The 526,757-nt window shown below is 42.9% G+C and overlaps 25 protein-coding genes across 110 annotated transcripts; 12 read left to right on the forward strand and 13 right to left on the reverse strand.

Moving 5' to 3' along the window:
* Positions 1–1,609: 1,609 nt before the first annotated feature.
* On the reverse strand, positions 1,610–10,393 carry QTRT2 (queuine tRNA-ribosyltransferase accessory subunit 2). 4 transcript variants are annotated; one of them, XM_085545213.1, is made up of 8 exons: positions 10,358–10,393; positions 10,039–10,094; positions 9,874–9,950; positions 8,608–8,817; positions 7,764–7,963; positions 4,977–5,128; positions 3,440–3,557; positions 1,610–2,741 (listed from the first exon to the last, which is right to left on the reverse strand). In XM_085545213.1, the coding sequence occupies exons 3-8, from the start codon at positions 9,946–9,948 to the stop codon at positions 2,483–2,485; spliced, it is 1,014 nt and encodes a 337-aa protein (XP_085401339.1). In that variant the 5' UTR covers positions 9,949–9,950; positions 10,039–10,094; positions 10,358–10,393; the 3' UTR covers positions 1,610–2,482. The 4 variants fall into 4 exon arrangements, with proteins under 4 accessions (XP_085401339.1, XP_015731199.1, XP_015731187.1 ...); XM_015875713.3 differs by having other exon boundaries at positions 3,440–3,560; XM_015875701.3 differs by having other exon boundaries at positions 10,167–10,384.
* A 55-nt stretch (positions 10,394–10,448) lies between these two features.
* Positions 10,449–26,854, forward strand: CCDC191 (coiled-coil domain containing 191). 7 transcript variants are annotated; one of them, XM_085545112.1, is made up of 17 exons: positions 10,449–10,590; positions 10,812–10,953; positions 11,516–11,641; positions 12,146–12,324; positions 12,818–13,041; positions 13,844–14,000; positions 16,043–16,233; positions 16,968–17,217; positions 18,182–18,331; positions 18,440–18,648; positions 19,145–19,239; positions 19,877–19,959; positions 21,119–21,220; positions 22,337–22,480; positions 23,621–23,773; positions 24,115–24,269; positions 25,439–26,854. In XM_085545112.1, the coding sequence occupies exons 1-17, from the start codon at positions 10,483–10,485 to the stop codon at positions 25,593–25,595; spliced, it is 2,625 nt and encodes an 874-aa protein (XP_085401238.1). In that variant the 5' UTR covers positions 10,449–10,482; the 3' UTR covers positions 25,596–26,854. The 7 variants fall into 7 exon arrangements, with proteins under 7 accessions (XP_085401238.1, XP_085401242.1, XP_085401227.1 ...); XM_085545116.1 differs by having other exon boundaries at positions 16,968–17,160; XM_085545101.1 differs by having other exon boundaries at positions 18,182–18,648.
* A 2,217-nt stretch (positions 26,855–29,071) lies between these two features.
* ZDHHC23 (zDHHC palmitoyltransferase 23) lies at positions 29,072–36,543 on the reverse strand. 3 transcript variants are annotated; one of them, XM_032447513.2, is made up of 5 exons: positions 36,326–36,532; positions 35,349–36,038; positions 34,441–34,608; positions 33,476–33,630; positions 33,183–33,345 (listed from the first exon to the last, which is right to left on the reverse strand). In XM_032447513.2, the coding sequence occupies exons 1-5, from the start codon at positions 36,430–36,432 to the stop codon at positions 33,332–33,334; spliced, it is 1,134 nt and encodes a 377-aa protein (XP_032303404.2). In that variant the 5' UTR covers positions 36,433–36,532; the 3' UTR covers positions 33,183–33,331. The 3 variants fall into 3 exon arrangements, with proteins under 3 accessions (XP_085401407.1, XP_032303404.2, XP_015731214.2); XM_085545281.1 differs by lacking the exon at positions 33,476–33,630 and having other exon boundaries at positions 29,072–33,345; positions 36,326–36,543; XM_015875728.3 differs by having other exon boundaries at positions 33,220–33,630; positions 36,326–36,539.
* A 221-nt stretch (positions 36,544–36,764) lies between these two features.
* On the reverse strand, positions 36,765–79,421 carry GRAMD1C (GRAM domain containing 1C). Of its 13 annotated transcripts, none has more exons than XR_014945374.1 (18): positions 79,239–79,421; positions 77,893–78,021; positions 64,975–65,059; positions 62,067–62,170; positions 61,117–61,212; positions 59,900–59,980; positions 54,583–54,701; positions 53,289–53,409; positions 49,983–50,142; positions 45,101–45,247; positions 44,152–44,270; positions 42,833–43,061; positions 41,137–41,240; positions 40,249–40,428; positions 39,390–39,447; positions 38,769–38,879; positions 37,886–37,991; positions 36,765–36,989 (listed from the first exon to the last, which is right to left on the reverse strand). XR_014945374.1 is itself a non-coding variant. In XM_015875660.3 (18 exons), exons 1-18 carry the CDS (start codon positions 79,398–79,400, stop codon positions 36,912–36,914), a joined length of 2,013 nt encoding a protein of 670 aa, XP_015731146.2. In that variant the 5' UTR covers positions 79,401–79,421; the 3' UTR covers positions 36,765–36,911. The 13 variants fall into 13 exon arrangements, 12 of the variants coding, with proteins under 12 accessions (XP_015731146.2, XP_015731136.2, XP_085401260.1 ...); XM_015875660.3 differs by having other exon boundaries at positions 42,919–43,061; positions 45,101–45,244; positions 79,326–79,421; XM_015875650.3 differs by having other exon boundaries at positions 42,919–43,061; positions 79,326–79,421.
* A 1,696-nt stretch (positions 79,422–81,117) lies between these two features.
* On the forward strand, positions 81,118–88,190 carry LOC107320165 (uncharacterized). 3 transcript variants are annotated; one of them, XM_015875820.3, is made up of 4 exons: positions 81,118–81,382; positions 85,535–85,978; positions 87,273–87,413; positions 88,061–88,190. In XM_015875820.3, the coding sequence occupies exons 1-4, from the start codon at positions 81,265–81,267 to the stop codon at positions 88,063–88,065; spliced, it is 708 nt and encodes a 235-aa protein (XP_015731306.2). In that variant the 5' UTR covers positions 81,118–81,264; the 3' UTR covers positions 88,066–88,190. The 3 variants fall into 3 exon arrangements, with proteins under 3 accessions (XP_015731306.2, XP_015731262.2, XP_085401501.1); XM_015875776.3 differs by having other exon boundaries at positions 88,066–88,190; XM_085545375.1 differs by lacking the exon at positions 81,118–81,382 and adding an exon at positions 82,089–82,237.
* A 326-nt stretch (positions 88,191–88,516) lies between these two features.
* LOC107320189 (phospholipase A2-like) lies at positions 88,517–100,981 on the reverse strand. 6 transcript variants are annotated; one of them, XM_085545405.1, is made up of 6 exons: positions 100,235–100,373; positions 99,780–99,919; positions 96,680–96,776; positions 93,439–93,604; positions 90,938–90,998; positions 88,517–88,770 (listed from the first exon to the last, which is right to left on the reverse strand). In XM_085545405.1, exons 2-6 carry the CDS (start codon positions 99,864–99,866, stop codon positions 88,762–88,764), a joined length of 420 nt encoding a protein of 139 aa, XP_085401531.1. In that variant the 5' UTR covers positions 99,867–99,919; positions 100,235–100,373; the 3' UTR covers positions 88,517–88,761. The 6 variants fall into 6 exon arrangements, with proteins under 6 accessions (XP_085401531.1, XP_085401509.1, XP_085401522.1 ...); XM_085545383.1 differs by having other exon boundaries at positions 90,892–90,998; XM_085545396.1 differs by having other exon boundaries at positions 90,892–90,998; positions 96,680–96,859; positions 99,780–100,981.
* Positions 100,982–101,081: 100 nt separating this feature from the next.
* Positions 101,082–107,568, reverse strand: CLDND1 (claudin domain containing 1). Of its 11 annotated transcripts, none has more exons than XM_085545352.1 (7): positions 107,517–107,568; positions 106,945–107,117; positions 103,633–103,923; positions 102,882–102,989; positions 102,372–102,509; positions 102,049–102,268; positions 101,082–101,973 (listed from the first exon to the last, which is right to left on the reverse strand). In XM_085545352.1, coding segments are annotated over exons 3-7 (756 nt in total). In that variant the 5' UTR covers positions 103,922–103,923; positions 106,945–107,117; positions 107,517–107,568; the 3' UTR covers positions 101,082–101,972. The 11 variants fall into 11 exon arrangements, with proteins under 11 accessions (XP_085401478.1, XP_085401473.1, XP_085401483.1 ...); XM_085545347.1 differs by having other exon boundaries at positions 103,633–103,926; XM_085545357.1 differs by having other exon boundaries at positions 107,493–107,568.
* Positions 107,569–107,577: 9 nt separating this feature from the next.
* On the forward strand, positions 107,578–111,093 carry GPR15 (G protein-coupled receptor 15). Its single transcript, XM_015875626.3, has one exon. It carries the CDS (start codon positions 109,428–109,430, stop codon positions 110,541–110,543), a length of 1,116 nt encoding a protein of 371 aa, XP_015731112.1. The 5' UTR covers positions 107,578–109,427; the 3' UTR covers positions 110,544–111,093.
* A 9,742-nt stretch (positions 111,094–120,835) lies between these two features.
* Positions 120,836–192,730, reverse strand: LOC107319873 (apovitellenin-1). 2 transcript variants are annotated; one of them, XM_085545633.1, is made up of 4 exons: positions 192,723–192,730; positions 122,302–122,404; positions 121,792–121,951; positions 120,836–121,258 (listed from the first exon to the last, which is right to left on the reverse strand). In XM_085545633.1, the coding sequence occupies exons 2-4, from the start codon at positions 122,360–122,362 to the stop codon at positions 121,162–121,164; spliced, it is 318 nt and encodes a 105-aa protein (XP_085401759.1). In that variant the 5' UTR covers positions 122,363–122,404; positions 192,723–192,730; the 3' UTR covers positions 120,836–121,161. The 2 variants fall into 2 exon arrangements, with proteins under 2 accessions (XP_085401759.1, XP_015730665.1); XM_015875179.3 differs by lacking the exon at positions 192,723–192,730 and adding an exon at positions 122,985–123,115 and having other exon boundaries at positions 122,302–122,401.
* Positions 124,101–141,186, reverse strand: ILDR1 (immunoglobulin like domain containing receptor 1). Its single transcript, XM_015875613.3, has 8 exons — positions 141,029–141,186; positions 138,812–138,982; positions 137,185–137,334; positions 135,518–135,637; positions 135,225–135,371; positions 130,637–130,768; positions 128,181–129,007; positions 124,101–127,586 (listed from the first exon to the last, which is right to left on the reverse strand). The coding sequence occupies exons 1-8, from the start codon at positions 141,096–141,098 to the stop codon at positions 127,545–127,547; spliced, it is 1,659 nt and encodes a 552-aa protein (XP_015731099.2). The 5' UTR covers positions 141,099–141,186; the 3' UTR covers positions 124,101–127,544.
* Positions 141,233–178,392, forward strand: CFAP44 (cilia and flagella associated protein 44). 7 transcript variants are annotated; one of them, XR_014945439.1, is made up of 35 exons: positions 141,233–142,212; positions 145,035–145,103; positions 145,581–145,664; positions 146,539–146,710; positions 147,687–147,849; positions 148,879–148,981; positions 149,265–149,481; positions 150,942–151,056; positions 151,568–151,732; positions 152,233–152,388; positions 152,778–152,825; positions 153,764–153,863; positions 155,037–155,131; positions 156,593–156,802; positions 157,699–157,809; positions 160,744–160,896; positions 162,221–162,436; positions 162,889–163,034; positions 163,919–164,189; positions 165,657–165,712; positions 166,131–166,293; positions 166,627–166,757; positions 167,663–167,856; positions 168,230–168,389; positions 168,954–169,131; positions 169,503–170,000; positions 170,416–170,619; positions 171,012–171,198; positions 172,172–172,282; positions 172,891–173,021; positions 174,089–174,205; positions 175,102–175,303; positions 175,807–175,972; positions 176,579–176,713; positions 177,272–178,392. XR_014945439.1 is itself a non-coding variant. In XM_085545419.1 (35 exons), the coding sequence occupies exons 2-35, from the start codon at positions 145,046–145,048 to the stop codon at positions 177,512–177,514; spliced, it is 5,454 nt and encodes a 1,817-aa protein (XP_085401545.1). In that variant the 5' UTR covers positions 141,233–142,212; positions 145,035–145,045; the 3' UTR covers positions 177,515–177,729. The 7 variants fall into 7 exon arrangements, 3 of the variants coding, with proteins under 3 accessions (XP_085401545.1, XP_085401548.1, XP_015731021.2); XM_085545419.1 differs by having other exon boundaries at positions 175,807–175,967; positions 177,272–177,729; XR_014945445.1 differs by lacking the exon at positions 175,102–175,303.
* Positions 177,938–266,127, reverse strand: BOC (BOC cell adhesion associated, oncogene regulated). Of its 13 annotated transcripts, none has more exons than XM_085545508.1 (20): positions 220,530–220,629; positions 220,009–220,112; positions 196,347–196,520; positions 195,650–195,928; positions 190,688–190,834; positions 189,995–190,138; positions 189,377–189,670; positions 188,311–188,583; positions 187,510–187,808; positions 185,458–185,617; positions 184,635–184,745; positions 184,019–184,225; positions 182,999–183,180; positions 181,624–181,729; positions 181,312–181,434; positions 180,837–181,058; positions 180,221–180,447; positions 179,918–179,997; positions 179,127–179,320; positions 177,938–178,606 (listed from the first exon to the last, which is right to left on the reverse strand). In XM_085545508.1, exons 3-20 carry the CDS (start codon positions 196,429–196,431, stop codon positions 178,422–178,424), a joined length of 3,318 nt encoding a protein of 1,105 aa, XP_085401634.1. In that variant the 5' UTR covers positions 196,432–196,520; positions 220,009–220,112; positions 220,530–220,629; the 3' UTR covers positions 177,938–178,421. The 13 variants fall into 13 exon arrangements, with proteins under 13 accessions (XP_085401634.1, XP_085401616.1, XP_085401597.1 ...); XM_085545490.1 differs by having other exon boundaries at positions 185,458–185,620; positions 220,530–220,580; XM_085545471.1 differs by having other exon boundaries at positions 185,452–185,620; positions 220,530–220,580.
* Positions 265,990–284,458, reverse strand: LOC107320090 (protein spire homolog 1-like). Of its 6 annotated transcripts, XM_015875600.3 has the most exons (16): positions 284,088–284,456; positions 283,389–283,420; positions 282,772–282,936; positions 281,889–282,014; positions 281,540–281,605; positions 278,906–279,067; positions 276,823–276,891; positions 276,523–276,652; positions 276,032–276,153; positions 275,092–275,167; positions 274,386–274,537; positions 273,406–273,534; positions 272,034–272,098; positions 271,192–271,219; positions 270,660–270,802; positions 269,296–269,594 (listed from the first exon to the last, which is right to left on the reverse strand). In XM_015875600.3, the coding sequence occupies exons 1-16, from the start codon at positions 284,332–284,334 to the stop codon at positions 269,408–269,410; spliced, it is 1,899 nt and encodes a 632-aa protein (XP_015731086.2). In that variant the 5' UTR covers positions 284,335–284,456; the 3' UTR covers positions 269,296–269,407. The 6 variants fall into 6 exon arrangements, 3 of the variants coding, with proteins under 3 accessions (XP_085401674.1, XP_085401684.1, XP_015731086.2); XR_001558137.3 differs by lacking the exon at positions 271,192–271,219 and having other exon boundaries at positions 269,180–269,594; XM_085545548.1 differs by lacking the exons at positions 269,296–269,594; positions 270,660–270,802; positions 271,192–271,219 and adding an exon at positions 265,990–266,127.
* Positions 284,459–285,059: 601 nt separating this feature from the next.
* RMP64 (ribonuclease MRP subunit p64) lies at positions 285,060–289,681 on the forward strand. Of its 4 annotated transcripts, XM_085545578.1 has the most exons (9): positions 285,060–285,160; positions 285,319–285,473; positions 286,265–286,341; positions 286,447–286,578; positions 286,912–286,989; positions 287,302–287,660; positions 287,922–287,983; positions 288,315–288,565; positions 288,965–289,681. In XM_085545578.1, exons 1-9 carry the CDS (start codon positions 285,070–285,072, stop codon positions 289,341–289,343), a joined length of 1,584 nt encoding a protein of 527 aa, XP_085401704.1. In that variant the 5' UTR covers positions 285,060–285,069; the 3' UTR covers positions 289,344–289,681. The 4 variants fall into 4 exon arrangements, 3 of the variants coding, with proteins under 3 accessions (XP_085401704.1, XP_085401712.1, XP_085401700.1); XR_014945468.1 differs by lacking the exon at positions 287,922–287,983 and having other exon boundaries at positions 288,965–289,468; XM_085545574.1 differs by lacking the exon at positions 285,060–285,160 and having other exon boundaries at positions 285,174–285,473.
* Positions 289,682–290,092: 411 nt separating this feature from the next.
* Positions 290,093–292,426, reverse strand: TAF13 (TATA-box binding protein associated factor 13). Of its 2 annotated transcripts, none has more exons than XM_015875482.3 (4): positions 292,391–292,426; positions 292,220–292,298; positions 292,033–292,130; positions 290,093–290,714 (listed from the first exon to the last, which is right to left on the reverse strand). In XM_015875482.3, exons 1-4 carry the CDS (start codon positions 292,415–292,417, stop codon positions 290,544–290,546), a joined length of 375 nt encoding a protein of 124 aa, XP_015730968.1. In that variant the 5' UTR covers positions 292,418–292,426; the 3' UTR covers positions 290,093–290,543. The 2 variants fall into 2 exon arrangements, with proteins under 2 accessions (XP_015730968.1, XP_085401751.1); XM_085545625.1 differs by having other exon boundaries at positions 290,093–291,199.
* A 253-nt stretch (positions 292,427–292,679) lies between these two features.
* GTPBP8 (GTP binding protein 8) lies at positions 292,680–296,425 on the reverse strand. Its single transcript, XM_015875469.3, has 7 exons — positions 296,091–296,425; positions 295,896–295,994; positions 295,620–295,750; positions 295,166–295,265; positions 294,435–294,553; positions 294,086–294,212; positions 292,680–293,684 (listed from the first exon to the last, which is right to left on the reverse strand). Exons 1-6 carry the CDS (start codon positions 296,400–296,402, stop codon positions 294,128–294,130), a joined length of 846 nt encoding a protein of 281 aa, XP_015730955.2. The 5' UTR covers positions 296,403–296,425; the 3' UTR covers positions 292,680–293,684; positions 294,086–294,127.
* Positions 296,426–298,726: 2,301 nt separating this feature from the next.
* On the reverse strand, positions 298,727–304,835 carry LOC107320010 (cell surface glycoprotein CD200 receptor 1-B-like). Its single transcript, XM_085531975.1, has 6 exons — positions 304,673–304,835; positions 303,325–303,630; positions 301,240–301,545; positions 300,562–300,810; positions 299,764–299,863; positions 298,727–299,075 (listed from the first exon to the last, which is right to left on the reverse strand). The coding sequence occupies exons 1-6, from the start codon at positions 304,833–304,835 to the stop codon at positions 299,057–299,059; spliced, it is 1,143 nt and encodes a 380-aa protein (XP_085388101.1). The 3' UTR covers positions 298,727–299,056.
* A 1,766-nt stretch (positions 304,836–306,601) lies between these two features.
* On the forward strand, positions 306,602–310,791 carry LOC146762532 (cell surface glycoprotein CD200 receptor 1-B-like). Of its 3 annotated transcripts, none has more exons than XM_085545610.1 (5): positions 306,602–306,836; positions 307,432–307,737; positions 308,168–308,252; positions 309,107–309,206; positions 310,445–310,791. In XM_085545610.1, exons 1-5 carry the CDS (start codon positions 306,701–306,703, stop codon positions 310,508–310,510), a joined length of 693 nt encoding a protein of 230 aa, XP_085401736.1. In that variant the 5' UTR covers positions 306,602–306,700; the 3' UTR covers positions 310,511–310,791. The 3 variants fall into 3 exon arrangements, with proteins under 3 accessions (XP_085401736.1, XP_085401729.1, XP_085401732.1); XM_085545603.1 differs by having other exon boundaries at positions 306,614–306,836; positions 308,168–308,416; XM_085545606.1 differs by lacking the exon at positions 309,107–309,206 and having other exon boundaries at positions 306,617–306,836; positions 308,168–308,416; positions 310,445–310,559.
* Positions 310,792–315,436: 4,645 nt separating this feature from the next.
* On the forward strand, positions 315,437–318,863 carry LOC146762533 (cell surface glycoprotein CD200 receptor 1-B-like). 2 transcript variants are annotated; one of them, XM_085545637.1, is made up of 4 exons: positions 315,437–315,795; positions 316,229–316,480; positions 317,176–317,275; positions 318,517–318,863. In XM_085545637.1, the coding sequence occupies exons 1-4, from the start codon at positions 315,531–315,533 to the stop codon at positions 318,533–318,535; spliced, it is 636 nt and encodes a 211-aa protein (XP_085401763.1). In that variant the 5' UTR covers positions 315,437–315,530; the 3' UTR covers positions 318,536–318,863. The 2 variants fall into 2 exon arrangements, with proteins under 2 accessions (XP_085401763.1, XP_085401771.1); XM_085545645.1 differs by lacking the exon at positions 317,176–317,275.
* A 4,781-nt stretch (positions 318,864–323,644) lies between these two features.
* LOC107319995 (cell surface glycoprotein CD200 receptor 1-B-like) lies at positions 323,645–327,850 on the forward strand. 2 transcript variants are annotated; one of them, XM_085545657.1, is made up of 4 exons: positions 323,645–323,915; positions 324,366–324,614; positions 325,311–325,410; positions 326,648–327,850. In XM_085545657.1, exons 1-4 carry the CDS (start codon positions 323,681–323,683, stop codon positions 326,664–326,666), a joined length of 603 nt encoding a protein of 200 aa, XP_085401783.1. In that variant the 5' UTR covers positions 323,645–323,680; the 3' UTR covers positions 326,667–327,850. The 2 variants fall into 2 exon arrangements, with proteins under 2 accessions (XP_085401783.1, XP_085401793.1); XM_085545667.1 differs by lacking the exon at positions 325,311–325,410.
* Positions 327,851–344,376: 16,526 nt separating this feature from the next.
* On the forward strand, positions 344,377–359,733 carry LOC107319971 (cell surface glycoprotein CD200 receptor 1-A-like). 2 transcript variants are annotated; one of them, XM_015875387.3, is made up of 6 exons: positions 344,377–344,715; positions 355,416–355,721; positions 356,659–356,907; positions 357,599–357,698; positions 357,990–358,041; positions 358,443–359,733. In XM_015875387.3, the coding sequence occupies exons 1-6, from the start codon at positions 344,646–344,648 to the stop codon at positions 358,563–358,565; spliced, it is 900 nt and encodes a 299-aa protein (XP_015730873.2). In that variant the 5' UTR covers positions 344,377–344,645; the 3' UTR covers positions 358,566–359,733. The 2 variants fall into 2 exon arrangements, with proteins under 2 accessions (XP_015730873.2, XP_085381216.1); XM_085525090.1 differs by lacking the exon at positions 355,416–355,721 and having other exon boundaries at positions 344,428–344,715.
* A 72,103-nt stretch (positions 359,734–431,836) lies between these two features.
* Positions 431,837–450,578, forward strand: CCDC80 (coiled-coil domain containing 80). Its single transcript, XM_085525119.1, has 8 exons — positions 431,837–432,458; positions 432,823–434,726; positions 438,933–439,089; positions 443,498–443,634; positions 443,883–444,031; positions 446,592–446,695; positions 447,951–448,031; positions 449,354–450,578. Exons 2-8 carry the CDS (start codon positions 432,831–432,833, stop codon positions 449,698–449,700), a joined length of 2,871 nt encoding a protein of 956 aa, XP_085381245.1. The 5' UTR covers positions 431,837–432,458; positions 432,823–432,830; the 3' UTR covers positions 449,701–450,578.
* Positions 450,579–453,978: 3,400 nt separating this feature from the next.
* SLC35A5 (solute carrier family 35 member A5) lies at positions 453,979–464,068 on the reverse strand. 2 transcript variants are annotated; one of them, XM_015875293.2, is made up of 7 exons: positions 463,982–464,068; positions 462,726–462,878; positions 461,938–462,036; positions 460,692–460,825; positions 458,100–458,167; positions 456,111–456,906; positions 453,979–455,005 (listed from the first exon to the last, which is right to left on the reverse strand). In XM_015875293.2, exons 2-7 carry the CDS (start codon positions 462,853–462,855, stop codon positions 454,937–454,939), a joined length of 1,296 nt encoding a protein of 431 aa, XP_015730779.2. In that variant the 5' UTR covers positions 462,856–462,878; positions 463,982–464,068; the 3' UTR covers positions 453,979–454,936. The 2 variants fall into 2 exon arrangements, with proteins under 2 accessions (XP_015730779.2, XP_085381367.1); XM_085525241.1 differs by lacking the exon at positions 456,111–456,906.
* Positions 464,069–464,184: 116 nt separating this feature from the next.
* ATG3 (autophagy related 3) lies at positions 464,185–495,051 on the forward strand. 9 transcript variants are annotated; one of them, XM_085525190.1, is made up of 14 exons: positions 464,185–464,328; positions 467,935–467,976; positions 468,999–469,048; positions 470,261–470,331; positions 471,652–471,759; positions 474,155–474,204; positions 475,834–475,915; positions 476,401–476,435; positions 477,174–477,329; positions 477,813–477,940; positions 487,816–487,931; positions 488,560–488,641; positions 492,380–492,452; positions 494,928–495,051. In XM_085525190.1, exons 1-14 carry the CDS (start codon positions 464,257–464,259, stop codon positions 494,949–494,951), a joined length of 1,089 nt encoding a protein of 362 aa, XP_085381316.1. In that variant the 5' UTR covers positions 464,185–464,256; the 3' UTR covers positions 494,952–495,051. The 9 variants fall into 9 exon arrangements, with proteins under 9 accessions (XP_085381316.1, XP_015730814.2, XP_085381312.1 ...); XM_015875328.3 differs by lacking the exon at positions 494,928–495,051 and having other exon boundaries at positions 492,380–492,533; XM_085525186.1 differs by lacking the exon at positions 494,928–495,051 and having other exon boundaries at positions 487,816–487,913; positions 492,380–492,533.
* Positions 494,988–524,895, forward strand: F5 (coagulation factor V). 4 transcript variants are annotated; one of them, XM_085525104.1, is made up of 26 exons: positions 494,988–495,115; positions 495,763–495,879; positions 498,956–499,047; positions 499,785–499,907; positions 502,104–502,316; positions 503,160–503,303; positions 504,010–504,231; positions 504,984–505,149; positions 506,929–507,106; positions 507,665–507,767; positions 508,144–508,355; positions 508,802–508,952; positions 509,326–509,538; positions 510,038–511,922; positions 513,151–513,316; positions 514,468–514,704; positions 515,168–515,378; positions 515,900–516,079; positions 517,194–517,310; positions 517,721–517,792; positions 519,304–519,395; positions 520,686–520,841; positions 521,633–521,777; positions 521,919–522,067; positions 523,547–523,729; positions 524,497–524,895. In XM_085525104.1, the coding sequence occupies exons 1-26, from the start codon at positions 495,111–495,113 to the stop codon at positions 524,665–524,667; spliced, it is 5,703 nt and encodes a 1,900-aa protein (XP_085381230.1). In that variant the 5' UTR covers positions 494,988–495,110; the 3' UTR covers positions 524,668–524,895. The 4 variants fall into 4 exon arrangements, 3 of the variants coding, with proteins under 3 accessions (XP_085381230.1, XP_015730677.2, XP_085381235.1); XM_015875191.3 differs by lacking the exon at positions 494,988–495,115 and having other exon boundaries at positions 495,427–495,879; XM_085525109.1 differs by lacking the exons at positions 494,988–495,115; positions 495,763–495,879; positions 498,956–499,047; ... (3 more) ...; positions 504,010–504,231; positions 504,984–505,149 and adding an exon at positions 505,166–505,188.
* Positions 524,896–526,757: the final 1,862 nt, after the last annotated feature.

Raw genomic sequence — 526,757 nt, forward strand, 5'->3', positions numbered from 1 at the left:
GTTATGAATCATAAATCAGGGTTCAGGGACTAAAACCAACACCATACAAAGGCAGCTATACAATGCTTAAAAGCACTGCTGAAACCAGCCCGGAACCAGTTTTTTCTGTGTATAAAAGTGCCATGATCTGAAAGCAATCTGGGCCTCAGAGGTTTAGAAATAAATGGAACACCCTGCTGGAGTGCTTTCGGGCTGCAGCAGCTCCTGCAGTCCTGTATAGCCATGGAACAGCAGGCCTAGAAATTGTCAGATGAGGCTTGGTACAACCTGTCATGGGCACTGTCATAGCAATTTGCAGGATGGAGAGGGTTGAATGTACAGGAGGAGGATCGTCACACCTGGAGGAACAGAGAAAACCTTTTTTGTTACATCAAATTTGGTTTTCCTTTCTTAATACATTTTTAAGGCATACCTTTGAAACTGCTGAAGAGTCTGCAATATTAAAATAGTTACTAAGTTACTGAGCAGAGCACTGATGAAGTGGTCAGAGAGGCACAGAACTTAGTGCTTAGCATATGGCCCTGCTGATTATTCTCATCAGAAATAGAGAAGCACAGGTTTTTATCATGGGGAAAGTTACACTAGAAGTTGCTAGTTCAGCGTGTTTGTAACACACCGGCTCTTCTGTACTGTGCTCTGCTCTTCTGTGTTTGTTTTGTATTCTGCCATCTGGGAATGGAAGGCAGTCAAGGATGTTGTGGCAGAGTTTTCTGTGCTACGTAAAGGTAATAAAGAGCAGAAAATTCCTTGTTCTTAATTCATTTCAGTTTTTGCTTCTCTGTGGAAGGTGGGGGCAATAATTCTCCTTTTGAAATGAATTACATCATCTCTGCTCAGAAATAAAACAACTTTCTAATTTGACATTAGAAACGTTGCTTCATTTTTACAAGTTGAAGTGCTGACAGAATGACAGTGTGTAAATACAACACAGTGGGGTTGTTGCGGAGTTAGTGCCATTCATTACTGTGTTAGATAAGGAGCAGATGTAGGTGACCAAATGTGGTTTTGCCCAGTATGAAGTTGTCTGCTCTTTGCAGCTCTAATACACACATGCAAGTGCACAGAAACTAAGCAGAGAACCATAGCGAATAAAATTAATAGTGTGACTGGAAAATTAACAGGAACACAACAACATGGAATGACTGGAAGGTGAGGAGGAAGAGCAGAAGTGTTATAAGACTGGTGTGTTATTGGTGCTTAGATTAGTCACAAAAATCCCAGCACGCAGCTTCTCGTTACACTGAGGGTGATGGACAAAGGAAAGGAGTACAACCTAAGTCACAGAGTTGGGACGGGATGAGAAGACTGATCAGAGCTCACTCCCAAAGGGTGTGAAAGGGCACTTGTAAACTTAGTGATGGGGCAGCCAACTGAACAATGCAGGTAACATGAACAAAGTAGCTAGTGGTCCTTGTCATCCAGGGCATTGCAGGGCATTCCTGACAGATCTCTTCTATACAGGCATCCTAGTGCCTGAATGCTGGGCACTCATATATCTTGATGAATTTAAGTTTGTTCTCTGTCAGGCTGCCAGTTCATGTTCCCAGGAGTGCTGCAATCAAACACTCCTGGTTCCTCAAAGTGTGATGGAAATGACGTACCAGTGGAATTTAAGAAAAAAATCAAATAATTTATTGTTATTTTGCAATATAAAATGAATAAATCCATAACTACAAAATCAGAGGCATAAAAAAGCTGAATAAAAGGAATGTGACAGAACAAAGCAATATCTCAAAATAAGAAACAACCAGAATCTTGATTAAAAGCCTTTTCTTGTGATACACCCCTTCCACAGCTCCATCTCAAACTGGCATTAGTGGAGCCTGCTGTAAGTCCAGTACTGGAAAGAAATGGTACATGATCATCTACACACCCGTAAGGGACTGAAATCTTAATTCATACAGATGAAAAGGATACAGGGTAAAAAGGGCTGAAGTGGAGAGCCCAGAGATCATTCTGCACTGCGGTATGTATGGGTACAGTGCCTTTGTGCCACTAAATATAGCAGCATTTCCAACCAAGTTCTTCTTGGGGACATGGATGCTGGCAGTGTCCACAAGGAGCAGTGTGCTGGGCTGAGGCAGGATCTCACAAGGTGCTGCATGAAGGGATGACCACATCACTGGCATTTTCAGGGGAAGAGGGGCAAAAGACCCAAAAAGCTGCTGAGATTCCACTCAAGACTTCTCCCACATGGAAAGCCACCACTGAATAACTAAAAACAAAGCTGTCCATATTGGTTTTATGAGCTATTCAGGCTACCCTATAGCCTGAGAATGCACCAAGCCAATTAACTTCAAGGGACGTTTGAATAACATCTTCCTTCCCTGCTTGGAAGTGAGATCTTAAAACATCCCCTTACAGTCCCTCCAGGAATGGAGGCATTTTAGTACCTAACAGGTGATTCTGCTAGCAGAGAAGTTTCAACAGTCCTACCAGGTAAAGATGTAAGCTGCAACATCCTCTATTTTCTCTCAACTCACTAGTCCATCTTTGCATTTTCTGATCCTTGAAGTGCCTGACTGAAGATGAGCTTTTTCAGTTGATCCAGTTTGTTGTCTCTTAATGCATCTCGTATGGCGCCGAAGAAGCTGAAGTAGTGCTGAAAGTTGTGCATCATGAGCAGGACACCAGCCAGAAGCTCATTGCTCACAAGGAGGTGATGGAGGTATGCACGAGTGTGATTCTGACAACAGTAACAGGTACATCCTTCCAGCAAAGGATGAAAATCATCAAAGTATCTAGGGAGGAAGACACATTTGGTAACATCAAAAGTAAGAAGACCCACTCGGGTAACAAAGACTATCTAGTTACTCTATGGCCTTTGCAGGGACCTGATTCATTTAATAGGATTCCTTGCTACTGTGAGATGGACTATGCTCACAGAGTGGGGAGAGAATGGAACAAATCAACACAGTGGACTACTAACGCACAAAAAGAAAAAAAAGTTGAAAAATAGTATTTCATAGCTGAGAATTTGCTCTATCAGTGTTATTCTGCGCTTTGTGTCTGTTGTAGTCTCCATGGAAATATATAGGAGGCATTACTTTTGGAGTGACCTATGTACCACCTGAAAATGACTCAAGTTAGATGCAGAACAACAAAATGATCCACCGACAGCATTTGTCAAACTACTATTTTCCAGCTGGAACATTGCTATGGCCACAGTATTTCAGTTGGATAAGCAATATGAAAATCTTTGGCTTTAGGGAAATCATAGCACTTTCACCCATATACTGCTCTGTATATCAAGCTAGAATGACTACCTGACACTTCATTCAATATCTAGGTGTACTTTACTTCCTTCAATAGTTTTGTGTTTTATGAAGTCTCCCATCCAGCTACTAACTAAGCGAAACTATAGAGGACAAATACAGAGGGCAAAAAACATAGTAGTTCCTAGTACAGCTGTAGGTTCTTTCCTGATAAACACATATACCTTTTCTCCTTCAGAAATATCTCAAATGGTGTCATTTCCGGGTCAGCTTTGACATCCTCCTCCTGGTCTTTTTCAGTATCATTTTTCTCCAGGTCCTGGGTCCCATTTTGTGTTACAGCTGCTATGAAACAAAAAGACAACCACCTTTAATCAAGAGTCAGCAAGGGCACAGGAAGGGTAGCAATATCCTACATTAGAGTATTTCTGCTACTCTCATGCCAAAGGAAAGAACTCTTGCCACAAGTTTCCACTTCCTTCCTACAGTAAACAAACGTTTTTCTTTATCATAGGTTAGTTAACAAAAACAGAATTAGAGACAAGTGAAAACTCATTTATTAGACTTAATGAAAAGTTAGATCTGAAATAACAGCACAACTTTTTGCTGCTCTGCTGAACTTAATAAAATATTTCCAGTCTGAGCGGCATGCTGACTCAAATGCAGTCACCTGAACAAATTGATTTTATTGGGATTCTGTTAGAACAAACAGGCTACTGATCTGCATTCAATCACTCTGCTTTCCATCCTGTCATCCAGCTGAAAGATTTAGACTTTTTTTTTCCCTTTAAACAATTGAAATAAAAGAAGCTGATAGCACTGACGCAGGAGATGTAGGTTCCATATGTGTGCATTCAGTAGTCTACCTTAAAAATAAAAAACACCCCATAATTTTGTAGGTTGGCTTGTTGTCGAGCAGGAGATGTTTCTGGAAACATCAATAATGTTATTGTTTGCACAATCCGCATCTAGTGAGTGTTGCACAGGAACAGAACAAAGAGGTTATTCCTACCCGTAATTTCTTTTGGCTTAATAATAAGATGAGATGAGGTAAACAACAACAAACAAAGAGAAGGGTTTAAAAAAAAATATGACAGCAAGCAGAAGGAAACAAGATGTTCTGTTCTATTTATCTGGTTTTGAATTATCCAAGCATGAAAAGAAACCAAGTACCACCTAGGAAGAAAAATGCAAAACGTTATTTTTTCCATATTAAAAACATTAACTGAGTCCAAAACAGGATGACTGCTTGAAGAATGGTTAACAGATGCTTTAATAGTTGCTATGCATGCTCTTGTTTCACAGCCCGGTGAGGTAATGCTTTTTGAACATCTTGATTCTACTCTGATATGAGCTGATGGATACATGAACTGAAAGGAAAGCTACCCAGAGAAACAGCATCCCTAACTCTGGTCAGCTATAAAGGAAAAGGACTTCAAATATATATATTAAAAAGAAACAAACAAATATTCAGTTATCTGCAGAAATTGAGTATCAGAGCAGAACTCCATATACATTTGCCCAGCCCGCACTGCTAGCGCTAACAGAAGATTTGTAAGTGGTGTCAGAGGACAGATACACAGTTCAATCTACAGAAACAACCAAAACAGCCCACTTTCAAAAGCAACACTAGACAGTTGAAATCCAGCTTTTCCAGTGGCTGTTGCACTTAAATCAAGGACAAAACAACCCTCAAACACAGATACCTCCTGGGCATGAATTATGCTTGCCACACTACCAGACGAAATGGACACAGCTTACCTGCTGCTTTGGGATCTGAGTGGTAATCATAGCCAAACACCAAGGCACAGCCTCGCTCTGTCACCTGGAATGGAAAGAAGCTCTCAAAGATGTCTACTCCCCTTTCAATGCACTCGAGCACCTCATCTGGTTTGCCCACACCATGGATGATTCTGTAAGAGATGTGAAAGAAGATATATCTTAGAATATCCCAAGCAGAAGCAAACAGATACTTCAAGGAAAAGATGCATGTGGAACACACATAGGTTAACCCTGGAATCACTAAACACAAATCAAGTGCATACAACAGTCTGTCGCTCCGAGCCCCACACAGTTCTATTATTTCCACACCTCTAACCAATCCTGTACACAAGAGTCTTTTCCTTCTTTGCCATTTGGAAGAGAGCACAATCACTCCATTTACCAAGAAAAAAAACTCATCATGTTTGTAGTGATTTAGTTTCTCTCACACTCACAAATACTTTTACAAAATTCAACTAACAGCTATAGTTTAGAACAGATATTTTCTAAATCTAAATAATTACATAAATAATTACCATGTACCAGATACACTGACTTATTTACTCAGTAACTGCTCAGGAGACAGTCTGAAAAGACTTAGCCTAGACCAGCAGAAACAGCAGTAGATGTTTCCAACAGTACAGGGTTCTCTAGGCACTTAAGAACTGCCTGGAGCAGAATGCACTAAGGAGAAGGGTAACTGGAAATAGAAGTTCATAGGTCTTTTCTTTCTTCCTCTCCACACTCTGCCTAGTCAAGCCTACCTTTTCACCCTCACTGATGCCCTTTATTCTGTAAATGTCTCTGATTCACCAAAATGACTTGGTCAAAAAACTGGGCTGTAATATCTGCTGGGATACAATATTTTGAGCCAGGAACGTCCCAGCTGGATTGCCTTCAGTGGTAATAGGAATCCTGCTGTTAGCCAAATTTAGCTGGCAGCTTCCCTGAGGGCTCTGGTGAAGCAGAGGAGAACAGAGTATTTCCTGCTCTCCCGAAGGTGCGTGGCTGAGCTGACAGCAGTAAAAGCTAATGTAGGGCAGTGATCTAAACAGATAATTAGAAAAATACACAGGGGCTGATCAACAAAGTCACAAGGTGCCATTTTTAATCACTTTTCTAAGTACTTGAATTAAACTGATGAGCGCAAATATGGATGGGGAAAGAGGTACTGTGGGAGTGTCTTCTGCTTCAGGCTCTTATGAAAGGGAGAAAATAACATTCAGTAGTTAAAGCAGTAGCTCTGCATGTGTGATCAAAACCCGTGCTAGAATTTAACTTTGTACAGACAAGAACAAAAGTTTGTTCTTGCGAGTTTTCCACCCCTACTAGAAAAAAAAAGAATAAGAAAGATTTCTACAACCTTAGGTTCCTAAAAGGACCCTAAAGATCACATTCATAAGATCATTTCACTAACACAAAAAACCAGCTCCTTCTCAGGTGAGGGTGAGAGCATTTGGCTTCTGGAGAATTTCACACTGGAGTGGAACAGAGCTACAAAACAGCTTCTCCAGCCAGTACGGCAAGGGTGAAAGCAGGACTATCTGACACTCACTCAAGTTACTTACAAGACCCCCTAAGGCTAACCAGCTTTCTTCTTACATAGGGGTCAGAAACACTTGTCTTACTCAGACAAGCAAACTATTTGGCAGATGAGGCAGATGCTCTGGTAGCCACTGAGGTTACCTGAGCAGATTGGACTTAATGCTCCCAGGGGATCTTTGCAAGTAGTTAAACCAGACAAAATGGCAATAACACAGCAAAGCTTCTAATTGTCAAGGAAATTCAAACCCCAGGCAGCCCTTAGCATGAACAAGCTGCAGCACCAGACAGTGCTTTCATATTTTCCTTTCTTTTGAACACCACCTGGTCAAACCAATGCTCAGATAGCAGAGGACAGCACTGCTACAAAAAAAAAACTATGGGGTCCTTGTCATTCCTTTCAGGAAATAATGAAAGAAGCAGCCCCCCATACAAGAGCAGCAGCAAGAGAAGAACGACCCAGAACTCATACAAAAGTTAGCAAACTCAACACAGTTCTAAGAAATCCCTCCACATCTGAACCACTAGTAAGTATTAGCACATCTCTTCTGGAAGCCTTTAGTTACTGCTAGTGATTGGGAAAAGTCAAGAATGCTGAAAATACTGTGTAGATTGACGTGGATCAATCAGACGGGCATAACCAAAACCACTGAATATACTGAGATTCCCACACTACGCCAGAAAATGCAATTTCTTTTGGCCAGGCTGTGTGAGCTCTGGTAATTCACAGACTCAGCACCTTAGGTACCAGGCCAGAGCACGCTGGTCATGTAAGCACTTACCAGTTCTGTTAGCACCCCTCTCTACTCTTCCCCAGTACAGAACTGCAAACCTGACCTTTTTTTCCTCAGAATAAGCCCCTGTAGAATGAGTTGATAATTTTTGTTCTAGCTGAACCTACAGTAAACCATGGCCTCAGAGGCCAAATGCAAACAAGTTCAGACAACAGCGAAGACATATCCCATCTATAATTCTTCCTCATGAAAACAAAGAAGACCTGAATTCAAATTTGACTATTCTCTGAATGCAGGGAATGCTCATATCCAGAACATGAGCACAGCTTGGTGTCAGTCGCAACTAAAAACTGAAACAACAGTTCAAGTCTGCAGCCTGACAGTGGCCTGGCACACACACAGCACTGTGCAAGACAGTGACTATTTCCCACAGTGATACTGCACAGCAGCCTGTAGATGCTCCTTGTAAAAAGATGGGTGAACTTCTTAGGATGTTGCCCATATAACTTACCTTGGTTTATCCTCTGGTAGCTCTGCTGTCACAGAAGAAATCAGGTTCAATTTGGTCTCCTTTGCCATGGCACGTCCCTGGAAGCCATCTAATAGAAAGCCACCCACGGGTCTCTTGGCAGTCTCCCTGGCTGATCTGAGCCTCTCTTCCAACACATCTCCACCTTCAATTGTCCCAAACATGACACTTCCTTGTAGTTCCTGGCCCAGAAGAAAGCAACAAGTGTTAGAGACTTCTGCCAAAGACATGCAAGATCTCACAGCACAGACTACAGACGCTTGCTACCTAAACCACGCGTTCACAGGAACTTGAAAGAGTCACAGCGATTCATCCTATGTAAGATGAATCATCAGACAACACTGTGAAGTCCAACTGTAAGGCAGAAAAGGATCAGGAGAGAAAAGATTCTGTTCTGAAAGTTCTGAAAAGAACTGGAATATTCTGGCACGTCCTCCTTCACCTGGAATTGAACAGATTTCAGAGAAAAAAAAGACTCGCCTCAATCTGAATGAGAAGATCTTATCTTGCCAGTGTACACAGCACAAAGGAAAGTGAAAGAAATGCACTACAGTAAAAAGCAGAATAATATAAAAAATGGAATTCTCTCAAACTAGTAGAAATAGTTGTTCTGTAGCAGGAGATAAGTTATTAAGAGAAGAGAAAGGCAGACGGAAATCCTACAGTGCTACTGATCTTACCTCCTCTAGGGCTGTCACCTACACATCTTCTAATATATATGTATAACAAGATCTCCTACTAAATCACATCCTGGAACTGACCCACAGTGCAGCATAGGCCAAAAAGCAGCTGCAATGCTACAGTCTTGACATCTTTGGGACCTTACCGGTGCCTCTTTCAGCAGCTGAAGGCATGCATCCAGGAAGGAAAGTGATCTGTCCACAGACTTCTTGGCCCTTTTTCTAGTAACTTCTCCAGAAATAGTGTCTCCATCAGCAATGCACTGGAACCAGTCCGGCTGAATAGCCCGCTGTATGTCCATGAACTTGGAAGCTGTCATTTCCATGCGTCCTGAGCTACCCCATAGGGACACTGACTGTCGATGAAAAATAGGGATGAAAGAATATGCAAAGGTTAACAGATCTTAAGTGCCAAAGGAGAGAAGTCTGGTGAAACACCAAATACTAGAAAGACACCGTAGAGATAAGATCTACAGCAGCATGGCTCAGATATTCAGTTGCCCTTGACAAGATGAGTGAAAGAGAAACGACCAAGTTGGGATTTCCAGGACACTCTTTCATGAAACCATCAAACACATGTAGCACAGCAACTTCAAGGTGTTTAGAAGTCTCTAAGATAGAGCAGTGTAAAAAACTACATGGTGAAGCTTATCCTGCCATTCATGATAAGTTATCGCATCCAAGCAGGATCCAGAACTGACCATATCTAAGCAGATACCAGGAATTGCCCATCCAGGTGAGTGCCACAGCAGCCAGCACATTCCATATGCACTAGGTGGGAAATTGGCAAGTTCTTAGGATGGAACAGGCAAAGGCTCACAAGGCTTCTGGGTTACTGAGACCTCTTCCTGCAGAAACACTATGTTCTTTCCATTTGTGGGTTTGTATCAGACTATACCTACAAAGACTGGGTTGCAGTTTTACTGCTCATCAGTGGCATCACTGCAAGCCTGTTCAGCACATAAATCAAAATGCACGCTTTACTGCCATACTAACCACCATAGCACATGATTCCAGAGCTCTCTGTCCTATCCAAATCATCACTTAACTGAACAGGCTGCCCAGGGAGGTGGTGGAGTCTCCTTCTCTGGAGATATTTAAGACCCGCCTGGACGCTTACCTGTGTGATGTGGTGTAGGGAGCCTGCTTTGGCAGGGGGGTTGGACTCGATGATCTCTAGAGGTCCCTTCCAACCCCTACAATTCTGTGATTCTGTGATCCAGGAAACACACTTCCAGCTTTATTTAGTTGGAGGTACAAGTGTGTAAGTGACACCCTTATTAGTATAGAGAGTTCTTTTTCTGTACAGTGCATGAACATCATCTTATTGCTTTCCAGACACACCCACACAGATGTGGGGAGCTCTTGTTTGGGAACTTTAAGATTATTTCAAGCCTTTACAGTCACTTTACCTTGTTGGTGTTGTAACCAGAAGGACAGGGAGCAACTGGGTCCTGAAGGGAGCAGTACAGCACTGTATCCGGCATACCTGGGAGCAAAGCAACAGAGCAGAGTGAACCAAAACAAAGCTAACACAAGCTCCCGGCTGCGACAAGCAGCCAACCCCCACACTTTACCTATAAATTTCGCCGCTCCCTCCTTGTACTCCTCCAGGACGTCGTGCAGCTCGGCCCTGTAAGCAGACCCGGAGATTAGGCAGGCAGGGCGCTGTGGCAGAGTGAGGCGCAGAGCCGCCCTTACTCACATGGTGGGCAGCGTGAGCTGTGCCACGGCGGGCACTCCGCGGACCTCGCTCAGCGTATCTCGGGTAAGGTGCGGGGCCGTGCCGGTCCGCGTGTACAGCAGGCAGCCCGGCAACGCCAGTGTGGCCGTCCCGCTCCGGCCCAGCCCCGCCAGCATGCCCAGCCGCCCGCCCGCCGCTCCGCACAGCTTCACCTGCATCACGAGCGCCGCAATGGACGGAAGGAGAAGGAACACGCGGCCCCGCCGCTTCCCCCGCTGTCCCCAATCGCCTCCCGTTACGGCATCAGCGAGCGACGGCGGCCGGGCAACGCGTTGCTATGGCGGCCCCGCGGAGCACTGTGGGCAGCCGGGCGGTCATGGAGCTGGCGGGACGGAGAGCCGGGCTGTTCCGCTGGCGGCGCCTGGCCGCTCCGACCGGCCCGCAGGTAATAAATAGCAGGAGTCACCGAAGCAGGAGCCGGGACGGAGCGTGTCGGAGCGGCGGCGGCCACTCAGAGCTGGGACCGGCAGGGGGAGCCATGGCGCCGGGTGGCTGAGGGGCTGCTCCGACCGTTGTCTCCTTTAACAGCCGTAGTGTCTTGTGTGACAGTCCCACTAACGCTTTATATCAACTCTTAGATATGTCTGCCTTATCTTTAATTTAAAGAGCCTGGAGCTAGCCCCTGAGTATGCCGTGTCTGCTGCTTTTTGCCTTAAAAAGCCGAGGTATCCACGAGGGTTCTGTGATCCTGCAGCGAGGCTGGATGCTGTGGAACAGCTGCAAGAGTGTGATGAGGCCTGTATGGAAGGTGAGCCATACACTGCCTAGGAGGAACCCCCTCTTGATCCAACACCTGAGTCAGGTGTGGATGGGCTGTTACAAGCACTTACTGACGTTTAAAATTAAAACTGGTACGTTATAAGATGATTTCCCATCAGCAGTGGAGATTTATCTGCAGTGTGAAGAGCTGGTAGGGCTCTTCCTCTCTTAATCTCGATTAACAGTATTATCTACGTATATCTCACATTGCAAAGAAAGGTACAGAAAAAAGTAAAGTGCTGAACTCATTTGCACAGGTTATGAGAAGCTTATATTTCCCAGCCAAGCATCTGCTTCCTCCTTTTACATTCACAGGTGCAACTTGCACTGCAGCAGCTGATAAAATTCCTGTTTGCTACTGTCCTATTCTATAGATCAAGAATATGAGAACGGAATTGTTAATCCTATTCCATTTTCTGTTGTAGATCAGCTTCTGGACATTTTAGAGTGTGTTTCCCAGCATGTGATGTAACTGTTCCAGAGGAAGAGTCTTGCTAGTTTGCACTTACCCGTATATTTTTTAAAGTCATCAATCTCTTTCTCTGTGATAGCCCGAGAGCTGCTCAGTAACTGGGCTAAGTCCAAACTGCAACTGCAGCTGACAAGCGATGGAGAAGCGGAAGCTGGATCTGTCTTGGAAAATCCTACAGCCATTTTGAAGTATAAGCAGTTTGATGGTGAGAGCACAGCAAAACAGCTCTTGGCTCTTTTGTAGAGGATGTACTGGGGAAAAGAGATGGGCTTCATGGCTTTCAGACTGACAGGTGCAAGCCACATTATAGGTGAAGATTTTTCTCTCCCAGCTCTTAATGCAGCTGGACTTAAGGCTGCCCAGATGTACTTCATAAACATATGATATCTCCCTTGTAAAAGAGAGATCGTATTTCTGTTGTTTGTGGGTATGTTCAAGGCCTATCAGATTGATACAGCAATTTGAGATGCTTGGAGGCAAGGCGATAAAATTGGACAAACTGTTGTTATTGCTCTAGCACGTTCTGTGGAATACTCTAGATTAATCCTCATTGGGGATACATGGAGCACAGTCAGTGTGTCTGCTTTCATCAGAAATGCATTCACAGTCTGGGAAAAGCGATCCCTTTAATTATATTAGGCTTTGTAATCTGATGCAGGGATTTATTCATTTTAGACTAGCTTGAGATAATCTGAACTCCTCATTTCAGACTTGTACAGCTATCTGGAACATGAATTGGAAAGTTCTTCTGTCCAAGAGTACCTGCAGCATCTTTTGCAGAATGAAGCTGTGAACTGTAGGATAGTGGAAAACCTTAGACTTGAAGACACCGAGGGAGAACAAAAACCTGCAGATCCACGAATAACCATGGAGCTCAGACACAAGCAGGTGTGCACGCAAAGTTAAAAGGAATAAGACTGAAGATTATAGGATTAGAGTAAATACTCAGTGACACTTGTTAGGTAGTCTCTCCCAGACCTCGGAAATCCCGACTTGGAGGCAAGTACACTATGATTCTCTTTCAGGACTTAGCTTCCACTGTGCTTCAGCTTCCATGTTGGCCATTCACAGTAGCATGCATGGTCAGCTTTCACTGTTCAGGTGAATTTTCACTATTTCATCTATTCAGGTTTTCCTCCTTTCTGAAGACTGACAAGAGAAGCCAACATGGCTCTTACTTCCAAGTATACTCCCATCGAGCAATGCTGGTTTAACCCCACTCTCTTGAACTGAGTTTTTTTTGTGGTTTGAAAACAACCAGTTCAATCACTGCCAGCTACAGATAGGGTTGCATGCTTCCCACCCTGTTAATTTGCACTGAAGCTCAAATTCTTGAGGCCTTTTCACCTATTTTGATTTTTGCCAATTTCTTCCTTCCCAGGTAAAAGAAAATCGACTGAGGCATCAGAAGGCTTTAGAGTTTCAGAGACAAGAAAAGGCTCTGAGGAAAGCCATTCTGTCTGAGGCCAAGCTTCAAATACAGGAGGAGGACAGAAGGAAGGCCCTGAAGGCAAAAAAGGAGGATGAGGAGATCCAGAGAGAAATGGTGAAGCTACGAAAGGAAATGGCTGAGAAGAGGCAAACTATGGCAGAAGCATGGAGAATGTAAGAGTGGGGGGGGGCATAGAAAGAACCATATGGAAGAACAATTCTTTGTAGCTTCTTCAGGTAAACGGAAGAGAAGTGGTGGTCCCAAAGGAAACATTTTCTATTGCTCTGTGTTCAGATACTTCCCACAACTTCTATCCCTCTGTTACTTCAGTGGCAGAATTTATCATTAGAGAGAAGATTGGCTAAAAATGTTGTTAGATTCCCTCCGGCCATTACCGTTATGTAGGCTTAAACACAAAGCAGGAGTGCGTTTGCAATACCATGCATTCTCTCCATCAATTCCACAGCCATAGCCAGCCTCATTAGTGTTTGATACAGCATGAAAGCCAGTATGCTGAAATAAATGAATGAAATGCTGGCCTACCTAGAATAGTCTATGATGAAAACCTACCACTTAATAGACCTCTTCTCCTATAAGAGTATAAATTATGTTCTTGGCTAAGAATTTTGCAGAGAGATGTTCTTTGCTTTCGCTGAGCTTGGATTGCCACAGAGATGTGACCTGTAGAGATGCCATTTATGTACTCAGGCAGCCCTAACATTCTAACTCTTTTCATACAGTTCCATTTTTGAGATCTTTTTATATTCTCTTTCATGTTTTATTTTGGAAATGCTCCAGACTGCATAATCATTGACATCCCAAACCTTGACTGGCGCTGTTCTCTAAGAAGATTGAGTTATTCAGCAGCTTTCTAAGTGCTATTGGTCACTCTCTTCATCAGATTAGCAAAAAGTGGAGTAAGACCTGTACTAGTATTTTCATTATATTAGATCTTGTTGTTTGCTCACTTTACAGGAAACAGAAAAGGCAAGAAAAAAGCCAGAAACTGTCAATACAGGAGGGATCTATTAATATGTCACCACCCATGGACCTGAAGGAAGAAGAGCAAGGAGAGGAGAACCAGAGGAGGGTTCAGGAGCTACTCAGCAGAATTCACACCGATAAACAGAGAGTAAGTAGCACCATCCTTTTATCTAAGGCTCTGAACTACCTGCCTTCAGCTACTGTTTGAAAAATTGAAATAAAAAGTCCTGGTTATCAAATCTCTTCCTACTTTTTCCAAGTTCTGCTTGTGATATCAGCAAAGTACAAAACCAGGGCAAGAAGTAAGACTAGGAGCAAGAAATCTTGATCCCCCATAGGCAATGTGTCTGGCTCTCAAGCGTACCCTGTGGGAGATTTTGCTTAAAAGTGTGGAAAAGATGTCACATCCAAAACAGCTGCAGGAAGCAAGTAAAAGGAGGGGGAGTTAGTGGTGCAGAAGGGTATGATAGTTTAAAGATTGCCTTGAAAATCCTAGTAGAGGAATAGGTAGTAGGAAAGAGAAGTACTGAGGGTTTAGGCTGACTTGAGCTGTGTCTCCAAGAGTTGAAGCATGCCACTGTATCTACAGTAATGGCTTCTTTGAGAATCCACTCCCACTCGGTGCAGTAGGATATTCTGCAGTATTGCAACAGCTTGAGACAATCATGCAGACTTCAATAATCCTCAGTAGGAAGCTATTTCTTTTACTCTTCTTATTGACAGTTAATCCCCTATTTTCAAAAATATCTCAAAAGTGAAGGGAAATAAAAACATGAATCTCACGGAATCCTGAACCCACCAACCTGTCAGTGGGAGATTAGAGAAACTGATTGGATGAAAAGCCATAATAACTCACTTCATAGGTAGCTAAACTGTAGGAGTGCTTTACATCTGAACTCAACTACACTGTCTTACCGAGATAGATATATAAATGTAGGGATTTCAAATGTTCTCCTTGATATTTCTCAATGTCATCATCCTGAGACCTTATAACAACAAGGAAGAGAGATGCACCTGCTCATTTCTGATGCTGCAGCCAGCTGTGGGTTAAACATCTACCTGTATCACATCCTTGTTTCAGCAAGGGAAATAAACTTCCCCATGTTCAGGTATGAATGCCATCCATCATAAAACATTCTTAATTAAAAAAGCAGTCATAATTAACATCTACTTATCTATTTTTTTGCCCCCTACAATCAAAGAATCCCATAGCTTTTACTGTGATTATTCCCCCAGCTTACTTCATCTACCCATGCACCACCTTCAAGCGTGGCTGCTGCTTAGCAGTACACAGCCTCTTTCCAGCATAGTTGAAGTTGTGAAGATAAGCCTAAATGAAACTGTAGAACAATTTAGAGCTGGTATAATGTGAAAAGCCACTGTTTAGCTGAGCTAAGCAATAGCGATGCTGATTATTTTCTTATAGCAGAAAGAAATAGCTAATGCATTGACATTTTGTCCTTTTTCTAAGTCTCCATTTGGAGATTTCAGTGACTGAGAAGAAGGCAATTAATACAAGGCATTATCACAAAAGGGGAACAGCTGAGTCCTGCGACTTGACCCACTTGGAGGATCAAAATGAGCAGTGTCTGCAGTGGCAGGGCTAGAATTATGGAGAGATTAGATAGCAAATTGCTGTTCTGTACAATGTAAATCACCCCCAGAGGCAGCGAGTCTGATTACACAATAGAGGAACGGTTTGGCTTCCTACTGGAACAAAGGTGAGCTTAGGTCATGTTATAAATCTACACTAGGGAGCATCTCCATTTTTGTCTGAGTTGAAATAATAATATTTAAAAAACAATCAATAAATATATCTATGGACTATTTGCTAACTATTTCCAGATTCACCCTTGCCTATAGAATCTGGCATTTTCTAAATATTTAAACATCTTTCTTGTCTCTAGAAATTGTTTCCATATTCCTTCCTCACTTCATTCCTTTACAGTTCGTGAACTGAGAGCATTTCACCTGAAAGCATTGAACCCCGTGGTATTTCTAGTCCTCTTTTTGCATTAGACTACATTTGTTGTGCATTATTTATTTTTACCTTCAAGGTATCTGTAGGAAGTGGGAATTCTAAAAAGAATCTTAAAAGCAAAGTCAGATAAGGGGAATGATGGAAAGAATTGGCATTTGTATCGGTCAATATCTTGCTCATTGTTTTCTTTTTTAAACTCTCCCATGCAGTGCATGCAGCGACATTTCTCTGCTTGGTTCAGACTCATTCTGGAGCACAGAATTGAAATGGAGAAAGCCAGAGTTCTTGCAGACTGGAAATGCCAACAGAAGGTCCTGCGAGCATGGAGAAACTACACGTGGGCCCAGAAGGTAGAGCAGGAGACACAGCAATTAGAAGTTCATCTGCAAGATCAAAACAGGTAGGAACCCTGCACTAAAATTCCTCCTTCTGCAGGTACTCCAGGTAATGATCAAAGGGTTGTTAGGCAACAAGAGGGAAACAGCAGGTTGTTGAGAAAACTGCTACATTGCCTACAGTCTTCTAGAGGCCCCTGTGTCACAGATGCAAAGGAAAGCAGAGGAAAAAAAGAGCTTTTGCACTGTTCTGCAACTCTCTCTCTCTCTCTAGGTATCTTTCCTGGAAATCTCACGCTGGCTGGCTCTGGGACACAGCTAATATTAAAACTATATTAATCAGGAATAAATATGGCTTATCTCCTACTACAGTGATATTACAGTCAAAATCATTTTGCCCAGTACCTTTCATTAAAGAGGCTGTTGGATGAATTCCCTATCCGCAGGGGAAAATTCTGTTCTTGCAGAGGCTCTGGGAGGCTGTGTGGCAAGGCACTGATACTTCCCACTCTCTGCAGCTGGCAGGAAAACAGAATGCCTCTTTAGCACCTATTCTGCTGCCCAAGGATGACAGGAAAATGCAAAATGGCAAAGAGGGAGGTTTACTTTCAAGTAATGGGCATCACTTCTGCCCTCCCATTCCTCCTTGGAGAAACAGCACAGCTCTAGAAGGCCTGCAGAGTTAAATGACAAAAAGACTCAGGAGCCTGATGGTGCAGCCTGGCCTGCTGTGCTCAATACAGGCGGGGCTTTGGCAGATGCCTCATTCCTATCATAACACAAATGCTTTCTCATTCAGGAAAAACCAACTGTCGGCAGAGCATAACCAGCGGCGGCTCTTGCGTTGCTGCTTTCTGGCATGGCAGCACTGGAGCCAAGCAGAGGCAGACAAGCGAGAGCTGCAGCTCAAGAGAGAGGAGACGAAGAGGAAGATGGCAAAGCTTCTGGAGGCAGTGTCACTGGGGAAGAGTGGCTTGAACAGGACACTGGAGGTTAGCAAGTCTGAGACAGCGAAAGTAAACCAGCATCAAGTTTTGCAGCAAGACGAGGTAAAATCTTGTAATTTCATCTACTGGTATTCCAGTACATTCACAAAGTACTCCTGTGCAATCTGAAATAAAAAGCACACTGTTCCAGAGGAAGGCTTCTTGTCCAGGGTTACCTCCCAGCACCTACCTGCAACTGTTCAGGAGGGAAACTGTTAAAGAGCAGAGGCAACTGTGAAGGACAGCGGATGAGTTTTAAAAATAACTAATTTCTTATGCAGCCAGAGAACAACCCTTCATGTACTGTGAGTCGCAGTCCCACCCCCAGATCGCTTTTGCTGAGAGATTAGTTACATCTTTAATGCCTGCTTAGACTGAAAAAGAATAACACTTGACTGCATGGCAAGAGATTTTTGTCATGTCAGTACAGCGCTCTGGTTTTTCAGAAGTGCGGGGGGGAAAAAAAAGGTGTCGGTGGGTATCTAAGGGTAATGCACATCACAAGGGGATGGGAGAATCAGAGGTTGCTTCCTTAAGCTTCTCTTTTGTTGGGTCACAGCTTGTCCTTCCTTTCTGTCTGTAAAACCTATAGAGCAGGACCCAGTATGAAAGCTGACACGTTCACACGTTTTACAAGTCAAGCTTTTCATTTCCTCGAGTGTCAGTGAAATTTGATTTTCTATTGTGTTTATATTATCAGAGTAGGTCAGTGCTTTCCTTTAAACGCTTTTATAAAGGTTGTGCTGGAAGGATGGGACCAAATTTGGAATTTGACCTAGAAATCAGTAAGTAAATCAGATATCTTGTGCCTCTTCTGAATAGAAACAGGTGCCAGAGGAGGCACTGCCTGATTCCCCACCCTGCACCAGTTTCATGGTAATATTTGATCAAATCTGGAGAAAAGGCAAGATGTAGCTGCCCTTCATAGACTATTCTCCCATCTGAAAGGGAGAAAGCTTGCTTTAAATTAATGTCAAATCTTCCTTCTTGTTTTTGTTTTGTTTTTTTTTCCCACTCCCTTCCCCAGCCAACCAAAACATGCCTCATACAGGAAGAACTTGGCCAGACCAGAGACCGCTCTTGTGGGGATGCTGCTCACATATCTCATTCTTATAGAAAACCTGAGTTTGACTGGCAGATCACCCTAAAACATGAAGCCCTGAGTGCCCAGGACCAGGTAATGTACAGGAATGAAATAGCTGGTCTTCCCAAGCAGTTTCAAGCACCCAGCCCGAAGACAGCTCCTGCTTATGGTAGCTGTTTTGAGCACCATCACGCCTTCCAGGAACATCTGACTGAGGAGCAGAAGCAGCAGCTTCAGAAACAGCAAGAGCTGATCTTTGAAGTGCAAGAAAATCAGAGGCTGAGCAGAGCAAAAGAAGAGGCAGTGCAAGCCACAGCTGCAACCCAGGCACTTGATTCTGCTTCACAAACCAGGGAGAAAAAACTGAAGAGCAGAAAACAATCCAGATGCCAAAATACAACCCCTTTGAGGTACAGGTCCTAGATAAAGCAGGCTCAATTAGTCATCATGTCTTATTCCTACTCAAGTAGAAACACAAATTGACAGGAATATTTCCATCATATTAGTGCTATGTGATGTTCCTCTTAGCAGAGACAGCCTCAAAGCAGTATCAGTCTGGCCACAGTTCTCCATCCTTTGTTTTTGCAATTGCTTGACAGCACATGATCTATACAAGGTCTACTTAGAAACGTCAACTTTCGTGTTACATATAGTAGCAGAGTAGATTTGTTTAGTTAAGAGAGAGATTGTCATACTCAATATTTCAGAACATGCAACAGCTCTGGGTACTCATCTCTTTTGTAAGAATGTGAGAATTAATCAGATTTTGGGCAGAAGAAAGGTATACCAGGGACCTACAATGAAAACACAGCACAATGGAGAACAGAAACTATAAGCCTGTTTCTCATTCATAGGTGGTAGGCTCAAGACAACATATTCACTGATTAATTTCTTTACTCTTCATAGTCTACCTGTTTCTCAGGAGCCAGAGAACACAAAGGCAGCGACACCAGGCAAGAGGCCCTCCAGCCAGACAACCTCAGCTCATCCCATAGTGAAAGGTATTTTTCTACGCAGCAAAGACCATTCTAGGCTACTTGTTTCAAAAACTCATGTAAACTTGTGTTTATTTACCTCAACCTTGCTTGGTTGAGAACAGTATGCAAGTAAAACTTAACACTGTTTTCTAGCCTGACCAGCTCTGGGAGAGAGTAAGCTATTTTCATGGCTAAGTCAGGCATCTGTAAAACTTTCACACTAATTGAACTGAGTACCTCTGTGTCACCATGGAAGAGAATTTCCGTAATGCAGTCACTCTTTAAATAAGCAATTGGAATTTCCTGGAGACCTTGTTGTGACTGCTGCTAAATAGGTTTCTTGATCTTTGGCACCCAATCAGGAAATACTGGAATGAAACTTCTGGACACAGCTCCTTTCATAATCCATCCTCATAGCTGTGACCGTCAACCAAGGAAGGTGGAGTGACACTAAATGGGGCAGTCCTGAGTCTTATACAGATTTCTGGGTTCCTTTTTCATGACATTGTCAGCTTTCAGAGGCAGCTGAAAACAAGTTCCTTAGTGCTGGCACTGCTAGGTCAAGAGGAGACCTGGCAGCAAAGAGGGCATCCTCTGTGTTCACCAAACTTGTACCATTGCCCTGTAGCTCATTTGCATTATGTCCTCTTTGTTTCTGTAGCTATGGAGGAGAGAGCAATTCAGCGGGCAGAACGGAGGAGGAAACTAGAAGAAGCGAAACGACAAAGAGAAGAGGAAAGACTGGTATGGACAGTGGGAAACGTGAAAAACTTCCACACTATTTTAGTGACAAAAAATGCTGTTCTAACCTCAAAAGCCCAGGGACCAAGAAAAAGCCCTTTAGTATCTAAATGGAGTTTTACAGCTTGTCAGACAGCAGATGTCCGGCATACATTAAAAAGAAAGAAAAAAGTTAAAAAGAAAAAAAGAGTTGCTGCTACGCTTGTATTCAGGGAACCCACTACCTTTCCATATCGCATATCACTTTGTGTTGATGCAGCTGCAATTCTAGAAGCAGTCTCCCTCGCCACCTTCCAGTACATTTTCACACTTAGTTTATGACCTTAACTGTCCTTGCCAAGGATGGGAAGAGTGGACGATGATGCAAAGATCCATTTGATTGGATCTGATAAATGATGGGTGTTTCTTTTCCCTGTTTTTCCTTTCTGGTTGCATGCAGCTTGAAGATGTGCTGTCTAACCTAGTAAAAATCCTGCACCTTGGTTTCTAGCAAATCTCTGCTGAAAAGAGAAGATACTGATAATGTCTGCATAGCTAATATAGAAATTCTCTGATACACATCTAACAGAGGAGCCTTCTTAGCTTCAAGGCATTCATTAAATCTGTTACTAAGAGCATTAATACTAATTTGCATTAGGAATAGAAAGCTAAGAACCAGGGTCCTAAAACAACCAGTGTTTCTTTCTTCTCTAAGCATGAAGGATGCACATGCATACATGGAAACTTAAGCAAGCCTTAGATACTGCTTTAATCATAGGGTGGGCAGACATGTTTTAGGGTAGGTTTCTTCAGCTAGTGATCATAAAGATTAGAGGAAGCACAGTCATTGCAATCATGCACTGGTGGTGTGGGTTTTAGACCTTTGATGCATATGAGCAAGAGCTTTGTGGAATGAAAGCAAGTTGAGAATGACAAGGGTCGTAGGTGAATATTAACCTAGAGCAAAGAAAGATGGCCACGTACAGGTAGTAGAAAGAATAGTCCCTCCATCCTCTCTCTTCCACACAGTTCTTTGTCCAGCACGCATCATGTCTAGTATGTGACAAAGTCTGCTTCTTTCTGGAGTTTCAGATATTAGTCAGAATGAGAAGAATGTTCTCCTGTGTTCTCCAAAAAGGTCACATACACTGAACTAAGTTGTATCTATTTTATGTGTTCCAAGGCCCAGCTGAAGGCTGAAGAGGAAGCATGTCTGAGGAAGGTGGCTGAGGAAAAGAAAGCTCAGCAAGAACAAAGACGAGAGGAAAAGAGGCAGCAGAAGCTGGTGATGAAACACATCTGTCTCTCCAACTTTAGCAAGGATAGGGAAGAAGAGCCATTACTCACTTGCACTCAGTCAGCTCCCAATGGTGTGAACTAAAGATCTTTGTTAGTAGAGAAGCATGCCCTAGCACCAAATGTATCAACTCACCACCATCTCCCTTCATAGCAACTTTAGAAGGGCTGTTGGCCAAATGCATGAGGTATATACTGTCCCCAGTCAGCAGCCAGCCTAGAGGTCCTATGTGGTAAACATCCAGTGCTGAGCTATGGCCACATAACCCCCAAAGAGGGGATGTGTTTGGGCTATTCTCAGGCTGCTCCTTCCAATTGTAGGCTCCTCCAGCAATGCGATAATACCAGTCACAAACACACAATTTAGAAGTAAACAAGCCTGACAGATGGATCAAGGGCAACCTTCCATCCAAAGAATGAGAACCATCCCTTCCTTAGAGCTAGCAATATCCAGCAGCCTAGGAATAGCCCCACATCAATCTTGTTACTTACAAACGAGCTGCCCTAGTAACCCAAACAGCACCACACTTGAAATCCCACAGGAATCCAATCTATAAATACTGTTCTACTTGGACTGTTTTAGAATGTTTAACCTTTAACTCTGTGTCTCAACCAAAAGTAATACTGTACAGTTATATAATACCCACATACCTTTCCCTATTCTTCTCTGTTTAAGCTAGGTTAAGTGATGGGTCCCTTGGATAAAACAGTCGTTATTGTACAGGTTTTCAGTCTGGTTTCATAAGTGCAGAAAGCTACCCTTCGAGCTCACCAAAGCACCGCTCTTCACATTGATGAGGGACTAGCAGGAGGTTGTTACGTCAGCACTGCTGGCAGCCATAAACTATATGGAATGTTACTGTAACACCAGACTGCAGTGCTGAGGGAAGGCTCTGTGTTCACATACAGCCCAAGGCAATGTCTAGATATATCACCTTCTTCCATGAGGACTTTCAAGACAACTTGCTTACTGGTTCATGTTTAGTTTGCACTGCTAAAGATAATACAGAGCCTTACTTCCTGTCAGGAACTCCAGCTCCAACACAACAACCTTAATGTTCATTTCATCCTGACTGAATTAAAACTACTACTCTTCATATTGTAGAAAGAGCTGGAGAAGCAGAGAAGGCTGGAGAAAGAGCAGCAGCTCCAGAAAAAAGCCAGAGATCACTATGAGAAGGCCCTACTGAGAAAACTGGGAATGGTGCCATGGAAGAAGCTAAGGGAGCAGGCCAAGGAAAACCTGATGGTAAGTGCTGTGGATAAAGGAAAGATCTGGTGCCTTAGGAGGAAGGGGAAAAGATGGATGTAGCAGAAACCTTAACGGGCTTTTAGGGCAAAGCAAAAATTCTTGCATACCCTGCCCTACATTCGGGCTTTAAATGAACTCACATGACAATAATCATGAAAGGTCATCACACCTGTGGGTTTTTTATATTCTCATTTATAGCTGGTTAAACACAAGCCAAGAGGAAAGAGAAAAGAATGAATCTCAATCTAATGAGAAGTCATCTTCTGTTAGCTTACACTTGCTTGCAGTATTAACTGCCACTGGACTCAATGCCAGTAACACAGTAGAATTTAGTTTACCCCCCACAAATAATAAAGCCAAAAATAAAAAAAATGATATGGTTTGAGCCTGCCAGTTCATTTGCACCACAGATCACAGCAAAGCTAGTTAGTAAGATACTGCCAAGCTGTTGTATTTAGTTAATGCCAGCTCATCACTAGGAGTTTCATTCTCCCTGGAAGCAGTGCTGGCACAGTGTTGGGCACTGCTGGAGGTAAGGCACAAGTAGTAATCCAAGTGACCAAAAGACACCTGGTTCTAGCCTTGCCACACCTTCAGTGCAGAATAACTAGTAGCTTCTGAGACCCTGACACATACATCTTGATAACAAAACAATGTCACTGTATGTGACCGAGTTGGCATGCTTTAGTAGTGGTAGACTAGTAACACTCAACTGTATCCTGAAGATTTAGCCAAAGCCCAGGGCTAAACTGGCAAGCTTCCATTTTAAGTCACAGGAGCTACTTAGAGTATTCAACCCAATTCACATAGGTGTCCAGCTGGGAAGAAGCAGAGGGATAGCAGATGCTCTGAAAGTCCGTCCTGCTGTTCAGCCTTAAGGATTGGGTCAGACTAAACTGCTAGGCCATGCCTCTGCTCCACAACAGGTCAAACCATGTATCAAATTCAAAAGGATTCTATCTAGGAAAGACTCAGCATTCCCTGTTTTTGGGAACTTGCTGTGCAGTTTGTTCCAATTGTCAGATAACTGCATTTCTGTGGTCTCCAAGAGCTGGGGTAATATACTATTGAGTCTGGTTTTCAGGACACACATGCTAGTCTGAGTAACCAGCTGCCCTTTCTGTTGCCTTTGTTCAGGTGGCCCAAAGGCACCACTGCTTGAGTCTGCAGAGGAAATGCCTGATGAGTTGGTTCCAGCACACCCAAGAGAGACTCCTGGAGAAAGTGTCTCAGGCTGAGGACTTCTTCTCCCACATGTTGATCAGATGGTGCTTCAGGAGCTGGCTAAAGGTTTGCCTGTTCCACAATGGAGAAACAACATTACACACTTCTTTACACACCTGCAGCACAGCCTTTGCTGGGTTATGTTATCCTCATTCCAGCACCACCATTCCCTTTCTCATAGGCCTTTCAGCTCTTCACTCCCCATCATTCTCCTCAGTTTAGGACACTCCTACGCTCCCCACATCCACTTTTACACACTCTGTCCCTGTTTCCCACTGATTTTCATCCAACTCCCATTCCTGTTACCCTTCACAGCCACTGTCTCAGCGCTGCTCTGTATGTGCTTACTGGGATGGGGAATTGGGAAAAAGCTGCCATTCTTACCTCCCTCTGTCTTCCTTCCCCAGTACAGAGATTACCTCTTGGCTCTGGAGGAGAAAGCAAATACTCTCCATGCAGTCTGCCTCAAGAGGAAGTGTTTTGGGGCATGGTTTGATCTGATCATGGAGGAAAAACGCACCTTAAGGGAGAAGCTGAAGATTGCTACTGAACACTGTAACAAGTAAGCACATACCCTTGCCAGCAGCTTTTTTATACACAGGTTTAATTCTACCCCACAGAATATTTTAGAGACTCTGCTTTTGATGGGGCAGTGATCTTCTCCCCGAGATTATGTGAAGTGGGTTATATACTGCTGGTATTTTGTTTCTGTGTTGTGCACAAACAACATCAGCAGAAAGTCCATACAGCCCAGAAAAGGAAGTTTAGTCATATCCTTTGCATGACTTTTAAACCCGCTGGAAGAAACTACAGTGAAAGCAGTTAAGTGGCTGAAACTTTCTAAGCTGATTAGCAGATCGGGCCACGCAGCTTCTGCTAAACGCAGAAAATCTCTAAGTACGGTTCTACCAAGCAATGATTGTGTAGGAATCACATTGTATTGTTTTGTCCACAGTGCATGTTTTGGTTTACAAATCCAGAGTTGATTCACTAGAAACTCTGCTTAGGGAATCTTTCTGTTTCTGCCATCATCAGCCTGATTTGACAGGAAAAAACACAGCAAACTTCTACTGTTTGTGACAATTGAAGCCAGATGCAGCCATTTTCACTCATTGTCCCACAGCTGCATCAACTGTGCATTTTAGCAGGAAGAAATGAACTACCGTCAAAGTTCAGCAGAAAACAGAAACATGCTCACCTACCTGCCCATGAATGTATATCAGCCACACACAGTCATCGATAGGGATGTGCCTGTGTACACCTCAAACAGGATCTGCCAGGATCACATGATATAGCAAAGCTGTTCTAACTTGCAAAGTCTGTAAGGTCAGAATAAGGTATGGTTTAACACAACAAACCAGCAAACTGGAGGAGCTGGGGAGAAGTCAGATGCAGGAAGAGACTGGATTCATTCTATAGTGTGACCTGTGTTAGGAGCAAGGCATGTGGTTTGCCTCATTACCTCTTCCTCCAGTGGCTGACAACAGGCAGTTCAGAGCTCAGCAGTGAGCTGTTCCTTAAAAGGGATGGTTGCTCCATATAAACCACATGGGAACCCAGAGCAAGTGCCTTGGTGAAGTGCTTAAACTTAGATAAGAAATGGAGTCCAGCTGTCTGTCAAATCCCACAGGTGTTTCGGGGGAATTCCCCCTCAAATAGCAGTCATCTTTTATCTGATGTACTAGGCACGCATCTAGAAACTCTGTTCTTTACAGCCCTCATTTCTTTCAGGAGACTCGTGCTTGATGCATTCAAGGCTTGGAGGCAGTACCCACTACTAATGAAAAAGGAAAGAGAGAGAGAGGAAAGGAGGAACCAGCTACGAAGGAGAGTAGCAGAAATTCTTCCTGACTTCCAAACGTGGCAGAATGAACCGAAAGGAGACTAGGAAAACAGACAGAAGGTCTCATTGTATTCAGTGTTATCTTTCTTCCAGGTGAAACAAATTCAAGATGTGAAGCCCTGTTCAGTGCAAATGGTAGTCTTACAGCCAGAGCAAATTCCCTGGGGCTACTGCTGGTCAGAACAAACCAGGTGGTACATGGAACCCAGTTTGATGATTTTACTTTGGACTTGGGGGAGAGTTCTTCCCCATGACTTCCTCCCAGCATGAATTCTCCATAGGGATTTATGGGCTCCTAGCAGTAAGGCCTACAGAACCACAGCGTTTCAAGCCAAAACCATTTCCACACACAAAAGCTGCAGTCCTGACATGAATCCACTCCCACCTCAGGAAGCACAGAACTGAAATGTACCTATTAAACAGAAACCTGGTGATTTCCTGTTGCCAGTACTTCAGAGAATGACAAATTGACCAGAGTGCACAGACTTGACTGTCAGCTGATTCCTGCTAACCACTGCTGTGAACTTGGCCACACAAAGAACAGATTTCAGCTAATTGTGCCAGGGAAGTTTGGATGGGAGGAGGTGAAGAGAGAGCTGTTTATGCAAATCCTATTTACTAACAGACTGGGTCACAGCATCACATATGGATAATCTAAAACCTGTCTAGTTTGTGGTGCTGTCCAGTTCAGAGGTGTGGTGCTTTGATTTTGGTGACAAATGGTTATTCCAGGTTTATGAACCTCTTACTGTAGAATGGCTTAGGTTAGTGGGGATCTTAAAGATCATCCAGTTCTAACCCCCTGCCAACCATCAGATCTGTCTGCCAAGGATTCTAGCCAACCTGCCCTTGAATGCCTCCAGAGATGGGGCATCCACAACCTCTCTGGGCAGCCCATGCCAGTACTTTATCACCCTCTGAGTAACAAAAAATATATATATTTTCCTACCATCTAACATAAATCTACCCTGTTTTAGTTTAAAGCCATTACCCCTTGTCCTGTCACTACCAGTGTGTGTAGAAGCTCCCTCCAGCTTCTAAGCACCCTTCAAGTACTGGAAGACCACAATGAGGTCTCCCCAGAGCCTTCTCTAGTCCAAGCTAAACAAGCCCAACTCCCTCAACCTTTTTTCATAGTAGCGGTGCACCAGCCATTTGATTATCTCCAAAATAACCTGGCAATACAGAAAATACCAGGGCAATGTAAGTAAGAGGGCTGTCTACTGTTACCCATTGTACTGGATAATTTCTTTTTAATCCTGTACATGCATTGAACGTTTTCAATAAACCCAAATCTGAAATGAGCACAATCAAACTTTCAGTGTGAATGTGACAGAAGCTGACTGAATGGCACTAGACTGAAGTCCATGTCTAGGGAACATGGACCAGAGCTAAGCACCCCTGATTAAGCAGTGTAGGATAGGCCAGTTTCCTAGGCTTAGGCAGCTTTCGTTTCAGGAGATGTGCAGAGAACCCATAGCAGTCTGGCCAGGGAGCCTCCCCTCTCACACAAGCTGGGCCACCCAGCTGATTCTCAGTGCCTTTCTAAAGATGTCTGCCATACCCAGGCTGCCTCCCTCTGCATTCCTCCTAAGAACGTTAACATTTACCACTCTCCCCAGGGCAGATGGCGAACCTGACCACCAGCAGGTCAGATGAACGTGCTATCCAAGCGCAGGGAGCTGAAGGTGCCTACATAGAGTGTGGGCGAGTGCAGACCATCTGGCTGCATTAAAAGCAGATTGCGAGAGGAAGCTACAAGCTGAGAGTGTTGAATAACTCATCTTGCAGAGGGCGAAACAGGCACTGCAGAAGGGTGATATCTCTTGCAGAGGAGCCAAGCCAAGGAGGCTAGCCACAGGCTAAGCAGTGCTAAATCTCTCAGGTGTTAAAAGGGTGCTGCATAGCACTGGCTGCTCAGGAGTGCATCTAGTTTACTGAACTGTGGAGTCTTCCTCCAACAATGCCATAGTTGTGCATTTCGTGCCCACTCACCAGCCATGAAAATAATGCTGCTTCTGTGGAGCATGACTGTACTTTAGGTTCTGGGGAGGGGTGAGTCAGCACTTGCTTTTGAAAACTGCTCTTTGTCTTCAATACTCTGATCTTCTAGGATTTTCTTGTATCTGTTCATAGTAGTTCTGACCAAGATTCTCCCACTGTCCCAAGATACTCTTCTGCTGTACTATTCTAGCAGCAAAAAACCAAAAGAAGATCCAGGAAGAGTTGTACTTTGGCACCCCTTTTGTCATTGCTGCAGCTAATCCCATACTGACAGAGCGGGACTCGGTTGAGGAATAGGGTGGTGTTCAGGGACCAGGCACAATCATACTCAACCCAGACAAAAATCAGTGGGGAGATGAGAAGCCCCTCATCTTCTCCACTAAATCATACCTCCTTGTCAGGAGAGAGACTATGCCCGATGTTGCTGCTGACAGACTATACAGGACAACCCAAAGATCCATGACATGATGTTAGAGGTTTGCAAATGAAAGCTCTAGAAAACAATTCCCATCAGGAAGGTGACACAGAACTTGCCAGACTGAGGAAACAGCTTCAGCCTGAAGCTGTGCTGCAACACATCTCCTGTTGCAGTACTTGGTTAGCTAAAGATGTCAGTATTTTAATGCTGGTCATCAGCCCACACTCTCAGCTCAGATACACTTCATCCTGTCAGCTCCTTGCTTTTCTTAGCAAAAGAGGGAGAGGGCTACACAGCCAGAAATTTCCAGAGGGAAAAAAAGACATTTTCACTTAAGTATAACAGCAAACTCAGAACCGTAATCTCATCACAAGGTGCCCTTCTCCTTATCCCTATTAATTCTTGCCCTGCTGAGCTCTTCTGTGTCTTCCCAGAAATCTTTGACTACACCCAACACAAGCCTGGCTACTGCTGCTGAAAAGTCTTTACTGTCCCCAAGCACAAAGCAATCTTCAAAGAGAAACTGCTCAACAGCTGAGAGAAATGCCACCAGGCAAATCAAAGCTGAGCTCCGGGAACAATCAAAGGCACCTGTTATCCTATTCATCAAAAGCCATCTTGCCTTTCACGAGATGCATCGTTTGATCCTTTTGGTACCTGGGGACACATCTTCCCACCACCTGCACAAGGAATATCCGTGTCATTTCCAAGGATGGCTTAGAAAGGAGTTTAAAGGGTTAAAAATATTCATTTTTAGGGTTCTATATGCACTGTGAGGGCAGGTACAGGAGAGAATGCAAGATATTGGACAGCATTACTCTAAATTCAAGGCCCTGGTTCAAACCCCCACTGGAAGGGTTATCCCTAACTTTTATGGTGGTGAGAACTACCAGCTGGTCTGTTTTATCCCAATGTGGAAAAAACCTGAATGTCAGCAGTTGAAGAACTGCAAGAGTATCTATTTCCAAATGCCTCCATAGCCTGCTGCTCCCTTGTTCCTATGTCCGCTTCACAGCTGAGTAGCCAGGAGATGGTGGCACTTGTTGGATGCTTGAGCTGGCTGTGTGTGTTGGCATAAATCAACAGGCAACTTCACAGATGATTTCTGATAATTTATTTCGATTTATAATCGCATCTATATGAAATCATTGGATACAACGTACTGTGGGGACAAACACACACACACACACACACACACACCAGTCCTTTCAACAAAGCTCACAAACATTTGATAGAATTCTTTCTAAAGCTTTGGCAGGGGAGAAAAGAAAAACCAAAAGAGAAACAAAATCTCACACAAGATACACTCCACTCTCCAAGGCAGGCAGTTCTTCCAGAGCACGTCATTTTTAATACTATAATTAAATGCAGTTCATGAAGATTCTGGGAGGCTGAATTTCCACATGTCAGAAAGAACCTCACCCGTACGAAGATTTTTGCTGTACAAACACCCTACTAGCAGGAGAAAGTCTTAAGAAAACAACTCTTCACTGAAAGCAATATAGGAAAACATCCATAATCACACACGCTTTCTGCCCTAATGAGGCAATATACATTCATACAGAAGGGAAATGTCAAGCACATTAAGACATTAGGCAATGAGGCAGTATCCATTTTAACTCTAGAAGAACTCTTTTAGCAAATGGCTTCCATCAAGACACTTAAAAGCAACCTACTTTGAAAAAGCACCATCATAGCATGAAGGCTAAATATGGTAAGAAATCACAAGCAGCACCAACTTGGGCTCACCAGTGACTCCTGCCATCTGAAGACAAGTTAAATGGAGAAACAGTCTATGTGGGGACCTGTGACTCGCCTACAAAAAGCAGCTCAGTTTAAGATGACAAAGTTAAGAGTGCCAAGCCACCATTTGCACAGTGTATCTAATGGCGTACAGCTCTAAGTACAGTCACCAAACAACAGGGTGCTTGTATTTGTACACAGAGGGCTTAACACTAGGACAGCAGCAACATTAGAACCCTGACCCTTCAATAAGACCAAACCTAGTCCTGAAACAACTAAAGGTCTTGGTTAAAGCAGGACTCACCCACTTCTAAGTCTGGGTGAAGAAACATCTAAGCTAGATACTACTCAAATACTTCCCTGTTTCTTATTTTCTCTGGGTACTCTCACACAGAAGACTCTGAAATGAGCAGCCACATACCATTTTCTTAGTGCCACATTGATGCAATGCTGTTTTACTGGTTTTATGGACTGACTCTCTAACCCTACCTGGCTACACTTGTTTTTAACATTATCCTCCCAGCACAGCCAACATTGAGCTCAGCAATAAAATTTAAAACAAAAATTGCCCTTTAATGCATAAGATATCACAGCAGCCTGCCTACGTTATAAGTGAAACAGGAAGCGCTGCCCTTTAAGGGCTTCTTAATTCTGAAGGCTATTAAAAGGAGAGCTCCAGCGCATGTATCTGAAGCTTTCAACATTTCTACCCTTTCAGATAGGGATGTATCGTGCTTTCTATCGCCAAAGGTATTCACAAAGTAAATCCCCTCAGCAAGAAGCAAGAAGGGTAAAACAAAAGCCACATCCTTAAAGAAAAAGCCACCACTGCTATGGAGACTACAGTGAAGTGAACTTGCTGCTCACTGGAAAATCAGCACTGCTCTCTCCTCATACAAAAACCCGGTCTTGGAAGCATTTTATTGTCATGAACAATTGTGACTCTGGATAGGGTGCAAAAATAGAACTTAGCTCAAGCACTTTGCCCTATATGCTATATTGGAATGGGCTTGATCAAGCATGGCAGGGTTACAATAGCCCAGCATCCTTGATTCCTAATATGCACTCAAGCTTACACTGACAATTGCACTGAGAAAGCCTCGGTGTAAGTAGTTTAAATTCTCCTGCACCAAAGCTCATTAAAATCAAGGGACAAGGCCACACTGATGTGCAGGCTGCAAATAATGAAAACCCACCCATGGGAGAGAATGAGTACAACAGGGTCAGCCAGCTGCCAGGAGAATGCATCTGTCACCTGCCCAACTCTGCTCCCTCCCAACCCAGAGCAGAACCACTCATCATGAAACCTGTGAGCACTGCTAGAGCTTGTTCAGTCTGCAGGTGTGATTGATGTCTGTGCACGTAACTCAGAGGAGCAGAAAGGTTGGCTACCTTCACAGCAGGGGTTTAGTCCAGGAGCTCATTCTGGCTTCATCTTCCCATATGGCAGCAGAACAAGGTTTGGGAAGATCACAAGCCTGCTAACCCTGTCTCCAGGGCTGCCAAGCTTCAGCTCATCTCAGCAGGCACTGCAAAATGCATATGTTCCACAGAAGCATTTAGAGATAACTCACATGGAGGAGAGATCTCTGTAAAGCTAAACTTCTAGGGTCACACTCCAGCTCCAAACAGTGAGAAGATCATGCTTAGCTGCCAGAGAAATAGTAGAGTCCAGTTGAGTGCCTTTTACTTCACACTATTGCTAGGGAAGTTGTCAGAAATCTAAGCTTGTTCAGACAAGAGGCAGGAAGTACAAGAGGTGCCTCCTTTGCTTCCTTTAAAGAGCTGCTCACTGGTTGAAAAGGGATAAGAAGAAATAAAGGACGTTCAGTGAATCAGTAGCTGTTTCTGAACAGCCACATTCCAAGTGCAGCTGCTCCTTGGTGTTATCTGCTGGTTATAGAAATTGTAGGCGCCACTTGAGGAAACCAAACAGTGCAAAGTGGTGCATGCTCTTTACCTTAAACTGGGACACATACTCAGGAGCATACGCACCAAATATGGCAGGGATCTCAAGGGACAGTCCCAGTTCTGCTGTCCCTTAGCACCACGTACCATCTATTCTTTAGACAGTATGTACAACAGCGCACACTGAATTTGCATCACACAAGCACAACACCCCCTAGTTGCCTACCACACAAGCAGAACAAGTTTGATCTGTGCAAATCGCACACGTATCTGAAGGCATCATTAACTAAGAGGAGGCTCTTACCACTGCTTCTGCATCTTAGACTCAAGCCATAACTCTCACACCATGGTCCCAGACTTTTCCAGCCAGATGTTTCTGCAGGGCCAACAAACAGAAAGGATTTTAAATGAAAAACAAAAACCCCATCCCCCAAAAATAAAGTAGAAGCCATCACCACTACAACCTTGTGATTTCAGTTGGAACTGAAGTCTAGGCAATAATACAGTTGCAGGCCACTGAAAGACATGCAGCCTTCTTATAGAAATGGTTAACACATTCATCTACCTGCCATTGTAGGTCCACCTACCCCAGAAGCTGCCAGCCCCAAAGCACCCTCTCCAACTCTCTACACATGCAGACACCAAACTGTTCCTCAGCTTCCTGGCTTGAGAACACCACAGTCAGGCAACAGGGCAACTCCCTGCAGATTGAGTTCAGAGAAGACCGCATCACACTTGTTAGCAACACAACTAATCACAACGTTGCCTACCAAAGCCATTAGCAACAAAGTCAATTCTCCCACAGACTCTCCTTGAGAGGGAGTAGGGCAGCTCCTGTAAAGCAACAACATCAGGCAGCAGTCTGTTCTCCCCTCACAGTTGAGCGTCACATGTTTCTTCAAAACATTCTCCTTCTTACTCTGTATATTTACACCGGCTGTCTCACGTCAGAATCCATTACCAGAGCAGAAATGTTTTGAGGAAGATGAGACAAGCCATCAAACCAACACAAACTCAGCTTACAAAAAAGAATGATGAGATCAAAGATGACACTCTTCTCACCCAGTCAGAGAGACGGGTCAAGTGATGAGAAGATCTTACAATGCCCTACAGGAATGTTGCTCACAAAGGCACTTAATACAAGCAATAGCACGTATACAGCTGGATGGGATAGAAGAAAAAGAAAACCGCACCAGAGATGATGGAGCACTCAGCGACTGCCTGAGCAGACTCCTTGTTTTCCAGCTCAACAGCATGGCTTCTGCACCAGTCCATCCGTTTTCTATATATTAAAGTTCACTCTTCTAATAACACAGAAGCATTGAACGTAGATACAAACCAGAGATCCCTTAAGCTGCAAGACACAGCATACAGTCTGAAATCCAACAGCAGGTTCCCCCTGATGCCAGAGTTCACACCTAATTAAACTCAAGTTCTCATAACCTCGCGCTCTTCTTCCTGCCGGGCTGCACAAAGCTTCCCACGGTGCAGAAAGGCAGCGGGTTCCCGCTCTCCAGGTTTGTGCATATGGCTTTACTGCTTTCCGCATCCTATTGCTGGCTGATGGCACACAAAGAACCGTTTCTGCTTGGGAAAGCCTCTGATGTCTGCGATGGGATGGGCAGCCCATACACCGACCACGACCACGAAGGAAGGATGTGGAGGAGGAAGTTCTAGTGGAAGGGGGCCGTTCCCCTACTAAGGAAAGTCAGTCAACGTCATCTGCAGAAAAAAGGGTGTCACACAATGTCTTCAGCAGAGCGCTGCTGGGGGGGAGAACCCAGACTCAAGAAATGGCCCCAGTTGCATAGAAAGCCCCTGTTATATTGGCCAGTGTCTATCACTAACCCACCCAGAAGCCTGCGCCCAGCGTTGTCCCGCAGAGCCAGCCGAGCTTCCCTCTCGGTCACGTTGTAGCTGATGTTCAACAGCTGGATAAGGAGGATGTATCCCATGCCAGCTGTTACAATAGCACAGTACCACACACAGGTGAACGACAGAGCAGAGCTGGCAGCAGGGAAAAAGATGGGAAGGAAGCCATTTAGTTTTGGAGCAGCTGCTTTACAGTGACTTTCCCTGGTAATCACTACCCTTTCAAATCCCTATCTACATCTGCCACAGTGATCTCACTTTGCTGCTTTCATCACGTAATCCTTGAAGGCTTTCTCAAAATTAAAGCTTTGTGGCATACTTAATGACAGCTTTTAGCACTACCAGAGCTGCTCTTGTACATTCCTTTGGTGTTACCTAGTGCTTCACTCTTACTGCTGTAAAGATCTTACTTAAAGAAACAATAGTGCTCACGCTTGACAGGTGATGGAGTACAGAAGAAGGCAGTCACTTTGCTGCTGTACTCTATACAGCAGTGGTAGAACGAGTCTCTGAACACGTGTTTGAAGCTCCTCACCCCGCTCCCAGCCAGACAAAGCATGTTAATGCTGTATGAGCAGATAACTTGAAGTGACAGAGCCATTAGACAAACGCCGTCTCCTTCCTCAATGAGACAGCACACTGATTCCAGTCTGTTGGACTATTGGCATTAGCTGGCAACAAACACCTAAAGTGTCTATCTACACAGGACGCTGTAAATAAAGACTTTTAAGTCCTGGCTTCTCCAGCAATTTGCTCAAATTGTGAGCTCTCTCACAGGCCCCCATCCTTGGCAAAAGCAGAGATGCATCCCTGCTTTCCAGAGCCATTTAAGGGCTTCTAGATCAGGCCTGACGGCCAATAGCACTGGTCCTGAGAACACAATGAAGAATAGCTAAGGAGCTAAGCTGCCTGGTCAGGTCTGAGTTCCCCACCCAGTTCTCTCACCTGTAGTCAGAATAGGCCCCAGGGCAGTAGAACAATGCTGTGAATGGGGTTCGTCCCCTGCAGATGGTGTCCAGAGTTAACATAATCCCGTACAGGGAGGTGAGCATGAAGAACAACAGTGCAAGGATGAATGCATGGTGGTTCTGCTCCCCTACACAGCTGTTAATCCTACAAAAAGGGAAAGCAAAAAAAGATTACTTCAAGGGGAGAGAAAAAATACGTTGGCTTCTCTTTCCTCTTCCCTCCCCCAGCCACCAGAGAACCTGATTTCTAAGGTCTCTCTGCAACACAAGAAGCTTCAAAGCAGCTTTATAGCTTTTTATAGAAAGCTTCTAAGCACAAGTCAATAGACCAGTAAGGTAGGAGTGGGCAACTGTGTACTCCAGCAACCTGCAGGTACCAATAGCTGAAACACTCATACCTCGCTGCTCCTTGGTTAGAATATTGTAGCAATGACAGCTTTGGGTTCCCCTACATAGATCGAAAGGGCTGACAATAGCAGGACACGGGGAAATGGTTTTAAGTTAAAAGAGAGAAGATTTAGGTTGGATGTTAGGGGGAAGTTCTTCACTAGGAGAGTGGTTAGGCCCTGGAACAGGCTGCCCAGGGAGGTTGTGGATGCCCCGTCCTTGGAGGTGTTCAAGGCCAGGTTGGACGGGGCCCTGGGCAACCTGATCTAGTAAATGTGTATGTTTGGTGGCCCTGCCAGGCAGGGGGGTTGGAACTACATGATCCTTGAGGTCCCTTCCAACACGGGTCATTCTGTGATTCTGAGATACATAGATGAAAAGCAACCCCACTTCATAAGATCTGGGGAAAAAAAAAAAAAAAAAAAAGAAAAAAACCCACCCAACTTAAAAGAAAGAAAAGCAACAAAAAGCACATGCCTTTGGCAAAGCCAAACGTACCAGACACAGTGATGATCCAGTCTCCTCACACACCTGCCGCACAGCCGGCAGTGCCCCGCTCGGGCCGGCCTGACCAGCTGGCACTTGGCACACCAGTCCATTTTCACACCTTCCCGCCCCTCAGCCAGTGCTCTGGAGTGGCCTTTGCTCTCCCCATTCACAGAATGGCCGCTGGCAGCAGCTCCATGGAGCCCGTTGGAGCTCCCTCGTACATTCTTGCTGGGAAAAGCCTGCTGCGATGGCTTGTCATCAGCCGTCGAGATGGGAAGGTAGCCAGGGTCTTTCTTGGCTCTGGATAAAGCCACCAGCATCAGAATTAGCCCACAGGTGAGAAGCGCCACTTGGGAATACCCCACGTGGCCTCGAGGAACCACCTCCTGGAGAAAGACATAGTACATGTAGCCCAGGGAGAACAGTCCCAGGCTGAGGAAGAAGAGAGTCCGTTCCTTCCTCCTGTGGGTGAGGTAGTAATACCACAGCACCACGGCGGGGAGCGAGGTCAGCACCACCAGCCCCAGCAAGAAGTGCAGAGCCGCGACGTGCAGGAAGACGGGGAGCAGGACCATGGGCGGCACGAGGCTGACGTTCACCTTCACGGCCCCGGCAAACCACGGCACACGGCACCGGTCCGCGATAGTGTCGGCGATTCTCTCCATCGCTCCGGGGGGCAGCGACCTGCAGCTCAGCCACCTGTTCGGGGTAAAGCGAGGCGCATCGCTAGCGGCCGGGCGGGCAGACGTGGGTACCTCAGCGGCATCCCCAGCCCTTGAGGCTCCCCGCTGACTCACGGCCGCTCTCCCCTCTTTCCTCCTTCACCTCAAGGGGCCGCAAAGTTCCCCGACGGCCGACGAGAGCCGAACCGAAGCTCCACACCCGCCTCCCCCCGGCCGTATATAGAAGGCAGCCCTGTGCTCTGAAGGAAGGAAGGAGACAGAGCGGCTCCCGACCGGCCGCTCCCACAGCCCCGAGGGCGCTACCTGTCGCAGGACTCGTCCAGCTCCTGGCAGTCGCAGCAGCACGCCGCCAGGTGGTTCCGCTCCCCCCTGCGGTCCACGTACTCGCAGCAGCACAGCGGCTCCTCCATCTCCTCCTTCCGTGTCCCGGCCCGAGGGCGCGGAGCCGACGGAGAGAACGGAGGCAGCGGGGCGCGGCCGCCCCTCTCCCACCCCTCCCTCCCCGCCGCAGGTGCCTCTCGCTGCCGGCCGCCCCCGCCTCCCGCCCCGCCCCGTCCCTTCGATCCCCCCCCGCTATTGGCCGCACAACGCCCCGGCCACACCCCGGCGCGGAGGCGGGGGGTGAGGGACCCCCTTCCCTCAGGGCCCGGCCACCTGACGGCGCGGCGGCCCAATGCTGGAGCCGGAGGGGCGGGACCGACGTGACGTGACGGCACCTGGCTTAAAGGCACAGAGCAACAGGTGGAGGAAGGCGGACGGCCCTTTATTCCACCTTTATTCCACAAAGTAGAAAAAAAATAAGAGTCCGAAGATGGTTACAGTCCCTACTTCACAAGTCCTTAAACACACATCTTGTCTTCTGAGGTGTCGATGTTAACTCTCATGGGCATTAACTCTCAGTCTTGCTGCTCTGTGTCTTGTTCAAGTGATCGAAGCTTCTTTGGAGCATGGAAAGGGAGAGCTTGAGCTGTGAAAAGAAAGAATTGGGGAGCATGATGCGTTAAGTCTTTGCTCCTGCCCCTTGCAGCAGCCAAAGGTGTTTAAAAAGGCTAATAATGCTTCAGAAACTGGAACTGCTTGGGTAGCAGGCAAAGAAACCCAAAAGGTCACAGAAACCAATTCATTTCTACAGTGAAGCAGCCAGCGAGCTGTGATCAAAAGAGTTAACAGAGTAATAGCAATTCTGTGTGCAGACACATGTCTAAACAAGAAATAGAGGGGGAAAAAAAAGTGTTTTTCTCTACCTTCCTGTAGTGTGTGGGAGAACACAGAGCCAACTGCTGATGGATAGAGGTACATGTGAACTCCCCCACAGCTTTCCTCATCTATTAATTTCTTCTGCCACATTTTAAGATTTATTAAAAGAGCTAAAAACCAGAATATTCACGGGTTGTAAATACAAACAGCATTTCACTGAAGGTTTACGCGGCTCTTTGATGCCGTGATTAAACAAAAGCTCTCTGCAATAGCAGGGAGGAATAGCTCCAGATTAGCCTGCATGAAGAAACCCAATGATGAGGTGAGCAAGTACTTACGTTCTGAGTCTTGAGAATAGATGATCTGTTTTGAATAATTCCAGTCTTGCTTTGTCATGACTCAGAACTGCATCAACAGACCCCATCAATAAAGGCACTTTACAGGTTTAAGAGAATTGATATGAACGTTTTATTTTAGTCCCATGAAAGATCCATCAGAAACAGGAACGTTTCCTTTGCATCAGATTCAAGCATAGGACAAAACTGAGGCCAAAGAGGCGTGGACTTTAGTTAGTATCACAAAACATTAAAAACTATTCTGGCATAAAGGAAAAAAACTTGAGCTGTTGAAAAAATGAGAATCACAAGGAAAGCTGGGCAGACTTACCTGCTCAAGCATTTCAATTGAGTCTCTTAGTACTCCCTTCACGTGTTTAACCTGTTCCTTATCATACTGAGGGATCTCCTCTTTCGATCCCATTTCTGGGGATATGCTGCAAGAGATTGAGATTGCATCAGATACATGAAACAAGCACCTCTGTGCCTTTCTATCCCAAAGGAATTGCTCTGTTACCATAACTCTGACATTGCTAAAAAACATTGTTTCCAAAAGCCACAGAAAAAGGTGCCAGCAGTTGATTTTCAGTTCCTTTTGACTTGAAGATGCTGCCTCAGACCTTTACAGACAACAATCACCAGGGACAAACATGCTCACATAAAGCCTGCAAATCTTTCTATGAAAGAAGTCACTCCTATCAGTTCTGAGACCTTCGCAATGGGAGATCACCACACTGTCTCCATAATCATGCCCAGGTTATGATTTACGCAAGTAGTGTAGGCAAATAAATAACAAGCAGCAACTTCTGAGCCTATTCCACGTGCCTGAAAGTAAAAGGCATCTAACACGAAGTTAGAAGGGGAGAGGGAATTTTGCATAAAAGCAGAAGCTAAGTGAATCTTCAGCGTTATATTTGAGATCATGCTGGTTCACACAGGATGAAACAAGTAATTCAGTTCTGTGCTCAGCAATATGATATTCACAGCAGATGAGTCACAAGAAGGTAATAAATGCAAGCTATGGTTAACACTTTACCAAGGAAGATGCAATCAGACATGTCACTAGACATCAGCATAGACCACAGAACAGTAACAAATCATAGCAGCTTTTTAGAACTCACCACCAGGATTTGTTGTTTGAAATCTATTTCTTTCTATCAGATTCTGCAGTAAACTGAGGGAGAATGAAAGCTAAGATTGTGAATTCCACTTACTTCAACGAGCTCTCTTCCTGAAGCTGGACGTGATAGAGGGACTGAGCTGCATGCTCTATCTTTGACAGCTTGAGAAACAGTGTTATATTTAGCAAAACCAGGAGCAGCAAACTGTAGAGACCAGAAACATGAAGTCAGACAAAGTTTATATTACTACTGTTACAGTGCTACAGAAGGAAGAGCTGGGCTACAAACATCTAGGGAAAGAAAATCCTTCTGGGCCAAAAGTAACTGCCCCAGCGCTATACTGAATTTAAAGACTTATCTAAACAATTCTTAGCAATTAGCTTTAAGTTGTGTAATGCAACCTGTAGGAAATGACAACAGTGCCTCCTCTTGGACCTCTTAGAGGTAGGAGTGAAGAAATGTTAAGGATTTTTTGTAGGATCAGACATAAGAGACCTGAAAAGCGGACAAGCTTGATAAACCAGCATTTTAATTCTGTGTGTCCTTTCCGAAATCAATTCACCCCTCTCTTCTACCCATAAATTCCTGTATTTACACTCCATATAGGTTAGGATTGGTCATGCTACAAGAAAAGTCAACATGCAAGTGAGGTAGGTACAGGCAGATAAAGACCAAGACAAGTTAAGCCATGTTTTAATGCAAGTAAGTACTTACAAGACACTCATTACTACAATGATGGTAGTGGTCCTACTAATAGCATCTCTTTTCCTTCCTATAGGGCATGGAAGAGAAGGTGGTTAAAAAGAACTGAAGAACATTTCTAATGCATATACACATCAGTGCTCAGCATTTTGTACAGTATAGCGTCACAGCTTCTGATGGACATAACAGATCACTTGGGTGCACAAGAGAATACACTTGATGCACTCGGTCACTTCTGTAGCCATCTCAGGCTGATCTCCTAAACAGTTCCTTACATTCACATTCCTTGTCCTAAATGAGGAACATGCATCAAAGCTGCTGCAGCATACACTGAGAAATACAATCTCCAAGGTGGAGCAGGAGTGGTAAAATTAAGCTTTCAGGAAGTAATCTCACCTGAGAACAGTGGTACAAAATCCACCATTCTCTGGTAAACATTAGTGAACCAGATGTTCCCCGTCTCTTTAAGCGTAGCTAATATTGTACAAGCCTGTACAATACAGAGGCTAAGTCTGTCACGCTTAGCAGCACAAGTACTCCAAGAAATGCTTCAGTGACCCAGAAGTTAAAAGAAGAGACAGAAAATGGACTCTTTAACATTACCAAAAAATGTAAATTTTAGAATTTCACTCCATTTTCATATAAGAGAAGGTAGGATTAAGTTTGATTTCATGACATATAACAACATAATAGCTGACTGTGTGTGTTCTTGGTCTGGTTTATGCAAGGCTGAACAGTCTACACATCTTCTGTCACACCAGTTAGATAAAGACGAGAGCAGCATACGCACAAGCACTTATCTTGCATTATTATAAAAGTTAAAATTTCTCAGGCAAACCTTACAGAAAATAATGAACATAAGAATTCCTACCTATGATGCTACCCTGGGACTCTAGCCCCATGTCACCAGACGAGTGCTGGGAAGAGCGTTTGGGAAGTGATTCTGCCAGACTCCGGTGTAAAGTGCGTCGTCTTCGCCTCAGGGCGACTAATTTTCCAGAGTCTTCTATAGACTGGTTAATTGCATACTCCTCCATTAGCAGTTCTGATTCTGTAGTGGAAAAATAAGGTTCCTGAACTTTGGAAAGGAACATTGAAAAGCCGAGCCCTAGTGACTTAAATTGTAAGTGATATATATATGTGGTGGTAATGAGAAGAAAAAGCACATCTTCTAGATGAACTTAAATCAGGTAATTGACATAAACCACATCCCAACCTACACAGTCTGTCCTCTTTGCTATATGGCGCTTGTACACTTTTCAGATATGATCTATATTCAGTCTATGCAGGATTGTTTAATGACATGTTAAGCAGCAGTTGGAAGAACACTTCAAGACACTGTTAGACTGAGACTAAGAATTGTGTTAGACTGCGAGCCAGCAGCCAGAGCTTGGCCAGGCTGTTAACAGACATAGCCAAGGAGCCTGCCAAGTGCCACTACTCTTCTTCTCATACCCACAAGCAAGGAAATACTTGTGTTAAAGACAGGGGCACACAGTTGAGAGTAACAGCTTTCCTCCCGCTCCTCATGCATCCTTCAGAAAGCAGTTGCTGACAAGGTATACAGGAGTTTTTGGCTACCACGGCTATTTATGTTTACACACTCCAGAACTGACAGGTATATTGATGACAGGAGATTCTTTTGCATGCTGCCTTCTTTTCAAACCATTATTTAAAGAGTCAAGTTTGACATACGTGAAAACACACAGAGGAAAAAAGGTAGCCTCCTGACTTCAGTAATAAGAAGAAAATGCCTCACCAAGTTGTTTGAAGTTCTCCTGTATCCCTCCCCAGGTGTTCTTCTCGATTACAGATTTGACAAGGCCCCAAGGCTGCTTTTTGTACTTTACTTCTGCAGAAACCCTAATAAACAGAATTCAAACAGTGAAGAAAGGAAGAAAAAGGAAAAGAGGGAAAATACACAGTGCATTGTTAGGTAGCACAGTGATAGTAGAAATCTCTCTTCAGAGAGAAGCCTCCAGCTTACATCCATTGCCTGAAATATACCTGAAATACCAACTGGAGCTGTCTCAACTTTCCACCTGAGCAGCTCTCACACTGAAGTGAGGCGAGAAACAGATGCACGCAAAGACAACATACCCAGTGAAAGCCTCAGGAGATCTGAATGTCCAGATCACTGGAAAGAAATTAAGTTTGTCTTCTCTTCAGGTTCAGAGTTTCTCAACCTGAATTTCTCCTCTGTGAACTGTTCTGATTTTAACAAGCATTTGAAATAGCCCTGCAAAGCCCTGCTTTTTACTCTGTATGCGCACTCACGATATAATACATGGGGCACAGCAATACAAACATGTGAAACTCATCACTACCAACTATGCATCCAGTACTAAGAACCCACCTTGAGTAGATAAATTAAATTGTCTCTAAAGGAGCACAACACAGGGAGAATGGCATTCCTGACGTGTTTCTCAGGTTATGCTGGTCAGTAATGCTTCTAGAATGGAAAAGCACTCAACTAGAACCCTGCAGAGGGCTGCTTCTAACAACTGAACAAATCCCAAAGCTCTTCATAAAGGGACAAAATTATAGTCCACAATCTTTATTTATTAAAATGAAGAACACTAACCTTACTGGAATACACACTTCTCTCCAGCTTTTTCATTTAATCATCCCAATCAGCATATGCATGCCAAGCGCCTACTCTAACAAAACAGCATATTTCAATTAATTTCTGAGCCATTCCAAACAGTATAAAGCCAGCTGTAATACTAGCATGCACATTCTGTTCGATATAAGCATGCTACTTATAGTCAAACCCTGGCTTTTGCACTTATCCTAGGGTTGTCTCGTGCCTCAGATAAAACAAATAAAGCCATCAAAAAGGAGTAATGACTCATTCAGTCATTCAGAGTGGCTGTTCAAGGACTTTTCCTTTTTCAACCCAGTGGGGGAGGGAGTCTTCAGTACTTTTATAGCCAAGGATAAGCCAGGAGGAAAATTAGGCTTGCTTACCTTTCCTTACCTTATGTTCTGATGAAGTTTGAGATAAAAAGACTTGAAGAAAAACTACCAAAGATAATACAGTCTGTCACACAAATGCAGTGGACAAGTAACTTCATCACTTCAGGTGTTTTCAACAGGAGAAGAGAAGGAAGTGTCTCAAGTCTCCTCCACCTACCCTGATAGTAACAACAATGCCTAATCTGCTTGAATTGCCTCTCTGTAACGATGAGTGTGCTTCTTCACCTTGTAAAATCATTCTCCCATGCAGGCCCTTAGCGAGGGTATCTCAAACTTTGTTAGAAAATATCTGGCACAGTTCTAATTTATCTCACTTATATGACTGCACTTGAAACCATAAGGCTGGGCAGAACCAGCCCACAGCCACAGAGATTATCTCTTATTAGTGTAAGCAGACATATGACAGGAGATAAACCAAGATTTTTATTTACTTTTTTTCCCCCAGAAGAGATTTCCAACTTCAATAGAAAACGAACCTTTTCTGTGCTGCAGGAAGATCTTTTGGTAAGCACATTTCAGCAACCTGCTTCCTCCCCTCCCACTGCACACCACTCAGGCTCACCGTAATCGACATTTGTGACTGGACGTGCGGCTGATGTAGTATCGGTTCACAGTGTAGAAATAATCATGGTAGGGGACATCGTGGGTCAGCACCTCAGCATCCACCTGATAAGACTGACCTTTCTGGCTCTGCTTATGCAGGATCTACCACAAAAGATAACAGAAAGGGATGGGTATATTCTGTATTCATGGATTTTATTTCTTTTTTTTTCTTCATTTCAAACCAAACTGCTTAGAACTGCTGGATCAGCCAATTCTAAGTGAACTGGAATAGATAGAAAGACTGAACAACTGTGACAGAAGTCAATTAAGAATAGTAAGAGTAGTGAGGTGGGATGTCTTCAGCCAGACCCAGCATAGGAGGTAGTAGTTCACCATTCTTCTTCTCCACTGACATTTCAAATACCAAACACAAGACTGGCCACTGACTCTTGACCACAGTTCTTTGGGATTGAGCTGTGAGACCTTTCCCAAGCCATAGGCACAGAAATATTAAGGTTAGTTCTGGTCCAAGCCACCTGTTCAAGCAGGGACAACTAGAGTAGGTTGCCTAGGACTATGTCCATACGGCTTCCAAGGAAGCAGACTATAACCTCTGTAAGAAACATATGTCAGGGCCTGCTAACACTCATAATAAAAAGACTGCTTCCTGACATTCAGAGGGAACCTCTTGTATTTCAGTTTGTGTCCAGTGCCTTTTGGTTTGGCACCAAGCACCACTGAAAAGAACTTGGCTCCATCTTCTTACTACTCTTCCCTCAGGTATTTATGTACATCAACAAGATTCTGCCTGATCTTTCTCTCCCGCAGGCTGACCAGTGCCAGTGCTCTCAGCCTTTTTCCCATACAATTACTGTTCCAACCCTTTATCTTCTAGCTCTTCACTGGACACTTCCCAGTAGCACCACCCTCTCATATTGAGGAGCCCAGAACTGGACACTTGAATGCACTCTGTTTCATCTTTTCTGACTGCTCTAATTCATACAACTGGTCAACACTGCTCTCCCCAGAGTTTTCAGTAGAAGTTCAGCCATGTTGAAGTTAAAATGCCCCTTTGATTTAATCAGCACTTATTCAGTAATAGTGAAAGGGATAGAAGAACACCTTCTGAGATACATTTGAATAGGAGATCCATATTCAGCTCAATGAACTCCAGCCCATGATCAGATCTGACAGACTGTACAGCTCTCCTTTGCTCAAATGGCACCAAACAGACACACATACAGACAAGTACCTGCTTCTCAGTTGCAGTTGTAAACTTCCCACAGAGTGGATTGTTAATTGTTACAGTGTATGTCAAAGTCCTCAATTGATTGCCACTGGAATCTCTATTCCAAGGGGTTGATACAGCATCTAAATGACAAATTATGCAAATGCACATGCAGGTCACCCAAAAGGCATCATCTCTGCCCTGTCATACCTTAAACTGCAGTTTAAGAACAGTGCAGAAAGGGAAAATAAAAGCAGACTTCAAGCAGTTAGCTGTGGTTTTCCTTTATTCCTCCAGGAAAATGGAAAACTGTAGTTCACTAACTGAGCAAAAAGTGAGTCAGTAAGTAGCTGAATCTGAGTCTAATGAAAGAGGCTCAGGGTGTGGAGAAGAGTAAGCAAGTAAATGAAAACGTGCTGCTTCCTATCTGCTTGGAAGTTCAATAGATTCACTTAGCAATATTCAAAAGCTTTTAAAACTTTGCCTTCCAAGCTAATACTGAATGAATATTACCCTTTTAACTTAGTTTTCTTACCTTATTATCTCAATGAATAAAGCTTACTCATCCAGAAAATTAAAGCCTGCAAGTAACATTTAAGAGGCTGCAATAATTTCATCTGAGCGCCAGCAATACAGATTTTACTATTTCTGGGTCACAATGGAATCAGAAATACCCCACAGAATGCAACATTTTTAATATCTTACTCAAAATTCAGGCATCAAGTGCAGGGCTTTTTTTGTTTGTTTGTTTTTCCTCTTAAACACCATTAAATGAAGTTCTAATTCAGAAGTATGATCGATCTACAGAAACAAGCTAGCTTTTAATGTCTACTTCCACAGAGGAAATACAGAGCTGCAAAATTCTTTTAAAGCAGGAGGAATAAAAATCAACTCAGTTCTCCTTAACATTTCTCAGAGGTTGAAATTTTCAGGGTAAACTGCAACACGGACAGAAGGAAGAAGAGTGCATTACCTACTATACTCCTGGAATTGAGAAACCTCTGCATGAAGTGAGAATTGGTGAAGAGGATTTCGAACATCTTGTCTGCAGTGATGTGGAAAACTCTGTTTATAAAAAGTCTCCCATAGAGATCATTCTCAGAGGCAGCCTCCTTCACTGCTAAAGAAAGGCAGAGGGATCAGGTTAAAAAAATAACAACAACATTATGAAGTTTCTTCGTAGCATTAAACTTTATTACAGCGCAAATCCTTTCTAATCTTGCATCAGTAATTGCTTTTTATTCCCAGAAACCCAGAAATGTCAGCAACACATCATTTTGTAATGAGATGGCTTTCAGGAGCAAAGTCAAGAGCTGGTTTTCTAGACCACTTCTCACTATTTCCTTATACAAATGACTTGATGAATCAACAACGCAAGGTCCTATCACTTGCTGCTTGTTGGTTCCTGGAATGGCTCTGCTTTGTGCCTGTTTCAGCCAGTCTCACAAGACATACAGAACAGAATTGTTATCCTGGAGGGAAAGCAGTTTCCTATGCCAACTCCAACTTAGTCTGCTTATGCTTTAGAAAAGAGTCCATCCTCAGCTATCAGTGAAGAAGAAAACGTCAAACAAAGCCTAAAATCCCATCCCCACCAAAAAGCCTGACAATAAATCTCATGGAAGCAAAAGAAAGATAGGACACCTAACCTTTCAAATGATATAAATAAACACCCAGAGCAAGCAAAGGTCATTGCCAGCACACAATGCAAAGGTAGTCTGAATATCATGCTACAGTTCACAAAGTGCCCATAGGCTAAGGTTACAGCACTTAAATCGCTATTATTTGGTAGCAGTCAGTATTGATAAATGCAAGTACATCAACTAAGTACCGAAACAGAACTCCTCAGGGAAAACCAGTTCTGACTCTGAGTGGACTTCAGCTCTAGCACTGCTTCTAGCCTGCTAGAAGTCCCCATTACATATATACATGTCCCCAGAAAAGGTAGCAGGTAGCTAGAAGTTCAGCTTCAGTTTTCAGCTTATGTTCAGAATTTCCCCTCAGAGCTGAACCTGCCAAAACACAAAGCAAACTGTCTGCATGACCTCAGCTAACGAGGCCCCAACACTGCAGACCTCCTACCACAAAAAGCATTCCCCACTTCCCACCCTTTGCTAAGAGAGAGGGGAAGCTTCAGATGTGCTGATGCCTCCATCGATTACTATGCATCAGCTAATTCATATGGAGCCAGACAGTAGCTAATCCAAAGACCATCTTTTTATTACTTTAAGGTCTGTACCTTGCTACTGAAATATTTTTCACTTTAAGCATGAATCTCTCCTCCTTATACTAAGGCTCAAGCTAAAGAGCATCCACGGGTCTCATAATGCTTTCACTTATGGATGAATTTCTGTTAGCTGGTTTGCCTACACCTACAGCCTGGACACCCTTGTGATGGCCTGAAACATGCATGTATTAACACCCCAATTCCACACCAGCAGCAGCTGGTCAGTGCAGGTACTGAGAGCTTGACAAGTCACTTTCATCTTCTTAGAGCACCTGCAGAAATCCTCCACGAAGCAGTGAGCACAAACAGCAACATAACTACAGAATAAGTATGTACGTTACACACTTGCAATCTGGACAGAACACACAGCTCAAATACGCTCTTTTGCTACAAATAGAAATGCATGTTTATCTGTTTCCTTTGGTTTAACTCATAGGTAAATGTACCTACTTTTTATTTATCACAATTCCAAGGCAACGTCAAGCAATTTACCTAGAATTGGCTCAGAAATACTATTTATAAAAACATTTATCTTATTGCAAAAATATCAGTCTAATCCCTTAGCCTTCAGTGCTGTTCTAACCCCTTAGCAGTATGCAATTACCAGCTGTTAACTCTCTCACACTGAAAACATTTATAGATGAATTGGAGATACTGTCTGGTAAGATAATATGAAATTACTCTGACTTCGGGTTAGGATCCCAGGGACTCAAAAATCCAGAAACAAATATTACCCTGAGTATCCTTGTTCTAAATAGAGACAGCAAACCTGCTCCCTCCCCCACTACTGCCTTGCACTTTGTAAGGTCACTTCCATCACTGCAAGGCAAGCTTGTGAAATACCGTTTGCATGTAAAACCATTACGCACCAGGGATTGCAGAGGTTTGAAAACATCTGCAGTGTGAGACAAGGAAGAGACGGAAAACTGGAGGGGAGCAGGGGGAAAATGGCCCAGGAAAGAAAATCCTGCTCATTGAATTTCCACTAATAACCAACAGCTTGTGAAGCTAAATACATGCTGCAAGCAAATTAAAGCTGAACCAGTAAGAACAGAGGCTATCCAACTAATCACTGAGACTTCTAATTTGTTCACTCTGTGGAGATGAGGGAGGGTCAGGGGAAAAAATAAAGTATATACACAGCTCTTGGCACTGCCACTGGGAATAGAGGGAAAATTGCACACTGTGTGAATAATGTGCAGGTCAGAGACTTAAAACAGACCCACTTCAATAGAAGTCAATAAGACCAATTCTTAGACGGAACATTTTCCAGACACCACCTATTTAAAGATTGTGTAGCAGTGTTTGCCATTATAGTAGAATTCTACTATATTTTAAAAGACCAAAGTGTTAAATTAACTTAGAGGAAGTACTGAGAAATATTGCTATCTTTTTCCTGCTCACAAGATAAAACTTAAACCTCTCATCCTCAGATATTTCAGAACAGATAACTCTCCAAACGCCTAAGCAACAAATTATTAGTAGCTATACATTCAACAGAACATGTGCTCTCAGGGTTTTAATTACAGTGTCAACAAGGCAACACAACTACCCTTCTGTATACAAGGCTGTATATCCAGAATTTCACCTCTTGAAAAGAACAGGGCTGAAATAACTTCAACCAAACTATTTCCAACATTTTCTGCACCACGTACCCCTATCTGCAGGAGAAGTTCAACCACCATTGCACCCATCTCACAGTGTTAGTGCACAAGCAGTTATGCTCTCCTGCAGACCATGCGTTTGAGGTGGCTATTAATACACATAGAAACAAAACAGTATGTACAGTTATTCAAGAAGATCAGGAATTTATGATGTCCCCACACACAGCAAATGCTTTCTACCACAGAAGACTGTTTCCCAGCATCTTATTGCTCCCTTCTTTGTATAAAGTATTTTATGCTGCTGAGCATTGTAGCCGCATGTAGAAACTCTATATACAAAGAAATCCTTTGAGGAAACTCAGAATCTGCTGCTTCTATTTTGGTAATACATATTCTGTGCTTGAGCTAAAATTTATCTTCTGAAACGTATAATTGAGACTCCAGATATGAACTTCTAGTTCAGCCAAGAGTTTGTCACGACTCAAACTTTATCGCACTAATCTATGTAACCAAACAAAAGTGCCAAGATACAGGTAGCAAAGCCTGTGGTGTACAGGGTTAGACTCCCTTCCCTAGTATGCAATGTGAAAATTGCCCAGGATGAGAGAGCTACTTGCCAAGGCTCTGGCATTCCATCTCCGGGTGCCAGGTGAGCCTGAAATTAGAGAATAACAGCCTTGAATTTGCTCTCACCTTATTTGCCAGGTCACAAGAGAGATTAACTGCATGGGTAAACCTTTGCCGTGTGGGTAAGCTAATTTCATCTGCATGAAGGAATTCACCTTGTAAAAGTATAGGGCAACTGCGATAGGAAACAGACAGGAAAAAATTCTAGGCATGAAGAAGGGAACCTGTGAGAAAAGATTGATGCTGTGTAACTTGAAAATCCTGCTCTGAATAAAAGAGACATATGCTGGGGGAGGGTGGAGAAATAAAAGCAGTGTAAGTTCAGTTCTCTTTTAAAGAGACACCTCCGGTTTCTTATGCTCTCTTTGCTCAACATCAGTTGCAGGGATGGCAGCTGCTATTTGCTGCTATCACTTAGGCACACAGTTCTCTTGTCTTTGTGCTGCTATTTTCAGTCCATTTCATTGGATACCTCTACTATAAAAAAAAAACTCCAAAGGCTGAAAGAGTACAAAGACAACAGGAAAACTGCAAAATATCTCAACGCCAGAAGGCTGAAGCTTTCTGCAGCCTTACAGGATACAACTGAGACTGAGTAAACAACCTGTAAAGCTTGTTAAATATGTACAGGATTAAGCAGCAAATTGCTCAAATACGCAGACTCACAAAAATGATACAGCTTGACACGTATTGAGTTGAATTTGAACTCGAGAAAACAGAAACAGTACTGGTGAGCAAAAGGAAAGCGAACTGAAATATAAATATGTCCTCAGGCAAAGATCACAACTTGACAGTGGGCCAATTCAATCGATTACTCTGAAAGCTTTCCTAGACACCCCACTGATCCCAATTTAACAGCATCTGCAAGCACCTTCAATTGTCGACTCTGAAAAAACAAGATGTGGAGCTGTTCAGACAGAACTGGCCTCAAAATGAACTGCTCTATTTCTGCCAACAGGTGATGAAAGTTCCTTCTCTGCATAAGAAAGAAAGTTAGCCACATATTCCGAAGTTGAGCTCTTCTGTCCTTCATTTGCACACACGTCACTGTCATCCTGTCTGGGTGCAAGGCATGCTCTGGCCTTACTCTTTCCCTAGGACATGCAAAACCTCTCACACCCATGAAAGCATGAAAAGTGAACATCACGTTGCCAGTTTTTCATTTAAGATATTAACAACTTTTTACTCACCAAAGGAAAAAAAAAAATTATAATAAGAATGTTCATTTTAAACACCTCCAACCATTTTTTCCTCCTGCCAGCATAAGACATTTTCAGCAGTTCTGTGAAACACTGAAAAGGCTTAACAAAATCAAAGTTCTCCAACTTACTCTGTGAGTCAGAGAGGACAAGAATTAGGCCGTCTTATGGATTCCAAAGAGTTAAAAAACAAATTACCTTCTTCACTATCTGAGGCACTGCTCTTCTCTTGGAGATTTTCATTCTCATTCAGATCCAAGGACTTCTCTAAAGATCTGCTTCTGACCAGCTTAACAGATTTTCTTTCTGAAGATGGAAGAGGACTCTTTATTTGTTTCTCACTTAGAGACTCTTCCACCTGAAAAAATGCAACAGGAAAAAAATAAAAAATAAAAAAATAACAAGCAATAATCATAGGCTACTGAAAAAAGAGAAAGTGATTTTGAAAGAAAAACAGTACCACCAAAGCCACAAAAAGGTACTTCTATAAGTAAAGCAGTGGAGTATCATCTGCCATTTCCAATACAGAAGCAGAGTATGCCCCACAGTATCAACCACTGATTCAATGATGCAGCTCTGAAACATGAACTACAGTTACTGGGCATTAAGCTTGCACGCACAGTTTGAGAAGTAATTGCTAGTGAAACCACAAGCACAAGGTTTGGGTATTTCAAACTGCCTGCCACTTAAAATGCTTGTTTAAGAGTCCTAGTTTTCACGCTAAACCTTCCCTTAAAGCTCCCTCCTACTGCATTCAGCGAAAGAACCAGGATCAAGAATGGTAAAGCTCCCACAAGCAGTAGCACACAGATGGTATTAAATGAGGTTTCCTTAACTGAGTAGCTCCAATTAATCTGCAGTACCATCATCCTTAAAAGATTATTCAGCATTGACTCAAAACCAAGAGCATCCGCTGCTTGAATAATCATCATGTTCTTCCTGTACTACTTGACTTCTTTCAAAAGAAAGACTATTTACTATTTTGTGCGACAGAGGACCATTAGCAGAAGGTGCGCGGTTGGAAAACAGACAAATGCAAATTCAGCCACAGGATGAGTGAGCAAAAATATTCCCTAAAGGTCAAACAACAACAAAAATATTACATCAGCAAAGGCAACCAATTAACAAATGCTCCTATGGAAAGGATCTACATGCCTGAGGTTATACTTGGGTACAGCATGGGAATGAGGACAGTAACCAACATGTCAACTACAGTTGGAGTCTCCTTCTCTGGAGATATTCAAGACCCGACTAGACGCCTACCTGTGTGACGTGGTGTAGGGAGCCTGCTTTGGCAGGGGGTTGGACTCGATGATCTCTAGAGGTCCCCCTTCCAACCCCTGCAATTCTGTGATTCTGTGATAGCATTGTCAACTATAGCAACACATGTAGAAAAGAAAACAGAGCTAGTAGTGGTGAAACATCCAGTAATGCTGAGCTCTGTATCAATGCATTTCTGGTTTTGACCAACCAACAGAAGGCTACACGATAGGGAAAACCTTACAGAGCCTTCCGAAGAAGAGTAGGAGGAAGGTGGTTTCCATACAGAGATGGCCTGCACTTGGAGAAACAGACATGCCACAAGTGGTATTACACAGACCTCATTTAATCAACCACAGACAGCTACTGATAATAGCTTTTTCCAAGATGGTTCAAGTAATGCCAGCCAACCCCCTAATTAGTATAGATCTCTTTCTGAAGAGAGCTTGTGGTTGTCTTTTGTCTGTCAGAGCAGTAAGGAAGGAGTTAAGCCTTTTTCTCTCTCCAGTCTTTGGAAGGGCAATTATGCTGTACATCATCAGTGCAATGATATTTGATAAAAGCTTTCTAAGCACTGCCCTCTCTCCTCTTACTGCCCTTGTGCCTCTACAATATCTGCGATAATCCTATGCTGTGGGGAGAACTTTGGCATTCCTGAGAAATACCAAATGTTTAACACAAACAATAGGTATTTTAGCTACACTAAAACAGTAAACTAAACGCATTTATTTAATCATAATGTAAAACAGCGATCTTGATAACTTCTTTGAAGGGTGACTATTCAAAAAAGAATCCTAGAATTCAACCCTGCTCACGGATCAAATCCCTGGGCACTCCTGCTTACCTACATGCCCAATTAGATTTAGCACCCGCAACTAACATCTCTGGGAGCAACACCTAGTAGGTAAACAAAACACTTTTCTACACAGAGCCATTACTTTACAATGACTTGTTCTTGTGCAAATATGATTTAAACAAGTACATATCAAGGTTACTTGGGTAATTCTACTTACTCTAAAAAGTCACAACTCCGGCAGCATCCAGTCATCCCATGCCTCTTGTTCAGCTCTCCAAAAAATCTTGTTTTAGACTCCTAGGGCTCAGGGACAGCCATCTACACAGCAACTAAGCTTTTAACACCTTACAAACTAACACCTGTTTTGTTTGCTGGGTATCAGTCTCTAGCCGCTAACTTGCTTTTCCACTGAACTATTCAAAGCCTACTTAAAGCCCAAACGAGTTCTACCAAGTAACAAAAGCCAAAAGAACTGTATGATAATAAGGACTGTTACAAGCATCTCCTTTCTTCTCTCTGAATTTTTACAAAGCTGAAACAGCAACTAAGTAGCTGATCTGAGAACAGTGAAAGGCTTTGGCGCTCTGTTTGCTTTTCTCTGATCTTTCCCTTGGGGTATCTATTAACCAGGAGAAAATGCCTGCAATCTTTTAGGACTGTAACTGCACATAGTAGCCCCAGCAACCACACTAAATGCTGTGCACACCTCAGATACCATTACTAAAGCATCTGCCCTCTCAAATAGAGAATTATACTTACAAATTTATTCCACACTACAAAATACCCGTGTTTGTTCAGTTTTTTATTAACACAAAGGATGGGGAAAACTCACCCTAACCAAGGCTGTTTGGGGTTCTTTTATTTAAAATTTCATTTCCTGCTTTCTAAATTATCTCTGCAAGTTTAATGAAGTGGGGATAAAGTGAAAGAAGAGAGGTTTCATATATTTACAATAGAAAACTGACTTCTGAAGGCGAGGATAGTCAGCATAACTTACCTTCTAATAATCTTCATGTATAGCAGGCAAAAGAGCCTTAAGGAGTTTTTTTTATAAATAGAAATAGCACAAACAAAAAAGCATTGGAAGTTAACACAAGTACTACTTTCATAAAGCACTTACATAAAAAGGCACAGGGTGCATAGGAAGGTGGATAAAACACAATTAGTTTTGTTTCTACAGCAGGGAAGACCAAGGCCTAAACCTCAGCATTATGCAGTGAATTAGAAACTCACACCAACAATGTTACCTTATCCTGAAGTTTGCTTCCCAAATATATTCTTGAAACCTGACAGTATTCATATCCAATTTCTGCTGTGAAAACCTTTAAGGCTACTCCCAATGAATTCCACAAATTGTAATTCCCATGCATTCTTATGTTTACAGATAGATGAGCTCAGCATATATCTTATCAGTTATGAATAGCAAGAAAGACTGAGTCAGCACTTACACCTGACAACGCGTGTCTGTTGAGCGATTCTCCTTCTGCTTGAATTGTGGATTCCCGAACTAAACCGACTGTTTTAGGTAGTTTGTCATCCCTTTCTCCAGGCTCATCACAAATGCTGGATCTGTCCAAAGGAAGAAATAAGATATATTTGGAGCCACAGGAAGTATAGAAGCATGGCTTTGTATAAAAATGAACAATGCAATTCTCATCTCCATTTTAACCTTCTCATGGGCAATTTCTGCACTCACACCACAGTTATTCTGCTAATATTAACAGCTACTGACTCATTCATCCCACATCTACCTCGTTAACCTCTCAAGCCATGTTACTCACCATAATCACCCCAATAAATCCAGCTTTTGCCTACGTTGTTAGTAAAAACCAAGCACAGGTGAGACAGAAAGCACGCACTGCGCAGAGAAACAGAGGTAGCTTTAAGCAAACTTGGAAAGTGCCTGAGGAAACTTTGAGACTTTTTTCCTGCATCCATTATTCCTGAGTTGCAAAGTACTGCATTTATTTATTTTTATGTTTTTAAACACATAAAACCCAGGAAATACTCCATGGGACATTTTTTGAAGCTTGTAGTGATCTATTTTCTTCTTACACATATTCAGATAATGCAGGAATGAAAAAGAGATGCAAGTTACATTGTTCAATTTTACAAAGTCGTATTTATTTACATATGGATACAAAATTAAAACTCCACTGTTACAATTACACAGACTGCTCATAAGATAGGTCATATTTATTCCAATAAATCAACAAAACCGCTCCAGAAAGATATCTATATTTAGTTTTTTCTAGCTTTCTAGTTCAACCTGGCTATCGTACATAAAATAAGCTAAGACCTGAGACACAGGGACAACAAAGTAAGCATTTCAGTCTCCATGGAGTGAGGAAAAGTGTTTGAACAGCAGATATAGCTCTATTCCACTCAGCCCTTCCAACCTGTTGAAGGGCATATAGATCCTGACTAAACACTATCAGGAGAAAAAGTTGATATTTAAGCTATCTTGCCCTCCCCCCCGGGCAGATCCAGGGGCAACAAGGTCTTCCTATCTCCCTCTGTAAGGGGCCTCAGCAGCGTTCCTCTTTTAGACAATGAACGCAATAGAGTTTTTATGCATATTAAGTTTATGCAGTTCTCTGCATCATTTTACTCTGGGCTTAACCTTTCAGGTAAGGCTACAGGATCACTCTGGAAAACAGTTTCTAAAGAAAATAATAATAATAAGTAAGAGAACATTGCTTCCCCGTGAGTATATCAATAAGCTTTATAGTCTCCTCTTACCGACACTGCCCATTGTCCTCTGATGATGAGTGGAAGCTCTCCATCTCCTCGGTGTTCAGGCCCAACTCAGTGCCATAGCTCTGGTGCACCAGCTGCCAGAATTCCTGCTTGGTCAGCCTCTGAAAGAAAGCGAGCTAGTTAAGAACTATGCTATGGAGCAGTAAGGCACAGTAGGCAAAACAGTAAGAAGTTTGAATTACGCCACAGCCTTTAACCTCACTTCTGACAAGGTCTGCAAGCATTTAGGTATCACATTTCAAGATTAGATTTCAGCATTTTGGGGAACTGAACTCCCATCTACTCCATGCACCGACCATTCACTGTTCAACCAATAACACTAGACATTAAAAAAGTAGCATTTCAAGAAAAAAAAAATGCTCATAGTTGCAACTTCATCTGTCACCAGCGTTTTCAGAAATACCTTCAAAGCATCCCCCTCCTGAGTTTCACAAGACATGGCACAAAACCAGTAGCTAACAGCCAGCCAGTCACTCATCCCCCTTTGATCCCAGACAAACTTAACAGATCCACACCTGTTTCCTCGGGATGTTTAGACCACTCTACCAGCAGCAAGAGACTAGCAGTCACTGTAGACATCAGTGCTAGCTCAGCCAGCAGCCCAGGGCAGCAAGTGGGACACACTGCTACAAGCTCCATAGGTAAAATACTGTGTCTCACAGCTGGCCACTCTTCTCCCTATAAGCTCCACGAATTCCACACTCCCTCTGACCATCAGGAAAGTTAGGGAAGTGAGTGTTACAACCAACTCATATCAGCAAAGTAAGCAACTAGTTTCAAAGTCCACTTTTTCTGGCAGGAAAAGGCAAAAATAAATAATAAAAAAACCCACATAAAAATAATAATAAAAAAAAATAATAAAGGAACTGCAGCAATACTGTTGTTGGGGTATTTAGTCAAAGACTGGCATCGCACTGGAAAATGTGCCACAGTCACGATCCATATTGATCAAGGGAACAGAATCATGCTAATGAGGCAGTAACACAGGTCTGCTTACTATTTGCATGAAATGATCACATTAAATACTCGTGCATTATTTAAAGAGCTTTTAAACGATCCCCTCCACCTCTTGGCTCCGCCTGCAGCGTTACACTACCTGCAATTTTAGCCACCCAAAAAAGGCCGCTCCGCAGGCATCCAAGTAAACGCTCACCTACACACGGTGGGTTCCTCACGCCGGGTGGCGGCCCCGCTCCACACGCACGCCCCTCCCGACAAACACAGCCCGGCACTTTCCCCCCTCACCCTCCGGGCTCGTAGCCTCCGGCCGGCTCCTCCTCGCCGCTCCCGGGCCACCCCGGCCCGCTGCCACTTCCTGCTCGGCGGCAGGGCCCGGCCTCACAGCCGCAGGGGCTGCCCCCGGGCCGGCACCGCGCGGCCCCTCGCCCTCCTCCCTTACGGGGAGGCGCGAAGCCACGGGCGGCCTCGGGTGCTCTGTGAGGGGACAGACGGGCTTTTCCTCGAGCACTGATCACCGCCTTTACTTGTAACGCTTCCTTTGTCCCGGTACAACACTGAACACGCACCTAGAGAGCACAGATCCCAACAACCGGCACCAGCTGCCTCACCTTCCTTCCAGGGACACACTGTGTGATTCAGCTGTTTTCTTTACAGACCATGCCTACTTGTGTTTAAAACACGACTGAGGTATACCCTTAGAGAGCCCACCTCTCCACCAGAGATTCAATGGTAGGCACAAGGCCACCTTCATCCTGTTGCCCAGTCCTTCTCCTGCTTATTTCCAGTCCTAAGAGACCTGACAATGGCTAAGCATCACTACGCTCATCAGCACAGTCTGCAGGCATATCAGCCTGCCCTTGGAAAGGGAACTCGGTGGTTCACAGAAAGAAGAAAAACTACAAGCTGTGCATTTTAGGAATCTATAAAGTTGTTTCCTGTGGTTTTAAAACATCAATATTACTAACTTCTGTTTCTAGAGACAGGATTCTTGCAATCTGCTCAATTACTTCAAGCTCAGCTAGATACAGTAAGTCATTAACAGTCAGCCCAGCTTCAAATCAGACTTGCTCTGCTATAATCAGAAAAGATTAGTTCTAAAGGCAAAGAGGGCATGGCTTTTCTGGCTCAGATTTCTGTCTCTGAGCAGAAGCGGTCTGGAACGGCTCTGAACCTTGTAAAGCTGAAACTAAACCCAGATTACTCTGCCCACTCAAGGAGATGGTCTGCGCTAGAATATTTCTCAGTTCTTTGTATACAAAAAAAGAAAGGCTACAAGAAGCAATTCCTTTTAACCTGTAACACAGCATCAATATTTCATGTCACACCAGTCAAAGTGGTGGCATCAAACAGGCAGTCCTACAAAACACCATAAGCAAAGCTACTGATTTTTACCCTCATGGGCAGGTGCAAAAGTAAAGACAAGATACTCCATAAAGGTTTAATCTAGAGACACCCCACACACATAAACACACTCTCAAACCAAGCAACTCTTACATGGAATTTTGCCCAATGTCTTGATTACAATGGCAAAGGGTAACAGTGAACATTCAGTTCAGTTAAAACTGCCTGAACACAAAGGTCAGAAATCGACCGGAGCCCTCTTTGATCTCTAAAACAACCTATTGCTGAATGCAAAGGTGCAACAAGTCTTTTTCAAAACTTAGCCTTAGAAGCTGGTTGATTTGCTGCCCCAGAGGATGTTTGCCACAAGAACCACAGTTCAACTAAAGTTCTGATCCCTTCTCACACTCACAGTCATATCTGCTTCAGTACCTGGAGACTGGTGCAAATCTCTACCCAGCAAAGCAAAGGAATAGTGAAGAATAATGATCCAACTCTAGGGAAAAGGACTCATAGGAATTGAGACTGAGTTAATATCTCGTCCTATTAGAAATAAGGAACACTGTGTTTATTTGGAATTTGAATAACCTGCTGAATTATATTGTAATTCCTTCCTTCTCTCTCAAACAGGAGATATTTGACATCCATGAACTTCAGGAGAATAAAGAGACGGTATGAATATCATTGCTGTTTCTATCGCTAACAAGAACTACTAAAGTTGTTTCTGCCGATTTGGAAAGCCGGTTGCAAAGCAGGAATCATGGCTGATTTAATAAACTGATGCATTATTTAAAGGCTTGGTGGATGTAAAAGCTGCTATCTGTTTTATCAAGGTTGGTGTCATGTCTCTTCCAGACCTACATTAATGATTCCTTATTTTCCATGATGCTCCCCTTCCAAACAGAAGCATTTCAAAAACAATGAAAAAAAAAAACAAACCCTAGAAGATTCACTTTAACTACATTTTGCAACAGGAATTAAATGTGGATTTTCCACCACACCCCAAACAGAAGTCTTCACATGGACATTTTAAAAAGAAAAGTGCCATCTTAAGAGGAAGGAACCCACTGATTCTAAAGGGAACCAAAGCTGAAGGGCATCAACTACAGAGAAGCTACGAGCTACAGCTCAGCTAAAGTGATCAGGAATCCTTACCAGAACATGAAGAAAATCAGCACCTTGGCCTAATTAAGCTTAGAGTAAATGGCTACATGCTGTTCCATGTCTTTCTTCTACACAGAGCAATTCCTAATCAAAAAGGCAGACTTCACAGAAGGCTACTCATTGAACTGTCTCTGAACATGACACTTAAGTACAAGGCAAAATGGCCACAAGATGGAGATCTGGTAAAGAGCATGCTGACCCTCCTGACAAGTTCTGCAGGGGGTAAAAGCTTAGAGTACATCAGGTAAAGCAGGTATGTCACTCTTCAGAAGAAGCGAGACCATGTAATACAAACTCAACAGCTAGGAAGTCCTGAAGAGGCCACAGCCAGCAACTGAAATTAACTGCTGTGCTAACATGACTTGAAGCACACGCAATTCCAAACCTCAGGATCAAAATCTGCAACTCTGGGATTATCTACCATCAGGTGGCGCAAACCAGCACTGTGACAATTGCTTAGTTGTTTACTACAGGCAAGACATGAATAATTTTATTTCATAGCTCAACAATACCATGTAATTGCCCAGACTGTTAGATATTTTCCATATTATCCATAGGGTTTAAAACATCTAGCTGCTATTAGAGGAAACATTAAAACCACATCCTTTTGGAAATGGTTCCGGAAAGATCATTATGTTGTCACAAACCTCACAGATTCCGACAGGATCCCTTTGACAACTACATCCCAGAAACACCAGGCTCACAGCACTGCATACCACACCAGATCCACAGAGGTAAGATATACCTTTCAAATGTATACTGTCCCCGTGATGAGGGCATGTGCTCATCTACTCAGTGCCTCTCCATAACTTGATTCAGTTTGAATAAGCAGTAAAGATTTTCATAAACAGATTCATTTTGCCTTAATTGGCACTTTCCTTACTTTTCAGCTCTTGGTTACACAAGTGCCTCCGGGCTGCCTTAACACTCATTTAACCAAAAATGTTTGTGGCAACTGCATAAGTCGTCCAACAGCTTTAAGCCTTTGGGTACCACTGCACTACAGAGTTTATATATAGATATTTCAGTGTTCAACTACAAATACATCGGGATATTTAAACAATGAGAGCCATAAACAGGAAGGAGATGGTTTTCCAAAACTGCATTACTGACACTGATGTTCTGCAACAAAATTGTCAGTACATTTTTAGAAAGATTAGCTTATGTGCCCACAAATTGAAATATAAATCAACCTAACAAGCAGGAGTTGCCAAAATACACTCCCATAATATTCAGTCTACTTTGGTTTCCTTTATTCAAGGTCATGGGAATTACACTGAATGGCTGGCAAAGGTTCTATCTTATCTGAGAAGGTGACTTTTGGCTTTTTCTTTTTTTTTTTTTTTCCCTAAAAGGAAAAGAAAGTTTTCATTGAAAAAGGTGCTTGCTCATTTGATTAAAAGTTAGCCATAGAAATCTTGAAAGAAATACATACCAATATCTGCTTAAGTTAGTTTAGAGAAGCATGCAACCTATCTTCAAAGGTAACCAGCAATGCAATACACAGCAGTATACAGGAGAAAAGGATAGGAAGCTGATTTGTAATTTGAAGTGCAAGGAGGTAAAAGAGACCATGAGGTTAGAATTATGTGTCAAGACAGAGTTAATTTTTTCTTCAGGAAAGTCTCTCATCCTCTCAAGATGCATCTCCATATATTAGGCTCAGCACAGGCTCCCTACCTGTGTGATGTGGTGTAGGGAGCCTGCTTTGGCAGGGGGGTTGGACTCGATGATCTCTAGAGGTCCCTTCCAACCCCTACAATTCTGTGATTCTGTGATATTACAAAAGATTGTTTCGTTATTTAGCCACAGGCATCAGCACTTAGAAGCTTACCTTATCCAACAACACATTCTGCCATAAGCGAAAGATACTGAGGTAGCTTCTGTCTCTTGCACTGAATGATGTGAAGAAAAACTGCAGGAAAAAAAGGTATTAAAAGCTCACTTGTAGCTATTTAAAAAAACCACAACACTTCCTTATACCTTAAATATCTTAAGGTTCTCAGTAATTGCATGTTCCTCTCATATTCCTCACATTAAACACTTTTTATCACTTCTAACAAGCAACAGTTAGATCCCCAGTAGTCAGAGTATAAAACAGCTCTTGCTCATCTGGGCATCCAATTGCAACCATTTGTACCCCTCAATTAAATACATAGTTAAAGTCTTAGGCCCACTTCCACATGGGAAGTGGAACAAATCAGATGTATATGCCTATTTCTTAAAGGTCACAGCCCTTTCCATCCTACCTCTACAGACTCTTTGTATTAAATCTTTTCACATGGTATGTGAAAATAATAAATAATAATTGAAACAGGAGATCAAGTTGACGCGCCATTTGTAGTTTTAAACTATTTAGAAGCTGGTTTTGTAGAGGAAAAAAAATATCTTTCTTGATGAAAGAAGTTAATCTTTTTAGAAGAAATTGAGAGGAAACAGCCAAATGTTGAACAGGAATCACAGCCCCTTCAGAGAGAACAGCTCCAGAATTATCCTAGAAAATTCTCTTTTGTATCCAGTCAAGAAGTCTCATTTTTGAGGCACTGCCAGAAGAGGTATCATACACTGGACATAAGAGCATTCCGCATCACAGTTTTCAGTTTCATCCAAATTCAAGTTCCAGAAAACAACTATTTCCACTATATAAAATTGGGTCGTTTATGTGTAGATTTCTCCATGACTCCAAAGCCCACGTATCACAGTCCTTTCACTTCCAGCAATTTCTTATGGAACATTTAAATCTGAACACAAAAACAACCAATTCAAAGGCATTCTGAATTCATTTCTTGTATTTTTAGTTATTAAGTAGGCTTTGATAACCAGTAGGACAAGAACTCCCCTTTTAGGTTACTGCATCAGTGTTAGCAGTGGGGTCTGGAATCAAGCTAGAGTTGATAGTTTGGCCTTTGTGTACATCAGCTTGCAGGTCTGCCTTCTAATTCTACTAACATTGAAAAACTTGTCAGGCAAAGCTACTTATTCCAAACCAGAAGTGCTCAGTTCTGGAAATTATCATTTATAAGACAAATGTTTTTAGATTCAGCTTTTCACCTTCTCTCCTTTTGTTGCGATCTGTATGGCATTTGGAATGAGCCGAGCAGTCTTCTCCTTTGTCATGAAAGTGATATCCTTCAAAGCAATAGAAATCTAAGCAGAAAGAGAATGAATTTTTTTAGATTTAAGTTACTTTCAATGAAAAGTCATAGAACATGCAAGAAGAACTCAAACCTTAATCCCAAACACCAGGATGAAATACAAATAAGACTGCGAAGGCAGTTGTCTCTAATTTCTAACCTTCACAGCAAGCACTCCAAATTTGGAGCAAATCAAGATAATTTAAGAGCAATTTCCTCTTCTTTCATATTAGGATTAGAGAAGCAAGCAGTTCTCTCTTCTTTCCTTCCACCCCTGCAGCAACACTTCACAGTGAAGGGCAAAGTATCAACTATATAAAACCATACAGTCTGTGACTTCAAAAGGATAGGCTTCCTTTTTAAATACAAGTTCTACCAGAAAAATTTGATCATCGAATCCATCTGATGAAATTAAGCTTGATTTTTAGTTGAGTATTTCTATACTCTCTTCAGTACACAAACTATTTGTTGCCTGCAATGTGTACATCAAAGCAGATAGAATTCAAGAGATTAAGTTATCAGTGTTCACAGCTGCATGTTTTGATACATCACCACCACCTATATATATATACATATATTTATGATTTATATATAAAATATATCATTAAAGAACAGTGAAAGATCAGCTTTAAGATACCAGAGGAAAACAACTGCCAAATGTCTTCCTATACTGAATGACTGAGCAGGCTCACGGCTTGTTTCTGCATATAGACATTTCCAAGACTACTTTCATTTTATGGCACAACAGATTTGCATTTCCACTCAGGGATACAGGCTCAGCGTGAGATGGACAGGATAAGAGTCCCTCAAACAAACCTTACGTCCAAGAACAAAGAAATGGGCTTGAAGTACACTAAGAAATCTTACTGTAGTCTCCCATCGGAAAATGTTGCTGTGGAAACAGAGCCAGTTTTCAGAGAGATACAAGCGTCCTTGCAGCAGGATATCCTTCTGGAGTGCACAGGCGTAATCTATGCATAGAGAGAAAGTTTACTCACTTATTACAGTTCAGTATACCCAAGCATGTTAGCTTAAAATGAGATAATGGTATTACAATACAAATAAAAATTCATTTCTTTCACTCTTCTGAACTCTGACGGCAGATTTGCATTGGGTTGCACCCAAACCATTGTTCTGGGAACACTTCAAGGTCAGACTCAATGGAAATACCTGTGTAAAGACAATATTCCATATACTAATCTCATGTGCCTTATCCTATGTTTTCAGAGAAGTAGGAATACATGGGAGAAGTAATCACAAGTCAAACGTTAGAGAGCCTAAATAAAGTGATGCACATCCAATTTATAGCATAACAGATTATACCGCCAACTCCTACGTAACAGTAGTTCATACGTTGTAATACAACAATAATTTTCCACCGAACAGATCCTACCACTAGCTAGAACTATCTGCAGATTAAGACACTACAAGACAGCTTGAAGCAATCCAGTTCTTCAAGCAAGGGATATTTTCATCACTTGACTATCATTTTTATTATGACGCTGCCTCAGGCTGTAACATCCCTACTAAGGAATATATTTCATCTGGAATGCAATTACCCATCATCAGATACTTGCTGATCAAAACTGAGATGTGAGGATTTGCTTGCACTTTTAAATCTTTGAGAGAATTTTTGTGAAGAGCCTGAAGAGTCAAACACTTTTAGAAGCACTCGGTACTAAAGTGAACATATGGAAATAAATGCCAAAGGTCCCTTTAGTCATACAGAAAAAAAGTTAAGACAGACAGACCACTTCTGAAAGCTCCAACCTAGATGTTACTCTGTGTTTTTTCTGTACATAATTAGCACCTGTTCACACAGAACTTTGATGATTTCAACTGTAGAAGTATCAAAGCGTTCCTCCTTTTTTATTTTGAAAAACACTTTTTGTTTTCCAAGCTATCACTTTTATTTTGTATGTACCAAAAAGATGAATACAGTTCTTGTCCAAGTTGCAAGAAGTTCAGAAGTCTCTCATCATATTAAGTTAACGGTAAATATGCATCTGCAAAGTTTTCACTACAATTTAAGAAATAGTCCTGGATTTCCCTTCAAAAGAGTAGAAATAAAGTTATATAGAGATAAAGTTATGCTACTTCTGTATAAAAAAAAATGTCCAATTCTTAGTGCAGCTGTTACTCAATGCTCAGACAGCACAAATAGACTCACCTGCAAGGCAAGAAACAAAAATGGAATAAAATACAACACTACAGGCAAAGGAGGTAGGATTTTACACTTGTCACCCTTGGATTTTTTTACCTCAGTGCAAAACAGGCAGGTAGAGTTCTAAAGAAACACAGTAGTAATAAGTTAGACGCTATAGTCCAAAATTCTTCTCCAGATGACTCTTTCCCTACACCTCACATTGCACTGTGCTCCTCATCACACCTACTCTGAGTTATACTTCTACTCCTGCAGCCATCCCATCAGAACCATAGAGCAGTTAAGGCTGGAAGTGACCTCTGGAGGCCACCTGATCCATTCTTCTGTTCAAGAAGAGAAAGCCAGATCATGTAGCTTTTGAAGATCATCAAGGAGGAAAACTCCATAACCTCTCCAGGCAACTTGTGCCAGTAGTTATTCACTCACACAGTAAAAAAACGCTTCTCAATGTTCAGCCAGAACCTCCTCTGCTCCAGCTTCTCCCCACTGCTTCTTGTCCAGGTGCCAAACACAGCTAGAAATGGCCTGGCTACATCGTCTCCACACTCTCTCTACAGATATTTATTGACATCTAAGAGATTCTCCCTGAACTGTCCAGGCCAAACAGTCCCAATCTCTCCTCATAGGAGAGGTGCTCTAAATCCCCTGATCATCTTGGTTGCCCCTGCACTCTTTCCAGTATGGAATGAACAACTTTGATATACTGGACAGTAAAAAAAAAGTCTTTGGTTTTCCAAGAATATCCCATGATTTTTCTTTCATTTACCAGTTTTTATGTCCTTTAAATATACAGCTGGCACTTGTCTTTCAGAGTCTTAAATTACAGGTTCCCACTATGTCACTTTCAGTCCTTGAATCTGCACCAATCAAGGTGTCAAGGGCAATGGTTCAGGCTTATTTCCAGAAAGCAAAGGAAATGCTAAAGGCAAAGTATGATCTGTTTGCTTAACTAGGTCAACGAAGCAACATTCTTTGCCTTTATAACATCTATAACAACTAATTCAACCATTATTAGTTTCCTCTTCAAAAAAATACAGAGGACTCTTCAAACACTCAAAGGATAGAAAATGAGCAATAACAATGCTTCAAGAGTTACCAAGTTGGTCATCCACACTGAAAAGAACATAAAACAAATCCAGCACTCTTAGAATTTAATTCTACCTTTGTTCTTACACTTGCATTGTACAAGTCAATACAAGTATGTTTCACCCACAGGCTAAATGCTAACCATGATACTGTAGAGTAACCCTTTCTTCCCAGCTTGTCAACTAACAGGCACCAGTCACACCTTCACCACTTCCAGTGGGTATTTTGTCACTCAGTAAGAAGTAGTAAAAGAAATCAAGAAGCTCTCACCCAAATGAATCAAATAATTCTGTATGTTTTTCTTCACTTCTCAACTCAAATAACAGTCTGTTCTTTGAAAAAGCAGGCAGTACAGGAGAGGACTTTGGGTCTGGCTTTCCCTACAGGTATTTTATAGCAGTTTAGACATAAGAGAATAGAAAATTCTCAGCTAAAGATTGAATATGCCATTAAAAAAAAGCCTTGGTACAGCTGCAGTTGGAAATTATTAGCCTAATACAAGAGCTTTTGGTGTAATTGTCTTACCTACTATGAGTCTTTCTGAATCTGGCAGATGAGAAAACTGTCTCTTGAATTCCTCACTCCTGTATTTGTAAGTGGAACTTGAGAGCTGCAACAAAGAATGGTGAAAGGTTATGCAAACAGATTTATTTTCAGCCATTAAACATCTTCTTGCTAGATCTGTAACTTTATCTTAAAGAGCAAACTAACATCAAAGGAGCAATAAGGAACTGGTGGCATCTAAATGTGACAAAGTTTCAGTAACTATCTTCCCTTATGCAAGGCTGTGCTCCCCAGAATTTAGGACAGGACGGTCCATGCTGTATGAGATCAGATGCTGGTTATAAGGCATTACAGCTGCTTGATGTCAACCTATTCCACTCAAAAACATAAGACAGCCTTTGCAGGGCTAAGTCTCCTCTAGCATAGACTCTGTATAGAGGGAGCAAAACCACAGCACAAGAGGTGACAGAGAGGATCAGGTCCTCACACAGGCCACCAGCTGGACAGAAGGACATCACCTGCAACACCAATTTCTAATTAGACTGCCACTGAGGGAAAAATGTTACTACAAAAGGGATTTTTGCTAGCTGCTATAACTAGATCTATAGGAATAAAAGCCAAAGCTTCCTTTCTAAAAATCTTAACAGCATATGGCTGCTATTCTCCCCTGAAGCACCTGTATCATTCCAAACCTTGGCATATATCTTAGACTCGTTTCTATTAGAAGACCAGTGGCTATTTATTTTCTGGGTGGGGGAAGAAGGGAGGCAGCAGAAGAACCACTTTTAACTATATAACCTTATGTTTACTAGAAAACACCCAGTTTTGGCACACTCCTGCAGCACATCAGTTGGCCAGCACCCTTTAGATACATCCATGGTTGCTTTCACAGTTTAGAATGCAACTCTTCAGCCACGGGAACACAAGTAAAGGTGTTTACGTGAATAAAATACACCAAGGACAAAGTTTCCAACTCAGTTTTGCTTTAAAAGGATACTGAGTTCCTAAATGTTACCTCACATTACCTCTAATAACAGAAAGTCTTTATGTCTGACCAGCAGAGAGCACACACTTGCTGTCCACTGATGTTCTGAGCACTGTAATGGAAAAGGCAGTGAGGGAGACAGACAAAATAGGTGCTTCTCCCAGAAGGGAAGGAAGAATGAATGCTTTAGGTGCAACCAACAGGGCTATCTTAGACCCATCTTCTAAGCTGTATGCTTACACAGTTTTATTACAGCTATTTCTGAAATTACAAGTGTTGTATTAATAGAAGACAGGTACTCCAATAATTGGTTTCTTGGCCTTCTCATGTCATGCTATGAAATGCACACTTTTCACTGATCATCTGAAACAGGTATTCAATGACTGCATCCCATCGAGAAAGGGTTGTTTCCAATAACACTTAAGAGGGAAAAAAGAAAGAAAGGACATGGGAAAAAATTAGAAGCTACCTCCAATTTGTGAAGTTTCCACCTGTAGTTGCAGAGATGCACATTACATAGCCGTGACTGTCAGGCTGAAGTCTGAACCTGTGATAACACTACTCAAACTATGAGAAGGAGGAAAGAACTCATCTGCCACCAGAATAGAAGAAAATTGAAAGTCTTCCAGTCTGACATATGAAGCCATGCTTTTAAGGAGGAAGAGCTTTCTCCGAACTGAGAAATACTGAAATCAACCATTGGTTACAAGAGAAAATGAAGCAGGAAGAGAGAATTGAGATGTTACAGAATCACAAGCACTTTTATACCACTGCCTGAATCAGCCAGCTCAAGAGCTACAAGAATCCAAACCTTGAGAATCTGGAGTTTTACTTAGAAATTCAATTTCTTTAGAGCATAAAACTTGCTACAGCTTGTGTGAGAATCCCTTACTACCACTGACAAGGGCTCTCTGTCACATGATAAGCAGTAAGAAACACTCTTATTAATTGTACTTTTCTATGAAGCTCTTAGAATGCTTATGAAGAACCCATGCCAAACTCTTATCTAATCAGCATAAGAAAAATGAGCACGTTGAAGCTTTTTAACCTTTTCTATTCCTTATTTTGTATGAAGAGTATGCTCACTTAGATCTGTAATTATTATGCACTCAGCACGCAGCTCAGTGATTAAGACATCAGTCAATGGACTCTGGAAACAACAGGAACATTTTTAATACAACCAGGAATACGGATTTCCTTCATAAGAAGAAAACAGACACCTGCATTTATATGAATATGGCATCTCTCATATCACCATTAGAATATTCATAACACAGCAGTATCTCAGGCAGGTTGCCATCTCCAGGTTACAAAACTTACCATCAAATATTAAAACAAGAAAGGTAGACATTCAGCTGCACTATAGAGCTTAACAGAAGAAAACAGCAGCTTATAATTAAACTTAGAAATATACATGTATTAAGTCATCAGGCAAACACTTTGCCTCAGGATAATCTTAGGCATTTCTGGGCATGCTATATTTGATCACTAAGCAAACCATTAAGTCCAATCAACAACATACTGGTATTCTTTATCTAAAGCCACTAAATATACCAGACATCTGTAAAACAACATAAGCAGAAAATCCTCTTCAGCATCATCCAGAGTGTCTTATAAAGGCAGTTACTTAAGGATCAGGTACTACCTGAAGACATTGAACCAAACGATTAACATACCTTGTTTAGAAATGGACCAGAGTCCAACCATATAAAGTCAAGTTCCAGAAATAAGATCAACTTAAATAAGACTAACCTGAGTTATTTATATGATGAAAGCCTGTTAAAAACAGTGTCCTTTCACATTTACAACACCAAAGTGTGGACAATGCAAATAATTTGAGCCACTTAGCAAACCATGGAGGAAAATTAAGCTAAACCCCGTCCCAAAGGTTCCACAAAAAAAGCTACTTGTATGGAAATAGTTTGATTGCAGATAGCTAAGCATGCAAACAGTCAACCTCAGCAGAGCTGTGTACACGTTTTTAAAGCTTGCAAATGACAGTAATAATTTTGCATACGGTTTGTTAACATTCTGATCTTGTTTTGAGACACCACAAAACTACACGCTACCAGACAATTTGCAGTCTGTATTTTTGACATGAAGAAGTATATACAAAAAGCTGAGAGCACAGGTCAGATGACCTCACTAAGACAACAACTCGCAACTCGGACATCACCTGATTTTAAGAGATTCACACAAGCCTCCAAATAAACTCCTCAGTCCTGGAATCAGTTACTGTCATGTGCTTGAGGTCATACGTTCAAATAAGCCTATGAACAAACTGCCTTTCTCCTTTTATGTTCAGAAGCCTCACTTAAACATCAGAACATGGCCAATGAGACCACTGCTTTTGCTCTCCAGTCCACAAGCAAGGAGATCTAATGCTATCCACCTCTCCTGAAGACCCAAATGCTGTGCTGCCCCCCAAATACAGACAAACTTGATCTATACTTTCCTATCAGGTTTCAAGGGGTGGCTGAAGACAAATTACTTTTAAACCTACATTAGCACATTAAAAAGGCCATTAATCACCTCTGGTAAAACTTCTGCATTCTCAAAGAATGCACTGTTTTCTCCTCTTCCACTATATCTAAAATTCTGCTTAGTATCAATATTAAAAGTCTTCAGGAGGACAACACACAGTGGGAGATGAATTTTGTACAAAGAGCGCTTTAAGTCAGAAGTATCTTTGAAACTTATCTGTAGAAGGAGAAATGCAAAAAAACAATCCAACACTAAACTTTCCAAGTCTGAAGTTTCATTAGTCTATGAGAGACCTGTGTCAATAACCCTAAACAAAAGACTCATTCAGCAACAGAAGACAAACTAGGATTTCACTTCCTTCAAAGCAGATACAGGCAAAACTTACCTATAAGCAAAGAAACAATTCCCACAGCACATTTGGGCAGTGGACCCTTTCATCTATGAAGCACTGATCCCACTACAGTCATTTCTTCAGTCCAGAAAGTTTCATTAGAACCATTCCATCTAACCTACAAAGCATATGTTGTGCATCCTACAAACACCTATTCTGTGTCAAAACTCCTGCTTTAAAATTAGAGCGGTGATGATTAAATTTCCTTCTGGGTAAGAAAAATTACACACTCATTTTACCTTCTTGATCACCATTGTATGGAGAATCTATTCAAGCTATAGACTGAATGTTATCTTCATCTTGTGAACTGCTGCAAGCAAGCTACCCTCTACCTTCTTTTGGAAGACAAAGTTTCTCAAGTCTATTGCCAGGAATACTTTTTTTTCCAGACTTGTTTACATGCTCTGCTGAATTCTCTTACTTTCAGTTTGCTTCTTTAGCTGCAAGCTACTGAGATATACACAGCATTGCAGGAGTCATGTCTAACACATATATCAAGGGCTCATATTTGCTATTAGGCACAGAAACACAGTGAAAGCTCACACTGACATGATGACTAGACTCCCTTATATTTCCAGAATCCTAGGACAGTTTTCGATTTCTTCAGCAAATGAGTGTGAGGCTGTATCCTGAATGTCAGACTTGTTCTATATTAACCCTATGAAGGGCAAGCACCACTCTCCTTTACAGTGATCCAACTATACTAATCAGACCTTAAAAGAATCACAAACAAATTCAGGGTTAGAAATGACTTCCGATTATTGAGTACTCTTAAGCTTTATTAGCAGTAACCTGCTATTAACAAAGATATTAAACTTGCACAGGGAAAGAACTAGTCACAGGACTTCAGGTGACTTACTGTGAAGTGTACAGTACATTGTGCACTTTGGGACTCAGTGTACACTGTTGTTTTATTGTTTGGTTTTGTTTCTTTTTTTTAAAATAAGGAGCTATTTGATCTTACCTTATTATCCACACAGTTGTATTTAATTAATAGGTCATATGATTCATATCAAATAAGAAAAGCAAACTGCTAGGGCATCTCAGCCATTGTAAGTCATAGGAATCTGTTCCCCACAAAATCCCATATATCCCACTTGCATCACGTCTCAAACAGCAGTCCAGCCCTCACCAGCTCCACTGCAGGCATCAAGCCCTTCTTGACCTGATGCAGATTAAAGCATCACGTTTCTGAAAAGCAACTCTGCTTGACTACTGAAGAGGAAGACTGTATCGCAACTGTTTGTCATGTGCTGTGACATGAACATGGCTGGCCTGGAATCCTGCTCACAAAGGCCTGACTGTCTCTTCACCAGCCACCTTCTCCTTTCAAGAGCAGGACAGAAGGTTTCATGCTTGATCAGTGCCTATACAAGTAAAATATCAGATCATGGTGGAGCACAGCTTGGAAAACAGTCTATGAAATCCAAAACCAAAAGTTATCACAACTATAGATTCTACAGGCAAGAAAATATAGCACTACACAAGTTACTGTAAACTATGTTGCTAACACCAGGCTATACAATTAAAAATAAATCAAAGCTGCAATTTAAGTCAAAAATAAAAATTGAAACCTGGCTTCATTCCAAAGCAGAAAGGCAACTCAAAAGACTCGATATGAAAAGATGGGAGACAAAATATCTTCTCAGATGCACAGCCAACTACAGATTAGCTTTCTACTTCTCCCCCCACACCACCAAAGAACAGTAGGAAGAATCTTGAAATACAGTGTTTCAGTTTAGAATTTGTCAAGACCTCTGCAAAGATCCTCCTTCAGGACTCCTTTCAGAATGAGCTCACTTTCACAAGCCACTATATATCATGGAAATAGGACTCAGCAAAAGCTACCCTAACAAGGTCTATATTTAACCTTATGGGGCACTATTCTCTGCTCAATAAGGATGCAATTGAGCTATGCACATTACCAGAGGACAGCACAGGATATAGTTTCCAGGAGAACCCACTATCCAGAGGGAACAGTGCCTACTGAATAATGCATTTTGCAAACACAAAAGGAAATACACTTCAAGCACACACACAAAAAAAAACAAACCCTGCTGGGAACACATTACAGCTGTAAATGCCCTTTTATCAATATGAGAAAGCCTCTTATCATAAAGGAACACTATAAACCTCTCCCTGGGAAAAAAACAACAACTAAAACACACCGATACTGTTTGGATTGAAAATATCCCCTGCTTATTCTGAAGCACTTGCTTTGCAGTATTTAGTATATTCTTTATGCAAGGAAGCGTTCTGAACCATTTCTAAATGGCAATATACTTTCCTTAACCAGTGTACTTTCGTAACTACTCTGATTTGGATGCAAAAATCTCAAGTTTGACACGTACAGCGAGGAGTAAAGCATATGTTCGATTTCAGAAATAACACTGACTGAGGCATGAAGCTAATGGAAAGGCAGAAGACATGCATGCCTACACATACCTCCTCCTCCTCTAGCTGACTGCAGCTCGATCCAGTCCACGCAAGTCCTGGCCAACACTCAGTCAGTCTCTGCAGCTCCCCTCTCTTCACCCACTCTCCCAGAGCTGGTGCTGGCCATCAGCCAGCAGTGCCAGTGAGCTTTCTGCCAGCCTCTGCTCACACGCCAGCGGGGAAAATGGGCAGGAACACACTGGCTTTGCAGAACTAGCACACAAATGCTACAAAAAAGAAGTCAAATCTTAATGGAAATGGGGCAGCAGAAGGGATTCATGTAAAGGTACTCAGCTCTAACCTAAAATGACCTCAGTCTTAAACAGGCTTTGGAAAGCAGACTGAAGTTGCATAGGTCACTTTAAGTTCACAGAAGTCCCAAAGGGGACAACAGAGGAAACTACCATCACCAGGGAAACATCGGCTCTGAAAGGAGCACTTGGTCCTCAGTGCTCCTCTCTGTATCAGACAGCTACAGTCCCTGCACCAGCTGCACACAACTCTTAAAGACAGACCACATCTACATCATTTAACTTAGTATGTGACCAAACCTACTTTGGCACAACACCCAGTCTTTGCCTGCTTCTTTAAGTCTTCAAGCCCTTGCTAAGAAACCACCTCAGGCAGAGCTCCAGAAGATCAGAGTAGACTGAGGCTTGCTTCACACAGGGCCAAGCTGCCAAAGTCAGTACACTGCTGCCAGGAGCTCAGCTCTTCACAGGCACAGAACAGCTGCTGTGAAATTACAGGGCTCTTCATACACAACAGGGCCCTTCACCTGCTCCCAAAGGGGAATAGTAGGCCCACAACTACTCTATTTGCTTTGTGCTCCCTATGCTTTTTTGTCCATCCCATCCAGGACCTGCATGTTGAATTTGTGCAAGTAACGATGTGAAGTCAGGCTTTGATTACCTGTGCAGGGGGACATTCTGGAAGAAGGTCCACCTGTGAAAAAAAAGATGGGCTGCTTGTGAGCATCAGCCAGTGCTGCCAGCAAGCCACTATAGTGTGGAGAGGCTGCAGAGCCCTTTTGGCTACATACCAGCCATGCATCCCCAACTTCAACACTCTGTCCAAAAAGCTACTGTAACACTCAAGGTTTCAAAGCTACAAGAGAAGAGGCAGGTGACTTTGTGACATTGAGTAGGAGGCTGAAAATGCAGCTAATGACTCACAGGGAAGATCCCTCTCCTAGTACACTGCAGCTGAAGGAACTGAGGTGGGGGGCAAATGGATCTCAGCACATTTTTTAATCACTCTACCAATCAGATTTAAATCCAAATGCCTGCAGGAGAAGATAACTGAGTACAGTGGGACCATATTTCCAACCATTTTACAAGCCACAGCTACACACTGCTATTAAGCACTCATCTTTGTTCACCTACTAGGGTGGTGACGCTTTGGATGGCACAGTCCTCTTGTCAAGATCAGCTGCATGAGTAAATAGTGTGAACTGGTTTCACCAGAACAACAAGGCAATTCTTCTGCTTTCCCAAGGCAAAGATAAGACACATCACAGGGAATCTCAAGGTGCCACAGGAGCACCAAGACACTTGGAGGAAAAGCTATAAAGGAAAATACTTGCTGGCATTTTCTCTCTCTTGGGAAGACAGATGGATATAGACAGTCTCAGAAATGTATTGCCAAATATACTGGATACCTGTGTGATTCAGATCTCAGAAGAAGTAGTACAAAGAAACTTAAGCGCATTTCCTGTTGATAAAATCAAGTCATCCTCTGATTAAACACTTAACTATGGAAGTTTGACCCACTTCACAATAAGGCTGGGAACTTCAGTTTCAACTGTAATTATTTATATAACTGCTACAAAGCATCTCTGAGGGCAGATGAAACAAACACTTTGATTCCTAAAGATGAAGGTTAAGCAAAAGGTTCAAGAGACTTGGACATTCCCATAGGGAAATAAAATAAATACCATTGCCAGCTCTGAACAGAAACCTAATGTGCTTTTAGCTCCCAGGAGGCAAGATTTGATTTATTCAGCACCCTCATCAACACATTACCTTGACTGGTAATGACTTCTTCAGCTCTGGTAGTAAAGCTATGTCATAGCTACATATCTTCTAGAGACTATTTTTTTCAGTATAAGCTACACAGAGCTAAGTAAGCACTACAGTTTATGATTACAGACTCCCATTCACTCTAATCAATATATCGAGTCCTGCTGGGCAGAAATAGCAGAAAACAGGAGAAGGTGACATGTTCTACAAGCAAGCTGAAGTTCTGAATGACTTTCACTTCCTTGAGGTTCAGGGAAAGTGGAGATGGAAGGTAGGGGTGGAGAACAGGAGTGCTGTGATCAGATTATGTATCTGTTACTATATTAACAAACTTAAAATATGGTTGATGTCACCAATGAATCTTTACATAATCAGACATAACCATCTGTTACATAGGATAAGAAAAAGCATGACTTCCAGAGTAATCATTAACAGCAAAGCCATTTACTCATCTTGAACATTTTTGTGTTTTTAGAAAGCAAAGTATGTGTCCCAAATCATCTAAACACCTACAAGAGATTCCAGATTGATTTTTCTTAAACATTTCCTAGAGATATTATTCTTATCATCCTCACCAGTCTGCTTCATATCAGCAAATAACAAGGCAACTAGTAATTCCCCTGATGTCACAAATAGAGATGTCTCGTCTTCATAAGCCAAGCATTCAGAAGTGCAGATGAAAAGAAAGCTTTATTTTGAAAAACAAAGTATCATGTCAAGTACACAACATTGGAGATGACATGACTAACAGAGGACCTTTAATATGGGACTGCCAAAATATATTTATTGACACAACAAGCCCGATAATCCATCCCTAGAGCAAACATGAGTCTGCATAGAAAGGAGCATCAAAGTATTTTATTTTTCTATCTACAGTCAGTTGATCGAACTCTTAGCAGTCTCAGGCCCCAGAGTATATCACCAGACATCTGTGCTGCAACACATTATCATTTGGATTTAATGTATGAATCTACATCCCCCCTGTACAGGTCTGAGTTATGTTTACTGTATTCTTGAGGACATACATGCATGCTCCCACAGATTAGCTCCTTGTATCAACTACATCCATGCTTGCCAAATCTCCCAATTCTTTTCCAAGTCTTGTGCAACCTTGTTTGTTCTGGTATCATGAAAAATAAAAGATGTCCTGTTTTAACTTTTCCCTGCATCACTCATTTGCTACTGTTGTCACGCAACTTCAACTGACCATCTCTTTAAACATTATTCTGCATTCAAGTTTTGTTCAAAGCATCTCTTACTACTTTTCTTTATAACACCTCTCTTGCACTCGCATTTCCAAGCCTCCCATATAAAAGCATTTTCCAGGGAGATGCCTATTTAATTTCAGCAACTCTTTCTACCTACCATTTTGTGACAAGGGAAGGACTTACTTTTTTATTCCTTCTTTCCACTGGCATCCTTCTTATGATATACATCTATGAGCTTTCCTTGACTGCTTATTAACCGAAAACACTTCCCAGACAGCATATGCTCACTTTGGATTCAATAATCCTTTTCACTAGCTTCCTTGTCCATCTTTATCTTTTTGTTCATCACGATAGGGAGAGTCAAGACTTCCACAGATTTCTTCTTCCAAGGATGTTAAACTTGATTATATTTCAGCACAAAAAATGTAAAAAGCGTAAAAAAAATAAAGATTCAGAGTCTTGAGATAAAAATTCCAGATGATGACAATCAAAGAGTCTTTGGAAGTTAAGCTTCATTTCTACCTGTGGATGTCAAAACCACATCATCAAAAATAGATGCAAGTTCTACAAAGGTCCAGTAGAGAGGGAAAATCCTGAGATGAAACTTCCAAGCAAGCCTTTTTCTTACTCCATGAGATGACAAAAGTCTAGTTGGGGAACAGACTTAAAAAACCCAAAACATAAAAAACCAATGAAGCTGTCCAGACTTTTTTTTTTTTAGAGATTGGGGGTGAAAAAAAAAATAATAATAAAGTCAGGCATAACAGAGTGAGTTTGTTCTGCTCTCTTCTTCCCCGCTGCTCTTCCTTCTCCCCACTCACCATTGTCAGGAGAGAGGGATTATAAACCAGAGGCTCCCATCAGAGTCTGCTGTTACCTGCATGTGCTCACAACACATACAGAGCGTGAATGATACCTGGCCTGACTTTCAGAGGCATGGCACAACAGTTTACTCCCACTCAAATCCATGAAAAATTGAAGTCAAACCAGTTAGGCTTTAGCACTGACATTTGGCTTCCATCAGAGAAACAACAGTACATACTCAGGAAAAGAAAAAAAAAAAATGGCTGAAAGCAAACAAGCCAGGCAACAAAGCTGATAGCTGAGTAGTACCATAGGCTATTTCTGCTATTGGAACAACTCCTTAGTTTTACTGACTCAAAGGTAGGGATGAGAGTAATAAATCCAAACCTGGCACGTGACACTAAGATCATCCACATTGAAGTGTTAATGACACACACGTTGCCCACTGCAGCAAGCTGTCTTCCCTGCTATCACCTACACATCAACTGTGACTCAGTACTCAGGGAGTTATAATGGTTTGTTTGTACACTTAAGCAGCTGATCATCAACTATGCAAGTTATTAAAACACATTTTCTGTCTAGAAGAGCAGGGAAACATGCCAATGACATAACACTTTAATTAGAAGCTGCAAACACCTTTTTTCTGCCTTCCTTTTGCAGCATTCTGTCTATTGCTACTTCTAAGTCCCCTAGAGGAAAAGAAAATGAGTAGCACTGCCTCCTATAAACAGATCAATAGTGGTTTTCTAAAACTGATCAGTGCCACAAACAGCACTGTTAGAACTTTGCAATCCACAGCACCTTACTAGAGAACTGTGTCAATATCCTCCTCGTAAGTACAAGGTCATATTTATCCATCCAGATAAACATGAACTTCAAACAAATACCAAGGCCTTCAAGTATAAATCTTAGGCATAAGGCAACCTTTTAAACACACCAGAGAACACTTCCCACTTCTTTTTGTGGCTGCCAGAGGGCTGAAGAATCCAAATCCCCGCAGAAGTTGTGGGCAGGCAGAAAACGACGCTGTGAGGACACACAATGTACTGAGCACAAAATACATGCCTAAAGTTCTACTCAAAGAAACCTTAACTTCAGGTATGCATCTCAAATCTAAAAAACATAGCACAGTTATATCTTATAAATTTCAGAATGCCAAGCTTAGCAAGTCCTTGCTAAGTGCAAGTCCACTAAACTGACCCCAACCTAAACACGTTTCTTTCTCACACAAAGAATTGTTGACACAGCTGGTAGCTTATGTACCACAGAGTTAGTTTCCACAAACTAATTTGTTATCTTACGAGAGCTTAGCTGACAGTTAAAATGCCTACGCAACATCATTTGCTACCTATTTGAGTACAGAGGTAAAGCTGAGAACAGGCCAAAGGCCCTTTATCATTCTGTCTCTGTAGGAACAGAGTAGAAAACAGAATGATCCAAGCACTCCCTGACAAAGCAGTTCTCAGCCCTACTGGGATTCATTCAGCCTCACCCATTTATATTGGGTCCAGACTGCTGGTGCTCAGTTTAAAAGTATAAATGTGTTTATTGGTAAATACTAGTTTATACTGGGATCTGAGATGTGAAATCAGCGTTCTCACCACGAGAACATCCACTCAGCTTTAAAAGAAGTGATAGAAAGACACAAATTAGATTAAGAAAAGAGTTAGAAATCTTATCCCACAGTCCTGGTCACACCTCTGCTATTGACTCCCTATGGCCTTTAATCTTTCACCTGCTTAGCACAACGAACACCCTGATGACCTCATCAGGACAAGGATGTGGCAGTCCAGCGGATATCCCCGTGCACAATTCACTCTGGGGTGACCTGATGCAGAACCTGAGTCACGTTGTCAGATCTCTGAGGAAGGGAATCCAAACCTCTGATGAAATCAGGCACTACCACACCTGTTGCTGCATACAGCATACAGCAACCCCTTCCTATCCAACAACCACCCATCCACTAAACTAACGGCAAAAGACATTGCTAAGCCCACAATTACAAGTTCACCTTCTATCAAGATACTGGGGGAAAAGAAACAAAAACCCAACCAACCAGCCACCAAAAGCACGGGCAGAGTGTTAAAGACAGTGTTTCTTATTACATTCTCCACTATTAGTGAAGCAGCACTTTGGAGAAGAGCAAAAGGAATCCCCCCCCCCCCCTCTCTGCTCCCTTTTGCCCTTCCTATTCACAAATTCCTATTTTATGGAATAAGTTTACATTTGTGAAAAACACATGCTTACCTAGCAAGAAACAGACACTAAGGAAGCCTATTCGAGACTAAGCATCAACAGTACCTTTCTAAAGGCATACGGATATTGGATAGGTTCATGAACCATGCAAGAAACTGGGAGACAGGACTGGGCACAGAGGTCTGAAGTCCTGTCACTAACTTGATACATGACATCAGGTAAACAACCTCATTCCCTCTCAGTGTCAGCTTACACTTTAGTAAGATGATAATGACAAATTATCTACCTCGCTACATAGGTAAAGAACACTTCATTAATTCATGACTACAAAGCAACCTGAGAAGAAGGGGTATATAAAGCTAGTACATAAACATATGGATATAGATAGAGAAACAAACTGGGGAAAAACATTACCCAAAAGCTCCAGTCAGCACTCCAGCTATACTGAGCAGGAACCTGCATCTTCTCTGTGCACGAGCTGTGAGTCTCTTGTGAATCTGCAACCAGCTGGGTAGTAACACCATGATCCACTTCATCAACTTCCTGTGAACAAAGAAGCGAGCAATGTCATTGGACAGTGGAAGAGAATGGTCCTGAAATAAGATGTTTAGCTCATATAAGAGCTGTGTATTAAACGAATCTTGACATGCCAGATTTATCCAGGTGAGTGGCATGGAAACCCTCCCAACTGACAGGCTTTTAATTGTTTTTACATAGTGTGCTGCATTTAATTATTACTTACGTTGTTATCAGAGCATATTAATCCCTCAGCAGCACCTCAACCTACACACTGAAGTCACACAGGCATGTAACACCTGAATAACATTAATAGGAGACACCAGCGCATAACATACAGAGCATCTCTAAGATCTGAAGGGCCTCGAAAAGAGTGAGAAAAGCCATGAAAAATCACAGAATCACTAAGCTATGATCACCAAGACCAACATCAGCCCATATCCAGCATGCCCACTAAACCATGTCCCTCAGTGCCATATCTACACTGTTCTTGAACACTTCCAGGGATGGTGACTCCACGACCTCCCTGGGCAGCCTGTGCCGATGCCTCACCACTCTTGCTGACAAGAGATGCTTCCTAATATCCAACCTGAACCTCCCCGGTGCAACTTGAGGCCATTACCTCTCACCCTACCACTATTTACCTGGGAAAGGACTACCATCCCCCTCCACACACACACATGCCTTGCTACAATAAGATGCAGCACTTCAGAGACAGACAGCTCTACCTTATAAGAATAAGCAACAACGTTCTTCACTGGGGATGTCACTTTTATTTCACAAAAGGAAGCCGAGCAGCTGAGAAAGGGGAAGAGCTTCGCCCCAAGCCCCGCAGCAAACTGGAGCAACACCAACACTCCTTCCTAAGAAGCAGGAACCGCCGCCTAGAGCGGTAACAGAGAAGCAACAGAAAAGGCAAAGCCGCGTTCTCAGCACAGAGGGAGCCCAGCCTCACCACGACCTCCAGCAGCCGTCCCAAGCCACCACCCCACGCCGCAGGCACAGATCTTAACGCCGCACACAGACTTTCCGACCCGGTGCTCTGTAATTAAGTTCAACCACGGGCACCCCGCGGCCACTCCGAGGGGAGCCCCGACACGAGGCCGAAGTCGCCGCGGGGGGCACAAAGCAGCGGCCCCGTCCTCCCCGCGCCCGCCCCCTAAAACTTTACGGAAGGGCGGAGGCGTCGCTCGGGACTCCCACACCCCGCTGTTCCCACAGGGAAAGCCCCCCGCCGCCCCTACCTGCGCAGCCCGAGGGGGCTGGCGGGGCTTGGGGCCCACCGGCGGGGCCGGAGAAGAGCAGGGGAGGGCGCGGAGCGCAGCGCTTACCATGGAGGGGGGCGAGAGCGGCGCGGCGCCCGCAAACTGCCTGAGCGGGGCGCACGGCGGGGCCGCGGCCGCCATTTAAAGGGGCAGGCGCCGGCCGGGCCGCGGGGCGAGAACCGGGACGGGAGGCGGTTGCCAGGGGAGAGCGGCTCGGCGGGAGGCCGGGCCGGGGATTGGGGCCGCCCGCTAGCGTCGGGGGGCTTCCCCCCGCCCACACACGTACGGGTCGGGGTCAGGCTCACCGACGCTTTTAGGGAGCTTAGGTAGCTTAGGCCCCGGGGGCGACGGGAGGGGCCGGCCCCGTTCCCCGCTTGTGGGTAGCGGTCGGAGTGGGGCTGTGTGTTAAACGGTCAGCTCGCTCCAGGGGGACACCTACAGGGGGACAGGGGTAGCCGGAGTGGCAGAAGTCCGTGTGATGGACGTTCCCTCCCAGCCATAGGCCCAGGCAGGACAGCTGTAGTGTTGCTAAGTGTCTCCAGAGTGTAGAAGTAGGTATGTGAGAAGCATCACATTCAACTGATAGCCAGCAGCACCTAGAGCACTTTGTATTCCCTTGTCTTGAGGCTGGCCAGACTCAATGAGGCCTCACCTCAGCTCTTCTCACAGAATCACAGAATGACCCGGGTTGGAAGGGACCTCAAGGATCATGTAGTTCCAACCCCCCTGCCTGGCAGGGCCACCAAACATAACACCAAACATTCTCTGGGCTGAGCACAGCATGGGTCCTCAGCCACTCTCCATACACTTTGCCCCCCAGACCTTTCCACATCTTCATGGCCCTCCCTTGGACACTCTCTAGTAGCCTTATGTCCTTCACATACTGTGGCATCCACACCTGCACCCACCTCTCAAAGTGAGGCCACACAGCATGTTCCTGGAGTAATCTCTATGATTTTTCAGGCACTGAAGTAAGACCAACCATTCTGTAAACACCAGGAGAAGAAATACTGATGTCGTTTGGTCAGCAAGGCTTTTTTGCTCTGAAATACTAAGAAAAGCAGTAATCCTAATGCCTCTCTTATCAGAAATGTGCAGCGCGTGCGTTTTGATTGGTGTGGAGCAGAGTTTTTAATGGATATTCAAGTACAATTCCATTATCTGAAGAGTCCTAAAGATAAACAAAATCATTAGCTGAGTGTGCTTCTGAACAGGTGCACTGTGAGAGGTGTCAGCCAGCTAACTGGAGTGGCATATGCTCCATACAGCTGCAGTGCTGTTGGCCAGGCTGCATGTTACAGGTGGGGCTTTAGGGCTGCTGGCGCGCTTCCCACACAGTAGTGTTATGTATTTGCCTTTCTGCAAGCTCAGATTTCCACTTGCAGAATACAGCAGGTAGGTTTGGATGCAGATAAGCCAATTGTTTGACCGGTATTCCCTTCCATCTAGTGGCATGGACAAGATTTGCTTAAATAGAGTTGAAGTAATGAACTTTTCAATAGCAAGGATTTGTACTGCACTGGAAAAACAGAACAAACAAAAAGTACTTTGGATAATATATTTTACCTGTGGGTATGTATGTAGCCTAAAAAATACTAAATTCCCATAACTTCCTTCCATGACGAATACGGATGCTTATTTTTCAGCTGCTCAAATCAATCCAATCTCTCTCTGCTCGCCTTTGCTGTGAAGGACTTCAGCCAAAGGGAGATCTCCTTCTGAACATCTGAACATTCCATAAGCCCAAACTTCTGGTTAAATGATGTCAAAACAGTTAAAAAACTAACAAAAAGATCATCTTCCCACTGCTCTCTGAGCATTTTCGGCATCTTTTCCGGGACAGATGAGAACAGCCCCCAGGAAGTCATTGTTGTGACTTCAGACATGGCTGCCATCCAGGCAGCAGGCAGAGGGCTGTGGTAACTTTAGTAAGTGTGACATTCACTGGGCACAATGTGAGGTCCTGTTGCAATAACATACACATACTTTTTTGCCCGCGCTACCTATGCTGCTTTTTTTGCCTACGCTGCTAGCGAGATCATATATTCCAGCAGCTATGAGCCAGCACATTAGGAAGCCCTATGGATCTGCAGTGCCTTTGTTCATTTTCTTCCTCCTGGTGGGTGAGTACTAAAATTCCTTCCTTCATTAGAATAAATATAGTTTATATCTAAAGCTTGGCTTGGAAGGTTCTCTTCCTTTCTTTCAAAAAGTCACTCTCCTCTAAGGGCTCCCTCGGGATGCAGGAAATCTATATCCAGTGTTGGGCACTGCATTAAAACATGTTTTTTTACACATTTGTTATTTTTTAGTTAATACATGCTTATGTTAATATGTGTTTGAATTTGATCCCCGGGATAGAATTCTTTCTGGAAGTCTTTCCAGAAAGAGTAGGTTTGCCTGTATTTTTCATTGTTAGAAGTTTCATTTCTACTTTTGGTTCTTTGATGTTTTAGCAACCAATTGTCTTCACAAGGTTGTTATTCACATCCACTTGTGAAAATCGATCTTAGTGCAGGGCAAAAGTCATATAAATTGAGATAAGCCATGAACAGTCATTCACTGCTTAATCACAGACAACTGGGAACTGCCTAGAGCTTTTAGAGCACTCTTATGGTACCAGCACAGTATGAAGTTGAGCTTTAAAGCCAACAGAGTCACACAGAATATGGTCATTTTAGGGCGTGAGGATTTCTATGTGGTTTGGAAGTCCTGTTTGCCCTCTTCTTCATCTGGTGAGTGTGAACAAAGGAAAGGAGGCACAACAAGAAATGTCATATTGTACACTGACCTCCAGCCTCCAGTTTGGTTCCTTGATGCTGTTGGCAGCTAGCAAATGAAGCTAGAGGAGAGAATAGGTATATTTTAATCACTTCTTTTGTTATTCTACCTCATCTCACCACGCTTTGTGTATTTTGCAGTTACAGCCAAGATATGACCCTACATGGGAAAGAATGAACCTGTGGATTGCGTGAAGGGTAGGCTGGCGGATTAGTAGGTGCCCTGTTGTGACTGGAAAATGTGGAGCACATTGTCACATTACAGGAAATTCCAGAGAGCTTTCACCCCTGTGGTTGAAAACTGGCCATAACAAATGACTTTGTATTACAATGACCTATTAGATCATCTAATCATTTGTCAAGGTCTTCACAGGATCATTCATGCCATAGGTACTCTGCCTAGCCAAAGTGCTTTCACCATAAAGCCTTGCATTCCTCTCCATGGGGGACTGAGCCTGCAACCCACTTGAGAGGAGACCCGCACATCATTCTGCTAATGAAGTAACCAACTTAAAAAGCTTTGAAGCAGTCTCAACAAGGCATTTGGCATTAGTATGCTGCCAGATGCCAATATGATAAGGGCATTGTGTATTTAAATACCACTGAACTAGCATGTTCCTGATTTGTAACCTTACGAAAAAACAATGAAAGAAAGGTAGAAAAATGGAAGCTGTGCTGTGACCTTCCTATTGAACACGCCCAGAGCTGGGACTAAATGATAGAGCTTCCTTTTGCATTTTGATTTTCCTAATTAAACTATATGCTACTTGATATTTATTGAATCAAAGTTGTGGGGTAACACAGATGACAAGGTCAGTTTTTTCATAACAGGCAGCGTAAATCAAATTCCAGATGAACAGAGGCAACATCAAAGTACATTGTTCCTTGTACTGCTATGATCTCTTCAGCACTATTTGTGTGTCTAACTGGACAGGGAATATCTGAACCTCAGATTACTCTGTATAGCTCCAGTGGGCCCATGGGTAAGATAATGTAGGGACATGATAATATTTCATCCAGTCTTTTTAATAATGACTACTTGTTTTAAAGGACTCAGAAGTACATTAGTGTTTGGGTTCCTGGTTCTCAGGCTGCCAATTGCCACTGATCAGTGATACATTAAATAGGCCAAAATTTCAATTTTGACTTAAAATCATGAGTCACCATACATCTCTGAAGAGTTTTCTCAGGCTGTCTGTTTCTTTTACTTGCACAAGTTGCTCACACAGGTGTGTAAATGATACCCTCCTTTAGGATTATGCCCTCCTAGCACACCAAATCTGGCATACTGAGAGGTGAGCCAGGCTGAGGCATCAGCTGGTCCCATCCCTTTTCTCCTTATTTATTTGCGATGAACCCGAAACACTGGGAATGTGGTTAAATTATTTGCCTTCCAACCACTCAGGAATTTGATGATGTAGTGCTTTCATCTCTCTTCTCTCTTCATCTCTCTCTGCTGTCCATGACTGAAACCCATTCCTGACCAAAGGGTGTTGGAAGCTGTTACTGTCTCACAAAATCGCTCTGTTCCAGAAAATTGTCTTTCTTTTATTTTCTTTCTTCTGGGCCTTATGACATGGGCTTTGCTCACACAACGTATCATCTTCTGTGGGCATCTCCTGTGAGCCATTCTAGGAGAGCTGAAATATCACACGCTAAGTTGCCACCAGATTTCTTAGCCAGCTTGTATTTCCTATACTTTTACACCAGTGAGTTAACTGTTGTCCAATAATTAACTGTGGATGCTGCATATCATCCTTTTATAAGGCACAACAAAGCCCTGCCTTCTGACAGAAACTGTCAGTCCTACTTTATGATTATACAAGTCATAAATGACAATAGCTACGAATACAACTGTAATTCCCTGCCCAAGTGTGCCTGGAGGAGCCATTCAAGCAGTTCTCAAACTGACCATCAGTGGAGTTGGTTTTCCATTGCCTTGAGACATTTGTCACTGAAGTACAGAGACTATTGTCATTGAGAAGCATTAGCAGGCCCAGACAATAGCATTCCACATCATTTTTATGGCAGTGAACAACTCAAGATGTTGGGGAATCCAGACCTTCACCTGGAATGGTCTGCAGTCATCAGGAGGGCATTGAATTGTGCAAGTAAAACAAAGCATCAGAAAAAAACACTTTTTCCAACAATTGGTTTGCATTTTTTTCTTGGCTAATGCTGTTGGTTTATTTTTAAGGGTTTGTTTTCCCTTGTTTTTGTTCCAGCTCAGGATTTGAGACAGCAACTATTCCTCTCATCTTCTCAGTCCAGGCTTGGTTCCAGAAATGAGATCTACTTGCATTGCTCCTAGCTCGAGCCTGCTTGATACTATGATTAGCATCTGTGTGAAAGAGGGCAGATTTAAATCTCTATTATGGGCAGACAGTCTATATTTTTATAACAAAGAGCAGCAGGATAAAGTGATCCCTTCACAAAGAACAGATGTCAGCCAGTGACAGGAGTCCTCTTAATTAAAAAGATGATAAAATGGCAGTGTCTTCAGGTGTGCCTTCTATGTGTTTCAGGATTTTGGTTCTCAAAATGGAGTTGGCTATTTCATATAGTGAATGTTTTCACAACAGCTCAAAACTTGTATGTTGAAACCAACATGATAAAACTCACAGTAGCTCTAAGTTGCTGAAAAATAGTTACAGAAAGTGGATTGCCCAGGCAGAATGGCTTGACCAACTTAATGCTAGGCAAACAAATAATCAACTCTCATCTTTCCTGCCCTATTTGTAAAGTAGATATATAATACACTTCAGTCAGCAACTCACCACCAGCTTCCCTTGGCTTACCAGGTCATCTCTTCTCCTCCCTTTAATTCTCCCTCTGACATCAGGTTTCAATATTCTCATGCAGGCACTTCAGCAAGGACTTTGTTTTCCCACTTGTTCAGAGCATGCTGACTTCTCAGCTTTGGCCTCTTTGAAAATCTTCTCTTCAAACTGGTTAAACTTTGTCTTTAGGAATTACTGTGTTATAAAATCTTTGTGTCCTATGAGAAAAGCATATAACCATTCTAGAAAAACTCATTCACACCAGTATTTTCAGTATCAATACCTGCAGCATACTAAGATGCCACCCTTAAGGTTGCAGATAGCATCGATTGGGAGTTCAGTCCCTAGCAAAGGAGATTTCTTCCTCTGGTCCCAAGATTTCATATCTTAAAACAGTTGAGATCTTGAGAGTTTTAGGAGTGAAAAGTGGGAGGTTAAAATTCCAGGCCAAAATGTGTCTGAATGAATTCTAACTTTCATCCAAAGCCATTGGACAATAACAATAATCCTCCCCAAGCGTAGCAGGGAACGAGGATCATTCATATCTGCACACATGAATGTAATCTTAGCAGGAACCAGGGAAAGAAACACTATTGAAATAACAGTGAGTACCCTCAGGCCCAGGAGCCGTTCCTCACCATGGTCATGGGCCAGGAACAAACAGTTATTATCGTATTGCCCTCACCCCTCTTCTTTCTCCTCTTTTCTGGTGCAGATGTTGGTGTTAGTGATGGAAATGTGAGCAAAGAGAATGCAACCCTGTCTCACAGGAGAACACAGGTTCCACTGCTGACAACACCTGAGCCATGGCAAGTTTTCGTAACTCAAACACCAGCCAAGGAAAAAGCCAAAGAGGGTGAAACTGTGGTCTTAAATTGTCACTTTAACAGCCCACAGCGCCGTTCCCTGACTGGCCTGACAGCAAGGTGGTACAAAGAAGATGAAAAGGGGAAGACAGACCTACAAGAAAACAACATGACCATTTTGTCAAATAATTCTAGGGTTTTCATGAGTGGAGACTTATCCCAAGGTGCTGTTTCCCTGGTGATCCTCAATGTGACTACCAGTGACCACGGTATCTATTTCTGTGAGGTTACACTTCCGGATGGGAAGGTGATGACAGGAGATGGGACAAAGCTGAGGATCAGGAGGGCTCTAGGTAATGTTTGATGTTATTTTTGATTGGCTTGCTCCTAGAAACAATCACACAGGTATTATTGTAGCAAGGATCATTTACAAGTAAAAAGGGAAGAAATAGTTCTGTCACAAACGTTGGTGAGTAGTAAGAACAAAACTGTCAGGGAAGTTCTCTTGTGTACACATCACAGACCCCCCCCTGAGTGGCTGGTATCAAGATATCACCTCAGGAAACAGCTCCCCAGTCTTTTCTTTGACATTATTTCTCCCCAACCCACTAATCTGCATGTTCACTCCTTAACTCTGGATGACATAAGTAATCCCATGGTGAAGCACAAGGATTGCATTGTATCAGTTCTGCTTAACTTCAGTCCCATTAAAATCCAAGCTTTAAAACTGCCATGCAATATTTTCTTAGCATCACAAATATACACTAGGCACATTAAGCACGGAGGTAGCTTGTTTTGCCTTTATCAGTTGGAAATGTCAAAGCAGCTTTCCTTTTTATATATGCTGAACACATTTCAGTCCCAACGAATCAACACATCAAAAGGTTTATTATCTCATTATCTAACTAACAAAAAATAGCACCTTTAAGAGCAAGTGCCATTTCTGCACTATTAAAGCTTCTAACTCACTGAGATTCACTAGGCCTTTGCCCTTTGGAGCCTGAATTCTTCCTTTACTAATTTTTACATAACTACTCAATTTAAAGCATGACTAACAAGGCAAGGTGTACACAAGGACCTGACCATGTATCTTATGAGGTCTCCCACTGGCTTGATCTCATATTCTCTGTAGTGCATGTTACTATTGCAGTGTCTGCTCCCCAGCCAATGTAATTGCCTTGCTGTGTTCCTGAGAAGATGAAAAGTGTCATTTCTGCACTACACCTAAATTAAGGGGACAAGAGAACATGAGAAATAGAATTTACAAATAAATGAATGGCGCCACAGATCAAGGCTGCCCCCCAGATCAGTCTCTTGTACCAAGGCCCAGACGGTTCCCTCTATCTACAAATACACTTTTCCTCTAGCAGACTCTGCACCACAGGGCAGGTGCTCACAGTACATTCCATAATCCTTATTGAAGTCCACTCTAGCGTGCCAACCTAACCATAGGCTCTTCCCAAATCATCCTTCAGTCTGAACAAATAATAAAGGTAAAATAAAGGGTCATGTCAGGCAAGACATCCCTATAATCAATACCGTAGTAAGTAATTTCCCTATTGACACTGCAGAAATCGCACTAGCTGCATTGCATGTGCTTGCTTTAAAGACACCTTACATTGCTCTCTGTCTATCTTTGCCCCTCAGGCTTGTTTGGTATAGAAGAATCTATTGGAACAATCATTGGGGTTGTGGCAGCTGGTATCGGAGGCCTGGGAGTTCTGATTATCATTTTAACGCCACAGCTAAGGAGATGCATCCTCTGCATGAAACGAGGCTCTCACCAAGGTATGGAGCACAAAACAAAATCGGGCATTACTTGCTAGAAAGTTACTTGTTTCCAAAGATGCCTCTTTAAACTTAGCTTGGAATTAGACATTGACTTACCGCTAGTCAGAGGTGACCTGAGGAGAGTTTGGTGCACCCAAAAGCTTACCTGTATTTTCAAGGTCTGACATCTGGTCTAATAATAGTAAGCTGATATCGATGGCTTGACTTCAAGTTTAGTTCCCCTTTTGTGCAGCCCAAGGTGTGCTATGCATTTATGAATGAGCTCAGCTCGCTGCAAACTTTACTGAACAGGACTCTTGAAAAACTCATGTTTATTTTCTCTTTTCCCAACGCTAAAAAGTCTCATTCAACCTGCTGAAAACAAACCAAGGCACACAAGCCATGCAGGGGAGCGCTCGCTCTTCACTGGAGCGCTGCCGCCCTCTGATGGCCATTGTAGAGGAGAGCGGGACACAGGATTTACTCCCCCTCAGCCCAGCATTACTGAGCACAGCATAGTACACTTCTGCCCACACAGCATCATCCCTTTGCAAAACACTGAGCGAACGGAGTTGACAACACACTACCTTGCCAGATTGCCTTGGGAGAGTTTGTTGTGCTGTACTAATCCGGTATCACTGCTCTTTCCTTTTCTTCTTATTCAGCGTAGCTTGATCTGCAGAGCTACAGGAAGCACCGGAAGATGCAAAGGCTAAACACAAAGTAATTTGTGACGCTCTGTAAGCCAAAAAGTAGCTCTAGATGTAATAAAAGCTTTTACCTCAGTACACATCACCTTTGGCATTTTCAATGTTTCTTTTCCCACAGCCTTGACAGCCACAGTGGCGTATCCATCAGCCTCCTGCCCTGAAGAACAAGTCCCCTTCCTAGGGACACAGCACCAACCATCTCTCTGGGCAGCCTGTCCTACTGCTTCACTATCCTTACTATTACTTAAATACATTTTCCTTACATCCACTCTAGGTCTCCCCTCTTTTAAGCTCCCCTGAAGTCTTGTCTCAAGTCTTGTGAAGCAAGAGCACAAGGGAGATGGTGTCTGTCTATGTTAGCTGAGAAATACACTCAGACTCTATAAGAAATTCTCTCACACTATTGTTAGCTTTGGGAAAAGAGGTACAATTTTATTCCAGTGTGTTCAGATTCAAAGGATTAGAAGAAAGCTCCTTAAAAAAAAAAACAAAACAACACAACTATTCTGATCCTCCATATTTGAAATGGCAGGTTGGATGAGTCTGCCCACATAGAAAGTTTGGCCAGAGAATGAACTGTGGGTTGTAAGGGGCTGCTCCCCAACACTTTGCTGCTTCTTGGTCACACAGGCACAACATTTTTTCACATTTGTCCGTCAGGTTATCTGCAAAAGAAAATGAACAAAGGATAAAAGATTATTGGATCAAGGGGATAAACAGCTGTGAGAGTGAGCTAGGCTCTAATAGGGAATACAAGTGATGGGAGGAGGCAGAGGAGCCAAGGAACAGCAGGGTTAGTTATCTGATTTCTTTGAGTCAGAATCTACAGAAGCTGATTCAAATCATATATATGAAGCTATATTTAATGGAACCATACAACTGCATGACAAGGTGTGGGCCACAGGGAACACAGAAGCAGCTGGCTCAGGTGGATGCATTGCAAATGACTGCTTTTCATTTACCAAATCCCATCCCACCTATAGGTATCTTAAAGCCATGAAGCTGATATCACCTTAAAGCACCGTGCCTTGTTTATTTGAAGCCGGTCCTACAGATTATCTAACACCCTCCAAAGCCTTCACTAAGCAAAGTTTAAAGAGCAGTTTCATGCCAGCGTGCTCAGGCTTTGCTCCAAAACTAACTCTAATGAGTAAAAATCTTTCCAGATTTTACTGGACTTTGCTGGATCAACACTGTATCTGATAAATAAGCATTTAAAGCTTTTCTGAGGAGAATCACACATCTACAACTAAAGCGTTTTAATGTTCCCATTGTCAAGGACTCAGCAGTAAGTCCATTTCTCAATTAGCTACCATCACTGCCTGGTTTTCTCCCTACCCTCTGCTTCTCGAGGTCTTCTTGTGCTACACCAACCACTGCCAGCCTCACGTCAGTATGAGAGCCCAGCTTGGCAGCCAGTCCTGAGAGCACAATGGCTTTTTTGAGCAGACCTCACAGCTCAAAGCTTTTTTTTTTGCATTCCGGATATTTACCATATTGAATTTGCTTACGTGTTATGGACTGTCTGGACTGAAGTAGATGGTTTTACATTTTTTTTTCTCCATTCCACAAGCAAAACTGCACAGCAGTAGCAAAAGATGGAGAGAAGTCCCAGGTAAAATGAGTTTCTGTTTAATTTACCTGAAAATATCTGTGTTTAGGATACAGTGCCAAACCACAGGCATTTAATTTCCTCTTGCACGGACAGTGAAAGCAGTTCTGCTTGTAATTTCTCTGGATATCATTCCTCTAGGTGCAGTGAATGTGCCTCAGAATCTAACACTTCATCTGTTTTGTCTGAGTTGGATAAGACATGGTGCCTTCACACCTCAGTGAAACCTGCTATAGCCCAGGGTAGGAAATGTCCCTTCAGAGCACATTTCCATTGTTCCTTTTCATGGTGGATAGAAGAGAAAGTGAAGCTTGTTGCTGATTCATGGAGAACAGTTGCTGGTTGTTTGTCCTTGCCTGGACATTGGTTAAGGAATATATGGCATTTGTTTAACTAACATTTATGAGGCAGGTTGGAACATTGTTATGGCGTAGTATTACACGTCTCACATGTCTGATGGTAATCTTTACATCTGCAACTAGGACTGCTCCCTCACGTCATAAATGAATAGTTACGCATTGAAGTAGCTAGCAGCAAATTGCACTTAGCTACAAAAACACAGAATACATAAACCAGAGGGAGAGCAGTTGCGTCCAGCAAAATACCTCTTAGCCAGTACCTAGTTTAATAGATGGTTCTTGCACTGGGAAAGGATCTACTGTGTGTTGTGCCACATCCTCTGATGGCAGATTTTCAGCTGCTTGGAGAGGCTGGGATTGTACTAGAACATGATCTTCCAGCAAGGTAGAAGGAAGTCAGTTTTCAAGCAATTAGCTTTGACGGCACGGGGACAGGTTTTACTCTCACACGTTCCTTTTCAAACTTTTGAAGAGCTATACAAAAGATTTTAGCATCAGGGACTTTTGGAAGACATCAAAGTAGAAGTGACAAATCCTAAGACTCAAATCATCTGGTGCATGTCAAAACAAACTGGTGTGTACTACTGATGGGCTGCTACTGTGCAATTCAAGACCTCCTTGACTGCTACCAGCTGTAGAGCTGAGCAAGCCTACACACACTGTATGTGCCTGTGGCACTTGAAATCACTCAGCTCTGAAAGCCTCCAAATCCCCACCTCTGAGGCACAAAAAGCTTTTGTGTTACTCTGTGTTTCTGCAGAGGAAGGAGGGAACTGTGAGAGGGAGGGAACCAACACAGGCTACTGTGTCCTTACCGCACCGTACAACATTCTTCTCACATATCCACTGGTAGCGCTGTACCTTTGGACTGCAGCCCTCTCTCTCTGCCTTGTCGTAGCAGCAGTCGTGCCTGTGGCAGCACCTTAGGGAGAGCAAAAGGCAGAGTTGGGGCTTGGGCATCCTGCGTGCTTTGCTCACAAGTGTTTTCACTCACTGCAAGGCTACTCCACTTACCCGCTGCTAATTACAGCTCTGTCAGTAAGCCAGCAAACAGAATGTACTGGCATTTCTATGAATGCTCAGTTGGCTTGGGAGTACATTAATGCTATATTTGTCCCCATGACTACCATATTCCTCCTTTCTCTAAGATTTTGCCTTCAGAAAAACAGGCGTGGCCAATCCCCAAGTCATGGTAACCTGCTTTACTGGAAAGGGCTGAAGCATTGTGATGAGGTGTGTGACCATGGCTCACCAGCTGAAGTTCAGATCATATCAGAATCTGGCATCAGGATATTTTTCACCTCCCTTGGCATCAGCGTAGCAGCTGGCTACAAACTCACCATCCTCAGAGGTAGGAATCATAGCAGTTGACTTTACAACTGTAGGCTTAAAGGGACACACGGGACTGATCTATGCTGCCTTCGTACATATTAAGAGTACAGTTCACATTGTCATATTGCAGGGATCGAACATAGGTGAAAAACACCCCATCTGAAAGCCCTGATTGCTTGTGATGGACCATACAGGGGGCTGAAGGTGACTAGCTCAGCTGTTCTCTGTACCACAGACTACTCAGGAAGAAACTTCGCTCTGTCAGGTGCTTCAGAATACATAGGAAAACTTCATCCCACTTGAATTTTATCCCAGTAGTTTAGTGATTCAGCAACTGAAGAAGTTCTATGATGGGTAAAAAGGTTTGTTTCCGTGAGAGCGATAGGTCAAAGGCTGGAACCAGGAAGGAGCCTGAACACTTTTGGGTCCTGCTTAGCAAAATGGGTTTTGCCTAAATACCTTTTGCTCAGAGTTTCTATGGATTTGCTTTGCATAAATGGGGATATGGATGCTTCCTCCTTGGAGATCTCAAGCAGAAGGGTTGTCCATGCAGTGCACTAAATCCTATGCACCATGTTTCTAGGAGAAAAGAAATATAAGGCCACAAGCCCAGGGAAATGCAGACGTTATGGCAGCACTCCTTTCAGCTGTGGTGAACCTTTATTTTCCTCCATGAATGAGGGGTGCTGAAAAGCACTCTAGCCCTGTCTAGACAGACAGACTGAATTACTCACAAGACAATCACTACCAGGTTCATTGCTGAGACTCTTAAAACAGACACGACAAGGAGGTGAGTCATTTCCAACAGTGTGTGCCCTTCAAGGTCTGTAGCTTTGCCACTCTGCATCTTTCTTCTCTAGATTTGCAAACATGGAAAATACTGTGGTCACTTTAACTGGCTTTGGATACTCAGCCATGATGATTTTTGCAGTATCAGAAGATTCCTGTGGTGAACACAGACTGGAAACATAACTAAATGCAGCATCTCATTGCTGATTCTTCCTCGCTTCAGAATCAAGCTAAAAAACCTTTCTTGCTTTCATCAAGCACTACTGCTATGCAACAGACATGAATGTTCTTACAGTATCAAGCTTCCTAAATACCGAACTATGGCATTTAGAGGCATTTCTAGTTGCAGAGTTACCATTTTCTGCCATTAGGATAAAATCCACATCCCATGGAAATCAAAGAGCAGCAGAAACATCCACCAATGAACACCTGATCAGATGTAGCTCTCTACTATTTTCAGGAGTATTGAGCACTTGTATTATGCATTGCCTTCCCTTCTGAGAAAAGCTGCTCTAGTGTGTGGATAACACCCGGCTTGCCGACTGCAGATAAAAACAGATAGACTGCTATGCTCTGCCTTTGAGGTTCTAAACCAGATAAGATTGTACATAAAGAGCTCAGAGCACACAAGAGTCCATCACATTAAAGATTTACATGTATACTAACTGCAAAGTACAAGAAGCCTTTCACTTCAACATGTCATCTATTCATTTTTATCCTTGGAAATAAAAAGCACGGCATCTACCAAGGAAAAGGGGAAATACCACCACGTTTTAGCCTGTTGTTTTTCTTGCTTGCTTTGCTTTAAATAGTCGGGTGATGAAGACAACAGGTTTGATTACTCCTTGCAAACTTCGAGATCGCTCCAGAGGGTAACACCAGTTATATTCCCCATCACTGCCATTTGCAGGATGAGGTGAAACGATCATTCAGACCTTTTAATCACTCCTATCTCTTCAGGCAGGGCTTGCTTTCTGTGCATAAGAGGTACTATTTAATGAGCTCATATCCTGGTTTCTTCCTTGCCCTCCACCCACATAGTACAAGGTCCCAGGAGCTCTGCTGTCATCCAAGAGGTGGCAAAGCCCTCATTCAAACACCAGATGGTACATGGCTCCTTGCTTATGGTTAACAAGTACTAAGTTCCCTCTGTAATGAGCTCTTGGAGGCACAGGAATACAGATAGGGAAGAATATGGAGATCCGCACTACTTTTGTGCACACAATTGAGGTTCTTCTTACCAGTCAGTTTCATCCTTAGGCCAGCCTCGTCCTCCCAGTCCGCAGTAACATCCATAGCCAATATATGCCAAGGGAGACCGTCCTGTGCCGCATGATATAGCACCTGCCAATTCAATGATTCCTCGGGTGTGGAGTGAGTGGGATTTTCCCAGAGCACCTTTCCAAACTGCAAAGGCAGGACATGGTTTCACACAAAGATTAAACATGAAATATGCTGATTTTCTTAAAACCTTTACAGGGTATTTTTGGCATTGAGTAGTTATTTAGATGGAGCCTTGATAATCTAAGTAGCCATTATATTCACCCTGCAAAGGGAACAAACACACAAATATACTCCACATAGGCAGCTCAGATCAATCCAGACTTCCTTGCTCTGGTGCACCAGTGTGTGACTGTAGCTAGATCACAGCATCTGGGCCCACCTTGCAATTTGAAGCTACATGCCCAGATTTGCACATTGTAGAGTCTGAGCCGCCCATCTTGTCTGGGGTTATGCAAGCTCCATGCAGTCAATATGTATTTAAAGAACCACCAACTCAGTTGCAGAAACTGTTACAGAAACAAAGAGTAGCTGCCCCTAATACGTAACTCACTTTGAAGCTTGATAGGAGCTTTGATGCTTATCACAATAACAATGGTAACAAACAGCATTGATTACCTCCTGGGCTCACAATGAAGTACCAAGTGTACTCTGGGCTCCACCAACATGCACCACAGACAATCCCCATTAAGGCTGAGCTACTTACCAAGACCTTTGGAGGTGCCAGTCTCCCCAGCGTTGGCCCCATTGCCCCCTGGCTCTTAGGCAGCCTGAGCAGAGGATGGGGCCTGAGGGACTTCACACCACAGAGCAGGGCTTTGACCCTGAGCTTGGCCTCTTAACAGTGCTGTGCAAACACAGGCTAATTAATCCTCTAAACCACCCGGGGACTCAATACTATTATTAAAACTGTTTCTTTTCTTTTAAAACCCAGCCATCTAATCCCCTCTCTTGGGCCTCTCCCCTCCTGTACTGCAGCTCGCTTCCTAGGCTTGATCCAAACCCCTTTGAAGGCAATGTGGGTCTGTCCCCATTACTGTCAAGATGTCCATTTGCTCCTCTCTGCTATTGGTGGGCTTGCAGCCCAGTACCCAGTGTTTCTGTCATCATTTTAACCCAGCAAGCCAGCTCAGAAGGGATCAAAGCCCCTGTCTCGGGCCTTCACACAGACTCCTTATGTTTCCAGTGCACTCCTCAGGGATTAAATGCACATTCCTGCAAAAGTAATAGCTCCCCTCACCCGAACACTACTTGAGTGTTCAGCATTTGCGCTAAAAACGCATTAAACCCACACTGTTTGAAAGTGAAGTGGTAACCTGTTTCCCTTGTCCAAACAGTGGATGCTTCACAGTCAGCAGCAGGCTGCAGGTCTGCCACAGGTAATGCCACTGGAACTGCTGAACTGCTCTGGATTTCAGGCAAAAAATCACACTTCTACAGCCTGCTTTAGCCTGCACACCTAAAAACGTTCCAAGAGAAACAGAAACGTCTTTTAGGTGTTCAACCTCCTTCCTGAATAGGAGCTTGGTTTATTTTTCAGCCATCTTTCCTGACCTTTTAAGGCAGGACCACCGGACACAGTCTGGAAACAGAAGCTGGTATAAGGTAACTGTGCCTCACCCAGAAGAAATACTATTCTTCTTTTGGGGTTATCTCTGAGAATCAAGGAACTGTAATTACAGCACAGAGCTACTTATGAAAGCAGAGAAAAGGACCCAGAGGGAATTGAGTCCAGAAGAAAGGCCTCGGGCTTTGCTCCTTGAGAACATAATTGAGATCATTCAGTCAGCATCTGATGTTTGAAAGCTGGGTGGGCTTTGAGCTGGCAGCAAGATACTCCAGCTGATGGTTGGTCCTGGAAAGCACATTTCACTAACCAAGTGTTCAGCTAATAACTGGAGCAAGAACCAACACTGCATTTTCCATGCTGGGCAGCTAAACCAATGTGTGGAATCCTTGAGAAAAGCCCAAGTCTCCCCAGCAGCCTGAAATTGGCCACATCCCCCATTAAAGTACTGTCTATTGTTAGCTATACAATGAATGGGGAACCTCAGCAGAGAGCATACCTGCAAGGAGACAAGCGGAGGTGGATCTGATAACTTAAACCTGCCATTTCCTTTCGAGACAAGCAGCCTTTGGTGTAGATTAAGTCAATGTTTTGGTTCTTGTTTTAAAACAGCGCTAGAGGTGTAGCCCAGTGAGGACAAGAAAGCAGACATAACAGTCTCAAAGGTGGGGGGAAATTCTAGTTTGCCAAGCACAAGAAAGTATTAACAGTTGATCACAGATATGCAAAGAATGAGCCAGAAAGAACCAATTCAGCCACAAGTATGGCAAACACACAGTGACGTGCTGATGTCAAAAAGAATGGGGGAGAAAGCGTCCTATAAATCACCTTCTGGTTCTTTAAGGCATAACTGCATATTTAAAACAAATATGCCTGTCATCCCAGTGATGCTGAAATACAGCAATCAATTAGATACTGTAATGAATTCTCTTTTTTCTTTAACAGCTACATATAAATAACCTCACTTCCATTCAAGATGTGCTTGAATCCGCCAAAAGATCTGCCAGGCACCTCATTCTGCTCAGAATTAAAATGAAGATCTTAGTGTGAATTCTGACTGTGTGCGCTTATGGGCATGAACCCCAACAGGGATAGAGCACAGGTAGAACTCCAGACAGTTTACTATCACGTCGCTATTGTGTGTAAGGTCTTTACGTTAGCAGACATTCATGGCTTTTGGACTTGGTATGAAAGGGAGGCCGGGTTGGATGAGAGCAGCATGATCTGGTGGGTGGCAGCCCTGCCTGCAGCATGGGCTGGAATTGAGTGGGCTTTGAGGTCCTCTCTAACCTGGCTATTCTGGGATTCTATGAGAGCTGCTCCCCACTTAGATGCTGGTATAAAAGGAAGGTATTTCTGGAAAGAAACACCAACATCAGCAACTTTATAGCAGAAAAACTATCCTCCAAAGAAAGCAACCTGTGTTTTTGTGTGACCAGCTACTGAAACCACCATGGAAACAAAACAGACTCGCAGCTCGCTTACACAGTCCCGCTCTATAAAGGTGAAAAGGAAAAAGGCAGCACATTTTACTGGTCCAAATGGGTGAAGTAGGCAAAGCTGGTGGCAAGGGGAGAGAGAGGCTGCTCAGGTTGAGGGCTGTGGGGGGGAAGGGATGGAGCGCAGACACTCACCTGCATGCAGCAGAAGTAGCAGCAGCAGCCGCCAGCCCATGGGCAGAGCTCCTCTGTACCGGTACGATGCTGTGCTCTGCTGTTCTGCAGTCCAGTACTGCCAAGTGAATGGAAGAGTGGGTGTGTTCAACAGCTCTCTGCTTCCAGGGTTTTTATGCATATACATCTGCCTTCCTACGCCTGCAATAGAGGAACACTCCCTCCTTCGACTTCCCTCAGTCTCAGCCCAGTCCCAGCCATCCCCAAAGGGCTCCCTGCTGTGCTGCTGAGGGCAAGGGCTGCCCCTGTGTGCGCACCGGGAGGGGCTGGCATCCCCAGCATTAAGCTGTGTTCCTTCTCTAAGCTGTTTGCTTACAGACCCTGGTTAACCTTTGAGTGGCTTCAGAAAAGGGAAGCTTACCACTGCCCTGCCTGTGGCTCGGGCTTTCCTGCTGCAGTGTTCACCTGGCAAGGATTCTCGCTTTTTATAGATCATTATTTCAAGGTGTGTATGTAATTCTAAATATACGTGTGTGTATATATTTAAGACCGATTATTTTTCACATTTAAAAAAGAAGAGACAAAACTATAAACATCTAACAGAAAAAGAATCCTGTCAGTGCAAATAGCTAATTATAAACTGACCAACACAGCTAATTCTGGGCTACTCCAGAGGGAAAAATACCCACCATTGCTGCACCTATTACTGCACCTGACCAACACCAACTCATTTCCTGCACAGTACCCAGTAAGTGTGTCCCAGCCACAGTCCGTGGTCAGGATCAGGTCCCTGGAGCTGGCATGTATTGAGTTCACACCAGTTGCTACTGGCAGCCCAACTGCAGAGGTGGTGGCTGCAACAGGCTGCTCCACTGGGAGAGGGAGAGGAAGAGAAGAAAGTCGTTGGCCTGTCCCAGATGCACCCCTCGATGGCATTCACTGTGGTAAAGCTGTGCCTCCCTGTTTAATGGCGTGCTTCTGAATGTTTGCTTGCCAAACATTGGCATTGCAATTAAAGGTCAGTGGCAAATAGCTTACTTGGGCTTCCTTTCTTCTGAGCACAGTCTGTCTGCAGCTGCGATCTTTACTGGGTAAGTTTTCAGGACATAGTTATATACTGAGTGCATTACGGGAGCACACAGCACAACAGAACTAGGCAAAGTAGGCTCAGCAACAGAGATACAGGACACGGACTTCACCACTACCTCTGCCATGGGCAATATCATAGAATCATAGAATTACCCAGGTTGGAAAAGACCTTGAAGATCATCAAGTCCAACCGTAGCCTAACAAGTACCCTAACTCTAAAAACCCTACACTAAATCATATCCCTGAGCACCACATCCAAACAGCTCTTAAACACAACCAGGGATGGCGATTCAACCTCCTCCCTGGGGAGCCTATTCCAGTACCTAACTACCCTTTCCCTCCCTTATCCAGTACCTAACCACCCTTATCCCTCCATCCTTGGGAATTCCCTCAAGTAGTTAGACTGAAGTGGTAATTGGAAATCCTAGTAGAGCTGCTGCTGGCTAATATTTAACCTCACCGTTAAATAAGGAAGGAGGATGTTAGAGGGTTGGTGTCCTTACTACTGGGGCTTTATGGATGCAGATCATCAAAACAAGAAGTGCAAACAAGTTTCAAGAACCACTTGGGGGCAGAATAAACAAGGCAGCCATCAGAGTGAGTTCCAATTACAGACACCTGAAAGGTCCCATCTTCAGTGGGAACAAAAGGAGAGGTGTGGCAGATCACCTACTGGATTCTCAGGGTTCCTAAGCCAGGAGATGAACTAGAAACTGCAAAGCGCCTAAAGGACTAAGCAAAATACAGATTGAGTGTTGTATCTTGTTCTGGTATCTCAGGGACTCCTTGTCTACATGGTCAGTTGTCTGGCTTGCACTCTACCTCCAGTCTGCAACACAAAAGTTGACTTACTAAACAAGGAAATCAGGGACCAGGAAAACTAGTAGCCAACACTCACTATGATGTTATGATGTTCAGACCATAATTTCATTCTGTTCTTCACTTTCTCATCTTCCCCTCCTCTGGAAATATTATGGTTTTGCCCCAGATCAACAAACACAAAATAAAGAAGTACAGACTCTTCTGACACCCAATTGGTCCATGTCTGAAGATGAGTTCCAGAGGGATGCACAGATTTGAACTTAAAATGGAAAGCAGAACTAAGGTGCTGTTTCCTTGTAATCACTTCACATTGCAGACAGGTTGAGTTTGTTATCTATCAGTGCTATCTGATTGCTGTTGCCAAAGTTAATTAACATATTAAAAAGTAATAAACTAAGAGCTGATCATGGTTTCCTTATGCTATGGTAAGTACATTGGGATCATTAGGGCATTTTTATCATTGGTTAGGGAAAGTAAATGAATTCCCTTATTTCACTTCCTTCATGCGTATTTTGTATGTCAGCCTGCTTGAACCTTGCTACTAACAGCAGGTAGTACATGGTGGTACTGGTTATCATCTCAACAAACTGAGCTATACAGTCAGCTCACCATTTCTCCAAAATTGCATATAGAATAAATTCACTATGAGTCTCAGGTGAAGGGGGACAACAACGGGTGGTGACAATCCCCCATTATTCCCCCCATAAGAAGTCCAAGTTAATTAAAAAACAAAAACAAACAAAAAAAAAACAAAACAGCAGAAATAATGGAAATCAGCTCAAGTGATGCACTGGTAGTTGAACACTACTGCGCAGACAGAAAATGAAACTATAGCTCCAGTAAAACTACAGTGCCACTCTAGAGCGAACAAGTAGCAGAGAGAAACTACAGCTGTGAAATTAAATGAATGAAATTAGTGAAGAGGTTGCTGAAGTAATGGAAATTCTGACTGATACCGTACCAGCCTGATATGCCAATTGACCGACAAAAAGAACAAACATTAAGTAACAGACCTAAGGGACTTATGAGACATAACTCTGAGTGAACCAGTGCTAATGAGACAGTTCAGCTGAGGAATTGAGAACACAATAATAGAAAGAAAATCCCACAGGATCCTCCCACAGGATCCAGCATCTGCTAATCATGTCAGTTGACAAACAAAGAAAACAAAAACAAATAGCTGATATAAAGGAAACAACAAAAAACAAACCATGGTGTAACAGTAACAGTTGGACTCTATCTGACAGACCTCCCTTGTGATACACTGGCAGATCTGATCCATCAATTTGGCAGTCATCGCCCACACTGAATCTGCACCTGTCAGACACTTCAGCTGTCAAAGAAAGTAAGCTGTAAACAACAACAGAAACAACAACAAAAAGATATTTAAGGGACTTAATTGACCCAGGACATCTGTAGTGTAAACCAGCATCAGGATGCAGAGTTGTCTGAGAAAGGAAAGTAACAGCAACGACAGTAAAAAGCACCAGAATAATGGAAATATGCAGTGTGATCCCACACCTAGGAATGGCGTACAGGATCTGTTTTAAATGAGAAACCGCAGCAGTCTGCCGTTCCAGGGATGTTACAGCAATCTTCAGTGTGAACCAGCAGCAGGCTGTCAGTAGGGGGAAACAGCCTTGAACATCATTAGGTCTTACCTACCTGAGCCACGCAGGAGCTTCTTAATTGTTCCATAAATTCCCATCAAATTAGTGTGAGTTCATAAACTGCAGCTACAACATCTGTATTTTCTCAGATTATGCAAGGAAGTATCAGAGCTCCTCTCATCAGGCTCAGATAGACTTGGAGTTTGCAGAAAATCATTTTTAGTTGGCGAGGTGACGAAGTATTGGACAGCAAGACTTTCTGAACTTCGATCTTGGTTTTCAGAATCACGCATGTGCTTATCTCTGTTCACTTTGTAAAGACAGCAGCAATGCTAGAAGGAGAAGTGGGCTGTTCTCTATCACCAACCAGAAATAACACTTTAGAAACTACACTAACAAGGTCCCTGATCTTCAAGGAACCAGCAAACACCTATTCAAACAAAAGACAACAGCAGAGAGACAACGTGCCAACTTCCATGTCATCCCCATCAGTAGTAAGTCACAGAACCCATGATAACAGTGTCATTCCTTTTTAGGATTCATTTCTTCTAAAACACATTTCCTATACTGAGCACAAATCAAGGAACTGAGAGGAGTTAAGCCTTCAGAATTAAACAATTTAGTCTTGGAACACTTTTCTAGGCAAGACTGGCCACCCAGCCTGGACAAAAATGCAGTAACTTAGAAGAAACACATGCAAAGACTGGGAGCTCATTAGAACTGAAATGGGTATGCATCCCTCCGGTGTCAAATGTGTTAGAAAGGCTTCAAGAATAACAAACCTAACAAAGTGTCTTTGTTTCTGGTGATATTTCCAACTAGAGAGATGCACAGTCCCACCCCAACCCCCACTCCCATCATTCTAGAACATTCCCTCCCTGTCCCAACAAATTCACACATCAAAAGTTTGAGGACTGTTTTATTCCACTTAAACAACAGATTTGGGGCAAGGTGGGAATAGAGAAGCACCTTTAAAAAAAAAAAATCCTATTATGTATTACATAGGTAAAATAAGAGTTTTACAAAAGTTTATATTATGTACATATACACACATACACTAAATCAAATTCAGAGTTAAAAAGGTCGTAAAGGTTTGCCTTTGATACAACAGGAGAGGAAAGCCTTATTTCACAGCACGCAAAAAGCACAAGTTAAGATTTCAGTGCACAAACACACGTAGTGCAGGTACCTGGAAGCAGCGTACCTAGAGTAGCACAAACTTCCACATAGGCAAACTTCTCCTCTTCAACAGCAAAAGCAGCACAGATTCTCTGTCTAGGGGAATGTGCTACACCACCACTCACACAGCCAGCTGCTCTGCTTATGTCAGTTTGGGCAGAAGCCATAGAAAGTAACAAACTAGCAAGAATAAGAGACCTAAAGCTAAGCTAAAGCACTGATTTAACTACAGCACTTCCACTGCTCTTTTGTCTGCTCTAAGGCCTATGGAGAGTGCCCAACTCATGATTTATTATTTGTGCTCTCTAGTTCCCATTCTTGCCTACCTGTACCTTTTCCTATCTCACTTCCATATCACAATACCTTTCCTATTTCCTCCAGGCTGACAGGATAATAAAATTAAGAAGAGATACACATTTAACTAAGGGGATATTCAAAGAAAAATCAACCAAGGAAATCTTAAAAATATATATATTAAAAATTGTTTTTAGAAACTAAGTTCTGCAAACTTCTGGCAAAGTCTGGTCATTTAGCCCAAAGGTCTTTGTCTTCAGGGCCTGCAGGTTATTCTGTTTCAACTGGCAAATAGCAAGCAGTACAAGGCCAAATTCCTGTCTGAAAGAATAAAAGTAATAAAGGGTGAGGGGAGTCTCTTACATGGAAACCTAATACTGGGGTAGCAGCACTTACTATGCTACACGGTACGCTTTCAAGAGAGTGAATTCCTTTCTGTTGGTGCGAGCTGCCCAGATGAAAAGAGCAGCTGCCATAAACTGCAAAGGTGCTGAGACGCAGGCCAGGCAGAAGGACCAGCCAAATTCACCCCTCACGTCACCAGGTAGGGGCAGCTTCTTATGAAGCAGTTCAATCCCAGCTACATAGCAGCCAACCAGGCCCAGTGTACAAAGTCCTGGGGGAAGCAGAAGTGCAGTTAGTTCATTGCTGAAGTGCTCTGGCTGTCACTAAGAGCTTATAGAGGAGGGAGAGTAAGTGGTGGATGGCAGAGGACCTACCTGCAAGAAAATGGAGGACTCCAGTGGCAATGGCAGGGTACAGGCTGCGACAGGCGCACGCACAGAGCCCAATCAGAGCTCCAAAGCACATAAGACCAAGGCTAACAAATGGCAGGAGAAACTGCAATCGCCAGAGATCTGCACATTAAAGAAACACAGACACCAGGTTTATTGAACTGACCTTCTCCACCATGCTGCATTCCTTTCCACCCACACTCCTTCACTGGTTTAGCTAAAAAGGTCAAAAAGCTCCACCAAAGTAGAAAGAACTTTAGACTTCCAAACTCCTGTAGAATACTCATGGCCAAAGTTGTTGCTAGAGCATCTAAGTTTTCCTTTAAAGCTTTGACCTACTACTTGTGCTACTGTAAAACACACAAGGAAACCAACAAACTGCAGAGCAAGATGCAGATGTTGTCTCACCAGTGACTGCATTTGGGAAACCCCATTCTTTTTCTTTGTTTTTTTAGATCCCACTGTTTTTACCTGCAAGATGTGAAAGACACTTACAAGTCCGATTCAAATCTGTGCCACTGTTGTGATTTCCAGGCTCTATGTACTTCTCCATAAACTGATCGGAGAGGGAAAAACTGATGCAGTTTGTAGTCATATCAGTTTCTGGAACAATGACAACAACCAGACAATTGCCATTAGCTTTTTCCAACTCCCCTTCTTCATTCAATTCTCTTAAGCATTTAAACTGTCCAAGTACAACTTCAGACTAAGAAAAAAAATACTTCCCAAAACAATTTTGTAGGATATCTTGATAGTAATGATAAAGTAGTTAGCACAAGGCATAACATTATACATGCAGAATTTCCACCACACTTCTTTAAAGCAACCAACAAGTTTGTCATTCTATCTCTAACAGCTCCAAAATCTGCTAGTGTCACAGTGGGGTATTTGTGGCACGTGAGGAAAACAAATAACCATCTAAAAGGAGCAAGTGTTGTCTTGCTAAAGTAGTTAGTTTGATTTCCCCTCCCCTTTGATCCCACAGACAGAGGATAACTAGCAGAGCCATAATAACCGTATCACCTGTTGTGCAGCAGGTGCAAAAGAACTCCCACCAACCTAATTTACAGCAGTCTAAATTCAGATAATATAAAATATACCAAATTCAGATTCTGTAGCATTGACAGAGATATTTCCCATATCACTCCTTTAGAAGTTTACATTGCCATTATTAAAAAGTAAACATACGAGTTAGAAATAAGCTTCCCGAGTGAAGAAAGTGAAGTGTGAATTAGTCCAGAGATACCTGGTGGGCTGTACCAGTGAGAGTTTTTGGGTACAGTAATGCACCTCCTCCACAACCCAACGGTGCCGTTGCATCGGAATAGTGCATCTGTGTAGGTCTTCTCATCTGCCTCTTCACTGACAAATTCTTCCCAGATGCTCCTGCCGGCTTCAGTAATGTTCTCAGCAGGGGACAGAGTATGATACTCATACCAGAAATCAGTACCCAAGGAAGCTGCCATATATATGGTGGAGATGAGGCTGAGAACACATGCAATTACCAGCGCCGTAGCAAAACGGTTATCCATCATTGCTGCTGAAATGAGAGAGAAGGTCCAAGTGAGTAACTCCTCTGATGCTAAATATGAAGTTATCTTAGCAGTGTCAGCCTCAGTACATCATTCCCGTTATGCAATGTTTCTTTAGGATATGCATCTTTTCCAAGATGCCAGAAGCACAGAAATGCTGTGTCTACAGTACTACTCCATACTCACTGGATCTGTGAATTCAAGGCACGGGTATCGCTCTTCTCCCAGCCTCTATACATCACCCTGAGATAGAAACAGCAATTCTGCCCCCAAAGCAGATGACACAGCTCACTGGCACTTCTGATCTTGACTGTAGGCAACCACAGAAAGCAGAAAAAACCAACTAGAGCTCTCAGAAGATTTACCTTTCCTTAAAGAGATTAGCAAGGGAAGAAGCTATTTTTAGCCTGCCACCCCATATGACTTTCACAGCTTGTGTTGACAGCAAAGGTAAGAACCACACAGATGCCAAATAGCCTCTTCCAGACTATTCACAAGGGGCGGCCATGCCAAAATGCCAGAATGCCTTTAAGAAAACTATCAAGTATCACTAGGCACTAAAGATATAACACAAAGGAAGCAGGGAAGGACAAGTATAGAAATCCAATAAATGCTGAGATAACACAACAGCATATGCAGAGGCATTTCTGAAGAGCTAAAATGTTTCCAAGGGAATGCCCTGTTACATGGGTATTAGATGACAGTACCTTCCAAAGCTGAAATACCTTCACGTACCACCAGGAGGATCTTGCTCTGGCTCCCTTTAAGAGGTAATTAAGGTCCTCCTTCACAGGCCCACATAAAAGCACAAACTCATGGGTGAAGGCAGCACAGGAAAAAAAACTGATATGACATGCACTTACGTTTGGACAATACTGTGATTACAGTGAATAACTGATTGCTAATACACAATATTTTGTAGATACTGTGATATGTCAGAAGACTTTGAAGTGTTTGATGTGTCTGCGGTGCTCACTTAAATCTATGGATAACAATAAATAGGGCTTGATGATCTCGCCAAATGAAGTATCAACTGAAGTCACTTCTGCATCTAGAGCTGTTCTGGTGTTATGAACTACCATACAATCAAATCAGTTCTTCTTTACTGCTCATTTTATCTTCCATCCCCCACAAATCTTAATCAAAATATGTATGTTTGATTTTATTTTAGTCTAGCTCCTTTGAAGTTGAATGAATTGGGAACAGCAAATGCCTAAACATAGAACATTCATAAGGAAAAAGAAAAGTCAGCGCTCAAGTCAGATGTGCCAACACTAATTTCTAAACTAAAAAACAAGGTGCAAAATAAGCAGGGGGTTTCAAAGGCACCAATATCTATTCCTAACTATGCCCTTCTCATTTCTTTTCCCTCCTACCTGCTCCTCTACTTGGTTCAAACTGGCTAATGGAGTTGAGAGTGAGATTACGTATACTTGTATGATTCCCTATGCCTCATTTCTACATTGGAAGAGATATAATTGCAATCAGTATGCCTTATTTAACTACTCCTTAGAAATGATCGAGAGAAGAACTGATGTTTTTCTGAACTAAAAAGTAGTACCCACTTGAAACACCACAACACTTACAACTCTAAAAAGCAATGCACAAGCTCTGAACCTTTATAAGCCATGTAAATATATCAGGAGGAAGAAATAATATCTGGGAGTATTTATCGAGAAGACACAGCAACAAGATTTAGAAGCAAATACTCAGCGTACTGTTCAGTCTTTTGTTTTGTAGATGCATTGTCCATTGACATTCAAGAACCTCAAGCTCCAGCCCTCTGATCATTTCAGTGGCCCTCCTCTGCACCTGCTCCAGGAGCTCTATGTCCTTCCTGTACTGGAGGCCCCAGACCTGAACACAGTACTCCAGAGGGGGCCTCAGAACAGCTGAGTAGAGGGGGACAATCATCTCCCTCCCCCTGCTGACCACTCCTCTTTTAATGCAGCCCAGAATACAGCTGGCCTTCTGGGCTTCTAGCACACACTGCTGGCTCACGTCAGCAATCAGTTCAAGAAGCACTGTCTTCAGATACTACATCCCTGCTGCCAGGTCCACAACACTGGTGCTAGAAATACTTTTTTAATCAGAGCAGCATTAAAATGTAATCACACATTTCTGGTCAGTCTGCTACACAATGGAAAATATACAGTGGATCTGACACAGCTGATATCACTGTTCTGTCACAAGCAAACTGAAGGGTCAAAAACAAAAGATAAAAATCAAGCACTGCCTGGCATTCATTAGCCATGGCCACCCACTTTTTATTGCTCTTTTTAAAATGTTTTAATAATTAAAAATATATAAGTTTTGTGGCTTAATAACTACATTACGTACTATTTCTGCTTTGGAAGTAACAATTCCTATTTTACCATGCTGACCCACAACAGAGGCAGATGGAGGTGGTATGGCAGTGGAGGCTGAATATTACCAATAGTATTTAATCACATTTTGATGTTGCGTAAGCAAGCAGCAGAGGGGCATTCAGACAAAATGGCACCTGACATAGAAGTGTGGACAAAGGAGATGCATGGGATTTAATTTTTTCCATGAGGAGAAAATGGCACCTACTGACTTTTGCTAATGCTTACTGAACATTTCTAGAGACCAAACGGCATGGGAGCACAGTGAGGCAGTGGATGGTGCATTTCAGCAGTGTAATCACAATGAATCACCACTGCCGGAGCAGGTTTCTACAAATGGGCATGTTGGCTCTTGTTCATCACCGGCAAAAAATGCACAGCTAATGGTGGGGAGTGCATGGAAGAGCAGTGCTTTGTAGCTTAGAATTTGCACTACTGAGTAGTATTATTGCATTCTTTGTATCAGTTGTAGTTCCCATGGAAATTGATATAAGTTCTAGTACTTTCTTGAAAAACACACTTGCAATTGGGCTGCTATGAGGGAAAACAGGCGGAAGACCTGAAAAATTAAGTGTGTGGAGGTGGCCAACAACACTTTCAAACACGCTCCACCTCTGGGCAATACAGGAGTAGGAAGTGATGCAACTCAAGCCCTCTTACCTTACAGCTCCCCAGGTTCAGCAGCACACACAGCTCCAGTGTTTCCAGGTGACTTCAGCAACACTGTACTAATGGAGTCCTGCAGTAAGCTAGCACACACCACCAACTCCCTGCTGGCCCTAGCTGCTCCATTCATTCCACTCCTGCAATGCCACCGGCACGCAAGCAGCAGCCTGGAAAGAGACAAGAGAAATAGAGTTTGGAGTCATGATAGCAGCAAGCCGCTGGTGTTAGGCAGCATAAAGAGAAAACGATGAAGAGCGAAGGGGAAAAACCTGACGGGAAGAACCCTGGACATACAGCCGGCAGGACAGGCCTGTGCTGCCATCCAAGGAGCCGCCGAGGGCCGGGCAGGCCGACAGACCCCGAACCCACAACGCGAACCACCCCCTTCCCCCAGGGCCTCCCCTCCGCCCTCCAGGAGCCCCAACCAGCCCGTTGTCCGGCACTCACCGCAGCGCATCACCCCCATCCCCAACACACCCCCTGCCGCTTCCGCCCCCCAGCTGCCCCTGGGCACAGCTACGCCCCACCCCGCCGCACGGCACCCCGGGAGCCGCAGTCCCCATTACCTTCTACCGGAGCAGCGGGGCCGCAATATAAGGTCGCGCTCCGCCCCGCTCCTCCGCTCCTCCCCTTCCCTTCCGGAGCTGCCGCCATGCTGCTGGGAGCTGTAGTCGGCCCGACGTCATTTAGAGCACCGGGGGAAGGCTGCACGGACATGGCCGGAGACTGTCCTGGGAAGCAGAAAAGGGGGAGAACAAACAGGTGACGGTGGGACACCAGATGATGTTCCATTAACCCATGGCCAAGCCATGTTCCTATTAGCAGGAAGCTAATAATGCTGGTGGCTATAGCTTAAAGGCTGCTCCTGCTCTGTGCGTTCAGAAAGTACAGAGCACGCTCCAGAGAACAGAGCTGATTCAATCCAACTTGTTTTGTTTTGGTAAGTAGAATCAGAGAACTGTTTGAGTTGGAAAAGACCCTTAAAAGTCATCTAGACCAACTTTAATGCAATGAACAGGGACATCTACAGCTAGAACAGGTTGCTCAGAGCCCCATCCAGCCTGACCTTGAATGTCTCCAGGGACAGGACATCCACCACTAAGTGCAGAGTAGAATAACACTTGCTCATGGCTGCAAGAGAAGACAAATGATTATACACGGACTGCAAGGTTCAGCTTATCTTCTACTCCAGCACTGATGGAAAGAAAATGTCTCTACCATATCACCTCTGAGATCTTCCTGGAATTAAGGAACTTAAGCACGTTTATCAACATAGAAATAAGTAAAGTTGACTACAAAAGCACCTCCGCAATGAATCCATCAAGAATCATTTCTGTAAACCGCAAGACATTTGGACACTTATATACAATACCGGTTGAAAATCCCAAAGACATGCAATGTCTATGTACATGAAGGGGGAAGGAGTAGGAGAAAATGAACTGATGTGAAGAAGAGAAAAAGGATGATGTAGACCAGGAGATATCTGAAATTAGTACACACTGGCGAAGTCGTAATAAGTTCAGTACTTCAAAAAGGGAAAATTTTCCTTTGCTTTGTGCAATGCTAAGAGAGCTGACTGTAAGGTAAGCCACAGCTGGAGCAGTGGGTGAAACTGTGAATGAAAGATGGAGAAAACTGGGGCTCTTTGGAAAAGAGTTCCGTAGATAAGAATGGCTCGAAGGTGTGGATGCTTCACAAGCAGGAGGAGCAGGACCACGTCACCACTCAGTATAGCAAGCTAGGGTTTGAAATGAAGAAGAAATTATGGCACATCAACAAACTGTCCTCTAAATCTCAAACGGGATGGTAAATCTGGGTGTGGGGGTGCCCAGAGTTAGGGGATATAGGGGGCTGAGGGGCAGGAGGGGGCACTGTCAGTGCAGAGTGAGCCTGGGACTGATACCCAATAAGTACAGACCACAGTTTGAAATATTTTTGCCTAGCACATCCATATGACAGAATTACTTTCAACAGAAAACAATCATAAATGAATAAAGAAAACATAAATGCCTCCAAACCTCAGGAAAGCTGAGCATGCAAGGAAAGATAAAGAAAGTAGAGCCTGAATTTACCACTCCCTGATTTCTTCTAGCTGGTATAATCTCTAACCTGCAAACAAGTAATATCCTGTCCTAAAAATTTTAAGCTTCAGAATCTTGAAAACAACTTTCCCTCCCCCAAAATAAAAGAAAAACCCAAACCCAGATTGCTTCTATAAGCAAATGTAAAATACAGATAAAATCAACCTGACGTTGAAAAAAGCAGCAGCTCCTTGTTCTGAAGCTGGGGTTTCGACTAATCAGAGATGCTCATCGCTTGTCTTTATCCTACATGATTGGCTAAAAGGGTAAGAATTACACCCCAAAACCACTTTCCTCCTCCTCCCCCAGTCCTCCCCCCTTACACGCTAGCGTGTTTTTAAAGAAGACCATGAGGGGAAGGGAAGAGGGGAGCTCAGAGCCTTCTTCAGCCTCAAGATGAGGACAGCTGGGCCAGAAATGGATCTCATTCAGCTTTCACCTGTGACTACGGTCACTTTCAGCTATGATGACTACTACTATGAGGATGAGGACAGCTGCCAGCATAAGCAGCTACAACATATGACTGCTTTCCTCCCTATCCTGTACGCTGCCGTGTTCTTGGTGGGCATTCTTGGCAACTCCATCCTTATCGTAGCCTTAGTCTTCAAGCGACGGGTCCAGAGGCTGATTGACGTCTTCATCATCAACCTCGCTGCTTCAGACTTCATCTTCCTCATCACGCTGCCATTCTGGGTGGACAAGGAGGCATCAGATGGGATGTGGAGGGTAGGATCTTTCCTCTGTAAAGCTAGTTCTTACATCATCTCAGTTAACATGTACTGCAGCATCCTCCTCCTCACTTGTATGAGTGCAGACCGGTACCTTGCCATCATGTACCCCTCCATTGCTAGAAGGGTCCGAACCAGATCCTATTCCAGTGGACTTTGCTTCTGCGTCTGGTTGTTATCCTGCTGCTTAGGGACGCCAACTCTTTTGTCCAGAGAACTGGAAGAGCGCTACGGCAAGATGTACTGCACAGACAAAGATGTGACAGAATCCAAACAGATCACATCACTGGTGATTTTAATCCTGGCCTTCTTCTTCCCACTGTTGAGCATTCTGACCTTTTACTGCTCCATCACAAGGAGACTCTGTATGCATTACCAGAGATCTGGGAAACACGATAAGAAACTGAGAAAATCTATCAAGATCGTCTTTATTGTGGTGGCTGCTTTTGTCATTTCTTGGGTCCCCTTCAATCTCTTCAAGCTTATGGCCATCCTTTTGCGACTGCAGAAGCTGCATGACTGTTTTCTTGACATGGTTGCTCAGCTGGGCATTAGGGTGAGCAGCCCCTTTGCCTTTGCCAACAGCTGCGCCAACCCTTTTATTTACTACTGCTTTGACAACTACATCCGCAGAGCCATGCTCAGGTGCCTGTGTCCATGGGTGAAAGCCAGCAACAGCACCACCATCTCCGACACCTTGGATACTCGCCTGAGCTACTCCTTATCCAATTTCATCACAGGGGAGTACACTGCGAGGAAGAGGAGGCGCTCAGTTTCCCTTTGACTGGGAGCCAGGACTACAGAAGAAGGGACCTGTCTTTCCAAAGGTGACAGGGAAAGAATAAAGCAAGAAAAGGGGCAAAAAATAAATAAGCAGCAGAGGCAGAGCTGCAACTGTAGTGTAGCCAGCACTTAAGGCTGGTGGTACAGCACTTCCCTTTAAAAACACAGGTATACTGAATAGGAAACTTTAACCACAGAGCTACAGTTCACAGAGATCACTGTGTCACTTTGCAGTGTAAGTCTGAAACTGCTGTGTTGAGAGACATCCACCTAGGCTGGTGCTGGAACTGCAGCCCAAGAGCTACCAGCTGAGAGTAAAGTCAGGCTGATCAGCCAAAGCCGCCCTGAAGGCAAGCTTTGAACAAATGCATAGGTTTTCATCCTGCTCAGAACAAGAAAAAGCAATAGAAGTACTTCTCCTCTCTGGTTCCTAGCTTACTCACAGAAATATTGCAGCGCTATGTAAAAAACCTGATGAATTCTCCTTTTTTTTGGATATTTTCTGTATTTAGAAATGCAATGCTTTAATGAATTTGTGTTACTTGCTCTTGTGACTTGAGTCCTGTGCATCTTTCTTGAAGTTTCAGCTTCTCGACTGAGAGATTAAATATGTTTTAATCAAAGGAATTAAAGTCAGTTTCTAGCCCCTGTGGTTTCAGAAAGGAAAAAAAAAAAAAAAAAAAAGAAAAGAAAAGAAAAAGAAAAAAGAAAAACAGCTTGAAGGCAGAGAAACCAGAAGACAAGCAAAAGAAACTACATATAAACCTTTTCTTAATAGCAAACAACCAAAAAAATAAAGAAAATGGAGAGAACACCTTCACACTTTTTAAGATGGTCTGGGGGGATGTGGCATGATTTCTGATTGCTCGGCTTGTCTAATGCTACAACACTGTGTGTCCAGCTTTGCTTTGTTTAGGCGCAATCCATATTAAGATGCAAGCAAAGTCAAATGCAAACATGCCTGAAAAGCGAAATTAGCCAAAGGATCACAAATGTTTGACTGAAACAGAGAATGCTGAGACACCTTGCGTGCAGAAACACTTGTGGAAAAGGAATTCAAAAGTAACACTGTTGAAGTTCACTGGTAAACTCCATGAATAATTCATAATAATAAAAGCTCTCCTTCCTATCCATCAATCTCTGGGAAATGTAGAAATCTTGTATTTCATATACTGTAGAGGAGATAGCGCTAGCTCAACTGGTGTTAAGTCTGACGGTAAATGGGATGGGGAAATAGAGAAAGCTATAATACCTCTTAGAATTACAAACTGAACAAATAAGGAGTTAAGCAGCTCATTAGAAAACTGGTATAAGACTTCTCCTTCTAAATGCCAATGATAGAAATGTGTGCTTAAAACAAAGAAACCAGAGTGCCACGTTTTAAGGTGCCCAGTTAAAATAAGCATTAGACTTCCAACAGCGCTGACACCTCAGGTATGTTGCACCTTCTGTAATAAGTTTAGCTTAATATATTACTGCTTGTCATAAATCTAATAAAACAATACCATCAAGCATCCAGATTGTGTTGTGTGATAGAGTAAAAAAAGATATTCCAGTGCTTGTATTTCTCTTTTTTTTTGCACTTAGCCTTTAAAGCTTTTGAACGAGCTCAAACAAAACCCACAAAAGGTCCCGACTTCATTGGCAGAAATCATCTTATCACAAAGTGATAAAACAACATATATGGAACCAAATCTTGAACTGTAGAAGATCTTTAGTGATACAGCCCCGTAAGATAAACCACATTCAACTCTGCCAGTGAGAAAGAAAAGGTCAGCAAATATATATCTTCAGGTCTACTTTTCAACAGTAAGCTGGTAACAGCTTCCACACCATGCTATGGAGTGAACCCCTCCCTGTTTTACCAGACAGAAGTTTAAAGCTAAAACTACAGTCTCAATTGGCACCTCTCAACAATCCATTATACTCCCTCCGCTTTGCTAGTATTAATGAGTGGCTCTTTTTTTTTTTTATAATAGTTAAAAAAAGAAAGAATAAAAAGAAATCTGTGAGTTGCATTTCAAATAACTTGTGATCCCCATTGCTGGATAATAATAATAATAATAATAATAATAATAATAATAATAATAATAATAATAATAATAATAATAATAATAATAATAATAATAATAATAATCACATCTTGTTTGTAAAGAGTGTTTCCTCAGTAAATCAGACTCAGACTCATTATTTCCTTCAGTCTCCATCCCCACCCACAGCAGAACGACCTCTTTGGAACATAATTAATCTACAGTAATTTCAGTGATTTGAAGTTAAGGCTGCTACTTTCTTTTATGCTTTCCTTCTTTTTCGTGTTTCTTTTTTCTTTCTAATGCTTCAAAATACCAGATCAACTTGGAACAAGACCTGGAAAATCTCCTTCCACTGCCTAAACTTTCCATACTAGCCCCAGGAAAAAGAATATCAGCCAAATTAACTTGTTACATATTGCAAGGCTTGAAGAAAATCAGATTAACACCACAGCAAACGTTTCACACAAAGAATAAATAGTATAAAGGAAGCAACTAATTAAACAAAGCAATGTAACAGACTGTGTCTCATTCACGTTAGAAGAGGCTGATGACTGCAAAGTCCTTCGCTGTGTGTTATGAAAGTGATGCAGTTCTGACATGCCACTTGCCAGAGACCTTGCTAAGTAACTTGGACTTCTAAAGTAAATCCGAGATGACTACATCTATCAAGTGTAGGTTTTGTTGGGTTTGGGGTTTTTTTTTTTGTCTGTTTTTATCTACCTTTTCCGTTCATTGTCATGAAAATGTAGCATTAGTAGAAAAACGGTCAGCAGATCTGCGTGGGAACATGTGTATCTGCCCATCCCACAAAGCTTTTCATGATTTCAGAGATATTTTTGTAGTGCCTTGGAATGAAATCAAGACCTTTGAGGTTTTGCGTGAAAACAACTACAAACAAACAATCTAGAGGTTAGCGCTCTTTCCTGAGATGTACACAATTGAAGTTCAAGTGCTTCTACTTCTTGATATAAGACCTAGTCAGGTGGGCATGTTGGTCTCCATTCATGCTTCAATGCATCATCATTTGATGAATGTTGTATCTTAACACAAAGGAAAATTGTACCCAGAATCAACGTCTGTTTAAAAGGGCAAGGAATTTAAGCAGCATTCATCTCAGCACCAGATGTGCTGACACAAACAGATGCACAAAGACACCGATACATCCAAAAAAACTGTGCTGATAGCTGTACAGGAGTAGTAAGCTCATTGAGAAAAGAAAGGGTTTTTATGAGTGCTAGTAAAGTATATAGGACAAAGATGCCAGCTCGTGAATGGGGCCACTTACGCACGTTTTCAGGAGTCTGAAATTGATATTGCTGGAATATCAATTTGTTATCCTGGAATGATTATTTACAATCATGAGGTCAACAGAGATTTGTGAGTAGATCTGCACACAGTCAACAGAAATCATTACATGATCCAAAATTTCTAACTGAAAAACAATATCAGCTCTTTAAATGATATTAGCTCTTCCCGTGTTTAAAAGGTTTCACCCAGTTAAGGACCATATCTTAGGCAAAGACCTGGCAAATGAAGAACAGGAAGAAATTACCACAAATGCCTTAAAGTCCATTTTACAAGGGGAAATAGATCCACACAGACAAGTTACCAAATATGTCAGTATTCTGCATGCAGTCAGAGAAACCACTAACAGGAATGAGGGAAGAGCTACCTAAATCAATGATCAGTGGAAACAAGCACTGGCAGTGTATGATGGATTCACACTAATTACTGCGTTACCTAATGTCATCTACGGAGGTTGCCCTATAAGACCATAAATAGCCTGTGTTGCCTAATACAACATTTTGATATTTTACCATAAAACCTGCAATTAGAGCATTCTAAGTTTCAGTAACAACCCAAGCAGCTGCGCAGTTTCCACATGTGGATCTTCAGCATCCTCTTGGAGTCCTGCTGCAAGTGACAGGAAATTTAGGATAGCCCTCTAAAGGAACTGAGCACTCTATGCTCAGAAAAAGCCACAGGGAGCCTGGCCTCAAACATGTGAGTGTCTAAAATGGGAGTTAATAATAAAGTAAAAGAGCATGAAATGTGGGTTGTGGATACCAACAGCCTTCAAGAAGAAAGGCAGCCTTCCACACATTGCTCAGTAGAAAAGCCTTAGCAAAGGTCAGGCTGGTTTAATTGTTATTTATTTTTAAATATAAATGGAATGGCAGATTTTATTTGCCCTATTCATCACTTCTGTGTTTTTATAACAGATTGCAGCAGCTTTGGAAATAGAAGCTACATGTTGTGATTTGAGAGCACTCACCATTACCAGTATCAGTCACCTTAAATAATATACTATAACCAAAATACATCCTTTCACACTTCAAAACAGTTTCCTTATTAGTAAGAGATAGTTTTCTTAGTCAGAAGCTCTCGCTATGTCTACTTTGTGAACTTACTTCCCCCACTGTTTACCTGTCACATTTTCTAAAGCTCATGGAGTTTTAGACGAGGCATTCCAAAAACACACCTAGAAGAGACGGATGATTCTTCACCATTTTGGACTGCGTTTTGCTGCTCTGGGTACTGGAGTAGGGCACAGTGTAGGTAAGACAGGAATCTGTGTTCAAAGAAAATCCTCCCCACGGTGATAGTGACTTCTGAGGCTTTCACTTGAGGATGTTTAGCTTCAGATCCTCTGCAAAGCAATGATTTCCAGTATGCACTAAGTACCCACAGCTGCCACTTGAAGGATGCCCTTTCTTTTACCCTCAGTTTGAGGCAAAACAAATCAGACTGTGAAACTGTGCGGCACTTTGCTCAGAGAATGAAACTTGGACAGTGGTTTTAAAACCAAACCAAATTCTCAGTCTAGCTTTAAAACTGGTACGCAAAATGACCAGAAAGACAGAGCTAAAACGCAAAGAGCACCTTTTCCACTGAGGAAGCCCATGTATAAATAAATACACAGTAATTATTTAACTTCTATAGCAGCATGCACCTGACACGACCACTTTCTTGACTCCTCCGTGTGCTGCCAAACACCTGCATGACCACACACCCTGAGCCCTCACCACCCATTTCCCCTGTAACCTACTCCTCACCCTCCCTCCCCTGGGAACCATAGAAACACACACACAGCTCACACACAGCAAAACAGTTGCACTATTAAACATATATATATAGGTATGTATATAAACAAAAAGAAAAGGAGAGGGAAGGGAAGGAAAAAGGGAAACGGCAATGAAATTTGGTATAAGAAGATGCCCATGAGAAACTAAGCTGCATATAAAAGAACATCAGAGTAGAGCCCCTGAATGGAAAAGGAAAAAGATTTAGCACGAGGAAAGTAAAGGATAAATCTGCAACAACCTTTATAATCCAACAGCTCCCAGGGCCCAAGCTCTGACAAAGTGGAGCGATGGTGATGTGGCACGCTCACATCTGTGCAGTTACTTCAGAAATCCTTGCTGAAGTTAATGGAACCCTCCCACTATTCTAATTTAATAAGACCTTGTGCAACTTGACTAATGATGCTTATAGGTTCCTACCTCCACTGCCATGTAAATAAATGTCAGTGCAAGTTGGTGGGGAAACTCCCGTTTTCACTGCAATCATCTCGAGTTTTGTATGGCTAACTTCAGAAGAGCCGAGGTTTGGCTGAGTGATAAGACTGAAAGCCTGACTCCACAGACTACGCAAACCCAGCAGTGATCTCAGCAGGATCAGCATGCCCTCTTTCAGAGTTCATGCTAATGATTCATCTCCAGACAATCCAGGGACCCAGAAAGCTCCTAAAATTACATGGTCCTGCAGATCCATACAGATAAGAGCATGTGAATAGATGCTCCCAGCAGTGCTGCCGGACTTCCTGATACCATGAGGGGCACCTTCCTTAAATTGTCTTTTAGCTACTTGGGTAAGACGTGGGACAACATCAAGGCATTTAGGCACTATTTATCTTTCTGCTGAGGTATGTGTAGTGTAGGCACCCAAAATCAGCTCAGATTCCCAAGCTACCATGTAGCATGTGGCTACCACAGCTCCGGCAGCACCAAAGCCAGTGCATTACACAGAGAAATGCCTGTGGTCCTTGTGTTTGCTTGGTGTGTTTCAAGGCTGAATCTCCTTTCTTGTGATGTCCTGAGACAGTGCTCAGCCAGACATGAAAGCCAGAGATGGAAAGTGAAGCTACTAAGAAGCTTAAAAAGAAAAAAACCATCTAATATCTGTATCTGCCATAAGACCTGATAGGAAAGCATGCACCCTAAATCAAGTCTTGTGAAAAGGTCCAGGGGAAGTGAAAAAGGAAGATTACAATAAAAACAGGATTTCCAAAACACTGCACATAGAGAACAAGGACCAAAGTATACATTTTCAATCTTATAATTAAACTAAGACAGCAACAGCAAGCAGCTACCAATTCATCTTGCTCTGAATCTGTCTGAATCACATATCTGTCCAAAAAATTTAGGCGTAGGCCATCATTTCTCCTCAGAAATGCCATTAAATGTGTTGAAGATCATGAGCTTCCATGCAAATCTGTTGGGAGGATTCCTTTCATTGCTCTTCAACTCATCGGTTTACCCCCTAACCACACACTGCTTTCCTTGCAAACAAGAGGGGAAAGAAACCTTTGTTCAAAAAGCAAGCTGGTGGGCTCTGAGGCCTTACCACCTGTACCACTAACCCGTCACTCACTCTGTCATTTACCCACCACAGCAGCGAACCAAAAATCCCATGCACCCTGCAGAGCAGGGCAGCACTTTGAAACTGCAGCCTAGAAGATGCAGAACAGCCTGATAAGTAGGGACAAGAGAAGAAAATGTATTTCCAAGTAACATGCTTAGAAAAATGGCTGCAATCAGATGAAGAACTACTTGGGATGGAGAATTGCTTCCCAGGACATACTGCACTATCAGACAGTATGCGTGAATATTGATTTTATGTAGTAGACATTTATTTTTCTGAGGTATTGAACTGTTACTTGGGAGCATGGGTGAAGAATGAAACTAGCGCTCTCTCCTGCCAGCAGTATCTACCAGAGTTGTTCTTTAAATAACCTGACTTCTTTTGGGTCAACTTCATACGAACACTAAAGGCTCCTTTTCAATCTAAAATCACTACAAGAACTTTGCATTCTGCTTTCTGCAACTGAAAGCAGCGGGATCCTGCAGGTCACGGCACTGTGCTGGTTGCCTTCCTCCTGCCCGGACTCCCTCAGCACGCCATTTTGTACACTCCGTGGGGTGAAGACAACCAGGGATCCCAACCTTGCTGCCCTACAAGCAATGTTCCACCAGCAGACACTGCTATTCACAACTCACTGAGTCTCCTGAGAGCGGGGAGAGGGTCGCAGTTAGGGCAAAAATAAACCAGCCCCTTACTGTTCAGAGGTTGGGGTGCTTTAGACTTTTCAGTGTCTCAAGCGGCCTCAAAAGCAATACCTGAACCAGGATGCTGCTGCAAACCTGAAGACAAGAAACAGTGAAGATGAAAGACCTGAACTCTTGGCTGACACACAGCACAGCTACACTAGTACATGTTTATGCTGCTGCAGTAGGTGCTGCTCGGGATTGATGAGAAGTTCTCTCCAGAATCATTGTCAGAGATGCATCCGGAGCAGCCTCTGCAGGATGCTGCCAGTCCTGGTGCAGTGATGGTGTTATAAAGCCAGTTTGAACTGAGCTGCCATCGCATTCCCCAACACCTGGGTGTAAAGCGAGGTCTTGTAGGGTGGGACGGCACCCGACACAACACAGGGCGCTCAGCAAGAGCCTCTCCCTCCCTACCACCACACACGCCCATAGGCGAAAAACCGACGTTCGGCGGGGCACGGAAGCGGCCTCCTGCCCACCCCACCCAGCAAACCCCCGGCTACATCTCCTCTCCATCCAGTCCGTCACGCGAGGATTTATGGACACGCACCCCGGACCAGCCCCGTTCCAAAACGCAGCTTTCCATTTATACATCAATAAAGCTCAACCTCCCGTCCGGACCCGCCGCCTCAGCCCTACCTGCCCTGCCGGGCCGCTCCCGCCGCCTTCCCGCTCCACAGCGGCTCTGAGTGCGGCGGGGCCGAGCTCAGGCCCAGGGGAAGCAGCGGCCTCGCGTGCGAAGCACACGATGCGGAGGTGCCGCTCTGAGTCAGGGCGGCCGCGGCGGCGGGGGAGCGCGGGCTGCGGGTGAAAGAGAGAGCGGTGCTGACTGATCTCTGGCACCCGCCGGCCAGAGCGTGGCACGCAACGGCAACGGAGCCCTTCACCGCCAGCAGCCAGGGGGAGCTGGGCTGAGGGCTTACAGGGCTGTCGGCAGCTGTTAAGTATACGTGATGTGCGAGACCATCTCAAACGATCCTATGATTCTGTGATTACTCACAAAGAAAGTATCTGTAAAGTGAGTATCACTGAAGCAACCTGCAACGCCTTTCCAAGAATCCTGGGGCCCAACAGTCAATTTTCACAGGTATCATTTGAGAAGTGATTTCCATCCCTGTTTTACAAAGGAGTTACAGGCACTGTTAAGATTAAGCTACTTATTCCTTCTGAATAATGGGAGCAGTTGTGAAACTCTTTAACTCAAAGTAAAATGCAAGATCTCTCATTACCAGTCCCATGAGTTTACCCTAGGATCTCTTGGAATACAACCTTCCCTTCCCTTCCCTTCCCTTCCCTTCCCTTCCCTTCCCTTCCCTTCCCTTCCCTTCCCTTCCCTTCCCTTCCCTTCCCTTCCCTTCCCTTCCCTTCCCTTCCCTTCCCTTCCCTTCCCTTCCCTTCCCTTCCCTTCCCTTCCCTTCCCTTCCCTTCCCTTCCCTTCCCTTCCCTTCCCTTCCCTTCCCTTCCCTTCCCTTCCCTTCCCTTCCCTTCCCTTCCCTTCCCTTCCCTTTGCAAGTGATGGTTTGTTCTTACAGTGTAAGGCTCACAAGTGGCAGGGCAGGCTTTCTGTTTTCTAGATTGCCCTACATTGTAGATGATGTAGGAGATAAGCCAGCCTAAGAGTTCATGCAGCATATGAATGCACAGATAAATCTGTGAATGTGAGGTTCAAAAGAAACAAGCGCAGAGATCTGTTTTCTGATTCAGTTTTTCCATATGTTAAAAGTGGTCAGACTGATAATCAGTATGTGGCTGGTTCAGATTTTCTGGAGATTATATTGCAGAGGAATGGAAGTGCTGTATCTCAGTGCATTTAACCAAACATTGAAATCTTCATTAAGTTCTAGCATGAAATTCACAGCAGGCGGTGCTCACTCCAGACATGCTACAATGCAGTATATTAATGCCACTGAGTTGCATTGGTAAAGCCACACAATGGACTCAAAACACAATGAACTGCCTCTACTTCACAAACTTCTCCCTGCCTTATTGTAGCAGCAAATATAAAGAAAAGTCTGACTTCAGAGTGGTGCATCAGGGAACTGGGGAATCAGGTACTGCTGGCAGTAAGCCTTTCTAACCATTAAGGAAGAAAGTGGACACACACATTTTCAGTATCCAGTACCATGCTGGAGGAAGCCTTCCTACTCAATGTGAACTTCCCCCCACCATAATATAACCCAAGCAATACAAGTACTGAAGCACGTCAGTGGCAAAGTGTAGTCTCTTGAGATAGACAAAGTGTGGAATTAACTAGTGCTAATAGGAGGCTGGCACTGAGGTGCTAGAGAAAATACAGCTGCTGACTATTATTTAGCCTTTTGATGATGAAATAGAATGGATTTCTTTACCAATGTGATTATCTGAGATGAGACAGTTACAAAAGACTGTTAAGGACCTTTCAAGTGTTCGTAGACCATTCTGAGATGCCCATCTCATAAACTGATCACCCTTCATCCTGAAGCTAAGGAGGGATTTTCTTTCCCTTCTCTGGAAAGGCTGATCACTAGGCTCACTGTTTGGGTGATGAAACATGCTTTCAAAGTCCTGAGCAAACTGATGCCCAGTTCCATTTACTGGCACTTCCCAAATGATCTGAAATCTTCAGATATTTGGTACAGGGTCACTTGCTTGCTTCTTACCTAACCGAGGAGAACAATTAGTGGGACTCAACATTTCATGGCCTTTCATAAGGTGAGGTTATGGCTGCCCTGGCTGCCATGCTGAGGTGACCCCAACAGATGTTCAAGCAGTCATCCCATCCCACCCCCCATCTGCCGAGAATCTGAGCTTGGTTAAATATGCCTGTACTGTTAGGGTTCGCTCACAGAGCCTGCAACAACTTCTTGTGAACCACATCCACTTTCTCAGCAAAATGGGGTGTTGGGTTGGAGATGATTTTATATACAGTCAATTCAAGCAGGAAACAGAAGGAAGTGTAACAACCAATATTTTCTTTTTATTAGAGGGTCAATGGCCAAGTCATTCAGGAGGAATTAATTTTCAAGATTTGGCTACAGCAGAACTCTGCAATCTCACTGCCTTCCCCAATGCCCAGCAGCCTTTTCTTTTTTCCGGGGGAAACCTCAGCAGATGTCATCCATCCTTTGGTCTCTGATGCTGGGTTCCCTCTAGTCGCATTAACAGGAGCATCGATTCTTTGTTATTGACTGATCTTGGTCTGTAGTAGAGGCAAGGGGAAATAGGACACTGCAGGATTCTACCCACTCACTTAAAGGACCACTGACTTTTCTTCCAACTAGTAGCCTAGTTTTCCGTTCCAAATGCTCCTTATTTTTTCTACCATCTGTTCCACCAGTATAGTGATCTTGGTTGTTTCTCTGATGAGGAGGTTCCTGCAGGAGACAACAGCATACGTGGTGAGACATATACATATAAGAGTGTGAGTAATCTCTGTCTGCACTAGTTATCAAGCTATCCTTCTTTCATGCTGCCTGCCACTGAGTGCAAAGCTCCTCTGCAGTCCTAGAGGGGCTTTTCTCAGCAGGTAGGAATAGGCAGTCTGTATTTGCTGTAAGTTAGGCAAAACGTTATCTCTTGAGTTGTCATGTTTTCCCTTCTGGGGGGGGAAGTCTTTCCCTTTCTTTAAGGAATACACATTTAGAGATAGAATGAATTTTATAGTCTGAGTTGAGTGCCATCAGTGTTTGCTGGCCCCTTCAGTACTCACCTCCCCACAGCCAACACTGCAGCATCTGCTCAGCCTCTTCCAGGTAGCTGATACCCTACCAGTCATTGCCCCCCACCCCACCCCTACCCATGGATTCAATGTCCCTTGGGTCCCCTCATATAGATGCCTGAGTAATCTGTTCTTTCTCACACTCCTCCCATGGTTATGCAACACTAGCACAGAAGTTTTTTTCCATACCTGGCCCCAGAAACTACCGTAGTCTGGGAAACATCCAGCAAGAACTGAGCAGCTCTAGGTGAAACCGTGTTCACAGCTTCATAGATGTAAGATGCAAGTGCATCAGGGTAAACCATCCAGTCACGACGGCCTCTATCACTGAGGGACCTTGAGTGCACTTCTGAGAGGGAGGAGGCAAAAAAAAACATGAGGCTTTTCCAGTCACACGTCCCTCTGTTTATCTCCCACCAGGGACAGGAGGAAGAGATGCAGAATTCTCAGGTTCAAAGAATTTGCTCTAACAGCTCCAGCTAATTTTCATTACTAATTTCTGGGCACCCGAGTCACCTGACATGGCAGAATATTTGCACCAGGTATGGATGATTTGCAAACCAGACCCCTACTTCCACTCTAGAAAACAGCATGTGCTCATGGTTTTGAACTGTGTTACTGGGTTTCAGTCCTACTTTGTGGACGGGATGGACTTCTCTGAGGCAATGAGAACTTATCTCAAAAGCTGTTCAGACTTACCGGGGACAGTGGTGCTGAGGAGCAGAATCAGAGCTATCACCAATGCCCTGTATTGCACCATGGTTTGTTGGTACCAGTTCAGCCCTGTACACCAAGAGACCTGTCAGAATAACCGTACAATATTTTGTTTGTTTTTAGAAAAATATCATATCTTCTAAACATCAGGTTTGTTAGAAAAGCCTAATCAATGTATAATCATTTAGGGGGGGGGAGGGGGGAGGAAGGACGGGGAATACGATGGTGCAGTTCTTCTCAAGAAGTGAGGAAAATATAGCACAAAAATGAACATGTCCTTCTATTCATATAATCACAAATATCCACAATGAATGATAGCTTTCAGAGTTCCAAGAAATATGTGATGTTTAAAGTTACTTCTTTTATAAGCATAGGAGCAAACAGTGAACACTGTAGTCAGAAAAGGCTTCTTCCACACAAGGGTATAACTGAAAAAGTCATGCTGCAGTTTTGCTTCCTACCCATGGGTTTGACCCTACTACGAGTGTCCTATAGAGCTTCCATCACTCAGCATCAGTCCACTCCCACCCTCTTCCATTTCAGCAATATTCCATGCTGGGGAGCATGAGGAGGTTCCATGCCTTGTAAAAAGTGGAGCAGGCCACCTCCACTCACTTGTCAATGTCCCAAGGTCCATAACTACCCAGAGCAGAGAGTGCAGTTCTTACCTGTCTTGCTTCCTCTCTCCCAGGCTGAAGCTGAGGCTGATGCTCGTTTGAGACACCAGCATTTATGCAGAGCTAATATAGAGATAATGAGGGGTCAAAGGTCCTGCTTTGTTTCCCCATTTGCTCTTTTGCAAGCAGATTCAGCTTAGTGGGATGGACAAGAAGCTGTGTAGGACTCTGGACCTGTTGTTGGGATTTAGTAATGGAGGGTCAGTCTGACCTGAGCACAGGAGACGTGGAAGGCAGCTCCTGGGTCACTGAGCCCCCTACATTTTCAGGCAACCATGTCATGGAGACCCCTTTCATCAACCGAGCAAATTCCACATTAACTGTTGCTGAAGCTGGACCAATTTTTGCTCCCACTGTTCCCGTGGGAAGGCTCATGCTGAAAGCTGACTGCTTTGACAGCCACATATTATTTATGGCTATTATGCTCATTCATATTTCCCTCTATTTCCAACAAATGTATTAAGCAACGGGCGCACACAGGTATACACATACATATAGTGCTCTCAGTTCATTTTCCCCCATAGCCGAGCCTTCTTGTGCAGGCTAACAAGATGGGTGTAAATCTCAGCCAGGTATCAAAATCTACCACAGGGTGAAGCTTAACTTCTCTACAGACTGCATAGGGAACTGCGCCCAGTCAGAAAGCATCTTTTGTGCCATGCCGAGGGATGCACTTTTCCCATGGCTCAGTCTCCGAGTGCCCATCGGGTCTTCAGCCAGTATCTGACACATCCAACAGGAGGCAGAAAATTTGCAACATGGAGCAGCAATAAGCATTACCCTTTTACAAACATGGCAGCCAAAGCAGTGACTGCAGCAGTGATACAATTGAGGTCACATCATTAATGAGGGCTGCCTATGGCCTCCCAGACCATTTTTCCACTGTCTTGGTGAAGTATTTATTAAAAGTATCTTCTTTCTTAGAAAAACAAAGGAAAAGCCCCCTGAAACATGAAGAACATCGATCTAAAAGACACCTGAGAATTATTACTATCGTCTAACAAGGTAACTTCTAGAAGTCAGAACACAGAATTTTCAGTTCCACTTCTTGTGTAAGCAATAAGAAGCAATTTATGGTCTAGGAAGAACACACGGGAACAACAAGAGTTTTAGGTTCTCTCGTATTTTAATTATACATTCTACAATCAGTAAGGAGACACTACAGATTTACTGCCTGCTTTTACAGCTGAAATAACGTTCAGAAGACCAGCACAAGGCACATTATAGGCATTCAAGTCAACAGAAATAGCAATAAGCAGTCATTACTTGAGGGGTTGAATTTAATATAACCTCAAGTGTCATCTCTCTTCTAAATCAGGTTACCAATGGCAGTCTCTGGCCATATTAAGGGTGTGTTTTAAACTGATGTGCTGTCTGAGGTAGTAAAACAATGGGAATTTAGCTGCCCTATGTTGTAATACATACATCCGAAGAGCTCTGTGTTATGGTAGCTTCTGTCCTTGCTAAGTTTGTCCAACTTTACCCAGTGCTATCGTGAATCCAGCCCCACAGATAGCAACAGGGCCTTTCAGCACTTTCTACTGCCAAATAGGCAATTGCCAAGCCCAAATCAATGATTGCACAAGAAGCAGTCCTTGCCCTTCTTTCCTGGAATGGCAGAGTGCTCTGCAAATAAGCAAGAAAGCCACGTATTGCAAGTCCTTTTTAAATCAAATAATAAAAAAAATTTAGTCCTTTTATCTTTCTTATGAATCTTTGGTCTGAGGTGGGAAGCAGCTGATGTGAGCAGCATGGATCTCCTTATTTGTTCCATGAGGCACAGTCACCTATTCTTTATTTTAATACAGAGAACTCTAGACACTTTCATACACAAAATTCATCCTTAGGTGTAAGGTAGATTCCTTCACCTGCATGACAGGAAGAAACAAAAGTCTAAAACAACTAACAAATGAGATCGTATTTATTTCTTTCATCGCAAATGGGTGACACACAAACACCAGCACTTTGGAATGGCTAAAAGATTAAAGATGGGTAAATTACAACCTAGAAAGAATGAAGCTCAACTATTTCCTACTGTTCTTTCACTGTGTAGCCTTTCAGCTGCTAAATTCAATCCCTCTTAAAAAGTCAAAAGCCTTGCAATTTCACTGTTAAACAAAGTCTACATGGTATTGAGCAGTGCCATTGCAAAGGCTTTCACTTATAGCCAATTAAAAACAGAAATAAGCATTCAAAGTGTAGCCTACTTTCTTCCTACTTTCCTGTCTGCTTGCAGTTGCAAAGCACATGTATATAGATTTCCTTTTTAGCTATTCCACAGACCACTGATCAGTGCTTTAGGAACCACAGTGGTTTGTGGACCAGACCTTACCAAAGCTGTTGCCATTTCTGTTTCCCTGCTGAATAACTTAATCTACTTCTGTCTGCAATTTTAAGTCACAGAATTAAGACTGAGATATAATCATTTTTCCCTGAAGTGTGATGTTTAATGTTTCTATATATATGAACCAAGTGACTGAAGAGCTCAAACGTGATAAGGATAAAACTCTTCAGACTTCACACAGCACAACATGCACAAATTCGCACAATCTATGGCAGTCATTCTGACTCAATTATGGGAACCACGGTAATAAAGATGGAGAGCTTCTCTGTGTGATTCAGAGCAAAAAGGGCAACCTCTGCAGTTAGCATGAATTGTAGAATCATAGAACGGCTTGGGTTGGAAGGGAACTCAAGGATCATGAAATTCCAACCCCTCTGCCACAGACAGGATTGCCAGCTGCTAGATCAAGTAGTAGATTAGGTTGCCCAGAGTCCTACCCAGCCTGTTCTTAAACACCTCCAGGGATGGGGCCTCCTCTCTTGGGCAACCTGTTCCAGCACCTCATCTCTCTCTCAGTAAAAAACACCCTCTTCATATCTAACCTAAATCTATCCTCCTTTAGTTTAAAATCATTCCCCCTTGTAATATCACTGTCTAAAAAGTGTGTAAAACTGTGTAAAAAGTTTATTTCCCTCATGTTTATGAACTCCTTTTAAATACTGGAAGGCCGTAATGAGGTCTCCCCGCAGCCTTCTCTTTTCCAGGCTGAACATGCCCAATTCCTTCAACCTATCTTCACAGGAGAGGTGCTTCAGCCCCTGGATCATCTTCATGGCCCTCCACTGGACCCCCTCCAAAAGCTTCTCATCTTTCCTGTGCTGGGGGCCCCAGATTTGGATGCAGTACTCCAGCTGGGGCCTCATGAGGGTAGAGTAGAAGGGGACAGTCACCAGCCTTTGCCTTTCTGGGCAATGATTGAGCTTCATGAATCCAAGAATGTCTTTGGTAAGCCAGTTTCCTGTGGATGTATCCAGCATGTAACTATAGCACCCAGAGAACATCAAGTTTTCCAGTACATTTTAAATGACAGCAGTGGATGGATGAATCACATCAAGGAAAAATGGCAACTTTTTCTCCTTTGCAGGCAGTGTCATGGCATTCTAGAAATTCTGCATTCAAGTTGCAAGGTAAGAGATAAGAAAACCCTGCCATCTAGATAGATCAGATATACCACGTATTCAGAACTCATGTGTGTCAGAGTAAAGATCAAGAGGACAATAGTAAAAATTGTTAGGCCTTTTTACAGCCCTTTATCCCACACCATGTATATAATACATGGAAGAGAGAGCAAAGGGAGAACATGAGTATATGGCCCAGGAAACATACATCAATCAAAGTTACACCTCCTGAAGTTAAAAGAAGTTCTGGTATATGGCATGAGAGACAGTAGTCATACCATGCTCAGTTACTGTGGGGATGACCAGGCTTTGGTAAATTTAACTCATTATGTTTACAAATAAATTCAAGTCTGTGTTAAAGGCTAGAACAAGCATCTTTTTAGGTACTACAGACTAAGCTTAATGTAGAGCAGGATGTTTCAGTCAGTATAGGGCAGATAAGCTGGCAATGTGCAGATTGCAGTAAGGCTTAGTAAAGATTAGTAAGGCTTGTAAATCCTTCTAACACTGGAATTCTGCTGTTTGGGAGAGAGATGTAAAAGGGAGCAACTGCCCACACTACACTGAACAGCTGGGCAGAAGCAGCAAGCATCAAATAATTCTGAAGTACAATAGAGAGCCTCAGAAAGGAGATGCCATGCCTCTCTACAGCAAATTGTGAGAGGACTGTGTCAGAGGAGCTCCAGAGGTATCTTCCAACCTAAATTACTCTACTGTCCTGTGACTGCACATCTCTGTGATTATCAGAGCCCTTCTCCAGTAACTGTTGTGCAAAGGATCAGGATTCTACATACTGTCCTCTTTGTAGTGTCAGGCAATTGATGTCTCTGGGAATATACTGTTTATTAAAAAAATCTGCTGTATCAAATAGCATGTTTTCAGCCCACAAATCCAAGTTTCCAAATCAAAGTAGGAACAAATATGGGCTATATATTGCTTCCACATCCACCAGACATATCTTCTTCAAAAGTAGTTTCACCTTCTGTTTGGTTTTCTTTTGCTGGTTCAACCAAAAGCAGTCATCCCAACTATACAGTTAAAAAAGCTAAAAAGAGTCCAGTGTGAATCTTCCTTCTTTCAGTAAAGGCATTAAATGACGATGCTTCTTGCACTATAGGAACTTCCTCTGTCCTGCAGGAGAAAATGAAAGATTCAGGAACAAGGAAAGATAGATGAAAACCAAGTGTTTTCATACATATACTCATCATAGCTGGGTCTAACACTATGTTTCCTTCCAAAACTCAGAGGAGAAAATTGTAATAGGCAAAATATGGCCCTTTGAGAAGACAGCCAGCTGGTAGAATACTGCATACAGGTGATAAGGGACACTTCATTTTGTTGGTTTTGTTGTTTTTTAAAAACTCAATTTTTTAAGGAGGAAAATACTGTCCAGCTTCAATGATAGCAATTGGATCTGAACCTTTTCATATACAGGACACTGCTTGAAACCTAGTCACAGTATAAATTCATAAGATGAGCTGTGAACAGCAACTCTTTACTACCTAAATAATGTGTATCCAGTCCTCAGGAGCTGCAGCTAGCAAGCCACACTCTTTTCTGTGTTCTGAAAGATCATGCATTTCCCACCATTTCCTAGGGTACTCAATACTCTTTGCCCTCCTTTTGAAAGAAAGGCATCAGGCTGCAAAAACTAACTGACATTCACTGTCAGCCCCAGAACCCATCTCTGCCCTGTGACTGGAAGAAAAGAGGCAGCTGACTCACCGAGCGTGGCCCTGCACCCTCTCTTTGCTTGCTGTCACGATCTGGGATGATTTCTAGTGAGCGATAACTGGGAGGTTTATCTTCTGGCCATTCCCGAGACCGGTTGTGCCTCCTGCGGTTTGTTGCTGGGAGACGGATTTGCTCTTCTGAGGAGCTCCATGATCCCCGTCGAGAAGGGGGAGAGTAGCTGTGCCGCCGGTGCCTTGAGTTATTGCTGCTCCTGGTGTGCTGCTGGTACTCTCGCCTCACTGCAGGCTGCTGTCTCCGGCCACGATGGTGGTTGGAGTGCTCCTTGGCCTCCTCTGAGTAGAAACTGCAGCTGCTGCTGCTGCTTTTTCCCCTCTCAGTCTGGCGGGTGGGCGACACATCCCGCCTGGGGTGTTGGGGCCTGCTATCATAGCCGCCTGGCCTCTGCCTTGGAGGATAGTCCTCTCGCTGCCTGTCCCGGGGCTCCCGACTGTAGCTGGAACGAGAATCTTCACTGGAAGGCAAGGGCCACCTCCGATCCTCCCTCCTGTTCTCTGGTAAGGAGTCCCAAGTTCTGGGGCTGCGGGTAGTTCTCTGTAGACGTGAGGAGCTGCTGCTCCCATGGGAGGAAGAGATGTGACCAGTGAGAGGAGGAAGGCCATTTGCGCCACGCTGCACGATGTCGCTGCCCAGGGAGGACAGTAAGCTGGGCTGCACTGCCTGCCGCTGGTTGGAGGGTGGCCGGGGCTGTGACGGGTTAAGGTTTTGGATTTCAGATTCCAGATAGTCCAAAACACCCTTGTTAGGGGAAAGTCGAGCTTGTGGCTGCACCAATGGAAGACTGTTCTGCAGAGACACATCTGAAGATTAAATCACAGGAGGATTCAGTAAGTTAAGGAAAAACAAAAAAGAGTGAGCCTCCCTATGCTAACGGCCTTGCCTGAATCTCCTGAGTCTCACTTCTCTTCCTCACAAGTTTCAAGCACCACAGCCACAGAAGATAAGATTCAAAGTACAGAAACTAGTATGTTGCAGCCATGATCTATGTTCTAAGCAGCACATAGGTAAGAAATTAAGTCATCCAGCACACCAGGGAATGAGTATTCGGAGAGAGGAACGTAAGTTTTCCTAAAGCATCAATAATTCCCTTGTTTTTTCACTCTAATATCTTACTGAACTGGAAGTAATATGAATCAATACTGCAAAAGAAGATATATTTTTTTTTTTAATTTAAATGCACATAAACACACATAGATATAAGTAGAAAATTGTAAAGTTTCCTCTGTGAAGCTGGTGCAGTTCTGGAACAATTAACAAGAGAGTTCACAGAACTTCAGTCTTGCAGGTTTCCACATTTCAGCTGGACAAAGCTACACTAACTGAGGTTAGTGATAGTCCTGCTTTGAGCAAGAGGAAGGACTAGATGACCTCAGACTTCCCTTCCACTCAGTATCTCTAAAATTTCAAATATGTGACATGAATAAGGCTAAGCAACAGCCTAAGGAACTTATATATCCACTGTATTCTGACAGCACATCCATGTACTTTCTTGAGAAATGCATTCCATCTCAACTGATGACAGCTCAGTCACATACCTTCAAAAAGTGAACTGATACCCTGACTAAGAAAAATACCAATTGCAGAATTAACTGAAGAGTTAAAGTACATACTCAAACACCTTGAATCTAGCATTTCAGATGCTTACAAACTCTTCAAACAGCGGTTAAGACTGTAAAAACCTGTGACTGCTGTACAATGACGAAAAGCTAATTTCAGATGAAAAAATGCTGCATTTATTTGAGAAGTCATGTTGAATTCTGCTACTGTTCTTGGGGGTGGTTAAATAATATTGCTGGTAATAATTTATTCTATTGCTTATGTCTCTACAACTTTAGACACTATCTTTCCAATTCAATTTAACTCAAAAATATATGCAACTTACATAAGTAATTTTGGGGCAGAATACCTAGCAAATTCTTCCAGATTTATTCTTTGCTGCATGTAGACTAGATCTGTTGCACAGAAGGCAGTTTGCCCTCAATTGTATGAAGACCAGACATTTGATAAGAACTCAAACAAATTGCACCTCGCTACTCGTGTCAATTTTGGATATAAGGAGTTGACCGTGACCAGCAGAGCAAAACAAAGACACAGTACCCTCTTCCACCCCATGAAGTGAGATAAGCTGGGTATATTTACCCTGCAGTCACTGTGGTGTAGCACAAGATACACCTTAGTTAGCATTAAACTACTTCACCCAGCAGTAAGCCTAGCAAGACACTTAAGATAGATATGCTGTATTTATCCACCCAGGCAAGTCTAAAGTATGTTGCAGAAGTAGCAGAGCTGTCATGCTAGGATGTGCAGTCACGCTAGGAACATCTTTCTCATTCTGTAGTAAAGAGGATAAAGACTCACTGTTGAAGCTCCCTGAGAAGCTACTTGCTTCTCTTTCCTATTTCCCCCTGAAATGATGACTGTAGTCTCACCTTGTTGCAGTAGAGGGTTCAGCTGGTAAGAGGAAAGTTGTGAATTCCTATCAGCACCTCCATAGAACATATTAGGTAACATCCAAGGTGCAAATGCCTGAGCCCGCTTCATGAACCGATGCCGTTCCAGTACTGTAAAAGAAGAAGAAAGCTTTGAGCAGCTATGCCTAGAGTACAGCTTGCAGAACACGTATCTTTTTGTTTGATAGACTCTAGCCTTTGTATGTGATCACAGAATGAGAAGCTTTCTCCAACTTACAACAAAGCTTAAAAATAGTGCATGGGAAATTTTAACAAAGAAGTTGTACAGCTTTCAAAATGTAGCTGAAACAGAAGAAAAGGGTTACTGCCTTGTACATTTTCAGGAACCAGAAACAAACAGCACTAGGATTAAGTATACAGCACATAACCTAACGCAGGACTCCTGTCTGCCATGTCTTGATGAGTACAGCTGTGGCAAAGTGGGAAACAATGTTTCATACAGCAAGACATACCACATTGTTTTTGTTCTTAAAACTTTAAGTTCGCCATTAGTCCTTTCCCTACAGTTACACCAGTCCTTTTTTGCCCCCTTCATGTAGGCTTTATCTAGATCTTATCTTCCACACCACACACAAAAGCCGTTTCTTCAGTGTTCTACAAACAAGGCACTCAGAGACACATTGTCTACCTTCTTCCTGTCTAGTCTTTCAACTGCTCTTGTTGTATCTCTCCAGTTTATCTCTGCATGACTGCAAAAATTAAATCCCTTTGGACAACGTGGTCAGACTGGTGCTGTTCTCAATAGCAATGTCCTGTGTTCCAAAAGAGGAAAATCAATGGAAATTTCCACTTCGTCACCTTTTTTCCACCATTAATTCCAGTTTGCTACCAGTGAAGTCAGGCTTCAATTCACCTTATTTTTTTCAGCACTTGCACCTCTCCCCCTACAAAGACCGTATTACCATCTCTGTCTTCAAAACCATCACTCATTGCTGGCTCTTTTTTGAGGGGGAAAGCTAAAACATCTTTAAAAAAGCCTTATACTTTCTACCAGAGACAATCAAAACTTAAGTTTACAAGTAAATTCTGCAAGCACCAGACATTATGAAGCCTGACTCTGCATGGTTTGTCTTTCACCCTTTGGTGAAGCACTTCTGCATCTGGGGCTTCTGCAAAAATTCTCTTACCTGGCTTCTCTGGAATCTCAAAAGAAGCAGTCTTTTACTGCAGTCTCTTCCACAAGGCACTAATAGAACATTCTTGCCCATACATTTGAGCAGATAGGTAAGAATGTAATTGCCTTTGAGACACTTACCCCTCTGATAAATGTCTGAAGTTGGCTGATGAAATTAAAAGTTACTGAAGGGGAAGAGACTGGGGATACACAGGCCGGCTGCACAAGCCTTCCTTCAGTAAGAAACCAGGCTACAGCAAAGCTCCAATTAATTCTGTCCCCTGAGCTAATCTGTAGCAAGCAGCATTTAGGCTGAGTACTCTCAGGGTCTCAACTTCTCCATTTCATGTAGCACTCAATTTATTAAACAGATTGTATATATGTACTCCTTTATCTGTTTCAATGAATTTCCACAGAGCACCACCTGTAGCAGAACAGGAACTGACACTTCCTCTGAGTACATCCCTCCCTTCCTCCACAGCTCACGCAGTTCCACTTTGTTCTCCACTCAACTCCCTCCCCAGCCCGGCTCCAAAGGGAACTACAAAGCTGGTGACTTCAGGAGTTTTAATCCTAATACACTGATATTTCTTCACAGTAGTGTGGCCTGAGGTAGCAGCTTACAAGCATTTAATCTAAAACTTGCTTCATTATTTTCTTTCCAAGGGATCTTCCACCAGTTTAGCTTTTAAATTTGGAAGGAAGCACAAAAGAAGAAAACAAAGAGAAATAAAAATAAAGAAAATGGCCCTGTCTGTTCCTCTCCCATTCCTCTGGTTTTCACTTTCAGAATGTCCTTGCACCTGTGGGATGCACATTTCTGAGTTTTGAATGCAGTCCTACATGAGCAGCGAAAGGCTCAGCAGCAAAAGGCACACTTACAGCACTACAGGATCATTTCTCTTTAATGTATGAAGGCAGCCCCTAGCACCAGCCATCCTAAGTCTATGACTCTGATCTATCCTTGTAGCTGAACAAACACAGAATCATCCCTGGACTTTCTTTACTACCCTCATCTTTTTTTCCATCCCCAGATACTTTGCCTTTCATATTCATCCCAGTATACACTCTTGAATTCAGTACTCTGGTTCCCCGCTTGCAAAATGGAGGTAGAATTATAGATCTCTTCTCTAAAGTGTTTGTGAACATTTTTATCTGAGGAAGGTCAGATTCAAGATAGTTCCAAAACTCATACCTGCTATAAAACACTGGCAGGGTGTTTCACTGTTCCCTTTTTCAACCATTCCCTGCTGAGAAAAGTCTGTTCTTTACCTTTGACAGCTGCTGGGCCATTTATCCAACTCTAAAAAAAAATTACTTTCCAACCTAATCAGACCAGGGTGCAAGGATTTCCTGTTTTGCACCAATTCATTAATGGAAGAAGTCTGCAGGAGAAAAGGTACTAATAGGAACAGAAGGAGGTCATACATGCATTTACCACAATATCTGTACTAGCAGGCTTTTTGCAGTTTTCCATGGGAAATGTAATTGGCTTGCCCCTGGGGCACGCTTAAGATTTCTCTAACACCAATTCTGAATTACCCAAACAATTCACTTCTATTACAAGGTTCAAAATCTTGTTAGCTGATGACCTGACTTAAAACACTGAGTTACCTCACCTCAGCATATCCCAAGCCCATTCAGCAGATCTAGGCTACCCTCTAGTGGTCATTAAGAGTGAAAAAATCATCCACATTCAATTCATCCTGTAATTCTACAATTTAATTGATGACTTTTGCCTTCTCTTCAGTTACATGGAACTGTTATTTCTTAGAACTTCTTTTTACAGAATTATTATCAAGGTTGGAAAAGACCTAGAAGATCATCTAGTCCAACCATTACCAATACTTCCCGGCTAAATCGTATTCCTCAACACCACATCCAAACGTTTCTTGAACACTCCCATGGTCGGTGACTCCACCACCTCCCTGGGCAGTGCATTCCAATGCCTGACTACCCTTTCTATGAAGTAATATTTCCTAATGTCCAGCCTGAATCTCCCCTGGTGCAGCTTAAAACCATTCCCTCTAGTTCTGTTATCGATTACACGAGAGAAAAGGCCAACCCCCAGCTCACTACAACCTCCCTTCAGGAAGTTATAGAGAGCAATAAGGTCTCCCCTGAGCCTCCTCTTCTCCAGGCTGAAAAGAGTTTTTTAAGAGTTTTACTGTCTCAGTCTTCTGTTTTTTAAGTCACCAGTTCATTTCCTGGAGGCTAAAAAGTCTGCTGGAAGCAGTATGAAGTGAAGGTGGACCGGAGCAGGGGAGCAATCTCTCAAGGATTCCTTGACAAGTAGATCAAGAGGGCAGACAGCTGGGATGGAAATTATATTCACAGATTCCAGTGGCCAGTCAAAGAGGTTGAGCCCTTCTTTACCTTCTATAAGCAGGTAGAGGTTTTGGGAACCCCACAAGAATTTCTCCCTTTTATCCTCAGCAGAAGGCAGAAAAGACAAAAGCAGCACTCTGGAAAGTGCCATTGTCACCTACAGCATAGAAACTCCCCTTAAAAATCTCAAGCATTTTCAAAATCCTTTCCTCAATGAAAACCGGGAAATCTGGAGGTGCAAATCTTTCACCTCCATCACCTTTCTCTCACGGAAAGCAAGTTCTCTGCCAAATTTCCATTGTATCTTCACCTCCACTGCATCCTTGGCACCACACAACCAAAATATTCCAAGAAACTGTTTTGTTTGGTTTTGGCTTTAGCAGATGAGATGGTATGTTTGCAAAGGCTAAGCAGATTAAGCATAAAGCTAAAACTCTTACAGTAGCCTCTTTCAGCTGTTAGCGAGGAGCTCACTAATACCCAAGGTATTCCAAACAATGCTTCTGCGAGTGAAAAGAAGCATAGCTCCTGTTCCCAAGTCCTCTCCTTGCAGCACTAGCAGAACAATCCAGTGATTTCAGTGATAGGTAAATGTATTTGCTGCACTTTGTTCCTATCAAATTATAAACTGTGTGAGAATGCTATTCTACCTTGTGTCACTCCTAAGTTACAGTTACCTCTCAGAGCAACATACTTGAAGGTTAGGCCACTTTGGAGAGTAACATCACTGCAAGGACAAGGCATTACCTTACTTGCTTCTCTCAAGTGCATAGGCCAAAGAACCACAAAACAGGTTAAAAATCAGTCTTGAGCTACTCACAGAAGGCCAGTGACTGTGCCCTGGTTGATGACATGCAAGAAGTTGGCAGTAAGGTGTCAGTGGGGACAAATATTTGATAGTAGGACACATGAATGCAAAATGGGATCCACATCCCCTTCTCTACTCTCAAGTAGGGTGGTCATAAATGTAACATTGTCACTCAAAGAAATCTCACAGTCTATATGGACACTGAACCAGAGGGAGAAAGTGAGAACTCAGAAAACTTCATCAGGTTTTTGTCGTGACAGAAATAATGAATGAACACATATTTACTTGCATCTCACCTTTCTCATTACAGCAGCACCGGGTTGGGCAGCAGACACACCGGATGTGGCAGCAGCAATGCTGGGGACAGCACTGGCACCAGCATATTCCAATCAGCAGGAGAAGGAGGAGGCCACCGAGGATGATGAGGAGTACTGTGAGCCAGTCTGTGGGAGAAATGGAGAGAGAAAGAGGATCCTGACATAACTGGTCACAGTGACTCAACAAGAACCTTACCCAAACTGGGGAAATCTTGGGTTGAGAGAGAAAAGAACAAGAGAAGATATCTGCTGCCCAGGCAACAGGAACTTACGTAAAACAATTAGCTTAACTTCCTTGTCTGGATCTCCTGAGGTATCTCCTGGTGCTTCCACAGTACAGTAGTATACGCCATGGTCCCACCACATGACCTCACTGATAACAAGGTCTGCCCCTGAGGAAGAAGAACTGAGAGGTGAGCAGAATATTTGAAACTGACACTCCTTTCAGACCCTACTCTAAGAGGGCCCCTTGCTTGCAGGCAATATCGAGTACTGCATACCCCCTCTTCCCAAGGGTAGCCATCACATTCAGACAATCCTCTTTGAGACCACTAACAAATCCTGTGAACTGCCAGTCCTATTTCTCTTTGTGTTGCTGGAAGGCAACATTACTTAGAAATGGGACTAGTTCTGTGTGCAGTGATACACCTGACTATTGCTGGGTCATGTACGTTAAAAAGCATGCTGCCAGCTGCCAGCACTGGTTTTGGAACACAGACTCTTGTAATCGTTAGGCCAGACATCCCAGTTACTCTCTCGCAGTAGCATCAGCTTCTGCTCCAAGGATAGCACAGAGCATATAATGCACCTATAAAGCTATAAATGCACCTATAAAGACACTTCTTAAAGGAAACAACTGTTTTCTGTCCTGTGAACTTCTCAGCTAACCTTTACACTTCAGCAAAATGCTTGGGTATCCTCAACTCAGCCATAACTTGTAGTGCCTGCAACACTATTAGGCCAGGTAGGGGGCACGGGAGCTGGCCCTTCACAACTTTCTCAGAATCAGAGTCACTTGAGTTGGAAAGGACACCCAAAAGCCATCTAGTCCAATTCCACTGCAATGAACAGGGACACCTATGGCTAGACCATGCTGCTTAGACCACCATTGAGCCTGACCTTGAATGTGTCCAGGGATGCGGCATCCATCACCTCTGGACAACCTGTGCAAGTGCTTTGCTATCCTTGACATTTTTTTTTTTCTTATACCCAATCTAAATCTCCCCTCTTTTCATTTGAAATCATTTTCCCCTGTCCTGTCACAACAGTCCCTGCTAAGGAGCCTACTTCTTTCTTTCTTATAGCCACCCTCTAAATACTAAAAGGCCACTCTCAAGCCTCCCTGGAGCCTTCTCTTCTCCTGGCTGAACAGCCCCAGCTCTCTCAGCCTGTCTTCACAGGGCAGGTGCTCCACCCCTTGGATCATTTTTGTGGCCTTCCTCCAACAGGTCTATGTTTCTCCTGTACTGAGGACTCTAGATCTAGATGCAGTACTCCAGGTGAGGTCTCACCAGAGCAGTGCAGAGGGACAGGATCACCTCCCTCAACCTAAAAAAATAAGCAGGCCAAGCTGCTTTTGATGCAGCCCAGGATATGGTTGGCTTTCTGGGCTGCAAGGGTACACTGCTCGCTCATGTCCAGCCTGCCATCCACCACTACCCCCAAGTCCTTTCCAGCATCGCTGTGCTCAATTCTTTCATCTCCTAGCTTGCATGGATAGTAGGGGGTGCTGTGACTTAGGTGCAAGACCTTGTACTTGGAATTGCTGAACATCACTATGTTCTCCTAGGCCCACTGTTAGAGCTTGTCTAGGTTTCCACTGCCACATCAAAGAATACATAAGCCACAGATAACATTACCCATATTTATGCTTTTCTTGGCTTAGTAAGCCCAGATCCTGGATAGTTCATTGCGTCCCTGTTGAGGTCACGTCACTTACGGTTCTGGATGGTGATCTTCCGTTGCCGGTAGTCAACACCCAGCACAGGCTCGTTCTGCCCGTATTTCTGGATGACAATGCGCACTTTTCTTTGGACATCATTGCAGTCATCAGACGGGTCCTGGCCGAGAGCTAAGCTGGCTTGGTACGCTATAAGCACACATCATCAAATAAGATGCAAAACATTATTTCAATGGTCAAATTCTATCCCCTTCTAAGAAGCAGAGAACTCCTGAATGCATATGTACACTGGCTTTTGTTCAGTAAGACAAAGCATGGCTTCAGAAGAGAAAGGATAAGTTGCTTTGTAGCGTTTAAAAGCAAAAAGAGGGAGAGCCACAGGAATGACAGAGATTTTGAGAGCTGTAGAGGAGCTCACAACTGAAAAAACAATAACACAAAGAACCTAACAAAGGTAAGTGAGAGGGTAGGACACAGTACAAAGACAAACTGCAAGGAAAAAAGTTACAAAACTCCTAGAATTGCTGTAACAAAAGCAAAACTGTGTTTATTTAACGACAAAAAATATATCTAGACACATACAAACCACTGTGGGATTACCTCCCTTTCCCTCTTCTATCCCATTATACATTGTGGGGCTCCTAAAGACAGGAAAAACCATCATCCAATCCCTGCACAGGTCTACATTGTATAGGGACCCAATAACACTAATGGAAGACTAGTAGCAACTTCTGTCTAATACTCTCAAGAGAGATTCATAGTATAACCTAAGATGGAGTTGCCAGACATTTGGGAACTGAGATTTGTGGAGTCTACTGATACAGACACTCAGCACTGTCTGTAAAGGACTTGCAAAGAATAAAAAGACAGGACAAACCTTGTCAAAGACATGGCTGTGCTTACAATGGATCATGAAGAGCAGATCCACCTAAGCAAACACTGTGACCTTTGTGCTTTTCATCCTTCTCGGGGTCTATGAGCCTGAGCCACATTACTCTGGGAACAGCAGAGCATCAGACCCACCTGCTTGCAGACTTGGCTGTAGAACTATCCAACCCATCCAGAGATAGGACTTCGGCACCAATACACTAAATAAGTTTAGGGTCTTCATTCTTAAGTATGCAATTAAACTAAGGCTGGTCAGTTTAAACACACCATCTTAAACACTCCTGGAACAAGGCAACAAGCACCAGATTATCTGCATATGAAGTGTTGCCACTAGTATTAAATTCTATTGCTTAGAAGCATTCCTGCACTCCAAAGAGCACATTTCTGCCTAAAATCAGTAACACTCAGTCACCAGTCACCAACTTCAAAACTAGTGCCTACCATGTGATCATTAAGTCTACACGTTGCAAGACCCTTGTTTTCAAATATGGGGCTGCCAAGTCTGACACATAAAACATGGTTGAATCTGTCTGCCTTCTGAGCTGATGACAAGTGGGACAGACAAACTGTTTTGGGTGGGATTTCTATGATATAGTACCATAATGTTTTGACACTGCAAAGGAAATCACAGATACAATCTTGTTTTCTTGGGTCCTTGGGAAATACCACTGCCTGACCTACTCCATGGTCAGGAAAAACCTGTATTCCCCAGTAATTCTGCATTCCTGTTCCTTTCAATTTGAAAAGCCATTCCTTGGAAGACAAGCACGATACTCACAGACTGAGTAGTAATCAAAGATGGGGTCCTTGCAGAAGGATTTGAAGCGCCAGGTCACCACTACATCCTGCAGTTGGGCTGAAGTGCTGTAATCACACTTGAGGGTAATACTGGCAAATAAGGTGGTGTAACGCTCAGTATCCTGCACTGTCACCAGCAAGGAGAGGCAACCTGCGAAAGAGAACACAGGTGGCAGTCAAGCAGCAATGGCAGACAACACAACTCTCACTCTGAACCAGACCAGTAACTGAAGTACACCTCCCTTAGCCTCACAAGGGATTTGTGTTTAGACACTCTTCTTAATAAAGCTATTAGCTGTGTATGTTTAGAACTCATTCATAACAACTTCCACAGCACTGTCTATCCAAACAGCTGCATATATCTGGAGAGGTTTTAAAAAGTTTATCATAAGCTACACTTTATTTTAGCCACACTCAGAGACATCTCTATCTTGTTTAAACTTTGATAATAAATTAATCCATGCTTGTCTTTAACAACAGAAAAGTTATCACCAGTTGCCTTTGATAAGGCAATACAAATAATGTAGAGTGAGCGTAGGATGCCCTGTCTGGAACATATCCCAGAAATCAGGAAAGGCTTGTGGTGCTGTTCTAGGTGCTTTCAGACTAGGAAGGAGAAGGAAAAGAGAATGTCTGAAGTTACAAACCAAAAGGATCGTGAACTATCACTTGTATTCCACATCTTCCCCTCTATTCTCATATTTTCAGGTTGAGAACCAGAAATAAGGGGATAAGTAACATCTGGATCACACTTGCAAGCATCATTCTTTCAGTGCCCTCTTAGGCTGCATGGAGTATGCTTCTGACAAACATAAGCTCACCCAGTTTCCACCAGGTGGAAACCATATAGCTGCAAAGGTGCAGCATTGTCTCAACACGTATTTTTGCAGTTGGATACTGTCTATGCAGTACTTGCTTGGTTTCTGGTTTGAAAAAAGACTTGTGGCTAGCCAACTCAAAGCAGAGCAGAGCAAGCTCTTTTCCTAATCATGGTAAACTCATTGGCAACCAAACAGATCTTTCCCATAAGAATTCTGACCTTCATGGACACAGCTTTTCTGTTTTCCACAGCAGTATCTCTCAAACACGAATAAAATACTCAAAATAACTGCGTGCTTTCCACTTACAGAAACCAAAGTTCTTTTTGAAAGACATTTTTTCTCATTAGCTCTGTTCTACACAAGAATTAGAGTTGAACAAGTCCTTACTTTTTAATGAGGTTAAAAACCCACTTTTCCCATCGGAAGACAGTCAGACGTCTCCGCACATCTGGTGTTCCATACCAGCCTCCCCAATCAATACCACACAAGACAACTAAAATGCTGTGAAATTAAGATAGGTTCCTAGGGTTGAATGACATCCCTCCCCTACATGCTGCTCTCCTCCTGCTTGGAAAGAACAAATTTGGGACTACCAACCTAGCAAGCTACTGTTAACTCATATCTATGACCTCCTTTCAAAAAGATACTGACTTTTAGAAACCATGAAGCCAATTTTTAGCTAGTACATCAAGCAGGAATGCTGCTGTCAAGCTAGGCAATCAACTGGCATACCTCTGTATTTTTTACCTCGTTTACTGGTTCCCTCTCTGCAAAACAGAACTTTGGTGCTCAAAGCTACACTATCAGCAAACAGAACATTGATTCAAGAAGCAAAACGATCAGTTTGGTCCCTACAGGAGATTGGAAGCCATCAAGCGACCTGCAAAGCTTCAAAGGAAGGCCGCCTCTGAACACGGAGGGCAGCTCTGGTTTCCATGTAGGAGCATACTCAGCAGGTGCTGTAGCTGTGTAGTCACATCAAATCCTAACGTGGCTTGTGGACAAGCCAGAGGGGACCGCCATGCGCCTTCCCGTGCTCAGGCCCAAACCAACCTGGCAGTACACAGGCGACAAGGGAGGCGGCCAGGAAGCAGGGGGCCACTTCCTCCTCGGCCAGGCATGGGCCGCACTCTTGGGGTAACAAAACCACGCACGGATCGGCCCTCCTGGTGCTTCTTCGGCTCTTTTGCCCGGCTCCGTGCGAGGCGCTGGGCCGGGGCAGACACCCCAGGTTAAACCAGGCGGGCGGCCCTGCCCAGCGCCCCTTATCCCGGCCGCTCCCCTCGCCCTCGCCGCATGGGCGCCTCCCAGCCCCGGCTCCGTCCAGGTGCCCCGAGGCGGGGCCCGTCCCCGCTCCGCCGTGCGGTTCCACTCACCGGCCGACATGCAGGCCAGCAGTAGCCATGCCAGCAGCAGCACCCGCTCGCAGCGCCCGCACCGGGCCATGGCGCTGCCTCCTCCTCCCGCCCGGGGCCGTGGCGACAGGCCACCCCGCCGCTCCCACAGGCCCTCCCCTTCCCGTGGCACCTGTCCCAGCAACGGGCGCTGCCGCCCGCGGCTGTCCCCTCCCCTCACTCCCATTTTTCCTTTCCCGGGCCCCTGGCGGAGGCCTCTGCTGTGGGCAGATAAACCTTCCTCCTCCGCACTTATGCCCTGCCGCAACTTCTCGTGCTCCAAGATGAATGTTTATTGGTAGACATGTAAACACGCACAGGTTGTGCTGGCTGGCAGCCGCCCTTCCTGCATGCTTGCTTAAGCCTTTGTGCCAGGGCAGCCACCTCGCGGCTGGAAGGTAGCAGCAGGTGCACGAGCTTTTTGGGTAACACAAGTTTTTTGGGTAACTTTCTGGCTTTCAGCAATGGATTTCTTCCCCTGGGCTGACTGTGAGAGGAAAGCCATCGTGGAAACAGTCTGATCCGTGCCCAGAAATGTTGCTGCTCTGTGTGGAAGCTGCGTGATGCAGGAGAGAACAGGCTGCCCAGGGAGGTTGTGGATGCCCCGTCCTTGGAGGTGTTCAAGACCAGGTTGGACGGGGCCCTGGGCAACCTGATCTAGTAAAGGTGTATGTTTGGTGGCCCTGCCAGGCAGGGGGGTTGGAACTACATGATCCTTGAGGTCCCTTCCAACCCGGGTCATTCTGTGATTCTGTGAGAGATGTAGGCAGTTATGGCTGGGCTGTCATCGCGGCTGCAGCCTTTAGTGCTTGGGATGGAGATGGCACGGATGGGATGCGGATCACCCCGAATCCAAACCCTATGTCCGAGAGCAGCGTCCAAACTGCTCCTTTAACTCCAGCAGTTCGGGGCTGCGGTGTGTGCAGACATAAATACGCCCTTTTGAGCGGGCTCTGTTGTTAGTGTTGGAAAAGACAACCCAAAGCTAATTCTCCCGTCCCTCTGATTTATGGCGGAATCGCTGCCCCCTCCACCCCAGCGTTAGAAGCAGCTCGTCCTCGGCTGTGCGCAGACGCACAGCGCCCTCTCCGTCTCCCCGAACTACCGCTCCCGACGTGCTCAACGTTGCCTGGAGACCGGTAACGCCGCGCTGGACGTGGCTGCAGGTAAGCGATGTGCTTTGGCTCCATCAGCCCTCACACAGCTCACTAATCCCCTGTATCCACAACCTTACGTGGCTCTGCCTCCTGTTAGTAACTCACTAGTCTCCCGGTGGCAGCTGGAGCCCTGCAGGGGATCCCTGCCATCTCCTCTGTGTGCTGCTTGGCTTAGGGAAAGTAAAACAGAATAAACGTTCTGAGGTGGATGATCCCTTATCTCTGAATGTTGGTTTTGCTGTACTGCATGTGAGAAGGCCTTTGTTTTTATTGCCTGTTGCATACGTGCACTCTGCGGTTCGTTTTTATGGCTTTCCTTTACGTCCTGTGTTAATAAGTAACTGTGGTGATACGGCCTGTTTCGTATCTTGCTTAACCGAAACCCGGTTACTCACCTTTATCTGCTCAGCAGACTTTAATAGACTTAACACTCTCACTTGAGACCTGAGGCATGAGACAGAGCTGGGGTGCCGGGTCATACAAAGGACTATTTTAGTTTGAAATCAGAGTTAGGTTTTATTTCTTCTGTTTTATTGGGAAATATTTTGCGTGCAACACAGCAATAGTCGGGTTCTACGCAAGGCTCTCCTGTCCACTTCTTTTATCTCTCTGCTGAAGAACAAAAGACATAATGGAGCTGTGTCATAGAATCACTCAGGTTGGAAAAGATCTTAAAGATCATTGAGTCCAACCACAGCCTAACCATAGTACCCTAACTAACAACCCTCTGCTAAATCATGTCCTGAGCACCACATCCAAATGGTTTTTAAACACAACCAGGGATGGTGACTCAACCACCTCCCTGGTCAGCCTATTCTAGTGCTTAACAAGCCTTTCTTTTCAGTGGTGACGTGTCTGGATCCTGCTTTGTAGCTATAGCCTCGCTGTCTCAGTCTCTGGCTAGTAAATATGTTATATACATAACTTTAATTGCTGCAAGGATTGGCAATCTGTGCTAGACTCCTCTCTCCTAATTCCTCTATTTTACAAGACAGCAATATTCCCTGCTATGAACAATTATTTCCTTGGGATTTTATGTTGATTGCCTAGAGCTAATTTTTAATACTAATTTTGTGGTAATGCAGACTGATAATGACACACAGACAGCGCTATGCCAGCTACGCCTGATTCGCAGTTGTATATTTTTCACTGTGTATACGAGCACTTAAATATTTTAATTTCAAGTTTAGTTTTGTGGAATTGTTGTTTGCATGTGTTGTGGCTACCAGCAGCCCAGTAAATTGCTGGCATACTGTGTTGTGGTCTGAAAGCTAAAAGGAGTCCATAGTTGTTGAGTGGTGTGCTGTTTATTGTAAAGGAAGAGAGAAAAAAAACTACCAAGAGAATGGCAACTGAAGTTGAATTAAACAAGCACAGCTTGGCAAACAGGGAGAAATCTGACACTTTCAAAGCTAGACTTGAGAAAGAAACCTAGGACAGATGGTTAGTGCCTAACTCCTCATGGCAAATGCCCCTCTTAATAGCCAAAAGTTTCAATCCTTAGTTCAAGTCCATATCACCTGCAGGCCAGAAATAACAGTGAGTAGCCCATAAATACTGTGCTACAAGGAATTGGGATTAGAATTAATAAAGGAAAACAAAATCCTGGAATCAGCTGGGTTTTTTTTCAGCTGCAATCTGCAGAGCAGCACTGTGCTGCTTCCCCCAATCTCTTTGGAGCTGCTTGATCCCAGTTTTGGGGAGGCTGGTAGTTACCTTACACACCTGAGCATACCTCTTGCTGGGTCCTTCCACATAGATGTAACCAAATGGATGTAACCAAGTGGATCTTTGGTAGCATTTGCCTGGCAGAGAGCTGCGATGGAACCAAACCACTCTGTTTGGATTGGGATGATGGGTTGTCTTTGAATGCCATCATAGTAACATGTACAGTGAACATAACAGCAGCTTTCTGTGACTAAAATCTGGATAATGATGGAGGCAGAGATGTTCAGACCCTCATTCAGCCTAAAGCATTTTTCCAGAGAGGAGTTAATTTATAATGAAAACTACAATAGACTTAATTTTTGGAAGATAAATGATTGCTAATTAGTTACAATAATTTGAAACTCTGTAGCACTTTTCTCTATGGATATCAAAACACTTCGCTAAGATGGGTAAGTATTATTATCTCATTTTTCACAAGAGATAACTGATGCAGCCAGAGGTGAAATGGCTGATACAAATAGTACATGTCATTACTAGGTTTGGAATTAGAGTTCAGGTCTCTGAAGACTCCACTGGATATTTATGCGGCTAATGCAAAACTATTTCAATAGTATCGGTTCTAACACCTTACAAAAATCTCATGGATTTCATTAAAATGTATTGGGATATGTTGTAATTGTTTTGATTTCTGAATTTAAAATTTTCTGTGTGTCTATTTTTGAGAACTCTGGAGATGTGAATGATCACTTTAATTCTTCAATGAAATTATGCAGAAAATTTGGACTCTGACAAAACCCCAGAACCTTCAGATGAAGATTAAGTAGGGCAAGTTGACTGTATAATGGCATTAATGTCTTGTCTACAATATTTCTTTGCTTTCGCTGTCTTTCTGGGGGGTGGTTTTATGTTTGGATGCTCTGCCGTTCCTGAAATACCTGAAAAGACCAAGATGACACAAAATATTGTTTTCAAACATAACTGAATAACTGAACCAATTAATTCACCCTACAGAGTAGGATGCATTCTTGGATTTTCCATACTTGTAGAGTACAGGCAGATCACAAATATTATATTTGGAAATCTCAGCATTGTGGAGGAAATGAAAACAGTGTGGACAGCAGACAAAGGCAATAATACTAGGAGTTTCTCTTCACTGCCCCCAGGTAAAGAGAACATGTCGTCTCCAGATGAAAAGGAGGGAGGAGGTACACAGGCAGATGACAGCAAGGCCCGTAAGTATTTTCTGCTGTTATGGTGATTCCAATAGTACACCTACTGTAGCTCCTGGCTTCTCACACTGCTCACACCTTCCTTTCTAGTATGAGCCCATCTTTGATTACTGTTCTTAATGTTGAATTTTGTTTTGATCCTGGTCAAAGATGACCTCTTCCAGAAACGTTCTGGGCTGACTGCTGTGTCAGCAGTTCTTGCCATCACACAGCTTGCAAAGTCTCTCCCCTGACAATTCTTGCTGCTTAGATCCATTTCCATAGCCATTGCTGCAATCAGTTTGCTTTAAAATACTGTTACTGGAAAGGAAACTTCTCCCTACACTTAGTGCTAAACAGCACGAAGTTCACTGTTTGACAGGCTTTGTTTGTTGGTTTTGCTACAATGGAACTGTACTATCGATCTATATTTAACCTGATGTGTATAAATAAATTAGTTGAATTAACTCATACCTAAGAGATCCCAATTGTCCTTTACAGAAGAAAGCAAAACTAGTCTTCCAAAGGAATCACCAGCTGAAGGAGAAGAGGAGCATGTGGAATCAGATACAGAGAGCATTGGAGGTGATGTTGGCATTAACTTAAAAATCTCACTGCTTTCTAGTTTTCATTTTCTGTCCGTTGTTGTTATGAACAGCATTGCACACCAGTGCCATCATGCTACAGTTACGGAATTTCACTGAAAAATTCTTGTTCTTGTTGTCTCAACAGTTCCTGTTGGCTTACTCTGCATACTTTTTACTCTTTTTCTGTGCTGGTATCTGAGCCTTAGTTGGATGAGGGGGAGAAAAAAAAAAATATATATATATATAGGGCGAAAAGCTTGCAAAATAGGTAATGGAGACTCAGTTTGAGGTATCTAACTTGAATTCAGTTTTAACAAGTGCTTCTGATTAGTTGGAATTCAAGTTGATGATATTTTGCGTTGCAGTCCAGTAAAGAACTTCACTTAGTAACACGTTAGGAGTATGCATTTTCTGACACAGTGTCTTAAGATGGTCTTCTGTATGCAAAAGAGCAAAGAGCACTTACTTTCACTAGTCATTTGGTATGATTATGTGTATTCAGTAGCTGCCCAAAAGAGACATTTCAAATACTATTTGGTTTCTAAAGCTGAGACCTAAGCTCCGAAGCTGAACTACTTTAGTATCCTAAGCTTTGAGATTTAAAAACAATGTTTTTAAAATATTCTCATTTCCCCACCCTCTAAATTCTTCAATTTTGACTATTCACAGTAGAGTTTTTAAAAACTGGAGGGAGGGATTGTTCCAAGACAAGTTGTTACTAATACAGCATATCGTTATGTTCAGCTCTTACTCTATTAAAAGAAGACAATGCATGAATCCTTCTCTTTTTCAGTTAAGAACAAGTATCAGCAAGAAACCTAAGATTTATCCTAAACATAAATATTCTTTACATTCCCACTTCTGACATGCAGGGGATGATTTGGAAGAACACGGTAAAACTGAAGTTGCCCCAAAGGAAGAAGGAAGCCTTGAGAAAGCAGAAAAGAAAATTTCAGAAACTTTCTTCTATAATTATGAAGATATATGTTCACGGCCATCTGTCACTGAAGACTCAGGGATACCCATTAACCTTCTTACTCTTAAGTATCCTTTCTGTCGAGGCTGTGCAAATTTAAGGCTAGGTATTTCTTAATTTATGTTGATAAAATTGTACTTGTCTAGTTAGGAGTATCCTATGTGGTATTAGTAGGATACCCTTGGTTGAGGCATTGATAAGGATCCGGTAATGGTCCTGGATGAATTTAATCTTAAACATTGCCTTTGCCTTATTAACACTTCTTATTAGGCATAATTTTTACTTTCCTAAGTACTCTCATAGAACTAGATCATAGTATGAAATCCCCAGCAAAAGCTTTCACTTTACACTGGTGTTCTCAAGAGGCTGAGGGTGAGTACACCACTGTGTTCCTCATATTTCTTCATAGAACTGCTAAAGGGGAAATGCAGAAGAAACTGGGTAGACTTGTAGCCTGCTGTTCAGAAGACATGAACTGGTGAATCAGGGAAGTGATAGTGATCAATTAAGAAATAGAACACATTGTTTTCTTAGCAGATTCAAGTATGATATGTGACTTTCAAAAGGGTTGCTATTTTTCTTTGCAAACACAGTCAAGTTGCTGTTGAAGACTGGATTTTCTGTTCTGTACATCTGCCTGCTGACATTTAAGAAGTGAACCTGAATATTTCTTTAGTTTGGATGCTTGTCTGTAGAAAAGTTCCTAGTAGTCAAATGCACATTTCTTACATTATATTTGAAAAAAAATCCCACAAACTGATAGAGTGTGAACTTCTAGTTGTCCCAGAGGATTCTGCAGAGGCAAGAAGCGAACCCAGTAATGGAAGTGGGAAGGTGGAGCATGAAATTTAGACAGTCTTCCTTTTGCCTTCCCCTCAGTTATAGAGAGTCAATATCATTTACCTTCCTGTGCATTGAACAAAACTTCCCTACTGTCAGACTTCTAGTCTCTGGATTCGGTATTTGGTTTAAGCATTTCTGTCCATTTAGTAAACTATTCTTGAAAGACAGCATCAAACCTTTTCCTTACTGAATTGTTCTCAGATATTCCTTTGGATATGACTGCATCAGAAGTGTAAACCTGATGGTGCTGGATGGCCAAAGCATACTATATGTAGCAGGAAACCAAGTGGTGATTATGAACCTGAAAACTAAATCTCAAAGTTATCTCCGGAGCAGCAGTGGAGGTGGAATTGGGTTTATTGTGGTATGCCTTTTTTTCTTTTAGGATGTTAGACCTTCTTATAAAGCAAAATGTTCACTTTGATGCCTAATGGGAGATTTCTACAGCTGCACATGTAAGAAAGTGTGGTACTGATTAAAGGAGTGTAGTGCAACATGCAATACAGGCTAACTCAATCTATCATTATAATCAACAGAGCACAAATATCTCCATACTTGTCTCAGGCCCAGGTAACTTAAAGGACTGATAAGTGCTGGCTGAGATTCATTTCAGTATCATTTACATTCTTATTTCAATATTAGTACTCATTGTACTCATTTCAGCTCTCTCTTTTTTTTTTTTTTCTCTCTCTCTCCCACTCAAAGCTAATACTGATACAGTGTTTTGCCAGCAGTTAAAATTTAGAAAATTGGCAGCCTAGATAAATGAAGAGGAAAAGTATCTGGTTTCACTCTAAGTAGAATCCTATGAAAAGCTTGAAATCTCAAATGCTTTATATGGTTTTGTGGCACCTTACCCTATGAATAGCTCTGCCATCTCTCTGTTGTACTCAGTGTAAGCAAGGCTTTCTATACACCAGCCTCAGTCTGTGCTGCTGATATAAGCAGCCTTTCATGGAGAATTGTGGTGTATTTATCCATCTTCAGAAAAAAAATGTAATTCAGGATGGCTTTTCTACATCTTTCTGTGTAGATGAACACTGAGCCAGGTGGTGTATGTGGAAAGATCAGCTAGTGAGTTGAGTGAGGTAGGAAAAGTAGAAGAATGCATGATAAAGGAGTTTATTATACTGTTTCTCGTGGTTCTGAAGTAAGTATGTGTGACAATCCTATTTTGTGTGTCTAGTAGTTTTACCAGTGTGTGCATATAATGGCTTCATTCAGGTATTGAGCAATAGACTGGTCATTGTTCAGGAAAAAACATACTGAAAAATGCAACTTGGTATTTACAGCAACATCTTTTGACTAATGAGTGAGCAAGTACAATAACTTCACTAGTAGAATGAAGACAGAGGTGTCATTACACCATAAAACTGAACTTTTCCTTTTCAAGGCACACCCTACTAAGCAGTACTTTGCAGTGGGAGAAAAAGGAGAGAAGCCAAACCTCATCATTTACGATTATCCTTCACTGAGACCTTACAGAATACTACGAGGTAGTGTAAAAAGCACTCTTTTCATTTTACATAAACAGGCAGTGCTTGTAGATCCCAGTAGATGGAGCAGGAGCTCACTTTAACTTTATAAGGAATTAAAAGTTTTTGGTATTCCATGCCAGAATAGAAAACACCAATTTCCAGCTTTTTCATTGAGAGTCTGGAGAAAGCTTTTATTTAGTAGAAATAGCTAACTTCTGTGAATGTTGAGTTCCTCTTAAACATTTTGTCCTATTGTTTCTTCATTTTTCCCATGCATGTATGGATTGGTATGTTTCTCCAGGTGGAACAAATAAAGGCTACGTTTTTGGTGATTTCAACCATACTGGCACTCTGCTGGCCAGTATTGGAAGCAGCCCTGACTACATGTTGACTATCTGGGACTGGAAACAAGAAAAGATTGTGTTAAGATCAAAAGCTTTTTCACAGGATGTTTACAGGGTCACATTTTCTCCTGATAATGAAGAACAGCTAACTACAGTTGGAATAGGACACATCAGGTAGGTTTACCAATTATGTTTGATATGTATCAGCTCTAAAGACATAATGCCTAGATGATGACTAGCAGGAATGTATCATTAGCAAACACGCTTGACTGGAGAATGCTATTTTACCTTGTCATTGTGATCACAAGGCCAAAAACTCTTTCAGCTAGTCAGCAAAGTCTTTTAAACACCTTTGCTGTCAAAAAGGGATGATGCTTGGCATTCCATATGTGTACTACTGACTTCATTCTTGTAATTCCAACAAACACTGTGGAGAGTCAATAAAAAGTATGTATACATACTTGTCTCCTAGCTGTTAATGGAGCATTGATGCCTCCTCAGCTTTCTACCTGTGATTTATTGATCTCAGCTGCTGTTTGGGTAGGCAGTAGAACTGGTCTAGAATGGGCTAGAAAGTCACTGAAACCACTGATCCGAAAGCTGTGCTTCTATACACTCCCATTCTATGCTAAGTTTACAGTTCCTTTTTACAATGAAAAAACAAGTGTGAGCTTTAAACTGTTTGGGACAGAGACTAACATTGTGATATGTGTTTATCCAGAGTTCAGTGTTAGCACAGCTGAGGCTGAAGATATGGCTTAGATGCTATTGTAATAGATACTTTTAAAATGACAACACAAATAAAACTTCTTTGAATTTTATGGGGGAATCAGATCAAAATCTAAGATGGGCTCTATCATTTGGTTGTAAGATGGGTCTGAGATAAGAAGTTGCTTATTTAGACCCAAGATGGGAGTGCTTTAGAATACCTTATTTATGGAAGTCTGATTAAAATCTCTTTTGTAAACTTTCTTTTGAGCTAAGATACTATGAATAAACTCTGACATAGCTTTATAACACAGATATACATGACTCTTAACACAAAAGAACTCAAATCCCAATTTCCAGCACTTAAATGTAATACTTCCTGCACAGTGTACCATCCCTAATTGCAGTATATGTTAATTTTTCTGTAAAACAATAATTTAAAGCAATATTTTATACTGCAAAATAAAATACAATGATTGTCTAGGAATAGCTGTGAAGATCTAGGATAAAACTGCTCACTGAGATTTTACAGTCACACTCAAGTCAGTGGGGTTATTTGTATGAAAATTAGGGAAGGACTTAGTCCCTTGGATTTACAAAGTTGAGCATCATACAATAGAGATAGCGAGAGTAAAACAGACATCTGTAAGTATGTGTGTGGCTTGTATCTGGAAAGATATAGCTGTTAATTTAAGTTATTTGTTTTAAATAATAGTGTAACCTCCATTTTGCCTATGTTAAATTCTCTCGTGCTTTTCTTAGAGGTAATATATGGGAAAGTTTGTGTGCTTACCAAGCTTTATCTCGTTAAAAAACAAACAAAAATATCTAAGTGTCCTGTGAAAAATAATAATAAGTGAACAAAATGGAATTACAATGTACAAAGGAAATGTTGTATCAGAAAGGGATGCGTTTTCTTTACTCAGGTTCTGGAAAATGGCTCACACATTCACTGGTCTCAAGTTACAAGGAGCTCTGGGTAGGTTTGGAAAAACAGCAGCGACTGACATTATAGGGTACGTGGAGCTGCCCGATGGGAAGGTGAGTCACAATAAGTTCAATTGATTTTATATTCTTTCTCATGTTTTGATGAAAAGCTTATTGAGTGTCGGAGAGTTACTATTTACTTCTGAGTGACAGGAATTAGACCCTCAGTGCACTGCTCCAATAAGCTAATATTGATATTAATTTGCCAAAGAAAATTGCTTGGTTTGTAATAATTGAAAAGTACATTTAATATTATAAATCCCAGACAAAAGATCTCTATTGGCTTAGAGCTGAGACTCCTCTTATAGCATAGTAAAGATACTCATGTAAAGAAATGAAAAGTATGTTAGCCACAATCTTCAGTCATTTCAGTGCAGGTAAATGATGTCATATTCCTTCAAAGTTGAATCTTGTCTTTCTTTACAATTTCTGTTGAAAATACCTGTGCGTTGCTATCTGTTTAATACTTTTGTAGTACAAAGCCACAAAGTTAACAAGATTCTTACCAATGTTCCTGCATGGTTAAGTGAAGTTGCTTGTGTGCTTCTCTCCCTTTACAATGAAGGTTATCTCAGGGGCTGAGTGGGGCAACTTTCTGCTTTGGGAAGGGGGCCTCATCAAAGTAGAGCTCTGTCGACCTGGACACAAGCCTTGTCACAATGGCCCTGTCAGCCAGATAATTCTGGATGAAGGAGAACTTGTCTCTGTTGGAAAAGATGGCTTCATTCGGGTGAGTTTTTTTTGCTCTGCTTTTATGCATACAAATCTATGATCAGCACATAGATGTCACATGTTTTCTTTACCAGAGCTTATTTATGGAGACATCTTTACATTACAGTTGCTTTCTGAGAATTAATTTTTAGATGAGAACAAGTGTATGTGTTTGAAACAGGTTGTGTTTACACACATTTTGTTACGGTAAGTATTGTTTCAAAGGATAAGCAATGACAATGTTGAAATTATTTTTCTGGTTATTTTAATGCTTAGATTATTTATACAAAAAATAATTAAATATCAGAGATACATGCAGTGAAATAGAGGAACAATCAGAATAAAAAGTACTAGGTATCATGAAGTTAACACATAATTCTATAAATTAAGGTCAAAATGGTTTACTTATTCATACCAGTTTCTGATTTCATCTGCCAGTTATCAAGGATTCTGCAGTTGTATTTTTAGGGGGGACAAGAGGTGTCTTCACTTGTGAAAGACCCAGTTTTCCATTTGAAGGTATGGAACTTTGAGGTAATAGATGCTGCTGATACTGTGGATGAGACAGGGTTATTCGAGATGGAACCTATGAATGAACTTCGTGTTGGCAAGAATGTCAGTCTGAGTTTCGTCACTAAAATTCATGACAATGGAGAGCCCCTTTGGTATGCTCAGGTAAGATGCATTCAAAGTACATATTGTGGAGAAACTGAATGAGAGATGTGATGCTAATGAAAAGCAGTAAGGCCTTACAGATTGGTTAATCTCTTTTCAGTAGAATTCAATCTTTTGGATTTATATTTATTGTGTTGTAACATGCCAGCCTATGGTTTGCAGAGGCAGAGCTACATAAGAGTAGGAGAGCATCAAAATTTATTATTCAAGTTCGGTAGCCCTGGACTGATAGGTAGGTCTGGTCAGACCAACATGACCATTTCAGTCATTTCATTGTCACAGTGATAATCACCAAGGAACTTTTAAAGGAGTTATTGTGGGCAGTTTTGCTTCCACATTGAGGTTTGAAAATATTTAGGTTGCACATTGTTTTGGTTTTGCTTCTTTAGGATGCCAATGGAAAGGTCTGGAAGCTGGATTTGACTTTTTCACACATGGTAAGTTTATTTTCTTTTCTTTTTTTTTTTTTAATTTCTTCATTTCCTTTATAGCAACTCACTTTAACTATGTGAGATGCATCTACAATGAAATTTGTTTAGTGAAGTTGCAGAGCTGAAAACCCCAGTACTGAAACAATCTTTTCCTTACTTTTTTCCCATAATATTTTGATAATCCTTCACTGTCATTATAATCAAAAGCCATTATTGATTTTTGCTTCCTGAAGTGCTAGCTGCCAAATTCAAATAATCTTAAACTGGAAATAAAAGTTGCACGTGTGCAGGAAATGAGTTCAAAAGATTCTTCCTAATTCCTGTCCAGTTGGTGTACTTGAAGCAATCATTACTGTTACCCCATATGACATAAAGAACTAGGAAAAACAAGGAGAGCATATGCACTTTGTATGTTTTATCCAGCTGACTTCTATTATTATTGTTGGAGGTGTTTTTGATGAAGGGAAACAGCTAAATAACGTTTCAAGAATTTCATTACTAGAAAGGATTATTAGAATATGCTATAAAAAAAAAATAAGGTATAGACAACAAAAAATAGAATGCCTTGGATGATGAAAAAATTTCCCAGGTACTACAAGCCCTCAGCTTGACAGTATTCCCTTTGCTTTTAGAGCAACAGCTTTTCGCTAGAAGTGTTAATTCTAGGCTTGAAAGTGCTTAATGGAAGTGGGTATGCTATATTTCCCTTTATTCTCACACTGAGAATGGTGGCATTCTAAATCAACTTAATGTTTCTGTACTAGTTTGCTCATGAACATTTGAGTTTAAAAAAACAAGTTGCATATAGAAAACACATGCCTGGCAAATCTTGTTCAAATTTTGCCTAGATCTTCCAAGGTTGACTGTAGCTATGGCTGGTAATAACCTCTAAGTGCAGCTTCAGCATATAGCAAAGCTTCTGTTTTTCCTGTTTCACATGGCAGACCCGTGATCCACAGTGCCTCTGTACCTTTCACTCTGGAGGGATTGAGGCCATGAGTGTCTCACCAGTGACGTATCTTATGGCCACCACTGCTCTTGACCGTAAGTACACTATTCCTTTGCTCTTGTATACACTGTAATCCTTGTTGGTTTGTTTGTTTTTCAAAACAGTGATGATTGGTTTGGAATGATTTTGTTTTGAACAAATCGTGTATTTGCTCTTCAAAAACCACTTTACAGACAACTGTTATTCCCAGGATTAGTTCTTTTACAGTTAGGACAAGTCATTAAAGTTTTGAAGTAATACTTTAGGATTGTCTAATCTTAAAGGCCTGAGATTTTAATGGGAAAAGTTTTTAATGGGAAGCTTTGTAAATTCTTTGTTCTGATGGAACAGCAGGAAATATTTGGTTTGAGTAACAGTGCTTATATTCAAGCCTCCAGACTGATAGGTGTTGGGATCTTTGTTTTGTAAGGAATTCCTTACATTTCTACCATTATGTAAGTCATTGTGAATATTAACATTTGTTGCTTTCTTAGAAAAAGCAATAGCTATCTCACTCTCAACAACAGATAACATGTTAATTACAGATATTAATTTCAGTTATATAAATATTGCTATTTGTGCCTCTTACTGTTATCCTTACCATAATTTGAAAGATGCTTAGAAAATTCTACAAGATCTTTAACTCAATTACTGTCAGCTGTACCTTGTCATTTGTCTTGATATATGATATACATGCAAGTTTGCCTTCAGGCTAACAGTTGAGCAAATCGCAGTTAGGATATTTACCAGCTGGAATAGAATTTAATGCAAACCCATATGTGTCTACTAATCTACCTCTAGTGAAACTGGATTTTTTTGGAAAATCTTCCATTTCCATCCACTTAAATATTTTCCTCCCTAGGCAGTTCCAGGTAGTAGTGTATCATGTCCTAAGCTGATGGTACAAATTTCCTTAAAGTAGTCCACAGTTGTGCAATTGCTCAAGAATTACACACATTGGTCAGCATGGGACTTATTACACCTCTCAGCCCTAACAACTCATGGGAGTGAGTTAAAGAGCTAAGTAAGCTTGCGTTTAGTTGATGAACACCATGCTACTTTTTAACCAGCAGTTACGTCTTTCTAGGTGTATGTTTGATACTGAAAGAGAAAAAAATTAATAACTTTGGATGCAGCTTTTCATTCAAGTAAATAGCAGTTTCTCCATAAATCTTAAACTGGAAGTGACATCATAAGAAATAAATTCCTGCTGTTTCCTCTACATGCAGGGTCAGTGCGTATTTATGATATCGTCAGCAACAGTCAACTGAGAGATATGGAGTTTAAACAAGGAGGAACAGCATTGACATGGGCACCTCATGTTGTAAGTTTTTGTTTACTTGTTAACAAAAATTCATAAAGGACCTACAAGTCTGCAAGCATCAAGAAAAAAAATCCTCAGGATGCAAAATATCAAAGAAGTTACTGTTTAGTCCATGCTGGAATTTACTGTATTAGTATGTATGTATACAGTGCACAGTTTGATTTTACTGTGAGTTGTCAGGTATCCAACTTAGTGGAATTTTAAAATCAGATCTCTGTGTGCAGTCTAGCAAGTAATGTTAGTTTATAGACTAATAACTTATGTTGAATCCAAGCAGAATAATCATCAATTAACATAAATTAGTTAACACACTTCAAAATGACAGCCCAGAAAATCCACAAACATTTGGAGATTAATCAAAAAATTGTTCCCAGAAATGATCATTTGTAGAGTGCGGAGTCTATCACTTTTAGACATATTTACTAATTTTAATTAAAATAGTATCTAATTATGTTCTTAAAGAAACATAGCAAGCCTGGTGGGTTTCACTGCAAGGAGATTTATGGAGTGCTTTAGCTGGATTTCAAAGGCAAGGACAGCACTGAGACAGGACACTTGTAACTGTAATTCCAGTTACACTGACTTGCAGGGATTCTATTAGGTGATGACCAAAACATTCATTATGTCACTACAATAATAACTCTCCACATAACAATTTTGATTCTATTCTGGTTTCTAGCATACATTAATGTATATATTGTTACAGCCTGTACATAATATTATATACATGATGGTGCAGTCTGCAACATATCTGAATTTGACTCAGCTTGTAAATCATTTCAAGATGCTACTGTATATGGCTATTAGCAACTACATCTGTGAGTCCAGATAGACCCAGCTAAAACACAAGACTGTTTCTGTAACTCTTCTCTGTCAGTGTCTGTCTACATTTTTATCAATTGGATTACCCTCAAGGCAAATTATTTAAGTCTCCATAACCTCATATTTCTATCTCAAGTAGGTATCTTGAGTCCCTGTTGACAGTTGTACTTTACATGGTTAGCCAGACAAGTTTATGCCCGCATCTCTCCAGAAGTCATACCCACATTCAATGCCAAATATTACATTCAGGATAGTAAAATAATTATTCTTTTAATTCTAAATCTTCTCCTTAAGCAGATACCGATACAGAAGCCTATCAGTATGAGCCGCCCTTTCCTCATAAGTTGTAACTACATCTTCAGTGTTTCTAGTCTCAAGGCACGTCGTCAATAAGTAAAATGAAAACAGCAGACAAAAAACCCAAACCAATGAACCAATCTAACCACCCCTCACCACCACCTTTACTCAGTCCTGCCCTTCCCTTTATGGTAACGTATTAGAAGGAATAAATAAAATTTCCCTTGTCGCATAAATGTAAGATGAGTTACAAGTTGACAGCAGAACATGTGACATACAGATTATTATTCTAAACTCCTTGAAGTACACTGTGATTTTTTTTCTTCATTCTTCCACTCAAAGGTAAACCCAACAGGAAGTCTAATTGCTGTGGGGTTTAAAGATGGTGTTGTCCGCATAATTGAAGTTTATGATCCCAAAGGACTGCCCCCTCTTGCAGGACGGCCCAAAACAGGAAATGCAGAAATAAATCTGAAACAAGCTTTCAAACCTCATACTACTGCAGTTACAGCCCTGGCATATGAACAAAATGGAGATGTCCTTGCCACAGGGGTATGTATCACTTCCTTTGTTTATTTTTAATTAAGCAATGTCTTCCAAGATGATTTAAAGAGTTAAGGCAAATTTTGGTCACTGACAATGCAGTTATACTTCTATTACTGCTGTCAACTGCTTCTTGTACTTCTCAGTAGTGCCAGGGAAAGGGAAGGACCTGTTTGCACACAATTTGTTTCCTCAAGGAAAGAAATAATGCAATGCATACCATTTGGTTTTATAATTACTGGATCGTTTAATGTGAATTCTGTAGTCCCTTTTGAAGATGCATTTGGCTTATTTTTGAATTAGTTTAGTAGTATCTTGCATCTAGTAAAAGCAAATCCATTTGTACACTAGCATGGCAGAATACTAATAAATACCCAACACTGTTTTCCATTAGAACAAGATCAACTGATCAGTTTGTCAGTGTGTCTGCTAGGCTTTGAAATGATTTCCAGTCAGAAAACTGGAAACAGGTAACAAGTCACATCAGAGATAAAACAGGAAATCCAGACAACAGTTTGAGAGCATCAGAATACAAGGCTTTGAACGGGTATGCCTCTGACATGCTCAGGCTAGGGCTGATGACCTGGGCCTAATCTTTAGGTGAGTTCCTGGAGCAATGGGTAAAAGTTGCATAAATTGAGATGCCAGGAGAGGCTCATAAGGACAACTGAGACCTATAGCTCTACTCAACAGCCTAGAAGAAGTTAGGCAGGATTATTATTCCCCCCACACTGTAATCGTGAAAATCCAATTCTAAGTTTGAAGGCACTTGCAAGTCCCTTCATCTAGCCAAAGAACATCTGACGGATGTGTTTCACACATTACTTCGAACTGCTCAGTTGTTTTGTCAGCCTTCATTCAGTAATGATCTCTTATTTCCTCCCCTTTTTTTCCCCACCCATCAGAGTAAAGACAAAACAGTTTTCTTTTTTGCTGTTGGAGACGAATACAAGCCAATTGGATTCATCCATGTCCCTGGGCCTGTGCAGGCATTACAGTGGTCTCCACCTTCTCATGTGAGTAATGCATGCTTGTCTTTTTCTCTGCTGTGTCAGAATGAAAACCAGTGAAGGTCCATCACTCTAGCTACATTCTCTATATACAGTGCAAAAGATGTTTTGCTGCTTTTTCCTGCACACCTTCAGAATGAAAGATAGATACAGTGTAGCTGTACCTCTAGTTCAGTTACTTTGGATAAATTTTGGACCTTGCATAATAAAGAACAGAAACATAGATAAAATATTACACAAAATTCTGTGGCTTGAGTTCCTGCCTTGAGCTAACAAGTCTGTGCCTTTTGCCCACATTAATACAATCATTTGCAGTTGTAGACAAAACTTTCAGAGCACATTAATAACACTTTTGTGTGCTTCTCTGAACTTTTGCCAAGTATTCATTGTCATTCAGTGACACAAAAAAATAGATTCTTGATAGTACTTTAGAAATTTGATGCAATTATGGTGACATGAATTTTTGTTGGTCCAGTATTGTTATTTAGAAGGAAGATAATTCACTACCTGACAAAGTGGGCACCAAGATGCATTATAATGCTTTGCAATGACAAACTTGAACTATTGTTGCTTGTTTTTTGATAGTAGATAAAAACTGCACTAGGAAAAGAGCTCTTTCTTGTACAATCTTTATCTTATCGCAGAACTGACAGATTTTGGTCAAAAGGTTACATTTTGGGTCTCTTGTTTTAGGACAATATGCTTCTTACAACCAGAAAAGTACCCATCATGATTTTGATGCGTTGCATTCCTCAGAGTAGTTTTTACTGCAAGTAATAGGTCTCCAATGCTGGATGTGAATGCTTGTTTAACATAATTCAGACAGACTGTTTTTTGTTTGTTTTATTTTCTCTTTAAATAAGCACCATGGTAACTAAATACTATATGTTTAACAAATGTGTTTTTAAGGATGAGATTTTATAGAAGATTTGATTCCTCATTAAGGTTTCCATAACAACTCTAATATATCCCCTAGCACGTTTTTAATGTTGGGTCAGATGGTAACCTCACTGTTCACCAGATAGCTTATGAAAAATCAAAACTACACACACACTTGTACTATAAATTCTCAAAACACTAAACAATTATTACTTTCTCCTTGTCTCTTCTCCCTGACCTGGCATTTTAAGGGAATCAGCATGTACCAACAATTAAAAAAGCAAACAAACTTAAGCTAAATAGCATTAGGCAAGATCCCCAAGCCAGTCTTGAAAGTATTAAGGGATTTAAAAAATCCTAGAAACATGCAAATTTTCAAGCATTTCTCAAAACAAAAACTCAGCTCCTAACTTCTGGGCCAGATTTATCTTTAAATTTTTCTGACTCCCAATACATTATGATTCTTCCTAGCTTAGTGGTGTTCAGTATATTAACCATTTTGTATAAGGCAAGGACTTTTTCAGTTTCTTAGTTTTTCCTGGGATACATGTGCCGAGGTCAAGGTCAACTAAAGAAATACCATTTCCTATTTATTTCTATGGAATGTATAACAGATAGAAAAAGCACAGTAACACTATCTGATAAAACAAATTCTCAGCTATGAACACTTTCTCAACATAGTCACTGCCATTAGCCATGCATTTTCACCAGCAATGAAGAAGAGAAAAAATCTACACTAGCAAAACCAACCCAGCATTTCATAGCCTCTATGACAGCATTGTTCACAATGAAGTGGTCAGAGTTGATGGCTTGTCTGGTATACAGTTGGAATAACACAAGAATAATAATGTACAGTTGGAACAGTACAAGAAGAGTTGTAAACAGATAGCCAGAGGTTATCTATAGGAAAAACTCACCAATTCTGAGGCCTTCAGTCACAGTGGAAAATGTTGAGACTTGTCACCAGAACTCCACAAAGGGGCATTCTCTAGAAAGAGATGCTGCTTTAGTGGTGGTCAGCCCTTAAATGAAATCTGGGAGAGATGGAGTCAAGCTCCACCCCTTCCAGGAGCACACTGAAATACCTTCACCTGTGCTCCCACAGCTGACCTGACACTTGCCTCAGATGGTTAATCAGAGGTTCAGGCTGTGATTAACAGTTTTGCATACATCTGGGTTCCAGGAAATCCAGGAGGATGATCTCTTTGCTATCCCAAAAGAGAGTGCACATGACTTTATCAGCTGAGGGTTGCATCTTGAACTTTTTCTTTCATGGGGAATTCATGTCACCATTCCATTTTGACTCCAGGCTGTAGTGGTGGCACCACGTCTCATCACTGGTAATCATGCAGTGTCACCTTCAACCTCACATTGGTTCAGTAGGTCCTGACAAGCTTGCATATAGTTTTCTGTCTGTTGCAGTGTGAGCATACAAATATTTCCAACATACTGAAGCTGATATTCAGCTCTGTACGTAGTTCCCTGATTATAATGCTCTGATTCTCACAGATGAGCTAATCGAGATGCTCTTCATTTCATGATGTGACAGTTGTGCATGGTCATCCAGAATATGGCTCATCTTTCATGTTGATGTCACCAGTGCAAAAATGCACTGCTCATTGCCTCACTGTACTCACATTCAGTGTTTGGTCTCCATAAATGTTCATTGTGTGTCAAGGAATGCCAGTGGGTGCCATTTTTTCCTCATGTACGAATTCAGTTTCACACCTTTGCTTCATCTACACTTCCACGTCAGACCCCACAGCAACAGAAAGAAAATGTAAGGGAATATTGGCGAGAAGGCTCTACCTCTATTGCCATGCCATGAAAGTAATAAGATAGGAGGCACTGTTTTCAGAACAGCCCTCCTATAGGAGAAGTTAACTGATTTCTGGTATCTGTATGAAACTATACAATCAAATAACAACACAGTTAAGAGTTAATGCCTCCTGAGTGGAGTTTGTCTTTAAGAAAGTTCATCTACTTACTAATTTTTCCACATTTCTCTCAATTCCATTCATACATCTGTCCCATACTTGTATTTTTTGTGTTTTTGTGTAGGAGAAAAGCATGCTTCTCATCCTTTGTGAAAACGGATATGCTCTCCAAGTTCCTGCCCCTCTCCCCGAGGAAGAGGTTACAGCATCCACCTACCATCTAAAAAACCTGCCAATACAGTACTTTCGTTTTTATAGCATTAAATCCCGAATCAAGGTAAAGAAGTCTCCTTTGGAGGAATTTCATATTTATGTTCTGGGGACAAAGCTTCCTCCAAGAGCTTCTACTCTCTGTATCAAAGAGAAGGCAAGGTGGAATCCATTTCAACGTTTGAAATTTCAAGTAGTTTGTCAAGTAGTTGTCAGTAGTTTTTCAGTCCAGCGTTCAGTCCACCATTATTTTAGCACTCTATCTGGTTCTGCTCTTAACCAGCGATTTCTCTACTTTCACTGTTCACTGCTTCTGTATTCTGGTCAGTGCATTACTGAATGTCAGACAAAGCCTCATTTCTTGTTATGACTAGAAGGATGTCAGCATTCAGGATAAAGATTCTGTAGTGGTTTTCTCACATTAATAACTACAAAAGTAGCATACATGTCTATGAAAAGATTGCATGTATTGTGTGCAGAGTTTTTTGTGGTTTTGTCTGTTTGTTTAAGTCAAAACAGAACAATGTGAACATAAATTTATACACATATATATGACACAGTAAGTCTTAGGAAAATAGAAAACATTGTCATCTCATTCCTCTGAGAGAATAGATCAATAATTAATAAGTTCCAAAACAAATGTTTTAGATAATATGTAAGGAAAGATGTAACAAGGATGGTGAAGCACTGAAATAATTTACATAGGGCATAGAATCACCATAGCAGGAGATTTATAAGTGTAGATTAGACAAACATCAACACATAATACTTAAGGTTTAATTGATGCTGTTCTGGGGCAAAAGAACAATCTTTAGAGACATTTTCCAGTCATTTCTCTATGATGTTCTATCAAATATTTTCTTAGGAAAAAGCTGTTCTAGAGAATGTTTGTTATTTGTTTTTGCTCAAGGTAGCTTGAGTGGAAAGGATGCTCTAAAGGTTTTGTGTATCCTCCCTTCAGTTTAAGAAGTCAAGTCCATTACAGCTTCTCTCTTTTCCTGTATGTACATCAGTGACATATTAGAACCTGAAAATCTGACTTCAGCTTTCCAGGCAGTTTTTATCCTTTCCAGGAAGATTTCTGCCTAAGTAGTGTACTAATCGTGATTATATTGGGAATAATCTCTCTGAGGAAATGCTGAAGTCTGCTTCTTATGAAGAATGGCTTCTGTTTTCAAGGACTATAATTTAAACACTTTGGAGGAGGGAAATGGGCATTTCCCATGAGGTCTGGTTAATTTCTGCTTAGCTGAAGGAAAAGTGATTTCTCTGGATATTCTGTGTATGTAATGCCAGAACCACCTTGAATTTTGTTTAAGAGAATACTTCAGTCAGTAATTCATGAATTACATTGGTTTCGTGTCTCTATGTTTCACTGCTTTTTGCAATAGCTGGAAGAAGAGATTGCACGGAGAGAGAAAGAAAAGCAAGAGAAGGAAAAAGCAAAACTTGAAAGGAGAATACAGCTACAGCAGATGGGACAGGAAGTGGAAGAAGAACCTGAAGAAGAAGAAGAAGAGCCATTGCCAGCAATCTACATACCAGAGGAGCCCAGCCCCATTCTCTGTGGGTTTTATTCAGCACCTGGGAAATTTTGGCTTTCCTTGGTAAATCTTTTTGTTTGTTTTTTTTTTTTTTTAAAGTTGCTTGGATTGCAAGATATGACAACATTCCACTCCAATCTGAGCGTCTTCAGAAATTTATTATTTGAAACCTGCTGTCTCTAGAATACAGAATTCCCATCGTAGTTGAAGGTTTCAATGATCTTTTTGAAGTAAACCAGTAGCGTTAGTCCAATTCAGAAATTTTTTCAGTTAGTGTTCTTCTTCATGACACCTGAATGGGCAAAAAGTCTAACCTGTTCCCTTTTTAGTAGAAAGTAGAATCTTAACATATTGATAGGCTGAATTGTGATGCCAATTGTAATTATAGATTTTCTCTGTGGCTATATAGATGTGTTTTTAAGCTATCCTTAAGATAGAAAAATATTATTCAGAAAATTGCATCCAGCTGTTTCTGTGTTCTTTTGTTACTGTTTCTTTATGTTCATTCACTTCAGGGTGGATACGATTCAGGTTTTCTTTATCACTGTGCGTTCTCCTCAAATGAGCAACAAGAAGACCCTGAAAATAGGCAAGATGAACCTTATGAAGTGATTCCTATTGAGAACACTGATGACAACCCCATCCACCATATCTACTTCTGGTAAAACAGTTTAATATAAAAGATAACTTTGGTATCAAGCTTGATGAAACCGAACTTGAAAAGGAGGAGTGTACGCTACTTGGTCCCTTTTTAATTGTGGGTCAGTTCAAGCATACAAGAACTCTTCCTAGTTATTCTGGCACCAGTTTTCACTTAATGCTTACTGGAGAACTAAATTCCTTCTTATGTCCAGTCTGAACCTCCTCTGATACAACTTGCGGCCATTTCCTCGGGTCCTGTTTGTTGCCTGGGAGAAGAGGCCAAGCCCCTCCTCATCACAACCTCCAATGAAATGCAATGAGGTCTCACCTGAGCCTCCCCTTCTTCAGGCTAAATAATCCCAGCTCCCTCAGCTGCTCCTCATAAGACTTGTGCTCCAGAGCCCTCACAAGTTTCACTGCCCTTCTCTGGACATGTTCCAGGGCCTCAATGTCTTTGCATTGCGGCCTTTCAATACCTGAAGGGAACTTACTCCCAGGAGGGGAGTAAACTCTTCGAAAAGGCTAATAATAGCAGGACACGGGGAAATGGTTTTAAGTTCAAAGAAGGGAGATTTAGGTTGGTTGTTAGGGGGAAGTTCTTTACTAGGAGAGTGGTTAGGCCCTGGAACAGGCTGCCCAGGGAGGTTGTGGATGCCCCGTCCTTGGAGGTGTTCAAGACCAGGTTGGACGGGGCCCTGGGCAACCTGATCTAGTAAAGGTGTATGTTTGGTGGCCCTGCCAGGCAGGGGGGTTGGAACTACATGATCCTTGAGGTCCCTTCCAACCCGGGTCATTCTGTGATTCTGTGATTCTGTGAATGTCTTTCATGTAGTGAGGAGCCCAAAACTGAACACAGTACTCAAAGTTACATTGTATTACTGTTTCTGGTTTATTATTTGACAGTACCAGCAGACAACTGATGTTCTGTGGGATGCAGAATGGTGCCCTGCGTGTTTATCCTCTCCAAGATAACGACCTCTCAGTAAATTCCCTGAAGGCATACTGGTCGTTCAGTGTACATGACAATGATTATGGCCAGATCCAGGGGATCTGCTGTAGTTATGATGATAGGTTTCTGATTACCTGTGGTGGAGATGGAAACATTTTTACCTTCAACATCTTGTCTCCAGAGGATGTTCAGGAAGAGTTAAAAGCCAAAATCCCTCCTCCTAGGGTAAGTCACTAAATGAAAATCCCCCAAACTCTAGTTTTTATCATATGGATTGTTGCAGCCCCAGTTCTAGAACAATTCTGAATCAACGCCCTGTTACCTTATTTCAGTGAATTAGGCCTAGTTACAATAAAGCTACAGCAGACGGCTAAAATCCAGTTCAATAACTTGGCATCATAGATCTTTCATAGCAAAAGCTAAGGTTTCTTGGAAGAAGAGTTATTGCAAATTCTTTCCTAGTAAAGAGGCGATATGATTGCATTGCTCCTTCTCAATCTTTAGTGTTTTTCTCCAAATACACAATAGTATGTGTGGTTCATATGTAGTATTCTACTATCATTTTCTGACTTGAAGGTGTAATCACAGACATAATTAGAATGATAAAAAAAACAACCCACAAGGATATGGCATTCCTAATGTCTCTCTCGGATTTTATTTCAGCAGAGTATGATTCTGCTCTGTATAGGGATTGCAAAATTACTGCTGGAGAATGCCAATTGTATATTTTCTCAATGCCTTTGGTACCATTAATATGGCCAATACAATATGGTTGTAACCTGTGGTCTCAGAGCCTTAACAGACTCAGTTTTGCAAGTAGTAATTAATATGCAATTATAAAGTATATATATAGTTTTAGCATTTCAGACATATAAGTAGCTCTATGTAAAGGTCTTTATGGTTAATTGCTATTGTGCAGGCTAGCAACCTTGCTTAATGACCATCCTAATAGGGTTTTTTTTTTCTCTTATCAAAGTAAATCTTCATTAAGTATCCATTTGAGTTTTAAATCATGTGGAAGATTTTTTAAATTCCATCATAATTAGACTTAATGAGATTCCTAGAGAATCGAATATAAGTCCTCTGAAACTAATCAAGTTAAATTACAGACCAATTTAGAACCACTGTATCCACTGTAGAATGATAGACCCCCCTCTTGTCTTAAAGCATGATTTCCTAAGGAAATGAGGCTTGTGTGACTGCAGTGTCCATCTGTCATTCCTAACAGCTAATAATTGGGAACTCATTACCCAGTGAGCAGAAGCAAACCAGATGAATTGCACTTGTAACTTGGAATTAGCCTGGGATAGGATGTCTCTTGTCAGACTGGCAGCGGGGACAAGAGAATTATATATAATTGTGGGGTCTGTGCAGTGAAGAACCAAAAATGTTATGGAACAGTGAAGCTGGGACAAGCAGTGATGTAAGGGTTAATGTTGATGGGAAGAAAATAGGACTTGTGTTCCGTTCCAAAGAACTCAGTTGCACTTGTTCTTTTCCAAGTAAACTAAATTGTTTCTTGTTCTTGAAATGATACAACCTGATACTTAAGACTAGTATAGCAGTATTGGTCGTGAAGATTTCTTTTGATTTTGTGAGAAGCAATGGGAATTCTATCTTAATGTTTGTAAAAGCTTTATTGTCTGTTAAAACTATTATTGTTTGTTTAAAGGCAAGACATTTTTATTTCAGAAGGGTCTAGAGAAGGAGAAGGCTGCTGAAGACATTGAGGATCCCAATGCTTACAAGTAAGAGATGCTTGAATAATGATGAAAGAGATTTCTAAGCATTAGCAGCTCTTTCTTCAGGTTGCATTTCTCTTTCTGGCTGTTAAGAGAAGGGAGGAGTTGATCACTCTCAGTTTGGGTCATTTCCTCATTACGCACAAAGATTTTTCAATTTCTTTTACTTTTCTGTGGAAATAATTCAAATATATTACTCTGAGACTTAGGTAACTTCAGATAACACAAGGTCAAGGCCAAAGCACTATGGTGTTAGAAGTGCGTAAGTATACCATAAGTTGGCTTCTTTCTAAGTTACCTTCAAAGTTATTGAATTCCCTTAAAGTTTAAGGCTGTCAAGGAAATCTAAAAGGTTACATAAATTATAATCTTCCATTGAGAAATATCCCACTGAGATAATACCATATCCTTCTTACATTTTCAGCATTGAGGAAGTCAAGCAGAAAAAGGAGTATGAACGGATCATGAAAGAAGCTGAAGAAAAGAAAAGCAAGAAAAGAAAGGAGTTAATAGAACTAAGACAGGAGTTTCTTTCTCTCCTTCAAAAGAATCAGGAGTTACCAAAGCACATGCAACTGCAAAAAGAGGTTAATTTGCTCTTCATAAATCATCTGCTGTTAGAGAAACCCTCTAAAATGTTGATGCCTAACATGTTGGGGTCAAAGATGTCCAGTGCTATGGGCTAATATAATCAATTATATAATATGCCAGGACTTCTGAATCACAACTAATGATTTGTGCCATTTAAGAAGTTGGGGGTGGGGGGAGGGGAAATGTGGTTTTCTGTGGAGACCTGAATAGCTCTTGAAATAAAGAGTTGTGTTAACGTTCATGAAACTCTTCACATCAGGGCAAAAATATTTGTTAGCAAAACCCAGCTTCCAGGGTAATGTGATGTTGGGTTTTCTGTGTTTCCACAGCAATATGAGGTGGACCGTAGGGTGTTTGAGGAGCTGAATAGGCAGACTGCACAAAGAATCCAATTAGTGGAAAAGGAACTGGCTTGGGAGCATGAGAAACAATTGATTGGACAGCAGAAATTACAGAATTGGTAAGTAGTGCTTTTTTCTACCTCTCCTTTTGACCTTGCCATGGCACTTATTGTGGCACAAAGTAGAAGAATTTGGCTGGTTTTTTGGTTTTTTTTTTCCTTACAGAGTCAAAATTTCTATTATTAATGATTCAGTCCTTATTTGACTTGAAAAATACACAAGAGTATATATTGATATTTAGGTGTGCTTTCTTCTTTTGAATCCTTGGTCAAAATTCAGATATGCAAATCAAGGAAGTAGCTTAATTCTAATTTATCTCTGTATGAAGAAAAACAGTCTTTTTTGGGGAAAGCAATAAGTTTGCTTGGGATTTTGCCAGTAAAATGAGTAAGAATTAAGAACTCTTATTGGAACTTTGAAGAGCAGCCTATGAATGAACTCTTGTTTTTTAAGAATGCTGCATGTCTGTCAGTGTCATTGCTAAAACATTGTACTCTGTACACTTTAAAGTTATAAGATGAGCTTCCTCAAGAGCCCAAGTTTAAGTGCAAGAATCATTGTTGGTCAGTCTTCTAATGGCAGAAGATGGATTCATAACAATAAATGCACAATAGAAATAATACACAATAATGAAGATACCTTCGTCACACTTAGGATATGACTGGAAAAGAGATGAATGAATATAATTATTTTTAACCACCCCCTTAATGAAAGATGACAGTTACTCTCATGAAGAACCTGGTGTAAGTTTTGATATTGGAAACACTATTAATATATTTATTCTTGAGCATCTCTATTCCTAGATTGGATAAAAGTCAATAGATGATGTCACATGCTATCATGCTCTTACTGACTATATTTGTATGTATTTATATGCAATAAGTAAATTGCATTACTCAAGTCCTTTTGGTGAAGAAAAAATGTCTCTACTGACATCAGAGTTTTGTCTAATTTGACTTTTTAGGTTTCGAGACTCACTGGAATTTGACACTGTTGTTGTTCATGCTATCCAAAGTGATCATCAGATTTCCACTTTTAGACTTGTAAAAATCTCTGAGAAGCTCTATCAAGATAGGGAACGTCCATCTTGGAAGAAGACAGTACTTAAACGGGCATGGAGAAAAGAGGAAAAGAAAGAGGAAAAGAAAGAGAGAAAGCGTAAGCATAGGGTTAATTATGACCTTCTACAGATTAACAGTAATAAGATTTTGTCTTTCATTTCTTTTTCCTGAGTCCAAGCTAAAGAAATGATAATTCCTCTAGACACAAATATGGTATGGTTTTTAGTACCTACATACATACAGTGTTTCTACATTGAAGTCAATGTCAGCAATTGGCTGTCAACCCAGTGGGAAGAACTTGACTAAGAGTCATTTCAGAGAACCTGAATATGTTCAGAACATCCACTGCAGTGGATCTATCTTGATCAACACCAACCTAATAGGAGCTGTCCAAGAGATTCCTGGTAGTTTAGATTATACTGTGTTAAACGATATTTACATCTTCACATGATTATTTTTTCTTTTGAAAGTTAGAATTGTCATGGAGGAAGCTGATAAGCTGAAGTTAAAGGTCCGAAAGCCAACAACACGTTTTATAGAAAGGAAACGTGAGCAAATCAGAAGAATTGTTGAGAAAACTGACAAGGAAAAAGCTAAGATAATGAAGAGGAAGGAGGAGTGGAAAAAACTGTGAGTCTTTAATTGAGCTCTGAGTCCTTTTAGTTCTGCTTCTTGTCAGGTGATCTTGTTTACCTGTTATACTGCACTAATATATCTTTACCCAGTTTCTTATGTTCCTGATGGATGTAATTAAAATACACAAGTCTTTTTATACCTTAGAGTGTCAAGAGACAATTAAAACCTGTTATTTTCCATGGTTCTGAAACATTCAAAAATTTGAGTTCAGCTAGGTACATGCATCTTCAGATAGGGCTTAAGAGGCCTAAATCAATCATGACCTAGTGACATGTGAACTATTAGTCAGCCTCCTCAGTTAACCTTTCTGTCACTACATATACCACATGCTGCAACAGCTGTGGGTTAAGTTAGTTGCACTTGAAGGCTGCTAGTAGATAATGGAACCCATGTAAAGTCAGAGCACAAAGCTTTTAAGGTTATTCAGGGTTTGATAACCTTGGATCAGATATTCTGTGCTGCACACTGAGTCTTGAAGACAGAAAACATACAGATGCACTAAACAGGGCCATTCTGTACCTTCTGTCTTAAAACTGAGCTTTGCTTTGTACCTACCAGATATGAAAGCAAGCCTAGTGAAGACTATGAGGATCCTAAAGATGTTCAGGCCATCAAAGAAGCACAAGAAAATACGGGGTGTTACAAGCTGAAAACTGGCACTGATTACAGAGTCCCTCAGGACAAGTATATGAACACTGAAAAGAAGAAAATGCAGCTTGCATCCCTGGAAATGCTGGTATGTGAACTGTTTCACTGATATGGGTATGTTCTCCTTTTCACAGGAGAGAGGATAGTTTACTAGTCACTGAATGAATCCAGAATAACTCTCAGCTAGCTCTTTTTAAGCAAAGAAGTTACCTTTTCTAGTTATTCCAGCAGGAACATGTATTGTTGTAATTTTGAAATTGCATTGTTGTAATGATGGTTCCAGAAGTCTAGATTTCTGTACAGCCATTCATTTGTTGAGTGGACAATAAAGGTCTTAAATGCAGTTCCTTTGTCTTGGTATATAATTTGTACAAGCCTCTTAACTACTACTTGTGTCAGGCAAGACCATGTATTATGTGGCACTGGGGAAATCCCACTAAAATTGTTTTTCCTTTGCAGATCTATAAGAAGAAGGTGAATATGAACAAACAGATTATGTCACTGCGGGACTTGAAGGTTTCTACTATTGAAGAAATCAAGTGTTTATTGCAAGAATTGAAATCCGTGCAGGCAGCGTTAGATTTATCAGAACATCTCCCTCTTCCCCCGATTCCTCAGTTACACCCAGATGAAGTTCCAGAAAAAAGATTTGAGTATGACCATGACATCCTACTGAAATTCAAAGAGGAGCAGGCAGCCAAGGCAGAGCTTTCAGATCAGTCGGGAGAGTCTCCCTTGCCTGGTGCATATAGACGTAGTTCTAAGTCTTCCTCTAAAGAAAATGGCTCTCTACAAGAGACTGCTAGCTCAGACACTATAACAAGATTATCGTCTGCGATCATGGAGCAGCAAAAGATTCTTGTAATTGGGAAAGCAGAGCCAACAGGAATAGAACTGGAAATTTTAAAGAAGGAGAAGATAAAAAACTTATACTTGCAGGAGACCTTAATTAACAAGGTAGGAGAACTTTTTTTTTTTTCTTTCATTTTGAACAATCTCACTCAATCAGAAATAAAACCCCTTAAAACCCATTTCTTCTCTCTCGGGACTGCAGCAACTAACTAAATAAATAAATAAATAAAGTAAAATGTAAGAAATTATTTCAAAAGCGATGAATAGGAAAAGTAAAGTATTGCTGCAGCTTTTCCCTGCTGTTGAGTAACACGAGTAGTGTTGACCCTCTGGTCTCAAAAAGGATTTTAAATCTACTGGGGTCATGGGAGAGCTTCCTTAAAGGGCAGATCTATGTGCATAAGGCATAGCATGAGCAAGCTGACTTGACAGAGAGAAATTTTCCCTTCTGCTCCTTTCTCTAGCTTTACATGTTTAGCTCCAATCCTAACACCTTCCCTGTGCGTTTCTTATGCTCCAGATCAATTCACTGGTAACCTACTTTGATGCTGAACTTCGCTTTCTGCGGCACAAGAAACTGCAGCTAGATGTGCAGTTGAAATTTGCTGACCTGACCTACATGACTTGGTTTGAAGAGCTGCTTATCCTGAAGAATGCTGAGAAAAATGAGAACCTTCTCCAGGGCAATGTTAACACCCTCCAGAGTGAACAGGAGGCCATGCAAGTATGTAGACTATGTATCTTTGGAATGAATAGTACTGATGATGAGTGACCTAAACCAAAGAGAAGACATAAAATAAATGAGAGCTTCTCTTTGCTCCCTTTTTGTGCTGATCCAGCATCTAGTGCTACATTTTGGAAAACAAGAAACTCTCAATCAAAAACCACAATGGTGGTTTTTAACTTTGCATAGTTAATCTTTTCGCAGTCTTCATGATGTAGAATCCGTGACAAATCATTTTCATTAAGAAGATTCTTCTAATCTTTACTTGACTGGAGTGTGGTTTCAAAGAGTGATAAGTGTAGCATCTCCAGATCTTCACTGATACGTCCTATCTACACTGTAGTTAAAAGTTCATGCATTTTGACTAAAGAAGGTTTTGTTTTGTTGCTTAGTCAAAACTGAACAGCTGCCTTGCACAGATGGAGGATAAAAAGTCTGAGATTGTGAAACTTCAGGAATGTGAGAAAGCTCTTTATGCCAGCTTCCGGGCATCCCTCGGAGAAAACAATCCATTTGCCCATTTTCTGACCAAGGTTCTGAAGACAAAATTTGACTCCTTGAAAAAAAAAGAAGAAACAGGTTAGAGAGAACTGTTCTTGACTTTTGGATTGTTTACACGTACTTGATGCGGTAAAATAAATGTGCCTCATTCTATCTGGGGCCCTGGGTACATGCAATGCTAAACACAGTTCGAAACACCAAATTGGTTAGACCTACCCAAGTTCTTCTTTTGTACTAACCCATGTTCTATGGGAGTCATCCTGAATGATGACAACAGTAATTCAGTCTCTAACATTTGGTCTGATCACAGCTCCTACCGTGTACTTCCCATATGTCAATACTGAGGACTGATAATTAGTATGAAGAAGTGGCAAAACTTTAAATAGCTACTTCCTATGCTGAACCAATAGGAGCTAAGGAAAAATGATTAATCTGCCACATTCATGACATTTTTTCTTTAATCTGTCCATTGACTAATGAGAGATCATAGACCTAATCTGCAATAATCTGTTAGTCACACGACTAAACAAATTACGAAAGGATTTAATTTATCTCAGTGACCAGGTTTTAATCGGTAAAGGCTAAGTGGTCTAACTGGGCTAGAATGTTTGCCTTGGCTTTTACATTCACCTGGGACATGACTACCAAAAAGCACAGACAACAGTCATGCTTTTGTGACAGTTTTGGGCTTCTGTTTATTTAGCTTGGTTGTTTAATCTCTATAGTAGAATGATAAACCTACAGGGTTTAAATTCCAAATACTTAACACACATACTGAGAAGAAAAATCATAGAAGAAAGTCCCCAAAATATGCATATGATTTTAGTGCATTTGGCACTACAACACGATCTCTCTCCCATGTCTTTTTTTGTTTTAATTTCTGTGAAATTATCAAATCAATGCAATCGGTAAAATGTGCCTGAATCTGCGTATTACTGAGGTGCTATTGTGAGGATGACAGGGGATGTGTTCACTAGCACAGTAGCATAATGCACTGCTAGTGGATTTGGGGGCTATCCTACAAGTCAGCAGTACTGTCCTTTTCTTCCAGATGAAAAAGATGAGAGTGAAGAGGAGAGTGATGAAGAGTCCAGCTTGGAGAGTGAAGAAGATGATTCTGGATCTGAAGATGAAATCTTGGACATCTCTGTTTGCCCAGAGAGTACCTAAGCCTTCATTTCCTTGGGTTGACTACTTGTTCAGCTTTAAAGCAATGCTGTGTTTTTAAAAAGGAAATTTTTTTCATTATTCTCTTCACATTAATGCCATTAAGGGCCAGAATGTGTGCAGTCCTGGCTGCAGCATTTCTCCCCAAGAAATCTCAGTGAAGATAAGGAACGCATTAACTTATCTTGGTAAAGGGTACAGAGCAGAGCTGGAGTGAGGCTGTAGTTGCTGTCTGGAAACCTGCTGCCAAGCTTCGCTGGACCCCTGTTCGGGGAAGTTATGTGGGGACCGTACTGCGGTGTTGAATTAAGCTCTTTATTACCACCTTGTGGATTTCTGTAGGAATTGCCTGTTGCTTTAATACTGGCTTTGATACATTAAGTTTTACTTTTGGAAACAAATATCTTGATTGAATAGAAAGAAAAAAGATTCATCCAAGACACTGGCCCCTTCACAAAGGAGCTTGGTCCACAGGGCTTATGTTTGAGAAAGCTCTAAGGAACCAAGAGCATTATAGAGAATGCAACCTGCACAGTCAGGGAAGCTACTAACTTGGTACAGTTATAACAAAACTAAGCTATCTTCTGATCCTTTCCTTTTCAGACTGTGATAAAGCACTCTTCCAAAACACCATCCAGCTCCGGGAAAAGCGTTTAGACATTGAGGAAGCTTTAATAAGGGAGAAGAAAGTTGCTGCTAAACTCAGAAGGGAATACGATGTCTTGTTTGAAAAGGTATTGCATTGTTTTGTTCTCAACAAGCATCATCGGACTCCAGTACAATGAAAATGTGCTATTGATTTTGTCTAAGACATAGGAACACAGTCCGAACCCCCATGATTGCACACAGGAAGGAAGCAGCTCACTATGGGTCCTGTCCTGAAGAAGGCAAATCAAGTTGGTCTGACCTTGACTGCTATGGGACTGAACCTGAATTTAGATCCCTTACCTAACAGAAGCCAGACTCTGTGATTTAGGTGGCACGCCTGATGTAGCCTGGCCCCCATCCTGTGTACATGTGATGGGGATGGAGAATATAAAGGGTCATCCTAACACAAATGCCTGCTAGAATACATGCATGAAAATGCATCTATCTGTTTCTTTTGCTTTTAGTTATTTTCTTCTGCTCTTTGTCATAGTAATTATTGAATAAACTCACTTGCTGCGAATTTTCCTGTCAGCTTTTATGAGATCCTGCATTTGTCAAGACATTTGATTTATATTAAATCAAAAATATCTTAATTTAAAGGGCTTTCTGGGATAGAGAAAGAGTTCTGCCAAAATGCCATTATGCAAGGCTTGCTTTTATTGTGTCTCAAAAATGTCCCATCAAATAAGCTTAACTTACAACGCTTTTTTGTTTAGCTTTTAAAGGCTTTCCTAAGTGCCAGCTGCCACATATTCACCCTGGGGTCTGACATTTGATTCTGAATTGTTTCTCATGCAGAATCACATTTCCAGGCATAAAACAATAAAAAATATCTTGCAGACACTGCTGATCTAGAAGCGTTTTGTATGTGCATTAAACAAAGCAGCTGTCTCTTCATACGTAAGTAGCTTCACAAGTAAGAAAACATTTATGAATGTACCTGCATACAGTATTCAGTGTAGAATTCTGTTTGAATACAGAGATGAGCCTCATGGTAACCTGTGAAATTCATCCATCATAATCTATACAAAAAAAGAGCATTTTTTTTCCATACTTCTTTTCCTTCAGATCAAGGACTCTAACACAGAACCCTGTTGTTTGCGTACTTGAATGCTATAGGATTTTTGTCTGCCCACAATTTCTCTCTCTGCAGGCAAAATCAATAGAATCCAGTCTGAACAATGCAGAGAAAGAACTGGACATCTTTCAGTGGAACAAGCAGCAGCAGATGAATGATTTAGATGTAGTTGTGCCTTTGAAACTCCATCAGGTAATTCAAGATTTGTTGTGTTTATTAGTTTTACTTTTGGTAGGTGCAAATGGCCTATGTATATAGGTGTGTGTTATTAGCTTTTGAGGCCTTTGATTTCCTGATTCACTATTGTGTCCTTGGAGTGACAGTGCCATCAATTGAACTTCATATTTCCTCTGGGTTTGTTTTCCCTTCATGTAAGGACAGGTAGAGTCAGTGCACTGATGAAATGTGTGGAGCCTTCGAGTGTTTTGCAGGTTTGGAATGGAAAATTCCTTCAGGTCCATGCCTATTAATAATCTCTTGAGAAAACTAAAAACAAAACAACAACAAAAACCCCAACACAATAGAAACAAGCAAACAAAAAAACCAACAACTATTGAAAGTAATGTGGGTTTCACCCAATTCAAGAATGCTGGATTGCATGCAATGCATTCATCTATGCAGCTGTTATCCCAGGGATGATAAGCAGAAAATGAAGAGGGAAAACTCCAGACAATGCTGTAATTTCCTCTGGGTTGAATCTTGTCCTCAGAGAGAGAGTGTAGGCCTCTGCCTGTTGTGGCTCATGTGCTTGAGGCAAGCTCAGCATCTCTATCCTTTGTTTTATCCACCCCCATTAAAATGTTCATAAGAAAGACAGAAGAGTCCCAGACACTCAAAGGAGTCCACCACTCCATTTTTGTTCTCGATGTTATAAAAAGGTAAACAGCTTCATACATAGGAAGCCCTCATAGCTCTAAGTAGTCTTTGAGCTCTGCTGTGTGATAGTGGTTCCCTGGCCCCAAACATGAGAGCTGTGTCCATGCTATGACCTCATTCATTGGTTTTCAGACTCACACATTTTTTATCCAGAACTGTCAACAGCATCCTAAACAAGTCAAGTCAGCTTTGCTTAAGGTTGTTTCTGGCAGGTGGAGTATTTCTTTAATGGGGAGATACCCAAGGACTTCTCCCAAGCTCTGGTGTTTACCAGCCAGTCCCTTGGGTATCTGCAGAAGAGAATTGTGGACCTACATCATGAAAACATAAAGCAGAGAGAGATCTATAACGAGGCCCAGAAGCAATATAAGCAGCTTGTCCAGGACAAGAAGGAGATGGAGATAACTATTAAAAGTGAGTAACAGATTTCATACAGCACAGGTTTCTAGTTTCTTACTGGGTGTAAGTCAGCAGATCTGTCTTTACTCTCACCCAAATGTCACAGCTGGTTACTGCAGAAAAGGTGTCTCAAGTGGGATGTTTGGGTGAAGTACTGGTAGTTCTCCAGCACTGTAGGATCACTAAGCTGTGATAAATAAGTTTTAAATGCATTTTCTTCTTCATGTAATGTAAGAAGAATTAAAAAGCTCTCTATTCAAAACATTTACATTCCCAAGAACCAGACCCAGAGATGTCCAGGTGTCTACAACCTTTGAACCTCCTCCCCCAGCCTGGTGGGGCTTTGGTGTGGGGATGGCTCACTGGGATAGGATGAATGTGGTTTAGTCATAGCCCAGGCATGGTCACAGGCAAGAACAAATGGCAGTATTCGTTGTGAGCTCTATATGAGTTCATGTGAATTATTTATCAACCCATGAAAAGTAGTTCTGCCCCTTGTGCCTTGTCTCTTCTTTTAGGTCTGGAAGAGAAATGCAGGAAGCTGATGATGCTGAAGTTTGGCCGTGTGGTTGATTTTGAGGCAGTTCAAGCACGCTCTGTTAACATACGCTTGGAAGAGCTGGAATTGCAAATAATAGAGAAAGAATATGAGCACTCCCTGGAAATCAAAGAGTGTGTGGTAAGGTACAGGAATGGGAGGAGGGTGTATGTACAGATATGTTCTATTAAGGCTTCATTTGCCTGGGGCTGAATAGCTACACTAAAGTTTTGTCAACATATTCATTTTTGTTTGTTTCTATAACCTGTCACAACAGACCAAAATGTCCAACTCATATTTGTTGATGAATTATTTGAGTGCAGTGCATCCCTGGCTGACGCCTGGGGCACTAGGCTGTGCAGCATGAGAAGTGCACATCCTCATGGGAGATATCTAAGGCTCAGCTGCTGTAGTGCAGGCAAGCAACAGTCCCAAGCTGTCCTTACAGAATGCTGCTCTTTTCTGCCTCTTTAAAAATATGTAGACAGAAAAATTAGAAAGCAAGAGTATCCCAGAGGAGCCAGAAAATATCATTGAGTGAGTATAATGCCTAATTTTAATTTGCTTGACTAATATTTCACCCCCACACCTCCTAATAGATTTTGGTATGAGAGGTACATTTCAACTACTTGAGTGCAGGATCGGTTTGTTGTTTCCCTCTCTTCTGTGACGCATATTCAGCCCAGCCCTTGTTCCCCATTTCACCCTTCTTATCCTCGCTCATCGTAGTTGAACTTTTTGTTTCTTTCTAGAGCAGAGCCTTAGACTTAGAGCAGAAGCTAATGATGCTGACAAAAGAAAACACCATAAAGGCGCAGCAGCTGAACCAGTTCTGGCTTGAAAAGCAGAAACTTGAAAATAAGCTGGATTCACTGAAGGATGATCAGGTAAATCTCTTAGCTACTGTACTACATGCAGGTTTGGGTCTGTTGGAAAGTGGAAAGGAGTTCATCCAGCTCTTATCATATCCCTGGTCAAATATCCTGCTCTGCAGTCAGTCAGCCATTCAGGCTGATACTGCCTAGAGGCAAAGGCTGAATGGCCGCTCCAGGTCTGCTCCAGAGAGGAAGATGGATGAACAGATCCTGAAGTAGGCCATACTTTAACTTCTCTGTTAATTTCTTAGCTGCTTTCTACTACAGAAGCAAAGTCATCCCATTTCTAAGTAGAAAATGTTTTGCAGAAAGTCAAAATGAGTCCTTTGGTACATGGAGACAGAAAAAATGAGTTGTTTTCTTTCTCTTTATTAGGGAATAAAGCAGCCATTGGTAACAGACTGAGCCAAAGATAAAGGTCTCTCACTCTGTCTTCCAAGTAGTTCTGACTGAGGAGTGGAGCAGTCAATGTTTCCCACTTCTTGGAATGCTTCGCTTTCCCAGATGAAATAAGTTTCCACCATTAATTCTTGCATTTTTTATAGGAGCATTTTTTTTCTCCTCTTACAGGGAGTAGAATTTCAGGGCCCCCGATCTACTGATCTGAAAGCGAAGGCCAGGATGGAATCACATCTGAAACGTTTGGCTCACGAGGAAGCCATCCTAAGAGAAGAAATCAATTTTCTAAGCAGAAAAGGTGGACATTTAATGCAGCAACTCAGTCTCCTAAGCAGGAACAGTCAGTTTTTACAACCTTCATCACCACAGAACTCGGAGATATCAGATAAAACATTCCCCGTTCTTAAACCATGAATGGTAACTAGCAGTTCAGGTATCCCTTAAAAGTAGACACTGAACGATGGCAGTAGTAATACTTGCAAGTGTGAAATGTATTGTTTTGATTACACGGGGGTTTCATTGTAAAGGATTAAATTTGTTTCCTCTATCCAAATATGGCTGTAGTGGTGGATAGGGAATTTAAAAATGCAATTGCAACCAGTAAATGCTGTTGTTGTCGGTCCATTGCAGAGCTTTGCACAGGAGAGATACTGTGTGTGTGTGGCACCAGTGAGAGGCTTGACCCTACTCTGTGGAGGTGGGAAACTCCAGTGCAGGATGTCCCATTTATTTAGAACAACAAGACTACAGGAAATGTAAAGTCAGCCTGCATCTGTTATAGAGGCAAGGAAAAAGAATGTAGATTAATTCTGTGGAAGATGTTAGCATACAACCAGCCACAGAAAACACGTAAGCCTTTATTTTAGTTGTTAAAGCATGGGTTTGTCTTTACAAATATGCAGCTGCAGATGGCGTCTATGTGAAAGTTTAAGTTGATTAGGTAGAGTGCATAACTCCAGTCCACTCACAGGAGTGCGTTCCTGGGACATGCCTTCCTGTGGGCAAGGAGGAGCCCTCGCTGCAGGAAGCTGATGGATCTTGGTGTTGGCAGCTTCACTTGGACCCATGTCATGCAATGTCCCTCGTACAGAGCAATCCTGTGCTCTGATGAACAGCCCAGGGCCACAGGTAGTTGCTGCCTTGTTTCTCAGGCCCTCCTGTTGCCTTGCTGAAGATGCCTTCTGTCTCCATAGCATTATAAAAGGCACATATACATCTATATACAAGTGCATAAATATATAAATAGAGGTGTTATACAAAAATAAATACCCATTCTTTTCTTCTCTTTAAAATAAGTCTTTTGTAAAAGGCAGCTCGGTCCCTAACTGATTGGAGAATGAGTCTCCAAGGGCCTCTGCGATGGTGAGCTGCTGTTCAGATGTCCTGGTAGGTCCTGACTCAAAGATGTGAGCACTGGAGCCTGGGAATGGGGGTCTCCTCTGGACTGGCAGCAGTCTAGTCTTTCTACCTCTTCCACTGGCACCAGGCCTAGGCAGAAGGGGCTTCCTGAAAGGCAGAGGAGTGAGAGAGAATTAAAACGTGTACAGAAATGAGAGATACTATGACAACTTTCTAGTCAACAGTCCACTTTGTGAGGATAGACAGTCTGATCAAAGACCAAGAACTTCATTCTAAAAGTGCTGGCTACAGGGGAGTTCACTCCTATGCTCATACACAGTGAGTTTGATCCATGCTACAGGAGGGACAGACCAACAGATCATATCCTAGAGGGATGCATTCACATAATTTTTAAGAGACTGTGGTGTTTGACCAGCCTGGAAGATGTAAAGTGAAGAAGGACTGAGTGATTATTCTCTGCAAGTGCAGATGGGTACATCTTTCCAGCAGCAGGTTTGCCATGCTTAAGGAGAAATGAATATTCTCATACTACTCTTAAGAATCAGTCCTTGCAGCACAGAACTGAGCGTGAACAAAGCCATCAAGCATCCTCTACGGTGAAGTTTCCCTTCAAGATCAGCCCAAAACAACGAGATGAAGCAAGCACTGAATTTTCCAGACCACTGACCGTGGTGGAACAGCGGATCTCGTCGAGGATCCAAACTAGAACCTCCCACTTTGTTGCCCATTGCTGGATGATGCAGGCCAATGAAGTGCTCTTGAAGGTGTGGACAGTCATCTTGTGGCTGGAGAAGCTGGTGAGTGGAGTCATCTGGGAGACTGTAGAGGAAAGAGCTGTCTTCTTGTCTTGAATTGGGCAATCTAGGGAGGCAGGCAGACAAAGAAAGATGTTCAGCACTATTCCCATGTTACTTCCTTGAACCTGCAATGTGGTAGCCAGCTGCACTGACAAAATGACTAACCATTCCTAAATGAGGAGAAATTCAGATATACTTGTGGAGTGGGAATGAAGTGATGTGAACTGGTATCTGTGATTCAAAACCTGGTAAGTGCCACTGAAGCTGGGAGGACTTATGCTTCCTGGGGAGCATGTGAATAATGACACGGAGTGTGAACGTGAGAAACTAAGAATCTCACCAGATTCTGGGCAGCTGTTTATCAGCATCCAGCCACAGATGTTAGTTTCTCTCATTGTACTTTGCAGTCTATGCTTAGGAGCACAAGGAGGAAATAGGAGAGCCATCACTAAAGTGAAATAACTCCTCCATCAAATCATTAGAGGAATGAGGTGAGTGAAGAGTTTCATCCAGAAAGGCTGACTGCTGGAGCATAGCTTCACTTTCCCAAGTGAACTACAACAGACAAGGGCATGTTTGTGCTAGTCATTCTAAGCATGTATTCCAATGGGCCCCACAGGATCAACAGTTTCACCCTCCCCCTCGGTAAGCCAGGACCAACCTGGTGGGCTGGTAGTCTCGCTGGACATTCCCATTTTGCAGCAGTCTCGCCTGCAGCAAGGCATTGGTCTCCTCGTGTGACTGGAATGAGAGAAAGCAGAAAGGTTGGTGCTGCTCTCTAGCAGAACCAGAGCCATGAGGCAGAATGATAAAGTACAAAAGAAGGTGGAAAGAGCTGGAGATGTTTCATTTCTTACAGAGTAGAACTGAGCCCTGAAAAGCTCAGATGACTTTCTGCTGTATCGCTGGGTCATGATAACTGATTTATACTCTCTGTTGTGGCACCTTGTGGGTGTGATCGTACCTGCTGCATGTCATCTGGACTGTAATCCTGGGCCTTTGTGCTCACATAGTCCACTCCTGCAGAGGAGCAGATGCCGTTCAGATGTGCCCCGCTGGCATAGGGCTGCCCATTAACATAGGGATGTCCATTGGCACGAGGAGCAGAAATGCCCCTCAGGGGCACCATCGTGTACTGGCAGGATGACACCAGCAGCCCAGCTCCTGGGAAGCCCATGTCAATAGTTTGCTCTGCAGGAAGAAGAACAAGACAGTCTGAGGGCAAAAGCGGAGGTAAAGCTGAGCTTCCTGAAGTGAACTACTGAAAATGATAGTGTTAGGCTGTCCTGTCAGGCAGCTGTTTGGACACACTAAGCACCCTTGGAAACAAATGATACAAAAGTGAAGGCAGTGCCCCTTTCCACCCTCCTCTAAGTCCCAGGTAAACTAGATAAGGGATGAATGTTGGCCTTTATCTTGACATGACACTGGACATTTACAACTTGCCCTCTGCTCCTCTTTCCCTACTTCCCAGAATGTGCAGGGTTCACAGTTTGGATGTTTGATCCAATTACACCCAGGGTCGTATCTAACCCACAAGGTTACATCCTGTAAATCAGCCCTCAAGAATAGACACTTACTCTGCTTGGACCAGGCTCTCCAAAGGCAAAAGGGGATGAAGGCCACAATGAGGAGTACAATAGAGCCCAGCACAACTCCTACGATCAAGTATGGCAGGTCACTAGAACGGGCCACCATGGCTCCTGTCCCCAGGCCACTGTGCCCACCGCTAAGTGGGGGATGCTGCTGAGGGGCCACTGTTGACGGTGGAAGACGACCCGGCAAACCAAGAGATTTTCGAGCTGTGAAAGGAAGAGACAGAGAATGAGATACAGGCATGGCAGGAGGAAAAGCAGCACGCTTAAGAAATGTGAGTACTGGTGTGGGTGTATGCACATATTGAGCAACAGCATCACTGTGCCTACCTGCCCTCTTCTGTCCCTTGCCAGAGCTTAGATGACACGCTGTCAGACAGAGATGACACCTGCCTTGCTGTGCTGTGGACAGCAGCAGGGACAGAGTGCTGTCCCACGTGTGCCCTGCAAAGCCGCTCACCTTTGGTTTCACAGATCATCACGTTGCTGAACTCGCTTTCACCACCTTCATTGAAGCACTGCATCTTGATGTCGTATGAGGTCTCTGGCTGCAGGTGGCTGATGGAGTGCCAGTATCGATCTCCTGAGGACAGAACACACACACCAGGTACCATTAGCTTCCTGTGTGCAGACAACCCACCTCTGCAGAACTGCTAGGTGGAAAAAAACATAATTGGCAGAAGCCTGTGCCTTTGGTACACAGAGCTCCTTCTGGCCACGTCCTCTTACAGGAGGAACCAGTAGTTAGGACCAGTGTCCAAATATCTCCTACCTTCTACCACATCCTTCTTGTAGTCACTGTCATTGTCGCTGTCTGTGGGGCGGTAGTAGATATAAAAGCCATGGATAGGAGTGTTGTTGTTGCTGGCTGGAATATACTGCAGAGGAAGAGCAGAAATTAGCAGAGATGTCTGTGTTGTCAGACTCATACTGTTCTGGGGGGTGGGGAGTAGTCAGGATAAATGGGATGGGACAGGACGAAGTCCCAGCAGAGGATCTCTTCCTTGTCTAGCCTCTGGTTTTCACAGCAAAAAAAGTTCCAACCCCCTGCTATAGGCAGGGACACCTCCCCTCTAGACCATGTTGCTCAAAGCCCCATCCAGCCTGGCCTTGAATGCCTCCTCACCACCCTCACAGTAAAGAATTTCTTCCTAATATCTACTCTAAATCTATCCTCTTCCAGTTTAAAGCCATTTCTCATCCTGTCAATACATGTCCTTATAAAACATCCCTCCCCAGCTTTCCTGTAGGCCCCCTTCAAGTACTGGAAGTTTCCCCCTGCTCAAGCCCTCTGATCATCTTCATGGCCCTGCTCTGGCCCTCTTTTTCCTCAGCAAGTGACTCAGCTGGGCAAGGACAAACACAGCATCACCCTGACTCCAACAGACTCATGGCATCCAGACAAACTGCATCTATCTTGCTGTGAACCAGTGACTGCAGAAGTCTCATATTTTCAAAGACAACTCTGCTCCTCCCTCATCTGGGGCTGTACTGTCCCAGCTCCATGTGCTCTGCTGCCTTTCATCTGGTATTTTATCAGCCAGTGTGTTTAAAATAACATCATTGCCCATCCTGCCCTGAAGCAATTTTGAATCAGATGATGGGAGAGAAGAGTGTGATGCATCCCTCTGAATAAGCTCTAAGCTGTTGGAAACACTTGGATCTGGGCTTGTGAGCCAAAATATCCTGCCCACTCCTAAAAATCCTCAGGGCTGGACTGCTGTACATGATTACCAGCACTTAGAACTGCTGTTTAGCAAGTGAGAGTGAAGGATACGTCTGCTGGAAACTACTGGGGCAGACAGAGGTGCTAATAGATTCCAGGACTTTGGCAAGGAAAGCAAGCAGCCACCCCGCACATTGCTGAGCCATCCTTGTTGGACTGAGTGGTCAAGAACCTGAGGTTGTCCACCAAAATGCCTCCTGTTCACAATGCTGGATTAAGATTACAAGGGTTTCCTGGGCTCTGACTTCCTGCACAGCATAAGCCCAGCCCTCAATGCCTGTGACAGCTATAGGATCTTCAATCCATTTGCACTAGTGACAAGCTCCGGTGTGGTAACCTTGAAGATGTGTGAGCTGGGCAAGTAGCACCTACACATTTGCTTCGTGCAAAGATCCTTCTTTCTCCCCCCAACAAAGCTTACCATCCACTTCAGCATGATGGTGGTCTCGTTAATGGCATCCGTGAAGGTGATGTATGGCCCAGCCACAGGGCGCTCATAGACTCGGTTGTTGTGCCCAGACACCACGTATGGACGAGATGCAGCACTGGGCTCGCTTTCTCCCAGGATGTTCAATGCTCGAACACGAAACTTATAGGAAAAGCCTTGGGAAGAAACGGGGAATAAAAGAAGTTTCACTAAGATAGCTTTGGTGTATTTCACGAGTTCTATTGTTTGCACAGGACTGGCTGTGGAGAGGGGGCTGTGTCTCTCCAGAAAGTGAGGAAAAAACCCAACTATAGAGATGCTTTGGTTGAAGTACAAACACATTTCAGCCATGTGATAGACAGTCTGCTTTTATTTGTCTCTCCCAGTTCCTGTCTGGTTGGTTTAGAAGTCATGTAGCAATAACAGGAGGTGGGGTGGGTGGCTGGATTCAGAGATGCCTGAAATCTGCCCTTACACTCAAGCAGGTACGGGATAGCATCCTTCCTCTGCTGCAGAGAAATTACCTACAAAGATCTCAATGTTCTAAGCCTAAGTCATTTTAACTGAGACATCCTTTTTCTGCTGTTTAAGTTTGGGTAGGTATTTTGCGTTTTAAAGCTGTCCTACTCAGTGATGCTTTTCCTTCTCATGTGAAGTTCAACGGGAATTGCATGCCCATCTGTCTTGCCTCTGGTTACAGAAAGAAAAGTTTTGTCCTATCTAGTAAATTGCAAAAACAAGACACTAATGCCTTTAGTAATTATGTCCCGTAATACAGAAAAGCGTGTACAAGCCTCCCTGAGGGAGGTCAAATCTAAGCTGGTCTTTGAAGCTGGAGAAATGGGAGAAGCATCTGCAGCATTTCCCCATACACCCAAGGCTGGAGCTGGGGAGGCTTTGTACTGCTTACATGTGCCAGGACTGAGAGTGATGTGACAGACAGTTCACCATCCTACAGGGACAGCATGGCTTTCCTACAGAACCCAGGAAGGGGAGAGGAGAACTCCTGCCTACCTTTCTCCAGGTCTGGGATCTCCACAGAGAGTCGAGAGGGAGGAATGTCGCTGGTGGCCAGAACCCAGTCTCCTGACTTCTTCTGTTTCTTATATTCCACACGGAAAGACTGGATAGGAAATCCACCATTCCCACGGGGGATCCAGGTCACATACACGGATGTCTCTGATGCCATGGAGATGGTTGGACGATCTGGTGCCTCTGGAGCTGCAAGGGGTACAGGTGGATGTCAAGACACTTTGAACATGTCTGAAGGATGCTGTAGCTCAGAGGGATGTGGGTGAAGGATGACCTGCATCAACCCACCCACGTGCTGCTCTCTAAGTCCCAAGAGCTCTTAATTAGAGCTCCGATTCCCAAATCCTCACTCCTTTCAGTTTTTGCTCTCCAAATATCTCTTATTGCTGTTTGCATCTCACTCTTTTTCCCTTTTCCAGCTCAAGTAAGGTGTGTGCGACCATCATAGAAGAGACAGCAATGAGAAGTGTGGATGAGGGACTAGAGACAGACATCAGGCCTCGCTGATGTGGGAGCAGTGAGCAGGGGGAGAATGACAGTGGGGACTGAAAATGGACAGATGGGTAGGAGATGAAAACAGGAAGAGCCAGAGCCTTACGGGACAGCCGGCTGTTGTCAGACTGGTTGCTGCTCTGAGTGCTCGTGCCTGGGTCGTCCCTTTGGATTTGCTGTTCTTTGCTGGCAACAATCTCTGGTTTTGGGCGCCGGCCTGTGTAAGATGGAGAGATGCCATTAGGGACATGGTGGTGTGGGTGAGAGTTAATTTTCACTGTGATGAATAAAGAAAATATTCCTAGTCGTGATGCTTATGTAAATAGTCTTTGGACTCAAACAGCCCTGAGGGCTCAAAGTGCTCAGCTTGCAGAGAGGAACTAAAGCGACAGAGGCAGATTTGCTATACCATTAATTGATTTATTTTTGCCCCCACTAACATTTAAGTTTCTAAAACTTCTGATTAGTTTTTTGAAGATCTTGTTGCTATATTTCTGCCTGAGCAGGAGGTCATCAGTCAGCTCAAGGCAGAGCCCGAGAAGGTATGTGAGCAGCCCACACCACAGGGAAGGTTTCTACGAGGGGAATGCCGTGCCCCACACTTTGTAGGGACAGGAAAAGCAGCACAGGGACAGGAGAATTGAGCTGAGAGTTTTGGAGCATCCTTTTGGTGGTACAGACAGCTTGGCACTAAGCAAGCAGGGAAGGCTTGGATTTTCTCTTAAGAACAGATTAGAGAAACACCTGTCAGGAATAAGTCCCAAAGGCAGATCCTTTCTCCAGGCAGAGGAAGGATTAAGCGACCTCCTGACATTTCTCCCAGGCCTATTTTCTGTGCTTCTGCAGGTGTCCAACTGAGACACCGAGAAAGGAATGAGGGCACCCCACTGCCTTAAAGCAAAACACCCCAGGACCGTTTTGACCTTTACCAGTCCGGAAGGTCACCATGGCTGTCTGTCCCTCGCCGGCACAGTTGTAAGCGGCCATCTCCACCTCGTAGAGGCTCCCGGGATCCAGCCTGGTGAGTGTCAGGCGGTGCTGCGAGGCTGGCACATCTCTCACCGCCCAGCTGTCTGAAGCGTTGGCCACCTGCTGGGAGAACAACGAAGGCAATGGACAGAGTTAAGGCTGTGCAGCCTCACCTTGTGTGATTCTATAACGCCCCCTGCAGGCAATGGATGCTGTATGGATGTTTCCCCAGAAAGAAGTGGAAACACGTTTTGTTTTTCAGTGATGTCCCAGCGCCCCATACAAAGCAGGAGGGAAGGTGGGATTCTCTGCCTTCTCCCCAGCAGCAAGGATAATATTTTTGCAGGCAAACACACAGGATGCTGAGGTGACCCGGAGCCGAAAACAGCATTAGCAATGCAGGCAACGCGACAAAACGGAAATGCCAGGACTCAGCCGTATCATTCATCTTCTCCAGGCGTCTGACACTGACTGATTAATGCCTGCCTCATTTTAGTTTTATTCCTGAGCCCGCAGAGCTCTGAGGCCGGGGAGGGGAGCTCTGAAAACTGCTGAGTATCCAGGAAAGAAGAAGTGAAATTCTTCAGTAACAAAGCTGATAACTATATGGCATCTGACTGCCTGCAGGCTGCTGAGATTTTAGGGTCAGCGTGGGAGCAGGGAGAAGAGACATCCGTAGATACTTTGCAGAGGAGAAACAGACCCTTGTCCAGACAATTTTAAGCCTCCTGTCAGAAGGTTTTACTTTCCTCGGCCATCTCTCACACAAAGAGCCTTTTCTTTTGTCACTGAATTGATTCCTTCCCTCTCCGCACACACGCTTTTCCAGTCAGAGATGTTTAAACCAGATCATTATATAACTTGATCCTACAGATCTCTTATAGAAAGAGACTCTTTCTAAACAAGTTTGAGGGTTATTGGGACTAATTCCTTTCCACACAATCCTTCAGCATCCCAAGAAAGAGTCTCCAGCTGAGAATTTGGACTACACTGAAAACATATTACTGCAAACTGCAGTGACCCGCGATGACCTCCACTGCCCTACAGCCCCTTCCAGGTGAAGCACTGAAAAACAAGTAAAATATGGACAAACTCCAGCCTGCAAGCCAATATTGCAAACAGAACTGCTTGTTACATGATACGCCACTGGGGAACAAATCTCTTCTTGGCAGACCCTATACAGCCTGGTGAGGCTTTTGGTATCTTTTGTTTTTGAAACTTGCCCTGTCGTGCTCTTGCATTGGCATCTTCTATCTTTGCTTTAAAGAGTTGTTTAAAGCAGTAGCTTGCTGAAACCCTCAGCCTTAGCTTTGTTTAGAAAGAAATCAGCAATATGGGGGTGTTAGCACAGCCTCCTGTTACACCAGTCAGACAATTCCAGGCATAGGGATACATATAGCCACGTATAATAAGAAATGGTGGCTTGCAGTAGCTGGGATTCCCAAACATACCAGATCTGAAATGTACTCCAAGCCCACTGCAAAACCAATCTTTCTGCTGCAACCATCTGCCTACCCAAAGGAAATACAGGCTTTTTCCCCCTTGCTCACAGTAAAACGACAAGAACTGCTCTATGCCTCAGCAGCAGAATTTTTACCTCATCGGTGCTTTGTTTTGCTGTTTAGAAAATCTGCTGGGTAATGGCTCTGCTTGCACCCCATACTGCTCCATGCACCATGGCATGCCACCAGAAAGTGCTTTGCAGTGCACTGCTCTTCAGCCTCCAGAATAAAGCTATCAGAAAGTGGTAGTTTAGAAGCTTCCCAAAGGAGTTAGCATGGCTATGAGAGCCAGCAAGGCACAGGTGTGTGCACACAGCCTCTTCATTTTGAGGCTGACACACCAATCCCTACCATCTCTTCTTGGATTTGTCCCACTGACACACAGTGCCAGTGAGAAGTGAGTGCCTACACCCATGTCCCCAGCGCACTGCCCACAGGGCATGCAACAAGGCCGCCAGCCAGCTGGAGAACAGCATGGAAGAAAGAGGCAGCAGGGCAAAACAGCAATACCTTGCGATGCTTCACTACATAGTAGAGGATCGGGGCCCTGCTGTCGGGCCGGGGTCTCCACACTAGGTCGTAGCTGTCTGTTTTGGATGTCCGGGGAGAACTGAGGATGATGGGGGCCTCGGCTGGAGACACCAGCTCCTTGTTGGCTGCACACTGTGGAGACGCTGCCAGTGGGGTGGTCGCAGGCTTTGGTGGACTACCTTTATCCAGAGGCAGCTTTAAGGCACCGTCCCTAGAAGGCGGTGTTGGAGGCTGAGCTGAACCCAGCCGGGCATCTTGCCCAGGGTTGAGGGTGGCTCCTGAAAGACAAGATGCTGAGAGTAAATGAGTGGTACAGGCAGGGTTAAATGCACGATCCAGGCTGCAATGAAGACAGAGCTAAGAGAAGCCCCCTGAATCCTCCCAGATGTCTAGAGCTACTGGACCACTGATAACTAAGAGGTATCAGCTCCCAGGTGGTGCTGCCTACTGGGCCTCTCCAGAAAGCGTTAGAAACAAACTGTCCTTCTCCTGGTACAAACACGACTTGACTCACCAGAGCCTCTCCCAGGACAGACCTGGCCCACAGGGGGCTTCCTACCTCTTTGAGAGCCCCTCTGACCCCGGGTAAGTTCAGCAGAGTCCAAGGAAGGAGACAGCATCTCCAAAACTATTCAGAGTGCAGGATGAAGAAAAAGGAAGAACACAGCAGCTCAAACCCAAACAGGAGGGTTACACACCAGTTTTCTCCTCCTCTCTGCTCTTTTGCTGTTCATTGGCCTCTAACACCGAATGACCAAAAGCTTCAAAGGATGGACTCACCTGGCTGGGCCGTCCTCAGCTGCACCATGGCTTGAGCACTTCCGACCTCGTTTTCTGCCATGCACTGGTAAATTCCATCATCTTCGGGCCCCACACTGACCACTCGCAGTGCTCGGCGGGACAGCCGGAGCCGGTGGCTGGCAGAGAGGGGCACGGCATTGCGCAGCCACATGACTGAGGGCTGGGGGTTCCCTCGCACCTCACAGGTGAACTTGGCGCTTTGGCCCCAGGGAATGATCTGCTGGGACAGCTCCATGGTGACCTCTGGGGGCTCTGAATGGGGAAAAGCACAAATAATGATCACCATTTGGCAGGGGGTATGGCATGGTCATGGCTTTGCACTCTCTTTTATGGCAAAGATGAGGGTGAAAGGGTGGATTCTCAACCCTTCCTGCCAGTCCTGCTACCTTGATGGGGTCCCACATGGATCTGGTTTGTTACATCAGCAACCATATGAACCAAGAGGAGAGATGGCCTAAGGCCACCTTCCCCTCTCAGTCACACAGTGACAGCAGGCACCTGAGTCCCACTTTTCTTAGCTGAAACAGTACTCTGCAAAGGTTGCACTTGTGCCAACAACACTTTCACACTTGGATGACACACAATCCATCAAAACATGGGCTTACCCTCCCTAAAGCTTGTAAGAAGGGGAAGGATACGTGGTAGAAATACCGAAGGTGTGGCGTTCTTTCCATTTCTCACCCCACAGAGAGCTTCCCTACTGAAAGAAGTGAAAAGCAAGACTCTCTGATGCCTCCTATACCGACCTCAAATACGTCTGAGATAGAGCCAGTCCTCCACTAAAGAGTGTTGGAGCAAACCCAGTGACACAAGGGACAAGAGATGAGCTCATAGGGAAGCTCCTGGTGGGATCCTGGAAGTAAGCACCTTTCACCCTCAAGACAGAATTTATCCCATCTCCTAGAAACTGGAACCACAGGCATGGCTTGACTTACAATGTGGTTTGTCCAGAGAGATGAAAAGTACAGCGGCACTAGTATTTTTCACTGAAAACAGATGAGAAAGTCCCAGCCCCTCCTGAAACAAGAGCTACAGCAGCACTCACCAAACACCTGCACGTTGTAGAAGATGAATGCTGCTCCAGCCTCGCCAACCCCATTGTCAGCTGTGCAGCTGTAGGTGCCTGAGTCTTCCTCGCTGGTGGGGTCAATCAGAAGGTTGCTGAGCAGGAACCGTGTCTTATTGTACGCTGAGACACTGGAGCCATCTTTGGCCCAGGTGACACGGGGCGGGGGGATCCCACTGGCCACACACTCCAGGATGAGGCTTTGGCCTTTGGTGACGATGATGGTCTGAGCTTCAGGTGGGTAGATTATCCGAGCGGCCTCTGCTGTGGAGCCTGAGAGAAGAAGAGGACGGTGGTAATAGGAAGGAGGGTGTCAAAGCAGGACACAAAGGCTGTTCTTTAAAAGATCTGTGCATGCAGCAAGTGGTTTTGCTGATGGACTAAGGGCCTTTGCTCACATATCACCAAGAGTAAGTCCGAAAGAGGTAAGGCAATCCCAAGGCTGCACACACAAACCCTGGGAGCAGACCCAGGGCAACTCTGCTGTGAGAAATGGGTTTTCTCAGCAGCTGCTAATGTCAGTTCACACCCAAACCCAGCTAAAATAGGACTGGAATGGCTAAGAAGGTGCCATGCAGTGAGAGGAGAGCAACTTACGTCTCACACGGAGCCTCTCACTGGAGACTGAGGTTTTAACCTCCTGTGTCACAGGGTTGTAGGCAGCACATTTATATGTCCCCTCATCCTCCTGGCTGGCATTGACAATCTGAAGGTTCCCAGATGGCATGATAAGGTAATTGTCTGTAGGGAGAAAAAAGGAGATGGCTCATGTCTCAAGATGTGGCACCTGGATGAAACAGTGCCCTAAGAGAAAAGGTGGACAAATGAGAAGGGAAACAATGTGATAACACTAACAGCACTGAAATAAGCTCTTTATGTTCACACATCAGGAGGAAATACGATGCAGCTGTGGGAGGCAGAGTGCTGCAGGTGAAGCTACTTGTAACAAGTATGTATAGTAGATAACAGTGAAGCTGCAGGATTTAAGATTCAAATCTTAAAAATTCCCCCAGGTTCAGAATCATCTTCATCCAGGAACTGGGCTGGAAGAAAACCGCATGGACATATGAAGACTCTCAATGAAGAGCAATGTGGTTCATCACCTAATTCTACTTCCTTTCCCCAGGCTTCCTTCAGCACACTGGTGTTACACCTGACTCCTCAGTCCAAGTGAAGAGGGAACACGTGGAGCCTTGACAAAAACCCTCAAAGTGCCTGTGCTCAGATCAGCCCAAAAGACTAAAGCTGAGGCCATGGGCATGCAGTGAGATAGAGCCTTGCAGTGCTCACCTCGGGAGGCCTCCAGCCACTCATGCTTCACACTGTAGCGGACCTGGGCCTTGGGATGGCTTTCAGGCAGGTCACAGGCGATGACAGCTGTGTTGCCTTCATCCACCTCAATCACGTGAGGGCCATCAAACTTGAAATCCTTGAGATCTGCAAAGGGAGCAAACAACAGGACATCTCAGTTGGCCCAGCACCCCAGTTCATCCTTTCCCCACAGATGTGGGGCTGCTTCGCTGCTGTGCCAGCAGAGGACTGCTCCATCCACAGCAGCCGGGGAAACTGGCCCCATATCAGAGCTGTGTTTTTTTTCTTCTCCTTCCTACAAAGCATATAAATTAAAACACAGCTTCCAGAGAAGCTGCCTGTTCCACGGTTGACGAACTGGGTGTGAAAAATCCTGGCCTCAAAGTGAAAATGGAGCCAACTTACTGCAGCACCGAGGGGCAGCCAAAAGCGCTCCTTCTATTGCTTCCTACTTCCAGCACAGCTGCTGTCCTGCTACCGAGCAGTCAATGCTTTAATCACCATTTTGGGATGCCTCAAGGGCGTGCAGACACTGTGTGGCAGGAGGCAAAAAGGTGTGCAAAGTTGGGAAGAAGGGTGATGGTGAGGAAAGGAACCTTCATAGGCATCACCCCCAGCTCTGCGCATCACCACGACCTCTTCCACCACCTGAAGAGGAGGGCACTCATCCTCTAGCCCTGTGCTATTGGGCACAATGAGGCCACATGCCGTCACCAGCTCAGCCATCCCCTCCGATGGCATCCAGGTGCACAGTGTCAGTGCCCACGGGCAGTTTGGGGAGCTGTGGAACAGAAGGGCTTGTGGAGGGCGGGCTCGGTGCAGCCTGCCCTTGGCAGCCAAGCCAGCAAAAAAATGTGTTTTTGTTCTCCGCGAAATAGAGCAGCGCTCCAAGAGAAAGAGACAACGCTGGCTCCGAGCTTCTCCCACCCACAGTCACGGAAAAGTGACATGAAATTTCTCAAGCAGACTTTCTGATTAAAGCAAGATACTTTATGGGGTTTAAATAAAAACCAGCCCTCTTGGCAGGGTGGCGAGAAAGCCTCCCCGAAGGCGGCGCGGAGGGGCTGTCGGGCGGCTGCTTGGGGAGCGAGTGTTCCCGTGCCCGGATTCGAGGGGAGGGGAGTGGGCCGAGCAGGGGAGAGGAGGTTTTGCAATGTCATAAAAATGATTTGCAGTCGAACATGCTTCATACTTTTGGAATTTCTTGGCATCGTTCAATTAAAAGAAAAAAAATAATAAAATACTAAAAAGAAGGAATAAGGGTGAACTTCAGAAATGCCATTAATCCTTTAAGACAAGCCGAGGAGGGGAGCCATGTTTCCACTGGGTATTAAAGCCAGATGAAGATTAACTCTTAACTTGTGAAGAGCTGGCGGCAACCCGCTCTATTCCAGCAAGGAAAGTTGCTGCCGGGGAGGGGAAGGGTGTCGGGTAGATTCTCCTCTTCGCTTTCCTACTCGATCAAGGAATAAAACAGCAGGAGCCACAGAAATGGAAAGAGGTAGAGAAGAGGCGAGAGCCCAGTGTCTGCCTGCACACATCACACATACTTCCCTGATCAACAAAATATAAACGAGCATCAGGAAAATTAATGTGCGCCTTGGTGGTCTGGATTCATCACAGCCAAATTAAGATTGTGGAGCCAAGGCATAGGCTCCAGCAACTCTGGCAGGGATCTGCACATACACACACGTATGCACACGCGCCAGCCCCAGCAAGCAGCCCCACAGCCCCACCAAGAGCTCTGTCCCCATGTGGGGACCCCTGGGGTGGCCTGGTGGAGGATGGCAGCAGGGGGGTCCTTCACACGCAGCCCCCTGGCAGCTCACACAGCTGCAGATGCCCCTCAGAGGGGACCGGGACACGTGGCTCTGTCTCCCTTGGGCCGCTTGCAGAAAGGACAAAGAAATGGGGCCACAGGGCCCAATAGATGTGGAGGGAGAATTAGGCAAAAGACTGAGAGATTTTCCAATGTGTGGGCATAAAAGCTTCCTGCCAGACTACTGCCCTGAATTCCTGCTTCCTCACAGGGAATGAGCCAAGCTACCTGCCAGTGGGATGTGCCTCCAGGTGGTCACAGCTCCCAGCTGGTTCCCCCTCTACCACACGCATCATGGCAGGGCCACCTGAGGGGACAGCGGCTTCACCCCAAGGGCTTCATGCAGGCAGGAGAAACTGCTTCTCCTTTCCATGGCTGCAAATTCCAGCTGTGCCGGGATAACACGATTTATTATTATTGTTATTTTCTTTTTGCGTGTGGCAGGGAGTGCAAGCAAAGGCCGCTCCTTGTGTCCATCTGCAGCCCGTGAGGAGGCGCGAGGAGGGTCAACCCCACAGCTGCCCAGCCGCTGTCATCAGGAGTGAAACCAGCTGAATCCCGGGGCGGGGGGCCAAACAGCAGGATGGGCGAGACGGATTGGATTAAATGAATGGGAGGCCATAAATAACTCTGAGAAGGAGCAGCAGTAAATAGAAAGCAGGCTCTCAAGGTGCAAGTCCTCTCACTGCCCTCTGGGCAAACCCACGCTGCCCTCCAGCCTCTGGCATCCTGAAGCCCTGCTCTCCCTCAGCTCCCCAGATGTCTCATAGCCCTCATGTCAGCCCTCCAGAGGCTCACAGACCCCACCTGTGTTTTCCTTCTCTCACCTTCTCACACCACTTCTGCCCCCAGGGCCGGACCTCCTGAGCCAGCTCAGCAAATGCTTTTCCAACCTGCAAGAGGCCTCTTCCCTACCAGCGCCTCTGGGGAGCTGTGATCAGGGAGGCCGAGGCAAAGGAAAATGAATGGGGCCAGTTTCAGCAAGCAGCTGCAAACTCCTCAGGGACCCCCAGCCCAACCCCGTGCAGGGTCGTTGCCCATGAGTGCTGCATCTTGGCTTTCCCCACGTGTGAGCCTCCCCACTGCGTCCCCAGGGTGTACAGGCGCTCCTCTCATCCCTGCCTGCTGGGTGGTGCTTTGGGGATACACTACAGCAGGTGCTTCCCTTCGCTTCACTCCTGATTATTTTTTCGGTTTTAAATGTCACGGCTATCGATTGCAGGATAGCTGCTGAGCTGAACACATGGATTTTTCCATGAATACTGTGAATTGCTTGGCTTTTACTACCTTTGGCTGCCTGCTCTGCCAGCCAAGCACTTCAGCATGCTTGTCCCTGTGAGTTACCCCTCGGATCCAAGGAGATCCTGCAGAACTGGGCATGCAAAGCCTGGGACACTCTAGGGTACTTCCTCCAAAGGAGGAAAAAAAGGAGTGCAATAAGCCAAAAGGTTGGCCTGAAGATGTTACCTAAACTCCTTGAAATCTAGCAGGAGACTTTTTCCAGTGACTTCAGAACTGCTTCCAAATTAAACCTAAGCCATAATCTCGAAAATACATTCTTTCCCTCCTGCTTCTTTCATATTCACATTCCAATTTCACTCTTCCATCTCTGAAAGTAATTTCTGGATGAGGCTGAGACTTTCTGAGGTTTCCTTTCAGCCGAGCAGGTGATGGGAAGAAGCCCAAAGGACCAGTGCCAATGCCCATCTGCCAGGTCCTCCCCACAGACCCTGGTCTCCCTCAGACCAGCTCACAGCAAGGACCTATAGGTGAGGTCTGGAGCAGGCATGACAGCCTGTGGTGCATGTGCTACCACAGCCATCCAACTGAGTCCCACCACAAATTGGTGCCCCCTCTTATTTTAAACTACTGCAAAGCCACTGATGTGAGCAGGTTCTGTCTCCATGAACATGAGCTTGGTTATCTGCACCCCCTCAGAAGCCTTCTCTCCTACACCTCCAGCCCCATGTCTTTCCTGGTGCTGCCTGCCCTCTCTTCACCCACAGACTTCCAAGCCTTCCCCATTCAAGGCTGCCATGGTGCCTTTTGCCTAGGAAGACAGGAGATCCACAGTGCCTAGCACAAAGCCCCTCTGCTGCTGTAGGACCTATCTGCTGTTCACCACTGATGCCAGACCCAAGGAGGTGTGTCAAACAGACACGATTTCCTTTAGAAGACAGAGCTGCTGACAGTGGGCTGGAGTGAAGAGAAGAAGAGAAAAGGAAAGCAGCCTAAGAATGAAATGATCAGGCTGAGGAGTTGTGCACACCCAGCTCTCCTAAATGCAAACCATGTCCAAGGTAATCCCATCCACCTCTCCCTCCTCTCCTTCCCTCTATCAGGCCACCAGTGCACACAACGCCCTTTCTGCTCTGGAATGTGTTCTCCGAAACTTAATCTCTGCGCAGAGCTCAGGCCAAATCCCCCAACATATTCAGCCCCGTGACAATCCCCTCCCACCCCACTTTGGAGCGCAGCAACTCTCCTTCACCTCCTCCTCCCACTCAGCCTGGCCTAAACATTTCACTTCTGATTAATGTATCAGTGACAAGCCAATAGCTCTTGGCTTTAAAGCCAAACCAGCCCCTACTTTGCACAAACATCTTCACTTCTGCACTTTCTTAAGGTTTAGCCCCAAGCTCCCCCTGTGCCAGGAAGATGAAGCAGTGCTGTCAGTGCTAAAGGATGGAGGTCTCCGTAGCAAGGACCCAATCCACCAAACACTACACAGGACTCAGAGAGGATCAGACTCTCTGGTGCCCAAAAAAGGGTGGCCCCAAACAGGGAACAGTGGTGAGGACCACGTCAGAAATCCTTAAGCTCAGAAGAAAGGTGGTTCACAGTGACCAGGCCACTGTAACCTTGCAAGGAGAGGAAAAAGCCATGGGAAGGAGGAGATGGCAAAAGTTCGGTGATCAACAGCAACAGGTACTTTCTGGAAAGCATAGGTTATGGCTGGGCCATGACACGACAGCCAGTCCATGGTCTGAAGTGCAACGAAACGGCCTGAAAAGCTAAAGGAGGCCTCCCTTCACGCCAGAGTGAACAAGTGAACTTAGATGAGCCTCTCCAGATGGGTGAATGGAGGCCTGAGTAATGCACAGGATGGCAGAGTTACTCACTAGCTAAGGTGACCACTGCAGGGACACTGGCAATGACTCCTTCGGGCACACGAGCAATGCACTGGTATCGCCCCACGGTGCTGTTGTTGAGAGCTGTGATAATGAGTTTCCCTTGCTCAATGTGGATCCCCAGCACCTCGTCTGATCCATCCAGCTCCTTTCCATTCAGTCTCCAGGTAAGGTTCACTCTTGGGGGGTCCACAATACACCCCAGGCTGACTGGGCCCCCAGGCTTCTGGACGGTGGAGGCAGGCTGCACAGTGACTTGCAGAGATTCACCTACACAGAGAAGAAGAAAGGGAAAGAAGAAAGCCCCGTGAGTCTCAGCAAAAGAAAAGACAGAGGAAAAAAATTGCCAAACTGCTGTATTTGACATTCCCCATCGTTTCTATTTGTGCCTCATGCCCCCCTTGGCACCATACACACACCCTAATCCTTGGAGACATTGATCAGCTCCATTTCTTCGTGGCATCACCAAGCAGTAATGTCCAGCTCCACCTGTAACCTCATCTCTTAACAAGTGTCATCCTGCCAGGGATGCTCGCCCCCTTCAGAATGTAATTGGACATTGCAGCATATCCCATATGCACATGGGAGAAGCCAAGCCTCTTCAGAAAGAAGTGAGATCTTGGGAGCTCAGTTTGCCTCAAGACAAAGCATAAACAAAATGGAACAAACAGATAAAACAGAAACTCACTCAGTTTGGCAAAGCAGCTTGTGGCTGCGAGGAGGAGGCAAAGGATGGCGGACATGGGTCTCTTCTTTCCACGTGTCATTGCCATCCCATGCAGTGTCTCCTGGGGCAGAGGCGCCCAGAGAAGGGTCCCATAAGCTGCCACAGGGGATGTAGTAGAGATGTGGCAGCAGCTTCCTGCAAATGACAAGAGAGACAGTGGCATGAAACTCTCAGACTTCCCTCTGTTTTTCAGCCCTGCCTGGCTTCTTTCTCAGTACTTCTAAGCTTCCAGGGATTCACCAAGCCCATGGCCTGAGCAGGCTGCAGACACTGATACAAGGTGTGCCACACTAATTTAGCATCACACAGAGGGTGGTGACGCACTGGAACAGGTTGCCCTAGGAGGTTGTGGATGCCTCATCCCTGGAGGCATTCAAGGCCAGGCTGGATGTGGCTCTGGGCAGCCTGGTCTGGCAATTGGTGACCCTGCATATAGCAGGGGGTTGAAACTAGATGGTCACTGTGGTCCTTTTCAACCCAGGCCACGCTATGATTCTATGATCACACGGTTTTATTCTAAACTAAGAAATCCAACATATAGAAAGAGTTCAGATTAACCAGTTGGCCTAAAACACACAGCCCATTTTGAGTTTAACAACCCAGTCTGGAAGAAGCACTAGGTTCATCTTTGAAGGCAAAAACAATCTTCAGAACTTGAAGCCCAAAGCCACCCATCACAGATCAGATTTCTGAGAGGAGTTGCACATTGCAGGAGCTGTTAAGGAGAGATTGCCACGAATGAATGCCAAAGCAGACTAGGGGGATTAAGGAGCTAAGTGGCTGCACCCACACACACCTCAGATGTCAGACTGCAGTCAGTCTGAATTAAAGGCTAAGGGCTAAAGCTGAAGAAAGATTTCCCCCCACAGACATCGTAAAATGGCGACAGGATTCTGAGCACCCTCCAGCCGTGGCACCAAGATGGATGTCCTGTGTGTCCCTAAGGAGTTTCAGAATTGTTCCTTCTACATTGGAAGAGGAGATGAGAGACCAGGCTGACTAAAGCAGCTGGCCCAAACTGCAACTGTCACATTGCCTGCTCCCCCTGCAGACACACATGCCCATTACCTGCAGTTACCATCCTCAAGAGCACGTGCACAGCAGCGTTTCCTATTTTCACCATGGTCAATGTTTGAGCCATAAGGAGTTTGAACTCATCCTTTCATCCCCACCTCAGTCAAAAAGAAGGGTCAAATCCTTTCAAGTACAACCTCTAGAGGTAGAACTCCTGAAGCACAAACTCCCAGAAACTCCTGCTGAGATGCTCAGGGAGTCATTCAAGGTAAGCTCCATTTGCTGGCACACAACTCCTGAACTCAGGGAGCTCTCACCAAGCCACTTTGCTGGTGGTTCCTAAAGGAAGCAAAGCCAAGCAAACCGGCCTGCAGCTGAAGCTTTGGGATCAGCTGAAGTCATATTGCAGCTACCGTAGCCCACAGCTCAGTTACCACTGTGGGTAACCACCACCACCAAAGCGATAACACAACTTCCTTCCCATGTGCCTCAGCCTTCCCAGCATCATTTTCTTCCCCCAAAGAGGGAAGAAAGCCTCAACAATTTGTCTTTGAGGAGTTTCCCCCATTAAGCAGCACACGCTGTGGTATGAGATCCTTTAGCTGTCATCTTGGAGAGCATCTGAGTCACTGAAGTTAAGTTCTCCACCTAAGATGGTCACCAAAGAACCCTTAGTTACACCACAGCTGTCTCAGCCAAGCTACCACTGACCAGGCCTAACATGAACATGCACTGGTGTTCCACCTTAGCCTAGAAAAGGTTTAAAAACTGGGTTTCTACTTCACTCTACAAGGTATTATGGAGATTGAAAGTCTTCCACCAAACCAGAAGAACATTTCTGGGATAGACCTTAAGCCCTGCTCCTCAGTGCTGGAAGCCTACAACGCAAAGCTGACTCACTTGCCGTATCTGGACGAGCTTGGCAGCAGGATGGAAAAATGTTGGACAGGAAAGAGTTGCTCCTTGGAGTCCATACTGAGGGTGGGGGAAGGTAAAGAGGTTCCCAACCAGACCTCCCAGCAGCAATGCACTGCTCAGAGCCTCTGGCCAGAGAGAGAAAGCCAAAGGCCTAATGGACCCTACATGAGCAAGGACCACCCATGCACATGGACGCCATGACCGGACTGGCTGTCCCCAGTCTGTAGAAAGAAGAAGGGCAATAGGTGGGGGGAGAGAAAAAAAAGGGAGATCACAAAATTTGGCCAAAGTGCCAGGCAGATTAAATAGTATTCAACGGAGGCCGAGGAGAGAAGGTGTGTTGCGACAAGTGTATGGTACCTCCCCAAACCTCCAGGCAGAACATGAGCTCTAAATAGGGACATGTGGCCATTTCTTTCACAGCTGAGTGAAGTACAAAAAGTAAATGGCCGGCATAAAAATAATGAGGAAAATGAATGAAAACATCAATTCCAAAAGGACTATTAGGATCCGGGGCCAGATTTCGAAATTCTCAGCTTCCACAATTGAAGCCAGATTTTCAAAAGCATTCAGTTCTTGACATGCTGAGCTCTCCTGAATAGGCAACCAACTTATTTCGACGCCTAAATGGGAGCTGACCTCTTTTGAAAGCGCTGCCCTTAAGCAGCCTGCAGTAGTGCAGAGCAAGGCACTTTATTAACCGGGCAGCTTGCGAGCTGCCGGCAGCCCCGCGCACGCCGGGAGCGGCGAGGAGCTGAGGTGGCCCCCATTTGCTGGCACTTCTGTGGTCACTCCCACCTCCCACCTCTGCTTAACTGGGTAAAGAAAGGGTTAAAGGTGCTGGAAGGGCTTCGCTGGGGAAGGGGGGGAATTATTTACTTATTTATTTTTAATTCTTTCCTGTCAGGTTAAAATAACAGTTTCCTGTCAGGGGAGTGAAGGCTCGAAGTCTCTTTCAGAAGGCCCAGTAAATCAAAGGAGGGGGCCATTAGGAGAGCAAAATTAACGAGAGCTTTGTCAGATTGGGGGGTGTAAAATCTGTCGGCTTCGCTTCCCGCCCCACACCAAAGGCCCCAGAGGAGGGAAGGGAAAGGCAGAGGTGAGGCCTTGAGAGGGGAGAAAGGCACACGGGGGTGGGGGGGTGAAGGGGGGAAAGGCTGCAGAGGAAAAGGGACCTGAATTAGACACAGGCAGCAAGAGAGGTGTCTGCTGATTAGAACTGAAGGTTTTACTGAGGAAATGCTGCCCACAGCCCCGAACCCCCTCCTGCTTAACAAGGGCCGGGCCGGCAGCCCTCATTACAGCCACACCACCCGTGATTTACAAGGCCCCAAATGGAAAACAGGCCCAGCCCGCTGCCCAGCTCCACTAGCAGGCAGCAAGGGCTGAGGGAATGCAGGCGGGGAAAGCAGTGACACCGCAGGCCGGGGGGGAGGCCTGCGGGGCTGGGGCCAGATGGGGACGTGCGGGTGATGCCGGGAGATGGCCGCAGCTGCTTCCAGCAGCAGGTCAGGCTGGGACAGCGGAGCTCCCAGCTCGCTGCTTGGGCTTTGGGACTGCTGCTCTTCAGAACAGGCACCTTCCACGGTATAGCAGGCTAACGTTGCTTGTGATCATTAGGTTTTAATACGAGACAACGGTTTTTAAAGTTGTTCCATAGAGCTTAAAGCACTGAAAAGGAAGACTCAAAAGGAAGGAGAGCCACTGTATCCAGTTGCTTCAGAAAAAACAAGGCCTAAGAGTGAGCAGAGGAAGCCCACCTAGAGCAAGGGCACGCAGCAAAGCAGGGCTGGGACCCCCACGCACTGACCACACCACCTCACGCCATTGCACTACACTGGCTGCTGCGTGAAGGGATCTAGGAGGGATGTGTGGCAGGAGATAGGTTAACTACTGTGAGGATCCCCTCGGCCATTCCCACACTGGGCCTAGCAGGCCAGCCTCGCTGCCCCTCGACGTGCCCTAAAGACGGTGCAGGCTTGGAGAAGGCCAAACTCCCAGAGAGCAGGAGAACCAAGCCACGGCCTTTCTTCACCATCACGCTCCCTCTATGCCCCGACACTTAATTTCCCTCCTCTCCCCCGGCCCCCCCTCTATTCTGAGTAAATTCAATTTGACAACCCTGCTAATTGGATAAACGCTGCTCCCTGCTCTCCTTTAAGGCCGCCCGCTTTTCTCTGCTCGTTTTCCGAGGGCGATTGTGGCTGTTCTTTAACACGAATTCCATCTGCTTTATTTCTCCTCTGCCCATTCACGGCCCCTCTTGCATATGTATGAGGGGCTGCCCCCCCCCCCTCCCCAGCTCCCTCCCCCGGCCCCCCCACCCGTCTCCCTGCCCTCTCCCATTGCCCGGGACAATAACCCCCCAAATGCCCCCTTCTCCCACCCCGGCCCCTTTTTTCGCTTTAGATAAACACAGGCAGTGTCAAGTGTGAGGAGTGGGGGGGGGAATGGGGTTCAACTGCCAGTCAAGCCCCGGGCCCTCAATGAAGCCCGGAGGCCCATCCTAATCTGCTGCATGCTTGCCATATGGGAGCTGTGTTGCCCTGGGAAACACTAACAGGCAGAACGGAGCTTAATAGAGTCCATATTCATTGTAATGCAGTGAAATGGCTCGAGGGACTATTGCCCCTTGGGTCTGTTTTCATTCTTCTGCTCCCCCTCTTTCTTCTCTCCCCCTCTCCCTTTTCCTCCCCTCCCCACCCCACACCCCCTTTCCCTTTCTTCCTTTCAAAAAGCCCCTTCCCTGGAGAGCTCTAATCTGGAGAGGCTGGGGGCTCCCGGAGGGACGGCCCGGCCAGGGGGAAGGGGCTGGGGTTGGGGGAGAGACGCGGGCAAAGCAGCTGGCAGGATGCTGAGCTCCCACTCAGGGGGCAGGCGGTGGGCAGCCAGCCCTGCTGGCACGGGTTGCGGACCCCGGTGCCTCCGGCCTGGCTGGCAAAACACGGCACCAGCAACACAACCCTGGGCGCAGATGGAGCGTGCTGAGCAGCCTCTTCAGAGACAAAGTGTGCCCAGCAAACAGATGTTGTTGCTGCAGCATGCTGGCTGTTGTGCTGGGGAAGGCCGCCCCTTGTGGGGTGCCCTGCTGAAAACCCGCAGCTGAAGCATCTTTGTGGCGGGGGCACAACAGAGAAAGCAGGACAAGGATAAGCTGTGAGCACAGGTGTGACATGCTAACCCTTAGAAGCTGGAATTTAAGGCATCACACCACTCATCTGTCAGCCTCAGTGCCCTATGCACACCTTACAACAACAATATCCACTTCACCACATCACCATTACAGCCAGAGACCACTGTCAGGGCAGGCTCAGCTGCTGCACAAAACAGGGCAAACCTCATCCCAAGCACTAGGTACTTCAAAAAACAGGCCAGGATCACTTCTTTATTTAGGATGTTTGATGCAATGGATACCAAAATACATGCATCTACACTTTGTCCTATTTGTTGAGGCTGAGCAGCGTATTTGCCTGCCCATAGCCCTCAGCTCAGACATGTCCTACCACGCTCCTGGCCGCACCTCCATAGAGACAGCACTGCACAGGGTGGCTGACATGGTCTTCAGGGCTGCAAGAGCAACCCTGAGCAGGACACCAGGCCCCCACTGTCCCCCTCCACCGCCAGCCATGGAGAGTAGAGCACTGCAAGGGACAGCAGCACCCACCGGGAGCCGTCATCACGCCGGCACAGATGTGCCTGTGGCTAGTTTACACTAGTCAGGGAGCTGCTTTTGTTTTCCCATTCTCATCCTCCCAAACGAAAAAAAAAAAAAAAAAAAAACACCAAAAAGCAACAGAACTCAAGAGTCTGAGGTTGAGGCTTTAATTGCTGCTTGGGTTAGGGAGAGGTCAGCGGAGAGGCAGGCCCAGCTGAAACAGGGAAATAACCACTGGGAGAAGCGCTGAGAGACACCAAAGGGAAGCGGGGACGGAGGTGGCAGAAGCACAAGGCAGGAAAACTGAACAGAGCTGAGCAACTCAAGGGCAATGGCTTGGGGAGATCCAGGTAGGGAAACTGCTGTGCTCAGATCACAGCCAGCTGCTTCTGCGTGTGCTTAAACATGAACCTCCTTCCCACTCCACATTTCTAAAACAAATTCTTTGTCTAGAAACAATAGAAAAATCTTCAGCGTGTCAAATTAGGTACAGTAATAGAGTGAGAAAACAAACAGAACCCCCAAACCAGAAAAGCCCACGGAAACCGCCAGTGACAAACTGTGACGCTTGTTCCTTGGGGCGAGTGGCAATGGGAAGATCTGATGGAGCAGAGAGAACCCTCAGAGGATATCCTGGCTTTGGAGCCTGCGCTCAGGGTGTAGCTGGGGAACAAGGGCACCTACAACAGCTGCAGTGTTAACAGCGAAAAACAGACTGAGCTTATGTGAAACACATGTCGGAACTACCTGCTAAAATACTGCATCCAGAAGGTCATAGCAGGGGATTTGATCCGGCCGCCTCCAAAACCAGTGTGATCTTTGCCATGACTTCAATGGGAGCAGGCCCAGAAATTGCATTAACAAGTGCAAGGCTCGTTTAACACAGTTGACATCAAAATCCAGAAGAGCATACAAAAGAGACAGGACAAAGTACTCGCCAGTACCGTCAATACAAAGTTTAATCCCCAGATGGCTGGCTTTAGAGGCATCCCCATCACCACCATAAAGAAAAACTGCCTTCTCGCTTGCACTCCTTTCAGCAGTGACTTGTTGCTGGGATGCAAAAGAGCACAAGCCCATTTTTCTTGGCCTTTGAAGATTGTATTTAAGAGGGTTGTTGTTTTTTTTGTGTGTGGGTTTTTTTTCCACTCTTTTTTAAAAAAGTTTAGGAATAAATGGGAGTTTTTACTCTCCATTGCTGTCACTTTAATACTTTTCACTACCAATAACCATGTTGGTAATTGGAGCAGGTCAGAAGCCTTTAGGACCCACTGCTGGGTCACATTTGCCCTGGAAGGCATGTCAATACTCCAAAAAACACAAGAGGAAGCTCAAGGCCAGGGGAAATAAAGGGTAGGGATGAGTGCCTGCTGAAAACACCCTGGCAGTACCAAGTGCATAGGGGGGGCACAGGGCTGCCCCAGGCCTGCCATGACTATCCCAAACCCTGTGACATGTGTCACCTGCAGCAAGGCAGCATTAAATGATGGACTGCCCCATCCCGGAGAATGAAACTGCCTCATAGCATATTAGTTTAAATTATTTTTGTTAAGGTAATATCTACACGCCTTTTGCCTCACTTCTCATCCTGGGGAATAAACACACCTTGCTGAAAATGATGGCACGCTTGAGGACAGTGACCCAAACACGGGCAGGGCCAGCACGTGGTTTCTCCATCTCCAAGATGGGATGCTCCATGACAGAAAGACAACAGGGAGGCTCACCTGCCCAGCCAGCAGCACAACGCAGGCTCGCTGTCAGCCAGCTCCTCGTCCTGCATCCTTTTCCTTTCACACTTGCATTGAGAGGGCAGGCACAGCCTCCAAGCCACCTCCCCAACCCCTTCACACAATGAGCACCAGCAGCAATTCCAGCTGCAAAGTTTGCTTTCCTTGACACACAGTTTACTTTCTCCATTCCCCCGCATCCCGCCCCTGCCACTTACCCCTCACTCCAAAAAGGCGCTCTCAAACAGGCTTAAGCTTTAAACAAATAAGGGTTTGGAAAGCAGCAGCCTGCTCCCGTTTCCCTCCCCACCGCCCCTGCTCTCTCCCCCACCCCCCGCCTCCAGCTCGGAGCAAGGGCGCAAGCAGTGCTGGCAAGCGCTGCGCAGGCACAGAAAACAAACACGTGGAGCCGAGCCAGCTGTGAAGTTGGATTTGGCGCACGCTGTTTGCAAAAGAAATAAAAGCACATGGGAGAAGGGGGAAGAGGAGACGGAGCAGAGCAGAGGGAGCTGGGGGTGCCCCGGCCCCAAGGGAAGAGTGCGAGTGTCTTACAAAGGGCTGGAAAGCACACGAGTGGGTTTGGAGGGAAGGATGTTCTGCTGCAACATGTGAAAAATAAACATGTTGTTACCTCCTGTTGCTTTCAGCCCTCTCGACCTGAGGCTTTCCTATTCCCCAGGGCTCATGGTGCCAGGGGGCCAGCACGGGGATCGCCAAACCAACCTTCCCCATTGCCTCGGCAGAGATTACATGCGTGGAGAGCACGCATTCACCCTAATCCTCATCATCAGCCTTTTTTCCTATCCCCTTCTCCACTGTCCCTTTCTGAAAGGGCTGCAGACAAAATATTCCTCCTCTTACACCCCAGCTCCCCGGGGATGCCGGTGGGGGTATTATTCTGCTCTCACCGGTATGATCCAGCCGTGGGAACGGCACTCGCAAGTGTTATTAGAGAGTACCTATGGCCTTAAGGCAATGCCAGTCCCACGCCAGCTTTCCTCCACCTCTCTCTCTCTTCATCAAGTGGAAACTAAACAGAAGCCTCTGCCCTTTGCCTGGTTTGGGGTAGAATCTAACAATTTGATAGAATCTGCCTGTGGCTTCCACCAAAAGCCATAAACCCTAGAAAGGCTTACGGCTCTCCAGGAGAGACCCTGAACAGCCCTGGCTCTCAAAAGGCTCCCATCTACACTGGGGACAGCCCAGGTTGGCTACTCAGCCCCCACAGGCAGGTTTTCCATCAGCCTCGTCACCACAGAATCACAGAATAGCAAACCCCAGCTGTTACGAGTGGTAGGCAGATGAACAGTATGCACCAGACAGCTTTGGATTCCCAGGTGAGAGGTGCTAGACAGGTATGCAGTCTTATGATTTATACTGCTTCCTGGCAGCCCCGGGACTTCTGGATTATTAAGATCCAGATGTCAGCATCCTGGGGGTACAGCTTCAGCAAGTGAAGCAAGCAGGGAGGGGCAGGCTGATTACAACAAGAGAAGAAAACACAAATTTGCACCACACACAAAATATTGTGGTTAAGGGAGACAACATGCAAGAAGATTATTGACAAGAGAGCAGGATAACTCAACAGGGTTTGTCAGACTAAACTTTCCATACTCACAGACTTCAGGGAAATTTTTTGTCAAGCAAACATTTAAACATCCAGCTGCCAAGAACTAAGTAAACAGAGAAGGAGAAACAGCAGAGTCAACGTGCCACCATATGTAAATGCCCCATGACTGGGCACTGCAGGCTACCCAAGCCCATCAGCTGGCACTCATGAAGCCCAGAGCTGAGCTGTGGCAGTAAGACCTACCACCAAGGTTACTGAACAAGAAGCAATTCACACCTTCCAAATATCCTCACAGAGTCTGGCAGGTGTGGGTACAGCAGTTTCTGTGGGTTAGTGGATGCTTTCCTGCATCTCGCGCATACACATGCAACCACCTGGGCAAGTGAAACGTAGCCCAACTCCATACTGAAGGGCTCTACTATTGGTATCACACAGCCATTTTCAGTCCCCAAAGCCTGTGGTACTCATTACCACGCTTAAGAGCCAGAGACCTACACTAAATCCAGGTCAGGGGTACTGTGGCACCCAAGCAAGCAGAGCCTGGGAATAGTATCACATAGCTGCCACAGTATCCCTGTGCTACACTCTAACACACCCCTGATGTTTCCAGGCGTAAGCAGGCAAATCAGTAGAGCACCAAGCCATGGGGATGAGCCAGCTGCAGGAAACACTGTACTAGGTGTTGCAAGGCTGCACAAAGGCTACAACCGCTCTACCTGCTTTTTATTTACGTTGGCAAACACCGATGGGCGGGAGGAAAGCAAACCCTGAAGAGGCAAAGGAAATTATCTCTAAGTCATGCAGAGAGTCAGCAGGATAGCAAGGAAGGGAAACATTGGTCTTCTGCCTCCCACCCAAGATCTGGTCCCTCGGTCAGTGCGTCCCACCCATGGTTCAGGAGACTGCTGAAAGGGGCATGTGGATGACTTCAGGGGTCCAGGAAAAGGGATGAAAACATGCAAGTCCAGATTAGCTGCACACTAAATTGTGTATGTGCATCTACTACCGCCTTGGAAGTACTGAAGAACACACATATCAAAAAACAAAGCTGAAAACCAGCATGTGCAACCACATATGTGCTTCTTCTGTCTGCCTCCCTTTTTTTTTCCTCCATTGTATCGTGACAGGTGAAACCAGGGTGGTTATATATTCATTTGCTTCAGATCAGACCTCTCTTGGTTGATGAGAAAGACAGACACAAGGCATGTTTAAAGGCCAGCACTGGCTGCATCGCTCTTCTGTTAGTCACTGGCAACCGATGCACACACAGTGGTGCTGTTGTAGCCACCCTTTGGCACATCTGGGGCCAGCTGCACAAGTCAGAGACCAAAAATTTACACAGAGACGCCAAAGCTGCTATGGAGAGGAAGCGTATGGTCTCCAGACCAAAGTTACTGACACCTTTGGAGCCTGAGTTTGTGGTTAAGTTCAGGATGTTCAAAATGGGATTAGGAAAGCATTTTTCCCCCCTAGCCGGGCAAAAGGAGTTTTGAAAGACTGGAGGGCCAGGGAGTCTGCTGGTCCCCATCTTGCATGTTTGGTGGTTGTGAATAGTGACTCTGCCTAGGACTATACTGAGGACATTTACTTATTTTATGCATTTAGCATTGGCCCTGGTCTCCAACAAATTGCCCAGCAGCACAGATCAACTGCCGCAAGTATTTGCAGCCACGAAAACACCTTAAAGTAACAAGATCTCTCCATTAACTTTCTCTTCTCTGTATTCTCGCCCTCAGCTTGCTACTGTAGAACAGCCTTGGGGCAATTAAATCAGCAGCCCACGCAACACTGTGCAATACTGGTGGCCCAAGGCAGTCACCAGGACAGCAGCACATTCCTGAGCAGGCTTTCCATCTGCCATGCCCTCCAGCAACACAAGTCCTCCTTTGGATGGAGGCATCAAGGGACAAGGTGCTTCCCAAACACCTTCCACATTTCAAGGCTACCTGATGGGAACAACTGCAGCAGAGTTCAGCAGCATCCCATATCACGCCAGGTGCTTCTGGCAGGGCATGAAAATAGCACAGCAGTCCTGCATCCCTGTAGGGAAAATGCTGATTTTGTTTTTCAAACAGCAACCGTGATGGTTCTGGATCCTTGTTGATAAACACAGGCAGATTTCACATCACTCAATATGATTTCCAGCAACTGGAACCCCAGGCTGCTGTCAGTACTCAGTCACAACAGTAGACTTTGTCTTGAGATCACCTGAGCCACACAGCACAACATGGCCACGTTTTAGGACTATGACTTTGAAGCCTTCCTGCATGACAGAAGGAGAATGATAAAGAGTTAAAGCTGGTGTAACCTCAAAATCACTCTCTGCTTTCCAAAGCAAAAACATCTTTGGCAGGGTCCCCATCTGGGAAATGACATCCCTTCCCCCCTCGCTTCCCCTTCTTCTCCCCCTGAACTCAGAACAAAGCATTACACTGCCCAACATGTTCCTCGACTGGTTTCATCTTGGTCCAAATGCTGCTTGTGTTTTAACTCTTGCCAAAAAGAAATGCCTTAAAAATAATATTAAAAAAAAAAAAAAAGAAAAAGGCATGTGTTGGGCAGGGAGGGAGGAAGCAGAGAGAGTAGAGGGAAGTCATTAAAATTGAATCTTGCTTTGCCACCAGTGGATGAGAAAGGAAACAGTGGGGAGAGGAGATTTTTCTCTTGTGATACATCACATCATCTGTGAGCCAAAAGCAATGGGCCCAGAGGAGACAAGACTTCTCTGCACTATCTTTCACCTGGGCTCAAAGCAACTTACTTTGCCTTTCCAGACCATTTCATGCTACCCCAGCATTATCAGAAGCATCACCTTCTTCCTCAAATTGTTTTCCTGCCAACCACCACATACATTTTTCACTGCTGTCAGCTGTAGCTCTCCTGGGTAGCAAGAAAACAGCATCCAGGGCTGACGGAGACCAAATGCTCTTCTTCCCCTTTGCTCATCCTGGGGGCCACACTTAGAGCATTCTGTCCCAGCGTGGGACCTCTTCTTGCTGTAAGGCCAAACCACCCCGAGCCATTATCAGCAGAGGGCTGGGAGAAGCACAGCCAGCCTGCCCGTGTTAGCCCTTGTGTCTTACTAAACATGGCCACAGAAAAGCCATAGGGAATCCTAGAGGAATTACAGCCTGCAGATGGCTTGTGCGTGCTCTGTGGATAAGCTGGATGGGCCAAACGAAGAGCCCCAGACAGACTCTGTCTCCCAAACAGACACCCTCCAGCCAAAAACAAAATAAAACAAAATAATCTTAAAAAATCACATCAGTTAATGAAGCATTTAAAAGCAAAACACCAGTCCAGTTTAGAGAGTCTGCAAGCGCTGAACCCAGAGACACACAGAGGATGTTTTTTGTTCCCTCAGTACAAAAGCCTTCGGTTTCCCCTCCTCCTCATTCCCGCGTTTCCCCATCAGGGCTGTCAGAGACAGATCAAGGCTCCCCAGCAGCAGTCAGAAACCAGGCCTTGCTGCCCTGAGGGAGCCAGGGAGGGAGAACTGGGGAACCTCAGCAGCCTGAACCTGCTGCCCCTGGAGGGTGAACAAAGGGCAGACTGAGGCATCCTATATCCCACTATTTGCTGGTGCTTCTTTCTGGGGCTTGGCTTTCTCCAGTATGACTGTGGCTAGCAGGGCTGCGATGCCCCAGGGCTTGCTCACACTACAACCAGGAGCCCACAGCAGGTTGGAGAGGGAGAGAGATTAACTCCCTTTTTAAGTATCTCATTACTGCTGTATTTTTAAACACAGCTGGCCCCCAATTTTTTTTTTTCAGTGAAGCCATAAATAAATAAATACTTGAAGGAAATTCCTGTGATCTGAAAACTTCACCTACTGGTCTAGCCTTTGTCAAACGGCATTCTCTCTCTGCTATGCATAAGCCTTACGTACTCCCTTTTTCACTAAGGATGAAAACCATTGAACTGTGGAAGGAAGTCTGAGATTTCACTGCCTCCACTATTAGAGATGTTACCAACCAAGCACCCTCCTGACCAGCATAGCAATCGTGTGCTTGTTCTTGTCCCATCTGTTCAGCTTCTGTTTGTCTTGCTAAAGGTGGTACTTTTCCTTAAGACCCAAAGATGCAGACACTGAAAACACATCCCCCAGTCCCATTTGCAAAATACTTCTTTTCCTGCTCCTTGTGAGGGTACTATTTGGTGCCCTGGCCTCTCTTCCTTTTGCAGATCATCCCACCTGTTATCAGCTCTCACCCCTCCATCCTTCTGAACTTGTTTCGGAGAGTAATTTGTTTCTACAGCTGTGGAAGATATTCAAAACCCCCACCTGTCACGACCTCCTGCACAAAGCAGTAAGAGCTACAACATCACCCACCGTCTCCTATTAGCAATCTGTTAAGGAAAGCAAACAGACACCCGCTTCTGAAGGAGAACAAGAGGGGAGCCAGCTTCCCTCCTCCAGCCCTTCCCCTGAGTACCAGAGGCAGACAAAACCCATATAGCAGTGTCTGTTTAAGACTTCTCTGCTTTGTATAGAAGTAAATAATGTCTTGGGGACATCTGAAAACAAGGCCCCCAGCCTGAGGCTTTGCACACAGAGCACTGCTCTTGCCTTTCCATGGTATATCTCACGTGAGCAAGCTGGAGCCCATTTAAACCTTGAGAAAGATGGTTTGGAGCTCGGGGCCTCCTCACCCGAACGCTAACCCACTTTGTGTAGCCCAAAAAAGGAAACAAATTCATGACCAAATTGCTTCCAATATTTTTTTTCCAAGCTATTGTTATGTGACTGCATTTGGAAGTCAGAGAGAAAAACAAATGCATGACTGTGGTCAGTGCCTGTTCTAGAATAGGGAGAAGAAAAAAAAACCCACAGAAAACCAACAAAATCCAATCCTTGTTTTATATGCTTAGTCACTCTTGGAGAGATTGTATCTAATGAAGAGAGCAGGGAGAAGCGGTAACGCACTATAGCCAGCCACCAGACCACGAGGGGTTGATCATGGGGGATGCAAACAGACAGCAGCCCACCATCCACTTACGAGAGTATACAGTTCAGCACAAGAAATGCTTGAAAAACACTGCAAACCTGGTATGTGCTCAGTTCTTTACTGGGAGAACAGAACAGCAACAGCAAGGTGACTCTTTGGGTTTTCCAAAGATCCTTATATTACCTGTCCAGCAAAGGAAAAACAAGGAACAGTTGATCCTCATATTTTACAGAGGCTCTTTTAAGACATTATTATTAGGTACTCTCCAAAATTACAATAAAAAGACATCCTCTGCCTCAAGGAATGTATCCCTAATTGCTTACAGAGACTGTCAACGCTTTCTTTGAGACGGGAAGTCTGTGACTGTCCCAGAGCACCAAATACCCCTAGAAAAAACTTTCACTGTTCAGTACAACTGTAGAGCAGCTCAGTCAGTACCTACCCCAATACGATCCCCTCCAAATTATGTTAAATACAGTCAGCTGGCTATGGACCACACAGCCAGTATTAGAAGTGGAAAGAATAAGGACTTTGTCCCATCCCCTGAAGCAACTGGGAAAACTCACCTGTATGGGGGAAATCCAACCTCTGAATCATCAATATCGACCATTTATTAACTTGAGCATCTGCCACACTTTATCCTGGGACGGGTGAAGGAAAGTATTCTGGTATAGTCTCATCTCCAACATGCTTCAGGAGTTAACAGTCTCTCACGAAAGACATAAGCTATATAAGCATAAACTGTAACAATGGGCTAAAAAACAGCTTCCAGAATTCCCTCTACGAGCCTAATAGGGAAACAATGACAATTTCCCTCTGTGCTTCTCAGCTTCTCACCAGCTGAAGCCTGTCTGTTTTCCAGCCCCCCTCGCTTTGCCGATAACAAACATCTGGTAGGAGCATCTTCCCTCGTGTGAGAGGGAAACTGACCCATCACAGCATCTGGGGCTCTGTACCTCAGCAAAGCCCTGGAGAGCCTCTGCTATAAAACCCGCAGGGGAACCTCTGCCTGTTTTATCTATTGACTGCAGAAGTGCTACATGGGAAATGAGGCTTTTTTGCAGCCCCCAAGTAAGGGCCTCAGTAGTTAAGACCTTCAGAAACAGCATACAATGAGCTTGTGGTGGAGGCGATCTCCTGAAGCCTACCCCAGCTGTATCTTTCTTAGGATCTTTCTTTCAGATTTCCCAGCCCTTACCTACACCAGCTTTTACTTGTCCATCGACTCAGTATAAAGCCCTCGAAGCCCAAGGCTGCAGGCTCCCAGATGACACTGCCGTGCTGCAGCTCACTGCCATCCTCTGAGCTTTCTCACTCTGCTGGTGGTACTCCCCTTGCAGATGCTGGCACCTCATTGCATGTTGCATTGTAGGCCTCACTAAGCTGCTTCTCCCACCACCCGTAAGGACACAAACCCCCCTGAGCCCACCAAATATCACGAGATCAGATACCTTGGTGGAGATCCATCTCTCTGAACCTCTGAGCCCCGATCTGCCTGACAGGGGTGAGCAGTGAAAGCAGAGAGGTGACTCTACCTTGCAGAGAGGCTGGTTTAACTCCAAAACAACCTGCAGGGAGGCTTCAGCCCTGCCTGCCCGGGCAAGGGATCCCAGAACCCGCTCCAACATGCCAGAGCCCTGCTCGCTCCAGGTCTGCTAGGGCTGGGAGCCCTGCTCCAGCAGCAGCGAGGCACTGCCAGCGGCTCCTATGTGCCCTCCCCAAAACAAGTAACGACAGGGGCCTTTGAGATTTTACTTGACAAGTCTATCTCAGCCCTGGCACAGGGACCTCAGGCAGAAGAGAGGAAATTAAAGCTAAAAATGGGGAATGAGGGAGGTGCAAGGGCCCAGCTGCAGCCCCCGTATCCTTTAGGAGGCAGCACGCACTCAAGGAACAGGCGCAGGACCCACTGTAACCCCACTCTCCCTCCCCACTGCAGAAGTGAGAGGGATGTGAATGCTGGAAGAAGTTAATTTCACCAAGAATGAGGACAGATAGGCATTTTTTTGACACCTTCCCCTTATCCCAGCCTGCCCAATTCAGTGGGACAGAAACTTTATCAGTGCCTCTTCGTGGTCCTTCATGCACAAGGAGCAAGTTGGTACCAAAAAGCACTAAAGAAAACTCTTTTATCTGTGCAGCTGTCTGGCATCTTCCACTACCCTCCTGCTCCAAAGGCACTTACTGAGCCAGTGAAAAGCCATGAGGGCCCAAATACTGCATCAGTGATCTCTCCTGTAATTAAATTACTCTTCTTACAGAGGGCAGAATGAAGCCTACTTACAAAACAGAGGAGTCCTGCTTCAAACAGGCTCTCTGCAGAGCAGGGGAGTCATCTCCTTCACCCAGCCACAAAGAGCCTTTGGCAATATGATGCCATTAAAACAACATTTCAAAGCATTCCTCCTTGCAAGAAGCCTCCGACTGCAGCTGAGACTTTTGCTCACACACAGCAGGACACAGCCATGAGCAGCCCCCCAAGAGGGGTTTGCCCACAGCTCTTCACAAACACACAGGTGCCAGAGGAGAATAAATATGCATTCCCACCTGCTCCCTAAAGACTTAGCAAGTCAGACAGGAAAGTGAGGGGGGAGGCAGTCCTATCCTCTTTTGAGAGATAGTTCCTCATTTCCCCATCAAGCCAGGCTCTGCTCATGTCCCACAAGCAGCTGGTTAGTGTTTGGACACTCCTGTACCACGACTGAAAACCAAATGACATGGAGAACTGAAGGCAGAACTGGCTCCTTTCCTTCCCCTTCAGCCACTACAGCTCTCCATAGCAGCAAGACACTACCAACACCAAGAGCCCAACGTGGGGCTACAAGAAAACATGGGGTCTGTACTAATCTCCAGTCCTCGCATGCCGAGTGACCCCAAGGCACGCATGTTCTTTTTCATGCTTTACTGTCATCTCCCATCCTCCATTTGTTTGGCTGTTTTGAATGAAGATACAGGAACGGTCTCCCACTACAGGCTACCAGTGTCTAACATAGCTGGGTCCCAGCCTTGGTTAAACCTTTAGACCACTACAGCAATATGGGAGAGGGAAACAAACCAGAAGCTCTTCCTCAGGCCTTCACCCAGAGAGCCAACGTTAAGAAAACTCTACTTATCTTCGGTGCTCAAACTATGCAAAAACTGGGTTATACTCAAATTTTTGTGGCTGCTGAAATTTTTCCTTGTTTTTTTGGTCACTAGTTTGGGAAGTTTTTGTAAAGGTGGTTCTTTGAAGTGGCTTGAAGGTCTGAAGCTACCCCAGGGGTCAGATTATAGGGCAGAGTGCAGATGAGGCCATCAGATATCAGCGCTAAATACAACTTGCCACTTTGCTCTTGATATTGTCTTCTTCATGCTTTCTCCTCCTCCCCAAATCTGCAGTCAAGGAAATCACATGGAAAACCCAACTGTACTTTGCTGCCTATTTTAGTGCCTTATATAAAAAGTTGACTCTAGCTTGCACAGCAGTCAGTAGACCTTGTGGGGCAATCAGTGGGGCTCCACAGGTTGTATTGCATATCTGTGTACCAGGCAAGAACAGCTAGCTCTCAATGATAAGGCTGCCTCACAGGACACAGGGCTGGCTGGTCTTCATCACATAGCTTCACATGTCAGTACTGACCTCCCTTCTCTAGCATCTTTCATCTCGCCAAGCAAACACGCTGTGAGGTTGTAGAGCACAGCTGACCATCAGCTCGAGGCCTCTACCCTCTCTGCTGGCAAGGCAATCGTATCTGACAGACTTTTAAAGTAAAGATTACATTTCAACATGAAAGTAGGTGTTTGGGAACGATTTGTGCAGCTGCTACGCTGGTGATAGTGGGACCATCTCACAGACGTGCCAACAGTGACCTTGTATTTAAAAGCAAGGGGAGAGCTGTCCAGCCCCTCAACGCACACATCTCACTAAGTATAACTAAGTCACCCCAGGTGCTTTAGAAAAATCCCACCCAGCGTGTTTTTGAAAACCTCCCCTTTTACTGTGATTCAAACCCGCCTCTTCAATCTGACAGACCATGTGTTTGGTTAAACGAGCAGCGTTCATTGGGAAAATTAAAAAATAAATCATATTCCCATCATCTTAGATTCAAGGGGCCCCAAAGGAATCGCTTGCTGACAGTGCCAGGCTCTGGAGAAGTGGGGCCATCTCACCCTTTCTACCACCCAGGGCTGAGGAACGTGCAGGCAAGCACTGCCATGCTGCCCCAGAGGGGGCTGCCATCCAGCAGAGGGCTGGAGCAGCGAGAAGGCTTCTCCACATCAGCTGCAGCTTGGGGAGCAACTTGGAACAGAAGGCGCTAGATGAAGTAAATTATTATTCGGCATCCAGAGCTCCATTGGCTTCCAAATAATTGTCTATTTGTGTGCGTGCATGCACAAGAATCCTCGTTCCATGGTCTCTGCCAGCATATTCCCAGCGCTGTCACTCTTGGGGGACAAGGCCCATACTTGTATTCAATCTTGGCGTTGGATCTCGAACACTAAAGTTTCAGATTTTGTTTTAAAAAACATTTTCTCTGGCAACTGGGCTGTTAATGGATTATGTTTTCGCTCTTGCCTCCTCCCCACCTTTAAAACCTTGGCACCAAAGGCCTTCTTTGAAGATAAGGCCAAATTTGCAATTTAAGGGGTGGAACTTCATAAAGCCAGACGTGAAAGGATGGAGAGGAGGGGGGGGGAAAAAAAAAACAGGAGCCACTTTTCTCGTTGAGATATACACTGTACAGTACATAAGATTACAATGGCTTCTCTGTACCACTGCTGGCTGGAGTCATAAATTCACTGCAGCTGCAGTGCTGCTACCTACGCTAGACTCCCCAGGGGTCAAGCTCAGAGAGCAGCCTGACACCAAGCCTACCCTCCCGACCAAAACCAGAGCCCACATCCAGCCCGCATGCACGGATGGATATCCCCAGAGGTGACCGCAGAGCCTCCCATCGGGCTACCAACACCACAGGAGGTTCTCTGCTGAAACCAACAGTGGTCCTAACCAGAGAGCCTTCTCAGCAGCCAGCAAAGCCACCGTGTCTTTGCATCTCTAACAGATCTACCCTCAGCACCGCCAGGAGGCAGGGAAGTGCCACTCGCAGGTTCTGCAGGTGGGGAGCTGAGGCAAAGAGCAAATTGTCTCATCGTAGGCAAAGGTTTGCAAGGCAGAGAGCAGAACTCAGCTCCCCTCACCTCCCTACAGCAAAAGCATGGCTAAGTAAAGGTAGCTGCTCTATCTAAATGTAGAAGAATAAACCATAGTGACATTACCAGAAGCATGTGCCTTTTTCACATAAATGCTATATTCCAGGCTGGTGTATCCACACCTGAGGTTTATTTCTCAAATATTACCTCTGTAGGTTTATATCTGCATAAGTTTTCTTAATACACTCAACATACTGATCCACAGAGCTCTGCCTATCTTTTTCAAAGCTGAAGACACAACACTAACAGGGATCTTTCACACCCTTTCCCTCTCCACTCCTCTGATTAAAAGAAAACAACACAAGAGAGAGGCTCAGTGACACACAAGCTTGTTCAGATTCACTGACACTGCAACCAGTGAGTACTTCCTTGCAGCTGGTAGGGCTGTAAGACCATGGCTCTGGGTAAGAGTAGGATTTGCTGGCTAATCTTGTAGACTCTACTGAACAAAAATGGCATTGCAACCATGGGGGTTAGGACTTACCGCCTATGCCACAGAAGCTCACAAGTGACTGGTTTCCAAGCCACCATCTGGCTTTCACAGACACAGAGAGAGCCCACAGCCCCAAAGCCCTGTGATCTCAACAACAGTGGGTTTTAACAAGGGCAACGTGCTGCTGCGTGGTTTGGACTCGGCCCAGCCAGCCTCCAACCCACTGCATGGACACAAGGTGCAGTTGCACTCCCCACGTCTATAGTTGGAGGGTTAGGGGAGGCTTTGGCCACGGGTCAGCAGCTTCCCCAGAGCAGCCAAGCTGAAAGCAAGGGTAAAGTTTGGCTCTCACCTCTGTGCTGGCATGCTGCCCACAGAGAGGGCGAAGAAGCTTGAGCACGTCCCACACGCTCCCTGAAGCACATTTTCCTCCATAGGTCCCACCAGAGCCAAAATAAATTGGCTCTGGCTCGTACTGGAGCACTCTTGCAAGGCAGGAGAGCAGCCCCGAGAGCCCCTCTCAGCACAGAGCCTCACTGCGCCAGGTGCTCTGCTAACAGCTTCATCGGGGCCAGCTGAGTCCCTCAGCCCGTTTGGCCTTTTTCAGTGACAAAAAAGAGGCCATTCAATAAAAGGAGCATGCAGGCTCCTCAAGGCAGTGGTCTGTTCCCTGTTCGTGTACAAAACCCTTCAGAACCATGTGAGCGCTGTGGGCTTTTCCCCCCACAACAACAGCTCTGTGAGCTCCTCAGCCAGCTCGCTCCCACCGCGCTCACACCATTTTCATCTCCACTCTCCACCACCACTCCTGCAGCTGTGTTGCTGGAGCCCACGCTCCTACAGAGGGGAGATTTTAAAAACTCTGAAGCTCAAATATGCACACAAAGCAAATTTTAACGTCTTCCCATCCTGCAAGCGCTGCCTCCAGAAACAAAGCTCTGAGCGCTGCGTTCAGCCAACGAAGCAACGGAAACAATTGCTGTATGATTCGGGGCCAAGAAGGATGAAACCAAAGAGCAGGAAATAAGAAAAAGACGTTTGCGATGCGTTTTGTTGAACGCTCACCCAAAATGCACTTAGAAAAATGGAAAGTGATCTTCACCAGGACCTGCAGCTCCTTTATTTGATGCTCTTCTCAAACCTTCCTTGTGGCCTGGGGCACTGGAAGAAGCCACAACCTTTTAAGCTGGGACTGACCACAGGAGCACCAAAGTACACAGCAGCAGGTTTCTCCCTCAGGATGTTTTCAGTCTAACCAGAAACAGGAAGTCTGCGAAGGTTTTGCAAGAGAGCTTCTGCGTTGTGGGATATCCCACCCCAACAGCAGACTCTGCCATGCAAAGTTTTTGGCCTCGAAGGCAACAGTTTGAACCAAGAGATCTGCAATCCCTGGTCCATAACACACAGTAATGTGCTGAAACATCCCTGTACAAAAAAGAAGTCCAAGGCAATTGCTCCCCACTTTTCCAAGGCAATCAATGTTAGGCATTAGAATGACCAGTCTACCATTATTTCTGGCCCAAGAAACTTCTGTTAAGCCAGAGCTACACTGGCCTGCTGCTGCTCCAGCTTCTTGTGGGCTGAGCCACTGACACTGACTGAGCTGGAGCTCTGCTCTGAGAGACACAAGGGCTGGTGCCGCTGGCTGCCATGATATTTCCAACAACTGCCCCGCCACAGCTCTCACCCCATCTGCACAGGGCTCTGTACCATTTTCTGCAATGGGAGACCAAGGCACGGGGCTACAAAGGAAGCTGTTTAAGCTTGTGCAGTGCGCATTCATTGGCTGTGGGCAGTCCTAGTAACTCGACATCCAAACCTGTGCTTCCACCTGAAAAGTGCCCTCCTGCCTCTATTGCTCATCAGCCCAGGCAGAAGTAATAGGGCTCTGTCACACAGGGTCTCAGACTGTGCTTGTGAGGACACGCAATTAAGGAAGAGGCCAGGAAGCACTGACAGGTGGATTTATGTTGGCAATTAAATCAAGTGTAGTCATCCAGTAACAGTGATGAGAAACTACAAAAATCCAGATCTGCTCTTCACTGAGGAAAGGAAGCATCCCCTCCAACCTCTGGGTAAGATGGGGACCACATACGCTACTTGCTTTCCTGAGCCCACCTGCATGATCTACGCTGGACAGGAGGCTCCACTGGCTCACAAAGAGCTGTTAGTTTTGAGAACAGAATAGAAATCCAATTAGTGAGAGGGAGAGGGCAATAATTCACCTGTCCTGTGAAAAAGCGCAGTTCTGAGCTGTTGAGTCTTATACCCAGGAGGCTGGAAAGCCTCAGCAGACATGGGGCACCCAGCCTCACTGTGCAGTGGTTTAGAGCCTCTCGCCCTGTGCTCTCTGAGCTATCAAGTCGGTACATGATACAGAAAAGCTGTATTTTCCAGTCCATGGGAATGCAGAGCACCCATAAGATATACATGCCATTTCGTAGCACATACATTCACCTGTAAAGCGTGTGGATTCAACTACTTGTGCTGGGATTTCTCACAAAGAATGGTCCTATGTCCATGCATGTGTATTAGAAAAGGAGAAAACAGGACTCGTTCCCTAAATCTGCGAGGACTTTGCATACCCTTCAGATGAACCTGCTTCATTTTTCCCTAATGGGAAGTACACCAGCAGGGAGGACTGCTGACTCCAGTCCTCACAGCAAACACTTACTGACACCTTGTCTGTGTTGTGCACAACAGATAAAGTCCTCAACTGTATCTGGGAAACGGGTGTTTTAGAAAAGTACATAGAACGAAACTGTTTATTTCTTGTCAGAGAGTATCACACACTCAGCGGGGAGCTCACAGCTCTCCCTAATTGTCCTATTTACTTTAGCAGGTCCCAAGATGACTCCTATTAGCAAAGGAAGTTATTTCACCTTCGTTTCTTTAGGTCACTTAAATAAACAGCACAACTCTTCCTTGCAAACCTGTGAAATGTTTCTGCTTGAAATCCTTCCCAGAGCCATAAACCTCAATACCCAACCCATTAAAAACAGGTCTTGTCCATGTATGTAGATAGGCATATATATAAGAGCCCTCCACTGAACACGGGCACATCGAGGCAGTTAGTTGCAAAAGAGAAGAAAACTAAGTTAAAATCCTACTTGCAAAAAGCACCCACGTCCTCCAAATATTTCCAGTGATTATTTTTTAGCCCACGAGAAAAGAAATGTAATGGCAGATTGCAAATGCATATTATCAAAAATACACACTCGGGGTACCTGAATTAGTTGAGGAAGTGCTCAAAGACACACAAACTTCTATTAAATATATTTTGTTTGCTGGGGCTATTGGGAAAAGCCTATTGTAATTTTTCAAAGCAAGCATCAGTATCTGTGAGGCATTTCACAAGGTTTCATTTGGACACAGCTACCGATCCCGCATCCCGCTCTGCCCCCAGCACACGTTCCATTTGCAGTCACCACCAAGAGGACCTGCCAGGGTTAGAGCCCAAGCAGCCAGGAGACACATAGTCACAAGTCCCTCAGCATCCCGCCACAAAGCAGAAAATCTCCACCCCAAACCCAAGTCACTCCTCGTCCTTGCACCAGACTTAAAAACCTACAATTGCATAAGGACAGAAATTGTGCTTGCGGATTCCCCACCCACGCTTTTCTCTGCATCAGCAGCACAACCCCTTCACACAGCACACACCAAAACGACTCTGCTGCAAGTCTTGCCTGCAAACTCCCATCTGCTTTTGACAAGAGCTGAAGCAACACGGCTTTTCGCACAGCTTCCCCCTCTCCACCGTGACCAGTTGGTGGTGGGGATGGGGAGACATTGCAGACCCAGCTTTTGGGGAAGGTTTAAGCAAACTGCCAGTGCACCACAGCATGTACGCGCTCTGGGCCCACCATTAAATCCTCCTGACCCAGGAGGAAGGTCTGGGAGGGGATGACCCTCTCCCAAAACCCACCTGTACCAGCACAACCCCAAGCTCCACATGGCACTGGCTGGCGGGATGTTGCTCCTCTCTTGTCAGCTCCTTGGCGCGTCCGCTGACCCCTTCCCAGCATCCCGACAGCAACTTCCCCAACTCCAGCACAAAGCTTCACCACCACCACCGAGGCGTGAGGAGGAGGAGGAGGGGGGTAGTCCCGTGCCCCACAGCTGCCCCCAGTTCATCCCCCCAACCCACTCCCCCTCTGCTTCACTCACCGGGGGCTCAGGCCCAGCAGGCAGGGGGGAAAACGGCCGTGCCCGAAACGGAGGGAAGCAACAAAGAGGCTTAACTCCAGGAGCTGGGAACTTCCAGGCCGGATCTGCGGGGAATTCAGCACATACACACAGAGAGAGAGAAAGAAATAATAACGAAAGAAAAAAAAAAAAGAGAGAAAGAGACAGAGAAAGTCTGACTTAGGGAGAAGAGGAGGGTCAGGCAGGGGCCCTGGACTTGGGGTGCCGGCGGTGTTTGGCGCTGGTTATATGCAGAGCGGAGGCGCGGCGGGGAGAGCAGCGCGGGCGGAGGAGGAGGAGGAGGAGGAGGAGGAGGAGGGAAGGGGAGCTGGGGCACGGGGAGCCAGACCCTCCATACGGGTGACAGCTTTTGGATGACTGAACTCCCAAACAATTCCCTGCTCCAGCTACTCCTGCTCCTCAGCCTCCTCCCCTCCCCCTGAGGAGGAGGGAAGAAGAGGAGGAGCCAGAGGAGAGAGAAAATACCAAATAAACCCCCTTACCTAAAAAGCTGGGCAGCAGCCGCCAGCTAACCCGTCTCCCCCCCCACCCCTACACACACACACACCCCGGCAGTAACAATACCCGGCATCATCTGACCGCAGCCTACCCCGAACGGCAGCCGCCACCACACTCCTCCCGGCAGGCGGAAGCGGGAAAGTTGGGCCGAAAAAGTTTGGCCTGAGCGGCAGGGAGGACAAGGCGGCCGCTGGGGTGAGGGCGGCGGGGCTCCATGGCACGGCGGGGACATGGCAGCCGGGCATCCCTGACCCACACTGCCGCCAGGTGGGATGGGCGGCACCTCGGGCACTGCGGTTGTGCCAGGAGGGAGCGGGATCCTGGGGTCACCGGGGGTAACGTTTGGAGTTACTGTATAATTATCTTCTAAAAAATAGTTTCCTAGATTCCAACATTTTTGTTTCCCAGCAGCGCGGTCCTTAGGTGCTAAATCCATACGTAGACACCTCACTAAGTGGCCTAATGTTACAAGTGCTGGGCCCTCTAGCACCTGTCTTGCCTGAAAACGGTGTTTTCCTAATCTAGAGCAGTCATAAACTGTTCAAAATGAAGACAGGAATTGAATTAGGCCTGATGAGTTTTAGGCTTGCTGAGGTGGAAAGAGAGAGAGGAGGGAGAAGAATTAAAGCTGCCCTGTGCAAAGAATTGCCCTGGGGCTTGTTTAATGGTAGGGGGAAAAAAAGGGATTGCAGCCCTACAGGATTACTCTCCCTGTATATCCCTGGGGAGAAGGAAATGTGGGGTGCAGCAGCACCCTTCATTTTACGGTTCTTCCTTTGAAAAAACACCTAGAGGATGGAGCAGAATGATGGTTTGTGCAGCTGTGTCCCCTGTGAACATGATGACACAGCAGCAGTCCTGCTTGTAGACATCCACTCTCTCGCTGTGCTGAGGGTACTAGCTCTGGGCTGGCACCCATTTCTTTCCAACCACCCAGCAGAACTGCCCTTAGGGTGCCATTGACCCTGCTGAAGTTCATAGCAGTGAGAAAGCCCAAACCCCCTCCTTTAGCCCCATTCCCTGAAAGCTTTTTGCACAGGCGGGGCTTGCAGGGGGGGAATCATCCCCCTTGGGAGTTGCCAGAGCATCCTGATCCTCAGCCCCAGCCCTCTGCAATCCCAGGCAAAATTCCCACTGTTGCTGCCATCATATGCAAAGGCTCCTCCTCGGGGCCAGAGGAGCTCCAGCTGTTTGACATTGTGTGGAGCAAGGCGGGGGGCACTGAGGGACTCCGCATGAAAGGGCGAGCTCAAAGGAAACCAGACCCTGGCATGTCGGTCCGATACTCAGTGGGTAACAGGCTCAGTTAAGTTTGCTCATTCAGCCAGCTAAGAGGGAGAGTTTTCTCATCTGCCCTGCTATGTTTAATTCATCCGCACATGCCTTCCAATTACAGATGGAACGATAAACAGAACAGGATGCTGGGGGTGGGGGAGAGAAGGACAGCATACAGCCCCCAGGACTGAGCTCCCCAAAAACCTGTGACTTGCATGCTGCTGGGGGCTGTTGTCCTGGGGGGAGCTCATTGGCACTGCTGGCTCCAAGCTCTTCTACATTTTAGCCCAAACTCAAGCCTCTTTCTTTTCAGAGGCATGTATTGCAGGTGCTGTGTGCACAGAGTGATGCTTCCACAGCGGCCTCTGAGTCAGAAAATACACCCAGCAGAAATGAATGCAGCATTTCCACCTTCATCAGGACTCCTAGACTTGCCCCTGCATTTTTATAGTTCTTAACCTTTGCAAACATGGTGTACTGATGGGAAACGTGCTACAGAACCAAAGGCAAGATGGAGAGAGCTCTCCTTCACACAGCCATGTGCCTGCCTTGTGGGAAACTCATAGTGACTCTGATGAAGGAGGGCAGGAGGACAAGGAGGCCATGAGTCTGCACTCCAGGAGCTGGCCGGACCAAGGGCAGCAGATTCCATTCAAAGTGGGGAAGTGAATGGAAGTCCCTGGTTCAAAGGAGTTTCAGCATGAGTTTTACTTTGTTTACCCTCTTGTAAAGCTATTTGTTACTTCGATAATCCATAGGAAGTGGGATCATTTCTCTCCCGGCATGTCAAATTAAATAAACAAATAAAACCTTGTTTGGTTGGTGAAAAGCTTAGAAAGAAAAGTGTATTTGAACAGGGATTGAGGATCTAAGCATCTTTCAGGAGCAGAAGATTAAGAAGGTAATCAGAGAAACAAAGAAGAAAGCAATTCAGTCATCAAAACTCATGAGAGCCAAATTAAAGAAGGGGGTGGGACAGGGTGACAAGAGATAGGGCCTGGCTATATTAGGAAATCTTTGCTAGAGTGAACTAAACCAGCTTGTGGTCAGCTTAGTTTCACCATTAAAGCCCAAGTCAGGGACATGGACTTGGATGTGAGTAGCTCAGTGATGTCGGACATAGATATCCCACGTTTGCTGACATATTATTTTCAAATACAGTTTCTGGTGTAATATTGAGGGAAAACTGCAGACAGCTTCCAATCATAGAATCAAAGAATCATTAAGATTGGAAAAGACAACTAAGACCAGTTAGTCCAACCGTCAACCCATCACCACCATGCCCATTAGCCATGCATCTCAGTGCTACATCTACACGGTTCTTGATCACCTCCAGGAACAGTGAATCCACCACTTCTGTGAGCAGCCTGGTTTTTTCTCATACGAGATGAACCATTTCTTTTCTCTGTGGAGATGCTATGTGGTGCTGCAGTGCTGCTACCTGGTGCTGCGGTAGTCAATGGGAGCCTAATACCCATCACTGCAGACTGCACAATGTTTAGGATTTCATACTCTTTACTGATTCTCTTAATCTGAAGTAAGTCATTTGGGGTTTACAAACATCAACAGTCAAGATAAGGAGGCGTCCAAGACCTGTTCCAGGTTAATGCTGAAGGCTGAAAAGATCACTTTGGTTGTGGTACAGTCCCTGAGTAATTGCAGTGATTTTAAATAGCTACCTGTCATGTCTATCAGCAAGGGAGCTTACACTTTAAGGCATGCAGATCTCCCTTTACACTGCATTCTCTCTTTGTGGCAGTCCAGGTATTCAGCTGTTATTTACCCATAATCTCTCCTCTTCCACCACTTCCCCACACACCTGTTGCCTTGCCTTCCTTCTTTTCATTGCTACGGATTGCTCTGCCTCTGCCTGAAGAGCCCTCCAATAAGTGGGCTTTCATTAAGTGGTTGTCCAGCCTGCCTGTCCCCATGCCCCTACCCTGCCGTCATCCTTATCCCCAGCCTGAAAGCTGACAGATTAACCCACCGCAGAACAGACTCACTGTGGCGTGCAGTGCTGATAAAAGGCAGCTCTGATGGGCTCCATTAGTGATCACAGAGAAACAGCCTGGAAGAAATCCCTGGTAAAAATCTGCAAGCCCACAGCCCAGCCTGCAGAGCATGGTGGGTCACACTAGGGTTCAGCCAGCCCCCACGGAGGTTCACCAAGTTGGCTTAGTTTGGTTACACATTGCCTGTTTTCAGTATCCCTTTGACACACTCCCTTCCCAAATGCTACTTCTTGTATGAAACTGAACACTGTCACCCTCCTGCAGTCTGCAAGCCTGCAAAAAGCTGCTCTTACAGCTCAGTGCCTCTGTGCGCAACACCAGGTTTGTTCTCTTATTAGGCTTTGCACACGTGCACTTTCATTGCTTTTTATGGAGCAAGAAAGCATTTCTTAGTAACTTTAGAAACCTCGCTTTGGAAAGGAATCACAGCAGATACCAAGGCCGCACTGCTCAAAAGCACACACAGTTTTCAAGGACAAGGGCTGGATGAGCTTTAAAAGGTTACACAACTCAGCGTTCCTGATTCTTTTTTAATCCAGAGAACAAACTAACCTTTTGGGGCAGGAAAAGAAACAAAAAGCTACCAAAAATCCGCAGACTCGTTAGTGGAACGATACCATGTAGCAGCCAGCACATGCAGCCAAATAAAGATCAGGCAAAGCTTTGAAATCCTGGTGTTCTGTTTTCATTCCTCCCAGCTGCTTTCATTCACCGCCGTTTCATTTGGCTGCATGTGTTAGATATTGCGTGAGGCATGAGTGTGGGGGAACAGACTTGGAGAAGGATGCTGTACTCTACTCATGGACCACCTCCTGAGGTCTTGCAAGCTCCCAGCACCCTCGAGAGCCATGCAACCCCTTCTTGCCATGCCCATGGCTCCTTGTGCAAGGCAGAATGGCTGTAGTCTTTCCCATGCAACTGATGGTTTTTAGCTGTACACAGCCTACATCACAACTTCTGGCCCTACTACTTCGGACCAGCCCTGCTTACTGCTTCCAGATCTTTGATCCTGTCTGTTAGTCAGCCTCACTCTGGGCCCCATTCTGCCTCCGCTTCTCAGGCATAGGTGCTCTGAGTGCCCGCCGATATGGAGGCAGTGTAACACGAGAAATGTGTGAGGCCCTTTCTTCTTCTGGCCTCCCCTCATAAATCAGCTCTTACAGCAGCACCTGAAGTCATTCTGCTGAGCCCAAAGCACGCATCAAGAATCTTAAGCAGTGAGACTGGCCAGATGGAATGGCCTCCTCAGTTTTTCTGCTCCACACAGCCCTGCAGGCTGCTTGGACAGGGTCACTGAGTGGTAGGTCTCTGAGTACTCATGGAGGGAGGGCATTAAGCCACCCATGTCTCTTGCATGAGCTGCAATAACAGTGGATCCCCCTCTACCAGCGTGGCTTGGGCAGCTTCTTGCCTATTTCCCTTGGCCTCCCAGCACAGAGGAGGGGTTACAGCATGTCTCCAAAACATGAGAAATGTGCTAGTGCCAGATTAGGGGTATCTATACCCCAGGAAAACAGAACAAAATACAGCCCTGAGGTAACCAGCATCTCCTTATACTACTGCCTCAGGTGTGTGTCTCTAGGATGTGGAATGTCACATTTTCTCTTCTGGTGCCAAATCCTTCCTCCTAGGGTGCCTCTAAACCAACAGCCAGCCCCCAGCCCCTGCCCCCTCTGCTGCCCCCCTTACAAAGGGTTAATATATTGGGAAAACCCAGATGCTACCTGTTCTGATAGACAGATCTGGCCAGTGTCCTGTGACTTGCTGGGCTGGGATTTCCTAAGGACATTGAAGCTGCTGAATTTCCTCACTGAAACTCAGTAGGAACTGAGGAGGGGGCTCTTCCCTTCCTCGCACACTCAGAGAAGCACTCCTCAGACATCTCTCTCTTCTGCTTGTCACTCTTCACCCTGTTTGTTTATTTTTTGCACTTCTCACAGCCCGGACAAGGCAAACAGTCTATTGTTGGTGTGCATCTCTTTCACTGTAAGCTTTGTTTATGTCTTAGCACAGTGATGCAATATTTGGGTTGAACACTTCAAGGGGAAATGTTTATAGAACTAAAAAAATATTTCCATTTGATTTGTTTATAGGAAGTTTTTTCTTGTGGTCTTTGGTTTTGAAAAGGCCTTTGCATGTTTTCTTTTCCACCCCCCCACTCCCCCGACTACCCTTTCACAGATCTGAAGTTTGGAGCCAAATTCAGCCATGATAACGCCATGACTGACTCTTTAGGTATTTCCACCACACTCAGCACTGTGCCATTGACATATTGTCCTCCCAGCTCTCCAGCCCTTCTCAACGCTGCCATCCCCACTATGTGCCCATGTTCCCCAAGCCTACTGAAGAATGGGGGCCTCCAGCCCCAGACTTCACAGCAGCTCCTGAATTGCCCCGCCCCCCAAGGCCAGTCCCTAGGCATGGCAAGCGACACCCCGAGGGAGCATTGGAAGAGTTAAATGGGAACGTTACTAGGAAGGGAAAACAAAAGAGTAATAGGAAAGGCATCTTTGTGTGACCGAAGGCTTAACCGAAACCAGGCCTTCTTCCTCCATCCCAGTCAGGAGCACAGGGGATGCGTGCAGCCAGAGGGTGAGCCTGCTCTGCACGCGGTAAGGCATGATCCTGCTCTGCACATCCCCTGCTGCCATCTCACCAACTTGCCATACATGTCTTTGCTGGCAGGGAAACAACAGAGCACACTGGCTGTACCAACACATCACAAACTCCTTAATCCAACAAATACCAGCCCCCCTGTTCTTCCCCCCACATGGCCCCACACCTCTGTCACCACCGTTTCAGCTGACAGCCCCTGAGCCCAGGTGCAGATCACTTTCCATGAGCTCACCAACCAGCAGGACTCCGTTTGGCAACAACCAGCCTAAGAAAAATTGCTCTGAGGTATGTGTTCAGTTACCTCCAGCTGCTGCCTGTGCAGGAATAACATGAGATCACTGTCTCAGAGGACGCCTTGGCTTCCCAGCCCCTGGCCATCAGCAGGTGGCCCTGGAAGGGGAAAAGCCTATGAGCTATGGCATGGGCTATCTGGCGCCCGAGCGGTGGGATCGCACCCAGGTGAGTAAATAGAATCCAGGCCCCTCGCCTTGCAGGCTAGCAGCTCTGCAGCATGAGAGAGTGAATAGTGTTTGGTTTTCCCCCGGCTCGACACGCACTATTTCAGAAAACAGAGTGCCCTTTCTGAGAGCGTGACGGCTCCACCGTAAGTACTCTTGCCCTGTCCCTTCAGCGTAGGGCTGAGGCAGTCTAAAAGCCACAGCCTCCTGTGCATCCATCTACCCGAAGAAAGCTGGTGAGGAGCAGGACTGGCCTTTGCCTCTGCTGAGAGCAATACCAGGTCGTTCTTCAAGGTTATGTACAAGGCTGGGGAAGAATACTGAGACCAATACATTCTGTACAGACATGAACTGTTATCTGTGTCTTCTGGATCTACAACACACCTACGGGCCAACATGTGCTGGTCTGTCTTGGCTCCTCGAGTGTAAAAGAGACACCACAGCATCATGCAGTGGGATTTTGGTACAGATTTCAGAGCCAGGTGGAGCAGAGCACTATAGGAAGATAAGGACAAGTTAGGACAAAGTGCACTTACAGGTGTGAGGGAAAGCCAAGAGAGTCATCACTCATAGACTGTGTCAGACTGCTCACCTCTATGCTGTCTTGGCCTCTTTTTGGACCTCATAGCCTCATCCTGTCAGACCTATAGGTCTGTGAGGCCTACCAGCCTGGTACAGCAGCTGATCTCCCTGCTTATGGCAACTGTACATCTGGTTGTGTGCTGCTGTCAGTTGCTAGATGGTGGTTCCTAAGAGGGGTAGAAATAGCTTATTTCTTCTGTTTGGCATCTATATCCATTCCCTCTTATTTCTCTCTTCTCCTCCCAACTCGTAACCCCCTCCCCCAAAAGCCAAGCTAATGCCTTCCAGATGAGGTGCTAGAAGCTGCTAATTGCGCCCGGATCCGTCCTGATTTGTGCTTCAGTCAGTGAGGCACCTCGCTAATGGATCTGAGACTTGGCAGTGGGCCTGGGACCCGCGTCAAAGGAAATAGATGAGAGAGAAAGAGAGCAGAGCATTAGAGGGAGAGCTGGGAGACCCAGAAAGGAAAACAATCACTCCTCCTCACAGCAAGGGGCTGAATCCTGATAAGGGTTTGTGGTCCTCCTCAGGCGAGGTGGTTACAGCAGAGCTGAGCTGCCTTCTCCTTGAGGAAACACGCTGCCTGCCCTGGCTGCTGCCCACTCCAGGGAAGACACCTGTTTGTGGAGGCAGAGCTGGAGATGCTGGAGCACCTGGGAGCCCTGGAGATGACGACCTTCTTATTTATGTACCTTAAAGGTTTCTTCTTCAGCGGCTCCTCAAGGAGCTACCTGGGGCGCAGCCCAGTTTCTGCATGTGCAGACAACACAACACAAGCAGATTTGAGCAAAGTAGACAAGCAGCCTGAAGTAGGATAGGGCCTCTCCTTCGGGTCCCTAGTGGCACTCCACAGCACACTCATGGCCATCTTGTAGAGGAAGTGCTTATTACACTGACTTCACAGGTGAAGAAAATGAGGTTCAGAAGCAAAGTAACATCGTGTAGGGTCCCATATGGAGCCTGGGCTTCCCATTGGAGAGGACTTGTGGTTCTCAGCTGATGGCTACCTTCACTGCTAGACCAGGTGTTGAAATCAGCACAGCCATTGAGTCATTGGAGAAGGAATTAAGGGCGGAACTGTACCAGATAAAAAAATAGCCTTGTTGAGGATAGGGAAGATGCTTAAACCCACACTGGTGATCTGGATGGATGGGCACTTGGTCTTAATGAGTTCTCTTAACTGCAAAAAAAAGCAACCCTACGTGAAATGAAACAGCCAGTGTGCAGCTCCCAGGAGGGCCCTGGAGATGCAGAGCAGCATCTGGTAATGAACTTGATAATCCTGGGAACAACGCTCTGGGTGGAGGAGATGTGCCAGGCTGAACATGGAAACAGGACAACTAGAAGCAACCAACTGCAATGAGATCCCAGTTGGTTGGAACCAGTAAGGAACCGTGCTAAATTCCATTTGGCTGCGAGTCCCATTTTCATCAACTTTGCGATTCTTGGCAAAGATCTGAGGGAGTTTCCATGAGACTGTGATTCATTTGGTGAAATCTGATCTTGGCCAGCAGGGGAGGGAAGCAGTCAGACAGACAGACTGACAGAGACGCAGCGCAGTATGAGCAGAGGCGAGGCTGTCAGGCCTCTGCAGAAGGGGCAGAAAGAGACCTGTTCTGTCTGATAGGGATCTCGGTGGGCAATCTGTTGGGGGAAGAGGTAAGGCAATAGAAGAGCAAATAAATTACAGACATTGTGTGTGTTTGTATGTGTCTACGGGCTGATTAGCTCATGTCTCCAAAGCATTTGGAGATGGAAACCAGTTAATTATCGTTATTAATTTTTCCCCTTTTGCGGTCCTGGTTATTTTTGGAGACCATTTTAAAAAACAATGCACCACCCAGGTGCTGGCTGCCCCAAAGCCTGCTGGAATTCTAGACATGTCTTTTCCTTCCCTTACACAAAGGACAAAACCCAACAAGAATGACTCCCCGCTTCTTGAAACAGGGACAAATCAAAGGGGAAAAAAAATGCTGTGCCTGCATCATATGATGCGTGTCTGCTTCTCTGCCTGTTAGGAGACAAAGACAAGGTGGCTGCCCATCTCTTGATTCCCATTTCCTGGATTCAAGTCAGCTTGGTGATGCGTGAACTTTTCTCCTATCAGTTGTGACCTGGTCACTTGGAGAACAAGGGAAGGAGCCGTGAAGCTCATTGATGTGAATGAGGGCACTTTGGGATTGAGGATATGGGGACTGACTGTGCTGTTGCTTGTGCAGCCAGGTGGCAGTGGCATCAGGCAGCCCTCTCCTCCAGGGTCACCTGGAGCTGGGCTTGCTTGGCCCCAGCCCCATAGCCACCAGCCTTTCCTGGTTGGCTCTGTCCCATGTCCTAGCTACTCACCTCAGCCCTTGGCCTGTTTTGGGGCACCTGGGTGCTTTTCAGTACTCTCCGGGATAAAGTACATGCTGAGGGGCTGGAGCTTCCTAGGCAACTCAGCAGGGAGTCCCCTCAAAATGCTGGCTATGGAGCCATTTCTTTCACTCCTTGTTGTGTCCTGCTGCCCTAAGCCAGGGCGCTCCCTGGACAGCCAGGTGTGATGCTGCAGCCCAACAACTGAAGATCCAGCAGTATTTCAGTGCCGTGACAAGGTATTAAGCACTGGGAAACCAGACTATGCACACCATGTTAAAATAAAAGGGCTAGCTGAAGACTTCCAGACCATGACAGGTTTGATCCGGCTTGTTTATTTTTTGGCAGGAGGAACCAAAAGAGGCCAGGGTAGGGACTGAGCATGTGTTACATGTGCTGGAGAAAGCATGTCTCCTCCAAGTCAGCTGTCTTCTGTCTGCTTTCACATGTGGCTGTTCAGTCCCACTATGGTGCTGCACTTTGCCTGGTGGGTTGAATGAAGAAACATCTGCACCAGGTCCATTGCAATGTGATTTATGAATCCTCTCTGAGGTCTCATCTTTTACTCCTCCTCTTCCTTTCAGGGACTTGGGGATTTGGTAGTTTTGGGGGTTGTTTTATTTTTTAAAGAGCACTTCAATTGCATAGAAGGGAGAACCCCTTGATTTACTGTGCTTTGGTTTCAGGAACAAAAGACTTCAGGGGGAAAAAAAGAAGCCATTCAGGTTTTTAGCAGCTCTTTCCTGTTATACCTCAGCCTCCCTGTGCAGATAGAAAACATGCCATTGTACAAAAGCTGTATTGGTGTAGCACTGGGAAGAACCCAATTCAGTCTGTGCCACCAATGATTGCTTAGAAAGACCTGTTTTCTCAAGTGTGGAGCGAATCCTTCAAAAACTCAGATCTCTGTGCTGGGCTGTTTCTACACAGCGGGGTATTTACTGAGATCTTGCATGCCTCAGAGTCACAATATAGGATCTTGACAGCACACACAAGCAGTGGTGTTACCAGTGTACAAAACAGTGACAGACAGCTATCGGTATGGGCAGACTTCTTCTGTAGCCCATCACTTCTGACGTTGCAGAAAGCATGCAGAACAAGGGTTGCCTTTCAACACCTCTCTCCCAGCATCACAAACTGTTATTTCTGAATTACCACGGTCATGGCGAAACATCTGCACAGATTCACAGCTCTCAGGACATCTGCTCAGAAAAGTCCACTGCAGGCCAGAAGATACATAAGGCAAAGCCTAGATATCTTTATGTCACTCATGGAACAGGAGGAGGACACAAGTGAGAGCAGGTGACAGGCAGCCAGAGGCAGGCTCTGCCCCAAGGACTAAAATCTGTCATCTCCACTCAAGACACCTTTCACAAGAGAAAAAAATGGAGTGTTATAGGAGAGAGAGAGGGTCAGATACCTATTAAATTAGAGAAAAAGCACACACTCACATACATAGTTTTATTTGAGCCTCTCAATATCCTGTTGAAGGGAACTCAGAGCGTCCAGGAAAGCATGGCAGGATCTCTTGCTCTGTAAGAATACCACCAGATAAACAAAACCTTCTGCTAAAGCCATCCCGTGATGCAGCTCAGAGTGCCTCGCTGCGCTGGGAAATCAGAGATCCAGCTTTAACAGCGCTACCAAATGAGTCAAAACCTCAGGAGTAACTTTATACCTACAGTTCTGCAAGCAAGTATTGCATGTGTTACAGGAAGCAACAATAGCTTCAGAGCTGAGCGGGGCGGCTGACTCTGTAGCAGAATCAAGAAACCACTCCAAGTTAGGGTTGCATCCCACACAGCACCAGGGGGTTGAAAACTGACTCCACTGGGAAAAGCAGTCTGTGCTTAAGGAAAGCACCATCTTGAACCTTCTGGCTGCTGTGGCACCGACAGAAACCACAGCGCTACTCAGAACTCTTCCCTGGGCACAGGCTGAAGAGAAAGGGTCTATGGTTCTCCCCATCCGTGCTCGGATGAGAACGGAGAAGATGCAAACCAAGGCTAGCTGGATGGTGAGTGAAATACCAAGAGAGTGTCTATCACAGGAGAGGAGACTGTTGATTATTTTGCCCAGCAAAACTCAGGCTGAGAATGGATATGATTGTTCTTGGTAAACACATCAGAGGGATGAACACCAGGGAGGGAGCAGAGCTATTTAAGCATTGGAACAATGTTGGCAGCAGAACAAGTGGGCATTCTCTAGCCAGGAATAAATTGAGACTGGAAATAAGAAGAATGGTTTAAGCCTAAGAGCTGTCAGGCTCTGGAGTAGCCTACTAATTGGGGTAGTGGGTGAAACCTTAAAACTTGTTAGGATTGTTTGGAGCTTCGTATTTGTGAGAAAGATTGCATTATGTGATTGCTGACAATAGCAAGGGACGAGATGTGGTAAAACAGGAGATCCCTTCCAGCACTATATCCCCACTGCGAAGCACTCAGGATTGATTTCTTTCTCATGTGTCCATGCTAAGGCAGGAGAGCTGCAGGATTCCTTGCCATCCAGCCCTTCAGGGAAGCTGTTCACAAGCCAGCTGCAAGCCAGAGGACAAGGAGGGCACTTTCTCAGATGGCTGAAGATGATATGACAATTCCTACTAACAAGCTGTGAAGAGAAACGTGTCTCTTGTCCCAAGAGGAGCATTGCAGACACTGCACCAGGCCGCAGTCAGTCAAAAAGATGGAAACAAGCAGCAGAGACAGATTGCTGGAATTCCAGAGAAGACCAAGTGCAGGCATTTTCTCATAGAGGAGCATGTGATTTCATGTCCCCTTTGTCTCCTCAACAGCAGCAGAGGTTGCAAAATGACCTACAAAAGAAAATGTATGTGTCCATTTCTGTTTAGATTTGGGGCTGTGGCAGATCAAAGCACTGGGATCGCCTCACCTGTTAAAGCTCAGAATAAGTCCTAGCAAAATGGTGGGGTTTTGCAGTCATATACCTCCATTTCTCTGCAAGGAGAAGCACTCCCACCCTGGTTACTAGCCAGCCAAAATCCCTTTTTTATTTTACCACCCTCTGCTCACTTCAGCATCTTCTAATAGAAACAGAACTGTGCAAACTTTGATGATCCCACCTAGGGACTCAGGAGTGAAAACCAGGGTGTTCATGTTTGCTCCCCTTAGCTTCCCACCATGGGTAACCAGGCCATTTTAACTCTTGGGCTCATTTAATTTCACCTAAGCAGACGGAGAGGGAAAACAGCGGCCTTTCTCATCCATGCAGATCCTACCTGAGGCCATGGAGGGGATGAAAAGATGAGGAGTAACTCCTAGGGCACTTTAGGGAGGGAATAAATGTTCCAGCTGTTTGATAACTCACAGGCACTCCACACAGGAGTGATAAGATCAAGCTCTAAATTCCATTTCTTTAATTCAATGCACTTACACTCCCCCTCTTCTCCTTAGGAACCAAGAGAAAGGAAAAGCAATAATAAAATATTTCAAATGAGAGAGAGAGAGAAAGAATTCTCCGTGATTGAGAACAGTTAATGGGAACCAGCTGCCGGAGCGAGACCAAAAGCCGGTCCTGCTGAGGTTTTGTTGACAGGGTTGCTTTTCACAGGTACCTGCTGAGGAAGAGGGAGGGATGCTCAAGAGATGGTGCAAAGGAGGAGGAGGAGGAATTTACAGGAATGACTGGTTTTAAACTGTTTTACCTCAGTGCAACCCCAGCTACCCCCTCTCTCCCAAGAAGCAGCTCCTGGAGAAGAGCCACGATGGGACGCAGTGGGAGTACGCATGGTGTGAGCATGTGGGTGGCTCTATCTGTGCAAAAAGGGTGGGTGGGAGAAAGGAAAGAGGGGCCTGGAATTTCAGCACATGAAACAAAAGCTAAGGCTGGCCTTGCACTCTCCTTCCCGTCCTCCCTCACAGCCAGACAGCTACAATTAAGATGTAAATGATACACTGGGAGTTGCTCCTATGCCTGCCTGTCCAATGCTGATACTGCCCCAATGCCAACCAGCTGTGCAGAGCAATGCCCAGTGTGGGATGGATATCACCCTGTCCCCTGCCCACCCCTGAAAAATGTTCCAGATCATAGGATCATAGAATCATTGGAGGTAGAAGGGACCGTTAAAGGTCATCTAGTCCAACACCCCTGCAATGAACAGGGACACCTACGGCTAGATCAGGTTGCTTAGAGCCCCATCCAGCCTGACCTTGAATGTCTCCCGGGTTGGCATCCACCCTATGAAAACATATGTTACTTTGTGTTGAGTGATAAATTGTGGCATAGATACTAGTATGGAAACAGTGCTTCATTAGCTATCTCGCAATTCAGACACAGTTGCTTCTTTCCTTTCTTCTTTTATAGGAAAGTCACCTTCCAACTAGAAGAGGCAGCTCATATTGACAGTGCTTTTGCCCAGTTTTTCCTTATTGTTGCCCCTGATTTCTTTTTACAGTCTATACTGGAGTTATCTCTATGTTATCTCTACACGGTTTCCTCAAAACCCATGAGCTAGTACTCCCCAATTCCCACACTGATGACTTCACCCTAACCATCATGATATATATACACCCCTAGATATATTCCAAACCAATGGGGGCTATGGTGCAAACTTCTGAGCAGCAAGGATTGGTGCAGTCCTACAGATCCAGCTGTCAGCGGCGGAGTTTCAGCAGCACTAATGAGGTGGTAGGGAAGGCAATGCCACCTCCATCATAGGTGAAGCTGTTTTGTGAACTGCGAAGTCTCAGCACAGTCTCACAGTGGTTGTCACAGTCTCACAAAGTCTCTCACAGTCTCACCTAGTGGTTGGTGACCCTGCACACAGCAGGGGGGTTGAAACTAGATGATCACTGTGGTCCTTTTCAACCCAGGCCATTCTATGATTCTTACTGTAGGTCAGCTCCACCTGCACTGAGTCCTCCCTCTTGTCTTCCCATCCCAGCTTCCTTCTCTGTCAGTCAGGATTCCTACATGGGTTTCCAGGCTTTTTCTCTGCCTCGTCTCCCCTTTCTCCTGCCTTGCTTTGATGCTAATTGTCTACAGGGCTGGAGCCCTCCTTGGCTGATTAAGTCCAAGAGTCCTCCCCGGTTTTGTTGGCCCATGAATGGGGGCCTCTCCAGTGCTCAGTGGAGTGCGGGCTCCTCGCCCCTCCTCCTTCCCGGCCAGGCTGATGGATTAATCCCGCTGTGTGGAGGAGTGGAGGAGAGAGGGGTGGGAGGGAACCGAAACACGGGAACAGAGGAGGAAGAGAGCAGGCAGGAGGGCAAGATGGGAACAGCATCTTCAGCAAACACTCGCCCACTTTGTCTGAAATAACAGCGTGCGCTGGAGGTCCTCACCTTTTCAGCAGCAGCACAGCACAGAGCCAGGCATGGTGCAGGACCCATCTTTCTGCCACTGCTGGCATGGCATGGTATGGCATGGCATGGGGTATCTGCAATTCTTTTGGTACAAAGATAGGCATCCTGCTTCTTTATTATTGGTATTTTCTTAGATTATTTTTTTCATTCAGAGGTGAGATTGGAATGGCTGGGGCAAAAACAGCTCTGGCAGCATGGGCTGGCTGAGCAGACTGCCAGCTGTGCCCGACTTGCTCTTTGCTTCACCAGGGACATCCCAGGTACAAAACATCACCCACACAACGCTTGGTACGTACTGCTGACTCACCTAGGGATGCCTCCACACCTTCTCAGTAGGCACCAGGAGGCCAAGGGAACCATTTATGGGGAAGCCCCATTGACCCTGCAGTTCCAGCTCTCTGCTCTATCCTTCATGCCGGTGTAGGCTGAGCCCCACAGCACTGGCCCCCATCCCTGGCTGCCTTCATATCCAATGCAGAAATGCAGGAAATGAAAAGCCTCTCCCCGAGGAGCCTTGTGCAATTTTTCCAGCCTCTCCCTCCTCCCCTGCTTCCCGTTCACACCCCTTTCCCTGGCCCCCTCTTTCTCTCACTGGTCACACAGAGGAGTGGATGGTGTTGGCACTGTGCAGCCGGCTCCCTGGCACGCTCACCCGGCCATCCTGCCAGGCTTTTCAGGGCTCACTCTCGCTTTCCAGAGGCTGGAAGTGCAGTTCAGGAGACAAGCTCCCTTGGCAGCCTCACTGTTTCCAAACATTGAAAGGCAGAGAGAAAAGTCGGCTGCTCCCGGCTCAGCAGAGCCACCACCAGCATGGACACCGGCCAAGGTGTCCTAACAATAACTGTGATCCTACTGGACACATGTACTCCTTGGGGACAAAGGGGGACTGTGCACCTGGGGCAACAGGGACTGAGCAGAGAAGGGGGGGGTGAGGGGGGAATAGGACTTCGTGCTGGTACAGACAGCAGGTCTGACACTGAAAGTAACTTCTGGGCTCCTCTCCAAGTGCAGCACAGACCTATTGCACTTGTGAAGATACCTGCCATATGTTTCTGCTTGGAATGGAGGAGTGAGAGATGCAAAACCAGATAGGTGATCCAGAGCAGTCTCTTCCAACCCGCTGTGGTCAAGACATCTCTCAGCTCTGGCTGGGGGTCAGCACAAATAACACATCCAAGTGCTTCTCCGGGGAGGGTGGCCAGGATACCTGGGAGAGTAAAGGCATGTTTTACCATCAGGAAAAGGCAAAACCTGAATGTGCTGGAGCAGGCTCCAACATCTCAGGCTGTCCACAAAGCTGTAAGATGTCTTCTCTGCAGCCCCAGTCCTCACCAGATGTTTCTTTAGCAGGAGAAAACTGGTTACATCCAAAGGCAGAACAACAGTGTTGTCTGAGCCTGGTGTATCTATGGAGAAGCCTTGCAGAAACATGCCTGAGGGTCAAGCAAGAGGATGAGAGTTTCTCTTCCTGGCACACAAGGCTCCTTTTCTTTCAGTCAGAGTAATTCAACAAAATTGATGTGAGTTTGCTGAACGTTTCAGGTGACACAGATTTGGGAGGGTGGAGGGCACAACAACATCTTCCATGAGAAAGTCATGCAGCAGCTGAACCAATTTGCCTTGGTCTAAATCTGAGAAGACTGGGTTTTTTTTTTTTTGGGGGGGGGTTGTTTTTTTTGTTTGGGTTTCTGGCTGATTTCTCTCTTTCTTTGTGGGAGGAAGAGAAGAGGGTTTAACAACGGCTTGGCACAGTCAGTTTTGGTCCCAGCAGATACATATTTGTTTGTCTATTTACAATCAGGACAATCTGAACCCATTAGCAGATGCAACTGAGTTAAGGCATGAACATGAATTTAGAAAACAATATGAGCCATCATTATAAGAAAGCCTCAGAGGCAAAATCCAAGTGATTGATACCATAAATCCTTCAGGACATTGTTGCAGGATGTTCGTCACCTTGGAAAAATCAGGGCCACTGGCTTACATGTCTGCACCTATTTTTGAGGCGTAACTCTGGACATTCATGCTTGAAAATGTTCGTGTGTAAGTCGGGGCTGACACCATTTGGCATTTGTTCTGCTCCCGAGGTATTTCAAAGGGTAACTGCCAGATCTGTGAGAAACTGCTAAGTGCCAAAGCTCCAGTGAATGATGTTTTAATTTGGTCTGAGGGCTTTAAAGAACATCTTGAAAGACTTAGACGAGTCTTAAAGAGAGTATGAGAAAGAGACTTAAAACCAAACTATAAAAAAAAAGCTATATCTGATGTAATAAGTTATTTAAATGAGGCATAAATTGAGCAAAGATGGTTTAATTGGTAATGTGGATAAAATGTTGAAATGTTTAGCTCTGCAAAATAGCAGAGCTATGGATCTGTGACAATTTATGGAGACGATAAGCTGTTCTTGACAAATTCATTCCAAATGGCAAAGGAGGGCTGGTTTTGCAAGGTGGCGAGTGGTTTTTGTTGTTGTTGTTGTGTTCTTCTGTTGTTTTTTTTTTCCCCTCTCATCCAGAAAAACACTGAAACACATACAGAGCCATGCCAGCATGGCTGTGTGCTCCTGGGGCAGGATGGTATGTGAAGGTAATGCAGAGATCTCTGCCTGGTCCTTTGGCTTCACCACGCTTCCAGTGCTGACACAACTCCCTTTACCTATAAGTCCCTTTCCACTTCAGATCACTTCCCTCGGTCCTCCCACAGACCCCAGGTTGCTCCAAGCTGGCTTTCCTCTGAGCAGCCCATCACAAAGCTATCATCTTCTCCCCTTTACCCCCCCTCCTTAGCCCAGGTTGTAAAATAACGAGTTTCTTGTTATTCTTGTTATTGCTGAATGGCAGAGGTCCAGAGCCCTGTGAAAAGAAGGGGGCAGCCTAATTAGGGAAACGAGAGCCATCCTTAATGAGCACTCCTGACTAGGTGGGGATTTAAAGAAAGAGGCGGGGAAAGGGGGGAGAGAGGTCAATTTGTGGGGCTTTCTCTTCCCTAGCCTCCCCCACTGCCTTACCCGCCTGTAAACCTACCGCAGCCCAGGGTCTGAGCAAGGGGTCTCCTCGACATCATTGTTGTTATGATAAAATGATATTCTCCTCTTTTGCCCAGCTCCACGGGGCAAAACTCCATCCCCTTTGCTGATGTTATTCTGTGAACGTTTGCTGAGCATGGGGCTAGTTCTGGCCCTGGCCCAGTACAGCAGCACTGCTCTCTTTGGATTCCCGCTAGCGAGGCCTAAGGATTGTGCTGGCGCCTGGGTTTACCTGAGTAAGAGCTGTGATTTTGGGTGGGGTGGGAGGATGCAGGGGATGGATAGGATGAGAGGTGATGGCCTCAAGTTGTGCCAGGGGACGTTCAGGTTGGATATTAGGAAAAAAATATTATCTGAAAGAGTGCTCACGCACTGACACAGGCTGCCCAGGGAAGTGGTGGAGTCAACAACCCTGGAGGTGCTCAAGAGCTGTGTGGATGCAATACTGAGGGACATGCTTAGTGGGCATGGTGGTGATGGGTTGGACTTGATGATCTTAGTGTTCTTTGCCAACTTTAATGACTCTATGATTCCATGATTCTATGCACCTTTGTAGTAGGCCTGTCAGAACCAGCGTCTAAGACATCTTTGTCAGGAAGAACCATGAAGCAGAGCAGACAGCAGGGCTAGACCATTGGTGCTCCAGGTGTCCCAGCTGGTACCCCATAACTCAGTATTAGAGGTTTGTTATGGCCTCCCTTAGCAGACACAAGCCTCTCTAAGTTCCCCTGAGTTCATCCATCTTGTATGTACATTGGCAGGAGCTGAAAGCCCCGTGTGTGGAAACTCACTCACAGAAGCTTTCTCATTCCACACCCAACCTCTTGAATTTCTCTCCCGTTCTGCTTTCGCTTGCCCTAGCTGAGCAGTAACCAAACGCCCCCGGCCTTGGTGAGGGTTCAGCTCTCAGCATCTCTCCATGGATCAGAGCCCCATAACTCCTCAAGGGAGGAGAAAAAGCAGGTGGGGAGATGCACCCCAGCCCAGCAGACCATGAGGAGCATCTTCAGAGAGCCTGGTGCTCAGAGAGAGCTGCAAGAGCACAAGGATCAATGCTCACCAGCCTGGTCCTCCTCCATGTGCCCCAGGTCAGCATTAGGCAGTCACCTCTAGCAACTCCTGTGAAGTTTTCTGCAAAGATCTGTCAGAATCCTTGCCCAGTTAAATCAGCACATGCTGAAATGCTTAAACAGGCTTCCAAGGAGCAAGCTTGCAGCCAGAAGCGTGGGAGGAACGTAGTCTGACAGAAGGGAAATAAGCAGGGAACATTTTACCCATAAAAGCACTTTGCTTTCTCTTTGCTTCATAAATCAGCTTTCTCTGATCTCATCCAAAAGAAGGCAGTTAATTCCCCACTTCTCCCTGCCTGGGAGATGTATTCTTTTCTGTATTTGGATCTTGCCTCGGAGAAGTTAAGAGACCTAATTGTTTCCACTGCTCTTTCCAAAATTAGGGAACCAAATAACATCAGGAACGAAGGCCGTGGGCCACACCTCCCAAGGTGCCAAGCTCTTTGCTTTCCAAGGGCAGCCTTGAAACATTTGGATTGGGTGTCATAGCTGAAGGCCAGGTTGGGCCTGAGGAGGAACCAGCTGGGCAGACGAGTATTCACCAGCAGGGGAGAAAGACATACGCAATTGGTGATGTATCAGTCCTGGAGTCAAGGTCTGTGCTCAGCCACGCTGGTTCCTGCTGCCATGGACTATGCACTTAACATTCCTCCAAGCCTCCAAGCCAAGCTGCTCTTTATCAGATCTATTTTTCTCTCTTCTGTTTACAGTTTGAGGACGCCAGGGCGCCACTGGACTATGGTTTGAAGTCATTAGTGGTTTTCTGTGGGTGAATCTCTTGGATTAACAAGAGAATCTCAGCATAAGAGCCAGCTTCTTTCTACTCCTGCCCTGACATGTAAGCTCTCCTTGTACTTTCCTAGCAACAATGACCACAAGCACCCAGAGTGCTGCCTTGCCTTAACTGCCACCTGCAATGACTGCTCAAGAACAGGTTGAAGAGGGAAAACACAGCAAATTCAACCAGCACTGCTCGTTCCAGTTGTGTCACTGGGCCTGAAGTGCTCAAGGACAAGGCCTGGCACTGCTGCTGTCCTGCACAGGATGCTCTCCTGGGTCCTTCTGGCACAAATATGGTGCCCAGGTATCAGGACATGCTTCCAAGGAGGCCAGGTGCGTTTCCATTGGCTGCTGTCTGGGCCCTGCAGCTCATGTTGTTCACATGGGAGAGTCCCACCAACAACGTGTTGCCCTTTGCACGTTTGTCTGGCAAGAGGAAGTTTGCACAGCTTGCTTGGAGCGACTCTAATAGAAAATTAAACCACTGTTGCTTCTTCATCCCAACATGCAGTCACCAAGCCTCTCACCCTTTGGTTCCCTACCCTTTCTGGGCTATGGCAGCGCCTATAAGAGCCTACAAAGCCTTTGCTACAAGCCATTTTCTGTCCATTGTAACCAGAGAGAAGTATGTTGAGTGCCATGTTCACAACAAGGGACTTTTATGAGCGCGGTTGACCCTCCCTGAGGATAGGTTGGCGTACCGTGCTTTAAAAACACAGTGGATCAGGCACATACTGTTGGCAATAGTTCTGCACAACCCTTTCGGCCCAAGAGCAACACGTCTGCTGTGGCTCCACTAGCAGGAGGTATACCAGTGTGTGGGGCCCATTTGCAAACCAAGCAGACACAGCATTCAGGAATTACCTCACATGCTCATTTTTTTCTGTTAGACATTTTTCCCCCGGTGAAGGAAAAATAATAATAATAAAAAAGACCTTATAGGCTCATTTTCTGCCCAGCACAGAGGGAACCCCAACAGCCAAACTTCAGCATTCTTCACAAAGCACAAGCCTTGTGTTGCAGCCAGGGATTGGAGCTGGATTGGGCTGTGCAGGTGCTGCAGAGTCAGGGGAGAGCTGCCTGTGACAGCAGGTGTGCAGCTTGAATGTAGGACATTGGAGTGTGTGACACACTCGCGTGTGTGCACAAAGGTGTGCACCGCCACATTCATCATGGTGAGCATTTGCCTGCGAGCTGCCTGGGGTGCAGGTTGATGCAAAGCAGGGCATGCAGAAATGCTCTTCTGCGAGTATTGAGGCCTGGGGAGGGTCCCTGCCAAGCCTCATTTTTTGTTCTGAGACTTCCTGCATACTGGGCTACAAGCTCATTCTGGGCCTCTCTGCTATACCTGCTTGCAGACCCTGTTTTGCTTTATAACTTCGCTCAGTCCTTATTTGCTATTCCCTCCTTTCCCTCTTCCTGGCTCCCTTTTTGTTATTTCTTCTTCTCACATTTCCTCCCTCCACCGCTCTTTGTGCCTCTCCTCTCTCTCTCTCTCCTTCCTTGCTCCCAGTCCATGTACCCGTCTCTCTATCCTCCCACGCTGGCCTCCCCTCCATCCTCCATCTCCCTCTGCTTCCTGCTGCCCCATCTCCTGTAACGCAGTCCTTTGTTCCCCTCCTTGCCTCCTCCACTCGGCCTCTCCCCTTCTCTGGCCTCTCTACCAGCCTCACTCTTTCCCTCGCCAAGAGGCACAGCCCCATGCGAAGCCCCTGGCCACTGGCCAGACTCTGGAGAGATGAGGGGGTCCCTGGCACACGCTCAGCCCCGTGCTCCATAGGGCATTGTAACCACTGGTACCAGGGCTGTAAAACCTTTTCGTGTCTCCAAAAAAGACGACTGTAAATTCTTCAGAAGTCCCATCGCGGGTGTAAAGATTCCCCCCTCCTTCCCCGGGCCCCAATGAAAGGGGCTGTGTGAGTAGGACAAGGGGCTCACTCCTCCTTCTGCCTGCGCCCTGGCTCCTCTCAGTGTTTCAGGAGAGCATGGCTCTCCCCACGGACTTCTAGGAGAGATTTCAGGTAGAGAAGCAGCTCTGGTAGCTCTTGGTCACTTAGGTATTTGACTTTATAAACATGATTAAAAATGTTAAGAAAGCTCTGGTGAGGGGGAGGCCTCCTCACTGCACACTGAGCGAACAGAAACACACGGAGCATTGTCAGGCGCTGAAGGACGAAGCAGCGAGGGAGAGCCGCAGGGTGTTAAAATGGCGCTCTCTTGCACATGATGGATTGGCTTGATGGAGAGCTGAAAGACTTTTTTAACTGCTTTCCAACCTGAAGAGTCCCAAGTAGATTGACTCAAGGGCTTCTAGGTGAGGATTCAGCTGAGTCTTAACAAATATTCCAGCCCTAAGGGCCTGTGTTTCCTAAGAGTCAGACCTGGTTACAGCCAGGCCAGCAGAGAGATGGGGCCCAGAAAGGTCCTCAAAGAGCAGAGCGTTGGAGCGGAACAGGCCACAACAGCATTTATTAGCTAAGGCATGAATGTTCTGGCAATGGACATGGGAAGAGAGAGCACCCAGCTGCCGTTTCAGGAGCTGCACAAGCCAGACTCACCAGACACTCCTGCCTCCTGCTCCCTCCAAAGCATCTCTTGTACTACACACAGCTACAGCTCGTTGGACACAGGTGAGGCTGATGTGGGGCAGCCAGAGCTTCAACCAGCAGTGCCCAAGGCTCAGTACACTGAAGGGTGGGTACCTCTGAGCAAGGTCTTGCAATGTCAGCCACGAGTAGGATATCCAGTTGGGGCTGCTGCAGAAGAAACCTTGGTGACCACAGCAATCAGAATCCCAGTAGCCTCGAGTGGCTGAGGTGGGAAGGGACCTCTGGAGGTTCAACCCCTGCTCAAGAAGGGCCAACCAGAATAGGCTGCCCAGACTCACGTCCAGGCAGCTTTTGAAGAGGAAGGAAAAGTCAGACTCACCAAGGCCAGCAGAAGGGATCTGGATGTGTCTGCACAGTTCTTATTTTCAGCCTGAGCGACTGTCTGAACACTCACCCTGTGCTTTCTAACAGGCTGCACATCAGCGTACAGCAAGGGTAGTAAATTCCCTGAGGCTTTTAGGTTGGTGCTGGAGCCAAGGAACCAATCTGTACCTTCTATAGACTGTGATATTTGAAACAAATGAGGTTTTAACAAAATAGCATATGTGAAAAACAGCAGAGGATTTCGTAGATAAGGAGTGCTGTGAAGTTGGCAGAGCCCTGCAGAAGGCTGTCCAGGGCACCTGGCTGTTTGGATATCACTAGAATAGCTGATTTGCTCAAAATGGAGGAAAGCATTGAGGGGAAGTTGCATGGATCTTTTGTTTTGCTGCTCCCTCCTGCTTCCCTTTGCCAAGAATTGCTCCATGCTGCTCCTGCTGAAGGACTGCAAGGCAGTTTTCCACCTCCCCACTTAGCTACAAACAGCTCCTTCCATCTTCTGCAGCCGCTGAGCACAGTCAAGCCTCAGTGATGGCTGTTACCTCCAAGATCTCCTCTGAATTGTCAGACTTGCTGAGCTGTTGTTTCCATGAGATAATGTGGGTCAGTTCCTTTGGGCCAGCTTCAACATCTTTCCCTTTGCAATAAGTGGAGGTGTTTGTTCAACACTCTGGTGATTCGCTGTGTCCTAGTGGGTACAGTAATGGAATAGAGATCACAGGACCTAAGCTTTATTTCCAGCTAGGCCAGGTTTTAAAGGGTGATGTTTTAGATTTAGTCGCATCATTTCTGCCACAGTCTACTCACATGTAAAAGAGGGTTATATACGCCGACTCTTTTGGCAACTGATCTCATGTCTGCTAATGGAAAGAGTTAGCTATTTACTTAGGCAGAACTGTGGGACTCCTTTTCTAGAGTTTCATAGTGTTGAGAGGATTTTCTAGAGTTTGAAGCAGAAAGGACCATATTTAAGAAGTTCTAACTGTGCCAATCCAAGATAATGATGGGCAAGTGTGCGCCCACATGTTTCCACGCATTTCTGCCCTATAGCTCAGCAAAGCAGGGCAGCGCTAAAAGGGACTGAAGAGGGGCTATGGGTTTCACTCATCTTCATCCCCAGTGTGAATCCATCCCTTGGGCTCTCTCTGGGCTTCAAGATAACTCCGTCATCACAGCTAGGAGATGCAGGGAGGGGGCATCCAGGTGGTGGTGTGTGTCTTGCATCATCCTGGTGGCCCAGAACCCTCCAAAACTCATTTTTTCAATAGGCCACCAAAACAACCACTAGATGTTTAATGACTTTCGATCTCCCCTGCCCTAGACAGGCTTTGAAACAGTGGCTCAGATGCCAAAGTCCCAGTAGCAAAGTGGCTTTTTAATGACACGATTCTCGCTCGAATTCCAGGCACAGGGGGAAGCTTTGACACTGCTGTTTGTTTTCTTATTGGAGAAGTTCAAGAGAAGCTCAAGGCTTAAAAGCAAACCCTTGAAAGCAAAGCATTCCTAATCACATAAAAGTGCCTGCACAGGCCAAGGCTGAAGAGGGGGCTTGTGACTTTAATCTTTGCATATCCCTTTCTTTCTTCAAGCATCTCTCCCGCTCCCTCTCACAGACACGCACACGCACACAAAACTCTCCTCAGCGCCAGTAGCATAATGCTCCGGGAGAGGAAAGAGGAGGAAGAGGAGGAGGAGGAGGAGGAAGCCAGCCCGCCTGCCTGCCCCCATGCTGAGCCCAAGCAGACTTTGTGAGAAAGCTCCAATCCATCTGCAGCCCAGCCCGGTGGGAGTCAATTAATTCTGAATAACCTAAACCGACAGAGGTATTTGCATTCACAACCTGACTGATGACCGTATAAAATTGATTTATGAATTGAAGTACTTTCCCTCCCCTTATCCCCGATTCAGGCCATAATTGATTATACGTGCTGCAGCGAAATTAAAGAAAAGAAAATTAAAAAAAGAAAAGAAAAAAGGGAGGCCCCACAGACGCTGCTCTATATTCTCAAGCTTTCCCGGGATTAGCCGATCTATTCATCACTTATTTTTTTCTTTTTTATTTAAAAAGTTGCTTCCTTTCCCCTCTCCACCAGCTCCTTCATTCCCCAGCCCCTAAAAGCTAAGGGGAGGTGCGGAACCCTCGGCATATAGCAGCGTTCCCACCACACTGGGAGTCTGGGGATGGCACACCCAGCACCCATCCTCCCTGGGTACTGGGGACCCCTTTGAAAGCAGAGGGAGCATGAGCTGGAAGAGCTCAGACCTGTGGCGACCAAAGTTCATGCTTAACTTGCTGCCTTGTAATTGCCCCATTGTAGGTCATGGTAGGGTGGAGACTTCTCTTGGTCCTCCAAGCCAATCATCCCTAATGAGAATAGCACTCGTACAGTGCTTCCAGTTTACCTATATAGAGGCATTTTGTCAATGTGGGCACTGTTAGTAGCACAGGAAAGGCTTGGCTTGGTCAGCCCTATGATCCACTTGTACCGCTGGCACCATGTCAATAGGCAAGTGCCTATTGCTATATGACACATCTCCCTAGAGCTCCTGACAGTATATCAATATTGACCATGACGTTTGATGGCCCTTTAAATCCTTTTCTCTCATGATCCACCTACACCTCCCTGTCTGTGATCATATTTGCTTATTGTCCTTCATCCCATTCTCTACACAGCAACACAGAGGAGCAGAGTGGTGCTGGGACCTGAACAAAACCAGACAGCTCACCCATGGGAGCATGCCAGGCAGAACATGGGCCACCTGTTAATCTTTTCTCTCTGCTTCTTTCCAAACCCTTACAACTCATTTTTTTTAAAGAAAGAGCATGCCCTTTTATTTCCTTTCACTTGAGTGCAAAGAGATGGATGAAAACATTGGTGAAACTCAACTCGTATATGATTTCATCCAAAAACATTTGCCTCCTGTGTGCTGTAAGGCTCACAGGCCTCCTTGAGCGCGTAGGTCCAGCTTTGTATTGCTTTGCACAGCTGTGATGTTTGTGGTTTCTTTTGTGTTAGGAGAAGCTACAGTAGACGAAAGAAATTAGAATCATTCAAGCAGCTGGACACAGGATGGCAATGCCATCTGAGCACACTCCCCAGCGAAGCAAGGAAAACTGTGATCCAAGTGTATCAGAGCTGGGATTTTTAACCTTGACCATTTTTAGTGCCTATAGGGCCAATACAAATAACTCATTTATTTCAACCCCCCTCAAAGTCATCTTGCTCAACTTGGATAATGCTGAGCAGAAGAAAAAGGTCTCAGTGCATAAACATCAAATAAGACCCTTTCCCTCAACAGCTCGGAAAGACTTTCAGAAAGGAGCTTGTCCCCTGCCTGGCAGCAGTGGTGCAGCAGGTGAGAAGCACATTTCTTGCTGCTGACAAATCTAAAGAGGGCCATGAGGAGCAGCGTGGGGCCCTGCTGCCCACAAATGAGGCATAAAGCAGGAGGAACAAGTCCTGGGCTCCAGCTGGGCCTCCTCTGCTGCAGCTGCCTGCCTCCCACTTTCGTCCTGCACTGCAGTGACTGTGCCCAAACTGGGGGCTTGCAGGTGCCTGGCCTCATTGTGCTGGGTGAAGGAGGCGGGGGGGGGATGTGCTCCACATGGGTAATTAAAGCTGAAAACCTTGGGTGGTGCCCGGAAGCTGAGTGTTAACTGGCAGCTCCAATGGAGGCTCAGGACGGAGGCTGGAAGCACACTGAAGGCTTCAGAGGAAAATTCAGGAAATAACATTGAAGATTGTGGTGACCCAGAAGTCAGACTGAATGCAGAATAAAGCCCACATCTGGGCAAACAGTGCCCTTATGTTGTAGCCTAGGACCTCATTTAGGAAAGATGTTTATATCTCCTTCAAGAGTTTATAGGGCCAGGTCCCTGGAAAACCATTCTGTGGACACCCTTGTTATTACTCTGCTCTGGGATGCACTGTTGTGCCCTGTTATGTTGCTGTCCCTCCCCACCCTCCAACACCCCCTAAATTGTGAGGCTTGTACATGAAGGATCTTCTTTACCCTGTGTCTCACAGGATGCTGTCATGAAAGTATGGTTTAGCTCCCAATTAGAGCTTGTGAAAGTTTGACCTACACCTCCAATTAATCCAAGTCTCACCAAGAATGCCTGCCCAAATTAATAGAAGACTATGAGGTTAGAGGAGCTGATGGCAAGCCAGGTGAGCTATTGAACCACCAAAAAACACGGGGTGTAGACCCCATCAAGGCTCATGCTGTACCTCGTAGTTGGAGAACGACATCAGAAGGCGGCTTGCTGTTGGGTTTCACCCTGAAACAAGGTTCCTTGGCTTTGGGAAGGGGCCCGGGAGTCTTGCAAATGTCAGCCCCCACACAAGCAGGCAAGTGGCAGGGACGTCAGTGCAGATTTACATCCCAAGGTCACCACGTCCTGAGTGGTAAACGGGTGGACAAAGAAGTTAATCGAGGAGTCAGAAAGGGCAACTTGGAGAGGAGCGGCAGCTGGGAGTGGGAAAGCAGAAATCAAGGCAATTAGTAGGGGAAAGAAAATAAAAGAAGAAGAAAAAAAAAAGAGGGACAATCTTGCATGCCTTTCCAGTTTTTCCACATGGAAAGAACAGCACCTTATTGTCTGAAACCACATTATTTTTTAATGTCAGTTGAGAAAGAGCAAACAAGAGGTTTGGGCTGATGTCTCTATCTCTTTCTTCGTGGCAGAGCAGTGCCCGGCTGCAAGCTGCAAAGCTGTGCCAGCCCAATTTGCATCCCCACAGGAGGGGCTTGGCATTACATGTGTGCTGAGGTAATTAATATTACACATTAATACTGTACCACAAGAGGTCTGTGCTCTGCAGAGCCCTCAGTGCTACCATTATGAGTGGCAACAGGTGGGTGCAGCCTGCAGCCATGCTGGCATTACTGAAGCACAAAACCAGGCCACATTCCTTTCTGAGCTGAGCCTCGACCATCTTTTCAATGAGCTCATGGGGAGCTCAGGCTGGAGCTAGTGTCACTGAATATGCAGGCAGAGCTGTGATAGCTCTTGGATGTCTTGGGCACAAGAAGTCAATCCAGTGGCAGCTTCAATGAGGTGAGGTCAGTATAGTAAATGTATTTAGCCAAGTGGCTGAGGGCCCTCAGCTGGCTGAGCCCATCCTTTTTGCATAGGTCTACTTGGAGAAAAACAACAAAATCAAGCAACCAAAACCACCACACCAGCCAACAAGAGTAAATTGTCATCAGAGGCCTTTGGAACACGGAAAGATCAGACTGAATGATCCAATGATCTCTTCTGTCCTTCAAACCTATTAACTCATGCCCCATCTTTCAGACACTCGTTTTCTCTCCCGAGAGCTGGGTACAAAGCAGAGATGTTCCCTGTTCCCCACACACTGTGCTGTGAGCACTGGATAGCTGCTCTTTGCCCAAGGCATCAGTGCCTGTTTTTCCTACGCTCTCCCTGCTTGACTGTTTTGGCTACTCAAACCACGGCACTAAAAACATCACCCAGACAATATTTTGTATGCGATGCTGTTGCACGGTGATAGAGGAGAAGGTCCAGCAGAAATAAACCAGGGGATTGCACATAGGTCCCCATCACATCAGCCCCCCGCTCCCCGTCCCTCCGGAGCATCTCCGTCCTGCCCCGTCCCCTCGCCCCCCGGCCCGGCCCGCCGCATCGCGGGCGCACGGCCCCGCGGGCAGGCACAATGGCGCTGACAGCCGCCTTTATCCCCAGCGCCGCCCGCGCAGCCCCCGCGCCCGCGTTCGCCCGGCTCCCAAAGCCTTCATTGCTGCCAATTCGTTACGGGACGCCGCCGGGATTCAAGGCTGACAGCTCCGGCAAAGCAGGAGAAATGGGCTCAGTGGGGAGCGAGGGGGCCTGCCCTCTCTCTTCTCTCCCCCCCCCCCACCCCCTCCTTTTTATTATTTTTCCGCCCCCCCACAAGAAATACCTTTCTCAGCAAGGCTTTTTAAGGGCCCCCCGCGCCGCTGGCCGGCGCATGCACGGGGGCACCGAGGAAAGCCCGGGCAGGGGTCAGGGACGTCCCAGGAGGGTCTGTCAGCACCGCCTCGCTCTCCCCCCGGCCCCCTCCATCTCCACTGACAAGTCCCTGTCTCTCTGCCCGGGACAAGCGTGACATCTTATTCCCCCCACCCCCCCTCACCTCCCCGGCCGTCCCCACCCGCACTAGCTTTGTGAAAGCGGGAGGGATGCCGCTGCAGCACGGCTCTTCCCTAAAACCCGTTTTCCTCTCAGGATGTAGGGTCCAAAACACAGCTCCTGTCGGGATGTAGGCTCTGAACACAACGGGAAGCTGGTCCGGTGATCCGGAGGCAAACATTTGCGCTAAAATGTTTGGGAAAGAAACGGTGGCTGCAATGGTTTGGGAAGGAGAGAGCTTATTATCCAGACCACGGAAATAAGATGCATTGCAGGAGAAGGCATTCCCACACTTACAGCCCTGGGAGAAAATCCACCTCAAGTGCTGGTTTTAGTTACATAAAGCGGGGTGTGTTTCAAGTGCACCCCAACACTGACAGCTCTGCTGAAAGCATTTAGAAATGGGCTCTGCACTCTCCTAACTTCATCTCTGTTATCCGTGTTTTTACGGTCAGTTTTTTGCTGAGCTCTGGTCCGCATCCAGCTTTGCAAACCAGTCCCTGTGGGTCAGAGAGGGATAACAGAAGAGCATGGCGATTGTTCCCTTGTCCCTGCTGCAGCCGGTTGGCAGGCCCTTTGTCAAGTCCCCTTGTCACCCACTCTCCCCAGTTACGAGCCCACAGGCCCACAGCCTTGTTGCTTTCTGGAGGGAAAGCTACACTAGAGTGACAGTGTTTCACATGCCCCTTTGGGCTAAGGCTGTTCTTTCGGCTGACACACTTCCCACTTGGAGATAAAGGCAGCTCAGATTCAGTTTCTTGGACAGAAAGTCTCTGCTGAAATTTGGATTCTGACTGGACCAAACCCAGAAAAAGAGCAGCAGGCTCTGGCTACATCTGAAGCTTTTAGCGCGAGCCCACAGGGCCGAGCCTTGCACAAACAGCCTGTCTTGGGAGAGCGCTGCTTCCTGGAGAGATGAAATCTTTCAGAAACCGAGTGAGGAGAGATTGCAAGTCCCCAGGAAAGAGCCCTTCCTCCCCACTCCCACCCATGGCTTGGCGTCAGTGTGGAGCCATGAACCCCTACCCCATTCCAAATCAGATCAAGACAGCAAGCTCTGGGCTATCTCAGTGGGAACGCAGAATCTTAAAGCGGCCCTGGGAATGGAAAAAATCATGGATGTCTGTGAAGTGCTGGCCAGGCCCAAGTGGCTTATTTATAATGTAGGCAGAGTGCTGGGGGAGTCGCACATTGCTTAGATTGGGTGAGCGTTATTATTTTCATGCTGTTGGTCCTGGGGAGCAAGCAAGGCAGCAGAAAGTCTCGGTCTTACAAAGGGTAGAGGTGGTAAAAAGTTCACAAGAGAGGCTGACAGCCTTGTTGGGCCACTAGAGGAATAAGCTATCCAAAGACGAGCTTCTAAGTGTAACAGCCTCTGTGCATTTTCTGCATCTGGACAAAGGAGAGGTTTATTTTGGATGTGCTAGCACAACTGCTGTCTACAAGCCATAGGGTCACACAGTTAAGGTCTGGCTGGTGTCTGGTTGGGAAGCATTCCTCTCCCAGGGCCTCCTCTCTCAGCAAGCAATTGTAGGCCTAATAAAAACGAACAATATATTCACCATTCCCCACTGCAACGAGTGAACTTTATGCTACAGGATAAGTAGGTTTCATTCTTCTTAGTAACAACATACCCTGGAACCTGAGCAGGGGATCGATGATGGTCAAGTATTTGACAGATGCTGGCACATGTGAAATGTTTAGTAGAAGTGGGGCAGGAGACAATGGCTGGCCAGCGAGGAGAGCTGGTTTGCACAGTGCTGGCTGGGAAGCTGCTTTAGTCACATGCAGCATAGTTGGCTGAAAGAGATGACAAAGAGAGTCAGAAAAGTCAAATTAGCCACTTTAATTATCATCTCTACAACTGATGAGATGAGAAGCCACCTCCCTTCTCCACTCCTCCACTGCCAGCTCCATAGGGTGCCTTGTACTGAAAACAGCCTCTGGTGAAAGATGCTCGTCACCATTTCCAAGTGTGTTGCTGACAGGGGCAAGAGGCTCAGCTCAACACTTCTAGGAGTGAGTAGGTAACAAACTGACAGGAGTTTCCTGCTATGGACAGTGCTACAATGAAAAGGTAAAAGTAGTCTGCAGGATGAAGTCCTCCCAACGTAGGCCCACCAAACAGCTGGCTCTCTTCCATCTTGCATGCTAATGCAGAAACATGAGTTTCTTGAGCAGAGATGAAAGGAAAACACGTTCTCATATCACAAGGGGCCCTTGGGACAGGGATATGGGGTAGGAGGATTTGAGGCAAGAAAGGAGATCTTTCTTCTGCTTTCTATTCCCATTAGCACCGAGTGCCACACAGGAAGGAGGAGGTTTGATGTCTGAAGAGCCAACTGCTCTCCCTGCTTTTGCTGATGGAGATACAGGCTTGGTGGAAATATCCCACCAGCCGGCACACTGTGGGGGATGGAGTTCCTCATTTGCCTTGCTTGGGAAGATTGAAGAGATTTTTTCAATTAGCATTAATTTGCACTGAGTAGAGGCTAAATTGGAGATTTCACAGAGCCCATAAAGGAATGAAATCCTTCTGAAGGGTGGATTTTAACACATCTTTGGAGAAAAGTTTTGTGGTCTGTATTTACCAGTGGTTGCCGTGCTCCCTCCTGGTACACACTATGGATTTACCACCTGAGTTTGGAAGGTAGGGAATAAAGATCTTTGCCCTCACCTTAAGACTTGTGTAGCTCTGTATAAAACATACAACTGTGTTTGTTTTAGACATGGAGTTTCACAGGAAAGGCTGACTGGGCAGTTCCTTCTTCATAAAGTTCCAGAGGAATGGCTGCTCCTGGGAGATGGCTCAGTGATTAACAGACAGAGCTGGAAGTGTCAGGTCCCCCAGACAGTTTCCCTAGCGAACTTCTTCCATAGAGGCCCAATTACTCCTAGTTTTATAAACATCATGGAGAAGGAACTCAGACACACTTAAACAGGGCACAGACAGAAGTCAAGACCTACACAAACACTGAGATCAGAAACGCACATGCCATTCTGCATGAGTCTTGAGCTTAGTAAATGCAGAAACAACACCGTGCTGCGGAGCTTATAACAGAATTAAAACAAAAAGAAAAGCTGTAAAATGTAATAGTATGGGGAAGTAACATGGTTCTCTCACTGCCATAGACACCTATTTACTGCAATGCTGGGTGAAGAGATACTTTCGCACTTGGTGAGCTTGGGGCTTCATTGAAAAGCTTTACTCTGTGTGCATTACTATGACAAAAAGTGAAATTCTGAAAGCGTGTTGTTGCAACCTCAAAAGAGAATAAGGTTTCTGCATAGGTCGGCCTGAAAATAATGCCTCCTATTTATTGTCACGGAATCTACAACAAGGAGTACAATCGCAGTATTTGATAGAAGAGATTCTCAGCTACAAAATACAACTTTTCAACATAGTCACCACCATTCGCTATACATTTTCGCCAGTAATGAACAAGAGCCTACATGCCACACATAAAAATCTACATAACCATTTGAAACAAGGTTTGTCCTTCATGATGCTGCCACCACTGCTGAAATGCACCACACATTGCCTCGCTGTGCTCACATCCACTGTTTGGTCTCCACAAACATTCAGCAAGCATCACTGAATGTTAACGGGTGCCATTTTCTCTGTGTGGGGGAATTCAGTGACACACCTTTGCTTCATCTGCACTCCCATGTAACTAACATCACTTGCCGTGACTCAACTGACATGCCATTACTTTCTCAGCAGCAAAAAGGTCAATGAATTTTCTTTTAACTGCTCGTTTATATCGAGAAACAGCATGCTCGGGACTCACAATGACCACCAGAGTTCCCCACGTCTGGGTTCCTCCATTAGCGGGTGTATGACCGTGACCATGTCTGCCTCAGCCGCAGGTGAGCAGGCAGGAGCAGGTGCAGATGTCACAGGATATTTAACTCCGCACAGTACAATTGGGAAAGGTTTTGGCGTGAGCTGCCAGGGAGGTGGGATTTGAAGTCTGGACAACCTGCCCTATTGTGAACAATTTAAAAAGCACAGTCTCCTTGGTGCGTCCAAGGAGTGATTTGATCTACCAGCACTTCAAGGGGAAGAGGGATTCCCAATATCAAAGAGCCCTTTAATCTGGCAGAAAAGGGGCATGATGAGGACCAGCTGCAGGGAGCCGAGGCCAGACAGCTTCAGACTGTGAAGTCAAGGTGCACTTTTTTAACTGTGAAAATAATTAATCCGAGGAGCACATTACCCATAAGGGCAGCCAGTAAATCAGGACCAGATGTTTTTCTGGAAAATATGATATCACCTAGCCAGGGACTGCTCAAACTACAAGGGAAGAGTCCCAGTGGTCTCCAATGCTGGCTGTAAAGCTCACACTCCACACAAGAATGTGTTTTATATATATGTGTGTGCACATGTATGTGTAGCTGTACGGGCACAAAGCCCCGCTTGGTACGGGCCAGCATCACCCTAAGCCAAAGCTGTAGTACAGCGTAGCTTATTTATATACCCACCTCAGTTTTACAACAATGCACAAGTGTATGGACTGGGCTTGGATTCCTTTGGGGTTTCCAAAATATCTGTAGCATCCCCTGCCTCAAAACGGCCATCTCGTCAGCTAGGGATGCCGCAGCCCTGAGAGTGCCTTTCTTCCAGCATCACCCAGAGCCTCCATTGAGAATCACTGGGTTGGGCAAAATCCTGCATTCACCCTCCTTCCCCGCCCCCGGCTGCTCACCCAGACCTCACAAAAAAAGGAAAAAAAAGAGAGAAAACAACCCTCCGCACTGCCGACAGCAGAAGCAACCAAGCCACAGGCCCTGTAATTGATGGCTGCAGCGGAGGGACCCCGCTTGTCTGGCTGACTCCCTCACCCCCAGCTCCTCCATCCTTCTCCCCCCACCCTCTTCTTTTTTCTGGTAGTTGTGGCCTCATCCTCCATCACATTTATTCCCTTTCTCACGAAATAAGGATGCTTTAAAAATTGTTTTTGCTATATGCACGCTGTTTATCTTTGGGCATGTCAGTGTCTTTGCATGAGGGAACATGGACGGCTCGCTGCCCAGAACAATGTCAATGCAGTGGGGAGAGGGGGGCGAGTTGCAGGGGGAATAATGTGAAAGGGAAACGCTGCCGCACACAGGGCAACACAGATGGACAAAGTGCAGCGAGGCAGCTTAGTTAAAGGGCTGCATTAAAATTAAACAGAGACGGTGCTCATTTTCCAAGGCGACAAGGCGGCTGCAGGAGGGCTTCCTGGCCTTCGCGTGCCTGGTGAAATGAAACCCAAGCAAACCTTTCTCCACCTCACGCCCCCAGCAAATCTCAACTAAGCTGCCCACTGTCTTCACTCCACCTGGGCCAATGGGAGCTGGCACTGAGGGGATCCCAACCTCCCTCCCCTGCCATCAGCTCATGTTTGTGAAACAGAGGTCCTGGCACAAGCTACCTCAAGAAGCTGTGGGTGCCCCATCCCTGGAGGCATTCAAGACTAGGCTGGATGGGGCCCTGGGCAACCTGAGCTGGTGGGTGGCAGCCCTGCCCACAGCAGAGGGGTTGGAACTCAATGGGCTTAGAGGCACCTTCCAAACCAAACCATACTATGCTTAGGCACTCTGCTAAACAGAGGCCTTGCACCAGAGGAGGGCAAATGGAAGATGTTATCAAAGTGGAATGGAAGAACAGCTCATTGGCAAGGAACCCTTCCTGGAAGCTGTTCATGCCTTTAATGGAGATGAATTAAAATCTGCATTTCTTGCTGCATAAATATGGAGCCATCAACCTGGTAGACTCCAGATAGCTACCCAAGGAAGGACAAAGAGCTGTGTGGTCTTATTTTACGTATCTTATTGTTGGAACTATATCCATTCTGCATACTCTTAAATCACTAACCAAGCTGTCAGTGCAGATCCAGAACACTTATACTGCTGATAATACAAATTAACCAGGCTGCGTGGCAAGTGTTAAATAGCCAGGGTGAATAGCCAAGCTGTCTTGTTGGGTACTGCAGGGTGTGGTGCCACACATAGGACGTGGGTGCTCATTCCAAACAGAGCCTAGAGGTCAAAGATTTCACTTCTCTTAATTCCTTTTGAATTACCAGGGTCGACATGATTTAGGATACATGCTAAAAACTCATTATGACAGACTTATGGATACTACCCACGCAGGGAACATAAATTATTGCACGTTTTCTACCTTTAGTATAAACAACTCTTTTGGCTCAGCTTAACAGTTCATTTCTGGAGGATAGTATATTCAAAAATGTATGTAACTTGGGGATGAAAACAGAAAAGACAGCAGACCAGCTCCAAGGGTTGTCCTCAGACACACAAGCCCCCCAAGCTCCTGCCTCGCGTGATAGAGTTTGGCACGCACATGGCAGGCTTACCAGCTGGGAGGAGCTGCAGCCACAGGGTGTGAAGAGGAGAAGGTAGCAGAGGATTATAAAACTGTCCAGATAAATTAGAGAATTAGTCTGAGATCAGTGGGATCTCAGAAATGGGATGCAAGAACAGAATGCCACAGCGAGGTATTTGCATGCTAGTGCAAAGCAGGATCTAATTGGATAAAGAGTACTGCTGAGGGATGTGCTCCCAGTCCCACAGACAAAAACTTAGCCAATGCTGTCATACTATTTCAAAACAGACAAGTCTCTTGATGGGATCCATGAATAAGAGATTCATAGGACAGGCATGGGAGGAAAACAACCATGCTACAGTTGGCACCAGAAGATGCTTCAGCTGGATGCTGGGCACAGACAGCACTCTCCGAGGGTAAACAAACTGGGGAGCACTCCGAGATGCAACAGCAAGTATGATAAAAGCTTTAGAAAACAGTCTTTCAGAGAAGATTGAAAGAACTGAGTTTGTTTAGTCTAGTGAAGAGGCAACTAAGTGGGAACATAACAGTCTTTTAGTACATAAAGGCTTGTGCTAAGAACTACAGAGTCTAAAGGAGAAGCATGGGGAGGACTGGGTTTGCAGCAAGTTTGTAAGCCAACTGAGCAGTACTAGTGAGTCTTTGGAACTATGGATACTGCAGACTCCTTCAGAGGCACACTTCAGGAGAGGACATCTATGGACCATTACTGAGCACCCAGAGGTGCGCTCCTTCCCTGTCCTGCACCCTACTTGACCTTGCAGCTTTACATACATCTCCTTTCTGACTTCCAGCAAGGCAAGGGAATAAGGTGACCCCCAGAAGTTGTTCATAAAGTGGTTGCCCATTGGCCGTTGTCTCCTTGCTGTAACTCATCGCCTCCCCTTGCCCTCTGCACACTCAGTGCTTGAAAGACTTCCAAAACTGATTTGCACTCTGTCTGCAACGGACTTGCAAGACCCTTGCAGTGAGACCCATAGGAGGTCTCAAACTGCCAGGCATGTACCAAATAACAACACCTGTCACAAAGGCCATCTTATCTAAATAGACAAGGAAGATGAAAATTACATCCCACATCTTGGGGCTACGAGGACCTGTCAGGTGCTAGTGAGAGTTCAGAAGGACCTGCTTGCAGCCTTCAGTTACCTAAAGGAGGCTGCAGAGAAGGCAAGACACAGGCTCCTCTGGGAGGTGCAGGATGAGACAAGAGGCAACAGGCACTGGTTGCAACAAGAGAATTGCTTCTGGAGTGAAGGAAAAAAATCCTGTCTGGTTCAGTATTGGTGTAGATTTCAGAGAAAGACTGTGAAATCCCCAGCCTTGGAGGTGTTTAGAACAGAGTACTGGACACTATGACCTATTTTTGAAGGTAGCCTTGCATTTAGCGGGGGCTGAAGGGTAGAGCCCTGCTGAGGTCCTGTCTCACATGAACAGGAATACTAAGAGTATTCCAAATGGCTCCTTATGCCATTGGCAACTGCAACCGCACCATGCCACTGGTGCTTCATGCAGTACCCTTTTCACCACGCCGGTCTTTCTTCACACGGACATTTGGCCCATGAGCCTTTCTTTGGTCTTTATGTCCTGCAAAGTTGGATCCCCACTGCTTGCATCAGGCTCCAACCCATTGTAAAGCACTGTGTAATAACAACATTTCTTGATCGTGATTTCCAACAATAGCTACCACCCAAGTTCTTGGCTCAGGGCGCAGGCCAATATCTAACAGCATTCAGCTCAGCCCAATATTATCTGAATCCCCACCCCCTCTGACTCCAGTTCCAGAGCTTGGCCGGCTCTGAGCCCAAGCTGCTCCTGCCTGCAAACCCCAGGCATTCTGAGCACCGCTCAGAATGGAGCGGGAGCACTCAGAGATGAACTTTTGACAGTGCAAATTCAAGAGAAGGCTGAAGCCCTTGATTGTCTGTCACTGATTTATTGATGCCTCCCTAATTGAGGAATGCCAACCATACATGGAGATCTGCAGAAGGAAAAGACTTGGCTTGATGGAAAGAGGGGTCATCGCAGGCAAATCAGACACAAGCAACAAGAAATGTTTTGTTGTTTTTTTCCTTTTCTGCTGCACTGAATTCAATAAATGTGTGTCTGCTGAGCTGTTTCTACACACAGAATTCTCCCTTGTTCCAGATTTGGCCTTAACTCCTGTTGGTAACCTTGATCAACAGTGATCTGCCTGCTGAGGGTATGTGTGTGTATGAGCGAGAAGGAGAGACGAAACTCATTTCCAAAGCAGACATTTTTCATCCTCTGCCAGCCATTTTTAAGTTAATCTTAAAAAGATAAGTTAATCTTTAGCAAATGCTGGAGAACCACATGTGTTCATTTCCGAGACAAAAATCGGCCATTGTTCTTCATGGACCACTCTACCACTCATCTCTGTGTATACTCAACTCCAGTTCCCTCTGGTTCTATTCAGCAGCTGGCATCTGTCACTGATGACAGCAGCATAAGATTTCACCTCTATGAAACAGAGCAGGAGTAGGCTGAGGTCCCTGCACACATTTCCCTGTTGGAATTTCACTCCTTCCTTCTAGATCTGCTCTTCCAGACACCTTCACATCAGCTCTCTTCCCATTACCTTCTCATGTACACCACACCTGTGAGGTGGATCCTGTGTTCTCATCCCAGCACCAGAGCTAAGGAGCATTGGTTGATGCCATAGTGGAAAAAACGTGCAGTCTACTTTACACTTTGGTATAACCACCCTTTGAGTCACCCTGCTGTGGCATGGCAGAATGTAGCATCTAAAGTAGGCTCTGCAACAGACAAGCCATTTCTGGGCTGAGGCTTCCATTCAATCTATGGAAGCAACACTCTCAGTAAAGCATTTTGTTAATACTTTTGTAAGAGAATTTTAGCAGTCTAAATATGGCTCTGCTTGTAATGGCACTTACATCTTGCAGCACGGGGTTTTGGTCATGCATACATCAAGCTGCTCACTCCTGCCCTGTTTTGGTTACCACATTATAGCTTGGTTTACTGACATAGGTTTTCACCAGTGCAGACCCAACATTTCGAGCCTCAGCAGTAGTTCAGATAGAGGCAAATGAGCTTACCAGAGACAGATTAGGCAGAGAAAGCAGGTTGCAGGCAGACTGACCAAGGCAGAGAGCCGACACAGCTTTGGCATGAGCACAGCCAGCGCTGAGGAGGGAAGATCTGCTCACAGGGCTGGAGCGAGGAGCTCCAGGCTGTGTGTGGCAAGGTCTGTGCTGCACAGCACCTTCCTACGCCAAGCTTGGACCCCACGCCTGGAAACTTCATGCATTCCCCTGGCAACAGATTCACTTTCCAAAACAAAATGAACTAAAACAGAATCATTTCCTATGAACGAATTTGGGACGGAATGTAAAGCGCAGGCGGGGAAATATATATGTGACATATTTGAAACAGCAGAGAGAATGATTTCATCTAGCATCCAGCTGACTGCAAAAGAGAGTCAGTAGCCCCCCAAAAGAAAGCCATAACACACAAACACATTTTATGCTGGCCAAGGTGAGAAAAGAAGAGCTGTAGGAACAGGGGTGACAGCTACTTTAGGATCAAAGGAGAAGGCTGAGAGGAAACTATAAAACCATCTTCAGACCTGGATGGGGGAGGCTGTACGAAAGGGAAAAACTTAATTAAATGTGGCAAACAATGACTATTTTTTCTGGGAAAGGAACAGTGGTGATTCTACTTCCAACACACCACACCTGAGCAAACATTATCCAAAGATGGCCTGAGTTAGGACTTCATTGCCAGTGTGGCAATGCAGATCTAGCCTTCACTTCACTTCAGAGTCACTGCAGGGGAGGAACTGGCTTGCCACTGGTGCTCACTATCAGTCCCATCCCTTTCAGAGTTCCTCAGATGGTTGATTGCTGGACATTGCTGAAGAGGCAACCATTTCATTCCCGCATTTTTAACACACACACACACACACACAAAAAAAAAAAAAAAAAAAAAAAAAAAAAAAAAAAGAAAGAAGGAAAGAAAGAAATGAGGTATCACTAATGCTGAGGTGGGTGGCCCAGCTCACAGAATGACAGAACCACAGAATTGCAGGGGTTGGAAGGGAATTCAAGAGATCGTGGAGTCCAACCCCCCTGCTAAAGCAGTTCCCTACAATAGATCAAACAGGTAAGCATCCAGCTGAGTCTTGAATATCTCCATAGAAGGAGATGTCATCCTCTCTGGCAACCTGTTCCAGTGCTCTGTCACCATAAATTAGTTCTTCTGTGTGTTAGTACGGAACTTTCTATGTTCAAGTTTTAGGCTGCTACTCCTTGTCCTGGGTCCTTATATTTATAAACATTTATCAGATCCCGTCTCAGTCTTCCTTTCCCCAGGTTGAACAGATCCAGGTTACTTAGTCTTTCCTCATACAGGAGACGCTCCAGGCCCTTAATCATCTTTATGGCTCCCTGCTGGACTTCTTCCAGGAGATTCTTTTCTTTTTTGAACTGTGGACCTCAGAACTGGACACAGTATTCTAAATGTGGCCTCAACGGGGGAGAACAGAGGGGGAGGATGAAGATGTTGAACAAGACTGGACCCAGCACCAACCCCTGGGTAACACTGCTAGTTACAGGCCTCCAACCAGACTCTGTGCCACTGATGACAGCACTCTGAGCTCTGCCAGTCAGACACTTCTCAATCCACCTCACTATCCTTTCATCTATCCCATATTTTCTGAGTTTCATAATGAGGGTGTTGCAGGAGATGGTGTCAAACACCTTGCTGAAGTCAGGATATACAATATCCACTGAATATCCCCTGCTCCACCATCTACCCAGACATTGATGACATCATATAAAGCTATTAGGCTGGTTTCCCCTTGGTGAATATGTGTTTGCTACTCCTGATAACCTTCATCTCTTCCAATTGCTCGGACATGGCATCCAGAATAAGTTGTTTCATCAACTTTCAGCTCGGTGACGACCCTCACCCAGAGCATCTGCCAGGTGAAATACTGACATTAATATAACTCAGGGAGACAACATGGGCATCAATAGCATAGAGTGGCCCACAGGTCACGAGATGCAGGTTACCTCCCCCTGACAAGTCTCTTGCAAACCATCAAGCCAGGAAGCAGCAGCAGATTCCAGCCACAGCCCAGGGTTAAATAGTAAGGGGAGATCTTTTGAAGCCAGCTTGTTCCTGGGACAGGAAAGTAGTAAGCTCTACAGCAGTTCAGAGAAAGGAAAAGGAGTACAAGAAAAGACCAGCTTGACTAGAATGCTGCTGTTGATCTCAAGAACAAGAAGGCTATGCATAGAGAGTGAAATCCAAGCTAGATTATTAAGGATTAATATACAATTATAGCAAAGGCAAGGACAGCCCAAGTCAGAAAGTTTATGGGAAAAATAAAAGGAGCTGAGGAATTATAAACCAATGAACTGAATTTCATTTACAGGAAATAATTCTGGAGTGAATAATAAAAAATCTATTTGTAAGAAACTGGAATGCAACAGGATGAGTAAAAACCAATATTAGCTTCACAGTCTAGTCCTGACAAACCCATCTGATTTCCTTTTAAAACAAGGAGACAGACCTCATAGGCCAGTAAGAAGAAGCAGATGTCAGTATCCTTATTTGTTAAGTCTTTAGACACTGGCATGGCTGAAATTCTCATAAACCAGGAAGGAATGTGTGGTCTATTGATTGCAGAGCAAAAGCAGTATTGGTACCCAGATGGTTGAGAGTAGGACTTCCCTCTCCAGTACAGGAACACATTGAAAAGACATCCACAGGTTTCTCTCTGAGTCTGACTCCCATCAGTTAGTGCTATGGGCTCTGAGCTGGAAGAAAGGCAACTTAATTCATCCAAAGCTGAAAGGATCTGCAAGTACACTGAAGGAACAGAACTTATTTTAAAAGCAGCTTGATGAATTAGAGAGTCAGGAAGAAAAAAGAAAGGACACAGTAGGAATCCATGAAAGGATTCCTGCTCTAAGGAATAACTGACTACACAAATATAGCTATGGAACTACTGGAGCTGAGGGTTAGAGCAGATTAAAACCTGAACTGTTGGCCATCATTGCTATAATCTTGGAAAAGACAAAAAAAAAAAAAAAAAAGAGAGAGAGAGAGATGTGGCCTAATTAGATACAGTCAAGAAGAAAACAAGAATAATAATCAGAGGTCTAGAGAATATAATCTGTGAGGAAAACCTGGAAGAACTGGTGAGGTTTAGCCTTAAGAAAATAAGACCAACAAGAAGCACAAGATGTTTTAAGGTTGACATAAAGCGGGAAAGGTGCTAGTCAGTTCAACTGGCCTATAATGGAGATGTTAAGAAACCATAACAGGCTTCAACTGTAAGAAGGATTCAGAGTTGATGTTATGAAACTAAATAGGGGCAAATAGATGGAAGCAATGAATGAAGCATCCAGCTGTGAAACTTCTGTGAGCGGAATGCTTGAAGAACAGGCTGGATAGCTGACAAGAATGACATAAGTGTCCTGCCTCGGGGATCTGGAGGGGGAACAGAGATTTGGTACTAGTCAGTGCATCTTCTGGGGGAGCCTGAGAACAAGGGCTGGGAAGGGCCCATCCAATATGGAGGACCTTGCTAAAAGCATTCAGTGGGACAGGAAGGTAAGGAAGCAAGCCAAGAAGTTTCTCTTTGCTCTTCCTCAGCCTGCTCTCTGTAAACATCCTTCCCCCCCTGCATTTTCTCCCCATAGTGTCACATCACTATGATGTGTACAAAAGCTGGAAAGTAGGGCCTGCTGCTCCCAGTGCCATCACGTGTGATGGGGTGGGTGAAAAAGCTCTTGCTGCTTCAAAAAGAAGTTTCCCATAGTCAGAACTGCAAGTGGTTTATGCCATCAGGTGAGAAACCAGTGGTTTGCATTCACATTTTCCCAGTAACCAGCACCCATCTCCTTTGGATTAAGCAACGGGAGAGATGGCATGTCTGGAACCCAAGGCAAGCATCTGTGTTGTGTGCGCCTTACAGCATTGTGCAGATCCCTGTGTGAGGTGTTTGTTTTTATTTCTTTCTCACAACAGGCTTTACAGTATATGTCAAAGACAATCTGCATCTCTAGTCTGATCTTTACAAGGTTCTTGCACTGGTTACAGGGCAGCAATGTAAACAGAAGATTACTGGTGACCACAAGGAGAGACAGGCAGAATGAAAAGAACTAAAAGTTATCCTGGTCTGCATGCACCACTGTGTTACTTCTGTTTCAATAAATACCTGCACTTACAAGTTCAGAATTGCACTACAGGAAACCATGCTTTGAAGATTAAAACGTATTATAAACCTACATAGCATCCTCGGGTGGCAGATTAGAGGTTACTGAGTGTTCACATGCAAAGGAAAGTTGCAGGCATATCAGTGCAATCAGATGACCACTTTTTTTTTCCTGTATTCCCATTCCAAATCTGAGCTGCAATCTATCTGCCCCGACAACCAAGCGCTTCAGGACCTCTCAACTGTACTTTCCGTTATTTGTGATCAAAAGGAAATTGTTCCCTGCTGACATGATGGCAGACACTCAGCATTTCAGATGGAAAGTGAGAGCTGAATCTCTTTGAACTGAGAGCTACAACACATTCTTAAAAGAAAACAACAAACTCAACTCCAACATTAAGTGAGTAGCCAGCCAGTTAAACATTTAACATCAGTAATGACCAACAGAAAATGTAGGCTAAGGTGTTCAGCTCACCTCAATTGTTTGATTTAGGTTTCACTGAAGGCAAAAGTACCAGCACATCAACTAAGAATGTCCATCAGCTGAGCAACCTGGCCCCACAAGCACAATGAGCTCAATCTGAATGACTTGCCTTCAGTGAGAGAAAGATTGGTTCCAAGTGTTTTCCTGGCCTTCTGGCTGTTAACAGATCATTAGTTGAATGGCAGTCTCACATTTGTTGCTAATTATTACTACTAATAATTTTGCCTTGTATTAGCAACTCGTCAGAAATGCACATGAAAGCACAAGAGCCTTTTATGTTTTCATTGGCAAAAAAAACACCATCTCTGAATATTCACTTTCATTTGACTGAACACTGGTAATGTGTACAGAGCAAACAATCAAGAGACTTCACAACACAATATGTGCAGCAGATTGTATTCCTATAGGTCAAACTCTCTTACAGCATTAAGCAGCACTCCAGTTCCATAGAAGTGCAATGGTTTCACATACAATAGGAGCTAGCTCAAATACCCCTTTTCTCTCATTTCTGCCTTATAGGCCACATCCAGAGCATGTCACAGCGCTGCACCTCCCTTTTTACCATGGGCACAAGCACAGTATGCTGCATTACTACGCAAGTCCTTGGTCTTGGCTCCTGTTGGACCCTGTCTCTCCTGCAAGGATGCTCTTTCCCTGCGTACCAAGTGTTCATGTAAACAAGCACATTCAGCCAAAGTGCAGTGCATCCATGGGGAAAATGACAAACACTCTCTTTGTGGCAGAAGTGGCCCCATTGTCAGAAATCAGAAGAATCATTTCCCGGTTACAGTAGCCTTCGGATACATTGTTGATCCAACTTCGACTCCCAAATAAAGACGCTGAGAGTGATATATTGGCTATTCTCTTTCAGTGACTGACCACTCGAGAGCAAGAATGCAGCCTCTCGGAGGCTCAGCACAAGGGCTTGAAGAGCTCAGCTGTATTTTCTTCCACTTAAAACTGGAAGAGGTGAATAGCTGGTGAAAGTGGGGAGGAGATTGATGGCTTTGGAAACTGCAAGGCCCTCTCCCTACATGGGACAGCTTTGGTACAGCCAGCCAGCTTTGAGTCTGACCTTGCCCTCTCTGACTTGACAGCAATCTCAGCCCCGACCTTGGAAAGACCACCCTTCTCCTGGCAGAAGCACAGATTAGGGAATAAGGAAAAAGACTGAGTGGGGATCGAGTCAAGATAAATTTATTCCACAGGAGAGGACAGTCTGTGAGGCACGTAGAAGCTGGGCGTCCCTCTCATGCTTTGACACTCACTCATCACCTCCAGACATGGTCTGAGACTGACCGACTTATCACAGTTGTGCTCAGAGCACCTTCTCTCTCTCACTTCTCTCCTCTGCTGAGAGCCCCTCTTCCCTGCACTGTGGATGTCATGGGAGCAGTCAGACAACATCCCCGATGGAATGTTGAGCCCCTAATTCTCCAAAAGTCATAAAAAATCCCAAACAGGCTCTTTCCAGATCGAAATATTTCAGCAGCGTGAGCCCCAAATCCATCTTGTAACTCACTGCTTCCCCCTGCAAGGGAACCAGTCCCTTCCCCAGGAGTTGCCTCCCCTCTGCTTTCCCTTTCCCATAACCAGCCATCCCTCACCCCCCTGTTTCTGTAAAACACTCAGCACACATGGCAGCTGGGGGGGGAGGGACCGAGGGGCTGGTGGAAGCCACTCAGATTTCACATTTATTTAATAGCCGTGGCTGTGCTTGTTTGATTTATCTTCACACATACGTTTGACAGATATGGTCTCATAAAAACTCCACAGAGTAAAAACACCAAAAAGGCCTGCAGCCATACTGTGTTAGCATGCAGTCTGGCTCCAGCTCTGGAGCAAAGCGGAGATCAAGCTTGCTACAGCTGGCAGCAGTGCAAGAAACAGACAACTTTGGAGTCTGTAGGATACTGCTGTGTTCAGAATATCTCACAAAAGCTTATGGATACTTACTGCCACAGCACGGAAGAAGCTTGTTTTGTCCCTAACCTGTGAGGAACTTTAGAGCTTGCTGTATTTACACTGTTCCAAAAAACTCTCTCAAAAAATTTAAGGTCTCATTTAGAAAGTTCCCTTCAAACCAACATGGTTCTGACAAATACATTTTCACTGGAGTGGAGCTTACCTGGTACAATTTGTGCACAGAGACTCTATTATGTAGCTCAGGATACAGACTCTACAAAAGCACAACCTACTGTAAAATATGCATATTTCAGAGTATTTTTTTTGTTAAAGGGAAACACGCCTGAAACTTTCATTCCAAGCATCGAGAGAAGCAAAGTAAAATAACCATAAATGAAGTCACTGGGGTGCTAATGTTGCTCAAAGGTAGGATTCCAGGTGCATTCAGGTGGTGTTTTATTATGCATATAAATAACAGGCCCTTCCCACCATGTCTCCAAGCTGGCAACACAGTCTGGAAGAAGGTGCTCAGAGCTGAGTGAAAGACCCTGTGTTCCAACCTGCTACTGCAATGGCTGCTCCAGTTCTTTGTACACTACTCCCATGTATAAAATAACACTCTTAAGACTTACCAGTAGCAGGGATATAGCATGGCTCCTGGTCTGTTAACAAAAGCAAATGTAAAAACCTGGGTACCAGCCCCACAATTATCTCAGCTGGTGAAAACCACTGAAGAAAATTAGTGGTAAAAGCTGTGACTGTTTCTCTGTGGGCAGATAAGATACCTGTGGTTCCCCCTTTCATTAGAGACGGTTTTTCCTTAGCTACAGAAACATCATTTTTTCTGTTTTAAGCAAATAACTAACAATCTTGCAAGCACCCCTACCTTCAGGACAGGTTCTTCTGATTTCCAAGGACTGTGCTCACTAGACAGGAACTGCAGGGCTTCAGCATTTTCTCCTCCTCTTGCTCTATTGCTGACTGATGAAACACTTCAGTTGCTTTTGTATGTAGTAAGGACACACTCTCAGGCAGAAGGCCAGCTCTCCTCTAGATACCTTCCTCCATTTGAGCGGAGATCACCTGCAGAAAATATATTAAATATACTAATTGTAACACCTATTGTTGTGCAAGTTAGGATCAGTACACACAAATGCCTACATGTGTTGGGCAGCACCTGGGGCTGGATGCTCCAGGCTTCCTCTGTGACAAACCAACAACAAAAGTTGGCAGTCATGAAAATATTAAGGCTGGAAAAAAATCACTGAGATCATCTAGTCCAACCATCAACCCATCACCACCATCCCCACTACACTATGTCCAACACAGCTCCCTTCAACAAGAAGTCAGCCATTGCCAGAGGCACTTCTCATCCAGTGCCAGAATAGGGCAAAAGAATCTCCCTAAAAAAGCTGTGGGTGACATGGAAGGGCATGGGACAGCACTGAAATGACCACACACAAGTTCAGGTTGTCACAAGAACAGAGACTGTACAGACAGAGGAAAGGAGGCTGCTTTCCCACTGAAGGCACAGGTACCTACTGGGCATTTCCATTCCTTCCTTTTCTTTTTGGATATGTATAGAGCTAAGAGCAAAGCACTGACAAGCAGTCAACGAATTCAGCTGCTGGTTGGCTGTGCGCAACTTTGGGAGCTGCAGGGTGAAAGTGATGCATGGAAATTAAGCTAATTTTAAACTGCAGGCAAGAGAAGAGACTTGCTAGCAGTTACTTAAGAGAAGCTGCTGACTGTTTGAATACCATTAAGAAGATTAATGTCAGCCCACAGAACCACTGAAAAATTAGGGCTGAAAGGGACCTCGAAAGGTCAGCCCAGTGCATCCCTCTCACCCAAGGCAGGATCACCTACGGCTCGGCCATCTCTGACAGATGTTGCCGAACTTGATCTTAGAGCTCTCCACTCCCCAGGCAGTCTATTCTTTATTACCCCTGTCATTAGAAAGTTTTTCCTAACATCTAAATTGAGCCTTTCCTGCTGTGATTTAAGCCCTGTTGTTTTTTGTTTTGTCTTTTTTTTTCCTCCTCTGCCACAGACGAGGTGTAAAGACTGTGTGCTTTTATGTGCTCGTAGAGTTCAGTTCTCCCCTCCTTTGGGTTGGGGGATTTCAGTTCTTTCAAGCCGAGGCGGCAGGTAATGGTTCACTCGGCTTCCAGCTGTTCTCCCCGCTCTCCTCTGGGCTGGATCCAATTACACCACATCTCTTCTCATTTTCCATCACCTCAACACCATGACATAGCCGACTTGCACTCGGCGTTTGATCCTTTTCCTGAAGAACTGCTCGTTAACCCGACACTCGGTCCTCGAGGAGCCGCATTGCTGCTGCAGCAATGTAAGAATAGAAGACTAACATTTAAGCCGAACCCAGCTGAACACCAATCTCCGAGACCGGGGCGGGCGGCACGGCCCAACGCTGCCCCCTGGCGAGGCGGCGGGGCCCAAGGGCGAACCTTGTCCAGCAGCGTGCAAGCTCCTAAAGGTTCCTGCGTTCAAAGTACAGAACGCTAACAACTAGAATCAATAGCTGTGAGCAGGGAAATAAAGCTCTCTATACGCTGAGAGGAATCAGTAAGAGACTAGGAAACAGATGGAGCCCTGCCTTGTTCTCACAGGAATACGTTTCTCCAAACCATCAAACTCCAGGGCTCCCCAAAAGAATGGCTTCTGTGATGTCACCTCCATCTCCCCCAGGAGTGCTGAACTCAGTCCCTTAAGGCTGGGTCCCAGACCTATTCCATCTGGGTGCCTCCCACTCTGGCTTCAGGCTCCCCGTGTGCTCCACCCTGCAGCTCCCAGGTAAAGCCAAGTCAGCATTCCCTCCAAAGGGCTGCCTTGTTCAGGGAGAGGAAGAATCACAGAGGGGATGGACAGGCTCCTCCTGCTGTGTTTGGAAGAAAAGAAATGGACATTTCTAGTAAGATGCTGCCACAAGATGTCACATTTTGTCACTGACAAGAACAGTGGTTGAAAGCCAAAGTTGGCAGAGGGGTAGAGGTCACTCCTGTGCAGGGCTTTACTAGCTTTTCTGGGGGCAATGCAACCAAGAAAGTAGAAGAGTGATACAAACTCAGGCCTTTCTGAGAGCTCAGTAGCTCAGGGTTGAGCAGCAAAGGTCAGGCTACCACACAACATCAATCCCCCTCCTCCTTTGCCTTTTTGCCATGAGAGCATTTCACGATGCTCACGATCACAAGGTAGTAAAAGGGTAAGTCAGTAGAAAGAGCACACATGGCACTGCAGCAGACATGCAAGAAACAGAACCCAGCACTGCCTTTGCTCTCCTAATAAATCATCTATATCAGTGCAATGGATGCTTTTTCCCCCCATACCCAGGCCCTGAGAGATTCTTTGAGCTTGCAGATTAATCAGAACAGGCTGATCTCAGCTCGTTTCTTGCTCTGCCTTAACTACCTCACTCAGCAGGCATCCAAGAGTACCTCATGCCCCCAGCCCCACTCTTTGCCCATCCTGCCAGCAAGCACAGCTGTGGCTTGGCTGCCATTCCTTGCAGCCCGCAAGGAGCCCACCTGCCCGATAGGGATGTGCCTCCCAGCAGCAGCAATTAGCAGATGCAGTAGAGGACCAGGACAGGCAAGCTGCACCCCTCCTAATTGACTGAGAGAAGAACAACACTTGAACTTGCTCCAAAAGGAAGCGCAAGCTTCAGCCTCTCTACATTCATTTATTTGCAGAGCTTGTCCAAACCCGCACGTAGGCAGCAGCTTACAGACAAGCAATTTAGAGGAAACAATCAGGCCAGCACAAGTCAGTTGGAGATATTGACCCTTCTGGCACTTTGGAGGCACACACCTTGAGCTCAGCTTAAACACGTTTTTCTTCCCCTCTCTAGGGGAACTGGCCCTTCTTTTCCACTTTGCAGCCATTATTTTCTTTGGTATGACTCATTCCAGCTACAGGTCCACTGTATCCTTCAGCACTACCTTTTTCCAGGCTCTGCAAGCCACACCAGATAGAGCCCAGACTTACAAACAGAAGTTTCAGCTTAAAAGTTGCCTATATTACAGGACACAGGGCAAAGTGTGCTTAGCAGTGAATGCAAACAGTACCACAGAACAATGACAGCTGCAGGTGCAAAGGAGGAATGCTAGAGGCGTGATAGTGCTCCAACATTTATTTTTCCCCAAAGAAACATAAAAGGATTAAAACAATTCTAAAAACCACAATGCTTTATGCTGCTTTACAATACATAAACACCAACTGTACTTCCCGCTTAGACTAAGCAGCGGGAAAGTCTTTTACTCAGGTCTTTATGGCAGTAAAGTGCATAAAGCTGTTTAATTTAATTCAGGTACAGAACAGGTGACAGGAAAAGTATAAAGCGGAGTCATTCCAGTTTAGTCCAAGACTGGGAAACTCTCCTGAGTGGGATGTTCTGCTGCTGGTTGGAAGCCACATTCAACAGATAGTGCTCACACTGAGTACAGATGTCTGCAGTCAGCCAGTTTGCCATGGTCCTTGTATGACAGCACAGAGGCTGTGCTAGGCCATGGGGCTCCAGAATTACAGGTACACTGGAGCAGGAGAGGAAAAGAAAGAAGTAAAATCAACCTAGGTATCTGCTGGAGGGTACAGAACTTTTCTCCACCCTTCCCCAAGACCTGATCCAACACTGCTAAATGATTCTAGCTAAGTGGATGGATTCAATGGAGCAGTCAGCTCACACTCAGGAAAGTAATTAGGCACCAGAATTTCCTTCACTGAGACTTCTCTATCACCTAATACTATTTCAGCAGAAGGGCTACCTAACAGATATACCTGTGATTGGTACAAGGTTATGACTTACAGCATATATGCTGTACAATGTTTCTTTGACATCTGGAACATGGCAGTAATGCAGTCACTCAGAACTCTTCTGCAGCATCTGCATTGTGAGCCAGACCAAGGCACTGTCAGTGCTAACATCTATAGCGAACACTGGCCTGATTTTCAGACACTGAAGTACAAGCATTTGAACCAGAAACTGCTGTGGCTATTTTAGCTATATTAGAGAACGGTAACAGAGAAAGTAGATACCTGTTCACACAGTACAACATATACAAATATAGATTTGGAAAGAGCAGAACAGAATCAGTTCTACACCAGTTCAAAACCAGTTCTAGATATCCAGCTTATACTCACAAGGTATTTTCCACTCAGACCTGTCAAAAGCTCTTTTGGCAATAATTCCCCTCCCAGGGACAAAAAAGGTGTCTGAATGCTGGGAGGAGGACTGAGAAAACCATCTGTCACATTACTCTTCAGTCAGTTGCACCTTAGACCTTTCATATGTTTCTGTTCTAGGTTTAGATAAGGTACTCTTGGATTGTAGGGAAACACCCCCAGCTGTCGTGGATGTAGAACACAGTGAGAATTCGGGAAATTCTCATACAAATGTATCTTTCACTAAGAATGTCCTGTATCTGAGTGCAATATTTTCTGTGAATTGTAGATCAGTTACCACCAGCCATTTGGTATAACATTCAGTTGACCAGAACAAGTCTACATAATGCAGCTGTATGCGCAGGTAAGCAAACCTGCTGACAAGTATCTGGTAACATCTTTCAAGGTAAAAGCATAATGCATCTGCCCTAGCTTACCTATAACACTTCCATCTCTCCATTTCACGCAGCAACTCTGAGTTCTTCTGCTCTTGAGTTGCTGGGTCTTCTTCTCTGGAAAGTCTCAAAAGTTTTAAGAAGTGAAGTGGGAGATGAACACACATTCTGAAGGGCATGGACATCTAGAATCACAACACAAGTCACCTGAGTTCACAGGGAAACCCTCCTTCTTAGCAGGAAAGATCGCATAGCATGTAGTTGATTTATTACCGCACTTAGAAGATAAGCATTAATGCAGTGAACTCCCTGACCCTTGCATAGAGTGCAGAGTAATCCCAACAACTTTACATAGGATCAAAGGAAGAGGAGCCAGAGCTGTTTCAGTTGACATGCCTTTCTTTCCCAGTTGTTTTTGCATCTTCTATTACCGCCTCTTTTCTTAGAAACAAGCTAGAGGGTAGATTTGAGGTACCAGTGGGATGAAGGAAAGCTTCCTATGACCAAGTGAAGTGCAGAGAAAACAGAAAAGAAAGAAGATGTTTATTGTAAAGACTAGAAAGACTAGACTTGCCTTGGTGCAGCAGTCACAGCAGACAACACTAAGAAAAAGAAATACCCAGCGTTATGCTTGAGAAAAGCTCAGTAGACAAGAGATGTTGTAGTTACGGGTGACTTATCCAGAGCCTTAGTTTGTGACTGCAGCAAAGTCACTTGAAGGCAAAGTGAGCAAGTCTAGAGTTCTCTGTTCAGTTTGCCAGCCCTCCTATGGTATTTATAGTACATGAGGTCATCTGAAGCACATCATCATTTGAAGCTTGAAGGCTTTAAATGCAAGTGCCCATTAGTTTTCACTAACAGCAGTGAACAGAACTACCACTGGTTGCATAGTTATTGCTTGTATTCAATGCAGAACTTTGCTGCTGCTTCAAATAGACAGAAATTACTCAAATGAGCCTGAAATGTCTTTTCCTCTCCTATGATGAGAAAAACAAATCAGTAGATAATACCAGGCCCAATTCCTTTCCCAGTCACAAGGTTTGGAATCCACTTTTCCAATCCTGAATACAAAGTTCTGTTGAAAATGCTCTCCCAGAACCTGCTCAAGCCCTTGACTGAAGTAAAATCCAACCAACAGAACAAAATGAAGACAGTAACTGCTGAGAAGTATTGAGCATTATGCTCACACAGTAAATTTGGACATTGCTAGCTTACTGTTAAGAATTAACATTGGGATTCCACTTCAGACTTAAGTTTTCCCATGTTCTCCAGCCTAGCTTGTGTAGTAAGGCAGAGCTGAAAGGCTAAGGAACCCATCCCAATCCAAGGACTGCTACTATACCAATTCTGAGTATTTTCACCGCTATTCTTTCACTCTTTTCTCCATCCTCATTCAGTCCTTTTGTACCCACTCACCTGCTGCAGAGGTAACAGCTGTAAGGCCACTTAAGAAACATCTGCTTATGGCAGCTGAAACAGATCTGTGGAATGGAAAGTTACTTGTGAATGCCAACAGGAAATATCTTTCTACCAACAGTATCCACAGCCTGCCAAAGAGCATGCACATAAGCTAACCTTCTAAAGGCTTTAGATCCACATAGAATAACAGATCCATTGAAGGATAGCAGAGAGACAGGAATTAAAAGCTAAAAAGGCAAAAGAGGTCTTATTTGTAAGTCTGTGTTTTTATGATGCAGAGGTTTCGGGCAGCTGCCAGACAACAGGAGTTTAAAAAAAGGCTCTTGAACAAACAATAGCTGTATTGTGCAAGAGCGTAACAGTAGCTAGTTAAGAGAGGGAAGAAGAGAGACATTCTTTGAGGTAGACTGCAACAGTCCCAAAGAGATTAAGTCAGGGCAACTTTGAATCCAATCCTGAAGCAATAAATGAGTCATAAGGAAGCTGATGAGTCTCTTGAACTTTATAAAAAGAACATTCATACACAGCTGGCAGTCAGAAGTGATATTATCTTGAGAAGCAGAGCTTGAGAAAGCTAAAAAAAAAAAAACTTTAGCAGCGAAAACACAAAGGGGGTAAGAGAGCCATTTTAGAATAAGCAGAGAGAAAGCAAATTAAAGCAACACTGGTAAGTAAGGTGAGAAGGAAACTGGGATTCATGAGACAGGAGTGGAATCATCATAGCTGCACTAGCAGAACCCTTTGGCTCTGTGTATACTGCTACAGAAGTGAATACAAGAAGCTGACCCCAAAGCTTAGCAGCATGAAACTCCTCACATCTGTGCTGCAAAGGGCTTGCTCTGAAGACATCTGCTATTGAAGGGCTGGTGGGAGCAGGCCCGCTAGAACTGGCTGCAAATAAGTAAGCAGAGGAAAGGCAACAATCCTGTGCTGTAGCATTCTCTGCCTCCCTCATCTCTCTGGCCTTTACATTCATCCCTCAGCAGGATGGCTTAGGTCAGCACAACTCAAACGTTAAGAACCTGAATTAAAATCTCTTACTTCTCTGTATACCACATTTCAATCTATATCTTTGTGAATTCAGAGCCGGCCAACAGGAATGGCAATCAGCTGTACTAGCATAGAAATAACAGACAAAATATTGAGTGAAGGGTAGGCTGTTACTTCAGCAATTTACACAGCCTAACCTTGATTAGAAGCCATCACAGCACAAGTATTAGAAAATCCTATACAGCCTAGGGACAAACTCAGATAAGCCACATGAACAGGAAGAACTGAAGCAAAGTACCTCAGCAGTTCAACATTAAGACATGAAAACCAAGCAGCTTCTATCAAGGCAAGGAGAGCACTCTACAAGAAGAAAACATACCTTTGCTCTTGGAAAGACATCATTGCCTCCTTGGGAAAAGCCTTCTCTTTTCAGCACTATCACTGCATATCTGGTTCCAATCAGTTCAGCAATGGTAGGTGATGGCCTTGTATTAGGAAAGTAACAATCCTGTCCAAAGACAGAAATTAAGCATTAGGAAGAGCTGAATATACTTACACCGGAAAATCTATTCTCAAAACTCAGCCCCAAGAGGCTCAGCAGCATTTACATCCAGAACTCACTTCTGCTGATGGGCTGTATATGCTGCTATTAGAGAACGCTTCAGGGAATACTGTTTTAGTTTTTGAGATTTTACTCAAAAACTCAAGTAGTTTCCCGAAGCTGCACTAGGGAAGCATGTCCTTTGGCCCCCATAGCATTTAATCCAACTCCAGAGCCAGTCTCCAGGGAACTCTACTACCCTTGTGTCATGGGACATGTAGTTCTTCTCTGTGCTCCATATGATGTCATAATGTGGAATACCAATAGGAAAAATTACAAAACCATGACACCTTGGATACAGACACAGCACAGATGGTACCTTTTCCCCTCCTCACCTATGGTACAGGTTGTCTTTCCACATCACAATGCTCTAATCTTTCCCAAAAGACCTACTGGCCCCACACAAATAGCAGTTATTTTTTCTTCCCTTTTCAACAAGATCACCAGTTTTTATCTAAGTGGGGAGCCCAGCCCACCTGTATCCCCCACTATGCTGCTGAACAAAGAAGTCAGGGTTATGATAAGATTAGAAGATTATCCAGAGGTGGGAGGAGGAGCAATACAGATCCTCACAAGGACACTGCAAGTTTTATACTGCCTCTGAGTAAAAAAATAATATCACAACTTAAGCTGAACATACAATATGGCTTAAATAAAACCAACTTAACATGCTCAGTGCATGCACAAGGTTCAAGGTGCACACTGGAAACACCATCAAATATATTAGAATAACCTGGCAGCTGATATGCCAGACTTACAAGTTCCTTGCTTTGAAGGCCAGTGTCTAAAGATTTGGACCTTCCTCTGTAAGGATGCAGCTGCTGCTGGCCAACATTTAGGACACCGCTAGGCTGAAGGTCTCCTAGCATGGGTGTGCTCATGGGAGAAAGTGTATGATCTGCAGCAAGACCTGGATAGAAAGAAAGTTTCAGACTCTAGAAAAAGATGGATTGGCAGCTTTTAAATGTTCTCTGCCAAAAGCTGAGCAGTCAAGAGCATGACGCTGCCTTCTGAAGGCAGCTAGGCTTGCACCTCTCCTTCTCAACCCCCATTAATTCAGATCACAAAAAGCAGAGATTACTGTAATTATGCCTGTCAGTAGGAAGCGATGAGTCTTCATTAACACCATTTAGTTTAATAAAATCAAATGTTCTACTTGAACATTCAAAAGGCTCATTAAGCTTTTACTGTGAATTCAATTATGCCTTTTGGGATATGCTATCATTGTTTTGAAGCTGCGGGAGATGTACAAGCATCAGTCAACTGCAGAGGAATGGTTTTCTAAGGACACCTCCCCAGACTCATGATTTAGAAGAAGCTCCAACACTCTCAAGTACCTTTGAGTGACCAGAGAGATGCAGTATAGTGAGGTCTAACTTAAGTTTATGGCAACCCAGCAGGCCACTGACACTGAATGTACTTTGTCACCACCTGGTTTACACATATAGCAAAAACAGCACTGACCTGTGCTGCTGCAGGACGCTACTGATGACCTGGGTGAGGCAAGCTGGTTGCTGGAAGGCAGCTTTGGAGTCATTTCCTGCAGACCAGAGGACAAGGCACTCTTAAGCTTACTCAAACTAACTACTACCAAACAAAACTCAGGACTCAGAATCAACGAGAAACAGCACAAAGCTTAGTCAGAAATAGCAACACTGGAAAAGAGTTAAAGAGTCCCAGTAACCTATTTCAAACCCAATGCTGTATGTAGAGAGCATAGTTTCTAGCTTCTCTAGAAAAGCAGAACGAAGCTGCAGCCTCTATAGAGAAAGTCTTTCTAGTTCACAATAATACACCAATAGTTCTCAGACACTGAACGTTCCTACAAGTAGCACATTCTTGTGCAAATATAGCTAAGATTTTCTGCTTTTATTTGTTCATATCCGTTTTCCTCAGCTAAGCAAATGCATTTTAGACGAATGTTTACAGAAAACAGATTCCTGCTTGTTTGCCAGAGCATCTGTGCTAGACATAATGTGTTAGGGCTTCAGTTCTGCTCCATAGAATTTCCGACTGTGCTCAGACTGAATCCCAGAACCACACAGTCGAGATCAGTCTCTGGTATTAAAGAACCCAAAGCCTGCATAGCCCAGTTTACTGAAAGTGGTGCTTCTTTAGTTGCTCCACAGGCAGAAGAGTGTGAATTCACCAGTAAAGATGCTTCCTGAAACTACATCACTGTACTCCTGAAGCTACAATCATGTCATAAAAAGAAGTATTTAAACATCACATGAGCTTCTGTAGAATCAAGGACTCCAGTGAACATAATAGTAAAATGCTTGTTTACTTTTAAGGGACAAGACTGCTCACACTAAGACTCAATTCTCTAAGTTACATATCTGTACAAGTACAATGCTTGAATAGACTGTTTATACTTATTCAACCCTTTCATTTAAAGCCTTACCTGAACTCCTGATCTTGGATGCTGCGCTGTTGCATTGACAATCTGAAATGCTGCACTGGCATCTTGGGATGTTAAACGATCATTTGGAGATTTCAAGGCAATGTTTGGAATCACAGACATTCCTGGGGCGGGAGTGAAGGAAGTGAAAGAAAAACAATACACATCCACACAATAAGATATTATGTTGTGGCAAGAAAGTAACACATCTTATACCCACATAACAGGGTTTGATATTTGCTCTGTTACTTAGTATTTTAGTTTTAGGAGATTATTGAAATCCTGTTCTCTATGTCTGTTGACAAATGCAATGTTCAACTTAAAATAATGGGTTGAAACATCTCTAAGACTTAATAAGCCAAAAAGATGTTCTGGAAACACCCTTTACAAACTAAGCTTGCATTCCCTCCTTCCTTACATTATATGTCATCCATTATTTTTAGTCAATAGCAACTTCAGTTGTATGCCTCATAAGGTCACTCAGTAACAAATACCTTCAGGCCTGCTCCCACTTCCCCTTGCTGATGATGGCTGAAGCTTCTGTGGTTGCTTAATTTCTGCCATGAGCTGTTTGTGTAAAGTAGGCTTTGATGGTACACACTCTTTCTGCTTCCACTCCATCACCTGCAGCCAAAGCACAGCACTGCAAAGAGCCGGTAGCTAAAGTGGGGAGACAGTGCTAACAGAACTAGACCTTCAGCAAATGCACTTAAATCCATATTCCCAGAAACCATCCTGTCAACTCTGAAGTTAGTTCGTTTTGCTATCATTAGATAGAGCACCGAGTCACCTACAGGTTTTAGATGAGGCTTGGGAGCAGCTACAGCAGTGCTGGGGGTCCTGCATTTTTGCTCGATGATCACCTGAAAAAGCAAAAATCGTGCTTGAGCAATAAGTTTCTTTCTCTACAGCTTATACACCTACCCATTCAGTGGTACGCTGAATAACTCAAAAAACTAATAAGGAAAAAAAAGTAGGAAAATGTAGAAAATTTAAGTTTGCTTAGAGGTTTTTGGCAGAAACAGCTTTGCTTATGGCAAGAGATGATCCGAAGCCCTGCACAGCCCTTTGGAGTGTGCATAGGAAGCAGACAGTATTCTGGTTCTAGCAGCTCAAAATGCTCTAAGAAGCCACTGAAACAAGTGTTGCAGTCATATTTTAGTGTCAGGCCTTGATCACAATACTTTCATCAGTGATAATTCAGCTCCAAGGAGGAAAGTTACTGAATAGGTCAGGTTAAAAAGACCATAACAAGAACTGTAGCAGCAGGCAGCTGCATGCATAAGTTAGAGTCCCAGGGACCGGTTTACAGCCCTACATAAACTAGGAACAATAGCAAGATAGAATTGCAGTGCAGGTGCTCTTGTGAGGCAGGCTGTTTCTCTCATCAAGGCCAGAGCTTTCTGTGGACGGGGGGAAAAAAAAGTCAAGTTGTACATGTACATCTTTATCTTCCTCATCCACTTACTCTTACTTTGAGGATTCACCATTTGTTTTCCCTGTGTATACAATTGCAGAATATATGAGAGTGCAGGTAAAACAACACTAGCTGTGCCTCAATCAATTTGCAGATTAGACCACTGTTTGCTACAGGAGCTTTAAAGTAGCTTTGCACAAGGGGAAATCCTTGTTTAAGAGGCTTCTCAAACAAAGGCCTAAACACTAAGGACTCCTTGCTTTCTCCCAGCACTTTTGACAAACACTCTTCAAATTGAAGCATGTGCTTCTTGTCAACCACAGGGAATATAAAGGAAATCAGGAGCCAGTTCATCCTGCCACCTTCAGTTATGTTTCTGTACTACACAGTGCTGCTTTACAGTATACAACAGTATCAATGAAATGCATAGCTGTGATGTATTTTCCCCTTTCCATTACTATTCATGTATTTCTGAACAAATTAGTCTCCAGATAAGCGTTAGAGCCTTATCTGAAGGCTGGCACCACAATCAAGAAAAGTGAGAGTTAGGGTTTTATGAGGGTTTATAGCTGAAGATTTGAATCCCCTGCACTCCAGGAGCGTAAGCAAGAAGAAAAAAAAAGATGTTGATGTCTAGCATGCTAAGCAAACTTTTCACTTTTTAAAATATTGCTCTTTATTATAAGTGGAACTTTGTCTCATCTTCTGCCAAGATGCCTGTTTGCAAAACACACCAATGCCACAAAGCCTTATGCTGGTGTTTTAGATCTGCTCATCATTCCTAGCTCAAGCTACAGCAAGTAAACAGCATCACAAACCTTCAGAGGCACTCAGTCATTTTTATATCTACGCATCTTCACCAACATCAACAATGCTGGAAGCCTTTACCATTTGAGTCAGCACCACAGCTGCCCCTGGAAGCAGTTGAGTTTTTTTTTATCCTGCCTAAACTCCTGCAGTAGACCATATGCACTCCTCCAGGCCTCTCTGCCTTAGGCTGAGCAGAGCACCAACTCCACAGTGATTTTACACTTTCACACATCTCACAGCTAAGGCAAGAAATCTAGTAAGAGATGCCAAGCATTGCACAACTCAAGCAGCCTGTGAAGACAAGTGTCTGAGAACAAAAGCATGAGCAGGCAAGAGTTTGTTTAATGGAGTTGTTTTGTGCAAGGCAGCTTAATTGCTCCAGAGAAGGAACTGACTGACCCCTGGAGGGGAAATGAGTCTGCCATCCAAGCTTCATAAAAGTTTGGCTGCCCCAAATTAGAAAGGTACTGGAAATGAAGTGTCTGGTTGGATAAACATAGCAATCAAATATTGAGCTGCAGCTGAGAGGGAGCTGTAAATACTTTTGGACTGGATGTATCTTTAAGACCTGAAAAGTGCCTTTCAGTTGAAAGGAATATTGTTTAGAAACCAGGTGGTTTCAAAATTGTCCCCTGGCTGCAGTCACTCACCTTCCGCAGTTTGTACCTCTTGTGCCGAATATCATCTAGAAGTAATTCATAAGGGGAGTAGGTACAGTCTTTCAGAGGGACAGGACGCTGTGGTCGCTCAGTGGCCTTCCGCAGCTTCACACCATTCCGCAGCTCACGGATGACACTGGGCCACAGGGATGCCTAGGAGAATCCAGTGAGAAACAAGTCAACAACTGCCTAGAACTCATGGAAGAGCACTCCCTCCCGCCCTGTTAATGGGGCAAACTGATTTTTTGTCACCAACTTTATGAATGTACTTCATAAAAGCACAGTTTTTGTTACCGGGTATTTAAGACCCATCTTCTTGAAGTACTTCCTGCAAGCATTCCACATACCAGAAGGGTTTTTGTTTTGGTTCCCCCCTCCTCTTTCATGTCTCCATATTATTGCATTCTAGGAAATACTGAGAATGAAATCCCAAGTCTTACAATTAAAATCCTCTGAACTTCTGGAAATCAGGGGTTGAAGAGCCCACAAACTAGAGGAAAACAAAGGGAAAGCGATGTCTAACAGCAACTTATGTTAGTTGTTTCAGCCTAGAGACATAAGTTGATAACTCATATCTTCTCATCCTGTTCCTGTACTAATACCTGTTTCCACAGGATGCTCAGGCATGTAGGACGAGGAAAGTTAAAGGCAGGGGAAAAAAAAAAACAACACTCATAATCCACTCAATAGCCTGTTTAGGCAACATTGTAATGGAAGTGCAAAGTCAACAGCTTATTTATTTCCCAAAGGCAAATTGAGTATGAAAGCAATTGTATTATAAACAGCAAAAGAGGGAAGCAACATGTTTTAGAAAACTGCCTCAGAACAGAACTTGTGATTAAAATTCCTATCCATCTTCCACTTACAGGATGAAGTGTGTTCTCTCAAATTATGCCTTCAGATATCTTGGTATAATAGCAGAAAAATCTTATGTAAACTCCGACTGATAGGCTGCCTTTAGGAGAAAGGCATTTAATTGTATTATGTTAGCTGAATTTTGGAACAGCGGTATCTCAGCTCCAGAAAACAAGAGCAGTCAAATGGTAGCCATACACTAGCCATATCTCCTTGACTATCCTAATTTATTGTGCAGGAGAACACACACGCACACAAAATCTCTTAAAGTCCTGCTGAAGAAAGAGCTAGGCAAATAGGTTGGGGTTTGTCTCCTATTCAACACTAAACACTTTCCATTCTGTTCAGCATCTTAATAGCTGTTCCCAAGAGATCTCGGTGCTTAGATTTCAAGGGGAAGATTGTCTTGTGACACATATGAATTAGCACTGCTGAGACAAAACAACCCTGCATGATATCAGGTTGCAGTATGTGTTTCAGAAAGCCCATTTCATAGCAGTCAAGATGGAAAAGTGTGGTCCACAAACAGCATTAACTGCTTGGCACCACTTAAGGCATCAGCTCCAGTCTGTGGAATCCCAGTGAAGTCGGCACCCTGGTAATTTTAAACTCCAGAGTTTGTCAGAGCGATGCAGTGAACTGGTGCTTGGAAACTAGAGGCAGAGTATTTGCAACAGACATCCTGCTTTTGGAATTCATGTCTCCTGAAGGAGCAGAGGCCAAATATACTGGCCTCCAGGCCACATGTCAAAGCCCATGTATTTATTCATGTATTCCCTGCAGAAAAGCGCTAGAGCAGTTGATGAGTTTGTGGTTTAAGATAGCTTGCCAGCTTATTTTAATAGATCACAAATTTGAGAATATGCCCAAACACACATTTCACAAACATTTTCATACGAATAGTTTGAGCACGCTTCAAAGCAAGTGCTATTTAGACAAAGAGAGCAAGTCCACAAGTCTCTTGGGCCTTGCCGTTTGTCTCCACAGACTCCAGACTACAGAGCATTTGTTTATGCTGGGCAGAGCTCCAGCCAGAAGAGCTATTTGTTTCTGATTGAGCCCTGCCTGTGTAGGGCCTTGGAAAAGAGTAGAATAAGTTGCTTTCTCTGCCCCAAATGCATATTCCAAGATCTACAGAAGGACAGAATGGAAAGACAAGTAACACAGAAAACAGAAGGTAATGAGCTACATCTCCAGCCTCACCCTCCTTCATGCCTTCATTGAGCTGCTGGAGCTCTACAACTATAAAGGATGGATGGAGTTGCTTTCAGTCCCCTCCAGCCCTGAACTAGCACAGACTCTAGTCCACCTTACTCCAACCACCAACAGGAAGTCTTCTGGGAGCTGTCAATCCAGCTACAGAAAGGAACAGATTCATTTGACAGGTATCAATTCCTGCCAAGAGATGGAGCGTGGGGCTCATTTTCAGGAAGAAACAGCATGAAGTAACTACTTGTGGACACTTATTCCAAAAAGTGCCTCCAATTTCACTTTTAGAAGTGGTTTGAGTTGAACCACAAAGAGGCTCTTTGTGCAGAAAAAGCATCCACATAAGGTAAACACATGAAATAACTTAACTTCAAGTTCACTTCCCAGCTTGTTTTGCAGACAAGTCTTTAACTACTTAAATTCTTGAACAACCTAACAAGTGTAATTGACATTCAAGGTCTATTTTTGTTTGTTTAAACAAAGGAGTCACTGGGAAACCTCAGAGAGCAAGGGTAGACAAACAAGGCCAACCTCCTCTAATGAAGGAATTAAATCCCTTACCCACTGTTTTTCCTTATTCTGCATGTGGGTTTCCAGCAAATCTTCCTCATCCATTTTTCTCAGACTCTAAGAAGTGAACACAAGAAGTAATCACATTGAACTGTCCAGTGCTTTCCCATTTATCCAGTACAAATTATTAACATCGACTTGAAAAGCTTAGAAGCCCCAAACACCCAAACGTTCACAATTTACAATAAATTCCTACTAATTTATTACTAAAAAAAATGCTCTATATCACAAAAACAGACTATCAGCTAGGTACTCCATTTCTAGTGCAATGGGAAGATTATAACTGGATCAATTTATGGAGGTAGAAGGCATAGTAGGTGAGGGGTGATGCCAAATGTACCTCTTTGGAGGTCTGGATGATGGACACCAGCTTCTGAAGTTCCATAAATTCAGTAAAAAGACTCCTACAGGTCATCTTGTAATGACTGGTAGCCTCAGAAGGCTTGGAGAGGTGATGTTCACAGGCCTGAAAGAAGCAGAACTGTTTATAAGAGATCTCCTAGAAACAAAAACACATGAAGGTAGAAGAAAGCAAAGCCCTTTTTCTCCTCAATCTGTGGTAAAATCATTTTCCTCTTTGCCCCTTTGTATCTTTTTGTTTGTTTTGTTGTAGATGCAGAGGAGCAAAGAAGATGCCAGATGTTATATTTACAATAACTTCAGTAGTTGTGTGATTTATATATCCTGATCTCTACAGGTTGTACTTTGAAATAAGTACCTGGAAGGGAAAGCTTCCAAACCACAACATAACACAGCAGGTGGAGTCACTTGTGTCATTTTCCCCCTTGGCCTCCCACCCCAATTAGACCAGAGCACAGACAGCTTTTTGTTTTCTTAAATTATGGCTGAGAGGAGTCTATTAGGTTGAGCTGTGACATTCAAATCCCCTTGCAGAAACCAAATATTATGGAGAAGTGACTTGTTTCAATATGCATAGTCTTCTAGGTATTAAACACTACTGTTGGAGACTACATGCTGAAGGACCCTGTAAACACAGCTGTGAGAGCCATGTTCAGACTTCCTTCTTAGTTCTTTTCCATAGACACCTGAGTGCACCTTAGATATTTTTTGCTTTCCGAGCTCTGACAGAAAAGCCACATTCCTATACCATCCAACAAACTACCCAGCTTCTCCCCAGAAACAGCCTGTCATCCTGATTAACAGCATGATTAGCCATCAGCTCCTCTAAAGCAGCTGTGTTTACTATGCAATAAGAAGAAAACCTTGATAACATCCTGCAGGGTGACTGTTGGCTTCATTCCCTCATCATCCAGTTTCAACATGAGGCGGAGTAGTTTATCCAGTGGATCACTCAATTCTCGCTCCACTTGGCTGTCAATTCCCCAGTCCAGGGCTTCATAGATCACCATTCCCAAGTACTCCAGCAGCTGCAGACAGAAGCCAAGGAAGAAATGCAACTCCACAGCCCTCATTTTCCTATTGCTGCTGCCCCACAGGGCTGAGCACATCTCTCAGGATGAGAAGGGCTCAAAAAGTAAATGACTGCTCTTCAAGTAGCCTGAGATACTCCCCAGTGAGCTATGTTAAGCTTTTAAACTACCTTATCCAGCACCTCTAAACGATGTAATCAGGACAAAAAGCCTACACATTATTCCACAGTAGCAGCACTGCTTGCTTACCAGTCTCATAGTCTTACTGGAGCTCACTCCTAACATATTATTTCATTTTTCAGATTGCAGGGGACAGTCACACCCACAGTACCCAGTAAATACAAATGCCTTGTCAGTTTAAGGCAGCTAGACGCCTACACCTCCCACGCCAGATTTCTACACAGCAGGATTATATCTGTGCATATACAAAAGCAAAGATACAGACTTACCTTCTCCTCTGACTGCTGAATACTGCCAGCATCTGAAAGCGAAACAAGAAGAGGTAGGGCAGGATGATAACTGCACTGCAAGATACCCTTTGTTTACTGTGACCATTAGCCCCAATTTAAGTACTACTGGTTAGTTCCTTTTCTTTGTTAGTACATATGTAACTACAAGGAAGGCAATGGATCTTTGTCTTCATTCTTTACTACCCACTCTTGTCCCTGCACTCAGCCTAGCAATGAACTCCACAGCAGTGCAAGTGCATAAGACAAAGCTTGTTGCTGTTTGCTAGCTACACAGAACAATAAGTAATAATAATGGAGAACTAACAGTCACAGATTTGGCTTGAGAGTTAATACAATGGTGGAATAACAGATTAGAAGATGAACAGAGCAGGACACAAAATTAAACCTCAAATTATTTGTTTCAAATAACAGAAGCTGCAGTAAATGTTAATCCCAGCTATTCCCTAGAAGTAAATGACACACTAAAGCATCAACAGAAAGATTGGCAGGCATATCTGCATTACCTCTTATATAAAGACCTTTAGAATAAAGCACAGACAGAAGAACAGCTTATACAGTGAGAACAACCTGAAAGTACAGAGAAGAAGGGGAAAAATAAAAGCTTTTCTCCACTTTGTCCCTAAATTTCAACCAATCACAGAAGCAACCCGTGGCACCCACAGCTACTTTCACTCTTACCAGACTTATGATACACCCGGAAGGAAACAGTGCCATCAGCATGAATAAAGATGCTCCCTGGACCTTTTATGAATACAGAATGGAGCGATGGGTACCGCCCTTGGGCTAATTCCTTCATCCTGCAGCAACACCAAAAGCAAATAGCCCAGGCTTGTTCTTCGCTTATAGGGTGCTCAAAGCACCTCAGAATCTCAGCTAGAGAGACCTTTGCAGCATTCTGCTCACAGCGTGGAGACTCCGTGTTCATTTTCACAACTCTCTGCTTACACTAGGAAGCTTAACAGCCTCGTTCCCAGAACAAGAGAATGCTCAGGTGGCAGCCTTTTATCAGTTATGACCCAAGGAGGGAACAAACCCTCACGCTGCTCCACACAGGTGTGAATGCTAATGCCAATTATGCTCTAGCTTTTTAAAGGGACACCACTTTAATTTGCATTGGCACAAACCTCTTTGAGGGAAAAACAAGAAGCATGTAACACACTGGATTCTAAAATAACGAGGTGGGGCAAAAGTTCTTCTCAGCTTAATGTGGTTGTCTCTAGCAAATACACTAATGGCAATACTAGTAGGTGCAGGTGAGAGAACATTCATCTTTGGCTAAAGTATGAGGAAACAGAGATAGGACAAGGGGGTTTTAAACTGAGACAGGGGAGTTTTAGGTTAGATATTAGGAGGAAGTTTTTCACACAGAGGGTGGTGACACACTGGAACAGGTTGCCCAATGAGGCTGTGGATGCCCCATCCCTGGAGGCATTCAAGGCCAGACTGGATGTGGCTCTGGGCAGCCTGGTCTGGTGGCTGGTGACCCTGCACAGTGCAGGGGGTTGGAACTTTGCAGCAAGCCCTTAGCTTGGTGCATCGCCTCCCTCATTCGCGGCTCCCAGCATCCCGAACAGCACTGCTCGATGCGCTCTGTGAACGCCGTGTGTGACTGAGTGCAGGCCGCACCCCCGCCTGCACGTCCCGCCCCGCACAGCACAAGATGGCGGCGCCCGAAGCTGCGTGGAACCGCGTGGACGTCCCGTGGCCCTCCAGCAGCAGCGCGGTGGCAGTGGACGCGCAGCACCCCGCAGGTCCCCGGCTGGGCTGCCGGGCCCCACGGCCGGGATGGGGCGGGGAGGAACCGGGAGGGGGCACCGGAGCCGGGGGGTCCGCAGGGTGGGCCGGGCAGGGGGAAGCGGAGTCGGGGGCGATGTGCTCGCGTGGGTCGCTGAGTGCCATCCGTTCGCAGTGCGCTGCCTGCCGGCCCTGCGGCGCTGTTGTGTCGGCACCATGAAGCGGCTGTGCTGGCCGAGCCTGACCGCCGAGGGACGCGTCCTGCGGGCCCTGCTCTACGTGTTCCACAGCAGGCTGCTGCGGCACCGGCCGTACCTGGCCATGCAGCAGGTGAGCGGCGGGCAGCTGGGGTGGTTTGAAGGCATTGGGACAGCGTGAGAAGTGCAGCTTGATTTCAGCTTTTGTAGCCTCGTCGCTGTTTGATTCAGTTGGGAGAGGGGAGGTTTGGGTGTGGAAGAACTGCAGGCTGCTCTGTCGGATGTTGCCTCTCCTAAGGCAGAAGCTGAACTCTTGAGCAGCTCTGTAGTAAAGGGGTTGTCATAGTCTTCAAACAACTGTGATGAAATAAAACAGCAGTCCTTCTTACCTTCTCCATTCATTTGTTCGTTATCGTTGGTGAAGGACTGGTTAAATCCCAAACACATTCCATACATCCACTGTTTAGATTTCAGAGACTTCTGTGCTTTATCACCATCATGTTGCATTACCACAGTCATAGAATATCGTGAGTTGGAAGGGACCCATAAGGATCATTGAGTCCAACTCCTGGCTCTATACGGGACCACCCAAAAATCAGACCTCATACCTCAGAGCACTGTCTAAATGCTTCTTGAAATCCATTTATATGCTGCAGGAGAAACCATACAGTGCCAATGAAAAGTGATCTGCTCCTGCTCTTAATTTCCTATTCACAGTAAGGTGATAAAGGGATCTCTTTGTCACAGTGCAGATATGGCAACACGACCAGAGCACTGCATCACACAAACCTGCAGTCTGCTATTAAACTGATAAGGGGAAGGTGTCACTTAAAGTAGTGACTGCTCTTAGACAAGGGTATTAATGTCTCTCAGCTGAAGGACTTCCCTTTTTTTTCCTTCCTTTTCCCTTCTTTTTTCCCCTAGGTGGAACAGTGCTTGAAGCGCCTGTGGAAAATGAACTTGGTGGGCTGCATTGAAACCCTGGCAGAACTGATTCCCAGGTCAGTGCCATGACCCTGTATGCACTACTACCCATTGGTCAGCCTACGGAACTGAAGGAGGAGATGCTAAACCACAGACATCTCCTTGCCCTTGTTTTGCCACAGGAAAAGTAAAGCCCAGGACCAAGCAGAGTGCTTAGTTCCCAGCCAGCCTATGCTGGAAACAGTGGCCGTGAAGGTGCTGGGAGGCTGTAAGCTCATACTGCGTCTGCTAGACTGTTGCTGTAAAGCATTTCTGTATCCTTTTTTTTGCTATGTAAATATTCTTACTGTTCACCGGTAGCACTTCACGAGGCCAAAGGAAAGTCTGTGTTGCTGGTGTACTCCACTGTGCAATTCGTTTGTGCACCTTGAAGATTCTTTGCTAGTCAGACATTTTATTTTCAAGTTATTACGTAGGAACCTCAGGCTTCTGGTTGGCTGCTGTTCCAGCCTTGAGCAACCCAAAGTTTGGATACGCACCTCCCAAATTGTTCAGGATATCGCCTTGTGAATTGCCCGTTGTTGATGGGCTCAGCAAGTTTCATTACATACTGTTTATTCTTTAACCTTAACTGGTGTAATCTGCAGCTTGTCTGTTAAACATCTCTGTTCAGAAGAATTCATACTTATGAACACCGTGGCTTTGAGCTTGTTGAGCCGGCTATGGTTTGTATATTTGACAATTGTTTGCTGTCTGTTTGACATGCCTGTCAAGGGAGAAAGCTTGTGATTAGAGCATTCTTGCTAAGTGAGCTTTATTCAGTTAAGAGGAGAGGGGAAAAAGATCTCAGAGATCCCTCCATCCTTTTGGACTCTATTCTAGCACCTGAAGAGTTGTGCGAGTGGAGAATGTAAAGAGAGGGGCCTCTACTGAGGGGAGAATAAAGTTCTTCCCCTTGAGTTCTAGGCAGTTGTTCAGTGAGTATAAGCACAAGTTCTTGCTAGGAGAGAATCTACACCTTTGTCTTCTCCCTTCAGGATTCAGCACAGGTGTTTACTGCAGAACCTCATCTCCCTGTATGGTGTACTGTCAACATCGCTTCATCTGGTGTCTGAGACCCAGCAGATGCCCTACATCAAGGGATTTACCTTCCCTGCTGATATCGGTAGCTTTCTTGGAGTTAACCTTTCTGCTGAGGTGAAGAAACAAAAAGCTAAAATGCTTACAGCAAGAAGACCTACCGGCTGGCTGAAGAAGCTCTTCCCAACCACATCAGAAGCCATATCAAAGGCTGGGAAAAAGAGAGGTTTTGTGACCTATGCGAGAGCTGTGAAGAACCACAGCATTCCTGCGGATGACATTGGAGAACCCGTTCTGGGGACCATAGGCAGCAGAGGTAAAGCCTTTTTGCCACAGCAATACTGGTATCTGAGACCAGAGACTGGCTACAGCTTTGTCCAACTTTGTCCAACAGAGCAAATGCTTCTGCTTCCCACAGAGTGTGGTTCTGGTACAAACTCCCCTCCTAAAATGCTGAGTACAGGCATAAGCCTGCTGAGACACCGGGAGAGCTGAGAGCTCAGCAGGGCAAAGCATTAGTGTGTTAGTGTGAGGACTTAAAACTCTTTGCTTAACAGGAACTCTTCTCTTTCTGTAGAGAACCACCTATGGTTTGATGTGAAGAGTTTGCTTAGACCATCCAGACCTCCAATACAAGGGGTTTGTATACCATAGTTTTACACAAGATTGCTTTTATGTTGCTGTGAAGAGCCTAACACTTGAAATGTGTTACCTATATGATGGAAAATGTCCTCTTTCCTTGCCTTATGTTACCTGTCTAACAGGTCATTCTGTTATGCAAGCATTTGTTGGTATGTCAAGCGAAGTGACCAGAGAGGAAGTAGGAAGAAGTCAGTAGACAGGAATATAAATGCTCACTGTGTGTCTCTCCTTAAGAAATGCAAAACACAGTGCTTTGCTCCTCCCTGGCAGAGCAGCAGGCACCTCACCTTTTTAGAAAGCCAACTGTTTTTGTGCTTCTTTGTTTCAGGGTAGATGCCTGACATCAAAACCTTTTAATGAAACATCAGTGTCACTTTCCTCTTCTGTGGCAAAACTGCAGCACACTGGGCCTCTCGTACAGATGTTTCAAACAGCTGCATCATTTGGTGAGCTGTCGGAGGCGCTCAGAAAAGCCATTCTGTGGTGCAAAGGCAACAAACTCAAATCAGAAGCTTATTTTCTGCGCAGCAAGTTGTTGAAGAGCAATCGGCTGCACCACGTGGAGGCACAAGGATGCAGGTATTCTGCTGAGCACAGGGGCTCTGGATCTGATAGTTTAACTTCACATGTTTTGCTACAATGTAGAGAAATGCTGTGGTCTGACCTATATATTTATTTTTGAGCTTGAGCACAATCACATCTTCAGGTCATTGGAATTGCTGATACAAGTATCTGTATAGCTTTGCTTGTGAGAGGATTTAAAGGGTTAATAAATGCATGAATATGTAATAAAAGGGGGGAATGAAAATGCAGCTTAGATTGTGTGCCTGCATAATGGTGTTAGATGATGTAAAGATGCTGTAGCATTTCCCGAGTGTGACAAAATGGCAGAGAATGTCCATATCTAGAGCTCTGAAAACACCATAGGTAATAGTAACAGCTGTAAAGTTCTCTCTTGTTCATCTTCCTTCCCTTAAGCTTGCAGAAGAAACTGCGCTGTGTCAAAACGACGCTCTGTAAATACCTCCTATATGGCTCCCAGAACACGTGCTGGCCAAGGCAATACCGTAGGGCATGGATCTTTGGAAGGAGGGCAAAATTCTCCAAGTGCTCAAAGAGAACTCTGAGGACTGTTCAGCAAAAACATTCGGAGCTTTTTGGGGACCATGTGAGCTGCATCTCACCCATCGTGAGGCCTTCGAGTCAGAAGGGATGTCCCATCATTCACACGGCTGCTGTCAAACAAAGTACAGCAGGGACTCCTAAGCAGCTGCTGTTAAAAGAAAGCCCCAGGTCTGTGCACGAAGATTCTGACAACGTGGATATTGACTCTATTTTTGCAGCAATGGGTGTCTGATTCTGGACTAGGAAGAAGAAACGTGTCTTGTTTTTCTAACTAGAACTTGGAATGCCTCTTAAGTGTCTTGATACCTCATACACCGAGTTCTATTAACAAAGGAGTAATGATCTTATTTTTGTAAACATTTTTGTTGTTCTTTTTTATGGAACAGTGTTCAAAACAGATGAGTAATCTGTATCCTTTTTACCCAGCCTTGTCCAGGGACAGCAGCTTGGAGTTACTTCCTACTCAGTGCCTTTTCTCTCCTGTCCTGAAAAGGTGTTAACCAAATCCTGCTGCTTTGGAAACAGGGCAAAGCTGTTGGAGCCCACAAGAGTAAACTTATCTGTGAACAAGTCCCCCAGTGTCCTGAAGTCTTTTCAAGTGTGCAGTTTTTGCCTGCTTGGCAATGTGTAGCTATTCCAGCACATACTTATTCCTTGCTCTAACATTATTTCACATGCTTAGTGCTTTCCATTGGGCTCTTATTTGTAATTACCTGGTGATCTTGATCTTGTGAAAAAAGTTCTTTGAATTAAGTCAAATCAGTTTTATAGTGGAGCATCTGCCCAACAGGGGCAAGGCAAGGATCTGAGTGCAACTAAATCTGGAACAGGTTAATTTCAGTTCTCTAAGTGTACAGTAAAAACAGGAGAGCTGTGTCTACTAGGACAGAAACAGCACTTAGAGTTCAAGAGATGCTACAATAGCCAACAATTTTTATGTGCCCTGCGTTAACTGATCAGTGTACGTGTAGTTACGAAGAGTGGGCACAGACTCGAGTTGCTTTATTCAAGTTTATGTACAGAGCAGAATTTGTAATAGTTTGGGCTTGACAACTTTGTCCAGTTAACCAACATCTATTTTCCAGGTTTCCTGTCAACAAAATACCTTGAGATAACCAAAGTAGAGAAGACCTTGTCATGGGCCTTGTAGATTCCCAATTCAGCCGTCCTACTGCAGACTTCTCACCTTTAAAATATCCTTAGAGCTCATTTCTCAAATTCCCATAATGGTATAAAAACACGTTAGGAGCGCCACGTGTAATCAGTTAACATCTAGCTGTTTGAATGCCTACCACAAGAGGCTGAGAGGCAGAGCAAATAGCCCAGCAGCAATGATCTCCAGCTCAAATAACCCCTCAAAGCAACACATGACATTTCTTCCTCTTGAGCAACAGGAGCCCACAGCATGCTCCAGTCAAGCCTGTACACAGAATCAAGATCCATAGTTTGCTTCATCAAAGGCCTTTCTGGCACGTTTCAGTTCTTCATTCATAGTCAGAAGGTCTTTAACTCTGGCAAACTTCCGGGGGTCCTTGCGGATTAGGAAGACAATGTCCTCAACCTGTACACGGCCCTGCCGTCCAATTGACATGGCTTTGTGCGTCTGCAAGAGAGAAACATCAGTGTTCCTCTGCCCCTTTTTTTTTTTTTTTTTCAGATCTCAATCCCACTGTATTTCCTGACATTTTAAACTGTCTAGAAGGCAGCAAGTGCAGGATCTGGGCATTGCCATCCAAGTGCAGTACTTCATATGCACTGAGTACCACTGCACACACAACAAGAATGTCTTTGGAACTGAAGGCAGACTGGGGAGGGGACACCTGATCTGCAAAGTGCTTGAGGAGCAACAGCATCAAGCAGAATCTGCGTGCAGTATGCAATACCTGCATCAGAGGACAGTTTTTTCTATTGAGAATAGGCAAGGCTAACTTCTCATGAGAAGGGACCCACAAACAATACCGCTTTTCTTATTCTTTTTTTTTAACATAAGTGCTCAAGTTGTATCCAAATGTCTGGATCAGCAGTGGCTTTAGGGCCCAGATGGCTGCATTTATTTTATGGTGTGGCATTTCCATCTGTGTAAAGGCACTGAGAGAACACAAGAAGCACATAACATTTCAAAGCTGAGCCATTTGTCAGCAGAACACACAGTGATGCCATGGGTGCCTCAAAGTCAGCTATGGATTTTTTCCCCTAACTGTTACTTAAAGCCTCCAAACGTTGCCCTAAATCCATGTGGAGTAAAATATGTTAATTCTATCTTAATATCGGAAGGGCAATCACAGAATCACAGAATGACCCGGGTTGGAAGGGACCTCAAGGATCATGTAGTTCCAACCCCCCTGCCTGGCAGGGCCACCAAACATACACCTTTACTAGATCAGGTTGCCCAGGGCCCCGTCCAACCTGGCCTTGAACACCTCCAAGGACAGGGCATCCACAACCTCCCTGGGCAGCCTGTTCCAGGGCCTAACCACTCTCCTAGTGAAGAACTTCCCCCTAACATCCAACCTCTTATATCTGAGTTTAGATTTCTTCCCAGCAGCACCCGAGTTTTTGCCTGGGATAATGCTGTCATTGAAGCAGAGGGAGCCAAAGCATGCTCCCTACACCAGGTTGCACAGGTAGGAGTCCGAGTGGGTCTTGAACAGCTCCAGAGAAAGAGACTCCACAATCACTCTGGGCAGCCTGTTCCAGTGCTCCATCACCCTCTCCATGTAGAAGCTCCTGCACACATTTGTGTGGCTCCATGCTCCAGTTTGTGGCCATTTCCCCATGTCATATTGCCACATGCCGCTGAAAAGTCTGACCTCACCCCTTTGCCTCCCACACCTTAGATATTCACAGACATCGATCAGATCCCCTCTCAGTCTTCCTTTCTCAAGGCTAACAGACCTGTGTTTGGTACACCACTGACTTACCATTTCAGTGATAAATTCTATCACCAGGTCCTCAAGAATATCCACAGATTCCGTGTAAGGGTTCTGGTCATCTCCAAATCCGTACATCATGCATCTTACTGCGGGAATACACACAGCGTGAGGCCTCCATCTGCTCAATGCATCAGTAACGCTCCCACCCTGAGCTCCCCCCCCAACCTGGACTCACGTTCTTTAGAGAAGAGCCTTTTCCTCTTGCCCTGCCCGCCGTCCAAACCGCCGCCGGCTTCCTCGGAGTCCTCCTCGAACTGAAGGAACAAAGCGAAGGAAGGAGGCCGTTAAACGGGGAGCTCCCTCCCGCCCCGAGGCTGAACGCAAACAACCCATCCCCGCCGCTCACCGGCGCGTCCTCCTCCTCGTCCGCCATGGCCGCCACAGCCCGCTACCGCTTCCGGTTTCCCGTTCCCGCCTCCCGTGGGGGCCGCCATCTTGTTGTGTCGCGTCTATAGCAGCCAGGCCGTTTCCCACCCCTCACTCATCTAGTGTGAGAAATGCCTTGGGAACTTAGGCTATTCAAAAGATTTTTTTCCTTAGGAAGCTGAAGAAGAGGAAGAAAAAGGTGCAGCTAAGGTACAGGCACTGGAGAAACAAAACCTTACTGGACAGCAGAGTCAAGAAGAATCTATGGAGCACTTGCTTAATTCGATTTTATTTACTGCCATACCTGTCACAGAGCTTCCAAATCTTGCACATAACAAACTGAGGCCTTGAAGATAACAGCTTTGACTACACTGATGCTTTTGAAAGACACTGGTTTTAAGATACAAACACACAATTATTCCCAAAACATTGACTTGAGTGTTTTCCACCTCTCTAGATCCTACTGTATTTATTTCTAGAATCAGACACTCACAGGCCAATTTGCTTTGGAGCATTTTGGGATTAGAAGCAAAACGGTAGCATGACATGCTTGATCTCTGCTTACATGTAGAAACTGGAGATCCACATCTCCCTGCTGGTTTCTTCACCCTGCCACTTCCTACATATCTGCTGGAAACAAACTTCAAGCCTAATCTGAGAGTTACAGGACATTCCTTAACGTAACAAACAGTAGAAATACCACCTTCAAGCCTCAGAGTGGGTTATGAAAGAATCACTTTTCCTTGAGATATAAACATTTAATGTAAGTTAACCTCAGCAACTGTATACGCAGAATTGGCAGTCTTAAGACAGGACAAGATGTGTGCCAGAGTGTGACACAGGCACTTTATTAGCTTTGGTCTAAATTGCTGTGTACAACTACTGCTATTTAATGGCAGTCCTTTTTGTACATTCTGTACCAGACGTGGTTTCCCTTTGACCTTAGCCAGGTACAGTGGCTGCAGGACCTCTGTGTTGTGCTTCAGCTCCCAGGGCAGGACAGATGTAGGTAATGGACCCATCTCTGGTAACTGAGCTGAGCGCAGCTGCAGAACTCACGTGGGATTTAAAACAGAAGGTTCATGCAACACTGAGTGATGATCAAGTGCAGGAGGAGAGAGTTCTGCTAGGTGTTGTTCATTCATCACCACTGTTTCAAGCCAACAGCCAACCAGGAGGCAGATCCCATAAAGTAGGTTTCCTTTTCCACCTCTACCCGTAACAGGGACAACCAGATGTACACAAGCAAGGCATGCCATGCTATCACGCTGAACCTACGGAATGCACAATGCAGAGGAGTTACAATAGTGAAAAAAATACAAGTTTCCAAAAAGCTTTTTGCAAACAAAGCATTGACTGTTTTCACTCTGGACAGCCTTAGAGCAGGCAGGGTGCCCATACGCTCATTTAAACTGCTAGGTGTCATTCAACTCAACAAAGCAAGTACCTGGCTTCTCTCTGGAGGTTCTCTGATTATTTCTTTTCCCTCCCTTGACACAAACACATAGGTTTTGTGTAGTACCCAAGATTCATTCACAGTGATTAAGAAGTTTATTAAACAAAAAGCTCATCCTTACAAACATTACTTTAGCCAAAAATTTATACAAGTTTATCCAAAAATAATTGTGGTGCTTCAGGTTCTTACAACAACAATCCAGACCTTTGGTTTTGGTACCTTTTGTTCCAGATGAGCCGAGCAGATCAGGAGCCAGACTTCTCAACTGGCCTCTACACTAGGCAGGTTTCCAGTAACATGGGCTACAAAACACCTTAGCAAGTGAACTCCCGAAAACTCCACAGAACTGTGGAAACAAAGGTATGTTCAGTGCTTGATGCTACAGTATCTTGAAGCAAGACGAGCAAACTCAACCACTTAAATTACATCCCCACAGTGCAATACAACATTAATAGAGTAAGCACTTCTAATGTAATCAGTTACAGCTAACACAGTTCCAGGTGAAGGTAGGTTGGTCAGTGCAAATCACCATCCACAAGGAACAGCAGCAAGAACAAAAGAGCATTACCTGACCAGGAATAGCTGAGGAAAGCATCCCTGGGTTTTCTCCTTTACAAACTCCTGGATCCCCAGAACATTCTTTAACAACAGTCCCCTGGAAGCTCGGTCAATTTTTGTTAACACCATCTGTGTGGATCCAGAAAGAGAAGATTGAGAGGGGAAAAGACGATGATTTTGGTACTAGCCTGGAAGACTTCCTGGAGCATTTCACTGCAGCCTTTCAATACCTGAAGGGAACTTACACCCAGGAGGGGAGTCTCAAAAGGGCTGACAATAGCAGGAAACGGGGAAATGGTTTTAAGTTAAAAGAGGGAAGATTTAGGTTGGATGTTAGGGGGAAGTTCTTCACTAGGAGAGTGGTTAGGCCGTGGAACAGGCTGCCCAGGGAGGTTGTGGATGCCCCGTCCTTGGAGGTGTTCAAGGCCAGGCTGGACGGGGCCCTGGGCAACCTGATCTAGTAAATGTGTATGTTTGGTGGCCCTGCCAGGCAGGGGGGTTGGAACTACATGATCCTTGAGGTCCCTTCCAACCCGGGTCATTCTGTGATTCTGTGATTTTGCTATTTTGATCTATTTTATTATCAGTAAAGAAAGGTGGAGTGGATGGCATTACTAGTCAGGTAGGACAGCTTGCAAAAGCTCAGGTAGGGGGTACATTCCTTTATAGTTATATGCTAAAGGTAATCTAACACAAGTTTTCATACTGCTTCCACCTCCTCAAGAACAAAGCACTACTCACCACATAAGGAATCCCAAACTCCTCCAGCATCTCTACTGCAATAAGATCTGTGCTCTGGATTCCTACCACAGCATCAACTAATAGAAAAGTCCTCTTCAAGCTGTCAGAAATACAGGCGACAAAAGCCAGCACCGTTATTTTGTCCTGCTGTGCTACTCCCAGACTTATAAGCAACAACAAGAAATGCAAGATTTGGAGGAAGACAAGACAAGAAAAGCCGTGCGTGGCAGCTGAGAGCTCAGCATGGAGCAGCACCTCCATCTGCTCTGCTGTTTTGATCTAAGCATGAGTGAGTGAATGAGGGTCACCACAGAGGTTTCCAGTGAACAACTTTAGACTCATCAACACGACCACTGAAAGCTGCTACCTCTGTGGTGTTTTATCACCTGATTACGTGAATCTGCATATAAGCATTCATCTCTCATCGCTGCATAGGTATAGAGAAGTCCCTTACTTGCGCCGCTCCTGCAGATAAGCCTCCACCATATCCACAAAGTCTTCTGGGGCACGGTAGCCGTACCCTGGCATATCCACCAAAGTGAAGTACTTCCCTATGTTGAAGAAATTCATCTTCTTTGTGTGGCCCTGGGGAGAAGATTTAGGAAGAAAAAGAAGAAAGAGATGCTAAGATGGGCAGCTGGGACATGGGAAGCGGTCTCAGTTCCATACCACCGCCTGGGTTACCAAGCAGCTTTTGGCCCAGAGGGAGCGAAATTAAACCGACACTTACTGGAGTTTTAGACACTCTGACCTCCACGTCTGGAGCCAACGAAAACAAGGCCCGGATTAACGACGATTTGCCCACGTTGCTCCGGCCGATGAAGCACACCTGCACTAGAGAACAGCGAGCACTTCCACACCGACCGCACGGAGCACAGCGGGGGCATCAAATCCAGCCCGCCCGGCCTCACCACCGCATCCTGACCTCGGGCAGAGCGGGCGGCGGGGCGTGCTCCATGCGGACGGCGGAGCTCACGTAGTCGATGTTGTGGCCGCGGCCGGAGGTGAAGAGCACCTCTGCGCGCTGCAGCGCGGCCAGCCCGGGCTGGAACAGATTGAAGGCCGCCTCCTCGGCGCCGGGAGCCAGGTTGCGGGCTAACCGCTGCAACGGGAACATGATGCCGTCACGGCGGCTCCGCTCCAGCTTCAACACCTGCGAGAGGGCGGCTAGCGGCGGAGGAGAACCACGACCCGGCCGAGCCCCGGCCCGGCTCCGAGCCGCCCGCAGCAGCAGCATCGCGGCGGCGCTACCCGGAAGGCGGCGGGCGGGGCGGGGAGGGCTCGGCGTTACCCAGCGTTTAACCCGTTACGTGCCCGAGCTTTTGGTTTGCATGGGATGCGCCGAGTGAACGGGAGTTGTCTTGTGCTGAGTATTCGCTCAGTCAGATAGTGTTATGTGCTCTGTGTATCTGTAGTAGTTTCCATGAATGTAATTAGGAGCCATTACTTTGGGAGCAACAGACGTAAGCGTTGCCCGAAACAATTCCCCTTCATTCTTTGCAGCCCAGGTGATGCAAAAGGTCGGACCCCCATGTAATAGGAGGAGCTTCCAAGACGTTGCTGTTGCTTGCTATGAGGAACCTGAGGAACCTGAACATCTGTAAGTCTATTGGTCCCAATGAGATGCATCCCAGAGTCCTAAGGGAATTGGCTGACACAGTCACCAAGCCACACTTGATGATATCAAGAGCCAGGTGAAGTCCCTGGTGACTGAGAAAAAGGCAACGTCACAACCATTTTTAAGAAAAATAGAAAGGATGACCCAGGGAACTACTGACCTATCAGCCTTACCTCAGTACAGAGGAAGATCATGGAGTAGATCCTCCTAGCAGCTATTCTAAGGTAGGTGGAAGAGAGGGAGGTAATCTGGGATAACCAACATGGGTACACCAAGAACAGGTCCTGCCTGACCAACCTGGTTGCTTTTTATGATGTCATAACTGCATCAGAGGACAAGGGGTGAGCCACTGCCATCTATCAGGACTTCAGTAAGGCCTGTCACATAGCTCCCCATAACATCCTTCAATCCACATTATAAAGATATGGATTTGGTGGGTAGAATATTTGATGGACAGGGAAATGACTATGAGATCATACCCAGAGAGTGGTGGTCAATGGCTCAGTATGCAGATGGAGACCAGTGATGAGTGGTATCTCTCAGGGGTCAGTACTGGGAATGCTGCTCTTCAATATCTTCATCAGTGACATCAGCGCTGTGATCAAGTGCACCCTCGGCAAGTTTGCAGGTGACACCAAGCTGAGTGGTGTGGTCAGCATACCCATGCCATGCAGAGAGACCCAGACAGGCAAGAACAGTGAGCCCAGGTGAACCTCATGATGTTCACCAAACTGAACTGCAAGTTCCTGCACCTGGGTCCGTGGCAACCCCCATGATTGCTATACTGCTCACAAAGCTGGAGGATGTCAGGATGGAGCACAGCCCTGCTGGGAAGGACCTGGGAGTACTGTTAGATGGTAAGCTGGGCATGAGCCAGCAGTGTGCCCTCACAGCCTATAAAAACCAACTGTATCCTGAGCTGCATCCAAAGCAGCATGGCCAGCAGATGAAGAGAGGTGATCCTGCCCCTCTACTCTGTGCTGGTAAGGCCTCACCTGGAGCTCTGTGTCCAGATGTGGAGCCCTCAGTACAGGGGAGACATGGAGCTGTTGGAGTGTGTCCAGAGGAGGGCCCCAAAAATGATCCAAGGGATGGAACACCTCCCCTGTGTGGACAGGCTGAGAGAGCTGGGGCTGTTGAGCCTGGAAATGAGAAAGCTCTGGGGAGACCTGAGAGTGGCCTTTCAAGTATCTAAAAGGGAAGCTGTAAGAAAGAAGGATACAGACTCTTCAGCAGAGTCTGTGTTGACAGGATGAGGCAAGATGGTTTCAAACTAAAAGAGAAGAGATTTAGACTGGATATGAGGAAAATGTTTTTTTATAGTAAGGGTAGTGAAGCACTGGAACGAGTTGCTCAGAGAGGTGGTAGATGCCCTGTCTCTGGAGACAGTCTAGGTTAGGCTGGATGGGGCTCTGAACAACCTGATCTAGCTGTAGGTGCTAGATCAGATCCCTGCTTCATTGCAGGGAGTTGGACTCAAATGATTTTATGATTTTATTCTCTATACATCACTAGTTGTGGCAGTGTATCATCATCTGGAAGATTACACACAAGGACTCTTTTGTGATAGAGCCAGTAGGATGTGTTTAAATCAACTGCTACAGATCTCTGTGTTCCATGGGCTGCAGCTCTCTTTTATGCAAAGAGGTAAATGAGAGTGTAAAGCTTAGATCTCAGGACTGTAATATATTTGATGCTTCAGGTGGCAGTAACTACTCAAGGTCAAATATTCACAATCCTCTTTGTTGTTGCTTGTGGTGATAAGTCATTTTAATAATGAAATACAATATTCTTCTGGTGAAAATAATAGAGCAGCTCAAATTTAGCTTCAGTTCTGCATAACCATCTTGAGAAAGCTGCTATTGTTAGCATGCAAGAAAATTTCCTCTGATTTATCTGAGCCATTAAAATGGGATACTTGAATACTAGAGTAGAATACCATGTACTTAAAACTGAGTGACTTTATTTTATACAACATGAATTATTTTCCAACGGTGTATTTGTATGAGTGATGGCGTCCATGGTTGCTTTAGAGAGAAAGAAAAAAGCTGACAAAGGTCAGGTGGGATCTGCCCTGCATGTTATCTTTCTGCACAGTTACACTGGCTGCTTCGTGGATGTTTGCTTCATCTGCCTGAATGCTTTGACACTGTGATTGGCTGTGGCATCTCGCATTGCTGACTGAAGCATACATGGAGTTTCTTTCATCTCTGCTCAGGTGCTGAGTTAGAAGTAGCCCTGGATGGCCACACACATGGGATATGCTTTGGCTTTCATGGGTTCCTCTTCTTTCTGGAAAACAAGACATCAATACCATGAACATGAGGCCTAGGAACCTGCGTGAGCAAATGCTGATCTGGCTCTCTTGTGACAGATTCTGAGATGACTGCACGTGATGTGAAATAGCACCAGAAGCTCTCAGAAACTTCTCTAGGTGTGACCAAAGTGGTTTTGCATGTATCACATCTTGCGCATAGCTTGCATAACGGAACATACAGAGGTGAAGAACAGCCAAAAGGAAAAAGGAGGCCAGCAGACAAGCAAGGCTGATGACACAGTGAAGAAACCATACAATGTAGTCTAAAGTTAAAAATTATTTTAAGTAAACCTCACATTCAAATACTGAAGCTGAACAACAGGCACACTGACAGGCTCTCCCAGTACCTGAAGTATGAATTTACTCTGCCAGCTTCCTGACAGAATGAAGAGTTTCCATTCAGTGCAGTATGCAATATAATGAGTATCCCTTGCCAACATCTAACCAGCTATGGTTTCTACTCAGTGCCATTATTCAGTGAAGATGTGTGCAATGCACAATTACTGCAGTAGAAAGTCAAAATATTTGATATGGTTAATTCACCCACACTAGTTACCCTGAGCAGCACGGAGTGACAGAATTGTTTGATTTCAAGACACAAGCAGTATTTAAAGCTTTCCACTAACACCAGACAAGTTTTCCTTAGCCCCATATTGTACATACCTGTAACCATGGAGCTTTGAATAGTAAATGGCAGCTACAAAGGTGACGATGATCAGGAAACCAACAAAGATGGCTGTATGACGTATGAGGTGTCTGTGTGCTAAACACAATTAATTAGTCTTAGTTGTGCCTTCTTACTGCTCCGTTTCTTTACTATTTCAGTATAAGCATTAAGCTGCTCTAGCACATGCATTTTCAGCATGCTTGTGAAATAGAATCCTCTTTAGCAAAAGGGAAAGTCATTAATGAAAGCTGTCTGAGAAACAAAAATGTAGTTTGTGTCAGAAACAAAAACAGATGGCCCAGATTCCACATTGGACAACTCATGACACTTATACACTATGAGCCACTCACAAGGACTCAGCGTATCTCCATATTGTGATTCATAACTCAGAATGAAGTTATTTATTTGTTTCTGCTCACCATTTGCTATTTGGTCTCTATCTTACCACGATCCGAGCAGAAAATCATTTGCATCTGAACAGATTTTACTGACAGTCTGGTTCCACATGGTTATTTTAACAGTAAGAGCATGTCTGCTCTGAGGCTGCTTCCTACAGCTTTCCAACTACCAAAACAACACTAATGCATTAATGTACTTCCCTCTTAGGGGAAAAAAAAGCACTTGGAAATAGTGACTGGAACACAAACAAACTGTCAAAGTTTATGAACAAAAGTGCTGTGGGATGGCACTTGTCTTTGTAGAATTTCACTGTAGGTGTCTGTGGCTGTAGAGCAAGAATGTGAACAGAGGGCTAAACAGGACTTTGAACACTGAGCACACAAAGGGAAGCTTACATGGGAAGCAGGCTATGGACTTGGTCTCGTTCAGAGTTGCATGGGACACAATGCAGGTAGGATTCTCCCCACTGGTGCTATGTGCTGTGAACCTGCTGACAACAGTCACTGTCCCGTTATCGTGGCTGTCTGCTCTGGGTGTGGAGTTGCTCTCTGGGACCCACCAGATCTCAGCAGCTGGCTTCACTGTCTCTGCCTCGCACACAGGGTTCCCGTGGTCATCGCAGTACAGAGCCATTCTTGGGGAAACTGCAAAGTACCAGGAAGGGGGAGATGTGTGTGGATTGCTGCAAAGGGATAGGAAGTATCCCTGGACATGGAGGTAGGCAATTCACTACAATACAAGGCTGAATTAGGCTTGTACCATGCAGCTATTACTGAGTGACTGCAGCATAACAGTGAGCTCATTCAGAATCCTTCTTCAGAGTACTGAAAATTGCTTCACACTCATCACTTATAACTCTACAGGGGAGGAAGAAGCAGCAGAAGGAAAGAGAGTTTTGTCAAATAAGGAAAGAAGCTGAATTACTCTGAATGAAATACGTGGCCATTTATTCCCATGAGAAAGCTTCGCTTCTTACTGCAAACTTCTTCCAGTGCACAAGGAGAGGAGCTTTGTATGCCCAGGCCTGGACACAGTCCTCTGGAGAACAGTGAAATGAGGAAGGAGACCCTTACCTAGCACAGTCAGGTGATACAGGACGTGGAAATTCCCATCAGAATTTACTACTTCACAGGTGTAATTTCCCTCATCAGCCATTCCTACTTGCCGTATCTCAAGTGCCTGATCCCACTCTGGTCTGGATCTCCAGTTTATTCTGTCACTGCAGTTGGTTCTTTCTGTCTTGTGACCATTCAAGTATGACAAGCTGCACTGGCCTCCAGTCTTGGGGCTTATTTTCCACGTTACCATAGTTATATTTGTCATATTAGGGCAGGTCATCACAGCGCTGTGACCCAGGTATGCTGACAGTCTGTTAATTCCTGAAGGAGACAAGGAAAGAGAAGGATGTATGAAAAGGTGCTCTAGGATGTCACGTATGGCCTCAGAGTTCTGGTCTGTGCTTCACATGGAAATGTCAGCCATGCTACATTCTGGATTGATGCCTTGTCGTTGTTTATCCTGAAGTTGTCTGTCATCTGCACAGGTGTGGATTGTGAAAGCAGTGGGCTATTACAGTCTACTCTATCCACGTATTTCACAATGGGACTTATTGGATGAGAGAGATACTGGAAGAAAATCATGCTCTAGCACATTGGTTTTATCAGATCAGCAATTTATTCAGATGTGTTCAACTCTTTTACTTGTTGCTTAAACATTTGTTGTGTAGCATTCATTTAGTAGTTCCCTGTCTCTTGTTACCCATGTGCCTCTGTGCTCTCTGTCAAATTCTGTACAGTTGCCACTTCTCCAGGTTTGGAACCTACTTTGTCTTTGCTTTTGTCTCTAGGATCGGATTCTCTACTGGCAGTCTTTCATCAGAAAGCCTTTGATTTCTACTGTCCTGATGGGTAGCAAGGATACAAACTGATCTTGTTTTCTTTTTTCTGGAGGAAGAGATAGCCTCTTTTCTTAAGGTACTGTCTACCGTCATGAGAAGTGCAGTAAACATGTTTATCTTTTTTCCTCAATTGAATACGTTTTTTATACTCTTGTAGTCTCACATTTTAGATGTCTAATCTTACAGTTCTCCTGCTTACGCCATCATGGAACCACTACTAAAATTCAACACTTAGAAAAGAACATTTTTAATTTGGTTGAGTTGCTACAGTTAGTATCGTGGAATTGATGACTATTCTACAGCAGGGAAAGAAAGCTTGTTCTCAGTCTTCAAGATTCGTACAGTATTTAGATCCAATCCAGGATATTTCTTAGTTCTTCTTCTCTCTAAATACCATCTTAAAATGAGCAACTTTGCAGGTAGCACAGCATCATGAAATGACATGAAACACACTATGTCAGACAAATACCCTGGGAAAGATGGATGGATGAGAGTAATGATGCCTTTGTAGCAGGACATGGTTATATCTGTTGGATCGCTTCTGATTCAGAGGAGATTAGTAGCTCTTTAGGCCTCTTATTCCAGAAAGAAATGCTGACATCTTCTAACAAAGGAAGTTAATTTTGTCTGATTTAGGTGGGAATTAAGTTCTGCAGTTTGTTCTTTGAAACTGCTCTTGGAATGTGGCCCGTAACTGTGTGTAAATACAGGAATTCATGATGACCATGATCCAGCTATGTTTTCACAACATTGTTTATGCTAAAATATTGAACTTCACTAGTACATCCCTAAAACTAAGCACTGGAATAAGAGTTCTGCTGAATGAGGTTTCATTGAAAGGTTCTTGCATTCGAGTGAAATACTATGGCCACGTGCCCCGAGGAAAGGTATCCCTGGACATGGAGGTAGGCAATTCACTACAATACAAGGCTGAATTAGACTTGCCCCAAGCAGCCATTGCTGAGTGACTGCAGCATAACAGTGAGCTCATTCAGAATCCTTCTTCAGAGTACTGAAAATTGCTTCACACTCATCACGTACAACTCTACAGGGAAGGAAGAAGCAACAGAAGGAAAGAGAGTTTTGTCAAATAAGGAAAGAAGCTGAATTACTCTGAATGAAATACATGACCATTCATTCCCACGAGAAAGCTCCACTTCTTACTGCACACTTCTTCCAGTGCACAAGTAGAGGAGCTTTGTATGCCCAGGCCTGGACACAGTCCTCTGGAGAACAGTGAAATGAGGAAGGAGACCCTTACCTAGCACAGTCAGGTGATACAGGACGTGGAAATTCCCATCCGCTTTTACCACTTCACAGGTGTAATTTCCCTCATCAGCCATTTCTACTTGCTGTATCTCAAGTGCCTGATCCCAGTCTGGTCTGGATCTCCAGTTTATTCTGTCATTGCAGTTGGTTCTTAATGTATTGTGACCGTTCAAGTATGCCAAGATGCACCAGTTTCCAGTCTGGGAGATTATTTTCCACACTGCCATAGATACATTTGTTATATTAGGGCAGGTCATCACAGCGCTGTCACCCAGGTATGCTGACAGTCTGTTAATTCCTGGAGAAAACAAGGAAAGAGAAGGATGGATGAAAAGGTGCTCTAGGATGTCACGTATGGCCTCAGAGTTCTGGTCTGTGCTTCACATGGAAATGTCAGCCATGCTGCATTCTGGAGTGAGGTCCTGTCTCTGCCAGCCCAAGAGCTGTGTGTGTCATTTTAGACAGAAACCAATTCCCAAATTCGTGGCTGTGTTTGCCAAATTGGTCCTTGGTTTTACTCCTGTCCTCTGTACAGTCTTTTCCCTTAACCAATCAATAAGTAACAGGGTTTGGAAGTGAAGGCTGGCTGAGCTCATTGGCATGGGAAGGTTTCTTGACTCTCCCTCAGCATCACTGCCCAGTAAAGGAGAAAAATGGACACTGAGCCCTGTTTTGTGGTAGATATGAGCAGCTCTCCTAATCAGGTCAAGCACTGGAGTCAAATTCTGTCCTGCCACTCCAGAACTTATTTGAACCAGTTTCCCCGATTATAGCACTGTCAAATGAAAAATGACAAAGTAGAAGAGAAAATACATTTAGCTGCAAAGACAACACACCTGTTCTCTGACAGGTGGTGAAACCCCTGACGTACTCAAGATCACTGCCCCACAACTCTCTGTCCTACCCAGTCCCAACAAAAGCCAACATACAAAAAAAAAGAAAAAAATAAAATAAAAAAGCTCACCCAAAAATCAAAAAACAAAGAAAAAAAAGTACAAAAAAACAACAACAAACAAACAAAAAACCACCATGAATTTGCAAAGTTAATGCACAGTTAATGTATGAGAAGGAGCAGAAAGCTTATTGATATATTTTGAGATCCCACATTTTTGGAACTTAGTTTTTTTTTTAAAGAATATGTGAATCACAGTTAAACTCTTGCAGGTTATTGGTTTTCCATCAGATATTCCCTCTGTCGATTTCTAAATATCCCTTTCCTTAGTTTTTGGTGGGTTTTTTTTTGTGTGGTTTTCTGTTGTTGTTGTTTTCCATCTGAAGAAGAATCGATAAAAACATCATTGTGATGCTCTGCTCCTTCTTCCTCAGCCCTTAATACTCACTTGACCCCAGAATACTGCCAGAACTACCTGAAGCTCCTGTGACTGCAGTGCTGGTGAGCAGAACAATAGTCCATTTGATCTTCCTGACCACTTCCAAGGCAGCTCTTGTGTTCATGGGTGACACAGGCTTCTTGCAGCGTCCAGCTTGCTGTGAGATCCCCATCTTCCCCTGCTAGGGATGTGCAGCACTTAGAGCCACTGCTCTTCCTGCGCTCATACGGACCTCCGACTGTAGCCACAGCTTGATGGTTATTCATATGAAGAAGCTTCTTCCTGTGCAGTGAATTGGTCAGTGTAAAGGAAATGCTATCAGTATTTCTTTTCTGCTTTCTGGACTTCTACAGAACGTTACTAAGAGAAGATAAGATCTGTAGCAGAACTTGCAAAGTATAAGCAGAGTGATTTTTATGCCTGGCTCTGATCTGACAGTGAGGATTTTATCATTAAGAATGGGGGGAAGGTTATTCTTATCCTACTGCTTAAAGAGTACCTCCTGCATCGCCTGGGCTGCGCAGAGTGAACGGGAGTTGTCTTGTGCTGAGTATTCGCTCAGTCAAATAGTGTTATTGTGCTCTGTGTATCTGTCGTAGTTTCCATGGATATAATTAGGAGCCATTACTTTGGGAGCAACAGACATAAGCTTTGCCCGAAACAATTCCCTTTCATTCTCTGCAGCCCAAGCGATGCAAAAGGTCGGACCCCCATGTAATAGGAGGAGCTTCCCAAGACGTTGCTGTTGCTCGCTATGCCCACGAGATGGAGGTGAGGGTGCAGGCAGTGTGCGCACAAGCAAACGCCCTTACGCAGACGCTCTACTGCACACAACTGCTTGCTACACACCAGTGATGCTCTTGCCACCATATTGCCATGCTGTGTGGCTTCACTGCTAAATGATGATAGAGGCTGACCTTCCAAAACTGAGAAACAGCAGCCACCCTCCCCACTGTACCCCGTCCATATTGCACCTGTATGGCCTTTCCCTTCATCACAGCCATGCAGTAATTTGCTGTGCTGTGAGCAGCTTGTAATTCAAATTGAAAACACAAGACAATAATCAGGAGAATATGAACGTCAGCGTTTCCAGTTTCTATGGCTCAAGCCATGTTTTCTGCCTCTGTCCCTTAGTGCTAAGCTCCATTGCTCAAGAGGAGGTGGCTGAAGCTCCAATGCTACAGGGATATCTGCGCCAGAGTGTTAAATATGTTCTTGTCATCTTGGGCTCATGCCTAAGCCCATGGTTCCCTCATCTGCAGAAGCTTTGTGTCTATTTGACCAGAGGACCATAGCCCTTTCAGGCAGGCACGTTTCAGCACAGCCATGGACATCCATAAAACAGCTGTAGCTGCTGTGGGCGGAAGATCTCTGTCCCCTTAGGAACAGGAAAAATAGGCAGCACCTCATTTCAGCCTGGGAGTTTCAAGGGTACAGAAGGCTAACGCTTTGGTGATTAAAATCCATTCATTCCATTAATTCCCAGAGAGGTACTTCTTATATCTAAGGCAGGTAACTTTGCTGGTATGACAGCAGGGTTAATCACATGGACAGCCTCTACCTGCCCACCTTCCCTGCCTGGAGAGGAGCAGGGACTGGCAATACACTTTAGAGAATAGGTCTTAGACTGTTTGGTACAAGAGAAGAACAGAGTAGGTTGGAAGGGAAATGGGTTTTAAGAGGGTTTTATTTGGCTTTTTAATATGCCAAGTACTCTTTAAGCAGTAAGATAAGAATAACCTTCCCCCCATTCTTAATGATAAAATCCTCACTGTCGGATCAGGGCCAGGCATAAAAATCACTCTGCTTATACTTTGCAAGTTTTGCTACAGACCTTATCTTCTCTTAGTAATGTTCTGTGGAAGTCCGGAAAGCAAAAAACAAATACTGATAGCATTTCCTTTACGTCGACCAATTCACTGCACAGGAAGAAGCTTCTAAATATGAATAACCATCAAGCTGCGGCTACAGTCGAAGGTCCGAATGAGCGCAGGAAGAGCAGTGGCTCTAACTGCTGCACATCCCTAGCAGGGGAAGATGGGGATGTCACAGCAAGCTGGACGCTGTAAGAAGCCTGCGTCACCCATGAACACGAGAGCTGCCTTGGAAGTGGTCAGGAAGATCAAATGGACTATTGTTCTGCTCACCAGCACTGCAGTCACAGGAGCTTCAGGTAGTTCTGGCATTTTTTGTATGTTGGCTTTTGTTGAGACTGGGTAGGACAGAGGGTTGTGGGGCAGTGATCTTGAGTCAGGGGTTTCTCCATCTGTCCAAAAGCAGGCGCATGTTTTCTTTGCAGCTAAATGTTGTATTTTCTCTTCTACTTTGTCATTTTTCATTTGACTCCAGTGCTTGACCTGATTAGCAGAGCTGCTCATATCTACCACAAAACAGGGCTCAGTGTCCATTTTTCTCCTGTACTGGGCAGTGATGCTGAGGGAAGAGCACCCCAAGAAACCTTCCCATGCCAATGGGCTCAGCCAGCCTTCACTTCCAAACCCTGTTACTTATTGATTGGTTAAGGGAAAAGACTGTATAGGGGACAGGAGTAAAACCAAGGACCAATTTGGCAAACACAGCCACGAATTTGGGAATTGGTTTCTGTCTAAAATGACACACACAGCTCTTGGGCTGGCAGAGACAGGACCTCACTCCAGAATGCAGCATGGCTGACGTTTCCATGTGAAGCACAGACCAGAACTCTGAGGCCATACGTGACATCCTAGAGCACCTTTTCATACATCCTTCTCTTTCCTTGTCTCCTCCAGGAATTAGCAGATTGTCAGTATACCTGGGTCACAACGCTGTGATGACCTGCCCTAATATAACAAATGTATCTATGGCAGCGTGGAAAATAATCCCCAAGACTGGAGGCCAGTGCAGCTTGATGTACTTGAACGGTCGCAATATATTAAGAACCAACTGCAGTCTCAGAATGAACTGGAGATCCAGACCAGACTGGGATCAGGCACTTGAGATACAGCAAGTAGAAATGGCTGATGAGGGAAATTACATCTGCGAAGTGGTAAATGATGAAGGGAATTTCCACCACTGGCATTACCTGACTGTGCTAGGTAAGGGTCTCCTTCCTCATTTCACTGTTCTCCAGAGGACGGTGTCCAGGCCTGTGCATACAAAGCTCCTCTCCTTGTGCACTGGAAGAAGTTTGCAGTAAGAAGTGGAGCTTTCTCATGGAAATGAATGGTCACGTATTTCATTCAGAGTAATTCAGCTTCTTTCCTTATTTGACAAAACTCTCTTTCCTTCTGCTGCTTCTTCCTTCCCTGTAGAGTTATAAGTGATGAGTGTGAAGCAATTTTCAGTACTCTGAAGAAGGATTCTGAATGAGCTCACTGTTATGCTGCAGTCACTCAGCAATGGCTGCTTGGGACAAGTCTAATTCAGCCTTGTATTGTAGTGAATTGCCTACCTCCATGTCCAGGGATACTTCCTATCCCTTTGCAGCAATCCACATGCATCTTCCCCCTTCCTGGTACTTTGCAGTTCCCCCAAGAATGGCTCTCTACTGCGATGACCACGGGAACCCTGTGTGCGAGGCAGAGACAGTGAAGCCAGCTGCTGAGATCTGGTGGGTCCCAGAGAGCAACTCCACACCCAGAGCAGACAGCCACGATAACGGGACAGTGACTGTTGTCAGCAGGTTCACAGCACATAGCACCAGTGGGGAGAATCCTACCTGCATTGTGTCCCATGCAACTCTGAACGAGACCAAGTCCATAGCCTGCTTCCCATGTAAGCTTCCCTTTGTGTGCTCAGCGTTCAAAGTCCTGTTTAGCCCTCTGTTCACATTTTTGCACTACAGCTACAGACACCTACAGTGAAATTCTACAAAGACAAGTGCCATCCCACAGCACTTTTGTTCATAAACTTTGACAGTTTGTTTGTGTTCCAGTCACTATTTCCAAGTGCTTTTTTTTTCCCTAAGAGGGAAGTACATTAATGCATTAGTGTTCCTTTGGTAGTTGGAAAGCTGCAGGAAGCAGCCTCAGAGCAGACATGCTCTTACTGTTAAAATAACCATGTGGGACCAGACCGTCAGTAAAATCTGTTCAGATGCAAATGATTTCCTGCTCGGATCGTGGTAAGATAGAGACCAAATAGCAAATGGTGAGCAGAAACAAATAAATAACTTCATTCTGAGTTATGAGTCTCAATATGGAGATATGCTGAGTCCTTGTGAGCAGCTCATAGTGCATAAATGTCATGAGTTGTCCAATGTGGAATCTGGGCCATCTGTTTTTGTTTCTGACACAAACTACATTTTTGCTTCTCAGACAGCTTTCATTAATGACTTTCCCTTTTGCTAAAGAGGATTCTATTTCACAAGCATGCTGAAAATGCATGTAGCTTAATGCTTATACTGAAATAGTAAAGAAACAGAGCAGTAAGAAGGCACAACTAAGACTAATTAATTGTGTTTAGCACACAGACACCTCATACCGCATATAGCCATCTTTGTTGGTTTCCTGATCATCATCACCTTTGTAGCTGCCATTTACTATTTAAAGCTTCATGGTTACAGGTACGTACAATATGGGGCTAAGGAAAACTTGTCTGGTGTTATTGGAAAGCTCTAAATACTGCTTGTGTCTTGAAATCAAACAATTCTGTCACTCTGTGCTGCTCAGGGTAACTACTGTGGGTGAATTAACCATATCAAATATTTTGACTTTCTACTGCAGTAATTGTGCATTGCTCACATCTTCACTGAATAATGGCACTGAGTAGAAACCATAGCTGGTTAGATGTTGGCAAGGGACACTCATTATATTGCATGCTGCACTGAATGGAAACGCTTCATTCTGTCAGGAAGCTGGCAGAGTAAATCCATTCTTCAGGAACTGGGAGAACCTGTCAGTGTGTCTCTTGTTCAGCTTCCCTGTTTGAAGGTGAGGTGTACCTAAAATAACTTTCCATTTAGACCACATTGTATGGTTTCTTCTCTGTGTCATCAGCCTTGCTTCTCTGCTGGCCTCCTTTTTCCTTTTGGCTGTTCTTCACCTCTGCATGTTCCGTTATGCAAGGTATGCGCGGGATGTGATGCATGCAAAACTCCTTTGGTCACACCTAGAGAAGTTTACAAGGGCTTCTGGTGCTATTTCACATCACGTGCAGTCATCTCAGAATTTGTCACACGTGAGCCAGCTCATCTTGTGCTCATGTAGGTTCATCAGAGGTCTGTAACATCACAGCTGCTCTTAGAATTCATTCGTTGGTGCCAGAGACCCCACCTCTTGTTTCCATACTTCTTCTGGTAGCAAAAATACAAAAGAAATGGTCTGTTCAGTTCCATCGATCAGACAGAAAAACAAACAGGATTTCCGGGTGATGAAGATTAAACGACAGCAAAATATCATCTGGAGGTTGGATACACACTTTTGGACAATCTTGTCTTTCTCGAAAAAAAGTAAGGAAGGCAGGGCCAATGCAGAAATGCAGGAAGTATTGCACTAGATCAGAATCAGTCTGTAACTGCTCCTGAGTTCTGGCAGCAATCTGGCAGCATGGCCAGTTATCAGAGTTAGCCTCTCTGCCACAAAGTGCTGCTGCTGTCCAGAGTTACAGCACAAACAAGTAATGCAGAAACAGAATTAAAGCATTCTCTTGTGAGGTTACAGATATAAAGCCTAGTGTTTCTGAAATTCCCCTCCAAAAGAAATCAATAGGAGGAATTCTGTTCTTACATTCCTAGAGCACCAAACAGCATTCCTCAAAAAATCCTAGGCCTCATGTTGATGGTATTGATGTCTTGTTTTCCAGAAAGAAGAGGAACCCATGAAAGCCAAAGCATATCCCATGTGTGTAGCCATCCAGGGCTACTTCTAACTCAGCACCTGAGCACAGATGAAGAAACTCCCTGTATGCTTCAGTCAGCAATGTGAGATGCCACAGCCAATCACAGTGTCAAAGCATTCAGGCAGATGAAGCAAACATCCACGAAGCAGACAGTGTAACTGTGCGGAAAGATAACATGCAGGGCAGATCCTACCTGACCTCTGTCAGCTTTTTTTTCCCCTCTAAAGCAACCATGGACACCATCACCCATGTAAATACACAATTGGAAAATAATTCGTGTTGTATAAAAGAAAGTCACTCAGTTTTAAGTACACGGTATCCTACTCTAGTATTCAAGTATCCCATTTTACTGGCTCAGATAAATCATAAGAATTTTTCTTGCATACTAACAATAGCAGCTTTCCCAAGATGGTTATGCAGGACTGAAGCTTAATTTGAGCATCTCTATTATTTTTACCAGAAGAATATTGTATTTCATTATAAAAATGACTTATCACCACAAGCAACAACAACAACAAAGAAGACAGAGAATATTTGACCTTGAGTAGTTACTGCCACCTGAAGCATCAAAGATATTACAGTCCTGAGATCTAAGCTTTAAACTCTCATTTATCTCTTTGCATAAAAGAGAGCTGCAGCCCATGGAACACAGAGATCTGTAGCAGTTGATTTAAACACATCCTACTGGCTCTATCACAAAAGAGTCCTTGTGTGTAATCTTCCAGATGATGATACACTGCCACAACTAGCGATGTATAGAGAATAAAATCGTAAACTCATTTGAGTCCAACTCCCTGCAATGAAGCAGGGATCTGATCTAGCACCTACAGCTAGATCAGGTTGCTCAGAGCCCCATCCAGCCTGACCTAGACTGTCTCCAGAGACAGGGCATCTACCACCTCTCTGAGCAACTCATTCCATTGTTTCACTACCCTTACTACAAAAAACCATTTTCCTCATATCAGTCTAAATCTCTCCTCTTTCAGTTTGTAACCATCTTGCCTTGTCCTGTCACCACAGACTCTGATGAAGAGTCTGCATCCTTCTTTCTTATAGCTTCCTTTTTAGATACTCGAAAGGCCACTCTCAGGTCTCCCCAGAGCTTTCTCATTTCCAGGCTCAACAGCCCCAGCTCTCTCAGCCTGTCCTCACAGGGGAGGTGTTCCATCCCTTGGATCATTTCTGGGGCCCTCCTCTGGACACACTCCAACAGCTCCATGTCTCCCCTGTACGGAGGACTCCACATCTGGACACAGTACTCCAGGTGAGGCCTTACCAGAACAGAGTAGAGGGGCAGGATCACCTCTCTTCATCTGCTGGCCATGCTGCTTTGGATGCAGCTCAGGATGCAGTTGGTTTTTATAGGCTGTGAGGGCACACTGCTGGCTCATGCCCAGCTTACCATCTAACAGTACTCCCAGGTCCTTCCCAGCAGGGCTGTGCTCCATCCTGACATCCTCCAGCTTGTGAGCAATATAGCAATCATGGGGGTTGCCACGGACACAGGTGCAGGAACTTGCACTTCAGTTTGTTGAACATCATGAGGTTCACCTGGGCTCACTGTTCTTGCCTGTCTGGGTCTCTCTGCATGGCATGGGTATGCTGACCACACCACTCAGCTTGGTGTCACCTGCAAACTTGCTGAGGGTGCACTTGATCCCAGCGCTGATGTCACTGATGAAGATATTGAAGAGCAGCATTCCCAGTACTGACTGATACCACTCATCACTGATCTCCATCTGGATACTGAGCCATTGACCACCACTCTCTGGGTATGATCTCATAGTCATTTCCTTGTCCATCAAATAGTCCACCCACCAAATCCATATATTTCTAATGTGGATTGAAGGATGTTATGGGGAGCTATGTGAAAGGCCTTACTGAAATCCAGATAGATGGCAGTGGCTCACCCCTTGTCCTCTGATGCAGTTATGACATCATAAAAAGCAACCAGGTGTACCCATGTTGGTTATCCCAGATTACCTCCCTTTCTTCCACGTACCTTAGAATAGCTGCTAGGAGGATCTACTCCATGATCTTCCACTGTACTGAGGTACGGCTGATAGGTCAGTAGTTCCCTGGGTCATCCTTTCTATTTTTCTTAGAAATGGTTTTGACGTTGCCTTTTCCTCAGTCACCAGGAACTTCACCTGGCTCTTGATATCATCAGGTGTGGCTTGGTGACTGTGTCAGCCAGTTCCCTTAGGACTCTGGGATGCATCTCATTGGGATCAATAGACTTACAGATGTTCAGGATCCTCAGCTTGTCACAAACATGATCCTCACCAGCTCTACTCCATTCCTCTGTCTTTGAGAATGGTTTCCCAGAGGATTTTGTTGATTAACTGCCTGATGAGCTGGAATTTGGCTTTTCTAAAAGTTACTTCTAAATCTTCATCTGAATCTCCCTGATTTTACTCTTTGTCTATCTGGTGTCCCTCAAAACTGTGAACTCCAACACTTCATGGTCATTTCAGCCCCAGCAGCCTCCAATCTTGATGTCACCAATCAGCTCAGTTTCATTGGTGAGCTACAGGTCCAGCATTGCAGCTCCTCTGGTGGGGCTGTCCCTGGCCTTCCCTTGGTGTCAGGCATACCAAGTACATCTAGACAGATAAAAATAGGTATAAATCATTTCAAGACACAAAACTGCTTGCTCATAAATCCTAATAACTTGGAAGATGTATTCGTTTTTCTTTGAATAGCAAACTAGCTTGACCTCCACTTCCTAGCTGAAATCACTAGTTTATTTACCACTACCTTGCTTCTCCTCGCCTTTTTCTGGTGCGGCTGATAAAGTCCTGTAAATCACTTCCTGTTTCTGGCCATGGCAGTCGATGAACACAGTCAAAGATTCCATTCCATGCTCACAGACACAGCCCCATTGTGACCATCTGCTGTCACATACGGCTGTTTGGTCACCGGAGAACTTGAGCTTTGCACAACTGACCCACAATGCAAATGAACTCTGAGAGAAGAACAGACACACGGCACTGCTAACCAAGTTACTGCTAATTCATTGTGGTAACCTAACTGCCTTATCAAAAGCCAGCAGAAAACCACACTGACTCTGATATTTGTAGTTATCCTGGTAAGTTTCCACAGTGCGCATCAACTGACTGCATGCAAGTAGTACTCAGCTCAACTGCTTCTCTGCAGCATCTGAACAAGCACTGCGGATGTGTACATAAAAACTCACATGCAGACACACAGCTGCTCCACCAATGCTTATATTTTACCATAAGACAACCTGCAGAGCTACAACTCTGCTTGACTTTTATTAAGTAAATTACAGACAAACGAAACACAGATAAGACTCCTCTTTTTTCTTCTCTCTCTTCATCCAATGTAAGACAACTCAACATTTCTGAGATGCCAACAAAGTTATCCCCTAGGTTAGCAATATACCACCAGTGTCAGCAGATCGTGTTAAATATGTTCTTTTCATCTTGGGCTCATGCCTAAGCCCATGGTTCCCTCATCTGCAGAAGTTTTGTGTCTATTTGACCAGAGGACCAAAGCCCTTTCAGGCAGGCATGTTTCAGCACAGCCATGGACATCCATAAAACAGCTGTGGCTGCTGTGGGCGGAAGATTTCTGTCCCCTTACGAAGAGGCAACATAGGCAGCACCTCATTTCAGCCTGGGAGTTTCAAGGGTACGGATGGCTAGTGCTTTGGTGATTAAAATCCATTCATTCCATCAATTCCCAGAGAGGTGCATAGAAAGCAGAAAACAAATACTGATAGCATTTCCTTTACGCTGACCAATTCACTCCACAGGAAGAAGCTTCTAAATATGAATAACCATCAAGCTGCGGCTACAGTCGGAGGTCCGTATGAGCGCAGGAAGAGCAGTGGCTCTAACTGCTGCACATCCCTAGCAGGGGAAGATGGGGATGTCACAGCAAGCTGGACGCTGCAAGAAGCCTGTGTCACCCATGAACACGAGAGCTGCCTTGGAAGTGGTCAGGAACATCACATGGACTATTGTTCTGCTCACCAGCACTGCAGTCACAGGAGCCTCAGGTAGTTCTGGCAGTATTCTGGGGTCAAATGAGTATTAAGGGCTGAGGAGGAAGGAGCAGTGCATCACAAGGATCTTTTTATTGATTCTTCTTGAGATGGAAAACAACAACAATGGAAAACCACACAAAAAAAAACCCAACAAAAATTAAGAAAATGGATATTTAGAAATTGACAAAGGGAATTTTTGATGGAAAACCAATAACCTGCGAGAGTAGAACATTAACTATGATTCAGAAATTCATAAAACAAATAATCTAAGTTCCAAAAATGTGGGAACTGAAAATATATCAATATGCTTTCTGCTCCTTCTCATACATTAACTTTCCATAAACTTTGCAAATTCATGGGTTCTTTTTTTTTTTTTTTTTTGTACTTTTTTTTTTTTTTTTTTTTTTTTTTTTGTATGTTGGCTTTTGTTTGGACTGGGTAGGACAGAGGGTTGTGGGGCAGTGATCTTGAGTCCATCAGGGGTTTCACCATCTGTCTGAAAACAGGCGCGTGTTTTCTTTACAGCTAAATGTTGTATTTTCTCTTCTACTTTGTCATTTTTCATTTGACTCCAGTGCTTGACCTGATTAGGAGAGCTGCTCATATCTACCACAAAACAGGGCTCAGTGTCCATTTTTCTCCTGTACTGGGCAGTGATGCTGAGGGAAGAGCACCCCAAGAAACCTTCCCACGCCAATGGGCTCAGCCAGCCTTCACTTTTAAGCCTTGTTACTTATTGATTGGTTTAGGGAAAAGGCTGTACAGAGGACAGGAGTAAAACCAAGGACCAATTTGGCAAACACAGCCACGAATTTGGGAATTGGTTTCTGTCTAAAATGACACACACAGCTCTTGGGCTGGCAGAGAAAGAACCTCACTCCAGAATGCAGCATGGTTGTCGTTTCTCTGTGAAGCACAGACCAGAACTCTGAGGCCATACGTGACATCCTAGAGCACCTTTTCATACATCCTTCGCTTTCCTTGTCTCCTCCAGGAATTAGCAGATTGTCAGTATACCTGGGTGACAACGCTGTGATGACCTGCCCTAATATAACAAATGTATCTATGGCAGCGTGGAAAATAATCCCCAAGACTGGAGGCCAGTGCAGCTTGATGTACTTGAACGGTCACAATATATTAAGAACCAACTGCAATGACAGAATAAACTGGAGATCCAGACCAGCCTGGGATCAGGCACTTGAGATACAGCAAGTAGAAATGGCTGATGAGGGAAATTACACCTGTGAAGTGGTAAATGCGGATGGGAATTTCCACGTCCTGTATCACCTGACTGTGCTAGGTAAGGGTCTCCTTCCTCATTTCACTGTTCTCCAGAGGACTGTGTCCAGGCCTGGGCATACAAAGCTCCTCTCCTTGTGCACTGGAAGAGGTTTGCAGTAAGAAGTGGAGCTTTCTCATGGGAATGAATGGTCACGTATTTCATTCAAAGAAACTGTTTCTTCCCTTTACTTATTTGACACAACTCTCTTTCCTTCTGCTCCTTCTTCCTTCCCTGTAGAGTTATAAGTGATGAGTGTGAAGCAATTTTCAGTACTCTGAAGAAGGATTCTGAATGAGCTCACTGTTATGCTGCAGTCACTCAGCAATGGCTGCTTGGGACAAGTCTAATTCAGCCTTGTATTGTAGTGAATTGCCTACCTCCATGTCCAGGGATACTTCCTATCCCATTGCAGCAATCCACATGCATCTCCCCCCTTCCTGGTACTTTGCAGTTTCCCCAAGAATGGCTCTGTACTGCGATGACCACGGGAACCCTGTGTGCGAGGCAGAGACAGTGAAGCCAGCTGCTGAGATCTGGTGGGTCCCAGAGAGCAGCAACTCTACCCCCAGAGCAGACAGCCACGATAACGGGACAGTGACTGTTGTCAGCAGGTTCACAGCACATAGCACCAGTGGGGAGAATTCTACCTGCATTGTGTCCCATGCAACTCTGAACAAGACCAAGTCCATAGCCTGCTTCCCATGTAAGCTTCCCTTTGTGTGCTCAGTGTTCAAAGTCCTGTTTAGCCCTCTGTTCACATTCTTGCTCTACAGCCACAGACATCTACAGTGAAATACTATAAAGACAAGTGCCATCCCACAGCACTTTTGCTCATAAACTTTGACAGTTTGTTTGTGTTCCAGTCACTATTTCCAATTGCTTTTTTCCCTCAGAGAGAAGTACATTAACGCATTAGTGTTCCTTTGGTAGTTGGAAAGCTGTAGGAAGCAGCCTCTGAGCAGACATGCTTTTCCTGTTAAAATAACCATGTGGAACCAGATCGTCACTAAAATCTGTTCAGTTGCAAATGATTTCCTGCTCGGATCGTGGTAAGATAGAGACCAAATAGCAAATGGTGAGCAGAAACAAATAAATAACTTCATTCTGAGTTATGAGTCACGATATGGAGATATGCTGAGTCCTTGTGAGCAGCTCATAGTGCATAAATGTCATGAGTTGTCCAATGTGGAATCTGGGCCATCTGTTTTTGTTTCTGACACAAACTACATTTTTCCTTCTCAGACAGCTTTCATTAATAACTTTCCCTTTTGCTAAAGAGGATTCTATTTCACAAGCATGCTGAAAATGCATGTGCTAGATCAGCTTAATGCTTATACTGAAATATTAAAGAAACAGAGCAGTAAGAAGGCACAACTAAGACTAATTAATTGTGTTTAGCACACAGACACCTCATACCACATACAGTCATCTTTGTTGGTTTCCTGATCATCGTCACCTTTGTAGCTGTCATTTACTATTTAAAGCTTCATGGTTACAGGTACGTACGATCTGGGGCTAAGGAAAACTTGTCTGGTGTTAGTGGAAAGCTCTAAGTACTGCTTGTGTCTTGAAATCAAACAATTCTGTCACTCTGTGCTGCTCAGGGTAACTACTGTGGGTGAATTAACCATATCAAATATTTTGACTTTCTACTGCAGTAATTGTGCATTGCTCACATCTTCACTGAACAATGACACTGAGTAGAAACCATAGCTGGTTAGATGTTGGCAAGGGATACTCATTATATTGCATGCTGCACTGAATGGAAACGCTTCATTCTGTCAGGAAACTGGCAGAGTAAATCCATTCTTCAGGTACTGGGAGAGCCTGTCAGGGTGTCTCTTGTTCAGCTTCCCTATTTGAAGGTGAGGTGCACCTAAAATAACTTTCCACTTTAGACTACATTGTATGGTTTCTTCACTGTGTCATCAGCCTTGCTTGTCTGCTGGCCTCCTTTTTCCTTTTGGCTGTTCTACACCTCTGCATGTTCCGTTATGCAAGGTATGCGCGGGATGTGCTACATGCAAAACCCTTTTGGTCACACCTAGAGAAGTTTACGAGGGCTTCTGGTGCTATTTCACATCACGTGCAGTCATCTCAGAATCTGTCACAAGTCAGCCAGCTCAGCATTTGCTCACACAGGTTCATCAGAGGTCTGTAACTTCACAGCTGCTCTTAGAATTCATTCAATGGTTCTAGAGAATCCACCTCCTGTTTCCATTCTTCTTCCAGTAGCAAAAATACAAAAGAAATGGTCTGTTCAGTTCAATCGATCAGATAGAAAAAAAAAAACAGGATTTCCAGGCTATGAGGATTAAACGACAGCGAAATATCATCTGGGGGTTGGATACCCACTTTTGGACAATCTTGTCTTTCTCAAACAAAAGTAAGGAAGGCAGGGCCAATGCAGAAATGCAGGAAGTATTGCACTAGATCAGAATCAGTCTGTAACTGTTCCAGAGTTCTGGCAGCAATCTGGCAGCATGGCCAGTTATCAGAGTTAGCCTCTCTGCCACAAGGTGCTGCTGCTGTGCAGAGTTACAGCACAAAGAAGTAATGCAGAAACAGAATTAAAGTATTGTCACGTGATGTAACAGATATAAAGCCTAGTGTTTCTGAAATTCCCCTCCAAAAGAAATCAATAGGAGGAATTCTGTTCTTACATTCCTAGAGCACCAAACAGCATTCCTCATAAAATCCTTGGCCTCATGTTGATGGTATTGATGTCTTGTTTTCCAGAAAGAAGAGGAACCCATGAAAGCCAAAGCATATCCCATGTGCGTAGCCATCCAGGGCTACTTCTAACTCAGCACCTGAGCACAGATGAAAGAAACTCCCTGTATGCTTCAGTCAGCAATGTGAGATGCCACAGCCAATCACAGTGTCAAAGCATTCAGGCAGATGAAGCTAATATCCACGAAGCAGACAGTGTAACTGTGCGGAAAGATAACATGCAGGGCAGATCCCACCTGACCTTTGTCAGCTTTTTTTTCCCCTCTAAAGCAACCATGGATGCCATCACCCATGTAAATACACAATTGGTAAATAATTTATGTTGTATAAATAAAGTGACTCAGTTTTCAGTACACGGTATCCTACCCAAGTATTCAGGTATCCCATTTTACTGGCTCAGATAAATCAGAAGACATTTTCTTGCATGCTAACAATAGCAGCTTTCCCACGATGGTTTTGCAGGACTTAAGCTAAATTTGAGCAGCTTTATTATTTTCACCAGAAGAATATTGTATTTCATTATAAAAATGACTTATCATCACAAGCAACAAGAACAACAACAAAGAGGACAGAGAATATTTGACCTTGAGTAGTTACTGCCACCTGAAGCATCAAAGATATTACAGTCCTGAGATCTAAGCTTTAAACTCTCATTCACCTCTTTGCATAAAAGAGAGCTGCAGCCCACAGAACACAGAGATCTGTAGCAGTTGATTTAAACACTTCCTACTGGCTCTATCACAAAAGAGTCCTTGTGTGTAATCTTCCAGATGATGATACACTGCCACAACTAGTGATGTATAGAGAATAAAATCGTAAAATCATTTGAGTCCAACTCCCTGCAATGAAGCAGGGATCTGATCTAGCACCTACAGCTAGATCAGGTTGCTCAGAGCCCCATCCAGCCTGACCTAGACTGTCTCCAGAGACAGGGCATCTACCACCTCTCTGAGCAACTTGTTCCAGTGCTTCACTACCCTTACTGTAAAAAAACATTTTCCTCATATCCAGTCTAAATCTCTTCTCTTTTAGTTTGAAACCATCTTGCCTCATCCTGTCACCACAGACTCTGCTGAAGAGTCTGTATCCTTCTTTCTTATAGCTTCCCTTTTGGATACTTGAAAGGCCACTCTCAGGTCTCCCCAGAGCCTTCTCATTTTCAGGCTCAACAGCCCCAGCTCTCTCAGCCTGTCCTCACAGGGGAGGTGTTCCATCCCTTGGATCATTTTTGGGGCCCTCCTCTGGACACACTCCAGCAGCTCCATGTCTCCCCTGTACTGAGGACTCCACATCTGGACACAGTGCTCCAGGTGAGGCCTTACCAGCACAGAGTAGAGGGGCAGCATCACCTCTCTTCATCTGCTGGCCATGCTGCTTTGAATGCAGCTCAAGATACAGTTGGTTTTTATAGGCTGTGAGGGCACACTGCTGGCTCATGCCCAGCTTACCATCTAACAGTACTCCCAAGTCCTTCCCAGCAGGACTGTGCTCCATCCTGACATCCTCCAGCTTGTGAGCAATATAGCAATCATGGGGGTTGCCACGGACCCAGGTGCAGGAACTTGCAGTTCAGTTTGTTGAACATCATGAGGTTCACCTGGGCTCGCTGTTCTTGCCTGTCTGGGTCTCTCTGCATGGCATGGGTATGCTGACCACACCACTCAGCTTGGTGTCACCTGCAAACTTGCTGAGGGTGCACTTGTTCACAGTGCTGATGTCACTGATGAAGATATTGAAGAGCAGCATTCCCAGTACTGACCCTTGGGGGATACCACTCATCACTGATCTCCATCTGCATACTGAGCCATTGACCACCACTCTCTGGGTATGATCTCATAGTCGTTTCCTTGTCCATCAAATAGTCTACCCACCAAATCCATATCTTTCTAATGTGGATTGAAGGATGTTATGGGGGACTATGTGACAGGCCTTACTGAAGTCCAGATAGATGGCAGTGGCTCACCCCTTGTCCTCTGATGCAGTTATGACATCATAAAAAGCAACCAGGTTGGTCAGGCAGGACCTTCCCATGTTGGTTATCCCAGATTACCACCCTCTCTTCCACATACCTCAGAATAGCTGCTAGGAGGATCTACTCCATGATCTTCCACTGTACTGAGGTACGGCCGATAGGTCAGTAGTTCCCTGTGTCATCCTTTCTATTCTTCTTACAAATGGTTGTGACGTTGCCTTTTTCTCAGTCACCAGGGACTTCACCTGGCTCCTGATATCATGAAGTGTGGATTGGTGACTGTGTCAGCCAATTCCCTTAGGACTCTGGGATGCATCTAATTGGGACCAATAGACTTACAGATGTTCAGCCTCCTCTTGTTGTCACAAATATGATCTTTGCCAGCTCTGCTCCATTCCACTGTCCTTGAGAACAGGTTCCCAGAGGAGTTTGTTGATTAACTGCCTGATGAGCTGGAATTTGGCTTTTCTAAATGTTACTTCTAAATCTTCATCTAAATCTCCCTGATTTTACTCTTTGTCTATCTGGTGTCTCTCAAAACGGTGAACTCCAACACTGCATGGTCATTTCAGCCCCAGCAGCCTCCAATCTTGATGTCACCAATCAGCTCACTTTCATTGGCGAGCAACAGGTCCAGCATTGCAGCTCCTCTGGTGGGGCTGTCCCTGGCCTTCCCTTGGTGTCAGGCATACCAAGTTCATCTAGACAGATAAAAATAGGTATAAATCATTTCAAGACACTAAACTGCTTGCTCATAAATCCTAATAACTTGGAAGATGTATTCATTTTTCTTTGAATAGCAAACTAGCTTGGCCTCCACTTCCTAGCTGAAATCACTAGTTTATTTACCACTACCTTGCTTCTCCTCGCCTTTTTCTGGTGCAGCTGATAAAGTCCTGTAAATCACTTCCTGTTTCTGGCCATGGCAGTCGATGAACACAGTCAATGATTCCATTCCATGCTCACAGACACAGCCCCATTGTGACCATCTGCTGTCACATGCGGCTGTTTGGTCACCGGAGAACTTGAGCTTTGCACAACTGACCCACAATGCAAATGAACTCTGAGACAAGAGAAGAACAGACACACGGCACTGCTAACCAAGTTACTGCTAATTCATTGTGGTAACCTAACTGCCTTATCAAAAGCCAGCAGAAAACCACACTGACTCTGATATTTGTAGTTATCCTGGTAAGTTTCCACAGTGCGCATCAACTGACTGCATGCAAGTAGTACTCAGCTCAACTGCTTCTCTGCAGCATCTGAACAAGCGCTGCGGATGTGTACATACAAACTCACATGCAGACACACAGCTGCTCCACCAATGCTTGTATTTTACTGTAAGACAACCTGCAGAGCTACAACTCTGCTCGACTTTTATTAAGTAAATTACAGACAAACGATACACAGATAAGACTCCTCTTTTTTCTTCTCTCTCTTTATCGACTGTAAGACAACTCAACATTTCTGAGATGCCTACAAAGTTATCCCCTAGGTTAGCAATATACCACTGCCAGCAGATCGTGTTAAATATGTTCTTTTCATCTTGGGCTCATGCCTAAGCCCATGGTTCCCTCATCTGCAGAAGCTTTGTGTCTATTTGACCAGAGGACCAAAGTCCTTTCAGGCAGGCACGTTTCAGCACAGCCATGGACATCCATAAAACAGCTGTGGCAGCTGTGGGCAGATTTCTGTCCCCTTAGGAAGAGGCAGCATAGGCAGCACCTCATTTCAGCCTGGGAGTTTCAAGGGTTGGGAAGGCTAACACTATGGTGATTAAAATCCATTCATTCCATTAATTCCCAGAGAGGTACATAGAAAGCAGAAAAGAAATACTGATAGCATTTCCTTTATGTTGACCAATTCACTGCACAGGAAGAAGCTTCTTCATATGAATAACCATCAAGCTGCGGCTACAGTCGGAGGTCCGTATGAGCGCAGGAAGAGCAGTGGCTCTAACTGCTGCACATCCCTAGCAGGGGAAGATGGGGATCTCACAGCAAGCTGGACGCTGCAAGAAGCCTGCGTCACCCATGAACACGAGAGCTGCCTTGGAAGTGGTCAGGAAGATCAAATGGACTATTGTTCTGCTCACCAGCACTGCAGTCACAGGAGCTTCAGGTAGTTCTGGCAGTATTCTGGGGTCAAGTGAGTATAAAGGGCTGAGGAGGAAGGAGCAGAGCATCACAAGGACCTTTTTATCGATTCTTCTTCAGATGGAAAACAACAACAGAAAACCACACAAAAAAACCCACCAAAAACTAAGGAAAGGGATGTTTAGAAATAGACAAAGGGAATTACTGATGGAAAACCAATAACCTGTGAGAGTTTAACTGTGATTCACAAATTCTTTAAAAGAAATCTAAGTTCCAAAAATGTGGGATCTGAAAATATATCAATAAGCTTTCTGCTCCTTCTCATACATTAACTGTGCACTAACTTTGCAAATTCACGTTTTTTTGTTTTTTTTTTTTTTTTTTTTGTACATTTTTTTTCTTTGTTTTTTGATTTTTGGGTGTTTTTTTTTTTGTTTTTTTTTTTTTTCTTTGTATGTTGGCTTTTGTTGGGACTGGGTAGGACAGAGGGTTGTGGGGCAGTGATCTTGAGTCCGTCAGGGGTTTCACCATCTGTCAGAGAACAGGAGCGTGTTTTCTTTGCAGCTAAATGTTGTATTTTCTCTTCTACTTTGTCATTTTTCATTTGACTCCAGTGCTTGACCTGATTAGCAGAGCTGCTCACATCTACCACAAAACAGGGCTCAATGTCCATTTTCTCCTGTACTGGGCAGTGATGCTGAGGGAAGAGCACCCCAAGAAACCTTCCCACGCCAATGGGCTCAGCCAACCTTCACTTCCAAGCCCTGTTACTTATTGATTGGTTTAGGGAAAAGGCTGTACAGAGGACAGGAGTAAAACCAAGGACCAATATGGAAACACAGCCACGAATTTGGAAATTGGTTTCTGTCTAAAATGACACACACAGCTCTTGGGCTGGCAGAGACAGCACCTCACTCCAGAATGTAGCATGGCTGACGTTTCCGTGTGAAGCACAGACCAGAACTCTGAGGCCATACGTGACATCCTAGAGCACCTTTTCATACATCCTTCTCTTTCCTTGTCTACTCCAGGAATTAACAGACTGTCAGCATACCTGGGTCACAGTGCTGTGATTACCTGCCATAGCAACACAAATATAACTATGGCAACATGGAAAATAATCCCCAAGATTGGAGGCCAGTGCACCTTGGCATACTTGAATGGTCACAAGACAGGTAGAACCAACTGCAGTGACAGAATAAACTGGAGATCCAGACCAGACTGGGATCAGGCACTTGAGATACAGCAAGTAGGAATGGCTGATGAGGGAAACTACACCTGCGAAGTGGTAAATGGTGATGGGAATTTCCACGTCCTGTATCACCTGACTGTGCTAGGTAAGGTTCTCCTTCCTCATTTCACTGTTCTCCAGAGGACTGTGTCCAGGCCTGGGCATACAAAGCTCCTCTCCTTGTGCACTGGAAGAAGTGTGCTGTAAGAGGTGGAGCTTTCTCATGGAAATGAATGGTCATGTATTTCATTCAGAGTAATTCAGCTTCTTTCCTTATTTGACAAAGATCTTTTCTTATCTCTCCAACTCTCTTTCCTTCTTTTGCTTCTTCCTTCCCTGTTGAGTGATTAGTGATGAGTGTGAAGCAATTTTCAGTACTCTGAAGAAGGATTCTGAATGAGCTCACTGTTATGCTGCAGTCACTCAGCAATGGCTGCTTGGTACAAGTCTAATTCAGCCTTGCATTGTAGCGAATTGCCTACCTCCATGTCCAGGGATACTTCCTATCCCTTTGCAGCAATCCACATGCATCTCCCTCCTTCCTTGTACTTTGCAGTTTCCCCAAGAATGGCTCTGTACTGCGATGACCATGGGAACCCTGTGTGCGAGGCAGAGACAGTGAAGCCAGCTGCTGAGATCTGGTGGGTCCCAGAGAGCAACTCCACACCCAGAGCAGACAGCCACGATTACGGGACAGTGACTGTTGTCAGCAGGTTCACAGCACATAGCACCAGTGGGGAGAATTCTACCTGCATTGTGTCCCATGCAACTCTGAACGAGACCAAGTCCATAGCCTGCTTCCCATGTAAGCTTCCCTTTGTGTGCTCAGTGTTCAAAGTCCTGTTTAGCCCTCTGTTCACATTCTTGCTCTACAGCTACAGACACCTACAGTGAAATTCTACAAAGACAAGTGCCATCCCACAGCACTTTTGTTCATAAACTTTGACAGTTTGTTTGTGTTCCAGTCACTATTTCCAAGTGCTTTTTTTCCCTAAGAGGAAAGTACATTATGCATTATTGTTCCTTTGGTAGTTGGAAAGCTGCAGGAAGCAGCCTCAGAGCAGACATACTCTTACTGTTAAAATAACCATTTGGAACCAGATCGTCAGTTAAATCTGTTCAGATGCAAATGATTTCCTGCTCGGATCATGGTAAGACAGAGACCCAAATAGCAAATGGTGAGCAGAAACAAATAAATAACTTCACTCTGAGTTATGAATCACAATAAGGAGATATGCTGAGTCCTTGTGAGAAGTTCATAGTGCATAAATGTCATGAGTTGTCCAATGTGGAATCTGGGCAATCTGTTTTTGTTTCTGACACAAACTACATTTTTGCTTCTCAGACAGCTTTCATTAATGACTTTCCCTTTTGCTAAAGAGGATTCTATTTCACAAGCATGCTGAAAATGCATGTGCTAAAGCAGCTTAATGCTTATACTGAAATAGTAAAGAAACAGAGCAGTGAGAAGGCACAACTAAGACTAATTAATTGTGTTTAGCACACAGACACCTCATACCGCATATAGCCATCTTTGTTGGTTTCCTGATCATCATCACCTTTGTAGCTGCCATTTACTATTCAAAGCTCCATGGTTACAGGTATGTACAATATGGGGCTAAGGAAAACTTGTCTGGTATTAGTGGAAAGCTTTAAATACTGCTTGTGTCTTGAAATCAAACAATTCTGTCACTCTGTGCTGCTCAGGGTAACTAGTGTGGGTGAATTAACCATACCAAGTATTTTGACTTTCTACTGCAGTAATTGTGCATTGCTCACATCTTCACTGAATAATGGCACTGAGTAGAAACCATAGCTGGTTAGATGTTGGCAAGGGACACTCATTATATTGCATGCTGCACTGAATGGAAACTCTAAATTCTATCAGGAAACTGGCACAGTAAATCCATTCTTCAGGTACTGGGAGAGCCTGTCAGTGTGTCTCTTGTTCAGCTTCCCTGTTTGAAGGTGAGGTGTTCCTAAAATAACTTTCCATTTAGACCACATTGCATGGTTTCTTCTCTGTGTCATCAGCCTTGCTTCTCTGCCGGCCTCCTTTTTCCTTTTGGCTGTTCTTCACCTCTGCATGTTCTGTTATGCAAGGTATGCGCGGGATGTGATGCATGCAAAACCCCTTTGGTCACACCTAGAGAAGTTTACGAGGGCTTCTGGTGCTATTTCACATCATGTGCAGTCATCTCAGAATCTGTCACAAGTCAGCCTGCTCAGCATGTGCTCACACAGGTTCATCAGAGGTAGGTAACATCACAGCTGCTCTTAGAATTCATTTGTTGCTGCTAGAGACTCCAACTCCTGTTTCCATACTTCTTCCAGTAGCAAAATTACAAAAGAAATAGTCTGTTCAGTTTCATCGATCAGATAGAAAAAAAACAGGATTTCCAGGCTATGAGGATTAAACAAGAGCAAAATATCATCTGGAGGTTGGATACACACTTTTGGACAATCTTGTCTTTCTCAAACAAAAGTAAGGAAGGCAGGGCCAGTGCAGAAGTGCAGGAAGTATTGCACTAGATCAGAATCAGTCTGTAACTGTTCCAGAGTTGTGGCAGCAATCTGGCAGCATGGCCAGTTATCAGAGTTAGCCTCTCTGCCACAAGGTGCTGCTGCTGTCCAGAGTTACAGCACAAACAAGTAACGCAGAAACAGAACTAAAGTATTCTCACGTGAGGTTACAGATATAAAGCCTCATGTTTCTGAAATTCCCCTCCAAAAGAAATCAATAGGAGGAATTCTGTTCTTACATTCCTAGAGCACCAAACAGCATTCCTCATAAAATCCTAGGCCTCATATTGATGGTATTGATGTCTTGTTTTCCAGAAAGAAGAGGAACCCATGAAAGTCAAAGCATATCCCATGTGCGTAGCCATCCAGGGCTACTTCTAACTCAGCACCTGAGCACAGATGAAGAAACTCCGTATATGCTTCAGTCAGCAATGAAGCAGGGATCTGATCCAGCACCTACGGCTAGATCAGGTTGCTCAGAGCCCCATCCAGCCTGACCTAGACTATGTCCAGAGACAGGGCATCTACCACCTCTCTGAGCAACTCGTTCCAGTGCTTCACTACCCTTACTGCAAAAAAGCATTTTCCTCATATCCAGTCTAAATCTCTTCTCTTTTAGTTTGAAACCATCTTTCCTTGTCCTGTCACCACAGACTCTCCTGAAGTGTCTGTATACTTCTTTTGTATAGCTTCCCTTTCAGATACTTGAAAGGCCACTCTCAGGTCTCCCCAGAGCCTTCTCATTTCCAGGCTCAACAGCCCCAGCTCTCTCAGCCTGTCCTCACAGGGGAGGTGTTCCATCCCTTGGATCATTTCTGGGGCCCTCCTCTGGACACACTCCAACAGCTCCATGTCTCCCCTGTACTGAGGACTCCACATCTGGACACAGAACTCCAGGTGAGGCCTTACCAGCACAGAGTAGAGGGGCAGGATCACCTCTCTTCATCTGCTGGCCATGCTGCTTTGGATGCAGCTCAGGATACAGCTGGTTTTTATAGGCTGTGAGGGCACACTGCTGGCTCATGCCCAGCTTACCATCTAACAGTACTCCCAGGTCCTTCCCAGCAGGGCTGTGCTCCATCCTGACATCCTCCAGCTTGTGAGCAATATAGCAATCATGGGGGTTGCCACGGACCCCGGTGCAGGAACTTGCAGTTCAGTTTGTTGAACATCATGAGGTTCACCTGGGCTCGCTGTTCTTGCCTGTCTGGGTCTCTCTGCATGGCATGGGTATGCTGACCACACCACTCAGCTTGGTGTCACCTGCAAACTTACTGAGGGTGCACTTGATCCCAGCGCTGATGTCACCGATGAAGATATTGAAGAGCAGCATTCCCAGTACTGACCCCTGAGAGATACCACTCATCACTGGTCTCCATCTGCATACTGAGCCATTGACCACCACTCTCTGGGTATGATCTCATAGTCATTTCCCTGTCCATCAAATATTCTACCCACCAAATCCATATCTTTATAATGTGGATTGAAGGATGTTATGGGGAACTATGTGACAGGCCTTACTGAAGTCCTGATAGATGGCAGTGGCTCACCCCTTGTCCTCTGATGCAGTTATGACATCATAAAAAGCAACCAGGTTGGTCAGGCAGGACCTTCCCTTGGTGTACCCATGCTGGTTATCCCAGATTACCTCCCTCTCTTCCACCTACCTTAGAATAGCTTCCAGGAGGATCTACTCCATGATCTTCCACTGTACTGAGGTAAGGCTGATAGGTCAGTAGTTCCCTGGGTCATCCTTTCTATTCTTCTTAAAAATGGTTGTGACGTTGCCTTTTTCTCAGTCACCAGGAACTTCACCTGGCTCTTGATATCATCAAGTGTGGCTTGGTGACTGTGTCAGGCAATTCCCTTAGGACTCTGGGATGCATCTCATTGGGACCAATAGACTTACACATGTTCAGGTTCCTCAGGTTGTCACAGACATGATCTTCGCCAGCTCTGCTCCATTCCACTGTCCTTGAGAACAGGTTCCCAGAGGAGTTTGTTGATTAACTGCCTGATGAGCTGGAAGTTGACTTTTCTAAATGTAAACTCCCTGATTTTACTCTTTGTCTATCTGGTGTCCCTCAAAACTGTGAACTCCAACACTGCATGGTCATTTCAGCCCCAGCAGCCTCCAATCTTGATGTCACCAATCAGCTCACTTTCATTGGTGAGCAACAGGTCCAGCATTGCAGCTCCTCTGGTGGGGCTGTCCCTGGCCTTCCCTTGGTGTCAGACATTCCAAGTTCATCTAGACAGATAAAAATAGGTATAAATCATTTCAAGACACAAAACTGCTTGCTCATAAATCCTAATAACTTGGAAGATGTATTCGTTTTTCTTAGAATAGCAAACTAGCTTGGCCTCCACTTCCTAGCTGAAATCACTAGTTTATTTACCACTACCTTGCTTCTCCTCGCCTTTTTCTGGTGCAGCTGATAAAGTCCTGTAAATCACTTCCTGTTTCTGGCCATGGCAGTCGATGAACACAGTCAATGATTCCATTCCATGCTCACAGACACAGCCCCATTGTGACCATCTGCTGTCACATACGGCTGTTTGGTCACCAGAGAACTTGAGCTTTGCACAACTGACCCACAATGCAAATGAACTCTGAGAGAAGAACAGACACACGACACTGCTAACCAAGTTACTGCTAATTCACTGTGGTAACCTAACTGCCTTATCAAAAGCCAGCAGAAAACCACACTGACTCTGATATTTGCAGTTATCCTGGTAAGTTTCCACAGTGCGCATCAACTGACTGCATGCAAGTAGTACTCAGCTCAACTGCTTCTCTGCAGCATCCGAACAAGCGCTGCGGATGTGTGCATACAGACTCACATGCAGACACACAGCTGCTCCACCAATGCTTGTATTTTACCGTAAGACAACCTGCAGAGCTACAACTCTGCTTGATTTTTACTAAGTAAATTACAAACGATACACAGATAAGACTCCTCTTTTTTCTTCTCTCTCTTCATCGACTGTAAGATAACTCAACATTTCTGAGATGCCTACAAAGTTATTCCCTAGGTTAGCAATATACCGCCAGTGTCAGCAGCATGCAAGATGTGAATCTGAGACTTCCTGTATTTTTTGGGTCTACCATATGGTTTTTTACTTTTGCCAGAAAGAAAAATAAACAGCAGTCTTTACTGCAGTTTCCATTCAAACAGCTCAGAGTCTCTCCGTACTCCTTCAGAGATGAAAGAGATCAAACTCTTACAGTAGAAGCCACAGGATTATATGATCAACCTTGCCACCATTCCTTGGTCTGTTTATTCTCACAGCCATCACAAATCCTTCTGCAGGACTGAGGATAAAGCTGCCCAAGCTTTCTACATTCTGAGTTTCAGTCTCATCTCCTGGGCAGCTACTGGAACAACCTGGAATGGTTTGCCCTTTATCTCACCAGATGCCAAATCTTCTCTTTGGCATGTTCACTACATAATGAGCTTCGGCAAGAAAAGATTGCTTGCCTTTTTTGATTGTCATTGGTTTTTAATACACTAGTTTTAAGATATTGTTCTTATATGTAAAAAGAAGAAGAAACAGTTCTAACAAATTCAGAGAACACACTAACTTTTCTCACTGCACCTTTACCCCTAAGAAAGAGGTAACTGTTCTAAGTATCAGTTCTTCTGCAGCACAGACACGCTACTGATACCACAAACTGACCACAGACCCTTTTTTTTTGTTGCTTGGTGAGCCTATCCCGAAGTATTACATAAAGCTGTCTCACATCCTGTTCACATGCAGAACTCTCAGAGAGCTCTCCAGCATCACCATGGGTAGCACTTCCATACTGTTAGTACTAAATCGCTAGCACAATTCTCCTCTTGTCCCTGCTAATCCTGTTTCAGCATAGTTAATGGAACACTGGGAGAATGAAAGATGTTCTCAGTTCCCCAGAGTATTTCTGAAGCTTGGTTTGAGGACACAAACCCACGCCCATCTCCCTGACAAGCTCTCACACCACCTGTAGAACACCCTGCTTTTCGTCTGCGTGCTATGACTCATGCAACCTGTCTGATCTGCCCCAAGATTGCCATAAGGGAGGAAGTACTGCAGCAGTGGTGAGGAACAGCCAGGGAGGGGACAGGGCAAGTGAAGAAGAGGCTGCTTGGTTCTCTCAAACGTTGATGGTGTTCCAGCGTGAAAGTGATGCTGTGTTCCAGTTGGAGGCAATTTCTCTTTAGAGTGTCAATGAAACTGCAGAGTGGACTGTGAGGGAAGGCATGACCAAATTAAAGGAGCTCTTCTTGTGTCTAAAGATGAATGAACAACAGACATTTCTACTTAACTCTGCTATTCAGAGGCTCCTCTATCTGGAACATCTGCTTTCTCCAAAAGCAGTTTTAAAAGCCCTGTTGTTACTATTCTGTCTTTGGATGTGTTCAGGCATTGGCAAAAGACCACATTGTAAAGAAAAAATATCAGCTGATATTATTTTGAGAGAGGAATAAACTGGGATCATGCCTGGATACTGATAACACCTTGTCATTACTAGCGGAAGAATATGTTTCCTCCCATCCCCTAACATCTAACACAAAATATAGACTCACCCAGTTGTTTGCAAAGAAGGAACAAGCAGAAGCCACAGTCACTGTTATCTATTTCCACATGCTTTCCCAGACTACCAGCACAGGAGGTTTGGTGCTGTGAAGGTCCAGCAAGGCTCAAGGCTGACTACCTTCATGAGTATGAGCTATTAATGCTGGAGGTCAGGGGAACATGCAGCCATTTGTCTTTGCTGTCAGACTCATGCCTAGGTAGCACATCCACATCAGACAGCAGCTTGAATGGAAAAAGCACAGAAGAAGATTCATTGCAGGAATTAGACAAAAATGGGACCAGGCAGGAGTTTGCTCCCCAGATTTTCTTTTCATGATGCCGGACAGCAACCTGGCAGCAAAGAAAGCACCGGCTCCGCTGCTGGGCTGGGGTGGGGGAAGGAAACAGAGAAGGATGTGACCTTCTGATGGTGGGGTTTTTTTTTCTGTTTATTTTGTTGTTCTGATTTGTTTTTGGAGGTGAAAGATGTGTGGGAAGGAAGTGGCAGAGATCAGCTTAGGAAATGTTTAGCTTTTCTTAGGAAGACAGCTAACCCCAGTGAAGAGTTTCCAAACAACAAACCAACATGTACTGGTTACTTTTATAGGGCTTTTTGGTGATTGGTATTATTTGGTATTTCCCTTGGGACTTGAAGGCAGTCTTCCAGAGAGTTCAGATAGATTTTAAAGGAGAACACTGTGATGGCAAGCTCACAGCTGAACCTACTCAAATAAGTACCCTTAAAGTTAAATGCTACTGTTTGCTCAACAAATGAGCTGGTGATGAAAGAGTGGATAGTGTATTTTAGAACTATTACCTTGGTTGTACACACAACAAACACATCAGAAAGAATATTAGCACCACATGCACCAAGATATGGAAGAAAAGAAGGAACAGAAAAGATATCTGAAGGCACAGCAAGAAGTGTATTCACACGGGAGAGTATGAAAAATGGCTAAACTTGAAAGAGAGAAATAACAACTTGAGGAAGAGACTTTGGAGGCAAACAGCACAGCTGGGCCTTAGAATTGCCTGCACACAGTTCTGTGCCTTCACCTAAAAGGCTGGAGGACAAGACAGGTCCTCCCTTGATTCCCTTGCAATTGCATAGATCCTTAATTATTCTGCATGCCTGCTCATGTCACAGCAGTGAGGTATTGTATTGACACCTGGCATTGTGCTGGTGAATGCACTCCAGGGTGAGTTATGCTCTGAGTTTGCAGTCATTTCCAATACTCCTCTGAAGAACGGTACAGCCTCCAAGACTTGAAGCACCTGAAACTGGCAAGTAACTCCAGAATCTAGGAGCTTAATTTAATTGGATCTGTATTTTTCTCTTTTTCAGATCCAGGCGTTTCCTCACTCTCATCTGCAGCAATAAAGGAAACAATGGCTTATATACAAGATAGTAAGTAATTTTCTCCTATTCCTACATATTTTAAATGCAATTTTTAATTGGAATCTTTTTTTTTTTTTTTTCCTGAAAGAAAAATATGGATTTTTACCACAGATTTTACTAGAGCAGGGTTAGTAAATGTTTTCCTTTATGCCAGAGAACACCAAACCTGTCCTCGTCAGAGAGATTCAGTTGGAATCTCCCACTATAAAATCAGGACTAGGAAAATATTAGTGTACAGCAAGTGTTTGCCTTTGGGTAGAGCTATGAGAAAATAAATGGGTACCTGCTATCCTAATGTAATTTGTTTGTCTACACCTTCCAGACATTAATGGACAGTGCATTCTCCACCAGTGCCTCACAGCCTTACGTTAAAGCAGCAATCTCACTGCACTCTTGTGAGTGATCAGGCAGAGCATGAGAGAAAAGAAGGAGCCAGCACCTTTTTTATCAGTTCCTTTTTACATACCAAGCCACACGTTTCACTCTCCTCAGCACCAGCAAAGCTCAGCATTGCACTCAGGACACCACACGATCACAAGTAAACCAGAGGGTCTCCACAGTCTGCAGACAATCCATTCCTGAACTCCACTGGAGGAGATTAAAAAGACTAGAACCCAGAATGGCAGACACCACTCCAAATTCCAGCATAGTGACTACGTGTCAAGCAAGTGAAAAACAACCATACTGAGCTACCACCAGCACTTCTAACACAGCTGGTCCAATGCAGTTTCTTTTCTCCTACAGACCCAGCTGGTCTCAGCTGCAGTCCGTGCAAGCATCTGCCCAGCCAAAGTGGGTCAAAATAATGGCACCCCTCGTTGGCTGTTTCTGGACAGCCTTTCCCTCTGGTCTGTATATGTGTCACATGCTCATTACGTGCAGACTGTAAAACAATGCACATAAGCTATGCAGTGCTTGTCAGGGCCTTTCCTTACATCTTCTGATGGCTTAATTTTCAAGCCAGTATGTTTTTAACATGATTGTCTTCCTTTTTTTGCCTTTTCTTCTATTTGCGTTACTTCTCAATGTAACGTATACTAATGGTACAAAGTGAACAAGAAGTAGGAAGAGCTTTTAGTGAGAAAACCAACCATTACTTCTAAATTTCCATTACCAAAGCAGAGATCAGTAAGTTTCAAATCTTCCTCTGCCACACATGCTTAGTTGCAAGACAGCAAATCTGTGACCACAGGTTCTTTGTATTTTACTCACTGTATCTGTCCATCTGAGGATTATGAAAAATCCTCCCACACTCTCTCAGTACGTGAGTTCCCCAGTGACCTCGGTTCTACCTACCCCAGGTTAGCACCTTGCTCCAGAAGCGCCCCTTAATCTTCTGTGTGTTTACTCACACTATAACCCCTTCAATATGTATGTGCTTATAGTCAGGAAATTACAAGCAATTACCTGCTCAGCAGCAAACAGGAAGTCTGAAATCTGGAACAAAACTCATCTGAGCTTTTGCTACAGACACAGCGGCACTTGAATCCGTGATCCCTTTCTTCCATGCGATATGACAATGAAATGGTTTAACAACCTTTCGCAAAGTCTCATTTTGGAACAGGATTAAATAAAAAGGAGAGGCAAAATAGAGCCTAAATTATTTATCTGAAAATGAAACCCTTCAAATATGAGTAGTTTACTTTGACCAAGCTAAACTGCAGTGTTTCTTGTTTGCTTTTGTTCTGGTTTTTAGTTTTTATGAGTGGTCCCTATGTAAGTACTGTGCAGAAGCACAGGTGGACGCCTGTAAGCAGGAGTGGTAAGATCAGCTCTTAAGTGTGTTTCTCAGATCCATTAAGGAATGTCTTCTACAATTTATTACATTGATAAGTATTACAAGTTTGAGCCGAGATGATCTGTGGTGGATGTCTGCCTCACACCAATAATTGATTTTTTCCTTGAATATTTCTTTTGCATCAGTAACTCCCAGGAACCTTTTGCTAACACCAGAAAGCATGGGCGACCTTTTATTTGAAAAGCTGTAGCAGTGGTATATTTTACATCAAGGGGTTGATATATGGCAGCACTTGCTTTTCTGACAGCGCTTTGCTACGCTGAGTCCCACCAAGGCTTGTTCACTCACTCTCTTTTGTGTGGAGCAGGAGAACAGCTGTGAATCAGATTTGATACTGATGCAGTCATTAATTTTGACCCTTCATTAAAAGAGACTTCTGCACGGTCATATACATGTTTTCTTTTTGAAGAAAAGTTAGTTAAACTGACTGGAAGGTACCACCTAGACACACAGGTTTGTATGTGTGGGCAGAACAGTTTCTACACAGCCTATACCATACAGAGCAGAAGCGTGGTGTAAATTACCCATCAGAGCAAAAACCTTTTTTTCCTTTTGCAGTGAAAAATGAGAAACAGCACAAGAAGCATTTCATGTGAGTAAACTGAGGGCGCTATTAGTTCTTTGTGGTAACGTAACTGAAAGCCACATGAGCAAAACATGTATTTTAAATTAACATAAAGATCGAGTGAAAGTGATCCTGCTGCAGTCGAAAGGTACTGGTTATTATAGAGCTGTCTTTGCAGCACAGCAACCTGAGCTCACATCCACTCATGCAGAGTGCACACACCTGGCATTGCTCATGCACAGGTGGAGCCGTTCTCTGTTCACATAAGACTTGACACCTCAAGACCTACTTTCCTCTCTCTGAGAAAAGTTCCTAACAGTGTTCTCAAAGCAAAGGGCATACTGCTTATTTTATCATACCATTCTTTAGTGTTCTCAAACACGAGACTGTGGGCCTTGTCATGATTTCAGATATTATCAGGGAAATATATTTTGCTTTCAGATAAATACTTAGTCGGTAGCTTCCTCTGAGCACTAGCCATATTTACATTTCAACCACAGACCTTATTTCATTTGAATTAGTTTTCTCTGAACTGAGAAACTGTAAGAAATACATGGCAGACTTTGCCCTGAGAGACCCAAAGATTGCCTTCAGTTTTTCCCTACCAAAAAGTCAACAAGTTTTGAGACTCAAGTGTTAACAGAAAGTTTAACTTAGGACTCAGCAAACACCCAACTACAGACTTAAATAATTATAGTATTTTCTTATTACTACTTTAACTCATTACAACTTGCCAGCTTATCTCAGAGCATTATGCGAAAGTCCACCCACATCACCTTAATGTGCACGACAGCCTCACAGAGGTAAGCTTTCTGTTGATCAAAGCCTGTACAGATCAGAAGTTATCTTTAATCTTGTGTCTAACAAGTGACCCTCCATCACTGAGATAAGCAGGTGCTTTTGTCAGTACTTTAGAGATGTGGAGCAAAGAATAGAAGCATAAGGTATTATGCAAAGCTTGGGAATAACTGACAATTGATAGAAGTGACAGTAGTAACAAAAGACTCTTCACAAAATGGAGTTTTCTCCAGCCGAGCTTCTCATTTAAGTAAGGATCCAATGGACAGGTAAGGCTGATATGTGCCAGCTGCTCCCCCAGGCCCTGTGTTTATTCCTCATTATACTAAATCTCCCAGATAGATGGCATACACTAGGACTGACTGGCACTAGAACAGAATTGGTACCAATTCCCAGAATACAAGGAGCATCTCCCTCATTGCTCATGTTCTCTTCAAGGAGGTCTCTTTGTATGTGGTTTGGATCTATGCACTCACTAATGGCCAAACACCTCTACTCTGGAAGAAGGCATCAACAGTGCAAATGTAGAAAGACTTATTTTGTCAGCACTTTGCAGAAGGCTTGGGGAGGGGTTGGTAAGACTTGAGCATTTTCAGTGCTCAGTGGAGGATATGCTTCTGCCACCAGCTCAGAAAAATAATGCTCTGATTGATATGAAACAAGATAAAAAAAGACTCCTGTCCCATCAGAGCTCTGCTGCAGTGGTTATCAGCCACAGATCAGCCCTGTGAGGAAAGGCTGAGCAAAGAAGGTACAAGAGGTCCAGCTCTGCAAAAAGGCATGGACTGGAAGCTCTCCAGCTTCAGCAACCTGACCACATTTGTGAAATGAGTCTAGAGTAAAGCAGAGGCATAGCCTAGGTAGAGATCAAGTGGAAAGCAAAGGCCCACGCTTGGGTTTAAATGGGGGCTCCTGTCCCATTTGTGAGTAGAGGCTCAGTTAAGGCCAGTCAGGGCTCCTAATACCTGTTAGTGCTCCCTGAACCCAGCCACTGCAAAGGGCAAACTAACTGCACAGGGATGAGCTTCATTAAGTCTGTCCAGAAGTCTAGTTCATTTGCTGCATCTAGATTTACATAGAATGTAGACTGTAATGTAGGCATGTCTACAGAAATGGGAGAGAACAGATGGGGTGAGTCCTGCATCACTGTGGTAGCCACAAAATGGGTTGTTTCTTGTAGGACTGTAAAACAGGCTGCACGTCATTCACAACTACTGAGTAAGAGTGTCTTGTTCTGGAAGGCAATGCTTACACTGAACACAGTGCTACAGTTTGTTTGCATCCAGACCTTCACTCAAAAGGAAACAACAATCTAAACCAGTGAGTCTCAGGTCTTGCAAGTGGGTAGCCCATTTCACTAGGAAAAGTATTCGATTATGGAATTCTTATACATACTACATCACAGCACAGTCTGCCTTAGAGATGGATTTGCAAACCATGTGGATTTGCAGTGTACGTGTATGAGAGTATCTCTGTAACAGAAAGAAAAATGCATGAGAAGAATGTGAATGAGAAAGGTTAAGAGCCCACGCATGAATAGCAGTGAAGGACTGTATGTATGTGAGGTATTGGTAAGGCCTTTGATGCTGTCCCCTGTTCACTGTCTATGATGTACCGGATGTATCAGCAACTCAGTTGAGGAGTGTCACTGTCTATTTATCATGCATTTTACTCCAGACAAATAGCTTTGGTTCTTTTCAGGATCACTAGACTGAAAAGAGTGTGAAATTACAAATAGAGAGTTGAACATAATGTTAGAACTGCTCATATTTGCTGTCACATGGGCTACAAGCAACCTCAACAAACAAATCCCTTTCTCCGTGGAACAGGGAAAACACACGGCCCATTCTATGCACTGCATTGAGTGGCAACTATAAAGTCAGTTGAATGCTGACTTTCAGAACAGTGAGTCAAATCACAGTTGTCAAGTGCATCCAAGATAACACAAGTACATCCTTATAGAAAACTCAGTTTTGCTTATTTCATGTTTTGTGCCATGGGAGGAAGCAGTAATTCGCATGATGCTAATTGTGTTTTCTGATTTAACGAGGAGATCTCCTTTTTGCATAAGAATTATTCCCCTAGAAGGCATAGACAATTTTATTAGGCAAGAAGTCTATTCTGAATGTGGCTAGCAATGCAGGAAATGTTATTTGTAATTGGTGATTTGGATCACAACGTTGTATCAACAGAATGATTTTTTTTGGGAAGAAAACTGCTCTACTCATGCTGTACGTTTACTGACAGAAATGACATTCATTAGTGAGCTGCTTTTGGAGTGTATAGCTTATCAGGAAAACCAGATGCTCTTTACAGAGCTCCAGCTATAAGGTGCCAGCGTAATCAAAGGGCTTATGGTTTTGAAAACCTTCCCCAAATGGAAAGTTTAATACCCTTCTTTTGTCTCTAGACAAAAACTAGAGTTGCATTTCCTGGATTTTAGTGCTGTTTCATTCTGCATCATGATTTCAGTGTTTTCTTCCCAAATAGCTGCTACAGCAGTTTCTAAAGAAAGACCAGAGCAGTGCGAGACAACATGTCATCACTACTGTCCAAGTCATCATTTCTGAGCTTCTAACTCACTGCCTTATTCGCACTGCACTAGAGAGATGCAAATTTGACATCATCACTTTTATTCATCAATACGTAGATTAGAACTTCTGAGCTGATTAGAACATAAATGCAAACTTATTGCAGCTACCAGAATGATACTATCTTGCTCATCTTTTTTCTTTTTTTTTTCATCTGAATATTTTTCATAGTACTAAATTCCCAAACGAAATGATATTAAGAGTTCCACCCCATCTTCTTTGCCAGACTGGCCTTGTTGATACAGGTGCAACAAGCAGGGCTGATTTCTATCCATATATCAGCACCAGAAAAATAAGAACTGTTTGGATTAGCAAGTCTGCTCACCTGATGGAAGACAATTTGTTCTCAGCTTCCAACACAAGCACCTGCAACACAACATCAGCATGATATGTATGTAATGCGTGTAGCTTGGGGAACTGGGCTTTTCTGCTGACACAAACTGCTTTACAGTCCACTGGCAAAAACTGAAGGTCACAGAATCCACCAGTGGCAAAATTATAAGAGATATCTACACCTCCAGCCTGTCCTGATCCCTACAATCAATCCTCTTCACTTTCTCAAAAAGTGGCAAGAACAGCACCACGAAACAAGGAAAATCCATCCTGTACACTAAAACTATAATCACAAAAAATCATTCAATCAATAAATAAATTAGGCTTTCTGAGGTTATAATAGAGATTCATCTAGACTCCACTACATCTTGATTAAACCAATTATAACTGAATGATTTTGCACCTAAAACGACTGTCACAGATTAGATTTAGCTAACAAATAGCCCACGTAGCTGCTCACTTAATCCCCTCACCCTGAGTGGGACGGGAGGAAAACAGGAAAACAGTGTCTCTCTGCATTTTGGACGCACCTGATCTTCTGCAGCCTTGAGGAAATTATGAGTTTCTTTTTTTCATATAGTTCTCTTTTCCCACTTACAGCTCTCTGATATTGTTTTGATTTTCTCAGAAAATAAGAAATAGCACAGAGTATTCTAAAGCTGAGAACACACAACTTCTCTTAATCATCTGCAGATCAGATTCATCACTGCTACACAATTTACTACCACGTTTAAGACTGATCCTGGGAGGAGTGCATAGATATGTGTAAAGGGCGTTTTGAATGCCATGGGAAACTTCCTCTTTATCTAAAAAAGAGATAATGCCAGTACTCATTCTCTGTGGTGAGAAAACCCAGGCTGCAGTAGAGCACATTTCTAAGAAGGCAGCTAGTTTTTAATCTGAAGACATTGAGGCATGGGAATCGTCACTTTCTACAGCAGTTTGTTCCGACACTTAGTCATACTCACTTAAAAAATAAAATAAAAAATGTCTGATTTATGGTTTGAATTTGACTGGATGTAACTTGGTGGGTGTTGCTTCTTTTTCACTCAGTTAAAACATCCTTTACCACCTGCACTTTTTCCTTGTATATGTTTCCCACATATTTGCATGTTGACATCAGATTAAACTTAATCTCCTGTGTTTCCACTTATATGGCTCTTTATATGCTATTGCAGTTATCTCACTGAAGGATTAGAGGTTCCACAGGTACCACAGGTCTGTATCATTTATATTTTTGTTACTCTGTCCACCAGTAGATTACACAGTCTTAGATCCTGTCTGCATGCATGATTTCCTTAAACAGGCAGCTATCTGGTGTCGGTAGCCTTATCTGCCTGAGGTTAGGACTGTCATCATGGAACTCACCTCATTTCCCGGTGATACAGGTGTTTGTTGCCATCCATACAGGTGGAAACCAAGGTGCACACAATGTGAACCTCAGTTGTTGCATCACACAACAATGACCACCTCAATGGTGTCTTTCTTACCCGCCTCATTCCTCAAAAAACTTTTGGTTCTAAAGGGGACCCTTATTTTGGCAAAGGGTTGAGACAGAAAAGCAGGCTTGTACCAAAGTATTTTCAGGTGAGAGGCAATCCCACAAGTTCGCTAGAGGCCTAGAGACCTAAAATAGTTATATGAGGGATGAAGTCCTCTGATCCAGATGGAGAAGAATAGAATGAAAAATGCTCAGCATTTTAAGGAATCAGAGAAGTGAAACATCTTCCTGTTGAGAAAGCAGAGCCTTAACAGTGACTTATTTCAGTACAACCTCTTGCATGATTTTCCTCCTGACTAAAGAAAAGAAGGGCTGACTCCAGTTTTGGATCTCCAGCACAGAGAGGAGCTAGGGCTCATCTGCAAGTTCCTGCTCACCAAACATCTGTCTCATTTAATCCGGTCCTCTGAGTCACTTCCTCCCCACTTTTCAGTCATCTGCCCTCAGTGCACTTTTCCAGCTAACCCAGTCTTCTTCACACGATTTGGAGCAGGGTTCAAGGCAAGTCTGGCTGGGTGGTAGGCAACAGTATAACTAAAGTGTATCACAGGGTGATATTCCTATTTATCTTTGCTTATGCTGGAGTTCTGAGGAACTCTAATGCTGAAAAAGAGCCATGGTATTGCTCATCAACAGAATTGTGCATATGCTAGTGATTCCAGACCTAGGTCCAAGTAAGCTGACATGCCATTGTGTTGAACACTCATCTCCATGAGGCAGCAGTTTGTTGCATGAACAAGTTGCTCTGCCCTGGCGAGGTGCAGTGCTGCTGACTCGACTGTACCTCTTCCATTTCTAAAGCTAGCTCAAAGCCAGCTCAGCATGCTTTGCATGGTTAGAAACTGCAAAGCACAGACACTGCCCACAGAAGGTTTTGAGACAGGAATCCAAGGAGACACAGGAAGCATGATTTCAGACTAGGCCGCAGGGAAGTGGTAGTGCACTTAGTGCCCCACACAGCACCTCTAGTAATACCTTGAAATGTGGGTAGAATTCTGTTTACCTGCGCATGTATAAAGTGCATACAATAGCTCTGAACTCATAGCCAGACCTTCTAATTTCAGTCTTGCTATTCAGTGCAAGGGATAAGGTCCCTGGGAATGTGGGCTTCATCTCAGATTTACCTATGCTTCAGTAGGTGTAGTGTAAGAGAAATCATGTTCTGAGCAGGACTTTCAGGTGTGTGGGTGTTTCCAGGAATAAACAACACTCAACCACAGAACAATCAGGAAGTGTCTTCATAAGCATACCATGTCACTTTACTGCTACAAAATTCATACATTTTATCTCCACAGCCAGCTATAGTGCCATTGACACTCCTTGTGGTGGGTTAGGAAACAACCTTAGTGCATGGTATGCTGAAACGACAAAGCCTGAAATTGCAAGCATTCAGATGATCATATTTTGAGGAAGCCTGTCAATCACAATCCAGGTAGACTAGACAAACTCTGTTTAAGTTCTAAACCAGAATATTAGGAGGAACAGATAAACAGAGTGAAGTGCATTTGCAAGGTGGATATAGAATTTTTGCATCTGCGCATACAAAAAGTGTGGCTATCCAATACTTATGCTTGCTTTTTCACACACCCTTATATTCAAAATTAATGCATTTTGTTGTGGAGGATGCAAATAAAACATAAGAAATTATTTTTCCTTCATTATAAACGTAACAAGTTCTAGGCTCTAAGACAGATCATCAAAAGGCAGGAAATTCAGTGGCAAATGTGACACATACTGCTATCTCAGAAAGAATTGTTTTTGATGCCTTATGTGTTGGATAAGGCTGCTACACAACATATTCCAGACCTGATTCCACTTACTTGCCAAATTCCCAGACAAAACCATTGTATTTCATTACCGGAATGCATACTTAGTCTGTAAGGTAGCTCTCGATAGCACAGAGAATTCCAACGCTTTTCCAAAACCACTCTGAGCATCAGAGATAACTGGATTTTCCCATATATGTACAGCCTACTGTGCTACATGTAAAGTTGCAAGATTTAGAGTCCTCAGCTGACACAGAAGGAGATACAAGAGGGAGAATTCTCATGTAGAAAAAAACATGGCAGATCCACAAGGAGGCAGAGGCCAGCATATCAGTTTATACCAGCTGTGGTTCCAGCTTCATATCAGCACTGGGAATGAAATTCCTGAAAAAATTCTGTTTCTGTCTGTATTCTGACAGTCATAATCCTGCTTTACACTTCTCCATTTCTTATTGAACATGTGATTGGTGTGGAATCTGCTGTCAGCAAGGACTTTAAGGCTGACTAAAACCACTTCAAACAGAGCAGATCACAGACAGTGCCTTCGTCAAATAATATCTGATAACATCATGATAATTAACATAAAACAGTTCTGCAGTAACTCACACTGAAAACCACAGGCAAAGCCCAAGTCTCTACAGTCTGTACACAGAAGACAGGGAATGTTCAGACTCAAGGAAGACTGCAATGACTCTTCATGGCATCTTAAACAAACGAGCCTCTGCCACTGTGTAGAATGTGCATTCGCTACAAGTATATTTACATCTTAGTCTTCAGTCTCAGCTATTACAATCAGTTTGTCCCTCTCTTTCTCCTCCTTTTTATCAAACACAAGGACATTTCCAACCAATGCAGCCAGCAATCCCTGATACCTCTCCCTGACTTCCATGCATTATTTTCCATCTGTCATCCTCTGTCCCACACTGGCCTTTCTTGGGGTTGATTCCTCCATCATGGAATCCTGGTTTCCAATCTGTTACTGATAGGGCAGGAAGAAGCAATAATGGATCCACCACTTCCTGTGGTAAAATGATGTTTCCAGTAACATCTCACTGCAGACTTTGCACGTCACACATCCTAAATTCTGTTGCCTGCAGCAATATTTTCACAAAGGTAAGAAAAATAAATAAGGCACCAGAAACTTTAGTTTCCAGCCTCTGTCATCCCCAGATTTCTGTCCTATCTTCTCCTATGAGGCCCCACTTGGTCCTGAACACCCAGGCTTGAAGCAGAAAGTTATTCACAGGGCTTCCTAGTGGCATCTTAAATGATATTTGCCTAGCAAAAGAATTCTGCTGATTTCTGGTTCCAAAGGAACTGCTGTAAGAATGGCAGAAAGCTTTAACTGTGATAATTAAAACTAGATTTTCATTATTAACAAGGTAGCTTACTGTCTTCTAAAATCTCTCCTATCCCAATACATCTTTCATTCTTCAAGTATTTCTCTTCATGCAGCAATCGTCCAGTTTGCCAAATATAGAATCATAAAACTATTTGAGTTGGAAGGGGCTTGTAAAAGTCATATAGTCCAACTTGCCTGCAGTGGACATCTACACCTAGACCAGGCTGCATAAAGCCTAGTCCAGCCTGCACATTTACACCACTTCAGTTTCACTTGGTCACTGCATCAAGTTTGATCATCATCTATTGCACATGTAAGGCTTTGTACTGTTTGTATGTTGCCTAAGTCCTTCTCCCACCTTATATCTTAATCTTGACTTAAACAAATGACTCCTCTTCCCTTCCATTCCCTTGTCTAGAATACAGCTGTCTGCTATCTAGTCACATCTCTAGATCAGAGTTAAACAGGCAAAAAATAAACCAGACTGTTACTGTGAATAGCATAGTAAAAACCTCAGAACAGCGCAGAGAAGTATCAGAATGTTAAAGTGAATTTAAAAATCAAGTGGGAAACATGTATAGTACTCCTTGCCAAACAAGCTTGTAGTCAATAGTACGACTCTAAGACCAAGAAAATTGAATTTCTACCTTGTCTGATTTTCTTTATATGATTATTATCACTCTTATTTACTTATTCACAAAAGACCTTGATGTGAAAAACTGCCGTGTAGTCTTAGTTCCTGAAAACCTCAGTTTCTTACTGACTTTGATCTGTTTTCTGCCTTTGCTGTTTCTGACTCTGTCCTCACTGACAATTACTCTGACTTGTAATTTTTGGCAGTTGAAACCCTTTCTACTGCTGGCCTACAGATTTGTGCCAAGGTAGTGCTGTGGTTTAAGGAAAGAGAATAAAGCTCTGAATCTGAAATGACTAAATCAGCGAGGAAGTGAAGAAACAGGTACAGTGTTATCAAAAGAAAAAATACTATTCTGAACATAAAAACCACACACAACAAACCAGTTTTCATTGAAAGATGTGGATCAGCTATAATTGGTTAAATTTCTGTTGAAAAGCATGTAACATAGTTTTTCTTCTAACCCAGTTTCTCCCCCAAGGGTCTTGAAAGTTTTGTTGTTCCAACTGAAAGGGAGAAATCCCTAAGACAGGAGGAGTAATTTGCTATAATGCAGAGTCAAAGAAGTGTCAGACATTTAGACTAGTGGTAGTAGAGGCAGCAAAGAGGAAGAAAAAATTTCTTACTAGCTCCCCAAGACAAAGATTTTCTTTTTGCTATTGAACTCAGGCTTGAATAGTCTCCTCCATTTTTACCCCATCTGAGATCCGCTACAGGGCTTATCTTTGTTCATCAGCCTCCTGAGGAGAGCCAATGAACGGAAGGCAGACTTGTTTAGTATGTTTCCTCAGCGTTTGCCTAGGCTCTCAGCACAGGAAACTAGTGCTCAGAGAAGTCAGAAGGAGGAACCTCTCCAGCTTTGAGGAGTCAGACGGTCAGGAGAGGAGTAGGAAGAGGGAAGAGAAAACACCAGCACTGGCTACTGAGGATGCGTTGGCAGACAAGAAAAACTCCCTATGACCACAGCTAGGCTGGCAGCAAGAGAGATGGAGTGACAGAGCTGCCTGAGCCACGAAAGCAAGAGCTGATATGGAGATTGCTGGAAAGGCTGTGTGTGCCTTCTTGCTGCTCACTATCATCAAGCTCAGAAGAACAGAGGGTGAGTCAAACTGTTCTCCTTAAGCGATCAGGTGCCAGGGTGGAAAAAAGAGAAACGTGTACAGGTATTTTCTTCTCATAAGGATTTCTGCTGAGGAGAGGTGGTGGGCACAGTGAAATACAGCAGGGATCTTCTTCAGCTTTCTGAGAAGTGGTGGCAGATCACTGGTATGATGACAGTAGAGATCAGCTTCTGGAATATTTTTCAAAGGTTAATAACTACAATCAAGCATGGGCAGGGCTTTGGTGCTGAACACAGTGACACTCCTAACCCTTTCTATCAGTGTCACTGACAAAAGTTTAATATATTATAGCTATAGCAGTTAATATCTTCTAGATACTGTTTATTTGCATTTGCAGAGTTCGTGCTCTTCCAGACAGCACACAGTAGTCCTAAGATTGACCAATGAATTAGGAATTTGAGCAGCAGTTCCAGAAACCTAAACAGTCAGCTGGAGATATCTCTGAATAACACATAATGTCCATGTGTCCATCACTCTTATGGACAGGCAGAATTAAGCTGCACGGAAATGAGTTGTTTTATTCACTTGGCCAGAAAATAAGAGCAGCTCCTTGAAGATATTTTTAAAGAAAAGTAGATGCAGTCATTGCTGGCAGTGAGGGAACGCCACTTGGTAATGCATCTGACAGATCAAATGGGGGATCTGAAATGCTAACCTCAGTGCCGCTACTTGGAAAAACTCAAAATACTTCACAAGCTATTAAATTCTGTGGCACGCAATAGGCACACAGCAGGTGTGTAAAACAAAAACAGCTATCTCTGTTCTGTCAGAAATGAAATTATCTCAGAAGAATGCTAATGAACTGTCCTGAGGCCATGAACATGGATTATAGCAGCATCACAGATAGTCTACAGTTTTGAAAATAGCTGCCCAGAGAGCTGGACACTTCAATATCAGTGTGACAGTTCTAAGCAAGTTGTAGCGATGAGTTTTTCACTTTGAGATTCCAGGCCAAATTTATTAAGATGATCTGGTGTGTGTACTCTAATCAAAGAACTGGAATGCTGTGTGGAAGCTCAGAAGGAACTGTGCTCCCTTTCTGTAGGCCTGAGAAAGCTACTCCAAATGAAACAATGTCATGCAAAAATAGTTGTGCATAACCAGACTTTATCTGCATTTGTACTCTCCTTAACATTTCCTTTGCATGCTGCCTCATGTGGCTTTGGTCACTTTCTACAAGCAAGAAAAAGGGCAGCTCAGCAAAGCCACTTCACGACTGTCATATCTAAATTCGCACCTGAGTGGGGCTGAACAATGTACTACTGCTGATGCATAATCTGTGTGACTTTTCCTGAGAATCCTCATAGTAGTAGCAGTGGAAATAACTCAGAATTAAAATCTCGCTGGCAAACTTTGAAGACTTTTCCTGGTTTAACAGAATAAACAGGGCACCTCAAATGGCTGTACGCATACATACTCCAAAGGAAAAGGATAAAGGAGTGCGAGTTTTTCCAGGAGAGACTCATAGAACTAAACCATTTATCAGAGTAACATTTGCAGTGTTGACTTGTATAACTTCTCCATCTCCAGTACTACCCAGTGACAATAGATATGACCTAGTGCTTCAGAGGAAGCTGCAAGAAGTCCATTCTCAGGAATGAGATGTGATTCTTTATGGTTAGTTCCGTTCTAACAGTAGCAAAGAAGTGAAATGAATGTCATTACATCAGTACTGGAATTAGAGCGTATAAGGTGAATAAAATTGAAATAGAACATCAGAACAACCTGTCCAGAGTACAAGGTCACCTACACAAATTCCTGAATGCAACTGCTCTCAGCCTTCATTTAGCTTCTTTCTTTAACAACGCTTTTTAATTCTCCTTTGCTAATATGATAGCATTTCACTGCCTCGTTACTTCCACTGTCCTTGTGTGTTCCCGATCTTGTTGTTGCCTCCTATTCTACTTTACTCTGGAATCTTGCTCCTGAAATAAAAATCATAGACTAAGAAAGTATTCTGGTAAATTTACATTTGTCTCTGTTTCTTGATTGCTCTGCTATTCCCTTGCTTCTGTGCGCTGGAATCACTTTGACTTCTTTTACAACAAAAACAACTAAACCACCATAAGAAGTTTATCTTACCAAGATGCTTAAAACAGACCGCTGTCCTATTAAATTAAGCAAAAATATTCTCAGAAGGTACCCAAATCGCCCTAACACAATGTTCAAAGCATGTTCATGTGACAGAATAATTTACTTCACTATGGTCCAAACACAGCACTTGAAGGTGTCTAGTTTCATAACTACAGAAATAGAGAAGTTCAGTTTTGCAAGTTGACCACATATTCCATCACTACAAGCACATTTATTTTAGTAGTGAACGTAAAGACTATATACAGGCTACTTCAAACTCGTAGGTAACATATTTTATACACAGTGGTATAATCATTCAAAAAAAAATAAAGCATGGGGATTCTTCTTATGCTGCTTTATTTTTTCCTAAGTAAGAAAATACTAGAAAAGAAAAGCTGGAGCTGAATACTAAGCAAGGTATGACCAAGATTTTAACCTTTAAAGGTTAAAGATGAAACTGTAAACCTGTTTTCAGAGCAGCTCCTTATCTGCTCTTTGGAAAAAAAAGAAGGGCAAACAATCCATCATTTGCTGCCAATGCTCTATTTTTGTTTGGAATAACAGGAAAATTCCTCTTAAACATAAACAGTAAAACTTTTTGTATTCTTCACTTCATGATGAAGAGGGTAGAAAGTAAAGTTCAGCATGCAGAACAGAATATTGAACACTCTGTATCTGTTTCTGTAGTAAGAAGTGTCCAGGGGGCATTTACAGTTTATTACAAAGGGTGTCTATTATGAAAGAAATAGTACCCAAACCACTTTGGCTTCCAGTGTAAAAGCTCTATTCCTTCTATCCTTTCCAGCTCACATTCTGCAAGGATAAAGATCTATTCAGTTTGCATACAGAAGTTGCTATAGCAAGTTTAAAGTTAATAGCCATTGTGGTATAAAACATGACAGCTTAAGTTCAGTCAAGATTTATTGATGATGGAGGATTTGGGCAAAAGTGCTAATTCTGCAGGCTGGATGATGCCAACACACCACTTCAACACCAACTCCTCCATTAAAGAAGCATTCTGATCCTTTTTGCCTACAAAGGCATATTCATATTGAGACATAGCTCTTTTACATAAGAATAGAAACAGCCTCAGAAAATATCTTTAAATCACTGCATCAAATTTGCCCTTTTTTACAGGCATTATATTGTGAAACTCTTCTCATAAACAATTTGAGTGCCAAAAAAAGAGAACGGAAGAGAACCCTAAATAAGTTGAAAGGCTGCTTTTAATTCAGATTGAGGCAAGACACTCTATTCCAATTTCCAGCCTATATTTGTTGTACTTCTTAGAACTGTTATTACATTTTGAGCTGACAGATTTCAGTGCATATGAACCATTCCATTCATGAATACTACCCAGTTATTCTTCTGAGGTGTTGCTATAATACTATATACTTTGTACCTTCAACAAATTTCCTCACAAACTCCAGATACACATACCAATGCAATTATTAGAAATGTTACACAGAATTAGTAAAAAACTTGTCTGCTGAAAAGCATTATTAGCAAGCTACCTTCAGTGTGACACTTCCTTTCAACACTATCTTTGCTTTCTCTTCTGGAAACAGTTCTTTATCCATCACGCATCCCTCCATCTGTTCCTCTTTGCATCAGCTTAATTTAGGACTTTTCAGAGGACACTGTATCAAACCTCATTACGAGGTGAAGTTTAACATCTTTCCTTTGCCTACAAAATGAGCTGTCTTGAATGGCTGTTTAAAAGGATGCTGGTGAAAGCTAAAGAGCACGAGGACATCACAGAAACTTCAAGAACCAAGATTTAGCAACTGCAAAGATATATTCATGTCTTGGATGTGAAAACTGAAGCCTTTGGTTCCTCATTAGGTTCTGTCAGTGTACTCATCTTTCTGCAAGACATACAATCACTCCCTGATGTTAAAGTTTGCAGCCATGCTGCAGACAATTCATACTGTAAAAGCAGAGTGTACAGTGAAACAGTGTAACTTCCTGTCTGTGTTTTAAGTTTGCCATTAAATTTGTTAAGACAGCAGGAAAGAGATACATGCTGCAAATGACACAGTAATTGTGGTAGAAACGTGCTGCAAGAACAAAAGAACAATTTGGGCATAAGGAAGAATGGAATTTTTGAAGAAAGGAAAAAGGCCTAAATAGAATGAAATAGGAAAAGGATATGTTCAGTAATGGCAAAGATGGATAAAAGAGGCTGAGAGAACTTAACAATAAAGATTTCAGCCTTTTACTGTGTCAAAATGCTGCCCTTCTATAGATGTGTTGACACTGAAAAAGCTGTGATTGTAGCTTGTAGAGACTGAAGTTCTGATGTGAATTCACATCAGTTCAAGCCAGCTAGTTCACGTATTTCTATTGTGAGACTTACAGCACTTGAACTAACACCTGCTTAACCAGAATGCAGGGCAGGTTTTCAGTCTGCACAGTCCTATGTTGCTCTGGGTACGCTGAAAGAGTCACAAAGCTGCCATATAGAAAATTCTGATAGTAATTTAGCAATTTATATCCTAGTACAAAGATCTTCCATTTATCTTTCATTTCAGTTCAAATGAGACTTTTTAAGTGTTCACAGGCTCTCTGTGACACTAGAAGAGGAAAATAGATGCAGAACTCAACCTATTATACGTGGTCTCTTCCAAGTGTCTGGTACTGCCTTTTTGATCATAACTTGTTATGACTAATATAAGGTATTCCTTCCAAGATACAGTTAGTCATTTAATTGTGGTTTATCACTGTTTCAGTTCTTTATATGTCTAAATTTAATGTGTCATTGTCACAGAGAGGGGGAAGGGAGGGAGCTGGGATGCTCCAAAACACATTGCAGATTGTGACAGCAAGAAATGAAGATACAAATACACAAATAGGACCATGCCTGAAAAATTAATCTCCTTATAGTGTAAAAATCTCTTTAGCACCTGAATTCCTATAGAGGCTGTCATGGAACTTGAGTCATTCTAGGGGTAGGACAAGGTTTTACCTGCCACAAAGAATAACAAGCTGGAAAATTTTCCTACTTGAAAAGAATCAGAAGTGTTTTCAAGCTGTTTAGCTGTCTTTGATTATGCAGTGATTCCTCTGAAAATTTTAGTGGTTTCACATTCAAATTTTCCTGTTTTTAAAATACTTATTTCTCATTTTACTGTGTGAAATACTCTGAGAAACAAGAAAAATGACTAAGTGATACCGCAAAAGAATTGGCATAACTAGTTACCCACCAGAGCTGTCAAACAGGCTACATAAACCATGTTAGAAAAACAAGGCAATTCATTTCCCCAGCCTTTTTCAATTACAGTAATCTTAGCATGACAACAGCAACCAGCCCACTTCTGAAGCACAAATACCAACTCCTCCTTTGAGCACGTTTTTTTCCTGAGTGAGGACATGTCCATTTTCAAGTTGGAATTTCACAGAATCACAGAATGTCAGGGATTGGAAGGGACTTTGAAAGATTGTCTAGTCCAGTCCCCCTGCCAGCATAGGAACACCTAAATCAGGTCACACAGGAATGTGTCCAAATGGGTTTTGTAGGCCAGCAGAGAAGGAGACCCCACAACATCTCTGGGCAGCCTGTTCCAGCATTCTGTTACCCTTAATGCATCAGCACATTGGAATGGAAACTCAATACACTGGAATAGAGCTCATGAACATCCTCAAAAATTGCTTAAAATCTGTACAACAGTCATGGGGAGACACTGACAGGATGAGATAATGTTATTTGAATTTTAATAAGGTGAACTTCTGAGTCTGGAGTCAAATTATAGGACTTTAGTCTGGTTTTCAATCCTGTCTCCAACCTCATTAGTCTGTCAGAGGAGGCTCCAAACTGAAATCTGTTGACGTGGGATTAATGTCAATAACCAAATTTGGATAGTTCAGCTTGGAGCTGTACAGAACTCTCTGAATCTTAATTGCCTGTTTTCTGCATCAGAATGATTGACAACACGTACTCCAGGGCTCTGCACCTTCTGACAAACAGAAAAAATGATTGCCATTTCTCGGAGTTCACTCATTGGTTAAAAAGACTGAAAATGATAAGTTATTTACAATAATGTGTAGGTATGTGACCCTTCATATTGTCTCTCTTGGATAGAATGAAATCATTAGAAGGGCTGACATTTAATTATCATCTTTCCTTATCACCACAAGGAGACAAATGTGATAGCTCACGCCTCTTCAGTTTTCTTTTTGTCCACAGACCCACAGAGAGAGAGGCCTTTGCTGAAGTGGTTATTCACTTTTTCAGTTGCAGCAAGCTATCAGCTCAATTCAGCTCAGCTCAGCTACAACATGGGATTTCACCTTTTGAGAAGTAGCAGTGCAATGTACTGGCTTGATTCCAAGCCATCGTTCAAATAGCTAAGTGCTGATGTCTATGGCATATAAGCCCTGATAACATGGGTCTTAAACCAATCAGATATCACAGAGGAAACTTCAGCTATTGAATATTTGGCATTTCACAGTATAAAAAGAACTACCCTGGGAAATAACGGTGCAATGACCAGTTTGAACTTTAATACCTACAACACTGAACCTTTCCTCTTTAGCAGAGGAATAGTTTTGTCTAGTTTACCTGCACAGAATATATGCGTCCTTTATGTTTAATTAAATTCCTGGAGAGAGGGAGATTGTGTCCTCCTCCAGAGCTGCTGAGTTCATACCCAAGAGCGGAGGCTGGGGCAGGCTACATACATGAGACAGAGAAGTGATGGAAAAAGAAGACAAGAAGAAATGATGTAAAATCCATGCAGCCTGGGAAGTCATTGAAGGCAGGTAGACTAGAAGAGAGGACTAGGGGAAAGAAGCCATTTTGTAAGAGGCACAGAGAGCATTTTGTTGATGAGTACAGTCAACAATTATAAGTTACCTGAAAAGTTATCATTTCCTTGCATATTGGTTTATGTTCTAATAACATACTTTTATAGGCCAGAAGGGTTTTGGAATGCTCACTAGAAAGAAACAGTATGGCATGATCAACTGCAGCCCTTGATTAACAGGAGATCCTTACAATACCTTCAAACTAAAGTAAAGCTGTGGCTGACCAGGAAGAACAAAACAGAGATGAGGATAATTTCCATTCAACAACTGCCTTTGTGCTGGTTGATCCCATAGCTCATGGATGTTCAAGCTTTTGGCTTGTCTGGGCTGCACAGCGTGGAGAGGAATTGTGTAGGGCTGCATATAAAATATATTGTATTTTTAATGTGTATAAGTAACAAAACTTGTCTTATTTTTGAATATTTTTTATTTACTTATTGTGAAACTGATGTATCACTCTGGTTCAGTAGCAGAGATAGAAATTCTTATTGACTTCTAAAGATTTTTGTCAGATTTTTGATGAAATTTTACTGTCCTATTGCTTCATCCCTGAAAACAGTTGCTCACAAATGTATGTACTGCCACAAAGCAATGACACAAATAAGATGTGGTTGTGAAGTGATGGTTATTTTTCTTGGGTACAAGAGGGCTTATAAAGGTCTGGTAAAGAGACATCATCAGATTTTTGAGTTGAATATTTGATCACAACCCCATACACTCCATTTGAAATTTCAGAGACAAACGTATTTATGACAACTGAAAATGGAGTTACAAGTATAAAAAAAAAGGATTTTTTTTGTAATCTTGAAACCTGCTTCTGAACACTTTCATCAAAAGGAAAGCACAGTTGCATATTCTTCACTGACCACAAGACTGCGTTTAGCCAGTGTACTAAAATGCATAACATTATTTGGCATCTCTTGAGTCAGCACCTCACTGTGCCCCGTGTCCTGCTTTCAGCTTTCAGCCAGACAAGTGCTGCTTGCACAGCACTGTGTGGTTGTTGTGAATGATAGGTGTGCAGTCAGGGCTGCTTGGTGGGGCAGAACTGTTGCCATGATGGCGTGGGGGGGGGGGGGGGGGGCCCACAAGGCTGGATGGGCTGGGCAGTGGGTGACCCACAGGACACGGGTAAAACATACGTGCCATAACTATTAGCAGACTAATTCTGAAGAATATATATTTTAGTTTGTGTTTAAATAAAGCTAATTCTGTGTTTATGAATAGAAAGTCTTAACCTCATTAGACTATGTCTTAGTTTGAAACAGAAGGAAAAGCAAATCCTGTTTTTAATCAGAAACTGTTAAAAAAATGTATGACATTGTTCTTTATAAGCTCTAGTTTTGTAAATTTTCATCAAGTATTAACCATACAGTAGCAGTGTACCTCCATGTGGCTGACAAGCAGAGCTAATGAGCAAAGGACCAGCAGAATCTGGCCACACTAGTTTTGGAATGAAGTATCCACATTGGACAGGCCCTGCAGTTATGTCTTGCTCCTTCACCATTTTCTTCCTTTTTCAACTCAACAACAGACAGCCAGAGTTTTAAGATAGCTCTAGGAGAATACTTACAGGGTCATAAGATATGATAACAACTAGTAATACGTTTCTGTTCTACAGAGGAAAAAATATCTTCCTTACTCTACTTTAAGTTTTCAGTCAGTTTAGAAACAGAAGTCAACCAAACCTCTCATTATTTTTGGCACACACATCCTTCTTCAGCAAAGGATGAAAGGTTATGATTCTAGCAACATATGTGACAAAAGAAGAAAAGCAAGAAAGAATGTATACAATTCATATTTATGTAAATGCCACTTACCTATACTCTAATAATGAAAGAGGGCACTCAAGTGAAAGCAGTTTGACATTATGATGCTTCTTTTAGTAGTCAGGTGTATGAATGAATAGGACAAGCAAAAATATTTCTTACTAATTAATCTATCATCTTGAGAAAAATATTTGCCTTATTAAACAAGTTATAGGGGAAATCAGAACCCTTCTACAGATTTATCATAAACCTAAAATTGTACTTACATATGACCTAACAGATTTTAAGCTGACTCACATGGCTTATCATTTCGAAAGAATGGTACCTGACTAATCCTGGGGAGACTATGACAGAAAGGCGTAACAGAAAGCACTGCTTTTGCTCCCTTTTTCTCTCCAGTCCTGAAGCATGCAAACTCATTGTGGGGAAACTGCCCAACACAATAGGCTGCTTGGGAAATGCATAGTTGAATGACTATTAAGCAGATATTCCTACAGGATGTACAAGAAAGCAAACACCATTATGCATGCACAAGATTGCCTTTCCTCGTCAACACTGCAAACATCATCCAAAAAACCCCCCACCAACCATCTCAGCTCCAACATATAGTCTGTTTGAATGCTTAGGTTTGCTTAGTCATTTAGTCATTAGATGAGGTCAGCTATAACTGATAACATGACTCAGCTCTGAGGCACTTGGCCTTGTTAAGCTTGCAGAGGAAACACTTTGTTCTCCAGTTTTCAAAGACATTCATGGAGCTCACATGCAGAAGCCATCTTGAGAGAAAAGGCTCTTCTAAGTTCCTTTTCTGGTAAAATAATCTGATTTTAAAACACGCACATCATATTTTCTTGAAATGACATTTAGCAGAAAAAAACTCATTTAAAACACCTTCAGTGTAACAATGTACCAAAGAATACTAAATAACTGAATTAAGACAACAAGCATTTGAAAGACTGGTGTATAATTTATGTATGAGAAAACTGTGAATCATTAGCACTTTTTATTTTCAGCAGTGCTTGGAAACAGTAGCTGATAAATTCTGTCAAAAATAAGTAGCAGAAAGCTAAGTGTTATTCCCATTATTTAATGTAAATCAGAAGTGGGTGGTTTAGTATCCTGCCCCACCAATTTTCCTCTTCTACCAGAAAAAAAAACCCACAAAACTATCAGGGTTACACTCTAATTTATGTATTATACTGCTGAAGTAACTAATACTTTACAGCATTGTGTAATGTAGTGGAGGGCAATATTGCAGCCACATTTCTGACCAATCTGCAAGAAATACATCTAAGTTTGAAGAAGAATTCACCTGAAGGGTACTTAATCCTCAAATTAAAAAGCAAAAACATTTAAAGGGAATTTGTAATTAAGATAGTACAGTGAACTGTACTTTCCAAGAACTCACTTAAACAGAAGGAAGAGTGGTTGAGCTTGAAATGATCATTCACTTGGATTCCAGAAGATATTGAGCTATCAAACAACATTATTAAGGTAGAACCATCTGTTGATCTCTCAAACAAACTAGTAGTAATGATCTGGCTAATAACTTAAAGGTGGTGCTCATTAGGATCATTTCTTAGTGTGGTACATGTTCAGGAACTGGTCTTCATATTGTGAATTTGACAGAGAGCACAGAGGCACATGGCTAACAAGTGGCAGGGAACTACTAAAAGAATGCTACAAAACAAATGTTTAAGCAACAAGCAAAGAGTTGAACACATCTGAATAAGCTGCTGATCTGATAAAACCAATGTGCTGGAGCATGATTTTCTTCCAGTATCTCTTTCATCCAATAAGTCCCAGAGGGAAATATGTCGATCGAGTAGACTCTAGTAGCCCACTGGTTTCACAGGCCAGAACTGTAACAGCAGATGACAGATAACTTCTAGATAAACAAAGACAAGGACTTACTCCAGAATGTAGCATTGCTGACATTTCCCTGTGAAGCACAGACCAGAACTCTGAGGCCATACGTGACATCCTAGAGCAACTTTTCATACATCCTTCTTTTTCCTTGTCTCCTCCAGGAATTAACAGAGTGTCAGCATACCTGGGTCACAGCACTGTGATGACCTGCCCTAATAAGACAAATACAACTATGGTAACGTGGAAAATAAGCCCCAAGACTGGAGGCCAGTGCAGCTTGTCACACTTGAACGATCGAAAGCCAGAAAGAATCAACTGCAGTGACAGAATAAACTGGAGATCCAGACCAGACTGGGATCAGGCACTTGAAATACAGCAAGTAGAAATGGCTGATGAGGGAAATTACACCTGTGAAGTGGTAAATGCTGATGGAAATTTCCACCACCACTATCACCTGACTGTGCTAGGTAAGGGTCTCCTTCCTCATTTCACTGTTCTCCAGAGGACTGTGTCCAGGCCTGGGCATACAAAGCTCCTCTCCTTGTGCACTGGAAGAAGTTTGCAGTAAGAAGTGGAGCTTTCTCGTGGGAATAAATGGTCATGTATTTCTTTCAGAGTAAATGTTTCTTCCCTTTACTTATCTGACAAAACTCTCTTTCTTTCTGTTGCTTCTTCCTTCCCTGTAGAGTTATAAGTGATGAGTGTGAAGCAATTTTCAGTACTCTGAAGAAGGATTCTGAATGAGCTCACTGTTATGCTGCAGTCACTCAGTAATGGCTGCTTGGGGCAAGTCTAATTCAGCCTTGTATTGTAGCAAATTGCCTACCTCCATGTCCAGGGATACCTTTTCTCAGGGCACGTGGCCATAGTATTTCACTCAAATACAGGTGTACGGTGGAAATAATACAAGTAAGCTATTGTACTGTTGGAAGAGTACAAATATAGATGGAAACTGCTAGCAGGCAACTAAGGAAAAGGACTCACCAACTCATGTCAAGGCATGCCACAAGGACTCCACACAGGAGCAATCTCCAGAAAGAGATGCTTCCTTAGTGGTGGTCAGACCTTAAATAGGATCTGGGAGAGGTGGAGTCAAGCTCCACCCCTTCTGGGAGCACAGATGAATTACCTTCACCTGTGCTCCCACAGCTGACTTATCGCTTGCCTCAGATGGTTAATCAGAGGTTCAGGCTGTGATCAACCATTTCCCTTACAGCAGGAGAACTGTCCAAAATGAAAAAAGATACACCATCCTTGTCTCCTGTGACTTTGGAACACATTGCTGTGATGAGATGGCACTTCTACCTCTCCTCTTCTTGCTATGCTCCTTTTGGATAGTCTATAAAACCTCCTATCCCTTTGCAGTAATCCACATGCATCTCCCCCCTTCCTGGTACTTTGCAGTTTCCCCAAGAATGGCTCTGTACTGCGATGACCATGGGAACCCTGTGTGCGAGGCAGAGACAGTGAAGCCAGCTGCTGAGATCTGGTGGGTCCCAGAGAGCAACTCCACACCCAGAGCAGACAGCCACGATAACGGGACAGTGACTGTTGTCAACAGGTTCACAGCACATAGCACCAGTGGGGAGAATTCTACCTGCATTGTGTCCCATGCAACTCTGAACGAGACCAAGTCCATAGCCTGCTTCCCATGTAAGCTTCCCTTTGTGTGCTCAGTGTTCAAAGTCCTGTTTAGCCCTCTGTTCACATTCTTGCTCTACAGCTACAGACACCTACACTGGAATTCTATAAAGACAAGTGCCATCCCACAGCACTTTTGTTCATAAACTTTGACGATTTGTTTGTGTTCCAGTCACTATTTCCAAGTGCTTTTTTTCCCTAAGAGGGAAGTACATTAATGCATTACTGTTCCTTTGGTAGTTGGAAAGCTGTAGGAAGCAGCCTCAGAGCAGACATGCTCTTACTGTTAAAATAACCATGTGGAACCCGATCATCAGTAAAATCTGTTCAGATGGAAATGATTTCCTGCTCGGATCGTGGTAAGATAGAGACCAAATAGCAAATGGTGAGCAGAAACAAATAAATAACTTCATTCTGAGTTATGAATCACAGTATGGAGATACGCTGAGTCCTTGTGAGCGGCTCATAGTGCATAAATGTCATGAGTTGTCCAATGTGGAATCTGGGCCATCCGTTTTAGCTTCTGACACAAACTACATTTTTGCTTCTCAGACAGCTTTCACTAATGACTTTCCCTTTTGCTAAAGAGGATTCTATTTCACAAGCATTCTGAAAATGCATGTGCTAATGCAGCTTAATGCTTACACTGAAGTATTAACAGAGCAGTAAGAAGGCATAACTAAGACTAATTCATTGTGTTTAGCACACAGACACCTTATCCTGTATATATCCATCATTCTCGGTTTCCTGATCATCATCACCTTTGTAGCTGCCATTTACTATTTAAAGCTCCATGGTTACAGGTATGTACTTGTCTGATGTTAGCGGAAAGCTTTAAATAATTCTTGTGTCTTGAAATCAAACGATTCTGTCACTCTGTGCTTCTCAGGGTAACTACTTAGGGTGAATTAACCATATCAAATTTTTCCTGTCTCCTATTCCCAAACTAACTTTTGTCCCAACTTAATCCTGGAGATTCATGATCACAAGAAAAATGTTTTATAAACTTGTGATCAAAGAAGCTCAAATGCCCCTTCTTCCAAGCCTGCTATTGAGGGAGAAATTTGTTTTAATGCTTATTTTCTTTCACACAGATTCTGTCACAAAACGAAACCTCCTGATATTATTCCTACACAGTCCTCACAGGTAAGGAGAATGACACAGGTTATACTATCACCAAATCAGGGATCCGCTACAAAAATTCCAAGCCAAAATAAGGGAGTGAGAATGGGAAGAGAATGAAGAAGAAATGAAATGACAGGAATCATTGTAGCTTTACACATCAAATCACTGAAAGAAATCTTTGAAAGCAATATAGTTTCTTTGGTAGAAAAATCAAAAGAGGGTAGTTCGGTTGGGTTTTTTTTTGTTTGTTTGTTGGTTTGGTTTGCTTTGGCTTGGTTTTTGGGTATTTTTTGAGTCAAAAGAGGAATTAAAATGGGAACATTATTTCTCAGTTACTTTCTTCATTCTAGATGAAAAGCTTGCAGAGTCTCGCCAGAATAATCTACTTCCTGTAGCCTCAATTTCTGGTTTTGTTTTACTAGGATGACACAGTGGAGGTGGAACCTTATACTACTTACGTGCAGAAAGAAAACATAATTTACAACTCAGTATCTGATCTGACATTGAGGCAGAATCTTCCACAAGGATGGTCACCAGCAACATGATTGATTCAGCAACACTGGAAAGGGAAGAGACAATTTCTATTACTAAGACTAGTCACAGAAAGAAATTTCTCAAAGCATTTTGCCAAAGTGGGAGGCAACATAGTTTACTAGGTCTTCTTAAAGACCTACATTTATTGATGAGTCTGCAAAGTTCTTTTTTTCCCCCTTTTTTGCCTTCTTCCATTGTAAAGGAAGGATGGGTCTTTTTTTCTTAGGGAAAATCTGACTGACCACAAGACATAGTTTTTCCTGGAAAAAGTATGCTATGATTGGTTTTCCCTTTCCTGTTCTTGCATTGGACATCCTAGCTTTGTTGGTCATTTCTAGGCATTACTTTGATACACTTGACACTATGATGCACATATCTGGGAGATGTGAAGGGTGTTTAAGTCAAACACTCTTCAGTTAGAAGCCACTTTTTTTTCTAATTGACAAATGACTAACATAATGGCTCTGTGTACTGATCATCACAGAACATTTTGCCTAGCAAAAGTTATCAGTAGGGAAGACCTTCAGTCTCTCTGTTCTGAAAGCGGAAATGAGTCATGAATGTGCAAGTTCATTCACTAAAAAAAAAGAGACATCACTAGCACGCTGCTTTAACTCATTAGGTTTATGTTCAGTATTTCCACTAAACATGTTCATCTGATTAGTCATATTATTGTTACGATTACGTTTCTATAAGATTATCTGGAGGTGGGGCCTTCCTAAATGCATTGGCGTTAAGGTACTGTAAAAGAATTACATTACTCAAACCCAGTAAGCTATTTTTTAACAGAAATTAACATCGACTATTTCACAGTGAAAAGTTCAAATATATTACCTATAACTGTGCAATAACATACTAAAAGGACAAAAATCCTGATGATTGTCATATTTATTTTAAATACAACTGGAGATATTTTCACTCATGTCTAGATCTTTTATTACTACTTTTTTAAAATATAACTGCAAGTCCACTTTGTTGTATGTAAATTAGCTTGTATATCTTAATGTGTCTCATGTTAAGGTGATTTCTTCTCATCTTCCCAAAGTATCTTTTCAGAATAAGTAAATTAAAAAATATATATCTCTGTATATTAGCAGCTCTCAAGATTTTTGGACTGATGTCTTACTAGCTAAAGTATAAACTGGCTTTACAGTAACAGTAAAGAGATTCATTTGTAAATTTCTGTTTACTGCCTTTTCTTTCAGTATTTTAAAAGCCTGAATGAACAGCTGGCCTGATGGTAGGATCAGAAGCACTGGATTTTTCCTTTAGATAACAGGACTCTCTTTCCCAAATGTTGCTAGAGTTCTCTTTTGAGATAGTCTCCTGAGAGCTACGACACACTGCTTGGAAAAGACACTTCTACACTGACTGAAGATCCTTGATTGCATTACTCATGTAAATGAACGTGATCATTAATTTTCACTCTATAAGCTGTGAAACAGCCGCTTTTTGTCCACGTGTCCATATATACACAAGTATTGCTTTTCTCCATCTCCTTACATCATTTTAAAATACAAGGGATCAAAGCTGCAAAATGAATTTAGAATACTGAAATATACATGAGCTACAAACATAGAGATCTAAATAAACTTCAATTTCTGGTGTCTTCCCAAAGGAGGGAGCCAGTCAGTCACAGTCCTCTAAAATTCCAACCTTAAGAAGGTGTAATACTGTCTGAGCAATCTTTCTTTGCATTGCAAACAACCACCACTTCTCAGATTTTTTTTCCTATGGACTGGAAAGTCACTTATGTTGTTCAGTGTCCGTAAAATGGGCTTCATCCTGTGGGAGAGCAGCTTGTGAAGGCTGAAGGTAGACTCTTTCCAGTTTATATACAATATATTAAATTTATCCAAGTACAGAACCTGCTAATCTGCTGTCCAGCTACAGGGTTTTACAATTCTTTCCAGGTCCATTATATTGTACTAAACAGGTATGAAACAGATCTAGATTTTGCTAAGTTGCTAGCTGATTGATTATTTCCTTTGTCCTCTAATTTGTTCCACAATCAGGCCTGCTACCACGCACTTTGAGGCAAGAATCATGAAGGCTGTTAATGGTGGCATGAATGTTTTCTAACCTGAAGCCCAGTGCAGCCAAGTGGCTAGAAGGCCTGAACAGTCAACACAGTAAATTATCTTGCCCTTTCATGTAGGCAGGAAGGCCACACTTTCTGTGCTTAACTGATGAGCATAGCCGAGGATGCAGCCAGATCCTCTGCAGTAAGTTGACAGGCTTTTGACCATATTTTGTGCCTGTGATAAATGCATGCAAGTGTCTCAGGTTCACATATGTATAAAATGATCGTTCTTCCAAGAAGAACAGAAGCTTCCTTTCTCCATTCCTCATTCTCTATCAAGCTACTTGCTATTTCTTTTTGCAATGTACTGCTACTGTACTACTGTCATCCTCCACACCAAAACTTCTGTGTCTTTTAGTGGTCAGACAACCCTACCCTCTAAAATTCCCCAGTATGTTGCGGTCACAGGAAGGAAGTTAGCAGCTTTTCAACTGCTTTCGTAAACAAGTTTTGGTTTTCACCACATTTATCAATGATCAATACACTTGCGCTGCAACGTTTACTTTTGCTTAATTTTATCTCCCACCTTTGCTGCTGTATTGTATTTACACACCTGCATGCCAGTCTCTTGCTAGTTTACAACTACCATTCCTGCTCTAATCAGGCATCATGGTTATCTTATGACTATAGAGAACCCTGAACACTAAGCTTACATGAACTGAATGTCAGCAGGTGCTGTGCTGCTCACTGAAAAGCAGCAGCTTCCTTCAGAATAAGGGCCTATTTTTTAGGATGGCATTGACAGCATGAAAATAAATGGATATACTATAAATACTGTGATTGATGAAAGCTGCAGAACATCAGTTGTTGGGCCTCTCTAACCAGAAACTAGTTCATGGGTACAAAGTCAACCCTTTCACCACTCATTACAGCAATATATAAAATTCCATTAAAACACAACTTTTAGCAGCATAGTCATTATATTACCACTTACCTGCTTCACACAGCTTTCCTAACATGATCCATTAACTGTTCAGCACTCCATCAGGCTTCAGGACTTAGAACTCTTCTCTCCTGCCAGTATCACCTCCTTATACTTGTGGCTTATTATTCACAGTCTTGTTTTTAATCCCCACGTCCTTTGTAGGTTCCCTTGTTTGGTATGTGACTTTCCTGATGTTCTGCCCAGCTTATTGCCAGAAATGAATTAAAATGACTTCAACATCTTCTGTTTTCATCACTCTGAAAGATAAATTTGAGTTTTGACATTACAGCTGATGTCTTTCACATGATTATTGATCTACGCACTTAACTGCAGATGTAGAAGGGACTTCCTTTTATATAGAGAGAAAATGACTGTATTTCCTTATACAAACCTAGGAAAATCTATTGACAAGGGGCTGCTAAATAAATAAGTTTCAGAAAACATACATTAAAAGAAATTCAAAAGTTCTGAAATCTTTATAAGCAGTGTAAGAAGCGATTCATATTCTACTGGTAGGGGAGGAGAAGTATGCAATGCAGTTAGTCATAACTAGAAAGCAAAAATACTTTTACAGAGAAGGAAACAAATGCACGGAGATTACTGAGCAGAAAAGTTTCATTACTGAGCATGTTTCACCAGTCAAAAAGGCTTCCGTAGCCTGTTCTGTTCTCCCTGAAATTCACTATTGAGGAAGTATCTCTCTCTGGAAGACTGAAGGTGACAAATGTCTTTAACCATGTGTTACATTTAAAAATAATTGCACTTTTGCTTTATCTCATTTAACTCAGATGGGACATCCCTTGGTTAGGAAACTGCATAAAAAGGTCCATTAGAAAGATACCTCAGTGTTTTCCTTCACACCCCAAACAATGTCTTTGTATAACTTCTGCAGTGACATCTGTTCATTAAAAATGACATTATTTAGTATATGAGCATACTGGAATTACTGCCTACTGCACAGATCAAATTGCATTGTCATTCCTTTGTGGCACCCAAAATCTACCTCCATCATCATGGCCCCTTGATACATTTAAAACTGTAAGCATTACAAGGCAAATGCTATATTTAAGCCCTGAATCTGCAATCAGATTGCACAGAGGGATCGGAATTCAAAACAGGGACTCCAGCACAGTGTGAAAATATTAATAACACAAAGAAGCTACAAACTGAGTGAGAGGGGAAGTATGTTTGTGACCTGTTATGACTCACACTATCCATTTTGCTCAAACTTAGATCTTGTTTGCGTACAAGCTTCCTCACTGATATTAATCTCACCATATAAAAAACTTGAGAATTCACAACTGTTTTTGTTCACCACAAATTCTGTTTGGAATTAGAACTGTTTCACATAGACTGGATGCAGGTAGCACCTGTATCGGAAATGCTACACAACAACATCCTAGCCTGAGTCATCAAACTCAGAACACTGCTCTGATTGTTTTAATCTTTATAAGAGTATATTCTTATCACACTGTGTACCAGGCTCACTTTTTTTTTCCTACATTTTTTCTCTTAGCTTCAGTCACGATTGCCTAGTCTTAATCCAGATGAAAACAGCTACACAGGAACATAAGTTAAAACCTATTATGACCACTAGATGACAGTTTCACCTCATCCTCTGAAAAACACTGCTACAGGAGGAATATTCCTTGTCCATATACTCTATCATTGGATTTGGGATTCTAGTGATTCTTTTTCTTACATGTGGAACTTCTTTTGTGACATGGAGTTCTCCCTTCAAAAAACCACATTTTCCTGAGGGTGACACAGTTAATGCACATAAAACAATAGTGGCATATAAGGCAATTCTGAATGCAACACACATAGTATAATATTCACCAACAAGTTCATTCAGAACTGATTTGTGACATCCCTATGGTATACACAAAACCACCATTTTGTAAATAGCTTTTTCGTAGTGTTGTAAGTTCTGATGGAATAGAAAAGAGAATGGGGAAAAGGCAGTGGGATATCTAGGGGCATGGCATTACAGAATCACAGAATCACAGAATTGTAGGGGTTGGAAGGGACCTCTAGAGATCATCGAGTCCAACCCCCCTGCCAAAGCAGGTTCCCTACACCATGTCACACAGGAAGGCGTCCAGGCGGGTCTTAAATATCTCCAGAGAAGGAGACTCCATCACCTCCCTGGGCAGCCTGTTCCAGTGCTCTGTCACCCTCACTGTAAAGAAGTTCTTCCGCACATTAGTGCGGAACTTCCTATGCTGTACTTTCATCCCATTACCCCTAGTCCTGTCCCCACGCACTACTGAAAAGAGACCAGCCTTGCCACTATGGCTCCCACACCTCAGGTATTTATAAACCTGGATCAAGTCCCCTCTCAGCCTTCTTTTCTCAAGGCTAAACAGACCCAGTTCCCTAAGTCTCTCCTCATAGGGGAGATGCTCCAGGCCCTTCACCATCTTCGTGGCCCTCCGCTGGACTCTTTCCAAGAGATCCCTGTCTTTTTTGTCCTGGGGAGCCCAGAACTGGACACAATATTCCAGATGAGGCCTCACCAGGGCAGAGTAGAGGGGGAGGATCACCTCCTTCGACCTGCTGGACACGCTCTTTTTAATACACCCCAGTATGCCATTGGCTTTTTTGGCTACAAGGGCACACTGCTGGCTCATGGTTAATCTGTCGTCCACCAGGACACCCAGGTCCCTCTCAGCAGAGCATATTGGGAAGATGGAGGAATTAATGACAATTCAAAGGGCAGCAGTTAAGGGTAGTGGGTTCTCTCCTTTTTCAGCACCCCACCTTCTCAGTGGGAAGGCTCCTATTCCTTTTTATTACTCAATTTCAAATCCACCTACACCTAACACCCACAGAGCAGATAATTCTCTCCTTCAACCCCACTGGTTCACAAAACTCCTGGACTGCTCTTCTGGAAAAGGAAGCACATGGGTGTGAGGTCCCAGGACACAGGTGTATGGCCTAAATACTCCTGTTGCTAGTAGAGTCATTGACCTCAGTGCAGACAGAAGAGATGAATAGCATCTGCTTCAGTTGTTATTCAATTCAGACAACTGATGCTTATGTTCTAGATAAAATAAACATCTGAAGCCAGCTTTGTCAGATTTCCTACTCTTTTCCCTCAGCACACACCTGTAACCCAGAACAGAACACAACATATGAAGAGACTGAATCCGGTTATGGAACCCACTGGTACCATGTGTGAGCTGAGCTTAATCTCCATCTTCCAGTTTGAGAAGAGGAAAAGGAAATGGGTAAGAGACCACAGCATACCAGCTCAGTGAACAAGAGTCATCAAAACCTGATGGAAAGCATGATGGAGAAAGTATGCAGAGGCCACATTTTCTGCCTCCATGAAAGATTAAAGTGGGGAGGATCTTGAAAACTAAGGGGAGTTTATGCTGCCTTTTAATTGTAGGATCTAGGCATTCCCACACTCTATGTGTGGCCTTTCTTTCTTAAGAAAACCCCATAAAACATGGCCAAGAATTTCTATTCACAAGAAAACACAAGCATAAAAACCTGGTAAGAATGTTTTTGTCACCAGCCCTTTGCCCTTACATCTGTATCTTTTATGGCTGTCTCACACTGAGAGCCATGGATCAAATACATATTATTTAAAGTTTGCATCTTATAACAGTCACTTGTCAGTCCCCTTTATGTTTCTCCTGGGTAACAACCTCAATCCAAGCCACTTGCCTCTGCTTTTTTTTTTCTCTTTCCACTTTTCTGCAAGCACTCAGACCTCTCAGTACTGAAATGTTGATAATAATCTTAGAAGTCTTATCAGCTGCCAAAATAAGGTTTCTGCGTCAAATTTTGTTACAAATGCATCACAAGGGACTCAAGATGTAAGACATGAAAAGCTGTATATTCAAACACAAAACAATCACGACTGGGCATGGATGTATGTGATATACCATACTCATTGGCATGCTGTTTCAGGAAAGGGAAACAGAATCATATAATTGCTCGGGTTGATCTTAAAGATCAAGTTCAACCGCAACCTAACCATACTACCCTAACTCTAACAACCCTCTGCTAAATCACATCCCTGAGCACCACATCCAAACGGCTTTTAAACACATCCAGGGATGGTGACTCATCCACCCCCCTGGGGAGCCCATTCCAGTGCTTCACAACCCTTTCTGTACAGAAGTGTTTCCTAATATCCAACCTAAACTCCCCTTAGCCTACTTTTCCCAGACTAAACAGCCCCAGTTCCTTCAGTTGCTCCTTGTAGGGCAGATTCTCCAAGCTCTTCACAAGCCTTGTTGCCCTTCTTAGGACCTGCTCCAGCACCTCAATGTCCTTTCTGTATTGAGGTGTGCAAATCTGAACACAGCACCCGAGGTGAGGCTGCACCAGTGCTGAGTGCAGGGGCAAGAATACTTCCCTTGTCCTGCTCACCACACCATTCCTGATACAAACCAGGATGCCATTGGCCTTAGTCACCTCGCACATTGCTGGCTCATATTTAGCTGACTGTAAGAATGATAAGTAGGTGAGTATGAGGCCCCTAGCTAGTTCTGTTTCTGGTAGGATCAAGAGCATGGACCTGCAGTAGAAACCTTAGAAGAAGTTATATGACAGCTGCTTAGAGATTAATAACAGTAGGAACGTCTGCTTTAGGAGTGTTTTCTACTGTCAGCAGTTGCCCCTTTCCAACCGCAGGACCTATGAGGAAGAAGAGCAACTCAACACGTAACAGACCTGCTAACAAGATGAACCTGATGTAGGGGATATCCAAACCAAGAGCATGGCACAAATGTAAGAGATGCCCCAGTGCCACAACAGAGCAGCGTGAGAGGTGATATGGAAGGTAGGTTGTTGGCTTTTTTTTTTTTTTTTTTTTAATAATGCACCACATTCCACATTCAAGCAGTGAGGTTGATGAAAATAGGCACTCCTTGTTCTCAAGACTTAGTATTTAAAGAGCAGTCAGAATACTTTAGAAGAGTAATAATACTGCCTGCCAGTAACACTTCTTTGACAAGGATTTTACAGCACTTCATCATTACTTACATATTCAATCTCATTGATCCCCTCTAAATCATCACTGATATTTTAAAGAGACAGGAACATGAAGGGTTCAATAATCAGCATACAGTCACCCAGAACTACACTGTGTCCATTCAAACATCAGGAAAGATCAACTGCAGTAGTAAAGATTGTTATAAACATAAGCATCCTCAAATCCATTTTTAAAAAGCTGACAATTCATTCAGTAAAAAATAGGCAAATTTATTCAACCCTAGAAGTCCCACTTTTTCCTTATGTAAAACAAGGTAATGATACTGATCTGCTTTGCAAGCTGCATGGTATTCTGCTTATGATACTCTGTAGAAACTAAGCATCACTTCTAGCATCAAACTGTCTCCACATATGAGCTTGACCATAGTTAACTGTGAATACTGCTAATCCATTTAAGAGAACAGAAAGTAAAAACTGTAATTTCTAATTGAAACTGACAAACTGCAGATAGATGGGGAAACTTGCCCTCTACTCTCACTCCCACTCCCTGTATTTCCACAGTGTCACAGAAGTGTGTATAACATTCTTACAGAGAATAATGCCAAGTTTTTAAGGAATAACATTCCTTTGGTATTTCACTTCAGATGTTACCTTGCTGCAAATCATTGTTTTTTCTCCATTTATTAAGTAATGCTTTTCATGGGACGCTGGTTTTTATTTGCTTATTTATTTTCCTATGGTCTCCTCACATCACACTGACCAGTGTTCAGCAGTGCTTGAGCTGTACAAGCTGATGAGCTCATGCCCTAAAGTGGAAAGGTTACACAAGACTCAGCTGCTAACACTCTGAAGGCTGAGAATCTACAAACACTGCCACGTGTACAGAGGGGTGGGAGAGTGGCTTTAAAAAGAGTGGGAAAAAAACTGCAAAAACAATGTATAACATTGTGACTTTGGTTGTACGTCATCTGCTTTCATTTACCACTTCAAGCTCTACTGCACCAGATGAAAGTAAACATTGTTTCTACTCTTTATAACCATAATCATAACCATAAAACAGGTCAAATATATATATATATATATCACTTAGATGAGTGAATGGGAGTGAAAGAGTCCAAGACACTAGATCTAAGGAACTAAAGTGGAGTAGAATGCAACCTGGTGTAGGGAACCTGCTTTGGCAGGGGGGTTGGACTTGATGATCTTTAGAGGTCCCTTCCAATCCCTACAATTCTGTGATTATTCCAGGTAGCTATTCCTTATTGCTTTACTCCTCTTGTCATCAGAAGGAGAAAGAAATTTCTAGCTACTTTTAGGGGTTAGAAGAAAGAAAGTTTGTAAAAATTTCCATGGTAGCTTTTCAGCTTATAGCCAGATTCCATTAACCTTATTCATCCCATAAAGGGAGCAGATCTCAAGTCGCATACAGTCCAACATATGATCTCTTAATTGCTTTTAATGCAGGAGGATTGTATTTCTCATGCCCTGGCTAAAGATAAAAAGAAAATTGTTAGGGCAGGAGGTAGACACCAAAATGCCTTTTGATGCCAGCTCTTTTTTTCCCCTTTTTCATACTTTCATCCAAAACATGCTTACTTTGGCAGCCAAACCGTAGGGCCATGAAATCATAAAGAGCCACTGTCCAATTCTTATTTCTGCAAGACAGCAGACCAAATCTAATCCCTGCAAACTGCAGCTATTTTGATCAAAACTCTTTTGCCAAACTAGGAAATCTTCTTAAATTTTTGTTGTTGTTGTTCTGTCATCAGGATCTGGAGGTGCTCAGGAGACATATTTTTCCCAAGGGCTTTTGAGCTATTCTCATTTGCCTGCCTTTTAATTACACAAGGAAAAAGGATTGGGGATTGCTGGAGAGAGAGGGAGAAAAAATGACTTCTTCTGTTTAAGAATCTGCTTTCTAAAGACTGAATGAACGGTTCAAGGGATAATGAAGACTTGCTTCTATGCCGCTGGCTCAAATAGGAGGTGATTGAAGATCATTGCTCTTTTATTACCTATGTGTGTTACAGGAGTGTTTAGGGACTAATCAGAATTGGCAAAGATAGAGTTTACATACTATACAAACAGGGAGTCGCAGACAGTCTTTGACCTAAGGAACTTACAATTTAAACAGACACACCAGATATGAAAGAACAGGATATTATCAGAGATGTTTGAAAGCACATGCAATGCTGGCAGCATGTTCAGTGCTTTATTGCCCTGTTAGACCTTACTGGACCAACATTAAGACTTTCAAAAACATACAAAGGTGTAAGAAACTTGAATGTATTGAGAAGGCTCACCTCAAATGACTAACTCTACAAGCTGATATACAGAGTTTCCATTTCTGTTGTGACATCCTGTTGAAAAATAAATTCTTATGCCACTCAAGCAACAATAACAACCTAAATAATTAAATGTCTCACATCAAAAAAGCAGCAACCAGTTCTTATAAGGACTTTTCTTCAGCAGACATCAAAGCAGCTAAGTTGAGACTATGTAAGAAACCATATTCCTGCTGTGGAGAGGAGAACATAGGCAGCAGATGGGATTCAAGACATGAAATAAAGGACAGGAATTAATTAGAGAAACAGAATAACTCAGAATTAGACTAGTAGGGTGGAATTCACCTAGAGCAAGACTGATCATATCATCAATATTATCAGAGATCTAACAACTGCAGGCACAGTGAAACAGAACAGGAAATTATGCGTAAACTTAAATAGCATAATTTCTGCACTAATTCTCCATTGATCTTTGGATGCATTAAGTTCTCCCTTTCAGTCACAGGAACCACAGAATTGGTGGTCTGAAGTGGGAATGTCTGAAGTGGGAAGGGACTTCAGGAGGTCACCAGTTCCCAGCCCTGCTCACGCAGAGACACCCAGAGCAAGCTGCCCAGGTCAATGTCCAGGCAGCTTCTGAAGATCTACATGGAGGAGACTCCAGAGTTTTTTTGGGCAGGATGTGCCAGTGCTCTGTCATCCACACAGTAAAGATGTGCTTCCCGATGTTTAGACGGAAAAAGCTGAAGTAGTGTGGAAGTACAGGTAGCAATTTAGGATAGTGAACATTGTGTAGAAGTCACTTATGCAAGTATCAGTATTGGATTTCTGTTCTCAAGGAGGACGTTATGGACCTTTAATGTCATCATATTCAGACGTTAATGCTCTGTGAAGTCAAATTCTAGTCACCGTAGCCTGCTAGGTGTTAATATATGATGCCGTAATGCATTATGAATTATATTCCTCTTTGATCTGCAACACAAAAACCTCCACCTCTCAGTAACGTCAGAATTTGATCTCACAGGAAAAATTAAGAACAGATTAGCTAAAACCTAAAACAAGTAAATAATGTCCTTTGGGGAATCATATCTGGCAGTTTACTAAGGAAATTCAGAAGTATAAATATTTGCATTAGGAGGTACACAGACTTCTCGTAATATTATATAGCTGATTCCAATTTGGAATGCATGCTGTTTTGCTTAAGTTTATTCCATCTGCTTTTGAAATCTGACCCATGCCCCACATATAAACTTCATTATTTGCTCATCCTTTTTGTCCCTATCCCTGCATTTATTTTTTTTTTCCCCTGGGTTTGTCTTTTATTGGGAATTCCATGTGCTTTTAAAGTTTACCAAAGAACTGCTTTGATGAAAAGCTGTGAATAATAATAATAATAAGGCAGAATCCTAGATTGGTATTTACAACATAGTTTTAAACTGCATATCTATATATGAATATACAAATGTATGTATATCATTGTATGCTTATTTCATAGGATTACTGGACAGTTTAGAGATGCTAGTGAAAAACAGGGATAAAACCCTCTTCCTTGTAGAGTTTACAGTCTGAATAGTCAAAATAGACAGAGTGGAAGGAAAAACATCAAGCCTTCATGCCAGACCTGTACTTTAAAGCTTTTTTACCTCACTCCTTTCCAACATCTCAAAAGAAACTTGCAATTTCAGTAACACAGAGGGTTTTATACCCATCAGTAAAAAAAAAAATAAATGTGCAGTATGCAGGGCCAAAAGAATGAAGCCATTGTCAGCACAGTGTGACACATCTGCACTGGGGGTTTGCAATAGCGTTAGTGCACCAGGGCCCCTGCACTAGTGCAAGGAAGATCCTAATTAAAGCAATCTGTACAGCTCTAACTAGGGCTGGGCAGGCCCCAGACTATGCAGAGATTCCCCACAGCTTTTAAGCGCGCAGATGCTGTCTGGATCTTGCTGAATGAGCCCCATTCAGACGTGTCTACCCTGTGTCTGCAGCTCTCATATAGTCAGGTTCCTGTGATGGTTTATCGCTTCCCATTTCCAAAGCAGAAGTAGATTTAAAATAAATTATTTGAAGCATACTTCCGTCAGATCAGAAGAAGTTAACCTGAAGCTTGGAGCCCAGATTTCATCCAAAATGTTTCATTTTCCTTTACAAGGCCATATCACAAGTTACAAGTTCACAGTCTGAGAACCTGAATCTTTCACAGATGGATTCTCCTGAATTGATTATGGGAAGTAGGTGAAAATTAGATAGAAAAAAAGGGAAGTTGGTCTCAGTATATAGTCTAAGGATGGACAAACAATGACATTCATTCTTGATGCACTGGAAACTAAGGGCACAGGATCAGTTTCCAAATCTAACTTCACTGTTGGTAATAACTGGGGGGATAATGTGGTATATTAATCTTACACATAAGATTAATCTTATTAATCTTAATTAATTATTAATCTTATAAATCTGTCATGGATTTAACAGATAAACAGCAGAAGGTATACTTGCAGTAGAGAGTATAGTTATTTCTAGAGCTTGATACTTTTCTGAAGAGAATGTGCTGATGCTAAGCAGTACTAGAAAACACCTCATTCCTATTCTCTGCAATGACAAACCCCAGCACCACTAAAATTCTTGGAAACAAAATCACTTTTTACCAGCTTTGTGTAGAAATATTCAACATCAGACATAGGTGAAAGGACACTCAAGAATTTGTTAGCTATACTCAGTCTTAATGTACATAAGTTCTAAGGAGATTATGTGTGGACTACTGGAAATGCCTCAAAGACACAGCCCTTATGGAATTGAATCAGGCCTCTATCTGAAAACCAGATATATAATCAAAGTAGTAGTGCTTTAAGTAGGCATTAAGAAATAGAAAACGTGTCCTTGTCCTGGCCTCATCTTATTTGAAAGTAATTTAACTGTTTCACTTGATAGATCCCTAGATGGTTGCCAAAGGATTTAAATAAGGTCATGTTACCCACTAAGGACTTAAGGGTCTAGGAGTGTAAGTAAAAATCTCATGGTTCTCTTTTAGTCAGTGAACCACTTTGCTTTTGCCAATCTATCATCTTATGGGCCAGGCAGCTTCTGCTGCTCAGGGTCTATTTTAAAAAAATAATGGTTTGTGGAGGAAACCACAGCCAGTCAACAAAATCCTGAGGGTTTACTTCTTCAGGGCTGCATTACCATTAAAGTCTAAAGAAACCTGCATCTGACAGGAAAGTGGAAGTAAGTGGAGGGTCAGAAACATGCAACGCATTAATCCTGCTATTGTTTTCAGATGAACACATATCTGGATCTTAAAACTGCCTTTGTTGTTATAGATCCCATATGGGTCCACATGGTTCCAAATTTCCTACTTGGCCCAAGCTGAGCCAAAGCTAATCCAGATATTTCTGTGTTCTAGGTCATGTCCAATGTGTGTTCATATACTGAGCAGAAAAGGTGGAACAAACTGATTGTCTCCGTGCACTGGAAATCACCAATTATTGGAGAGTTTTTCAGCAGAGAGTTTAACCTTGTGCCAATCAGTGACCTAAGGCTGGAGCCCCAAAACCAGAGAGCTGTATAGGTGGTTTCCAACTAACTACAGTAGTGTGTACAAGACCCCTCTGGACTTCTGCCAGATACAGTTTAGGCAATCTGGGGAGGGTAGGCCAAGTTGTACAATGCAGGCCTGTGGTGGTTTAACACCCACGGCACACAAACACTGTGAGGTTCAAAGGGATGCAGGGGAAAAAAAAGCACACAAAGCACAAAGCAGTATCTTTCTGTGGCTGCAAGTTCTAGACCTAAAAGTTACTGCCTTGTCTGAAGGAATAACCTGGAGGCATAATCAGCTCTGATCTGTTTGTTTTTATCTCCTCCTGGGAGCCATTATATGATATTAACAAAATAAATCAATTTAAAATAACTCAGTGTGTATACTCACAACAGAGCAGTTCTTTCTGGCATACCGTAGGGACATGATACAGTCCTCCACCATTATGAATGAATGGGCCTTAGCTGTACTGCAATGGAGAAATTTGTTTTAATAATGTCTGAATATACACTGAGGTAATATTTGTGAAATCCCTAATAGTGTTCTCAAGGTAAAATAAAAAATAAAAAAATCACATATTAAGGGAACAGTGTTTATTTTCATTTACAGAGTAGTTATGTGCAGAAAAAAGCCTCTAAAATGACACCAGGAGAATCACATTTATTTTTTCCCTATGGTTTCAGTTCAGACTTGCCTGATGCACAAGTCAAAGGTGTTTTCTTTCAAATGGCAGTTACAGAAACTTCCCATAGGATTTGAAAGACATCTGCTTTTTATCCCCATACACACAAGGGAGAGCCTGCAACTATATTTAACTGAAGAGCTGGCAGCAAGGAGAGACACCAGATGCCCAGAATCTTCCTAATCCTTTACAAGAGAGTCCTCCTCCTTTTAGAGAAGGAACATTCTGGTTGGTGGTAAGTGAAAGTCATATTCAAACTAGAAACACCACAGAAAGAGCACTGTTTTAAGGGCGGGAGTCTCTCTTGGGAGTCTGTTTTCTAGTATTAATTCTTTCTACCACTAAAAATTCCAGGGTGTTCAAGAAAAGTATCGTAGGGTTTTCAAGAGTGCCTTACTGGGGAAGATAGAGACATGGATGAATCCACGGATAAATCCTTTTTGGACTTGATAAAGACATTTCAGTGCCTTTAAGTCAGGTTAAGAACTGAATATTGCATGCTTGTCATTTTTTGATTTTCCACAAGTATCCAGGAATCAATGTCTCCTCTCTGTCAAATATTAAGCTGTTCTGAAGGTATTTCCTATCCTGATTTGTTTCTGCAGAGATTCTACCTGTTTGTTTTTAATTTATAATAGCCTTTTGGAACATTTAGTTCCGAGACCAAGAGAAAATGTTTGTAAAATAAGGGCTGAAATTTCATTAACAACACACAAAAATAAATTGCTGTAGGCCAATACTTGAAGGCCCAAATTCCCTGTTAACAGCCAACTATTCATGGCCATTTGATAAAACCTAACCTGTATTTAATTCTGGCAGAACATCTTGTTTGGCTACTCGGTGTTTCTAATGATAAAGGATTAACTGCTGAGATTTATGCACTATATTTATTTCTTTTATTTTTTGAAGGAATGCTGTTGACTGCTTTCTGTTCTCCACACTACCTGCTTACTAGACTATACCTTCCTTGATGTATGGATTCAACACGTTTGTTGGGGTAGTTCATTACATCATAAAGACAAGTCTGCAGCTTCTGGATTGCTGCTTCAACAGCACTGGGGTTGAGAGCACTGCAAAAGCGTGATGCTGAAGATGAGACTGACAGAATTTCCAGGCTCAGCACCGCAATCAGTTACAGCCATCTCTCTCTTTCCAAACAACAATATCCCTTCTGGGCAGCAGTTATTGATGTTTGGCTTTGGCTCAGAAGCAAATCTTTGCAAGGCCTGGAAAGTTTGAATGTAATCATTTGGCTGCCTTGCAGTTATCTCAAGTGAACAAAAATGTTTTTCATCTGTTAGGAACTCTGTTCAGCTCAAGGCAGCTGAAACAGCACCCCAACACTTCACAAACCTATATGCTTCTCTCTTTTGCATTTTGTTTTGTCAGATTCAGGATCTAGATTCTACAAAAACTGCTTAACAAAGTGAATAAAACCCAAATGCTTGACACTGCTATGGAATTCTGTTTCATTGTGGGCAACAGTCCCATACTTTATTTGTATGACATATTCTGTTAAAGCTACGAACTACAAATAAAAATTATTCTTGAGCAAGGAATTTAAATCACACGAGTAAGAACCTTTGCTGGGAATAACTTAAGAGACAGAGGTAAACAGACCAACTGCCTATAATACAAGCCTTCTGACCATCCACATGACAGCCAACATTATATAGCAGGTTTTCATTAACCCATATTAACAGGATGAACAGAAAAAATACATTTTTTAAAGTTACTACACAAAAAGCACAGAATATAAACTAGGTCCACTCCTTTCAAAAAGAATTTTAGCAATCATTGCTAGGTAATCATTCTTCATAACAATAATAAAATCACATTTGGGAATCTTATCAGAAAATTATGAGCCTGACAAAAAAAAACCAAAAAACTTGTCCTAATTAGGAAATTTAACACCTTCTGAATATTTTCAATTGCTTTTCAGCACATCTTGTTTGTGCACAAAGTCACTGTATTTTCATTAAATAGTATAAAAAGTCCTTTTGATAAGTAGGTATAGAAAGTAGCTGATGCCTCCATCACTGCTGAAATCTGCCACTAAATCTGTTCCTCTGTGTAGAGGAAGTACCTGAAAACATATTCAGAAATATAACTACAGGTCAGTTAAATTTTTTCTAACATAAAAGAGCAATGAGTAACGGCAGCCTAAAGTGGGTAGTACCAATTGTCAGAATTTAACTTGCTTTAGTTAAAACAATGTAATAACGTGTACAATGACCTACTACAAACAGAGTTCCAAGTTTGTTAACAATATAGCTAAAAAAAAAATTCTTCTATGCAGCTGCTTTAACAAAAGATAACTTTTTTAGGCTTTTTTGATAGTGATAAACTCATGCTTGGCCCGACTTAAGGGTGCATGTGTCTCTTCTTAAGAGAAAAGTAAGTTAAGAGTATAAATAAACAGCTTACAGATAGTTTTTCTCAAAACTGAAGCAATGCTTGTTAGTGTGATGTTAGCAAATGTCAGAGTCTGAGCCAAAGATCACAGAAATAAAATGAAGCCTCTTTGGCTGACTCCAAGGGACAAACATAATATAATCAACTGATATATTTTGTTGTTGATACAGGCACCAGATGTTGCAGCCAGAGGGTTGTGGTCAATGGCTCTATGTCCAGGTGGAAGCTGGTCATGAGAGGTGTGCCCTAAGGTTCAGTCTTGGGACAAGAGCTCTTCGACATATTTATCAAAGACATAGAAGGATCAGGTAATACCCTCAGCAAGTTTGCTGATGACACAATGCTGACTGATGCAGTTAACATGGTAGAAGGATGGGATATCATCCAGAGGGACCTGGACAGGTATGAAAAGTGAGAGCATGAGAACCTAATGAATTCGGCAAAGCCAGGTGCATGGTATCAATCACACCAGGCAAAACTACATTGCATTTCATTACAGTATTTTATATAACTGGTGCTTATTTGTGTGTTAGACAACAGAAGACAAAAGCCATTGGCCCTTGTAGCCAGCAGAATTATGTGCATAAAAGCCAGTGCAAAGTATCAGAGACAAATCTTTAACCTGGTACTACACAGAGACCACTACCTCCCATTTTGACCCCTCCTTAACCAAGTTTAAAGACAAAACTGACTAAATTAATCTCCAGAATTGTACTTTGTCAAATTGACTTTGACAGATAAGAATGATACCATATGAAAGCAAACCTCAGTGACAAAGAGCCCCTGCAAAACAAAAAAAAAACCAAACCAACAAGTGACATGTTCCAGGTTGTAATAAAAAGAATCAAATGTCTGCAAAAAGAATTAAGATTTCAAGTCTGCTAGGAAAAAAAAAAAAAAAAAAGGAACTTGCAGTTCTAGATGTGTTCCATCATCATTTTGATTTCTGCATGAAATTCTCAGAGGGCCTCTGTCCCAGACACTAAGTTAGTTTGCACAAAAAAAAGTCACAAGTTGGATAAAGATTGTAGATGTTTCAGAAGAGAGACAGTGCACTTGTGTACAAAACACCTGTTGCTGTAGGGCTCTGATTCTATTGGAGGCTCCCTTGTATTTCTGACAGAAGTAATACTAGCAATAGTAATAATAGTTGAAAGCACACGCTGTTAGCTAAACTGGAGGCATCCATGTGTAAAACTACAGTACAATCAGGAAACCACAGAACCAAAATATTAACGTCGGAATGCTGGAGATGAAAGGACAAAGAACACAGGATGAGCACAAAGTCTGTGTTGGGAAACACTGCTCTGAACATGCAGACTTTGCAACAGGAAATAAAATCTCCTTCAAAACTTGGTTATTTTAGCAAAGCAACAGAGCAGACTGGCACTATTTTGCTCCAGTGAAGAGTCCAAGGTACCACCTCAGATTTCTCTTGCTTTTTTTCTGATAATGGTTCAATATGCATGTGACTGGATTGATGATTTCTCTGTGGTTACAAGGTGGAGTACAGCCTGCAATGCCTACTAGTACATTAACTGTAGTATGACTTTCAACACAGTGTTTCTTACCTGTAGTGTATGAGGAGGGACGGAAAAAGTTCAGCTGGGTTTTCAGAAAGAGCAGCACTTGCCTATTTTATTTGTTCATCTTGACAAACAAACAAGATGGCACTAAAGATATTTAATTCATTCAGTCTCATTAGACAAGATGATGAAGTCAGAGATGGTGAAGTCTTATGACACCTACTCTTACACATCTAAGTTCTGTTCAGAAAGGCGGGTGCTCTGACACTTCCCTTGTAGAGTTTAACTGCAGGTTTTAAATAAACTGAGAAGTCTACATTGAAAGCTCTTGGTCTTTAGAAGAACTTCGGTACTCACCAAGAGCTACAGCAAAGCAGCTTCACTCTATGAAACATGAAAATCTGTAAGATCATACAGCTGCAAAGCCAAAGGGCTCATTCAGCAATACACATGATATTTCCCGTGGTCTCCAAACATGCATTCAAGGATATCCAAACACTCCAGAATTACTGGGCTTGTAATAAGTTAAGCTAAAGCCATGCCCTTGGCTCTAAGGTAAAATCATCTCGCCATCACTATCACTGCTCTTCATTTCTATGGAGCTTTACCAATGGAAATTCGGCTCAAGCTGAGCACCAGCAAACATGCTGTTACTGCTGTTGCTGGGCTGGACCAGGACACTTAACTTTTCTGGGCCACTATCTGATACAGAATGTGAGCTAGTACAGTAAAAATCTTTGCTGCTGGACTCTCAACTAAGTACCACGTCAGCCATTGGAGATGGTAATGGAGCAGTCCCAAGCACATACATCTCTCTAAATCTGCAAAATGAGCTTTGATGTCTGCAGCTGCATTAGCACAGATCTTGCCATCCACTTCTCATATGTCATCACACTGGCATACTAAAACTTTTCCAGAAGAAAAAAAAATTGGATTTTTATTTATTTATGAGATTAACTCTTTTTCAGACTTTTTTTTTTTTTTTTTTTTACTTCTCATGACAAATTCAGAAACTTAGTGCATGAAATCACATTCATTTCTCAGATAAACATCTCAGTTTATCTTTTGGCTTGTTTCATAGCTGACCACTTCTAAAACTGCTAGGATATACACAAACACAAAAGGATTAAGGAAGCTCACTTGGATTTTAATGTGTATATATAGACATTGCCTTGCAAGGGAAAAACATTCTTGATTTGCAGTGGTGTTTTCAGTGCTGCTACAGTCCCACTCATATTGCATTACTGAGCAACCTGGCAGCAAAAGTAATTTCAATATCTGTCGAGCAACAGATTTAAGGAAACTGAGATATTCCACTGAGACTCTGTCAGAAAGTCAGATGAGAGATCCCAGTGTCTTTGCTAGGAAAGAAATAAAAATAATCTTCATATGCTTAGAAGGGAAACCAGGGGCCCATGCTTTACAGTCAGCTCACTACTGAGTTATAGAGAGAATGCACTTTCAGTAAAGGAATGAACAGGTTTCCAGACAAGTTCTCCTTCCTCAGAGGCTGGAGATTGACAATATATCTATACTAACAGTGCTGGGAACTGCAAGTATGAAGTGAAATGAAATATTTATGATGTTATTGCAAGTGCTACACACATAAACTGCAAGTTCCTGCACCTTTCACTGGAGAGCCTGTTCTCTGCTCCACACAGTACAGGCTTATAAAGTCTACAAGCTTCAAGGGCTATGTTTAAAACTCCAGAAAATAATCTTTCTGTCCTGGAGATGGATAAAAAGCAATTGCAAGATCATGTCAACTTCCCTGTTACAAACTTAATGCTTGCTTGACAGTTCTGAAGATGAAGGTCCTATCTGAAAAAATAAAGCCTAGGCCTGTGTGACTTCTACAGTGCAGCTCTCAAAGGCAGTGAGGAGAGCTGCCTACTCCTCCTCCACTGCCCCATCTCATACCTTTTTCCTCAGTGTGTGGTGCCCCTAACACGCCACTGGTTCTTCTGGAAATGGGACTCAAGTGCTGCTTTCAGTCATGGGTTTCAATATGAGCGCCTAACTCACACTTATTTGTCTCAACTGATCGCATAGAAAGTGTAAGGGGCAAAATTTCAATTTCCCAGTTCTTGTACCTATTTCAGAGTCCTGAAAATCTGGGAATTACCAGGTTGGGAAATCATTTCTTTCTCTACTGGCTCACAATGCAGCAGCCCCTTGACAGTACCCAGACAGACAGTAAGAGAAAGGTCAGAGCTCTGTAGCAAGAGCTGAGGCCCCAGCAAACCCCCAGGGTCAAGGCATTTGGAAAAGCTGCCCGGTACGTGTAATTCTGCAAGCTGAAAATCAACATGGGCATTTGGGAACTACTCTAGGAGGTCCTGTGGCAAGAATCTGCCTCATTTTTATTTTGTAAAGTACAGAGCACATTTATACAACTATAGACATATTCCCCTGACTATGAACACAAACTCTTCAGAAGCTTTCGTTAAGTACTCTGTGAGATTTTCATAGAAAATGGATGACTGTATTTATAGTGCCTTCAGAGCTCACGACCTAAACACTGGCAACATGCATAAAAGCATTTCTCACCAAAGATAATAAATTGAATTTCCTCAGCAACTCACTTTCAGCCTCCATAGCGGTCACAACTTCTGCACATATAGCGTAAGAGAAAGTAATAAATCTGCTGGGCACGTCCCTGTGACTTTGCATGCTCACAGGTAAACTGACTGGGAGACTGGGGAGGAATTTTTCTCCAAGTCAGGCTCATGTAGCACTGGAGACATTTTCTTTCCCCCTGAATCAGGCATGCTTATTTGCCAGAGCTGATTGCAGTCACCAGCATCTGTTGCAAGAGCATTCAGCAATAGTCCTCCTATTTTTGAAGTGCAGCTAAGGTCAGTTAAACTTTCCAAATGCACCAATGCTTGCAGCATAATTAATCTCAGTCTGAAGAACAACCTTTCACATAGGCAGAGTGATAGGACAAGAGGGAACAGTTTAAAACTAAAATATGGGGATTTTATATTAGCTGTAAAAAAGAAATTCTTTACTGTGAGGATAGTGAGGCAGTGGAGCAGGCTGCCCAGAAAAAATGCAAATGTCCCATCCCTCTAAGTATTCAGGGCCAGACTGGATGGGACCTTGGGCAACCTGGACTAGTGGTAAGACTAGTGGTAGAGGTAAACTGAGGGGTGGAACTGGATGATCCTTAAAGTCCCTTTCAACCCAAACTATTCTGTCATTCTATAATGTGTATTGGCAATCCAATGCAATGTGCTTCATTGTAATGGAGGAAAGATGGAGAGGTTTTATGGACTCAGCAATGTTTGGTAATAAGCAGAAACTCCACTACAGAGACTAGCATTCATCTTTATAGACCAAAAGGGAAAGGGCACTTCTAACTTACTGACATCAAAAGATTAATAGAGGGCACGAGGAGCTACTGCGGAAACCTGAGCATCCATCCAACTGTAAGGTCTAAGGAAAATCATCCTAAAATCTAACCTCTGCCAATGAGGACTCTTATTTCCCAGTGTGACAAAGGATTCATTTTAGTCATAAGCTTCATCAAATGCCATGCAGCAAGTGAAAATAGGTCACAGCTTAGAGGAAAAGCTGTCGGTAAATAACCAAAGTATTTTTAAGTCAAGAAGAACACTGTGAGTTGCTTTTCCTTCTTCTCTCCTACCCAGTCTTGTTTGTCATGTTTTGGACTCAGAGACCACCTCCCAAAAAAAGATCTGAAGAAACCTTTCATCGTGATCTCTCCTCAAATTGCATTTAATTCCTTAGCATAATGCCTGTGTGGTTGCTTTGGTTTTTGGTGTTTTTTTTCTTTTTTTTTCTTCTCATTTCTTGCTAAATAAAAAGAATTTTAAAACCAGAGGGCTGCTTGCTTAATTTTTACATAACTAAGAAGCTGAGTTTTATTTGATGTGATCTCCAAGTGAAGCGTAGAGGAAAAACAGGATACTGTATCTGGCATCAACCATGTGGCAATCACGCAAAGTAAACTCTTGATATGTCTGTAATCTATCTGTTGGCTTATCCCTGATTCAATTTAAGACTCCAGAAAAAGCCACCAAACCTCTTCACATGAAGTGTGAGATGGAATTTATTAGTCACAGCAATTCACTCCTCGTGGGACTCTGGCAGTAAGAGAGGGCAGTGTAAGGAAAGAAACAAACCTAGAGGTGTGAGTCCTTTGTTTTTTAGTACTCCTTACAGCTGTTGAAGATAAAAGAGCCCCAGGTAGTTTAACACACAGAAGATAGACATAGCAAGGTACACCTAAAGGAAAGCTTGACTTTAAAAATTCAGCCCTCTGATTTCCTTAGCCTTTAAGTTGCAAACAAATCCATATGGTTTAAAAACGTAAAATCAGATGGATGGAAAGCGAGGTTGCAGATTGTTACAAGGTTGTAATTTTGTGAGAGTACATATCAGAATTATGTTCATCTTTCTACTAGATACCATTTTTCTTGCACCTTTTTCACAGTCTTTTTTCAGTTCTTAGATGACATTATTAAAAAAGAAAAATTGACTCTACTGTATTTGCTTTCAAAAGTCACATTGTCCACCCTATTCCTACCACATTCGGAGGGAAACCTTTTCACAAGCAGGTAGCATGTGCTCCACATTCTTACACACCCCATTGGCCTCAGCCAGAGGGGATATGAGAGACTTTCTAGGAAAGGTATGCGCACGGTGGAAATAATACAAGTATAGTGTTGTAAGGTTGAAATAATACAAGCATAATGTACAGTTGGAATAACTGGTTGCTGATGGCCAACTGCCAGCTCCTCACCTCCCCTTCCCAGTTTGCAAAGCCTCACCTCTCCCCCAGGCCATGCAGAGCAGGAGGCAGCCTCCCAGCAGCAGCCTTGCAAGACTCCAACACCTGATGAAGCCCCTCAGAAATCACCCACACAATCCTAAGTGGTGGGCTGCAACGGTATGTGAGCAGTGTAATTGCCCTTTGTGTGGACCAGGAGGGTTAAGGCAGGGTTTAATGCAATGTGAAGGGGTGATTTTTGCACAGAAATTCAGGAGTGATTGAAAACAGCCCTATTTTCTTCTGTCTCAGGCAGACCCGCTCAGCGCAGCAAGCTGCCAGTTGCAGTGTTTGGGATACTGCTAACAACACTGCCTTAATGCAGTGACAAAAATAACCAAGAACTGAGTCAGGTTTTCCTTTTCTTTTAACAGTTTTTCATCATAAATAAAATCAGGGTATTTCAGGGCATCCCTTTCAGGGCGCATTTGGGTAAAGAGAGAAGTGCTTCACACCCACCCATACACCCATCAACAGGACATCATTTTGTGGGGTGGAGGTGATGGCTGGACTGGACTCATGTCCTTGCCTGGAGTCTCCTTCTCCGGGGCATACAACTCAATGCAACAGCAGCCATCCATCTCACTGCATGTCAACACATTTTGAGATGAAGAAAAGGCTTTTATAGGGATTTTGTTTTTCATGGTTTGAAGTTATTTATTGAAAAAGCAAACTCTTGTAAAGTTTCAGCTTGTTTTCTTGACTACCTTTTCACTCTCCTCCTTTTTTTTTTTCTTCCTTTCTTTCCACTAAAGAACGCTCAATTGGTTTTTCAAGCCAACATTCATTTATTGGAAAAATAAAGGAAGAAACTAGGAGAAATTTCAAATTAAATTGAAAAAATATTTTTGGCAAATTTTAAGGAAAGCAATTCCAAACAATGACTGCTCTTTAAAGTGAAATCCTTTAGCTAATTTCCCTAATTCTTTTTGTGAGTTATGAGACAAGCTGAAGAAATGGATGGAGAGAGGATTACTCTTGATAGTACCTAAAACATCTCTGTAAATTCTTAGAATCACAGAATCATGCAATCATTATGGTTGGACTTCCTCTTCTGCTTTTTCTTCCTTCTCCTTGGTTAAAAGGGTGCCAAAGGGGGTTTCATGGCAAATTCAGGATCCTGCTGAAAACGTGGCCACAGCCTGTGGTTCTCTTACACTATAGTTAGCAAAAATAAGACAGTCAGGGAAAGCCCATGCAGACTGCACATAGCAAGGAAAGATACAATACATGATCAAGATGCTAGTTCTCCCATTTTCCAAAATGAACCATAAAGAAATATGTAATCTCACTTTAATCTGGGGGAGCTCCTTGGATATCCCTATTGTGAGGGGCACATAAATTTCAAGGTAGTTAAGTATGAGAGAGGAATCACAGTGGCACAAATCCAGTTGTTGCTCCTTTCTCTCTGGCTGTTCTTTGCAGTTCTCTTAGAGGCGCAGCAAGAATCAGCCCCAGTATTCCCATCTTTCTAAATAACCATAGGATTACTCCACTACCTCAGTAAATTCTGTCTTCCTTAGTGACTCAAAAGGCAGTAAATACATATTATGATGTTCTGATACAGACTCACTCCAGACAGCTTCGATTAAGAAGGCAACTCTTTTCTTCTTGTATGACTTCCTCTACCCTCTGGCTGTCTCACAATGTTTTTGTTCTTCTTGACAGAAGAAACACACTGATCCACCTGCCTATGCCATCTCTCTTTCAGTCAGCTGCCTTACACATTTGTTCACAGAGGGCTGAAAAATGTGCCATTGTAACAGTCCTAAGCAAGAGAAAAGCTACCAGTAGTTTTAGTTCATCAGCATCACACATATTTCTGAGTGGGACTGATTAGGACTGCTGTTAGTAAGAGGGAACTGTGTTAGGGGTGCTGTATCCTATAAATTAGTTTAAGCTGAGGTAATTTATGTGCCAACATACATACAATATGTTTGCTAGCTCATCAGATCTGGTAAGCAAATGTCTATGAGAAACAAGACCTGCAACATTTCCAAGTATTGATTTTAAGACAGAGTTTCATAACCCTTACAAATGTCCAAATTTCTATGCAGTTTCTTGAAGCAGTAAAAAACACTGCATTTCTTCGTGCAGGAAAAAAAATCTGAGAGAAAAAACAAATAGGCATCCAGACTCTGTCTAGCGAGACAACAAGAACAGCCTCATTCTAACAGTGTGGTATTTACCACATACTGGAGACTCCTAAATTTTAATCCACCCCATCTGCAACCTGTGTAACCCTCTTTTAAGTCAATTATTTCTAGTCCAGACAGCACATTTTGTATGCTGCTGAGCATATTAGTCATAGGAGTGTATTTCTTTCTGTGGGACTACTCATGTGAGTAACTTCTGGGAGGTTGGGAGGCAAATCTGAGCCTCTGGATGGAGTCTCATAGAAGGAGGAAAATCTACCACAAATGTTAATTAGTTGGACCTTCACGGAGAAAGAAGTATTTATGGTGAAGCTAGAAGAAATAGTAAGATAGGAAAATCTGTTGAACAGAACAATGGTTTCCTAAGTAATAGAGGCCTTATTAACTGCTTTAAATTTGATTAAACTGGACTGTGGAATTGCAAATGTGGGGAATTACTTCAAGACACCTTGTTGAGAACACACCGAAAATGAATCAGTAATGCTCTTCTGTTTGTAGTATCCACTGTATCTTCCAGCAGATGATCATAGCACCTGAGAGAAAAGCATGCTTGCTATGCAGCAAATCTGTATAAATGAATCCAACCACACGTCACTCAAAATTGTCATTTCTCTTTTGAACCATAATATAGAATTTATAGCTTTTGGGAACTTAAACTGGAACTGGACCCTCTTCAAACTTACTTTAGTTAACGATAAAGGGGAGCTAATGTTTTCTCTCCCTGAAGCTCCATTTCCACTTGACCTTTTCCAGCACTGTGTTGTGAGTCAGTTCCAATTTACCAGCCTGGTTAACAAACAGTTTGTGCCCTGTACTGAAACTGAGCAGGAGCGTTTTCACTGCCAGATAAAACTGAACTGAGCTCCTGATATGACACATACTTGCTTATCCTGGGATTACCTAATCATGTGGATTTGCTTAAGGAAAATCCAATCTGAAACAATCTTTTTTTTAGAAAACTGAGATTGCTGTACCATTTCAACTTCCAATTGCTGTCTGTAGCTTATCTGTGTCTTTACTACTTGCCTTTCTCCCACATGATCCCAAAATACTATTTAAGCCTCTTGATTCTAGGGTGATACTTGTTTCTTCTTCCACAAGAAAATCAAGATGCTGCAGAGCATTGGAAATAGGGCTGGAATAAGGATGTGGGAATCCTGGTGGCAGCTTGTTTCCCTTGTCCTACAGTTCTCTAAGCCGGTGGTGCTTTAGCTACTTGCAGAGGGCTTCCTTTGCTCTAAAAAATGCACAACAGACAGATTAGGAATAATTCAGCCCACAAAGCACTGACTCCAAAAGCACATGTTCCTGAGCCAGGCAACAGCCATATTTTATGCCAATGGCTATGTCCAAGTAAGGTTTAATACTTTCTCCTTCCTTCTTCTTCTTCTTCTTTTTTTTTTTTTTTTTCCTTCTTTCTTCCCCAAAATAGGAATATTATGTAGATTTTCTGGATTTTGAATTAGAGATCCAGACCTGAGCTGAGCCACAAAAATGTATTTAAACAGTAAAGTGTATGACTGAAACACTGCATGGATCAGCATCCCAGTGGTAGTTATAGTTTGCATGAGATGACATTATGTGCCATTATCAGGTTTTGATTATGACATTTGGATGACTCATAACCATAAAGTTGTGGGTTTTTTTGTTGTTTTTGTTTTTAAATCTTCCTATCCTCATGCAGAGACTGGGGAGAAAAGCATGTGAAGGTGAAATCAGTGACTGCATACATTGCCCTGTGCTGTGGAGAATAAAGCTCTCAGCTTGCTTGGAATTTACTGAAGTTACAAAATACTAGAGTATATATATCATAGTTTATTCATTCTTTCCATACCAGAGAGGCCTCCCTCTGAGCAGAGCTTATTCCGTTTTCCATCTGGAAATATTCCCCTTTGAGAAGCCAGTGACCTGATAGAGTGGTTATTCTCACTTTGGGGGAAAGAAATGAAAACCTACATGAATTCCAAGGACTTAGTGCCACTGACGTGTTGTATTATCCAGAATCAAAGGGATTATTTACTATTTACACTAAAGCCCCTAGCATTGCTGAGGCAGAAAATTATAGCTTACCCCACTTGCATATTCCTGCACTCATATGCTGTCAAGAGCTTTAAGAAAGTGCCTTAGACTTAATAAAGTTGAGGTCTGCAGATTTTACAAGCATGTGTATGCTGGCAGCCCGTATTCAGGCCTTTTGCCAAGCACCATCCAGACATCAAAACTAGTTCAGAAACAGTTGAGCTGTCTTAGCGTGGAAATCCAGTTGGGCTAATTGACCTCACTGAGAAGATGAAACTCCCTCATACACAGGACTGAGTTTAGCTAACAGCCAGCTCGGGTCTCTCTCCAACCTAGTATACTTAAGGTATGTTGCTTTATACAGTCCAAACACAGATGGGGCCTGAGAGAGCTAATGTGCTGTAAATACTAAGTCACGGAAAGTTCACACAGGCATCCAGCATATGCAGATACACAGCACAAAATTAATAAGTTACAAGAGACTGAGAGCTATAACTGTAAAAGCAGCTGCTGGGTAGCCTGTGCACAGGGCTGTCCTTAACGCTCAGGAGTGTTAGGCCTGCTTGGAATTTGCAGAGGAAAACTGGAGTTAAAGAGGGCAACAATCGCATGTTTTGTACAGCACTTGGCTGCATTGCCAATGAAAGAAAAAGCAGACTTAGGCTCACAAGCACTTTACTGATCCCTTGCTTTGTTTTCCCTTACCTCACCCTAACACCTTTCAAATTACCTTATTAACATAAGCAACTTGTTAAATTACACAGACGTTTCATATTTGCAGCAGTTTTAGGGAGGAATGATGGTCACACAATGGCATCTGCAGCTGATTGTCATTTATTTATCCAACAGTGTTTTCAAATCTCTTGCCCAAAATCAGAACAGCAATCCTCTCAGGGAATGCAGTGCCAAAACCACGCATACATGCAAAGCTGTCTGAAATTTTAATTGCACAAAGGTCAGGAAGTTCAGGCTGAAGGTTCCCAGAGCAGCTCGAGCCCCTTTCTCCTGCATGTCACATTGTACAATGGGGTCTTTCACTACATAATCTCACAGAATGGGCAATTCAGCTTGCTGCTCAACGCATATAACCATCTCCTACGCTGCAGAGGACTTCCACTCCTCTTCTGTCATCTCAGAGGAACTCTTCTACCTCTTTCCATCCCTTGGAGCGCTAATCATGTTCTGGAAACCCCTACACAATCAGTTAGAAGGAAGCCTGTGTATCTAAGTAAGTACACAAATTCAACAAGATGTCAAGTACGTATATATCTTGTAGAATACTGCTGAACTCAATGATTAGTGCACAAGCTTCTGTTTAGGCAGATGATTAAACAGTGGCTAGGTGAGTCTCAGAATCCTGAATGTGGAGGAGGAGGCTGATTCCAAATTCTTCTAATTCTTGCTGTGATATACAGAAGCCAATAAACTTTAGCGGTAACAACAACAAAAAAAACCCACTAAACTCTTTTAAGATGAATTTGAATTCATGAGCAGTGTTAGGAAAACTAGGGGGATAATGAAAGCAAGAGACTGGATTTAGTGAGTCTTCACATCTTACCCAGCCCCATGGTCCTCTTCTCATCTACATGATTGTTATATACATTGCTGACTCGCTTCTGCATCCACAGTTTAGGTGTATTGACACCTCACAGCAATTCTGGACTAGCTGCAAAATCTCTGTAGAACTGAAAAGCTCTCAGAGATGATTTGTGTCATTTTCTGTGGGCAAATAACCGAAGCCAGATTCTGCCACTACTGACAGCTTCAGTAGCTCTGACTCCTTCACCTGGAATGTATGGAATGCACAAGATGCTTATATGAAGGCCTGAATGTGGAAAAGATTCTTATTTTTTCCATATGGTTTATGTATGTGCTCATCTGGGGAAGAAGAGAATTGAGGGATTGTTCTCTGGACCAGTTCAAATTCTCCCAACAGGACAGAACATTAAAAATAAACAAACAAAAGAACCCGCGCTCAAACAAACAAAACAAACAGAGAACAGATTCTTCTTAAGTCCCTTCAAATTATGATTATGCACAAAAATAATATTTGACATCTTCTTTTCTTATTACAGTTTTCAGTTCTATTGTAGCTCAGCCTGCAAGCTGCAAATCGGTCACCACACTGTGCTGAATTCTCTGAACAGACAAGGAATGGGATAGTTCTGGCTAGCAGCACTTTACCTTATTTTGACAAGACAAGTGCCAGAAATTTTATAGATGGGAAAATGAAGTGTGAAGAGGGCAAGTGGTTTCTTTCAGGTCACACAAAAGGCTTGTGGCTGAGCAGGACCTGAATGTATGCCTGCATTCAAGTAACTGCCTTTGCCAGTCTGAATCCCCATCCATCCATGCTGCATATAGGTCAGACTACTTCCCACATTTTTCAGGACAGAGCTGAATGAGTTTCTGCTTGAAGAAACCCAGGTACTACTGAGAGGATAGTTCATTCTATGTTTTGCTCTAGACAGCTGGCGTAGTAATAAACTGTTGATAAAAACCATACCAAACCTGAGTCCAGCTTTTACAGCACTACCTACTTCAGCATGCTTTGCACTCTCAAGCATTCTGACAAATCCTCACACTATGTGCACAGCATGTAATTTATGCCACTGAATTCATCTGATAAAAACATCATCTCAGTGAGCTGCAACACATTTCTTGTTGCTGCAGGCATTTTAAATGGAAAGGGAAGATAATTTAAAGTATTGATTCCATCTAGGACTAGAAGGCTGCAATGTAATTCTAGAAGAGGTGAGAAGGGATTCAGTATAAACATTGTCAGCCTTTGCATGAGCAAGTTAATCTTGAGTATTGCTATAAGCAACACCACACCACCTGGACTGGGAAAGGTACATTTGACAACGTAGATGTATAGATATGGCCACGTGGAAGACTGTGAAAAAGCAAAAAGCAAAAACGTTTATTATCATTAAATTGATTAGGGTTGCATGTTAAAAAATGAGCTGAGAGGTAAGCTACCTCAGCCCGAACTGAGTAAGCCACCAGCTTTAATCAAAGCAAGTGTCCACTGATGCCAAGTATGACTTACATAGTTTGGATCCAAGGTGCTTCTGCATAAAATGAAAATAACTTGTGCTGAGTGAAAAGTAGAGTTAGTCTCCTAGTGCTAATTCTACAACAGCACTAAAGCAGGATTAGCTTATAATACCCACTGATTAAAAAAGAGAAAAAGACCAGACCTTACATCACACAAAGCAAATGACTGGATACCAGCCAGATGTTTGAGCAAATGTCTACTTTGTCCACCAATATGTGCTGCCTCTAATTCTCTGGGAAACTTTCCCTAATGGCACTGGTGTGGCAAAACAGATACTTAGCTTATTCATTCTTCCCAACTTAGTCACTTACACCACACTTCTATGAACTCTGATGCACATCCAGAAATCCCTGCAACATTTATAGTGTTTGAATGTTGCTTCTTGAAGAACTTGTAAGCAGATCTCAGGAAGATTTGAAATTTATGGCTTTCATGTAACCAAACTTCTGCCCAAAACAGAGCATGGGTAATACTAGCAGAGGAGCTTCTTGAGAACTCATGACTGGAAATTAGTGTTGGGCCAAATTCAGATAAATATAATATGACAAAAATGAATGTGAGGTACATCAACCATTTGAATAAAGTAACTAGATATGTAATATGTACTTAAGAACTTTGAGTCATGATGTCTTTATACAGTTGTGGGTTTTTTTCTCAGTGTAACATCTATTTACTTATCTACAAGCTATACAGAATCTGAAGAGATTCTGTCTACAGAGGTCTACATGAACATAGATATTCCCATTTAAATGCTATATGTAGCACTGAGGCAGTTAATCATGAAGCTTTCTGTGTGCAGGGAATTGGGAAAAAAAATGATCAAAAACTGACTACAGTGCAGTGATTCATTTTTACCTGTTTAATGACATTTTATTATTGTTATTTATTTATGTCTCACTTAGTAGTGAGCTATTTCTTGCCAACAGGCCATTTGGGCAGTCCAGGAAAACTGTAATATGTGATTAGAACGCACTGTAATAGAAAACAGCTTTCTTCCCAGGAGGAGAGAGAGTAAAAGAGAAATTCAGCAAGTGCTGGTACAACTGCCTGTAGTTTGAATTACTAATGTATGATGTAATGTACCTTGGCTCTTCTTTCCAGCCTGAGCACAGTTCAGACTGCTGTTTCAGGCAGCAAACAGAGCCGGCACCACACAAACATAGGCAAGCTCATACCCAGGGAGAAGTTGTGGCTAGGTCAGGGCAACGTTACAGACTCCACTACAGTGTCTCCTTGTTAATCCCAGTTTATCAGTAGTGTTGATCAACACTGTGGAACAGTGATCAGGTCTAGACTGTAATTCAGATAAGGTCCGACTCCACAAAGTCCTTCCTGACTTTCCTCTCTAAAGCAACTTCAAAATATTAGACGTATGCCAAAGGCCAGAATTTCAGCTGAAAAATCTGACAACCACTTTGTAAAGCAGCGGCCTGTATCATCTCAGCCTTGAGATTTCTGCAAGAGATCCCATGTTAATCAATTGAATGTTCCAGAGACCTATGGCCTATGGCCTCTGGAGGTGTACACACGAGGCCAAGAATTCACACCTAAATATCTAAGTGAGATCAGTAAGTGCATTCCTCTTCAATTTTGTTTAGTTCTGGTCTGACAGCTTTTCATATGCCTTCTCTCTGTTATGACAGTTATACAGGAACAGTGTAAATCTGTACACATGCTACTTTTAAAATTAGTTTAGGGGTTCAGTTGTCTGTAGGTCACACACAATCTGCTCTGCAGCTGGAGCTGGTTGTGTTTTCTATTGTGCAGCTGCATGCTGGAACTAGAAGGAGCACAAAACAATAAGGAGTAGCCAACTTCTCTTTATCATGTACTTGAACTACTGACATGCAGGTGAGAGGCTCCTTATATTAGTCCTCATCCCTCTCATTCCTCTTCCCTTTTGATAAAATGGCCTAGGAACCTCGGTGTTTTGGGTTTTATTTTAGTGGTGTTTCTGAAATCATCTAGATGGACCCCATATGTGTTGAGTGCAGAGTAGTTAAGGGATTTAGCTGCAGAGAGCCTTCATCACCTCACCCGTTGGCAAAGTGAGCAGCAAACTCTGGAGTTAATCCCTTCATATAATAAAGATAATAATGCTGTCAGAAAATAGAAGCACTGAATGGAACAGATAAGGGAGAAACAAGCCATTGAGGCTGGATACAGACATACTAGAAGTCTAGACCCAGAATGAATGAACTGCAAATTAAAAAATGATCTTTTTTATGCACAGTTTCTGTGATGACTAAAATATAGTGTTGCATTATCTGCTTGTCACCCAAGACTTTATATATGCATATATATAATGCCAGAAGGAGGAATAATGCATTGAAAATTATAATACATGAATTAATACTACCCTGCAATACTCTGCTGTCAACAGTTTAAGGGCTGGATCAGCCCAGTTCTATGATTTATGGGGCAGGGCATAACCAATTTCTCACAAGTCAAGAGGTAGGAGAAAGTAATTTCAATCAGCATCAGCTTATTTAGTAAGTATTTGCTACTGAGACCTTTACGGCTTTCCTGAAGCAATTAATAGTGGCTATATAAGGATGCAAAATTTCAGAGTATCTAATCTCATGTGTCAATTCTTTTATTTTTGAAGTCAAAAAAAGTAGTTAATGGAAGACCAAATGAAGTTTAACAAGTGGATGAAAGAAATACATTTCTCAAGAGGACAGCTGAGGATGTCACAGATTATTTTGTAAGAATTCAAATAAGCTAAAATTTCAGGCATTATAAGAATTGCACAGAATCAGATAAGTTGAATTCTGTGTTCAGTTACACCAGTTCAAGCTTATGGTTTTCTCCTGTGGTACAGATATGACTGAATGGAAAATAAACCTTGGTCCAGCAAACCTTGCATCTTGACACCCTTCTCACTAAATGTTTTACAAACTTTACCAGCAAAAAGAAAAGGAAGAACCACTGCAGGGTGCACTTTATGAGAAAATAACATCTGTTCTGAAACAGTCACTGACAGAATTGGAATCAGTTCAGCTGTAGTTCAAATGGGAATCCTTAATATAAAAGAAAACAGTGATCTACCGCCCAAACACAGATGCAAGGAACTGTTATATAGCACACTGCATAATTCCCATAGAGCCTGTGTAATCATACCTATAGTTTCAGCCCTGAATATCAATGGCCTAAACTCCCCCATTTGTTTTGTGTGTGCAGTGACTGTAAGTAGGGGAGAATTGGCCCAAAATAAGGTGAAACAGATGGCTCGATCATTTTGCTTCCTTCTGAAGTAAAGAAATAAATAAAATGTTCACTGCAAAAGAGGCTGCCTTTCAAATGCCTGTTCAGCTTAGGAGATCATACAGTAGTCTCATTCCTAGCCAGTGAAGTCAGGCTGTAACCACGACAGCAGAGAATGTAAATCTCTGCTGTATGAAATGGCCCAGGCTGATAAAGTAGATTGTTGTGCAAGCCCATCTGTGTCTGTGTCTAGGTAAAGTAAGAAAGCGTATGGCTTAGTGTGGGAGTGAGGGATAGGAAACAGTCCACCAAATCCTTTACCAGTGCAGCTGTGGGTGAGCTGCCAGTTGGATGAGCACTGCAGGCGGCCTGAAGGATGCTTCTGAGCATGGGGTGCAGGGGTCACAGGAAGAGGAGGCAGACAGATGGGAAAGGATAATCCAGTAAAGGAAAATCACCCTGTGCCAGCTGATTCTGGCTATTCCTCAGGGGGAAAGTGTTTAATCCAGCCTAAGACTAATCATTACAGTTGGTGCATAGAGAAAAGCTCAGAAAAAGACAGCTCTTTTGCTCCAGCCTGCACTCCTGACTTGACAGACCGGGACCCATGAGCTGGCAGCACACAAATCTATGAAGATGGGGAAAATAAGAGCCACCCTTTAATCACTCTAAATCTGGAACTAGTTCAAGCTTTTCTTTATCCTTTTCCAGTGAAACTGGGGCCTTCTTTCTTTCCTTTCATTAAAATAAATGAATGTATGATTGATGATCCTGGAGCTGATATCTCCTACGCATACAAAGATTAGATATAGCAGTGGCAATTGCCAAAACAGCACATGCTGATGTGTTCCAACTCTCATCTGCAGACACCCGTCTAAAGGGAAGAAGCCCATTTCCATGGCCTTGTCAGCCACTGGCTTCTCTGCTGCTGTAGAGGGAAAAAAACAGGGGTGATCTTATAAAGAAGGGGCCTTAACCAAAAAGTTAAGCTGTGGCCAGCCTGCTTACCCCAATGAGGCTGATGAGAGACAAGGGAGCAGCAACACACTGACTTATGCAATAGTAATGCAGCAAAGCACAGCAAAATGGAAATGAAAATCAACTGAGGAATTAAAATTCTTTCTCTTATCATCCAAGCACACTGGTGCGCTTGAGAATGGGCAGTTCCTCCAGAGCTTAATTCCATTTTGGAAAGGCTGTTGAACTAAATCCAAACAGCAAATCAGTTTGAACTGATATTTTTAATCTCAGACCACACAAGAACTTATTTTGATCATTTTGTTGATGCTAAGCCAGGATGAGCAAACTTCATTTTTTTCTGGTTCAGAAGAACAGCAGAATTTGACTTTGTCACCAGGCACCTTCCTGTATGGGAACAGCTTGTATCTAGTAGGGTCCAAACCTCACAGCTTTGGGCATTTAGTGACATTCCTGTCTTTCCCAGGATGTATTGCTCACCCAAATGTGCATCGTGATGCTGCTTTGTCATGCAGACCTTTGCAGCAGGCTGTTCGCCAGAACACTTGCCTAAATCGATGCCCTCTCCAGAGAATCCAGCCTGTTCTCTTTTCTGCTCTGTGTGAAGTGATCTAGGAGCCTCTGGGCCTCCAGCTCAAACTCCTGGATATACCCTCGAATGCTCCTTAGATGTGAATGTGCATATTTAGGCACTGTACAGGCACAGAGGAATCAGGTATGTCCAGTCCTTCACAGTGGCATCCCCTACTTTCCCTTCCCTGCCAAAATACTCTAGCTACCCACCTTTGTGTTGCTCTATAGGTATATACATATGTATAGATAAATACAGAGTATAGATACACAAGATAATAAGGCAAGATAGGTAAGATATAGGTAGGTAAAGATATAGAAGAGCACAGAGGAACTGAACTGCCAGAAGCAGATTAACAAATTCTTCCCTGTCTTGAGGCTCAGCACGTGCATTCTCACGGCAGCTGTTCACTAAAAGCTCCCAACAACATCAGTGCCAGACGATAGATTTTTCTGTGAACACCACATTTCTTTTGCCATGTATTGCATCATCCTCATCCTTACATGCCCCACTGTGGCCACACACCTTTCTGGAGTTTATCTATTCACATAGATGATAGGAAGTATGGTCTGAAAATCAGTGGGCCACATTAAACCACAGGGTCACAATCTCTCTAGTTTCCTCCCCCCAAAATTATCATGATATTCCTTATTTACTCAGACCTGCACATTCTGCATTGCAGCAGATGCCTCACTACAAGTGGGCCACCTCTATGAGGCCCCAGAAAGCCTGGAAATTTACACTGAAATGAACAATGGCTCATAGAAGATTCTGAAGTCTGAAAATCCCAAAACCAAAACACCATATTCAATCTGAGTCATGTCTGCCACTTAAGCGCTTCTGGGATATTTCCTTCCTGTTCCCCTACAAGAACAGACAGGTTTTCTTTTAAGGAATTAACTCCCCCTCAGTTGGACTTCTTTACTACAGAAATCAAAAAGGAGTTTGTGGGTAACTGGCGAGATCAAACTATGAGAGTTGTTTTAAAAGTTACTTGATACTTAATGAATTGCAAACTCAGTAGTGTACCAGCTGGAAGCAGCTAAGGCGTTAACCAGCAAGTGATGGGAAAGAACAGTGATGAAATGAGTCAGAAACAAAGATATCGGGAGAAAATACTTCTGGCACTGCAGGGCAACATAAGCAAGTGTGTTACATATATACATATATAGAACTGGTCCTTGCTTGAGCACACATATCTTAAAGGTGACTCCAAACAGAAAGCTAGTGCAGGTACAGAGAGAAATACATAGGACGACTGCTCTGGGAACACTAACCTTTGTTGCGTTCCCCCCCTAACAAGGATGAGTGACAGAAATTAAAGCATTCACCTTTTAGACTGAAAATGAGATGATTCTTTAATACTTCAGCTGCAGGCCTTTAGTTACAAAGCTTTTTTTTTTCAAAGCTTAGGCCTGAAAGCTCCCCTAGATGCACCATTTTGCTCAAAAAATATTAGGGGCTTTTATCTATACCAGATCATGGAGGATTAAGAAAGAATATGTAGGAGTGATTTACTTGTGCAGTGAGTGTTCTAACATTGGTCCAAAACATTTGTTTTCTTTTTTGGTGGGGGAGGATGGGCTGAATTCTCTGTTTCAGGGTCAACGTTGCTAAGAGAGTGGGATTTTAAGTATGCCTCTTGGCAATATGGTTGTTCTGTAAAGTAGAAATGTTTTTGGATTCAGTTCTGTACTTCATAAATTTATGATTTACTCTGGACAGCGATCTTAAAAAATGATGATATGGTGATGAATTACTAATACTGGGCCAAATGCTTTGTTTCTTAAGCAATATTTCCCACAGTCTTATTTTAGGCTCCATTAAGAAAAAAAGTTAAGATGGCTCCCAGAATTTGTCGTTTCTCAATAAACAATACATAGGAGTAGCAAAATTTCAAAGGACAGAATTATTATCATATGATTCAGCTTCAGGAATAGCTGAATTTGAAAGAAAATGGTCTTGCACTGAGTTATGTCTTTTTGTTCTCTGGATCCTGGATGGCAGCTTCCTTGCTGAGTCTCCTTGAAAGCTTAAACAAGTTGGGTTCAATTTACACCTTTAAGGATCCTTGCAATTTTTGTCTGATTTATTCCTTACTCTTTCATATCTCTAGAAATAAAAATAAAAAAAGTGAGTTTGAACAAAATCCAGTCCATCAGTCCTGAGACAGAAATACATAACTCCTAAGACAAGGGATAGGTAAGTGTCATTCTCTACCTTTTCCTGGGAGTAGAGGAAAGTGTTTGTGCTTTTCCAAAACTGTTTGATTCACATTGCTGAAAAACTGTAAAAAAAAGATATTACTCAGTAAGACTTCAAAATAAGACTCCTTTTTACCTTGCTTAGCTGCAGCAAAGTAATTTTCCACTCTACAAAATGCCCTCAGTGCTCACCTTTGTAAAAGAAAGGGCACTGCAGATGAGATAAAAAGTTTAGACACTTCTGGCTTCCTATATCTCCTTTATGAAAGCGTTACTTTGGACCTCTTCTCTCTTCTTAGCAACTAATTTCCACAAAGTTGTAGGAATGCAGTTAGGTTCAAGATTTCCAGCAGTTCACATTAAGAAAACACTATACTAGAGAGGATTTGTATGAGGAAATTAAAGGGAATGAGGGTAAGTTAGATGCTTAACCACAGAATGCAAGTAACAGCCATTTTTGTTAAGTGCAGGAGGCAAGCCGATGAGAGCTTCCAAGTCCACATTCCCTGATGACATAATCTCTGCCATGGACAGATGCTCTGCTGATATTAAGCCCAAAATCAGCATTCTCCTGCTCAGATTTGGTTCATTCAGCTAAGGAGTATATAGAGAAGTTAGCAGTTCAGCTGGAAGTATTTCATTCAGCACTGATATTCAGAGTTAAGGTTTCATCCTTGGGACCATAATTTCTTTGTGACTTCAAACCAAAATTATCTCAAGTTATTTCATCACAAATAAAGGCAATGAAACCCAGGGATGTAGTGATGTCTTCTCATATGTCAAAATTAAATTCATTCTTTTTTTTTTTTTTTTTCAATTAGAATATTTCAAGCCACTGGAATGTTTTGTAGTCTCAATCTTTTGTGCATTTGGGATTAAAAACAGCCAAGATACTTCATTTTTCAAATAGTCTTCTGTATTGTAGAACTATTATTTTCCCCTTAATAAAAGTTAATTACAGTCTGCTGGATACAGCTGGATCCATTTCATAATGTAGAACAGCACGTGAAGCACAGTTCTACCACAGAAATTCTCAGTTCCCTCTGCCCCTTCTTTTTGTTTTGGCTTGGGTAGCTTCAGTAAGGGAAACTTCATCATGTGAAATGCACAACAGGATAAATTCTGTACTCAGTCCTCTCTGTTCTCCCCCATCCTGCCACTTTCATTTCAAAGAAGTGCCCATATTTCACAAGGATGTTCCTCACGAGCAAGCCAAACCTTCTGCTTTGGCACAGTCACACTAGAAATCTGGGTGATGAAGCCCAGAGCTGCACTCTGATCTCATACAGTTTGTTGCTTTGAGATATTCAAGCCAGCTGTCCAGTGCTTGAGAAAGTTGACTTGGCAGAGGAGGAGGACTCACTTGATACCTCTGCCACCACCCTGACTGATTCACTCTCACTGACCTTGCTCACACAAGAGCCCCCATGCAGGGAGGTGCAGGCCAAAGTCTGTTCAAACTTTGGCTGCTGTCAAAACATGTCATGGAATATGCTTGACAATCTGTGTGACCTGCACCAATGCAATAACAAGTTTCTCATGATGCACTGACCAAATTCTCCTCCAGCATTGGCAAAAGAGCATTCTTCAGTGTCAAATTCATGAAAGCCTCAACCTCATTTATCAGCAAAAATTGAGGGTCCTCAAATTTTTGCCATACGGGAATGTGCATGTATGACAAAGAAAATGTACATTTCATTTACCAGATACGAGCTTTACTTTCAAAAATGAAGAATCACTATACCCCAGTGACCAGGCTGTTGAATATTTACATAGTGACCTTCATTTTTTTATCCTTAGAGATCAAAGCAACTTACAAAGAGAAGAGAAAGTCTTTCTCAGAGGTCAAGAACTTTTACAGAGGAGGAAGCAGATACGTGCTGAGATAATGTAAAAAAAAAAGGTTAACAGTGTAGGCAGAGAATTAGAGGCATGGTTCTGAGCAGCTGGCAGATCTCCTGAAGTGGAGTATTGCATTCTAATCGTTTCGAAACTACAAGAACAGAAGAAATCTCCCATGTCTTTTTTCTCAGTAAACCCATCACAGGTCAATCTGTGCTTTCAGAACCTAAAGAGAACAGATCATCTGGTTCTTCATCAGCTGTGGAGTACATACTATACTAGTCACTGTCATTTCCTAACTCTTCAAAGGATTCAGTACTCTCTTGTTCACTTTGCCCAAAAGAGAACAATGAGATCTGTAGTGACAAATTATTCAACTACACAGCAGAGTTCCCACAATAAAAGACATCTGGTACTGCACAAAACAACAGCAAAGCTATAGATTAGCACGATATTTGCAGTCCTGTGCTCTTGAGAAGCGTATTGTCTTATTTAAGCAGAGTGCGAACCAGCATGAGTCATGAGATGAGAAAATAAGATAATTAAGATATGGACCTCCGCAACCTTTTATATCTCTTTTGCTGAGGTTTAATTCTAGTACTAACAGTTGAATAGACCTAATTAGACAAAGCATTGCTGCCAGAGAGAAGCAGGTGAAACACAGCATTTGAAGATACCTTGGAGAAAGTACAGTCAAAAACTCCGTCTTGCATAAACACCATGCATACAGGCTTCATCACTTTTATGGAGCCAGAATGAGCATTTTTAAATACTGTGATGTAGATACTACATTATTTAACCCACAAGATCAGAGTCCTTTAATCTTATGAACGCAACTTGCAAGCTATCTGATCAAATATGAAAAGAAGTGTTTTCCTCCCGTGCTATTTTTTTACTAAGAATATCCTGTGATAATTTCATTGCTTCAAGAACAGGTGCTTTTTCTTTTTTAGAATAGAACAAAATCTATCTGTTCACATCCTGAAGTACGGTAGATGGATGAGTTGGCTAGGAAACTCTAAGCTTGGGTCACCCTACAGGTCCTCTTTTTCTTGTCTATAACTTCTCCAGCAAGGCATTTTCACATTTCAGTTTTCACATAACTGAATTTACTGGGAAAAATCATAATAAAATATGGAACGCATGCTCCATGTAAGCTGAAGAAGATCAGCAGAGGGAGACCTGAAGCATGGTGAGTTGGGAATGGTTATACGAGCCCTGGGGAAAAACATCATCTTTAATGGAAAACTAATGGAAGCCAAGCAAATTCATCTGGAGTACAAATGTGAAAATCATAGAACAACTCTGGGTAAATAGTGATGTCATCAGGTGGCCAGGAGAGACAAGTCAGTGTTCATTCTCAGCCCACAAATGATCACATCAAATAAATGCAAACGAAAGCTGAAGGTCACTTATTCATGTCTGTGCAGTAAGAGAATTAATGAAAGAAGAGAGTATGACAAGAGTATTGTGTAAGGTTAGCCACACAGCTGCTAATTGTTGATGAGGTTATTGCTTTCAAGAACAGCTAGTTACAGTGCCCTGCTGTGACTGGCAAAAAAGAGAACTTGTTCTGTGGATGTGTTGACTGGAGATTCATACCATGATATCAGCACCTTGGGTTCTTTAGAACAGGAAGCCAGCCAGCCCTCTGGTCATGAGGGATATTCCAGTTCTCTTTTCAGAAAATGAAAGAAATCAACATTACTGTTGTGACTGGAATTTGACTGGGTAGCTGCACTCTATTCCACCTTCTTTGGGAAGTCTGTTCTCTGGTCTCTGCTCATCCTAACCACCAGAACTTGGCACTCAGAAAAAAATGATTTAGATTATTGTTTTCTCTTCCATGAGAACTAGGTTTGTTTAATGTCACAAAACCTCATCAGTTTTGGTTTTGTTCTGTTAGTTCAGACATGAGATTGTTCGTAACAGAGTTCTTTTATAATTAAACCTCAGTGGTTAGATGGGTAAGATGGCAAATTCCAACCTTACTCTATTGATATGATGCTAATTTGGGTTATTGAAGTTGTGGTAGTGCTAGTCTTGGTATGACTTTGAGGAACTCACATTTCTGTTGTTCTGAAATGGGAACTATATTCTCTACTATTCAAATTTACATTCTCAGGCTTTTCGAGCAGCAGAATGTATAATGACTAATTTATCTTCTTTGATTGGAACAAAAACATTTAGTGATGTATTCTTTTCAGTTTTCTGCCACGTAAAAAATACTCTCTAATTTCTCAGAGTAAGACCATGCTGAGAGAATGCTCCTTTAACCAGTGAAGTTTGCTTTCCTGTGGCAGGACCTCAGGGATTCTGTCAGCCAGTTTTTCAACCAAAACTACCCTATGGTTTGATTATATAAATACCAAGCTTTAAAAAAAGAAAAGCAGAAATAAGCTCAAGCATCAGGGCTTGGCTTTTCTATAAATATTCGCCTAAGTTCTGTGCAGATATTTATAATACAGAGAAGACTGTTTTCACCAAATATGTCCAGGAAGTATCAAAATCATCAGATCAAAGGTTCTCAAAATTGTTCCCTGGCAAGCTTTTGCATTTGTCATTCTCTATCACATTTCTTCTTAGAGATAACTTCCCTACTTCCTGACTGGTTCTTTCACAACACTGTTGACTCTGAGTGCCATAGAAATGCCTCTAAACGCTCAAATATGTTTAGTGTGAACAGCCAGGTTTTGATCCTTAGGGCTCAACACGGTCACCAAAGAATGAACAGACTTTCATCATCCAGATGGGGAAGATTCTTATCACACAGATTTTTACATTAAGCAAAGATCTTATACTGCAGCTACCTATCTTCTCTGTTGAGCAGTACTGCTCATGACCGCAGGCTGTTTGCAAAGCAAACTACTGTTTAACACGGGCAAGGGCACTGCAGTCTAGCCAAAGGTAATTTGTTTAAAGCTGCAACAAGTCTGTATGAGAGCAAAGTAGATGAATTCTTGAGAAAGGCAGCAAAAAATGCCCAGAGCCAAAGAAACATTTTAAAAAGAGTGGCTATGCAAACGGCTACTGAACTAAGAGAGCAGTTAAATAAAATTAACAGATAGGACAGTGATGCCCAGGACAGAGGGAATGAGATGTACTTCTGAAGCAAGGAAATCGAATAGGCTATAGTGAATACAAAGGATATTAGCATTACAATTGTGAAAGTGATTTACTGCTTTTGTGTCCCTGAAGAGACAAGTTGAAGGAGTCAGGAACATAAATAAACAAATTTTTAGTATAAACTTTTTAGTTAGAGAGGTTCCATTTCACTAGGCATCGGAAAATTACCAGTATGTGTCTTCCAATAGAAATGTCTTAACCCCTCATTTGCTCCTACGGATAAACAGCATTCATTCTCTTGGTCTCAATAACTCTTTAACATAACTGTTTATTTGACTGCTTCCTCCTCATCAGCACCATGTTTTTTCCCAGCACTGGAAACCTTAAATAAATAAAATCCTTTCTCTAAGCCCAACTTGCTTCAGTAATTTACCTGGCCAAATTACAGCTAAGCCGGGACCAGAGTAAGGCTTAGGTCATGATATAGAATGGTTCAGCTGGCTTGCTTTGACAAGCATATCATCTTTATATATCTCATGTGTTAAGGTTTGCAATCTTTTATTTATTTCTCTCCTTCAAGAAACAGGAAGAACTACCTCCTTTATCTTCCCAGACTTGATATTCTTATCCAACTTCCAGGAAGACACTGTCACACAAAGTCATGCAAAGTGGAAGAAGAGAACTGCAAGAAATACTTACATGGAATGCAAAGCACTGAACTGTGTAATGTTGCTTCAGCTCAAGGATGTTATTTATCAGTAGCATGGGAGAACACTTTTTCTTGGAGTATTTGGAAAGGAGTTGTCATTCATAAGATTAGTCATCATAAGCTGCAGATGGACTCTAGAAGATAAGCTGTGATTGTGGAGTGATGCAGGTTTATCCTCTTTTATCTCAACAGACCAGTATATCAATGAATGGTCCAAATCTCAGACGGATCACTTCACAATCATCAGTCTTCATTTCCAGATAAACTGAGCCTTCTTCAAATGAAGTGCAATATCCCCCTACTTTACGACAGCCACACTAGTGGGTAATCGCTGTGAGCTAATATGAATTCACACAGGTTGCTGCTTCAGCAGCACAAAGTGGAAGAGTTAGATCAGATCTGGTTTCAGAGCAGGCAGGTGGCAGACGAGCCTGTGAGAGTTAAAATACACCAGTCTACTACACAGTCACAGGTAGGACTTGACACCAAATTAACACTGAAAGGAAGGTGGGCAGATTTATGTTAGATGCAAGAAAGTAATTCTTTTCTATGAGGGTAGTGGGGTACTGGAATAGGTTGCCCAGAGAAGCTGTAGATACCCCATCCCTGGAGGTGTTCAAGGCCAGGTTGGATGGGACTGTGGGTAACCTGATATAGAGAGTGGTATCCCTGCCCAAGGCAGGGAGTTGGAACTAGGTGATCTTTCAAACCCTTCCAATTCAATCCATTCTATAATTCTGTGATGTCCTAGCAATGGCCATTGTCTTCACCTGTAAAACTGATAGGAATAGCTCATTAGTGGAGTTATTGGAAGTAACGCATTAATGCTTGTATGAGTTTCGCTATCTGACAATATGTGTATTTATTGGCATTTTCTGCTGTTGACCACGGGAAACAACATGACTTGGAAGTTTTCACATTGGGATGAAGAAAGGAATTTGACTCTCACTGAACATTTTTTAAATAATCTCCCCCTGTCATGTCTCACCCCAAATAAATAGCAGAAAAATTACACTTTCCTTAGGTCCTTAAACACAGTTTTGATTTTTGCTCAGATGTTATGAAGGAACTTCATCATTACAGAAGTAGAATTAGTTTACATACTTTCCTCTTTTCTAAGGCACTGAAAATATTAACACTGGCTCTGCCTAAATAGCATTTAATGTCAGCATCTTGTCGTTTCAGCCAAGTGCAATGCTGACTTTTAAGAGAGTCTGCAGTCTAACAAGTGGCTCTGTGAAAGTGGTACTGGGATACTTTATGTTTGCTCCTGTTTATCCCTCTCAGAATGGATAAGGGCAGTGGCGACCACTTCATGTTTTATTTTTCATCTGCCAGTGCGAAATATCAGAAATTTTACCAGAAATAAATGAGAAGTCATTTGACAGCCCGATTGATGAAGAAGGAGTGGCTGGATGTCACCAAAAGAGAAAAACTTCTCAGTAGCACAGACTTTTCCTCATCAAACCAAAATGTCCCAATGTACAACAAAGAATCTCAAATTCTTTCAGTGCCACCTTTCCCAGCTGAGTGGCAATCAAAAGGTTTTCTTTTAAACAACTCTACAAATATTGCCTTTCACTTTTGCTCAGTGTCCTTTTTACAGAGGAAGCCAGGACAAGCAGATGTGTGCTACTTGTTACTTTATGTGAGGTGTGTATATATATATATATATATATATATATATATACAGAGAAAGAAAGAACATGCAAGGTTTCAGATGAAAGGATTACCAACTCACCACTGAACAAACTAAGAAGCAATGGAAAGATGCAGAGCACTCTTTTCACTCCTTTCAACACACCATCAGAGAGCCCATAAGGCACAAACATCCTCACCATAAGAGGGTTCGGGCAGAGGCTTTTAGTTCACCAGTTGTGAAAATGAGAACTGCTTGCAAACGTTTGGAGATCACCTTCAAAGATCATGGATCATTGCTCCTTTCTGCTGTGTGAAGCAGCAAGGAGAAAGGAAGTAAAACAGGAACAAAAATATTTGGTGGTGATGCTTCCTGAAATAAACTGTTTACCTAAAAGAGCACAGTTAAATATTTTCAAACTAGCACCAGCTAATTAAACAATTAAAGGTTGCACAACTTGCCCTGGATATAGGGTCAGCTGCTGAAAGACCCTTCTGTAAATGCAGTAAACTGATGTGGCTACAAGCAAATTATATGTACGATCACAAGCCCTCAAAAACCAGTCCCATGTAAAAGACTTTCAGAAAAAAATATGTATGTGCATTCAGCTTAAAAATCAGCCAGGAACAAATTCTTCTCTTACTTTTTGCAGTTGTTTTTTTTTCCCTGCCAATGGCAATAAGCTGAAAACTAAAGGGCTCTTTAAAGTCATTTTTTTTCAGATTTGCACCTATAGTCCCAGGTGTGATCAAAGGCATGACTTCACTTCATACTTCCTTATTGAGGTGGCTGGAAAACAGAGTGAGAAGATCTCAGACCAAGTTACACAGTTTGACATGGGTAATGTGGTCTTTTACAGCGATAGTCAGAAACAGCTTGTTTTGTCACTCAGTTTGGATGCAAGAGAGAATGGAAAGTCAACAGCAACCTGAATTCCTAAATGAGAAGTAAAATTGATCGTTCCTCATTGGGCTGCTCAAACTTTGGAGTCATATGACAGGAAGTGTTGAACAAATAGAGGGGTCTGGTTAGGATAAATGGCAACTGCGTTGGAAAGAATGGAAAATGAAAACCAAGCAGCTGTATTAAAAGGACTTAAACACACGAGCAATGATTACAGATGTCTTAGCAACCTGTGGCAGTAGAATTGTAAGACTGTATAGGAACTGGCTTTTCTTGTTCCATGAACAACTTCAGAATATTCCCCAATCTGCATAAATTGTCAGAGGACTAAACGCTTTTCACACACCAAAATTATTAACACGTTTTCTGTTTGAATCACCAAGACCTTTCATTATGATACCCGTTAAGTACTTGAACAAGAATTTGAGAGTGCAGTAAAAAAAAAAAAAAAAAAAAAAAAAAAAAAAGGGAAAAAACGTACTTATTTTGCTTACCTTTTCAAAGACAATTTCTTTTGCATTTGAAAAATGTATTTGGTAGCTTTGAAACTTGCGATTTTACATTTTTTCCTGTAATGTGAGTAAAGAACTTTTGAAAGCGATGCTTGCAAAGTTCTTATGAGAACTTGGGGATTTTCCAGCAAAACTAAACACTTAAACCAGGCCTGCCCTGCAGGAGCAGATGCCTCCCACCATCATTCTTGTCACCTATTTTAACAAGACCATCCTCAGAGAAGGGGGTATTTTCCCTCCTATTCATGCAAGACCCAACAGAAATAAAGGGTTCTTGAACCAGCTGCTTCTAAAGGAGTACAGCACACCTCTGATTTGGTTATCTAAGTATGTGTTTCCTAGGACTGTAACTAAGCCAGGAGCGAGGTAGGCACAGTCCTTCCTTCTACACAGCTCACTGAACAGAGTTCTTTCTGCAGGGGCTTTTGTGCTGGACTTTGAAATCCTGTTCCCGCTGCCCAAGTGCTAATGATCCCATGGTGTGTTTTTCAGAGTTTTCAGGGCTGTCCTTAAACAAAATCCCACTTCATTTTCCCTTTTTGGGCAGAAAGCCCGGAGCTAATTGGATGCATTCTCTCTCTTCTTCAGTGACTAAATGTAATGCTGATGTGTGCATATAATGTGGGAATCACGTTAATCATAGGCGCACAGATTTCAAAGCCAAGAGTGCTGGTTGTGATGACCTAGTCTGATCCACAGTGTAACACCAGGCATAGAATTTCTGCCAGTGATTCCTGCCCGCAAGCCCATGATTTTGCACCTCAGTTCCCATCTGTATAAACCTAGTCGCAGCTTCCAGACACTGGGTTTGTTATGCCTCTCTCTGCTGCGTAAAAGAGTTCTTTGTTCCCAGAAACCTTCTACCACACTAAAGCACTATGGGCTCTGATCAAGTCACCCCTTCACCTTCTCTTTGCTAAAATGAATAGATTAAGCCTCTTATATCTCTACCCTCAAGGTAAGGTTTCCAGGCTTTGAATTATCTATGAAAACACCACATAGACCTATGTTCTTGGTATCTGACAAAAATCTTGAAGATATGAGGCTCCTGCAGTGTGGGCTCTTCAAAGGCTGCACAGCTATTTATTCACAGGTTAGTCATTTCAGCCCTCCAGTTGTATCCTCAGCATTTGCTTTGAGCCCAAGCATGTAAGTTACTCCTATAGTCTTCTAATCACCTGGTATTTCTCAATTTATCCAACGGAATATCTGTGATTTTAAGTGAATCCGAGCATCTGCATTTAAGCATAGTTATGGATTCATATTCAGGGTAAGGGCTTGGAATCTTCAGTGGCACCCATAACAACAACAACAACAAAAAGCTTAAAACAGAAGTGCTGACCAGTAAGGATTTCAGCAATTAGATGAGATATTACACAAAGTCTTGGCTGTCCTGTTTGAGATCTAACTTTTTGGTGTGGCCTGTTATTACTTGGTCCTTCAAAAAGAAAACTTGGCTGAAAGGGCTGCTGGTAGTACTTCCTGTTACCCTGTTTGACCTGCAATATGTGTATATACATCCAGTGCCAGCTTACCCAATGTGCTGTTCCTGTAATTACTAGCAAAAGCCCATGTAATCCATGACAAACCAGCCCTAATTTTCATGGCAAGTTTCCCAGGTTTTGCAGCAATCCGATGACAGAGATATCTCAAGTATTTTGCACACATTGAAAAATAGTGACATTGTCAAGGGATTAATCATGAGCTTAATAAATATTTAATGCAAAACTCCCTTGATCTAGTATACTAGTATCTATCTTGGATAGATATATACAGGTACAGGCACACAAAACTTCAGTTTTCATAATTCTTACACTTAAGTGTATTGTGAAAATCACAGATTCTAAGAGAGTGAGTAAAATCTGGGGATTTTTAACAGTTTATTAAGGGCTAGATAAGCTGTTTAAACTCTCTAAGAAATTAAGCAGTCCATACAAGATGCAAATCATAAGGAAATCATCTGTATTGCTCTAATCAAGATGAGAACTGAAAAGTTCACTCTATAAAACAAATTTCAAGTATTTGCTTTTCAGTTTTTTTTTTAAGTACATGGCTTTGCAATACAGAACACTTCCTAACTGTTTCTCTTTACCACATTTTAAACTGGAAGCAAAAGAAGGAAGGGAGAAAAGGGGTAAACACAGCAAGCAAAACATCACCAACTTTTTTCACTAAAGGTGTTTCTCATTAACACCTTTTTCAACAAAGTATTGTTGTAAAAATACTGCCTATTTTTCATTTTATCATTGAAAATGCATCAGGCCTAAGCACAGTAAGTCATTTGTGTCAAAGCTGCTATTTCAGCCTATCTGCAAAGTCAGGGGAAGCATTAGGGTTATTTTCAGATACAATAGGACTAGGAAAAAATACTTTTCTATATGTTCAGGGATTCTGAAGCAAGCAATGGCAAGAGGTAGAGTGTATCTCTGACATACAGAAATGCCATGTTACCCTAATGTTACTTTTCTCCCGCAAAAGTCTGAGACACAGAATCCATTGACTGTACTGACTGTGAGGTAATGCTTACATCCACTGGTCAAGAAGAAATTTAGGAACCAGCACAAACTGTGCAACCAGCACAGTTGAGCTGGTGTTTTCATTTTCAACATGCTTTGCATTAAACATCACTCAGGCCCTTTAACTAATTCCAATCTTGTGATTTTTGCCATTGAAGAACAGGAGCAGAACCCAGTAGAGCAAAGTGATGTAGCATTAGGGTATTCTTTCAAAAGCAACATCCAAATGTGACGGCTGCTCCATTGTCTGGCTCTTTAAACCCAGCACAGGATTTTCCTTATGGGACAGTGCTCCAGCAAAATAAATAAACGGGCTGTAATCTAAACTCCAAAGCTCTCTATAAGATATTGTGTTCCAGGCTCTGAAATAATAGGAGACAGTGCACTGTGGGCAAACATCTACTTCTGCACTTTTGGAAAGATCAAAGCTTGTCTGTCTGCACTAACTTTGGATAGACACAAGATAGTTTGAGCCTGCGTGGTCACACAGTAAGGGAAAAGGTTATCAACACCCTAACTGTAATTTAAATCCCAGTTTCTTCTCAACATGTCACCAAGAGAAAAGCCTGAAAAACAGCATACTTGCGTGGCAGCTATAAAAGCCTCGGGGTTGGAGGTGGAAAATGATTTTAAAAGGGCATAATTACCAGAAGACAAGTGTCCCAGATTTTCGACAGATCAGCATTAGAACAAAAAAAATGCCCCAGAACTTGACCCGTGTTCTCACATATAGGCATAATTTGGAAAGGGGCGGTTCAAGCCAACTGAAGCAGCCATCACCAGGCGCAAATGTAGGGCTAGATATACACCCACAGATATTTTTGTGGAAGGAGATCAGTGGTCCCAGTTCTATACTACCTCCAAACAATGCCCAGCTATGGCAACGCACTGTGCTTGGTATTTTTTCCTCACCTGCTTTGCACCTACTTCCACTGGCTCTGGCAGAAGCTGAGTTAGAGGAAGGCTTGGGCTAATTATATCCCATCCTTTGTACAAACTACATGACTGGCCTGCAAATCCTTCCCCCATGCTCCTTACAGCAGTGGGGCAGTTGGCAGAGCCAGAAGCAGAGCTGAACCAATGGGTTTACCCACAATCTGCCATGCACACCACCAGAGTCATCTCAGTGCCCCAGATGAGTATCAGGACCTTTTAAAATGGCATAACTCAACTTTGATTTCTGAAATGTCCCAGCGTGAGGCTATTGGCTTTTGGAGATCTTGTGAACTCAGCCCATGCCCTGCCAGGCAATGCTTAACTGAAAAGCTAGCCAGTGCCTATCAGGCCACAGCATTCCTGCAAGGGGCTTCAGTCCCAACAGGGTCAGTGCCCAAGCTCTGGTGGGGGTCACGTCTCCAAGGCTGAGAAGGAGGGGGATGCCAAGCAGTCCATGGGCTGTGTGCCCACCTGCAGGCGGGGAGTGAGGAAGTCCTGGAGGGGGTTCCCAAGGGCTGCCGGCTTCCCCACAGGAAACCTTGGCTGTATTTCCTGCTATGCTGCATGTTGATGTGTGGGCTGTAAATCTGGATGTTAACACAGGAGCATTATGTTCTCCTACACGGATGGAAGAGTAACTCAGCCGTTTCTTCCTCATTAGTCACTATTATGCCTCTGTAAAGTCAAGCACAAGATGACTGTGACTTGCTCAAAGCCACTGTCATTAAGCAGGACACGTGGTTCTCCTCCTTTTGCCACTAATCTGTTTCATTTAGGGCTGAGGGCTGATCTCACATAGTCTTTGCAGGGTGCCAGTCTTGCCTCACTGGGCAGCTAATGTAGGCTAGCTAACATATAAGGTCTAGTTGTATTACGTGTCTTCAGTTGATTCCTTTCAAGACAACCTGGTTCCACTGTCTCAAAAATGCAAGAATAGATTACAATGCTTTCCTCCAAAGTATAAGATCCTACTGCTGCCCTCTGGCAAAAACTTCAAACACAACAAGATAAAACCTCAACACAGATAAAAACAGTATATTTTCTGAAGACTGAGGATAACTATTATTATTGTATATAGTAATTGGCCTGCAGCAACCTTTAGAGCCCCAGTGCCTGACGAGAACCTTACTACGCTAGGCACTGTACAGAAGTAGAGCAAGATTCTGACCTTTGTTCCCCTGAGAGTGGGGGTAAATAAAGACAAAATCATCTTGCTCAAATTTAATGTAATTAAGTTATAGAAACCAAGCTATTTGAGTCTACAACCACCCAGTGTTTTGATCTGGCAATATGAAATGGCATGAGAGAATAATAAAAGAAGGAGAAAAAAAAGTGGACTGCAGTTAGCTAAAAGTGTTCAAGAATAAAAAGGAAATTTGTGTTGGCAGTGATACACAAAAGTGTGACTGGAAACACAGTGAAAGTTTGGGATCTAGTTTCTCCAGTTTTCACCCCTCCAGCACATTCTTATGAGTCTCCTACAGAAATAATTTTGCAGGTCCCTAGGTTGTCAGCACTCACCTATTCCTACAGCTAGATGTTATGGGCTTTTTTCCCCTTCCTTTCTGAAAGATCTAATACAAGTCTTCTTTGCTGAACTTAGACATTTTTTAAGATGATCGTATTTCCCACCCCTGCTCCTGCCATGTTCTCTTTTGCTAGACTAAACAAAACTGATTTTCTCAGCCTTTACTCACAGGTCACGCTTTGTAAGCCTCTTATCATTCTTACTGCTCCAACAGCAACTTTTTCATGTCTGTCTACATCTTACTGACAATACATTAAATCCTACAGAGAATGTTAGAAGTTAGAGTTCAGAGTAGACTTCCAAAGAAGGGAGAGTATTCTTAAACTGTAAAAATTACAGCAAATTAAATATCAGTGGTAGAGTAGTAGGAGTTATCCCATACTGCCAGAGAATGATTAGGTGACACCAAATATATTGCTTCTACTTTTGTTTCTTCTGGAGTGGAGTTAGATGGAAGTGGCTATGGTGGTGACTTACATTAATTCATGTTTTCATGACAAAGTCATTACTAATATTCTGGAAAGGGGTGAATACCATATCAGTGCAAAAAGTTGTAGCAGAGCCAAGGAGACTGGGGCTCATACGCTTTGTGTTTAGTGGCATTAGAACACTTGTCTGATGCTGATACTTCTTCATAGAAAGATATACCACAGGCACACACACACTCAGTAAAGCAAGAATATATATATATACATAGCACCCTGTTCAAAGGAGCACATTGGAAAATACCTCCAACTGGTATGTGCTCTGCTGGATCTGGAGCAGTTGGCTTCGGTACTGTTATATTCAATAACTTAGTGGGAAAAAAGGAAAGAACCTCTGCTGTGCCATTCTTCGGGTCCACAAAGGATGTTCCTTGTGCAGCTTTTCAGCCTTGTCTAGTGTAAACTCAGTTCAACTTATGTTTATTTGAAGGTGATGGGTTTGGAGTGGGATCAATCATAAAGGCTTCTCGCAGAATGGAACCCCAATGGCACATTACCAGCTAATCCACAGCCCATCAAAATTACTTATGATTTTTTTTCCCCTGAGTGTTTTCTTTGGATCTTACTCTCTCTGATAGTTATGGACACCAGATGAGGGAGGGGTCCCATTCCCCACTCTCATTTACCCCTTGCAGAAAAACAAAAATAAAAATACTAATTACCACAGGGAAACACCCAGCTGTGCCCCATTCTACTGTGCAAGTTCACTGGGTCCCTTGCTGAGGCCATTTATCAGCATCAACTCCAAGGAGGAAAGCTGGTTCTGTTCACAGAACAAGCTGGAAAACTACAAAAAATTGAGAGTGGAGGGAAAAACAGACAAAAAAATCCTACAACTGCTTTTCTCTGTAAATCCTAGAGGAAAGTTTGAGCCTGCAGCTTGTTTATCATTTGATTTCATTCAAACTTTACTACAATAAAGGAAGGGGAAACTAGGATTGTCTGAAGTAGGGCTTATAGCCAAACTACACTGCTGAGAAAAGGAAAAATGGGCAGAGTTGCTACATGTAGACAACAAATTCCACCAGCTCTTCACTTGACCACATCGTTCCTCACTTTGTACACCTCAGTTACTGCCTCACCCATTTCACACTGGAAATTATTTAGTACTCCCACGGGTTCAGCTTGATTTTCTGCTCCTCTGCTTCCTTAAGGATTTATACCAATACCAAGAGTAAATAGAAGACTGTAATGCTAAGAACCAGAGCTTCATTTAGTGGAAATCACATTATCATCAGCATTACCAAGGTTGTGCTGGGGCTCTCTGCCATTGCACATCATTTTGTAGGACAGGATGACGAGAAAGAGGCTTTGGGTTTGTTTTCTAATCCCACCTTAATTTGCCTGGATGTGTATCAGCACTTTCCTGAATGTCCCTTCACTCTGTGTCTCAATTCCCTTTCTCATACTGTCTCTCCTCTGCATCTCCTGCCATCTCCAGCAGCATTTGTAAAAAGCCTGCTTCCTCAGCTCTTCACTCCATAAAAGACTCTCCCTCAGTGCCTGCTATTCATGTGTCATGGGAAGGAAGGTGTGCTTCAGATTCTCCTCCTGCTTTGGTCTCATCCTGTGACCCACAATTTACAGGAAACCAGCAAACAAACAAGTAAACAACGATAAAACACAAAATCTGAGCAGTAGAACACAAAACTAAAGTAATAACACTATTGCAAAATAGGTGAGTCTATTCTTCCAGAATCTTTGTTTTAATCATGTACAGATGGAAAATATGGACATCTTTCTGCATATTATTTTTCCCACTGCATTTTAATTGGCAACTCAAAACCTTGTAGCTGGAAGATGGCTGTGTAATTTCAGAGCTCAGTACAAGCCTTGTGTTGTAGCAGATCATCTTTTATTTGACCTTCACACACACTGAAAGCCTTGAGAAGAATACCACACTCAGATTTTAAGATCCATTAATAAATTCAATAGCTTTGTGGCCACTGTGCACATATATAGTACGTCTGAAACACACTAAGTTCAGGTCCTATCACAGATTAGGATCCCAAATGACACCATCAACAAGCAACAGCAACAAGAAGCTGAAATTCCTACACAGACCATGCTCACTGACCAAACGCAAGTCCATGTGACAGCTCAGGTTAATTAGTTGACATATGTCAGGCCTTTCACTGAAGTTTGAGCTAAAATACAGTAATTAACAAGTGAGGCAGACTGAAACGTACACAGTTATGGCAGTTCAGCTGCTCTGAGATAATCATGTAAATGGTGATAACTTGAACACCTGTTTGAGCCAGAAGGTGTCTCAGTGTGGCTCCATAGGGATGGATTTTAAGATTATGAATTGAATTCAGTCTCCCTACTGCACCAAGCCCTGTGCTCTTTGTCTAGCTGGGGAATAAGTGTTTCCAAGGGCATTGTTTGTGATGTATGTGTAGAGAGCATCTATATCTATATTCATAACCTCCAAGTCTGTTTCAGGCACATGCAGTTGATGCACATGCCACCCTCCCCTCTTCAAGGGGCCCCTGGGATCACGCGTAATTGTCAGCCAACAAATAGTGTGATTTTCTACTTATATGAGCCAGAACCTTGCTCCTGCCAACATTTATTCTTGTTTATTCTATATCTGTCTGTCTTTCTTGGCACTTCATGTTGTAGTGCCTAAGAGGAAGCAAGGCGCAAGAACTTGGAGGGATCAGCTTGTCTCATTCAGGTATCCAAACAGTCCACAGGTGGACAATGGATTTTGATCAAAAACCATGCTAAGAAGGTATTGAAAAGGAAGGCTTCATGACAGGCTACAGAAATTAAAGTGCCCAGTCTTCAACTGAGACAAGCTTAAATAAATCAAAATCCTAAAAATCAAATTCCTTGGCCATTAGAGAAACTCAGATCACACCTGGAGTTCAGGATTCACCCTGTGACTCATTCTAGGTGGCATGGCATGCTTTTGTTCACTTACTTTCCTCAGAAGCAATCACTTGATGTTTTAGGATAAACATCTGTCAGGAAATAGACCATATCCTATAGGAACAGAAGACGGAAACTAAGCTTTGTTCATGAAATGCTAAGAATGTATTTTTAACGACAGGAGCCTGGGGGAGTTTCCCATAATTAGTTTACAGGAGTATGTCAGAAAGTCTCTGGCAGGGTACACAGCACTTATAAATCTGCATGAGTGTAAAGTCTTCCAGGGTTCCTTCAAAGAGTCTGAACCAGAGGCAAAAATAGCAGGATACCCTTCATGTGGTAATCCCAGGCACCGCATACCAGGAGGTATCGGGAATCTTAATGAGGAATCCACTCTCTGGAGACTTTTACCTCTAATCTGCACCACAGGCAAGGAGGGAATGAAGGAGGGAAGTAAATAAACAGAAGTGTGCTCACATTCTTTGACAGAGCCAAAATGGACTTCCAGACTCTTTAATGTTCACTCATTGCTGACCAGCAATGACCCCGTAAGATAGAAGATGTAAAGATATTCATCATTAGAAATAAGGTCAAGTTCTCAGGCAAATTTAAATGCATCTCCACTGGTGTCACCTGCACTTTCCATTCAAAGACCTGCTTCGGTGAGGCAAACTCATCCTCTATCAGGATTGCAGCATTTGAAAACTCTTTGAGTAGGAAAGAGAGGCAACTGCTCACATACCCAGGAGGGGGAGGCTGGCTTCACCTCCAGGGAAGACCACTGTTGTCCTAGACCAGTGGTTTCAGAGTGTGAAAGAGTTTCCTCCCCATGAAGACACAAACATTCATAAGGCAAATTTAAAACTACAAAAATCAATTAATTTCACTTAACCTGGGGGTGAAGGGTTGTTTTGTTTTGTTGCCCACCTTAAGGAATAATGGAGTTCTGGTTATTGTAACTGCTGCCTTTACAATCCCCCAACTCATCTCTTTTGCTTGTCTCCCAGAAAGATGGGAAAATACTGCCACTTCCTTAAAATGAAGATAAAAATCTGAACAACTCAAGATAGAAGAATACATTATGATGAAACTACCATCTCTCTTGGTAACCTCCTTCAAACCTTGTATCCAGTGACCTCAAGAAACTTCACACAGCCCAGAAATTGATTATTGTGAGAAACGTTTTTCAATACCCCAGTCTGCATGTTAACACTGAGGTAATTAAGAACCGGAACCACTGTATGAGAAATCACGTTACCAAGCTACTACACAATTATTCTCTTTAATCTATCTGTCTGTCACATATTTCTTACCATTAAAAGTAAAGCATTCTTCACATTTCCAGATAGAATTATTTCCTTCATTCTTACATTGGAATCGAACCACACACTTCATTCATCATCTGCTGTCATTCACCCATTTTTGGTGATGAGACCAGATGTTTTTGCTTTCTCCTCCCTGTGAGCTAGCAAAGTCCCAGTGCTTTTTCAGAATACAGCATGACATGGGACAAGAGTAATTTGAGAGTATTTAGTAAAATTCAAGGATGAAAAAATCCTTTTTCAAATCATGTCTTTAAATAAAGAGAACAAAGTTTGTGCTCAGCAGGTCATTTTAGAACATATAGAGAATGCATAATTTTAACTCCATTCTGAAGTATTTATACAGAAGTAACACAGTCTGTGAATGAGAGCACACAAAGGGCAGTCAGAATTCTTCAGTCTCTCATTTCTCCAGGCACTGTTTCCCACAGCATTCCCTTGGAGCAGCTGGCAGCTCGTGGCTTAGACAGGTGAAAAAACTGTCTGGATGGCCTGGCCCAGAAAGTGGTGGGGAATGGAGTCAAATCTGGCTGGTGACCTGTCACCAGTGGTGCTCCCCAAGGGTCTGTACTGGGGTCTGTCCTGTTTAGTATCTTTATTGATGATCTGGATGAGGGGATTGAGTGCATGCTCAGTAAGTTTGCAAATAACACTTCTTGTTGCTTGAGGGAAGTGTCCATACAGAGGTATCTGGATAGGCTGGATCAATAGGCTGAGGCCAACCATATGAGGTTCAACAAGACCAAGTGCTGGGTACTGCACTTTGGTCAGAACAACCCCATGCAATGCTACAAACTCGGGGCAGAGTGGCTGGATAGCTGTGCCATAGAACATTGAGGCACCGGAGCATGTTCAAAGAAGGGCAACAAAGCCGGTGAAGGGTCTTATGAGGAATGACTGAGGGAACCAGAATAGTTCAGTCTGGAGGAGACTTGGGAGACCTTATTGTTCTCTACCACTACCTGAAAGGAGGCTGTGGCAAGGTGAGGTTCTACCTCTTCTCCCAGGTGAATAGGGATGTCTAGAGGGGATGGCATCAAGTTGCACCAGGGGAGATTCAGGTTGGTTATTAGGAAAAATTTCTTAGATGGGGTGGTGAGGCATTGGAACAGTCTGCCATGGAAGTGGTCGAGTCACTGTTCTTGGAGGTGTTCAAGAATAATGTAGATGTAGCAGTGAGGGATGTGGTTTAGTGGGCATGGTGTTGATGGGTTGACAGTTGGACTAGAAAATCTTAGAGGTCTTTTCCAACATAATGATTCTACGAAATTGTCATAGTTCAGCCACAGGGTCGCTGAGACTGCACTTTTAACTCTGCAAAGCAAAGAAGCTTCACATGAGGATCTATACCAGGTTCAATAATGTCATCTGCCCCTCTCTTCTACCAATTTTGCCTTCCACAAAATGAAAATACTTCTACTTTGTAAAGCACTTTGAAAATTACAGAAAAAAAAAATAATACTTAAAGACAACAAACCATTCTCCAGATTACTTACCACTACGTGGACTCCAGGACACCAAGATCTGATAACTAAGAAATGCCTGCTGAATCTAATAGAAGGATTCATTTTTCAATCTGAGCCAAGGAAACTGTCTAGTATTTTGCATTTACACCAGCTACAAACAACTAAAACCAGCACTGAAACTTGAGCAACCCTAGAAGACCAATGTCTTTAATTCTCATCATATGCAGAATGGCAGGGCCCAGCTGGGAAAAGCAATCTGCTAACATCTTACTAGCTGGCAATGAACAAGAACTGTGTGTGTGCATTGAGTGAGTGCTTCACTTCAGACTCTTGAATGAAGTAATGTTCTACAGTGCTAATGTAAATACAGTTCAATGGAGAGGATGCTGGCAGGAAGCCACTGTAAGGATTTAAATTCATGATGCTGGAAGATTAGCTTGGCTTGCAGATGTAATTTATAAAGAAATACAGCATCTCATATATGTAAACATTTCACCCAGGTAGTAAACCAAGAGAAAGTCTGAATCTTTTTATCAGATATCATGATTGAACAAATGGTTCCACTTCCTCCACATCTTTCCCTTATCCTGAAAAAGAACAAGGAAAATGGAAGAGGTTCCCAGATGATGTATTTCAGCTTGCCAGGTCAACTGAACAGCATGCAAAGCAGATGGGGAGATATTCACTTCATGCTCATTCTCACTTGCATTACTCAAAGTATTGATTAATACTGTCCCAACTTAGGAGATTTGGTCTGTGAATATGTATATTAATGGTTTCTCCAAAGAGGAGTAGAGTTCCAACTGCTCCTCCAAAGAGAAGCCACTGAATCTTCTTAGATTATCATTTATTGGCTTTTCTCTAGCCTTCCTGTTTGCCTCGTGTAAGATCTTTATCAGCATTATATGTGACAAATGCTTGGGAATCCATCCAATGCCCCGTTCAATTGTCATAGGAAGAACATTGGTGGTGGCTGATGGCTGTAAGCATTTGTGCTTTCTGGCACCTGCAGATAGTCTGATGAGGGAAATCTGAACCCAGTGAAAGCAACACAGGGGGTTTCACTTTTTTGCTCCTGGCAAATCAAGTAGCTATATCTTCCAACATCAATAATGGATTATGCCATTGATTCAGTGTTGACTCAGAGCAGGCCTTCAGTTTCCTTCACTACTTGTAGGCTGCTATTGAAACCTGCCAGTTTCAAGAGGTGTAGGGCTATGCCTTTAAAGCTTTCCATTTCCTTCTTTAATACCTTTATGAATCTGTAAGACTTCAGCTCTCTCAAGTAACATGTCCTCATGCTGTATTCCTGTGGTTCACAGGGCCCATGGCAATTGTCTTCTCCTGCATTCTGCCATAATGTTTTAGTCATCTCCACTGTCCTACTAGTCAGTGGTGAGCAATACTCATGCACATAACTTCTAAATAATGTCTTGACCTAGGGTTTTCTTGTCTACAACAGTCTCTGTTCTTAACTACATCATTCAAAATGGAGTTGCCACGGCTCATCAATACCATCAATACCAGATTCCAATTCTCTCTAATCTTAGTTGTACTGTGCCTTCTATGATGGAATGACGGCATTGGTAGGCAAAGGGGAGGCAACTGATGTCAACTATCTGGACTTCTGCAAGGCCTTTGACACGGTCCCCCACCACATCCTTATCGCTAAATTGGAAAGAAATGAATTTGAATGATGGGCTTAATCAGAGGATAAGGAACTGGTTGGAAGGTTGCAGCAATGGGGTTGTGGTCAATGGCTCTCTGACCAAGTAGAACCAGGTAACAAGCAATGTCCCCCAGGGGTCTTGAGTCTGGTATTCTTTAAAATCTCTGTCAGTGACATACATGAGGGCACTAAGTGCATACTCAGCAAGTTTGCTGATGACACCAAGCTGGCCAGTGCAATTGATACAGCAAAAGGAAGGGAAGCCATCCAGAGGGACCTTGATAAACTCAAATTGTGAGCTCTTGTAAACCTATTGAGCTTCAACAAAGCAAAGTACAAGGTTTTGCACTTGCATCAAGGTAACCCCAGATGTGTTTACAAACTAGGAGAAGAAATCATTGAGCATAGCCCTTCTGAGAAGACAGTGGGTAGACAGTGACAGGACAAGGGGAATGGTTTCAAATGAAAGGAAGGGAGATTTAGATTTAGTCAGTGGGAAGGAGAAAGGAAGGTTTAGTAGCAGGTTGTAATTTACATCTTCCATCCTGTCATAAATTGACAGTATGTGGGACAGAGTGTTCCTGCTTTGGTTAGCAAGGCAGCACTCTGTAAGCCCATGTTGCCTAGAAGCTGCCGGCTATCTCTGAAGCTTGCCCTCTGTTCTCCCCACTTCTTTCCTATCATGATCTTAGATCTCCAGTATTTTTTGTTTCCCTGTTCCATGCATGGCTACCTGCCCAGTTTGCTAAATTCTAAAATCCTCCCATGACACCAGTGCTGCAGATATGGCTCTCCATGCAACATGCTTTTTCTCTAAAAGAGTGGTCATGTGCTGGAACAGGCTGTGTAGGGTGGTGGTAGAGTCACCGACCCTGTAGGTGTTGAAGAAATGATTAGATGTTGCATTGATGGACATGGCTTAGTGGGAAATATTGGTGATAGATGGATAGTTGAACTGGATAATCTTGAAGACCTTTTCCAACCTTGGTGATTCTATGATTCTATGCTTAGGAAAAGGGAGCAAGACACTTCCAGATTGCTTTCTGACATATGTTCAACAGACAAATCCATGACTAATGTTGTGCATTCCATGGGATGGAAAAATGGCATGAATGAAAATCCCAATTTTTGTGGCTAAGAACAGGAAAGGCAGAAATAGATAGATGAGGTGATAAGAAGCCCACTAGTAGCAGCGACAGAAAAGAAAGAAAATACATTCCAGGGTTCAAAATATATAGTGTCATAAGACTGTCTGCTTTTCATGGGACATTAGGGTTGTTTATAGCCTATGCATTTTACAATTAAAAGGACAGTACTTCTGCTATATGCTTAGAAACCTTCCCAAGGTAACACAGGAGATTTCAGTAACATCCAAATGTTCACTGATGTAGTTCCTCCCACCTCTGCATAGTCTGCTGTTTATCAATGAGAAGAGCTGAAAAAAGATACATCCATGTTCAAGAACAATAGCTCTGAGTTTGTGTCCTGTACAGACAGAAAGGGAAGGGGAGATGATATTGCTGATGTCTGTTCCAAATAGCAAATGACGCATCAAACCACTGAAATTTCCTATGCTTTTGTTTTCCATATTTGCAAACTGAGGCAACCACAAAGGCTGTCATGAGGCATGTAGTTCAAAAGTGCCTTGAAGCCACTGACAGTAGAGTCCTGGATACTGCTAAACGTCAGCTTTCAGTTTAGGATCTTGAATAGGAAATAATAGAAATAGACAACATTATCCTGTAAGATAGGCCACAATGTGTGAAACAAAAAAACCAGCACTGCCACAACAGCCCCTTTGTGAATGGCGCGACAGGGGCTGAGGCTTGTATTTATACAAGTCTGTACAGATCCCTGTATAAACACAGGCTCGAGATGGGTCAGTGGATGCACTAAATGAAGGCACCATAGCATTATTCTGCATTGTCCTACTGATTCCAATAAAAACACTTACCAATGCCTAGTCACATGTCTTTCTGACCTGCTAGATAGCTTGTTATTACACTTGCTTACTGGAACAACAGAAAGGGAACGCTTTCTACAGAAGTGGGTTTGTGGTCAGAGAGTTTAGTACAGAAATGTGTCTCATATAAAGAGGCCTCCTTGTCCCTGTGTCACACCCTTACTACTTTAGTCCAGTAAGCACCCATCACGAAGCACAAGTGAGAGAGAATTCTCCTGGTCTGAACAAAGAATCGTAGAATCATAGAATTACCCAGGTTGGAAAAGACGTCGAAGATCATCAAGTCCAACCACAGCCTAACCATAGTGCCCTAACTCTAACAACCCTCTGCTAAATCATATCCCTGAGCACCACATCCAAACGGCTCTTAAACACAACCAGGGATGGCGATTCAACCACCTCCCTGGGGAGCCTATTCCAACACTTAACTACCCCATGCTCGTTTTCGTCCCACATACATACAGAGTGAGAAGGTTTTAAGAACCATTTTCCCCTGTGTGAGTGAGACAGCCTCTGCCAGGTGCTCCTAAGAGAAGAACATATCCCTTCACGGCTCTGTCCTCTGGCTGCAGTCAGCCAGCAAGGGGATGAGGGGAGAGACATCTGTTTCAGATTAAGAAAGTGTTCCAAAACTTTCTGTTCAATGCAAAAAACACAACAGCATCATGAAATAGCCAGAATCCTTCGAAAGGGAAGGGATGGGGAGAACACAGCAGATGCAAAGTAACTTCTTGCTATGACCTGACCAAGGATGGCAAGAGGAGAGCTACAATAAAAACAGTCATTAGGGTAGAAATTAAGCTACAAGCTCACCCACCACAAGATAAGGGCTTTACCATTCTTCAGAATTAGTACATTTTTCAAACATAAGGTTTTCATTAATCTTTTTTTTTTTCCTTTTTTAAAGTAGAGAATAAAGTATGAGTACCAAAGTAAGAAAATGCAGCAATAATTCAACATTTTCCAAAATATTAAAGCTAAGAAGTATGAGGAAAAAATGATTTGTCCCTTTCTAGACGGCTAAGGATTATAGAAGGAAGTTATTGGCTTCTCTGGATTCTGAGTTGCTCTTTTCCCTCTCATTCCTCATAGATTTACAAAAAGTTGGAAGCTTACTACGCAGTAGGCTCATCAAATGGTGAACTTGTCAGTAACTTCTCAGTTACTGACATTTTAATAGGCATCTGATTAAAGGAGAGGTATTTTAATTTTGCTCTAAAATAACGTACTTATCATGTTTATTTGGGAGCTATTTTGCATGAAACATAAATTGAATTTGTTGTTGTTGTTGTTAATTGGTATTAAAAGCAAGGGAGAATTTGTGCATCACATGGCCTCCCACTGAGACCTGAAGCAGAAATGAGCACTGCCTGCAAACAGGTTATTGCTTCAGAGGATATTTTTGTTTTCCATTTAGAATAAGAAAACAGCTCACATCCTATGCATCAAATGCTCCTTTCATATCTTTTGGTCTAATTACCACTGCTGATATGTGTAAACATTTATTTTTCTTGCAAAAATCACAGATTTTCAATTCTGTACAGTAAAATAAGAGAAAAGCAAGAATTTGAGGGGGTTTGAGCCATCTGTATATGTCACTAGATGGCGTTGCAAAACAGTTATGGTATAGCCTAATGGCAAATCACAAGGCTGTGATAGTTGAGTAATAAGCTGCTGTACTCACATGTGATACTCTGGAGAACCTGCTCATGTACCACATTCACTGAACCATGTCTGAGTACCAGCTCCCAATCAGAGATGCTACAGTGACAGACCATACGAATGACAAACACACACAAATGACCAGTCTTCATCCCCTACAGCTGCCCCTATGCAACGATCTTGCAAATGTAGTGAGATCCTCATTCCAACCAGGCTAATTCATTGAAAACAGGGAGAGAAGCAAAGCTGGGGCTATTTCCATAGTGAACATGGTCCTGACCTAGGAAATCTGTTGGGCATCTTTCCAGCTTTTTTGTTTTTTTTACTGCCCTTCCTTAAAGCCTGTGGTGTAGCTGTGCCTTAAGAGTGAGTTTCTAAAGTTGAAATGAAGAGGTGCTGTATGTATTAATATGCATTTGAGATCAGCTCATCAGACTTTAACAGTTAAAAAAGCAAATGCTAGGAGAACAACCTGCCACCCTACTAGGAACTCTGGGACAGTCATCCCATCTTCTACCTTACCCAGCCATTGCTCTCAGCTGAGTTTAGCTCCAAATTACAACTGCACTGCCACTTGCCTTCCAGCCTGCCTACATTTACAGCCATGTAGCTGCACTGGCAGCATTAGGACTGGCAGAGATTAGTCTCTGTCTTTGCAGTTTAGCCAAGAAGTCTATTGACGATGTGTGAGCTGTAACAGAGACCAGCTCTTATCCCCAGAGCTGTGCCTGTTCTCCAGGGCTAGCAGGGACAGCACGTGGCTTGTTTTTGTCACTAAAATCAGATGGCATTTCTCTAACTCCCCAAAAGTAGAGGATCAGAAGGTCCTGGGGAATCTGAAGGGTTGGAGAAGCATGTGAAGCTGGAGCTATTTTACTTCTATCTGCACAGGATGCATATGAGGACGAGTATGTATGCTCCAGGAATGGAATACTGGAATTGGATGGACGAGACACAAAAGGCTGATACAATCACCTAAGACTTATTTCTCTGCTCATAACATGTTTCCTCATGCTCTGTACAGCCCAGATTTAGGAAATTCAGTTACAACAAGCACTAGAGATTCTATTGCCCCAGCTTTCCCTGTAAAAAATCTCTTGTTCCCTGGCTCTTCTTATCACAGCTCACTTTGGCTTATCATTTTGCCAAGCTTAATGTATATGCTTCTTTCATTCTCTCTTCATCAATCAGTCTCTCAGTCTCTCTGTCACTTACGCTTTTCTTCTGAGGGAGAACTAAATCTCTCCCTCTATAAATAGTTCTGATTGGTGTTCCAGTCTGCTGCTGATCTTTCCATTACCAAAACTTCTTGTCATTTTATAGCTCACCATCTGCTGTGCGTGATGGCATGCAGATGTTAGTCATACAGATGTTAGACATTTTTGGCTACGAGCACAGCAATAAAGAAATATTTCTCTAACACAAAAATTTGAGAACTTGCCTTAAATGAACTAAGTAACAGAGTTACTTGGTTCTGTCCCTTTGCTTCAAAATGTTGATGAACAATAGCATATTTTTTCACTCACATTTGGGGAAAAAATGCTCATTCTTCTTTATAATGTTCTTTAAGAAATCCCTAAAACCTTCCCTATGATAAGATACTCCTATACCGCTGATGACTGCCATGTATTTGGCCACTTGTGTATAACACAAGAATCTGGCACTCCTGCCCTATTGCCTTATTGTTCCTCGAGATCTTCACAGAATCACAGAATCACAGAATTATCAAGGTTGGAAAAGACCTAGAAGATCATCCAGTCCAACCATCACCAATACTTCTCGGCTAAATCATATTCATCAACACAACATCCAAACGTTTCTTGAACACTCCCATGGTCAGTGACTCCACCACCTCCCTGTGCAGTGCATTCCAGTGCCTGACTACCCTGTCCGAGAAGTAATACTTCCTAATGTCCAGCCTGAATCTCCCCTGCTGCAGCTTGGAACCATTCCGTCTAGTTCTATCACTGTCTACATGACAGAAGAGGCCGACCCCCAGCTCGCTACAACCTCCCTTCAGGAAGTTATAGAGAGCAGTAAGGTCACCCCTGAGCCTCCTCTTCTCCAGGCTGAACAATCTTATATTTGTCTATCTATAACCACCTATTGCCTTCAACAGAGATTGCAGTTTTCTCAAAGAAGAACTTTTTTTGATGCTTCAGATCTTTGATTGCTGCTACAACTACATTCTGGCACAAGTCATATTACTAATAGCTACCATGGATGAAATCCATCTAGAAACCAGATGATCTTTAAGGTCCCTCCATTCTGTGGAAGCATCAAGCCCTACTCCTTCAGTTCTTAGCAGTTAACTAGAATAAGTTCATATCAGACATAATAGTATATTTCCAAGGGTGAGATTAAGGGCAAACACTATTAGCATGTCAGTCACAGTTTTAGTATCAGACAACAGTTAACTATGGATACTTGTAAAGAGCTTTTGAGAGGGAAGACAGTGGAAACATGAAACTAGCACATTTCATTCAGTAGATAATTTTTGATAAATTGCAATGTTGTTACTCCATAACAGGATTTAGTTGCTTTCTGAATTTAGTGCTTTTTTTTTTTTTCTTTCCTCTGGTTGGGATGGCAACAATAATGTAGTGATACAAACAAAAAACGGAGAACAGAGTCTGTGAAAAAGGAACTTTGTATCTGGTCACCAACTCCGTTTCCTGCAGAAATATGACAGATTCCAAACAGTTTTGGAGAGCACAGCCCATTTGGCTTTAGGCTTCCAAGGGTTATAAAATCATTCACTATGGGAGCTGAATTGGGTTGGCTACTTGGCATAAGCTTCAGTATCATGTAACCATTTAGTATTAACTGTCCATGTAGAAACAACAATGAAGAGAACTGGAGGCATAAATACAGTGGGACTTCCAACATCAGTTGCTGTGTTGTGCCACATACTTTCATAGCTAAAGGTGGTATAGGTGTAAATTAGACTTCCTTACTCCGACAACACGACTCTCTAAAACACCTGCAGGAAATAAGACACCTGAATCATGTCTTAAGCACACCTGCATCACTGTACACTTTTATATGACTTGACACTTAAAGCAACCTGTTCTTGGTAAACAGTAATTTTCTGTTCTTTGCTTTCCATTCTGAGTTCATGGACACAAAATGTTATACTTGTCTAAATGATGTCTGCTATATCACGATTCTCCCTGTGCTGATACATTTGTGTAAAACAGCTTTAGCAGTTCTAGTTATTTGTGTGTTAAAATTTATATTATTACTGGGAAAAAAAAAAAACAACACCCAGGTCACCTCCCCCCAGTGAAAGCAGGAGCTTGCTGTAATAATTATGGAAAAACTAACAACATCCAGACATGAAAATTTGGACCTATTATTTCACCTGGGATCTCTTTCACAACATATTTACTTTCTCATTTCTTTCTCCCTCCTCTTTAATTGTTGGAAGGCTGTGATCTCCCTTAAGTTTTTGGTTTAATCATATCCTATAAATATGGGTAACATCCAAGAATTTTTGCCGATGACAGGAACTTTGCCATTGATTTCAAGGCAGCTGGTTCATATATCAGGAACACGTGTGGGCCTGTCTTTAACAAGAAAATAAGAATGCAAAACCAGAAATGGAAATACCGGATTGAATTGTATATGTTCCTGAAGAAATCTACTGTATGTGTTTCCCTCTCTCTTGTTTTGCTCACTTTGGAGATAATTAATTGCCAGGGAGCTTTTATCATTAACCTAGTTCTCCGAGCATAGGTGAGCCCATAATTTGGTAAGCTGTTTCTGGACTGGGATGATGCTCTCCACTCATACATTACACACAGAGGCACCAGATTCAGTGGCAACAACTTACTGCTTGATAGTAATATTAGCACTTCTAGAATATGGTCAAAAACAGCTTGCAGTAACGATCTAGAGAAGGGCAGAGACAGTATGTCTCTGAAAGCTTAAAAATAGAAATTTACACAGCATCTGTGTATTGAAAGGGAACTGGATCCAAAAAATGAACCTTGAAAAGCTATCTAGTATATAGCATATCAGATGCATCATTTCAGATGTGAGCCTCTACAGGAGTATAATCCAAGAACAGCAGCAATGTATTAATAAAACACGCTTCAACCACATTTTTTTTTTCCTGGCAGATAGTGCTTTTGTGCTCTAGCCCAAAATATATAATGAACTCCAGATCTCACTAGTTGCTGGAATGTCCTTTGTCAATAACTGTGAAAAATGTCTCTCACTCTGCAGTACAAAACTCAGCTGTGGAATTTATATGCATAAGTTCTTCCACTCTTAAAATGCATTTTATATTCTGAATGAAAATACTGATGTTGATTGTACATGGCAGTGACCATTCCCTGCCTCTGCTGTGTATGCTAACCCCATCTGCAACTTTTTTGTTTATGTGAGTGTATTGCTTCTGAAGTAATCTCAGAAACCTAGCTTTTTCCTATTATCATTTGATTAAAAATTAATACCAGTATTACTGAATGGGAAAGATAGGTGTGTACATGTCAGTGTAAGATACCACATTAGGGACTAGGATATTTTTTTTATTCTTTGCTTTTCTTGTTAAGGAAGCCAGTTTAGGATTCAACTGCATTGTTACTCTCTGGTTTTGTGGAAACTTATCCATGAGACATCAGTTTGGCTTTGGTTCCAATCTAAGCTGAGTTTAAATTACTGGCCTAAAAAACCGCAAAATGTAGTTCCCAAACCCTCCATACCAATGTCGTGTCTCAAGACTCCTCACACCATTTTGCACCCTCTTCATATGTTTTCAGTTGAAAGGACCATAATAGTCAGCACTGTTGTATTGCCAGCTGCTGACCACTTGCCATTGTTTCATGAATTATGGTTTAAAAACTATCTGCCTACATCATTCTGCACATATTTCTGCTTCCAAAAGTAGTGCAGAAAGATGACTGGTTTGTGACCCTGTACACTGGTGGAACGATGAGAGTGAGTAAATTAGCAATTCATCTCCTCTCCCAGGTGAGTAGTTTTTGCTCCTCCACAGCCACAGAAGGAAAACAAAATTCTGCAAGAGCTGTATTCACCAGCCAAAGTGCACACCCAGAAGGCTGACATGGGTCTTCTTGGAGAGAATGAAGACTCGTAAAGGAGGCTATAGATCCTCATCCTGCTCTAAACAACTTCAGAACTTTTGACTCCATTTTCTAAATGTTTAAGCAGATACTTGCCCATTTCTACTCTATCTCCAAGAGCATTCCTCCAGAGTTCTCACTTCTATCTTCAAAGGCTCATCTTGTCCTCCTGCATGGCTGGACATAGCCAGGCAGTAGTAGACATTTGTGCTGGATTCAAGAAAAGAGATTAAGAGCCTTGGGCTTCCAGCTGCTTGTATTCCTTTTCCTCATTTTTATGAACTGACCTACAGGTCGCCGGCTTCTGGAGCATCTGCTTACTTGATGGTCACACCTACAAATGGGTAGCACCCTCCACTGCCATGCACCAAGGAAAGATTCAAGATGTGTCTGGCAGAGAAGACTTAGTTCAGCCTTGGTGCCTTGCCTTGTCTTCCTTGCCTTCCATGCCCTTCCCTTTATAGTCATGAGAGTTATCAAAACGAGACAAAACGTCAGTATATGCTTAAATGCTCATCAGAATTAGAGCCATAGGAAAATCTGAATCTTTGTCACTGGCTAGTAAAATGTTAGAACAAAACTGTGTGCAGCCATGTAACTAGTCATTTTTATATTCATCCACAAAGCTTTCCGACACGTAATCTCTGAGAGTAATCACTGAGCACAGCCCTGTTTTGGAAGGCTCCTCTTATGCTAAACTGTAGCCCAGCCTGTTTTTTAAACAGGATCCTCCTTGATTCCAACCCCTTCAATTTTATAATCAAAACAAGTCTTTAAAAAAAGAAAGAAGCAAACAAATTTTCAACTTAAATTACAGGGTGAAAGAAAAAGGTTTACAAACCATAATATTTTAGTCTAGATAATAAGGCCCACAAATATCTAAAGATCAACCTCATCTGAATCAGTGGGCTGTTTTCTGGCAGAAATCCCTTCAAGTTCCTCTGCCAATGCAGAGAAGAGCTGAGCCTTCCCTGCTAAGTGAATTAGCTGATTGTATTGCAGGTCAATTTCCACTTGATCTGCTTCGACATGGGCAAATCCATAAGCGGTTGCATGTGGACAAAATACTTGTCAGAGAAATCAGACCTGGGAGCTGAAGTCCCAGCATTTGTGCAAAGAAGTTGCATAAGCACCAGCTTCCATCCAACTTAAATCTACTTCATACCACAAAGCAGAGCAACAAGAGCCAGAAGAGAATTTCCCCTCTATCCAGACAGGACTGACATAGGCAGGGCATTCTCCAGACAAAGGAAGGGAGAAGAAAAAAGAAAGTATGCTGGAGGGAGGAGGTAGCAAGGATCAATGCTCAGACCTGCGCCGATATAACTTTCCGTTGTGCAGAGGTACAAATGTGGGAAGAGAAACCAGACTTTTGCAGCTGGTGAGTTTACTGCTGTAGCTGAATTCATTTAATCCTGCAGGCTCATGACCCAGGAGAGGTAACCAGTTGTGCTTCATGGGATGATTCTAAATCTCAGCATCATGTCCTCAGTACATTTTCCCCATGGGGTTATAGTGCTCCAAGAGAGGGAAGTTGGCCCCACTCATAGATCAGAGCTCATGAAGTCTCCCTTTCCCAGTAACTCCAAGAAAGGAGAAGACTATTTCTGTGACAGAAAGGATCCTGTACATCAGCAGCTGTAACATCAAGAAACCAGCTGCAACAGGCTGCAATGGCTCTAAGACTCCAATTGGCTTGTGACTAGCAACACCGTTTGCAAGGCCAGCAGATGGCAATCTTCGTATTCATTTGCTCTCAAAGAGCACTTCGGTCTCAGCGTACATAACATCAGTTGCGTCAGTCTGGAGTAGAATTTGTGTCCGTCCTGGCCAGAAGATGTTTTGTTCTTCCTGGCTGACACTTCCATCCCAGATGTTAACCAGATGCAGAACAAGAAATGGGCCTATGCGAGTGCCTTTCTCTCACCAGGAGGCCCTGTAAACTGGACAGAGGTGCTAAACTCAAGGTCACCCTGTATGCAGGCCAGTACTAATATCCAGACATCAGAATTTCACTGCATCTCAAACAAAGCCCAAACCTGTGGGGCTGCCGCCCTGTTAGTATCTTGGAAGCTTAGCCTCAGAATTAAACGTTTAAAGTTTGTAATACAAGTGTCACACTGCATCATTGGTTTCTAAGCAACATTGCTGGGGGACTCTACAGAAAAATAATGTACATTTTGAAAGTGAGGGCTCCACTGGGGCCTCCCTATTTATCAAAAGCGCCTTTCTATTTTAGGAGCTTGATCTGACTAACCAGGCAATGCTCTTTTAATTATGGGTCATTGCTTTTGCAAGCCTCCCTGTATTGACTCCTTTTCCTGCTTACATATAGGGGGCTGCAGCACAAGTCCACTGTGTACACTCTTAGTTGTTATTTCCCCAGCTGCTGGATGGGCTATGACCCCAGGCACGTCACTAATAATAGCTTCCCCTCTTCAGAGGAAAGCAAAGAGCCAGCAGAGTTCAAGAAACCTGTCCCTTTACAGAGGAGCAACAATGTCTGCTTCCCAGGACTCAGACTCTGGTTCTCTGTTGTCCAGTCACCCCCACTGGCATCCACAGGGGATCTCCACCTGCTCCTCTGGCTCCCAGCTTCCCAGCACAGAGCAGCTAATGCTGGATTTCCCAAGCCCCTTCATCTCCCTTCACCTTCCATGTGAACAATTTCTCTCTTGCTCTCTGAAGGCATTCCTGTTAATTCCTTAGCAGCTAAAATAGTGTAGTTATGCACACAGTCCTTCACACACTTAATCTGTATATACATATATATATAATCTGTATATATATATATATATATATATATATGTTTAATTATATGTTTAATTCTGATACAAAAGCAGAATATAGAAAGACCCACAATACAGCTGTTCATAAACTAATATATATTACTCTTTTGTGGACACTTCCTCATTAAATCCATTCTGAAGGCTACAAGATCTGCCTTGTAGCAACTCTACCTGTCTCGAATAGATTGTGCTAACAATAAGAACTGATTTCCGTAAGTCTCCAAAGAGCCACACTCTTCAGGGGTTGATGACATTTTGCTCTCAAAGTTCCCAGATTGATTTGTCCATCCTTTCCATCCTTTTGCCATGTCTGCTAGTCCACCTAGGATCTCCTATAGACTTGATTTGAAGAAATGACAGCAGAAAACAGCCATATTCTTTGGGAAACTATCTCAGGGATTAACAAAGATCACTAACTTAAAAAAAAAAATAAAAATTGAAGTATTTGACAATTACTTCAAGTCTGCATTTGTCAAGATTTAATTCCTAATCCTTTTGCCATCCTTTGATGGATTACAAAGCCATTTTCTTTCAAAGGGCTTTTTCATGTGTATGCATGTGGAGATTGTGCCCAAGGTGTGGCTGTGCCTTCCCCTCAGTTACCTTGACGTTTTCCCACCTCTGTTTGCATCGGACCATATCCAGATGTCACATCACTTTTTTGAACCCCCTGCAACTCTTTAGAAAAGCTTGATGTACATGGCAGGAACGGCCTTATTGGTGCTATATATTAATTCCTAACTTCTCATTGGCATGTGGGCAGATGTTTTCCTTGCTGCAGTGTCATACCAGAAGCTTATTTCCAGTGGATTATCTACTCTGACCTTTATGTTCTTTACAGAATAGCTGCATTCTAGGATATTTTTACTCATCTTGTGCATATTTCACACATTTTTTTGGTTTCTTGCTGTATGACCTTGCACTGATCCTTTAAGACATAAGTTTGCTTTACTAGGAGTCCCACTCTGGCCTGTAAAAATTATTTACCTCCTATGAAATTCCAATGCCAAATATTTCCAGCAGTCATTTCAGGTTTCATTCCTCACCTCCAATAAAAATACCAAGAAGCATCAGCCTTGGAAACAATTCCTGCAGGTCCAGCTCTTGCTGTGTGATAGTCTGTCCTTGCAGCTGCCTTACAATCTGTCATCTTTGGTGATGTCACCTTTTGATCAGCTTAAAGGAAATTCTGAAGCACACTACTTTTCAACAAAGTCCTCATGGAGATTATTTTGTGTGTCTATAATTTGATAGGCCAAACAGCAGACAATCTCTGTTTCTTTCCTTCTTTTTCATGTGCTGGATTGTGTTTTTCTTGGCTTTGTTCAGGCTGTGCAGATAAACGTTTTGTCTCTGTGTGGTTTCAAACTATCATCTACAATAAGAAAACTTGGGTGATTTACTGGGGAAAAAATCAATTGCCCCAAATTAAGCATTTGGCTTCAACTCTTGTGTTTTCTTTTTAAAATCTTTGTAGTAAAACTGAAGGAAGCACTGAAATGAAAGCCTCTTATGAAGTTAGAGTTTATTTACTTTGAAAAGTCACAATGAAACAAAACTGTTTAAAGACTTTGCTTTTCCTTGTCAAGATTAATAATCCAGCAGATCTGCCACTAATGTAAATTTAAGTGGAGAATGTAACCCAATCCTTGCTTCACAGAACTCCACTTCTGTGGTCTTTCTGAGAGGTACAACCCTCCTATTTTGCAGCTGATGTGGGATATGATATTCTGGGAAGGGTTGGTTGCATTCACATTAATGTGAGCACGGGCATGCACCATCCTCCCTTACCCCCACACATACCACAGGCCATAGAAGGCAAACAGTGCACACAAATCAGTGTGGAGCAAAAACACCACTAACGTTTATCAGTGCATTTGATAACATAGAGGTAAAATGAAGGAAAGAGAGAGAAGAGGAAGTGATTTATCTTTGAAACATTCACTTCAAGGGACGAAGAAGGTACACCTTTGCCCCCCACCGCAAGAATTCAGATCAAATGCAGTACTTTATGACGTTCATGAGAATGCAGCATCATCTCTGTAAATAAGTGAGATTTTGGAAAACTATAAAAGGAATATTAAGATCCTGGTTGTTATCCATCAACCACAACTAAGTGGTGCTTTACACTAAAGGTTCATGACACACTGAAGCCAGTGTGAATCAGCTAAAGACCAGGTGCTGGCAGCGCAGCAGTGCCAGTTTACGTCAGCTCAACAGAATGGTGTCATTTACCCCATGAACAGAGCAAAGGACACGACCCTGTCCTTTATCATGTTGCTTTAGCTATTTTAGCTATTTTTGCACTTTTTTTTTTTTTTTTTTTTTTCACTGCTAGTGGGCATTCAAGGGAAATATATGTGATGCTATTTTTAATACCATTATGCAGTAAACATCTTGATCTCTTTAAAACTACAAACAAACAAACAGCCATGTGCATATATGTCTGCGGAGCAGACTGTAGTGACACAGCCGCGTGGGTCTGAAAGTGAAATTGGCAGGAAAGTGAAACAAAACAGGATTTTACTGGAGAACTCCCAGAAAACAAACTAACGGGGAGAAAGGGGAGCAGGAGGCAGAAACAATAGGGTTACAAAGCAACTACTTTTAAACAGCAGGGTGGTTTCTGACACAGATGGGGAAATAGTTTTCCCACGGGACGCTTTTTTATTCAGACCATGTCTTTTTAATGGGAAGAAAGAGAAAGATGAGACTGGGGGGCGCGAGGGAGCTCAGAAGCGCAAAGGAAAGAGTTAAGGCTGGAGTCACCCTCTCTGAAGTGCGCTGTGATGCTGTGCAGCGTTTCAGCCCCCTGAGCCTTCCTCCTCCCTCCCTCCCTGTGTCAGAGTGGGGAGGAGGCGGGTTCTGCTGAGCTGTTAAATCCTGAGTGAAGTTTCCCCCATTTCCAGTGGCCACTGTTGTCTGAAGCTGGTTCTGAGCAGCGCTGGGGTTACCCTGACATTTCTGGGACTGTAAAGAGCCAAGAAGGGAAAGAGAAGAAAAGATTAAACTTATACAATTTGCTTTTGTCTAAGTGTGGAGAAAGGGGAAAGGGAAGCATCCGCTTTTTTTTTTCAACATCACATTCCTGTGTTTTTCTTCAGCCTGGAAAATATATTAATGCTTGTGCTTTCCTCTCTGGAAACAAAGGAACTTAGCTGGACTGAGGAAGCAAGGAGTGGGAAGGAGGCTTGAGGAAGTTTGAAAGAGAGACTCGGTGCAGCTGGGAGTTTCCTTTTCTTAAATGAAATCCCTGCCTGTGTGGGTAACTGGTACAGAACGAAGACAGACCTGCAGGTAAATGGAGAAGCAGAGATCCCAAAGGAAATTTCCGCTCACCTCATCCCGCTTGTCAAGAACGTGAAGAAAAAAAAGGTAAAAGATACACAAGTAGACAGACAGGCTCTGGGACGTGCTGGGCTGTGTAAGGATAAATCACCGAGCAGCAGCAAAGCTGTATGGCATTTGTGTCCTTTTAAAGGAAAAAGACGTGAAACCTCGTCTCTGGAAGGGGAACTTCTGTGAGAGTGTAAGTCTCAGTCTAATTCTTGGCTTTCTGCTCTATGTGCCAGACCTATTCTCTCTGTGTGTTTGCATGTGTGGATGTGAAAGCGTGAGAGACTGAGAGAAGGATGTGGATCACAATGTCCTTTTGGATAGACAGAGTTGTGTTACAGACGGATGATGTCATTTTTTGATAAAATGATCCATTTTGTGCTTTTCCAAAAATGACTTTTAAAACCTACAAAACCACTGGGGCAATGCTGAGGTGTAACCAGCACTCTCAAATCCCTAAAACTACCCAGCCTCTTTTTGTGATTCTATTTAATCATTTGTGTGAAGTATCATCATACTGTTAACACCTGACTTTTTCTCCTCCTTCCCACAAGCAGACTGCACAATGAACTGGAGGCCAGCTCTCAGCTTAGCCCTGCTGTGGACAGCATGGCTAGTTTGTGGCTCTGAGAAGACAGGGAGGTTAGCGGAGAGAGGGAGCCATGGAGTTAGGAAAGTGCCTCAGTCTCACAGGGCTCCCAGCAACCTCCTGAGAAGGTCTGGAGCATCCCCAAAGAATCTAAGCCTGAATCCCCAACACCCCGTCACCAAGAGAGATTCTTCAGTACCTCCAAAGGCACCTGCCAACCTCCTGAAAGAGGAGTCACGTTCCCAGCCCAGGAGCTTAGGCACCAGAACAAGGCGGGTACAGAGACTTACAGCTGCAGCCAAATACTCCAAGTCTGAGATGATTAAGGATGAAGGGATATCTACTGCCTCACAGTCACGAGCAGTACGCTTCCCTTCAGGGTCAAGCTCTCCCAATGTCTTGGCCAGCTTTGCTGGGAAAAATCGGGTGTGGGTCATTTCTGCCCCCCATGCCTCAGAGGGCTACTACCGGCTCATGATGAGCCTGCTGAAAAATGATGTTTACTGTGAACTGGCTGAGAGACACATCCAGCAAATTGTGTTGTTCCACGAAGAAGGGGAAGAAGGAGGAAAAGTCAGAAGGATAACCAATGAAGGAAAAATCCTGGAACAGCCACTGGATCCTGCTCTCATCCCTAAGCTCATGAGCTTTCTGAAACTAGAAAAGGGGAAATTTGGCATGGTGCTGCTGAAGAAAACTCTACAGGTGGAGGAAAGGTACCCTTATCCTGTAAGGCTAGAGGCCATGTATGAGGTCATCGATCAGAACCCCATCAGAAAAATTGAGAAGATGAGACAGAAGGGTTTCATACAGACTTGCAAAGCAGCTGGGGTGGAGGGACAGGTGGTTGAAGATGACAATAATGGGGGCAGCACCCCATCTATCCCTGGTGGTGGACATGTCCAAGTATCAGCAGGAGGGAGGAAGGAGGAACCAAGGAGGAGCAACAACCAGCCAACAAGGACCAAAACAGTGAGAAAACCAATGACAACCACTGTGGCTACTCCTCTGCCTACAGTAAGGACCACTACCCTCCCTACCACGACCACAGCCACCCGGGCCACCACCCGCACAGTGACAACAGCAAGCAGGCCTACAACAACAACTACACTCCTCCCCACCACGCAGAGGACATGGATCACAAAGTCACATACCACCACAGAGTACCATAGGCTGCCAGCACCTCCTGAGGCCACCACAGCACGAGTCGTGGCCGCTGAGGATTTCTATTCTCCTGCGTGGAAGGCAAACCGCAGGGACCGGCAGCGAGGCCACACAGAGAAACACCTGGCAGCCACACGGAAGCCAAGCAAAGGTGGACGCTATGAGAGCTTCACAGAAGTCCCAACAGCCCCCTCAGTGCACTACACAAAGGCAAGCATGAGTAGGTTTAAAGATAACCGAACAGACAGGAAGGACTACAACCACAGAGACCTGAATGTCACGCCAGGCCAACACAAACCAACTAAGACTAAACCACCAAAAAAGAAGGCGCAAGAGAAGATACTGAGTAATGAATATGAAGATAAATATGACCCAAGTAAGCCTGCTAGCCCACATTTAGAGGAAGAGATTGCAAGTATTCCCCCAAAGAAAGGAAAAGAATCAAAGAAGCACGAGAGAATGGATAAACCTGAGAAGAAAAAGAAGAAGGACAGACCTGACAAGCTGCAGAAGAGTGAGAAGCAGTCCAAGAAGGACAAAGCTGAGAAAAAGGGCAAACAGGATAAAGACCGTAGCAAAAAGAACAAGAAGGGAAGCAGAACAGAGAACGAGGATTTCCCTAAGCCCAACAAGAAGCCTTTCTTACAGCCTCCCAGGAAATCGGTGGCCAACCTCCTGGACTACTTTGAAGGCAAAAGGCGGCTCCTTGTAAGTAACTTGTTCATCTGAATTTTGTTTCATAAATGAAGTAATGTCTCTGTCCTAGTAGGAACAAGGGGAACAGAAAGCTTATGGTGCTTTTGTATTACTCTTTTTTGTTGATTTTGTTAAAGAGATCAGATCTCTAGACCTGGAGGATCATTTCCAACATGGAAGTTTTTGCAGCCTGATGTAGGAAATCTTACGTATTGTACAAAAGTCCATCAGACAGGAATTAGGTTAAAACCCCTTCCCACTCTCTTCCATGAGCCATCACACAGCCATCAGAATAGTTTGTTTCCAATAGATATACAGGTACTGGGATCCATACAACTATATTCAATAAAATGAAGTTCGTGTGGATTTCAGTCATTGCTTTAGGGTACTTGCCAATGTCACCACATTTTGATGCTAAGCATGTCCTGCCAGCTGGCAAACCTGTTTTGTATTGGTGCTGGTGTCCTAAAACTGGAAGCAAGCCAACTGTTTTTGGCAGTATTATGCATGTCTGACTAATGATATGCACAAAGGCATATGACAAGATTGCCCTGAGGTAGGACTGTTATATGTGCCATTATTTCTTGTGGGAATTTGGCTTTCAGATCTCCTAGATATCTTCAGGGATCCCATACAAACTTTGTTCCCTTTTATTCTCCTGCTGTTTTTATTAAACAATAACTCTTTGGTTAGTTTTTAAGTCTTAGAAACTCAGCACGATCTGGAGTTACTTCTCTCAGGGTTTAATAGTGTTGTATGTTTTTCCAACTACTTATCTAAAAAAACACTTCACCTGCAACAGGAAACAGTTTTAGCTGTAGTACAGATGTTTTTCCTGGCAGATGGCATGTATCCTGAAATGGCACACTTTGAAAAATAACTCTTTAAAAATATTATTATGGGAGCTGGTTTCTTGCAATTATCCCACTGCAAGCTGGCCTCTTTGACAGTTATTGTTCAACAGTCAGTGTCACAACACAGTTTTCACTTTGATGCCCCACATTTCAATACAAATACCTAGAACACCAAGCCAAGATTTCAACCACTGGAATTTAATTAATCATTCCGTTGATGATTCACAAACCTAAATAGAATCCAACTTTCTTATTCCCCCTCCCTACTCTTCCAGCTTTAGGCCTGTGCAGAGCTAGAAGAACATTCCACAGCATGTTGTGAGCAGAGAAGAACAATCATAGAATCATAGAATGCTTTGGGTTGGAAGAGAACTTTAAGATCACCTAGTTCCAACTCCCTGCTATAGGCAGGGACTCCTCCCTCTGAGTTTGCTCAAAGCCCCATCCAGCCTGGCCTTGAGTGCTTCCAGGGAACGGGGCATTCACAACCTCACTGGGCATCCTGTTCCAGTGTCTCAACACCCTCATAGTACAGAATTTCTTCCTTGGCCTTATATTTGATATATTTGCAATATATTTGAATAATATGCAAATATTATTCAATAATATTATTAGCAATATAATTGAACTTGAGTGAATTTTGCAAATAATTCTTGTCGGTTACACGTTAACTACCAGTTAAGCAAACAGAGGGTGTCTGAGATCTTTGAAATTTGGTCATACATCTTAATGTTGTGGCTTCCAAGAACATGTCCAGCATCAACACAAATAAAAACAAATCTGTAAAATGTCAAAATCTGAGCCTATAGACGTTAAACTATTAATCCACTGCACCAGCACAATCCTGGCAACTTAAAGGCTGGTCTGAAATTTCAGCCAGCTGATACCAGGCCACCTGTCAGCTGCATTTTCAATAAAAGACCTGCACAATCTCAGGCTCTCAGGCCAGAACTCACCGAAGAGAAATGATTGTGCCATGTTCCACTATATTTCTCCAGTATCTAACACTACCTTTGGCCTGCTTGCCCTTAAGTTTCTTGAAGGGCAAGTCAGAGGTGGTAAGTAGTAAAAGCAATGGCTGGAGCCTGTTCTCTCTTTTCCATCCCCAGCACATGGATAACAAAGACCTTTCCAAGCTCCTTTACACATGCATTTTTGCACTCCTTCCTATCAAACTATTCAGTTCACTAAGGGTAAGTCCTTCTAGCTGGATAAACTCTACCATTCATGAGTCTTCAGACTCCTCTAAAGAATTAGCCCATGCTGTTAGAGAATTGGCTCTACCTGAGTAGAACGCAACTACACTGCTGTGCTACTATCTTTCAGTCACTTCATAGACTGTCTCCCAAAGACATTCTTTCAGCCCTCTCGCAATACAAGAGAATTTTAAGAGAGACACAGGCTTTTAAGATTTCCACATCATTAAGGATTTCAGTTTGCAGGTTTCAGCATGCTTTTCAAACATGTAGAATTCTGAAGGCTAATCTGCGTTAAGTTCAATTAATGACAAATATAGGATCCACCTGCAAAAACTGAAAAAGCATATGGGTATTGAGGTCTACAGCCTCACCAGCCTACACTGAGGGTTTTGTTTCATTCTTACTAATATTAAGAAGTCTTGGCTTACTGTTTTCTGGGTTTTTTGTTTATTTCCCTATGGTGAAGAAGTGCAAGCTGACAATTTATGTAACACTTCATTTATACACACAGGCACATATACGAATACATACATGCACAGACACATGAATGCAAATGCAGGTAGATGTGGTGCATTTTCTGCTTGGCTTAGAACAGTTGTGGAACAAAGCTCTGACCTGAAGATTGCCTTGCCTTTTAAATGCTCCCTGTTTCATTCTGCAAGGTCTGATGAAGTACCTCTAATTCAGACTTCAGTCTGTGTTCTTACTTGCAGCCTCTAAAACGAAAAGTACAATGCAAATCAATGGTCTGGTTTGGGTCTCAGTCCTCAAAACCTCTTCAAGATTGTTTTTAATTTAAAGCATTTCTGTGCAATTTAAAAACAATGTGTTAAAACCCAGAAATCAAACGCTTTTTGTGTTTGATTCTCATTCACCCAAAGCTGTAGTCATGCCAGGGAGTCTTACTATAAACTAGTCAGATTTTACAAGCTGATAAGTGCCCCCTACATGTCAGTACAATTATTAACGTTAATAATGAGTATATCATAAAAATTAGCCTTCAGGCTCTATGAACATGAGGTAGATAGAAAGTACCTGCTGCAGACTGAATCATAAGCTTGCAATCGAGAGACTGTGGTGAGTATTCAGATTCCAACTCCCTTTGTGTTTGGAGGAGTGGCTGCAGGTACTTGAGTGTGCTGCACTGACAGCACTTTCATCATTACTTTGCTAGGCTGGGGACAATCCTCTCCAAACTTCTTCTGGAAACTGCAGCACAGAACTACTGCATGCTGACCAGACCATTGGTTTGCACTGTCCTCTTACTTTCAGAAGCCATGAGTAAGAACATACACTGATGTCTGAATTAGACCTATGTCATCAAACCCTGTAGAACAAAGCAGGGAACATTTAAGAGACAAACACCCTTTTCCTGGGATGTTTGAATCCCAGTCACTGATGAAGGAGCCAGGTTATGTGCTTTAAACTTCTTTAATCTTGTAATTATTTGGAGACTTTGAAATGAATAGAATAACGTGAACTGTGGATAATTTTATACTTTTGTTTTTATAACTGTTCCTCCTCCCTAGCCATGCCTTCTAATCAAAGACCCATATGACAGCAATGTGACTTAAAATAAATATGAGATAAATCAGCAATTTTCAGGCGTGGTCACAGTGGCCTTATTGAGTTTTCAAGGTCTTTTGATATGATCATCAGTTATATAATTCTTCAGTAAGGTCTAGTTGTACTTGCACTGTCATAGTTGAAAGTGCCACAGGAGCTCTCCCTGGAGCATGAGATGAGGATGGAGAAGCTGCCAGGCTACTACATTCCTAGTGCTCCTGCTGTGAGTGGGTGGGAGGAATCCTAAATATATTGCATTCCTGAAGGGTGGGGAGAAACATGGTAGGGCAAAGGATAATAGGAAGGTGGAGGGCTTCCTGTAAATTGCAGTGTTATTTCTCCTACTCGTGCTGTGGAAAGGCAATGGAAGAGCTGGTGCCACCAGCTGGCCATACTTCCTACAGTTTTCCAGGGACTGGTTGGACAAGACTGGTCCTACAGTTACGCTACAACCACAAGCAAATAAAACTCCAGAGGAGTCAATAACTTTACAAAAAAGAATCCAAGGTTGCAGACAGTGACTAGTTCTCCTTCAGTGAAATAGAAATCTGCTTAATTTCTTATATTAAACAAGCTCTTTTGTCTCTGCCACCAACCAGCTGATCACAACCCCCAAGGCGGACAACACCATGTATGTTCAGCAGCGAGACGAGTATCTGGAGAGCTTCTGCAAGATGGCAACAAGGAAAATCTCAGTCATTACAATATTTGGCACCATGAACAACAGCAGCATGAAAATTGACCACTTCCAGCTAGGTTCATTTTTTTTTATATCATTTCTTTCCATCTTGTGGGCACATTACAGACAGCGAAGGGAAAAATTATGCCAGCATGGGTCAAGACCTAAGCAAGACCATTTGTTGTGGGATAGTAGGACTTTGAAACCCATCCCTCCTCCCTCCACGCTGACTGCTCTCATTCTGTATTTATGTAAAGGCCTTTAGTATTTTCCATGCATAGGCTTCCAGTGCTGTAACTTCAGCTTTCTTTGTGGGAATTCATAAAGATAGTAAAATAGTAAACAGAGAAAAGGCCTGAAAACTTGATGTGGGAAATGAGGGAAATGAGGGAAATGTTCTACCAGTATCATGAATACAAACCTCACTATCAGAATGGTTGCCCCAAAACAGCTCTACCATTGTTTCTTTACTAAACCATGGGGAGCTAGATATTTGCTAGCATGTTCTAAACCCAGTTTAAAGAAACTGTCTGATGTCATGAAGGAGAAGAGGTGGGGTACAGAAGAAGCTGAAGAGAATGTTTGAGATAATAATTCAGAACTTGGTGTTAAGCTTATTCTATTTTGAAGTTCAACATCATTACCTCTCTGCCCTGCCATGCAATGTTCACTCATACCTTTTCACTCCTCATGAGAATATGGAAAAGGCTTAATTTTACACATGCATGAACCCACTGAGCCCAGGACTGTGAGAGAAGTGTGCCAGGTAGTCACTTCAATCCTTGAAGTGAGTTCTTTTCCTTCCCAAGATCAGCTTTTCTAGGCCTAACAGATGATTCTGAGATGTTTAAAGTGAGAACTTTCTACCACAGGTGAGGTCCAAGAGCATTTTCCTCTCTCTGTTAGTAAAGAGATATTAATTTAGGAGATTTCATCCATAGCTTCTAATTATGGGCAAGTTTATAAATCTGTACCAGCATACCTGATATTAAAAGGCTTACTGTTTAAATTCTGATAGCCCCTCTTTGCCCATAAAGCAAGATGCTCATCAGTGCGTCTGTTTATTGCTGGCTGTTAATCTTTGTAGGCACTATAAATCAGACTGTGCAGGTCTTGTAAAGCAGTTCATTCAGCCTTACCAAGTGCCACTTCCTTTACACAGTTCCCATATCTGCAAGTGGCACTGGGCATCCAACTCTTAGATAGTTTTTAAACAACAGGTGTCAGTGCTCAGGTCCCAGGGAAACCCACGAAAGCCAGCAATAACCTTTCCTTTAGTTATGGTGGGATTTGCTCAGAGACATCAAGTCCAGGTCCAGCAAAGCACCTAAGCTTAGATGCCTCTTGAAGAATGTAAACAATCCTGTTGTTGTCTGCATCTACAGCTTCACACCAGTTTAAGTGTTTTGCCGAACCAAGGCAAAGCAATAGTATATAAACTAGGAGTTTTGCTTCTAATGGACCACACTGTTCCTCAGAAGTCCATATGACTAAGGTTTTAGACCTTAGAAGCAATGTAAGATGGAATGAAAAGCTCTGGACCACATGATGCTCCCATCACCTGTCTCTTCCAGGGTATTTCAGGTCTGGCATAAAACTGGTCAGAAAAGGATGGAACTATGCCTGGCTTTGCAGCCATGCCTCCAGTACTGCCAGAGAGAGGAGACCTAGCTGGGAGCCAGCAGACTTGTCCCTGAAGAGCAGGGGCTCACATATCCAGACTGTCCATCCATGCACTTCTCTGGCAAATCTGGAGTGGTACAGAATTTTCCACATCAGACCAAGGTTACTCAAGGTCACTTTTTCTGTACCTACACCAATCTGTCTGTCAGTGGACTGTTTAGGAATATATTTAGCTCCAGTCTCACTAATAAACAGACATTCACTCTGACACAGACCATACTCTTTCAGCCTCTTCCAAACTTAACTTACACCCAAACTTCTTCCAAACCACAAATCTGTATAACAGCTTAATTCTCATAGGAGGAATTAACTTGTTGAAGAAAAGCAGGAGACTTAGAAGGGTATAAGCTAATTTTACATGAGATGCTCACCTTACATTTTTTGCCCAGAACACCTAATCCTGAGTTCTTTCAGAAGTTTAAATAATACACTTTTCTACTCTCCCTCCCTTCTCTTCTACCCTTCTTGCTTTCATGACCTCTTAATGGCTTGGATCAGATGCAGCAAATAACAACCTCCTAACAAATGTTTTGTTCACAGTATTTATGCCATAGTGAGAAGTCTTAGCAGCCAGCATGATGGGATCTACTTGTATTGCGATATCCTTGGGCTTGCTGTGCTAGAGCATTATAAATGACAAAAACAGAAAGGTCCACAGAACATACTTCTTCATCTGGAATTTCAAACATATTTAAAAGTAGTTAATGAAAGAGCTCATTAACGCTGTTTGGCCTGGATTGATTTATGATGAAAGCAATGACTGTTTCCCATTGGAATGACAGAAAATTAGAATCCTTTTCACCTCAAGTCAGCCATTCAGTCTCTCCCTCATATCCTGGGAACAGGGCTTCAGTGAACTAAACAGCAGTTCCAAGCTGTAATACAAACATCTTACAACCAACGCCAGCACATAACAAGGCTACTATACTTTCACAGCAAAGTACTGACATTCCTTGCTCAGCTGAAGTATTTGTAAAGAGTAACTCACCTTTCCAGCCTATCTGGCTGCTGATGTACTGAGAAAAGTTTCTGCACTTTTTCAGCGACCCTTTCAGAAACATCAGAGAGAATTTTGCTGTTAGTAGCAGGCAGTCTCAACTGTGTTGTCCTTCAGGCTGACCCCAGGTATGCTTTATGACCTGCTGAGGCTGGGGGCAAGTGGTGAATTGGAAAAAGGCTATTAGATTAACTTATTTTTTTTCCTCTCCAAAAACTGCTTCTAAGTTTGCATCAATCCTTCTGGATTTTTTTCCCTGGAAAGCTTTTTTTCTGTATCACTTCTGCCATTTATTTTTCTTTACACTCTAAGCTTTGAAAGAAAAGATCCAAACAGTGAAACTCTAAAGAGCTATATTCATGTTATCTGCATTCTTTGAAGCAAAACAGTGCTATGAGTCAGTTAGTCTAAGGTAATGTACCATTCAAGCTGTTTTCCTCTAACCTCTTTCATATTATTCTACCTTCATACAGACCAATGAGATTGTGCTGATCTTGCTTTAGCATAAAATTGCAGGCATAAGTATGAATTTTGGTTTATGTTTTAAGAGTCATGCTTGATATTAGTAAGATGTAAATCTTGTTTATGAAGCATTAAAGTGTGACTGACCCATCTAAAGTAGAATTTATAACATTACCTATAGATCTTCACAAAACTTTAAAGTACATATAATCATATACAACCATTAAAGATGCTGCCTGGAGAATGATTAGTATAAATACATTATAGAACTGGATGCTGGGTTTTTTGTTTGTTTGTTTTCCCAAGGTATGAAGTTTAGGTCAGGTTCTGATCCAAACATCTTCCCAGAGATTCAATTCAGAAGTTTCATTGAGTGTATTACAAAGATTGGATCTATTGCAAAATTGGAATCAGATTAACTTGCTCACAAAGATAATGATATTTAGAAAATAAATCAATAAATAAATTCCTTATTGTTTAAATAGTCAACTATCTTTAAAACATGCCTTTGTTCTTGAATAAGTATTTTCTGTTGCTGCATGTTGTAATCAGTTCATCTCGTGTCTGTTTGCTGGTGAATAACAGTAAAGCAGGAGACAGCAAAGCTGAGCCTCTGCACTGCATCTCTTGACTGGCTGTGGCACCTCTGACTTCAGGCAGATAACTTAAGCTATGACTGAGATCGCTAAGTGATGATATGAGTATTTATGACCCAGAGCTGTCTTAGGGCATAAACAAGTAGTATTTGAAGACAGCTCTTTGGCCCCCAGGTGCTTGATTCCACTGTGTGTGTGACTTCCCTGCTTTTTACTTCCCAGGCCCATACTTGCATCTGGAAGCCTGTTCCAGCATTGTCATAGTTGTATAGTGCTGTTCTGGATGCTGAGGATGAGATGATGATATGGAGGCCTTCAGGACTTGGCCCTAATGCACTCTGGCTCAAGGAAATTAAGGATCCTCAGCACCTTCACAGGCTTCTCCTGTCCATGTTTCAAATCTCTGTCACAAGTCGCATGGATCTAACTTTGTAAATACATACCTAGAATTTCATTTGGTACCTGTCATCAAATGATGAGAAATCATTCGAAAATGGTGAAAAGGGTGAAACTTTAGGTTAAAACTGGAAGCATTAGACTACTCATTTTTCACATTAAATATAAGAGAAGAGACATAAAGTTCTGGGTTGGGCATGAAGTTAGTTATAAATCTTTTTCTGTGTTCGGTTCTTTTTCATTTGAATAATTTGAGCATTTAATAATTCTGTAAGTTTCAAAATGAAATGAAACTGAAGCTTGCTGTGCAATTCCATGACCATGTTTATTTTTCCTCTGTTTTGTATTAAGATAATGAAAAGCCCATGAAAGTGATAGAGGATGAAGATCTTGTGGATCAGCAGCTCATCAGTGAACTGAGGAAAGAGTATGGGATGACCTACAATGATTTCTTCATGGTGCTGACAGACACTGACATGAAGGTCAAGGTGAGAATTTTGACTCTTGGAAAGAAAAGGCACTGAAAAATATGAATATATATATATATATTTCATATATGTATATGCAAAAAATAGGAATATTACCATATTACCATAGTTTATCATCCATTGTAGGCCTTGTTACCTGTGTGCATATGAGGATATTTGAATTGCTGTATACTCTACAGTGCTGTGATGCACGCAGAAAGAATGCTAATACATGGACCATTTTTCCATCTGTTCTTTTTGCATGACAGCAATACTATGAAGTACCCATAGCAATGAAATCTGTGTTTGATTTGATCGACACCTTCCAGTCACGAATTAAAGACATGGAAAGACAGAAAAAAGAGGGCATTGTCTGCAAAGAAGATAAAAAGCAATCCCTTGAGAGCTTCTTATCCAGGTATTACCTTCTGGTCCGAGTAATTACTGTCTTAGAAAGATAACTACCAACTACTTCTACAATTTTTAATAGAGCTTTCTCAATGCTATCAATGTTAAGCAAAACCGAGATGTAGCCACAGCTGCATGCAGTCTTGCACAGAGCACTAGAAGTCAATGTGCATGCCGTCATTTCTGACTGACTGCACATTTTCTAGACACTAACTTTCTGTATATCAGTCTCCCCCTCTGCCACCATGATACGGAGATAATAACACTGATTTGCATTAGAAGAGCCAATAAGGATTAATTCACAGATGTTAGTTCAGTGTTTTGAATGTACACACTACAATGTTGATGTTTCAATCACTAACCATCACAATCTCATTAATCCCATTCTAATCCTTTTCATGTAGTTTGATTCACTAATTCAATCACTGTAACTTCCTTCTCATACTACTTGTGATAACATTTGGACTTTGCCAGCATTATTCATGCATTGAAGATCTTGCAGATGTCTCTTGTAAGATGTCTGAGACGTTCTGCAGAAAGACAGTTTTGTTTGTGCAGTCTCTATATGCTATGTTACTGCTCTCTACATGCGAGACCTGTGAAATAAACATCTGGATTGTGGGAAAATTCAGACCCAAAGAACAGCTGTACAGAATAATTTACATGAAATTAGGGCTATCTCATCACTCTAGGCTTTAAGTGGCACTACTGCATTCTCCTCGCCTGCTATCAGAATCCATCGAGGCACACTTTTAATGCCAGTTGGTTATGCAAATAACTGGGGCAGCATGATGTGTTATGACATGAGGGGGAATGGAGCAACAGGCAAATTGGTAGGTTGTTTGTTCATGAACATTTTGAAATCCTATGGCCACTTCAACAGAAAGAGGACTTTTAACAAGACGTACCCCACCCTCCTCACCACCTCCTGTTTAGGTCTCAGTGATTCATCCTCAAGACCACCAAGAAGAACCACAGTTTGGAAACAGCTGTCCAACACAAGAAACAGCTTGTATGCTGAAAAGTGGCAGTTCCCAAATACTTCTTTGCTTGCAAACAGCCCTAGTAATAAACACGTTAGAGAGACAGGCAGGAAAAATACAGAATGGTGCATCTATAAACAGAACTACTGCTGCACTGAATGTATCTGTTGTCTGTGGAATAGTCGTCAGGTTTAAGTATTAGGTGGACTTCATTAGCCACACTAACTGGTCAGATTCCCAGCAAGATTGCTTCCACCTTTGCCCAAGATTATCTTTCCAGCTGGATAAGAGTCCTAGTGTTTCACATTTGGAAGGTCAGTTATACATAGGTCTTTCTGAAACTAATGCCTCCTGTTTATTTCCAGTGAGACACTGGCTGTGCTGCTTTCTGGGCTCACAAATCAGAATGAGAAGTAGAACAAGGAAGATGAGGAATACAGAATGCACAAAGGGAAGAGTCTGGCAGATTATCCAAGACAGGAACATCAGTCTGTGTGTCTGATATTGAAAAATTATTGAAAAGAAAAAGAAGGCAGCATCAGTCAGTCAAGAAGACAAAGAATCAGGCAGAAACATCCCCTGCTCTCTCAGCAACTTCTGTGACTTTGAGCAAATCCCACAGCATTTTCTGCTTTCTCAAGTGGAATGGTGTTGATCCACTGCATTAGCTTTTATTTTGAGATCTTCATGCGGTGCTGCAGAAAGTCAGACTATTATTGTAACGGAGTAACATCTGCATCCATTTAAAAGATCATTTCCTGCTATAAAAATATCCCTGCAGCTCTGCAAATTCCTATAAATCTGATTTATTTAGATTTAGTGTAGAAGTACCTTTATTAAAAAAAAGGGGTTGTTTGCCAAGTATTAAATAACTGTAGTTAGAATGTTTAAAGGTCTCAGTGTCCCTGTGGCATTCCCTTTCTCTGAGAGGACAATGAAAAGTGATCCTCAGTGCACAAGTTTGGTTAGATGAGACACCCCTGTTAAAGAAAACTCAAAAATGTACTCTGCTGCCCTATGGCTGGCTTATATAGCCAGTCTCACACAGACACATCTACGTAAAGAAGACTAGATTTAAGAGAATGTTAAAAGTATTTTGAGTGAGTGCGTGTGGTAAAGAAGAGATCAGCGATTATTTACATAGGAGCATGAGTTATGTCTGAAATGAAGATACACCCTAATTCTCAGACAGCCTTTGGACTGCAAAATAACAGAGCAGTTCCAGCAGCAGCGAATGACATAAAAGCTAAAATGTCTAGTGAGAAATTCTACAGGAATCTCTCCTGCACTTGAATATGCAGGTCTCAGCATTGTAATATCCAGCAACGGTGGCCTGCAGCAAAGATCTTAAGTTTTGCAATGCTTGACTAAACTGCAGCAAAGCTACAAAAATTGTTTTTGAGTTTTCGAGCTGTAAAATTCCAGATAGGCTTTATCCTCTCTCTGTGATGAATGGAACTGGGAAGATCTCCCAGCAGCTGTTACTTAGAAGTTGTGAAAGATATGACATATCTCAGCCTGAAGAACGAAAATCCTCAAAGTACTCTAGTCATGATGGTTCCCTGTTGCACTCCTTTTTGTTTCCAGGTTCCGATGGAGAAGGCGGCTAGTGGTGATCTCTGCTCCCAGTGATGAGGACTGGGCTTATTCCCAGCAGCTTGCTGCTCTCAGTGGACAAGCCTGTAATTTTGGTGAGTCAAAGGAAATTACACTCTCGCTCCCCAAAACCCACATCCTTCCTGGTGATGTGATGGATTCTTTTGCTCAAGTCTGAAACTAGACAATCTGAGGAGTCTCACAACTGAAAAGCTTGCTTGTAGCTACTCCAAATACTAATGGAAAATACCGTGATAAGCAGGTAGTACAGCACAGCCAGCTAGCAACACTAAACCAAGTGCTCCCTGGAATCCTTTACATTAGGCAGAAAAGGTTTGTGCTCTGCAGCTTTTCTTCAAGCTTATAATTCAGATCTAACTTACTACATGATTTAATGATGCAATGCCTTGAGAAAATCAGATCCTTATAACTAGCTTAGAGCTAGATCAGATATCAGGGAGATGCATGGGAATCAATCACAAAAGCCTAGAGATATTTGCTCCTTAGCTTAGGTTCCTAGCAATAACAGTGTGATGCAAGGCCTAGACTTCACTCCTACAACAGAATGAAATAGGTCCCATTCAAAAGCCAGTATTTCAGTATGTTTCAATATTGTTACTGCTACACCTTCTGTTTACTCATAATCACTGGGCTTTCATTTAGAGCTTTATCTTATTTGGCAACTCCCAAAGCAAGTTGTGGCAAGAGCCACTGTAAGCTTCTTTCTGAAAAAAACTGAATATGACCATAACAGTTAATTCCTCATGCCCCTTGCTAAGAATAGACTGAAGGAGATCTAGTGAGCTCCTAAAAGGGTTTGTCTTCCATGGTTTTTCTTAACCAAGTGATGTTTCCAGACATTTTATCTCCACGTTGTTAAGAACTTACATCAAAGATTTTGTAGATCATGTGGACTCATGTTTCACGAACAGGTTCTGAAGTCCCTTAGGTGCAGAGGCAACAGTCCAAGCTTCTGCTCAGAGCAAGTGAAAGAAGTGAATGCCTGTCCTAAGCCATACAGTGCAGTGTTCTGCAGTTTAACTGTTCATTATATCACCTCTAATTATGTTTCTGCTATATGACAAGTAACTTTACCCTTCAACAAAACAGTGCAAAGATATTCTTATTTTTGGAGGTGGCCTCTGTAGGTATGTCAGTATGCTAGCTTACCCCCATGTTTGTGACCAGGTGATGTGGCTGGCAGAGACTCCAGGGAAACTGGCAGTTCAGCTTCACAGAGGGCTGCTGAGACTGGCTGCTAATTTAGCATAGATCTGTCTGAATTAACTGAAATCTGCCCAAGAACGTGCATAACGACCTGGTCTCACTCAAAATCTCCTTCATCCACAGGTCTGCGCCATATAACTATCCTCAAGTTGCTAGGAGTTGGAGATGATGTTGGTGGTGTCTTAGAGTTGTATCCAATAAATGGTAAGTGACTGTTTCCAGTTTGTTCACTACTATTCACAAAGAGCACTATGCAATACTATGGGTTTTTTTGCTGTTAATTTCTTTAGAATATCCCTTTAGTGATATTCACAATTCTGTACATCTCCCCTAAACCACTGACAAACCTATGATCATCCTTCTTTGCCTTGGATTTTTTTTCCAGTTTCAAGGTGAGAGAATCAGACACATATGTAGTGTTCAAGAGAGACACAACAGGTTTCCATAGTGGCATAATGATAGTCTGATTTCTTTTTGTATTATTTTCTTCATAGCTTCTAACATCCATTTTGGCTTTTTGACCACTAGTGAACAGAGAACAAGCCTTTCAAGTAACTCCCTTTCATAAACCTAAGCTCTAGCCCAGAACAGCACCAGTCCCAGTATAGACAATTGAACTTCACTAGTTACAGAACCACAGAATTGCAGGGGTTGGAAGGGACCTCAAGAGAACACTGAGTCCAACCTCCCTGCCAAAGCAGGTACCCTACAATAGGTCACACAGGTTACCTCCCTGCACTCAAGAAACTGATCATATATTATTCTTGTTTCTACCTTGCAACCATATTATCAAAGTTTATTTTGAAGCCTTCTACTAATCTTCATCACCTGTATCAAACTGACCACCCTCAGCTATCCACATGCAGATCTCCTTTGGAGAATCTCACGAAGTTTGTAAGCACTTCATGAAAGTCCTGTTACAACATCCATTCTGTGTATAGGTGTCCACTGATCCTAGTTGTCTTATACCCACTTACTTAGTACAAATTTCATATTTGTAAGCCAAATTCGGCAGATCAGCATGAGAATCTATATATTTTTTTAAGCTGCTATGACATCAGCCACATCTCATACTTCAAACAGCATTTCAAGAGCAAGGCTCTATACTGCCATTAACGACCCAGCACATTCAGTGCTTCACACTATCACATTTCTAGTCCAGTGATTTTTTTCACTGTGACTATTTTTACGTGTGCCTTCTGCAGACATGAACTGTTACTCAAGCTGCATAAGAAACAAAGACACATGTGCATGTCAGGTGAGGAAAAGGTGTGCCACACCACAATAGCTTCAGCCCAGAGGATAAAGACAAATTTACTAACCTTGACAAAACTGTTAAAAACACATCTTTGGTTCACAGCCTTTCATTTCAAAACTAGGAAATACTATACCGTAAATGTCAAGAATATTACATTATCAAACACTGAGCTGTATCTTTTCTCACACTGCAAACTCACTGAGTTACTCATAGTCATCACTGCTGCCTGGACAAAATGCCAATGCTGTTTTATGTAATCACTTTCTAGGAAGCGCTACCGTAGACCGAGAAGACATCCCAGCTAACTTGGTGAAAGACATTCGAAATTATTTCCAAATTAGCCCAGAGTATTTCTCCATGCTTCTAGTTGGAAAAGATGGAAATGTCAAATCCTGGTATCCTTCTCCAATGTGGTCTATGGCAATTGTGTACGATCTCATTGATTCCATGCAGCTTCGGCGACAGGAAATGACAATTCAGCAATCTCTCGGCATGCAGTGCCCAGAAGATGAGTATGGTGGGTATGGTTACCATAGCTATCACCAGGGATACCAGGAAGGTTATCAAGATGACTACCGCCACCATGGAAGTTACCACCATGGATATCCATACTGAAAAGAGCAAGTTAGCCTCTGACTGCCCTGTGCCTGTCTTCTAATAGCTATCCAAGCAATACGTGGCCGGTCGCAAAGGGTTTTTTGCAGGCCACCTAGATATCCATGCCTCTCCTTCTTCCACTGTTCAACCAAGGGACTTTGTTTATTTGCCTTCTCAAAAATGCAGGAACCTTTTTACAGTGAAACAATTCGAAACAGTAGTATTGAAGCTTTAAACAATAAAGACGCCTTTATATTTTTAATCCTTTAAAAACAAAGGGCATCAGCAGTTGCTGTTTGTTTGTACTAAAACCAAACAAAAAGTCCCCACACCCTCAGTCCATGGACGCTACTGTAGGGCAGGATATGAACAGTCTGACAAATATTGCAATGCTCTTTTTAGTATTTTTTTTCTAAGAAGAAAAAAGAAAAGTATATTTATTGGAAAGCGAGAATTTTGCATTGTGCTGATGAAGATAAGCAAAGAACTTCAGAACTTTCCCAATAAAGGAAACGTTATGAAAGAGGCATTTGACAAGTTCTTCAATAATCATTTAAAACATCCTTTTGAAGTAACTTGTCTAAAAAAGAAAACAAAACAACACAGCATCCCTTCTACAGTGCATCAGCATTATAATTTGCTGACTTTGCCAGTGAAAGTAAGAATTTATGGTTCTGGCAGTACTTGTTCCGACACTAAACAGTGTCAAGTTCTCTTAACAGCAAAGCTGGCTGCAAGGCCATCTATTCTCTCAGTTGGGGTCCCTGTTCTTCTAAGGTCTTACCCACCTGGCAGTTAATTCTAAGATAATGAGAGCTAAGCGAAAACACCAGCCATATAGTCTTGTCTGAAAGGAACTGAAAAGCATAATTCCTAATCAGGAAAAAAGAACAAAACCGAAAAAAATGTCAAAAAATATTGTCATTCACATATTTTACGTTGTACTAGCTCTCTGCTGTAATGTTATGTAAACTATTGCTCTAAACTTCAGATTTCCTTCTACCTCTTCTCATATCCTCTCCCCTTGAAAAAAAAAATGAAAATCTGGATGAAATGTTTATAGAATTGTTTGGGTATAATTTGATTTGCTACTAAACCAGCTATATTTCTGCCACATTTTCTGGAATGGTTTTCTTTTCCCTTCTCACTGGTGTCTTTGGGCACTGGGTCCATTGCATAACCTTATTCTGTTGAAGTCAGTTGCAGGAACTCCTTGCATAGCCATGTTTTCAATACCATTTGGGTTAGACTTCCAAACACTAAAGACTCGGGAACAAGATTCAGGAATATCTTGAAGTCATCATGCAAAGCAGCACAGTACTCTCTTCTACTGTTTCAGGCACACCTAATCTGTCATTTTTCTTTTTTATAATCTATTACATGGAAGCATATGCCAGGTATGCATTCATGCCTTTCATGCGTATGTGTAACAGAGCACACAGGTTTTTGTCTGGAGCTAAGTGGGTGAAGATAGACTTCTGACAGAGCCATTCAGAGAGGACTGATGCTTGCAGAGTACCTCTTCACTTACTTCTATGGCACTTCTACTTCAAATCCTTTTATAACAACAATGCATATTTACCTCAAAGACTCCAAGTATCAGAGAGACAGACAACTCCAAACCAACACTTCACTGTGCCAGACACAAATCAGTTCAAAAATACTGCATCTGTCCCTGCAGCACCACACTGAGGACAGGTTTATTGAGATTAAAGCCTTGTTTTTACAGTTCTGAGTAGGAAGTTTCAACACAGTGAAGGAAAGTTTCAAAGCTTCTTTTCTCATACATATTTCTGGGATTTAATTCAGCTCAAAGGCAGCTGTTATAATCCACAGGCTGTCTTTGAAGCACAATGGCTCAGTTTCTACATTCACAGAGAAGCTGAAATTAACCAATAAAAAAATCACTTTCATAAATTTGTTATAAATAAGTGAAACGAGAAGAGATCTCTCTTCCTTAGAGGCTTTATGAACTAATTCCTCCCACCCAAGGGAGAAGCATAACATTCTAAGCAGCGATAAAGTTCAAACATTTGTGAATCTGGGCTCTGACTCACAACTTTGTAAGAACTCCCCATCCAACACCCTTGTTAAAGGCTATGTGTCAAAGTAACGCTGATCTCCAAAAAGCTCCTAATAAAACTCCCTATTGCCATTTGAGGAGAAAAACAGTAAGCTAGAGGAGAAAAAAAAAAACAACTAGTAAGCCTTCTGACAAAGAGTAGGTGAAGGACAATACAGTGGAAGTACTTAACCACTATTATTGCAGTAAGGGTCACATGATCTATTTGTAAGGGATAGCTCTACACTTGCCAACCGGATCTGTTTTTCCAGCTAACAGTTGTTTATAGTCACTTTCTCTAACAAATGCCATATACACACTACATTTGACTATCACCACGGGCAGTATGACTGCACAGAATTGCATGGTCATATTTCTGAATTACTTACACACTTCTTATTGCTAAGTTTATGTCATGTCCTTACACATTTTTTAGACAGCTAATGTTACTGTTACTGCCGAGAGGATACACAGTTATCTTCCATTATTAACAGAAACCTGCCTGGCCAATCCAACAGAATCCAACAGAACTCCAACCTGTTCACCTGAAGACAACAGAAAGATTTCCACGTGTTAGAAACTACCTAACTCCACATGGAAAGTAAATCAAATAGATCAGTAAATCAATATATCAGCATACATTCACAGTTATATACCTGATATCGTCATGCAATAAGAGTTCAGCAAAACAAGTCAAGCATGACAACATCTGTGAAACTTAAAGAGTGAAGAAGTGACTAAGGCTGACAAGAGTGGAATGCAAGCCTAAGTATGCCTTATAAAATTTGCTAATCAGTCATTTCCAACTCTTATCTCTCTTAAGGCAGATGGTTCCTGCGGGAAGGTCAAATAATGTTTTCAAGACACTCATCTTCAGTTTGATATTCTGTCATTACAGGTATGAAGCTGAATTCTATGCTCTGACTTAATGTAAGGCCAAACTGTCTGCAAAAGTCGTTGTAAATGTAAGTCACTCTAAATACAAAGCAGTCTAAAGCCAGCAGTACATTCATTTTCCACGAAAACATCTGCTAAAAGCGAGTAGCTGAGACTGAAAAAAAACAACAATGAAATCAGACAGGTATGTATTGCAAACCTGTATGCGATGGAAAAAAGAAAGAAAAAAAAAAAAAAAGAAGCAAAAAAAAAAAAAAAGAAAAGCTGTCTTTTTGCAACTAAGTCTCAAACAGTTTGAGGGCTTTTTTCTGTTTGTGTGTTTTATAACACTGAACTTTCATTTCCCAAAGCAGGACATCATACACCAGTGAAACCATGTGGGATTAACACTCAAATATACTACCTTATTCATTCTGTACAGATCCAAACGACAAGGGTTTTTTGTTGTTGTTGAAATGAGCTACTATGCAAGCACAACAAGATCAGCCATATAGTGTTTTTCAGCTCAACACTACTTACAAGGTTACCTCATATAAACATACCACAACAGTAATTTCTCTTTTGTATAATTATTCTTAATGCATGCTTGAAAAAGCTTATGCTTCTGGGGAAAAACAAAAAGAGAACAATAAGATTTCACATTCATCATCCCAAAAACAGAAATCAGAATAGGAATTTCACATACATAGTTTACGACAGCCATTGGCCACAACTGGAAACATGCTGCCCTTCTTGACAGACCAGTGACAGGAGGTATGCCAATTAATACAGCAATGAGCCATCAATACAGTATGTGTAAGTAAGCTGTTAGCACACAGAGCCTGGAAAAAGGGTAGCAGAGGGGAACAAAGACAGAACTGTCCTCATTCCACAGAGAAATGCATTACTATATCCTGTGGTATGAGAGTTTGACGCTGAGCTTATTGCATACCTCCTTAAGAATTCCTTTGACAGAATCTTTCCAAGAACACATCAGTAACTCTTATCTGCATTCCTATTCACTTCATCCTTCAATTTTTGAGATTCACCGAATTACTTGAAACCTATTTTTCATCTCACTCAAAATACAAGCCAACAGTTATTCCGAGATCATCCTGCCTGACACTCTGCAGAGTAACTTTTCCCTCTACAAAACGAATGCAAACCTTTATCAGCCTGAGCTGGTGGAGCAACGCCAAATGATACCAACACCTGTACCCTCCTGCTCAGTGCTCCACATGTTGTAGAGCCTCACTGTAGCTATGTAACATTCGCTTTCAGATGGTGACCTCAGTATAAAGTAAATCTCTACATATATGCTTTCCACGTGCAGAAAAGATCCTATGATACATTCAAACTGAATAACACACTTTTGTTTTATTCAGGCTCTTTCAATGTTAGGCCACATAAGTTGCATGTAAAGTATACTATTTTCTACAAAGGCATTCCAAATTTATTTTCCCCAAACACTGGGAGACAGGCACTAAGCAGTCTCATACCGGAAATGTGAGAGAGCTAGTGGCTGAAGTGAAATCTGTTCTGCTTCAGTCACATCCAAGAATCAAAAAGGACTCCACAGGAGCCAGTACAGAGTTACACTGGTGTAAAACAGGAATGAACATTAAATTAAAACCATTCACATTGAAATCACACTCTAGAAATTCCTCTATCTGAAGGATCCTTAACCCAAATTATCTGATTTGTTATACATTCACAAGTCAAGGCTTGATGAGGTTGTTTCAGGGGGACTCCTCCACTCAACTAGGGATATTTCAATCTGATTTGCCAAAATACAATAGAACAGTCAATATGCCTCATTACACCTCATTATTTATAAGGTTATTAGCGCCAGCTTAATTAGAAGATTCTAATCAGTCCTCCCACCGCTTCTGCAAGATGAACAAGTTTTATCACCTTTGTTTTGCTAACTAAGGAATTCATACAGGAATTTGCACTGCTTCACAACAGTCAACCAAAGTGATGAAAGACACGCTGGCGTATTTGCAGTAAGGACTGCCCTCCAATGCAGCACATGTCACCCACACAACTGAGTCCAGTGTCCAAGCTTCTTCTTGTTCACATCAATTATAAGCTTTGTTTATTTCAGCAGATTTTAAACTCTTCATTTGCAGAGATGGTAAGAGGGAAAACAGCTTTCAAAAACGTGTGGCTCAAATTAAGATATTTGAATGTTTTCCTCATCTATCTCTGACATTTAGGCCCAAAGAAGTCTCAATCATTCAGCAAAAAGGGAAAAAAGGAAATATGAACATTCCCTCACTATGAGTAATAGCATTCTTCTCAGCCCGCTCCATGCTAGAGTGAATCTTCATCTGTTTCAATGTCACTGCTTGGTTTGTTCAGTCTCTCAAATTCTTCTCCATCCTGCAAGAACCAGAAACAGGAGAAAACAATGTTAACAAAAGTTAACTTGTTATCAATGCATAAAGAGAGAAAAGAGAGAAGAAAGTTTATTTTTAAGCAATCTCTATATCAACATCCAGGACTTCATCTTTTACCAGCGTGTTGAAATCTTACTCTAGTACACATATGCTTATAAGGGACAATCTCTCTAATGCTTTTTTCTGAAGTTTGATCCCTGAAAAAACTTGTAGCCCACCATCAGGAAACTTGCTCACATAGCATTCTTTGTTTTTACCACATATGCTCACTTGTAAATGACAAGATAGTTTCAGGTATAAACAAAGACAACAAAAACCACACAAAAAAACCCCTGCATACTGTTTGTTAAACAAGCATCTAAAAGGGCGCCATCTGTAAGTTTCAGAAAACATCTGTAGGAAGCTTCGTGTTTCCTAGAATTAAATGGAGACAGCACTCTCTGCTGGATGCAACACACGTTACAGACATACATCTGTCCACACAGAATGCAGAGACATGAACTCCTTCCCCTTAAGACTGACCTATCAGCTCAGGTGAATGAGCTGAGATTCCTAAGGGTAAGCTCTCTGTGCCATATTTGAGTTGTCTAGGTTACAGTTCAATTTAGGGACAGGAAAAACAAACAAACAAACAACACACAAAAGGCCCTGGAGAAAAAGTTGTGTGCAAAAAAATATTAAAATGTCTACTCCAATATTACCTGTGTGTCTGTGGGTATCTTTGTTAAGACAGAAATAATCTTAAATAACAAATATTAATTTCTTCATGATGGGGTCCTACTTAAGTATTGCTAATTTCCGGCCATCAATTCCAATTTCTGTATTCCCAGGGCCAGCAATATCCTCAACAGAGAATTTGTACAAAGCTGAAGTTGGTCACAGCACAGTCACTGCAGAAAAGCATTCTTTATCTAGGATTCACGAATTAAAAAGTCTCATAAGGAAAGCAATACTTTTGAAGATTATTAACAAATACCGAGGAACTCTGGTGTTTCAGTTGACAAATAATTTCAGTTCATATCCCATAGCGTAAATAGGGGAGAAATAAGAAAAAAAAATCAGAGAAGACAAGTATGGAAAAGCCTTACCCCACTTGACCTCTCCCACGTGTCTCCTTTGAAGAGCTTGCCCCTTTCCCTCATAGCAGTATATTCCAGGCCTCTTGGTTTACTGGCATTATAGATGAATATTGAAAGAAGCACTACAGGAGCTTCCAAAAAGAACTCTAAAGAAGGCCTGAAGTCAAAGATGACAAAAGACACTGTGGTGATGATGACAGTGGTGATCTGAGCTGTCATAACATGGAACATATTGTCTCGGAACTTCAAGATGAAGGCTACAGACAACCCCAGGAAAGCAGTGACAAATATGAGAGCCACTGAGAAGACGTTGTGCCCATAAAAGAATCCACAGTTCCCTATCTGCCTCCGGTCCTTAGCCTGTAGGCCAAGCATCAGCCCATTGAATAACACCCCAAAGGCATACAGTTTGCTGTTCTGTGTGAAGATGCTTTCAGCAAGCTGATCTCCATCTTTCAATATCTTTTCATTGTAGATGTTAGCCAGAGCAGAAATGAAACACTGCACTAGAATAAGCAGATGTCCCAGACTGAGTCGTAGAGGTTTCAATGCTCCTGCCATGGTACTTGTAACATTCCAATGGAAGACGGGAAGGAATCTTGGTGCTCCACAGCTACTATTTTCCATGCATGTTTCCTCTGGTCCAGCAGTAAGAAGGCAATGGTTAGATGGGCTGAAAAACATACTGTGATGGAACCCGTGCACAGCCAAGCTTTGCTGATGGCCTCCAGTTCCTAGTGTCAGGGCGACAATGGATAGGAATAAGATGACCAGAGATGCCCACTGTACCCAAGAGAGTTTTCGCCTAGGAGTAGACAAAAAAGCCACAAACTTTAGAAACATGGTCACACAAATTAAATGACAAGAGAACAAACTCTATGAAGCACACACAAGACATTGCGCTTGACTACTTATCTATGGCATGATGAAAAATCTTAATTTTTTTTTTTTTTTGGCAAGGGGATCCCTACCTGGTGATTACAGAAATGCAGAATAGAGAATAAACCAATGTAGAGATAATGAAAGGAAAATCTTTCAAGATAAAGTCAGTTCTCGATGCTGGTTGCCTGACACCAAAAATCAACTGCTGTCCACATAATCACAGACTTGAAGGATTAAAAGGAAGTCAGACGTTCAAATAATTCTCTCTCTGGTAAACCTTTACAACATTGCATTTTTTTCCCCCACGATTTTGTACACTTTTAAATTATTTTATGATGGTAGAAATGTAGTGTATGAAGCCTAATGGTCTTATCCATTGTAACTACCCTCTCTCTCAATCAAACAAAACTAGTTTATTGTGGGGAAAAAACAAACAAAAACATCAAAAATTTAGAAGATTAAGCAATCTTTGACATCACAAGAGGTATGAAACTAAAGAACTGAGAAAAAGCACTTTGGCCAGACTACCAAATGCTCTTTTGGAATATTAACACCTGTGGAAAAGGCATCTTTGTTCAAGGCTCACCACAAATAACTTTTCAGGTAGTGTATGAAAGCTAATATCCTTTTCCCTATCACATGAATAACAAAGAAGAGTCTCACCCTATGCAGTTCACCAGAAACATATTAGGGCAGGAACAGTATTACTGTAAACAGCTATTTTACTCTCACGTATCTCATCCTTTCTTGTTAGATTACCTTTACATTTCATTAAGAGTTACATCAGACTGGAAAGAAGTACTGCTTATCATTAAGTATGAGATTTAGTGCACAAATGAAGGTACACAAACCCAAACCTTAATTCTGATCATTCAACATCTACCACTTGCAGTCTGTCACAGGTGACAGTATGTGGAGATATGTAGGAGCCTCTAAAAATTATTTCCAGCACCTTCATATGCAGAACACAAAGCCATTTCTCTAAGTTGGTGTAGTCACAAGAAAACAGTATTATTGTTGCTATCAGACAAAGAAAGACTGTAGTGTAACCACTGTATCTAGGCTAGAATGACAAAATTTAAAGTTTCGTTTACCTTACTATTAAGTACTACTTACTTTAGCACTATCCTGAACAGAAGAGCTGTTGTTATAATGACAAAATTTGAGAAGAGGACAGCCATTGCCTAGAAAAAGAAGAGGAACAAAGTTATAATTCAGACACGCTGATATCAAAAGCCCACCAACTTTCAGTGACACCTTACAGAAAGGAGACTAGAGTGGAAAGTGGCACTCTATTACTGAATCTTCTTTCATCAGCAAAGTGCTAAAATAACATTTAAGTGCCATTTCAAAGCATCAAGTGAAGCACTGATTCTCAGTTCCACTGCAGGGGAAAAACCTGTACTGAAACAAAGACATCAGGAAACAAATCCAGCTGAAAACATACTTGGCAAAAATGGTAATAGTTTACATGTCTCTCAGATAAGTTCCTCAGCCAGGCTCTGTCCTCATAAGGACAGAGTAGAGGGGGGCAATCACCTCCATCATCTTGCTGGCCACTCCTATTTTGATACAGCTCAGCATACAGTGTGCAAGTGCACATTGCTGGCTCATGTCAAGCTTTTCATCCAGCAGGACAAACAAAGTCCTTTTTCCACAGAGCTGAGCTCAGTGAGCTCTCCTATCAGTTTGTACACGTATCTGGGATTGCCCTGACACAAGTGCAACACCACGCAGTTGACTTTGTTGAATCTCATTAGGCTCTCATGGGCCCACTTCTCAAGACTGGATAGGTCTCCCTGGATGGCATCCCTTTCTTCAGTCATACTGACTGCACCACTAAGCTTGGTGCCATCAACAAACTTCCCGAGGGTACACCTGACCTCACTGTCCACATCACTGATAAAGATGTTAAAAAACAATGGTTAAAAACAACGGACTCCCCAGGGGACACCACTTGTGACAGGACTCCAGCTGGACATAGATCCACTGACCACAATGCTCTGTCGGCAATGATCCAGCCAAATATTCATCCAGCAAATAGTCCACCCTTCAAATCCATCTATCTCCAATTTAGAGAAAAGGATGCAGAGGAGGACCATGCCAAGGGCCTTGCACAAGTCAAAGAAGACAAAATCTGTTGCCCTTCCTTTGTTCACTGTTGCTGTATCTCCACTGTAGAAGTCCACCAGATTGTTCAAGCATGATCTGCCCATGGTGAAGCCATGCTGGCTCTCTCGGATCACTTACTCCAGCATGACACAGGGTCTCAAGTAAGCTGATGCATGACATGTCTGCCTAAGAAATCACAGCTTCATTTTATGCTTTGACAAATTACAACTGTTAAAAACTCATGTTGGGTGAAAATTATGGAAGAAAACATTGAATGAAAAGATGAAACTGGAGCTGGTAGAAGCCACTGTGGAAGAAAGAGGCTTGAGTTAAAATTTATGTGCAAACGACATGCAAAAAATGGTTGAGTTTTTGACTGAGACAAAAACACAGCATACGTGAAACATCTCTGGTAACATAACACAACCCAAATCTATGGAAGAATAGTTAAAATGAGCTAATTTGGAGCTGCTTACATGCTACCAGCACTACCAGCAAAGCCTCTAAAAATAACATACATTAAACACTGAAGAATAACTGCAGTTACTGCTGAAGCTTCAAGAGAAAAGACATCACCGAAGCAACTCTATACTTGAGATGTCTGCTCACCTAAGTATAACACAGTCCAAAACCTATTTAGTTTTAAAACTCACATGAAACAAAGTTTAGCCTGGCATGGCTGCCTTCCTTCAGGTGCCTCACATCTGCCTTTTCACTTTGAGGATTCTGTAACTCCATCAAGGTACTCTACCTTACAGGTATTTGGTTACCTCATTTACTATTTCTGTCTAGTTAGCCATGATGGTGTTACACTTTTATCTACTCATCAGGTAAAAGACAAAAGACACTAAGAATTCCAAAGAAGAGTAACTTCAGTGCACATGTTCTGAGGAGAGAGAAATGTTTTACATGCAAATGCATACGAGTGTGTGTATACAACACTGAATCTGCAATGTACACTTAACAAAAGGTGTCTCTACCTCAGCCAAATCCAACTGCTTAAGAAAGCAATAGTAGTGTATAGCCCTTTAAATATCAGACTTGGCTATTATAAAAGTTATAGCTGAATTTCCTTCTACCTCCTCGCCCCCCCCCCCCCCCCCCCCCAAAAAAAAAAAAAAAAGCAAAGAACACAAAATAACATCAACTTATTTTAAGATACCAGATTACACAGAATTACAGAATGGTAGGGGCATTATTCATTTTAATCATTTTATTGAATGTATATGTGAATTCGTGTAAATAAAGTGGCAGTTGCCACGCAGAAAAGGGCAACTCAAATACCAGCAACATGTACAAATGTATTGAGAAATACAGAATTGAAGGAGCCAAAGGATGGAAAACACAAAAAGCCTGCCCCATACTTAAAAAAATCAGCCTCTTCCTGAATCACTTAGGATAAAGGAATATTTCTGTGCATTTTCTCTACTGAGATCTGTAGAACTGGACCACTGGCAGGAGAAAGGATGGTCTAGCTGTTCAGATAATTACAAATCAATCATCAATTGCCAATGTAGCAACTTAAGATAGTCTACAGTCAGTCTTATCTATTATTAAGACACTGAAAGATACTTCATTCAGTACACACATACTTACTGGCTGGAGGTAGGACAGCACGTAGAAGACAATCAAGTTATCCAAAAAGTAAAGAAAGGCAGGAATTGACCATTTCATGGAATTACAAAAATTCTTCCAGGAAAGACATCCGAATGGATGATCTAAGCAGCCCTCTGAAAGGAAAAAAAAAAGGAATAGGAAAAATAACTTCCTTATTATCGGATGTCCATTTTACAGCCCTTTGAATAGGTATCACTGTATTCTGGCAACACAGAGGACAGCCCCAAGGCAGAACACACAGTTAAAGCAGAAATCTAGTGTCTACGAGCATTCACATCCTTGCTTTGCTAAGGAAACTATGAAGGAATCTCAGAACTGTTAAGGTTTGGAAGAGCCTTCTAGAGATCATCCAGTCCAACCCTCCTGCTAAACCTCCTCAAGTAGGTTCCCTAAAGCAAGTCACAAAGGCAGGCACTCAGATAAGTCTTGAACATCACCAAAGGAGATTCCACAACTTCTCTGAGCAGATTTTGCTAATCTGTCCACAAGACAGAAACCTGCATTAGGGTTTCTCAAGTGGTTTTTCACATGAGAATCAGAACCAGGAGATAAAAATTTGCAATCTCTAGCCCTGCTCTCCTCTGTTTTTTCTTTTCTTTTGCCATTTTGTCTTGTTCTGTTCTAGGGTTGAACAGAAACAGCAAAAAAATGCTTAGACAATCCTTTAACCCTATCAGAATATTTCTCCACTGCTGCAAAAATACATCATAATCATTCTTTGAGGACCAAAAAGCACTCCAGAAAGCCCTCACAAAACAGTCACATCAGTATTAGGTGATTATCAATCTCATCTAGACTCGAAATAATGACACAGATGGAGGATCTGTTCATTTAGCACCCAGACAGTAGCCAGTAACAAGCTTCTTTTCAGTTGTGTCTTCATAGTGAGGTGACTCCTATTACCCTAGCCCGATGCTGTGCTAAAATTCAGAAGAGATTAGATTGTGTCTTCATTACACTTTCTAATTCAACTCACCGTCCTCATTTCAGCTATCACACAAACAACTTGAGAACATCTGAATTTAATGCACAAATTAGAGTTATAATATAATTATAATTGTGTATAGAAGACATAAACCCAGAGAACATTATTATCAGGACTTACTTCATGCCATTAAATGTGAATCTATTAGTGGGAAGAAAAAAAAGGAAAAAAAAAAGATATGAAGTACAATAAATCTTATTAAGTCAACACATCTTAGTTACTTTAAACATACATACTCACCTTTTTTCTTAACCCATAGTGCCAATACCACGCACAGGAACAGTTTTACTACTTCAGAACATATGTTCACTGTCGTAGGAAGATAATCATATTTGTTATCTGTGGGATTCAGCAAATTGTAGAGAGTACACCATCAGATTCCTCTTGCATTCACAATTGGATAAAAGAAACATTTTTACCCCTTCAGTCAGAATTAGAGCCTCTGCTCATAAACACGAAGCGTTAGCACTTCTATTACGAGTACTCAGCTTTTGACCAGTCAGTTGCCCTTCTGTGCTGAAACCTTTCTTCAATCGCTCTCAGTTTACAGTACATACATCATTCTTAAAAGAATAAAACCAGTAATATTTCCCCCCCAAACAATGATATAGTATGTTTGCCTACTAGAAGAAAGCTTCCAGGATGACACAGCCTACTTGGGGATTTTATCTTTTCTTTGACAGCATATTTTGCTAACATTTGCTGAAAAGAGAAGCAGTAAGACAGCTTGCACACTACTATACCATCTTCCCCTAAAGATGTTGTGAATCAAACTGGTCATGCACTACTAATAGCGCTTGCCCAACTTTATATTTGAAAATTAGCTATAAAGTAATTTATTGTCTCATCTTTTGAGGCTAATCTTCAAAAGGATCAGTTATCTTGTAACCTCAAATTGTTATTCTATGTTAGACCCAATGAAATTTAAGTCTTAGTTCATGCAATGGAAAACTAGGTTTTGGGGTGTCTGTTATACCTGAAATGACAAATCTTACTTGAGATTCATTATGTTTACTACCCAACGGTACCTTCATTAGCAGAATATTTCATCAGGAGGATTCGACTGGAGCCCAGAGCAATGAAGACTCCTCCAAGTAGGAAGGTGTAGACGGTTGTCTTGGAGCAAACCGCAGAGCGACGACAGCACTTGCTCTCCATTCTGCTGTCTTGCTGTCAGCGCCCTTTGGACAGCACAATACAGACACATTATAAACAGTACTTCCAGAAACTGATACGGTGAGGTGAAACATGTGCCTTTTATTGCTTTGTGTTATTGTAAACAAATTGGCTTGAGAGCCATGATTGCATGCTACAGCTATCATATTATCTAAAAGGGAAAAAGATGTGATATGTGGACCAGCAAGAGTGGAATAAACACCTCACATACACAGTGATACCTATGGAATACTGAGGTTGTAGTGATCTGGGGGTTGGCCTCTTCTCTCGTGTAATCAGTGATAGAACTAGAGGGAATGGTTTTAAGCTGCGCCAGGGGAGATTCAGGCTGGACATTAGGAAGTATTACTTCTCGGAAAGGGTAGTCAGGCATTGGAATGCACTGCCCAGGTAGGTGGTGGAGTCACCGACCATGGGAGTGTTCAAGAAACGTCTGGATGTCGTGTTGATGAATATGATTTAGCAGGGAAGTATTGGTGATGGTTGGACTAGATGATCTTCTAGATCTTTTCCAACCTTGACAATTCTGTGATTCTGTGTTATTTCTATACAGGCCTTTTAGCTTTGAATACACACACATGTATATAACATAAGGGTCAGGTTGGAAAGGACCTTATAGCCCATCCAGTTCCAGCACTGTGTCATGATCAGGGCTGTCACCCACCACACCGGGCTGCCTGTTCCAGACCAGCTGCTGCTCCCAACCCCAGCACACAGGGCTGCACAGGCCGCCTACGGTTCTTCCTGCAGCTGTTTCAGTAGTTCAGCCGCTCGCTAACGAAAGACGGAAGGGCGGCGGCCCCGGCACCACCAAGCACGGTGGGGTGGGGGTACGGGGACAGTCAACGCTCTCGCAGCCGGCCCCGCTCTCCTTTATCGGCTGCACTTCAGCCTCGCCGCTCTCCTGCCACGTCTCCACCTCACGCCGCGGGACGAGCCGGGCCCGCAGGAGGCGGCGGCCGCCGAGACGGGGGACCGACAAGGCGCACCCGACGCTCGGCTCTCTAGGGCCGGTTCTTACCGAACTCGACCGCGGATCCCCATCCCCCAACCACCCAGCACCTCCCCCCTCCCACTGCCCCTCCGAGCGGGACCCCCACGGCCTCACCTGGCGGGGCGGAGCCGAACGAGGCGGGGCCTTCCCCCTCCTGCGCTGCCTCGTTCTCCATGACAACTGCCCACGTGATCCAAGCTCACTTCCGGGTCTTTCCCCGCCCCCCAAACCACGTGATCCTGAGGACGGCCGGCTTCCCGTCTCGTCCTGCGCATGCGCACGCGATATGTGTGACCCTTGAGTCACGTGGTTGGGGCGGGGGGCGGGGCTGCCAGTGCCGCCGTGAGTGTTGTTGGCTGCGTTGCTCGGTGCCGTGTCCGTGCGGCGTGATGCAGAACGTCATCAACACGGTGAAGGGGAAGGCCCTGGAGGTGGCCGAGTACCTCACTCCCGTCCTCAAGGTACCGGACTGCGCGGAGGGCGTGCGCTCCATGAAGCGATGGGGACGTTCCTGGGGGGGGAAGGGTGGCTGCCCTGTCTGTGTAGGCCCGGGTATCGGCTGCAATGAGGGAGCGGGCAGCTCCGTGCTGCCGTGGGGCTGAGCTGTGCTTTGTGACCCGGCAGGGCTGGAGCTGCCCACGGGGGGTGGCAGGGCCTAGAGAAGAGAAGGTTGCGGGGTGACCTCATTGCAGCCTTTTAATACCTGAAGGGAACTTACTCCCAGGAGGGGAGTAAACTCTTCGAAAGGGCTGACAATAGCAGGACACGGGGAAATGGCTTTAAGTTAAAAGAGGGAAGATTTAGGTTGGATGTTAGGGGGAAGTTCTTCACTAGGAGAGTGGTTAGGTCCTGGAACAGGCTGCCCAGGGAGGTTGTGGATGCCCCGTCCTTGGAGGTGTTCAAGACCAGGTTGGACGGTGCCCTGGGCAACCTGATCTAGTAAAGGTGTATGTTTGGTGGCCCTGCCGGGCAGGGGGGTTGGAACTACGTGATCCTTGAGGTCCCTTCCAACCCGGGTCATTCTGTGATTCTGTGGTGCTGGGGGAACAGCTCGTCTGTCACCGGTTTGTGCTGAAGCGGCTGGATGTTAAAGTCGCTGAGAGCAGGGACGGAGCCTAAATGTGCTTGTGTAGTTTTGAGTATGGTTTCAGGTGTGGGAGCGCAGCTTTCTCAGCTGACAGCAAAAGCAACTTGTGATGTCTTCATTGTGCAGATCTAACTCTGCATAGCACAGCTGGCTGTACCAGCACTGCTAAATAAATGGCAGCGTCTGCACGACATAACAGCAAACACTAGAAATTCTTGATGGTCTCCCCTAATAGTTTGCTTATAAAGAAATACAGCACATCTATTCCTGCTTATTTAGGTAGGTGGGAAGTGATTTTTCTCCATTTCTCAGCTCTGCATTATATTCTACCTTCTGTTTACAAGTATTTTCCTCTTCAAAACTCAACTTTGTATGGAAATATTTAACTTCTCAGCAGTCTCACTACTGACATTCAGACTTTATTAAAATACGTGGGTCACTCTGAAAGTAATGCATCCTATGTATTTCCCTGGAAACTACAACAGATGCAGAGAGTACAGTAACACTATTTGACAGAGAAAGTTCTCAGCTACAAATCATGATTTCTCAACATAGGCACCAGCATTAGCTGTGTGTTTTTTGCTAGCAGTGAACAACAGGCTGCGTGCCGCTGCATCATTAGAGATGACCAGCAGTTGCCACTGCTGAAACACACTACCCACCTCTCCACTGTGCCCACATTCACTGTTTGGTCTCCAGAAATATCAGTGAATGTCAGTGGCAGCCATTTTTTTTTCATGAAGGAATTCAGTGGCTCACCTTTGTTTCGTCTGCACTCCCACATCAGATGCCATTTTATCAGACTGCCCCTCTGCTGCCATTTGTCATGTGGCAACCAAGTGAAATGGAATATGGGTGGGGAGGTTCGACCCCTACTGCTGAATCACCTACACCTGTCTCTGACATAATTGATCCACATAAGAAAACGGGGGGTATTACATCTGGAGTAATCCTTGTATGTCTGCTGTGATTGCCTACAACAGTGAGCTCTCTGGCTATAGTTTTGCTGTGTGACCTTATACATGACTTGTACTATGCAACCTGGATCCTCAGACAGGAGTCAGTGATATGCAATTAATAATTGAACTTATCCCTTAAAAGCAAATAATGAGCTCCTGCCTGGATGGCCTATCTCTGTAGGTTTGTCTACCAGTACAACCCATCTGCAGCTGTGAATTTGTGTGGAACTGTGACTTGTTCACTGTTGCACAACTGGTATTTGACCATGTGAATGGTGGAGGAGTCTTTGTGCTCGGATGTACTGGGGGGCTGTGGAACTTCTCATGCGTGGGAGGTGATGATAACATGCATGTATTCCCTTTACAAGGGGACTTAAGCAAGTGCTCTGATTTCTTAACTTCAGAATTTAACTTCAGCTACCATGTCTCATGGATCACAGAATGACCCGGGTTGGAAGGGACCTCAAGAATCATGTAGTTCCAACCCCCCTGGGCTTGCATACCACAGGATGCCCATAGATTGAAACAAGTGAACTCTTTACCCTTTGGGAACAGAGAGTAGTTATTTTACATGTTTCCTAATGTAATTCCAGAAGCACAAGCTTGTTCTTTCTGCATAACATGTATGGATAGTTTTGAGGTTAAACAGTAAGTTGACTGTAATGTGGTTTTGTATAATATGTTATCTGGAATTCCCAATATTTGTAGTAATCCAGTGTGGTTCTTTAGGGTTCTTCTTTAGAGACGTAATGGGAGAGAAGGGAATCAGGTGTATTTATGTGTGCCTCCCATGCCCAGGGAGGTGGTGGAGTCCCTGGCAGTGTTCAAGAGGCATCTGGATGAGGAGCTACAAGACATGGTTTAGCGGCTTGTGGTAGCAATGGTAATGTGAGGATGGTTGGACTGGATAATCTTGTAGGTCCTTTCCAGCCTTGTGATTCTATCAAATAGCTGCTTGTTTCCTTTTGTATAGCACAGGTGTTATAGCACCAGTGTCAAGAACAAAGTTAAGCAGCAGCTGGTTTTCTTTAGTGCTTTCCTAGTGACTGCACCTGCTGAAGTTGTAGCCAAACAAGAAATTCTTTGCATTTGCTGCTTTTAGTCTTGATGGAAAGAATCATGGGTTCTTCAAGGCAAGAAGTTATGTAGTAATGGCTTGGAAAGTGACCTATGCCATCCTTGAAATTTATATTCTTTCAGAAGTTCTTAAAGAGGTGGAAAACAGCAGGTTTCCTTGAGGCTATTCTGAATGTAAAAACATAGATAGATCCTAAACAGAATAAACAGAATACACTCTCTAAATTTGATTACGCTGAAAATATAGTCTTTATAGATGTTGTCTTTAATGCAAAAGTTCTTAATCTTTCTATGAAAAACTAAATGATGTGGCCATCTGCAGTCGGTTGTAATTATAACCTGTTCAGTGGTTTGTATAATGAAGGCATCACAACAAAATGGATACAAAAGAAGATAATAACAGAGTCATTGGAACTTTTCTTACCACAGGTGAAAGTTGATTCAGTCCTTCATTTTAATACCTTTCTTACCTAGGAACCCACATACTGATGCCTTACACTGTCACTGAGTGTTTTAAACAGTCTCAAAATTAGTACTCTGAAGATGGTTACTTCCAGCTGCTTTTCTGTCTCTGACTGGTAAATGTAATACAGAGTGTAAGGTGTCTTATTTTATTTTTATTATTATTCTTACAATATATTTATTATTATTGACATAATTGGCTGTATCAAAAGCAAAAAATAATAAATTAAAAACCGCTACCAACAAAACAACTTTGGAATCCTATCATGAACCTCATTCCCCTCCCCCACACCTCCAAGTCTGCTGCAAAGTAATATTATTAGGCCTTATGTTATAGGATATGGAGGTATCAGCATAAGCAGAGGCTGACTTCAAGCTGCTTTGCAGATCTATGTGGACTGAGCAGATATTTTTGTCACCAGTAAAGTGAGTATGTTGATTTGCCAGCCAAGCTCAAAATCTCTGTTTTTTCTGTATTGCAGGAATCCAAATTTAAAGAAACTGGAGTCATTACACCTGAGGAAGTAAGTATTTAGAACCTTTGAAAATACATTTGGAAAGCATGGAAGTACTGATGATTTTTACTCAAAGTGACCGTGCTCATTTAAAACAGTTTATTTCTTTGTCTGCTAAATATTCTTTCTTGAAACAATTTCCACACTGTGAAAGCTCTAAATGGCCTTCTTACTCTACAGGTGAAGTCGATCAGCATCAGAATTCTTTTTGAGATCTGAGTGTGGGGTGTCTTTTCATCATTCAGAAATCATTATTCTCAAATGTTGCTTTCCTTTTCACAGTTTGTGCGGGAAAACTAGGCCCACTGGGTTAGAATAAGCTGGGTAGATTTTGAGTTGGTACAGTTTTTGCATGGTGAAATAGCTGTGAACTTTGATACTAAGAGAAAGTAGAGTGAAGATTTTTAAAAGTTATTTCTTTGGAACAAAGATCTACGTAAGTTTTTTTCAATCTACTCAGTGTCTGGTTATCCATATCTAGTAAATGTCAGTGGTGAAATATGGAGGTTGGTGCTTATTTCTTAACGCATTCTGGTTACTCCTCTGTTGCAATTATCTGCAGTTACAGTCTTGCTTCTGTTCTTGCTGCAAAATTGCTTTGAACGCTAGAAGAGAATTAAACTCTTTTCGTAGCTGAAACTCAAATAAATATACATAAATGCTTTTCCTGGTTTGATTTTTGTATGGAAAGCTTAAGTTCAGTTATTCATCTCATATTAATCTTTTCAGCGTCTTTGTAAAACATGAAAAGTAGCTAATAAAAATAATTTATTCATCACGAAGTCAACGATGTAACTCGGACTAGGAAACCATGGTTAATTTGCATTTCCTTCAGGTGAAGTTGATTTAGTTTCATAAGTCATCATGATTAGCTGAAAAATAGTTTAAAGAAAGCATCAAACTAGTATGAACAGATTAGCTGTGTAATAAGTATCAGAGGAATATCCAAGTGAAATATCAGTAGTATTGCAGGAATTGTGTATTGTTTTCTTATGCTCTATTTTAACAGTTCTTTAATTTTTTCTTAACAGTTTGTCGCAGCTGGCGATCACTTAGTTCACCACTGTCCTACATGGCAATGGTAAGTATAAGCACTAAAGAATTGCATAAAGTTAGCATCCCTACCAGTGCTTTGATGAGTTTCCATTGGATACAACTGTACAATCATCTCATTTCAGAATAGTACTTTGACTCTTGCAGTACAATCTATCTCTGTGATGAAGATTCATGAACTTTAAGTCAAACGGGTCTTTTTTATTGTTCTTTGTAGTAATAGGAGAAATAAGGGTTTGTTTGTGGGTTTTGGTTTTTCGTTTTTTTTCCTCCATAGGCTCTGGTGGAAATAAACTAGTACATACCACGCATGCTTTCAGTATTTAGCTGCAGTAGCAGTGTCTCTCCCTAGGTTTGTCTTTGGTGATTAAAAAAAAGCAAAGGCCACATCCAACCAAAATTGCTAAGAACAAGTGGTAATTGGGGTGTTTTAAGCAAGAGTTTGGTTAAGTACGTACAGGTTGGCCCACACCAGGTAGCTTTGTGCTGTGTTTGTTCTGGGAAATCCCTTGTTATTCACACACAGCGGGGGGTGCAAATAAGGTACTTTCTTACATTTAGTTAGTATCTTGCATTATAAAAGCAACCATTCTGTGCAGCTGATATAACGGACCATGAACAGATGAAGGAAGAAATATTATACTTAAATCAGTTTCTTGCCTTTTTAACTGTCTTCTTCAGAAGAAAAAAAATAAGATGGTGAATCATGCCTGTGCATAAGCAGTTTGCACCAGGCTGTTTAGAAGATTAGAAGACTTTTATTCCAAACCAAAAAGGAAGGAAAGTAAAAGGAAGTGCTCTGAATAATGTGGGTTTAGCAAAATTACTGGAGCTCTGGTTACTATGGACAGGTTTTATATCTTCAGAAGTCCATTTCTTTTTCTGAAGTTGCTTTCTAGAGATGCTTGGTACTACATTGTTGCTGGTTCTAGTATGTTACTTAGAGACTAGACTGTTCTGTCAAGCCATCTTTGCTTGGCTCTCTCAGGGTGAAGAAAATTTTTTCAGAGCAGAAAATATTTGTAATCCAAGACTTGATAGTTTAGGAATGGCCAGCTTTCTTTGATCTGGAACAGGTGTTGAAGTCTCCGCGTGGCCAAGGGCTAAGTTGTAGCAAACAAAATCTGTGAAGAGTTCAAAAGGAGTACATGAAATACTTGTGATGTAGATTGAAAATAGGGTTCTTTTCCTTGCACATCATCAAATTCCCAACCTTTTTGTGTTGCACTTTGCTTTGCAGGGCTTCGGGAGAAGAGCTAAAAGTCAAGGCTTATCTGCCAACAGACAAACAATTTTTGGTAACTAAAAATGGTAAGGCTGAAGTTTAAATATAAGTGTGTTTAGGACTGATAGCACGGTTGATTGTGCTGTCAACTCTACTCATTGCCTGTATTGACAAGGGAAGCATATTTTGTCTTTGCTATATTAGAGGTTTTTCCCGTACATCTAAAATCTTTTCCTTTTATCAGTTGTTAACAGGACTTTATACCAGCAGTGCAGTTTCTTTTGATGAAGTAAAAATGAAGCTTAAATGCCATAAACCTCCTTGTCAGTCTTTTTTTTTCCCCCTGCCCTTCAGATCATAATTGGTTTTTTAAAATAAATATGTTTATTTTACTCCCCCTTTTGGAAATCTTGGGTTTTTGAAGTTCCCAGAATTGTGACACTCAGCGCTTCTAGTTGGAATATATAACTGATGGCACTGTTCCTTTCAATAACAATTATATAAAGCACAAGTTTAAATCCAGTTTTCATCATCAGATTTACAGTTGTATAGTATCATACTTGTGATTACTGCCTTTTTAATAAAATACAGGTACAGGCCTGTACATTGGCATTGCAATGGTAGAATTGTTTTCTTGAGAGGTTTTGTATTGAAATATGTCAAAGATAATGTAATTAGAAGTACCTGAAATACTATGAAGATCCTCAAAAGTTTTTTTACCTACAGGAAGTTGTATTTCATACTTTCAAGCCACGCTACAGACTTCATCTTGGAAGTCTTTAGAGAACATTTTTTTACTGTGACTTTCAACCCTCCTTTTCTCTTTCTGAAAATTAGTATTTTTGTTGTAGTGTTTGTTTATGCAGTTGGAAAGCATCTGCTTTGTCTTAGCCAGATCTGCATTTTCTGTGACTATTTTCTGAAACTTATATTTAAAGCTGTACTTAATTGGCAATATAACGCATATGGCTGAAGGTAACTTAATTAACATATGGCTGAAGTTACACCTTAATTAACATATTAATTCTAGCCTCTTCCAGACTTGTAGATGTTAATTAGCAAGATAAACTAGGTGTGCTTAATAATAAACAGTTGTTAGCAAATTAATAGGTAGGATAAAGACACAAGAGAAATTAATTTCTTTCTGGTACTTGTGAGTTTGGGTAAAAGTTCTAAGTGCTAGAAGAAGACTGAAGCAACTCAAACAAGTGATGTGCCCTAGTGAGATAAAACAGCACTTGCAACTGATCAACATAATGAATATAATTTGAAATATATATCTAGGATTCCTTAAATAAAGATGTGAGCTAACTATATTTCAGAAGACCTTGTAGAAAAATCTCTTGCATCAATCTAATTTTGTATAGGAATGGCTGCAATCATCTTGTTTTTGTCATTTTTTGCAGTACCGTGCTACAAAAGGTGCAAGCAGATGGAGTACTCAGACGAGCAGGAAGCAATTATAGAAGAAGATGATGGTGATGGGGGATGGGTAGACACCTTTCACAACGCAGGTATTCAGAGTTTTGCTTCAATCTTTGCATTTGGTAGTCAGTGAGATTATTGGTTTCCACGGTTAGAAAGTAAAATCTCATGTAGATGACTGTGTATTAGTAACGAAGCTGGAAGAAACTATGTTACTATGTCAGCAACCCACATGCTTTGTATATTACTGCTTGGGTATTTGACTGTATGCCCATATGTGTCTGAAATAGGCTGCTTTTCAGAGATGTAAACAGTTTTTTAGTTGTTTTGGTATTCTCTTAGAAAAAATTGCTAAGAAGTTATTGGGGGGGGGGGGGGAGGGAAGCTAAGAGCTGTGTACTGGCTCATTCTTAAGCATGGAGATCTTCCCTTAAAGAGAGTGCTGGTTTAAAATATAATTCAAGAATGTACTAATTTCTAGTAAGATTGCATGTAAAGGATTTTGAGGTCTTAATTATGATGCACAGACTTAATGATTGTAGTATTTCCCATTTTGTTAGTTTTTTGGGTTTGAGTTAAAAAGGGGAATGATTAGAAAACAGCTCTTAGTATCTGGTGTCATTTTAGTGTCTAAAAACATTGATGATAAAAACATATGGTGATCACTGTGAAAGATGATCCTTTTTTATTTGAAGTCTTTAAATGAGTTTGCATCTAAAAATTATTGCTTACATGGATCTGTTTCATTATGAAGCTTGTTCAGCCTGGAGATGAGAAAGCTGCAGGGTAACCTCATTGCAGCCTTCCAGTACCTAAAGGGAGACTATAAACAGGAGGGGAGCCAACCCTTTACAAGGGTAGATAATGGCAGGACAAGAGGAAATGGGTTTAAGTTGAAGGAGGGAAGATCTAGGTTGGATATCAGGGGGAAGTTCTTTACCAACTGAGTGGTGGGTATTGGAACAGGCTGCTCAGAGAGGCTGTGGTTGCCCCATCCCTGGAGGTGTTCAAGGCCAAGTTGAATGGGGCTCTGGGCAGGCTGGTCTAGTATTAGATATGGAAGTGGTCTGTGGCAGGGGTTTGGAGCCTGATGATCCTTCTGGTCCCTCTGATCCCGTATAGCACAGCTTCTAATAAACCACATTGCTCTTTTCTAAGAAATGGCAGTTTTATTAGTTTTTATCCATTTTTTCCATGAGCTGTAATGAGTTAATTGAATTCAGTCTTTCAATTACATTGTCTTCTACTGTCTCAGGGCTGGAATATATTTCAGTCAGCTTTTTTCAGTGTAATTTCTTTTGCTGTGTTCTGGCAAATCTTCTCTCACTAAATAATTTAGCTATACTGGGGAGAACTGGGGCACAAGAAGATGCTTTTGCTTCTGTAAATGTGCACTTTTGATCACTGAAAATTCACTGTATTGCTCTTTATAATTGAATGCCTTACCTTGAAAAAGTTATGTGAGACATAGCTTTGTCATATTCTTGAATTAAATATGCCTTCTCCTTCCCTGCTCTATTAGGTGTTGGGAGGTTGGTTTGTTTGTTTCTTTTCTTTTATTTGGGTGGGATTATTTGGGTTGATGGATTTGGTTTCTATGCTTTGCTAGTACAGCTATAAGACTTTTAATTAGGCCTGGCTGGATCTCTAAGCACTGTCACAGGAGATAAAGATCTATTTCCATTCATCTGTATTGATAAGTTTTATAACAACACATTTTGGTGGGTGGGGCAAAACTGCATGTAAACAATCACACTGCCACTAGAAATGCATTGTTTCTGAGCAGCATTCATTTGACATCCCTTTTCCTTAAGCAGTTAAGGTCCATTCTTGCACTTCTGCAGGACAGCGACTTGATTTCAGGTTCACTCTTCTTAGTGATATAACTTCTCAGTTGAGCAGTTAAAAAGATTCATTTACTGTGTCAAAGCAGAATGCTGTCCTGTATCCCAAAGAGCAGCAAATGAGTGCTATAATAAAACTGGGAATCTAATGGGAAGGTATTGAAGTGTTGATACTGCTGTGACTTGGGGTGTTTTTAACTTCCACTTCCTCTCAGCTAAAAGCATTGCGTGCTACCATGTTACTGCTTTGTTGTCAACACTTTGCCTTCAAGATGCTTTGAAACAACTAATGAAGCATGCCTTGCTCATGAAGCTGAGGGAATACCTATCCTGAATTCATTCTTTGTGCCAATGATCCTTAAAATAAAAATCCAAATTATTTGCATTATTCCTTCAACAAAATTTGTTTGCAGCACAAGAACTGTGCTATTGTGCTGCACATTACCAGCATGGTCTGTTTATGGATGTCTACCTCCAAGCATGCTACCAACACCAAATAAACAACCTTTCAAATATCTAGAATTGTTGTGAGATGTATTAGAAGTGATCTTATGCTGCTTTCTGAGATGCAACATTCATTATATTGTTCTGTAACAAAGAAGCAGGCTTCTTTAATGCAAACTTATTGTTCAATTAACAGGTATAGTGGGTGCAACAGAAGCAGTTAAGGAGATCACGCTAGACAGTAAGGTACTTGCTTTTGAATTTTTCTTTTGCTTTATTATGGGACATAAATAGAAATCTTACCTGCAGCACTCTAGTATCACTTCTGAAAGTTAGAGTACTCTTTGTAACTCGATGGGTTGCAGATATTCATTGACCTTCATAGCTTGTGATACTAATTTAAACATGCCCATTTTTTATTACCACATGTTTACCAGAGCAGTGTTCCTTTTGGAATGTGTTTAACTAGTGTGCTCTTGTGCCAACCTTCTACAGACTGAAAGTGCACCTGGATTTATGGTGATAGCTCCTCTTGTTTCTCAAGAAGCTGTTTGGTGATCCAGTGTAAATAATGTTGGGTTTTTTTGTGCAAAAATAATGCAGGAGTATGAAGTACTTATTCATAATCTTTCAACTTTACTTGCAGTAGAGTTTAAACTCTTTAAGTCCTGTTTGATGGACTTGTGCCCTCACATTCACTGACATACCAGTGCTGTTTAAGTATATTACAAAGTCACCAGTTTCTGTATGTTTCAAAAAAATCACTCAGTAGCAGGAAAAATCTGTAACCTAAGGCGTCATGAAACTGAGAATAGCAATTGGAATGAATATATCTAATAGCTAATGTGCTTAAGAGACGGGGAGAATGTCACAAGGTGCAAAATAATTTTAACAATGAGTTGAAAGCTCAAGTGGAGTTGTATTTGTGTCCTATAAGAATTTGTGTAGCCATCCAAGCATGAGTCTTTTGATTCTGAAGATTAGATGGAAAGAGAATTGACAATTTTAAGCAACTCAAACACCACTGATGTGATTAATGTGAAATTCATCCAAGTGAGGATGTATGCTCAAAATACTGCTTTCTGACAACTCAGTTATGTAAGGGTAGAAAAAACATTCTTAAGGATCACGTAGAGGTGACTGGCATTTCTACAAAATGTAACTGTAGAACCTTATTGGATGCATAACTGCTGTTGTGTTAAAAATTTCACTTCTATTTTGTACACAGAAGAAAATCTGCTTGTTGTACCGTACTTCATTTCTTGGAGTACAGGGCCAATCCAGAATGACAAATCTTTTTATATACAGTTTGCCAAAGCACTCAACAACATAGTTATGCACTGATTATGTTTTGTTTTGTTTTCCTGGGAGAAAACTTACAATTAGAGCAGCTTATAATTCTAATCATTATTTTGAGTATTCTCTGGAAGCCTTTGTGACGTTGGCATAAATTGAGGCCTCCCTTTCTGAATTTCTCTGGAATTGTCTATTGGATTCAAATGTTATCCATGGGCACAAAAGTTGCTTAGTTTATAGGAAATCTTCATTCATGTGTTCAGTTGTAGGCATTCATTTGAGGCAGGTAGGTTATTTGAAAACAAATTATGGCTGTGTAAATACTGTGATTATTCTTCGCATAGAAATAGAATCATTCTGGACTACAAAGTCAAAGGAGAAATTTTTAGTGGATTTTTAAAGCAAGTATTTGAGTTCAGTGTAGTTCTTGTTAATATTGCAGATTTTTTAATCTTATTTTTTTTCACGGCTGTTTTGACTGGACCTTAAAACTTGAGATTTGCTGGAGCTACTAGACTGTGTAGATAAATCTTAAATGTGGCTGTCTTTAAAGCAATGCTTTCAATTTAACTTATAAAGGATAATATAAAAATACCAGAGCGATCAGTATCCTGTGAAGATGATGACGAGGAAGATGAAGGAGAAGCTGCAGATATGGAAGGTATTTCTTTAATTGGATGGGATGCGCTTTGTTTCAGGCCTTTAGCTATAGTGCTACACTTAAAGAGAATGATACTTTATTTTTACAGAGTGCATGCTGACAAGAATCAGCAGGCAGATCTCCTTTATTATCTTTTGCTAGCTCTTATCAATGCATGTTTAATTTGTGTGATGAAATCTTAATGGCTGCTGACAGGCAGATAGGTTTGAGTAGCAACACAGATGCAAACAAAAATCAGGAATTTAGCATACCTTCATTCCTGCTATGTGGCTACACTTAATCTGTCAACTAAAAACCACTTGTTTAAGGATTGTTTATCATGTACTTGAAGGCTTTGTCACATTTGCATTAAAAAGGCTTAGTCTGGTTTGGGGGTTGGGAAATCTGTGTCAATTAAGCATGTTTATATACTTGTGACATTGAGAATGAGAAATATCACAACTTGCTATGAACTGAACACAAAATTTTATGGGTCTTCTTTTCAGAGTATGAAGAAAGTGGGCTACTGGAGACAGATGATGTGAGTAAACTGTACTGTCTTGTCTGTTACAATGCTTATCACCAGAATGAGCACAAGCAAAGTAAAAATAAGAATGACAAGTGGCTCACTTAGGGTTATTAGGAACAGTGGGATTCCTGAGCCTGGTTTTCTATGGATTTGTTTCTTTCCTGACTACCTTAACTCTTAGGTCCTTAAAAATTTTAATTTTAATTTTGTTTTCTTTGCTGTTCTGCTTTGCTCTATTTACATACTGTGCTCAATTCACAAGAATTATAAAATGCAGTGGTTGTTTTAAGGCTTGTATGTAGTGGATGGAGTGGTTTATAGGTTCAATTAATTACATGCATGCTCCAGAATCTAATGTGGAAAAACAGGGCATCATTATTTGGGGGTACTCTCCTGAGGTTTACATGAAATCTGCCTAAGCTGAGACCTGCCTTGTGAATTTCATTGGGATTGTCTTTTTTGTTTAAAAGTGTTTGGTGGAAGAAGGGAAGAGGGTGGGACAATGTAGTTGCATCTTTCCTTTAGAGATTTTGTCTTAAAAAAAAAAAAAAAAAAAAAGGAAAAAAAAGTGGAGAGAAATTTAAATTCCTGCTTTGAAGATTGAAAAGAAAACCTAAAAGCCTCTAGTTTGTACTGTTTGTTCAAGAACATTAATTTTGGTTTTGCAGCTCTGCATAGCTACATAGGATGGGACAAGAGGAAATACAAACAAGACTATACTAACATTTTCATTTTCACCTTGAAAACCAGGCAACACTTGACACAAGACAGATTGTAGAAGTTAACAAAGCTAAAGTTGATGTTGGAGGAGAAGATGCTATTCTACAGACTAGAACTTATGACCTCTACATCACTTACGACAAATATTACCAAACTCCAAGGCTCTGGTTATTTGGATATGACGAGGTATAGCAATGTTTGTTTGTTTTTCCACTTCTGTAAAATTAGACCATGTCAGATAACAAGGCTACTTTGTTATTGCTTTCTCATTCCCAGTGCAAATTCAAAGGAAGAAATGGTGAGGAAGCCATTATGCAGGCAGGATTGCAGACAGGGCTTTAGGGTTGCAGGACACACATATTGTTTCACTGAAAAATTGTACCTGATAACTAAGAATATTTGGAAAAAGGGGGATTGTGCACTCTTATTTTTTAAGCTGTTGCTGTACAGAGCTAAGAGAGATAACCCTTGTCAATTTAGACAACTAAACAGACGTGTTTTTGTGCTAAAAAGATTAGCTAAATCACTTCCCTCTTAATAGCTAAGTTTCTTGAGTTAAATTTGATCAGGGCTAATGACACATACCTAGATGATGCTAGAATTACTGAGAAGTAGTAAAAGATTCTTTGTTTGTAATGTTTGATGGAATGTTCCTTTTTTACTTTGTAGCAACGGCAGCCTTTAACAGTAGAGCATATGTATGAAGACATTAGTCAAGATCATGTCAAGAAAACCGTGACCATTGAAAATCATCCTCACCTTCCTCCACCTCCCATGTGCTCAGTTCATCCATGCAGGTAAGTCTTTTTTTCTAGTGTGATGTGGGATGCAGACATAAGGTACTTCGCTGGTCTTGTTATGGTTTTGATTCAATTTTTTTGGACTTAGTTCCACAGTTGGCTGCCACAATGGTCTCTTAGCTCCTGAGGAAATATGAAATACAGATAATAGCTTTTCTCTGAGATCATTCCACTGCTCACTGCTGCAAACGTATAATGCAGTTAAAGTTCTCTTCTCTGTGCTTAACGTGCTTTTCCTCCACTTTCCCAGTAACTCCAGAAGATGGCAGGCTACTAGAAATCTGTAAAGCAAGTTCTGTGCTTCCATTTGCTGTTCTTTGGGGGAGTCGAAGTATGATGCATACTTTGAGAGCAGGAAAATGTTATTTCAATTTGAAAGAACTCTTTTTCATTACTGCCTTCTCCCCAAGAAGTCATTTAAACTACTAAGTAGAGGTCCTGTAACTGTCACACTGAAATACTGTTTTGTACTTGTGTTTAAGAAAAAAAGGATTTTCAGGGACTTTTCCGTTTTATTTCCACATTTCTCATCCCAGGTACAAGTAGTCTGTTGTTAGACTAGCTGCATAGATATTTTTTCTAACATGTTTTTGAAGATGCCTTTTATCTTAGATATAGAGTGACTCTTCAGCTTCTTGGCATTATTAAGATCTTGGAGATGTGAGTTTGGGCTCTTTCTGTTTGTTTGTTTGGTTTTTTTCATAAAAATAAAAATCCTGTGTCGTGTACACACTTACTATAAAAATAAATAGAAATTCTGATTGTCCCTTTCACTCATGAAAGTTTCTTTGTTCTTGAAGAAACAATTCTGGATTCTGTGTCACTAGCTGAGATGCCAAGTGATTGCCACAAGCTTGTGGTCACTTCTGCAGACTCAAAACATTATTATTTCTAGGTTAGGCATTATTCAATCACATGATTAGTTTTGGGAAGGGTGTACCATTCTTTATAGAGAATGGAAGCTTGCACTGGTGGCTGGCTCATCATCATCTTATGGGGAGATACATCCATGTACTTTGTAAATCTGTATCTTGTCTTCCAGATTTTGGTTCTTTAATAGTGGTCACAGTACTGCCTTACAATAGTCTCTGCTTTTAACAAGCACTCAAGCTTATGCCTGCCCAGTATTGAGCAGGGAAAACATTTTGCAAGTGGGAAATAGCCTTCTCCCCAGTTCAGCTGATGTAGAGAAATTTAAGTATATGTAGCTAAGAAGGTCTGGAATTCTGAGATTTTATTTTAAAAGGTCAAAAATGTTTTGTTGTTAACTTAGTGTTTTTCTAGATCTTCTGCTGTTGCTTCCCTATGCATATTGTGCAATGTGGTCTTGCGTGGTCCTAAGCTCACTTGGCTGTTTCTTGCAATACGTATGTCCTTTTATCCTACGTCAGAGAACAGGAAGAAATGGGATGGTGGTGTGAGGGAGGCTGCCACTGGCAGTGTTTTAAAATTGCTTCTATTTTAAGTAGTTAGTTGAAAGTGTTCATCTTGCAGCTCTTCTGGAAATTGTATTCTTTATCAGCATTTTTATGATACCAGCAGGAACGCATTCAACTTCCTCATTAATTGCTGGAAACCGATTTAACCACAATTCTCAGTATTTATGTGTGTTTTATGAATGTGTGCAGTTATACAATTGTACAGTTATACAGTCAGTAGGTAAACAGAGGTTATACAGATGTTTCATACAAGAGATTGTCATAATAGAAAGATAATCTATGATAAATGGAAAATGCTCACTGATGTTGAGGGCTTGCAATAAACTCCAGACAGGAGCAATCTCCAAAGAAAGAGATTCTGCCTTGCAATAGTCAGCCCTTAAATGAGATTTGGGAGCTTGGCTCCACCTCATCTGGTAGCACAGCTGAATTACCTTCACCTGTGCTCCTGCAGCTGTCTCATTGCTTGCCTCAGATGGTCAATCAGAGATTCAGGCTGTGATCAATAGTTTCCCATACACTCCACCCCTTCACAGCATGAATCAATGATTAGGTGAGCTTTCCCCTATTACAGAGATCTGACACATTATGACGCTTATACAGTTTCCCATTACAATGTACGCTGGCACAGTTTGAGCGATGATTGGTGAAGGTTCATGTTCTTCAATGGGCCAGTGCTTGATTGGTGTTACTGGAGACATGTAATCATGAGGTGCACGTCCATCTATGTTTCATCAGTCCCATGTAGGTCATCACCAGGTATTGCACATGATGTGGCAGCACCACTGGAATACTTTAAGGATATTTTGTTCCTTCCGGTGTTCCTGGAGGCTCAGAGACTCAGGGGGAGTAACACAGATGTTTCAAAGGTACAAGGAGGGGAAGGTTTTCCCTCCAGGGCAAGATACAGTCAGTATTTGTATTTTGGGTCAACACTTGCTTGTACCAGGGCACATCCCAGCCACTTGTACCATACATACACTATATCTGGCACCAAAGGATGCGTCTTCATCTGCCATAGGGACATGTTGGGCCCTTTAGCAATAAAGATTGGAGTGTTGACCACAATATCCATAGACCATTTACCTATCTCCAGAGGGGCTACCAAGCCTCCCACCTCTAACCGTCTCCCCCAAGGTAAAAGTAGGTCATACCACTTGGGTCCTACCTGCACCTTCCTAGGCCATTTTATTCTATGGGTTCCCAGATCCAAATTCTCAGGGGCAAGGAGCAGAAGATTATTTTCATTACCAATCTGGGGTCTTACCTGATTATCAGTGCCCATAATTTGGATCCTAAGCAGGGAGGCCCATATAATCTGTAGCATTTTCAGGGCACTAGGTCTGCCATCTCGAGGTCTTTGATTCAGGTCCTGCAGAGTTTCATAGAGTCTCTTTGTCCACACTTGCAGGGACTGGGAGTCTGTCTTCAGGGCAGCCTTGAGAATACCATTATAAGGTTCAATGACGTCTTCCCCTGTTGGATCATATGGCAGATTGAATTGCCATTCAGTGTTGTATTCTTCTGCCCAGCACTGTATCATTGCACCAGTAAAATGGGACCCTTGGTCACTCTTGATAACTTGAGGTGTCCCATGGGCAGACATCAGTTTAGTAAGTGCTTTGATTGTATATACCTGATTTGCTTTTTGCACCAGATAGGCCTGCAGTAGCCCACTTATAGTATCAACGCAGGTCAGGGCATACCTTGCCCCCTCAGACCAAGAGAGGGGCCCAACGTAATCAACCTGCAATTGCTGGAGAGGACTGTATCCTCTAGTAATGTGGGCTTTTGTTTCAGGCAATGATCTCAATCTCATCTTAGAGCAACCGTCACAGTCTCAGCATGCCTGGGCAATGTCAGATAGTTGTACAAGCAGCGCCCATGCTTTAGCTGCTGCCCACATTATCTTCTGTCCAGCATGCCGGAGTTTCTGGTGTAACCAATGGACGATGTTCTCAATCCATCAAACTCAGGCCAGTGTGTCAGCCTCATCATTTCCCGGCGACTGTAGGGGTCGGTGACCAGAGACATGGTAGACACGTACAGTCCTGTGTTTAAATGCATTCCATATGTCCAGGGTGGCCCACTGTGCAATCCAGAGTGAGCCCCCAGTACATAGCCCAACTACCTGTACAGATGTTCAGGATATGATCACCAGGTTCCTTGGTTATGATCATCCACATGACATGCAGTTCTGTACATTGGCTGCTCTGACCATCCCCCTCATCAAACCAGATTGTCTCGGTAGAGGGATGATATGCTATTGCTCTCCACTTGCTCGGGTTGCCCTTGCTGGAGCCATCTGTGTACCATGCATCTTCAGGAATAGGATATTTTCCTTCCTGAATAGGACTCTTCTCTGGTGGAGCAACCATTTCTTTTGGTGCATCACTATGGTCCGTCACTGGGCCTAGGATCTTCTGTAATTCTTCTTTTTAGTGGTAATGAAGACAGACTACTCCTCTGGCTGAGATAGGCAACCCATTGTGCCACTGTTTGTGCTTGGGCCACCCCCATCTTAGGAAGGTGGGTCAGATCTTTTACCCACCCCTGAATCAGCAGAGTGATTTTAACTAAAATGTTAGCCATTTGGGTTATTGGCTCTACCACTTGTAATGCCAAATGGGCAACCAATAACTGTTTTTCAATCATACTGTATCTTTCTTCTGCTCCGTGACAGACCTGAGACCAGAATCCAATAGGGGTCTGTACAGAATTCTGGCATTGCCACAGACCCCAGCCAAAGCCATGCTGAGTAACATGAACATCCAGTTCAGCTGGGAGGGTAGGATCAAATATACCTGATTCCTGGGCTTGTTTAACTGCCAGTTTTGCCTGTTGGAAAGCATCCTGTTCCATTTTCCCCAGTCCCATAGCTGCCCCTTCTTCATACAGTGGGGGCTGTACAGCAGCCTCAGCAGCTGCACTAAATGAGGTATAAAGGAGGGCCAGTACCCCAGAATACCTCAAAATTCCTGCAGCTGCTTTGGTGTCATAGGGACTGGAAATGCTCAAACCTTATCTATTACAGCACTGGGTAGTACTTTGGTTTTCCCTGACCAAACTACCCCCAGGAATTTCACAGATAGGCCTGGACCTTGCACCTTCTGAGGATTTTTAGCCCATCCTCTTTCCTGCAAATAAGTGGTTAACAAACCTGCTGCTTGTTCTACTGCCTCTAATGAGTCAGATGTTAACAGGAGATGATCGATACAGTGATATAAGTTGACATTATTAGGCTTCTCCCATTTAGCCAGGTCACGTGCCACTGGATTGTGACAGTATGTCAGTGAATGTACGTACCCTTGCAGCAGGACCTCAAAGGTCCACTGCCAGCCTCCCCATGTGAATGCAAACTGGTTTTGCAATTCTTCAGCAATTGGAATACTGAAGAATGTATTTGCCAAATCTAAAACACAATGGTATGTTTTTATTTCTCTACTTAATGTGTCCATTAGGGAAGCAATGTTAGGTACAGCCACATGAATAGGCAGCATGACCTTGTTTAATTTTCTGTAATCTACTGTCATTCTCCGTGTTCCATCCAACTTCCGCACTGGCTATATATGAGAATTATACAGGCTATGTATAGGTCTTATGATACCTACTTTTTCCAATTCCTGCACAGTTCTTAAAGTTTCAGCTTGCTCACCTGGGAATCTATACTGCCTTATATTAGTAATCCAGCACAGTTTCAGCAGACAACTAGGCTCATGTTTCTCATGGCCTCTCAAATATTGCTTGCAATGCTCACCTCCAGTTGTCTAGAGAGCCAGACCCCATAGGATATCTATGCCCAGAATATATTCTTGGACTGGGGCAATAGATACTTTATATTCCTGAGGTGGGAGACGCACAACCCCCAGTTTCAGCCAGGTTTGGGTGACTGGAATGGTCTGTCCCTGAAAACCTCCAATCATTACTTTATCGCCATTAAATCTTGTTGGGTCTCTGTAAATTATTGATGTTTCTGCCCATGTGTCAAGTAGGGCCATAACCCTCTGAACATTTTCCAGGACCAGAATATTGTTAATTTTACATAGGGCCTCCAGTCCCATTTGGAGGCCCTAGGGGGACTGACATCCCTTGTCACACCATGAACTGGGATGAGGCCAAATCTTTTGCTTCTGGTGGCTCAGGCACTGTGGCCTGAGACACCTGAGGTGGCTTCTTCATTCTATTGGGAATAACAAAGCCCTCTAAATTCCACCTTATCATTGACCTTTCTGTATAATTCTTACCCTTGGTTTCTTAGGGTAATTTTGGAATTTTTGATTATCCTTCCAGCTCTAGTAAGATCATTAGATATTTGTTTTCGGGACACCCTTATGGGTCCTGACTGAGGGGCTCGTGGAACTGGCCTCTTGGTTTTAAATACTTGCAGAACTTCAGCTTCTTTGAACATTCAAATATTACGTTTAGTCCACAGGTGCTCTGTTTCTCCCAAGTCAGCTACTAATTGAGCAGCCTGCTGGACCACTGCCTCTGATGCTACTAGAGGATTTAATATTGAAACCAGGGTGCCATACAAGTGGGAAGGAGCCTGTTGTAGAATTAGGTCCCTCATTCCCGCTGAAAATTTGACCATATCAGGGCTATCAACGGTATGGTCATAGATAGCTTCCCTCATACCCAGTTCCCTGATATAATTTTCAAGGTCCTCCATGGAGGACCGCAACCCTACATGTAATGGTATATCTGATTTGTTTGGCCAAACCACACTGCATGCTGCCATTAACCAATCTAAAATAGAATGGTTTTCATCTGGAAACTGGGTTCCAGCACGTAATCTTTGCCTCAGGGCACGGTGAACAGTTACAGCAGCTAATTTAGATATTTCGGGTCCACTAACTGTAACATTTTCTGCCCCTGAATCCCATAAGCGCAACAGCCAGGTCAGTACACTCTCTCTAGGTTTCTGTTGAAATCGTTGTACCAGATCCATTAGCTCTGTTACAGTGTATGGTCGGGTGGTGACATGAAAATATGTTTGGGCAACTCTGATTTCTGCCCAATTTAAGGCATTTAACAGTGGCCATGCCACTGTAGAAGCAGCTAATTGCTGTTCTTTCATAATCAAAACATGCTTATTTACTCCTTCAGAATATTCCACCATGCAGAACAGGAAAATATTTCCAAAAACCCACAGGTGTCCCCACTTTTCAATTATAGCAGCCAGTTGATAATAGAGAGAACCCATAAACCCTAGGATCTGTCTAGAAATCATTTTGTTCAAGGGGGTGATGTTCACTCCCCTGACCCATTGATAAATAGCCCACAAAAAAGACATTATGTCTGTTTGGCCTGCCTGGCTCACCAAATGTGCAATTATACAACTGTACAGTTATACAGGCAGTAGATAAACAGAGGTTATACAGATGTATTGTATGAAAGATTATCATGATAGAAAAATAATCTGTGATAAATAGAAAATGCTCACCAATGTCAAAGGTACACAGGAACAATCTCCAGAGAAAGAGATCCTGCCTTAGTGGCAGTCAGCCCTTAAATGAGATCTGGGAGCACAGCTGAATTACCTTCACCTGTGTTCCCACTGCTGACTCACTGCTTGCCTCAGGTGTCAAGATCATGCAAGTTTATACTAAAGATAGCACATGTGTGCTTTTGTTCCACCAGTGTCTTTGTGTGAGCAGTTACATACACTGAGTCATATCTGTGGATAGTTTTCTCTTGAAAATGCTCTGTTCTGAAGAGTTTTCAATTCAGCTATTTGTTGTAGAAGCTTATAGTTATCCACTACACTGAAAGTCATGAAGAAGGCCTAATACTGTTTTGAACTGTGAATAATTGATCATTTCTGGTATTGCTGTTGTGTGGTTTGTGGGTTGTTTTTTCCCCCAGTAGTTCAGGATGGTTTTTATTGTATGCATTTACTTTCCAGTGTTGTAGGTTTCCCTTTCAGCTGATACTGAGAAAATGTCAGTATGTCAACTGTGCTGAATTACACTATTAGGTTATTTTTATTTACTTACTTACTTCTGAAAGATTTTAATTACTTCCAAGGGGAAATGGGCATAAACTGGAGCATAAGAAGTTCCACGCCAATATGCAAAAGAAGCTCCTCACAGTAAGGGTGACAGAACACTGGAATGGGTAGCCCAGGCTGTACAGTCTCCTTCTCTGGTAATATTCAAGACCTGTCTGGATGCCTATTTGTACAACCTGCTGTAGAGGGCCTGCTTTGGCAGGAGAATTGGACTTGATGGTCTCCGGAGGTCCCTTCCAACCCCTACAGTTCTGTGATTTTCTTAAAAAGCAAAAACTTCCAACAAAGTAAAAGCTAATGAGAGTGTAATCAATGTATGAGATCAGCTTCTCTCTATTTATTTATTTATGGACTTAACTCTATACATCTCAATTTCTTTTCAATATGAACAACTGTATTTTTGACTTAAAGTATGAATGTTAACTCACATTACTTGAAGCGCATCAAGAGTTGGTAAAATACCAGTAAGTAAATTAGAAGATTTTAGTAGGTGTTTCAAATGTTTGATCTAGTGATCAAACTTTTAGCTAAAGTGTTATACAAACAGGTCCTGAAACAACATCAGAAAACAAGTAGCATTTACAGTTACCTTGGGTTAAGGCAACCAGTTATTCCCAGGGAACTTGTATTCAGTAATAATAATAATAATCTTTGAGATTTCTAGATAGGGTTTCAAATTACATTTATCCCAAAGTTATCTCACTTCATTTTGAGGATACATATTCTTCATGTTGTCTTCTCAAAGTTTTCTTGCAAGAAGGAAACTAACTTTTGAAAGCCTCTAAATCACAGAGTTTCTCCCAAGTAACTGTAAGACTGTAAGAATGACCATTATGTAACTGTTGGACAATTCCAGATATCTTTTACTAGTCCTTAGAAAACTGGAAAGAACAGTCCTCATTAAGATGTATGAGGTTGAGTCAGAATCCTGTAAAAGACTTAAAGTAGCTGTGTGGTGACTTGTACTCTGTGCCAGTACAAAAATAATAACCCATCATTAACAGAGGACAAAACTTAAGTTGTAACACACATACACGCACCTACAAAGAAGTGCTTGGCCTAGATACCTGCTTGAGCATAAGTTCTGCTGTGGCATCATGAGGATCCAGAATTGGAATCAACTGTGATGATAAGTTGGTTTCTAAGGGCCAACAGCACAATAAATGACAAATGCTGACCTTTATTATTTCCCAGACTTATATGTTCCTGTTTATAAAGTGTCTTGGTAACCTTGCAACAACTTCCTTATGTTTGCAGTCACTGTCAGCATGAGTAACTTTAGAGATAATTACTGAATATCACTATTAGTCAATTATTTAGGCTGTTTGGATTTGCACAATAACGTCTATGTGTGTTCATTATGGTAATCAGACTGTGCATACTGCTCTTCCTGGCTCTTTCAAACACATAGTTTGTTTCAGGACAGGTACTTTAAACTCCTACTATTGACTAACTTGCACTGTAAGATGGGTGGGCATACATAACACCAGATGGCCTTTCTAGTCCGGACTACCTACAGAATCATGAATTTAAAGCTGATGGATAGATGGAAGTGCATAACACAACCTGTGAGTTTGAGTTAATAATTTATAACTGAAACTTCAATTGACCGTACAGTATTTTCCTCCTCTCAGTTGGTAAGTTCTTCATCCGTTAGTTTATGAGATGGAAGAGCTATCTGGAACACAAGAGCATTATTACTGAGTTGAAGCTGATCATTAAAAGATTTATAGCATCCCTTGTTGGAGATGTTCAAAACTAGATCAGACAGATCTGAGATCTGAGCAGTCTGTTCTAGATTACTGTTCTTTGTGCAGGAAAGGCTGGACTTGATGGTACTAAACAATGACCTGAATTTTTTCTAACCTCAGAGAGTTTGTGATTCCATTTTATATTCTTACGAAAGGTGTTTTATGTAGGGTTGGCTTTCCAAGGAAACTATGAGTTATGTATTTAACATTTCTTAAGCATGTTGAATATCACAAGAGGCAGCCGAAAACACTGCAGTGATTTCTAGGTCACCTTCTGAGATAATCTGGGGACTTCTGGTGGCTTGCTGCTTCTAGTGAGGTTTACCTTAGAGAGAATTCCTGATGACTTTGTGATTTTACAGTTAACAATTGTACAAGTAGCAAGGCAAATATACTGTCTTGCATTATGCCACTCAGTCTACACTGTAGCATAGATCACTTCTTTTTCTTTGTGAATATAGGAGGCTGGCAAATGTTAAATTAATCACTTCAATATTAATATATTTCAGTTATTGTTGAGATTTCTCAGTTAATAAGCTGAAAGTTTTGTCTTGCTGCTGTGGCGCCAAACATCTAAAACTATTTAATTTGCACATAATATAATTTTATTGAAATTAAGAAGGAGTTATTTTTTCTTTAAAATGTTTTCACTGTTTCTAATCTTTATTTTAGGCATGCGGAAGTGATGAAGAAAATAATAGAGACTGTTGCAGAAGGTGGAGGAGAACTTGGAGTTCACATGTATCCTTTTTCACTATTGCATGCTATTTGTAAGGATTTCTTTCAGTGTAAGGAGCCATTACTTAAGGGTTACTAAAGTAGAATCCAATGGTGTGTGAAAGCAATAAACCACTGTTTATAGTTGTACTTAGAGTTCTGGGATGAGTTCCTTTTGTGTAAATGAACACTTCTGCTCTTTTGGGAAGGGGGAGGGGGGGCGGGTTAGGAACCAGAGTGGAAAAGAGGTAGTATTGAAGGGACAAGATTGAATGTTTGCATCTCAGTTAAGGAGGTAGCTATGAGTATGCAACTGAGATGCTGTCGAGGGAGGATGTATTAAGAAGATAAGGCTGGAGTTACATAGACTTTGGCCAGAGTTAGTACATATTTAAGTGAAGTTTGAGAATCCATGCTTAGATATTACCACATAGTAAAGACATGGAAATATTAGATGTACTTCTTTTGTATTAGATTTGGCTCTGAGATTCATTTTAGTGATTTATTTTTTGTTTCACTGTCTGCCTCAGTCACAAGTAGACAGACACCTACCTCAGTTTACAGTTGTCCAGCATAATCTATGTTACAAATTTGGGACCAACAGTTATTTGAAGGTGTATCATACAGGGAAGACAATCTCCCATTCAAAAGCAAACTTCTGAGGTTAGCAAAGCTAATTTCTCCTTTCTTCACCAACAGGTGTTTCAGAACAGCAGCTAACTCCTTTTATTGAGCCACTGAAACTTAAGAAGAATCCTGCTTTCCCTGCAGCTACAGGAAGGTAGCTAGGAATTAGCCTTGCTAGGTTCAGTTCACCTTGGCATTTGTTAGTAACAAATGTTAAGTTGGTAAATGGCATCGTATGTTTTTGTGTGATATTTGTAAGAGTTATTGAAAGTAACTTCTGGTTCCCTGCTTTATCTCGAAAAAGTAAGACTAGAATGTTTGGGCAAGCACCAGATGCTATTAATGGAGACCAGCTGTATTAATTTCCCAGTCTCCAACTGTATGATTTCAAAGTGCTGTTTTCCTGTTAGCAAGAAGAATAGTTGAATGAAATATTGTATGTGACATCTTGTTTATTTTATGGGATTTTCAGCTACTACAACTCTTCCTTAACGAGAAACTCAGGTACCTTCTTATTTTCTTGAAATTTGTACAGGCAGTCATTCCAACAATAGAATATGACTACACAAGGCACTTTACAATGTAACTAAAATAAAAAGATCCTCTATCAAGTCTTTTTTTTTTTTTTTTTTAAATAACCCATCTATGTGACATACATTATACACAATTTCTGTAATTAACCTTTTATCAAGATACTAGATTAAAGTTAAATGTTCCATTACCAGCCTTTTTAATAAAAGTTTTTTTGTGTGTAATAAATAAATCACTTTCATTCCTGTACACGTACTGCAATAAGAAGTGGCATTTTTTTGTTCATAATTCTTTCAAAATGATTTCAACAGAAGACTATTTTTCCTCCATACTGGAAGTTAATCTACTTCACTATTAGAATCCTTAAGCTTTTGGCTTCGTTGCTAAGATGATTTTCAAAAATGTGATTCCTTTATTTTTCTCTGACTTAAATTCACCTGAAAGCAAAGAGTTTTTTGGTTTGTTTTCTTGCTTGTTGTGTTTGTTTGTTTTCCCCTAGTTGTGAATGATTACATTTGCTCTAACTGTAGGGAGATTTTAAACCTGAAAGAAATTGAGAACCTTGTTAGGAAAATTTAACTGCATCTTAAACTAAAGTAACTCTGACTAAGCATGCTTTGAAAGCTTGAAAACACTTGAGCAAGGTTAGCATTTTGAGATGGAATTTTTGGGGAGACAAATAATATTAGTCTGTAGTCTGTTCATCTTCTAATAAGGGCAAGAACAGTCGTGTAGAAAAAATTCCAGATTGAAGATGGGGGGATAAAATTGCTGTGTTAGACCAAAGTTTGGCCTTGGTAACTTGTCTAGACCTTCACTATATTAACTGGTAGCTTAACAGCATGGTTTCCATTTTGGGGGTAACTGTACCTGGTGTTGTTTGTGAAGTCAGAAATCACAGACGCGTTTGGGTTTTGGCAGCCACTTTTTTCCCTTGTACAAATTTAGGATTTCACTGATGGCGATGGGGAGAAAGGATAATTAAGTGTATGCCATAGGTTCACTTGAATCTGTGTAGCTGTCATGGCATCCCTGTCTCCCAAACTTCACCCTGCAAGAGAATCTGGAGGTGGATACCCATGGCTGTTTGAATTTACTGTTGAAGGCTTGCATAAGGGATCCCTCCCTTGGCTGTCCTCTGTACGATGCTCTTACATGAGAGTACGTAACCAAGCTCTTTCCTCTGTATTTAAATTAACTTTCCTCTTTTGATATTCATCTTCACTTCCTTCTTGGACCGAATTTAAGCAATGTCTGCGTAAGTGAACAGTAATACTGGCTGAAACATGATAAAAACCACACCCACTGAGTCATGCCATAGGATTTCCTTAACAGATTCATTTCAAAGATGTTTTGGGTTTTTTGTTAGCGGGTGAAATTGTTGTTCTTCACCCAGTGAATAGATTCTTTTTATTCTTTTAATGAGGAGGGGACCAAAGAGATGAGTTAAAATCAACCAGTGTTGATAGATTGTTTTAGAGTTTCTGTTTCTTTGCTCTGCCAAAAAGTTCTCATTTAGGAAGGTGACTTGGTTTTTCACTGGCTTCCAATATGTTGAGATAATATTTACGACATTCTTCTTAGTTAGGCTGTTGGTGAAAGTAAGTGGCGTGATTTAAACTATTGAAGGCTTTTTTGTCTGACCGTTTAAGATAAACAGGGAGCAACAGCACTGAAGCCAGTTAGCCGATGGTGCCATCAGCTCCATGATGTTAAATTTATTATTGAATTTGTAGCACTAATATACTCTTAAGTACCATAAAACCTGTCCCACACATGAAAGTAAGCCGATACTTGGTGACTAGTATGTGTGATGCTCTTTTTGGCTGCATCTCAGAGTGGTTGTACCTGACCTGAAAAGCTGATGTGTACGCACTTCCAGCAGTTTATATGTTTATATTTTTATATTTATATAAAATATATATAGATATATTTATATTTATATTCCAATATGTTTATATTTTCTCCTGTTTGGCACTAGTATTATAAATTCCTTCCTAAATGAAGATTGCTGTTGTAGGGTCTGCTATAAACTTAAGCAAATGCAGTAACTTCAGTTGTAGCTTTAAGCAAATCCTACATGGTCTGAATTTTTCTTCTACATTAAAAAAGTTACTGAGTTCTGCTCTTCTGGAGTGCTTTTTCTGCTGCACATTTTATAGTTCCTGTGGCTTTTTACTTGCCTTGTAGATCTCTATGTATCAGTCTTCGACTTTTCTGAGTGCATCCTAGTTTACAGGTACTGCAGTGGAAACCTGGGTAAAATTCTGATTCCATTGAGTCTGAACTGAAGTTGTGGTTTTCTTTTTTCCTTTACTATAAAGAATGGGTTCTGATGAAAAGGGATTAGTCTTAGTGATCCTAAATATTGTCAAATTCTGTCTGTTTCCTCAGTTTATATGAAATGGTTTGAAAATACAAAAAACAAATCTTGTTTCCAGAAAAGAAAAATCATTAACTTTCAAGGAATACATGGAAAAAAAAAAACCTTCATTTATTTAGAATTTTGAAAGTTCAATCCATCCAGTTCCTTGTAGGTGTGGGAAAGTGCAGCTGGTTTAACCAGCTTTGTATCAAAACACCTACTCAGTTAGAAAGCTAGAATGCTTTGAATGTCTGTGGCTGTTTTAAGTGTGCACATATGCAGTTATTTTATAAGAAGCTTGTTGTTTTGGAGCCTGCTCTTAACTCTATCAAGTATTTGTGATTTAAAACTCTTTCAATCATATGTCACCTGGTTAACGTTGAATTTTGAGCACCTGTGTTCTCAGTGCTTTTATTGTAAACAGAAAGCCAAGATGGACATGCTGCTATGACCGACTTAGCATGAAGGCAGTTTGTCCTGTTTAGCGAATCAATTGTAAGACTGAATAAATAAATAAAGCCTAGTACAGAAGTCAAACAGAAACACAGAATACAAGAAGGATTGAGAGTAGGAGCAAAATCCTTTGTGGAATCAAACTGAAAAGTTTGGAGAAAAATAAGTCAAAAAATGTTGAGTCTGACATTACTAATGTCAATCTCGGAGAATGGAAGATAGTTTTTCTTCTTTAACATGAACATTTTCAGACCAAGAGGCAATAATAGTGTCAGACAAATGTGTTAAACGTTTTTGTTCTGCATTTTTGCGGTCCTAAATTGCGTATGATCACAGATGTAAGGTGGCCATTTAAGGGCTACGCAGAATGTGTTCTTATATGTGTGCTGCCATCAAATACAAAACGTTTAAGTTGCTCTCAGGAAGAAGGGCAAAGCGGTTTTATATACTGTCCATTTTCATGGTATGCTCGTGTGGCTTTCAACATAGTACATCTGCTTCATGTTTCTAAAATTAGTCACTTGGTTATTTTACTTTCCTTAGCTTTAGTGCGTTCTTACAGATGGGAAGATATTTATTTGATGGCTTCTCACATGAGTTGTGCCTGGTAGATTTGGTAAGTGCCCCCTCCATCTTTTACCCTGCATTCAGAATCATGTGTTTACTGCTGATCAATAATTAACTCACTGTTTGCCCATAGAAGTCCTTTCACCCTGTGCTATGTGTGGAGTATTCTTACTGGGCACATTGTGCTTTCATTTGTGTGCTTGAGTAAGAGAGGGAGAGATCTTTGTGAGATTATTAATAGCAACCAATTTAATAATTGCTATATGACGTTTTCGTTAAGCTATCTCCCTCTTTGTCACTGCAATGCAATTGTTAAAACTGATAGCAACCTTGTTGCTATGTTGCTTCCTGGGAGCACTTAGGATAGTGTTTATGATAAAGCAGAAAGAATTTTGTTATAGGTAGGTGATAGCCTGTAATTTGTAGGCAGAATAATAATTTCAGAGCTGTTTTTTGAAGTTATCTACTCTTGATTGCACAGACTCAGTCTAGGCAATTCTGCCTGAAAAACTGACAGCACTCATTTGTTTTAAAGGTCAGTCTACAGTGCCACCTTCTCAGTATGTTTCTGTTCGTAGTATAACAAGTGCCAGGACCATAATTACTAGGTGTTGGAATAAACCATAAATTTCCTCAGTAGAAAGTAGCTAGCAGAAAGTACTGCTTATGCTTCTCTTTCGATGCTTTGTTTTTATGGAGCATGTAAATATCAATACATCCCAAAAGTACAGCATAGCTTTTGGGAATAACACTGGATCCATGCAACTCCATGCATGGCTTTTGCCCTCAAGACCTGATGCTGCGTTTAAAAATAAGGGCAAGCAATAATGATAACAAAGCTGGATGCACATGCAGTGTTGCCAATAAGTTAATACTGTGGCTATGTTTATGTATAGACAATAATATTGCAAGGTCTTGAAAGAACTGAACCTGAAAACGTATTTCTGCATCACTTGTAATATTATTTATTGTATATACATATATACATGTATGTGCAGTTAATAGAAAATAATGGGAAAATAATAGAAAGAATCAAGGTCTTCAGATTAATTCTGATGTTCAAAACACTGAAACTTCCTGAAGCCTGGAGGACACAGTGAGGTACAGTGAATTTTTTTTAATTGACTATTGAAAAAGAAACAGGCTAACCCAGATAACTTCAGGCTGCTCAACTATACATTGAGCATCTTATGAGATGAGGAAAGTGAGGAGAAAATAGGTAAACAGCCAACATGGGACTTCTTGTTCTTAAATGATTAAAGAAGGCTGATGCATTCTAATCATTGTAGCTTAATGGGTGACAGGTCTGGTCTATTTGGAACATATCTTTGGATGGGAAGGGGCTTTTTGAACAGTAAAGTCCACTGGATGGAGTTTGGGTGTAGATGCAAATCAGTTTCGTTCTTGACAGAAGGACGTGTGATATTTGCTATGTGCTTCTGGAGGTGAGGCGAACTGACTTAAAAGTGAAGATGGTTTAGTTTTATCAGATTGTACTTCAGAAACAGCTGCTCTTCATCATTTTTGTACGGCTTGTTCATTTGCCCAGAAATTGTTTTTTCATCAAATCCAAATTACAGGCATTTTTACACTGTCAAACTTTTAAACACTGGCACTGAAATAAATGCTTAGGCAGAGATAAGATTAGGACCAGAGCAGAAGTGAGACAAATATTATAGCTTCTTACTTTAAAATCATTGAAGCAGTTTGCCGTGGATTGTGGTAGATTCTTTAATCAACACAACCATGACTTTATAATGAAATAAAATTGTACTGTGTACCTAAGATTTTCTCTTCAATAGCAATGCACACATTGTAGTCCAACCTGGTTGTTGCTGGGTTCTGGATTTTGAAATAAATTCATGGATAAGTCAAAGCAGCTCTTGGGTACAAGTAATTAGCCCCATGCAGGTGGAATAGGAGCTAGCCTATTCTTTCATGCCTGTGGTATTTTACTCTACAAGTTGATAGTGATTTTTTTCAGCTTTAGGCATCGAACTATCCAGAAGTTTGGTAAGTGAACATTTAGCTATTAGTCATGTCTGATTTGTTTATTTTTTAACTAATTCCCTATCTCCTCTAAGGCTATGTCATACTCGTTTGGATAGAGTCATCATAGGAGCTGCCAGTTAGGCCATTCTGCTGTTGAGCAAGGAACAGTTGAACCTGGAACTTAGCAACTTTTGTTTTGAAGTAATATAAAGTAATTTCATCCTTATTTTTGTCCGAGTCTGGGATTAAATTATTTTGATTTCTTTTTTAAAATATTCTTGTTCAAAAAATCAGCGAGACATTCTTGAAGAACAAAAACAAAAAAGTTGTAAATACATATTCACGGGGAAAAAAAATAGGGATTTATCTTTTTATCCAATAATCCCGGTGCACAGGGATCAAATTTAACAATTTTCTATTTGTTTTGACATGTTTTTAAACACTAGCAGAACCAGGGAGACGCCTTTGTTTGATATAGTTGACATTTGTACTGAGCTTATCAAAAGGTACTTTCCTAATAATTTTTCCTTAGATAAATTACAGCAGATCCGAATGAAGCCTTGATTAGAAGGATTCTGATTGCAGACAAATCTTCAGGCTGGTCTGTGAGCTGCCAATGGGAAGCCATTTCATTATCCATTATCTGAGTCTCCCGAGAATGTTGTAAGAACCAAACTGAAGTTAACAACGCATTTGGAAATTCTGAATATTCAGTATGAGGTAACTTGAAGTAGACTTGGAATATATTTAGCTCTGCATCCGCTTCTAGTCCCTGTACCATTAATCCCTCAGCATTTTCTCTCGGAAGGAATGATTCCTCAGGCTCTAGGAGATGTAAAATCTAACTGGGAAATTTCCACTATGCTGGGTACACTCTGAGTTGTTTTCTTTAATCTTCTTGGAAGATGGATTATGTGCCCCCTTCTTGCTATCCAAGTCAAACATCTTGTAATTGTAAGTAATCTAACTAATTGTTTCCTGCTCCCGATATCCTGCTGCTTCAGTAGTCAGTGACCCATCTGCAGCCTGTAGGGGGCTAAAACAGCTTCTCCTTGGTGCAGGTCTCTTCCTGAACATGATGTGGAGGAGGGGAGTGAAGGTAGTTTAAACAGTTCTTTTTTTTTTTTTTTTTATCTCTACTGGATCCCTGTCAGCAAGGGGAGGAGGAGGTGAAGAGCAGTGACCTGAGTGTAGCCAACAGTGTTTTACCCTCTTGCGTCAGGATTATTTCATTTCTGAGGGGAAGTTAGAAGCTGAAACAGCAATAAAAAGGCAGCAGTTTCTGCTTCATCTTCCAGAGCAGCATAAGCAGGCATTCGTACCATGACACTCCACTGCATGCATCTTTTTCTTTTGCTTCTGCTCAGTTCATGGTGGCCGGACTCAGAGAAGCACGTGGTGGGAGCTGTGAAGGTCAGGGAGCATTATATAGCTGCTCAGTTCACTGTTTGGACCTACAAACCGGAGCCTGAGGAAAAGTCCAGGTAACAAAGTACAAGATGGGAAGGGTGAAATGAGTCCTGTCTTGTGACTCAAAATGGTTTTAGTCTCCTGTGGAATTTTACAGACCAGGAATAGTTCAGTTGGTTTGGGAGGACCTGTGTGATCTCCACTAGAACCAATGAAGTATTAAAAGCTTTATTAAAATCATTTTTAATATTTTATCATCTTCTCTATCTGTACAGTGGGTTTTTTTTTGTGTTGTTGGTTTGGGTTTTTTTTTGTTGTTTTTTTTTTTGTTGTTATTTTGGTTTTTTGCTTTGTTTTAGTGTAATTATTTTTAAATGTACATATTTAGTGGATTGCCAGAATTAGCAGTAGATTAGTAATACTGTGAGAGCTTTCAGACCTCAGGGAATAAATAGCTTCTAATTTGGGTACTCTTACTTTCACTTAAATCAGAGCCTGATGAACTTTGGAACTAGCTGATGTTTCTGAGTTATTCAGTAGGTTCTGTGAAACGTTCATCCTGGGTCCTGCTGAGCAAAGGTTGTAGAATCAGATCTTGCTATTTAAGTGAAAATACTGTTTTCAAAATGCTTTTTTTCTTATTGCATTGCAAGCTTCTAATGCTACATGCGCATGCAGAACAAGCATATAAAATAGCTTCTTTGTTTTGACATGATATGCTTATGATAATAAACACAGCAAGTGCAATGCTGGAAATGACCTGCACCTTCTTTGGAACTGTTATACTTTGTTGACTCTACAGCCACAATACACAGCTTTTATTTGTTCACAAATTGGGGTTTAATAGTACAAATCACGTGTTTTCTTCTCCAACACTGAAGGATGTATTTTAATACTACTGCATTTATTTATTTTTAAATCAGTGCATGAATTGTTTTCTTTGTCTGGTTTTGTGTGCGTGTAAGTCTGAACTTCCCGGTCAGATTTCGGTTTTCTAAATATTTGTTTTTCAAGACTAATTCAAACAAAGTTTCTTTTTATTGTAGAAGGGCTAATGACTTGAATCCCAAAGGCATTTGAGTATGTAACTTTTTCAACAGAAACTTAGTGCTTAAATGTAGAGTAAGAGTCTGTTTGCTTAGAGTTCTAGGTAAATGATGAGGCTGAAAATAAAGTGAATTCTGCCAATTATTTTCTTTAATCAGTCTTCAAGATATGCAGATACTTATCTTCAGCACAGAATCATAGAATGGCTTGGATCAGAATATCCATAGTTCCAATCCACTCTCTGTGAGCAGCATTGTCTCTCACCAGCTCAGGTTGCCCAGGGCCTCATCCCATCTGGCCTTGAATACCTCCAGGGATGGGGTATCAACAGCTTCCCTGGGCAACCTGCTCCAGCACCTCATCTTCTTCTCAGAGAAAAACTACCCCCTGACATCTAATCTATATCTTCCCTCCTTAGTTTATAACCATTACCCCTTGTCCTAACATTACGATGTAAAAAGTTGATTCCTCTCCTGTTTAAAATCTCCCTTTATATATTAGAAGGTCATAATGATGTCTACCCAGAGCCTTCTCTTCTCTACAAGCTCAGCTCCTTCAGCCTGACCTCATAGGAGGGGTGCTCCAGCCCTCTGATCATCCTTGTGGCCCTCCTCTCAGCGCTCCCTAGTAGCTCATAATCTTTCCTGTCTTTGGGGCCCCAGACCTGGACAAAACACTCTAGATAGGGCCTCACAAGGGCACAGTAGAGAGGGAAAATCACCTGCCTCACCCTGCTGGCCACCCATCTTCCGATGCAGCCCAGGATACTGTTGGCCTTCCAGGCTACAAGGGCTCACTTTTGGTTCATGCTAAGTTTTTCATCAACCAAGACCTCTAAGTCATTCCAAGCAGGGCTACTCTCAAGGAGTTCTTCTCCCAGTCTGTATAAACATCTGTATAAACATCTGGGATTACCCCAACCCAAGTGCAAAACCTTGCCCTTTGCTTTGTTAAACCTCTTTAGTTTCAGTTAGTTTAGCTAGTTTAGTTTTAGTTTCTTTTTTTAGTTTAGGACCCATTTTTTGAGTTTATCAAGGTCCCTCTATCTTTATAGAGGTTTATGGTTTACCGTGTGTAAGTTATATACATAAAATACTTAAAAACAGAGTGAAAATGTGGGTTTTGTGTATGAAGCATTGCTGAACATTTTGTAACTAGACCTGATTGCATATTCTGAGATTTGTGAAGTATTGGTAACACAATTATTTTGTTCCTTTTAGCTATACAGTTGGCATTGATATGTTTCTTCTTCCACCCCCGTAATCTTATGTACATGTTCTGTTAAACATTGCCACATTAGGGCAGCGCATCAATGAAGATCATGGATCGTGCACTTCTCCCTCATAGTCAAATTAAATTTTATCAATGACTTCAAAGATTTGAAGCATGAACAGTTTCTGCCTGACTACTGTTGCAAAAGTGTAAGAGAAGGATTTACCAAAATCTCTTCAAGAACAGATCTCCCCCATCTGGATCCTGAATGTCATTGAAACCAGCTCCTTTGATTATCTCTGCCCAGCTTCTCTATGTGTGAGCAGCCCATACATTTCCTACTATCAAAAGTGCCTTGCTTAACTGAGGGCATTACAAAAATAGCAAGCAGAAGTACTGTTGGATTCAGTCATTGTACGTACTAGGAAATCAACCATAAATGTGAAACTAAGCACAAACTATTTTCCCTTTAACACTTGTTTCACCATTATTTTAATTCCAGAAGGCTTCTGTGCGGGCTTCCTCCTGCTTGCCTGTGCATTTGCTGAGGAAACAGTTTGTGGTCTACTTGGTGTATTTATGTATGTAATTCACAAAATCAGAAGGACTATAGAAACAACAAGCAGAATAAGGGGTGAACTGTGCTAGGCATTGTAATTGTATGTCTGATATGTATGAAATAGTCTAGCTCAAGAATGCCATAGGTACGGTGGAGTAAGAGGGAAAGAGAAAGCCAGTACAAAGAGTTGGACAGTGTGGCCATCCTTCAGTGAAGTGTGGAAGTGATGAAATGTAATTCCAGAATTCACTTTCCAAGGTGTCTGTTAAGCTGTAATGTCCTTTTTTGGAATCTTCATCCTTTCAATTTTTGTGTAACTCTTATGGTTTCAGGTTGACACATTTGGATCCTGTGTTTAAGAAAATTTCTTACAGAGAATATGAAGTGGATTTTAAAAAAGAAAAGCCAACAGATAAGTCTACAGGTAAACGGGAAAGAAGATGCTTGTTACTGGCTTGTCTTAAAGCCAGTAATGCACAGTGATGACACTGTAAAGTCATGTATTGTTGGCTCAAGGTCTGAGACTAAATATGTTTCTGATAGATCACTGGAAAGGAAGAAATAAATTATGAGGTCAGATGTGAAAAAATAACTCCTTGCCTTTGATGTCCTTTACTATTTCAAGGTGCTTTAGATGGATGGAGGCAAAGCCTCATACTTATGCTATACATAAGCACTGTACTTGTATTTTGATACTTATGCAGAGTAGTTATATAGTCTGTTCTTCATATTAATGGAAAAAATAGCTTCAGATGTTGAAAGCATCTGATTTCAAAGCAAACGTATGTCAGATTGCTGATACCAAATTGTTTCAACCGAGCCTGAAAAATCTTGATTTTTTTCCAAATGTGTTTTCCTATATTTTCTGAAAGTTCTTTAACAGAGAAAGAAATTCACAGAGTGGCTTATAATAAAAGAGACAAACAGGTGAAAGGTTACTTTAGCAGGTATCTTTCACTGAGATTTGGGTTTTTTTGTTTGGTTCTGCAGCCACATGTGCCTTTTTACAGGTAAATCTTCTTTGCGGTGGTATTACATTCCTGTCCATAGTTTGTACAGCTTGCACTTTGAGAGAGCTCTTATTCTCTGCTGGAGAAAGAATTCTTCCTTGCATTAAGGAAACTGTTCTGTTCACAGTTTTCTCTCTCCTTATTTTGACAGGACTCCTTGGGCCCACCCTGCGTGCTGAAGTGGGAGATACTTTAATAGTTCACTTTAAGAATATGGCTGACAAGCCCATCAGTATTCATCCCCAAGGCTTAGTTTACAACAAAAATGCAGAAGGTAAATGCTGTAAAATCCCTGTGTTTTCTTCTTGTAGGCTCGAGAGAGAGGCAGACTAATGCTGATGTCCTGGTGGGGGTCTGTAGACCTCCTAGAGACAGACGAGGTGTTCTATGAGCATCTGGCAGAAGTTGCATGATTGCCAGCACTTGTTCTCATAGGAGATATCAACTCGCCTGATATATGCTGTAAATAGAGTGCAAAGGAAGCAGTCTAGGAGGTTTCTAGAGTGTGTGGAAGGTAACTTCCTGATGCTGGCTGTATGTGGTGGTGAATGTGACTGGTGAGGATAAGGAAAAGGCTGAGGTTCTCAATGTCTTTTTTTACATCTGTCTTTAATAATCAGACCAGTTATCCTCAGAAACTCTACCCCCTGACCTGGCACTCTCAGATGGGAAGCAGAGTTCAGATCTAAACAGAATTCAAACAGTTAGAGACCTGCTACTCCATGTAGACTGTCAGAAATCCATGGGGCCAAATGGCATCCACCCAGGAGTGCTGAGAGGTAATACCAAGCTGTCAGGAAGTGTTGTTCTGTCTGGGGGTAGGAAAGCCCTTCAGAGCAATCTGGACATGCTGGATTGCTGGGCTGAGGCCAGTGGGATGAAGTTCAACAAGACCAAGTGCCAAGTTCTACACTTTGGCCACAACAACCCCAGGCAGCGCTACAGATTTGGGGCAGAAAGCCTGGAAGACTGTGTGGAAGAAATGGGCCTAAGGAGGTTGGTTGATGTTAGGCCGGTTACATGAACCAACAGTGTGCCCAGGTGGCCAGAAAGGCCAATGGCATCCTGGCTTGTATCAGAAATAATGCAGCCAGCAGGAGCAGGGAGGTAATTGTCCCCTACTTTCAGCTCTGATGAGGCCACACCTCAAGTAGTGTGTTCAGATTTGGTTTTCTCACTGCAGGAAAGACATTGATGCCCTGGAGCATGTTCAGAGAAGGTCAGTGAAGCTGGAGAGGAGTCTGGAGAACAAGTCTTATGGGGAGTGACTAAAGGAACTGGGATTGTTTTGCCTGTAGAAGAGAGGGCTTGGGGGTGATCTTATCACTCTCTACAACTACTTCAAAAGGAGGTTATGGCAAGGTGAAGGTTGTACCCTTTTCCTGCGTAATTAGCGATAGAACTAGAGGGAATTGCCTCAAGTTGGAGATCTCAGGGGAGATTCAGGTTGGATGTTATGAAAAAGTTCTTCCCTGAAACAGTGCTCAGGTTTTGGAATGGGCTGCCCATGGACACGGTGCGGTCACCATCCATGGAGACGATCAAGAAATGTTTAGATGAGGTACTAAGTGAGGTGGTTTAGTGGAGAGGTATTGGTTGGGCTAGATGATCTTGGAAATCTTTTCCAACCTTGGTGTTTCTATGGATGCTTGGGTTTATGTATAGCACAGATATCTGTTGATAGTGGATTAAAACTCCACACATATTTTTAGCTCCTTTCTTATTCATGAGTGTAGTACTAGGAATATGTGTCTTCTGAAATGTATGTTGTCCTGACCAGCTCTACTGTCTGTGTACTTATACAGTTTGTACCTCAGGAACCTGAGGAAGTAAAGGGAGTTGAGGGGTGAGAAACTGTATTTCCCAGCAGAACCTGAACAAATGCATTTGGGTAATACAAATATAGTCTAATGCTTTTCCAGAGTACAATTGATTGGGCAGAACTAGGTTGTTTTTGTGTGCTTTTTTTTTTTTTAATCACTCAAATTAATGCTGTCTGACCATTTAACACAATCTAACGATCAAAAACAGAACACAAATTGATGTTAAGACAATGTAAAGGATAGTCAGGGAGACTGCAGAAAGCTGGAATTCACATAGAAGTATAAAAAGGTAGAGTACTGGACTGGCCTTATAATATTCATTAGGGCTATGCAGTGTTTCAACTTCTGCTGAATATCATTGAGCAGAAGCTGTAGGTTTATGCCATCTTAGCCCTGTTAATTTGGAGAGAGACACCTTTTGACAGATGACAGTCTTAGAAAATGCTGAATCTGTAAGAAACAGGGTAGTGAAATAGGTACTTTCCCACATGCTACTCTCCACAATGCAAGTGGAGCCGTCAGTTATCTGTATGAAGTATCAAATAGGAATGAAAGATATCAAGATTTTGGAATTGTTGTGGGGACTTCAATTAGCTCATACTTTAATTAATCAGTTTTCATGTCACCCTACTTTCTTTTCTTGGCAGGCTCCCTCTATGATGACAGAACGTCATCTGTAGAAAAACAAGATGATGCTGTGCTTCCAGGCCAGGTCTACACGTATGTGTGGGATATAACAGAAGAAGTTGGTCCAAGTGAAGCTGACCTTCCTTGTCTCACTTATGCGTATTATTCTCATGAGAACATGGTAATGGATTTTAACTCTGGTCTGATTGGAGCTCTGCTTATCTGCAAGAAAGGTAATAAATATGGGAAGGTTATAAAAAGGGACTTTTCAGTTAAAGTACTGGCTGATTAAGTTTTGTATGAGAAACAGATAAATTCCTTTTGATCTAAGACTCCTTTCTGCAAGAAAACAGGATTTTGTAGCCTCTTATAAATATAAAAGAATTACATTTAAGGCGGGTGCCTCATTCTAAGTAGAAAAATCTGCACACCCAAAGTTTTTAGTTTCTGCAGTCCATTTATTTTAGTCTTAAATTATGTACATTCATTGAAAGTAGCAAATGGGATTTTTTGTGCGTGTGTGAACAATCTGTAGAAAGAACCATAATTCTGTGTGGCAGGTTCTTATGCCTAAAATGAATTCTGCTTTCTCATAGAAATCTCACCTGTATGACAAACTCAACTGGATACTTCCTTATAACTGATCCAATTCTGAAGTATTTGTGAGTCTTTTGTATGCAGAAGTTTTAGGCTTTTTAAAGGAGATGATGAGCTCATGCGGTATTTGAAAAGGCAGCATTCGCACAGCAGATGGCTCAGCTATCTTTCTCCTTGCCTTTAATCTCAGAAGAAAAGCCAGAGTCTGGTTGTTTCCAGAAGGCTGCTGGATATTCTCCTCTTGAATATTAGATTTTCTGATTCCATGGTTAGCTAAAACAAAAAGCATTTTCAGAAATAAAGTAACTTTATGATCATTCTTAAGATCTTGGGGATCTGGGATCTGGGGCCAGATTCAGGCAGCACATTGTAACAAAAGAAGCAAGTTAGTTAAATACATGCAAATGCTGTTACATCAGTATGGAAATTGCTTCACTTCTGCTTGAAATTAACATCTTTCATTTCTTTATTCTTCATAGGAAGCCTAAATGAGGATGGGTCACAGAAACTTTTTGACAAGGAATATATACTGATGTTTGGTGTGTTTGATGAAAACAAGAGTTGGCAAAGATCAGCATTTCTTAAATACACAATTAATGGATATGCTGGTGGAACATTACCAGGTACTATACAAGTCTGTGTGGCATGACATGAACATTAATGAAGGTTGAATGTTGACTCTGTTTGTTTTTTGGGGGGCGTTTCTTGTGCAAGAGAACAGGAATAGATGAGTGGGGTACGGCCTTTTTAAGAACATGTTTTTAATCATCTAAATTCTGAATGAGTGCTATGCCATATTGCTAATAAGGAAAACAAGATTATTAACTTTAAAAACAAACCAACCCTTCTTTTTTTTTTTCTTTTTTTTTTTTTTTTTTTTTCCCTTGGCTAATGGGAAGTAATGGTGTAACAAGGTGAACTTCTGATTTTACAGCACATGGCATATCCCAGATGAAAAACTTCCTGGAAGTGGAAAATCAGTTACCATTAAATCAGACAATTAAGTGAGAAGACCAAGATAGTGATAATAGGAATGTTCTGTTAGCATTCTCCCTTGGTCTCCTTTCTTCTTATCTCTGTCCAGTCCTTCGAGCAAACACAGAAGGCTGTTAGGGTATTGAGTTTTTATTAAACAAATACTAGATAGGGTACTTAATTTCACTACGCATAGCCTTTATTCTTTAACTTTGGTTCTTCTCATTTCTTTCAAGTGAGGAGAGGTTGGCTCTCTGAAAGAGGTTGCTGATTTTCTTCCTTCTTCCCCAGTTTACTGTAAGTCAGATCACCACTTGCATGTAAGATTTAACACTGTTCTCACTTCTCTTTCAGATTTAGAGGCTTGTATGTATGACAACATTAGCTGGCATTTGATAGGAATGAGTTCTAAGCCAGAAATTTTCTCCATTCATATAAATGGCCAGGTCATGGAGCAAAGACATCACCGAATTTCTACTGTAAACCTAGTGGGAGGAGCATCAAAAACAGTGAACATGACAGTGAGCGAGGAAGGAAGGTGGCTGATATCATCCCTTGTCCAGAAGCACTTGAAAGGCAAGGAAACGTCTATTTATTAAGCAACTTTAGATTTTTCCTTTTCTTCTCTAAGTCCCAAAAAGCTTCTGTCCTGCAATGGTGCAATAACCATGTTTCAGATTGTTTTCATTTAATTAAGAAACCACTGGAAAATATAGCGTTCTGTTGGAATTAGACCTGTAAGATGAATTAAATGTCATTCCTATCTGCAGCTTTACAGCAGCATGCAGATAACAGAGAAGCAGTAAATCAGAATTCAAGCTTCTAAGTCTCTGCAAACTGTTCGGATGAACACCATTTTAAAATGAGTGAGGAATTGCATGTTTCCTGACGAAGTGCACTCTTTCAGCTATGGAGCACTCAATCTAATAAGTCTAATGAAAATATTTGCTGTTTATTGTTTGACCATAGTGATCAAAGTTCTGTTTGAAAGATTGAGAAAAGTCTATCATGAGAGCTGCAGGACAGGATTTGGGGAAAAATATGGGAAGAGAAAAAAAAATAAAGGCAAAAACGTTGCTTTTTATCAATTCAGCTGGTATTTCCAAAGACAACTAGCTGAGAGAGCTCCTGTATTCCATTTGATTAATACAGGCTCCTTGAAGGCTTCCCAACGCACATGGATGCAACCTTTTTAAGCCTGAGAAAATAGCAATAATAAGCAAAAGCTTACAGGCAATCTTAGATAAAGAGAAATGAGAAATACGATTCAGGTGGTCAGAGCTCATGAAATGGAAAATCACTGTGTTACTCTGTTTCTTTTCCATTAGCTGGAATGCATGGCTACCTTACTGTAAGAGACTGTGGAGACAGAGAGAGGAAGAAGAGTCATCTCTCCTTTAAGGAACGTCGCATGATCAAGAGCTGGGAATATTTCATTGCTGCAGAAGAAGTCGTTTGGGATTATGCCCCAACTATTCCAGACAGCCTTGATAAGTAAAATAATACTTTGTCAACATAATATGGAATGTTAATGTGAGTAATTCAGGTTGGAGAGGACCTCTTAGAGTTGTCTCACCTGAATTTCTACACAGAGCAGTGCAAACTTCAAAGTTCTCTCTCCAACTGCAAAGTTAGACCAGGTTGGACAGGCCTTATCTGATTGAATTTTCATTGTTTGTACAGCTGGGGACCTCTTAGCCTCTCCTCCATGCCTTTTCGAACTCGCAGTGAAAAAAGTTTTCCTTACATGTAATCAAATGTTCTAATATTGAGACCTTTGGCCATTGCCATTCATCCCATCATTATGCAACTCTGAAGAACTGTGTGGTATCTCTCATTTCATAGCTACAGATAAAAATAAGATGCTTCCTCAACCTTCTTACAACTGAGTAAACCCATCCTTTCATTGTATGACATGTGCTTAGTCCCCCTGATCACCTTGATGATCCTCCACTGCACTCTCTTCAGTGTGTGTCAATGCCTTTCTTTTTCTGGGGTGCTTTTAAGGAAACACTTCCTTTTACTTCTAAAAGGGAGCCTAAAACATGCAGGTGAACGGAAATGCAGAAGGTAGCATGCAAGCTTGTTTTCTAAATTGCTTTTCACCATGAATTCTGCTGAAATAAACAATCCTTAGAGGAGAAAGGCAATATTTCTAGAGAATCAAGGTTTTAAAAATCTTAGCATGGTAAAAAATACAGGTTAGGGAGAAAGAGAGATTGCTTCTGTAAAAGACCTTTGCATGGCACCAAATAGATGAAATAAAAGCCATATTACATAAGCATATTCAGCTGTTCTGTTCAACGTAAAATAAGTACAAAGAAATAGAAGGAATTCTGTAATATAGTTGATGTTGTAGTACAAAGTGCTGCCAGCGCTCTGTAGGATCATATAGAGTTGGTGCTGTCAGTTCCTCACTGCTCTATTGGAGCTGATGTTGCAAGCTGATCTCCATAAGAACCTTTAAAGATTTAAGCAGAAGAAGACAAATACCTTATTGTATATAGGTCTGTATATACTATTAGAACATAGTTTTGACGTAACTCTTAAGTATACATTCCTCTTTGGTATCATTTTTTTTTTCACTTATCACTTGTTCACAAATTACATGGGGCAAATTTGTCTCCTTTCTTTCTCTGCTAGTTACATGGCATCCCTCAACTGCTACAGTGCTCTCCTTTTTCTTCTTTTGTTGGGAATTTCAGCATTTGTCCCTGTTCAGTAGCTTTTTTTGAAGGGCTAGTGACCGGAACAAACATGTTGTTCTATGTTGCTTAGAAGTATTTGTCTTAGCTCTGCTCAGCGTTATAATTGTCAATGTTTTCAAACCTGGGTATTTCACAATTTGTTATACAATGCTTAATTGGGATTAAGGTTATCTGAGCAGTGTTCCTGGCTTCCCTGAAGTGTTTGCTTCTGTAAGCAGCGTTTTTCCTGTATTTGTTTGTGTCCTTTTAAAAGAACATTATTTTATGTTAATTTACCTTGAAAATGTAGGTGCTGCTTCAGTTTGTCTCTTTATTGCATGTGTTCTCTATTAAACTCAATGAAAGCCCTGATACTAATTGGTTATATGTGACCGTAAAACACAAATAGCACTGCAAGCTTTATCTTATATAGGTTAAAATTTGAGGTGAGGTCCATTAGATTAACTCTGGAGTTGAATTTTATTTCAAATTGTGAGATTTCTACTAGTTTCTTCAGTGCCAGTTCTGTAATTCATGTTACTCTTCAAGTTTTGTTGATCCATTTGTCTTTTCCTTTATTTTTAAGACACTATAAAGCTCAACATTTGGACAACTACTCAAATCTAATAGGTAAAAAGTACAAAAAGGCCATTTTCAGACAGTATACTGATGGCAGCTTCACCAAACGTCTGGAAAGTCCTCGTCCCAAGGAAACTGGGATTTTGGGCCCAATTATAAGAGCTCAAATCAATGATAAAGTTAAAGTAAGTACTATAACTTTAGAGATGAGTACTAAAGAACAATTTTATAGTGGGTAGAGATATGTAAGGAATAGTTTGATTTGTTGATGGGTTGATTGGTTGGTTGTATTGTTTTTTTTGGTTGTGTGTTTTTTTTGTTTGTTTGTTTGTGATCTATTCACTTCCCCTTTTTAGCCTTGGAATCAGGGAAAATACTTTCTTTTAAGCTGGTTTTCTCTTGTGCTGAAGGCTGTTAGGCATTTCAGTCAATAACTTCATACTTCCTGAGGCAATATGTGCCTAGAAGCTGGAAGAACAAATGTTTTCTAAGCAGCAGGTTTGAGAAGCTGAAGTTCACAGTGTGGGTTCTACAAGCCCAGCAGAAGCAGGATCTCACCAGACACCAGCAGCATTTAGACAATGAACTTATATTGTGAAACCATATATAAAGCATCCATTTGCCTTTTCAGCTCTTCAAGGGCTGAAACTAGACAATCCTACTGCAGTTGAAACTTGGTTATACTTTCAGAGTCAGCTTTTTGGAATACTAAATTTTTCTTTTTATTTCATCTATCAATACAGATTGTATTCAAAAATAAGGCCAGCAGACCCTACAGTATGTACTTCCATGGAGTGACACTTTCAAAGAATGCAGAAGGAGCCAATTATCCTCAGGATCCCACAGGTAAGTAATTTTGTGGATCAGGTTTTGAATATCATTGACCATTGTGGAGGGTTCCATTGCTTTCAAAGAGATGCTGTTGGTTGGAATTCATGGCCTGAATTCTGCGCTTTGCCTCTGCTTACATTTTGTGCTTCCATATGGAGAAACCAAGGTAGTATCTGCAAAATATCAACAAATAACCTTTCTTCGGTGTCTTAGTTTTCTGTTCTTGCTGGTGATTTTAGAACCAAAAGCTCTTGCTGAACTTCATTTATCTCAGAGGTAGCTTGAAATGACACAAGTGCACCAATTTCATTAAAAGGTGCAGTCTGGCACTAAATAAAAATCTGGCTCTAAGTTTGTATTATCTTTGTTTTTGCTGTTTATTTTTCCTTAGGCAATGTCACCCAGGATAAAGGAATTCAACCAGGGAAGATCTACACATATGAATGGCAAATTGCTAAAACAGATCAACCCACTGCACAGGATGCACAGTGCATTACCCGGCTGTATCATAGTGCTGTAGATATTGAGAGAGATATAGCCTCTGGACTGATTGGCCCACTTCTGATCTGTAAAAGTGAAGCACTTTCTCAGAAGGGTGTGCAGGTAACGTGTCTGGCAACCTCTCAGAGAGATTTTGCTCTTAATATGATTAGTGAAATTTGTTTTTACTTTAATTCAGAGAAATGTCTTATAGAGACCAGTCAAGCAAATAGGTCCTTAGCTAAGAAAAGATTAGAGCATCACTTCAGAGAAAAAACATCAAAAACTTTGTGCTCAGGTCAAACCAGAAGGCTGGTCCATTTACTAAGAACCCATCTGTGTGTCAGTAGTGCTAGTATCTTGCTCAAGGCTGCACCACAGAGCTGATTGCTGCAGTAGAGTGTCACACTGAAGTCCTGACCCCCCTATTCCCTGTCATTTAGCCTCTGAATCACACCACAACTGTATTGAAGCTTATGTTGCTTACACTGTAGGTAAGTAAAATAGAACTGAGTCGTTAGTGTTTCTGCTCGTAAAATGTAATTGTGCTTATTCTGATTGTCTTTTAGAAAAAGGCAGATGTGGAGCAGCATGCAATGTTTGCTGTGTTTGATGAAAATAAGAGCTGGTACATAGAAGACAATATCAAGGACTACTGCAGCAACCCTGCCTCTGTTAGAAGGGATGACCTCAAGTTTTATAACTCAAATATAATGCACAGTGAGTAGGATAACAAACTGAAGATTATGAAAGCCATGTGAGACTGAACATTCAGTGATTGTATTTCTCAGATGTAATACAATTGGGTATTTCTCTAGCGGGGATTGGGCTGACTACGGGCCCTGAAGTAAAGGCAAGAGCGATTTTATTTTAATACAGCACTTTGCTGATTTGGAGATACTGTTTCCAGAGCTGAATTCCCATCCAAGTGTAGAGTGATTTCAGCCCTGTGCCAGTCTCTCTCTGCCAAGTGTAAGCCCAGTAAACTGGACTGACATCAAAGAACAAGAGGCTTTAAAAGTCTTTCACTTTAGTTTTTATATTGGAGAGGCATGAAAATATTAAGACCATCTTCATTTTGCTTCCATTTTAGCAATAAATGGCTATGTGACTGACAGAAATGAAATCCTTGGATTTTGTCAAGATAATGTTGTTCAGTGGCACTTCTCCAGTGTTGGCACTCAGGACGAGATTGTCTCTATTCGCCTTTCTGGGCATGCTTTCATTTATAGAGGAAAATACGAAGATGTGTTGAACCTTTTCCCGATGAGTGGAGAATCAGTCACAGTGGAAATGGACAATATTGGTAAGAGCCAAGACTGCAGTATTTATTTGATGGCTCCTCTAAGGTGTCTTTTAAGCCCTGGTCCATAAGAATTTACCAAAAATAGAAAATCTTCTCGGATAAACATAGTGCCAGGAAAATCTTGAATTGCTGTCTGTTGCAACTGATGTGTATGAATTTTTATTAGCTGCACAGGTGCTTAGCACATACGTAATTATACGTGCTAATACTGAGGCTCTTTTAGTGGTTCTTTGTGTATATAATAGACTTTATGTCTATGTTTATGTTTGGATAACTGATATTTTGTCCTCCAAGCTTGCTGTTTGATGATCTCACAGCCTCAAGTCCTTATCAGTTAAAAATATACATTAAAGGGAATTTAAATTATTGTTCAGGACAGGGCAATCATTAAAAATCCACTGGACTTGATGACAGCTTCCCCAGTAATTAATTGTATTTCTGCTTCATTGTGGTATGATAAATGTTGCATATTGGAAAAACATTTTTATTTTGTTTGCAGGCACTTGGCTTGTAGCATCCTGGGGTGACACAGAGATGAGTTATGGAATGAGACTGAGATTCAGAGATGTCAGATGCGACTATGAGGATGACAGCTTATTCGACGTTGTGGATTTAACAAACACCAAGACTGATAAAAAAGCTCTCTCCACTTCAGTTGAAGAAGATGTGGAAGAAGAGGCAGAGGAAGATGACTCAGAATATCAGGATCTGCTGGCTTCTTTTTACTCCATCCGAAGCTTAAGAAATACAGGAGAAACTGAAGAAACTCAAAACCTTACGGCACTGGCCTGGGGACAATATGAAGACATGGATACTGCAAATTCTAAGGTGGCTGTTGACTCAGATCTGACAGTTGCCAATGGTAGTAAATTGACAGAGTTCTTAGATACTCCTAATGCTCCTCCTCTCCAAGTTGAAAATGAAACATTCCAGTCAAATTATACATCAGTCACAGCAGAAGAGTATTTACTTCTAGCTGGTTCAAGTGATGGAAAGCCTGACTTAATTTCTGAGAACAGAAGCCAAAGCAATTATGCAGTAGATCACAGTAATATGTCTGGAGGTGAGCACTTGCTGAGCAATGGAGAAGCCCAGGTGAAAGATGCAGAAGAGCCTCTGACTGCTAGGAAGGGCAGTAATTTTTTTACTGGAGAACATCAAGAGGAAAGCACAGGGAAAAGAAATAACAGCATTAATAGTAAAAGGAAAAAGCGAAGCTCACTGGCCATTAAATTCTACTCAGTCCAAAAGATGAAAGCCCTTCTAAATCATGTAAGAAATAAAAATGGCTCATTTTTTGACAAGACAAATTCACCTAATTCCATGCAGCAGACAGAGAACGCATCCAGCACAGCCACAGTGGGAGATAACCAGCATCCAAGTGATTATGATGATGAAATAGAAGAGGAAGAATCAAAAGGGGGCAGTGCCATGCATGCAGGTAATTTGACACTTGAGTTAGAAGCTGCTGTAGAAGAAAATGAGTCCAATGCATCCAGCCCCTCTCAACTTGAGCTACCCAAAGATAAACAAATAGATTCATTTTCTTTAGATCACACATTGGGCAGTACAAGACCTAATTCAAGCCCTGCATTAGTGAAGAACTTTCTGGAAGCGTCATTGCCCAGGACTGTGAAGTACTCATCTAAAATGACAGATGAGGAATGGAATTTGGTGTCTGCAAAGGGGATTCAGAGACTGGAGGCAAACTTAGACAAAACTGTTAGTGATAAGTTGAATTATGGAGGCAGAAATGATACAGTATTCCTAAGTAAGAAGCATAAGAAGGATGGAGGATTCCCACATGTAATGGGAGGAAAACATAAAGGCAACTACATGCGCCCTCCTCTGAAAAGGAAGGAAGGGAACAAGAATGATACTTCGAGTACATCTGGAACCTTTGTCAAGATCCGAAGGAAAAAAAAGGAATATCCAAAAACGAATCAGCTTTTGAACCCAAGGAGTAAAAAGCCCCAGAAGTTCACCAAACCTACCGAAGAGTTTGGCCGCACGTTATTTCCAGGTGGGACCAACCATGTAACGCTGCCATGTTGCAATAACACCACAGAGTCACCCAGTAAGTCCAGCCACAAAGAATTGCCAGAGCAGCTTAAGCCATCCATCGTCATTGGGCTTCCACATGAAAATGGAAACTATGAATACACTTCAGGAGAATATTACAGTGAGGATACGTCAGGTGATGAATATGAATACTATTATGTGAGCTTTGATGATCCATACATGACAGACCCGAAAGTGAATGTCAGTGAACGGCGTAACCCAGACAACATTGCTGAACACTACCTGTGTAGCAGGGGGAGTGAAAGGAGATACTATATTGCAGCTAAGGAAGTCTGCTGGAACTATGCAGGACATAAAAAAAGGTTTGGCTAAATCATTTACTTTCATTTTGCACATTATTGACCCTAAAAAGTGTGTGTAACATGTGGTGTGATTTTGACATTTTAGTTAGAGGACTCTAAGAATTTTCCATTGGAAGCTGGAAACCACCTAGAATCTCATATAAGTAATAATAGTGCAACTGAGAGCTCTTCAGAGATAGAAAAAAGCAATCCTTTCTAGTCTCACTAAAAACACTCTTTAAAATGAAAGTGGAGAGAAACTTTTGTCATTAACTTGCAATTAGCTTTGTTATGCTTGAATGACCTCCTCCTTGAATTCTTAGATTCTGCAGTAGAGACTGGACAAAGAAACCTCTCTGTATAAAGGCTTCCCTGATATTAAATGACGTGACTGATCGAATGCAGAAAGGTCGTGCTTATAGGCAGTATGAAATTTTACCTTCTCTGTCACTAACAAGAAGTGATTCTGGTGTTTCAGTTCTCTATTATAAAACTGAAACACTTCTGAGACCGTCGCAATGCAAAATAAATGCAAAGAACTTAATCATACAGGTGATGGAGAATGACTTACATTTAAAGTGATACCACAGCTGGATGAATTATTGCAGCGTTGTTCCAAGTGTTTAGACAAATCACAAAATGTCAGGATCACAAACCCTGACATTGATTTTTGTTATGTTTTTTTTTTAACAACGTCTCTGTTCTTCATCAAAAAAAGTATATGTGACACATGAGGGATTCCATACTATAAATTCATGGTCTTGATTCAACCAAATTAAGGTCACTACTTACGCTACAGCGCATAGAATTCCTCATCATTTTTCATTCAAAGGCTGAACTTTGTGATTTTTGAAATGAAGAAAACAACCATAACTCCAGTTTTCATCTGACACTACAGAAAAGTCAGCTCTGAAATATCTAACTTTTCAGGCTGAATTTCCTGCATTTATTTGAATGAAGTCTTAGTGCTTCTGTTTAAAATCTAAATAATGCTTCAAGTGCTTAAGAGCTAATTTGTTCTTACCATCTCTGTTTCCAGAGACTAGTTGTAGTTTATGCCAGTGACAAATGGCCAAGTATTTGAAGAGTCTCCCAAACTGTAGAACTAGAAGTATTTAAACAATGTAAGTTATGATTTTCAGAATCATCTGACGCTTCTGTGTTTATTCTTCACATTCTGAAGTGTTTCTGTTATCAAAGCTATTTCCAGCTCACTGTGTGTTTTTTCTTTGGGGGGGTTTCCTTTCAGTACGATGATGTATGACAAAATCTGTAAGGATGGCAGCATAAAAAAGGCCATTTTTCAAAGGTACACAGACAGTACCTTTACAGTTCTTCAGGATGAAGGCGAGTATGAAGAACATCTTGGCATCCTGGGACCAGTTATCCGGGCTGAAGTGAATGACGTGATCCTGGTAAGTCCCTGTTTTTTCACTATGTGCACAAGATAGGATTTTTATGGTGATCTTACAGTGTGCCATAGAATGGGTCTAAAAAATGCCACAGATTTTAAAAGATAATAGAGGAAACACATTTTTCAGAGCTGGAAATTGCACAGTGAATAAAAGAGCACAGTGATGTGTTGTTTCATTGAGGAACTAAGATTGTCTTTTTCTCTCTTACTCACAGTAAATTCTGTTTTTCTTTCTTGTATTTCCCACCATTAAATATCAGTTTAAAAAAATAAATTTATGTTTAGCATTAAAAAGTTTTCTTAAACCTAAAGTGCACTGGAAGTATTACTTTTCATGTGAAAATGGGTCATATCATTTTTAAAAAGGATTGAGAAGATTTGCATTTGGTATGAAAATATACAAGCATATATGTCCAAAACCTGTATTTTCTTCTGAAAACGTTTCCTCTAGGTGGGTTGGTTAGTTGCAAGACAAGCAAGAATGCAAAGGGACTGTATCTCTGGTTATCCAATAGTGTATTTCCATTAGGAAGCATGCTGGTGCAGAGCTTCCCTGCTTTCCTTGTCTGTCTTCCAACACACAAGCATGGACTACATAGTGTAGCTCTTGCACCTTTCTGCTTATTTCTGTGGGCAATGTACAGTGGGAACACACTGAGCTATGTTAAAAATGCGAGGAGGAAAGAGTTTATTTTAGCTTGCAAACATCGTCTTTTAAAAGGAGGTAAAGATGGGATCTCCATGTCCTTGTGTTTATCTGGGACAAGCGTGACTGAGGCATGCAGAGAGCTAATGTTACTGTTTGGTTATCTTATGCCCTTTATTGTGACCATGCAGCTGAACATAAGTAGAAGCTCCGTATCTCAGTGCTTGCTGTAAATAAGCATTCCCAGGAGTGAAGAGGAGCAGCAGAAGCCTGGACTCAGTAGGAGGCAGGGAGATGGTCTCATGCTAAATAATATTTAATTATCAGCCTGCACTGAAGAGTTTGACACTGCACGGAGCTCTGAAAAGCTATCCTTACCAGCTGGTTGACAGCGTGGCCTGTGGACAATATACTAATGTAGACCGTGGTTTGAGGTTATTAGTGGGTATTACCTTTAATTTAGCCCCAAAATTGCACAACAGATTTTTTTTTTCTTCTTTTTCTAGGTTCATTTTAAGAATCTGGCATCCAGACCTTATTCCCTCCATGCCCACGGGCTTTTTTATGAAAAGTCCTCTGAGGGAAGCATGTATGATGATGAGTCTAGCGACTGGTTTAAGGAAGATGATAAAGTTCAGCCAAATGGCAGCTATATATATGTATGGTATGCAAACAGGCGATCAGGACCACTGCATACAGGAGCAGCTTGTCGTTCCTGGGTCTACTATTCTGATGTAAATCTGGTAAGGAAATCAAAGTAGAAGTGACAGTATTGCCGCGATTTATCACATAATCATAGAGGTGTGGAGGGATCTCTTGATATTATGTAGTCCAATCTCCCCTTGCCTGCTCTGGTAGGATCAACTAGAGTAGGTTGTCTGGGACCACATCAAGTCAGATTTTGGATATCTCCAAATGATGTTATTTTACAGATGTGGAAATGTAAGGTGCTGAACACTTTTTAGGTAGCTGTCCTGACTTTTCGGTGTGATGTTCCCATGTTATATTCAGTTAAAAGAGGGAATAAACTGTTGATTAATTTAGAATAAGAAACACTAGTAGTTTGAGGCAACTAAAGACATGGAGCACTGTAAATTTCAGGACCCTTCTGTTATATTTTTAGGGCCTTATGTGTTTCAATAGAATATTTCTGACATCTTTTAGGAAATGCATTCTTATATCTAATATGGGTTTACTTCCTTGTAGGAGAAAGATACACACTCGGGTTTGATTGGGCCAATACTGATCTGTGAAAAAGGAACCTTCAGTGCATCAGATAACAACAGAATAAACAGTCGAGATTTTTTCTTGCTTTTTATGGTCTTTGATGAAGAAAAAAGCTGGTACTTTGACAAACGCTCTAGGAAGCCTTGTAATGAGAAGACCCGAGAAATGCAACAATGCCACAAATTCTATGGTACTTATTTCCTTTTCTCAAGTATTTGTTGGGGTAGAGGGAAAGGCGTTGAGGGAGCTATCTCAGTTCACTGCTTGTGAACAAACGTAAATCCTGCATGTTAGTTATGTGAATGTTTTTTTGCTGTTGCTGTTCTCCGTTGTACCCATAACTGGGAAAGTGAATCTTTTTGCAAGAAATATAAAAATACACTAATAATTTGGCAAGTCAACTAGTTATACTGAAAGAATTTTAAGCAATTCTTGGACTTTGTGTAGTTCTGTGTGGATACAGAGATTTTATTCATGTAGAGTGGAATAAGCAGCTGAGTGTTGAGAGATAATCTTTTGTTCTCTTTGAAATAATTGATGGTGCAGCACTTTAGACTGGAAAAAGTGATGTTTTTTCCTGAGTATACTAAATATTTCAATAAATACTTCATTAGATATTTCACTTATTTTAATAACTACTTTCTCACGTATTTTGGAGATCTGTTTTGTGAAGTGTTAACCATTCCAGCAATGCTTTTGTTTTTTTTTCAGCCATTAATGGGATTACCTACAATTTGCAAGGCCTGAGGATGTATGAAGGTGAACTCGTCCGGTGGCATTTGCTAAATATGGGAGTGCCAAAAGACATTCATGTTGTTCATTTTCATGGACAGACGTTCATAGAACAACTAGAGTCAACGTATCAGTTTGGTACATACACACTCCTTCCAGGTAAGTATCGGAATGAATTCTAAGGGTCGATGGAAATGTGAACAGAAGTTGGCTTTGGGCACAGGGAGAAAGAATTTGAGGGCGCAAACAGTTCAGTTGCCAACAATGTTCAGAAGCTCATTATTTGCACCTCACTTAATATTTTGGGCGAGAGAAAGGTAAACATGAGAGATATTTGTAAAGTTGTGGACCAAACATATGTATTTGGGCAAATGTCTTCCTCTCAAGTGAGTGGAGATGTATATGGAAAATGAATATTAGTATGGTCCATAGTACTACCTTCTGTTTGCATTTTCTTCCCACTTACTAGGTATGTGACTACTGAGTGAGTTTCTCTCCTTTGTGTCTTTCCTTTCTATGAAGTAGGTCATAGATTGGATTTGGCTTTGGCTTTGTAAAGTGCTCAACAGTAAGGAAGTAATGGAACTCCATAGGATAGTGTCTGCCACAAATTCCTCATGAAATTAAGAATGTACAATAACACAGCTGTCCTGTTCATACGTTCCTATACTGCAGCACCACTGGCAGTCCCATCAGTGTTTGCTGTGTTTACTATTGGTATCTGGCTTGTGAGCATTTATTTTTACAACATAAAGTGAGTATGATGCAGAAAAAACAGAACAAATGTCAACCCTAGGAGAATTCTTACATCCAGAGAGCAATTAAATAAGCTAAAAACACTCTTTAGGCCACAGAAGGTACTCCTTTGCCCATCACTGTCAGCACTGTGAGTATGCGATAACAACACTTACAAAGGCTGCATTGACAGCTATGCATGCTTTAAAAAAACAATAATAAAGGAAACGATGTTGTTACAAACAGTCATCCACAGTTTTGTAGCTTGCAGCAGCAGGAAAGACAAGGTTTTTATGTGCTCTCTTAATTCTGTCTCCAGGTTGAACTTGCTTGTTAAGTAAAAGAAAAGAAAAAAAAAACATAAAGATGGGCACAGTGGTATTAATTCTGCTTTCTCTGCTATGTTTAGCTTAGAGAAATTTTTCTGAATTAAGCTGTAGTATGATCTCTGGTTTAACATGCAGCCTCACTAACATCAACCTTATGATAATGCTAACACTTCTGATATGTTGGTTTTTTTTCCTTCCATCTTTTCAAGGCTCATTTCAGACAGTTGAAATGAAACCACAGAGACCTGGCTGGTGGCTTTTAGACACTGAAGTGGCCGAATATCAGCAAGCAGGAATGCAGGCGTCCTATTTGGTTCTGGAGAAAGGTACTGAATTAAGGTGTTGTTTTTCTTTGCTAGGGGAATCAAGCTATAACGTCATCTCTGTCCCTCAGTGTCAGGGTCACTGAAAATAAGATTGGGAGGTTGCTCTGCAGAAGATCAAAATGTGCTTTCAAGGGGATGGAGTGATTACTGTAAATTTATTCTAACAGAAAAGAATGTTCAGCCTTTAGCACACTACCTTTGAATTCATTGTTTTTCTTGGTACAAGGACCATTAGATTAATCGATTGAAAGAAACTGCAGAGATTTATTTGTCCTTCTCTGGGACAAGAGTGATGAAGTTACAGTATTATTCAGAATTGCTCTGAGCAATGTTGTCCTAGAACACTCCATCAGGATATATATTAGAGTTAGACCTTCCTTCTAACAACAAATTCACTGTGCTCTCCCCAGGGTGCAGGATTCCAATGGGTATGGCAAGTGGAGTTATACTTGATTCGCAAATCAATGCTTCACATCATATAGGTGAGTTAAATGGTTGAAAAGATCTGAGCACAATACTGAATATCACCAGCCAAGTGCTGTAGTTCCTTTCCTTTCCTTTCCTTTCCTTTCCTTTCCTTTCCTTTCCTTTCCTTTCCTTTCCTTTCCTTTCCTTTCCTTTCCTTTCCTTTCCTTTCCTTTCCTTTCCTTTCCTTTCCTTTCCTTTCCTTCCCTTCCCTTCCCTTCCCTTCCCTTCCCTTCCCTTCCCTTTCCTTTCCTTTCCTTTCCTTTCCTTTCCTTTCCTTTCCTTTCCTTTCCTTTCCTTTCCTTCCCTTCCCTTCCCTTCCCTTCCCTTCCCTTCCCTTCCCTTCCCTTCCCTTCCCTTCCCTTCCCTTCCCTTCCCTTCCCTTCCCTTCCCTTCCCTTCCCTTCCCTTCCCTTCCCTTCCCTTCCCTTCCCTTCCCTTCCCTTCCCTTCCCTTCCCTTCCCTTCCCTTCCCTTCCCTTCCCTTCCCTTCCCTTCCCTTCCCTTCCCTTCCCTTCCCTTCCCTTCCCTTCCCTTCCCTTCCCTTCCCTTCCCTTCCCTTCCCTTCCCTTCCCTTCCCTTCCCTTCCCTTCCCTTCCCTTCCCTTCCCTTCCCTTCCCTTCCCTTCCCTTCCCTTCCCTTCCCTTCCCTTCCCTTCCCTTCCCTTCCCTTCCCTTCCCTTCCCTTCCCTTCCCTTCCCTTCCCTTCCCTTCCCTTCCCTTCCCTTCCCTTCCCTTCCCTTCCCTTCCCTTCCCTTCCCTTCCCTTCCCTTCCCTTCCCTTCCCTTCCCTTCCCTTCCCTTCCCTTCCCTTCCCTTCCCTTCCCTTCCCTTCCCTTCCCTTCCCTTCCCTTCCCTTCCCTTCCCTCCCCTCCCCTCCCCTCCCCTCCCCTCCCCTCCCCTCCCCTCCCCTCCCCTCCCCTCCCCTCCCCTCCCCTTTCTTTATTTTATTTTTACATCCAACAAGATCAGTTTAGTAATGAATCATCTGTCAGGTTAAAAAGCTCTCCAGTTCTGCACAGACTGTGATGTGAACTAGATAGCCCTCATCTCTGAATTCAAACACCATCATGGATCTTCTGTCAGCACCATAAGCCTGAGAGTCAAGCAGACCTCTGTCAGTGGCCTGCTGCATGACCTGGAACATGTATAACTTACTCTTTTTATCCTCTAGGCTCCCTATTTGAAAATCAACATGAAGTGTTCAAAAAACTGTTGGAATTTGCACGTGATATTAGCTGTCAAAATGCAAAGTGAATTTGTATTTAAAGCTTTGGGGAACTGGCGTCCAGAATGCTAACAGTTTTTGCTTTACCAAATTCATTTTTGATATGACAACAGCATCATTTTCTAGAGAAATTGTTAGGATTCTACATAGACAGTAGCAAGTGAAGGTGTACATAGGCTGCACAAACAACCTTTTTTTCTGTTTTCTTTTTTTTTATCCCCAAGACAGATCTTAAAGGAACCAAAGTACTCCATGTTTTAAGTATATCTCATTACATTCTTTATTCATATTTCTTTTTCTGTAGACTACTGGGAACCTAAGCTAGCCCGATTAAACAATTCTGGAACATACAATGCTTGGAGTACAACAATGACCAGTGATCTCCCTTGGATTCAGGTATCATACAATGAGTCCTTGGCCATTGTTAAGTCTGGACATGACCATACATTCCTGTGTTGTGTTTTTCTTGCAGCTTGTATTAGAAAATCAAGCTGCTCCTGTTCTTGCAGAGAAAACTGCTTGGGAAAACACAAGACACAGCAACTTTGCTTAGAGATGCCATAAGTTGCCTACCTCTCCTGGAGTTAACCCAGTCTGTAGTGCCACTGAAGCTCAGTGGTTCAACAGTCACCCTTACAATTTAGGCTGAAACCGTTCTGTAGGCAAACAAAATCATTCTTTACCTTTTCTTTTTCTTTGCCTACCTAACAGTATAAATTTATTTTTATGTACATTTGTTGGGTGATCATTTAATGTATAATACCCTCAAGTATTACTTCAAATGGTTTTGGAGAACTTTTATTTTTACTGGATGCTTCAGCTTTTATGTTCAGCTTGACATATCACAGGCAAATGAAGCTTCAAGCACTGTACTCTTTACGTGCTTCACTTCCATGTTTTTCTTCTATCCGATGACTTTTGCACCAGTTAAACCCATACCTGTGATTTCTTTAAAATCTCATGAAAATGACCAGTTGAGGGAAGAGAGAGACTCAAACTAGTGTTGCAGCATAAGTTCAACAGGTAGCTGTTAACAAGCTGTTAGCTTGTAAACAATTTACATGCTAGCAAGTTAGTGGAGGTGAAGTAGGGGAACTGCAAAATATGTTGAGAAGATAAACAATTTGATAAGGGCTATAGTAATGAGAAGCTGAGGTTATTGCAAGAGATCGTGCAGAGGTGTGGATAGAGGGCATATTCCAGAGAATGAACTCCACTGCTGACAGGAGCATCTTGCTAATTTGTTCTTGTGTGCTAAGTCTTTGGATCCAATATCAGAAGAAATGGGGTGGCTTTCCATCTTCTGAATAAAATGTCCCATTTATCAGCCTGGATTTCCAAAACCGGAGGCAGCTTATGAAAATGTGAGCCCTGGATTTCTCTATACTACTTTTGCCTATCTGCAAAATAGAGAGAGCCCTTTTGCCTAGCACAGACACAGATATTTTTGAAGTGCCTTTGTAGTGCTCTGGTGAACCCTGGTAAAATGACCTCTGAAGTAAATACACATATGAAATTAGAGACAGTATTCACTTGGACTCCAGCTACTGCTTGTGTTCCTTCTGAGGGTGTTATATTGTGGATACCAAAATGCAAGTCTCAAAGCTACTGTGTAGATGCCAAAGAATGCAACTTATATCATTGTGTGGTTCTGACTTTATAAACACTCGTTTTTTCTGTTCCTAGGTGGACTTTCAAAGACAAGTTCTACTAACTGGAATACAGACGCAGGGTGCCAAGCATTTTTTAAAGTCTTTCTACGTCCAGAAGTTCTTCATTGTTTACAGCAAAGACAAACGAAAGTGGAACACTTTCAGAGGAGACAGCTCTCCAGCAGAAAAGGTTTGTGCATACAATGGGGATTGCAACAAGCTAGGTAACCTCATTGGATGATACAGCAAATTGATAACTTTATGTTAGAGATAATGGAAAGAGTGGTGGTATTCAGAGACTTTAGTAATACAGCTTGAAACCTCAAAGAGCATTTACTAATCAAATTCAGACCAGCAGGCAAATTGTAAGATAAACCTGCTAGACTGGGATTTAGATTGTTCCTGTGACCTTTTCTGTAGAGTCTGGCTTCCTCACAAGAATTTCTTCCTATTTTTATTTCCTAAGCTCACATTGACTTTTGGAAATGAGCAGGAAGATGAACTAAAAATTAGACCCTATTCATTTGGAACCAGATGCATCTTCCTTTTTCTTCCTCCCTCCTGTCACAGCAATTGAATTTTAAGCTCTCTGCATTGCCTGTAGTTGGCACGTGTAACAAGTCTGGACATAACCCAAAAGAGGCTTCTTTTATAGTCAAGCACTCCAGCCTTGCCAAATACAGCTTTCTGTGGTAGGACTCCCAAATCAAAGAACTTTCTCTTACCTCTTCTTTTGCCTCTTTTCCATCAGTTTTATATAGCGCATAGCAATGGGTTGCTTACTTGAACTGAAGCCTTTAGATGTTTCCAAATGTGCTAAGACGGGACCATGAAATAATACATGTTGCCTTGCAACATAAGATGCTCCATCATGGGCTAATGGCAAAAAAGACTTCCATAACAGAGCAGGCTTTTCAATATCCAAACTTGTGTTTGTATTAAATTAACCATATGTGGGTTTGTTTTTGTTTTTTTTAATAGATTTTTGAAGGTAATTCTGATGCCTATGGTATAAAAGAGAACATAATTGATCCCCCTATTATTGCAAGATATATCAGAGTCTACCCAACACAGGCCTACAATGAACCCACTCTTCGCATGGAGCTCCTTGGCTGTGAAGTAGATGGTAAGGATGATTCATGTGCTTCCTTTCTGGCAATTTTTGAACTTTTATGTTCAAAATAAGCTTAAATTGTGAGTGTTTTCCATTCCAGCTTTGTTACTTAGACTATGGCTACATGGTTGAATATGGCACTTCTCTTAACAGGTTGCTCTTTGCCACTTGGAATGGAAAATGGAGAGATCAAGAATACTCAGATAACAGCCTCATCTGTTAAGACATCCTGGTTTAGCACCTGGGAGCCTTCCCTTGCCCGTCTCAATCAGAAAGGAAAGATAAATGCCTGGCGAGCCAAGGTAACAAGTGGAAAAAGAGGGACAAGCACAGGACAGCTAATGCTAATGGATTTGTACTCTGTGCTCTCGTGCTTTCTGCACACTGTGCCCAGTGCCAAACATGACAGGTTGCCTCACAACTCCTTAATGATCTTGTGAGAAGAAGCCCATTCAACTCTCACTAGAAAACTTGTTAAACTTTTGGCAACAGCAATAAAATCATATTTTGGAGAGATGGATGCTGCCCTTTGATCCATAGCCTGCAGCACTTCCCTGCGGAAATCTCTCTCTTAATTTCACCAAATGAATACAAGCTTGAATATTTGGCTCCATGGGGCTAAAGAAACCCTTCCTGGACTGGCTAATAAGTAGTACAGCATAATGGATCTAAGGCTGCAGATTTTGTGCTTCATTCTGCCCCTGTTCTATTGAAAGACCTTCAATGGGGCAGGTAAACTGCATCTGCAAAATGGAGCTGCATTTATTTATGAAGCACCCTCAGAGTTGCTGGAAGCAAGTGTTTGCTAGAAGAGTTTGGTAACAGTATTATGTACAAAGTACTTTGAAATTTACTGGAAGCTACTGTTTTATATAAGCATTTGATATTATGTATTATGTTTTAACAGTGGAGATAAATGTGTATTATTGTGGTGGGTTGACTTTGGCTTTTTGCCTGGTTCCCACCAAGTCGTTCTCTCAATCCCCCTCCTCAGCAGAGTAAGAGGAGAAAACAGCTACAGAAGGACTAATGGATTATGATAAGGGCAGGGAGAATCAGCTCTATCCTACATGAAGTGGGCAGATCCTGGTCTCATTTCACCTGCCTGCAGTTCCCCCATTACCAAAACTTTACCATATAAACATAATAGTTATTTTTCTACATGTATTGAAAATAATGTGAAAATCCCGAGGTACCAAATATACCACCTGCAATGAAGAAGTTAATTGTAGTGGCCAGCCACAAAACGTGCTTATGACTTTTATTTTAGCTTTACTGTTCCTCTTTGCAGTTTTGATACAATCTTATCTACATCAGTTGCTCTGAAAGTAATATGTCCTATTTATTCCCATGGAAACTACAACAGATACAAAGAGCACAATAACACTATTTGACAGAGAAAATTCTCGGCTACAAAACAGTATTTTTCAGTGTAGTCACCACCATTACCTGTTCATTTTCATCAGCAATGAACTGTGTGCCACAATGGTAAAAGGTATATACACCTTTGCTTCATTGGCACTCCCATGTCAGACTCCATTCTGTCAGACTGCCTCTCTGCTGCCATCTGTCACACAGCAACAACACGTAATGGAATACTGGTTGGAAGGTTCAACCTCTGCTGCTGTACCACCACCATCTGCCTCTGTCCTGGGCCAACATAATAACACAGGAGGCATTACCTTCAGAGCAGGCCTTGTATCCTTAAATGGGAATTTTCACTTAAGCAAGTAAAGAGATATATGTGTTTTCTAACGGGTAACCCTTTTTATGAATTACAGTCAAACAACAACCAACAGTGGCTGCAAATTGATCTCCTCACAATTAAGAAGATAACTGCTATTGCTACCCAGGGGGTCAAGTCTGTGTCAGCTGAAAACTTTGTGAAAACCTATGTTATTCTCTACAGCAACCAAGGCTCAGAGTGGAAATCCTATACAGAGAGTTCAAGCTCAGTGGCAAAGGTATCGTCTTCAGCTGAGACAACTCTGTCATTGCTTTGTTTCAGATTCTGAGCACAGTCAGGGCCCAAAGGCAGAGCACTCAGCCAAAAAGATACTCTCTCAGGACTTTAAAGTGTTAGGGAGACGGGGTTACTAAGATAACGTCGCAATATCGGTCTGATTTTTCACAGCACTTTACAGTAATAAAAGGGAAGAACACCAAATCCGTAGAGAATGCAGTCAACTTTGTGATAAAAGGAACTGATGCTATTTGTAAAGAAGGGCATTTCATTTGAATTCAGAAGGCCATTTAATCTTGATGAGCAAAGGATTTCCAAGGGCCTCCTTCCATCTTTTTTTTGTTATTATTTTTTCCTTTACTGTATGATTTAAATCAGTGAGCAGTTATGTTTAATGGAGCTGGAGAACTCTGGATGCCCGAGAGCAGGTGAAATACTTCGGATTATTATCCATATCACTTTACACCAACCTGGCCCACGAGGGCAGGTAGAGGTAAAATAAGGGAAGTTTGGTTTTCTAATCCATTCAAATTGGCACAAACCTTTTGTGATGTGAATTGGCTCTGAGGTGGTTCAGATGCTGATGGCCTGAAATAGCATCAACTCAGTATTTCAAGAGGAAACTGCATGTTGCATAAAATCAGCACTGAGTTGCTCCATCTGCTCTGGGCAGCTGATGGAATGGCTTAGAATCATTTTAACAATAAAAGAAAAGCAGCTTATTTTAAAGTGCCTCTTTTTACCTAACAGTGTATTCTGTACTTGCAGGTTTTCTCTGGTAATGAAAACAGCAGTGGGCACGTCAAGCATTTCTTCAACCCACCTATCCTGTCCAGGTTTATCCGCATTGTTCCAAAGACGTGGTATAATGGTATTGCCCTTCGGGTGGAACTTTATGGCTGTGATTTTGGTGGGGATCTGACTGCGAAAAGAACCTAGAAGTCGGGGAGCTCTTAACCTTTCAACACACAGAACAACTTCTTCAAAAACAAACAAAAAAAACCAAACCCCAAACTCCTGTAGTGATCCTACTTAATAGTTTAGATGTGCGCTTCATCAAAGGACCTAATGTGTTGCTAACAAGAATCAAAAGAGTTCTTTGGCAGGTGTTCCATTCCTATACATGCTTCTTTTCTCTGGAAATAAATAGCGGTCCTTTCTATTTTATATATTGCTCTTCATCTTAATGAGTAGACTGATTTGCTTTATACATAGTTTTATATATTTAAATATCATCTGCAATGCTTCTGCAGTGGAGAAAAATAATAGAAAGCTACTGTAGATATGGCACTGAGGGACATGGTTAGTGAGCATGGGCTGACAATTGGACTAAGTGATCTTAGTGGTCTTTTCCGACCTTAACAATTATGACTTAAGAGGGCTTAAGAAGTGTTCTGAAAGATTCTAAGTAAGTAATTTTTTTTATGTGAGCTTAGACAAGTGCAGGACCACATACACCTGCATTGATTTTACAAGTTGGAGGCTCTGCTTCTGCTTGCTAACAGATGGGACTTTGGTCAGTTTGAGCCAGCTGTCCTGGCTGTCCTCTCCCAACCTCTTGTGCACCCCTGGCCTACAAGCTGGAGGTACAGAGTGGAAAAAATAGAAGACCTTGACACTGTGCAAATGCTGTTCAGCAATAGCTAAACCATTGTCAACATTGTTTTAGTCACAAATCCAAAACTCAGCACCATCCCTGAAGAAAATCGGCTTCATCCCTGCCAGATCAGTATGATCTCCACTCATTATTCCATACTGTTTATATCACACACAAATCTTACAACATCTTCAAGATCTTCACTCACCACCACCTCACTTCTCATCCTTTGATGCGTGCATACACAGATATTCTCTTAGCATATGGTTCGCTCCTGTGAAACATCCATTGAGTTCATAGTCCACGACTGCGGTTCCGTTTGCTAAGGTCATTGCTCAGGAGAGGGGGGAAGTGTTGTATTGAGTTACTGGAGTTCCAGCACGTCCAGCACAGAAGCGTTGCCCAGGCAATGTGCCAGCCTGGGTACATGGTCAGTGTGGTTATCAAAATGTTCCTAGGCACAGCAGAGTAAGGTGATAAGTGCATTAAACAGCAAAAGCCAAAAACAATCTCTAACCAGCGCTAGACTAACAAACATTAAGGCTCGGGACCCTGCCTATTAACAGCTAAACAGCTCAAATAGCAATAAATCCTCTAGCACACTGATCAAATCTGCCATTGTCTCAAACCCCTTTTTGGGCACCAAAAATGACTGTGACTGTGATAGCAGCCAGCAGGGAAACCCCCCCACCCCTTTGCTTGCTCACTCCTCCTGACAAAAAGGGCAAAAGCAAGAAACATTTGTGGATCGACATAAAGACCATTTAACAAGCAAAACAAAGTGAGGAATTAATTCACCCCTTCCCATTGGTGGGCAGAAATCCAGCCATTTCCCGGAAATTAGGGCCTCAGTGTGCCAAATGCCATGACCTTGAATATCCCTCCTTCCTCGTGCTCTCACCCAGCATTCAGGGCTGAGAATGACGCCATGTAGCACAGAATATCCCTGTGCTTAGTTTGCATTAGTTGCTGTGGTTGTGTCCTCTCAGCCTCTCACCTGCCCACTCGCTGCAGGCCACAATGGAAATAGGGAAGGCCTCGATGCTGTGCAAGTTCAGCAATAGCCAAACTATCGGTGCCTTGTTAATATGGTTTTAGTCACAGATTCCAAACAAAGCACCCGGGGGTTACTGTGAAGAAAATTAACTTTGTCCTAGTGGGACGAATTACTCAGAGTATTTCCATACAAAAATGGGGGCAAATCCCTTCTGTTTACAGGAAGGGAGATGTGAAAACATGCCCGTGTGGGATCTGCCAAAGCAAACTGAAGGTAATCTCTGCTCTGTGGGCACTTTGGTGGCTGGAAAACAGTTTTCATTACCCTGTATGACATCTCACTAGATGCCACCGAGCATTCCCTTCTGCTTTCCAGAGGCAGTGACCGTACACTGGGTCACACACAAATTGTGCAACTGGTTGTGGAAGTGAGGTG

Source organism: Coturnix japonica, chromosome 1, assembly GCF_054131305.1.
Source record: "Coturnix japonica strain WE chromosome 1, WE-NBRP24, whole genome shotgun sequence".
Classification (NCBI taxonomy): domain Eukaryota; kingdom Metazoa; phylum Chordata; class Aves; order Galliformes; family Phasianidae; genus Coturnix; species Coturnix japonica.

Coding starts and splice junctions, on each gene's coding strand:
- QTRT2 (XM_015875692.3), bottom strand. CDS start 10,363: ATGCAGGTGAAGCTGTGCGGAGCGGCGGGCGGGCGGCTGGGCATGCTG. Junction 5,129..7,763: donor CTACCAGAGGATAAACCAAG/GTAAGTTATATG, acceptor CATCTCTTACAG/AATCATCCATGGTGTGGGCA. Junction 3,561..4,976: donor CTCAGATCCCAAAGCAGCAG/GTAAGCTGTGTC, acceptor TTTGTTTCATAG/CAGCTGTAACACAAAATGGG.
- CCDC191 (XM_085545101.1), top strand. CDS start 10,483: ATGGCGGCCCCGCGGAGCACTGTGGGCAGCCGGGCGGTCATGGAGCTG. Junction 10,954..11,515: donor TGATGAGGCCTGTATGGAAG/GTGAGCCATACA, acceptor TCTCTGTGATAG/CCCGAGAGCTGCTCAGTAAC. Junction 22,481..23,620: donor AGGCCAAGGAAAACCTGATG/GTAAGTGCTGTG, acceptor GCCTTTGTTCAG/GTGGCCCAAAGGCACCACTG.
- ZDHHC23 (XM_015875728.3), bottom strand. CDS start 36,432: ATGGAGGAGCCGCTGTGCTGCTGCGAGTACGTGGACCGCAGGGGGGAG. Junction 34,609..35,348: donor CTGGATCATCACTGTGTCTG/GTACGTTTGGCT, acceptor CCCTTTTTGTAG/GATTAACAGCTGTGTAGGGG. Junction 33,631..34,440: donor GGGGCCTATTCTGACTACAG/GTGAGAGAACTG, acceptor CCCTGCTGCCAG/CTCTGCTCTGTCGTTCACCT.
- GRAMD1C (XM_015875640.3), bottom strand. CDS start 79,400: ATGGCGGCCGCGGCCCCGCCGTGCGCCCCGCTCAGGCAGTTTGCGGGC. Junction 65,060..77,892: donor GTGCTGACTGGAGCTTTTGG/GTAATGTTTTTC, acceptor TCTTTGTTGCAG/CTCTCAAGTTCCACTTACAA. Junction 39,448..40,248: donor GTCCCAGGGTAGCATCATAG/GTAGGAATTCTT, acceptor CATGCCCTATAG/GAAGGAAAAGAGATGCTATT.
- LOC107320165 (XM_015875820.3), top strand. CDS start 81,265: ATGCTGCTTTTTTTGCCTACGCTGCTAGCGAGATCATATATTCCAGCA. Junction 81,383..85,534: donor CATTTTCTTCCTCCTGGTGG/GTGAGTACTAAA, acceptor TTTCTGGTGCAG/ATGTTGGTGTTAGTGATGGA. Junction 85,979..87,272: donor GAGGATCAGGAGGGCTCTAG/GTAATGTTTGAT, acceptor TTTGCCCCTCAG/GCTTGTTTGGTATAGAAGAA.
- LOC107320189 (XM_085545383.1), bottom strand. CDS start 99,866: ATGACTGCCAAATTGATGGATCAGATCTGCCAGTGTATCACAAGGGAG. Junction 90,999..93,438: donor CCTAAGGATGAAACTGACTG/GTAAGAAGAACC, acceptor GCTCTCCCTAAG/GTGCTGCCACAGGCACGACT. Junction 88,771..90,891: donor GAAGAATGTTGTACGGTGCG/GTAAGGACACAG, acceptor TTTCTTTTGCAG/ATAACCTGACGGACAAATGT.
- CLDND1 (XM_085545352.1), bottom strand. CDS start 103,921: ATGATGGATAACCGTTTTGCTACGGCGCTGGTAATTGCATGTGTTCTC. Junction 102,990..103,632: donor TCACTGGTACAGCCCACCAG/GTATCTCTGGAC, acceptor TCATTGTTCCAG/AAACTGATATGACTACAAAC. Junction 102,269..102,371: donor AGTCCTCCATTTTCTTGCAG/GTAGGTCCTCTG, acceptor TGCTTCCCCCAG/GACTTTGTACACTGGGCCTG.
- GPR15 (XM_015875626.3), top strand. CDS start 109,428: ATGAGGACAGCTGGGCCAGAAATGGATCTCATTCAGCTTTCACCTGTG.
- LOC107319873 (XM_085545633.1), bottom strand. CDS start 122,362: ATGGTGCAATACAGGGCATTGGTGATAGCTCTGATTCTGCTCCTCAGC. Junction 121,952..122,301: donor CCTCAGCACCACTGTCCCCG/GTAAGTCTGAAC, acceptor CCTCCCTCTCAG/AAGTGCACTCAAGGTCCCTC. Junction 121,259..121,791: donor ACGGTAGTTTCTGGGGCCAG/GTATGGAAAAAA, acceptor TGTCTCCTGCAG/GAACCTCCTCATCAGAGAAA.
- ILDR1 (XM_015875613.3), bottom strand. CDS start 141,098: ATGGCCCGGTGCGGGCGCTGCGAGCGGGTGCTGCTGCTGGCATGGCTA. Junction 138,983..141,028: donor GCTGGCCTGCATGTCGGCCG/GTGAGTGGAACC, acceptor TCTCTTTCGCAG/GTTGCCTCTCCTTGCTGGTG. Junction 137,335..138,811: donor CTTTGATTACTACTCAGTCT/GTGAGTATCGTG, acceptor GTGTGCTTATAG/CGTACCAAGCCAGCTTAGCT.
- CFAP44 (XM_085545419.1), top strand. CDS start 145,046: ATGTCGTCTCCAGATGAAAAGGAGGGAGGAGGTACACAGGCAGATGAC. Junction 153,864..155,036: donor GGCCACCACTGCTCTTGACC/GTAAGTACACTA, acceptor CTCTACATGCAG/GGTCAGTGCGTATTTATGAT. Junction 168,390..168,953: donor AAGGAGGAGTGGAAAAAACT/GTGAGTCTTTAA, acceptor TGTACCTACCAG/ATATGAAAGCAAGCCTAGTG.
- BOC (XM_085545436.1), bottom strand. CDS start 219,866: ATGCTGGGAAGGGGTCAGCGGACGCGCCAAGGAGCTGACAAGAGAGGA. Junction 190,835..195,649: donor TGCAGTGGTCACCTTAGCTA/GTGAGTAACTCT, acceptor CTCCCTTTGCAG/ATCTCAAGGATTTCAAGTTT. Junction 180,448..180,836: donor GAGAGCCTGGTCCAAGCAGA/GTAAGTGTCTAT, acceptor TTCTTCCTGCAG/AGCAAACTATTGACATGGGC.
- LOC107320090 (XM_015875600.3), bottom strand. CDS start 284,334: ATGAACACGGAGTCTCCACGCTGTGAGCAGAATGCTGCAAAGGTCTCT. Junction 274,538..275,091: donor AGCGTCCTGCAGCAGCACAG/GTCAGTGCTGTT, acceptor CTTTCTATCCAG/GTCTTGCTGCAGATCATACA. Junction 273,535..274,385: donor GCCTTCAAAGCAAGGAACTT/GTAAGTCTGGCA, acceptor GTCTTTGGACAG/GATTGTTACTTTCCTAATAC.
- RMP64 (XM_085545574.1), top strand. CDS start 285,195: ATGGGGCGGGGAGGAACCGGGAGGGGGCACCGGAGCCGGGGGGTCCGC. Junction 286,342..286,446: donor CTGGCAGAACTGATTCCCAG/GTCAGTGCCATG, acceptor GTTTTGCCACAG/GAAAAGTAAAGCCCAGGACC. Junction 286,990..287,301: donor AGCTTGTTGAGCCGGCTATG/GTTTGTATATTT, acceptor TTCTCCCTTCAG/GATTCAGCACAGGTGTTTAC.
- TAF13 (XM_015875482.3), bottom strand. CDS start 292,417: ATGGCGGACGAGGAGGAGGACGCGCCG. Junction 292,299..292,390: donor ACGAGGAGGAGGACGCGCCG/GTGAGCGGCGGG, acceptor TTGTTCCTTCAG/TTCGAGGAGGACTCCGAGGA. Junction 290,715..292,032: donor TAGAATTTATCACTGAAATG/GTAAGTCAGTGG, acceptor TCTCTCTTGCAG/ACGCACAAAGCCATGTCAAT.
- GTPBP8 (XM_015875469.3), bottom strand. CDS start 296,402: ATGCTGCTGCTGCGGGCGGCTCGGAGCCGGGCCGGGGCTCGGCCGGGT. Junction 295,995..296,090: donor CGCCGCCCGCTCTGCCCGAG/GTCAGGATGCGG, acceptor TCTCTAGTGCAG/GTGTGCTTCATCGGCCGGAG. Junction 294,213..294,434: donor CCTCAGCTATTCCTGGTCAG/GTAATGCTCTTT, acceptor TTGTTTCCACAG/TTCTGTGGAGTTTTCGGGAG.
- LOC107320010 (XM_085531975.1), bottom strand. CDS start 304,835: ATGGGGATCTCACAGCAAGCTGGACGCTGCAAGAAGCCTGTGTCACCC. Junction 303,631..304,672: donor TGGCAGTATTCTGGGGTCAA/GTGAGTATTAAG, acceptor TGTTTTCTCCAG/GAATTAACAGACTGTCAGCA. Junction 299,864..300,561: donor GTCCATAGCCTGCTTCCCAT/GTAAGCTTCCCT, acceptor AATTGTGTTTAG/CACACAGACACCTCATACGT.
- LOC146762532 (XM_085545603.1), top strand. CDS start 306,701: ATGGGGATGTCACAGCAAGCTGGACGCTGTAAGAAGCCTGCGTCACCC. Junction 306,837..307,431: donor TGCAGTCACAGGAGCTTCAG/GTAGTTCTGGCA, acceptor TGTCTCCTCCAG/GAATTAGCAGATTGTCAGTA. Junction 307,738..308,167: donor GCATTACCTGACTGTGCTAG/GTAAGGGTCTCC, acceptor GGTACTTTGCAG/TTCCCCCAAGAATGGCTCTC.
- LOC146762533 (XM_085545637.1), top strand. CDS start 315,531: ATGACCTGCCCTAATATAACAAATGTATCTATGGCAGCGTGGAAAATA. Junction 315,796..316,228: donor GTATCACCTGACTGTGCTAG/GTAAGGGTCTCC, acceptor GGTACTTTGCAG/TTTCCCCAAGAATGGCTCTG. Junction 316,481..317,175: donor GTCCATAGCCTGCTTCCCAT/GTAAGCTTCCCT, acceptor AATTGTGTTTAG/CACACAGACACCTCATACCA.
- LOC107319995 (XM_085545657.1), top strand. CDS start 323,681: ATGGCAACATGGAAAATAATCCCCAAGATTGGAGGCCAGTGCACCTTG. Junction 323,916..324,365: donor GTATCACCTGACTGTGCTAG/GTAAGGTTCTCC, acceptor TGTACTTTGCAG/TTTCCCCAAGAATGGCTCTG. Junction 324,615..325,310: donor GTCCATAGCCTGCTTCCCAT/GTAAGCTTCCCT, acceptor AATTGTGTTTAG/CACACAGACACCTCATACCG.
- LOC107319971 (XM_015875387.3), top strand. CDS start 344,646: ATGGAGATTGCTGGAAAGGCTGTGTGTGCCTTCTTGCTGCTCACTATC. Junction 344,716..355,415: donor CAAGCTCAGAAGAACAGAGG/GTGAGTCAAACT, acceptor TGTCTCCTCCAG/GAATTAACAGAGTGTCAGCA. Junction 356,908..357,598: donor GTCCATAGCCTGCTTCCCAT/GTAAGCTTCCCT, acceptor CATTGTGTTTAG/CACACAGACACCTTATCCTG.
- CCDC80 (XM_085525119.1), top strand. CDS start 432,831: ATGAACTGGAGGCCAGCTCTCAGCTTAGCCCTGCTGTGGACAGCATGG. Junction 434,727..438,932: donor AAGGCAAAAGGCGGCTCCTT/GTAAGTAACTTG, acceptor GCCACCAACCAG/CTGATCACAACCCCCAAGGC. Junction 446,696..447,950: donor TGGACAAGCCTGTAATTTTG/GTGAGTCAAAGG, acceptor CTTCATCCACAG/GTCTGCGCCATATAACTATC.
- SLC35A5 (XM_015875293.2), bottom strand. CDS start 462,855: ATGGAGAGCAAGTGCTGTCGTCGCTCTGCGGTTTGCTCCAAGACAACC. Junction 460,826..461,937: donor ACTATGGGTTAAGAAAAAAG/GTGAGTATGTAT, acceptor TTTTCCTTTCAG/AGGGCTGCTTAGATCATCCA. Junction 458,168..460,691: donor TGCTGTCCTACCTCCAGCCA/GTAAGTATGTGT, acceptor TTCTTTTTCTAG/GCAATGGCTGTCCTCTTCTC.
- ATG3 (XM_015875328.3), top strand. CDS start 464,257: ATGCAGAACGTCATCAACACGGTGAAGGGGAAGGCCCTGGAGGTGGCC. Junction 464,329..467,934: donor ACCTCACTCCCGTCCTCAAG/GTACCGGACTGC, acceptor TCTGTATTGCAG/GAATCCAAATTTAAAGAAAC. Junction 477,941..487,815: donor TGCTCAGTTCATCCATGCAG/GTAAGTCTTTTT, acceptor TCTTTATTTTAG/GCATGCGGAAGTGATGAAGA.
- F5 (XM_015875191.3), top strand. CDS start 495,719: ATGACACTCCACTGCATGCATCTTTTTCTTTTGCTTCTGCTCAGTTCA. Junction 513,317..514,467: donor AAGTGAATGACGTGATCCTG/GTAAGTCCCTGT, acceptor TTCTTTTTCTAG/GTTCATTTTAAGAATCTGGC. Junction 523,730..524,496: donor GTTCAAGCTCAGTGGCAAAG/GTATCGTCTTCA, acceptor CTGTACTTGCAG/GTTTTCTCTGGTAATGAAAA.